Raw genomic sequence first — 493854 nt, 5'->3', positions numbered from 1 at the left:
TTCAGTTGTTACTTTACAGACTAAAATCCAGGATATTGCCCCAATTTAATTCTCACACCACTGCAAAGATGAATGAAACTAATATTACTGTCAGTGGCGTTGAGAAATAACTGAAATCGCTAGAACTGAATAAGGCTCCAGAGCACAGTGTACTCTCTATCGAATTCTTTATCGAATTTTCAGTTGAATTCTACACCAAATTTCCATTTGAATTGGTATCTAAAATACACTGTAGGTCCCTCAAACTAAAAACTGCCCATTAGCTGGAAGAAATCACAGGTCATATCCATCTACAAGAAAGGTACCTATCGTAGCAGAAGTGATCCACAAAACTGTCATTCAGTATCCTTGACATCTATTTGTTGTAGACTCTTAGAACATATTCTGAGCTCAAATGTAATAAGTTATCTCGAACAGAATGACCAACCTCGAGGTCAATATGCATGGATTCTGGCAACCTCCAACCACATGAAATCCAACTCACGTTTTTCTCACATGGCATTCAGAAAGCCATGGAACAAGGTAGTCTGGTAGATGCAGTTTTTCAAGGCTTCCGAAAAGCATTTTACTCAGAACCACATATATGCTTATTACCGAAAGTGTTATTGTGTAGGGCATTAAGCGAAAATTTTGTATTGGTAAGAAGGATGCAGCAAGTTCTCTTGGATGGAGAGTCATTGACGATTTAGAAGTAACTTCAGGTGTACTTCAAGGTTTTAGAAGTAACTTCAGGTGTACCTCAGAGATGTACGCTGGGACTTATTCTACACATGTTACTATAACCTCAGACTACTCACAGACGATGCAGCGATTTATAATTACGAACATTCTCAAAGAAAGATACGCAAAGTCAGATCTTGATAAGATTTCAAAATGGCTTAAAGACTGGCAACTTGCTTTAAATGTTCAGAAATGTAAAATTGTGCACTTCAAACAAATAAAAAAAACATGGCATCTATGACTACAATACTGGTACCACATATCAAGGAGCCACAATTAGAATCAATAAACGCACAGAAATAGGTGGATGTAATAATTTGTAGGAGTATAAAATTGAATGATCACATATGCTCAGTCATAGGGAGAGCATGTGACAGACTTAAGTTAATTACTGGCAGAACACTAGCGGAATGCAATCAGCCTGCAAAGGAGATTGCAGGAAAAATACTCATGTCCCACAATGTTGCTCAAGCGCATAGTACCCACGACAAATATGACTGATGGGAGTAGTAGGGCAACAGGGGCACCACCCTACACTGCATTGTTACCGAATTTATGCAAGATGGCGTATCCAAGATGACGTCATGGTGGGAAGCTAGAATTTTGGTGGGAAAATAGGTCAATTAGGTTACCTCCACTAACCTAACCTGTACACTCCCCCCCCCCGGGCAAGAAAATGGCGGGAAGTTCAAATTTTGGCAGGAAAATAGGTCAGTCAGGCTACCTCCACTAACCTAAGTCATCTGACCACCACCTTTTCCGTGGAAATGGCAGGAAAAGGACTCAGTCTGTGCTGGATAGGATTGACATAAGCCTTCATTTTGTGTGCATTGTTTATTTAAACAATTTGAGTTGTCAAAGCAGTAGCTCCATCCAGTGTGTTCATATAGGTAAGAAAAGGGAGTCGCCACACTTTCAACTAGATAGTTTCAACTACTTTTCAAGGTCACCCATCCACCCACTTCCACATCTGAAATATGTGCACATAGATCATTGTAATATAGGATATGGGTGGTTGGGTACCTTGAAAAGTAATTGAAACTAGGTGGTTGAAAGTGTAGCGACCACCTTTTCTTACCTATATAAAAGATCCCCTCGCACTGTCATTGACCAACCTGTCCTGCAGCACCATTACCAATTTCATCTGCAGCTGACCAGAAGTAGACCACTACATTCTGTGTCTTGTAAATGAATGGATCTTGCTGAGTGCGCAGAAGATTTCTCCAGCTGGGTGTGTGTCAGGAAGGTTGGCACCCCTTATCAATGTGTAATAGTAGATTTGACGGTGTTGTGATTTAATAACAGATGGTTAAGAAGAACAAGACATGGGTGGTTTTTATGCATGATAGGGCTCCAGATGGATGGAGTTTGAAGCATTTTTCGTAAATCAACTACACTATCAATTCTAAAGTATTGTTCTTGTGTCTTGGATCAATACCAGGAGGGTATCGGTAAGAGAGAACATAAACACACACACTCCTAAGGCTACACGGTTCTACACTTAAAACCGGCTATAATGTTAGATCGCTTCAGTTTCTGACCTATTAGCTGTGTGGAATGGAACACTGTTAATATTCCAGTGAAAGAAATATATTTCCAGCGTGTGACATACATCCTTCTTGCAGGTTTCTCTACGATAAACTATGGTAACAAACTGTAAAATTAAAAAACTACTTGCTTAAAACATCAGTTCCTTGTGATACATGTACAATATAACTTCCCAGAAATATATAGTGTCCACTGTTCACATGCGATCACAGTTCAGAAATTATACTATGCCTGCATCAATCCCGTATAAAATGTTCGCTAGTAACGGAGAATACCTCTTTCAAGGAAACAGATAAATGCATAACAGTGGAGTTTGACATGTGAAATTACATGTCATGCTGCCACTAGCTCTGCAAACAGAACATCTGTCAAGCAAATGTATACTCAGGGATTGTAGGAGGTCCTCTGATGACCGAGAGGTTTGCTGTTAACGATCGCAAGTAGACAGTGCTCTAAGACACACACACAGAACACATCGTTGTGTACGAGTCAAACGCAGGCTACGCCACACAACTATTGCATACTGACAGAACATCGGAAAAAATGGCCAAATGACCAGCAGCAACATCTCCTTCTCACTCTAGAATGCATCATCAGTCTACCATTAAATCGTACCTCGTTACAACTCCGTCTCATCCGATCACTGCATCCATACTCTGTCATCCTTTCATGCAGATCCTTGTAAGTTTAGAGGGAGATGGTTCTCCGCTTTTTCAGGAAAGCATCAAAGACAGCAGTCAACTCATGTGTACCACTGTTACCTCAATAGACACACAGTAGAATGCTGCTTCAACGAAAAAAGTGACCCCTGGTTTCTGATGCTTCTATGTCAACATTTTCTCGTTTTCCTCTTGCTGTCACATACTCGTTCCCAAGTACAAGAATTCTTCTGCACCAACCAAAAGACACACAAGTAAATCCTCAATTTCCCCGCATTTCGGTGGACTTTCCCTCAATTCATACGTATTTTCCGTCATTTTTCGTAGCTTCATCAAATGGTTCAAATGGCTCTGAGCACTATGGGACTCAACATCTTAGGTCATAAGTCCCCTAGAACTTAGAACTACTTAAACCTAACTAACCTAAGGACATCACACACACCCATGCCCGAGGCAGGATTCGAACCTGCGTCCGTAGCAGTCCCGCGGTTCCGGACTGCAGCGCCAGAACCGCACGGCCACCGCGCCCGGCGTAGCTTCATCGATTTTATGTCACTTCTATCCATGTGATCAAGGTACCACGTCTCGTTCCATGTTCTAAAATTGCTTGTAAAAGTAGTGCAGCTGCCAACACCTAGTGTAAATGTACTATTTTTCTGGTCTGCAATATGAGGGATCAATCAAAACTGAACATAAAGTCATCAGCTATCCCGTCACTGTGACAGATGAGTTTAAATGTAGAGGTTGTCAATCACTTTCGGACAGCAGTTTGGAAACGCTCCAAAACACTGTAAAACTCGCCAAGTTTACTTATGTTGTGACTGTCTTTAATTTAAATGTGGTAGATGTAGCTCTCTCCATCTTCTGCTCAGTTCCGACTTAAGTTGTGAGGATCACATGTGCAAAGCTGCAGGCTGGCACCGCAGAATCTGAGGGGCAGTTGCAAGATGCATAGAGACTATCTAAAATTTTACTGTAGCAAATAGGTTCGAAAAATGTTACTCGTTTCAAGATATGGGAGTGCCAGAGATATGATTCACTAGTGGCTGTAATCAATAAAAGATTTCTCCATAAGATCCAACGAAGGTATGTGGCTGAATGGAAAGACTTGATTCCAAATCACAGACAGCATTTGTACCGGAAAGCATAGGACTAGAGATCTGAAAAGATAGTGTAAATTTCTTACAACCAAAATCAGCACACCATCTATTGTTTGCGAACCTTCTCATTCTAGCGGCGGCATGGGGGAGTTGCAAATACCAGCTTCAAACCACTTTCCGTAGCGGAATCGCTTTCTAAATTCGGTGATTTCATTACGAACTTAAATCGATCGGCAGCGTGTAACCGCACTGTTGGTCTAATAATATACACTCTGGCGATCGCCGTCTATATACAGTGTCGCGATATTTGTCTGGAAAACCCATTTCATTTGGAGGTAATGCCATACCTCGGTTCATGAGGCTTGTATAGTTATTAACACAGATATTGTTAGTGATACTTGTGAGCACCTGTAGAACCAAGACTGATTGTGATAGTAACTTGTTTTTAACATCTGGCGGTTTGTAAGACGATTATGCCTCTCTTTCTAAGACACAGCCGTACCACTCGCGGGAAAAACTTATGAGATATATCCACCCATCGCTCAAAAAATGTTCAAATGTGTGTGAAATCTTATGGGACTTAACTGCTAAGGTCATCAGTCCCTAAGCTTACACACTACTTAACCTAAATTACCCTAAGGACAAACACACACACCCATGCCCGAGGGAGGACTCGAACCTCCGCCGGGATCAGCCACGCAGTCCATGACTGCAGCGCCCTAGACCGCTCGGCTAATACCGCGCGGGCACCCATCGCTCATTTTTGCGCAGTATTGTTTCATATTGGCAGAAATCAATTATTGGTGAAGTATTGTACTTAGTAGTAGGGGATGCGTGATAGGTTCGCCTTGAGCTTCAGGCTTATGAAGTATGTGTATGTGTGTGTGTGTGTGTGTGTGTGTGTGTGTGTGTGTGTGTGTGTTCCGACATGTGCAAAGGAAATGACTATGTCCAGTCATAAGGAAAGTATGGATTTGACGTGGAATATTGTGATAGCAAAGGGGACAGAAGATTTTTTTTTTTTTTACTTGGAGAAGTATGTCAAGTCATAAGAATGGTACAGATATTTCTATTTCCAGAGCCACAGCCGTCAGCAGCAGGTACTTCCAATGCTTCGCTCATTCTAGAATGTCGTCCAATTGAGACTGCGATTGTAACATTCAATTGTAAGTATAGTGATCAAATATACATGTAGCCGGTTTCCTAGGACGATTTTGTCTGGTGTGCGAGAAGTACGTGGCGACTGTGGCATGTGGCGGCAATGATTGACGTTTCCAGCTTATGGCAGGAGCCATCCAAATAGAAAGATCAGTTGGGGTACAGGAATGTAGCTGACTTAACCGTGTCTGAATAATGTGTTGGGCAGCTTTCATGATCACATGTGTTACCTGTGGAATTTTGAGAAAATTCCGTATGGACGTGTGTTTGCGGTGTACCATTATTCTCTCCTATGTAAACTGTCTGGTTGACTACTTCTGCACATTTCCGCCTTTATTTGGTTGAGAGAACATCGAATGTGGAGTGTGGATCTAGCAGGTGAAAGATGGGTAGAAGACACATTTGCTGGTTCTATAGACGTGAGAAGCACCTTAGGTGACTTTGTAAATTATAGGGATGGTTTGGAATCTTTTATAGCATCTACATCGGTATTTGCGAGTGGAAATATCAGTTTTCTCAATTTTTTCTTGTGTTCACGAAAAGATCTTTGCAGACGGGATAAGTTTCTAGTCACTCAGTGGTTTATGGCATGCTGCAATTTGCTACAGTTTTGAGTTTCTAGAGAAATAATTTCCAGTCTATATCTTCAGAATTATACTGTGCAAGTGATACTGCTACAAGCGATATTGCTATGTGCTTGATATCGAGAAGTGTTATGTAAATGGTGTAATATTCTCGCAAACCATGTGAAAATTCATGTGTTCTTGTAATCCCAGAGTCTGGAGATGGGTGTAGAAAGCAAGCAAGCAAGCAGGTCGGGGCCAGAAACAGTGACGCATTTGTGCCGAGGGGAACCGACCCAGTCTTTGTACAACAGTCTTCCCGGTATATGTATGAGTGTCTGGTGTTCGCTAGCTACACACAGGACGCAGAAGTGATGATTTTGTATGGTGCAGGATAAGAATAGCGTGTCTGCTACATCGATACGGTATGTGGTGGTATTTAGCCGGGCTGGAGATCAGTTTCATGCTGAAATATTCAAGCTTCTATCGTCAGTGGCAGAGCAGTGTAATTGAGGAAGTGTCTTCCTGTGGTTGACAATCTGTAGATACTTTTGCAAGGTTTAACCATCAGTGCAATATGGCGATCTGTACAAAATAGTTTTGCTGCTGAAAGTCTCGTCTGCAGAAAAAGTGGCGGACAGTGCTCCCACACTGGCAGCATCAGTAATTTGGCGAGTAAATTCAGTAAGAGCCAATCAAAATGCTCCATTCATTCACAAAACATCCTTTATGTTGGGGCATAGGAGCCTTTATGGACTGGTTCTAACAAGATGGGTGCAAAGTATTTATGGCGGGATTCTGTCCCTCATCCGCCATTATGGCATTAGGACATCTCCGACAGGTGTAGGACGCCAAAAATCCAGCCATTTTTCTTTTCTGCGGAACAGTGCTTCAAATTCTATTTGTTTCATTGCTCTGATTTTCCGTCTGTGCTTAGACAGGGCTCTCTTTACAAACAAGAAGAATGCTTTTATGATTAACAGTGTTTTCGAAAGGGTGCACATACATGGTGAAGGCTTTTAACAGTGAGAATGTTTACTGTTTCTGTGATGTACATTGAAAGTAGGACAATACGATTTCCAGGAAGGGTAGCACAGGATGCCTCGTTGGGACCATCAGGAAGAATGAATTTGGTGTTATTCTGGACTATTTTCGTAAATAGGTACTGTTAGGGCAAGAATTTCCATGCAGACAAGCTGAGACATTACGAAAGCTCCCACAAGAACAAAAGTGACCATTGACTATCTCTGCGACACTTTACGATGTCCTCGAGGTAGACTTGCCTCTTATTTCCATAGACATGTGACGTCAGTATAACACTGACAAGCTTTTAGCTGCACCTGCGTGAATGAGCCGCTATGCAGACATCTGGCTCAGGGCTGCACCCGCAGCTCTGAAAGCTATGCATCAGCCACAGTAAACACATGCGGGGCTAGACGCATCTCGCATGTGGGACAGGCTGTCCCATTAGGATCGCTAGGAAGAATGCATCCGGTCATCGTTCTGTCTTGGAACTCTGTAGGGAACAGTTAGCTGATACATGGCGGTCGAATTTCTTAAAAGCTGTTTCACATGCAATGAGTGTTTGTGCTCTGCGTTATTTCTGCTGTTTAAGGTTGTGAGCATGTTTACATAGCGTAATGCATGGGGAGAGGGGGGAAGGGAGTGGGTTAGGTCAGTGGAGGTGGCACATTTGGCCTATTTTCCCGCCAAAATTTGACCTTCCTGCCATGACATCATTGCGACGTTGCCATATCTATCACCGCCATCTTGGATCCGCCATCTTGAACCAGTCTGATAACAATGCAGCATGGGGTGCTGGCGGCATTGCCCTACAACTTACGGAAGATATTGAACGTGTGTACAGAGAAAGGCAGCATGAATGGTTAGCAGTCGGTTTGACACTGGAGAGCATCAGGAAGATGTTGAAAAAGCTGAACTGGGCGACACTTGAAGATAGAGAAAACAATCTTGTTGAAGGATACTTACAAAGTCTCAAGAACCAACTTCAGTTGGGCAATCTAGAACTATGCTACAAGCCCCTACATATTGTTCCCATAAAGGCCGCAGAAGCAAGATTTGAGTAAATACAGCATGCACGCTCATAGGTGTTTAAGCACTCACTCTCCACACACTACAAACAGGATGAAAACAGTACAAGCTGCCAAAAAAGTCCTATTAGTAGAACACAAGTAATTGATTTAAAAGCCTGGTAACATATCTGTCCATTTCCTGCGGTTGTCCCAGAGAGGGAAGAAAAAAAAACAGTTCATCTTGGGACAGTGCTTTTGGAAAAGTAGATACTGGACAGCGCACGCGGACTAGAGGCGTGGAAACATTTTGCACACTAGACTGGGAGAATTCATTAAACAGGTCCAATACACTACGGGATGCCTGCTCCATCCTTCCCCCATCTCAGGTAGACTTTATGTAAACAATCAGTTCGTATTATTTACCGCTGAGCGTATTGACATCGCGAGCATGAGCCGCAAAAATGTAGGCAACAACGGCGTACACGGTTGAGTCACTGACGCCGATCATCGGCAGTCGTCGAGTTATCTGTACAGACGTTATTGCAACTTTATTATACGTTTGGATGGAATGGAGATTAACTATCACTGAACTATGCGATATTCATTTATTTTGGGCACAATGTGTTGCGAGTGCAGCTACACAAATTTATCGAGAACCTTCCCACAACGAATACTTCGTGCATGATCGACATTTGTTGCTTTCACCAAAGGTTTCCATAATCATAATTCTCTACTTTCACGAAATAATTTTGCAGTTAATTCTTTGAAAGTACTGTAGTTACCTATACCTTTTTACATTTAATTCTCTCTGCAAAAGGTATTGTCTGTTCTTTTATGCCTTCATTTTATTATTAAATAATTTATGACAGAATAGAGTTTACGAGTATGTATTTAATTAGCATAAATTGAGAGATACTGGCTCTTTACTACTCCGCACAGAACGCAGACGCCCGCAGCACGAAGGGTGTCCGTTCAAAGCTGAGGAACAAATTCCGGAGAGCATCCACGAAGATCCTACTCAGAGTACTAAAAGCATAGCCCGCCAAGTAGATGTATCGCAACTGTCGTTCATCGCAATTTGAAAGACGAGTGTCTGAAGGCTTACCACAATGAACGTGTACAAGAGTTGGAAGAGCAAGATTTCCCTCGATGGCGAGAATTCTCGGGATGGTTTTTGTTACAATGTAAACAAAATACTCGTCACAGTTGAAGCGCTTTTCACTCGTAATGGAATAACTAATTTCTATAACAAGCATGCGTGTAATGTACACAATCCGCATCACTTTGGTCACAGAGTACGAAGGATTTTGAACAGACGAAAGAACTTATTTACGACCAGCAAGTAAATAATGTCGACGAACTCACGCAGAGGATTTGCGATGCTGCGAGTACCATAAGGGCAAATATGCATTGTGTGAACGAGTGCGACAAAACTGAATTCGCCGTAACAAAGCATGTGCCGAATCGTATGGTGGGCATTTTGAAGACTTATTGTAGTACCGATGTAACAGAAAACAAAGTAACGAGGTTTTATTTTCGTTTCGGTACTGTTGTAGAAAAGGAAAATAATCTGAATTTAATTTTTGTTATGGTATTGTTGTGAAAAGAGGAAATCGTTGATTGGAATTAACGCACAACAAATTACGTGGTGACTGGTTGATTTTGTACTAAGGGAAACATGTTTTATTTCATTTTAACTGTTCTTTACTACCACGACCTTCGTTATGGTAATGTTGTAAAAGAGGAAACATCTGGCTGTATTTAATTCATTGCTTACGTAAAGCGAAATACATGTTTCTGACAACACAATGACTCTTCAAATTGCCTGTTTCGGTGGTATCTAGCCGCCACGGCCACGTCGTCTTATATGTCTAATGTTTACATTGGTCTGGCTTGTCCGTTACGTTTCTCTGATCGCCGCGTCGATGTCGGTAATACACAAGCAAGATCGTGAGCCCTCAGTTGACGATGTAAATATAAATGCGTCTACTTCCAAACCTACAAATATCTGTCTTCTAGGAGTAGAAAAATAAAGAACGTCGTACAACGATATTTCATTAAACATTTTTGGCAAGCACACCGAGATGTACAGTCGTGCTCAAAAGTATCCGAACGACCTGAATTGCATTTCGCCTGATTCGAATGCAACCCACATAGCGCAGCTGTCTAGCAGGTACTCTAATCACCCCTCGGTACATTCGTATGACTATTGAAAATGGTTCCAACAAGTTACCACTAGAAAACACTGTTCTGTAACGCAATAACTCAAGATGTAAAGTAATACCAAGGTACTACTAATATCAAGGAACATCTTATCACAGATAAGACGGTTCTTCAGGCTTGTAAGTTCACATTTATTACAATAAATGACATACATGAAATGTTACCACTCTCATTATTACGTCAGAAAGGTAATTCGCGTAGTAAGTTCGTCGTATTCGTGATTTTCTCTTCAAAATAACATACCGTACTTATTATTTAACACAAAATGACATTAAAAATTTAAGTTATTCACGAGAAGCTAGTTGAGAATATCTATGAACTTCAAATGACACGACGAACAGTATCATTCAGCATATGGATACAAATCTAGGACATGCAGACTAAGCAAAGACTTCGTGACTGACAGAAACTAACAGGCATTCCTGATTAGGCATACAGAGAGTGATATACCTCGATTTTAGACAGTATCAGTTAGCAAATATCAACTTTAAATTACATAACGTAAACATTGTTAACGGACGCGAATTCCTACCCAGCGTCTATTGTCCTTATTAACGAACTACGAGAGATGTTAAACATTGCTTCTTCACAAGTAATTTACTTGAAATGCCGTGAGGTAAAGCTTTGTGTTGGACAGGGATTCGAATCCAGAACCTAATTGGATTGTCATCGAAGCACAATCAACTGCGACATATCGGATTTTCTCGGCAGTAGCTAAATGTTTTAACTGAAATGACGAGACGAAACATTAATTTTTTCTTTCCCAGGACTCCAACCTGGCACCTATTGCTGTTATATTCTAGAGAAAACGAACGTTAAAAATGAGTTTGTTACACCAGCAGCGACATGTGAGCATGTCTGAACTAGAAATAATATGAGGAAGAGTTCAGTGCTGACTGGGAATCGAGCCCCACACATATCGTTGTTGACTGCACACAAAGAGACGTCAGCTAACGAATTTTTCTCTACAAGCAGCTCGGAATAACATCCTTGAATCTACAATGATTCCGCAAACAGTTCTGTGTCTCACTGGGACTCAAAAACGTCAGATACCGTTAGTGTTGACAACGAATGAAAATACATTAAAAATCAAAATTATTACCCACCAGCAGATAGGTGTTCTCATGCTAGAGCTTGATAATACATAATGAAAGCTTTAGTGCCGGGCCAGAATTCAAACCCTTTCACGCGCAATATGTGGAGATGTTGAGGAATCTGCAGTTTTGAACAAACAACAAATTGCAGTCGAGCTGTATTGTCACGAAGGGATCAAATTCCGCATCAAGGGCGGTCTGAGTTGCATTCCCAGATCAGAACCAATATTATCGACATACAGAAGTTCAAATAAAAGATGGAATAAGTGTCCTATGACCCTACATAGCGTTTGTTTCGTCTCTAGAAATAAATAACTAGTACAAGAAAGGTTACTGTTGATAGAGTTTCTACGTGTCGCGACTTCTGACTTTATTGTGGTTCAACCTAACGTCTACTTGGTAGAGAAGGAATATCATGTTTAACACGAATGTCAGACCACAATCCATTATACCATCTTCACTTTGCGTAGCCAGAAGAGACCAGAATTTTTCTCTCCTTATCAAAAATCATGAGCAGAAGTTGGAATCGAACCCTGACCCTAAGCATATGAACGTAGCATCAATCCAAGAGACCACCAAAATACTCTTCTCCGTTACTCCTTTTTCTACCATAACAATGTTGCGCCACACTGGATGAGAATTCTGACACACAGACTTCCTGTAGTGGTTTGCAGCATGTTCAGTACATTCATGTACTTGGTTGACCGAATCGCCATGAACTAGCTTCCTCGGCTACCCAGTGCATACATTCGACTCTATTTTGTAATCAGCGAAATAAAATCACGTAACTTACACCTACACAGAACTGCCAACAGTGAGGATGCAGAAATTTAAACAGGAAGTGTTCCTTTCGACTTGAGCTACTCTATTGCGCTATCTGTTTGTTAAAAACGTCGTGCAGTGCAAAAGAAAAACTGTAACTGTCTGTCTCTCAGAAGTCTAGATCCGGCCATATGCATTATCTCACAGCACTGTGCAATGCGCAAGTTCTGGAAGAATTGTTGTTTAGTTCTCGAGGTGTAGCTCTGTGTCAGCTAGTAGCGTAACGGCAAGCGTCGCGTACAGTTGGTAAGACGTCGCGAGTTTGGGCACATTCACTGCTACATTTTTAAAACTCCATACTGCTGTCTGCTGAAGTTATCGATCTAATGTAACCTTGAACATAGTGCCCTTCACTTCTCAACCCAAAATAGTCGCATGTGGAAAAAGGGCTAACTTCTGCGACGTTTTGTTCTTTTCAGGTTTAATAGATGGCCAGGCTGCAGATGCATCTCGAAACTTTTGTATTGTGTATGGGGAGAGCGCATCATGCCAAAATACGTCAGAAAAGTATTTTCTACATCAGCTGTCGTGTGGCAGTGGCATTTAATTCTTCATAAAACCTTGTTTGACAGCTTTAACTCAGAACAGGTTGTCTACGTGCATGTAATCAATAAACTGCATGTGCATTGTCAGACTGTTATAGATAACATCAGAGAATTCGCATACATCGTTGATGATTAATTTCTCTCTCATGTTAATTAATGTTTTAACAACACTAAAAGAAACTGTACGAAAATTGGGTACTGTATTATAAGAAATGAAATAAAACTACCCACGATAACCTTACGACGAAAGTCTGTTTCAATAAAACTGAGTATCTGTACACAAGCGTGCCTCTATCGGCACGAATTAGTAAAATACTAATCACTTAGATTTCGATTGGGTCTGTGTTTGATTCGTATGCTGTGTCATACTCAAGTGGTATGCAAATGTGCCATTTCATAAATAAAGTTATGTATTCCTAGAAACCCAAAATTTGTTTGTCAGCAGCGGAAAGAGGCGCTACCTGTTGTGCAGCATTGTAAGTTTTCCACCATTGCACTATGAGCCGAAAGTATTTTCTTGCGATTTCCTTATCGATGTGTGATCTGACTGCTTGTAGCTCTTTCACAGATGGGATAAAAACGTTACAGTCAGCAAAACCGGAACCGCGAACCATAACAGTCGCTTTGTCTTATGTTAGCACGTGTCCACAGAGCTAGGGAAGAGGCATGCGTCTGGGTCTAATCTTACGAGACCAGTAGTGGCTAGAACTCGTAGACCGCTATTTGAAGGACGAGATTAGACGCGATTTTCACGGGCAACGACTTTCCTGGGCTGAAAACCGTAAATTTACAATCTTTTGTTACAGCTCAAGCGTTAATAATAACTCAGATTATTCAATGGAAATGACAGGAAAAATCAAGTGAACTTTGAGGCTTAATTCCGTGCACACCAGGAAGTAACTCGTCGATCACAGAGATGACAAATATACCTTGCCTTGTTGCCAAATCACAGTTACATTACCAGCAGGAAGAAGACGAACCGATGTGATCCTACAGTGGGCTGGGAAGTGACCATAGCTGAGGTCTCAAAGACGCGGCTGCTACTGCCTGGAATACGTAATCCGTCTGATTCACATTTCTGTTACTTGGTTTAGGGACTGAAGCGTAGTTACTTATAATACTCAGAACTGACTGCAAACTAAGCTACATAAATCAGTAACTCTCATAATTGTTTTCATATATCTTTCGTAAGTGTACTCAAAACTAAGAAAATCATTGACGAACGTTTTCGTGCCTCGCCGATAGTCGAGCACAACAAACAAATAAAAAAAGACTGCGTGTGTGTGTGTGTGTGTGTGTGTGTGTGTGTGTGTGTGTGTGTGTGTGTGTGTGTGACAGAGAGAGAGAGAGAGAGAGAGAGAGAGAGAGAGAGAAGAGAGAGAGAGAGTGAGGGAGAGAGATAAAAATAAAAAAGAATGACAGACAGAGAGTAAAAATTTGTTGCAAAGAAACTGAATCATGGTATGTAAGTAAATCTTTCATTAAAATGACACGTTTTACATCATTACGAAATGTCGTTTTCATGATCTATGGAAGAAGTATTAATCTAATTTAATCTAATCATATCATGTTGCTGACTAGTCATGAAGAGGCACGAATTACAGATATTTTCGCCAATATCAGTAACCAAATCTAAACTTGAAAAAAAAAGACGACATTTTTTTGTAATAAACTGGGACTCCTTTAAAGACCCTTTCGTCCCTGTTAACTAACCACGAAAGATGTGTGATATACCTCCATCAGAAGGAACAAAGTGTTCATGCATTTAAAGATGAAGTGCATGATGTGAAGTTCTGTGACGGAGCTACGAACCCAGCACGCAATCGGATTGTTAACTAAGTAAAATCACATGTTACGTATCGGTTTTTCTTACCAGCTGCTAGATGTTTGAATCTAAAATAAGGATACAAATTTTTGTGCCTGAGCGACAATCGAACCGCACACCTACCGTCCTACTTTATCATCCACGAACATAGCTTAAGTAACACTTGCTTACTCACCAACAGTAAGATGTGTGCGTGTTTGACCAAAAATAACGACACCTATTGCGATTGTTAGCAACACATGAACAGACATTAAAAATGCACGTTAATTTTCACTACCAGACTGGTATGGACGTGGTAGGGCTTGAAATGAAATTATGAATATTTTTGTACTGGATCAGGATTCGGACCCACATACTTATCTTTGGAGGAGACCTAGAGAAGATTGCAGTCTTGGAAAAAAGAACGAAATGATTGAACTGTACTGTTCCGAGAGATTCAGATCCTCTAAAGATGAGATACGAATTCGAATCACAGTCCAGCACCAGATTTTTAAACGTGTTTAGTTCAATCAAGTACAAGAAAAATAAGAGACCTGTTCCTTTAAATGGCTATCGCTTCATCAAATAAAATAAAATTTTCTAGGCGCAAGTAAATTAAGAAAGGCAGAGCGTTTTTGTTGTCAAGTACGTCTTCATCAATTGCTTTAGTTTTAATGTAATCTGGGAGCAATTGCTGATGTTTGATATTTACATGAAAAGGACTCCGTAGACAGGGAAAGAACCTCTTCTTGGGCAACTACTTCTATAATGACCAAAAGGCATTAAAGGATCTTCAAGCGCATGTGTTCCAGAAAGAAAATTATAGTAACAATGACTGTAATAATCGAATTGCCCGGTAACTACACACTTCACAGTGGATTTTCTCGAATTAAGAAATTTGCTGAATTAGTGAATATTTCAAACTGGCTTTACATCGAGGCTGTGATGCCTAGAAGAGTCTTTACATCCCGGTCACATGAAAATAGCATAATCTCCACGTCAGAAGATTGCTTCTACGTAACTATTTAATAAACTCGCATTTTTTCCACCGTGACTAATTTAGTAAGCTAAGCACATCATCCGTTACAGCACACTCCTGGGCCCGGGAAATGTGGCCACAATGGTCTGGTGCAACGAACTATCTCAGGAGCAATGCGTGGGTACAGGCATTTACTTTTAAGAGGCACAAACAGATTTACTTTCCCTTTGGTAACCTCAAGAGAAAGACGTTATAATCCGGAGTCCGCATTAAACATCCCGTTCCTTCATTACCAATTGGGCAGAGCCGGTTTACGTTGGGAAATGACACAGGCGGAAGTCATGGTAAACAGAAATACTGTCTCCAGTAAACATACTTACATTAGAAAATTTTATTTTATTTGATGAAGCGATAGCCATTTAAAGGAACAGGTCTCTTATTTTTCTTGTACTTGATTGAACTAAACACGTTTAAAAATTTGGTGCTGGACTGTGATTCGAATTCGTATCTCATCTTTCGAGGATCTGAATCTCTCGGAACAGTATAGTTCAATCATTTCGTTCCTTTTTCCAAGACTGCAATCTTCTCTAGGTCTCCTCCAAAGGTAAGTATGTGGGTCCGAATCCTGATCCAGTACAAAAATATTCATAATTTCATTTCAAGCCCTATCACGTGCATACCAGTCTGGTAGTGAAAATTAACGTGCATTTTTAATGTCTGTTCATGTGTTGCTAACAATCGCAATAGGTGTCGTTATTTTTGGTCAAACACGCACACATCTTACTGTTGGTGAGTAAGCAAGTGTTACTTAAGCTATGTTCGTGGATGATAAAGTAGGACGGTAGGTGTGCGGTTCGATTCTCGCTCACTCACAAAAATTTGTATCCTTATTTTAGATTCAAACATCTAGCAGCTGGTAAGAAAAACCGATACGTAACATTTGATTTTACTTAGTTAACAATCCGATTGCGTGCTGGGTTCGTATCTCCGTCACAGAACTTCACATCATGCACTTCATCTTTAAATGCATGAACACTTTGTTCCTTCTGATGGAGGTATATCACACATCTTTCGTGGTTAGTTAACAGGGACGAAAGGGTCTTTAAAGGAGTCCCAGTTTATTACAAAAAAATGTCAGACCTGAGTTTCTCCTGGCGTATACAACTTTCAAATAACTTCCGGGAATTCAGCCAGATAACACTTTCAGCGACCGCCGATATTTCGGCGGGAGAACACCCCGCCATTTTCAAGGCAAACTGCAACGGACAGGCGGCGTACATGCAAATTTAATACCTCGGTTCTCCGACAGAAGCAGGAAAGATAACACACACACACACACACTGAACACTAGTGCCACCAAAAATGACCAAAGTCAGAGCTATCAATAGTGAGACTATGAATTCGCAGGTGGCGCAGGATTGACTCTGTTCCTCTGTTTTTTGACAAGGGAGAGAGCCGGATTCCAAACAGAGTTTAAACAGAAACGTCCATCCCTGTTAACGATGTTGCTCGCTAATTTAATCTCAACTGCCTCCCTAATGACACTGTCCCAATAGCTGGACGTGCATGCCAATATCTCGGTGTTATTATATAACATGGGATGACCAGTATCCAAGCAATGTTCGGCAATAGCAGATCTATTTGGCTGCTGTAATCGTGTGTGCCGTTTATGCTCAGTACATCTGTCCTCCGCGGTCCTGATAGTTTGACCAATATATGCCATGCCGCAGCTACAAGGAATACGATATACACCCGCCTTACGCAGTCCAAGATCAACCTTAACGGAACTCAAAAGTGCTCTAATTTTAGATGGAGGTCGGAAAACACAATTCACTTCGAATTTCCGTAAAATACGATCGATCTTATTGGACGTGTTTCCTACGTAAGGCAAAAAGGCAGTAGACTTAGGTGTTGACTCAGAATTATCATCAATCACCCGACGTACAGTTGGTCGATAGCGCAACGCACGTTCAATCTGTCTATCACTATAACCACTTTGACGAAATGTAACTTCAAGATGGGACAGCTCAGCTGGCAAAGTCTCAGCGTCAGAAACGACATGTGCCCTGTGTACCAAGGTACGAAGTACCCCTTCACGCTGAGCCGAATGGTGACAACTATTAGCTTGTAAGTACAAGTCGGTGTGGGTACGTTTCCTGTAGACTGCATGTCCCAATGATCCATCATCCTTCCTACTAACCAACACGTCGAGAAAGGGAAGGCAACCATCCTCTTCCACCTCCATCGTAAAACGAATGTTCGGTTGGATCGAGTTCAGATGTTCTAGAAAGACATTCAAATTCTCCCTACCGTGAGGCCAAACAACGAAGGTACCGTCAACGTATCTAAAGAAACAGGCGGGTTTTAAAGGCGCCGACTCCAATGCACGTTCCTCGAAGTCTTCCATAAATAAATTTGCGATCGCAGGAGACAATGGACTACCCATCGCAACTCCATCTGTCTGCTAGTAATACTGGTCATTAAATAAAAAGTAAGTGGATGTCAACACATGCCTAAAGAGATTAGTTAAATCAGCACCAAACCTGGCGTCAATTAACCGCAACGAATCAGACAGAGGAACACGAGTGAAGAGAGAGACCACATCGAAACTCACTAAAATATCAAAGTCATTCAGCCTCAGTCCCTCCAAACGACGTAAAAAATCAGCTGAGTTCCTGATATGATGTTCACACCGTCCTACTTGTGGACTCAGCGAAGAAGCAAGATGCTTGGATACACGATATGTCGAAGCGCCGATGTTATTCACTATAGGACGGAAAGGAACCCCTTTCTTATGAACCTTTGGAAGGCCATATAACCTAGGGGGAACGGCACTATAGGTGTTAAGCCTCTTGATTGTGTCCTGCGACAAACCACTTTTCTTCAGGAGGCTGTTGGTCTTTCTCTCAACACTTTTCATGGGGTCAGCATCGATTCTGCGATACGCTGAATCAGATAGTAAACGTTGCATCTTTTGTACATAATCATGTTTATTTGAAACGACGGTGGCACTGCCCTTGTCAGCAGGTAAAATAACAATACTGGGATCAACTTTGAGAGAGCGTAAAGCAGCCCTCTCTGCTGCTGTTACATTGCACATAGTGCAATGGTGGAAAACTTACAATGCTGCACAACAGGTAGCGCCTCTTTCCGCTGCTGACAAACAAATTTTGGGTTTCTAGGAATACATAACTTTATTTATGAAATGGCACATTTGCATACCACTTGAGTATGACACAGCATACGAATCAAACACAGACCCAATCGAAATCTAAGTGATTAGTATTTTACTAATTCGTGCCGATAGAGGCACGCTTGTGTACAGATACTCAGTTTTATTGAAACAGACTTTCGTCGTAAGGTTATCGTGGGTAGTTTTATTTCATTTCTTGTAATACAGTACCCAATTTTCGTACAGTTTCTTTTAGTGTTGTTAAAACATTAATTAACATGAGAGAGAAATTAATCATCAACGATGTATGCGAATTCTCTGATGTTATCTATAACAGTCTGACAATGCACATGCAGTTTATTGATTACATGCACGTAGACAACTTGTTCTGAGTTAAAGCTGTCAAACAAGGTTTTATGAAGAATTAAATGCCACTGCCACACGACAGCTGATGTAGAAAATACTTTTCTGACGTATTTTGGCATAAAGATGTGACACATCAGTCTGACAACAGAATGTGTAAATTTCCAAAAGATGCCAGTGTTTTTGCTGTGGAAGAGAGATATGACAAACTATTTAAAATGAAATTTCAGGTTGTGTCAAATCGTGAGTGTTGCGTAAATTTTGGTGCTTGTGACCGTCTTTCTTTGTGGCACAAGAAGACGGCACATCAGAATATCATGCAAGTTTAACAAGTTTTGTCAAGTGCCAACATAAATTTTCACGATCAGAAGTTTCAGTGTGACCACTGCTTTATTGGTAAAATGTATAAGCTGCCATTTCCATCCAGTGATGCAAAATCAAAACAAATCGGTGAACTTTTACATGCAGATTTCTGTGATAAAATGCAAGAAGACTCCATGGGTGGTGCAAAATATTTCTTGATGTTGAAAGACAACTATATTCAGTGGAGAACGCTGTACTTACCTCAATAAGAATAAATCAGACATAGTTAAATGTTTGAGAAATTTCATTAAACTGAGTGAGAAACATTCATGCAGAAGCATGGAGATAGTAAGAACACATAATGGTTTAGAGTCTTGTTACCAAGAGGTTAACAATATGGTTACATACGTATGTATGTATGTATGTATAGAACTGGGGACGTAGAAACGATGGAGAGGCTTCGTCCCCGCCACAGCCCTCAGTGGTACACAACACCACAATAAGCTACAGCAGTCCACTCACCCTACCGCCGCCCCACACCGAAACCAGGGTTATTGTGCAGTTCGGGCCCCAGGTCATTCCAGATGAGTGTAACCCCAATGTTTGTGTGGTAAAGTAATTATGGTACACGTGTACATGGAGACCGTGTTTGCACAGCAATCGCCAACCTTAACTGCGGCAGAATAAGGGGAACCATCCTGGATTCGCCGATGCAGATGGAAAACCACCTTAAAAACCATCCACAAGTTGACCAGCACACCGGACCTCGACACTAATCTATGCTGAACAGCTTCAGGACTGCTCTGAAAAACTGTGTCTTAGTTTGGTGACAACTTAGGATATCAGTGTTGGCATTATTTCATGTGGTGTAGTTCTGAAAGTCTTGTCTCTTGCAAAAAGATCTTTGATTTTCTTTTATATAGACAACAGAGTTGAAAACATACTGGCTAAATACACTCCTGGAAATGGAAAAAAGAACACATTGACACCGGTGTGTCAGACCCACCATACTTGCTCCGGACACTGCGAGAGGGCTGTACAAGCAATGATCACACGCACGGCACAGCGGACACACCAGGAACCGCGGTGTTGGCCGTCGAATGGCGCTAGCTGCGCAGCATTTGTGCACCGCCGCCGTCAGTGTCAGCCAGTTTGCCGTGGCATACGGAGCTCCATCGCAGTCTTTAACACTGGTAGCATGCCGCGACAGCGTGGACGTGAACCGTATGTGCAGTTGACGGACTTTGAGCGAGGGCGTATAGTGGGCATGCGGGAGGCCGGGTGGACGTACCGCCGAATTGCTCAACACGTGGGGCGTGAGGTCTCCACAGTACATCGATGTTGTCGCCAGTGGTCGGCGGAAGGTGCACGTGCCCGTCGACCTGGGACCGGACCGCAGCGACGCACGGATGCACGCCAAGACCGTAGGATCCTACGCAGTGCCGTAGGGGACCGCACCGCCACTTCCCAGCAAATTAGGGACACTGTTGCTCCTGGGGTATCGGCGAGGACCATTCGCAACCGTCTCCATGAAGCTGGGCTACGGTCCCGCACACCGTTAGGCCGTCTTCCGCTCACGCCCCAACATCGTGCAGCCCGCCTCCAGTGGTGTCGCGACGGGCGTGAATGGAGGGACGAATGGAGACGTGTCGTCTTCAGCGATGAGAGTCGCTTCTGCCTTGGTGCCAATGATGGTCGTATGCGTGTTTGGCGCCGTGCAGGTGAGCGCCACAATCAGGACTGCATACGACCGAGGCACACAGGGCCAACACCCGGCATCATGGTGTGGGGAGCGATCTCCTACACTGGCCGTACACCACTGGTGATCGTCGAGGGGACACTGAATAGTGTACGGTACATCCAAACCGTCATCGAACCCATCGTTCTACCATTCCTAGACCGGCAAGGGAACTTGCTGTTCCAACAGGACAATGCACGTCCGCATGTATCCTGTGCCACCCAACGTGCTCTAGAAGGTGTAAGTCAACTACCCTGGCCAGCAAGATCTCCGGATCTGTCCCCCATTGAGCATGTTTGGGACTGGATGAAGCGTCGTCTCACGCGGTCTGCACGTCCAGCACGAACGCTGGTCCAACTGAGGCGCCAGGTGGAAATGGCATGGCAAGCCGTTCCACAGGACTACATCCAGCATCTCTACGATCGTCTCCATGGGAGAATAGCAGCCTGCATTGCTGCGAAAGGTGGATATACACTGTACTAGTGCCGACATTGTGCATGCTCTGTTGCCTGTGTCTATGTGCCTGTGGTTCTGTCAGTGTGATCATATGATGTATCTGACCCCAGGAATGTGTCAATAAAGTTTCCCCTTCCTGGAACAATGAATTCACGGTGTTCTTATTTCAATTTCCAGGAGTGTATTATCATTATCCCCAACTCTTTGAAAATGGGTCTACAATGGTCAAATTTCTTGCTGGAAGATATTATTCTTACAGCTGTCTTTTGTAGGAGCAGAATATTTTTACTTCCAGTAGAGTGTCCCCACAGTAGCAATCCATATGAGATGTGGTGGTCGAACAGTGCATAACATATTGTGATCAAATACTGACCTGTTATCACACATTTGAGTTTCTTAAGGCGACAAATTATTCTTCAGAGCATAGAATACATATATGCGGTGTCTTTGGTCGGTGTCAGCTTACTATCAATTGTGATTCCCAGGCGTTTAACGCTATTAACGTTTGCTAGGGGTCCACAGTCACCTAGGCTGCAGAATATATTCTGGTTTTTATCTTTATTTGGTTTCATTTTATTTGTTTTGTCTAGTTCAAACAAAATTTTGCATACTCTGCAAAGAAGAGCATGACCATCACAACTTACGTTATTGACAATTATTAAAAAGAGTAGATGGCCGACTATAGAGCCCTGTGGTACACCATATTCAAATGCCATTTCACGAAGCATCACTCCCTTGATGCATACACTACACCAATTACCTCTTACATAAGATGACAGAGTCTGAAAAGTGACACACTTTATACCATAAGATTTTAATTTTTCCAACACGATTGTACGATGCTTTGCTTAGATCACAAAGAATTAAAGCCTTGCAGTTCTTTACTTCAAATGCTTCCATTATTTTTGTCATTACAGCAAGCATTGGAGTAAATTTAGATTTTCCTCTTCTACTTCCATGTCGGTTATCCAAGAAGAGGTGCTTGTCTTCTAAATAACATAGCAGTTGGTTCTTCATTATTGGTGGTATAGAATCAACAGAAATTCCTGTCATGGCTCTAATAAAGTATTTGTGCAACTATGTACATACATTGTCTTTTTGTATTTCAGTGGCAATGAGTATTATTCATCACTTCTTCATAGTAATGAGTATTAAAAAATCAAGAAACATGCACAAATATCGGAAATTATATTAATGTATCATCAACTTCTAGTTCTGAAATTAAGAAAACTATACATTCTCTCAAAAATGAAAGCTCATACTATGGATTTGCTCTAGTATAGTAAGTCTGGTCTTTCTTGCCTTGTTAGTTCGGAATAAAATCTCGAGCTTTCGACAAAAGCCTCCATCGTCATCGTCAGGAGCAACTGACTGTCTTCACTGGTGCTGTGGTGGCCTTATACAGCTCATGTATGGGCTATATAAGCAGCGGTGAAGACAGTCAGTTGCTCCTGACAATGACGATGCAGGCTATCGTCGAAAGCTCGAGATTTTATCCCGAATTCACGTGACAATAAAACAGAGAACTTTACAAATCAGTGCCATTGCGAAAGACTTCGTTCTCAAGCCTGACCAGGCTGAAATATGTACTACATCATGAACTCAAGCCATTTTTCCAGAGAGACTGACGTATGCCACTGTTAACACTCTCTTTAACAAAGGTGATAAAATAGATGTCAATAACTACCAACCTGTTTCACTGCTGACATCATTTTCCAAAAATTTTTAAAAGATGGTATATTCTAGAATAGTATCGGACCTTAGCAACAATAATACCCACAACAAGTCACCGTTTGGATTTCAGAAGATTTTACAGGCATTAAATAATAAAATAGCGCAGGCTGATATTTTCTGCAACTTGTCTGAATCCCGGTTTTCTCCTAGAAAAGTTGAAGATTTATGGGACTGATAGTATAGCCAAACAAGGGATAGTGTCATATCTAACCACAAAATGCAGGAAGTTGTATTTGTAATTCAACCAATATAGGAAGGGAACATAATTCTGACTGGGGAGAAATCATGCATCCGGTTCCTCAAGGCTCGATATTAGGTGCATTACTGTTCCTCACACACATAAACCATCTTCCATCCAATATACAACCAGAATTAGTTCTTTTTGCTCATGACCACTGATATTGTAATCAATCCAAGCCTACATGCACATACAGAATATATGGTAAACATAGTTCCCAAAAGTGTCATTGACTCGTTTTCTATGAATGATCTCACCTTCAATTTTAAAAAGGCCCAACATATTTAGTTCTGTACATCTATTGGTACTATACCAATGATAGATGTAATACATGATGAGGAAGTAATAAACGGAAAATTCCTTATATGTCCACACTGATGAGAATTTAAACTGGAAAAAGGACATTCTGGATCTCCTAAAACAGCCTAGTTCAGTCACATTTCTACTTAGAATGACTGCAGTTCTTGGGGAGAGGGAAATCACTAAACTGACATATTTTTCATGTTTTTATTCAAGAATATCATATGAAATAATGTTCTGGGGTAAGTCATCTTTAAGAAAGAAAGTCTTCGTTGCTCACAAATGTGCTGTAAGAGTGAGACCTTGTGCTCAGCGTTGATGATCATGTAGAAATCTGTTTCCGGAGTTGGGCAGTCTGATTACTGTTTTACAGTATATTGATGCCCTCTTCAAGTTTGTTGTAAATAATCCACTACAATTAAAAAAGAACGATTATGTGCATAATTACAATGCAAGAAGAAAAATTATATTCATTACTACACATTAAGGTTGTCTTTAGCACAAAAAGAGTACACAATGCTGCAACAAAAATTATCAATCACTTACATAGCGATATTAAATGTCTGATAGACAGCAAACTAATAATTGAAAACAAACTGAGAAAGTTTCTTCTTGACAGCTCCTTCTCTTCCTTAGAAGATTTCTATTTTTGTAATGTGTTAAAGCTGATGGCTACAAACTACTACTACTACTACTGCAATCAACTAATTCATATCAGTACACACTAAACAAAAAATAAAAAATAAACTTAGAAATGTTCAGGATGTACAAATTAATTTGCGATGTAAATGAAAAATTACTCCATATCATTTTGATTTATTGTGCAAAATGATCCATGAAATATGAAACTAGCTCAGTAACTGAACTAAGACAATTGTACAAAAGATGTATTTCTCTGAATGTACTGGTGGTTATTTTGATTTTTCAAGTGTCCATTCACCGATAATCTTCCTCCACGACGGCGTCAAGGCTCTACTGGAAATCGGGAATCAGTAATTCTGTGAAGTCATCAAGTGTACCTTTGACACTGTGCCGACAAGTCTACCATGACAATCGCACAACGTAACTGGCACGTAACGAAAGCATGGCACGAAAACAGATTGATGGCGTAAGGCGCTTGCTGTCAAAAGCAAACATGTGATTTCGAAACCCTCCGAGGCATATTCTCTCGTTTCTAATACCACAGCCTAGCGCATACAACACGACACTCCTGCTAATTTATATTGTAGTCTGCGAAAGCAGCGCTCAAAGAATGAGCAGCAACCTACACTTCTGAATACAATATCGAGCGAGTGCGAATGGTATTGTTTATTTTGATTTGTACCGTAGTTTTTACTATGGAGAGCGTATGTAGTACCATAAAAATCGGCGATACTTAAAAAGTAACATCACTTTTGTCTTCCTTCAGTTTCTATAGTTCCCTAAGGACCCTGGGAGGTATGAAACGATGCATTTCACATTTTATTTACGATTCTCGTGTAACCTACAGACATTTATTGACAAATGTCGTTTCCCTTCAAGACGTGATATAGCTACTCAGCAACGTGAAGTTTTGTTTACTACATTTCCCGTCAAACTAGTGAATATGGAACGTAGGAAACTTGTGTGGAGTACAATACCTAGGCCCCTACATTATTTAACTTATCAAATAAACCACCACAACTGTATCTGAAGTGAGAATCACACAGACGTGATAATAAAACGTGAAAAGCAATAAAATTGTTTCCCAAAAGCAAAAGAAACCAAGTACATTATTTTTGCTTCATCTGAATCACGAACTGCAAGAATCTTGCACACATTCGATTTTGAAGCAAAAGTAGCTACATTTACGAAAATATTCGTAAACTGGAAAGTCGAATGAAGTGTAAGAAAACGCGGAATATGGAATCTAACTCTATCAAAACTGTTACATGCCAATGAAAGAGCATATAAAAATAAGAAGAGAAAACAACAGAAAAATACGTATTTCGTGGATGAGATCTGTGTTAATATCATCTTGATTTCAGCAGTATAAGTTGCAATTATTTACATTGTTGCTGTTGTTGTGGTCTTCAGTCCTGAGACTGGTTTCATGCAGCTCTCCATGCTACTCTATGCCATGCAAGCTTCTTCATCTCCCAGTACCTACGGTAACCTACATCCTTCTGAATTTGCTTGGTGTATTCATCTCTTGGTCTCCTTCTACGATTTTTACCCTCCACGCTGCCCTCCAATACTAAATTGGTGATCCCTTGATCCCTCAGAACATGTCCTACCAACCCATCCCTTCTTTTAGTCAAGTTGTGCAACAAACTTCTTTTCTCCCCAATCCTGTTCAACATCTCCTCATTAGTTATGTGATGTACCCATCTAATCTTCAGCATTCTTCTGTAGCACCACATCTCCAAAGCTTCTATTCTCTTCTTGTCTAAACTATTTATCGTCCATGTTCCACTTCCATACATGGCTACACTCCATACAAATACTTTCAGAAACGACTTCCTGACGCTTAAATCAGTAGTCGATGTTAACAAATTTCTCTTCTTCAGAAACGCTTTCCTTCCCATTGCCAGTCTACATTTTATATCCTCTCTACTTCTACCATCGTCGGTTATTTTCCTCCCCAAATAGCAAAACTCTTTTACTACTTTAAGTGTCAAATTTCCTAATCTAATACCCTCAACATCACCCGACTTAATTCGACTACATTCCATTATCCTCGTTTTGCTTTTGTTGATGTTCATCTTATATCCTCCTTTCAAGACACTATCCATTCCGTTCAACTGCTCTTCCAAGTCCTTTGCTGTCTCTGACAGAATTACAATGTCATCGGCCAAACTCAAAGTTTTTATTTCTTCTCCATGGATTTTAATACCTACTCCGAATTTTTCTTTTGTTTCCTTTACTGCTTGCTCAATATACAGATTGAATAACATCGGGGAGAGGCTACAACCCTGTCTCACTCCCTTCCAAACCACTGCTTCCCTTTCATGCCCCTCAACTCTTATAACTGCCATTTGGTTATACAAATTGTAAATAGCCTGTCGCTCCCTATATTTTACCCCTGCCAGCTTCAGAATTTGAAAGAGAGTATTCCATTCAACATTATCAAAAGCTTTCTCTAAGTCTACAAATGCTAGAAACGTAGGTTTGCCCTTCCTTAATCTAGCTTCTAAGATAAGCCGTAGGGTCAGTATTGCCCCACGTGTTCCAATATTTCTACGGAATCCAAACTGATCTTCCCCAAGGTCAGCTTCTACCAGTTTTTCCATTCGTCTGTAAAGAATTCGTGTTAGTATTTTGCAGCCGTGACTTATTAAAATGATAGTTCGGTAATTTTCACATATGTCAACACCTGCTTTCTTTGGGATTGGAATTATTATATTCTTCTTGAAGTCTGAGGGTATTTCGCCTGTCTCATACATCTTGCTCACCAGATGGTAGAGTTTTGTCAGGACTGACTCTCCCAAGGCCGTCAGTAGTTCTAATGGAATGTTGTCTACTCCCGGGGCCTTGTTTCGACTCAGGTCTTTCAGTGCTCTGTCAAACTCTTCACGCAGTATCATATCTCCCATTTCATCTTCATCTACATCCTCTTCCATTTTCAAGTACATCGCCCTTGTATAGACCCTCTATATACTCCTTCCACCTTTCTGATTTCCCTTCTTTGCTTAGAACTGGGTTTCCATCTGAGCTCTTGATGTTCATACAAGTGGTTCTCTTTTCTCCAAAGGTCTCTTTAATTTTCCTGTAGGCAGTATCTATCTTACCCCTAGTGAGATAAGCCTCTACATCCTTACATTTATCCTCTAGCCATCCCTGCTTAGCCATTTTGCACTTCCTGTCGATCTCATTTTTGAGATGTTTGTATTCCTTTTTGCCTGCTTCATTTACTGCATTTTTATATTTTCTCCTTTCATCAATTAAATTCAATATTTCTTCTGTTAGCCAAGGATTTCTACTAGCCCTCGTCTTTTTACCTACTTGATCCTCTGCTGCCTTCACTACTTCATCCCTCAAATCAACCCATTCTTCTTCTACTGTATTTATTTCCCCCATTCCTGCCATTTGTTCCCTTACACTCTCCCTGAAACTCTGTACAACCTCTTGTTTAGTCAGTTTTCCAGATCCCATCTCCTTAAATTCCCACCTTTTTGCAGTTTCTTCAGTTTTAATCTACAGTTCATAACAAATAGATTGTGGTCAGAGTCCACATCTGCCCCTGGAAATGTCTTACAATTTAAAACCTGGTTCCTAAATCTCTGTCGTACCATTATATAATCTATCTGAAATCAGTCAGTATCTCCAGGCTTCTTCCATGTATAAAACCTTCTTTTATGATTCTTCAACCAAGTGTTACCTATGATTAAGTTGTGCTCTGTGAAAAATTCTACCAGGCGGCTTTCTCTTTCGTTTCTTACCCCCAATCCATATTCACCTACTACGTTTCCTTCTCTCCCTTTTCCTACTACCGAATTCCAGTCACCCATGACTATTAAATTTTCGTCTCCCTTCACTATCTGAATAATTTCTTTTATTTCATCATACATTTCTTCAATTTCTTCGTCATCTGCAGAGCTAGTTGGCATATAAACTAGTACTACTGTAGTAGGCGTGGGCTTCGTGTCTATCTTGGCCACAATAATGCGTTCACAATGCTGTTTGTAGTAGCTTACCCGCATTCCTATTTTTTTTATTCATTATTAAACCTACTCCTGCATTACCCCTATTTGATTTTGTATTTATAACCCTGTATTCGCCTGACCAAAAGTCTTGTTCCTCCTGCCACCGAACTTCACTAATTCCCACTATATCTAACTTTAACCTAGCCATTTCCCTTTTTAAATTTTCTAACCTACCTGCCCGATTAAGGGATCTGACATTCCACGCTCTGATCCGTAGAACGCCAGTTTTGTTTCTCCTGATAGCGACGTCCACTTGAGTAGTCCCCGCCCGGAGATCCGAATGGGGAACTATTCTACTCATACCTCCGGAATGTTTTACCCAAGCGGACGCCATCATCATTAACCATACAGTAAAGCTGCATGCCCTCGGGAAAAATTACGGCTGTAGTTTCACCTTGCTTTCAACCGTTCGCAGTAGCAGCACAGCAAGGCCGTTTTGGTTGATGTTACAAGGCCAGATCAGTCAGTCATCCAGACTGTTGCCCCTGCAACTACTGAAAAGGCTGCTGCCCCTCTTCAGGAACCACACGTTTGTCTGGCCTCTCAACAGATACCCCTTCGTTGTGGTTGCACCTACGGTACGGGTATCTGTATCGCTGAGGCACGCAAGCCTCCCCACCAACCGAAAGTTCCATGGTTCATGTGGGGGGGATTATTTACATATTCGAAAGTATTTTTTCTCGAATAATTTCTAGCTTATGTCACTGAATCTGTCACATACGGCTGTTTTTACATTTATTTCACGATTATTCATGTCTCAGTAATTTAGTATTTCGTGAAACACAAAAATATAATAACTGTTTCTTTAATTAAGGAAAAAATAATTTAAAACGAACGTTAATCTTACTGCTGCTTTCTTGCCGCTAGAAGCCCCAGTGTCCTTCCAGCTGGCAGATAATAACAATTTTCACAGCAGTGAGTGTCGCGACTGTATTTGGTAGACGGTGGTGATACCGACTCATCAAAACTGAAAAGCAATCCGACACTCTTATTCTCATGCTCTATCAGATTGAATTCTTAAAGTCATCTGCACATTTATGAAGTCGTAATTATTAACACACCACGTTACAGTCAGTTTGTTGTCAAAAAGGATCGGAAGCATAACTGTAGCTTGATACTGAAAGATGACAGCTAAAATTAACCGAAAGTATTCTGGTAATATAATGGCAAACAACTACAATAATTTGGCACGTCAGTTCGATACAATTCATTAAAATAAACCTATAAAAGCCTAAGTGATACGTTCCACTACATCAGAGAATTCTTTAGTGTGTACATGTTGGCCGGGATTTTCACAGTACTAGTTGCCTCATTAAGAAACGAAGTCACATTTCAGCCCTACGGTTGTAAGTAGTAAATATATGTGGTAGGCCCGCATATAAAATGCTGCACACCATCTGGTACGGTACCAGCGCCTGTATGGCTTCGTAACAACTGTATTATACCAACTAACACAGCACTGCCGTGCCGTATTTCGCGATTCGATGGAAAAATGTGAAGACCTTCTGCCTTCCCTTCTTACTGTATGCTAACAAATGAGTAAATGATAGTTAACAAGTAATTACTTTACCCACTCGCGACCAATCGCATCTGTTCATCCGCTCCGTTAATTCTTTGCGCCTGTACCGTTCAATTTCTTGTTGAACGACATCTTCTGTGGCTAGAAGAAAACCTCCTGTGGTAGTGTTAGTAACAAACAAATACCTTCCGAATATCACTCCAACGGAGCTATTTATTCGGCCAGAAGCTGTTGACGCATAACACACTTCACGATGACATAAGAGAGCGCAGAACAGTCGCATACTTGAAATTAAATAGCAACACAACTATGAAAACAAGTAAAGCTCGTACGATGAACGTATGCCTCTGAGTCTACTGCAAGTCAAACTACTCCACTCCCCGGCCCATACCTCACTTTCCCCACTAAACCCGTCTCTCTTACTCGCATACGTAATGGCACAAGTGCTTATTAACTGTAATACACCGAAAGACTAGACAATTTTTCTCCCATTTGACAGAGGATATTGGTTCAGAAGTGTATACTGTTTGTGAAGTAAACTACATGTCGCTATCAGTGTGCTCTGTATTGTGCCAATCGGCACGTGCTTTTACTTGCAGTATGACTTCATCTAACTTTATCTTCCGTCTCCTACAGTAAGAGTTAGTAAATGTACATATGCAGCTGAATAAGTGACAAATTCTCTGTTTTTTCTTTTTGTGTACTGCAGCAAAGAAGTACTTCTTGCATTACGCCCGTAAGTTCTTAGTTCTGCATATTTTCACGTTTGTTGAGAATGGGTATATCCTAGAATATGCCCCTGTACAAGCTATCAGTGCAGCTACTGAGCCATGTGAGTAAAACATAGATCCTACTTTTGTAGTGTCTAGAGCCTGGATTTAGCATCGACTATTTGTGAAGTGAATAAATAGTCTCTAAGTCTAGGTAGATGTCAGTCGGAAAATGCAAGCAGATTCTACTGAGGTAGATACAACCCAAGGGCTAGTTTAAGAGTCGACAATCGACATGTCTTCCAAAAATAGTGAAGATGCCGACAAGCCCACAGTTAATAAAACAGTGTTCTTCAATTTGATATCAGAGCCAACGATTTATTTACAAAAATCCAGAACACCGAAGGTAGGCTAGTGTCAGGAAAGAAGAATGCATAGAATATTATAGCAAAGGAATACTCCCAAGGAGCTGCTAAGCAGTACAGTGTTTCACAACTTAATAAACTGTTCGCTAGTGCGAAGAGCATATAAAAATGAAAACCAATCTGAAGGAAATAGGAAATACACCGATTAAACTTAAAGATTGGTATAAATATTTATTGGTATTGCTCTCCTAGGAAGATAATCCCGTTTTTAGTAATGTTCCATGAGCTACTTTGGTTGGTATCAAGCATATACGAAACGCTGCTAACGACTGCAACAGAAATAAATACCAAAAGGGAAATATCGCATGCACGTACGTGCCCAGTTGTTGCTCCAGTGTCAACGAAGACGACAACCTCAACGAACATCCGACGTGGAGTGAAAACCCTTGCAGCAGAACCGAAATACTTGTCTTTACCACAACTTCAGAGATTTGTTTTGTTGAAACAATTGGGATTACTGAACTTTCAAATCCAACACGTAAACAAAAAGCTAGAAAAAATTGCAGAGGCCAAATCTTCCCAAACGGATTGTTAGTATGAAATACAAATATTGCATTGTTAAACGTTTCATGCTACCTTATGCTTTCCATTCGTTCCTTTATTGTCTAAGCGAAATGAATAAAAATATATATACATTTTTCTGGCTCTCTTATAATTACATGACTGTCAATTATAACTACATTGCTTATATGTTTCTTAAAACGTTTGTATGGTACACAATTAAACCAAGAAAAAACACGTAAATAAATTCGAGAATTTGCTGCAGCTTCTGTTCACCACGAATCACGCTTCCGTTACTTTCCAGCAGCCTGTCGGTAGGCTCGTTTCCATCAGGACTCTCACTTTCGCTATCTTCTTCTTCTGCATCTTCCCTGTCCTCCAAATGACACTGAAAATAATCTTTCAGGTGCTTAGAGATGTGCAGTAAAGCATACGTTACTATCAGTTTGGCGACTCTCTATAAAGAAAGTCTTATAAAGTTACCGATGTTAGGAAGTCGTTGTTTCAGGTGACCAAACGCGCTCTTGGTTATCACGCTTTCTCTGTCATGGATCAAATTCAGTCGTCGCTGATAGCATTTCTTACTGACGTAAATATCATGCACACTGCATGGCCATTCTGCATTTATGCTAGTAAATTTCTCACGAGCATCTATGGTGGCCTGCTCACTAATAGAAGCATAACGCTTGCAATTGATGTATTCATCATCATGTAATACTTGTTTTCTAATTTCTATCTGTGTGCAATCCAAATCCCCCATAACAGTTGGTGGTTCAAATATTTTGTGCCATTCTAGCTTGGACATATTAATTTCCTGCCTCTTAAATGGGAATCGAATTCAGTCATGGGCTTTTAAAATTATGTGATGCGCAACATTGTTCATTGGTTTACATAATGTTCGCTCATCATCTCCAAATTTCTCGGCCATACCCAATGAAATGCATGATCGCCCACACAATGAAGAAGTATCTCCATGGGTTTTTGGGAAGTTACAGCTCCTCCACATGTTTCATCATGTTCTAATACAAATTTCGCAGTTAAAAATTCCACATTTTCAGTTTCAAATCATAACAGCTCTTTACATCTACCAACATACCTCTGAATCTGATAATATTTCTCAAGCCTGACGGCAGGAATACGTCATGGCACAGATAGACGGACAGTGCTAAGAGCTAACACGCCTCACCACCGTCTTATGAATAACATAGATTTATCTCAGTGTGAAAGCTTACTCTTTAATCACAGCTTAAATCTAGCCCTGCTGGAAAAGTCAAGACGCATTTCGTCATATTAGAGTCTGCAATGTTTATACACGTATGATTTAGATACATCATAAAATCGTGCATACTTACCTTCATCTCATACATCTTAAAATCGTCCAAGATTTAGCTTCATCTCGTTTTTATTCAAATTACTCATTGTATGGTTTTTGTGAAGATGATGATGATAAAGAAATAATTATTGCTGTAAAGCAAGGTGCTTAAGAAACGTTATTATTAGAATAACTATTTAATACAGTATCCTCATTGAACCATATTAATATGAAAGCCATAGTTCTGTCAGAGACTAGATTATCACAGCAATAACCACTGTCTAACGAGTTAACAAAGATATAAATTCAGAGTTTAAAATGTAAAAATTCTCTGTAAATGCGACTGTTGTTACAGTGTCTCTTCCAAAGAACCAAATTAATATGCCAGTGAGAAATAAATTCTAAAACTTAGAAATAGAAATAATGTTCTGTGGTACCGCTTTCATATATTTTTACTTGTTATTGCAGAGTAATTCCAAGTACATATTACCCTTCCTTTGATAAATGCCTGAGGGAAAAAAGTGATAGATCAGCATTCGATGCCAGCCTTATGAATTGTGTGTTTAAAAATTTTACAAGACTGCAGATTTACCCATCTGCGAGATTTATGTCAGTATAATAAACAAATGAGTGAAATTTCACCATGAATAATGCAGGTTAAAGAACTGCTATTAGTCACATCTGGCAGAGCTTTAGACTTGGTTGTAACCGAAAATTAACAGCAGCTGATAATGGGCAGTGGATAAAATTAAAACATATTAAAATGTAAGTTTAAGAGACTAGGGGCTTTGTTCTTTTCCCCTGTTGATATTTAGCAGAAAATGAGGAATGGAATTGTTTTAAGGGAGAGATGTGTTTTAACTGTCATAATGTGGGCATAAATTTGTAAAATAAGTTAATTGATGAGCATGTCACTTTCTATATATACTATCAAGTACTGATGACAGTAGGTTTCCCTGATAGATATTGTGTATTGGTATAGATCAGGCCTATTCATATTCAACATAAGTCCCAATGGGTAGAAATAAGATGATACTTTTATAAGGATACATGTGCTTTCCACGTCCAGTCGCAGTTCAACTTAGCCAACACTATGTCCCTAATGACCTCAGTGTAGGCAAGCCTTTAATCCCTAACTTTCTGCCTTCTTCATATTGTTTCCTCGTGATGTGCACTAATAACCATGCAGAGATGTACCTGAATTGGCTTGGCTAATAAAAATCAATCCTATACACAGATTCTAGTCATACCATTCATGGGAGTGGAGTCTCAATAGGTATGACTTTTGTCTTTCCAGTATACTCAGGATTGATTTAATGCCTAATGAGTACAATTGACCATGTGAGATACCCAAGTGCAACATTTGTACACAGGGTAGCATATATCATACATAGTAGTGAAAATGGACACAATTTAAAATATATGAAAATAAAAGCAAAAGCATTCTAGCAAACGTAGGTTCACAAACGAGACAGTTAAGGATGTGTGATTATGAGCTATCAGTGACTTCAGTGTGAATCATTGTACTGTTTTGTACAAATGTAAACGAAATATTAATTTTCGATCCAATCTCGATGTAACTGGGTTCAAATTTCGCCTCACCCATGTTTACAAAAAATACAGTACTGCTTCAGCACATTACATCTTACAGTTTATTGTACACTCATATCTACAGGTGTTCCATGTGTCATTCTCACATTTGTATGTAATACTGCACTGGGCTCTGCAAGTAGTAGGGCAAGGAGAAAATGAGATAGCGTTGATGCCAACCAAGAACCCATTCTGGGAAATCTCTTGCTGTTGTGCTTCTCAAATTTTTGCTGATGTCAGCATCAGCACTTCTTTATCTCCAAGGCTATTTCAGGAAACCTGTCCCAAGATCAAAGAGGGGAGGTGGGAGAGACTCACAGCACTTCTGCGAATTTTACATAAAGTACATCATCCCTGCCCCCCCCCCCCCCCCCAAGCGCCACCCCACTCAGCGGCCAAACACGATGAAGTATATGAATTATCGAAAAATTCGTCAACTATACTTGCATTACTGACCTCCATAATTCGTTTAAGGCCTAGCTCACGCATCACAATGGTAAATTTCATTTGAAGCAATAAATCACTCATCATGGAATTCTGGAAGGAGTGCAAACAATTACAAACCAACATTTGCTCATAAAATATAAATAACAAATTAGGAATTTGCATTCGTTGGAAATTAATTTTACCTAAATACTATCTCACAAACTCTGAAAACGCAGATGAAAATGGTGAGAGCAGCGTAGCTGATGACCCAAAGAAGAGGATTGGCTGGATGCACAACTTATGAGTCAACTGGAAGAGACATGTGAGTCGTGCAACCCAACACAGCACTGTGTCTTGTTGTCCAAGAAAGCGTTAGACTATTCAGTCTCCCAGTATCTTGTGCAAGAAAAAATGTAATTTGTATCTTTTATTGTAGAAATAAGCTATAAAGGTACAGTATTTAATAAAATTTGTAATTGTTAACTATATAGACCCTATTTGATATAAAAATTTAAGTGATGTGTGTTTGATGTTAGGGAAAACAATAGATTAAAAAGTTTTCTTTCCAATATCCTGTGTATAATATACGTACCGGTACTGAAAAAGAGATTTATATGGACAAATAAATAAAAAATAACATTTTTTCAGCAGCTGGCAACCCTTTCAGCCCTGACTTATTTTAAAAATAGAAAAAAAATATTCTTGCAATTTTTCCATGGTGTATGGATCTATTTACTGTATATTTGAACAAAATTAAGATTTGTCATACTTGATTTAAAAAATATAAAAGTCTCCAGTAAACTGGACATCATGTTTAGAAGGCAGTTGAGGATTTGAAATAAAAAGTCAACAGTTAAACTTTTTACAGTGTTAATTATTGTGAAAAATCTATCCCAAAACGGAATTTTTGCAAAATGCAAACAGGACTACATAACATTAATAATATCACCTTCTGATATTATCACATACAGAATAGAAAGTTTTTTTTTTACATCCATTTCGTATGTAATGTTACAATGCAATTTGTGTCCTTTTTTAGGCAAAGGTGAACATCACATTTTGAACATAGTGTTTTTTATTTCCCTTTACGGGTGGTGTTTTTACATCTACCTCCTTCTTTGCAGTGATCTATCCTTGGGATATGGTTTTGTACCCCAATACTCTATATTTGATGTAGGTTGCCTCTGTGCTCTAGAGCTTCTCTATTCAACTATTTTTTCAGCTTCTTCAGTGCTAGGTCTACATCTTTTTCTCTTTGCATTTGTCTCTGTCTGCACGAGACTTTCAGCTACATTTATTCGAAAACGCAGCGAGCCAAGTAATTTGTTACCTTGAATTTTGTTTACTGAACAGCATTGTTGATATTCTGGCCAGCTGTTAGCTAAAGCAAAATCAATAGCGTGCATCCTCAGTCTTAGAATCAATTTTCTGTATCTAATAAAGATTCTATAGAGTCCAATAAGCTGATCGAATAAATCTACGCCACCCATTTCTTGGTGGTATAGCTTAACAACTTCTAGGCGCCTGATTGTTCCATTTGATCTTGGCGATTTATCCCATCCCTGAGGAGCGTCTTCTTCACTTACCCCATCAAAATTTGAGCACAGTACCACAGTTCTGCTATCAAGCCGCTTTGTCAGCACTACATAATTATCTCTACTGACAACCTGATCAGAAAATCTCTTATCCTTCTTTCTTTTAACAGTGTCGTTCATCAAGGAAGGAGAAAAAATGCTGTTTACACAAACTGTGCCAGCAGCAAAAATTTTTCTGTGGTTTAGTACTTGAGGATGATAAGAGGAAAAATAACTGTTGCTTCATGGAAGGAGCATGGAAGACATGGAGTATAACTGAGAGTACAGGTCTACTGGCTAAGGTTCCCTATGATACTTTGGTGCCTGACAAGCCCTTTACTTTGCTTACAAGAAGAAAGAAGAAGCTGAAAGCAGATGAGTATTTGTTTATTTGGGCCAAAGTAGGGAACAATAATTGTAATATAAAGATCCTTGGTGACTGTATGTTCTATTATAGACAATTAAAATTCCTTATCTCCTTTCTTTATCGCTCCCACGTTAAAAAAAAAAAAGAAAAAAAGAAAGACATTCACTCATTTACGCTCTTAGCGTGTGGTTATGTGTTGGATCTCGCAGGTGAACGTAATCATTTACTAATATTACAAAATGTATAATATACTGGATGCCAGGACTGAAAGGGTTAAATTTATAAATCCTCTTTCTTGCATGATGGTCACTGTGAATGGTGTTGTATGTGTAAATTCAGTAACTAAATTTTTTCGGAACTTCAAACACATTTAGCGTCTTTCATTTCTCAATGTGAGCGAAATCACGACTGCAAGACATAAAAGTGTGTTCTGTCATCAAAAATTTCTGTCCTATTTTGGTACAGTAACCTTTCCTGTTATGGAAGTAAATGATTCGATGCAAATAGTTAACTCTCACTTCATAGTCAGAACGATGATTTTTTTTTTTCAATACAAAATTCATTTCAGTAGTAAATTAAATGCATTAACCCGTGAGAAGGACCTCTATGAGCATTTCTCTCACACAAAAATTCATTTCGATAATTGTGTATGTTGTTAACACGATAGCGCCGCGAGCGTCTCAATGCCGTCCTAAGCATTCATCCCTTCCCCGTCCATTACACTTTCGCGTTTCTCAGTGTGCCTATGACCTCGCAGTGAATCTATTGTGCCATCGCGCCGTAAAGTGCAGCATTTTGGTATTTTTTCTTGTTCTGTAAATGTTTATTTCCTGCTTTATTACAATTTAAGGATCCGAAGGTAATTTTATTTTTAGTAATTATGTTCTTTATTATATACAGCTTACAGTATATATGACCGAAAAACAAAACAAATACATGCACGGCTGGAAGACTCTGATTTGGACGAAGAATGTATATTGGATCCGGATGATACAGACGAAAATCGTGTAGACAACCCTGAAAGCAACAGCTCCAATACTGATAGTCCCCATCAGACAGATACGGAACAATCTTCGGATGAAGCTGCACCTGAAGAGCCACACAAACCAAGAGGTAGGATACCATTTTCTACTGGAAAAGATGGGTCTACAAAATGGCTTATACACAAACCCGTAAGTAATACACGTACTAGGACTTGGAATATCGTAATTCATTTGACATGGGTCAAACAAGCAGCTAAGAATGCACAAACCCCCTTACAATGTGTTTCTATGTTTTTGGATGATTGAATGATTGATAAAGTAGTTACATACACAAATATACATATCGCAAAATTACAAGAAAAATGATCACGAGAACGGGATTGTAAGCTGACAGACGTGGTCGAAATAAAGGCATTCATTGGATTGTTGGACATGGCTGGTTTGAAGAAAACAAATCATTTGAATGTGAAGAAATGTGGACTGATGATGGTGCAGCCTGTGATTTTTTTTTACATCGACAATGTCTATGAAGCGCTTATTATTTTTGTTACGAGTGTTACGTTTTGATGATATCAATACTCGGGAGGCAAGAAAGCAAGTTGATAACCTCGCGGCTATCCAAGAAATATTTAAGGTCTTTTTTAGACACTGTAACGACAATTATACACCTGGAGAGTGCTATACTATTGATGAAATGTTGAAGTCATTCAAGGCCGCTGTAAGTTTCGGTTATATATTACAAATAAACCGCAAAATACGGCATAAAAATCTACGCCCTCGTAGATACGAAAACCTTTTATACGTGTAATCTGGAGATATATGCCGGAAAACAGCCACCAGGACCTTACAATTTGAGCAACGCGGCTGCTGACGTAGTCAAGAGGGCTGTTGCTCCTATATTGAACAGAGGTAGAAACATAACACTGAACAATTATTTCACGTACATCACACTATTCAAAGAAGTGAAAAATGTCTACAGAACAACAGCAATCGGCACATTCCGCTAAAATGATAAAGAAATCCCTCCATTATTTTTGTCAACAAAGAACAGACCGATGCTGTGTTCTATTTTTGGTTTCGGTGAAAACAATGTCATCGTATCTTTCGTACCAAGGGAAAAAAAACTGAAAAAATTGTACTCATGTTATCCTCACTCTCCAACGACGATAACATCGATCAAGAGACAGGTATTGAAGCTAAAACTGAAATTGTTACATTTTATAACAATAATAAATGAGGTGTGGACGTTGTTTATCAAAATATAGAAGATTACTCTGTTGCACGAATTTCTTCAAGGCGTCCAATGAGACTGTTCATCACTATTTTGGATATGACTGGGATCAACGCACAAATTATATACAAAGAAACCACACAAAATGTAATTGCAAGACGTGTGTTCCTGAAACATGTGGCTCTAGAGATGGTGATGCCACATATTTCACGAAGAATAACACTGCAGAACATTTAATCGGATATCAAGTTTCGAATGAAGCGGTTTGTACCTCTTCCTAACGTGCAAACAGAGACAGGACGCAGTGTCTTTTGTGCGCTTTGTCCAAGAAGAAAAAAATGACGCGCTAAAAAAGTATGTACTTTGTGTCACAAATCACTCTGCACTGAGCATGTGACATTCAAGAGTAAGGGATTTTATGAAAGACACATTTCTCCAGATAATATGGAAGACTGATTAATTAAAATATATGCAATTTTTCATATATTATATTCGTTATATGTGCCATAAGTAAATAACCAAAGTTCAGAAGACTTTATTTATGCCTAAGACTGCAGTTTTTTCTTACTTGTACCTTAATAAATACTGTGATTAGGTAGATAAATGCCATTCATTTCATATAATGATTTTTTTATTATAGTATTATATTTCCTTTTTCTAAAAATTACGAATTAAATAGCGTTAGCATTTTACTCCTGCACACCAAACCGAGTAACTTTTCAAGGCGCGCCTTCTCACATGTTAAAAACTTTAGGATTATATATGTTGATTCAAAGTCTTATAACAAATGTTAAAATGACAGTCAAGGTCTACCTGGAGACGGACCCTCTTTACCTGGAACCACAATATTGTCTTTTCTCTTCACTGCCTACTTTCACCTCGAGCACTGCCTTCAAGCTCCCTTCCACCAGTTTAGTCAGTTTTCCTTTGTTTTGGAATATTGTGTATTATTTATATATAATAATTACCTCTTTACTGTCTTACTGTTGCAAACAAACCACAGAGCTACTTCGATTGTCACCAGTTCCCACAAGTGCATGTTGTTGTTGTTGTGGTCTTCAGTCCTGAGACTGGTTTGATGCAGCTCTCCATGCTACTCTATCCTGTGCAAGCTTTTTCATCTCCCAGTACCTACTGCAACCTACATCCTTCTGAATCTGCTTAGTGAATTCATCTCTTGGTCTCCCCCTACGATTTTTACCCTCCACGCTGCCCTCCAATACTAAATTGGTGATCCCTTGATGCCTCAGAACATGTCCTACCAACCGATCCCTTCTTCTGGTCAAGTTGTGCCACAAACTTCTCTTCTCCCCAATCCTATTCAATACTTCCTCATTAGTTATGTGATCTACCCATCTAATCTTCAGCATTCTTCTGTAGCACCACATTTCGAAAGCTTCTATTCTCTTCTTGTCTAAACTATTTATCGTCCATGTTTCACTTCCATACATGGCTACACTCCATACGAATACTTTCAGAAATGACTTCCTGACACTTAAATCAATACTGGATGTTAACAAATTTCTCTTCTTCAGAAACGCTTTCCTTGCCATTGCCAGCCTACATTTTATATCCTCTCTACTTCGACCATCATCAGTTATTTTGCTCCCCAAATAGCAAAACTCCTTTACTACTTTAAGTGCCTCATTTCCTAATCTAATTCCCTCTGCATCACCCGACTTAATTAGACTACATTCCATTATCCTTGTTTTGCTTTTGTTGATGTTCATCTTATATCCTCCTTTCAAGACACTGTCCATTCCATTCAACTGCTCTTCCAAGTCCTTAGCTGTCTCTGACAGAATTACAATGTCATCGGCGAACCTCAAAGTTTTTATTTCTTCTCCATGAATTTTAATACCTACTCCGAATTTGTGTAGTGCACCGACTGTATTTAGTGCATGCCAAGATAATATAAGAGAGTTGATGCATTACTCGTTATTTGAACAACACGTTGGTCTTAGACACGAGTGCCCTCTTTCGACAGCAGGCATAGGAAAGCCCAAGCAAGCACAGCCCATGAGCGTACAGGTGCTCTGGCGCTTGTGTCAGGATACATGTTATTGGCCTTGGCATTTACAACGGAATTTCACTAGTAACTCAAATTTTCCTTTTTTGGCACTTGACCCATTATTCCCTTACATGCCACATTTATCACCATAAAAACAAATAAACATATCTTGTTCTTATCCATCAGATATTTATAGTTCGAAAGTTAGATTGTATGCTCTTAAATGGCGGGTTGTAATGCTGCAAGGTATTGACTTGGAGGGCTGGAAATTTGTTGCACAGTGCCAAGTGCTGCTGCCACCTCGTCGTGATACTGCATGCTGCGGTGGATGACTGATGTAAGTGTATCCAAAGACCCTTGATAGATTTAAATTGACATGCTGGAAATATACTAAAGTATTGCTTGATTTATATTTAGCAGTCCATAGGTGAAAACTGGATAAACTGTGTGTGTAGTGCACCGACTGTATTTAGTCATAAATGTGCAAAGTAGGAAGTATATTAGTACAGCTGATCAGCCACAGGTGAGCGCAGATGTTATGCCTTAAAGAAACCAACACTTCCACTATACATTGTGAGGAAATAGTTGACACAGCAGCACTTAAGTGGAAGAAGGCAGAAGCCTTTCCACACCAGCAACCGAAAAAGTGTTCAGTGTACAGTATGTGCCACAAGACATAGCAAAGCCAAAGCAAATACAACCCGTTAGCATACAAATGCGTAGCCACTATTGTACTGAAATATTCTTGTATTAGTATCACAGCATTATCACCATAGAACAGTGACACTTGGTATACCATCTGGAATGCTGTATAAGGTCTGCAGTTTGACCCTGCATCAGGCAGCCTGCTCTGAAACACAAGACACAGGATCCGCTGAGCCCTGGGACCCAGCGCAAGCCACATCACTCCTACAGTAGGTCACAGCTGCTGTAATACTGGAGACCTATGCCGTGCCTCAGCCACCACTGCCTTAGCCACCAAGCCCAGAGGATGGGGAGGAGTGGTATTACGTCACAGCTCGGCCATGCTGTGCTGTCTTAGCACTGTGGGATATCACGCACACACATGAAGGGGATAGCTGGATGCCTCAGCCACACTGCCACTGTTTGAAATGTATCCTGGCGGAGCGTCATGATAAAGGAATTTGAAAGCAAAAAAAAAAAATCTACTGGTTTCAGTCCTATTTCACTGATTTCACCTTTCTAGAGCAAAGTCTGAACATAAAGCCTATGGTACAGCAAGTGCACGGGGGCTTAATTATTTATAATGCAAATAATTTTTAAATTTTAGTCGCTGTATGTCCGATTACGAGGTCTCGTAAACGGTTGGCCCTAACTAGTTTTAGTACGCAATCTGACTGCATAGAATAACAACAAAGAATGAAAGAAAATTTTCATTAACACAATTAATTAATTAAGTCCCCAGCAACTGTAAAACGTACGAAACCAAAACACAAGTGTAATTGTTCTGTGTGTGGAAGTGTGATTCAAAGTACACATCTGGCACGGTTCTTCTTCAATAAGACAAGAAATTTTAAATACCATTTATACTGAAGTAATTAAAAAAAATAGAAATACTATAATTGCTAAGGAAACCAGAATTACACTCTAATACAAGAACACAAGCCAGATGCTTTGTTGACTGAACCTGTAATGACGCATTATTTAAGACATTGAAATAATAAAAAGAAAAGGGAATTTTTTTTACCTTCATATATATTGACGAAAAGCACTCTGATCATTACAATATCTCCATTCGAACAACATCTGCTGTCTAGCCCATCAAAACTGCATAAAACATGGAACAAGCACTCCCTACTACAACATCTCAACACCGACTGACTCCTACCACATCTCAACAAGCACTCTCCACCACGACTTCTCGACAAGAACTCTCCACTACCACATCTTAACAAGCACTGCCAGTGGAGGCGGCCGAATAAAACTCTCTGGCGCAATCTCTGGCGCTGTGGCTCAGTGTAGCCACCTTTCACAAGTTCAGAAACTTTAATTGTTTTTGAATGTTTAGTCACGGAAGAGGCTTGACTGCCATGCTTTTTGTAAGGTGAATTTTGTTACAGATAAAAAGTCAGCAGATTTGTCACACTTCAGAGGTAATTGGAATCACAATTGGCTAGTGCTCGATAGATGTATGCAGTATAACTCAGAAGGTCATTCAGTACTGTGTACAGAATCAGTACAAGTAAATGCTACGGGAATATAGCTAGGCAGCACCAAGAGCCAAAATCGTTAATAATTAGACTTAAGAACTGGATTAACATATTTTATTTTGCTTGTCTTGTGAATACTATTGTTTAAAACTGAGAGTCAAGAAGGATAAGGCTTCTGCAGAGTCAGAGACGCAAGGCGTGTCAGACCAGAGGCAGTTTGCGAATAATTGGAAAGGTTAGCACAGTTGACAGCAGTTAATACAGAGTTGTATGGTCTACTGCAGTTGCAATCGACACAAGATTTGTCAGTAACACGTTTAGTTGCCTGGGAAATCAACTAAGAATGTGCTCTCATTTGTAGAAGAGCTTAAGAATTTGGCAGAGATGGAAAGGATTTGTAAGGTTCTCACAATTGATGTTAGTAGGAGAAAAAAATGTATGTGGTGTACACAGGGGCTGTCAAGAGAGCTAGAACTTATCAACAATTTAAGAAGGACTTGGTCTGGGGTTGGTGGAATAGTGCCAGACATTTTAGAGAACAGGTGGGCATGGCAACAAAGAAGCATGAGGAATTGGTGGACGAATTTGTAGACAGAATAAGAAACACCAATGGGTGTACTTACAAGCTGGGACAGAATATTGTGGTAAATGAGGTGATTTTATAAGGGGCTGAGCTGATGGCACTTGATACATTTATAAAAGACCTTAACAATGTCAAGGTGAGCATGGACAGGGCGTGAAACTGATTTGTGCATAGCTGTCGGATTGGCAATACATGTCAGTCGGACTGCAGGTAAGATGAAGGTTTGGGCAAATGGGGCATGTGAGGAGGCAATATCGGTAACCTCAGTACAATGGGAATAGAGGCAGAGGTCATACTAGTTTCAGAGGCAGAGGACTTGGGAAGGACCAAGCATTAAATGCCAAAGGGAACTTGAGGTTCACCTACTGTCATTCAGAGTAAGCCTGGATGCTACGAAGTCATATGGAGACATGGATTGTGTGGTCAGAGGAATTGTAGAAAAGAGGAATTGCAGGATATTGTTGAACATAGGGGCGCATGTGTCAGTTACCAGTGGTGATCTGGTGGAACATAAGCAACAGGACCCAGATTACATGACGTACGTTGGCACTGCCAGTGCAGTGATGTCGTGAGGTGAGTCAGAATAACAAACCATTTAAACCGCAAACAATCACACTAAGACTTGATTCACATGGCTGTGTACCTATGGGTACTTGGAAACTGCTTTGGATTAAAGCTGAGTTTAGCTTACTGGCAGGCATTTTGTGTGTTATCGAACAGTTGGAAGTAAATGAAGTATTGGAAAAGGTGGGCTGCGTAGTAAAGAGAAGTGTTGTATGATGTTGTATGTATGTAAATGGTGAGAAAATAGTACCTCTATTTATGAATAATTTCCACATTGAGGGCTTACAGTTAATAAAGGGATGTTTGATTGCTAATGTGGATATCCTGGAGGAGGAACAGAGGGACACAAGGGGTGATGCCCACGGGCAATCGCCAAAAGCCATCGAAACTGCATTACGTGGAAAGGTAAAGCACCTTAAGGCAATTAATACAGAGCGAATGGAAAAATTAACGATTTGTTTTTCCAAAAGGACCATTGCCAGCTACGCATAATACATAGCACCAGATACCAACAGAAAATTACTCACCAGTTTATTGTACACCATATGAGTTCCTGGATACTTGAGTTGATTCGAGCTGATTCTGGAAGACTTTATCGATCAGCAGCTGAAGGATGAGATAACTAAGGACAGTAATTGTTGTTGTACCCAAAAAGTCAGCAAATGGAGTAAGGAAGTATAGTTTTTTATTTTGATTATCGACATCTGAATGCTATGTCTATAACATTATGTTCCCATAATGTTATAGACATAGGCTGGGCCAGTGTAAGTAGTTTTAAACTATGGACATAAGGAGTGGCTACCATCAGCTAGAAGTCACTTCAGAAGATCGACCAAAAACAGAATTTCCTGCTCTGTGGGGTCATTACCAAGGAATATGCTTTTCGGAATGAAGAACTTACCTGCTACATTTCACAAATTGTTAGGCAAAGTTGTCAGAGGCTTGAAACCACGTCAGTGCTTGGTGTATCTTGACAGTATAATTGTCTATGTTAGTGATACAGAACAGCACATACGATGCTGTAGGGAAGTATTCTAGAGACTGAAGGCTGTAAATTTAATGTTGACTACAGAAAAGTGTAATTTTGTGTTGGGAGAGGTGACATACCTTGGTTGTATAACATGTAAGGTTGGTGTTAGCTGGTCGATATGACCGAGCGGTTCTAAGCGCTTCAGTCCGGAACCGCGCTGCTGCTACGGTCGCAGGTTCGAATCCTGCCTCGGGCATGGATGTGAGTGATGTTCTTAGGTTAGTTAGGTTTAAGTAGTTCTAAGTCTATGGGACTGATGACCTCAGATGTTAAGTCCCATAGTGCTTAGAGCCATTTGAACTATTTGATTGGTGTTAAAAATGAGATTGATTAAAGCTATATGTGAATTTTCTGTGCCTGAGTCAGTGAAGGAACTACGATCATTCCTTGGAGTCACAAACTTATTAATGGAGATTTGCGGATGTTACCAGACCACTGATTCAATTACTGAAGAAAGATTCAAAATTTGTTTGGTGGGAAGATTGCCAGAGTGCTTTTGAGAGACTGAAAAAAGCTTTAACATCAAGTACAATTTTAGTATGTCCAGATTTCGGTAAGGAATTCACTCTGTCACACTAAGCGTCAAACCATGCATGCTCTTTGTTTGTGCTGTCTCAAGAAATGGAGGATGTAGGGCACTGTAGTGCTTCGGAAATTTCCGCGTAAATTCTAGAACCACTCGTCCTTCTACCGTCTCGAACACACGATTTTTTAAATATAAGAGGGAGAGTGGAAACGTATCTACTGCGCCACCTGTTTCTGTGTGCAGGTTGGAAGTTTGTTATGAAAATCCTGTAAGCATGGCGGTCGAACAACGCCTATAAACCGCTAGCGCCACAGAAGCCGTGATGAAAGAACAAGAAGTAATTCTGTAGTATTCTTTGCTGTTTTAGTGACTGTGATTATTGTTAAAGAAAAACGAAGAATTGAATATAGACTTTTAAGTATTTCACTCGTCAGAGGCAAGACAGGTTCATAAATTATGTGGTTGTTAAACCAATTTTATTGCCGATGTATTTTATCGAGACTAACGCGAGACGATTCGGTTGACTTGTAAACATTCGAATATTAATGTGAGAAATGGTGAATATATTCTTGGTGGAAGTTGAAATATACCAAGACTCAACTAAAAGTATTCTTCGAGTACTAAATTATTTCAAAAGTAGAGGGAGAGTCTTATAAATTCCTGTAACCAGCATTATTCTTCGGAGAAGAAGGTTTTGGAGATCGACGAAGCTGGCAACCCAGAGAAGAAGATCGGCTGTGCAGATCAAGTAAGTCAACTGATGTGAGTAAGTTGTGAATTTCGCAATCCAATTTCACTTTGCTTCGGGTCGTCTAAAGCGTTAGAACGTGGCGACCAGTGAAAAGGACTCGAAAAAACGGGAATTTGAGAGCAAACCGAAGCAGTTGATATGATGTGTTGCCATAGCAACCAGGTATAACAAGACAAGAGGACCGTTTCTCGTAACTGGATTAAGTCCAAAAATCAAATGAAAAAATTTGTGAATGCAACACAGTGGAAGTCGTAAGAAAGTAATAACGTTAAAATAACGGAAATAAGATCTCGACGTATTAGACTAAGAAGACCCGGTGTGGGAAGTGTACAGCTCTCACACGCATCGCGAGGACGCAGACGTGGAGACAACATGCGACACCACCGGCACCAGTTGCTGCTAACCGGTGCTGATTCCACACCTGCTCACCGACGCAGCCTAAATCTCTACGCTGGGAGAACGAAAAACAAAAATTGTTCGAGTATAAAGTTGAAGAAACCGTTCACTAACCTGTATTAGTGCAGTTATTATGCTCAGTTTGGGTGTAGTGAAGCAGGGGATACAACCCGTCGGCTTTGACCTATGATGTCATACATTAGTCATAGACAGTAATGTCTTCACTTCGAGGCATAGATAATAAAGCAGTTCTGTGTTCCGGCTAAGCGCTATCATCGTACATTAAAATAATTATTCGTAATGATATTGTGGTAATTTGGAGTATTAGTTTGTTATTGTAGAACAATTTTTAGTGTGTTATTTTCGTTTATAGGAATGGATTTGTCTCTTTGTGGGTATGTAATTTTCGTTACTGTCTGTCTAGGCGAGCTTCGGTTATTCCTCGATATTTCCGTGTGATAAGTTCACTTTCCCATTAGCTTCTCTCACTGTATTTCACTATTTTGACATATTTCACTGCTTTATTCCACCAATAGGTGTAATTTCGTGTTGTGAAGTACGTAATAGAAATTTCTCAGCTGTCGATCTTCTTTCGTTTCCCAGCACTAGTATCAGTACGACATTTTCGAATGTGTACTTGCTATATGACAGGCGAAACCCCTGACACAACTACAACTTGTATCCCGTCCTTCACTTCGCTTTAACACAGACGACACAACTAAAATTTGTTTCCCGTCCTTCACTTCGCCTTTACACTGACACTATATATGTCAATTTACGAGCAAGATACAAATGTTGCGTATAGCTATATAGCTCAAGTAACGAATGGGATACTATTAGCGTCCAAGGCAACAAGAGAACTGTACCCCATAGTGAAGTACGGGATACAAATTGTACATGTGTCGTCTTCTTGTCTCCGTGTAGTTCAATTGAGGTACAGGTTGCAAATGTAACTCACGTCTATTTCCACCTTTTCGTTACCAGTGTACATATATAAAGGTCAAGGGAAGTCTGGTATACATATATTACATACGTAGGTCCTTCTGTCATCAGTAGTACTGATATGTACGTAAGAAAATACTGTTAGTAATAGCGGAGACGAAATAAACAAAACATCTACAATTTGTATCCCGTGTTCCACTTAGGGTTTCTGAAGCGGAGGATACATCGTTCAAGTGAAGAACAGGACAGTAATGCTAGTGAAAACGAAGAAATCGACTTACGACAAACTCCTATTCCGTACTGTACTTAAGCAACACACTTCGAATGAGCTTTTAATTTGTATCCGGTGTTTCATTTACGGTTTAGTGAAGCAGGGGATACATAGTTCAAGTGAACAACAGGACAGCAATGCTAGTTCAAACTAAGAAATCGACGTACTCTGAACTTGTATCCCGTGCTGCACTTAAGCAATATAGTTCGAAAGAGTTTCGAGATACAACTGACATACATGTAACGTGATGTATTCTTTGCTAGTAATATATTTCATTCATTTCTTTCATTGTATTTTGCGGAGAAATACTAAGATACAAACACGCGATATCGCTAACGTGAAAATACCACTGCCTCTTATATATGTGAAGTACAGTTTATCTCTCTTGCATTCCTTTGTTTCTGAACATTCTTCTCAGCTCTTTCATCTTTGTAATACACGCTCTCTGGCTAATTCTGACGTCATTGGTCAAAGCCGACGGGTTGTATCCCCTGCTAAACTAGACCCCAAAAAACTCTACGCTGGGAGAACGAAAAACAAAAACTGTTCGAGTATAAAGTTGAAGAAACCGATCACTAACTTGTATTAGTGTAGTTATTACGCTCAGTTTTTTTAAAATGATTGCTAGATCTAAAATTTGTAAAACCATGGAAAACGTACAGCCAGTTGAAGAGACTTCAGAACCAGCAGCGGCTATGAGAATTAGTGGAGAGGGACCTGATTGGTCTGAGTTAGCGAATGTCATCGAAGGTCAGAGTTTACAATTAAATTCTAGATTAGATTCACAAAGTAAAGAATTAGGCTTAATGAATGCCCAAAATGTTTCTTTAAGAAAGGAACTAAGTGAAGAATTAGGCTTAATGAATGCCCAAAATACTTCTTTAAGAAAGGAACTAAGTGAAGAATTAGGCTTAATGAATGCCCAAAATGCTTCTTTAAGAAAGGAACTAAGTCTCAAATTAGATTCAGTAGATACTCAATTAAACGATAAAATAGATGACCAGGGTGCTTCTTTGAGAAATGAAATAAGTGCAACTTTAAGTGAAAAACTCAGTGCACAGAGGGCTAATTTAAGTAGAGAATTAGATACAGTGAATACTCAATTAAATAATAAATAGGATGTTCAGAATAAAACTTTAGGATTGTTATGTGCTAAGGTAGATTCACAAAGCAAAGACTTCAGTACTTTATGTGAAGGTATCGGAAATCTGAAGACTGAATTTGACTCTTTAACTACGAGTACTAAAGTAGAAAATCTTAAAATAGATTTGAAAGGTGAAATAACTAGTTCTTTAAGAAATCACGTAAATCATCTGTTCACTGACTTTAATCAGACAGAATGATCAATTCCAGAATTTGAAAAAGTTATAATATGATATTGAAGATAAATGTAATAGTGTAGAAACTGAACTGAGTGAAAAATTAGGATCATTTCAAAATGTATGAAATATTACATTTGATGCTGTAAAGCAGAAAAGAAAATATTGATAAGCTGGATACCAATAGTCCAATCGCAAATTGCAGGCGTTAACACTCGAGTAGATAACATGGAAAGAAACTTCAAAGAGAAACTAGCAACCTCAGACATAATAAATATAAGCGGTCTGGAGGAACTAGTTGAAGAGATGATAGAACGAAAAGTTGCCATGAGAGTAATCTCCTGTTTTTCTTCTGAGCTTAGTAATACCAAGAGAGGTATGGATGAACTGTGGAAAGAATTCAGACTTATTCAGGACAAAACAGATAATAGGGTGACTTCTCCTAAAGTGGTATTGACTAGTGAAGTAATGACGGATTTACAATGAGGAGCCAATTCTGGATTACCCAGGCAATTCCCTAAGTTTAAGCCAGACAGGGAAGTACATCCTATCTATTTTTTGATTAGGTTCAACCAAACATTGCCCAAGAACTGGGAGGATTCGAAAAAGGTTGAGTTTTCTGTGGGGTATTCTGGTATGATTTTTTAGTAATTTAATTGAAAGCTTTGTTGCTTTGGTAAAAATAAAATTGTTCTTTTGTCGTGACAGAATAAATTACTATTAATCACACCAGATTTGTCGGAGAACAGCAGCAACATGCGTAATTGATCCAGCTTTAAGAAATTCTATTACCTTTTAGCGGAAAATTCGTGCGGTACTCTCCGACGTTAGAAAAGTCGTGGTGTTCCGTTCGGAGCAGGAGGCGGCTGTCTTTTCTCATTCGCGATATCGAAAATTACTAAAAAATGAACAGAAATTTTTTTTTCGGAGGAAGATCGCGCGGAGAAAACAGACAGAAGTTACATGAAAGAAACCTAAGGGACCAACTAATTGGATTTGTACGAACATATAAACGGAACTGAAAGAACTTGGAATAAATACTATAACGATGTCGTCACGACAGCCTCCTGTTCCGACAGAACACACGCTGGATCATAAACTGCATAAATCTTTTAAACAGAAAAGATTATCACAAGTATAATTAATGAAAATAAGGTTGAGAGATTTTCTTTGAAATTAAATAAACTTCAAGGCTTCAAGTATTATATTATGAAACGGAAACTTACATTAACATGGCCACCCATTGTGGCGGTGGAGCGAATTTTTCACGATATACATTCTCGCTTGTTTGTGGCTACATATATTTTTTACCACTTAAACTCTTAACTTTACAATAAAATGATTATATCAGTATGGAGCACAATACTTTTGCGTCCGACTCGCAACACATTCACAGAACAGCTAGAGAGCGGCGCGGCTCCCTGCAGAAGTAAAAATTGGCAATTGTTATTTTGAAACATAGGTGCATCGTTTTTTTACTGATCGATAGCAGCGTATAACAGTTTATAGCTATCGTGATATTCTGCGCTTTTCAGGAGCGCGGCAAAGATATCTGGTTACAACATTCATTGGTATATGTTAAAAGTTCGCACATACTGACGCGAATACAGAAAAAAAAATTACATGTTAAAAATCGCAGTGATAAAGGCTGTAATGTCACAATGCCTCCCATGTGAGGCATGATGATTCCGGAAGGATCATCAGGACTCACATGTAGTTTCAAGACATTACTGTGTTTTATCATCTGTTTACTTTCGTTCTAACATAAAATTGGAATAAGTTTGTCATCTAGTTATTTTATGCTTCCAGTACAGTTATGAAAACAAATAGTCTTTCAGTGTCTTTTGTGCACTTTGGCACTTCTCTCAGTTCATTGTAAGGTGTCCTTGCACTGTTATCTTAATTGCTGTTACTGCGAAACAAAATATGACAAAAAACAATCTTAAGTCTAACACACACAAAGATAAATGAATAATACTCTATATAGGAAACAAAACATGTCAGTAGACAAACATACACAGATACACTGAAATAATTATTTAAACAGTCCTCTAAAATTGTCTGTGACCTGTTTGGTCTCGGGATGTTTTTTTATCCGTTTCATTAGATTATTTTAGAATGTCGTTGTTAATCAGGACGTTTCACTTGACACTACACTGTACACTTTTATTTGTCACACGCTCACTTAACCGGAGTCTGCAACGTCTATTCTCGTTCGATGAGCGGCGTCGTCCGAGAGGTCACGACCCTGGGTAGCGTCTTTTTTGTGTTCGCTCGTGTTGCCTCTCTAGTGTCTTGCATCAAGCGTCATGTCGTTTACATGCAAATAAACAGAAAGAAACCTGTGTTAGGTTCGTGCTATAATGTAGACTTACAGGTAAAGGTTTTATAGGATTCTGGACAGGATTGATAACCTTCCCCTCCAGTTAACGTTTCAGTGCTCAGTAATGCCTTGTCTTTATTTAACTATCTATCGCAAAATATCCGACGTGACTGATTAAATGGAAATTAATTTGAAGCTAAGACTTCTCTTTTTACAGAATAAATAAAGTTCATAATTAAGTTTCACTGTGATAGCTTTAGCAATGTCTCTTGCGTAGTTGTGAGACGGAAAACATTCTAAGGTCAATGACACGCCTCCACAGCGCGCGCGTCGGTTGTGTTCCAAATGTTAATTGTTGAGTCCAACTGCAAGCGCTGTTGCCGGTTAGTAGTCCAGTGCAACACGCGCTCGTGTATGCTCGTATGAAGTTTAACGTGTGTCACTCGCGCTCTGCTAAAATGAGAACACGCGGAAAACACACGTCTAGTGTCCTTTCTCCATCGTCGATCGGCGTATCGAAAACTTGGGTAGAAAATACCACCGTCTGTATCGAGGATTTCACACGACAGTCCCTGCGACCTGCCATGCTGCTTACACACAGGTCAGTGAAGCCAACGTTTTACATATAGTTTGCAAAATAATTTTGCTGTGATCGCTGTCACTACCCGCACTTGCGTGTACACATGTCACTGCACACGTATTTTGTACACTTTATCACTCGCATTTTGTTTAGAACGTCTTAGTGTCTGCAAATTCACATCTCCCATCTCACATTGTGATTTCAAAGTTCACAGTTCAAGTTACTCACAGGTAAATACATTACAAGATTAAACAATGTCCATAAATTACATACATACATACATACATTTCTTAAGTTTGCTTACAGTCACAAAATTCTGTTAACCTTTTCAGTCACGCCACGCCGGATTAGCGTATTGAATACCACTACTTGTGCATCAAGGCACGATTATTTCGGTTATTCTCTCTCCCTTTTACAAAGGTAAAAAAATTTTTTTTAAACAAATCTTTTAAGCAGTTTGTTATTTCGTTTCTCTTCAAAATTTAGTGTCACTGTTTATGTAGAGCACAGATTGAACAAATTCTGTCTCTACTGGTCGGGCATACTCATGCATTTCTCTGCGGAAGATTCATGCTTCATAAAGTTACTGGCTGCAAGTACTACTCGCGGAATGTATTATAATCTCTCAACATTACTACTCGCGATACGCGATTAGAACAAAACTTTCGCTAACGGATCTCTCCCACAAATTTCGTTTCCACTTCAACCGTCTAAAGAGCACTCAGATGAGCCTGTCAAATTCTAATCCTCACTTTTTTTTTTAATGGAATAGGATGGGGAAGTGGAAGAGGAGAGGATCAAATAGGAACATAAATACACTATATACATATACAAATTCTAGCACAACTACACTAGGATATTTTTGTGACCTTAGATGCATGACGTGCGTCACGTGTGCCTTCAAGTGGTTATTCTTTAATCTAATATCAGATCTTAGTTTTATTATTATAATGTGAGTCATATCTGGTGACAGCTTTCTAGTTTCTCACGCTTCCTTCTGGGCGATTGTCGGGCTTGGCTGTGAAATAGCTAATTACTTTAGTGCATCTTACATGTTTAAAGAAGAAACGTTTACCATCAGGAATACTTCAGACTTGTCAGTACGACGTATATGTTTCCATGTAGTGGCACTCTCGACTACATGACCTAACAGCTGTTGTAAAACAGAATAAAGGAAATGCTTTGTTGCTTAGCTATTAAATCTTTGAGGCTTACTGCTCGTAGATGATACTTTGAATCTGAGATTGAATCTCCTGAAAACTATAAAATACTACGTGATACTCTCTCTGTCTGTTATTTACTGCTTTTGACAGTTCAAACACTTGGCTACACAAATCTGTTTAATTCTAAAGATCGCGCTAACAAAAGGTATAGTTCATGGCGGTGTTACAATAACGCACAGTTTACACGCAATAGGCTGTACTCTGTACGCTTAAAGACTAACATTCCATCTTGAGGGCTGAAAAAGAAATTGCTTAACCTAATATTTCACATACATATATATTCATTGGAGTTGGAAGGTGGCAATCTGCTACTTCCTTCCGTATCTCCTTTCACCAATAACGGCAATTCTCAATGCCAACAGCCAACTTGGACTGCTTACACCTATGACTAACTTAAAACTAACTGAGAATCTGTCCTCTCAAATGGAATGTGCTTTCTTTTTCGTACGTCATAATAAATCAAATCTTCAATTACCTCCATAGTTTTTCGCCAAAGTGTGAGTACTCGTATTGGTGTGTTTGAATACCGAGGTGTTTCACAGGTTAAACCTTAGGCTAATGTTCCTTTGCTTGTTACTTTGCCTCGTTATACTTCTTGAAATCCTGGTGGTGATACAATCCTTTAATTCTGCCAGATGCTGGATCCGCTATTAGATAACATCCTGTATGTGGTTTTCTAATTACTACAAATGGTCCGTCGTACAATAGCCTCCATTTCCGATTTCTTTTCAACAACTTCGATGGCTTAAAATGTGTCCGTAAAAACACCTTTTCATTAATATCATATGTAAGAGCCTTAGATACTTTCTTGTCATAAGACTTCTTGTGTAGATTCGCCTGTACAGCTAAGGATACCAATGCTTGCCTAAGTTTTGCATCTAAATCTAATTCTGGTTCTACAATTTTAGGTATGGGATCTAACCATTCATTTCTTTCCCGATGACTCGTCATTAATTCCGCAGCATCCCCAAGGAGGCGAAAAGGTGCTGCCTTTAGTTTTCCGCTTTCTTGTGATGCGACTGATTTGATTCTTCTGTCACATCACTTGACCATTCTCGCTCGTTTTTTACCCATTGTGTGTGTTGATTTGTATCAAACCCTTGTTGGTAATGCACTTGATTACCAGGCTGAAAAATCGGTACATTACTTGCCTGCGTAAAATATACCGGTGGATTGTATTGTTTCCTTGGTTTATTGTTATTGTATCTAAAGACCTGTTGTGGTGGCGTGTACTGTTGTTGTTGCATGAATGGTTGTTGCTGAGGCGTGTATTGCTGTTGTTGCTGATGTTGTGGCTGCCCATAGGGTTGTGGTGGAGGTAGCTGACCTCCGCAATTTTGATTGTTGCAACGTTTACCCTTGTATTTGTTCCCATTCTCGTAGAAGTTACTACCGTTATTGTTTGATTGGTATGGGGCATTCCCGTAATACTGTTGTTGCGTATTGTATATTGGATTGTACCGTTGGTTGCCGTAATGCTTGTTTTTGTGTTTACCATTACGGTAACCATTGTTTCGGCCTCTATTGCGGTTATTATACTGTTTGTTTCCGTATTGTGTTTCGTGTGAACCATTTCCATTACTACCGTTTCCATTCGAATACGTGCCTGGGTTGTTGTTCTTACGGTTAGCATTCGCACGCGCGTCTTCGTGTATAAGATCGAGCGAATCAAGGACGGATAAAAATGCGTCCTGATCTTCCTCTGACACGTTCACAAATTTTTCGCGTATGGAAATGGGTAGTTTTGACTCAAGAATCATAATAACATCTTTTGTTGTTATGGGAGTGTCCCAATATTGTATCTTTCTCAAGTACTTTTCAAAGTACTGTTCGAATGGAAAGGTTCGGCGTTGTAGATCTCTTTGCGTAGGCGTTGCTGAACACCTGCGCTCCAAAATTTGCTTAAAAAGTTCTTCTCAAACTCGCTAAATGTTTTGCACTTATCAACCATTTCGGTTCCCCATATAGCACTTTCTCCTTGTATATATCCGGTAATGAATTGTATTCTCTGTTTGTCATTCCAGGCAGCTGGAAAGACTCCTGAAAAGTTCTTTAGGAAAACGACTGGATGAATATTTCGCTTTTCCGGTTGGAATGGTTGAAAAACTCTGTGTTTCAATACACTCTCCTCTTTCATGAGGGTTGTGAGTGTCAATTGTTCAGTGTTGTTGTTGTGTGGATCGTTAAATTCATTTTTCGGTCACGGAATGTACTGTGGTGTGTTGTGTTGTTGTGTTGTCTGGTATTGATGTTCATGTGGCTCAGAAGGTAGTGAGTGTTTCCCGTCACTCTGGTTATCATACTGTAGTGTTTGAATTTGCTGTTTCAGGTCGGATATCTCATCTGTTACTTGCTTCCGCCATTCCGGCAAATCCCGGGTAAACACTCGTCTAATTTGGCCTAGTTCAGTACAAACAGTGTCTCCTGAACTGCCGGGTGCAGATAATATGTCTAAAGTTGCGGATTTAACATCTTTCAAGTCACGTGTAACCTTGTCCTCAACAAGCTTCTCTTGTACATCAATCCATTCTTTGTAATGTTCGGTAAGTGCTTTAGTGTGCGAAGCAACACTACTGTTAACTCTTTCCTCAATAGTTCGGTCCGAAATGTCATTCGCCATTGCACTTACTTTTGATTCTACAGTGGCTACCGCTGTCGCTAACTCGTCTACCTGTCGTGCAACTGTTTTATATGCAAGTTTTACCGAATCGGTTTCTTTGCGACACGCTTCGATTTGAGTTGTGAGATTCTGACCAATGTTATCAATTTTGTTATTCAGAGTGCTTATCTGTGTTGTCAAAGTGGTTACTTGCGCCGTGACGTCACCCTTAACCGAATCTATCTGTGCCGTGACGTCACCCTTAACCGAATCTATCTGTGCTGTGAGAGAGCCTACTTGCGTAATGAGGGTACCTACTTTCGCTGTGAGAGAGCCTACTTTCGCATCAATGGTGGTATTTACGTCATTCCTAACTGAGTCAATCTGTGTTGTCATATCCGTTTTAAACTCTGATAAAAACTTGTCTCTGTCTTTCTCACGTTGTTCCCTCTCCTGTCTGTCTAGTATCAATTCCTGTAACATTTTGACAATGTCAATTGATACCGTTATCGGGGAGGTGGGTGTTTCCTGCTGAGTGTCGTCCACGTTAGCTACCTCTTGTCTGTCGTCTGTCCTGGCCGTCGTTCCGCGTGAGCGGAGTCGGTGATGTTTGTTAACAATGCCGTCGCTTTCGTCTGCAGAGTTCGCGCTCGATTGTCCGTCCGCCATAATGAAATTCAAGTATTGCCAACTTAAAATGGGTACTGCCAACTGAACTTCTGATTGTCAATTATTCTTGCCGCGCAAGTTAAAGTCGCGGCGCGTTCGTCAAGTGTCTAATGTTACGTGGGTAATAGCTGACACACGTCTGTAGCAAAAAGACAAGATGGAGTCAACGCCGTTGAAACAATTGATTGCCAACGCTGTTACACAGAAAAGACTGAAATGGCATCCATATTGAACTTACACAAATAGTCCAAGCAAAAGGTTACCGAAAATGTTCAAATATTTACGTAGGAAAAAAAGTGGTTTTTTACGTTAAGCTACAGAAAGGATAGAGTGAGGTCGAATTTGAAGGCCAATGAGCTACTCTTTAGACAGAACTATGGCAAACGAAAATTTGGTACTCACTCGGCGTTGTCTTCAAAACTGCAAATCTGCGTCTTATTAAATCCCATGATATTTGTGTAAATACCGCGTCCTTCAAGATTGCGTATATTTATTGCTCATCCGTAATTTTACGCAGCATTGGGTTCCAAAGAGCGATACATGAAATAAGACAATCATATATTAGTACCGTGACACTTTCAATATTTTAGTCAAGTCCCTGTTCGGGCGCCAGATCTGGTATGATTTTTTAGTAATTTAATTGAAAACTTTGTTGCTTTGGTAAAAATAAAATTGTTCTTTTTGTCGTGACAGAATAAATTACTATTAATCACACCAGATTTGTCGGAGAACAGCAGCAACATGTGTAATTGATCCAGCTTTAAGAAATTCTATTACCTTTTAGCGGAAAATTCGTGCGGTACTCTCCGACGTTAGAAAAGTCGTGGTGTTCCGTTCGGAGCAGGAGGCGGCTGTCTTTTCTCATTCGCGATATCGAAAATTACTAAAAAATGAACAGAAATTTTTTTTCGGAGGAAGATCGCGCGGAGAAAACAGACAGAAGTTACATGAAAGAAACCTAAGGCACCAACTAATTGGATTTGTACGAACATATAAACGGAACTGAAAGAACTTGGAATAAATACTATAACGATGTCGTCACGACAGCCTCCTGTTCCGACAGAACACACGCTGGATCATAAACTGCATAAATCTTTTAAACAGAAAAGATTATCACAAGTATAATTAATGAAAATAAGGTTGAGAGATTTTCTTTGAGATTAAATAAACTTCAAGGCTTCAAGTATTATATTATGAAACGGAAACTTACATTAACATGGCCACCCATTGTGGCGGTGGAGCGAATTTTTCACGATATACACTCCTGGAAATTGAAATAAGAACACCGTGAATTCATTGTCCCAGGAAGGGGAAACTTTATTGACACATTCCTGGGGTCAGATACATCACATGATCACACTGACAGAACCACAGGCACGTAGACACAGGCAACAGAGCATGCACAATGTCGGCACTAGTACAGTGTATATCCACCTTTCGCAGCAATGCAGGCTGCTATTCTCCCATGGAGACGATCGTAGAGATGCTGGATGTAGTCCTGTGGCACGGCTTGCCATGCCATTTCCACCTGGCGCCTCAGTTGGACCAGCGTTCGTGCTGGGCGTGAAGACCGCGTGAGACGACGCTTCATCCAGACCCAAACATGCTCAATGGGGGACAGATCCGGAGATCTTGCTGGCCAGGGTAGTTGACTTACACCTTCTAGAGCACGTTGGGTGGCACGGGATACATGCGGACGTGCATTGTCCTGTTGGAACAGCAAGTTCCCTTGCCGGTCTAGGAATGGTAGAACGATGGGTTCGATGACGGTTTGGATGTACCGTACACTATTCAGTGTCCCCTCGACGATCACCAGTGGTGTACGGCCAGTGTAGGAGATCGCTCCCCACACCATGATGCCGGGTGTTGGCCCTGTGTGCCTCGGTCGTATGCAGTCCTGATTGTGGTGCTCACCTGCACGGCGCCAAACACGCATACGACCATCATTGGCACCAAGGCAGAAGCGACTCTCATCGCTGAAGACGACACGTCTCCATTCGTCCCTCCATTCACGCCTGTCGCGACACCACTGGAGGCGGGCTGCACGATGTTGGGGCGTGAGCGGAAGACGGCATAACGGTGTGCGGGACCGTAGCCCAGCTTCATGGAGACGGTTGCGAATGGTCCTCGCCGATACCCCAGGAGCAACAGTGTCCCTAATTTGCTGGGAAGTGGCGGTGCGGTCCCCTACGGCACTGCGTAGGATCCTACGGTCTTGGCGTGCATCCGTGCGTCGCTGCGGTCCGGTCCCAGGTCGACGGGCACGTGCACCTTCCGCCGACCACTGGCGACAACATCGATGTACTGTGGAGACCTCACGCCCCACGTGTTGAGCAATTCGGCGGTACGTCCACCCGGCCTCCCGCATGCCCACTATACGCCCTCGCTCAAAGTCCATCAACTGCACATACGGTTCACGTCCACGCTGTCGCGGCATGCTACCAGTGTTAAAAGACTGCGATGGAGCTCCGTATGCCACAGCAAACTGGCTGACACTGACGGCGGCGGTGCACAAATGCTGCGCAGCTAGCGCCATTCGACGGCCAACACCGCGGTTCCTGGTGTGTCCGCTGTGCCGTGCGTGTGATCATTGCTTGTACAGCCCTCTCGCAGTGTCCGGAGCAAGTATGGTGGGTCTGACACACCGGTGTCAATGTGTTCTTTTTTCCATTTCCAGGAGTGTACATTCTCGCTTGTTTGTGGCTACATATATTTTTAATCACTTAAACTCTTAACTTTACAATAAAATGATTATATCAGTATGGAGCACAATACTTTTGCGTCCGACTCGCAACACATTCACAGAACAGCTAGAGAGCGGCGCGGCTCCCTGCAGAAGTAAAAATTGGCAATTGTTATTTTGAAACATAGGTGCATCGTTTTTTTAATGATCGATAGCAGCGTATAACAGTTTATAGCTATCGTGATATTCTGCGCTTTTCAGGAGCGCGGCAAAGATATCTGGTTACAACATTCATTGGTATATGTTAAAAGTTCGCACATACTGACGCGAATACAGAAAAAAAATTACATGTTAAAAATCGCAGTGATAAAGGCTGTAATGTCACAGTATCTATTAGGGGAAGCCTCAGAGTGGGGTACAGTAAACATTAAGAACTTTTCCTCTTGGGGAGATTTTCAAAAGAAGTTTAAAGAGAAGTATTGGTCCACAAGTGCCCAGGAAAAATTAATATTGGACTTGTGGGACCTGAAGTATTACAATAATACGTGGGATACAATGAGAATGTATTTATATTGGTATTTAACATGGGCAAAGTACTTAGATAAGCCAAAGGAGGAAGAGGGGTTAGTTCGAATTTTAGTAAGACGATTACCCATTTATGAGAGGAAAGATATATTATGTAGTGGGTGGAAAACAGTAGAAGAGTTGTTGTCCTTCGTGGAAGCACTGGATGCCCTAAATAAAGACCGCTACGAGAACGTGCAACAAAGTGAAAATCAGAATCACAAAAGGAATAGTAATAATAATCTTAAAAAACATGAGGCCAACTTAGCTAGAGTACACCAGTGCAATAGAAATAATGGTAACGATAAGCATCAGAAGAAGCATCCACCTTCGAATTTAGGTCCAGTCACTTCACAGGAATTTGTGCCAAGTAATAATAGAGCACAAAGTGGTAATGTAGTACCCCGATTTGGTAACCAACCAGTGATTACTAATAATGAGGAAAACGTAGTGTGATCTGGATCCAGGGCAGGAGCCCAGGTCATAGAGATACACTAGGAGGCCTGGTTCATAATAAGTATGTCAATTTCATGCAGAAAATACCTACAAAAGAATGGTTGTTACTGGTAGAACCAAGCTTGACTACCAATAATCCACAACCAATAATAGCAGGAACCGTGCAGACTTCAGAAATTAACTTATTTATAGATTCAGGGAGTGAAGTGTCACTCATTTCTAGCGCATTCTTTAGCACATTACAGACTAGACATCACTTACTGGTACCTCTGTTACCAGTAACAGGAGTTTACATAGTTGGTATAACAGGAACGAAGAGCAAAGTTGTGAAACACGAAACCCAAATGAACTGCCACAATGAAAATAATTTGTTTCGTCAGACAATGTGAATAGTAGAAAATATCAATAGAGATGTATCAGTTGGGTTAGGTTGGCTATTAGAATTTAAAGTGATTTTGAACTTTGAGAAAATCTTCTATGTTTCAGGTAAGGGGACAGTAGATATTGGCTGCCATTTGTAACAGACAGCTACATTGGTAAACAAACAACTGAGTGTGAATGTTGACAATTAACTGCTACAGCACGGTTGTCACCAGAGATTGATAAATCAGTCATCCAGCTGACACACAAAACAAAGTAAATGAATCTCCAACATTAATCAACAAACAAAAACTAAATTTATATAGTATTCTAATGGAATATGAAGACTATTTTCCGATCGTCCCGGTAATATCAGCGATTTAAAACCAAAGATGACGCTCTATTTTTTGTAAGCCATACCCAATACTGGTAAGTTTGAAAAAATAAGTTAAGGAAGAAATTGACAAAATGATTGACAACAATATAATGGAGCGTAGTTCTAGCGTCATGTATAACCCTTTAGCAGTGGTAAAAAAAGGTTGCAGGAGGTGTGCCATAAGAGCTAGACGCACATACAAATTTGAGAAAGCAATGTTTTTGTTTTAGCAAGATGGACCTGACTGCGGCATATTGGCAAATTTGGTTACATCCTAAATCAAAGAAATATACTGCATTTCTGTTTGATGGTAAATCAAATCGTTTCAATGTGTTAGCGTTTGGGCTTAATATCTCAGTAGCAGCATTTATACGTGCATTAGACGAGGCATTAGGGAGAGATTTGTTACAGAATTTAATAATATATGTATATGAAATCCTCATAATCTCAGCTACCTGGGAAGAACATTGTCTGACCTTGAGTAAGACCCTGAAAAAATTTAAAGAAAAAGGTATTACAAAGAAATTATCTAAATTGCACTCTGCGCGGCAAGAGCTTAAGTTTTTGGGGCATATTGTAGGGGTGCAGGGGATCAGACCGGATCCTGAACGCATAAAAGCTATTAAAGAATGTCCATCCCCTAGAAACATAAGACAATTGAAGGGATTTATAGGAATGGCCGGATACTATAGACGATATATACGAAGTCAAGAACTGAACGACCCAAGAATTTTATGTTTGTTAAGAAAGGGAATACCGTGGGTTTGGGATCAAGAGGCTCTTGAAAACATCAAGAGAGCGTTAGTAGAATCACCCATACTACATCATCCGATTATGGGCGAGCCATTTAAAATTTCAACCGATGCATCTCATTATGGTATCGCTGCAGAACTCTTTCAAGGAGAGTGGGACCTAGATCATGGAGAACATCGAACCATAGCCTTTGCTAGCAGTTGTCTGAATAAATGTGAATTAAATTACATAGCTACTGAAAAGGAACTGTTAGCAATTGTATGGAGTATCCACTAATTTCAGACACTAGTGTGTGGGTCAGAAATCCATATCTATACGGATCATCAAGCTTTATCTTTTCTAATGAGTACTCGTTTGTTACATAGTAGATTATTGCGGTGGATGTTGGTCCTACAGGAATATGACATTAGGATACAGTATGTAAAAGGTTCTGAGAATATAGTACCAGATGCTTTGTCTAGTTTACCTATACGTATGGAAGAGTTTAAACGTACAGAAGGACCCGGCGTAATTTTTGCAATTAACTTTATGACAGTAGAATATCCGCACACCAGGGTACAAGAAATGGCTTGAAGCATAACAGTAAACATCCATCATGATCCCTACTTTACAGAAATGTTTGCTATGTGCATCAGGAATTCCGTACTTCCCAATAAAGCAGGAAAGTGGAAAATTATAGGGTATAATTTGTTTTGGAGAGACAGTATAACATCGCAACGTTGACGCATATGCATTCCGAAGTTAATGGAAGACGAAATTGTGTGGTATGTTCATACAGGATATGGACACTTTGGGATAAAAAGGTATATAGCTCATATGATTATGTTCTATTATTTTAAGAAGCTAAGACATAAAGTAGCATCTTTATTTAGGACCTGTGAAATCTGTCAGAAGGTGAAAGAGAGTAACACTCATGTTAAGTGCAAAATGTATCCAGTTATTCCTAAGTCGTTACACGATTTTACAGCAGGAGATTTTTTTAGACTGGTTCGTAAAGGAAAGGGAGGAATGACATACATTTTGGTCAAAGTATGTTAAGTTATATCCTATCAAAAGAGCAAATACACAGACAGCTATACACTGTTTGCAACAGTACTTTCTGGAGGTAAGCCAACCAAAACGATTTCTCACCGATAATGGACCACAATTTGTCAGTAACGAATTTAAAGAATTTCTAGATTGGGAAGATATTCGTCAAGTATTAATATCCAACTATAACCCGACCTCAAACCCGTGTGAAAGAGTTATGAAAGAAATTGGGAAATTATGCCGCAGCTACTGCCATGAAATGCATACTTTATGGGCGACGAAAATTAAAGACTTTGAGCTTATTTTAAATGAATAACCACATTTATTAACTGGATTAACAACTTTAGAAGTAATAATCAAACCTTTTGTAGGAGAACCTCTGATGAAATGTTTTAATAGGCCTGAACAACCCACTGTTGATCACGATTTTAATCAGGAAATAGTTTCCAGAAATTTAGTTGAAAAGGCACAACAAATAGTAAGTAAACATCATGAGAAGGCGGTTGAACCTCGGTACAAGGTCGATGACCTAGTTCTGGTAAAACAGCATCTTCAGAGCTCTGCCCTGAAGAAAGACACACATAAGTTTTTTCAGAAATATGAAGGACCTTACCGAATACAGACGGTAATACATCCCAAAGCCTTATTCTTTGTAGATCCTACAACTGGAGCAGAGAAGGGAAAATGCACTGTAAAGGACATAAAGTTTTATATCTCCCAGGAACGTTAACGTTCGGTGTTAATGGGCGGAGTGACGACCGTCGTATCCTGAGTTGTTTCCGATGTTTCTTCTGTAATAAAATTTTCCTGCACCGATTCCCCCTAATTCTTACACTATTCTATGATTCCCCGCTTACAGTTTATTAGAAAATAATACCAGCGAAGAACTGTTATTACGTCATCCAAAACTGCTCCTGATAAGTGAATGCGTCATCCTCGGTTGTTAAAGAGTTGTGCTCACTGGGAGTTTGACTGCTTCATCCTAGGTTGTTAGAGAGCTGTGCCCGCTGGGAATTTTGATTGCGTCGTCCTACCTGTCCTCATGACTCGTCCCGTCTTATCCCAACTTGTTCTGACTTGCTAGGGTGGGAATTGGTGTGAACATTACCCCTAAGGTAAGATAGACTAAATCTGCATAGCCAGCCAGTCTCTCCCGCTCTCCAGATTTAGTTAGGTTTTATTTTTGCCTGAATTAGTCTTTGTAAGTACTCGCTTCACCAGTTTCTGTGCAAATATGTACGCAGGTGTTTGGGTGAAGTCAACGTCATTAAATCTATTAACATGAATGATTCCAAAAAATGGTTTTCTTGAAAGCTGCCTGGTAATACTAGTCCTAAGTAAATAGGGAGAACCGCGCCTGGCACATAACTTTCGAAATAATTTCCGAATTCGTGAGAATACCATTCTCACACTGAATGTAAGATAATCGAGACAAGTCATTGAACCATAATGACTGTGATAATGGAATATATAATTTTGTACTTGGTACAGAATATTTTATACCTTTTATGAGATGTGACGTAGAGGGGAGGGTTTGTATCGATTTTGAAAAGGGCTGGGTATTGTAGATAAAAGCATGATTTGCACTAACAGATAAATCATGACTAACACAAAACACACATCACACCTTTCAGACGACCCTCGCAAACAACTGTGCCTGATTCTTCACCATTTTCCGTTTCCATAGGGTTGCTAAGATTTTCTTCAGGGACCTCAAAGGTGAAGGTGAGAATGACCATTCTGTAGGAGACGATTTAACACCATACCTCTTCCGGCTTCTCACTCAAGTACCAGCGGGGTAAGGGTCCTGGGGAAGGGAGGTGGGAAGCGTTCCCTGTCCTTGGGGCTGTATTCTTTTCCTTCTTCGATTTTAGCAGCCACATCTATTTTTTTCTTTTCTTACTTCTCGTTTGAGGACCTATCTATTTCTCCCCCTTTCCATATTCATCTACTTCTATCGCAGAAGTCCTTCCTGGTTTCCGTGGTTTCCAGTAACCTACAACTTACCTTCAGATAAGAAGGCCGAAGAATCAGGCCCCACAAATACACATCAGCATACACACAAGGATGCACGGGTACGCAAACAATGAAACTACTGACTAGAAACCTGTCAAAAGGTGAGAACCGTGAAGTGTTGTAGGGGGAAGGTATGTTTACATCGGGAAATATGCACACATTGTTGTTTATTGTGACGGTTCTACATCGCACGTATATATAGGAGAATGGAAAACATATGCATACATATAAGAACTATGACCTGTCCATTATAATTATCCGGGCTGTTATGCCGTGGTCGGTTGATGAATTCTGTGTCGATTCCCAACGTTTCGTCTCCGACTGCGGGAGCCAGTGGGTGTGTTGGACCTTCCATCGAGCTACGGACCTCCTTGAAGATGTCTCCCGCAGTCGGAGACGAAACGTTGGGAATCGACACAGAATTCATCAACCGACCACGGCATAACAGCCCGGATAATTATAATGGACATGATATTTCCGGCCGTGAAAGTCTACATTTTAGTATCAGAACTATGACGATTCAATATCGCATTATATATATAATATATTAAAAAAAGAATTAAAGGATTCCACGTAGACTATATAAGGAGGAGGCGCGAATAAAGAAGAGAACATAAGCCAGAGAGGAATCGATTGCGATAATTATTAAGGAATGTCAGTTTAACAAATATTCTAACGATTTGTAGGATAGTGGGACTCTTATAACCTAAGTAAACACATTATATATTGAATAGTGTATAGAGACATAGTATATACCAAGTAAGTATAAGTTGAAAAGTAGGGGAGGACTCCAGGGACTAAATTAAGTATCAAAAAGTGAGAGTGAAGTGTAAAATAGATTTTTATTTTTACCGGGAAATATTTAATTATAGTATACATAAAGATGTATACTAAAGCAATGAGCCACGAGGCCTATTCACAAAAGACAAGAGGGGGGGGGGGGGCGTACCCAGCATTTGCTAAGGATATAGGGCAGGCGTAGAAATAGGACGACCTGTGGCCTGATGAATAGGGATATTTTATGATGGAGCGTACCTAACAGAATGGAAGGAGGAAGTGCACTCATAGGGTCAACCCACATGTAAGGAGTAGGTACTGATCCTAGGAGAAAAGGACAGTATCGTGACAGAAATCACACATTTTATAGGAATTATTCTGGTAAGTTTGAATTCTATATATCACTAGCATTATTATGTGTTATGAGCGTCGGAAGGAACACTTTCATTTGCCCAGAGTTTCTCCAGACTACAAACAACTGTGAATAAAGAAACTAGTACGTGCTAAGGAAAAAAATAATACAAAGAATTAGAATATAGGATGAAATGATCGAGTGTCTATGACACCTGGAATTTACGACTGGAAATCAGAAATGTTGTCTGCACGATTCCTAGATCTAAAAGAACTGACTCCAAGATGAGGTGAAATGCTCAAATTGTTACTATCAAAGTAGGATGAAAAAAGAAGAGCTAAGTATTAAATAAAGGCTGTTCTCGATTATTACAAGAAATAGAATGTATACTGATTAAAATGTGAATTAGTATTATGTGAGATATCAACGTACATGATGATTATGAATAAAATATCGCATGTTCGAACTGAGGTGAGGGATATGTAGTGCTTCGAGAATTTCCGCGTAAATTCTAGAACCACTCGTCCTTCTATCGTCTCGAACACTCGACCTTTTTAATATAAGTGGGAGAGAGGAAACGTATTTACTGCGTCATCTGTTTCCGTGAGCAGATTGGAAGTTTGTTATGAGAAGACTGTAAGTGTGGCGGTCGAACGACGCCGACAACTGTTTGCCGCTAGCGCCACAGAAGCCGTGATGAAAGAACAAGAAGTAATTATGTAGTATTCTTTGCTGTTTTAGTGACTGTGATTATTGTTAAAGAAAAATAAACAATTGAATATAGACTTTTAAGTGCTTCACTCGCTAGAGGCAAGACGGGTTCATAAATTATGTGGTTGTTAAACCAGTTTTATTGCCGATGTATTTTATCGAGTCTAGCGCGAGACGAATCGGCTGACTTGTAAACATTCGAATATTAAAGTGAGAAATGGTGAATATGTTATTTGTGGGAGTTGAAATATACCAAGACTGAACTAAAAGTAGTCTTTGATTACTAAATTATTTCAAAAGTAGAGAGAGAGTCTTATAAATTCCTGTAACCAGCATTATTCTTCGGAGAAGAAGGTTTTGGAGATCGACGAAGCCTGCAATCCAGAGAAGAAGATTGGCTGTGGAGATCAAGCAAGTCAACTGATATCAGAAAGGTGTGAATTTTGCAATCCAACTTCACATCACTTTGGGTGGTCTAAAGCGTTAGAGCACGTGGTAGCCTATGCATCAAGGCAATTGACCTCAGCACAGAGGAATTACTTCATGACCATAAAAGAGATATTGAGCCTTATACAGGGTGAGTTACCGCTGGATATATTTCGTAAACCACATCAAATACTGACGAACCGATTCCACAGACCGAACGTGAGGAGAGGCGCTAGTGTCATTGTTTAATACAAACCATACAAAAATGCACGGAAGTATGTTTTTTAACACAAACCTACGTTTTTTTAAATGGAACCACGTTAGTTTTGTTAGCACATCTGAACATATAAACAAATACGTAATCAGTGCCATTTGTTGCATTGTAAAATGTTAATTACATCCGGAGATATTGTAACCTAAAGTTGACGCTTGAAACCTCCGACGTTCAGTTGCGTGTTGTAACAAACACGGGCCACGGCCGGCGAGCAGCATCTGCAGGGACATGTTTACGATGACGACCGTGTTTACGAGTGTGGCTGTAGTGCACTGTTGTGGTTTGGTCTAGCTGTCGCAGTGTCCTCATGTAGCGCTTGCTGCTATTGTTATTCTGCATTCGTCTCCGCTCGCAGACCAACTGTAGTACACCGTGTTACCAGACATCTGTGATAGTGTAGTGTTGTAGGAACTGTGACCATGGTGTATTCGAACTCTGAAAAGGCGGAGATGATACTCATCTGTGGCGAGTGTCGACGAAATGTAGCTGAAGCGTGCAGGGTGTATGCAGAACGGTACCCGGACAGAGAGCATCCAAGGTGCCGCACATTGCAAAACATCTACCGCCAACTGTATGCAACAGGTATGGTCGTAGCACGCAAACGGGTCCGTAACAGGCCCGTCACAGGAGAAGCGGGTGCAGTTGGTGTGTTAGCTGCTGTTGCCATGAACCCACACATGAGTACACGGGACATTGCGAGAGCCGGTGGACTGAGTCAAAGTAGTGTCATGCACATACTGCATCGTCACCGCTTTCACCCGTTTCATGTGTCGCTACATCAGCAATTACATGGTGATGACTTTGATCATCGAGTGCAATTCTGTCAATGGGCATTAACAGAGTATGCGTTGCGGTTCTACCTGCTAACCGTGAAGCGGGTTTCACAAACCACGGGGCAGTGAATCTACGGAACATGCATTACTGGTCCGTGGACAATCCTCGCTGGCTCAGACAGGAAGAGCGACAGCGACCGTGGACTGTAAATGTATGGTGCGGAATCATTGGTGACCACCTCATTGGTCCTCACTTCATTGCAGGGGCCCAAACAGCTACAACATACATCGCGTTTCTACAGAATGATCTGCCAACGTTGCTCGAAAATGTCCCACTGGAAACGCGTCGACGTATGTGGTATCAGCATGATGGCGCACCTGCATATTCCGCAATTAACACTGGGCTGACCCTTGACAGGATATATGAAAGTTTTCACACCTTGACAGGATGTTCGACGGGCGTTTCGTAGGACGTGGAGGACGCATAAATTGGCCAGCCCGTTCTCCTGATCTTACACCTCTGGACTTCTTTCTGTGGGGTACGTTAAAGGAGAATGTTTACCGTGATGTGCCTACAACCCCAGAGGATAAGAAACAACGTGTTGTGGCAGCCTGCGGCGACATTACACCAGATGTACTGCGGCGTGTACGACATTCATTACGCCAGAGATTGCAATTGTGTGCAGCAAATGATGGCCACCACTTTGAACATCTATTGGCCTGACATGTCGGGACACACTCTATTCCACTCCGTAATTGAAAACGGAAACCACGTGTATACGTGTACCTCACCCCTCATGGTAATGTACATGTGCGTCAGTGAAAAAGACCAATAAAAAGGTGTTAGCATGTGGACGTAATGTGCTGTTCCAGTCTCTTCTGTACCTAAGGTCCATCACCGTTCCCTTTGGATCCCTACGTAATTCGGTGCTCTCCGATACACACGATCGAACAGCGGAGGAGTGGTACTCAAGCGTCAACTTTAGGTTACAATATCTCCGGATGTAATTAACATTTTACAATGCAACAAACGGCACTGATTGCGTATTTGTTTATATGTTCAGATGTGCTAGCAAAACTAACGGGGTTCCATTTAAAAAAACGTAGGTTTGTGTTAAAAAATATACTTCCGTGAATTTTTTTATGGTTTGTATTAACCAATTACACTAGCCCCTCTCCTCACGTTCGGTCTGTGGAATCGATTCGTCAGTATTTGATGTGGTTTACGAATACATCCAGCGGTAACGTTAGGTGACTCAACCTGTATATGGAATCACCTATCTCAATTATTGTCTCTATGGGAAAAAGTTTCAAATGATAACAGATCATGCAGCTTTAAAATGGTTGCTGGAATTGAAGGACCCACCCAGAAGTTTGACATAATGGGTGATAAAATTGAGTGAGTTTGATTGTGAGATCATACATAAGCCTGGAAAGCAGCATGGAAATGCAGATGGCTAAAGCAGGAAAGTAGTAGTGTTGCAAGTAGGTTAAACAATCACAGTTTTGCATGCAGTAAGGGTAGCTGTGCAGAAAAACTAAGTTGGAAGCATGAGTAGTGATATCAGTGAAGCTGAAGAACAGAATGCTATAAGAGATACATGAACATGTGTCAGCAAGTCACGGAGGAAGTAGGTTTGCCAACAGGATGGTCGCAGAGAGGTATCGGTGGAAGGATAGGAAGACAGATATGAACTAGTACGTGTGGAACTGCACATACAGCATGCACAGAGAGTGGATTTGTGTCGAATGAGAGTACCATTGCAGAGATTACCTGACATGTTAGCACCATTTGAATTTCTCGAGACTGAGATTTTAGTTCCTTTCTACAAAACATCTGCAGAGAATAAATTTGTATTCACAATTACATTTCATTTATCAAGATATGTAGAAATGGACACAAACCCACAGGCAGCAACAATGGCACGAGCACAGTGAACAATTTGGTAATGAAGTTTGGGGTGCCATAAACAATAATAACAGACTAAGGAACCAGCTTTAAGTCGTATTTGTTCAAGAAAATGTGAAGAAATTGAGGATGAGTCCTCCACATCCTCAAGCTACTGGGACAACTGAAACGGAACTATAAGGTAAACGATAGAACACTGCGAGGATGCACGCCATACCAATTAGGATGTCTGTTTAAGTTATGTGGTCTCTGTGTAGAATGAAAAAAGCACATAAATACAAGATTGTCTTACAGATGATAGAACACAGCAATCAGTCGTCCTTTTTTGCAGGTTTGGACGACTGATTGCTGTGCTGAAGCATTTGTAAATCATATCACAGTCGCTGAGTGCACCCACATTCCTAATGGAAGGTAACCTGGTACAAGATTGTCGCCATATGAGGTGGTATATAGTCAAAAAATGCCTTCACCATTCCAACATATTGAAAATAACGAAGGAAACGATAAGAGAATCAGTTAAGAAGTTTGCAAGGGTGATTAGTGAATTTGGAACATGGTGTGCAGGATGAATACACGGTCACTGGAAAAGCAAGAGGGAGCAGCGAGCCGTACAGGACTCAATACGAAGTTGGACAACGGGTGATGGAATCTACTTCACACACTCCAAAGAGGAAGACAAAGAAATTTTTTACAAAGTATCAAGGACCATATCAAGTCACAAAAAAAAAATTACCAGATAACGTCGAGATTCAGTTGCCAATAAGAACAACAACTGTGCATGTAGGGCATCTGAGCATTTTCAAGGGAGTCTTGATATTATCTCAGGAACTGGGAAGCTGGAAAATAAGGTGCAGAGGAGCAAATGCGTGTAGACAAAGCAGCAAAAGGAAGTGTGTAAAGACCTAGGAGATAAGAAAAAGTGATTTTTTTGTTGGTATGTTAGATATAGGTGTCGCTTAATATTTAGTACAAGCAAAATAAGCTGCTGTGGAGCAGCAGTGGACTTAGGATGAGGAAAGTGTAATAGGTAGCCCTGTCCTCGGGTGAGATACTCCAGGAGACAAGATGATTTGGATCATAACCAGAGTACTGGTCATCATTGGGTGGAAGCATTGTGGAACCAGCACATGGAAAGGAGCGTGCTGTTTGCAGAGCAAGATGTGGTGATCACCGATCATCACTGGGTGATACACGGTTGGAGCGATGCAGGAGGCCAACTTATGCAAGCTGTGTTTGGGACAGCTGACAAGGAGGACATTAGGAGAGTGAATGACACAGCAGAAGTAATAAAACAATGGGTGAAAGGAAGCAAGGTAGCAAGTCAGTGGCACACCACCCAAATTGCGACTTTGGAGAAAGATTTCTTGAACAATACTCTGTTACTATGCCAGCTGACTGGGGAAGTGATGAGCTACACCACAACTGCAGGAAAATTGGTGAATGGGAACACCTGGAGGTTGCAAACTGAAGTAGAAATATTAGCCAAGAAAGTAATGGTAACAAAGTGGTTACAGTCCTTGGTGGACAGGTTGTGGAATGCGCAAAGAGAGGTAGCATAGTTACAGGAAGCTATGCAGCAAGCTGTGTGAGGCCAGCTAGCAGTGAACTTGACAGCAGAATAGAATCTGGAGGGGCCATAGAAAGTGCAAAAACAGCTGCCACCAGAGCTAGGTACAGGTCTTTGGACCGTGTCATAAAAATTTACACTTTCATTTTAACCTAGCCGCAGCAGAAGCAGGAACTGATGAGGCAAAAGTGTATATTTCAGTTTCCTTCACAGTAGCAGGGAAGCAGGCACATAACCAATGTTATGTAGCCCACGCATATCCTGTTTAGTTCAGGATGCTGAAGAAGTTTTTCAAGGTGAAGGTACAACAGTTGTTATTGACGGTGGAAGATAAGAGTAAACTTGTGGAAGTGGAAGGAGCAGAGTTACAGATGTGCCACAGCGGTGTGATTATGGGTTGTCCAAACAGAGTAATGAGAGAGGGTCAGAATTACTGGACAGTGGAGTTACTGACGGGTCAGAAAGTAGAGAAGAAATGCAAGGAGATGATTAGGCCTGAGCTGTATTTCCCACATGTTGTGGCACATTGGTTGTACTCTGCCTTTGATAAAGTAGTAGTAGTTACGAATAGGAGAAACTCACAACAGTAAAAAGGTTAGAGTTAGAGGGTTGGGATTTGATTGTTTGGGGGAAGAGACCAAACTGCAAGGTCATCGGTCTCATCGGATTAGGAAGTCGGACGTGCCCTTTAAAAGGAACCATCCCAGCATTTGCTTGGAGAGATTTAGCGAAATTACGGGAAACATAAATAAGGATGGCCGGACATGGGATTGAACCATCATCCTCCCAAATGCGAGTCCAGTGTGCTAACCACTGCGCCACCTCACTCGGTTTAGAGTTAGATGGCAGTAGATTATTAATAAATGGGACATCATGTGAAATAATGAGACCTACTTTCCATCTACCTGTCATAATTTTGGGCATTTCACAGCCTCGATTGTGTTGGCTAGAGGAACGCATGGAATTGCTACCAGCCTCGAATGTGACCCTGTTAAACCAGGCTTTGGGCCCTGGCTTATGCAGTCCACAGACATACTCGATAGTGAGCAGGAGGAATGAATCTCTATGGAGACACTGATGAAGCATTTGAGTTAATAGGAGGGATGAATCTCTGTGGAGACACTGATGCAGCATTTGAGTCAGTACAGGAAGAGTCAGTACTGGATGAAAATAATGTTGATCAGTGTTGTACTAACTACACAGCGACACTTACTCTGCTAAGTGTACTCCTTATCTGCATGTACAAACACTGGAATACATAACAAAGTCCAGACCCATTCATTGTTCAAATTCCAGTGCACTGTATTCCCAGAGCCTAGGAGGCAGCAGAGGGAGAGATGTAGCAGTAAAGTGCATTGAGCAATAAAATAAGGGGCCTAAGGTCAGTAGCATTTAAAGAAACTTATTGGTAAAAATAACCCTAAAAGAGCAGACCAGAGCCATTTCGCCAAGTGCTGGAATCTGTTGTTCTAGGGTAAGGTTAGTTTAGTTAACGTGACCTGAGGGAGTGGGTCTTGTTAAGAGGGATGTGCAAAGTAGGAGTAGATTACAGCCAAGCCAGTTCAGGTGAAAGCAAATGTTATGTCTTACAAAACAAAACAAAACAAGCCACCACACTCTGAGAGGTGAGCCAGCCAGATGAGGTGTGGCAATAGTTGACACATGCACCTGAGAGGAAGCTTTTCCACACTAGCAACTGTGGAAGTGTTTCATACGCATAGTGCAAGGCACAACGAAGCCCAAGGAAGCACAGCCCGTAAGTTTATGAACACCTAACCACTTTTGTACTGAAATATGCTTGTGTTAGTATCACAGCACTACAACCTGTGACACTTGGGGCACTATCGGAATGCTGTATGGGATCTGCGGTTTTACCTTGCATCAGCATAGCCTGCCCTGAGACATAAGACACAGAGCCACCACCAGGGGGCCTGTTGAGTACTGGGACATAAACACACTGGCCGCAGCACTCATACAGTGGGTTGCTGCCACTGTAGTGCTGGAGACATCAGCTGTGTCTCAGCCAACACTGCCTTAGCAGCCAAGCCTGCAGGATGTCACCGACAGACACAGTGGTGTTAGCGTCTGCGAGGCCCTTCTGCACTCTGTCAGCATTACAGGACTTCAACACACATGAGGGAGGCAATTTGATGCCTCAGCTGCACTGTCACTGTTTGAAGTGTATCCTGTTTGAGAACCGCCATAAAGGAATTTAAAGCATCAAACAAATCTACTGACTCCAGTCCTATTTCATGTGATATTGTCGATGAATAAACTCATTACCAGTTGTTGATATGCATGGCAACGATCGTTAATTCTTGTTGCTACGGTAACATTGTTCTTGAATGATGAAAAATATAGTTTTCACTGGTAAATACTAATATTGTTGTGTAACAGAATAAAATCCACTCAGTTGTAACTTTAGTGTGATTCTTAATATTTCTTGTGTCGTAATTGCACACACTGTATGTCTATGTCAATTTTTATCACTGAATTTGTAACTGAACATTGTAGATTAGTAGGTTTTTCGTTAATTTTCTGCGAACTTGACAGTGTATGTTGTTTGTCTGGTTACTTCATCTCCTTTCCTCCTATGAAATGTCGTACACGTGTTTGTATTTTTTCATGCATCAGATTTCGTCTGTGTTAGTCTTCATAGGTTTACAAATCCATTGTAGCCAATGCAAGGGTTCTCTCCTTCTCGAAATGGTCGTCTTGCTTGTTTCGAAGGGGCCAAACTTTCCACCATACTTTTCCAGTGAAATGACTGCTATTATGGAGTAAAAGGTGCTAGTAGGTCCGCACACAGGATTTATAATCCCATTTACAAATCGGTTTAACTTCTGATTGACAGTAAGTTCACACGTTGATGAATAGAATCTCCTTACAATTCTGAGTCAAGAATTAGCTACAAAGGAGCGCCCTTTTGTCATCCAGCACCGCTCTAGACTGGAACAAGTGAACTACATCCTTTGACAGGGCTTTGATTTTCTTTCATCATGCCCTGAGATGAAGTATAGCAGGGGCGGGCACGAGAGCTGCCCGCATGGTTGCCCACGAGGAGCTCTGTGAACCGCGAGCGCAATGTGAAGCAGCTGTGAGGGCACGTGGTGAGGGTAGCACAGCTGTGTGATGTGGCTGGCCGCCTGGCTATGCACACTGCATGGGAGGCAACCGTGCTGCTGTGAGAGCGCTTCGCACACACAGCTGACTGGACAACGTAACGTACGTAGTGCGGGTGGAACACATATACGTCGAAGGTCATTTCACGCCAATGTGGCGTCTGTGAACTTGACACTGGTACGTGGTTATCGGGAGGCCAATCATATGTGGCGCAACATGCGTGTGTGGGATGTAAGTGTAAAACGTGCTTACCCGAATTTTGTGTATCCTGTGCTATGCATGCAATAGTTGGCCATGTACGGATGAAACACAGTTTCGAACCATTGTAGCACGTTCTACCTTCATGGCCACAATAGGAGACGAAAGTAAAGGATTAAGAAACAAACACATTTGTATTGTAAATGTTACATTATATTTACATAGACGTTTGTAGTTCAGAAGAGGGGTACTATGTACGAGTAAGACATAGACATTAACTTACATCATCCTGGATGTTTTTACTATGATTCTGAACTAGCATATTGATATTTGGTGTGAAAATACTGGCCATTAGGCATACTGCACCAGTCAGATGGACATCAGTAAGACTACTCCTAAGCTTCGATTTTATCTGTTTCATTCTGGAGATAACATTTTCGCAGAAGTATGTTGTTCCTAAAAAACTATACACACGAGCAGCTATTTTAAATAACTATGGAAACTGATCGCGTGGGAAATATTTGCAGAAGCTTTCCATGGTTTCTGTAGTGCGAAACTCCTCCTTCAGCACACAATTGCATTGAAAGTCAGTGAGTTCCAATTGACTTTCAGAAGGCACATTTTCAGCGTTTACTGCAAAAGAAGACACAAAATGATTGATATCGCATTCCAGTCAATTTAAGTCCTCAAATCTACTATCAGAAATGCCTTCGAGAGACTGTAGCACCGTTACAAACCCTTCAAAATGTTCTTCGAGCCTCTACTGTTCCAAATTGTTTCCATTTACAACTAGTGCAACACTCGGGAAGCGTACCCACGACATTTCTGACAGTTGCTTTGCCCACAAAAGCAGCTTTCTCTTGGATGTCAAAATAGTGTCAAACACTTCGCTTGTTACCTTATCTCTACATTGCAAAGGTACATTCAAGCTATTTAGATGCTTTATTACGTCAGTTAAGAACGCAAGGTCTAAAATCCACTGTGGGTCGTCCAATTGTTTCACCAGTTTCCCTTTCGCATCCATGAATAACGCTATATCTTTATGTAAATTAAAAAATAGTTCTAAAACAACACCTCAACTCAAACAGCGTACTTCACAAAAATATGGAACATCGCCGTATTCACACTTGAGATCTACCAGGAATGATTTGAAATGTCTGTGTCCCAAACCGCACTAATTGAGAATGTAAACTGTTTTAATGACCATGTCCATGACGCCAACTAGTTTGGCACATTTTGCTAGCAAATTAATACAGTTTTTTCCTATCAAAGCAACGACGTCAGACTTATGACCAATCATTGCAGCAGCCCCATCTGTTGCAACTCATGAAACTTTTTTCCAACATAGCTCATAATTCTCTATTATATGTTCTATGCAAAAAAATATATTGTAGGCAACTGTTCAGCAATATCACAGCGGCAGCATCATAACATTCTTTCACAAGTTCTGCATCGCTGAAGGGCTGTGTCATTTTAGCTGTTTTGAGAGCTACATGATAGCTTGCTGTCATCACTGCATCATTGTGAATGATGAGGTTTTCGTCCCGTAAATACATACATGAGAAGGTAAAAGTGACGGAAAATGAACGTCTCATATTATTAGTAAAGATAACGTGAATCAATGTCATAATTATCTACATGTATACGTATGTCTTTCTCCTTTTTCTGCTTCAGTTCGATAAGTTTGGCTTTTCTTTCTTCATTATTCAAACCGACTATATCCTTCTCGTGAAGCAGTTGATAGTGTCACTTCACATTATACACTCCTGGAAATTGAAATAAGAACACCGTGAATTCATTGTCCCAGGAAGGGGAAACTTTATTGACACATTCCTGGGGTCAGATACATCACATGATCACACTGACAGAACCACAGGCACATAGACACAGGCAACAGAGCATGCACAATGTCGGCACTAGTACAGTGTATATCCACCTTTCGCAGCAATGCAGGCTGCTATTCTCCCATGGAGACGATCGTAGAGATGCTGGATGTAGTCCTGTGGAACGGCTTGCCATGCCATTTCCACCTGGCGCCTCAGTTGGACCAGCGTTCGTGCTGGACGTGCGGACCGCGTGAGACGACGCTTCATCCAGTCCCAAACATGCTCAATGGGGGACAGATCCGGAGATCTTGCTGGCCAGGGTAGTTGACTTACACCTTCTAGAGCACGTTGGGTGGCACGGGATACATGCGGACGTGCATTGTCCTGTTGGAACAGCAAGTTCCCTTGCCGGTCTAGGAATGGTAGAGCGATGGGTTCGATGACGGTTTGGATGTACCGTGCACTATTCAGTGTCCCCTCGACGATCACCAGTGGTGTACGGCCAGTGTAGGAGATCGCTCCCCACACCATGATGCCGGGTGTTGGCCCTGTGTGCCTCGGTCGTATGCAGTCCTGATTGTGGCGCTCACCTGCACGGCGCCAAACACGCATACGACCATCATTGGCACCAAAGCAGAAGCGACTCTCATCGCTGAAGACGACACGTCTCCATTCGTCCCTCCATTCACGCCTGTCGCGACACCACTGGAGGCGGGCTGCACGATGTTGGGGCGTGAGCGGAAGACGGCCTAACGGTGTGCGGGACCGTAGCCCAGCTTCATGGAGACGGTTGCGAATGGTCGTCGCCGATACCCCAGGAGCAACAGTGTCCCTAATTTGCTGGGAAGTGGCGGTGCGGTCCCCTACGGCACTGCGTAGGATCCTACGGTCTTGGCGTGCATCCGTGCGTCGCTGCGGTCCGGTCCCAGGTCGACGGGCACGTGCACCTTCCGCCGACCACTGGCGACAACATCGATGTACTGTGGAGACCTCACTCCCCACGTGTTGAGCAATTCGGCAGTATGTCCACCCGGCCTCCCGCATGCCCACTATACGCCCTCGCTCAAAGTCCGTCAACTGCACATACGGTTCACGTCCACGCTGTCGCGGCATGCTACCAGTGTTAAAGACTGCGATGGAGCTCCGTATGCCACGGCAAACTGGCCGACACTGACGGCGGCGGTGCACAAATGCTGCGCAGCTAGCGCCATTCGACGGCCAACACCGCGGTTCCAGGTGTGTCCGCTGTGCCGTGCGTGTGATCATTGCTTGAACAGCCCTCTCGCAGTGTCCGGAGAAAGTATGGTGGGTCTGACACACCGGTGTCAATGTGTTCTTTTTTCCATTTCCAGGAGTGTACTTCTTCCGTGAAGACAATGTCGCATTGCAATTCAAACACTGAGGTTCGCTTTGCGTTCTAACAAAAAAGTAGGCTACTCTTCTTCCCACTGTGGATTAATGAGTGTGGTTCAAAGGACTTTCGTTTCAATGATTTTAACTCCTCCTCAGCCATTTCCCGCCCACTAGTTCTGTTTTATCATGAACACCAAATGCGATATCTACACAGACAATAGAAACGACGGGTAATAAACGGACCGAGTGGCTCCGCGTGGTGCAGTGACATGAGAAGATGGTGGGGGTACTGCTGGCTGACAGAGTGGGAAAGAGCCGTGGACAGGCCTTGCGGGTATCTGAGAGCGCCTGCGCTCATGAAACGGTATTTGCCCAGCCCTGATGTATGGCCTACCCAAGATCCTTCGCATCCCTCCTAAAGTGGTGTTCTTCCACGTAGCCAACTTTCACAACATCCTGGTGCATCTCTACGCCACACCTAGTCCCAGCCTCTTGCCACAGAGATCATGTACCTGTGGAATACCCAGGTGCAAGACCTGTATAATCCACTCATCCAGCACTTCGTATTTCAGTCCTGTCTCAGACTTATACTAATCCATCAGGGACCAGGCCACCTGTGAAAGCAGCCATGTCATATATCAACTCTACTGCAGTTTTTGCTCAGTTTTACATATTGGTATGACTACCAACCACCCATCGACCATGATGAATGACCGCTGCCTAACTGTGACCAAGAGCAAAATGGACCACCCTGTAGCACAACATGCAGCTGAACATAGCATGTTTAATTTCAATGGCAGCTTCACAACCCAGGTTATCTGAAACCTTCTCTCCACCACAAGCTTTTCTGAACTGCGCACATGGAAGTCACTTTTAATAACGCAGCATGCCTACATGATGTCCGAGCTTCCTGTCAGCATCAAGTCATGCTAAAATCTGATGAGCTATGCATAATATTGTCACAGAAGGAGCTAAGTAGCACAGTCACTGTGGTGTAGTGGTTATGATACTAGGGTCGTGAGTTCAAAACTCACCTGAACTGTAAAATTATAAGTCATATATTCGGTTCGAGTACATTCTATAAGTATCCAAAAATGTCAAGAAGCACTGTACTGGAATGTTCCGTAACTGTATATATATATCGTATGTGTTCTGGCCAGAGGCAGTTTGCTCCGTGCTCTTGTATATGCAAGTGCTGAATAAACCTTCATTAAGTGAAGTTAGTGTTCGTTATTCGTCTAATTACACCTTCTTCTACGTGACATTATTCTGGTGGAAGCATCAGGTATTGGAACTTGTGATAGCGCACATTATCGACGACAAAGTGGCTCCCATCAGGCCATGACGGAGCCGCTGTTCACCTGGCGTGAAACCCGAGTTTGAGCCATATTCAACAGATCGCAATCCATCGGAGACAGAAGAAGAAGAAGAAGAAGAAGAGGACGTTACGATGACAGCACCTGTGTGCCGCCACATGAGACATCCTCCCGGGTTCTCTGGTGACAATGGACAAGACCCAAACAAGTGACTGAAGATATATGAGCATATAGCCAAATTTAACAAATGGGATGACACCGTGTTTGGATAACGTATTTATCTACTTGGAGGGCACTGCCAAGCAATGGTATGAGAACAACGAGGAGAAGTTCACAAGCTGGGAACTGCGCAAGTTTTTCGGCGACACACGACGACAAAAGTGCAAGGCTGAAGATAAATTAAAGTGCAGGGCACAGCCACCAGGAGAAAATATAGCATCCTACATTCAAGACGTCTTGGAGCTGTGTAAAATACTGGACCCTAGAATGAAGGAGGAAGATAAGGTTGCACATCTCATGAAGGATGTTGCTCAGAACATGTATCAAGCCCTACTTCTGAAGGAGGTTTCGACAGCAGACGACTTCACAAAATTGTGCCAGTATATCGAGACCATGCATCAAAAAAGAATTACACGCAAGAAGTTTGAACGGCTTCCAAACGTAGTATCGATGTCTGTGATGGTGGAAGGTACTGATTTCACACGTGTTCTTCGTCAGATAGTGAGAGAGGAAGTTCAGAAGGCACTTGGATTGCACAGCAAGCAAAAAACCAAGACGCTTCAAGAGGTCATAAGGGAGGAAGTGGAAAAGACATTGAACCCAATCTCCAGTCCTTCATTTCCCTTTAAAACGGTGAAAAAGTCGAGACCCAAGCGAAGTTACATTCCTGCAATGCTGCATGAGGAACCTGTTTGGGCACCAAGAAAGACTGACATCTGGAGGACCCAGGATAACCAACCAGTATGTTTCCACTGCGGACAGCCGGGACACCTGGTGCGCTATTGTCGAGAAAGGCGGCGGATATTTGATGACGCTCGCGCCAGAGGACAGCAGACTGATCTTGGCCGACGCCAACTCCGGGACGACGAAGATGAACAAGAAGATGTTGGTGCAGGACGATGTACAGTGGTGGAAAGATTTATTGCATCACCATGAATTACTTCGTCTTTTGCAGCAGTTTGCTTCAGGTTATACCAGTCCCATTGTTGCTAAACTTTGTTGACATATTCTTGCCTTAATAATCTGACTTCTTCACGCATGTATTCCAACAATACACAACTCTTTGTTGTTGTCGTTTGGTTTTACAATGAAACCAGTTCTTTTTTCTTTCTTTTTTTTTTTTTTTTTTTTTTTTACTGCCCTTCTGAGTTGAGACTTTGCAGTGAGAAGATGGGCAGGTCAGTTGAATTAACGCTAGAAAAGAAAGCTGCTACACTTGCTTATTCGTCTGTTGGTCTCAGCACCAGAGAGATAGCCTCTAAGACAAGATTTAATAGTCTACGATTTCGAGATTACTGAAAAAATACAGGGAAAAAGGAAATTTTGATCGTGAGAAAGGAAGAGGTCGGAAGAGGGCGTCTACTGCCAAACAGGACAGAGTATTGAAAAGGCTTTCGCTCAGTGATCGTCGCCTGTCATCAACTGAACTAAAGGGAGACTGGGAAGAAATGTGCGACATCACAGCAACCAGTAGAACTGTAAGAAATGGACTACTGGAGGCTGGACTCTCAGCCCGTCGTCCTAGAAGGACGCCTTTATTGACCAAGATAATGCGACAACAGCGACTACAATAGGCAAAGGCACATGCGACATGGACACCAGAGATGAGGAACAAAGTAACATTTTCAGACGAGTCCAAATTTAATCCGCATGGCTCAGATGGAAAAGTGTTCGTGCGTCGAAGAAAAGGCGAAGAATTTTTGCCATCATGCATAACACATACAGTCAAACACTCACAAGGACAAATGGTCTGGAGGTGCATTTCCAGTCACGGAGTAGGTCGTCTGAACTTCATCAATGGCACTGTCAACGCAGATGCCTACATAAGCATCCTTGAAAAGAAGCTTATGCCAACCATTAGAGACCAGTTTGGAGATGTTTCGAATTGCATTTTTCACGATGACTTCGCTCCTTGCCATAGAGCTTTTAATGCCCCAAAATTGAAAAGTAGTGTGAGTGGTACACGTATGTGGCATTACGTACGTAAGTCGCCTCAATTTTTTTTATCACAGTGTCAATTTCGATATATATAAAAGGGATTGTTAATTTTATTTTTTATTTGCTTCTGAACATGTCAAAATTATGTTGTAGAAAGAGCATATGCAGCGGATCGGAGGACGCTAAGTTCACCGGACTTGGATACGATGTGACGTCATTATGACGTATACACGCTACATCGAAAACGATAGAAACCGTATATCGACTATTCGACTTTTGTGAACTTTCGAGAGATTGTGACAGGGTAGCGCTGTGCTCTGCGCCATTCGTTTAAATGTGTTTTGCGTTCCTTGCGTTTAAATCGTGTATTGTACTGTGTTTGTGTCCTGTGCGTTGTTTTTCGTTTGCTTGTCTCTAATTATGTGTTCAGCATTCGAGAGACTAATGAGAGAAAAGCTTACCACCATGGAATGCTTTGACACTGCATTCAATCATTTCATACGTCAATCAGTACTAGATACTAACCTTTGGTTAAGATTACATTGAGAAATCCACTTCTCCTCGTATTTCACCCCCGGTCGTCGATTTTTCTTCAACAATGCCTCATATTTTTCTTTTTAAGTTCGAAATTCAATCAGTCATTACTGGACACTAAGGTACCTGTCTCTGCAGTCCGAGTGTAAAATTACGTGGAATTATGGTTGATAAAAGACTATCTTGGAATGGACATATAAATTACTTAGCTAACAAACTTGCACGAGTTCTCTTTCAGCTATATAAATTCAGAAAAAAAAGTCAGCAAGAGTATGCTGCTACAATCTAATATGTACTGACAAGACCAATTGTATGAAACCATACTAAAATGTTGATAATAAACAAATATTATTTTCGGTGTAAGCATTCAATACAACAATCACACAATCTAATCTGGTCAGGACATAAGAAGACTTCACTTTTTTACGTGGTGTTTTCAAGGCCACGATCAGGAATATTTCTATTAATATCCAGCTCTTTTATTTTGGCGAAATACATATACGCTGCCACACTGAGTTGTTTTCAGAATCGCACGTGTCAAAACAAACCACTAGCTGACGACAGTTTAGAATCTCGAACGTTCGTAAAAGTCGATAGGTGCGTTAATCGACTAAAGCGTGATACGTCATAATGACGTCACATCATATCCAGGTTAGGTGAACTTAGCATCCTCCACAGCGGAGCCTGTCGCGGCCAGAGATGTCATACAACCGCGTCGATAGCAGCAGCGTGGCGCGCGGCAAAGATAACGACTGATGCGCAGCTAGCCGCTATTGAAGAGGAACGAAAGCATCTAATAATGAAAGAGACAATTAACGTGACATGTTTGTTTTTCCAAAAATTCCGGTTCTTGGTTTTGTCCCTTGTTTCAAGAGGAGTTACCTCTGAGATCTCGTGTAGAGAGTTACATTTGAGACATCGGGGAGTTAGTCACCATTGAGCTCACGGGGTAACGTCAGTCAGTTCGTGACACTCGGGAAGTGTAAGCCTATTAGGAGTTGGCGCTCGAGTGATTTAATGTCGGATTCGAGCTTCTAAAGTTATTAGTTGAGCCCATGATGCGGTTATGACCTATATGGCAAGTTATATGTAATTATTGCGCGAGGTGTATTGTTCGCCGTCGGTAGTGGGATGTGCGATGATATTTGGAGTTTGCTTTAAAAGAGTGACTCGTTGTGAGATACGTTAAGAGTTTGGTTTTTCTCGCGTTTTCATGTGATTAGTGTTAGTGTAAAGTTTGGTCGAGCTAACCTTGGATTACTGGCAATCAGGCGTTCCGTATCTCGTGCTAAGGGGAGGTTCTTTTCAGTCTTGATTGTGTGTATTTGGTATCGCCTTCACGCGAAGACTTTGCGAGTGATTGGTTTAATAAAGGTAAGCACAAAGGTACATGTGCCGTTGCCGCTTCTGTAGTAAGGATTTGCTAAGGCTTTGGCGTGAGTGTGCGACTGTATTGGTTGTAATTGTGGGGAAGTCCTAAGGTAATAGAATCCCCGGCTGAAAGAACTCTCAAACTAAAGTGCGGCCTGTGATTGTAGTGTAATTATCGTGAGAACGGACGTCCTGGTTTGATTAATGTAAACGGGAGAACCAATCTGTGTCAGATACTTTGTGACACGCGCGAATTGGTGTAATAGTAATTTTCCATCCGACGAAACTGACGGAACCAACACCAATTAGTTGAGTAGAGCACGATAATTGTCTCTTTGAAATTGTGGGTGCTGAGTGTTTTAAATTTGGTATAGAGGGTCCCCGTATGTCTTCGCCTGAAGAGGGAGAGATTTGCTTTGATTTGAGTGAATACTAATGATAATTTAAAGTGACGGTGACGCTTAGGTTTTTTGTTTCTTTTTTTACTAGCTTCCGCTTAGTGGGGAAGTAGTTTACCATCGGCACTCACGCCTGACGAAACTTTGTGGAGACATTGAAAATTAAGAAAATGTCTAAATAAAATGATGCTCAGGCCCTGTGCATTATAAAGGAAAAATTGGTGCCTCGTGTTATCATTTCTCCCCATAAGTTGAAAATACGATAACAGATTCTTTGAACCTCAAAAAGTAAAAAGGTTAAAGATTACGCAGTGAGTCAAAACCGTAAAGTACAAGCAGGACAAAGAATATTAAAGTGAAAGATAAGTCACACTGAGAGTTTGTTACGATAATTACGTAAAGTTCGGCTTAAAGTATATGAAAGAGGTTTCTGTCTGACTGTTTAAGTGATAAAAAGTGGAAAAGTTAAGTCATGGGGAATTAATAAACTATGAAGGTTGTAGCACAACAATTATCATTGATAGAGTGCAATAGCATTACCCATTGTGTGTGTTCGTAAAAAGAAATAAGCAAGGATAGAGCTGCAGTGCAGTGACTGTATAGGATTAATACTCTCTGACTAGCAACGCTCAGTCAACATGTAAAATTATATATCTGGCGTGCTCTTACGAAAATTAAACTAACTGAAAATGGTAGCTAAGAAAGTTCAGGCTAGATTGATTGCTTCAGTGGGGATCTATTAAAAGGAACGCTTAAACTCCACGTTGGACAGTTTTCAAGCTGGGGAAAAGATAAGATAAATCCAAGGTATCAGCATTGGAGTGTTGGGTTACGCAAGTGAGGTTTCCGATCACGTTGCTGTGAAGTGTGGCACATTGCAGTGAGTTGGGTTTAATTGACTTAAGTAGCACATCCTACTCAGACTTGTAGTTTCTGCTTGATTCCATCGACTAGTAGATTACTTTTGGTGTTAGCTTGCTGGTCGAACCTGTAAAATCTTGTGATAGATGTGTTAACTAAAATTTTTAATCGGGAGCTAACACTAGCCGATAAAACCAGAACCCATTTGTACTAGTGGTGGTCCAGTTGCCTCTTCAGCAGTAGCTATTGTGTGAGTGGTAAGCATTTGGTTAATCTTTCCATCCTCACAACTACTTGCAGATAGCTGATATAGTACACGGCGTTGCGGAACACTATGGTGTTGCTACGCATTTTAATACACTTGTCATCTCTGTGTATCAGTGCCATCCCACCCAGGTTTGACACACTGATAAATAGTAGTCGCTTTAGTAGGTGTTGTTGGCTAGTGCAGTAAATATAATTTAGCAGACACACCACCACTGAGGAGCAGCACAGGCTTTGAAGGTGAATCCTATGGCTAATATTTGTACCAAGCACGAAGCACATTACTTTCTTGGTTAATTATCATGTACTTCTACATTTCAGGTAAAATCTTTCCTTCGACAAAATGGGGTTCAAGTATTAGAGTGGCCTGGAAACAGCCCTGATCTCAATCCTATTGAGAACTGTTGGAAGGTTATGGGAAATGCTATCACCAAAAAGAAGCCATGGAATAAATGGGAGCTGTTGCAGACCCTTGTGCATGTGTGGTTTCATGAACTGAGTGAGGAGTACATTAAAAAGTTAATTCTTTCAATGCCTTCACGATGCCAAGCAGTGATTAAGGCACGTGGTGGAGCAACAAAGTATTAAATGCAACAGTGTGTTCATATGAGGCAATACAAATACTAAAATCCATCAGTGTTACGTTACAACATTTATATGCAGTGTTTCTTTCAACATTAGTATTCATATTTCAGAATAGCAAACAGAATAACTGACATATTCACTTACACTCATTTTTCAAGGAAGTGTCAAATTATAAAAAACAAACATTTTTATAGAAACAAAAATTAAGAATAAAAACAAATTGACAAAAGTTATTGTGTATATTCATTTCTGAAAGAAATCAAGAGAAATCAGGCAAATTTAGCTCAGTTATTCAATGATTGTAACAAAAATTGTTAATTGTGAGAGGTGATGCAATAAATATTTCCACCACTGTAGGTCGCCATCACCACAAGCTAGCCGGGGTAGAGGACGCTCTCCAATGGCCCAATCAAGGTCTCCATTGCCGTTTATAAGCTCCAGCCAATCACCTAGCCTACACAACTTGAAAAAATACGTGGTGCGACCTTCCTTGGAGGTGAGGCCGCTGAAGAGAAAAATCCTCCGCCATCTATCACTAAAAAATGATAGGAAACTAAGTCAATATCCTCATGGATGGCCAACCAGCCCAGCTCTTGTGGACTCTGGAGCATCATATTTAGTCATTTCGGAGAAGTACCATCGCCAGTTGCAGAAAACTGTATTCGTCGACAGCAAAACATCTCTGCTGGCTAATGGGAAATTTGTAAAACCTACAGGAAGATGTATCATTCATGTGGATATAAGTGGCCATACACAGCCCTTAGAATTCAACATTTTACAACAGTGTAGTCATGACGTCATTCTTGGATGGGACTTTTTGAAAGCTTCTCAGGCAATTATAGATTGTGGTCACTCGAAGATTATGCTAAATGAGATGAGATACTGTACACAGCAAGAAGTGCATCCGAGTGTGTGGAGACTATGTGTGCTGAATGAAGTGATCATTCCTGCAGTCAACGCTAGAAAGGCAACTGTCATGTGTCATGCCATGCATCAGCCCATGGATCTTGTAGTGGAAGGTCAGAGAAGCATACCACTGAAGAATAACTTGGTCATTCCAGCCTCTATAGTCTCATTTAAGAACAGATTCGGTGAATTGTGGATAGTTAACTGTCGCCGAGAACTGCAGATCCTTCCAAGACGCATGTGTGTAGCAAATGCTGAGCCGTTAATTGCTGAACATCTGAGCATCATAGAAACCTCCCACGCCAAGTCTATGGGCGAAATTGGCGCTACCACTATGAGACAAGCTCATCTAGCTCGACTATCACCAGATGTCATTAAGGAACAACAGAAGAAGCTACTTGCCATTCTTCAAGAGTTCTCTGAATGCTTCAATCCACATGTGAGGAGAAAATTAGACAAATCTACGGTGAAGCACCTGATTAGCACTGGAGACCATCAACCAATAAGCCAGAGAGCATATCGTGTGTCAGCAACGAAATGTCGAATAATTCACGATGAGGTAGAGAAAAAAATTATGAAGAATGACATCATTCAGAGCCCATGGTCATCACCAGTGGTTCTCGTCAGGAAGGAGGATGGCAGTTGGCGCTTTTGTGTTGATTACAGGAAGCTTAATAAGATAACTAAAAAGGACATTTACCCCCTTCCACGAATTGACGATACATTAGATTGTCTGAGGGGGGCTAAGTTTATCTCAACCATGGGCACGTACTCAGGATACTGGCAAATCGAAGTAGATGAAGAAGATCCATCATTGAGGGCCTGTATGTGTTTAAGGTAATGCCGTTTGGTTTGTGTAATGCACCAGCAACTTTTGAACGGATGATGGATAATCTTCTAAGTAACCTGCAGTGTACGATGTGTCTTTGTTATTTAGATGACATTATAGTGTTCTCAGAGACATGTGATGAATACATAAAAACACTGAGGGCTGTTCTTAAGTTTCTCCAACAAGGCGGACTGAAATTTAATCTAAGAAAGTGTCTCTTTGGAGCAAAAGAAATCAAAATACTTGGACATCTTGTGTCAAGCGAAGGAGTGCAGCCAGACCCAGAAAAAGTGAGATCTATAACGGAATTTCCTATTTCTAAAAGTATTACAGATGTGAGAAGCTTCCTCGGATTCTGATCTTATTACTGTCGTTTTATCAACGACTTTTGTATCAAAGCCAGGCCACTCCAAGAGTTGTTAAAGGCCGATGCTACATTTATCTGGGGTGGCGCTCAACAAGAATCTTTCGATGTGCTGCGAAAAGCTCTGACGACTGACCCTGTACTTGAGACAGCACCAACAGAACTACACACAGATGCCAGTGGGTATGGGATTGGTGCTGTTCTGGTGCAAATTTCGGATGGAAAAGAGCAGGTTATAACCTATGCTTCTAGGACACTTACAAAATCCGAGAGAAACTACTCAACTACAGAAAGAGAATGTCTTGCTGTAATCTGGGCCATGTGCAAATTTCGACAGTATCTCTGTGGAAGGCCTTTCACAGTTGTTGGTAAACAGATCTTAAGGATCCAACAGGACGATTTTCCAGGTGGGCACTATGTCTTCAAGAGTATATTACCACAGTGTACAAAAGTGGAAGAAAACACCAAGATGTCGACTGTCTCTCAAGAAACCCTGTGCAAGACCATCAAGACTTTGATGAAGATAGTGACTGTCTCGCTGCACTGCAGGATCCCCAGCTGAGCAAAAGAAGGGCGCCAAGACATCTCAATATACGCTTGCCTTAAATTGGTCAGAAGATGTGAAAGGACAATTCAAGGTAGTTAATGGATTACTTTGCAAGAAAAACTTTGATCCGTTTGGAAAGAGGTGGCTACCAGTGATTCCTAAACACATGAGCTTCGATGTTCTACAGAAATTCCATGACACCTGAGGCCAGACACTTAGGATTTTTTAAGACACACGATAAGATCTGCAAGAGATTTTTCTGGCCAGGTTTATTTAGGAGTGTCCGTCACTATGTGTCGCACTGTCGAGAGTGCCAGACGAGAAAGGCAGTTCCTCAGAAACCACCTGGCCAACACATACCAATTCCACCAGCCGAAATGCCTTTCCAGCATGTTGGGATTGACCTCCTCTGACGATTTCCAACACCCGTAATAGCAATAGATGGATTATTGTTTGCACTGATTATCTGACACACTATGCCGTTACAAAAGCCATGAAAACAGCAGAAGCATTCGAGGTAGCCAAACTCATAGTGGAAGACATTGTATTAAAACATGGTGCCCCAAGGTTGTTAATTACTGTTCGAGGGAAAGTTCTTCAATCGAAACTTGTGACAGAGATATACCGTCGTTGCAACATTACTCATCACGAAACAACTGCCTAACATCCACAAAGTAACGGGCTTACTGTACACCTTAATAAGACCTTGGCCAACATGCTCTCAATGTTCATCATTGTCGTGCACAGCAACTGGGATGAGGTGCTACCTTTCATGACGTTTGCCTACAACACTGACAAACAAGACACCACAGGATTTACACCATTTTTCCTGGTGCGTGGGCGTGAGGCAACGATGATGATGGACACTGTTTTTCCGATACATCCTGATGACATGGACGATGACTACATTGGCCAGGTGTTAACCAGAGCTGAGAAAGCTCGGCAGTTAGCTCGACTCCGCACGCTGCGCCAAAGGTTTGAGCCACCGTCCTTTTGTCTACCAGCCTGGTGACCTCATCTGGATCTTCACTCCTGTTCGGAAGGTTGGTCACTCTGAGAAGCTCCTCAGGAGCTACTTTGGATCTTATACAGTTGTAAAACAGTTGTCTGATGTTACTTATGAAGTTGAAAATTTAGACCCCGACACAAGATGATGAAAGATCAGAGATACCGTCCACGTCCTTCGAATGAAGCCCTGTAAGGATCCTGCAACCCAGGGTAAATTCGAAGCTCCAGCGACAGGCAACAAGCGGAAAGATGATGATGAGCGTAGCGGCAAACGAAGTTCGAAGAAGATCACCACCAGGGCAATCATCAGTAATTGGGAGTCGGAGTATGCAGGACAAATGACTCGTTCCCGGACTAGGAGGTCATAACACCGAAATGCTGTTCTCTTAAGGAGGGAGCAGTGTCACAGAAGAAGCTGAGTAGCACAGTCACCGTGGTGTAGTGGTTATGATGCTAGACTGTTGCATGGTAGGTTGTCAGTTCAGAACTCACCTGGACTGTAAAATTTTAAGTCCTATATTCGGTTCGAGTACATTATATAAGTATCCATAAATGTCAAGAAGAATTGTACTGGAATGTTCTGTAACTGTATATACACTGTATGTGTTCTGGCCAGAGGCAGCTCGCTCTGCACTCGTGTGTGTGCAAGTGCTTAATAAACCTTCGTTAAGTGAAGTTAGTGTTTGTGATTCATCTAATTACACCTTCTTCTATGCGACAATATAATCAGCGTAGGCTGGTTTCCAAAAGTAATTAGTCTTTTTTTCTGGGGGGGGGGAGGGGGGGGGGGGTGCTAGTGTGGTGTAGACAGACGTGTCATCATAGGTATTGTGCATCTGTGGTGACAAGAAAAATGACTGCAGATATCCCAGCTTGGTTCAAAGCATGTAGTGATGTATTGGCTAATGATATGAAAAATGAAATAAAAAATATTGAAACTGAATTAAAAATGAAATAAGCAAACAAAATGAAACAAAAACAACAAACACGGCACTGGAACAGCATATCAATGAATCATATAGGAAAACATAAAAAACTACAGAATAATAAAGTACGATTACCCGATGAAACTTTCTGCTTTCCTGGAGGAGCTCAATTTAGAAATATTGAAACAACTGAGCAGGAATTTAATACAATACGTGATCAAATCTCAGATACCCAAGTAAGGCTGAGTGTGTTGGAACAAAGCAAAGATTCAGATGTAACTGATATTTCAGGCTCTGGCTCTACACTTGCTAGTTTGGAGGAGCATGTAGTTAACCTATTCGGTAAGAAAATATGTGAAATAACTGAATTGTCTGTAGATAAACCTCACCTGATTGCAGAAACAGGTAGAGCAAAGTGAACTACAGAAAATTTGGGACAGATTAGCTAAGACTAAGGAAGGAATCTCTCAGGAGGTACATAATCTAAGCATTGCTACCACAGCACAAATAGATAAGTTGAGGAAGAAATAGGAGGTGGTTATTGGTACCCTAATGGCAGATGTTTCTGAAGTAATAAACTTCAATGGAGAAGATTTACGTGACTGTGGGAGTGTATTTAAGTTTACTATGCTCAGAAACATAGCTTTGAAAGGTACTTAAACTGTAATAAGTATATTTATGAAGATTTAAGCCTTGAACACTATCTATGTCAGCAGAGATTGGATATGAGTGGATGTATTGAAGCATATTGTGCTTTTTATTCTTGCTGCACAGTCTTGGATATGCTACTTTTTGTGGTGCCAAATAGCAAGAAGTGTACTATTCAGTGAAAGAGTCACAAGTCTAGTTTAAGATGAGTCTGTTGCACAAACCCTGAAGGTGGTTTGATTATTTTATGCTGAGGACACCATAGGGCATGTGTGATGCAGTGTGCCTCTCAAAAAACAATATCTGAACTGGAAGCATTTTTAGTTTACCATGTAGGTTAATCTTGTACAATTTTGTTTCTTACTATTATTTTCTTTCTTGAGGCAAGGAAATCATCTATACAGTTACTTGTTGGAGGAAAATAATAAAGTTAATAGGAATCTCCTTTTAAAAATCGTCTCACAAAAGTAATTTTCTTCTTGTCGCTGTAATTTTCAAGCAAATCATTAAATCCTCTAACACGATCAAGAGTGTGTACCTCACCATATGGTTCAAAATTCTTAAATTTCTTAGAATTAGCAAAAGAAGCACCATTAGAAACAGCACACACACCTTATGTTTTACGTTTTGAACTTTGCTTACCTCCTTTTCAATTTCAACAAGCTTAGAACCTACATCATCATTAAAGCTTTCCATTTTCTCTTTAAAAACAGCCACACACATCGTTTCTACTTCTGTTTCCACTGTTCCTAACCTACCATCCCACTCAGTTTTGATTTGATCAGTTCGACTTTCAAGCTTATCTCCATTGTCAGAACAAAACTTCTTTGCTACTTGTAATAGTTTTACATGAATTGTCAACAGATTCCATTCTCTGGACACACAGTTGCCAAAACCTTTCCTTTTCATTTGCACATGCACTGCTAATGTCTTAATTTTTCACTACTTTCCTGTACTACCTTTATTTATCTTTCCCTCACAAACAATTTCCACATCTCTATTCTCTTATTTCGTTTTGTAAGATTAGCATTAATTACAATAATTTCTGTATTATTTTGTCCATTTTTAATGTAATCTGCCAATCTCATTTTCAGTTTCTTTTTTTAGATTACCAATGCTGTTCTTAGTGCACATCAGCCCCACTCCTTCCAAAATTCAAACAAGGCCTGATTACTATCACTCACACATACATACATTAATCCTCGTTCCACAGATCATGAATACAATAATTCGTAATAATGTGGAACATGTCACTTTAACATAAATTTTCTTTACACTAAAAATTAATTATTTTTTCTCTCTTTTTTTACAGTTACTACTTCATATCTAAGAATTCATCTATTGAGTAGAAGGAATTGTCATTCAGAAATTCTTTCAATTTTCTTTTAAATGTTGGTTTACTAGCTGTCAGACTTTAAATACTATTTGGTGAATGACCAAAGATTTTTGTGGAAGCATAATTCACCCCTTTCTGTGCCAAAGTGAGATTTAATCCAGAATAGTGAAGATCATCCTTTCTTCTAGTGTTGAAGCTATGCACTTTGCTGTTATTTTTGAATTGGGATGGGTTATTAATGGCAGATTTCGTAAGTGAATGTATGTATTGCAAAGGTGCTGTTAATATCCTGGGTTCCTTAAATAAATGTCTTCAAGGTGATCTCGGGTGGGCTCCAGCTATTATTCTGATTACAGGCTTTTGTGCAATGAATAATTTCTCTCTTAGTGAAGAACTATCCCAAAATATGATGCCATATGAAAGCAGTGAATGAAAATAGGCATAATAGGCTAATTTACTGATATATTTATCACCAAAATTTAACCCTAATAGCATAAGTAGCTGAACCTAACTGTTTCAGCAGATGATCAATGTGTTTCTTCCAAATCAATTTCTCATCAATGCACACACCCAGAAATTTTGAGTATTCTGCCTTAGCAACAGACTTATGTTCACAGTCTATATTTATCAATGGTGTTATGCCATTTAATGTATAGAATTGTATAAACTGTGTTTTCTCAAAATTTAGAGAATGTAGAATGTTAAGTTGTTAATACATATTAAAAACAAAAAGGAACCCAAGACTGAACTCTGTGGGACACCATTCTTGATACTTCCCCAGTTAGAGGACTCTGCTGGTTTTTGCAGACTATCTGTATCTTTGCATTCTTCCAGTTAAGTTTCGATTAAACTATTTGTGTCCTGTCCCACTCAAGCCACAATACTTAGGCTTATCTAGAAGAATTTCATTATTCAGACAATCAAAAGCCTTTGAGAGATCAGAAAATATCCCAATGGGTGATGTTCGGTTATGCAGTGCATTTAATATTTGGTCAGTGAAAACATATATAGCATTTTCTGTTGAAAAGTCTTTCTGAAAATCAAATTGGCATTTTGTTAGTACATCATTTTTACAAATATGTGATGCTACTATTGAATACATACTTTTTTTAAAGAATTTTGGGTAAAGCTGTCAGAAGTGAGATTGGGCAGTAGATGTTAGCATCAGACCTATCACTTTTTATGCAATGGTTTAACAATAGTGTATTTCAGTCTATCTGGAAAAATGCCCTGTTTCTGTGAGCTACTACATATGTGGCTGAGAATCCTACTTATTTGTTGCGAACAAGCTTTTAGTATTCTGTTACACTCTATACCTTGATCCAAAAATTTTTCTGCATGCTCCTCCAATTCTACTTTTGTCTTACTTATTACTTCTATATCACATTAATCTACTTCATTATTACATATTCAGTGGGTGAAGCCTTTGCCATTTCATTCATATCTGGGTAGAATAAGTCTCACCATTCACTTCATCAAATAAAATTATGTCTAGTCCTCACCTAAATCCACTGTCATGTTCAGGTTCACTCTTTTTTACTACTTTACACTTGTCTGTCAAGAGAAATTCCTCTATTCTCTCCATAAGTACACACTGTTCTTCATGTCCATTTACAATGTTTATTACCTATCTGCCACCATCTAACGTGCTGTACTTGATTAATCTGACCATCACACATTTTTATGAATAATTATTGACAACACTATGCCAATGTATCTTGATAATTTTCCGCACCAGATGTGGCTGTTGTTGTGTGGTCTGCATTGACAACTTGTAATCTCAGAGTTGGATTTGCTCACCATACTGTTTACTTCTGCTCTGCACTGGTGGGCTGTCATGACACTGGCTATGCACACTCACTGTCATCCAAGATAGCTTTGCAGTAACTGGCCGAATTCATCCTCATAATGACTTCTGCTTCTTTCCATCACTATTTCAAATAATAAAACTTGCACTGCCTGAAAAATTTGTGTGTGGACTGTTCTATCTTCAGTGCACATGTAGTTTCAATTAGTTTTCACCACATACAGATGCTTATATGATCCAATGGTCACTTCACCTCTGTTGATAAATAGTTCACTGCTCTGCCACATTTTTCAAAGCTCGTAAGTCCGAACTGTGCCCAAGTGGAACTATTTTCATCTGAAAAGTCCACAAATGTAGTCTTTCGTTTTGCATATATTTGTTATGACTGTCTCTTTATTTTCTCTGTTGTTCATTATTTCGTAAGTTCATTGTTTCACACGAGTTCTTTTCCACAGTGCTTTCACTGCAAAGTGCTCCACAAACCGAGGCACCAAATGTAGCTTACCCACTTTCACTGCAGAATTAGGCTTGGTATTACTTATTAATATAGCTATCTATGTTGCTCATCAGTCAGGACTGGATAGACTGCATCAATGTTACACAGGCAATATAATACAAACACAAGTTAGCATATGCATGCATAATAACACAAGAACAAATTAATTTGCAAACTTAATGACATAAAAGAGCAAGCACTTTTTAAGTAGTACAAGTTCACTTCATTTCATATAGTAGTGCATTGTTTAGGCAGTCAAGTTTGCTGTTTCACTGTCAAAGAATTCATTTAAACTGTACAGTGGTTTTTGGTGTAGATTCTGCACCATCCTTCCTCAACATTTCACCAATTCCTTGGAGTGCATTTTAGTATGTAGATGGATGAACATTTTAATACTTAGTGTTGGAAAACTGTCCTGTGTCATGGAGGGTCAACAGCTTACCACACCTTTGTTTTCCTTATTGTGTGTGTTATAATTGTGGATGTCATGTGTATTGCTGAATTTTTCATGATTTTCTTTTGCATACATGAGACAGATGAAGACAGATAGACTGAAAATTTTCATCATTCCAAGATGTGTAAAGAAGCGTTTGCAGTGGTCCAGTTTTCTACTTGATGTTATGATTGCTTTTTGTAGTAGTAGTAGTAGTAGTAGTTTCTTGCAGCCTGTAGAGTGATCCCATTATAACAGGTCATAGCTGATATGACTGTGGAATAGTGAATAATACACCATCAGCAGACGCTGATCAGTTATCACTTGCTTCAGTTTCCTCAGGAGGTGTATGACTCATGACAGTTTGTCACATACATGTGCAGTGTGTTCTTGCCAGGTGAGTTTACTATCCACCATGAAGCCCAGAAGCATCACAGTTTGGCAGCAGCACCTCCATCCACTGAAAAGAGGGTAGTGGGAACCCAGTCAGTAATGTATTCCATATCAAAAATTGCAGTTCTAACATTTTAGTTGTTCTTTGATGTTGAGTGAACTTGTGTTTATGGTGCAGAATTGTTTATGTATGGAAAAACAAGTAATTAACTCAGTCATTGAATAAAACTCTTAAAACACTGTCCTTCAAATCTAACAGTGATACCAATGTGAAAACAATGTACACAGTAACTACTAAAAGTAACACTGATCCTGTTGTTAGTGAGTAAGAATCATTATTGAAATTTAACACAGTTCATGAGAATAATTACACATTCACAATCCAATTAATCATTAGGAAGCTGTCACTTCATATCCATCTGCACTAACAGCAACAGCAGCGAGAATACACTGAAGCACCACCAGCAGAAGAATGTGAAACAACTGCAAGTGAAACATGTACTGTAATAAGCAGGCAAAAAATAGTGCCACCATCCCATCTGAAGGATTTTTAACATCAAGTATGAAGAGGAAGAAACCGCCACAATAAGTAGAACAATATGTTTAACAGTACTTCATAAAAAAATATACAATCCATAAAGAATGGAGTTCAGCAACTAGAATTAGAATTGCAAACACTAGACAGTACCATTGTATGTATCATTGAAAATTGGTGTGAGTAAAATGAAGTTGTATATTTTTTGCTTTAGCATCACATGCCCTATAGTTGAAATCTCATGAAAAATGGGGGTTGATGTATTTATGAAAAAAAGGTGTTACACATTTAAAATCAGAAAGGACCTTGTAACATTCAGTGAAAACAAACATTTTGAACTATCAGCAATTGAAATAACAGAAAAGAACATGTCAAAAAAATTAATTATATTTTATTTGTATAGATCCCATAGTGGTAGGATGGACATTTTTTTCTCCAAAACTCAATCAGAGCCTGCACAAAGTATCTAGTCCAAAAACGAGCATTCTCATAAATATCAACATAATGAAATCATATGGTATTAGTAGTACATACTTGCAGACATTTTGTGAACTGTACAACTAGAGTGACTACACAATCTTCCTTAATAATATATCATGCAGCAACAGACATAGGAAGAAAGCACTGCAGGTTACTTGTTCAAAATCTAAGCCTATTAGATCATCTCAGATATTAAAAGCAAATATTTATAAAGAAAAGTCTGCTAAATTGAATGCATACATAAGGGTCTTCTCAGAATCAAACCTATGTCAGTTCTCATTGCAGCTACAATGTGAATGGTGGGAGGAAGTGTATGCAGAAACAAACGTAAACAAAGTTTTTGGTAAGTTCATAACAATATTTAAACTAAAATTTGGGGATGCATTTCCCAAAATACTGCATTCCATTGGTGCTTCAAAAAAAAGTATATGGGTGAACAATGATATAAAAAAATCATCTTTAACTCTAAGGTATCTCACATACATCAATAATAACAAGACTGACTCAGCTTTTTCAGAATTCTACAAAAATTACAGGAGAACTTATAAAAACGTATTTGTAGCTGCAAGAAAACTTGCAAAAGGTAAAACATTACTGAAGGCAGATAACAAAAGTAAAGCAATCTGAAATATAATGAAACAGGAGACAGCAAATATTGGGTCACAACACCTGAAAACACAGATTAAAAAGAAAGATGTTCAAGTCACCAACCCAAAGGAACTAGTAAACTTTGTGAATGAATACTTCAGCAAAATTGCTAATGAACTGAAGGAGAAATTTCCAGACACAAATTCTACACCACCAGCACCAGCCACCACACACTCCAACAACAGGGAAAGAGGTGGCACAGTAATACACCATTTAAACAATAAAGCAATCCCAGTCAGTGTTCTTAAGAACTGCATAAACAACATAAAAACCCCATTAATGATAATAATTAATGAATATTTCAGATGTGGCTGCTTTTCTGAATACCTGGAACAAGCAAAAGTAATACTAATACTAAAGGATGGTAATCCAGAAAATGTAGAAGACCACAGACAAATTTCTTTATTATCTTGCATTTCCAAAGCAGTATAATGAAAAATATACAAATAAAGTACTTAAATAAATACAATCTTCTACGCAATGGACTACTCGGTTTCAGGCCCACAAGAAGTCACAGTCACCTATACAACAGTTTACTAAAGTTGTGCCTGAAGCACCAGACAAGGGCAAGAATGCAACATGCATTTTTTTTTTTTTTCTATCAAAAGCATTTGACACAGCTGACCACAGAATTTTACTACGCAAATTAGAAGCACTAGGAATAAGGGATATAACACAGAATAGGTTTAAGTCATACTTGAAAAACCGGGTGCAAAGAGTTGAAATCTTACGTATTTCTAAAAGACTATGATTTCCCACAGAGTGTCAAGTATGGAGAAAAAATACTATATGCTGATGACAGCACCATAGTGATTACAGACAAAAATGCAACTCAGTTACCAGAAAAGTCCAATGAAGCTCTCAGATGTCCACAAATGTCATTAAATGTAAAACAGACAAACTGTATATTTCTGTAACATTCTCCTCATAGGAAATTTGTTTTTCACAAATACGTATTTAATTAAAAGAGAAATATGGACACATTTTCTTTCTTGATTAAAAACTGGGGCAATTATATGTCATGAATGATTTGCTTGGGACACCAGAACATTTATGTCAAAACCGGGACTGTACTGGCAAAACTGGGACGTCTGGTCAATCTATGCAGACTGAACTAAATATGGCTTCCAACAAGTTTACAATAATTAAAACAAGTGAGCTTTTGTTTTTACCTGACTTTCACAAATTACAATTAAGGGTCTAGATTTCTTAGCAACTGAATAAAGAATGGAGGTTCATTTAAACTTGAAATTTCGGAGACAGTAATAATTTCTATTGAATTATGCTGGTTAGTTTGCTCGAATATGTGATTCTATTTCAGTAACAATGTATTAACTTATGATGTTAATTACTTTGGAATTAGTTGAGTGTAGAGGTTGCTGAACATTTTCATTGCTGATTCTATGAATATTTACTTTATTTATATCTATAGCTTTTTCATCTACTTCATCAGGAATGTGTATTTCTTTAGGCTACATACAAATAATGATAACGAAACTTGAAGTTACTGATATTTCATAACTATCACTGTTTTTAGACAAGGTAAGTCATTCTTGTCCATGTAACAAAAAGAATTTAATGGATAATAAAGTTAAGACGAATAAGCCCTGGGCCAACATTTCAGATTTTTAGGTATTGTGCAGGTTATACAAATGACAATATCAAAGATATCACAAAGTTTGCAAAATATAAATAAAAACAATAAAATAAATAATAATAATAATAATAATTTTGGGGGAAGAAATCATAACAGCTGGTAACAAGCCACCTGCTTTTTTACAGTTGAAGTTCCATTGGGTCAATTGTAGTGGACAACTAAATGGGAACTCAGTGAAGCTCTTCCATGGAACTGTAGGCTCTGCAAAAAAAGGCAAGGGAATTGCTAAACAGGAAGCAATGATTTGGCCCCTGAGGCTGAAATAGATTATGAAAATCTGAAGTAGATAGGTTAAAGGAGGAAAAAGACCCTGGGAACTGGGTAAAGGTAACAAGAAGTGGGTGGAGGGGGAACAGCTATTCAACTTCTTGAACTATATTTGAGGTTACAGTATTGAATAAATTTGACTTGTTACCTGAGATAGGAGGGGAATAGCCTCATCCAGCTGTATGTCACAGTAAGATGCAATAGACATCTAGCAAAGAAACTAAGTGTAGATCAGTAACAGAAGAGATTAGGAAGGAAAGATTCTTGCAGCTAGGTAATAGCTATGGCAACAGTGTAGGATGAATGGCACAGGGCAAATTAGGAACAAGGTACCAGGCAACAAGAACTATGAAACCAACTCCTAGCAAAAGCCAGGTGACAGAGGACACAGGGAATTTGTGTAAGGATTTTGACAAAGTGGATCAGATGATCATTGTAGGTGGAACAGGGAACTGACTAAGGATAAAAATTACGGCATTTGGGTTGACCTAGATGTAATAGGTGTAGCAACTTTTCACACTAGTGTGAGTTTTGTAGAAGTCCTGTGGCACCTTGACCAGCACTTTTAGCTTGTGCAGGGTGCTGCTAGCTTGAAAGGAATCTCATACAAGTCCCGCACCTGTTGCTGCAATTGGGAGAGGGAGATATATTGAATAAGGCCTTTACCTAAATAAGAGAGGGCAAAGATAGGCTGACTGAGCTGCTTTTAGAGAATATACAGGGGGTGGTCGTTGGCACGAACACACAAAGCAAGATCCAGGTTGTTACTGGTGTCAGTGTGGTGCCTTTGTTAGCTTAGAGCCAGGATCAAGACACATTGTTGTGAAAGTAAAAGAAGATCTCCACTAAATGCTTAAGGACACATAAAAAGTAAGATTATCTTACTTCATCAAATTTCTAGACAATGGAGTAATATGATAGAAGACATTCTTGTCTGTTTGGAAAATTCAGAGAGCTCTAAAAAGACAGACATTTTGTGTCTATCGAGGCATGTGGATTCTGTACTATGCTACCCGTCAGACAGCAACAAACAGTTAACAGTCTTTGGTGATCTCAGTGTAGATTTTATGAAGGAGTCTGACAGGAAAAATGGTCTGGAAACCTATTGGAACCTACAATTTGTAATTAACTTTCCAACATGAGCAGATAATAACAGTAGGACTAATTGATAATGACTTCATGATGAAGCTCAAAGCAATAAATAATTGTATACTTTGTTCATGATGCACAGTTAGTCTAGCATAAAGAAGACAGTGCATTAGAGCAGTGGCTTTCAAACTTTCTGGATCCACAGCTCCCTTGATCTGAACATACACAATCACTGCTTCTTTTGCACATGACTTTTCTTTGTTGCTTTGTCATTTTTTTTAACTTGTGGAAAAGTATTCTCACAGTTTGTTTGACAAACTACTGTGATTTGATTTCAAATAACATTTTATTTTATGAGGAAGCATGCTTTTAGTAGCTAGGACTTTGAAACAAACCACACTGTGGTTGTTCTTCATATCTAAAAGTAGTACATATATAAGTGAAATTCATGTAACTACACACATCAAAAAAAGTTTTGCATCACCCCAGTTCCCAGAGCTCCTGAAGATAGACATTGTAGATATTGTATTGCAGACAAAGTCCCTTTGGTTGTTCAGAGAGGTCACTACACCTGCACAAGGAAACCATGCATGAGCAGTGCCTATTAGATGGAGGGGCTCCGACAGCCGATCAGCTCCAGTCATTCCACCAGAAAGGAGGTACACGGCTCATGTTGTCTGTAGTTCAATAGTGCCTACAAGGTCAATACCATGGTTCAATCACGTCTGCATTGTTACTTTGTGCCAGGAAGGGCTCTCAAATTGGGAACTGTCCAGGCGTCTCAGAGTGAACCAAAGCGATGTTGTTTGGACATGGAATGGAGAAGATACAGAGAGACAGGAACTGCGATGACATGCCTCACTCAGGCTGCCCAAGGGCTACTACTGCAGTGGATGACGGCTATCTACGAATTATGGCTCAGTGAGGATTGGCATCACATTCTCTTCACCGATGAGTGTCACAAATGCCTTCAACCAGACAATCATTGGAGATGTGTTTCGAGGCAACCAGGCCAGACTGAACGCCTTAGATGCACTGTCCAGCGAGAGCAGCAAGTTGGTGGTTCCCTGCTGTTTTTGGGTGGCATTATGTGGGGGCCAACATATGCCACTGGTATTCATGGAAGGCACCATAACAGCTGTACGATACATGAATGCCTCCTCCGACCGATAGTGCAACCATATTGGCAGCATATTGGTGAGGCATTCATCTTCATGGATGACAATTTGTGCCTCCATTGTGCAGATCTTGTGAATGACTTCCTTCAGGATAATGACATCACTCAACTAGAGTGCCCAGCATGTTCTCCAGACATGAATCCAATCAAACATGCCTGGGATAGATTGAAAAAGGCTGTTTATGGACGATGTGACCCACCAACCACTCTGAGGGATCTACGCCAAATCACCATTGATTAGTGGGACAATCTGGACCAACAATGCCTTGATGAACTTGTGGATAGTATGCCACAATGAATACAGGCATGCATCAATGCAAGAGGACGTGCTGCTGGGTATTAGAGGTACCAGTGCGTACAGCAATCTGGACCACCACCTCTGAAGGCCTCGCTGTATGGTGGTACAACAAGCAATCTGTGGTTTTCAAGAGCAATAAAAAGGGCAGAAATGATCTTTATGTTGATCTCTATTCCAATTTTCTGTACAGGTTCCGGAACCCTCAGAACCTAGGTGATGCAAAACTTTTTTTGATGTGTATATTATATATTTCCTTCATGTTAGACTATTCATGTCTTTAAAATGGAACAATATATTTGAAATATTATGTTTTTTACTTACATTTAAAAATATGTCCTTGGTGATACAGAAACAAAAATCATAGAAGACAAACAAGGATTAAAAATGACAATGATTAAAAATGAACTGCATCTGACAAAACTAATCTTCACACTGATTGTTAATGAATAAAAACTAATGAGTCACGTACTACGATTCGATGAGTATCTAACACACTGCCTTAGCAATAACACTTATTTGCTGGCCCACTAGTTATCATAACTAGTGCACATATTGTTCTTTCACGCATAAAGCAAATACATCAAATAATTATTTCTATGAAACCACCATGATGTCCCTACTGTAAGGCCACAATGGCCCTGGGAGCAATGATGCATAATCTGAAAACTCCTGCCTTATGGTATAGAGTCTTCTCACTGGAAAACTGTTACAATAATCAATGACTCCATGATAAACACTTTTAAGAAGAGTTCATAAAGGTGACCTGGGATGAAATTTATACTGAAACAAATGTGAACTTCAAATTTAATCTAAAGTATTCCATAAAAGATTCATATCATTATTTGAAAAAAGCTATCCTCATAAACCAATCAGAAAGGACATTAAAAAGCCATGTAAAAATCTATGGATCACTGGATGGATTAAAGTATCTTGATGAAAGAAAACAAGTGTATCTGTTGAAAGGAACAAGTAACATCCCTGCAGCAGTTTCACACTCAAAAACTACTCAAAATTACTAAGTAAAGTTATTAAAATCAAGGAACATACACATTATGTCTGAAAGCAGTGATTCTGACACCAGACTTAATTCTATATGGAATGTAGTGTGGGCTACAGAACAGGGTAACATCACTACTGATTTAAATGGAAGGGCTATAACTGATCAGCCACATGTAGCAGGAATATTTACTAATCTTTTCTTAAATGTGGTAGATAATATAAAGACAAGCAGTTCAAGAGAAAAATCAAAGCAGGGTGCTTTAAAAAAAAAAAAATCTCACATAAAATTCAATCACACATATGTCTCACTCACTTCTCCTTTTGAAATTCAGAAAATTTTATAGTCTCCTAAAAATAAAAGCTCATCTGGCTTTGATGGTGCTTCCAACAGATTACTAAAGACATTATCCCACATAATAAGAGCTTTTATTTTCTTCTTTTTTTTAATATGCAATCCATTATTAACTCAGGGTATTTTTTACCAGATACATTAAAATATATACAAAGACAGTAACTTGTTCTCGAAATAACAGTTACTGTTGATGACCATGCAGCTTTTCCCTGGAATAAATAATGACTAACTGACAACCTCAGCTGCCGACAGGTGGTGTTGTTATACCTCGATGTGGGCAGCTGAAAATGTGTGCCCTGAGCAGGACTCGAACCCGGGATCTCCTGCTTACATGGCAGATGCTCTATCCATCTGAGCCACCGAGGACACAGATGAATAGGCGACTGCAGGGACTTATCCCTTGCACGCTCCCCGTGAGACTCACATTCCCTGCTGTCCACAATTCTACATATGTATTGTACCTTATAGACATTTGCCTACCCACTCATTACTCGCGCACGTTTTGGCGATTCCCATAAGAGTTTAGGCAACCTGTGCGCATTCGCACAGACGTAGATCAATGGCTGGGTAGCCTTTAACTATATATATGAAGACAGTAACTGTTCTCGAAAGAACAGAATACTGTTGATGACCGTGCAGCTTTTCCCTGGAATAAATGATGACTAACTGAAACCCTCAGCTGCTGACAGGTGTTGTTGATATACCTCAAAGTGGACAGCTGAAAATGTGTGCCCCGGCCGGGACTCGAACCCGTGCAAGGGATAAGTCCCTGCAGTCGCGCTATTCATCTGTGTCCTCGGTGGCTCAGATGGATAGTGTGTCTGCCATGCAAGCAGGAGATTCCGGGTTCGAGTCCCGGTCAGGGCACACATTTTCAGCTGTCCACATCGAGGTATAACAACACTACCTGTCGGCAGCTGAGGTTGTCAGTTAGTCAACATTAAAATATTCCAGTGTTGAACCCTCCTGTACAAAAGGTGATACAAGAGGTTTTTGTGAATAAATGCTGAGCCATTATGCTATTTACATCATTTTTCAAAAATTTTGACAAGATGATGTACACTTGATTAGTATACCATATGAGCAACAGTAATATCCTCAGAAAATCACAGTTTGAATTTCAGAAGAGTTGCTCAATGAGAATGCCATTTCCATGTTCACTCACAAAATTTTACAAGCATTAAATAGCAAAATAGCACCTTTTGGTATTTCATATGATCTGTCTAGGGAATATGACAATGTGAATCACAATATTCTCTTAAATAAACTAAGGTTTCATGAAACTGATGGTATAACCAATCAATGGATAATGTCATATCTAACCAAAAGAATGCAGAAAGTTGTACTTCATAATTCAACCAATGTAAGCACAGGAGATTCTCCTGAATGGCAGGAAATCATTTATGGGGGTTCCACAAGGCTCAGTATTAGGTCTATTATTTTCCTCCTATATTCACTTGTTTATTTATCAACTACTGTTCATGTACATGATATGTATATGGTAAATTTTTACATTAAGAATTAGACATTACATTTATATTTTACATTGAAAATTAAGTGCTTGGTTTAGGATACCATGCAATTACACAATAATTCTACTTCAAAAACACAGCTAGCGATCAACAGGTTATGTATGTAACTCACAATGGAATTCTATGACAGGTCTCTCACTGCTTGGGGTAAATTTATTATACATTTTTATGGAAGTAAATTTTATACTATTTTGGGATGTGCTTAATCTAGTATATTGTAGGTCTATATTATTTCTGTTCTTTGTTCCATAATTCTGGATAGAACTTCTGTAAGTTAAAGTCTTTGGTTTGTTTATTGAAAGGGGACAGACTTTGCTATAGAGATAAGATACAGTTAATATTTTTACTATCTGATATGTGGCCGGCATGATCCCTGTTTGAAATGTTTGTTACTGCCTCTCTTTTTTTTTTAACCACATAAAAACTGTCTTTGCACTAGAAGAATTGCCCCACAGGATATTTCCATAAGTTGCCCCACACGATATTTCCATAAGTTACGTGAGAGTGTAACAAAGCACAGTACAAATATTAAAGCTGTTCTTTACTGACCTATTGCGCATCCTATTTCAGCTGTGGGTCCGATAAATCCCCTGTAGTTTCACATATTCACACTCATTTACCTTCTCACATAGTTTGTGAAGATAGAAGGGTATTGTTTGAATTTTATTCTTGTTGAGTACTAATGGACTTGCATGCACCCACTGTGGAGACATACCTACCACTGTCAGTGTATTCCTTTTACTTCGTCTGTATTAGGATTGGTCATTATGAGGGTTGTATCATCAGCATGCATTACTGTCTCTTAGGACAAAAAATGAGATAAGGAAGAGAAAAAGGTTCAGGATAGAACATTGTAACACTCATGTAGTAACAGATACGGGATCTGATCTACAATTATTTACACTGACAACTTGTTTCCTTTGTAAGAGGTATGATTTGATTAACACTAGAATGGCGGAAGGGGTCAAAATGACCCGTCATATGTTTTTTGTTCATTGTCATATCCAATTTATTTACTTCATTAATGAAATTTTATGACTTTTTCTAATTTTTTCTCCTCTGTCTGACTATATTTTAGTATTTACAAAATATTTTAATTTTCATCGCCATTTCATTCAGTATACCTAGGACCTGGAAGAGCAGTTGAACAGAATGGACATTGTCTTGAAAGGAGGACATAAGATGAACAACCACAAAAGCAAAATGAGGATAATGGAATGTAGTCAAATTAAACTGGGTGATGCTGAGGGAATAAGATTAGGAAATGAGACACTTAAAGTAGTAGATGAGTTTTGCTATTTAGGGAGCAAAATAACTGATGATAGTCGAAGTAGAGAGGATATAAAAAGTAGATTGGCAATTGCAAGGAAAGCGTTCCTGAGAAAGATAAATTTGTTAACATTGAGTATAGATTTAAGTGTCAGAAGTCCTTTCTGATAGTCTTTGTATGGAGTGTAGCCATGTATGGAAGTGAAACATGATAACTAGTTTAGACAAGAAGAGAATAGAAGCTTTTGAAATGTGGTGTTACAGAAGAATGCTGAATATTAGATGGGTAGATCATGTAACTAATGAGGAGGTACTGAAGAGAATCGGGGAGAAGAGGAATTTGTGACACAACTTGACTAGAAGAAGGGATTGGTCGGTAGGCCATGTTCTGAGGAACCTAGGGATTACCTATTTAGTATTGGAGGGCAGTGTGGAGGGTAAAAATAGTAGAGGGAGACCAAGAGATGAATACACTAAGCAGATTCAGTAGGATGTAGGTTGCAGTAGTTACTCGGAGATGAAAAAGCTTGCACATGATAGAGTAGTATGGAGAGCTGCTTAACACATTGACTGCCATGGTATAGTTGGTTTACCAACCCCTTGGGGCCATTTCCTTTTTTTCAATATCCTGCTTTAGTTTGTTCCAAGTTAACTTGCTAAGTGCAAATAAAGTGAAAATATGGCATTTTAGTACTTTTTTTTTTTTTTTTTTTTTTTTTTTTTTTTTTTTTTGTGAGTTACGTAAGATTCACATGGCCTCAGAGTAAAGGTACCAGGTGTGTCATTTGCTATGTCGCTAATAATTTTAGGTTTGTACTCCTGTTACTTTCTCATTCCACGGTATTATTTGTGTACAGTTCCATTATTGCTTTCCTGCATTGTTGCTGCAGTCTTTATTCGGTTCTGTTTGCTCCATAACAGAGTGATATTATGGCAGAACAAAATGTCTCGTAGAATTTATGAAGATGAACAAAGGCACGTACAGCAACTTTTAGATGAAGCTATGGACATAAGTGGTGAAGATTCTGTGTCTTTATTTGGTGATAGCTCAGACGAATTTTTACCAGAGGAAACTGGAAGCGAATCCGGGAGTTCTGATGATGGAATAAGAAGAGTTATGTCTACATTCAGTCAAAGAACCAGACTTCACAGCTGTTAAAACCAGACAACAAAGCACCTCTAACCGTGTTAGTGCCATAACTACAGCAGTTAATTCTGGTTCAATTGAAATAAGTGTAATATCAGAAAGTTCTGAAGATGAAGATGACACACTTAGAACAAATTCTAATGAGATTGTCTGGGGGCCAGTTACAGGTAAAAATATGAAAAACTTTACATTTATTCATTCCAGTTCTGGTGTAAATGCTTCTGTTGCATTAACTCTCAAAGGCAAGACACCATACGATTTCTTCAAATATTTTGTAACTGATGAAATTTTAGAACTAATTTGTATGCAAAACAAGTCTTAGAACATAATTCAGTAACTGTTAATTCATGACTGAAAAACTGGACTGATGTCAGCAAAACTGAAACTGAACAATTATTAGGAATTTTGTTATTGATGTCACTAAATGTAAAACCAAGGATTCCAAATTACTGGTCTAGAAATATGCTCTATCACAACAATGTAAAAAATGTTATGTCACGCAATCGTTTTGAACTGCTTTTACATACGTGGCATTTTTCCGATAGCAACCAGTGCCCACTGGGAAACAGCTTATTCAAAATTCACTCTCTTGTTGATAAATTCAAAGTGTAGTTGTGCGCTGGAGAAAGAAGTTTGCATTGACGAAACACTTGTGCCATTTTGATGAAGACTAAATTTCATTCAGTATATAAAGAAAAAGTGCCAAAATTCGGAATTAAATTGTTCAAACTTTGTCTAAAGGGTGGCTACACTTGGAATATGAAAGTTTACTGTGGGAAGAATGCGAATCCTGGTGTTCCTCTTGCCACTTCTGTTGTTATGAGCCTTATGAGTAGATTACTAAATGAGGGCAGAATCTTATACAGACAATTTTTACACAAGTGTTCATCAAGCACACCATCTAGCTTCTTGAACAATCAACACGTTTAGTTGGTACTCTAAGATCAAACAGAAAACTGAATCCTCAAGACGTAGTACAGGCAAAACTGAAGAAGGGGAAACACAAAGCAAAGGAAAGTACCACAGGTGTAGTAGTACTGAAATGGAAAGATAAGAAGGATATTCTGATACTGAGTACTGTTCATGGAGAGGAAGAAGCAGACGTTCGAACCAGGAAGGGCACAAAGAAAAAAACCAGCAATGATAATTGACTAATCAGTCAAAGTCTTTTATAGATTTTTCTGACCAAATGAAGTTGTACTCGCATTGTCTAAGGCGGGATGTGAAATGGTACAAGAAGCTTGCAATTGAATTGTTGACAGGGTCAGTACTGGTAAATGCTTATGTGATTTACCGATACATCAAAAACAAGAAGATCTCAATCTCAGAATTCAAAGAGGAGTTGACTTTGAGACTACTCCATACAGAAGATGCCGATGAGCCTGAGACATCTCTCACCAAAGCCAGCACGTTACCTGCAGATTGTGCACTTGTGAACATGGGAGCAAGTGTACAGTGTGCTACGAAAAAATGAAGAATGAATTTGGACAAGAGCAAGCTCTCAAGAAATGCAAACAAACTGCATGGAAATGTAAGAATTGTGACTCATTTTTGCGTAGAGTGTTTTTTCATAAAGCACAGTGTTAGAGAAACAAAGTGGAATGGCCCAAATTTTTCAGTTTCATTGTTGTTGCAATTAGAGTTGAAGAATAAAACTGTATGTGATTTGCAATCTACTGTGTAAGCAATATGTCAAACTAAATAATAAAGAAATAATAAAAAGAAGAAACCAAAGGCCACGAACATGATTTGTTACTGAGGCCATAACCTACTATAACACTGAGTCACAGAATGCTCCTGTGAGTTACAACTGCACCATGGAGCTTTAAATGGAAAAATGTCTGAGTTGTATTTAACTCACATGGTTCGAAGAGAACAGTTCCCGTGAGTTATATTTAACAGTCAATGTGTTAAGGTAGGTTGTCCACAATTTTCAGAGTTTATGAACAAGTTATTCAGCATCTAATGTGGAAATGGAGGCGCCTGCTTGGTTCTGTTTTTCCCGCTATGTAGTTTATTACCTTCCAGCCTGCTTTGCATTTGTTGTCAGACATTACAATGAAGATATTATTGACTCTCCTCTTTGCTACTTGCATTTCCATTTTTTTCTCAGCTCTGTATCTCTGCTTCATAACAGAATTGCCAGCTTTGGTCATAATGTAACATCAAATGGGGCGAAGCTGACCAATTGCAGACTTTTAAGCTTAAATATTTCTGAACCCAATAAAATTAATATATTGGTTTTCTTTCAGAGCATGGACACTGAGCTGTAGTAATAAAAAATTTCATCTTTATTACCTTTGCTCCAACAGACAGTAAAATTAAAATAAAAACAAAAAACTGTCTGTCAACTGGATTGTTTATCGCTCAAACTTTTCCAATAACTGGAAAATAAACCTGACACAGTAATTAGATTTCAAAGAAAGTTTAAGGACAAAACACACATGATCACAAATTTGCTTTATGAAATTCTGAAGAAACACACACTCACCTTCTATAGCACTAAAAACTTGCTCATCACTTTGTGTCTTACCATAACAATGATGAATCCTGTTTATCAGGGCTCCTTTGGAAATTTTACACACATGGATAGCTTTGTCAATGCTTGTTTTTTTTCTATTAAAATTTCTGTGTGGAAATGTAAATTTCTAGAACATCCAGGCTACTTGAATTCACACAAATTAGATTCGTACACACACTCACAATTTTCACACTGACAACTCTTATGGTTTTAGATGTATGATGCAAGAAATGTACCATATTTGGCCACTGCCATGAATTAAGAACTTTCAAACAATAACTATGATAGCTAAAATAAATTTGTAGTTATTTAACATAAAATGGTTTTGAACTTTTTGGTCAGCTTCACAAAGCAGTCAGTTTCATCCCATTTGACAGTGAAAGGCAAAAAGTTTGTCCCTAATTCCTTTAGATAACAGATGTACCAGTACCATTATAGTTTGATCTGTTTGTATGCTGGATAATTAGTTTGGACATTTTTAGTTATTTGTGGGCAACATTTATTGTGTAAGTTAGTGAGAGTGTCAAATGTATCAAAGATACTGTCAAAATTGTCACAGTTACTCAGACTTGCCTACTCCTCAGTTAACTTGACCTGTACACAACATAATTAACATTGTTAGTAGCCATGATCTGATAAAACTGGATCCAACACACCACAGTCTGATTCATTTTTATCTAGATTGGTAATTATAGTGGTCAAACATGCATCTTATTGTGTTATATGTCCATTATTAGAATACAAATTAACAGTTCAAAAAGTCTAAAATGAAGGCCTTTTTTTTTTTTTTTTACATCAATGTCAAGATTAATGTCTCCAATAAAACAAGCTCGAAGTTGCTGATTTCATTTACAGGTAATTTGTGAGATTCTCTACATGTTCACTAAATGCAGTAATATCAGATCGTGGGTTATGGTAGATACAAGTACTAGCTTAAACCTGGAAAAGATAAAGCTGCAATTTCAAAAACTTTTACTTGGGAAAACATATAGAGTGTCAGAGCTAACGTTAAACACTTTATTTACAAAAATAGATACTCATCTGTTGCTAATTTTAGTCCTACAGAAAGAGCTTGCTAGCACATAACCTTCAGGAATGTGCAAGGCAGATTCAGTGTGTTTGATCTAGTGCTCACTTATATAGATGACATGACAGGTGTTTGTATTTGCGATGTCTATTTCATTTGATTTGTTTATGACTGACTGCACAAGTAAATGGAAGATTATAAATCCCGCTAGTATGACTGCAATACTCTTCACATTTAGTATTGGCAGTGTTAAGGCAGTCTACTTCTGTCTGCAGTGTGTGAACACATGGACACTGATGGCTCTTCACTATTGCCTCTCCCAGGACAGGAGGATTGGCATTGCAAAATTATCTAAGTTAAATGTGCTACATTCATTTGCATTATACATACAATTTACACAGTTTTTCTCCTTTAGTACCAAGTTGTTCTTAACTAGAAAGTTGTCAGATGTAATACAATCACTTCAAATGATGTTTGTTCTGTATAACCAAGAAGTATTATTTAACAATGAAAACAATCAATTACTGACAATTATTTAATTGGATAGATAAAAAATCTACTCACCAAGTGGCACCAGAATACACACCTAAAAGTCGGTTGTAATCCGCAAGCTTTCGGAGTCACTGACTCTTTCTTCAGGCAGAAGCATTGAAGGGGAAAGAAGAAGGGTGAAGGAAAATTGTAAGTCTCCCCTGACCCACAGTTGTGGGTGACTTTCCCAAAATCTACCCCTTTTCCTAGACCTCTCCAGTCCTTTTCCTTTACCCTTCTTCCTTCTCCTTCAACTCTTCTGTCTGAAGAAGATGTCACTGGCTCTTAGAGCTTGCCAATTACAACCGTCTTTAATGTGTATGTTCTACTGCCACAAGAAGTATTATGGGATCACTTAGAACTTCTTTCCTTCTTTCTCCACAGCGTCTAATAAGAAATCAGCAATTTCTTTCCTGCCAAGGCTCTGTTTTGTATGTAATGTTGTCTGCATAATTCAACAAAAACAATCAATTTTTGACAAAATAATGTAAATGGATAGATAAAAAACTTCCTCAGCAAACAGCAGCAGAACACACACATAAAAGAACGTTATAATCAGGCAAAATATGAAACTTCCTGGCAGATGAAAACCGTGTGCTGGACTGAGACTCGAACTCGGGACCTTTGCCTTTTGCAGGCAAGTGCTCTACCATCTGAGCAACCCAATCACGACTCATGCCCTGTCCTCACAGCTTTACTTCTGCCAGTACCTCGTCTCCTACTTTCCAAACTTCACAGGAGCTCTCCTGCGAACCTTTCAGAACTAGCAATCCTGGAAGAAAGGATACTGCAGAGACATGGCTTAGCCACAGCCTGGGGGATGTTCCCAGGAGTGCTAGTTCTGCAAGGTTCGCAGGAGAGCTTCTGTGAAGTTTGGAAAGTAGGAGACAAGGTACTGGCAGAAGTAAAGCTGTGAGAACGTGAGATGAGTCATGCTTGGGTAGCTCAGATGGTAGAGCACTTGCCCACGAAGGGCAAAGGTCCCGCGTTCGAGTCTCGGTCCGGCACACAGTTTTAATCTGCCAGGAAGTTGCATATCAGTGCACACTCCGCTGCAGAGAGAAAATCTCATTCTGGAATAATCAGGCAAGCTTTTGGAGCCAGCAGCTCCTCCTTCAGGCAGAAGGATTGAAGGAGAAGGAAGAGGGGTGAAGGAAAATGACAAGAGGTCTAGCAAAAAGGACAGATTTCAGGAAAATCACCTAGAATCACAGGTCGGGGAAGCTTACTAGATGGGATGAGCAATAATGGTAATAACTGTTTTGCATTAGTCATTGAATGTAAATATTTTGATGAAGTGGAAATACAATATTTATTTGTGCCTTTAGACATTTAAATCTATTCTTGAACCTAATGAAAATCCTATGTAAATACTCCAGTGTTCATAATGGTACAATCATTGAGTGGTGACTTATGCACAGCAGTAAAAAGTTTGGTTACAAAATTAGGAAAAGTACTGGTAAAGGAAACCTGATATTTACAGTATCTGTGACCAGTCAGACTCTTGACTAACTCTACAATAAAAACAGAACAAAGAAACCTTACTTTCTGATGTATCTTGAATGTAATGTAGATAGTGGCTAAATAATGGAAATAAAAATTTAGAAATGCTAGTCTTTGGAATGCAATTTTATTTTTATTTATTTATTTACTAGCAGAGTATGTGGCATTACCCAGATACATGTTTATTCCAATTCTATTAGTTCATCTCCTCCTCCCCACTCTCTCTGTCCATTTTCTCCTCCCCTCCCCCCCCCCCCCCCCCAAATCTCTCTCTGTTCAACTTCTCTTTGTTCTTTCTCTTTCTGTCCATATTGTCCTCCCCCTTCTCTGTCTGTCCATCTCTTCCTCCCCCTTTCTCCCTCCATGTTATCACTCCCTTCCTAATAGGTGGTTGCTGGTCCTTATCTCCACAGTATTTCTTTTCAGACAGTAATATACGTCCATAGTGTGGTTGAGATGAATCCAGGGAATTAGGAGGACATTATATATTAAACATGTCATGTTTAATATACTACCAGAGAAATCTGGCATTGCCCAGGTATTTATCTATAGCTGTGCATCCACAAACACAACACACAATATCCGTTCTTACACTTAATGTTTAGGACATGCTATCTCCTGAATTGTGTGTTGAAAAATAATATAATTTTGCAGGTACATTCAGCAGCATATGTGAATGCTGTCTGCAAAAGGTGTCATGAATAAAGTTAGTAGTAAGGAAGTAATAAATTAAAATATCTTGCTTGATATGGCACTTTTACTGCTCAAACAGCGAATGTAATAAGTGATAAACTTTTTCCTTTCCTTTATTTTGTGGGGTTCGTCAGTGAGGAAAAGTTTCATAAAGGTTAGAAATTACTTGTAAAGTTTGTTGCAAGTCACTAAGAGCTCTAATGCTGGTTGAATAAAGGCTGGACATCCACATGTGAGCTACACTTCTTTTTCACCCACATCCCCATTCCTCTCAGAGGTAGGTGGTTATTACCTACACAGATACTCTTTGCAGACAGTAAGTGATATGTGTAACAAATTTGGCTGACATCGGTCCAGTAGTTTAGGAGGAGATGTAAACATACATACATTGGTAAATCCATTTTTATAACGTGTATGGATTCATCCTTAGACCAGTCAGCATAACAGTGCCAAACATGTCAGATATGTTACAGGAAAAGTACAGACACATATAAAACATACAAAATAGGATAGGATACATGTATTGCAGTGACAACAATCCCCTCAATTGCCAGATATCCCATTGATTAATGTGAACTAACATGCCACCTCGTATCTGTGTATTAGATTATCGAAAGGGGCAGAAATGTGGCTCAAAAGAAATTCAAACTTCGTTTTTCTCTTCCAAAAATGATTTTCATTCTCAGCACTTGTAAGTAATTCATGTCTAGGGGAACCCTGCTTTAATGGCATATCCACTAAAAACATTTTCTTTGATATAGTACTAGTTAGTGTGAAGTATTTATTAGATGTTGGCTGCTGTGACAGGCAACATTGTTTGTTTCCTTTGCAATTATGACATCAGAAGTGCATGTTTTGGGAATGTTGTGATTAATGTTTTTCAGGATGAAATTTGCATTGGCCTGGGTGTGATGGGGAAGGGGGTGTCTTCAATTGGAAACCCAGATAGTGTGTGGCCTTGGCTGTCACACAAGATTATAGCCTTGAACTTTATGCCACACAGTTGTTTTCCATGAAATTTTGTACAGTAATTATTTCTACTTTGTTTCGGGAATTAATGAGTGATAATTTTGAGTTTGTGGGCTTGCTTTCAGCGTTTTCACCAAAAAACTGATTCTATTTGACAACAGACATGACTGATGAGGACGAAGATGTGGACAACAAATGGAAAAAATTCAAAGGCATCATTCAATATGCCCTAGACAAGGATGTTCCCAGTAAGGATTTGAGGGATGGGAAAGATCCTCCATGGTTTAATAGTCATCTTAGAAAAGCACTACATAATCAAAGAGCACTTCATCTCATAAGTGAAGACAAACAAATGCTTAATGAAGTGGAAATGAGCATAAGGAGAGCAGTGATAAAAGCGTTCAATGATTTTGAAAGTAAGACATTGTCAACCGATCTGAGTGAAAACCCTAAGAGATGCTGGTTGTATGTAAAATCAGTAAGTGGGTCAAAATCATCTATTCATTCTCTCAGCGACCACACCGGCACAGAAGATAACAGAGAGAAGGCTGAAATACTGAATTCGGTCTTCTGAAGTTGTTTCACCGCGGAAGATTGTAACACTGTTCCTTCTTTCAATTGTCGTGCGAACATACAAATGGCACACATTAAGATAACTGATTGCAGAATGGAAAATCAGCTACAATTGCTTAATATTGGAAAGGCTTCAGGACCAGATGAATTACCTATAAGATTTTATAAAGATTATGCGACACAACTTGCTCTCCTTATAGCAGTAATTTATCATAGATCACTTGAGAAATGAAAGGTACCTAATGACTGGAAAAAAGTGAAGGTCTTTCCCATTTTTAAGAAAGGCTGTAAGACAGATCCACACAATTATAGACCTATATTGTTGACGTCAATCTGTTGTAGAATTATGGAACATGTTTTATGCTCAAGAATTATGACATTCTTGGAAAATGAAGGTCTCCTCTATAAAAACCAACATGGCTTCCACAAACACAGATCTTGCGAAACTCAGCTCATTCTGTTCCTCCATGAGATCCACAGTGCAGTGTACAACACCACTCAGGTTGATGCCGTGTTCCTTGATTTCAGTAGGCATTTGACACCATCCCGCATTGCTGTTTAATGAAAAAAATACGAGTTTATGGAGTATCGGAGAAGACTTGCGATTCGATTCAAGACTTTCTTGCAGATAAGACTCAACACATTGCTCTTAATGGAACTAAATTGACATATGTAAAGATAATATTTGGTGTACCACAGGGAAGTGTGATAAGACCACAGCTGTTTACAATATATATAAATGATCTAGTAGAAAGCTTTGGATGCTCTTTAAGGCTATTTGCAAGTGATGCAGTTGTTTATACCAAAGTAGCAACACCAGAAGATGATGATAATTTGCAGAATGACCTGCAAAGAATTGATGAATTGTCCAGACTGTGGCAGTTGACTCTGAATGTAAATAAATGTAACATATTGTGCATACATAGGAAAAGAAATCCACTGCTGTACAACTACACTATTAATGACAAACAGCTCAAGACAGCATCAGCCACAAAATATCTAGGCATAACTATCCAGAGTGACCTTAAGTGGAATGACCATATAAAACAGATAGTGGGAAAAGCAGACACCAGACTCCGAATCATTGGAAGAATCTTAAGGAAATATAACTCATTCATGAAAGAAGGTGCTTGTTCGCCCAATTCTTGAGTATTGTTCATCTATCTGGGATCTCTATCAAGTAGAACTGATACAGGAAATAGAGAAGATCCAATGAAGAGCAGCGTGTTTCATCACAGGATCATTTACCTGGTGAGAGAGTGTTATAGAGATGCTAAACAAACTCCACTGGCATAGGGACAGCACTTTTCAGGAGGAGTCAGACAACATATTACTTCCCCCCTCATACATTTTGCATATTGACAACAAGGAGAAAATTTGAGAAATTAGAGCCAATACAGAGGCTTACTGACAATCTTTCATCCCACGCACTATTTGCGAGTAGAACAGGGTTGGAGGAATCAGACGGTGGTACCAAAAGTACCCTCCACCACACACCATTAGGTGGCTTGCAGAGTATGATGTAGACATAGATGTACCTTTTGAGTTGCTAGTGATACACTAATATTGCAGGAAATCCTGTTTGAAGCACTAGATTCATGACCCTGGTTCACAACTTCAAATTTGCTGGCATTCCTATTCACACGTGAATCAAACACAAACACAATATACAAGACAGTTTTTTTTCTTTACTTCTTCATGAGGTCTTAATATTCCAAACATGCTGCAGCCAACTCTTCTTTTAATACATGTTTCCTCTTCCTAATGATGCCAAAAAAAAACCTCAAGATTGGTTACTTCTAACCACTTAGCAGATAGTTTTCTCCATCACTAATTCATGTTTCTTCAAGAGTTCTTCAAGTTCAGGAAGTATTCCTTCTTTCAACATATTAATTTCCTCTTACTGAAGTGTTACAGAGTTCTTTTAATTGTTTTCAATGAACATGCTTGGAACGTATGCATTGTCACTAATTTCCAACCTTTATGAATTTGAGATTTATTTTCATATACTTCTACTAGTACCAACACTTGCTTTCAGTACATAAAATACGTCTTACTACCTTTCTGGAGCATGTGTTACATATGGAATGATCACATAATAATGAAACCTTCATTCAATTTCATCTTGATTAAATATGTCTTGATTACAATCTTCCATCTAATATTAAACAAACAGAATTAGTTCTGATCATACGGCGTAGGCTTCCATAGGCTGTATTTGTGATATTGTTGATATTTGAGTTATGGGCATAAGGCTGCGGTCCAATGTATAATTCTCTGCCTAACAATTCATCTGCCACTGCTGGAGACTTCATCAGATGCTTTGACTCAGAATGTTGTTACAGACTCAAAACCATCTCAGCCAGCTGAACTGTTTATATGTATCCATGCAACAGCCAGTTTGTGACATCATCATACCACTACCTATGATCACACAGTTGCACTGATGTATGCTATGGAGCCTGTAGAGGGGAACTGTTGGTGCTGTTTGTATTGTCTAGCACTAGGGCCCACAACTTGTCTAATTTCAATCCTCCTTGTTTTCTGTGGCAATGGTTTTTGTGTTTTGTAAAAAGGATTGAAATTAGATAAGCTGAGGGCCCTAGTGTTAAATAAAACAAACAGTGTTAACTCTTCCATTCTACAAGCTCCACAGCATACATCTGTGTGACTTCATGACCTTAGGCAGTGGTCTGATGATGTCACAAACTGATTGCAGTTTGGATACACTGCACACAAAATGCCAGGACCGCTAGATGCACAGTCAGCTGGGGAAGTGTGGGAAGAGCAGCAGTAGTGTGTGTGTGTGTGTGTGGGGGGGGGGGGGGGGGGGGGGTGGTCATTCAGAGAGCGCTGTAGGCAAAATGTTGAGTGCTGGAGTGAAAATGCTATTCTAAACAGAAGTCTACATTCACAATTTTTGTAAATATTAAGTGGAGCCCCTTCATGCCCACACTTGGATGGTGATCATTCAAAAAGACCTACTGTCACCTCTGCTTTTGTTAGTATCTAAAAAGAACTCTGCTGAAAATGGAGCAATTTATTTTTGCCTGGCTTGTAACATTCAGTGAAGTATCACGAGTGGCGAATTTTGAGTACAACCTACACATTTCTCTGGTTGCCATGTCAAAACCTGCTTCTTTTGCCAAAACACAGCAGAGTTTACACTGTCTTACCTCACTAACATTTTATGCAGACTCAGTTGTGAGAGGATTCTGAAACACAGTATATTAAGTGAGAAACTGAGGAAAAGTAAAGTCAGTGGCTTATGAAAAAGCACATCCTCGGTGCAAAAAAATGTGCAATGTCTACACATATATTGTTCCAAAACCCATAGCATTTCTCGTTTCACCAGCTATTGATGACCCTTAAAAATTACATTCTTTCACCAAAAATGATTAGATTAGATTAGACTCAGACAGACGATTCTCGTGGGTGTGGAACATATCAGAAAGTATGACATAAAATTATAAAACATTTGCATATAATACTTACTACCATGATCATTTGTCAGGATATAGTTGAAAATAAGCTAATACAATGCAATAAACTGGGGCAGCTAATATTTACAGAATTAACATACTGTCAGAATGAAACACTGTTATCCACTATTAATAAATTTATCATACACAACATACTTAATCTTGACTGTTGTGACAAAGTGTCGTCAAAACTAAAATCTAACAGATAGTTTTACTTAAGCTGACTTAAGTCTCTGTTAAGATATTCATCTATGGAGTAGAAGTTGCCTATCAAAAAGTATTTCAAACTCTGTTTACACCGTGCTTTATCTGAAACCAAATTGTTGATGGTTGCTGGCAATTTATTAAAAATGTGTGTTCCTGAATATTGGACCCCTTTTTGGACCAAGGTAAGTGATTTTAGGCCTTTATGTAGATTCTCCTTATTCCTTGTTGTTTGTAAAAATATAGAGATATTTCAACAAAACAGTAATTATCACGAGCATAACACACGGAGGAAGAATGACATACACAGCGAGCTCAGAAATTTGAGCTTGGCACAAAAGGGTGTCCACTGCACTGGAGCAAAACTCTTGAATGCTCTTCCTCCCAAAATAAAGACAGAGATTCATAACAAGAGTAAGTTTAAGAAAGCACTAAAAATATTTCTGCTAGAAAAAGCTTTTTACAGTCTAGATGAATTTTTAACTAAATAAATTGTAATATTTTAATATTATATAGTACAAGTTGACATAATGTTACTACGAATGTTATTTAACCTGAGCTCTGTATCTGTGTGTGCTCTGTATCTGTTTTCTGTAGTGTTTTAATGATTCTAAGGAAAATATGTATTTTCTTTTCCTGTATTGCTGCCCAAAGAATTTACTGTATAAATTTTTATATAATTATGTACTCAAATTTCTGCATATGCTATAAGATTATCAGATTGTATTTGTAAAAAACTGACTCGTTCCACGTCCTTGTGTATCCAACACAGTTGGACCTATGGAACATGAAATAAATCAAATCAAATCAAATCAAATCAAATCAGATCAAATCCTAGTATTGATACTGTATACTGAGCTATTGGATGGAAATGGAGATGTATTACTTGCAACAAATTTCATCAAGGAATAAATATACTGAGAAGCAGTGGTTAGAATACAAAGTTCCTTGAACAGGTTTCTACAATATGTTCTTGAATTTACACAACAAATGATTCTTATCACATGCTTTTGCACCCTAAAAACTTTTGCTCGGTTTGATGAGTTGCCCCAGAATATGATCCCATAAGACATAATAGAATGAAAGCAAGCAAGGTATGAAAGTTTTTTTATATTTATAACTCCTACATCTGACATCATTTTCACGGCAAATACAGACTTGTTCAGGTGCTTAAGCAGTTCTGTGGTATGCCCTTCCCAACTGAATTTATTATCAAGTTGTAATCTCAGAAATTTAACACTGTCAACATCTTCGATCTGCATGTCTTCATACATTATATTCATGCTGGAAGGAAATCTCTTACAGGTTCTGAACTGCATATAGTGGGTCTTCTCAAAGTTTAATGACAAAGAATTGGCTTTAAACCACTTATTAACATCAGTGAAAATTTGATTAGCAGTTATTTCTAAATCTGTACTTGACTTGCTACTTATTGCAATGTTTGTATCATCTGCAAACAAAACAAACTTAGCATCTGGCAATGTAACAAATGAGAGGTCATTAATATACACAAGAAAAAGCAATGGATCCAAAATGGAACCTTGAAGAACACCACATTTAATTAATTCTCAGTCAGGTGAAGACTGACTGCTTACTGCACAGGTATTTCGCAACGACACCCTTTGTTTCCTGTTAGGTACGTAAGACTCAAACTATTTGGCAGCATTGCCGGCGGCACCATAATACTCTAATTTACTCAGGAGAATACTTTGGTTCACACAATCAAAGGCTTTTGACAGGTCACAGAAAATGCCAGTAGCCTGTAATTTATTATCTAAAGAATTAAGTACATTCTCACTGTAAGTGTAAATAGCTTTCTCTATATCAGAACCCTTCAGAAATCCAAACTGTGACTTGGACAACATATTATTTGCAGTCAGATGCTTAAGGAGACACTTGAACACAGCTTTTTCAAATATTTTTGAGAAAGCCGGCAAAAGTGAAATTGGTTGATAGTTTGATGGTATCCCCCTTTTGTAAAGAGGCTTAACTTCAGCATATTTTGGCCAGTCTGGAAATGTTCCGCTCATAAGAGACTGATTACACAAATACCTTAAGATAGAACTTAACTCGCATGAGCACTCTTTGATTAACTTTGTTGATATGTTATCATACCCACTGGAATACTTAGATTTTAAGGATTTTATGATGGATGCTACTTCTTTGGGAGATGTGAGTGTCATTTCCATTTTACTGAAGTTATTTTTAAAGATTGGTCTCAGATACTCGTTGCACTGTTCACCGAACCTGATAACCCAAAGCTGTCAGTAACAGAAGTGAAGTAGTTGCTTACGAGGTTTGCAACACTAACTGTACTTCTTACCAACATTTTTTTTATTTTTAGAGCTACCTGTTCCTCTTCCTTTTTGGCCCCACCTGTCTCTGTCTTCACAATATCCTATACAGTTTTTATTTTGTTACCTGATGTAATTATCTTTATCTCATAATAAAGCTGCTTCGATTTCTGGATTACTTGCTTCAATATTTTGCAGTATTCTTTGTAATGCATTACAATTCTAACCTCAGAGCTGTTCCTAGATAGTAGATGGAGTCTCCTTTTTGTCCCACATGATATCTTTATTCCTTGTGTAATCCATGGTTTATTTTTTGACTTGTCTGTGAGTTGAGTTACCTTTAAGGGAAAACAATTCTCAAAAGTGCAGGCAACTTTATTAATGAATGCTTTGTATTTTCCATTTGAGCCAGATGTATTGTAGACAACTGCCCAGTCCATGTCTTTGAGCAATTTCCTGAATTTCTCAATTTTTGACTTATTTATTACCCTCCTGTACTCAGATTTAATATATTTTTTATCCTGAGAAGTTTCAACATTTAACACAAGATGCTGCATGTCATGATCAGATAGCCCATTTACTATTGGTTTTGTGATATGACTTTTTTTTCCTGGATTTGTCTACAAAGATATTACCAATAGCAGTCTCAGAGCATTTACGTATCCTAGTAGCACAGTTCACAGTAGGAACTAAATTGAATGATAGTGTTACTGACTGCAATAATTGTTCACTGACAAAGCTTTTCAATAAATCCACATTAAAATCTCCAGTAACCACTATTTCCTTGTTTTTTGCTATGAGGTGGGACAACAGAGCTTCCCGATTTTTTTATGAAGACGTTAAAATTTCTTGAAGGAGATCTGTATATACCTGCTATTATAAAGGACTTATTATGAAATACTACTTCTGTTGCACAAGCTTCCAAGTGCTGCTCTGAGCAAAATTTATTAACATCAATATTCTTGAAATCAAAACAGTTTATGACAAATATGGCAACTCCTCCTTTCTCCATATTTCCTCTACAGAAATAAGAAGCTAACTTGAATCATGTAACATTTAATATATCTATACCAGTGGTCACATGATGTTCAGAAAGGCACATTATATCAACTGGTTTGCTCAACTCTAATTCTTCAACACCAATAAGCAACTCATTAAGCTTACCCTTTAGTCCTTGGATATTCTGATGCAATAGTGATAGCTGATTTTGTGCACTGGCTGAATTACAACTGGATGAACCTAATTTTCCTGCCAGTTTTTGAGTATCTTTAGTTTCAATTGGAGGCTGTCTGTGTGAATTGTGTACATTGAAATTTGCTTTCTAGCTGCCTGTTTTATCAATGTGAATGTCATTTTCAGCTTGTCTCTGAAGTCTGTAGTTATTGGAATAACATGGTAAATAGTGGAGTTTTACATAATAATGATATTGTAAAATATTCTCCTCTTTGCGTGCTATCATTTGCCAAAATCTCATTTCGATATCTGAAACTGTTTATGAAATATGAGAAATGTTATGGACATTTCACCCTGGCTTTATCCCTGGCAGAGAATGATCACAAATGAGTGTGTTACATCAGATCAGTTTTCACAATATTGGTGACACATAGATACCTCTACCTGAGTCTAAAGAAAAATTCAATAGGTAATGGAATTTCATACGCAACAACATATTATGTAATATGCACCAGACATAAAATCATAGTGACCTCTATTTTTCATTCCACACTTTTCTGAATTTCTCGCAGTGTATTACTTTCACATAAATATCAGAGTAACTGACAATTAATGAAATGATGGGCACATCATCATGAACCTAACATATATAGCTATAAGTAAAGCAAAAATGAATTTTTACCAAATAGTTTCTGTAAAATCTTTTGAGAAAGATTGCAGGGTACACACCTCGATTCTGTTATCGCTGACCAGATGAAAGGTCGAAAACACTTATCAGCCTCCCCTTCTGAACAAATGAACGAACTCGCTCGACATTTTGGACGAAAACTAGTCACAGCGTATCGGCCACTGTTCCTGCATGAGGTATATATGTAAACAGTTCAGTATGCTGAGCTTGTTTTGAGTCTGTAATGGCTTTAAGAGTCATTAAGAGCCTCTGATGAAACCTTCAGCTATCAAATACTAAATGTGTGACAGAATTATGCTCTGTAACACGGCCTTATCACAGAATTAGTTCATTTTGTAGATGACATTAGTTTTTTAATCAATCCAAAAATATGTAAAGCACCAGAAGAAATAGTAAGTACTGCTCTTGAAAGTATTATTGAGTGGTTTTCTGCAACTGCTCGAACTTTTAATTTCAGAAAGACACATCATATTCAAATTTGCACATCTAGAGGTACTTTAACCATGGTAAGTGTAACAGATATTGAGGAAATTGTAACTAGTGTGAAAACTTTATAGTTTTTAGATGTTCATATTGATCAGAATTTAAAATGTAATACTAATCTGCTATCATATAGTACACATCTGTTTAAGGATTTTGGCTACTGTTTCACAGCGTATTTTGATTTGCTATAAGGTTGTCTTTCATGCATAAAGAGGTGCACAAAGCAGCTACCAAAATTTCTGGTCACTTACCCAAATGTCTGACAGACAGCAAAGGCAAATTTGAAAATAAACTCAAGAAGTTTTCCTTGGCAACTTCTATTCTGTAGAATAATTCTATTTTTGTAATGTGTAAAAGGTGTAAAATTCACATCTGCATTTAAGAAAAATAAAAGTGATCCGTGAAACATGAATCTAACTAAGATCAAAAACTGATAACTGATTTTTGGTGAAGGAGGTTTCAGGCACATATAAGCACCTTTCGGCACAAGAAGATATGTTTGCATACCACACAGTGATGTGGAACCAGATTTTGAAGTCCATAGACTGCACCTCAGCCATAACTAAATCACCATTCAACAATAAGTTCTCGTGCTCACAGGAGAAAACCAAATCAGTTACCATGAATGTGACTGCACCATTTGCTATGGAACAAATAATGAAAGAACTGAATGCAGCACAGTTTGTTGAAGTGATGATAGGTTCTTCCAACCCCATGCAGACTTCCTGCTGGTTCCTTTAGTGGTTAGAGTACACTGTCCAGCTAAAAGGACTGTAGTGAGAGTGTTGAAGTTTGTGAATTTTGGTAGTTAAAATGAAGGATATTTCACTTATATGTCTTACAGTTGTTGGAAAAGTTCAATTTCCAGAAAAAGGTTGTAGCAACTTTAGTTAACAAAACAATGGAGGAAGGAAAAGAAAAGGTAAAAACAGCCTATTTTAAGTCGCAGAAAAAGAGTGAAATTAATTTAATAGGTATAGGCTGCCCTGATCATATTGAACACAGTGCTCTCCAAACTGGCTCAGACAGCTTACCTATTGATACACAGCTTACAACATTTCCATTTCATGCTACATGTGTTGAAAAACTAAAATCATTCTGCAATTTTTTTAAAGCAGAACACAAGCAACTTTTAGGTCATAATAAAATGAAAGGGTTATATCCTTTACCATCTGTTGAAAAAGTCTTTGGTGTTTTCCAAGCTTTAAAATCATACTTCCTGTCTTGACAAGTGCCCTATCACCATGAAGAAATTCTTAGAAAATCTGCTCTTCTTTGTCATTCTGTTGTTCCTTTCAAGCCAGTTGTGTATTTTCTCTGACAGTATTCTGTGTATTGAAAAAGAAAATGTAGTCATAAATGAAACTGCAGACACCATAAATATGTTGCTGAACACATTAGAAGCTAGAAAAGCCAAAAGATTTGTGGCATCTGTAGTACAACTGCAATTTCACAAGTTGGAAAATGAAGTGCTACTACACTTCATCAGTTGAACAATCTCTCCACAGTTTTCTATAAAACTTGCAATGGATATATTTATGAATTCATTTATGAATGATGTGAACCATTTGTGGAACCTCTTCAACCGATGGAGTACAGCATCCTACATAAAACCATTAACTGGATTACTGTTCAAGAACTTGTGACGGTTCACCTTCTTTGTTTCTTCATTTGTTGTCCTCGGTGTTGACGTACTGGCTGAAAAAATTGGGGGTGTAAGTGTTGTACTGTTTACTGTGAATGATGTAGCCGACAGGTGCCCATTTGTGTTTCACAGTCGTTTACTTTCACTTCTCACAACCCCCCATATACACATTTAATATGGCCAGTGCACTATTGTTTAATTTTCAGTAGCCTCATTAATAGTTTTCAGATGAACATCCACATACTGCTGCAATAGTTTACTACTGAATATCTACGAGCAGTAAAACCTAACCACAAAGTTCACAGTTCTTGAAGAATAGAAAGGTACGTATGGGGCAGACACTGTCATTGTTTTAACACAAGGCCTAATTGTGTAACACTTATTTCCCAGTTAAGTTGATGCATTGTTGTCGTTCTAACCAACACTTGTTCCTCATCTGAAACTTGGCCATGGACTGACTGTCTTGGGACCAAAAATCGGGCCCTTATGTATCCTCACAATAACAGCTACTGAAACTACACATTGTTTGAAGTTAAATTTACAGAAATTACAATAAAAATTTAACTCACTAAATTAACTGAATACATTGAAAGGTTGGTTCTTTTTAACAGTTTCTTCCACTACAAGAGTTAGGCCGAATTATTTGTTTAAATGATGAAATTAACAATATCATTACACAAACAATACTTTTGATGAAACAATTAATTACTTTGGAATTAATTAGGAGCTAGCTTTGCTAACATGTTTTTGAATAGAGCCAAATAAATACTTAAAGAATGCTATTGTTTAGTCTCCCAAATGTTTGTAATTAGTACAGAATTTATATTTGTTTATACATCAACCATATAATTTAAGTTATGAAACAATTAATGATTTCACCCTATAACAAAAGATACTCACTAGGCATAGTCAAAATAAATTAGAAAATCAATTACATACATAAACCTAAGCACAAAATTAGATCTGGTGCTATATTCTTTAAAACTGAGGGCCAACATTTCTCTTTAATGAAAATGCAGATTATACTCAAGTATGTTAAAGGTAATTAGTCAAACATGAAAAAGTGAATTTTAAGGAGGCAGATGGCAAAACTAGAGGGGAAGTAAAAATATCCCAGCTTGGTTTGTCACAAACTGTACAATTTTGTAAAATCTGCTGACACGAATTTCACTGTAGATGAAGGACAACTGCTTGATGAGTACTGTTGTGTGAGAAAAAATTGTGAAGATAACATGCTGGACTGGAATATGAAACCAAATGTTTCCATCAGAGAAAAAGAGCAGGACATTTTTATCATTTTCACAACAATCGAGTTTGTCCAAAACATATTAGAAGCTTGATTAATTTTTCACATTCTAAAATACCTACTAAAAGAATATTTTCAGTAATTAGACCTTTGTGGACAGTTGAAAGGAAAGGCTTGAGTTAGAAACAGTAACATTCTGACAATGAGAAAAAAATGCATTCATTAGCCTTCCTTATATGGACATCTACAATTGACACTTAATGAAAACAAAGTTACAGAGCAAATACATGCCACTAAAAAGTACTACTGAAGAATCAGTGTGTCTGTAGTGTCATCTCCAATGGAAAAAATCATGAAATATATGCAATACTGCTGTTAACCTCTCATCAATAGTGTGGAACATTATATGACAACAAATTATTATTAAGCCTCAATCACAGGCTGTTTGCAGATGATGCTATCATTTACCATCATGTAATGTCATCAGATGATCATACCCATTGCAAAATGATTATGACAAGATATCCGTATGGTGTGAGAAGTGCCCATTGACTCTAAATAATGAAAAGTGTGAAGTCATCCACACGAGTACTAAAGGAAAGCTGCTAAATTTCTGTTCCATGTTAAGTCACACAAATCTAAAGGCTGTAAATGCAATTAAATACTCGGCGAATACAACTATGAATAACTTAAATAGGAACGATCACATACATAATGTTCTGGGGAAAGCAAATCACAGCCTGTTTGATATTGGCACTGAGACAATGCAACAGGCCTACTAAAGAGACTGCTTACAACACGCTTGTGCACTCTCCTCCTGAGTACTGCTGTGCTATGTGGGATCAGCATCAGATGGAACTGATGGAGGACACTGAAAAAGTTCAAAGAAGGGCAGCTTGTTCTGTATTATTGCAAATTATGGGGGAGAGTGCCACAAATATGATATGCAAACTGGGGTGGTCGTCATTGAAATAAAGGTGTTTTTCGTTGCAACAGGATCTCCTCATGAATTTTCAATCACCAACTTTCTCCTCAAGTTGCGAAAATATGTCGTCGGTATCCACCTACATAGGAAGAAATGATCATCATAATAAAATTAAGAAAAATTAGAGCTCACATGAAAGATTTAAGTACTCATTTTTTCTACCTACTGTTCCAAGAGTGGAACAGTAAAGAAATGGCTTGAAGGTAGTTCGATGAATCCTCTACTAGGCACTTAATTGTGAATTTCAGCATAATGATGTAGATGTAGAATTATATCATGTTCTGATTTTAAGTCATTTGTCTGTTATTTTGAAACTGTCCTGAATTTTCATGCAAATAATATAGGACACAGAGTAACAGTTGTTCAGACCACAGAGATAATGTTACTACAGCAAATGCTAGAGAAACACTCCTCTGTACAGTTCAAAGGAAATGGTCTTTGTATGAAGATTCATACAGCATGGCACATATATCATTTACTAAAGTCAGACTGTGATGAATGTCATCTACTACTATGAGATTTAATTTACCCTTCGGCATAGTTTAGCAGTTTATTCCTGGAGGGCATACAGACTGCTGCATAGTTTAGTTTATCACTGACATAGCTATTCTTACAGACTGTTCTGCCTCTGAAGGGATGAGAGTATGCCTGTCACAGGACTGGTGTAAACAGAGGAGTGTGTGGACTTGGATATTATGCAGGTTAGGAGAGCAGGAGAATACAACTAAGAGGAGGTATTGAAGGCCGTGTGTAAGGATACTTCTTGGCATCTAGTAATTCCACAGAAATATCTTGACAGCCAACAACTTTATGTCACGTTTTGAGTAATCATCATCAGATAAATCTATAATAGCTTGAAACTTCCTGGCAGATTAAAACTGTGTGCCCGACCGAGACTCGAACTCAGGACCTTTGCCTTTCGCGGGCAAGTGCTCTACCATCTGAGCTACCGAAGCACGACTCACGCCCGGTACTCACAGCTTTACTTCTGCCAGTATCTCGTCTCCTAGCTTCCAAAGGCAAAGGTCCCGAGTTCAAGTCTCGGTCGGGCACACAGTTTTAATCTGCCAGGAAGTTTCATATCAGCGCACACTCCGCTGCAGAGTGAAAATCTCATTCTGGAAACATCCCCCAGACTGTGGCAATGCATGTCTCCGCAATATCCTTTCTTTCAGGAGTACTAGTTCTGCAAGGTTCGCAGGAGAGCTTCTGTAAAGTTTGAAAGGTAGGAGACGAGATACTGGCAGAAGTAAAGCTGTGAGTACCGGGCGTGAGTCGTGCTTTGGTAGCTCAGATTGTAGAGCACTTGCCCACGAAAGGCAAAGGCCCCGAGTTCGAGTCTCGGTCGGGCACACAGTTTTAATCTGCCAGGAAGTTTCATATCGGCGCACACTCCGCTGCAGAGTGAAAATCTCATTCTGATGTCATAAAGTTGTTAGCTATCAAGATATTTCCATGGAATTACTACATGCCAAGTCTGGCTGGTCGCATACCTTACGAATGGATGACTTTATCAGTTAAATGGAAGGATACTTCTTATTTCAGGACACACAAAAAGAAGTCAAAATATTGTGTTTCAGATCTTGAGTTAAACTGCGTAAAAAGGCAAGTGCTTCTTTGTGGTTGGTTAACAATCATGCAGGAAGTATCATGAGAACAAGCCAATACCATATGGTAAATTTATTGATTGGTTGGGGGGGGCAAAAAAAAAAAAAAAAAAAAAAAAAAAAAAAAAAAAAAAAAAAAAAACACACACAACCACAGTCCACAAGAGGCATGGTGACTTCATTAGCACATTTGCAAGGTATGGCCATCACATATGCAGTGATAAAAAGTTACTCAACTGCCCATTGCAAAAAACATTCATTCATGAACAATTTGCAGAAATAATGGGAATGAATGCAGGGCAGGAGATGGAGCTGGAGCGATAGTTACTGAAGTTATTGGCCTTTACATCCTCTACACACACACACACACACACACACACACACACACACACACACACATCCACTTAAACTTGCTATGAAGTGCAACTTTACAAATCTTTCCCATGCAATACTGTATTTTATCTCATTGGCTGCTTTCAACCATTGCAAATGCCCAAAAAAAAAAAAAAAGAAAATTCTACCATTACAGATTGCAGGGGTTGCAGACAGATTCAAATTTCATTATAGATGTCTTCTTTAATGATACTTGGTGAAGACTAAGATTAAGTTTTTTTTTGTTAGTAGCCAACAAAGACTGGTTGTTATATATGAACCACAACATGTACCAGTATTAAAGAACATTTCTGTTCTGTTAATTTTCAAGTAAAATTATCTTCATGTACTGTTGTCCCTCCAGTAACTGTAACTGAGAGAACAGGCATAATATGTTCTACTGTACTCAGAACAGAATATTCATTGGTCACTGTGATGCATGCAATTTTATTTATTCATCTGATAATTATCCTACTATTGTTCAAGCAAATTTATCTTAGAACGCATGCATGTGATTGTGCATCACGGACATGGGCTCTCAGTTGACTGGTCTCATACATTAGTGACATCTGCCTTCTACTGCTCTCTTCACTGGCACAGTATGCAGTAAAATCACGCCCCTTGTTCAATATAAGTATTCCATATGATGTCATGATGGTACTGTCTGCAAATCCAATAAAAAATAAAAAATTAATATCCCACTATAATGTGGCTGTTCTTAACATCTCTAATATGTGGAAAGAATAACTCATCCTCACAATCTGTAACTTGCAATGGGCCTTCAGATCTATGTGCACAGTGTCTTTAGACTGAAAGTCATTTATCTTCTTTTGCAGCTACTGCAGTCCACACACTAAGAACTATTGTTAGTGTCATGCTTCTGGTTTAAAAAATAATTATGTACTAGCTGCACAAAGATAATTGCCCTTTGCAGACTAATTTTATATAACAAATAACTTATTCCTCTAAAAGATGGTTGCCAACAAGGTCGGGAAAATGTTCTAAACTCTGCAGGAATTCACTGTTTGTTGTGAAGGTGGGAAGCATTGCTTGGGCAGTAGAAGTAGGTTGATACAGTATATGTGCCTTTTAATGTATGTCAATGCTTTTATAAGGTTTGTTTAAGACATTCAGAATGGCCTGTAGATCATCATCTGAGCAAACCAAAAAAACATTATTAATAGTGTTATGCATTCAATACCATTAGTAGAATATACCTTTTTCTGGAGCTTAAGTCCTTTTAGGTTGAGTAACCCTCAGTTAGTCCTGCACTATATTTCTATACTCTGTGGTAGTTGCTTTGACAAGATGAATGATTGCACCAATAAATATTGCAAATGGTGGGGTGACCAAACATCTCTGTTTTATCACTTATCACAAATTCAAATGATTTTCAGTGTCCATTACTGGAAAGAACACAGCCTTTCGCACTGTTGTGCAGCAATCAAATAACCTTAATGTATTTTTATGGGTTGTCAATTAATCCTAGTTTCCTCTAGAGTTCATCTCAGCTTATTGAGCAAAAGCCTTCACAAGGTATGTCAAGGTTTTGCTTTCTGCATTTTTCTTGCAGCCTGGTACTGAAGATTTCACCGGTAACTGAGAGCACTTACATTCCAGTTCAAAATTGCCGCAATAATGCAAAATCTAGATGTAATATAAACAATATTTAAAACACTATAACTGATACAAACATATAGCGAACTTCTGAACATACCTTTGGCAGGTTTGGCAAGAAGCTCTTCATGAAATATGTGAATTATTTAAAACATTCTCGGTTTTCTTACTGTATCAATTCGAGATAAAATCTCAAGCTTTTGATGATGTCCTCCATTGTCATCGTCAGGAGCAACTGACTGTCTTCTCTGCTGCTATGGTAGCCTTTTTATAGCCCGTGGACGGCTTCTGATTGGTTGGCTTGTGATTGGTCAGCGATTACGTACTGCTATCACAGACGGTGTCAATGTGTGCGCCGGTGGAGCCACCACTTCCATTGGAACGTAAACCTTGGAAGGAACATCTTTGCTGCTACTCTGCATCAAGCGCTCGTTTCCATGCACAGCTCAGATGGTATCCGCTATCACAGTTAAAGTTCTTTTGGCTCATTACTATTTCAACAGCCTCAATAAAAGAATCCCTGTACATGGAGGCATGGGACAGAATTTTTGCTTCATCGAACAACATTTTATGCTTGTTCATGAGGCTGTGCTCTGCAATTGTCAATTTCTCCAGTCTCTATGTTTAATATGGTGTTGGTGTTCTGCACAGCGGTCGGAAACGGTACAAATGGTCTGACCTATATAATTGCTTCCACACTCACAGGGGATATTATAAACTCCAGGGGCCCTAAGGCTGAGATTGTCCTTAACAGGGCACATCATCTCCTTAATTTTCTTAGGAGGACGAAAAATCGGTCTTATACCGCATCTACGCAGGACTCTTCCTATTTTGCTGGAAATAGCACCACAAAAAGGAAGAACCGCAATCGGTGTTTCATCCTGTGAGTGTGCAGCATTTTCATGTTCCTTTTTTTGGAGAACACTGTCTTTATATTGCGGGCACCATAGCCATTCTTTCAGAACACATACTTCAGATGGTTAATCTCGGACCTTAAGTGGTCCTCGTCAGAACCAGTTTTTGTTCTATATACCAACGTGTTCAAAATGGCTCTCTTCTGAGCAGGATGAGGGAAACTCTGTGCATTCAGGTATAAATTGGTATGTGTTGGCTTATGGTATACAGAGTGGCCAAGACGCCCGTCCGCCTGTCGTCATACTAAAACGTCTAAGAAAGGCAATCTCCCTTCCTTCCCCATCTCGACAGTGAACTGGATGTTCGAATGTATGCTGTTCATGTGTTCCATGAATTGTTCAAGAGCTTCTGCGCCATGTGGCCAGATCATAAATGTATCGTCAACATAACGATAAGATAAGGATGAATGGAGGGGAGCCGAATTTAATGCATGTTCCTCAAAATTCTCCATAAAAAAGTTTGCCAGTGATGGAGACAATGGAGAGCCCATCGCCATACTATCTGTCATTTCATAAAATTTGTTACCATACAAGAAGTAAGTGGTCGTCATCACATGCCGGAACAACTTTAAAGCTTCAGGAGGAAAAAGATCCGCCAGCATTTTCAAAGTGTCCTCCACCAGAACTTTTGTAAGCAGCGATACCACATCCAGGCTGACTAAAATGTCATTTGGACCAACTCTAATCTGTTTGATTTTCTCAGGATATCGTCAAAAGCTTGAGATTTTATCCCAAATTGATACGGCAAGAAAACTGAGAATGTTCTATATATAAGTGCTGACATGAAAGGCTTCGTTCCCATGTGCATTATTGTACAAGAATTTAAACATTTTTCAATGGATAATATAAAATATTTAGTATTTTCTTCCAATTAATGCTATTATGGCTGAATGTTTTACTTCTTTCAATATGGGAAAAGCAATGGTTAATTCGGTACTCTAGGCATTAAAGTGCTACACAGTTACATTACATTATTACTATAATTACTTAATGAGAAATTCATGTTGCAATTCCAGTGAGATGACTTTTATGCTTACCTATACAGATTTCTAAGCTGTAAATATCTCAATTAATGCTGCACTTTCTGTAACAAGTACTACGCTCTCAGAAGCAGCTCATATCACTAAAGGAGACAAAAACTGAGGTCTTTAAAATTAAAAATGCATACATCTAAGAGAGAAATTTGGAAAGTAAGTTCTGACTGAATACTGAATGGGGAAAAAAGGAGATACAGTGACCATATTGCACACTAATGTAAAGCTTTGGTAGTAATGCACCAAGCAGTTGAGAGAGATAACTGTGACACTGTGCCTGGTGCAGTAAAGGTTTTGTAATGGCCAATGTAATTTATAATCCTGTCAGTTGAAGTGTACAGAGAGCATTTGTTGTCTGTGGGTAAAAAAGGAAGACAACCCAAATACATTTACAACAAAATTTATTTAGATTATTGGAGAAAATGTTATGAGTGACGGTGCTATGAGACAACAGTGCAGAATGTCTTCAAACACTGTGTATGATCTGCCAAGGAGTGGACGAACCTCTATAATTACCAATAAAATTGTACAAAATTGAGCAAAACATTCACAGAAAGTCACTGTTAACAATAATTAAATTATGTAGTCATTTGTCTCATTTTTCACAAACAATTTGCACCAACTAACATAATACTGCTGAAGTTTCATGCGTTTTGAGTACCCAAATTAACTAATGACCATAACGTCAATAGAATGGACTTTCTCCATCACACTGTTACATTTAATGAGACACAAGTTCTGTACATTAAAAATGAGAAAATGGTGGTCTATGGAGTGAACTCGCATCAGTCAACCAAGGGAACCTTTGAAATACCACTATATATTTTCTTATAATAAGCTTGTGGTCAATGGCTTTTGGGACAGTATCAGTGTGCTTTGGTTCAGTTTATGGTACAGAACACAATGACCATTTCCACAATGGTCAGTGAACCATTAATAAACCTACACTAAAAAGCATATTTCAAAACAATGAGACATATTTAGTTTCTGCATAGAAGCAGTAAAGTTTGAAAACTGCTCACAAGTTTGACCAATCTCCATACAGCTCTGATTTGGCTGCCACTAATACCTTTTTCGAAGCATGAAACAATGGCTGCTTTAATACATTTCACAAACTATGAGGAGCTTCAAGCTACTATCAAATCATGGTTAGGATTGCTGGTGGCAGAGTAGTACAACAAGTTACACAGAATCTAGTCCATTAAAAAATTCCTGGCAGATTAAAACTGTGTGCCGGACCGAGACTCGAACTCAGGACCTTTGCCTTTCGCGGGCAAGTGCATTTGTTACAATAAGTGAGGATATCACAAGAAATTATGTTGAAAACTACTTTGTTGTAAAAGTTTTAATGAGTATACAGCAAAAAGTCATTACAGATGTTAGCCTTTTCATAATGGACCAAATTGAAGTTATTTTCCAAATTTTCTTCATATTTTAGCAAGCAAAGAAAATGGTAAACATTTTTAAAGTTGAGCTTGGCAAATCTAAGAATTGAATGAGTTATGAACTTTAAAAGGAAAAGTGTCATTGTCATGATTCCATCCTGGATTTTCCATTATCTGAACTTTATAAAGATATATTTACACATGGAAATTTAGCAACACAGTTTAGCTCTCATTAAATCTGTATTCTGTGGTTAGCAACTTCTGGTTCTAAGCTCTTGAGAAGACATAGGTGCAGTAACTTCTCTCATGATATGATACAATCAAATCCAGTAAGAAATATAAAACTGAATATACTGTCATTATGGTCTATAGTTTGAAATTTTTGAAATGCCAGCCTATCATCAAATACCTATTAACCAAGCAAATAACAATTTTAGTGTCTGATCTTTGTTCTCAGTGCACGTTTTATAATGCTGTCAACACCAGCAGAATACTAGTGTGTGATATGTTTATGATTCACATGACTCAGTTAACTCATAATAGCCAGAAGCAACAGTGTATTACACTGTGAGATGTTAATGATCTACACAACTCACTTAGCCTGCCAACACATTATTCACATGCTTGTTATATTATATGCTTCTAAGGGCCACAAAGTGTGTAATTTAAATTTACATCACGTGAGCTTGACTTACTACACTTCATATATTGTAGTTTATTACATTACATGCTGTAATTAAAAGCTGCATATGATGCTTACCTAATTTGTATCACATTTCATGCTTGATATATGACAGGAAAACATTGTACAGCGTTGTGACAGAGTTGACATACATTAATCTGTAAGTTGGAGGCACGAAGTAGAAATTAATGAACTGACTTGGAGGCCACACCAACCAATCCGCCTGAAAATTTAGTCAATTTATGAAAATTCTGCTGTTAAATACAAGAATCTTTAATCAGTATCGTATGTTTATCATTATGAGAAATCTGAGGCTATTAGAATCATCAAGTTTTGATGTAGTAAGGGTACAGAAGTTGTTGAACACAGTATTTGCAAGTGGCTACCTGTTAGGAAGTACATCTTGTTGTGCTGAATATCTTGCGATATCTGTGCGCAGGTGGACGATATCTTATTAGTGCATCTTATGTTTATCTCTCTTTCCCACTTCCAAATGAATGACAATATTTTATCCCCTTGCACATTTTTTGTCTTGTTATCATTGATAATGGAATCTGTTCTTTGTCTTTTGTTTGAATGCCTTTTTTTCTTATCCAAATAATAAAACTTATTCATCGCAAACTGTAATAATATGAGTACAGTCTGTCCAACACTATTGCAAAGGGAAACCATATTTTCTTCTGTGCTTTAAAACTTCCACTTCATCATCACACTCAGTCATACTGTAACTATGAAATCACAACTACAGGTTACTATCTGTGGCCTACAGTGAAGATGAAATAAAGATCCACAGCTAAAAATTCTGTCTGAAGTGTACAAGCCCTGCATCTTGACTTTACAATACCAAGAATGTAGAATTTTCCTACTTTGAAAATTACTTTCAAGTCTGAAAAATTTTATTTGATTACAGTGACTTAATTAGCAGCATAGTGTTGCTGGAAACCTCATGACAAGTGTACAGAATAATGTTACAGTAATCACAGGGAAAAAGTGAAATTTGAGTTTAACTCCAAAAGTAATTTGAAATCAAAGCAATCAATGAAGTGGTTTTAAAGCAAAACGAACAAGTAAAATATGGCACAATGATATCCAACAAGAAAGAAAAACACAGAAAGAGAGGATTATTTATTAGCAACTCATTTAAAAGAAACTAAACCTGAAAACATGAATTGCTATTGTTTTGTCATTGATTCTACATTTTCATATTACTAAAAATGAAATTATAATAATGTACTTTTAAAAACATGAGATGCCTCTACAAAAAAATGTCTATATTAAACAAAATTTCATGAGTGGCCATGCTTAAATTGAAATCAAAGTCTTGAAGTCTGAAGGAAATGAAGTGTCATGTTACAAGACAAACTTAACAAAAAACTCAAGGAGGCTCCCTCTCTAGATACTTTCTGTAATGATAATGAGGTGTCTAAACAAAATGCACATAATTTTAAATTTCTTGTCCCAATTAATGAACACAACAGTAAGATATCTGAAAAAGTCCATAAGAAGAGCTATTTCAAGCTTCAGATAAGAACAACAAAAGACTCATGCGATTCTTCTATTATCAGAATGGTAGGATGTGTAATTTGAAAACATGTGAAACTGAAACAGTGAACAGTTGATAAATGACAAATCTAACATGAAGAGTGCAGCCTTGGACATCTGGTGGTCAGAAACCCCTATGCTCTACCATGAATTCCAAATAGAGCCATTAGGAGTAATGATGTATGAAGTGTACCAGAAAACTTCTGCAAGACAGTAACTCCCAGTATTTCAAACTTCCAGTTCTTGTTTCAAACTCTATAACCTACATACCCAATTAAGGGTATTTCCACACACTGACCAGAAGAAAGGCAGATTTTTTTGACAGCATCCCTCAGAGAAGTCCCCACCCAGAGATCCAAATGGAGAACCATTTTAGCTAAGAAATATTTTACCTAGAAAATGTGATTATCATTCAGATGTACGGTAGAGCTGCATGACTCATGAAATACAATAGTTATGGTTTTCCCTTGCTTTCATCTGTGCTGTGGTACCAACACAACAAAGGCCAAACAGAATTATGTTACAAAGCTAGATCAGTCAGTCATCCAAACTGTCAGCCCTGTAACTGCTGAAAAGGCTGATGTACCTCTTCAGAAGCCATATATTAGTCTAGGCTCTCGACAGATACCCTTCCAGTGCGGTTGAACCTGCTATGGTATGGTATGGTATGTATCATTGAGCCATATAAGATCCATACTTTGTGGGAGACTTATCCTCATAGGGGAAAGAAAATACAAAATGTTTTTATGGGAACGATAACAATAATTTTTGTGCCAATTAGTAGGAATAGTTTTAAGGCCCAATAGTTGGTTTTCTAAATGCCAATGGCACAGCTAACAACATAATAGTTAAATTAACTTGGTTTTTAAGACTCAGTCATTGGGAGCATGAACTAAATTAGAAACAAAGATTTTGCTTTGGGAATCAATCAATCAATCTCTTTATTCATCCGTTAACAATATACATTGTATGGATGTAGTCACTTACAATACAGTTTCTTATCTTTAATTTGTTTCAAAAACTTGGATAAGTTTTGTATATATAAATATAATGGAAGGAAACATTCCACGTGGGAAAAATTATATATAAAAACAAAGATGAGGTGACTTACCGAACAAAAGCGCTGGCAGGTCGATAGACACACAAACAAACACAAACATACACACAAAATTCAAGCTTTCGCAACAAACTGTTGCCTCATGAGGAAAGAGGGAAGGAGAGGGGAAGACGAAAGGAAGTGAGTTTTAAAGGAGAGGGTAAGGAGTCATTCCAATCCCGGGAGCGGAAAGACTTACCTTAGGGGGAAAAAAGGACAGGTATACACTCGCACACACGCACATATCCATCCACACATACAGACACAAGCAGACATATTTAAAGACAAAGAGTTTGGGCAGAGATGTCAGTCGAGGCAGAAGTGTAGAGGCAAAGAAGTTGTTGAAAGACAGGTGAGGTATGAGTGGCGGCAACTTGAAATTAGCGGAGATTGAGGCCTGGCGGATGACGAGAAGAGAGGATATACTGAAGGGCAAGTTCCCATCTCCGGAGTTCGGATAGGTTGGTGTTGGTGGGAAGTATCCAGATAACCCGGACGGTGTAACACTGTGCCAAGATGTGCTGGCCGTGCACCAAGGCATGTTTAGCCACAGGGTGATCCTCATTACCAACAAACACTGTCTGCCTGTGTCCATTCATGCGAATGGACAGTTTGTTGCTGGTCATTCCCACATAGAATGCATCACAGTGTAGGCAGGTCAGTTGGTAAATCACGTGGGTGCTTTCACACGTGGCTCTGCCTTTGATCGTGTACACCTTCCGGGTTACAGGACTGGAGTAGGTGGTGGTGGGAGGGTGCATGGGACAGGTTTTGCATCGGGGGTGGTTACAAGGATAGGAGCCAGAGGGTAGGGAAGGTGGTTTGGGGATTTCATAGGGATGAACTAACAGGTTACGAAGGTTAGGTGGACGGCGGAAAGACACTCTTGGCGGAGTGGGGAGGATTTCATGAAGGATGGATCTCATTTCAGGGCAGGATTTGAGGAAGTCGTATCCCTGCTGGAGAGCCACATTCAGAGTCTGGTCCAGTCCCGGAAAGTATCCTGTCACAAGTGGGGCACTTTTGTGGTTCTTCTGTGGGGGATTCTGGGTTTGAGGAGACGAGGAAGTGGCTCTGGTTATTTGCTTCTGTACCAGGTCGGGAGGGTAGTTGCGGGATGCGAAAGCTGTTTTCAGGTTGTTGGTGTAATGATTCAGGGATTCCGGACTGGAGCAGATTCGTTTGCCACGAAGACCTAGGCTGTAGGGAAGGGACCGTTTGATGTGGAATGGGTGGCAGCTGTCATAATGGAGGTACTGTTGCTTGTTGGTGGGTTTGATGTGGACGGACGTGTGAAGTTGGCCATTGGACAGGTGGAGGTCAACGTCAAGGAAAGTGGCATGGGATTTGGAGTAGGACCAGGTGAAACTGATGGAACCAAAGGAGTTGAGGTTGGAGAGGAAATTCTGGAGTTCTTCTTCACTATGAGTCCAGATCATGAAGATGTCATCAATAAATCTGTACCAAACTTTGGGTTGGCAGACTTGGGTAACCAAGAAGGCTTCCTCTAAGCGACCCATGAATAGGTTGGCGTACGAGGGGGCCATCCTGGTACCCATGGCTGTTCCCTTTAATTGTTGGTATGTCTGGCCTTCAAAAGTGAAGAAGTTGTGGGTCAGGATGAAGCTGGCTAAGGTGATGAGGACAGAGGTTTTAGGTAGGGTGGCAGGTGATCGGCGTGAAAGGAAATGCTCCATCGCAGCGAGGCCCTGGACGTGCGGAATATTTGTGTATAAGGACGTGGCATCAATGGTTACAAGGATGGTTTCCGGGGGTAACAGATTGGGTAAGGATTCCAGGCGTTCAAGGAAGTGGTTGGTGTCCTTGATGAAGGATGGGAGACTGCATGTAATGGGATGAAGGTGTTGATCTACGTAGGCAGAGATACGTTCTGTGGGGGCTTGGTAACCAGCTACAATGGGGCGGCCGGGATGATTGGGTTTGTGGATTTTAGGAAGAAGGTAGAAGGTAGGGGTGCGGGGTGTCGGTGGGGTCAGGAGGTTGATGGAGTCAGGTGAAAGGTTTTGCAGGGGGCCTAAGGTTCTGAGGATTCCTTGAAGCTCCGCCTGGACATCGGGAATGGGGTTACCTTGGCAAACTTTGTATGTGGTGTTGTCTGAAAGCTGACGCAGTCCCTCAGCCACATACTCCCGACGATCAAGTACCACGGTCGTGGAACCCTTGTCCGCCGGAAGAATGACGATGGATCGGTCAGCCTTCAGATCACGGATAGCCTGGGCTTCAGCAGTGGTGATGTTGGGTGTAGGATTAAGGTTTTTTAAGAAGGATTGAGATGCAAGGCTGGAAGTCAGAAATTCCTGGAAGGTTTGGAGAGGGTGATTTTGAGGAAGAGGAGGTGGGTCCCGCTGTGACGGAGGACGGAACTGTTCCAGGCAGGGTTCAATTTGGATGGTGTCTTGAGGAGTCGGATCATTAGGAGTAGGATTAGGATCATTTTTCTTCGTGGCAAAGTGATACTTCCAGCATTCCTCCAAACCTCTCTCCCAATCCGAAACCTCTGTCCTATCCAAAGGCCTCACCTTCAGCCCCACTTCCAGATTCAACCAAACAGCCCTCGTCAAAGATTTACTGTCCTACACTCGTACTCTCTGCTGGAAGTATCACTTTGCCACGAAGAAAAATGATCCTAATCCTACTCCTAATGATCCGACTCCTCAAGACACCATCCAAATTGAACCCTGCCTGGAACAGTTCCGTCCTCCGTCACAGCGGGACCCACCTCCTCTTCCTCAAAATCACCCTCTCCAAACCTTCCAGGAATTTCTGACTTCCAGCCTTGCATCTCAATCCTTCTTAAAAAACCTTAATCCTACACCCAACATCACCACTGCTGAAGCCCAGGCTATCCGTGATCTGAAGGCTGACCGATCCATCGTCATTCTTCCGGCGGACAAGGGTTCCACGACCGTGGTACTTGATCGTCGGGAGTATGTGGCTGAGGGACTGCGTCAGCTTTCAGACAACACCACATACAAAGTTTGCCAAGGTAACCCCATTCCCGATGTCCAGGCGGAGCTTCAAGGAATCCTCAGAACCTTAGGCCCCCTGCAAAACCTTTCACCTGACTCCATCAACCTCCTGACCCCACCGACACCCCGCACCCCTACCTTCTACCTTCTTCCTAAAATCCACAAACCCAATCATCCCGGCCGCCCCATTGTAGCTGGTTACCAAGCCCCCACAGAACGTATCTCTGCCTACGTAGATCAATACCTTCAACCCATTACATGCAGTCTCCCATCCTTCATCAAGGACACCAACCACTTCCTTGAACGCCTGGAATCCTTACCCAATCTGTTACCCCCGGAAACCATCCTTGTAACCATTGATGCCACGTCCTTATACACAAATATTCCGCACGTCCAGGGCCTCGCTGCGATGGAGCATTTCCTTTCACGCCGATCACCTGCCACCCTACCTAAAACCTCTTTCCTCATCACCTTAGCCAGCTTCATCCTGACCCACAACTTCTTCACTTTTGAAGGCCAGACATACCAACAATTAAAGGGAACAGCCATGGGTACCAGGATGGCCCCCTCGTACGCCAACCTATTCATGGGTCGCTTAGAGGAAGCCTTCTTGGTTACCCAAGTCTGCCAACCCAAAGTTTGGTACAGATTTATTGATGACATCTTCATGATCTGGACTCATAGTGAAGAAGAACTCCAGAATTTCCTCTCCAACCTCAACTCCTTTGGTTCCATCAGTTTCACCTGGTCCTACTCCAAATCCCATGCCACTTTCCTTGACGTTGACCTCCACCTGTCCAATGGCCAACTTCACACGTCCGTCCACATCAAACCCACCAACAAGCAACAGTACCTCCATTATGACAGCTGCCACCCATTCCACATCAAACGGTCCCTTCCCTACAGCCTAGGTCTTCGTGGCAAACGAATCTGCTCCAGTCCGGAATCCCTGAATCATTACACCAACAACCTGAAAACAGCTTTCGCATCCCGCAACTACCCTCCCGACCTGGTACAGAAGCAAATAACCAGAGCCACTTCCTCGTCTCCTCAAACCCAGAATCCCCCACAGAAGAACCACAAAAGTGCCCCACTTGTGACAGGATACTTTCCGGGACTGGACCAGACTCTGAATGTGGCTCTCCAGCAGGGATACGACTTCCTCAAATCCTGCCCTGAAATGAGATCCATCCTTCATGAAATCCTCCCCACTCCGCCAAGAGTGTCTTTCCGCCGTCCACCTAACCTTCGTAACCTGTTAGTTCATCCCTATGAAATCCCCAAACCACCTTCCCTACCCTCTGGCTCCTATCCTTGTAACCGCCCCCGATGCAAAACCTGTCCCATGCACCCTCCCACCACCACCTACTCCAGTCCTGTAACCCGGAAGGTGTACACGATCAAAGGCAGAGCCACGTGTGAAAGCACCCACGTGATTTACCAACTGACCTGCCTACACTGTGATGCATTCTATGTGGGAATGACCAGCAACAAACTGTCCATTCGCATGAATGGACACAGGCAGACAGTGTTTGTTGGTAATGAGGATCACCCTGTGGCTAAACATGCCTTGGTGCACGGCCAGCACATCTTGGCACAGTGTTACACCGTCCGGGTTATCTGGATACTTCCCACCAACACCAACCTATCCGAACTCCGGAGATGGGAACTTGCCCTTCAGTATATCCTCTCTTCTCGTCATCCGCCAGGCCTCAATCTCCGCTAATTTCAAGTTGCCGCCACTCATACCTCACCTGTCTTTCAACAACTTCTTTGCCTCTACACTTCTGCCTCGACTGACATCTCTGCCCAAACTCTTTGTCTTTAAATATGTCTGCTTGTGTCTGTATGTGTGGATGGATATGTGCGTGTGTGCGAGTGTATACCTGTCCTTTTTTCCCCCTAAGGTAAGTCTTTCCGCTCCCGGGATTGGAATGACTCCTTACCCTTTCCTTTAAAACTCACTTCCTTTCGTCTTCCCCTCTCCTTCCCTCTTTCCTCATGAGGCAACAGTTTGTTGCGAAAGCTTGAATTTTGTGTGTATGCTTGTGTTTGTTTGTGTGTCTATCGACCTGCCAGCGCTTTTGTTCGGTAAGTCACCTCATCTTTGTTTTTGTATATATAAAGTTTTTTATATATAAAAAATATTACTTTTCCATATTCATATATTCTTCCATGCTATAAAAACTATCTGTTAGTTAAAATTGTTTAAGATCTACCTTGAATTTATGAAATTCTTTAATTTTCTTTATTGTAGAAGCAATGCACTAAAAAGTATTTTGGGCTGGTAGTTTACACTTTTTTGGTAGAGTGCTCCTTTGTGGGTGTCTCTGTGAAAATCATCCCTGTTCTTTGTTTCATGGTTATGAACATGATTATTTAATGTTGAAAATTCCTGATGAGTTTTCAGAAAGCATACACATTCATAGATGTATAAGCTAGGAAGAGTCATTATTTTAAATTCTTTAAATATTTCCCTGCATGACACTTTGCAGGGAACCCCTTTCATTAATCTAATAGCCCTTTTTTGAAGTTTGAAAGCCTGTTTTGCCGTACCTGTATTTCCCCAGAAGATCACACCATATCTAAGCAAACTGTTCATGTAAGCATAATAGGCACATAGCAATGATTCAGTGTTGCAGCATTCTCGAAGCATTCTTAGCACGTAGCAGCATTTACTTAATTTTTTTACTCAAAACTTCTAGATGCTTTTCCCATCTCAAGTGCTCATCCACCCATATACCGAGGAATTTTGTGTATGGAGCTTGTGCAATAACATACTTCCCTAACTCAGCTTTTACTCTTCTTCTAGTGTTGATATGAAGAACTATCCAATATTTATCTAATATTTATCTCATCAAGACCAAACTTTATGGATTCTAGCACCTCATAATGTTTCTTGAACTAATTTCAACCTGGTCTTGTTGGGAATTTACGTGTAAAATACCTTGGGTAGGCCAGCACACCCAGAATAATTTGACACAAACTGAAGTTACAAGAAAAAAATTTGTAGGGCAAACACTGTTTAACTCTAAGGTACATAGTCATAGAAAAAGTAACTGAAAAACATGTTATCTCTGTTTCATCAAGACTATCTGAAGCCAAAACTCTGAATTCCGTATCTATTTTTATCAAGAAGTTTTCTTGAATTTATATGTTGTGTAACTCTTCTATTGAACAAGTGACTTAAATCTCAAACTCTTACTTATGTAAAAAAAATGAGGAGGTGTAAGACAACAAAAAACATGAGATTTATGCCAGAGAAAATGCAAATTTTATATGGCAAGTTTACAAAGCAAACTTTGTATGCTAAGTTTATAATGTTTATACACATCAAAACCTACATTTTTTTCTCTTGAAACAGAAGTCAATAAATGAGACAAGTATGGGAGTTAATAAACTGAGCCATATTAGTAATAGATTTAGCTGCTTTTGGTGCATGTTCCATCCGTTCTGTGCTTTGCAGCATATAAGTAGTAGAATGAGTTGCACAGATGGTGCATGGCTCAATAGAAAGAGTTGCAGTTCCGTGCAAGCTGTATGAACATGAAAAAGAGCAATGTTGTGACATCAAAATATAGCTGCCAAAACTGTAGAAAAATGAGTCTAATTTTCCTAGTCTCTTTGGAATAATTTCATTCTCACTAAAAAATGTGTTTTCAGTTACAGCAGGCATCATCATTAATTCCTCAAGTTATCACATGATTTCAGTTAGTTTTTCCAATAGAGACTGTCACATGATGTCCACCATGTGTTGAGAATACTGCTGATCCCACTGCCCCCCACCCCCACCCCCCTTTCTTTTCTTTTTTTTTTTTGAGCAAACTGTATAACCAGTATTTAAACTTTTCCTCATCAGAAAATGTGTCACATTATTATATATATTTAACAATATCTTCAAAAACTTAAGAGAGGTTTCACAACAAATTTGACAGAAAAGAGAGGAAATTATAAATGAAATTCTAGCAGCAGAGAATATTTATAATAACTGAAGAAAATTGGTATGGTAGAGAGTATGCATGTCATTTGGCATAGCAAAAACAACACTGGTGCCATCACTCAGAAGAAAAACAGTACATACAGGTACTGCATCTCTGAGTTTCACCCTTCTTGGAGGTTTCTTCTCATACCTGTGCCATGCTGAGAAGAAAGACTGGGGACCAAAAGCTTTCTGAGAGCATCCTTTCTCCTTTCTAAGGATTTCAGTGTGGAAAGGCAAACAGACCATTTCTGTGTGTGCTACTCTTTTTTTGGGTTTCTGTGCATGAAAGAAATCTTGTATTTTCTAGTGTTTTTAAAATCTCACTTATCACAATACCATTAATATTTGCATACTCAGCATTAACATTTAAGCAAGAATCAGTTTAAGGCAGAAGAGGAACAGCTAGAAAAAATAACAAAGCCCCAGTATGACTCCTTGGAGAACTCATGAAATGTTAAACTTAAATGATGAAGGGAGAAAGTATAAAAAATGCAGACAGGGTCATTCCACATCAAATCACGCAAGTCATGTCACCTGTCATCTCAGACTTTCATGAAACTTTGCACATTTGCTTATATACTTATAACATAAGAACCTGTGAAAAATCTTTTTGCTCTCAGACTAAAACTTTTTTATATCGAATTTTAAATGTAGTGATATTCTAATAAGTCAGCCCTGCAAGAAAGTCAGTGCAAAATGTTACTTATCTACATAAATGGTTTATGAAGCTTCTGATTTGGATTTTATCATTAGCTAAGAGAACCACATATGTAACAAACATGGAATTATTTAAGCAGTAAAGCTACAAAGAACAATATAAAAAAATTAATATGTCACCTTCCAATTTCCAGAAAAAGTACAGACACATTGGAAAATGCTTATATCATGTTTCTCCTACCTGGTGGGAACTTATAATTGGTCTTAAATAATTCCCAAGACAGTACACACTGTAATAAAATAAAATTATTAATGGTTTTTCTACGAATGGACACACAAATAAAACTGAAATCACAATACTTTGAGTTGTGATGAAAAAATAATAATTATTATTATTATTCTAAGAAAGATCATTCATACCCGACATCGACTGTTTCAGATTTTCACAAAACTTTTTCTACTTGTTACTTTCTGTATGGCAATAGTCAATGCAAAACTTCTCCACATAACATTATGTAGTTTGAGGGGAAAAAATGGAATTTTTTTACAAACGTAAATGCCACAACTGAAGTTTGTCATTTGGATTGCATTACTTCAGACAACAATAACAATAATAACAATGATAATAACATTAATAATAACAATAATAACAGAAATTATCTTATATTCAACATACCACTGTCATATTTCCCCAGATGTCACAGAGGGGAAGTATTTTTATTGGAAAAAAAATTAATAACTATTTTTGACTTATGGGAATATAGAAAATCAACCTAAGCTGTTGTGGTCCGAACAATGATTTTTAAATATGTAAGACACTTTCTGACAGTTGATACAAGATTGATTTTTATTGAAACTCTATTGTTATTATTAAAAAAACAAGAAGCCTTCTGAATTTTTAGACATATTGGATGTTAAACTTCCTGGCAGATTAAAACTGTATGCCCGACCGAGACTCGAACTCGGGACCTTTGCCTTTCACGGGCAAGTGCTCTACCAACTGAACTACCCAAGCACGACTCACGCCCCGTCCTCACAGCTTTACTTCTGCCAGTACCTCGTCTCCTACCTTCCAAACTTAACAGAAGCTCTCCTGCGAACCATGCAGAGCTAGCACTCCTGAAAGAAAGGATATTGTGGAGACATGGCTTAGCCACAGCCTGGAGGATGTTTCCAGAATGAGATTTTCACTCTGTAGCAGAGTGTGCGCTGATGTGAAACTTCCTAGCAGATTAAAACTGTGTGCAGGACCGAGACTCGAACTCGGGGCCTTTGCCTTTCGCAGGCAAGTGCTCTACCAACTGAGCTACCCAAGCACGACTCACGCCCCGTCCTCACAGCAGGTCCCGAGTTTGAGTCTCGGTCTGGCATACAGTTTTAATCTGCCAGCAAGTTTCACATCAGCGCACACTCCGCTGCAGAGTGAAAATCTCATTCTGGAATCATCCTCCAGGCTGTGACTAAGCCATGTCTCCACAATATCCTTTCTTTCAGGAGTGCTAGTTCTGCATGGTTCGCAGGAGAGCTTCTGTTAAGTTTGGAAGGTAGGAGACGAGGTACTGGCAGAAGTAAAGCCGTGAGGATGGGGCACGAGTCGTGCTTGGGTAGCTCAGTTGGTAGAGCACTTGCCCGCGAAAGGCAAAGGTCCCGAGTTCGAGTCTCGGTCTGCACACAGTTTTAATCTGCCAGGAAGTTTCACATCAGCGCACACTCTGCTGCAGAGTGAAAATCTCATATTGGATGTTCATTTAACATATATCACATCACTGTTCAGAAGGCCATTCAAATGAGATTATGTAAACTGACAACCTATAGTAAGGCTGCCGCATGGAAGTATAGAGCCAAAAGTTACAAATTTAATTGAGACATTTTCATTACAAGGTTTAACTTTATTTATGATGTCAAAATAGCATCTTTAAACAACAATTACTCTAGCAACACTAATGCTAATTTAAAACGTACATGTTCAACAGTGAAGATCCCTAAAACTATCAATGAAACTTCTTAAAAGCACCTCTGTTTTTAATCCACTGTGACAAATTATATTGTGTTAATTACACATGCTTTTCATTAAAGTAATATATTCTGCCTAATGATGTTGATTTAGGTACAGCAACAGCACATAAAATGTTTTCCAAAGGCACAAAACAAGGGTCTTCCTTCTCAGGCCAAAATAATGTGACTGCTGTTCCAGGTGGGTGGAGAAAAAGTAGTTCAGTGTCACCTTCTTCATTACACACATTTCTGATGAAGGCAAAGTACCACCTGTCATCACATACAGCTGCTAAAAAAGAATTTTGTTGAGGACAAGTGCATGTCCATTGAGGGACATTTTCATTGAATGAAAAAATTGAGTAAGGCTTTTCAGGGCAAGTTACTCTTCTAATCTCTAAAGAAACACAAGAAAGTGGTTTGTAATGGTGAAAATTCCTGGTACCAGGTATTGTGCGGGTTGCCAAAATCTCTTCTCAAGTTTCTTGCATAGGAAATCTACATTGACTTCCTCTAAGAAGTGAAAAAACGTTTGTCAATATTAGCTTTGCAGAAATCGAAAAACACCAGATGCAGCTATTATTTGTGCATCGCCTGCCAGTTTAAGACTAGCTCTTCTTAATATATGTTATATAGTAGCCCCCAAAGCATCGCACACAGATTTACCGTGGCGAGTAGCAAAAAAGGAATGAACAGCGTCAATAAAAAAATCGTTTTTTGCTCACCACAATTTTTTAAAGCTTTTTCTATTTTTATGTTAAGTAGCACATCCATCAGTGAAATAATGCACTATCTTCACTAGTGTGTAATGCTGTGCCAGCCACTTAACCATTTCTTTCTGGACAGCATTTACAGATCCTACAACATCATGTTCCGTGTCATCACTTATAAACCAGTTCTTCACTATTATCAAGTTACTTTCTTCATTTACCACATAGACACACACAGGATGGATTGTACAGCTGCTTCTTGTCCAGTGGTAACTCTGAATTTCATTCTGAATTACAAAACTGTAGTTTTCAGCAAAGTCCATAAATAGAATTGCTTTTTTCAGAGTTAGATTTTCTTTCAATTTCTTCAATGATTTTGACTGACACTTAGATATAAATGAGTGTGGTTTAAGTGCCTGTAATTCTGTTACCAACAAGTCTATGTATTCATCAACAGTAGCAGATGGCTTTGCCATTTCTGCCCGATGATCTATGTTTATCCACTGGCTGAAGTCAATTTCATTATCAGCATCTTTGTAAGCTAATTTCTGTTTTAATAATTCTGACATTTTGTCATCACTGGGGCACTTAGTGCAGTGATTAAGGGTATACGGAACGCCCTATGCTTACAATGTTAAATTGAGCTAAAAGTTAGGAACATTTTCTCATTTGTTATTTGGACGATACTCTTGATTTTTTCACAGAACGCAGAGATATGTTCTGCTTTTATGCTGAATTATTAATTTTGAAAAAATAATGTATAGTTTTTCAGATATTTTATTTTTTGTAAATGTTAAAAAAGTTATACATTTTAACAAGTATTTTAAAATTTACATCCATTAATACAAAATAATTCCACATATCTTTTAATTAAGATATATTAGAAGGTCTTAAGGAACAACTACAGAAAATTTAATCTTTCTTCTATAAATAGGCCCTGAGAAAATGTACCTTATACACAAAAAAACTAAAGTTACGGGAAATTAGCTTCAAAGTTTTTACTTCAGTACAAGCCTGCTCCATAGCTTGTATCATCAGAATCGTCCAACAGCTTCCTCTTGATGGCTCTGCTATGCTGTCTAGCCATCTTTGAATATACTTTTATGGCATTATCTGAAGACCTGAGCCGTTCCTTGTCCAAACAAAGCATAACTGCGGCAGTTCGTAGTCCTACACAGAGCCCCAACTTCTGCAGAACTTTGCACTTTGTTATATTGCCCTGATTGAATGATGAAACAGCATCATAAACGCCAAAGTGAAGTGTGTTTATACCCACTAACACAGTTTTAGGTAGTCTATTCCATATCACATGGTTCACACACTCATTTGGATTTTGAGTCCGGCCATGAAGACATTTCTTTAGTAGACTAATATCTGCAAGGTATCGGAATATTGGTTTTATTTCATCCATTATGGCAGGTGATGAGGGTGATTGTATTGTTTCTTAGTTACCTTGCCTCTGTTGTACTTGCACCAACTATCATCTCCTTTTGGACATAGCCCATGTTGGGGATTCTCATTGTTTGAAGCTGTATGAAAAAACAGAGCCCAGACTGCTCTTCTCATTAATTCTGCATCTGCTGTATTCTGTCTTATTGCTAGACCATAGCACTTCTGAATATGATCTATTGTAGCATCTGTCAGTCTATTTTTCCCATCTAAAGTTTTTCCATCGCTCAATTTCTTGGCTTTCATGCTAGTCTTGAGCCGTCGAAGTCTTGATCCCATCCTTTTCTGAACATGGCCAACACACTCCAGTTTGGAAATTTTCACATCGTTACCATAGGCTCTCAGTTCCTCAGTTTCTTTGAAAGCCTTTGAGTCACCATCTCCAAGATAATTTATGTATCTAACGTTGTACCATTTTACAGAGTGTTGATAAATACTTCTTACACCAGCAACTTCCATACCACCACTTGACCCATAGTAATTTGCCATGCACTCCTCTTCATGTTTATTTTTCATTTTCTCCTTGCATCTGCAATGCTTGGAAAGTATTGCCACATCAACTACCTTACCTGTGTCCACACTTGTAGCTGTTACTACACCATTCAGAGATGTGTGGCCTCTCTTCTGCCAGCTTCCATCAAAAGCTATGGGCAAGTCTCTGCTATTATTATTTTCAACAACTGCTTCCTCAACAGCATCTTTCATGTTTTCCTGTGCCCATCTTCTACAGCAGAGCCTATTGCAATTATGTGTTTGTTAAATTTTGAAGGTGGAGGAGGGAGGTTCATCACACCACACAACATGGCACCTGCAGCCCTGCCCTTTCCTATACACTGTCATCCATAAACCAGTCTAATGTTTGTATCATATAGTTTACCAGTATCTGCAGTAACATGTGAGGAATTGAAGAAAGTAACACTGTGTTTGCAATAACTGCACATCAACTCTAATTCACAAGCAAGTCCTATATGTAAGTTTGTTTTCAATGAAACACCACATTTTCCACATTGTTTGCAGCACACATTGTTCTCCAAAACGTCTGATAATAAAGAGACGTTAATTACCTCATATTTTGTAGTCCCAGCATTTAGTTTCTTGTATTCTTCTTCAATTCCAGCTAGTTTTCTTCTTGAAGCACTTTCCGGTGTAGTGGCAGCAGCATCACTCAATGTATCACTACCAGTGTTGAGGTTAGTCGCTACTGGGACATCAGACACTGATTAAGATGAATCAGACGAATTTTTAGTACACTTTACTTTCTTGCGCCAATGTACACGCTTTCTAAATACCTTCAGACTAGGTCTTGGCATGTTGAAGGAAAGAAAACTCAATGACTTCTCCACATACGACTTTCACAACAATGACATGGATGTACTCACAAAGGAAACAATACAAATGGTGCAGAATCTATTGTCAACTGTCTAGCAGTGTAGCCAACAGAAAAGCTAACTCTCTTGTGCTCAATTATATCTCTGGCAAGGCTAACTATATCAGGTATATTTCGCGTCTCCTATATAAGGTGCGGAACATCATGTGTCGGAATTATTTTAAAAAATTATTTACAATAGTTCTATTCACGCCATCCAAATATTTTATACATGATATTAAACGGGAGAGTCTAAATTTTTCGAAAATGCATTTACCCAAAAATCGATTTTTTCATCGAAAAACTCATTCCGTATACCCTTAAGCACGCAGTCTTAGTTTTCAGAGACACATATAAGAAATTTTATAAGTTTCTTGTATATTTCTTCAATGTGTTCCACATCCATAAGCAGGTTTGGATTCTCTCACTTAAAACAAGAGTATAATTCCCTTAAGTTGCAAATGATGGGTCTTTTTTGCATATAAACATTCTTCTGAATGCTAACTTTGTCTTTTGCTCCTGGTAACATTCTAGTATATTCATCATTTTGGTAGAAATCGGTGACAATCTTTACCTCTTATCAGCAATAACTTCCCTCTTTTTGGTTAGTAATTGATAAAATACCCATTTCTGTTTTCGGTTTCCTTTCTTGTCGAAGCACACACTCACTAACATTGAATTCTGACATTATGTTTTCTTTTGACCAAGAGGCTAAGATTAAAATTTGAATTTTTTCAGGTACTCCTACATTATCCACTTTTTGTTTCATTAAAAATGTCAATGGCCTCAAAATATTTGGTTTTCTTAACAGTTTCATTATCAAATTTTTCTTCTCTATGGTCAGAATCTTCAATACTGCAGTCTAATGCCCAGCACACTTTTCTTTCCGAAACATGCTTCACTTTTTCTAGCTTCTTTTTGCCATATGAAGCCTTGCTGTGATTTGGAATGGAGTGAAGTTTTAAGGGAGAACACCCCAAATCATGTAAAGTTTTATTTGCGTCCTCAATACTTTGTCAGCCGGTCTCGTTCCAGAATCCGTCCCAGTCCCATCTGTCTCGGTCGGCCAGACTCGTCCTTCACGTGGCCACTTGCCGCAGTTCCATTGCCAACTGCTTATAGTTAGTTCAGTGTTCGCTTTGTACACCCATTCTTGATCTGTTTCAAACCTTTTTTGAGCTCTGAACTTCTGGTTCTTTACGTATTCTATTCAGCGTCCATGACCAGTAATTAAAATGTATTTTATAATTATGTAAATTACATGGTATGTAATACATACATCTTTTCAGGTAACAAAATGGCATAACAGCTTACTTGATTATTTTGATAAACAGCAGAAGAAATACTTGCAAAAAGGCAAGATTTCTTTGTTATTACACATGCAAAGGACGTCAGCCATTTTCTGTCTTTTTTTATCCAAGGTAAAAGAGCATGTTCATTGTTATGGAAGGCAGACTGACTTACAACCGAATGAAGCCCACACTTCGTAATCAAGTGTATGGTGTCACATTCTGTAAGGAGAATATGATAACTTCTACAATATTATTTCAGTGGTACAGGGTGGCGCACGAAAAATCGGCCCCAAGTACTAGACTGCTCACTGTCGCTTACCAATCGTCATCTACTGTTTCGAAGTCGTTTGCATTAGGTTATTTGTTATTTCTTCACTGCCTAATTATTACATGTTTATCTATTCTGCTCGTAGCAGTCAACAAATCATGCGTAATTGGCAAGAAATCTGTACTGGGGGCCAGTTTTTCATGTGCCACCTTATATTATTTCACTGCGATCAGCCACATAACACTATAATTGGCTAAACGAGATGTTCTGCAGAATCTCGAAAATTACAAGCGTGTGAGAATTCTGTTATGAATAAAAACTCTGTACTTCATGGGGGAGGCAAGTGCCCCCTCTTTGCGCCTTCCATCTTCAGTCACCTATGCTACTAATTTTCAATTTTTCATAAGAACCATATACCAAGCACAATGAATGGTGAATGAGTAAAAATAAATGGTTCCCAAAAAGAGCAATCACCAGTGCACTAGTTCCCAAGGATGAATGAGTTTGCCCATCTCTATTGGTGACCTAGTGGGGTGGTGGTGGTGGTGGGGGGGGGGGGGGGGGCAGAGGCTACAGCAAGAAAGGAAAGGGGGAGGGAGAAGAGGTGAAGATGCTAGAGAAGGAGAGCTCCCCCAAATGGCTCACACTATACAAACAATTGAGAAAAGGAGGTCAAACCACAAGAGGGAATAAAAAATTCACAAAAAAAGAAAGAATAAAAGGAGAGTGGAAATGCTACACAAGACTGTAAGGAAATAGTGAAATCGAGGGACTAGCCAGGTCATTGTAAAGCGAAACACTGAGGGATAAAGAGGGGGGGGGGGCAGGAGGGTGAGGAGCTAGGATGGGAAAGAGTGGATAAGGGGAAAGGGAAGGGAATGCAATCTGGAAGATATGAGAGGCTGCAACAGTTCAGGGCTCCGTGCACACTAGATACATACCCATGAAAGAGCTGTGGGTTTTTTGGAAATGGAAAATCTGCTCTGTGAAAATCAACATGGATTCCACAATTTGATTGCTTTGTTCATGCATGAGATACAGAGTACCATAGACAATGGTGCCCAAATTGATGCAGTGTTTCTAGATTTTCATGAGGCTTTAGGTACAATTCTGCACTGTCATTTAATCAACAAAATACAAGATTATCGAGTTCAGGATCAGATTCACAATTCTACCTAGGACTTCCTCACAGACAGAATTAAATATGCCATTCTTAATGGGGTAAAACTGACAGATGTACCCCACTACTGTTTACAATGTATATAAAGGATCTGATAAATAATGCCGGAAGCCCCATGAGGATGATGCTGTTGTCTACAGAAGATTACAATACCATAAGATTAGTAAGGTGCAGAAAGATCTGAAGAGGATCAATGATTCTACATCTATATCTGCATCTATAATCTGCAATCTGGAAGACCCAGTGAAGTGCAGGGCAAAGGATACTTTCCAGTGAATCATTATGTTAAGGTTTCATCCCATTCCATTTGTATATGGAGCACGATAAGAATGATTGCTTCAATGTTACTCTGTATGTTATAATTAGCTTAAGTTTGTCTTCCTGGTCACTACTGAAGCAACATGCAGGGAGTTTTAGTATATTCCTAGATTACTCACTTAATACAGTTTCTCGAAATTTTGTAGGTAGGCCTTCATGTGACACTTGACTTCTATATTCAAGTGTTTGTCACTTGAGTATTTTCAACACCTCTGTGACATTCTCCCACGAGTCAAACAAAAAGTGACCAACCTTGCTGCCCTTCTTTGGATACATGCAACATCCTGTTAGCCCTCTTTGTTATAGGTCCACTCACCCTAGCAACATTCTAGGATGAGTTGCCCCAAGTGTTTCATAAGCAATCTCCTTTGTAAATTGATTGAATTTTCCCAGTATAGTACCAATGAACCAAAGTTTGCCATCTGTTTTACGTCTGACTGAGCGTCTGTGATCACTATTTCATATTCTTATATTTATTACACTTAGGTATTTGTATGAGTTGAAAGATTCCGATTGTGACGTATTTCTATTGTGGTCATATGATACCACATTTTTATATTTTGTAAAGTGCAAAATTTAAAATTTCTGAACATTTAACCCAAGTTTCCAATCTTAGTCTTATCAAGACCTGAGTGGACTCTTGTGGAATTTATATTAGACGATACTTTATTATAAATAACTTTATCATCTGCGAAAGCTGAGTTTATTATTCATATTGTCTGCCAGGTCATTAGTATTAAACATGAACAGCAAAGCTCTCAACACACTTACTTGGGGCATACTCTCAGTTACATCTACAATTATCAATGCTGTCAGTCTGCAGCAACTGGCTGTGTCATCCCTACAAATAAAGCTTAATCCAGACATAAATGTATAGTAGCCACATGGTCATACTTTCATCAGTATCTGTTGGTGAGGTAGTGAGTTAAATGCTTTTTGGAAGCCAAGGAATACTCTGTATACTGGACTGCCTTGGTACAATACATTCACTATGTCATGCAAGTAAGGGTCTCAAAGATTTGGTGTGACACTTGCCTTGTTCCAACTACTGGGCAGTTGTGTGTTTGGTGGATCTATGATGTATAATTCATAAAGAGAGAGCCAAAAATTTTGTATGGAATCACAGAAATTTCTTCAGATCCTCGAGCTTTCTTTTTGGTAATTTCAGCTGGTTCTCAAAGCCACAGACACTAATGTCTATATCATTCATCTTTGGAGTGCTGAGAGAAATAAACTGGGGCAGCACTCCTGGATTTTACTTTGTAAACAATATTTGAAAACTGAGTTCAACATTTCTGCTTTTACTCTGCTACGCTCAGTTTAAATTCCTCAGTGCCACTGACAGCATTTACATACGCCCAAACTTTCTTTGGGTTTTCGGTGAGGTCTTTCAACAAGGTTATGCTACAGCAGTCAAACAAGGATTCCCTGGCTGCCTTTCTGGAAGCCAAATTCATCTCATCTATCTATAGCTCTATGCTTTGTTTTACATCCATTGTTTAGCAGTTGCTTTACAAATGTCTTTATGTATACTAGGGAGAATTCTTTCCATTATGAACTTCTCCATTAGGTACATATCTGACCAATGCTTGGTCAGCTACACTTCTAAACTTAAGTACCTGTTTCCCTGCATGCCTTCTGTTTACAGCAACTGATTTAAAGTTCCCTCTTGAGATATGATACTGCCACTGCTTTATCTGATTTTCTGAACAAGTAAATCTGTCTACTTCCTGTAGTTTCTCTTCGTACTCTGGAATCATTGATGGTATAACTGTTACATGGTACTTATGTCAGCTTTAAGGTGAACATCCTCAAAGGGATCAGGTACATTTGTTGCCATTAGATTTAATAATTTCCATCATGAGTGGGATTCCGAACTATCCAGCCTTCATAGTTATCAGAGACAATGTTTAAAATTCTTGCAGAACGTCTTGTCCCGCAGACCTCTTACAAAACCAAAAAATGTAAAATCAAAACACATTCCAATGTTTAAATTTCCAGTTTTATTTTATTTATGCAACCAGTTTCTGTGCTACATTATGCCATCCTTAAGCCCTATGACTAATGTGTAGGAAGAATACCATCTCTGGTCCAGTCAAAATAGGGGCCAGCATTCAGTGACTGGTGTCCATATATTTCTTCTTAATACAGTGATCCCTTCGGTCATCATTTGACACAGAAGGGATCACTGTTTTAAGACGAAATTTACAGATACCACTCACTGAATGCTCGCTCCTATTTTGACTGGACCAGAGTTGGGATGCTTCCTACACATCAGGCAGGGGGCATGAAGATAGCGTAATGTAGTGCTGAAACTGGTTGCACAAATACAATAAAACTGGAAATTTAAACGGCTGAAAATGTTTTGATTTGACTTTTATAATGAATAGCTGAGGTCTTGCTAGCATCCTCTATAAATATGAACTTACAGAGTATTACAAAACTGTTTTTACCACTGAAATTCTAGGTAAGTATCTTCCAAGAAGAGAAGGCAACAGATTGCTTCTTCTCCATGTCTTGAAAAACAACTAAATTGAGATAATCACACAAATCAGAGTTTATATGAGGCTTATTGGCAATTATTTTTGTCATACACCATTCAGAAATGGAAAAAGGAAGGCAGAAAATGATGATAGTATCAGGAATAATCTAACACAAATTGTAAGGTGGCTTCAGGAGCACAGATGCAGACCTATCTATGTACCTTGGAGGTAAACATCTCTTTAATGTGTCCAGTCAATTTGCATAAAGTATGTTAACATAGATCTGGTATTGTTCTTCATTTTGTATTTACAATTTTTGTAACTTTTCTCATTTTCTTTCACTGTCTCCTTTGCACCTTTTCTACACTTCTACTCATAATTGGAAAGTTTATTCATGCTTACGAGACTGACTGCTGTGTAGTTTCATTGCTCTGTTGACTTTTTGGTACCTACATGCCTATGAATGTTTAAGGTGCTATTTATGGTCCCTCACAATGTCACTCAATCAAGTGTAGATTCCAGGTTCTCTGGTATCTGAGTATTTCACTTCTATATTCTGCTATTTCTTGTCAAATTTATTGGGAAATAGAATATGGAGAATTTGGGCATCTCAATGCACTCTAAAGACAATTATAAATGTTTATTTTTTCTTAATATGATTTCAATCTTCCCACTTTTGCTTTTCAACAATAAAACTTAAAACAGCAAAACATCATGCACCTTAGCAAATGACAACTTCACCTGTGGATGAACAGCGATAATATACGAAAAAGTCAAATCATACTCACAGCATAAACTGTCCAGAATTTACTTTTTATTTCTGACCATATTTCACTGTAGGCATCCTTCTCAAAAATACCCACACCATAGAAAAAGAGGACAATACAGATAGGTGATGCCACAGTCTGGTCCAAAAATATTTTGGCACACACACTCTTCCAGTCTCTATTTGGGAGCACAGCATCTAACTTTTTGTAGAAGTAATGTTGTGGTGGTCCTTGTATAAGTCCAGCAAAAAACATGCGCCCTGTAAAAATAATGATTAACTTCAATACTAATATAATTAATTAGCTGCAAGACAAATAAAGCAACTACTAACACAAAACAAAAAATGTTTATGTTGTGATCACATTAAAAGGGCAGTACATGGAGTGCTGACCACAATACCAATATCCCACACTACAGTAAAGTCTTTTGAGGGGGAGAGAGAAATCTTGGCATTTGCTTTAAACCCTGGGGAAATCACAGAAAATATAAATAAAAACAGCTAGACAAGAATTTGCACCCTGCCTCCTCCTCCTCCTGTTGCTGAATCACCTGACTCAGTAACTGGGAGGCAGGCAGACTAATTTTCTGAAATTTTCTCAGCCAATTTTGAAGAGCAATTATTAAAAAGCGTGTTACATTAGCACTGTCTTATGATGCGTCCATTCCGTTACATAAATAGCATAATTTTCTAGAACTTCTTTCCAGATCTCCGTCTTAACTTCATTTTAGACTACTTTAATTTTTGACAGACAATTTCAGACAAAAATTGACATTTTTAAGAATTTCTCTTATTATCTGACAGCATGATTTATGGTTAAAGTATTTTCAGATTATTATTGTTCTGACTACTTTGTAGATTTCTCGTTTTCATTTAGCATACATTATGATGCCTGTAGCAGTTCAAGTTTTCTTCAAATGCTCATTTAAGTATACCATTTTTTGGAGAAAAGTCTTAAAAAAGCAATACTCACTTATTAAGAAATATGCTGAATTAAGCAATGAATTGACTTCATTGTATACTTTATCTCATGAAAGATTTTTCTAACTGTTCTCTAAAATGTCCGATTTTTATCATTACGCGATCTCTGTTTCCTTCAAAAGTTTCTGAAATGCACTTTCAGTTGATATGTGTGATCAACTGTACATCACTGTCTGCCAATCTGCATTCCACAGGATAAATGAGTGTTTACTTCTATTTTCTGTCAGAAATCATTAAAGGTATTGCTATTTCAAGATCTTCAACTAACAAAATCAGGTCTAGGTTAGGTTCAAAAGTGATTAATTGATTTGTATTTTGTCCCCATTTTATTACACATGTACAGTCTGTGTATTTGTAATGCACGACAAGCCAACTTAGTCTAATTTCTTAAAATAATTTAGCTTACATAGTTTTCCTTTTTTTTTAAAAAAAAGAAAAACCTTATAAATTTTCAGCATGTAGCCTATTTACAAATTAATTTATGGTGTGAATGTAAAATGACTCGCTCCACATCATTAGGATTTATCACGTGAAATAATCCATGGAACATGAAACTAACTAATTAATTAAAACACGAAATTGACAAATATGATAGAATTGTCGCATACATTTTCTCTTATTTTATATTTAGGCCTTAAGGACATTTACAAAACTAACTCAGATGACCACAAAACAGATACACAAAAACATGTCATGCACATAATACACTCCTGGAAATTGAAATAAGAACACCGTGAATTCATTGTCCCAGGAAGGGGAAACTTTATTGACACATTCCTGGGGTCAGATACATCACATGATCACACTGACAGAACCACAGGCACATAGACACAGGCAACAGAGCATGCACAATGTCGGCACTAGTACAGTGTATATCCACCTTTCGCAGCAATGCAGGCTGCTATTCTCCCATGGAGACGATCGTAGAGATGCTGTATGTAGTCCTGTGGAACGGCTTGCCATGCCATTTCCACCTGGCGCCTCAGTTGGACCAGCGTTCGTGCTGGACGTGCAGACCGCGTGAGACGACGCTTCATCCAGTCCCAAACATGCTCAATGAGGGACAGATCCGGAGATCTTGCTGGCCAGGGTAGTTGACTTACACCTTCTAGAGCACGTTGGGTGGCACGGGATACATGCGGACGTGCATTGTCCTGTTGGAACAGCAAGTTCCCTTGCCGGTCTAGGAATGGTAGAACGATGGGTTCGATGACGGTTTGGATGTACCGTGCACTATTCAGTGTCCCCTCGACGATCACCAGTGGTGTACGGCCAGTGTAGGAGATCGCTCCCCACACCATGATGCCGGGTGTTGGCCCTGTGTGCCTCGGTCGTATGCAGTACTGATTGTGACGCTCACCTGCACGGCGCCAAACACGCATACGACCATCATTGGCACCAAGGCAGAAGCGACTCTCATCGCTGAAGACGACACGTCTCCATTCGTCCCTCCATTCACGCCTGTCGCGACACCACTGGAGGCGGGCTGCACGATGTTGGGGCGTGAGCGGAAGACGGCCTAACGGTGTGCGGGACCATAGCCCAGCTTCATGGAGACGGTTGCGAATGGTCCTCGCCGATACCCCAGGAGCAACAGTGTCCCTAATTTGCTGGGAAGTGGCGGTGCGGTCCCCTACGGCACTGCGTAGGATCCTACGGTCTTGGCGTGCATCCGTGCGTCGCTGCGGTCCGGTCCCAGGTCGACGGGCACGTGCACCTTCCGCAGACCACTGGCGACAACATCGATGTACAGTGAAGACCTCACGCCCCACGTGTTGAGCAATTCGGCGGTACGTCCACCCGGCCTCCCGCATGCCCACAATACGCCCTCGCTCAAAGTCCGTCAACTGCACATACGGTTCACGTCCACGCTGTCGCGGCATGCTACCAGTGTTAAAGACTGCGATGGAGCTCCGTATGCCACGGCAAACTGGCTGACACTGACGGCGGCGGTGCACAAATGCTGCGCAGCTAGCGCCATTCGACGGCCAACACCGTGGTTCCTGGTGTGTCCACTGTGCCGTGCGTGTGATCATTGCTTGTACAGCCCTCTCGCAGTGTCCGGAGCAAGTATGGTGGGTCTGACACACCGGTGTCAATGCGTTCTTTTTTCCATTTCCAGGAGTGTATATTCAGGTCATCACAATACATACACACATTCAGCCAATAAAAACATTTCCTGATATTTACGTATAAACTCCTCTACACTATTCAATTCTTTTTCCATTAAATAAGCCTCAAGAAGTTTCTGGAATGTCTTTTGACTCACACTGTCCTGCACACTCTTAGCAAGATATTTTACTAGTTGTACACCTTAGTATCAATGATGTTTCTCAACAGATTTCAGTCAGTGTGTTATTCTTCTCTCAACTGGCCTTTATTTCTTGTGTCACATGAATTAAATAGACCTCAGTCTGTGTGTTATTCTTCTCAGCAGGTCTTTATTTCTTGTGTCATATGAATCAACATCTACATTTTTCCTAGTAATGTACTGCCACTGATTAATGGAATTGTTTGTTTTTTTTTTATGGTGCAAAAACAACTAGGGTCATACGCACCCACATCAGAACTGTAGAACACAAAGATAAAGAGAGGAGTTAAAAATGACTACACGTTAATCGTAATCGCTGGAAGGGAAGATAACTAAAAACAGGGACATAGAGAAAGGTCTGTAAAACACACCATAGACAAACAGAGGTCGTGAACTAACAATTAAATGGCCTCCACTATATTGTTATGACAGATGAAAAGCAAAACACAGTCGACAGACTGTGTATCGTCTGCTAAACGGCCAATAACTCAGACGGCAAACACAAACAAGAATGTACGTGGTTAAAAAAAAGAGCATTCCATCAGGAGATGGTGGACCGTCAAAGGTTGAGTGGAACGCATGTAAAGTGGTGGGCGAGCACCACTAAACACATGGTGAATGCTAAAAAGACAGAGCCCAATACGCAACCTAGCTAAAATGATTTCATGGCAAGGGGGCTGAGAGGGGGTTGCCAAAGCCATTGGGAGAGGCCTAATAACCCAGAGCTTGTCCCACGAAGGAGGACCAGTGGTGATGTCACAGCACCCACTGACAGATGGCAACACAGAGATCATCGGAGAGAATGTAAGAATAGCGAGCTGAGATACAAGGACTGCAGCCTTGGCAGCTGCATCAGCGGCCTTGTTTCTTGTCAGATCAACGTGACCAGTAACCAACATAAAAATCACAGTGGCCCCATCAAGAATGAGCAAGTGACATCTTTCCTGGACCCACTGCACTATGGGATGGATGGTGTACAGCACACAGAGGCCTTTAAGGACACTGAGAGAGTCGATGACACAATGTAAGAGCCTGTGTCGCCAGACGTACTGCATGGCCTGATAAGGGTGAAGAGCTCTGCTGTAAGTACTGAGCAGTGTTCCTGAAGCCAATACTGAAAAACATTGGTGCCAATGATAAAGGCACACCCGATACCATGGTCAGTCCGAGAGTGCACACAAATGTACTTTTGCAAAGTTCCATGCAAAGGTCATGAACCTAAGGGGCTGCCACTCGAAATGAAGGTGGTAAAGGGTTTACACCCACCGAGAAAGTTGCAGGTAGTGTGAAGTTAAGCTGCCGGAGCAAGAGCCGAAAGCGAACTCCAGGAGGTAACAGAAGAGGGACACTCCCCATGATGATGATGATGATGATGATGATGAAGCCCATACTCTAAGGAGTGTAGGGAACGATGTGGGAGACACGCACTGTCGTGATCAAAGGAGTCATCGAAGGAGGCAGCACAAGATGGGTGGCCATGCATAGCAGATACACAGCATGCATATCCACTGAGAAGAAAGTCATGGTGGTAGAATAGCAGTAGTTCAACAGCTTCTGCATAGACTCTCAACCAGGCTAGTGTGAAAGGCACCAGTTGCCAAACAGATGCCACAATATTGGATAGTATTGACACGGTGTAAGAGGGACAGATGTGAAGATGCATAAACGAAACACCCATAGTCTAGTTTTGAATCGACAAAAGACCGATACAAACAGAGGAGGGTGGTTCGATCTGCTCCTCAGGAAGTACCACTGAGGACAAGTAGGACATTGATGGACCATATACAGCAGAGGACCAAGAAAGTTTCCTATCAGGCATGATCCCCAGGAATTTCGTAGTTTCAACAAATGGAAGAGCAACAGGCCCAAGATGTAAAGACGGTGGAAGAAACCAACTGTGCAGCCAGAAATTCACACAAACTGTTTTGTCAGTAGAAAAACAAGACATTGCTGAAGACTCTGCTCAATGAGAAAGATGTGTTGAGAACTACAATAGATGGCAAAAATAATCAAGGAAAAAGCAGTTGGAGATGACTGTCAGGAGACAGGCCATTACAGGTTTAATGGCAGTAGCAAAGAGGATGACACTCCGGACCGAACCCTGAGGCACACTGTTTTCCTGGATAAACGCATCCGACAAGGCAGAATCCACATTTACCTTGAAAACTCAGTCTTCTAAAAATTCCTGAAGGAAACGGAGCAGGCGACCATCGAAGCCCCATGTGTAGAGAGTATGGAGGATACCAGTCCTCTAGCAGATGTCGAAAAACACAGCCAGTCTGGGACTTCCACAGACAACCATTCTTGATATGGGTGGACAAAGTGATGAGATGGTCAACTGCAGAACGGCGTGTTCAAAATCCACACTGTGCAGTGCTTAGTAAATTGCGAGACTCTATCCACCATACTAGACAGGCATGAATCATATGTTCCATCACCCTACAAACACAGCTGGTGAGAGAAATGGGGCAGTAGCTAGAAGGATGATGTTGGTCCTTATTGGGCTTAGGTATGGGTATGATAGAGGCGTCATGCCAGTGACTGAGAAATGTGACCTCTGTCCAGAAGCAGTTGTACGTATGAAGCAGAAAGTGCTTGCCCACAACAGAAAGGTACTGCAACATCTGAACGTGAACACTGTCTGGCCCTGGGGAAGAGTCTGCAGCTAGTGGTCTAGTGGCTAGCGTTACAGCCTCTGGATTGCAGGGTCCCGAGTTTGATTCCTAGCCAGGTTGGGGATTTTCTCTGCCTGGGGGCAGGGTTTTTGTGCTGTCTTCATCATTTCATCATCATTCGTGGAAGTCGCTAGATTGCACTGTTTAAAGATTGGGACTTTGTACAGGTGCTGATGACCGTACAGTTGAGTGCCCCACAAACCAATCATCATCATCATCATCACGGATGATCAGGATGAAGTGAGAGCATGATCTAGCTCCCTCCTAGCAAAGGTGGCATTGTAGCACTCATGATTCAGAAGCAAAGGTTATTGCCCGAGCCTCCTCTGATTGTTCCCAATGGAGGAAGGCAGGGTAATAGTGGGAGGAGCTCGAAATCCCCACAAAATGGTCGCCACAGGGGAAGGGAATAGCAATATGATTCACAATGACTTCATCTGCTACTGTCAGCACGGAAATTGGGGAAAGGATCTTGGTCTCAGAGAGCTGGCGGAGATTAGCCCACACAACAGAAGAGGGAGTGGAATTGTTAAAAGAACTAGTGAATGAAACCCAGCTAGCTTTTCTGCTGTCCCGAAGAATGCACAACACTGTGCACACAACTGTTTATAATGAATGCAGTTTGCCATTGTAAGATGACAGTTAAAAACGCAGAGAACACATCTCCACACGCGAATTGTGTCACAGTACGCCTCAGTCCACCAGGGGTCCAGGACACGGTGTGGTAAAGTGGAAGTGCGAGGAATGGAACTTTCTGAGGCGGTAAGGATAACATTTGTATGAGGGTCACTCCAAAAGAAATGCACACTAAATCCATCTTTTATTCTACATGTTTGAAAGTTTTACAGTGTGTAGATAAATCCTTTAGGAACAATATTTTCATTTCTCCACATAATTTCCATCCCTCTCAACTGCCTTACGCCATCTTAGAACCAGCGCCTGTATACCCGCACAGTAAAATTCTGGACCATCCCGTTGGAGCCACTGTTTGGCAGCGTGCATAAGGGAGTCATCATCTTCAAACCTTGTTCCACAAAGAGTGTCTTTCAGTTTCCCAAAGAGACGATAGTCACATGGAGCCAAGTCAGGACTGCAGGACTGTAAGAAGAGTGTTGCAGTGTTGTCCATCCAAGTTTTGTGATCGCTTCCATGGTTTTTTGACTGACTTGTGGCCGTGCATTGTCGTGCAACAGCAAAACATCCTGCTTTTGCCAATGTGGTCAAACACGACTCGGTCGAGCTTGAAGTTTCTTCAGTGTCGTCACATATGCATTAGAATTTATGGTGGTTCCACTTGGTATGATGTCCACAAGCAAGAGTCCTTCGGAATCGAAAAACACCGTAGCCATAACTTTTCCAGCAGAAGGTGTGGTTTCGATTTTTTTTTTCTTCAGTGAATTTGCATGATGCCACTCCATTGATTGCCTCTTCGTCTCTGGTGAAAAATAATGGAGCCATGTTTCATCACCTGTCACAATTCTTCCAAGAAATTCATCTCCACCATTCTCGTACTGTTCCAAAAATTCACTGCATACCATTTTTCTTGTTTCTTTGTGAGCCACTGTCAACATCCTGGGAACCCACCTGGCACGGACCTTTTTTAACGCCAACACCTTCAGTATTCTGTAAACACTTTCTTCCCCTATCCCAATGTAGCGTGACAATTCGTTCACTGTGATGCTTCTGTCAGCAATCACCAATTCGTTAACTCTCTGCACGTTGTCTGGAGTGTGTGCAGCATGAGGCCTGCCGCTGCGAGGACAATCCTCAATATTGCCGTGCCTGCTTTCATCACGTAACCTACTTGCCCATCGACTAACCGTACTGCAATCAACAGCAGCATCTCCATACACCTTTTTCAACCTCTTGTGGATGTTTCCTACTGTCTCGTTTTCACAGCACAGGGATTCTATGACAGCACATTGCTTCTGACGAATGTAAAGTGTAGCAGCCATCTTGAAGACACCCTGTGACAGCGCCATTCACAGGATCAGGTTGAATTAAGTTTGAAAACAAGCAGGAAGGATGTATCTACACACTGTAAAACTTTCACACATGCTGAATGAAAACAGTATTTTTACAAAAATAGTGTGCATTTCATTTGGAGTGACACTCGTAAGATTTTCTATCTTGTCATCGCAACTGGGGAAATGGTGTTCATCAAAGGTCGCCAGGGAGGAGTAAAGCCTCCAGTTGGCCTTAGTTAGCTGTCACTTGGGTGTGTACGAACGTGAGGTAGGAGTCAGCAAATGGATAGCACATGGGAAATGGTCGCTCAAGTATGTGTCAGAGAGAACAGACCAGTCGATATGATGAGCAAGCTGGAGAGTGCAGAATGATAGGTCCAAATGGGAATAGATGTGCGTGGAGTTTGAAAGGAACATGGGTGCTCCTGTGTTGTGGCAGAAGAGGTTAAGTTGATTAAGAAGGTCAGTCAAGAGGCCACCTCTTGGGCAGGATCTGGAAGAACCCCAAAGGGGATGGTGCGCATTAAAGTCACCGAGCAGCAGAAAGGAGTGAGGTAGCTGCCCAATAAATTGGAAGATGTTCGCCCTGGTGACATCAAATGATGGAGGGATATAAACGGTATGAAGAGAAAAGGTCAAATGAGGAAAGAAAAGGTGAACCGCAACAGCCTGAAGACAGGTAGTCAGGGAGATAGGTTGACTATGAACGTCATCTTGTATGAGCAGCATGACTCTCTCGTAAGATGGAATGCCATGCTCAGGATGAAAGACAAAATGGATTGGGAAGAAATGCAAGAGCTCAAAGTGGTCGTGAGACTGCAATTTTGTTTCCTGAAGGCAGAGAACAAGTGGACACTGCAATTCTAAGAGCACAGATAAATCCTCTTTGTCGGATCAAAGACCACGAATGTTCCATTGGAAGACAGTCATGATGAGGAAAAAATTAAGGGGGTGTCATCTCAGTGACTGCCGAGTGCAATTCTAAGAGCACAGATAAATCCTCTTTGTTGGATCAAAGACCACGAATGTTCCATTGGAAGCAGTCATGATGAGGAAAAAATTAAGGGGGTGTCATCTCAGTGACTGCCGAGATAAATCCTCTTTGTCGGATCAAAAACCACGAATGTTCCATTGGAAGACAGTCATGATGAGGAAAAAATTAAGGGGGTGTCATCTCAGTGACTGCCGAGTGCCAGCCTTTAAAGACTCACTGCTACAGGGCACAGAGGCAGGAGGATCCTGCTCCATGAGTTCTACTGAAGCATCAGCTTTCACCTTCTGCTGGCTGTGGAGCCCAGGGCAGAAAAATGGTTGGTGGTGCATACCGGTGACATGGAGGTCGGCTGGGTGAGTGTATCATGTGGTGACACCACTGAAGAGGACCTTCAAGTCGGCTAAGGAGAAGACTGTTTGCCTTTGTTTGACTTCTTGGAGCCTTTCTGGTTGGCAGAGGAAGTCTCAGATGTTGGTTGGCTGGAGGGACAAAGTAAGTCTTCATGGGAATATTCCTTCTGTCCTTTCCAGCCTGCCGGTTATGCAGCTAGTGACTTCACCCCGTGAAGCGAAAGTTTGGTGGCATGTTGCACAGCTGTAGGAGGAGATGGGGACACTACCATGACATTGGACGATTTCACAACTGCCGTGCTAAATTTGAGGTTGCATTTCTGTGTGACCATGTCCTTTGTGGAGAGAGATGTAGCAAGAACAGTATTGTAGGTGTCAGATAGTAGAATGCAGGCTTTCTGACTAGCCAACAACTTGCAAGCAACCGGGTAAGGCATTTTTTTCTTTCACCTGGATCTCCTGGACAGCCTGCTCATCGAGATACATGGGACATCTTGGGGTAGGCGGCATGGTCACCATTGCAGTTGATGCAGCAGGGAGAAGGTGGCACTCAATCACCCTTGTGAGCATCGCTGCCACAGGTCACACATTTGGCTGGGTGTTGAAAGGACTCTCGAGCGTAGTTGTAACGATGGTACTGGCAGCAGAATATCAGGTTCAGAATATACTGTCTGTCTGTGATAACTTCATAACCTGCTTTGATCTTGGACGGAAGAACCACTCTATCAAAAGCGAGAAAGATAGTATGGGTGGGCACTAAGGAGGCATCTACTTTTTCCATCACCCGATGAACTGCAATGACACCCTGCTCAGATTCCTGCCTTGGTCAGACCATCGAGCAGCCTAGTGTAAGTAACACCACGGGAAGAATTCAACGTTTGATGGGTCTCGAGGTGAACACTATAGCCATGGAAGAGCGAAGCTGCAAGCAGTTGTTCTGCTTGAGAATCAGAAGTAGTCTCTAAAAACAAAGTGCCATTGCATAAATGAGAGCATGATTTCACACAGGGCCAGGAATTGCATCAACATCTTTCTGAATAATAAAAGGATTTATCGTAGTGAAGGACTGACCGTCTTCAGTAAGTGAAACCACAAGGAACCATGATGCAGCTGGGAGGGTCTTTGAAATATTAGCCTTATTCCATTTATGTTTCACGGCCACTGACTGTGAAGATGATTGGCTCATTGTGAGAAAATCCCCCATGATTCCAAGTGTCTCCTATGGCATGTTCTTTCCAACTTGTGGTCCCCTTCAGAAGGGGGAGCACCCACCTTAGGTGTTTGTTCACACCTCAGGTCATACCTCCCGAAAACCTGACAGAGAGAACAATTGGCAATTTTGGAAGTTAACAGCTCAGGCAATCACCCATCCTTGGGCTTGGCCTGTACCAGGGGGTATGTGCGAACCTTACCTGTCGACCTGGGGCTGGGAATTACGCGTTACCCAGTCACCTGTAACACATCAGATGTGTGGGCCGGCCTTCAAGAGTGCACAGGGAGGAAGAAGAGAAAGAGAAATCTCAAACACCAAAGTGGAGGAAGGATAGGAGAAGGTGAAAGAAGAAAGAAAAAAGGAACAAAAAACAGTGGAGAGTATTCTGAGACTGGCAACCGAAAATTCAGAATACATTCCAAAAAACAGCCCAGAAATGTCCCCCAAGCAAAGGGAAAAAGAACAGGAAGAGAATAGACATGTAGCAGGAATGAAAAAGATGCTGCAAAGGCTGGGCCCCAGATAGCCAAGCAAGAATCCGGCAAAGAGCGGTCAGCCCTCTGGGGGAAATGAAATTGTTGCTCTGTAAATATACATCTTTTTAGATTATATAAGGCAGTCCTGCTCGAGTCTGTCATCTTTTTTCCAGGATACTCCTAATGGCATTTTCTTGCAATACAAAGATTCTTTTTGTGTTATTGCTGCTGGAATTTTTCCAAACAGTAATTCTGTACCCTAAGTATGGTTCAGATAAAGCATGGTATACAGTACACACAAGTTATTCACATAATGTGCAAACTGTTTCATTATAGCTACTACAGTGTTAAATTTATGGTAGGCATTGTCTATGTTATTGTCTCCAATGGTGCTTATTGTCAAATGTAATTCCCAAAAAGTTTATGGAGATAACTTCTTCCAATCTTACATGAAATGTATTCACATTTGCAAATATGGATACATGAAAACTGTGTAATAGAATGATGAGAATGAAAATTTGTGTTGGATCAGGACTCGAACCTGGATTTCAAGCTTATTGTGAGTAGTAACCTTACAGTTACGTTATCTGAGCATGACTCATGACCAGACCCAAACAAACCTCAGTATGTCATTGTCCATGTCCAGCACAAATTCTCATTATCACCATTCCATTACAGAGGCGATGGTTGTCCAAATTTGCAAATGTGAATACTTTTCATGTTTTTCATAACAGCTGTAGCCACAGCAGAGCCTGTTCTTGCATTCATGTCAGAAGAAACATTGCACATACTTGTGAACAACACAGGCATGCTAATATCATCTTCCAGTCTTGTTTCATCTACAAACACACTACCTGACAAAAAATTGAAGTACACAGAAGACACGGTTGGATGTCAATGTAGCTTCATATATGTATACCCGTCAACAGATATGTAACTGATTAGAGATGCAGTTCTCAGTGTCAAATAAAACAGCCACATGTGTGCATTAGTATTGTTTTTGTTTAGTGTTGTTACCAGGCCTGTTGGGGAACATATGGGACATGAAGAGCATCAGATGTTTAGTGATCATTGTGAAGGAGACAGATGCTTTGAGGCGACGTCAGCAGCACCTGACATTGTTTGAAAGGAGCCTCATTTTGGGTCTCTATTTGGCCTGTTGGCCGAATCAGGAAATATCCCGATTTGTAGGACAATCTGATATGAAAGGGGCCTGATCTTAGGCTGCGTGGAAATGTGAAGGCAGACATATTCATCATCAAAGAACAAATAATGGACTCCCAGCATTTTGTATCACCTCGCATACATAGTTGCTGACAGCAGCAACCAGGCTACGTAATTGCCATCCCATGTATACACTGTCCTAAACACAACAGAAACAGTTGCTTTTTAGAGTGGTGCCATGATTGGGAACCATGGACTGCTTATGAATGGTGTCACATTCTCTTCAGCCATGAACTGTGGTTCAGCACTATCCAGGATGACCATCGTCCATAAGTATGGCGACAATGTGGGGAGAGGTTCCATTCTTACACTGTTTTGGAAAAGCACAATAGTGTTACTGCTTGTGTCTTTCTGTGGGGAGTCCTCAGGCAGGACTTCAGGCCATGGCTTGTAGTGATTAAGAGAACTATTATGGCACAATGATGAATCCTGGATATCCTGTAACCTCATGGGTTACCTCTCGTGCGACAGTATTGTGGTGCCATTTTTGAACAGGACAATGCTCGTCCACAAATGGCATGTGCACATATTAATTGTCTGCATGATGTTGAAGTACTCCCATGGCCAGTAATATTCTCAAATCTGTCCCCAATAGAAGGTGTGGGAACAGCTAGGACATCAACTCCGTCCCAGTGCCCATAACCAGGATATCAAGGATCAGTTACAACAGCTGTGGGCCAATTTGTCTCTGGAGAGGATACAATGGCCCTATAACATCCTTCCAACCAAATCGATGAATGTATCCAGGCCAGAAAGGTTCAACACCATACCAATAAGTGTGCTCATACCGCTAATTTCTTTGTAATCACTGAAATAACAACACACGCCACCTTCCACACACCCCAAATGAAATTGTCCTTGTGGATTTGGAATTGAAGAAAAAAAGAGAAGTCTTAAGTATATTTAATTTACAAGGATATAAAACTTGTCACTAAACATTAAATGTTGAATACACTTAGATGCATATGACAATTCTTAGGCTATTGTAGCCACACATCATCAAATTAAAAAATAATAAAATAAGAAGCATTTTACAGCACTTAATTAAAATGATCGTATTAATGCACAGAATTTGTACACATGTCAGATTATACACAATATTCGTATTATGTGATATTATTAATAACATCATACACACATCAATCAGTTCTGCTAAGAAACTAATCAAAAACATTTTATGGTTGCTGGCATGTTATTGAAAACGTGTACTGCTGAATAGCAGCCACCTTTCTGAACCAAAGTCAGAGTCAGTCAGTCAGTCAGTCAGTCTCTCTCTCTCCCTCCCTCGTCTATTTTGACAAAGGCCATACTGGTTGAAAGCTAATTTGTAACAGTCTTCTTCTTGTGCCTATCTGTGCCTATATTGTTACAAATATCAATAAGGAATAAATATATTGGGAAACAGTAGTTAACATACCCAAATAATTCATATCGCACATTTTTGGGCTTGAAAAACTTTAGCTTGGCTTGATGAGGTACCCAAGAAAATAATCCCATATGATATTACAGAATGAAAATAAGCATAGAACACTAGCTTTTTTATTTTTACTTCACCTATGTCTGACAACATTTGCATAGCAAATAGAGATTTGTTTATGCACTTCAGCAGTTCTTGGTTTACTCCTCCCAATTAAATTTATTATCAAGCTGTAATCTCATGAATTTAACATTGTCAACTTCTTCTATCTGCTTGCTGTCATATTTTAGGGATATACTGACACGAAACATTTTACAAATTTTGAACTGCATGTTTTTTCAAAGTTTAGTGACAGGGAACTAGCTAGGAACCATTTATTGACAATCATGAAAATTTCATTAGCCAACCATTGTAAAGCCATACTTGATTTTCTATTTATTGCAATGTTTGTGTCATCTGCAAACAAAACACACTGGCATCTGGTAATGTTACTAATGAAAGATCATTGATATACACAAGAAAAGCTAAGGCCCCTAGCATGGAACCTTGGGGGACACCACGTTCTTGGTTCCCGGCCGGATGATACTCGATAGCTTAATAAACACATCTTTCCTACTGACACCCGTTATTTTCTGTCAGAGATATAAGATTTTAACAATTTTTGCAACATTTCCTTTTACACCATAAATTCTAATTTACTTAAGAGGATATTGTCATTTAAACAGTCAAATGGCTTTGACAGACCATAAAATATACCGGTCATCTGTAATTTATAGTCCAATGAATTAAGAATGTTCTCACTGTTATGTGTAGTTAGCCTTCTCAATATCTGAACCCTTTAGAAATCTGAATTGTAACTTGGATTATATTTTATTTGTGGTCAGGTGGTTAAGATGATGACTACATATTATATGAGTATTTTCTAAAATTTTTGACAATGTGGGCAAAAGTAAAATTGGATGGAAGTTTGATGGTATTTCTTCATCTCCTTTCTTACACAAAGGCTTAACTTCAGCATATATCAACTATTCAGGAAATGTTCCATTGATAAAAGACTGGTTACCCAAATAACTTTAAATGTCACTAAACTCAAAGGCACACTGTTTAATCAATTTTGTTTGATACATTATCATAACCACTTGAGGTTTTTTGGTTTTAAGGATTACTACTTCTAGTGCAGTGAGGGTCATACTCATTACTGTATTTAGTTGTAGTGACAGGTCTGAGATATTCCATGGCAACATCTACTGAACCTGACAACCTCCTCTTTTCAATAACGGTTATGAAGTGCTTATTGAAAAGTTCAGTAACACTGCACACATCTGTTACCTATGTATAATTCACTCTTAAAACTACGTACTCCTCTTCATCTTTGGTTCTACCAGTCTCTTCCTTCACTATATCCCATATTTTCTTTACTTTTCCATCTGATGCAACTATCCCTTTCTGATAACGCATTCATTTTGATGTCTATATTATTATCTTCAATGTTTTGCATTATGGTTTGTAATGATCAATAGCATTTACATCAGAACTGTTTCTGACTGATATACTTTCCTTTTTTGTTTACAGGATGCCTTTATTCCTTGGGTAATCCATGGCTTTTTATAACCTGAACCACCAGAAGCAACTGCAACCAAACTGGAAAAAATAAAATGTTAGTAGGACAAGACATCCCTAGTACCTGTAAGGGTGAGGTGGAAGGGGGCCACACAAAAACCTCCTGAATGATTGGTCACTGATGCAATGACATTCAACTCCAGGGTTGGGGAGAGAGGCAGGGGCAATAGAAAGGAATGATATATAAAGCATCACAATGAGAAAATTCGGCCATAATTGGTACTGGTAAACAGTACCTAGGATTTAAACTTGTTAAGGGGAAAAAAAGAAAAACACAGTGTGGGGATACGACAACCCATTTTTAGTCATTTCATTATGAAAGCCCATAAGGTGGTGGTGTTGGGGCAATACCTAACTAATTCCTGGAATAGTTAGAACAATATCAAACTTGAAGTGAAATTAGCAAGGAAAAGTAATACAGAGGTAAGCGACCTATAGCGCCCTTCGACTAAAGGTAGTGTGAAATGTAGAAATAGTCGAATAAACACCCCATCACTTCCTTTTACATCCCCAGTGGCCACTCTGTGGGGTACTGCTAATGTAATGTAGTTGATATTCGTGTCGAACCCGAAGTCCTCGGCGTCGCTAGGCTGATAGTATTAGATGATTTTTGCGCTGATATTTATACCTGGAGATTAGCAAGGCTATACACGAAAGGTTTAACATATAAAACTGGAATAAAATAAATAAGGGGCCATAGCCGGCAAATCAGCTGGCTAATCACATAAAACTTCATTCCATTGGATACCTTGACGAAGACAATTATATGGAAAATACTTAAAAGCTTAATGTACATTCCACTCCGTTGTATCTACTACAACACTCCAAAAATTGCGGAAATTTATCTTTGGTTGTTAAAACGCTTATCTGGAACGTTTTCTTATTTTAAATCCACAACAGATCTCAGTTTCTGAACTGCCGTTCATTAATTGACGTATTATTTCTAAAACGGAGTAGTCTCCCGAAGAATACGTATTGCTCAATGTTTACAAGTTCTAGATCGCGTACAATAACCAGGAGGGCCTGCAGTTCCAACACACAATGAAATCAAGTGTGTTGCAAAATATGATAAATTTGTTAAAATGCTCAGTAGCGGTTACTACCCACACCCTTTTCCTTCCAGCCTATCACAAAGTAGCATCCGTTGGTGGCGCTCAACGCGTACAGTAACGAAACTACAGTAGGTCGTCGTCTGCAGTGTTAACGTGATAGTTATTGGTTTCCACGGCTCTCGACAGATTACGTAAAATCACACTAGCTACTCAATATCGGGCCAACTTTACCCACGCTCTTTTGCCATTTATAAAATTATTCCTGTCCGTTTTTTATTTCTTTTTTAACTCTACTACATGTAAACGCCGGTTGGCAATATGAAAGACATTTAGTGAACTAAATCACTTAAACTGCGGTTATAGTATGTCATCAGCAAAACACACATGTCCATAAAAGTTTAGGCAGCGCACACCAACAGTGCTAAATCAAAGGGTAAGTGACGAACTTTTGTAACATAGGCTGCTCTTTGAAAAAAATCTCCTTTTAACGCAGCAGTTATCAGTTAATTTACGTCCATTCCTTGTCTGAAAACTGTTTTACTCCCCGTTGTACTACAGTACAGGTGTCCAGAGTTTCTCATTAAACAATACAGGTAACAAATAATTACATTACCCACTCGTGGCCAGTCGTATCGGTTCATTCGTTTCGATACTTCTTTGTGCCTGTAACGCTCAATTTCTTGTTGAATCATATCTCCCGCAGCTAATAATACTCCCCCTGTAATAGTGTTTGTCACAAGCAAATACCTTCCGAATACTGCATGAACAGTACCCTTTACTATACCAGGCTTTCTTGGCGGGCAGCCTAATTTAGGATGTCGCAATAGACCACAGAATAAACGCATGTTAAAAGTTATGGATAACGTAAACGTCAAACTAATAACGCCTCATAAGCAGCTCTCCACGTCCCCACCCCAATCATATCTCGCCCACTGCTTGGTAGTTATCGGCCGCTGCGTTCCCCCCTCCTACTGCCACTCCTCAAACTATGCGAATAACCGAAATTGTGCACAGACTTTATTACACTCAAAGATGTTCCGCACGCTTCCAATAATGTACAGCAATTTCTGACTACTATAAGACAATAAACAACCATCTTCACGCCTTCTGTCAGATGTCTATTATTTGCTGCAATTACTGAATGGAGCATAATGAAGATACTAACTTTAAATTGTAACAATGCTCCATGACTCATAAAGGCACAATTGTTGAGGCAACATCTTTGAAAGAGTACAACATTAATTTTTCTGTTTCTGATAATATGTAAAAGAAATATATTATTCCTTCCTCACAATCATTAGAGATTTGTTTGAATGCAGGTATCACCACATCCCTTTCCGCAGTTGATATTTGGCAACTGATGAGAGATGGTATGGCCGTGAGTGACGTACAGATGTCTCGTCTGCTGAAACTTGCGCACAAATTTAATTGCTTTTATTTAACAGGTAAGATGATATATGTAACGCGTTTTTTAACAGGCGACTACTTTATTTATGATCGAAGTTGGTGGTCTACACGCGTTACTTTCTGCATATAAATGCATCTATTGATAAAAGTACAGGTTTTCGCAGTTTTAAGTTCTTTATGATTCGTATGTGCAATTAAAGAGAAGTAAAATTGTTATTGTGATACTTTTAATACAGAATTATTTCATAGTAATTGACTTTATCTGTAATAATTGTCAGGATTGACTATATCCGAAATAATTGTCAGTATGTTCGCATATACACATGAGATATAAATAACGAAGAACAGCTGCTGCTGGAACGTTGTACTTACTACCTACACATATTTGCCCCTCCTTAACAGGCACGTAGAAAAATATACAGTATTTTGTTCTATTTGCCTTTACATCCTATTGGATTCATTTGACATTAATTGATGAGGGATAATAATAAATAATATATACAGAATATTGATATTTATGGCCTTGTGGTTCAGCAGACAATTTATGAAACCAAGTTGAACTGGTGTTTAAGAGAATATGCATACCAGACTGGATTCACATTTTCAACAAAACATAAATAATACATTTGGGAACTTTTATTTACAAAATTTAACCATCCACTGTATTTAACCCAGTCTATGAAGTCGAATTCGATTTTTTTCCATGATTTCCCACAGTGAATTTTCGAATTTTGTTGAGAACTTTAAGCAGCAGCTCCTTTTGTTTTAATCAGTTGTATGTACAGGTAGGAACATGTTAATCCAATGGTTTTTGCTCTTAGGCATTTATATTAAAAAAACACAAAGAAATGATCATGTTAAGTATTCTTAATATTTTTAATTAGCATTACCTATTTACTAAAGCACAGTTTCTGCCTATCACTTGTACCTGGGCCATAGTCTATCAACAGTAATATCTTTTACATTCGGCCTTGTTACTGTCTCACACAAGCTGTGTGTGATTCATGTCATAGTCTGCATGTATTTCAAAGGTTCTTGAATTCTGGTAGTTGCCGTGTTCCAAGGACACTATCTTTCATGCAAGAGCTGTGATTTAATTTCCTGTTTATTGCAACTTCGTCTATGATTTCCTATATATGTGTGCCTCTCCCTTCTTGACCAAGTATTACTTACCTTCCTTCTCTACTCAGAAATACGTTATTCAGTTTCGTAAAACTAGAGCTGCTAAAGAGTAGGCCTTGACCTAGCCGGTTACATGCCTGTTGTTTTAAATAGTAGTATATATGTAAAACCAACAAGGTCTCAGAGTTTGTTATTGCGTCTGTGTGTTGTAGCACCTTAGGAAGAGCGACTTTATAAATTGGTTGGTTTTTGGAATGCAACCATTTTCTTTGTTGTTATTTTGTTTGTTTTGTCTTATGTTTTAAGACTTTTTTTACAGATAGTATTTTCCATACCAGACTGTATTTCTGCTTATTGCCAGCTTGCTATTTTTTTAGAGGACTGGGACAGTGCTGTTACACAAAAATTGTGTGGTAGGACTTGTACACCAAGTGTTCCGAACGATCTTAATTATGTGTGTAGAAAGCATATCTATTCCAGGAATTGAGGACATTAACAATTTTTGCTTGTTATCGACATTGATACTGGTAACATATTGGTCCCAGGGTGCTCAGAACTTTTGAGAGTATTCCTGTTTCAAGTTTGAAGTTGGAGAACAAATGACAAGGGAAATAATTTTTTTATGTGATGTAATTACAAATTAACGATTTTGCATTTTTCGTTTACTTGTACTGTGAAACATTGCTTCTTGCCAAATTTCATGATTATAGGTCAATGGGAAGTAACCTGTAGATTTTGATAAGTGAATTTTCGTGTATCAAAATATTCTACATAACTAGGCATATGTTTTGATTGAATTGACTTAGAAGCTTAAAGTTTTTACATTACCAAGGGACCTTAGATGTTAATATGTGACGTGTGTGACCTTTATACACCTACTTGTTCCTGATAAAAAGGGTTCTTGGCTGTCAGATGGATGCACAGACATAGAGACAACAAAGTGATCCAGTACAGGTTCCATTTTTGCAGATTGAGGCACAGACCCCTAAAAAGAAATAAACATTTTTTCAAATATTACTAGAAATTGAGAGGATATAAAACACAGACTGTTAGTGGCAAGAAAAGCATTTCTGAAGAAGAGAAATTTGTGACATCAAATATAAATCTTAAGTGTTAGGAGTCTTTTCTGAAGATATTTGTCTGGAGTGTAACCATATATGGAAGTGAAACATGGACAATAAACAGCTTAGACAAAAAGAGAATACAAAATTTTGAAATGTGGTGTACAGAGGAATGTTGAAGGTTATGTGGGTTGAGGATGTAACCAATGTGGGGGTACTGAATAGAATTGGCAAAATAAGAAATTTGTGGCACAACTTGACCAAAAGAAGGCGGTTGAGAAGACACATTCTGCGACATCAAGGGATCTCCAGTTTGCTATTGGAGGGAAGTGTGTGGAGGAGTTAAAAATCATAGAGGGGGACCAAGAGATAAATGCAGTAAGCAGATTCAGAAGGCTGTCGGTTGCAGTAGTTATTCAGAGGTGAAGAGGCTCACATGGGATGGAGTTGCATGGAGAGCTGCATCAAACCGGACTTCGAACTGAAAATTACAATAACTAGAAATACACATTAGATTATGTTAGAAATAACTTTATCACTTACATTGTCTTTTAACTTACCTACTAATTATTTTTTTAGTCTTCATTCTTTGTCTCTCATCTTAATCTGTGACTTTTTCCATATTACACCTTTTTATGACATTTCATTTAGTGTTTTACATTTTATCCTGTACGTGATATGTTGCGTTTCCTATCCTTACTTTTGTCCTGTGATGGAAAGTATACTTAAAAATTGAAATATCTCATGCCTACCACTCAGTGGTGGATATAGAAAAACCTCAAGGAGGAGTGCTAAAGATATCTTGAGCTACCTTTACTTTTGCTGTAGTAAAAAATAATCAAGTCACATGCAAAGTAGTGTTATTTAAACTACTTATACACATGTAAAAGATGATGCCATCCTATGATATAAAAAAGTTACAATTGTGGTTCTCTTCCTTAAATGATAAATTCTACGTGCCTATTCTTCCCGGCAAATTGGTTAATTACATCGTCTATAGGACAATCAATGTCAGGGTGGGTGTTCAACAGAACTAAGCCATTAAGTCGACCCTCCTTTATGTTGACCTCGGCCATGTCTTCGTATGCCGCAATGTTGAAAAACTTCTTTCTACTGTAGCAATAGATGCAGGCAGACAAGTGGACTCGCGTGCTACATAGAAAAGTACAGCTACTTGATAACTTGATTCAGTCAAGTTTACTAAAAGAAACGAACAAATAGTGTGCAGGCTGACTGGCGGGGACGGCGTGGGTGGGCCCACAAGAGGGGGGGGGGGGGGGTGCTCCTCGTATGTATCCGTGGCTGCTACCACCTTTATTGGAGTTCTCAGTGTTCTACCAACCTGTGGTTTGGAATTTTGTGATCATTTTATGCACAGTGACACTTGTCATAGGACCTTTTCTCATTTGAATACCCTTCCTGTGGTGCTAGGATGGTAAAGCTGCAGTAGCATATTCTTCATTCTGACAGTAAAAATTTAGCAACAGTGCCTCGTCTGGTAAAGTCAACATGCCACAATTGCTGACACATTGACCCTCTCACTTTTGAGGAAGGTATTTATGTAGATATTTATGACTGCTGTATCAAAAACAGTGGTGCCTGTACTTTCAGACATCTGAAACAGACCCCATATAATATGACTCCTCCGCTCACTGCAGCTCATTTTATACATGATTCTCATGTGGCGTCATTGCTGTGTTCCTGTCCAGTGCCATCTGTTGGTGAGTTTTTGCACTTATTTGTGATTTCGATTAAACCTGAGGTCTTTTCGGGCATGTGTGTCAATTTTTACCCCTCTATCTACATTATTCCATGAATTCTCGTATTTTCAAATGTTAACAAACTAACGGGTCACCATGCTTTAAATGAAGAATGTATTTTACTTATGTTTGAGCCTGTTATACTTGTATTGAAGTATAGTGCACTTTTCTTTTGTCTTGCAAGTGCCACTTGGTGGTTGATGGACAATTTGATTTTTCACTTGTTCACACCCTCCCCCCCCCCCCTCCCCCTCCCCAACCAGTATTGATTCTTCAAGTTTTGTTATTTAAGTCTTGTACATCTGTATACTGTACCTTTTTTCATCAGTTAGTGAGCACATCTTCCTAGTAATTTGTGTCCTGTTTTTATTCCTTTTTTCTCTTATCACAGATCTGATGATGACACTCAGTCAAAATACGTCATCCATTTGAAGAAATAAAATGCGATCTAGACAGACAGTCTTTGTAGAAGAGTTTCTATCAGGGAATTTGCATTGTTGCAATAAAAACAAAGTGGATTACTTTGGAAGATTGACCAGTTTTGATATTCAGATCACACATTGAAACAAGAAGTGTGTTTTACCCCTTCACATTATATATACAAGATGTATTGGTACATATGATATTATTTCAGCAAAAATATTTCACAGTGTACTATATAAAAAAAACATACTTTAAATATATGGAGAAAACCAAATAAAATGGGGAGGTTGCTGGCTGACATTGTATGAACATAGTTTTTATTTGGAAATCTGTAGCTCTCTAGTAGCCTCTTTCCTCAGTAACAGTCATTGGTCTGTGTAGCCATCTGCAGACCACAATATCTTCTTTTATTTACTAACCAAATATGTTTGAGTGCAGTAGATTTATTTTAATTTTGTATTAAGGAGGCTTGGATTGGAATGGGCTGTTTTTTTAGATTAGAAGGTCTCTGAAAAGTACAAATGGGTTTATTTCTAAAGAGTGCAGGTCAAACACAGCATGAGGGTAGGCCTAGGGAATATTGGTATTGTAGTTTTAAGTTCTTGAAGCTCCATTAGGAAGGTACGAGAACTCAGTCCTCATAGGCAGCACCTGGAGAAATCATTATAGGTAATGAAATCAGGCTAAAGCCAGAGATACATTAACCAAGGACCTAACAGCATTCAGAAAGCATAGATTAAATTCAGTTGGTGATAGTGCATTCGTTTCCATTAGAAGTAGTTTATCTTGTAGCAGAATTGAAGTAGCTAGATGCTGTTTGTTAATATGGGTAGAGATTATACTTTACAACCAGAATAAACTGATAATTGATTCTTTTTACCAAACCCCCAGCTTAGATGATGTAGTTTCTTAATCATCATCATCATCACCACCACCATCCTCAGTATTCTGCCAAAAGGCAGGTTTTCACATGGTAGTTCTCTAGGCTGTCCGGTCTTCTGCCATCCTCTTCAGGTCTGCATAATTTCCTCTTCCCCGTATGTCGTCTATCATCTTGTATCTTCTTCCTCCTCTCAGTCTTCTCCCATAAACGAATCCTTCCATAGCGTCTGCTAGCAAGCACTCCCTTCTCAATGAATGTCCCGACCAGTTCTTTTTCCTTTCTTTTACAACCTTGAGCAGACATCTCTCACCAACCCTTTCCAATACTCTTTCATTACTCACTCTTTCCATCCAGCTTATTCTCTCAATTCTCCTCCACATCTTTCTTAAGGCTTCAAATAAAATTTGAGTTTAATTTCAATAGGCACAGGACTCATACAATTGAGGTTGGTGGTCATTCCAATCCATCCACAATAAATGGATGAAAATAGATGTTTAAAGTCAGTGGTGGGCATGAAACGTTGTCTAAAATTGTTCTAAATGCTTTCTTTGTAAATTATTTCGACCAGTTCTATATCTACATCCATACTCTGCAAGCCACCTGACGGTGTGTGGCAGAGGGTACCTTGAGTACCTCTATCGGTTCTCCCTTCTATTCCAGTCTTGTGTTGTTCATGGAAAGAAGGATTGTCGGTATGCTTCTGTGTGGGCTCTAATCTCTCTGATTTTATCCTCATGGTCTCTTCACGAGTTATACATAGGAGGGAGCAATATACTGCTTGACTCTTCGGTGAAGGTATGTTCTCGAAACTTTTAACAAAAGCCCGTACCGAGCTACTAAGCATCTCTCCTGCAGAGTCTTCCACTGGAGTTTATCTATCATCTCTGTAACGCTTTCGCGATTACTAAATGATCCTGTAACAAAGCGCACTGCTCTCCGTTGGATCTTCTCTATCTCTTCTATCAACCCTATCTGGTACGGATCCCTCACTGCTGAGCAATATTCAAGCAGTGGGGGAACAAGCGTACTGTAACCTACTTCCTTTGTTTTCGGATTGCATTTCCTTAGGATTCTTCCAATGAATCTCAGTCTGGCATCTTCTTTACCGACGATCAACTTTATATGATCATTCCATTTTAAATCACTCCTAATGCCTACTCCCAGATAATTTATGGAATTAACTGCTTCCGGTTGCTGACCTGCTATTTTGTAGCTAAATGATAAGGGATCTATCTTTCTATGTATTCGCAGCACATTACACTTGTCTACAATGAGATTCAATTGCCGTTCCCTGCACCATGCGTCAATTCACTGCAGATCCTCGTGCATTTCAGTACAATTTTCCATTGTTACAATGTCACAATACACCACAGCATCATCTGCAAAAGGCCTCAGTGAACTTCCGATGTCATCCACAAGGTCATTTATGTACACTCCTGGAAATTGAAATAAGAACACTGTGAATTCATTTTCCCAGGAAGGGGAAACTTTATTGACACATTCCTGGGGTCAGATACATCACATGATCACACTGACAGAACCACAGGCACATAGACACAGGCAACAGAGCATGCACAATGTCGGCACTAGTACAGTGTACATCCACCTTTCGCAGCAATGCAGGCTGCTGTTCTCCCATGGAGACGATCGTAGAGATGCTGGATGTAGTCCTGTGGAACGGCTTGCCATGCCATTTCCACCTGGCGCCTCAGTTGGACCAGCGTTCGTGCTGGACGTGCAGACCGCGTGAGACGACGCTTCATCCAGTCCCAAACAAGCTCAATGGGGGACAGATCAGGAGATCTTGCTGGCCAGGGTAGTTGACTTACACCTTCTAGAGCACGTTGGGTGGCACGGGATACATGCGGACGTGCATTGTCCTGTTGGAACAGCAAGTTCCCTTGCCGGTCTAGGAATGGTAGAACGATGGGTTCGATGACGGTTTGGATGTACCGTGCACTATTCAGTGTCCCCTCGACGATCACCAGTGGTGTACGGCCAGTGTAGGAGATCGCTCCCCACACCATGATGCCGGGTGTTGGCCCTGTGTGCCTCGGTCGTATGCAGTCCTGATTGTGGCGCTCACCTGCACGGCGCCAAACACGCATACGACCATTATTGGCACCAAGGCAGAAGCGACTCTCATCGCTGAAGACGACACGTCTCCATTCGTCCCTCCATTCACGCCTGTCGCGACACCACTGGAGGCGGGCTGCACGATGTTGGGGCGTGAGCGGAAGATGGCCTAACGGTGTGCGGGACTGTAGCCCAGCTTCATGGAGACGGTTGCGAATGGTCCTCGCCGATACCCCAGGAGCAACAGTGTCCCTAATTTGCTGGGAAGTGGCGGTGCGGTCCCCTACGGCACTGCGTAGGATCCTACGGTCTTGGCGTGCATCCGTGCGTCGCTGCGGTCCGGTCCCAGGTCGACGGGCACGTGCACCTTCCGCCGACCACTGGCGACAACATCGATGTACTGTGGAGACCTCACGCCCCACGTGTTGAGCAATTCGGCGGTACGTCCACCCGGCCTCCCGCATGCCCACTATACGCCCTCGCTCAAAGTCCGTCAACTGCACATACGGTTCACGTCCACGCTGTCGCGGCGTGCTACCAGTGTTAAAGACTGCGATGGAGCTCCGTATGCCACGGCAAACTGGCTGACACTGACGGCGGCGGTGCACAAATGCTGCGCAGCTAGCGCCATTCGACGGCCAACACCGCGGTTCCTGGTGTGTCCGCTGTGCCGTGCGTGTGATCATTGCTTGTACAGCCCTCTCGCAGTGTCCGGAGCAAGTATGGTGGGTCTGACACACCGGAGTCAATGTGTTCTTTTTTCCATTTCCAGGAGTGTATATTGTGAATAGCAACGGTCCTATGACACTCCCCTGCAGCACACCTGAAGTCACTCTTACTTCGGAAGACTTCTCTCCATTGAGAATGACATGCTGCGTTCTGTTGTCGAGGAACTCTTCAATCCAATCACACAATTGGTCTGATAGTCCATATGCTCTTACTTTGTTCATTAAACGACTGTGGGGAACTGTATCGAACGCCTTGTGGAAGTCAAGAAACACGGCATCTACCTGTGAACCCGTGTCTATGGCCCTCTGAGTCTCGTGGACGAATAGCGCAAGCTAGGCTTCACACAATCGTCTTTTTCAAAACCCATGCTGATTCCTACAGAGTAGATTTCTAGTCTCCAGAAAAGTCATTATACTCGAACATAATACGTGTTCCAAAATCTACAACTGATCGACATTAGAGATATAGGTCTATAGTTCTATAGTTCTGCACATCTGTTCGACGTCCCTTCTTGAAAACGGGGATGACCTGTGCCCTTTTCCAATCCTTTGGAACGCTACGCTCTTCTAGAGACCTACAGTACACCGCTGCAAGAAGGGGGGCAAGTTCCTTCGCATACTCTGTGTAAAATCGAACTGGTATCCCATCAGGTCCAGCGGCCTTTCCTCTTTTGAGCGATTTTAATTGTTTCTCTATCCCTCTGGCGTCTATTTTGATATCTACCATTTTGTCATCTGTGTGACAATCTAGAGAAGGAACTACAGTGCAGTCTTCCTCTGTGAAACAGCTTTGGAAAAGAGACATTTACTATTTCGGCCTTTAGTCTGTCATCCTCTGTTTCAGTACCATTTTGGTCACAGAGTGTCTGGACATTTTGTTTTGATCCACCTACCGCTTTGACATAAGACCAAAATTTCTTAGGATTTTCTGCCAATTCAGTACATAGAACTTTACTTTCAAATTCATTGAACACCTCTCGCATAACCCCCCTCACACTACGTTTCACTTCGCGTAATTTTTGTTTGTCTGCAAGGCTTTGGCTATGTTTATGTTTGCTGTGAAGTTCCCTTTGCTTCCGCAGCAGTTTTCTAATTCGGTTGTTGTACCACGGTGGCTCTTTTCCATCTCATCTAACGCATATTGTACGATGGTTTTGAACTTTGTCCACTGATCCTCAACACTATCTGTATTTGAGACAAAACTTTTGTGTTGAGCCATCAGGTACCCTGAAATCAGCTTTTTCTCACTTTTGCTAAACAGAAAAATCTTCCTACCTTTTTTAATATTTCTATTTACGGCTGAAATCATTGATGCAGTAACAGCTTTGTGATCGCTGATTCCCTGTTATGTGGTTACTGTTTCAAATAGTTCAGGTCTGTTTGTCACCAGAAGGTCTAATATGTTATTGCCACGAGTCGGTTCTCTGTTTAACTGCTCAAGGTAGTTTTCAGATAAAGCACTTAAAAAAATTTCACTGGATTCTTTGTCCCTGCCACCCATTATGAGCGTTTGAGTCTCCCAGTCTATATCCGGCAAATTAAAATCTCCACCTAGAACTATAACATGGTGGGGAAATCTACTCGAAATATTTTCCAAATTATCCTTAAAGTGCTCAGCTACAACAGCTGCTGACCCAGGGGGCCTATAGAGACCTCCAATTGCCACGTCTGAGCCTACTTTAACCGTGACCTTCACCCAAATTATTTCACATTTCGGATCTCCGTCAATTTCCTTCGATACTATTGCACTTCTTATCGCTATAAACACGCCTCCCCCTTCACTGTCCAGCCTGTCTCTGCGGTATACATTCCAATCTGAGTTTAGGATTTCATTACTGTTTACGTCTGGTTTCAGCCAACTTTCTGTCCCTAGTACTATATGGGCATTGTGACCGTTTATTAATGAGAGCAGTTCTGGGACCTTCTTATAGACGCTCCTGCAGTTTACTATTAGCACATTAATATTGTTGTTCCCTGTTGCATTTTGCCTACTCCTACCTTGCCGCGTCTCAGGAGGCGTCTTGTCGGGCCTAACCTAAAAAAAACCTCATGTGCACTCCATATGTACTCCGCTACCCTTGTAGCCACTTCCGGTGTGTAGTGCACGCCTGACCTATTCAGGGGGTCCCTAAATTTCTCCACCCGATAGCGGAGGTCAAGAAATTTGACCCCAGATCTCCACAGAATCGTCTGAGCCTCTGGTTTAAGCCTTCTACTCGGCTCCAAACCAGAGGACCGCGATCGGTTCTGGGAACGATACTACAAATAGTTGACTCAGATTCCACCCAGCGAGCGAGGCTTTCCGCCTTCACCAATTCTGCCAACCGCTTGTACGAACTGAGGATGACCTCTGAACCCAGACGGCAGGAGTCATTGGTGCCGACATGAGCAACAATTTGCAGTCGGGTGCACCCAGTGCTCTCTATCGCCGCTGGCAGGGCGTCCTCCACATCTCAGATGAGACCCCCCCGGCAAGCAGACAGAGTGAACACTGGCCTTCTTCCCCGACCTTTCCGCTATTTCCCTAAGGGGCTCCATCACCCGCCTAACGTTGGAGCCCCCAATAACTAATAAACCCTCCCCCCGTGTGCCTGCTCGGACCTTGCTGAAGGAGTGGCCACATGTCCACTCAAAGGCAGAGCGGGCGATGCCACATGGCTAGCCTCCACATTGACCCTCCGCCTCATGCGCCGCGAACGCTGCTAAACCCGCCACTCCTCTTGGGGAGAGGGTGGCCCAACCGTGCCCGGTACCCACGAAGATGTCTTGACAGCAGGGTCAGTGGGTGAAGCATGTAACACCTGGGGTGTACCATGTGACGCATCAGACTCCCCACTGCCGCTACACTCTGAGGCAGCAGCCTGAAGACTGCCGACCGTGGCCATCAACACGTTCAGCTGTTCGCGAACAGTGGCCAGCTCCTCCTGCATCCCTAGACAGCAGTCACACATTCTATCCATCCTAAGAAATCACCAATTTACTGTAGAGAGTTAATCAACTTTTAACTAGACTGCTAATTCACTAAAGGCAGCTGATTGTTGACTAAACTGTGGTTGCTAGACACTTCTTGTAGAAAACAATGAAAATAGCACTACCTGTCTCTGGACTGTATTGAAAACAAACACTAGCACTACTGGCACTATGGTTGACTAAAGGGACTCTCTCTGACTGTATTCAAAACAAACACGAAATCTATGGAACACTATTACTAGCACTTGACAATTAAAGCTTCCTAAAAGCAAAAACACACGGAAGAAGTAGTTCAGGAACCTAAATGAAATATAAATGGTTGTGTGGCAACTTGCTACACCTGCTAGCCACAAACAATCCTGAGCAAGTAGAGAGTGTTAGTTAGTTAGTTAGTTAGCTACATGTTCCATAGATCATTTGAATGATTTTTTTATCGAAATGTTGTGGATTGAGTCACTTCACAGTATATTTATACGTGATTATCGTTAACATGAAGGAAATCACAATTTTTTAGTCCTGCATATGCAGTTACACTAAACAGTTTTTTATACAGTCTGCCATGTTGAACACAGGAACCAGTGACCACAAGGTCGCTGTAGTGAGACTAAATACCATAATATTTGAGTCCATCAAAAATAAGCAGGAAATATATCCACGTCAAGAAACAGAAAAAATATGAAGAGACAGTCACAACTTCTTCCAGACTATGTAAGCGTAAACCAGATGTAGCTTAAATTAAAAGGAATAGTATTAACGGCAGCTGAGAGTTCCATACTAAGTGAATTATGCAATTGCTGAAACTAAGTGAATTCGAAAGAGACAAAACAGATCCCCCATGGTACACTCAACAGGTCAGGATCTGTTAGAGAAGCAATGAAAATAAGCGTGCCAGATTCAAAACTGTGCAAGATCTTCAAGATTGCCAATGTTTTACATAATCTCGGAAATTTAGCACTAGCTTCAAAGTGAAATGCATTTAATGATTTGGACTAAAACACCCTGTTTTAAAATCTTGCAGAAAATACTGAGAGAGTTTGATTATATGTAAAGTATTCCAATAGCAAGACACAATAAATACCTTCGCTGCATGATCTCGACGGTAATGTTACCAGTGACAGTGCCGCTAAAGCACTGAACATGATTTTCCTTAAGTCCCTCACTCAGTTACAGAATTTGAATCGAGAGGAGCTGCCAACATGAATAACTTAGAAGTAAGAGGCATATTTTTAAAGCAAGTACCATTCTGAAATTCCGGCACTGCAGCACCGCAGTTGGCATTTGGTGCTTGCGCTCTGTGTACTACACATTGTTAGTAAGCTACAGGCAGCATTACAGAATCACTCAGGTGTTTAAGTTTGTTTGTGAGTGTTTGAAATGTCTCCTGCGATTGAGAATTCCGCCAACTTATAGGTATGCACCGTGATTTGTTTTCTTAGTGCTAATGGCATGAAAGCACCTTAAGTTCGTTGTCATATCAGTGAAGTGTATGGAGAAAACATTGAGTAATTGGGTGGTATAGAAATGGGTAAGAGCTTTTAAATATGACCGTACAAATGTACATGTTGAGAAATGAAGTGGGCGACCTGCAGTCACTAATGATTATTAGATGCAGAAAATTGATGGAAAAGAGAGAGAATGAACAGTTTAGGATTATTCTGTTAAGTGATGACTTTCTTCAGGTGTTAAGAAGTGTACTGTAAACTGTTTTTAAACAATGTTTAAATCATCAAAAGTTGTGCCGACACTGGGTACCGAAAATACTGACTGAGGTGTACAAAAGCAAACGTCTAGCCAGTTCTTTGACTTACCTAGAGTGGTAATGTGAGGAAGATAATGAGTTTTGAAGCCAAACTGTGAAAGGCAACGGAACATGAGTGGCTTCCATTACACTTGAATCAAAGCAGCAGACCTTGGAATGGTGACATTCAACATCACCCAAGAAAGTTGAATTTAGGAAAACAGTTTCACCCTGGAAAGTCATGTGTATTGTTTTTCTGGACAGGAAGGGGTTGCTGCTTCTACATTTTTGCTTGATGGGGACACCGTAATTTCTACTACATATTGTGAGACCTTAGAAAAACTTTACCATGCAGTCATGCCAATGCCTGTTCACGCATGGCCAATCAATCTCAAGAGCTGATTGGATCATTTGGCTGGGAATAACTTGATCACCCTCGCTACAGTCCTTATCTAGCAGCTGGTGACTGCACGTGTTCCTGCATGTGAAGAAGCATCTGGGCAGTCAGTGCCACATTGACAATGAAGGTGCCAAAACAGCTATGTTGCAATGGTCGTCTAATCAGGCAGCAGATTTCTAGGAGGATGGTATTCAGAAACTGGTTGTGCGACACTATAAGTGCCGCAGTATTGTGGGAATTAATAGAGAAGTAGATTAAACTGCAGACTTTCATGTAGAAATAAAATTGATAAGAAAAGTTTACACGTTTTATTTTTATTTCAAAATGGTACTTAACTTAAAAAAAAAAAAAACACATCTACATCCATACTCCGCAAGCCACCTGACTGTGTGTGGCAGAGGGTACATTGAGTCCCTCCATCGGTTCTCCCTTCTATTCCAGTCTCGTATTGTTCATGGAAAGAAAGACTGTTGGTATGCCCCTGTGTGGGCTCTAATCTCTCTGATTTTATTCTCATGGTCTCTTCGCGAGATATACGTAGGAGGGAGCAATATACTGCTTGACTCCTCGGTGTAGGTACGTTCTCGAAACTTCAACAAAAGCCCGTACCGAGCTACTGAGCGTCTCTTTTGCAATGTCTTCCACTGAAGTTTATTTATCATCTCTGTAACGCTTTCGTGATTACTAAATGATCCTGTAAGGAAGTGCGCTGCTCTCCATTGGATCTTCTCTATCTCTTCTATCAACCCTATCTGGTACGGATCCCACACCGGTGAGCAGTATTGAAGCAGTGGGCGAACGAGTGTACTGTAACAGACTTCCTTTGTTTTTGGATTGCATTTCCTTAGGATTCTTCCAATGAATCTCAGTCTGGCATCTGCTTTACTGATGATTAATTTTATATGGTCATTACATTTTAAATCACTCCTAATGCCTACTCCCAGATAATTTATGGAATTAACTGCTTCCGGTTGCTGACCTGCTATATTGTAGCTAAATGATAAAGGATCTATCTTTCTATGTATTTGCAGCAAATTAAACTTGTCTACATTGAGATTCGACTGCCATTCCCTGCACCATGCGTCAATACGTTGCAGATCCTCGTGCATTTCAGTACAATTTTCCATTGTTACAACCTCTATATATACTACAGCATCATCTGCAAAAAGCCTCGGTGAAGTTCCGATGTTATCCACAAGGTCATTTATATATATTGTGAATAGCAACAGTCCTACGACACTCCCCTGCGGCACACCTGAAGTCACTCTTACTTCGGAAGACTTCTCTCCATTGAGAATGACATGCTGCGTTCTGTTATCTAGGAACTCTTCAATCCAATCACAAAATTGGTCTGATAGTCCATATGCTCTTACTTTGTTCATTAAATGACTGTGGGGAACTGTATCAAATGCCTTGCGGAAGTCAAGAAACACTGCATCTACCTGGGAAACCGTGTCTATGGCCCTCTGAGTCTCTTGGACGAATAACGCGAGCTGGGTTTCACACGATCATCTTTTTCGAAACCCATGCTAATTCCTACAGAGTAGATTTCTAGTCTCCAGAAAAGTCATTATACTCTAACATAATACGTGTTCCAAAATTCTACATCTGATCAACGTTAGAGATATAGGTCTATAGTTCTATAGTTCTGCACATCTGTTCGACATCCCTTGTTGACAATGAGGATGACCTGAGCCCTTTTCCAATCTTTGGAATGCTACGCTCTTCTAGAGACCTACGATACACTGCTGCAAGAAGGGGGGGGGGGGGGGGGGGCAAGTTCCTTCGCATACTCTTTGCAAAATCGAACTGGTATCCCATCAGCTCCAGCAGCCTTTCCTGTTTTGAGTGATTTTAATTGTTTTTCTATACCTTTGTCATCTGTGCGACTATCTAGAGAAGGAACTACAGTGCAGTCTTCCTACGTGAAACAGCTTTGGAAAAAGACATGTAGTATTTCGGCCTTTAGTCTGTCATCTTCTGTTTCAGTACCATTTCGGTCACAGAGTGTCTGGACATTCTGTTTTGATCCACCTACCTCTTTGACATAAGACCAAGATTTCTTAGGATTTTCTGCCATGTCAGTACATAGAACTTTACTTTCGAATTCATTTAACGCCTCTCGCATAGCCGTCCTCGCACTAAATTTCACTTCACGTAATTTTTGTTTGTCTGCAAGGCTTTGGCTATGCACTTCATAGCGCTCTCAGTGTAGGGAGTAACAACTTAAGTCATACAATGAAGGCAAGTCTTCCAGTCTAGATTGTACACCAGTTAAGTTTCTTTCATGGTATACTGTTGAAATAACTCCATTTTTAGCAGTCATGTGCAGCTACTTACCTAATGAAAGATCCATAGCTAAAGACTGTAAAGACACACCAGTTGCATGAATACACAAGAAAAGCAATAGAAATAATCCACTGATATTAGACCGTATCACTGAAATCGATCTCCAGTAAGATTCTGGCATATACTTTGTTGTAACATCATGAAATACCTCTAAGAAAACTTGCTGGTGACACATAGTCAGCTCTGTTTTAGAAAATATCTTTCTTTTGAAACACAACTGGTCCCTTATTCACATAAAGTAATGAACACTATCTACAGTGGATCTCAGGTTGATTTCAAACTGCTAGATTTCCAGGAGGAATAAGTGCTAATCAAATTGCATGGCTATAGAGTTTTATCTCAGTTGAGAGAATGTATTTTGTGTTCCCCTTTTCCGACAGACTGTAGTTCATAATAATTGATGGGAAATTGTGAAGTGAAACAGAAGTAATATATGGGTTCCACTAGGAAGTGCTATAGGCCCCTCTGCTGTTCTTGATCTATGTAAATGAGTTAGGAGACTATTAAGCTGCCCTCTTAAATTGTATGCAGATGATGCTGTCATTTTCCCACCAGTAAACTCTTCAGTGGGTGAATACGATTTACAAAATAATTTACACAAATTATCTTCATGATGCAAAAAGTGGCAGCTGACCTTGATCAATAAAAAGTGTAAGGTCCCCACATGGAGAAAAAAAAATTTCCACTAAATTTTGGTTACACATTACATCATACTAATTTAAAGGTTGTTGATTTAACAAAATGTATAGGAATTACAGTTACAAACAACTTAAATTGGAACGGTCTGAAAGAAAATGTTGTGGAGAAGGCAAACTAAAGACTGTGTTTCAGTGGTATAACATTTAAAAAATGCAACTAATCTACTAAAGAAACTGATTTCTCTACACTTCTATCTGGTAGTGCTGTGTGGTATAGGATGCTTACCAGTGGAATTGACAGAGTACATTGAAAAAATTGAAAGAATGGCAGCTGACTTTTTACTATCACAAAATGAGGGAAGAAGTGTCGTGGATATGATAAGTGCGTTGGTGTGCTAGTCATTCAAAAAAAAGGGCCTTTTCTTGTTGCAGCAAGACCTTTTCAAGAAATTTCAATCTCCAACTTCCTAGAGAGAAATGACCATTGTGATAAAAGAAGAGAAGTCAGAGCTTGCATGGATGGATTTTGTTGTTTATTTTTCACACATGCAGTTGGAGGGTGGGTCTTTGAACTCTCTATGAAGCACTTAATGTGAATTGCAGTGTTGTCATGTAGGTACAGATGAATAACAATAAAAACATTGAACTCTATTTTTTTATATATTGACTTTATGTTGATATTAAAGCTATAACTATTTACAAAAGGTCATCTGCAATTTTGGAAAGGTTTTATTGGATTTCTGGATGTGTTGTAACAAACATTGACACAAGTTTTGTTTCCTTAACTGTGTGTTTAGTTAGTATAGGAGTGCCTTTACGCACCCCTTCATTTGTTTATATTAACCAAAAATTGTTTACAATTTCTTCAAACTGAAAATGAACAGTAGAAGTCACCTTATTGACCTTTAGTAATCCTCACAAAAAACAAGGAACAGACTGGCTGAATTTAACTAATATTTGACATCAAGACTATGCTACAAATTGAAAGCAAAATCTTGGGCAGCATATAGATTTCGAGGATGTCCAATTAGTGGTGGTGAAAATTTTTTTTAGGGAGCACACTGCCCAGATAATTGACACTTCAACTTGACAGCAGCACATTTTCCATGCTGATTAATACACAGAATGCTTCAGAAAGAAAGAAAGGAAAAACTACAATGTTTCATTCCAGCCACATTTGAGATTGGACAGCTATGGTAATTACAAATTTGTGATAGAAAATTCTAGTATGTGGAAAGAATACATATACACCTCTGTTAAACACTACATTATATACTGTTGTATTTTTCTTCCCATGGCAGGTTTGCATAAAGGAGACTGTCGTCCCTTTATTGTTGAGGGACATCAGGTGGGTCTGGTCAGGCCTGATGTTATGCAGCATCTTCATCACTATCCTGATGTATTTCATATTCAGCCCGATGCCGTCGAACTGAATCCTGCCTTCAGAGATTATGGGGAACGGAGTGACAGAGTGGAAGCAGTACTGAAAGACTGTCGTGCAAACAATATATTTATCGCACTTAAAGGTTGGCGTGAAGAGGTGTGTTGAATTAATGCTACAGCTTGTGTGTGATTTTTGTAGAAATAATGTTTATACATAAGTTCTTAAAAGATAACAAATGAAGACCTATAAATAATATTGGGGGGGGGGGGGGGGGGGTACTTTGAACACTAGAAGGACCAACCCCTCATTTTGGTGGTTGCAAATTCTTTTTATAGTTAACTCATTTGGAGATATATCAGTTTGTTTCATATGATTTATACAGTTTACCAGTGTGTAGTTCTATTTTTTTTCTGAACAACTACTTGGTACAATGAACATTTTATATGTAATAATTAATCCAAATGTATATGATAACAAAATGTGAAATGGATAACTTCCTTTAGCGAGATGTGTTTTAATGTAAAACACAATATATATTACTGGCCCATGTTGTTCCATCGTTAGCTATTTCAGTATTTTCACTGGAAGGATTTCCTTTCACTTGATTTATTCCTTTCCCTCCGTCACAAAATCTGTAGTACTGTTAGCTGGGGATATGAGCACTGTGTTGTTTGACTTGCTTGAAAATACATAGGACAATAATTCAGTTACAACTAAACAATTAACTCCAAGTTGTTATACCATGAAATGAACTTAAAAACCCTTATAAGCTTTCTTAAATAGTATATTTCTCATTGTCAGTAACATTTGTAGTGTCATCTTCTTGTAATTAGCCAATATCACAAACATTACAAGGATCTTCAGTTTCGGATTCTTTGTCTGTCATTGAAATAAAATATTTTAAAATTTCTGCATTAGATAAATCCTGTCTTTCAAACACCATTATGAAGCAACTGAAATGTGGTAAACACAAACTGTGCCATGTGAGCAATAAAGCTTCCTTCCTCATCAACAAAGGGTCAGGAGGATGTTATAAACCAATTAGGAAGGAAAAAGAGAATAGCTGTGGAAAAGTCATAAAGCTATTGTTTACACATCCATATCCTGAAAATGACAGGCAGCAGCCCTTCTAGTATGAGTTCATTGGGCCAGTTTTCTGAATGGTCCTAATTGCTGTATTCTTCGCAGACATCTAGCTCACAAACATTTATTAGAAGTCATAGTAAATGGGAACTGTAAAATAAATAATTTACAAGAAATAAGTCTACTAAAGCAGACCACTCATCAAAATGACAGGTGCGGTTCTTCTTGTGTTAAATAGTTTATTGTTGATCTGAACAATTTGTGTGGAATAAGACAATATGAAAATACCATAAATACTCTGGGTTCAAGTGTATAATTTATGGATTTTTGTGTTAATGGTATATTATTGATTTGAATGACTTATGTGGAATAAGACAATACAAAAACACTATAAATACTCTGGGTTTAGATGTATTATTTATTAATTTGGATCCTTGTCATTTTATTTTGATAAATGATAAATGGAAGTAGGTTATATCACCCCAGGTGTTCCAGTTTTTGTAATAAGTTTTGTTGATTATTCAGTAGAGTGTGGGCAGTTAAAACCAGAATGTAAGTCAAATATTGGTAAAGGCTCAATCTTATGTCTGCTATTGTTTCTCACAAAGAACTGAAGAAATAGTAAATAGCAGTCTTAAAAATATTATTGAGTGGTTTTCTGCAAATAGTCTCCCTCTATTTCATAAAGACAACATATTGAGTTCTGCACATCCACAGGTATTACATCAATGACAAATGTCACACATAATGAGGAAATAATAACTATGGTAGAAACTTCAAAAATTTTAGATGTCTATATTGATGGGAAAAAACGGACAAAAATGGAACGCCTAAAAAGCTTGGTTCGACCACATTTGAACTTTGAATCATTACAAATGATAGGGGTCAGGGAGACGAACAACTCAGCAAGTTGACATAGTTTGTGTATAATGTCATATGGAATAATGTTCTGGGGTAACTCATCTCACCTGCCAGTGATGTGTGCCTGGATCATTGTTGAAGCAACTTAAATGGTGATTGTGTATGCAAGAACAGGTCTTGTTCCAAAATGCGTATGCATCAAACTGCTTACACCTTTTCTGCAGGGAAAATTTCTCATGGCAGTTCTCTCTTTTTCTGTCTCTGGCCTCATATCTTGCGTGCGTATTAGTCCCATGGTCAGCTAATTTGACATTTCTCCTAACTCTTCCAACTGAAACTGCTCTTTGAATCTCTTTTTGAGGCTTTCCTTCTCTTGTGTATTATTACTGAAAATTAACATGTTGTCAACATAAATTGGAAAAGTTAATGTCATTTCCATCTTCTGGTAAATACATGGATCAGCTGTACTTCTTGTAAAGTTAAAGTTTAAGAGTGCTTCATTTAGCTTAATATTTCAATTGCAGTTACCTTGAGTTAATCCATAAACTGCTTTTTGAAGCTTAAAGATATATTTGTTCCTACCAATTCTAATGTCAGAATCAATCGGTGGGATTATGATGTAAGTCTCTTCATCCAAATTGCCTTATAGGAATCCTTTAGCAGCATCTAAGTGATCTATATCTGAGTCATATTTAGTAGCTAAATCAAAGTGATACATGAATGAACTGTAGCAGATTATTGGAGCTTGTCTCATTATAGTTTAAATCCTTTGTTTGTGCACAGCCTTAAACTATACTCGTACATTGTACTTAAAAATGTGTCCTTGGAGATCCTTTTTAGTTTTGATAATCTATTTAGTCGTTTTTGGCTTTTTATTTGAGAATGAAAGTGCCTTTTCCCATGTATAATTTTCAGCATACGACTGTAGCTCTTCTCTAATTTCCTAAAGCCTTTTGTGTCATTCTCTGCTTTGTAAATATACTTTTTAAATATACTACTAATGATAACAGATTGGAATTGTTTGTCCGTAGAATAATGGGACACTTAATCATTCATCATCATTTCAGAATAGTTGATGATCTGAACGTTTGACACTGCTCGGGTAAAACACATCTTGATTTGTTATTATTCGCATTAGTAATAGGCTCAGATTCATGTATTTCTAGACATTTTGCTTAATTTTGTATCTATTTCCACCTGTGAATGGAATAAATAATGTTTCCAGTTTATGAGACTTGTTAGGCACTGTTATATCCCCACTCTCCTGAACAATATTTTTGTATCACATCTTTCATTTCAAGATTCAAACTGTTCAACATATTAGACATGGAAATAATTTTGCTTGCATATTCTTCTACTGTCAAGTCGCAAGGAGCACAAACTGTAAACCATATCTTCTTTTAAGTCTGAATCATCTCATAACTCCTTTTTACCCCCCCCCCCCCCCCCCCCCAGACTTCTTTTGCGGTTGTTGTGTTCTGCAGGTGCATATAAATTAATGGATCAGCTAACAATATTATTTTTTTCTCTGACATCATATACTTTTCCCTTGACCAGAAGAAGAAATGGCAGTCATTATTCCACATTAAGGTTGCCTCTCTTACAAAAAAGGAGTGCACAATAATGCCACCAAATGATATCAAATATGACAGATAAGAAAGTTAAATTTCAAAAAGGTTCTCCTTGACAATTTCTCCTTCTGTTCAGTAGAAGAATTTCTAATTTGTTATGTGCTAGAGATAGGTCATGCATGAGTGAAGGGTGCCTGCTTTTTTTTTGTGTGTGTGTGTGTGTGTGTGTGTGTGTGTGTGTGTGTGTGTGTGTGTGTGTGTGTGCGCGGGGGGGGTGGGGGGGTGGGGCGGGCGCGCGCACGCATTTCATATCTGAAGAAGGCTTTAGCCGTGAGCTCAGTGTATAACAGTCTATTCATTGTTCGTGTCTGCAACTAAACGTAACAGCTCTACAGTAAGTAGCAATCTATCCATCTATTCTTTTCTTAATATTGTTGATATTCCAACCTGGACTTTTCCATTGTTTAAAGAGATTTTAAAATTAATTTTAATTAAACAGGGTGGCACACAAAATGTCATATATTGATGTCTATAAATATTTTATTTGAAGGCTGGCAACATTGGAATGTTGTGAGAAGTAGCCATCATTGCTGCTTGATTCAACAGAAGTCAGCACTTGTCAGTATCACGCATACAAGTTGCCATTGTTTCATTTTAGTAAAATGGAGCACAAAGGCTTGTTGACACTAGAACAGAAAATGTAGATTATGTTGTTTTACGCAGAAAAGACGAGTGTAGCAGAGAGTCAGCGATGTTTTCGTGTTCGTTTTTGTATGGGGCGCCCCCCCCCCCCCTCCCCCCCCCCCCGCCCCCCCACCCCCCCTGCAGACAGACAGTGTATAGACTAACCACAAAATCTGAAACTGATGGCTGTATTTTAGAGCAAAGCAACATTGTGCCAGCTCGATATATGCTCTGGAGACTGTGAGAGTGGCTTTGACATGGAGAGCTAGGACATCCACGGGGCGAGCTTCAGCCAAACTGGGCATCTCACCTCGTTCTCTTCAGAGATCACGTTTTGCTGATATGAAATTATTTCCATACAAAGTGACAGGTTGCACAAACTCGTGAAAAAATTACAATGTACGGCAATTACAGTTTGTAAATTTGGTGCTTGCATATGATGATGCCGTGATTCACAACGCATGGTTCTCTGATGAGATGTACGTTCATCCGAATGGTAGCGTCAGTTGGCAGAATATTAGATTGCGAATTATTGAGAAAAAGCTGGTGTGTGGAGTACCATTTCCAGCTTTGAAATTATTGGGCTAATCTTTTTCAGTGGCACAGTTAACAGTACAAACTGCGTGAACATATTGCAGAAAAAATTTCTTCTACAGCTTTAAGCAACAGGGTTACCAATGGAAATCCAATGGATCATGCAAATTGGAGCTTGTCCTCAAACAGAACATTATTCTGGATTTCCTCCATGGCCATTTTGGGCACCATGTGATGTGCCATCAACATCTAGAAGATTTTCAGGATGGTTCAATATGGCTGTCTCACAGATTGGATATTAATCCTTGTGATTATTGCTTATGGGGACTTTTGAAGGAGACTGTCTACCACAACAAAACATGTAATCTAATGGAACTGGAAGTGGCTACTGCAACAGTTTTCCAGGGAATCACAGAAGAAATGCACCACATGCTCAATGTGCATACGCACTCTTGATGATTAACACACGCGTTATTAAGTTATACAAAGAATTTTCAATGTATGAAATTTTGCATGCCACCTTGTGTATACAGTACTTTCTGTACAGAGATTAACAAACACTCAGAGGGGTAATGAAAATGATCATCTTAATAAACAACTATTCAGGAAAGTTTATTGAAAGAAAAAGTGTAAAAGTTGATGCTCGTATATGATGAAATGTGGTTCTTCAATGGACAAATGTCAAGTTCATCTTTAAGCTGTATTGTATGTGATACTCCCACATGTTTTACAATCTTTCTGTTCCTATTCAATATAGATTGTCTTAATGTTGATGTGCGGTTCCATATGAGGACTGATGGATTAATTTGTGTGTCACATTGGGCATGTAGCTTAGAGATACAATGTATGTGCTTGATAATGACTTCACAGTCAAAATTGGCCAATAGCAGCAAAAAAATGGAAAATTTTGGAGATTGTGATGGGCAGTGTTTTATTTTGAGTACTGTATAGAGGCTTTGGACCCCTGTACAAACGAGATATTCACTAAAGAAATTGTAAGCTTTGGTATACCTTATTATAATGGATAAAATGTTCGGGTGGTCAGTCAAGTTAGAAAACTGTGACAGTTTTGTAACACCACTCATAACACACAAAATAGGCCTTTGCTGTGTGACATGGCTTTTCACTTTGCACAGCTCACTAAGTTCCTCTGGAAGAAAGTTACTGCTGAATGCAGTAGTTCATTGTGATCATTATTGATTAGTGACTGTTAATGATCATTGTGTTGTTGTTGTTGTTGTTGTTGGTGGTGGTGGTGGTGGTGGTGGTGGTGGTGGTCTTCGATCTGAAGAGTGGTATGATGCAGCCGTCTGGTGCAAGCCTCTTAATCAACAAATAACTACTGCAATACATCTTTCTTAATCTTCTCACTTTACTCTTGTCTTGGTCTCCCTCTACAATTTTAACCCCCCACATTTCCCTCCACTACTAAATTGGTGATCCCTTGATGTCTCAGAATGTGTCCTATCTACTGAGCCCTTCTTCTAGTCAGGTTGTGCCACAGATGTCTTTTCTCCCCAGTTGTATTCGATATGTGATCTACTCATCTAATCCATAACATTCTTTGTAGCACCACATTTCAAATGCTTCTGTTCTCTTCTTGTTGAAAAGTTTATCATCCATGTTTCATTTCCATATGTGGCTACACTCCATACAAATACTTTCGGAAAAGACTTCCAAATACTTAAATCTATATTTGATGTTAACAAATTTCTCTTCTACAGAAACACTATTCTTGCATTGCCAGTCTGCATTTTATATCCTCTCTATTTTGGCCATAATCCGTTATTTTTCTTCTCAAATAGCAAAACTCTTCAACTACTTCAAGTGTCTCGTTTTCTAATTTGATTCCCTCAGCATCACATGATCATTGTTATTTGTTCAAAATAATTTACAACTGGAAGATATTAATTAATTGGAACTGTACAGTTTCATAACTACAACATTTATTAACCCAAAAAATTAAAAAAGATTAAGAGGCTAGTAGGGTACAATAATATAGCTTATTCCTGCTTTGTGACAACTCGTGTTTTTGATTAACTTTTTACTTTTGTAATTTTGAAGCATTAATGTAATCTTTCTGACTCATTTCAGGTGGGAAGCAGAAAATGTAAAAGCTCTATCTTTGTTGTCTTTGAACTTGCGAATTACAGTGTTTTGTTGTAATTAGGTAAAATGATGCAGGAGTAATAAATTTATTTGCATAAATATTGCTGTTACCCATTTTATACAACTCATTCTTGTCCATTTAAAACCTTTCTTTCCCATTTTTTATCTTTCCATCTCCATATGTGAGCAGTTGATTGAAATTCATAGATACTGAAATAATCTTAAAATGTATTTATGATAATTCATTTTTATTGTATCTGTTTCCAGTGTTATGAAGTTTGTGCTGCATATGCATCCAAAGCGCTTCTTAAGATGGACCGTTCAGCCACTTGTAAGTAAAATAGTTTAACTGAGTTTTTCACAAGAGAATGAGTAAAGTCAGTTTATCACTATATTGAGCAGCTAAAAAAATCTCTCTCTCTCTCTTTTTTTCTTTCCATGCAGTTTTGTGGGCGCGCGTGCACACACACACACACACACACACACACACACACACACACACAGCTAGGATGGCTTCATACAGCTATGATCTTGCTAGAAAGTGTTAACATGTTTATCTCCATGGTGCTGTGTAGCCTTTCTCAATTACACCAGTACTTCAGATTATGTAATGCATCTGTGAATATCTCAAACGAGGAATCAAGATTATGTTAAGAGTGGCATGATGATATTGTGCTTCACTTTGCCTGTTTGATTGTAATGAAACAATATTATTCATTGAAATCAAATTTCATAGATAAAAGTTACTTTGTTTCTCTATTTTATTATGTAAGGAGTCTTAATTTTTTGATACCATTTACAGCTATTTGAAGTTCCACATAAAAGCTACTCGTAATTTGTTCTTTTCCCGATCTTTTAAACCTCAGTTCGATGATAGGTAGCAAAATTCAGTGAAAAAATTGTTGTTGGGTTAGTCTTTTAGGACTCTTCCATCTTTTTGACTCACTTATGTGTTCAGTTTGTATGAAAAGCTGTTGTTACAATAATTAATAGTTGATTTGGAGTCATAAACAAACTTTGAGTTTTGGGGTGTTTTTCAACATTTTCAAGTACAATAACTATGCCTGTACAAACAGAAGAGAAGTGTTGTATCCCTATTCCATTTATCAGTTGTAGAAGAAGAAACAAAGATAGCTGGATGCATAATGTATCCTGCACGACTGTATTATTTTGTAAATGGCTCAATTATTTGGAAGAAGGTTTGTTGCAAGTGATACTTCACAAATGTCCTAGTATTCTGTTGTATTTTACACCCTCTTTTTTTTCCTGTCAAGATGTTGAGGCAAATGAAGTATTTTAGTACAGATCGTTCATATTACACTGCTCAATACACAGTGGAAATAGGAGTACAGTGATCTAGTATTTGCCAGTTGTCACAGTAAAACATTTCACAGAAATAACTTACTTTTGTTTTTGAATATATCCTAACAGACTTGTAACCAGATTTGTGCTGGGCCACTTTAGATTCACATTTCCTAGCAATATTTGCAAAATGTTTATGTGAACATTGTAAAATCTGCAAATTACTCAGTAGAACAACTGCACAGTTTGTGAAGGCAGGTACAGCTTACCAGTATTAGTGATTTTCTGTCATAATCCAGTTGACTGTTGAGCAAGGGGATAAACGACTGCATATATGCCTCTATATGTATTCTAATCTCTCTTATCGTATTCTTATAGTCTCTATGAGAAATATGTAGTGATTGCAATGTAATAGTCTCACAGTCTCGTTTGAATGCAGGTTCTCAAAATTTATTCAACAGGATTTTGCAACAACTACTTCATCTTTCTTCCAAGGATTACCGAGCATTTCTTTCAAACCTCTAATAGGGATTCTACTGAACTGTATGGTCCTGGCAGTACATCTCTGAATTGGTTCGATATTTGTTGTTAAGCTTGGTTGATAGCGACCCCAAGCGGTGGAAATGTTTAAGTGATAAACAGGTGGAAAAGAGCTCCTATATTTATTCCATTCATTCCGTTTCTGTGATGGGATTGGATTATCTTTGACAGTATTTAAGAAGACAATCAATACCTTGTTTTAATGTTGTTCTGTTACTACTTTCTGGTATATGCAGTTTTTCCCTTAGTAAATGTAATGAGTGTGGTACAACAGTTTTATTCCAATGTAAGAATGGTTATGGGCACAGTTGTGCTAACAAAGAAAACAAAAACTGTGTTAGTGTCAATTAGCTGATCTAAAACACATCCTTATGGCAAAGACGAAATATTTGCCGATATTGGTTGCCTACTTTTCATTCTTTGCATTTGGGAAACGTTAATTGACACTGAGCTGTGTTTGATAATCTCACAGAAAAGAAAAATGCAGTAAAATAAGTAATGAAATACATAGAGCTGAAGGATAACAGACACACTATACTGAGAAACTGAGTGTAGTGAATTACGCTTCTTGAATGTATCGGGTGAAAATTATTCTAATAGAGTCTTATTTGTGGACTGTAATTGAGCCTGGTGAGATGGAAGCTGGTGAAGGTGCTTCAACCGCTTATAAGAAAGGCATATATGACACGTCAAGGTAAGGCTTTAGCAAGAGTTGTACTTTGCATTTGTGACAGGTAGCTAATGTGTATACGAAATTTGTCAAATCCAAAAATAGTATTGGAAGAACTTTGAAAATTACATGCCCCAATGAATAGCAAATTTCACACTGTGAAACTAAGATGGAAGTTATACTCACTAAAAGTGAAGAATTGTGACTCTGGAAAATTATCTAGGACTGATAAACAAAATTGTAGTGGATCTAGTGAATGTTGGTGACAAAACTGAAGGCGAAGATTTAGCAATGGCTATTCTGTGTGAACTTCAAGATGAATGGGATGCAGTAGTTACGGCTTTGTGCTGTTTGCCAGATATTGATTTTAAGTGTGCTACAGTTAAATGCCATTTACTTGCTGAAGATGCTAGACATTACGAATACAGTGAAGGTAAACATTCTGTAATGTCCTCGAAAGTTAATACTGGTAATCAGAAGTAGTGGACAACGCCACTTATGGAATGTGGCAAAGGACAGGAACAAACAGAGAAAAATAGAGGGGTAGTTTTGTTTGTTATAACTGTCACAAAATCTAGAAAAGGTAAACTTAAAAAAAGGAACAAAAGAAACTAGATGATGTTGATATGAGTGCTGCCTTGGCACAGTTAAATTGAATGTGGTAACTGAAAAGTGGATTCTGGAGCAACTCATCACGTGGCTCCGAATGAAAATTATTTATCAGCTCTTGATAAAAATATTTTGGCTGAGATCATAACCTTAGTTGATCGCAGAAAAACAGAGGCCATGGAAAAAGGTACAGTAAGGCCGAAGACAATTAATAATGAAGATTTGGCTAAGGAATTCATAGCTAACACCGCTTGTGACAGAGTTCGACCATGCAGTCTTATCTGTGAGGCAGGTCATTGAAAACGGTAAAAAGTCATTTTAGACAGAGAAGGTTGCTATATCCATGATGAGTTTGGAAGACTGCTGATTAAAACTCGACAGAAAGGTCATTTATATTACATAAATTTGAAGCTATGTGCAGTTGACAGGTAAATAAACATAGAGAATAATGAATTTAACACAAAATCGCTATACTTATGGCACTGTTGAATGATGCATGTTAGTAAGCATTCAGTAAACAACATGATAAGAAAGGAAGCAGTCCCAGGATTAGACTGTGGAAAAGGTTATTTAACCTCTGTGATGGTTGTATGGTAGGTAAATCAACACAAAGATCATTTCTGAAAACGGTAAACAAGACTCGAAGGAACAAACAGCCACTTCAAAGCTTGTTCATGATGATCTCATGTGACCTGTTGGTGTTCCAAGTTTTGGAAGCAATAGATATTTTATGAGTATTTTCTTAAAAAATAAGGGTGAAGTATTTGAAGAATTCAAGAAATGGAGGATTCAAACCGGAAGACACTTAAGGGAATTCACATGGACAGTAGCCTAGAATTTGGTTTGTGCAAATGGTCGCAGTTCTGTGAATCTGAAGGAATTGGCATGAAATAACAGTGACATACACACAACAGCAAAACAGTACAGGTGAATGCCTCAAAAACATGTTAATGGATATGGTAAGGTCACAGTTGCTAGAAAGTAATTTACCATAGTGTTCTTGATCTGAGCTGGCGTACACTGTGATATACATAAAAAATTGTGTTAAAAATAGCCACAACAATGAAAAAATGCCTTATGAATCGCAGACAGGTAAAAGTCTAGTGTGAGAGATTTACATGTGATAGGATGCAAAGTTTTTGTTCACCTACCCAAAGAAAGACGTTGTTCTAAATTATCCACATGGGCAGAAGAAGGTGTTCTTATAGGATATTCTCCATATGGCTATGGAGACAGGATCTGGATGCCAGAAACAAAACAGTTTGTAGAATCCAGGGAATTTATATGCAAAGAGTTTTTGAATGGTTAATGCTCAAATGAAAATAAGAAACAGAAAGACTCTATTGGACTGTACAAATACAGAACATTATCGTTTCCAAGTATTGAAGCATAAATACAAAGTGAAAGAGAAGATTCTAACACTGAAGAGAAATTTTATGGTTTCTCATATCAGGAGGAAAGTTTGGAAGAAACTGAAGATAATCGGGAATTTGTGGAATGTGCTGAAACTTAACAAAGTGGATACAGGCCAAGAATGAATGTAACAAAAGAAAAAACACATTTAAGCAAATGTCATCCAATGACACTTCTTTCCAAAGAGAAAGCTTATGTTAAAGAAGCACAAATACACATTGTGCGAGAAAGGAACAGTGAAAAACCATTATCCTATCATGAAGCAATTAATTCCAATGAGGCAATGGAATGGATAGCAGCAATAAATGAAGAAATTAACTCCCTGGAGAATCATGATGCTTAGAAATTGGTTGAGCTACCATCTGGTGTAATTCCTATATGAAAAAAAAAGAGGGACATGTAGAAAGAAGACAGTTGGTGAGAAGCAGAGTTTTAAAGCTCATTTACTCGCAAAGGGTTTTAGTCAATTAAAAGGCGTAGACTATAATGATATTCATGCTCTTATTTCAAATTTCAAAATGATTCATCTATTGATAGCAGCCAACGTTGAGAAAAATTGTCATATTGGTCAGTATGATGTGAAGAGTGCCTTTCGCTTCTGCATAGTAAATAGAAGGTATATATGCTCCATCCAGAAGTTTCATCAAGAAGAGCCAAAAAGTTTGGTTTGCAAGTTAAACAAGTCAGTATATTGACTGAAACAAAGTGGCAGATGCTGTAATTATCATTTAAATAGCGCGCTAGAAAAATTCCGATTTATTCAAAAGGATACAGATTCATGTGTCAACAAGCTAAATGCAAAGAAAGGAAAAGCTCTTCTGTCTCTATATGTGGATGATGTGCTTGCATTTGCACAAAATGAAGAGATGCGGCAAAAGGTAAAAACTCTTTTAGAAAGTTGCTTTGAAACCAAGCACATGGGCATGGTATCAGACGTGTTAGGAGTGAAATTTGAGAACAGTGAAGATGTAAGAGTTAGTCTTTCTCAGAAGCAGTTCATCAGTCAACTACTTGATAGATTTGGACTTCAGAATGCTAAGGCAGCCAAGACCCTGATGGAAATGAAACTGAATTTCCTTGATGAGAAGTGTGATGAGTAGGGACCAGAAAATGTAGCTTCTATTTTTGGCAAAATTCACATCTATTTTTTGCAAAATTTGCATCTATTTTTCATGAAATTCCCATCTGTTTTCTTTGTTTGTTAATGATTAGACTGACAAATTTAAAAGATTGTCATGCTAAACAAAGACAAACAAATTATTAGTTATTTGAAACTGTCAAAAAAAGTGCTGATTGTGAATGTTTTGACTGGAATGTTTGCTTTTGAAAAAACTTCAGTACTGTTTTCTTCTGAAATGGCCTTTTTCTTCATTTGGCTGCATTTAAGATTACAAAAATGATTGCCCTGTTGAAAAGCAGCAGTATTTTCCTATCAGTTAAGTGACGGTGTCTCCAATATAAGGTGGTTCCTGACTTTCCCTGCTCAATTTGAAGATTAAAAAATCTGCAGATTACTGATTTCGACATTTCGTGGGCACTCATAGCCCTATGACCCATGCCTGACAATGCTACAGGTAGAACTGACAAGGCACTTCAACATAGAAGTAGAACCGAACGTACGGTGACTTGATTTTAATGTTAAGGGAATAATTTTGGTGCTGTAGAAATCATTACAGATTTTATTTCCAGTTGCTATAGCGCAGAGGGTGGGCACTATAGGCTATTTACCAGATGGTGCGAGCATAAACAGACTAGAATTCTGACCACTATAGGGGAAGGAGTGGTGCAGGGAAACAAATCCCGCCTCCATTTCGCAGGCAGCAGCCTACAGCAGAACTGACACATTGTCACAGGGATCGCTGATCTCTTCTGGCGTTGTAAGGGTCATAATCAAAATCTGTGATAGACCAGGATTAGTTGCTGCAGTTATTAAAAAAAAAAAAGAAAGAAAAAAAACAAACACTGAGCAATGCACAACAAAAAGTGTTCAGGGACAGCTGTGCGCAATTGCTTGTTGAAGTTAGTGTGTTGTTAACAATGTAGTTCAGGCCCGACCTCTAGTGGTATTCAATGCAATTACAGCTCAAAGCATCCACCACCTAATTTGCCACATTAAAACTTCCCGTATTTTACTATATTTTAAGCTTAAGTGAAAAAACAGATGTGTTTCTTTTGTATAAAATACTAGGTCCCATGGCTGAGTAGTTAGTTGCATTACATAGTGTGTATCTTAAACAGACCATTCAACCATCCACATTGGCGTGGCAGCAGATGATTGAGTGCATTGATACATCATTGCGCCCATACACTACATTTTGCATGTAGGTTTTTGCACATATAATCTTTCCAAATTGGGCTTCACCACATGATGTGCAATACCAGTAACTGCTTACATTTTTGATATTGCATGCAGAAAATCTGTTTCAAACTATCTCTGATAAATAGCTCGTATAAGTACAATTAACTTTGAAACAGCATCTATTAAGTAATATCACGTTTTTGCATTGTGAGACAGAATTCACATCTGTTTCGCATTTATCGCAAAATACCAATTGTTCCGATCCCTAGTGATGAAGAAGTTAAAAATCTTGTATATCATGAGCTTATTGGTGGACTCCTTTACTTTTCACAGAAGACTCTACCAGATGTAGCTTTCTCGGTGGCAAAGTTGTGACAGTATTGTTCAAATTTAATATGAACCATTTGAATGCAGCAAAAAGGTTACTAAGACAAGTGAAGGAAACAGTGCATTGCGAACTCACTTATTATCCCAGTGGTCAAGTACTTGAAGCATTCGCTGATGCTGATTGGGCTACTCGTATAGATGGTTGCAAAAGTATTATGGGATATGTAATATTACTGGCAGGATCACCATAGTACTGGAAAAGTCTGAAACATACTGTAGTTGCATTGAGCACAAAGGCAGCAGAATGTGTATCAGTGGCAGCCTGTGCAAGAGAGGTGGTAGGGATGAGGGAATTACTGAAGAGCCTTAACTTGAAAGAACTGATTAGAGAATCAACATCTCTCTGGTGTGATAAACAAGCAGCAATCATACACTCCAAGAATCATACAGACAAATACAGAACAAAACACACTGCCATAACACATTGTTTCATCAGGGAAAGTAATGGATTGAACGATTTGCATTTGATACATTTCAACCAATAAAAATAATCAGAATTGTAACAAAGGCGTTGACTCACAATATTCACGAACATCATTGTAAGAAAGTGCATTAAAAATGATTTACATTGTTATGTTCAGATATCTTTTCGAGTGGCGGCGGTGGGGAGGGGGGGGGGGGGGGGGGGGCGCGAGTGTTAAGAAGTAAACAGATGGAGAAGAGCTCCTTTGTTGATTTGTTGATTCCATTCATATCAGTTCTGTTATATGATTAGATTATCTTTGACATCGTTCTTATTTTCAGTCTGTTGTCCCCCCTGCGGGTCCAGGGGTTAGAATAGGCCCGAGGTATTCCTGCCTGTCGTATGAGGCAACTAAAAGGAGTTTCACACGTTTTGGCCTTCATGTGATGGTCCCCTGTAGGATTTGACCTCCATTCTTCAAAATTTTCCCGAAGAGCGAGCCAATTGGGGAAGGGCGCCTTACGAGGTGTATAGTGTCCATCATGCATTGAGATCTTTAGCCCACTTTCTCGTCGCCGCATTGCAGTCTGCCCATTCTCCATCTTTTGTGCGAGGACACCTTCCTGTGTGCGTTTTCCACCATCCACCATGCACCATGCAGTGACGCTTTCTGCGTCGATGATGACAATGGACTTCTTTGCACGTGATATCCAGCACGGTAGCCAGTCCGTTGTGGTGGGGCCGCCACATACTCTGTTGGTTGTTGCCCCCTGACCAAACAGGGATAGCTCTGGTGATACATGCGCCGTTAACTCCCCATGCATGCCAAGGGGTAGATGCTCTTCCACCTGGGGCATTGGGACTCCCGGCAATGGCCATCCTGCCAGGATGTGCTGTAGCTGGGTGGCACCCATGGGGAGGGCCCCTGGTCGGTGTGGGTGGCATCGGGGCAGATGACACGCAATGAAGCGTAGTCCATCATCTCCTACTGGTTGTGAAACACCAACAGCCTCTAAGCGATCATGAGCTCAATTCAACACACAGAAGCACGACCCCAAATCATTTCCCTCCCTAGTCATACCATGGGAGGAACGTCAGGCTAAGGATGGTAGCGGATCTTATTTGCCCCAGTACTTTGTATGTTCGAGAGCTGATGGGGAATCTTTCATGATGATGAAGCCTCAGTTTTTTGTTGACCATTTAGAGGACAAGTTCGGGGAGGTGGAGGGCTTGTCCAAAATGAAATCTGGGTCAGTCTTGATCAGAACAGCTTCCTCTACCCAGTCACGGGAGTTACTCACTTGTGACAAGCTGGGGATGTTTCTGTAAGAGCTTAATTATGGTCAGGGTATCATATTTCACAGAGACCTCCTTTTGCTGTCCGACAATGAGCTGTGCACCAATTTAGAGTGCCGAGGTGTAAATTTCGTCTGGCATGTCCACCGGTGTCCAAAGGATAATCAGGTTGCCACCGGTGCCTTCATCTTGGCCTTTGAGGGCGATACATTGCCCGAGAAGGTCAAGGTGATGGTCTACCGTTGTGATGTAAAGCCCTGTATCCCTCCCCCAATGCGGTGGTTTAAGTGCTGGAAGTTCGGCCATATGTCTTCCCGCTGTACTTCCAGCGTCACATGCCGAGATTGTGGACGCCCATCACATCCCAATACTTCATGTGCTCTGCCTCCCATCTCTGTCAACAGCGGTGAGCACCGTTCGCCTTGCTCGCCTGACTGTAGGGTTCTCCAGAGAGAAAGGAAAATCATGGAGTACAAGACCCTGGACAGACTGACCTACACTGAGGCTAAGAGAAAATTTGAATTCCTGCATCCTGTGCATATGACATTGTCTTAAGCTGCCGCTGCAACAGTTCTGGCACCATCAGCTCTGCCATCCCAGGTCACCACTCAGAGCTGGAAGACTACACCTGCCTCCTTGATGGTGGGGGGCATTTCCCTCCCTGCTGCTCCTGCACCACCTACTTCGGGAGCAACACCCCCCACCCTCACCCCCCACCCCCCCACACCAACCATCGGGGATGTCTGTTCCCACTTCTAAGCCAGAGAAGCGTAAGTCTTCTTCAGCTTCTCTCACTAGGAAGAGGTCCCTTGGGTCACTCTCCATTCCCAGGTTTCTTCTAGTGGGAAAGACGACACCCGCCAGTGGCTGAAGAGCCCAAAAGCAGCTGGCCATAGGGCTTCATGCTCGTCCTCAGTCCAGGAGACTGAGCCAGTGAAGTCCTCCCAGCCAGGGAAACCCAAGGAGCAGCAAGAGAAATCCAAAAAGAAAACCCCTAAGACCAAGGAAATTGTGGTGGCACCCAAACCACCGCTACCTGCAAGCTCTGCGGCTGAGGATGGGGTGGAGATTTTGGCATCCACTGAGGACCTAGATCTCGCCTGACCGCCTGGCTTAAGGAAACTGGTAAGCTTTACACCTGCTATCTGCATTGCCCTCCAGGAAACCTGGTTCCCAGCAATGCGGAGTCCTGCCCTCTGCAGCTGTAAGGGATCTTACAGGAACTGTAGCGACTATAATAGTGTGTCAGGTGTAGTTTGTGTTTATGTCCTAAACTCAGTCTGTAGTTAACATGTGCCCCTTCTGCTGGTGGGCGGTCAACCGGCCGATCGCTGGTGGCAGGAGCTGCTCCTGACCAACCTATGGATCAGGATCTTCTGCCTTCGACTGAATGCCATTCCATGCTGTCGGTCGCAAGCTCTGAGCAGTCGTTGAGTTGACAGCACCCTTGGTCACGTTCCTCCATTTTCTGTTCACCCTATGTCCATTATCCACTGGAATATCCGCGGCATTCGAGCCAATCGGGATGAATTGTCGATCCTCTTACGATCCTACTCGCCGGTCATCTTCTGTCTTCAGGAAACAAAGCTGCGTCCCCATGACCGCTTTGTTCTCCCTCATTTTCAGTCCGTCCGATATGATCTCCCCTCTGTTGAAGGCACTCCAGCCCATGGAGGACTCATGATTCTTCTCCATGAAACTCTCCATTATCACCCAATCCCCTTAAACAGTTCCTTCCAAGCTGTCGCCATCCGTCTTTCCCTTTCTGGATACACGTTCTCTCTATGTACGGTATACATTCCATCGTCCACACCAATGGCACGAGCTGATCTCCTTCATCTTCTTGATCAGCTTCCACCCCCCTATTTGCTGGTTGGGGACTTCAATGCCCACCACCCGCTTTGGGGATCTCCGCATCCTTGTCCACGTGGCTCCCTATTGCTAGACGTCTTCCACCAAGCGGATCTAGTCTGCCTCAACACTGGGGTCCCCACATTTTTGTCTGCCTCCATGACAAATTTATCTCATTTGGACCTTGCGGTCGGTACTGTTCCGCTAGCTCAGCGCTTCGAATGGTTCGCCCTTGATGATACACACTCGAGTGACCACTTTCCATGTGTTCTTAGACTGCAGCCTCACCTGCCATATATGCGCTCGCGACGCTGGAAGTTTGCCCAAGCCGATTGGACACTTTTTACATCTCTAGCGACATTCGATGACCGTCGCTTTCCCAGCGTCGACGATGAGGTCACACATGTTACCGACGCTATTCTCACAGCTGCGGAACGTTCAATACCACGCACCTCCGAATTGCCCCTGCGCCCCCCAGTTCCTTGGTGGAACGAGGCGTGCCGTGACGCAATACGTGAGCGGCGACGTGCTCTTCGCATTTTCCGTCACCATCCAACTGTGGCCAACTGTATCCGATATAAGCAGCTCCGTGCGCGATGCCGTCGCGTCATCCGCGATAGCAAGAAGGCAAGCTGGAAATTCTTTATTAGCTCATTTAACACCTTCACTCCCTCCTCGGAAGTTTGGAGTCGGCTTCGACGGTTCTCAGGCGCGCCTAGTTTCTCCCCGGTCTCTGGGCTCACTGTCGCGCATGATACCTTAGTGGACCCCGTCGCAATTTCTAACTCATTGGGTCAGCACTTTGCTGAGATTTCGAGCTCTTCAAATTACCCGCCAGCGTTTCTCCCGAAGAAACGTGCAGCGGAAGTGCGACATCTTGCTTTCTCCTCTCAAAATCACGAAAGCTACAATACTGTTTTCTCCATGCGGGAACTCCAACATGCCCTCTCTTCTTCTCGCTCCTCCGCCCCAGGACCGGATGGTATCCATATCCAAATGTTGCTGCATTTATCAACCCATAGTCTGCGTTACCTCCTTCGCCTCTATAATCGCATTTGGACCGACAGTACCTTCCCCAGGCGATGGCGGGAAGCCATTGTCGTTCCCGTTCCGAAACCTGGAAAGGACAAACATCTCCCCTCTAGTTATCGCCCCATTTCTCTCACGAGTAGTGTCTGTAAGGTTTTGGAGCGTATGGTGAATTACCGTTTAGCTTGGTGGCTGGAATCCCGCAGTCTTTTAACACCAGCCCAATGCGGATTCCGATAACATCGTTCTGCAGTTGACCATCTTGTTGCTCTCTCCACTTATATCATGAACAATTTTCTCCGGAAACGCCAAACGGTAGCAATATTTTTTGACCTGGAGAGAGCATACGATACCTGTTGGAGGACAGGCATCCTCCGCACACTGTTCTCTTGGGGCTTTCAGGGCCGGCTGCCCCTTTTTCTTCGCGAATTTATGGCAGAGCGCACATTTAGGGTGCGGGTGAACACTACTCTCTCCCGTACTTTCTCCCAAGAAAACGGTGTACCCCAGGGCTCCGTGCTGAGTGTTGTACTGTTTGCCATCGCCATTAATCCCATTATGGATTGTCTCCTTCCTGATGTCTCGGGCTCCCTCTTTGTGGACGATTTTGCGATCTACTACAGCTCTCAACGGACCAGCCTTCTTGAAAGATGTCTTCAAGGATGTCTCGATCGCCTCCACTCGTGGAGCATCGAAACCGGCTTCCGTTTCTCACCCAGTAAGACCGTTTGTATTAATTTTTGGCGACGTAAGGAGTTTCTTCCGCCCTCCTTACATCGAGGTCCTGTCAACCTTCCGTTTTCCGACGTCGCTAAATTCTTGGGTCTTATGTTTGACAGAAAACTGTGCTGGTCCTCCCACGTTTCCTATCTTTCGGCTCGCTGTCTGCGTTCCCTTAACACCCTCCGTGTCCTGAATGGTACCTCCTGGGGAGCGGACCGAGTGGTCCTTCTCCGCCTCTATCGCTCCTTAGTGCGCTCGAAATTGGATTATGGAAGCATAGTCTACTCCTCTCCTCGGCCATCTATTCTTCGGCGTCTCGACCTTATCCACCACCGTGGATTACGTTTAGTGTCTGGAGCTTTTTACACCAGCGCTGTGGAAAGCCTTTATGCTGAGACTGCTGAACCTCCGCTGTCCAATCGGCGGGCAGTCCTTCTGAGTCGTTATGCTAGCCATCTGTCTTCCATGCCTGCTAATCCAGCCCATGACCTTTTTTTCGACGCCTCCTTTGATGTCGGGTATGCAGGCCGCTCCTCCTCCCTACTACCCCCGGGAGTCCGCTTCCGTCAACTGCTCCATTCTCTTTCCTTCCGCTTTCCTAAAACCTTCTTGACAACTTGGGGTACAGCACCGCCTTGGCTCCGTCCCCGGATCGACTTGCTCCGAGACCTATGTCAATTTCCCAAGGATGGTACCCCTACACTTGTTTACCGTCGGGCATTTGCTGCTCTATGTGCGCAAATGACGGACGCCACATTTATTTACACCGACGGCTCGAAAACATCGTTAGGCGTAGGGAGTGCCTATATTGTTGGCGACACCCCAAATCACTTTCGGCTTCCTGACCAGTGTTCTGTTTATACTGCGGAGCTTTACGCTGTTCTCCAGGCTGTCCACTACATCCGCCGCCATCAGCGGATACAGTACGTAATCTGCTCAGATTCTCTCAGCTCTCTCCTAAGTCTCCAAGCTGTTTACCCTGTGCACCCTCTGGTCCACCGGATTCAGGACTGTCTGCGCTTGCTCCACCTGGGGGGCGTCTCGGTGGCGTTCCTCTGGCTCCCGGGACACGCTGGTATCTGTGGGAATGAGGCGGCCGATATAGCGGCCAAGGCTGCAGTCTCTCTTCCTTGGCCAGCTATTCAGTCGCTTCCCATTACCGATCTACGGAGCGGTTTATGTCGCCGAGTTGCTCATTTATGGCATGCGCATTGGTCAACACTTCCCCATAATAAATTGCGGGAAGTGAAAGCCCTTCCTTGCGCTTGGACCTCTTCCTCCCGAACGCGTCGTCGGGAGGAGGTAATTTTAACTAGACTCCGGATAGGGCACTGTCTTTTTAGCCATCGACATCTTTTAAGCGGTGATCCTCCCCCACTCTGTCCCCACTGCTCTCAGCTGTGGACGGTCAGACACCTTTTAATTGAATGCCCCTATTTTAATCCGTTACGCTCCCGTCTACAGCTATCGCCTGATCTATCGTCGATTTTAGCAGATGACACGCGCTCAGCCAACCGCGTTCTCCATTTTATTAGTGACAGTGAAATGACGTCAGTCATTTGAAGCTTTTTTGGGGACGACCAACCCCTATCCATAGTGGATTTTTAAGCATTCCTTCTGCCTTTAGTTTCTCAAATTTTATGACTTTGTTCCCATTGCTGCTGGTTTTAAATTTCGTTTTTTTCCTGTTTCCTACGTCACGGGCTGGGCGCTAATGACCATAGACGTTTTGCGCCCTAAAACCACAAACCAAAAAAAAAAAATGTGCCCCTTCAAACCCCTCTTGATGCTGTGGATGTCAGAAAAGGATGACACAGGAAATAGCTATCTGCAATGTATATCTTCCTCCAGATGGTGCTGTACCCCTGAATGTATTAGCTGCACTGATTGATCAACTCCCTAAACCTTTCCTACTTCTGGGAGAGTTTAATGCCCATAACCTCTGGGGTGGCACCATGCTTACTGGTTGAGGCAGATATGTCGAAACTTTACTGTCGCAATTCGACCTCTGCCTCTTAAATATTGGGGCAGCCACACATTTCAGTGTGGCTCATGGTAGTTACTTGGCCATTAATTTATCAGTTTGCAGCCCAGGACTTCTCCCATCTATTCACTGGAGAACGCATGATGACGTATGTGGTGGTGACCACTCCCCCATCTTCCTGTCACTGCCCCAGCGTCAGGCGCATGGATGCCTGCCCAGATGGGCCTCGAACAAAGCAGACTGGGGAGCTTTCACCTCTGCTGTCACAGCTGAATCTCCCCCATACAGTAACACCAGTGTGATGGTTGAGCAGGTGACTAGCACAATTGTTTCTGCGGCAGAAAACGCGATCCCTCACTCTTTAGGGTGCCCGAGGCATAAGGCAGTCCTTTGGTGGTCGCCGGAAGTCGCTGAAGCAATTAAGGAGCATCGGTGAGCACTACAGCAGCATAAGTGGCACCCTTCCCTGGAGCACCTCATAGCCTTTAAACGGCTTCGTGCCAATGTTCGCTACCTTATCAAACAAAGGAAGGAGGAGTGTCGGGAGAGATACGTCTCCACCATTGGATGCCACACGGCACCTCCCCAAGACTGGGCATAGATCAAACGTCTTTTCAGGTACCAGGCCCCAACAGTTGTCCCCGGTGTTCCATAAATGGCAAGTTATGTACCAACACAAACACAGTTGCCGAGCTCCTGGGCCTGCTCAAGCCTCTGCATTGGAGAATTACCCCCCCCCCCCCCCCACCCCCCAGCCTTTCACACACTCAAACGGCGGCTGGAAGGGAACCTCCTCTCATTCACTACATGCTGCAGTGACTCCTATAACGCCCCATTTACAGAGTGGGAGCTCCTCAGTGCACTTGCACATTGCCCCGACACAGCTCCTGGGCCTGATCGCATCCACAGCCAGACGATTGAACATCTCTCATCTGACTACAAGCGACATCTTCTTGTCATCTTCAGCTGGATCTGGTGCGATGACGTCTTTCCATCACAATGGCGGAAGAGCACCATAATTCCGTTGCTCAACCCTGATAAAAGCCCGCTTGATGTGGATAGCTATAGGCCCATCAGCCTCATCAGTTCCATCTATATCCAGGAGAATGGAGTCTCGCAGGGTTCTGTATTGAGTGTGTCTCTATTTTTAGTGGCCAATAACAGTCTAGCAGCAGCTGTCAGGCCCTCCGTCTCACCCTCTCTGTATGCAGACGACTTCTGCATTTTGTACTGCTGCTCCAGTACTGTTGTTACTGAGCAGCACCTCCAGGGACCCATCCACAAGGCACAGTCATGGGCTCAAGCCCACGGCTTCCAGTTTTCAGCCGCAAAGTTGGGTGTGTCATGCACTTCTTTCGGTGTCGTACCGTTCATCCGGAACCCGCACTTTACCTTAATGATGATACACTCACTGTAGGGGAGACATATCAATTCCTAGGACTGGTTTTTGATGCTCGATTGACTTGGCTCCCTCATCTTCGGCAGCTTAAGTTGAAGTGCTGGCAGCACCTCAATGCCCTTCGTTGCCTGACAACACCAATTAGGGTGCAGATTGCTGTACACTGCTGCAGCTCTACAGCCCTTGTCCAATTCCTAATTGACTATGGGAGTGTGGTTTATGGTTCGGCAGCACCATCAGCATTGCATTTAATCGACCCTGTGCAACACTGTGGGGTTATATTAGCGACAGGAGCTTTTAGGACGAGTCCAGTGACCAGTGTACTGGTAGAGGCTGGTGTCCCTCCACTGCAGATCAGATGTGCACAACTGCTCACCAGTTACGCAGCACACTTTCATAGTTCCCCTGAGCATCCGAATTACCGTCTCATTTTCCCACCCGTGGCAGTCCATCTCCCGCATTGGCGGCCCAGATCGGGGCTAACGATTGCGGTTTGCGTGCAGTCCCTTCTCTCCGAACTGGAGTCCTTCCCTTTACCACCTCTACTTGCGGTCCATTCTCGTACACCTCCATGGTGTAAACTTTGGCCGCAGCTTTGTCTGGACCTTTTGCATGGCCCTAAGGACTCCGTTAAACCCCCCGCTCTCCGCTGTCACTTCCTCTCGATTCTTGACGTGTTCTGGGGCTCTGAAGCAGTTTACACTGACAGCTCAACGGCTGATGGTCACGTAGGCTTCGCATATGTTCATGGAGGACATATTGAGCAGCACTCCTTGCCAGTTGGCTGCACTGTTTTCACTGCAGAGCTAGCGGCCGTATCTCGTGCTCTTGAGTACATCCACTCATGCCCTGGCGAGTCATTTCTCCTGTGCACTGACTCATTGAACAGCTTACAAGCTATCGACCAGTGCTACCCTCACCACACTCTGGTAGCGTCCATTCAGGAGTCCATCTATGCCCTGGAACAGTCCCGCTGTTCCATGGTGTTTGTGTGGATCCCAGGACACGTTGGAATCCCTGGCAACGAACTTGCCGACAGGCTGGCTAAACAGGCGACGTGGAAACTGCTTCCGGAGATAGGCATCTCCGAAGCTGACCTGTGTTCTGTCTTACACCGCAGGGTTTTCCAGCTTTGGGAGACGGAATGGAGTAACAGCACACACAACAAACTGCGTGTCATTAAGGAGACTATGAATGTGTGGAAGTCTTCCATGCAGGCCTCTCGCAGGGAATCAGTTGTCCTCTGCCAGCTCTGCATTGGCCATATGCAGCTAACACATGGTTACTTACTCCGTCGCGAGTACCCACTTCAGTGTCGCTGTGGCTCCCACATGACAGTCTTACACTCTTGCAGGACTGCCCACTTTTAGCCGCTCTGCAGCAGACTTTTAACTTTCCCAACACCCTGCCTCCGGTGTTGAGCGACAATGCCTCCACAGCAGCTTTAGTTGTACATTTTATCCGTTAGTGGGTTTTATACTTCTATGTAGGGTTTAGCGCATGTCCTTTGTCCCTATCTGTCTTCCACCCTAGTGCTTTTAGGTATAGGTTTTAATGTGTTGCAGAGTGGCTGGCTTTCCCTTTTTATTCTTGTGGTTGGCCAGCCACTGTAATCTGATTTCATGTTTTACTCTCTTCTGTTTCTAGTGTCTCTCCGTTGTTTTCTTGTCCTCTTTTGTTCCTTTCAGTGTTCGTTGCCTTCCCTTCGTTCTTGTGGCTTTTCCTTTCTTTCCGTTTTGTGTTATATGTTTCGTCCATTTTATTCTCACACTTGTGGCATTGTTTTATTAGGAACAAGGGACCGATGACCTCATAGTTTGGTCCCTTCTCCCGCCTTTAAACCAACCAACCAACTTCAGTCTGCTGTTTATGACATTTACTTTATACCACTTTAAATTATAATTTCATTGATAATTTTCTAGTATTCATTCTGGTTATATTGATGCAATGGAATGAATTGCTTAAATCCTCTAAGGATTTGCCTTGAAATAACGTAAGTGTTAGATTATGTCAGTGAAATATTTGTACTCTTTCCTCACCTCCCCCCACCCTTCCCAAATTTTCTTCAGGTGGCATTTGTAAAAGGCATTGCTGGAGTTCTTGTACTGTTGTGTTTCTAAAATGTGATAACTGGTTGTCATATTAGTTTTAATGGTAATTTAATTTTTTTCTGAAGAAACTGAGAAATCAAAAAATACATGCTGTTTTTCAGGTTTATTTGGAATTCGTAACTATGGTGTTGACATTAATGGGTATGTGAGGCATCCAGAGAAGGGACTGTGCCTTTGGTTGCAGCAGCGCTCAGCAACAAAGCAAACATGGCCTGGAAAGTGGGATAATATGGTATGATTTTCCAGCAGATTTGCCAAGATTGGAACCCCATTTATAATACAAAAAAACTCATAAAATGCATTGTTTCAGCTTATGGCATGGTAGGTCAGTAACACTGTTTGGTCATGTAGATCACGAAGAGCGAAATGGTATTTTTCTTTTTGAAGCTTTGTAAATTAGAATATGCTCTACATCTCCAGACTTGTAACGTGGCAAATATTATAGGTTGCCCAGGATCGAGTTATCGGTTATCAGCAACACCTGAAGATCAGTAGTATGTATTGGCAACCTCGACAGCCTCAGTAGCAGTGTTTGAGAGACTAGGAATTTGAGCTTGTGTAAGCCTCTGGAATAATTCCAATGCAGCTGCATGAATTTGTAGTTTGTAAAAAAAACTTAAAACATGCATGCTAGATGTCTTAAGTTACTTCTTTTCGTAACAGTATTCAGATGACACTACTGTAATTTTTGTTTAAATCTTCTGTATTTTTGGTGTCACACATTTCAGTGACAAATTTGCTAAGGCTGGTATTACACTATCAAATTTCTTTGTCAAAGATTTGATCAAAGATGTGATCAAATATTCCATCAAATGTATTTGACAAAGATCTTTGACGTAGCGCTAGAAGGGGTATGACACTGTCATCGTATTTTACGTCAAAGTTCAAGATCGCTGACAACAACAACTTGTTATTAGCTGCAGCAGTTGCACGTACCACAATTGCACTGTGTGCACATGTGGAAGAGAAGCGTGGGTGGGGGTGGGGGGGGGAGGAAACGTACCTGGGTGTAGCCATGGGTTTTACGATGACATGATAAAAGCATTCAGCAAAATTTATTACGTGAGCTTATAGTGGAGGACGTCAAGTCGTACATAAATTACTTAAGAACGGATGACCATACATTTCTGTATGTGCTCAGTGAAGTGTATCATCATATCACAAAGCACAATATTCAATTAAGAACTGCTACATTTGCAGAAGACAGGCTCACTTTAACACTCTGATTCCTTGCTACAGGAGAGAGTTGGGTTGGGTTAGGTTAGGTTAGGTTAGGTTAGGTCTCCAATCGTCGTAACCTATTTTTGTATTCGGGGTGCCTCACATTGTAAAGTGCCTCTTCAGCTTTATATATCTCTGTTAATTTTGTAGTTGTTTGTACACACCAATTGTATTTACCGGCAATGTGGTTCATGGTGTGGGTTCCTGTAGTCATGTACTAGTTCATGAACCATGGGCAACGTATGAGTGGTCAAGTAAGTGGTCCCGACAGTCGGGATACCAGTTACTTTGGAATAAGGCTGGGCATCTCGGACATATTCTGAGTCGTGGTCACCTTTCTGCTCATATGGCAAAGACTGCCAAATCCACCGGTTAGTCCCTCAGCCGTTAGGGGTAAAACCCAATGGGACTTGGGGCAAGTAAGGCTAGCAACCTGCTTCCCTGGTACTTTAAATATGATGCTGGCAACAATCAGAGCAAAATGCCTCGGACCTTTGGAGGTGACGGAGTCCCACCTCTAACAGACAAACCAGGGACTCCTAAGATACGACTTGGCAAACAAATGGTAATGAGATGGGGAGCTATTAATATCAATGGGGGCTACTCTGGGAAGAAGGTAGAGCTGACAGAGGCTGCAAGTAAGAGGGGGCTGGACGTTTTAGCTGTTAGTGACATTCGGGTAAGGGGTGAGAAAGAAGAGGAAGTGGGAGAATACAAGGTCTACCTGTCAGGAGTCAAAGCAGGAAAAGCACAATGGGGTGTAGGGCTTTACATCCGGAAAGAAATGGAACCCAGCGTAGTTGCAATAAGGTATGTAAACGAACGACTGATGTGGATAGATTTGACAGTGTCTAGCAAGAAAATTAGGATTGTGTCAGTATATTCGCATTGTGAATGGACAGATAAAGATAAGATAGATAGTTTTTATGAGGCACTCAGAGATGTAGTTGTTAGAGTAAAGGACAAGGACAGTGTTCTGCTCATGGGTGATTTTAACACCAGGATTGGAAATCGAACAGAAGGGTATGAAAAGGTTATGGGTAAATCTGGAGAGGATATGGAGGCCAACAGGAACGGGAAACAACTATTGGATTTCTGTGCCAGTATGGGCTTAGCAATCACAAACTCCTTTTTTAAACATAAGAACATTCACCGGTATACTTGGGAAGGCAGGGGAACCAGATCTGTCATTGACTATATAACAACAGATCAGGAATTCAGGAAGGCTGTTAGGGACACACATGTATTCAGGGGATTCTTTGATGACACTGATCATTATTTAATCTGCAGTGAAATTGGGATTGTGAGGCCGAAAGTGCAGGAGGTCAGGTCCATATGTCGGAGGATAAGAGTGGAGAAACTTCAGGATAAGGAAATCGGGCACAAGTACATAACAGCGATCTCAGAAAGGTACCAGTTAGTTGAATGTAGTAAATTACAGGCATTGGAAAAGGAATGGACAAGGTACAGGGACACAGTACTAGAAGCGGCTAAAGAATGTCTTGGAACAGTAGTGTGTAAAAGTAGGATGAAGCAAACAGCTTGGTGGAATGACACAGTCAAGGCAGCATGTAAAAGGAAAAAGAAGGCGTATCAAAAATGGCTACATACTAGAACTCAGGTAGACAGAGAAAATTATGTTGAAGAAAGAAACAAAGCCAAACAGATAATTGCAGCGTCCAAGAAGAAATCTTGGAAAGACTTTGGAAACAGGCTGGAGACTATGGGTCAAGCTGCTGGAAAACCATTCTGGAGTGTAATTAGCAATCTTCGAAAGGGAGGTAAGAAGGAAATGACAAGTATTTTGGACAGGTCAGGAAAACTGCTGTGAATCCTGTGGATGCCTTGGGCAGATGGAGGGAATATTTTGAAGAGTTGCTCAATGTAGGTGAAAATACGATCAGTAATGTTTCAGATTTCGAGGTAGAATGGGATAGGAATGATGATGGAAATAGGATCACATTTGAGGAAATGGTCAATAGATTGCAGTGCAATAAAACAGCTGGGGTGGATGAAATTAAGTCGGAACTCATCACATACAGTGGAATGTCAGGTCTTAAATGGCTACACAGGATAATTGAAATGGCCTGGGGGTCCGGACAGGTTCCATCAGACTGGACAAAAGCAGTAATCACACCAATCTTTAAACATGGAAACAGAAAAGATTGTAACAACTACAGAGGTATCTCTTTAATCAGCGTTGTGGGTAAAATCTTCTCAGGTATTGTTGAAAGGAAAGTGCGAGTATTAGTTGAGGACCAATTGGATGAAAATCAGTGTGGGTTTAGGCCTCTTAGAGGTTGTCAGGACCAGATCTTCAGCTTACGGCAAATAATGGAGAAGTGTTGTGAGTGGAACAGGAAATTCTATCTATGCTTTATAGATCTAGAAGTGGCATATGATCGGGTTCCTAGGAGGAGGTTATTGTCTGTTCTACGAGATTATCGAATAGGAGGAAAACTTTTGCAAGCAATTAAAGGTCTTTACACGGATAGTCAGGCAGCAGTTAAAGTTGATGGTAAATTGAGTTCATGGTTCAGAGTAGTTTCAGGGGTAAGACAAGGCTGCTGCAACCTGTCTCCACTGTTGTTCATATTATTTATGGATCATATGTTGAAAACAATAGACTGGCTGGGTGGGATTAAGATATGTGAACACACAATAAGCAGTCTTGCATATGCGGATGACTTAGTTGTGATGGCAGATTTGATTGAAAGTTTGCAAAGTAATATTTCAGAGCTAGATCAGAAATGTAAGGACTATGGTATGAAGATTAGCATCTCCAAAACGAAAGTTATGTCAGTGGGAAAGAAATATAAATGGATTGAGTGCCAAATAGGAGGAACAAAGTTAGAAGAGGTGGACGGTTTCAAGTACTTAGGATGCATATTCTCACAGGATGGCAACATAGTGAAAGAACTGGAAGCGAGGTGTAGCAAAGCTAATGCAGTGAGCGGTCAGCTACGATCTACTCTCTTCTGCAAGAAGGAAGTCAGTACCAAGATTAAATTATCTGTGCACCGTTCAATCTTTTGACCAACTTTGTTGTATGGGAGCGAAAGCTGGGTGGATTCAGGTTACCTTATCAACAAGGTTGAGGTTACGGATATGAAAGTAGCTAGGATGATTGCAGGTACTAGTACAGGGCTTCACAACATGCGTGCTCGCGGAGCAAGCTGTGAGCAGCCAGGCGCGAGCACGGAGCAGCGCGAGCATGCTACCCCCACTACAGGACCAGAGCAGAGAGTGGGGAGAGTCACGTGGGGCACACAACAGCTGCCGCCAGTCAATGTAAATCCGTGGCCACCTGCAGGGATATCACTCACGAATTATTACTGCGACAAACGAAACAAATAAAAGAGAATGTACACGTGCCACATAATTTTATTAGCTTAGTGTATGCCTCTACATTCGTATTAATTTGTGAACTGTTACACAATAAAAGGTGTCTCTGAAGTGTGGGATTCTCGGTTATCTTGTACTTTTTGCCCTTTACAATTGTGTCTGTGTTCGGAGTAACTGTTCTTGCACACTGTAGGCGCAGCGTGCAGTTTAAATTTCGATCAGACAATGCGTTTCTCAGGCGCGTCTTGTTACATTTCATTCCAGTGAACAGTTGTTCACAAATATACGTGGAACCGAACATTGATATTATTGTAGCCGCCAGTTTGTGCAAACGAGGAAATCTATCCTGAGGGAAGTGTCTGCAGAATTCCAAAATGTTTTTCTTGTTCTGAAATTTGTCTCTGTATTTTCTGTCACACTGCAGGTCAATAAGTTCTAGTTGCAGCTCAGAACGAATCTCTTCAATATTCGCTGAATATGGAGAGGAGAACAGATCAAAATCACTGTCTAGTGCTGTCAGATCTTGAAAGCATTGATCAAATTCTTCCTTACGGGCAACTAAACTATGTGAATAACGTTCACAGTCTTTGTGAACGTCTTGCATGGATGATAATTTAGGAAAATGAGCTAGATTTCCTGTTTCCAGCTGACTGGCCCAAAGTGTCAATTTCATTTTAAAAGCTCGTATTCGATCTATGAAATGAGTAATTAGCAGATTTTTACCTTGCAGTGATATGTTCAAAGCATTCAGATGGCTAGTTAAATCTGCTAAGAACGTGAGATCACATTTCCATGAAGGCTCTTTCAATTCAGGAACACACATGTTATTTATTTCCATGAACATATTGATCTCATCCAATAGGGAAAAAAATCGATTTAATAATTCGCCACGACTAAGCCAGCGGACCTCGCTGTAATAAGGCATGCTACCATACTGGCTTTCTACATCCTCAAGAAAGCTTTTAAATTGCCTGTGTTGTAGCCCATGCTTCCTTATATAATTGGTTGTACGAACAACAACACTCATCACATTTTTTAGAGTGATACTCTTTGCACATAAGTTTTCCTGGTGGATCACACAGTGAACGCCCCTTATTTCATTCGGCACGGTCAGTTTTTTCATTTTCTTCTCCTTCAACAGCGCAATGAAGCCTGATTTTTTTTTTTTTTTCCCTGTCATCACTGGTGCACCGTCTGTAGACACTGAAAGTAAAGAATTCCACGACAATCCTGTATTTTCAACACTTTCTTCAACACTACTTAAAATATCACCTCCGGTTGTAGTGTTCTTCATGGCTACTACATCAAGGAGCTCCTCCCTCACCTGAAGATCTCTATTCCTCCCTCACCTGAAGATCTCTATTTAACACCTCTAATAAATATGGCAAGCTGCGCTGTTCCAGTGATATCAACACTTTCGTCCAGAGCTAGAGAATATGCCATAAAATCTTTACAGATATTTGCAAGCTGGCTCTGGACGTTGTCTGCCATGTCCTGTATGCGACGCATAATGGTCATGTTAGATAATGGCACAATCCGAAACTTTTCAACTTGAGATGGACACAGATGTTCCGCTGCATTACCAAACATTCTTTTATTAAATCACCATCAGTGAAGGGGCGCAGGGATTTTGCTAAAAGCAAAGCAATTTTGTAACTCACTCTGAGAGATGCCTCAGTTGATTTTTCTTCGTCATCCAGATCTTCTTCGGATAGCTTTCTTTTAAGTTTAATAACTTCCTGTGCACGATCTGGTCCATCACATTTTCCACTTCCGTAGTCTTTCGCGTGGTACAACATATAATGTCGCTGCAAATTAAATTTCCTAAAAGAATTCTGCGTTTTGTGACGTACTAAACATTTTGCAACACCATCTTTTACTGTAAACAGATACAATTCCTCCCAATGGAGGTTGAACTGCGAAAACATGGTTGGGGTTACACAACGGCGACTTGACAGGATTGTTAACCAGCGAAGTGACTGTTAGAGCTGATCGTAGTACTTTAAACGTTACACAGTCGGTGCGAATTCAATAGGCACGCTGCGGCCCTGTTCAAACGTGCGCGCGCATTTCCCCTCCCTCCCTACTCCGCGACCTTGCACCTGCTCGCGAGCACGTGCCTGAGCAGACACGAGTACTCTTGCTCAAAACTGGCCAGTTGTTAAGCCCTGTACTAGTAGATGGGAACAATGGCAGGAGGGCGTCCACAATGAGGAAATCAAAGAAAAACTGGGAATGAACTCTATAGATGTAGCAGTCAGGGCGAACAGGCTTAGATGGTGGGGTCATGTTACACGCATGGGAGAAGCAAGGTTACCCAAGAGACCCATGGGTTCAGAAGTAGAGGGTAGGAGGAGTCGGGGCAGACCAAGAAGAAGGTACCTGGATTCGGTTAAGAATGATTTTGAAGTAATAGGTTTAACATCAGAAGAGGCACCAATGTTAGCACTGAAAAGGGGAACATGGAGGAACTTTATAAGGGGGCTATGCTCCAGACTGAATGCTGAAAGGCATAATCAGTCTTAAATGATGATGGTGATGATGATGATGATGTTTATAAAAACACTCCAGACGACACAACGCTGCAACGATGCTAGTGCTCCATGTGGTAACATGTCACATTGCAGTGAACAGAAAACAAGCGACTTCTTTGATCAAATCTACAGTGAGGCCCTAGATTTGATCAAATATTTGACGACATTTGACAAAGTTCCCTATTACACCATCAAATTTCTTTGACAAAGATATTGGACAAAGAAATTTGATAGTGTAATACCGGCCTAAGGAAGCACACTGTACAGCCAGGGTTAAACATATTTCCAATTACACTATAAAGCAAGTCACTGGAAACCAAAAACAATAATGCTTTGAAGATGTACATATCACCATCATCATTAATTTATGGCATTCCATAGTGTGACACTGGGGCAGATGTTAGTATCATACAAAAGAAATTTTACAGTTGATGAAACGAGTTCCTTAAACTCATGTTTGTACGTTTGATATTATTGCCTATGGTGTTGTTTTAATGTAATGCACAATGATTCACATTGAAGTATGCTCAGTAATATAAAAGAATGGTGTTACCATGTCAAAAAATTGCTTGGTTTACTACTTATACAATAAAAACATTCAAAAATTAGCATAATTGTAACACTAAAGTAGAAATGAAGACTGTTACAATTACAGGCAAAACTGTTTTGTAGATTTTTCTAGAAATCAGTTTTTTGTTACAATTTTTATGAAACAAATAAAATATTTTTTACTTGGAACAGCAAAGCATTTATTTTCCTTTTGTATCAGATTATAACCAAGTATCAGCAGAATAATGAAGAACTCCATTCCAGATGAAAAGCAGCAGTAAAGTTAGCAGATTGTGTTCCTGTTTCGTGGATGTAAATATAATTTATGGTGTCCCTGACTTCTTTCCCTTTATGTCTCTTAAAAAGCACTTTAAGCACAAAACACAACTTCAGCAGTGGCCCAAGCATTGTTTGAGTTGTGCTCAATTCAGTGTCTACACTTTTTTCGAGTATTCACGTGCTCAGTATACTTCCCTGTTGTGTTTCTAATTAATAATGGTGCTGTAGGTTATTCTAATCACAATAGCAGAAAACATTCAAACGGTTGGAAACAGTCCACTAGTATTTTTCATTGTAGTTTCAAGTGTTTCTAATAAAAGTCAGTAGCTTACAGTATATTTTCTGACAGAAGTGCTGAGTTTAATTTCAGGAGAAAAAATTCCAGTGCTGTCAACAGGCACGGCCAATTTCCTTCCCCGTACTTCCCTAATCCGATGAGACCGATGACCTCGCTGTTTGGTCTCTTTCCTCGAAACAAACCCCAACCCAACTATCAACAGACACATTTTAGAATGGAAAAACTACCCCCAACTTACAGAATTATTATTCCTTCCGTATGGAGGAAAGAGGGATATGTTGGGAAGGCTAGAAAGGAAGGGCATATCTCTCACAGTGTAGATATAGAGGGATTCACCTATTGTGAGGATGAGCGGAAACAAAGATGTAGAGGGAGGCATCTGAGAGCATAGAAAGTCAGGCTGTATATTGGTAAGCATTTTTCCAGCTTTGGTCCAGAAATGACAAGAAGACAGAGTCTAAAACAATAGATGGATAGAGGAGGAACAATGAGAAGTGGAAGGGATAGTAAAATTAAAAACTGGAAAGGAGAGAAAAGTAATCAAAGAGTAAGTGAGATAGGATGGGGAACATTTATAAGAAAGCAACAAAGTAAATGAATAAAATATAAAATAATGATAAGTAAGTATTGTGGGACTGTTTGTAAATGTATGTCAAATCCATGAGGGTGTTGGGATCTGAGGATATATAAGTGAGCAAGTTCCCATTCCAGGGTTAAAGGAAACTAGTATCACTTGGGAGGATCAAAATAGTCCTTGTGGTGCAGCAGGCATTTAGACTGAATGAGTCACGCTGCAAATCGTGGTAAATAAATGGGTATTGAGTGTCCCCAAATGGGGACAACAGTGTTGCAGTAAACAAATGTAAACTGGTGAACAGTATGTGTTACCAGTTTGGGGCCAAATAAGGCTGGTAGTGGGAAAGACTGCAGAGGTAGGAATTGTGGAATATCTATAATGCTTTGAGAATGTCATATGGTTTGACTATGATAAAAAAGTTTCTAGGAGCACAATGGATGGCAACAGTATGAATGGTGTGAGAAGGCTATTATTTCAGGGCATGACTTTATCTGGTAACAGCCTTGGGAAAGCAATGTATTGAGCTATTCAGGGTGTGGGTGGTAGGAGGTGACAAAGGGAATGCTTACAATTTTTTTAAAAAATGGTAAATAATCAGGGGGTAAGAGATGAATACCCTCTGGGAAATCTGTTTAGATGAGATGTGCTCCAATTTACATGTGAACAGTTATTGTGACTATCCCATTGTGACTGGCTTCAAAGCATCCACCAAATGCATCTCGGCCTAGGTAAAGCAGTACCTCCTACGCATCACATAGAGCCTCCTATCGTATGTAAAACACACCATCCACTTCCTGGACCATCTGAAACCCACTCCCACTCATCTCCCACATGAAACCTTCTGTGTCACAATCATTGTTACCTCACTCTACACTGACATCTCACACACACGTGGCTTCTGAATCCTAGAACATAATGACACTTGGTGCTCACTTGAAAATCTACATAAATCCTCATCTATTTCAACTATCCACTGTCATCCTTACTCAAAACTTCATCATATTTGAAGGCCAGACCTACAGACAAATCAGAGAAACCAATGTGGGAACTTGTTCCCGTGTGTTGTTCGAACCTCGTGTATCCCGCCTGGAAGGCGGCGTGTGGGTCTGCTCCTGTGATCTGCAAAATAGGCCGAATGAAGGAAGCGAGTAGGAGTGGTGAAGCACTTCGGTACTGCAGTTAAAGATTTTTACTATAGGAAAAAACAAGTTAATAAATGGTTACATAACTTTGCGATGATGAGCACGTAGGTGCGAGCCATATTCCCGTCGTTAGTAGTACAACATCTCAATAGCAAGCCAACACACACTGAAGTTGATGCAATGTTTCCAGGCCGTCTGCTCTTGATGAAATGGGCAGAAAGCAGAGCGGCACTCGTTGAGCTCCACAGCGTCGGCTAGAGGGCACTGTGGTCGGCATAGTTCGTCCACTTTCGTAGTGCCAACCTACGAATGTGCACCTACGCTGTGGCATCAGAACTATTGATACCACAAAACCCTTTTGTGGATCACTTCAGAGAGGCACTCCTGAGGGACCCAGGAGCTGGGATGGGCCCCATGGCTTGGTATAGATTTATTGATGACATCTTTGTAGCCTGGACCCACGGTGCATGACAACCCATTCACTTCCTGCAACAGGAGCAACACCTTTACCCAATTCAAACACACCTTCATTGAGGTTGACTTCCATCTCATTGAAGTTCACATGCAAACCTCGGCCCTTAAACTTACTAACAAGCAGCAAGATCTGCACCTTGCCCGCTTCCATGCAAACATAACTGCACTAACCCCAAACCTTTTAAGACGTATTCCAAACACCTCAAGCGACTTTACGCTTCTCCAGGTACCCACAGATATTATCCATAAACAAATCTGCCATATAGTAGCCACTTCTCACGCTCAGAGTATAACAGCTTCCACTTCCAACAAATTAGAAGTACCCACTTGTCAGTCAAGCGTCAGATAGCTCAGCATATTACTCTGTCGAGGCATTGACTTTTTAAGGCAAGACCTGAAATAAGGTAGTCTCTTCCTTATTACCTCCCCCCCCCCCCCCCCCCACACACACACACACTCTACCCAGCCATCTTCCATTGCCCTTGCTAACCTCCATCCTAAGCTAGTTAAACCATGTGACATTCCCAAACCGTTACAGTTATTCCTGTAATTGTTCCTGTTGTAAAATCTCATCATGCTCCCACCCACTGCCACCTAGTTCAGTACTATCACTGATAAATCATACAGTGTAAAAAGCAAACCATCTGGAGAAAGCGCACATGCTGTTTACCAACTTTACAGGTACTCACTGCAAGCTATTTAAATAGCAAGATCTTCACTAAATTAGAAGTGCATATAACTGGTTGCAGAAGAATTGTTGGATTCTCACTGCCCCCCATGGGGATGGGGGGCAGTGAGAATCCACCCCACCCCACCCGATAACTGTTTCTTGCAAATATGTAAGTAGGTGCTTGCTCTCCATCATATCCTCACATCTCCAATAGAAATCTCTAGTTAACCTACAAAACCTCCAATAAAATACAATTTTCTTCCCTACTACTTTCTGAAATAATATGGTTTTTGTAATTCTCTGAAATGTATTTTCAGTTTGACATAATTATTTATTACTATGCACACACTTTCTGGTCTCTGCACAAATACCGTAGGCCTGTTCAGTTCCAATCCGTATGATTACACAACATAATGAGTGACAATACAGTAAAGACTTGACTTTATACTAATATAGCATGTTTGATCAGATAATAATAAATATTTATTTTAGTTTGTTGCAAGCTTTAATTTTATATATGAGTATTCGGATCCCTGTAAGTATTTTTAACAACTTATGATCTCAGTAATTAGATAAAGCATTTTGCTCGTTGTAGAGAGCTCATAGAATTTAGCTATAGTGACAAGGTAAAAGACTCTTGCACTATGCAAATTGGAGCCCAGTTTCTTTTGTTTGGAAGCATAATGTGTGTAAAATGCAGGCTGTAAACTAGAGTTTACACATAGCTCAGCTTGAAGCAACCAGGGGTGTTTTGTTAGTCTTGACTGTACGTTTGTAATTTGAGGTATTCAGTTTACATCCAGTCACAAGCATAAATTGTTTTATTTCATTGGGTGTTTCTCCATTGTGCCAGAATAAAACATGAGTCACTCAAAATAATGTAATAATGGAGCACAATATTTTGTTGTATGCAGCAGTATTTTGTTGGCATTTTTAAAGCACTAGTTGCAGATCATTTAGGTATTTCCTGCTTATGTTGTATACAAACAGGTTTTAGCTTTCTGCTTCATTTGGCAATAAATCATTAGTGCATATTATGGAGGAAAAAAGTACAGATAATCTGCTCAAGTATGAAATGTTGTGGTGCACCTAATGCTAAATAAAACATTTTTGTGTTTTTCTGTTTAGTGTACAGCAACATAATGCCTATACTGAAATAAAATTAATTACAGTAATAAAGTGACAACATAAGTTAATAACGCAGCAATTTATGTATCAGTGAATTAAGAGCTGCCACCAAACCCCTTTCTTTAGTTCCGTGGGATACCTGATTTGCAGTTTGACATGATCTGGCCAGTACATACTTCACAATTCACAATACGGTCCACTAAAAGTAATTTATATTCTGTTTCACTTGCAAATAGAGTGAGGGAGAAATGACTGTTTATATACCTCCATACAAATCCTAATTTGTCTCATCTTGTGTTTTCAGTACGTATGTATGTTGGGAACAGTACATAGAATCATCCTGCAGTCCTCTGCAAATACTGGTTCTGTAGATTTTCTCAATAGTGTTTCCCAAAAAGAATTTTGTCTTCTCTCCAGGATTCCCATTTGAATTTGTGAAGCATCTCAGTAATACTTGCTTATTGGTGGAACTTGCCAATAACAAATGTATCAGCACGTCTCTGAATTGCTTCAGTGTCTTCCTTTAATCTGACATGGTGGGGGATCAAAGACATTGGAACAGTACTAAAGAATGGGTCGCAGTGAGCTTAACTTTCTTAAAACTCTTCCAACAAATTGAAGTCAACAGTTTGCCTTCCCTACTACTGTCCCTATGTGCTCATTCCTTATCATATCGCTTTGCAGTAGATAAGGGACAGTTAAATATGTACAGTAAACAATGCATTTTTACATTGTGTATAATTTTCTATTTGCTAAAATTACAAATGTGACTGACTATGATTTATGCTGGGTGGCACAGAGAAAGAAGAAAGTTAGAAATAATTATAAAAAAAATTGAAAGAGCAGTACAGATCTTTATTTGAGGTTAAAAGTATGTTGTACGAATTTGGAAATTGCATTAGGCGTAACTATTTAAAAATGACATTCATCAAATGCTGTCTGTTTTGCCATAAATATTCAGTAAGTCATTGCTTTATGTTTTACAGAGCACAGTGCAATGTTTCACTTGAGATGTTGGCAGCTTCATTTTTTGTCTATGCGTTGAGTCAAGTGGGGGGTCCTTGACCTGGTTTGGTGCCTGACACTTGTCAGATATCTGCTTAAAAAGAAGTTAAAGCTGGCTGTGGTGGCTGAAGGATGCTACAGGAGCCGCAAATAAGTATTACTGCTCCCAACAAGTGTCTCACAGTGTGCAAGGTGGCTGAATGCAGTGGAAATCAGATGTCCTAAATGCCAAGATTTGGAAATGTCTGTAATCTTGGAACCGGTAACGTCTTTAATTTTTTGAAATAACATTCAGACATCACAGTGACAGCAGTGGCTCATTCATCCTCAAGGCAGTAAGGATGTCACCTCACAACATAACTGTTCTGTCAAAGTCTGGTGTGAAACTGTAAGCTATAAACAGAGCAGTAGTCATCATAAGCTGCACACTTAATCTATGCCAGTAGCAAAACCAGGACAATCCAGAAACAAGCCAGTGTCATTGTACTCATAGTAATGCGATGCTAGACAGAGTATTTCTTACAGCATGGCACTATAGAATAATTACCCCCCTAGGTGCCATAGCTCCATTTGAGATGTGCGGCCCAAGTGGCATGCCGGTTCTGCCACCAGCAATCACAGGTTGCAGTTGTAGTGAGGTGCAACATCTCTTGGGTCAGTATCAACATCTGCTGTAGGTGGCAATATTAAAATAACACTACACACCATATGATAACTTTAGTACTACATAATGGATGCTTGCGAAGCTGAGCAGGGCTTCCTTGAGCCCAATAATGAAAGATCTGTTTATTCATGTAAACAGTTAAGGAAAATGAGCTTCATTAAATGAACAAAGATTTTGAAGAGAGTTTGCTTCCTTGATGATTTTAACCAGCAATTTATCACAAATTTGTAGGTTCAAAACAGTCATAAAGATTTAGTTGTTGCACAGTCATAATTTTGTATAGGTGAATTTAAGCTGATTGAATATTCTTTGATTGCTCCAGTGTCTGAGCTGCTATAGAGAGGCAAGCTTTTGTACTGTACATTAGGGAATCCTTTCAATGTCAGATGCACTGCATAAATTTTACCAAGGTGCAGTCTCACTAGTCTTTTTCTTCAAAGCTGTACCAGTGTCTTCAGCATTCCTTACCTGTCTTGTGATTGTGCAATGGTGAAACTTGACGAAGGGCAGGGTCTGATACTGACACTGAAATCCTCACTGTGCAATCATCACATGTCACTAATAGGCATATACAGTGACTGCACGCTTTGCAGTGTACCTTGGTGAAAGACACCTGTTACAACTACACTGTGTGACACGTTCACCCCACGTGTGCCACTCTGTGTTATTACTCGTGAAATAAGATTTGAGTTTATCTTAAACAGAATCTGCATTTCTATTGAACAGTGAAACTATTTTTGTATGTACCCTGTTTATAACTTACCAAACAAAAGTGCTGGCAGGTCGATAGACACACAAACAAACATACACACAAAATTCTAGCTTTCGCAACCAACGGTTGCTTCCCTCTTTCCTGACGAAGCAACCGTTGGTTGCGAAAGCTAGAATTTTGTGTATATGTTTGTGTTTGTTTGTGTGTCTATCGACCTGCCAGCGCTTTCGTTTGGTAAGTCACATCATCTTTGTTTTTAAATATATTTTACAAATGTCTGCTTGTGTCTGTGTATGTGCGGATGGATATGTGTGTGTGTGCGAGTGTGTACCTGTCCTTTTTTCCCCCTAAGGTAAGTCTTTCCGCTCCCGGGATTGGAATGACTCCTTACCCTCTCCCTTAAAACCCACATCCTTTCGTCTTTCCCTCTCCTTCCCTCTTTCCTGATGAGGCAACAGTTTGTTGCGAAAGCTTGAACTTTGTGTGTATACATCTTCAACTTTTGTGTGTATGTTTGTGTTTGTTTGTGTGTCTATCGACCTGCCAGCACTTTCGTTCGGTAAGTCACATCATCTGTGTTTTTAGATATATTTTTCCCATGTGGAATGTTTCCCTCTATTATATTCATATCATATAGAGGGGAAACATTCCACATGGGAAAAATATACCTAAAAACAAAGATGATGTGTCTTACCAAACGAAAGTGCTGGCACGTCGATAGACACACAAACACAAACAAACAAACATACACACAAAATTCAAGCTTTCGCAACAAACTGTTGCCTCATCAGGAAAGAGGGAAGGAGAGGGAAAGACGAAAGGATATGGGTTTTAAGGGAGAGGGTAAGGAGTCATTCCAATCCCGGGAGCGGAAGGACTTACCTTAGAGGGAAAAAGGGACGGGTATACACTCGCGCACACACACACATATCCATCCACACATATCCCGTGTGGAATGTTTCCCTAGAGAAACATTCCATGCGGGAAAAATATATTTAAAAACAAAGATGATGTGGCTTACCATACGAAAGCGCTGGCAGGTCAATAGAAAAACAAACAAACACATACGTACACACAAAATTCAAGCTTTCGCAACAAACTGTTGCCTCATCAGGAAAGAGGGAAGGAGAGTAAAAGATGAAAGGATGTGGGTTTTAAGGGAGAGGGTAAGGAGTCATTCTAATCCCGGGAGCGGAAAGACTTACCTTAGGGGGGGAAAAAAAGGACAGGTATATACTCGCGCGCGCACACACACACATATCCATCCGCACATACACAGACACAAGCATCCCTCTCCTTCCCTCTTTCCTGACGAGGCAACCGTTGGTTGCGAAAGCTAGAATTTTGTGTGTATGTTTGTGTTTGTTTGTGTGTCTGTCGACCTGCCAGCACTTTCATTTGGTAAGTCACATCATCTTTGTTATGGTTGCAGAAGAGAGAGGGGAGATGTTTGCAGTATATGTTACATATGCGTATGCAAGTGAGGCAGTGTGTAAAAAACTAGATTTTAATATTTCTTACGTGCTTCCCCCCACCATCTTGGATTAATGGTGGTTGATATAGTTACACATAAGATCATACAGAGGTGCTGAAAGGTTGCCTCTTGTGTGCCCAGTGGTGGATAAAAGCAAAAGTAAATGAGGAATGCATCAAGCAGCTGGAAGAGGTGAAAATGTAGTTTCAGAAATAATGTCAGAGTTATAGCAGTACCTTCATGGATCAAGAAGCAGAAATGATAGAAAGGTTGGGGTTGTCAGCTACTTGTGAAGATTTTATTGGCTTGACATGTCATATGGTATTCCAGGAGTTTGGCCGCCGTATTGCAAGTCCTTTTTAATTGACGCCACTTTGACGAAAATCTTCGTAGACGCATACTTTTTTATATTTAATACTAACAAGGAGAGGTTCCCAGTGCTGTGCTCGACTTTTTGAAACTATCTATATGGTGATGTAGGTTAAGAACCCAGGTATCTCACACTGCAGCCACTCATCCTGTTGGGCTCTCATTTGTGAGTAATTGGGGGCGGGGGGGGGGGGGGGGACTGGTATTTTTTGTGACACTTAATAGCGTTAAAAAAAGTTGCATTATGTAGTCTGATTGTCTGGTATAATGGATGGGGTAACAGCTTAGCATGCGGGATGTTGGGGGTTTGAATCTCATCAGGTGCAGTAAGTTTTTTATTTTCTATTTTTGAACTTTTACTGAAATGACTCTGATCATCATTCTTATTCAATTAATTCAGTTAAATGTAATTTTTTAAATTGCATTCCTTTGTCACGGAGTTTTAATCACAATATCCACTACTTCATTCGCTCTCATTTTTCTTCCTATCATTCTTTCTCCACTCAAATTCTTTTTTCATGTGTTTTTAATTAATTTTACATATTAATTTCAATTTAATTTCTTTTGCTTTCTCATTTTTGTCCACATTATTTGCGCTTATTTTATCTGTTTCTGATTTTGCTTGAATTTTGTTTTGCTTATAAACTTGTTTTCATTTAAATTTTCGTCTGCATTATTTTGTCCACAGTGCAGTAGGCATTTAGGTTATGTTTTAAATGTTTGTTTGAAGATTACTGTGCAAAAAAATAGCATGTCTGGTAACAAAAATGCATTTTTCACGCCATTTCACAAGTCTAGATAGATTAATTCGTCTTTTGTTTTTAACTGATGATTGGAATTTTCAGATACTTGAGTATTATACTAGATAAATATAATGAAATTCATATTCACAAAACTTCCAATTGGAAAAAGAATGATATAAAGAAAAAGAATGAAACAAATGAAAAAGTTCATATGGTGATTAAAATGATGTGACAAAGGGCCAGAAATAAAAATTACATTTAAACCAATTATGGAGGTAGAGGTACAGATACTGAGATAAAAGCCTGTAGTATCCAGATATTGATGAATTTCGTTAACAATTTAAAAACAAAAATTTACTGTATCTGATGAGATTCGAACCCCCAACCTCCTGCATGTGAAGCTGTTATCCTATCAATTATACCACACAACCATACTATATAATGCAACTTTTTGAATGCTGTTGAGTGCCATGCAAAATTTTGAATTTATCATCAATTACTCGCAAATGAGGGCCTACCAGGTTGAATGGCTGTGGTGTGTGATATTTGGAATCTTAACCTACATCACCGTATAGATACACTCCTGGAAATGGAAAAAAGAACACATTGACACCGGTGTGTCAGACCCACCATACTTGCTCCGGACACTGCGAGAGGGCTGTACAAGCAATGATCACACGCACGGCACAGCGGACACACCAGGAACCGCGGTGTTGGCCGTCGAATGGCGCTAGCTGCGCAGCATTTGTGTACCGCCGCCGTCAGTGTCAGCCAGTTTGCCGTGGCATACGGAGCTCCATCGCAGTCTGTAACACTGGTAGCATGCCGTGACAGCGTGGACGTGAACCGTATGTGCAGTTGACGGACTTTGAGCGAGGGCGTATAGTGGGCGTGCGGGAGGCCGGGTGGACGTACTGCCGAATTGCTCAGCACGTGAGGTCTCCACAGTACATCGATGTTGTCGCCAGTGGTCGGCGGAAGGTGCACGTGCCCGTCGACCTGGGACCGGACCGCAGCGACGCACGGATGCATGCCAAGACCGTAGGATCCTACGCAGTGCCGTAGGGGACCGCACCGCCACTTCCCAGCAAATTAGGGACACTGTTGCTCCTGGGGTATCGGCGAGGACCATTCGCAACCGTCTCCATGAAGCTGGGCTACGGTCCCGCACACCGTTAGGCCATCTTCCGCTCACGCCCCAACATCGTGCAGCCCGCCTCCAGTGGTGTCGCGACAGGCGTGAATGGAGGGACGAATGGAGACGTGTCGTCTTCAGCGATGAGAGTCGCTTCTGCCTTGGTGCCAATGATGGTCGTATGCGTGTTTGGCGCCGTGCAGGTGAGCGCCACAATCAGGACTGCATACGACCGAGGCACACAGGGCCAACATCCGGCATCATGGTGTGGGGAGCGATCTCCTACACTGGCCGTACACCACTGGTGATCGTCAAGGGGACACTGAATAGTGCACGGTACATCCAAACAGTCATCGAACCTATCGTTCTAACATTCCTAGACCGGCAAGGGAACTTGCTGTTCCAACAGGACAATGCACGTCCGCATGTATCCCGTGCCACCCAACGTGCTCTAGAAGGTGTAAGTCAACTACCCTGGCCAGCAAGATCTCCGGATCTGTCCCCCATTGAGCATGTTTGGGACTGGATGAAGCGTCGTCTCACGCGGTCTGCGCGTCCGGCACGAACGCTGGTCCAACTGAGGCGCCAGGTGGAAATGGCATGGCAAGCCGTTCCACAGGACTACATCCAGCATCTCTACGATCATCTCCATGGGAGAATAGCAGCCTGCATTGCTGCGAAAGGTGGATATACACTGTACTAGTGCCGACATTGTGCATGCTCTGTTGCCTGTGTCTATGTGCCTGTGGTTCTGTCAGTGTGATCATGTGATGTATCTGACCCCAGGAATGTGTCAATAAAGTTTCCCCTTCCTGGGACAATGAATTCACGGTGTTCTTATTTCAATTTCCAGGAGTGTAGTTTAAAAAAAAAAGTCAATCGTACCACTGGGGACCTTTCCTTGTAAGTTGAGAATTTCACATTTTATTAATGAAGTAGACGACGACGATGACGACAACTTCAGTAGTAGAAGACATTAAAATTGAGATACGCAGTAAGGCATCCTCAGACAACATCAATGCTGTGTTTCAGTTTTCAATATGTCTATATACCTTCAAGTACTGACAGAGTATTCCATAAAAGCAGAAGAAAAATTTTGCATATGGAGAAATCAAGCTCTTGAAAATTGAATACTTACTATAGCATGTGTTATGTCACGCAAAATATTCTAGAACATTCTTCTGATTCAGTGAAAACATTCTTTATCACCTTTAATGATGTACCGCTTCACAAACTGTGGTAATATGAAAAACCAATGTATTTGATTGTTCTTGTATCATAGTAAAATTTTGGATTCAATAATTTAAAAGTGTAGACTGTAATCATTTGTGTGATACATGTTTGAAGACAAGGAGAATGGATATGGAGGTAGAGGTACAGATACTGAGATAAAGCCTGTAGTAACCAGATATTGATGAATTTAGTGCAGTGCTAGAGCAATGAAAGCATTGAGGGAAGTATTGTTGTTGTCATTCAGAGGAGCAACATGCACAGATCCTGTCCAATTTTCATGCTGTCTTCAGATTTTAGTAATTATGTGGCTGATATTCCCAAGTATTATATTATCTGTGAATATGTATGTAGTTTAATCATCCTTTTGTCCTATCCAACCACCTCCAATGAATAAAGTTTTGCACAGATTTTTGTGATAGAATCAAACTAAGCTGAGCACAGACTGAGCTCAAGGTACAAAACTTTCATGACTCATTAACTTTCAATAGAAGGGTTTCAGATTGTCCTGTGAGTTATACACCAGTTTAGGCCAGTTTTGCGAACACTTAAAACTGAAAGTATAGTAGTAATCGAAAGGAGATACTAAGATTAGAATCAATATTTTTTGTGCTCTTCACACTCAAAATTTCAAGGCTGTGTTATTCACCACTGTCATGTTACATAATTTCATAGTTTAAGAAAAATCAGTTTGGTCAATAATTCAAAAATTTTGTTACTGCAATAATTTTTGAATAAAGTTTACTGAGTGCCTATTTGTAAAATGAGTGGAAAAGTTATTTGTTGTCAATCCTATCAAATTTGCATATTGCTAAATACTACCACCTACTATTTTTCCTTACTTTTGTTTCATTAGAAAAAAGCAGTTTTATTTCTAGAACAGGTTTTGTTGGCTTTGGGGACCCTCTGGATAAGACTTAGAAAATGAGCTTCAAAATATTACAGCCAATCATTCGCAATGTATCATTTTAATGAGTGCAGTCTTTAATGTGACACGAAGTACAGCTTTTGCAAAAAGTTTTACTGCATTTATATAAAAGCCCACATAATGCATTTGCATTTATGCTTGCCGTTTTGTTTGTGTTGTCTATTTCTTCTTGATAGACATATCCAATATAACCACCTACTGTTTAAGATTACCAAATTTTTTGGCAATTTTATCTGAAACTGTAAATTTGAAAGCCACTTGTGGTATAGATAAAATTTTGGAGCAAATGTTTACATTTGCACATTTCACCATTCAAAGAAATTCACAATTTTAGTTTCAAATCCTTCAATAGGTCATAATCAGCGAGGACCTGGCATTGCTGATAATAAGAATTTTGTTGTACAAATGTGTCTTGTCTTGAACTCACAAGAAAATACAATTTCCTTGCAAATATTACTTTGTACTCGATAAATTGGGTACTTTATGTAGTCTTGAGAACTTTTTTAGAGCTACTGACATTCTAGAGTAGAATGGCCAAGACCTATACACATGAGGCCATCTTTCTCCAGTTGGCATTTACTCATTACCATGTGAACCATTTGATGGTCATAACATAGTAGAAGTTTCTGGTGAATGTCATTCTGGTCTATTGAGCACAGCTTTTGTGAGCTTTCCTGATTCATCTGCTCTTGCTTGACTAAGAGGACGTAAGACCATTTTAATAGCGTGATTCATTTTTCTGAAAGCACTACAGCAGTGTTCTTTCAGGAATGTGAACTGAGTGAAAAACAAGGCTTCATGATAGAAGCAGATCATTGAATCTCTCTCTTTTAAGGTCATAATGAGAGTATAATTGCAGCATTCTTTGTTGGTCAAAGTGTAGTTCCTTCAGTGATTCAATTACTTCTTTTACTACTACTGAAAAGGCCTAGTTGTCCAACCAACCAATTATGAGAGTTGACAGGTCCTCCAGGCCAACATTAAATAATTTTAATGAGACACCTTTGTAGTACACACGCTCACATTGAAGTTGCAAGTAAACAAACCATTTCTGTTTTCGTTCCAGCTTCCACAACTAAGTTTGTAACTAATTGCTCAGTGTATTGACGGACTCAAAAGTGTCCAGGTTTTTGGTTATAATTCAAAAATGGAGAACTGTCTACCACTCACTTATAGATGATTTGTGCAAATACACTTAAAGCACCAGACACATCCACACACAATTCCAGACACATGTTGGCCAATGTGTGCTGTGTTTTAGCTGTTGTTGGCAGCCACCAACAATTATCACCCTAACAACCATGCTACCAACAACAATTAAGCCACAACACATTGTCTGGAAACTATTATGTGTGGATATGCCTAGTACTTTAAGAAGTACATTTCTGCAATAATGTTGAAGCAAGTGGCACCCCATTCACCTTTTTGAATTATAACCAAGAAATTAGTCACTATTAAGTTCAGTGGTACACTATAGTATACACACATGTTCTTATTTTAAACAAAAAAAATTAGTTTAAAGTCGGTACTATGTAAGTTTTTAATGGGGCTGGATCTGGAACTTTTCATATGGCTACTTACAAGTCGCCATTCATTTACCAAAATATTACAAATACCCCATCCCCCCCTCTCCCACATCTACCCCTCCCCCCTTTCCACATACAAACTATTGTACACCCTTGACTAGATGTTAGGTTGGTAACTGTTGGAGGCAGCCCCAACAAAATGCAATGCACATTATCTCTCTCTCTCTCTCTCTCTCTCTCTCTCTCTCTCTCTCTCTCTCTCTCTCTGTGTGTGTGTATTTCTTAAAGAAGTACATTTGTGCAAATCATCTTCAGGTGAGTGACAGCCTGTTTTCCTTTTTGGATTATTTCCAGCCTGGGTTTTCACTGTCATAATAATTTCTCAGTTTTGCTGAGATATAAATGTACATAATTAGAGCACCGAAAAAAAAAAACAGAAAAATCCATCAGACATTATATATAACAGCTGTTTGCGAATATTTGATGATAGTATTTTCAAGTTTTTTAAAGTCTTAAGCGGAGGGACTCAGAGACAAAATGTTTTCTACTACAAGAATACTTGATTTTTGTAATGAAACAAAAGGTAATGTATATAGGTGGTAATATTTAGTAGTATGACTTAAAAGTATCAAAATATTGTAATGTACTCAGGTACGTTTTATTTTAAAATTCTAAAAAAATATTTGTTTTTAATGAATGTGTATCAGTTCCATAAATGTTTTAAATTTATCAGTTAAACTTAACCCATAAATTTAACTAAGTATGCTGGTGGTGGAGGGGAGGATTTGGATGGCTCACGAAGTGAAGCAGCCATTGAAATCAAGCATGCCATGTTCATCTGCTTATTGTGCCACAGTTTGGCAGTGGCCATTCATCCTGGTGCAGAGATGGTTGGTATTCACATCAATATAAAAAAAACTATGCAATGATTGCAGCAGAGCTGGTATATAACATGGCTGCTTTCACAGTTGGCCAGGCCTCTGATGGGATGGGACAAGACTGTGACAAGACTGGAACATGAAGTGCTGGGTGGGTTGATTGGGCAGGTCTTCCACAGGGACAGGAAGTGGCATAGTGATGGACCGGGATCTTAAGGAGGTTGGGTGGGAGATGGAGCACCACTTTAGGAGGGGTGGGAAAGATCTTGGGTAGTATGTTCCTCATTTCAGGGAATTCCTGAAAAGTGACTAGGGGGTGGTTAGGTGGGAAGGGGTTTGGGGAGGATTACAGTGGAATGGTGATGTGAACTATAAGAGACAGGATTCAGTTTTGGGATTGCTACCCTGTGGCACAGCACGCAGCTGAACATAACATGCTTGATACGAATAGGTGCTTCACTGTCTAAGCGGTCTGGATCCTCCCCTCTACCATCAGCTTTTCTGAACTGCACAGATGGGAGTTTTCCTTACAACACAGTCTCCATTCCCGAAATTATCCAGGCCTCAAACTCTGATAACCTGCTGACCCTACACCCTCCACCCAATATTTGCGTGCCCTCCGTCCCTATCACCTCCTCCCTATTCTCATCCCCTCACCTTCTTTGTATGTCACCCTCTGCCAATTCATTTGCCCGTCTTTTCCCTTTCCCATTCCTCTCCTTTTTCATTCTCCATTCTACCTCCCCCCCTCACCCACAGCATGCCAGTTGGCGGTGTAGCCCTGCACACTCTGCAAGACAGTGCTCTTTCCTGTACACTGACATCCCTTCCTCTTCCCCGTCCCCTCTAGATAGCTGCATCTGTTTTATGTGGCAGCTGCATTCTGGTTCGAGCTGCCGGAGACACCGGTCATGTGTGCATTGAGGTATGCTTGCTTGCTTGTGTGTATGATCATATGGGTTTTTCCTTTGCTGACGAAGGCTTTGGCTGAAAGCTAATGTGTAAGTGTCTTTTTGCTGTGCTTGTCTGCAGCTCAGCATGTCATCTTTACAGTGAGTGGTAATATATCTTTTCCTCAGATTGTTTATTCCGACCTGGACTTTCCGTAAATTCAAGTCTCGGTGGTAGATATGAATTTTCACAGTGAATGTCATATTCAGTTTTTCGGGTTCAGGGCCCTACTTACACATGACTATCTCTATAAAAAGCATTTTAGTATAAGTCAACAACAATTAATTGCAGTTTGTTGTAAAAAGTGTCTACATAAGTTGTGTATAATAATGACATCTCTTTGCTGATTTATTCCTTGACTAGTTATTACCCAAAGCTGTGCTTGCATATCAGTAGTTTTGCTAGACACAACTTATGTAGTCATTGTTTTCAATAAACTATGAGTAATTGTTTGTGAGAAAGACGTAAAAATTAAAAATATAAATTTTTCCTCTCACAACATATTTTTCAGAGATATTGACATGCAAGTTTGGTCCTGAACCTGAAAATATTGGATATGACATTCACTGTAAAAGTCACATCTACCACTGAGACTTAAATTTATGCATTAAGTAAAAAATTTATGAAGCTTGGTAGAAGACTTTGTTAAAAACTACAATCTTTTTTTTATGTATAAATTTCCTGACTATTGGCAGACTATTTCCGTACCAAATTTGATTGAAATTGGTTCCACATTCTAGTGATGAAAATGTAACAGGCACAATTATTTTTGCATTTATAATATTAGTAAAGATTCATTCCACATCTCTCCATATTCGCATTCAGGAATGAGCAAGAAAAGTTTATATTACTTGGAATTAAATTTTTGATGACAGTTTGTAGAAGGATAGATTGTTACTCACCTCATAGAAGAGGGGTTGAGCCTCCATACCTCCTTTATGTGGTAAGTAGCAATCCATCCTATTTCATACTGTTGTTATTCCTCCCAGATTTTGCACTGTTAAATTTTTGATGAATTGTCTACATGGGACAAACCATTTAAGGTGTAAGTGTATAGTTTGTTTTTGGTAGTTCAGCAGTTAAAGTCTTGGGTTGTGCAGTATTATGTATACATTCTTCATGCTTTTTTGGAAGTGAGTAGCACTCCGTTTTTCCCCTAATTTCATAAGCACACCACAACATTTAATGAGAGAAAAACAACATATATTTCTTATTCTCTCTTGTATTTGCACCAGTTCACTGGATATGTCTTGAAAAACTGACAGCTAACTTCCTCATGCCAGTTCCCAAATGCTATTTCTAAGAATTACATCACAATTTGTCATTTACCTTATTGAAACAGTTCATTCAATTCATTTTCCTTAATTAATCTGCTATATGGAGGTTATTCAGAAAGAAAGGAAACATTTTTATTACTTACATTTGAAAGGCATGTTGTTGACCTATTCTTCAACTAATATCTGTTTAAATTAAGACACTTATTATAATCATACACTAGCTTGTTAATACCATCATCATAGAGTGTTGCCACGTGATACTTCAACCGTGCATGGATACCTGCATGCAGTTCCTCATTGTATTTAAAGCACTGTGTTGTTCACCAAATCTTCATGTGTGAAAATCCCTTGGAGCAAGGTCTGCTCCCCTCCGTAACCATCGACAATCCATCGAGTTCGAATGGCTGTGTGGGATAGTGCATTTTTATGAATGAAAAGATGTTGGAATGCAATTTTTCTCCACACTTGTTTTGTGTCACTCTTCTTAATTTCTTTAATGTTTCACCATCTGTCATTATCGTTTGATCACATTCCAGGAAACCCACCAGAAGCACTCTCTCTGTCCCAAAAAACAGTCACCATGATCTTTCTCCAAGTTGAATTCATGTGACTGCACTGCATACACCGTTGTTTTGTCTCCCAGGTCATGAACTGTACATAAATCTTGTCTTCTCTTATGTCAACAAGAAGTGATTTGGCATGTTCATTGTAAGTGCTATTATGCACTGCTTTTTGGGTTCCTCTCACAAGAGTTTCAGTATCCATCTGTCACAAAACTTTTGATAGCCTAGATCTTGTATCACAACATGAAACAAGTAAGTTCATGGAATTTGAATAAACTGCAATGAAAGCTCTGAAATTGTGAAGCAGTGGTTTTCACAAATCTTTTCATTGATTTCTTCACCAATCATCGACACTGCTCAGGAAGCAACTTCGCGCTTCCTCATGATCATTAGCGCAACTACTGGTCATCATGAAGAACCACTGTCTCATTCCAGCTTCACTCATTGTTGTTTCCATACACCCTACAAAGTTCTCAATAAACTTCAGTTGGTCTCAGCTTTTTTTGCACGCGAAACCTAATCACTGATAGCACTTCACAACTCATGAGATTTTCTATTACAGCTCACATTTCATGGTGAACAAAAAAGAGGCAACACATTGCAAATGATGACAACCCAATGCCTAATTACTCAGTAAATGCTCCGTCACAAAGGTTCTCTTGAGAAAAAAGGTTTCAGTGACACATTCTCATATCTGTCTGAAGTTATGGTTTGGTTCAATAACTTATGTTGCATTAACTGCACATTATGTTCCAGTTTTCAAATCATGCAGGCCCTCTTGATGTAACTGACGAGGATTTTCAAAACTTGCATCATTCATTGTTCTTTAATTTCATGTATCCCAATAAATAAAGCTAAGCTTCACCAGGAAAAAAGAGCATTCTGGTATCAACATCTCAATCATGCACAGACTGCAATACTATGTTTCACGATGAGAAACATTATCTGAATTGGTCAGTCAATACACTGCCATTACTTCGTGGGGTTTCATTGTGAGTTTTTGCACGTATGTGCAGCAGGTGCTACTGACACAACAATCGGAAGTTCTGAGTGGTGCAACAATTATATGAAACTTATTTCCAAGATTTGTTTTTACTTGTCTAGTATACTCACAGCTAGAACTGATACACCACCTGCCACACTGTCTGAGTAAAGGCGGAGAATCATGTGTTGACTATGGCTTGCCTATAGGGTATTAGTTCCCGCACGATACTTATGTTGTATGTAACCTATATAACACACTAAAATTTGGTATGTCATGGAAATGTAAGGTAATAGAAATGTTCTGTCACACAGTCTCCTTTGTCTGTCATTTAGTACCTCAGCACTTACATTAAAAAGTGCTTTTCCTGTTTTGAAAATAGGATTATTCAGAGTTCGTTGTTCCAGTGGCACTGAATCATCAGCAACTATGTTTTCAAAGTAGTTGGTGTACAGACTGTAAAAATGACTGTTAAGTATACTTAGAAATATTTATAGCTGTCCAATCTCTTCATAAGAGATTGTATAGTTTAGTGCTGGTATTATGTGCAAGAGTCTCGGTCCGGCACACAGTTTTAATCTGCCAGGAAGTTTCATATCAGCGCACACCCCGCTGCAGAGTGAAAATCTCATTCTGGAAACATCCCCCAGGCTGTGGCTAAGCCATGTCTCCGCAATATCCTTTCTTTCAGGAGTGCTAGTTCTGCAAGGAGAGCTTCTGTAAAGTTTGGAAAGTAGGAGACGAGGTTCTGGCAGAAGTAAAGCTGTGAGGACAGGGCGTGAGTCGTGCTTGGGTAGCTCATTTGGCAGAGCACTTGCCCGCGAAAGGCAAAGGTCCCGAGCTAGAGTCTCAGTCCGGCACACAGTTTTAATCTGCCAGGAAGTTTCAAGTTTTATTAATGTCAGACAGTAACAGCTACTACAGCATTTTTCTCGTAGACATGTATCTAGTCAATTAAAATGATGAAAAGGAAGTCTGAAATAAACTATATTTTCTAAAACTAAAACTTTAGATATTCCCTGTTGTTGTTGGAAGTGGTAAGTAACAATAATATTAATAATTGAAAGAATGAAAATCAATGGCAGTTGAGTGTGCCAGTCCAGTCAGTGAATGTTACGATTTCCAGTTATTATAGCTACAATTTACATCACAGGTTGACTTGAATATAAATAAAAACTATGAGCTGGTTGTACTGTAATTAGTGGACCATGAAAACCCACATTGTAATTTGTTGTAGTTGGCATTGCCTTACAGTTATTTATTCTGTGTGGTCAGTATGATATATTATATGTGTATAGTGAAGTTAATTAAATCTTCTGTCGGTTCTAGGTAGAACATTATAATAAATGAAAAGTGCTAGTTTGCTTTTCTTGGACAGTATTTATTTATTGTATTAATCACTTTTTGGCCTAGAAGGTCACCATCAGATGTTTACTGACATTGTCCACAGTAGTCAGTAAATGTCTGATGATGGCCTTGTAAGCTGAAAACCAGTTATCACAATAAATTAATACTGTAGAACAAAAGCAAACTAGGGCTCTTCATTTATTATATAGTAAAGCATCAGTATGTAAAATAAAGGAAAGGTAACTGCTCACCTATAGTGGACCAATGAGTGGAGCACAGCATTCACACTAGCTTTTGAGCTCTTGCTCTTTTTCTAATGAAAGTACAGCAGTCACACATACAACTACACAAACATCCAAATGCCCACTCTCGTGGCCACAGCCACGGTCTGAATATGTGTACTTTTACTAAAAAAAAAATAACAAAAGCTCAAAAGCTAGCGTGAAAGCTGCCTCCTGTTAAATGTCTCGTGCTTTACGCATTTGTTCACTAGAAGCGGGTGGTTGTGCTCTCCTTATTTTATTTATTGCTCCATTCAGGAATTTCCATTATTGTTGTAGTTAAACATCAATGAAGTTTTAACTTCTGATACTGTGTGGCATTCTTACAAAACACAAAATGTTAACCTACTTAATTTACTCGTATAGTAAGGAAGTCAAGAAATTGGCACTTTCAGAGATACCACAATTGAATTTTGGAAATCTTATGTGACAATAACATAGTTTTAAAGTGCTGTTCTCAGTTCAGTAACTATTGGCTTCTTCTTCTTCAGTACAGCCCTTGATAGGCCTCAGCCACATCAACAATTTTCCTCCACACATTTGCGTTCTCTGTTTTTCTCTTCCGTCCTTGGATCTCCATCTTGGTAAGATCAGCTGACACATTGTCCATCCATCTACCTCTTGGTAGGTCTTTCCTTCTGATACAATATAATCTGCCTTTCATTACTCATTTGAGCAACCTGTTGTCTGTCATCCTTTTGATGCGTCCTAACCACCATATTCTTTGAGATTTAATAAATTTCACTATTTCCTTGTACAAGCTCTTGTATTTCATGGTTGTACCTCACTCTCCAACCCTCTGCCTCTCTACAAGCCTGTAAATTTTTCACACGATTGTCCTTTTCAATGTCCTTAGGTTTTTCATATCTGCTTCATTCATCATCTACATTTCTAACTTGTATGTAACTAATGGTTTGTGGGCTTTCAAATAGAAAATGAATTGAATGAGGTGGCCCTCAACTACATACCCCCCGACTCAGAGTTGCAATATTAAAAGTTTTGGCTGGTTTCATTGTCTAGGGGCTGGGATACATAGTTGCTGCATTACAGGCCAAATACTGCTGTGTCTACATTATACGATAAGAGTACATACGTGAATCGAATGGTCGAAGGTTTCTATCACTCGGCAATTGCGAATTATGAATGTAACATATAAATTTATAAATGAAAGATTGCAATTAAATAAAATCTGCAGGTACTATCTTAACGACTTTAAATGATGAGTACGATAGTAGAAGTACTTTTGAGAATGTGGTATATTTCTGCAAAACCCTTATTGGTGTTGATGGTCCAGCAATTAAATAAAATATAAGTTGAATAACAGGGAAACAATACATTCCTACTTCACGTAATTAGTTATGAACAACAACATAGCTCATGAGATATTCACTTCTGAATGCATACAACATCTTCACTGCAGAAGCCATGAAAATCACTCAAGAGCACAGGTCGACACTCCAAAATATTTCTATACTCTGCGACCACGCGCAAAACTCCACACTCTACTAGTATCTCTCGCGACGGTGCGTCCGCGTTGCCGTCGCATCCAGCACTTCCCATGTCCTGTGCTGTACTCTCCCTCACCCTGTTCAGAATTCCCTCATGGCCTCTCTGGAAATGATGCTCCTCCCCAAACTCCATACATCTCTCTTAGTAACGAGCGCTGTGGTTGGCTAGAGTGCTCCCTCCATATGTCCAAGCCAACGTACACTCACTAACATATTGAAACACATATGAAATACTGGATTTACATTTAAATAACTTGAAATTAAATAAATATTCCTACGACTGGACCATAAATACGCTCTAACACACGTTATTAAATATGGTACATAAACAAATTAAGCAAACATATATCAAAGGAATAGCAACAAAAGGTAGGCCAGTAGCCTAATGTCTTTGTGCTTTCTAAAACACAGTGAATATTTAACCAATTTCTTCACGAATAGTATATATCTGATATAAACGAAGACATAGATGAATAAATATATTTATAAGCATGCTGCTACTGTTTTTTTGTACAACTTATGGCCTGACACTATTGGTAGTAATCGGCCACTTTGACCTCCAATAACTTGTGTACTATTCAAGTTACGTGCCTGTAATTCATACCAATTTGGGTTTACACTAATAGCTTCCTAAAGACACGTGCATCGATGAAATTGGATGAAGCGTTTGGATTTTGGAAATTCGTTGCTGGGTGTTACTTGTATAATTTACCGTCAGGTACTAAACTTTAAACTAATAAAGATATTGAAAATCTGATTACACCATCAGAATCATCGTGCAAATAATGGTAATGTACTCGTTTCTTTTTAAGAGATCATGATTCATCTGGCTACTATTAATTTCTATACGAACTGTGAAATGTCTGCCATTAAGGTTTCACAAAGTCCGCCATCTTTGGCACTCCCAGCATGTCTTCCTCATTGACACAGCATCACCATGGAATTCCCAGCCATGCGGCTGGACCCCTCTTGCTTCAGCCAACGTCCGGCACCAGGTGGTCAGCCTGCTGAGCGGCCCGCTCACGTCAAGCGGCCCGTGCGGCCACGCTAACCCTGAACTTAAAATATTTTCAGGGCACCACAATTTGCCCGTTACCGCACAGGTTGCACATTGGAATAGTATATTCTTAACTTGGTTGTTCTTGTAATTAGAGAATTCTTGCATAAAAGGCTCTGTTTTCATCCTGTATCCTTTCTCTAATACACTGTCTCATATTATTATCACTGGTTAAGAGGACACCAAAATAATGGAACTAGCTGACAGCTTTAAAACATTTATTAGTGACCTTCAGGGAATGTTTTCTTCTAGCTTTAGAATTGGACATTACTATATATTTGATCTTGTTTCTGTTTACCATAGGTCCCATTTTTGCTCCTTCTACATATATTATTTCTTACATTTGTTTAGGGGTATTTACATAAGTTGCCACAATTGCAGTATCATCTGAATATGCACATATCTGAGTGGATTTCATCTTTACTGTATCTCTCCATATTTTTATTTAATTGGATAGATAAAAAATCTATTCACCAAGCAGCAGCAGAATACACACATAAAAGACTGTTGTGATTGGCAAGCTTTCAGAGCCAGTGGCTCTTTCAGGCCGAAGGGTTGAAGAGGAATGAAGAAGGGTGAAGGAAAAGGACTGGAGAGGTCTAGGAAAAGAGGTGGATTTTCGGAAAGTCACTCAGAAGCATGGGTCAGGAAAGACTTACTGTACGGTACATATGGTTCTGGGTGACTTTACCAAAATCTCCCCCTTGTCCTAGTCCTGTCTAGTCCTTTTCATTTACTCTTCTTCCTTCCCATTCAACTCTTCTGCCTGAAGAAGGAACCACTGGCTTCGAAAGCTTGCGAATCACAACAGTCTTTTATGTGTGTATTCTGCCACTGCTTGGCGAGTAGATTTTTTTATCTATCCAATTAAATAATTTTATCAATAATTGATTGTTTTCTCTGTATTTTTTGTACTGGACTGTGCAGTGCTAAGTTAAATGGTACTGCAGAGAGGCCATAACCATGTTTCACTCCATATGTTAAGTTAGAGCTCTTGATTGTTGTTTTGTTGTTCACTTTTACTTTTGCCTTTGTGTCCATTGTTAACTCAACTAACCTTGTTAGCTTGTCGCAAATGCCCAGTTCTTTTAGTGCTTTAAACAAAGCTGGCCTGTTAAGACTATCAAAAGCTCATTTAAAATCAACAAGCTGGAAGTGTAGATCTACACTATGTAATCAAAAGTATCTGGACACCTTGCTGAAAATGACTTATAAGTCATTGTGCCCTCCATCGGTAATGCTGGATTTCAATGTATTGTTGGCCGACCCTTAGCCTTGATGACAGCTTCCCACTCTGGCAGGCATATGTTCAACCAGATGCTGGAAGGTTTCTTGAGGAACGGCAGCCCATTCCTCATGGAGTGCTACACTGAGGAGAGGTATCAATGTCATTCGGTGAGGCCTCGCACGAACTCGGCTTTCCAAAACATCCCAAGCATACTCTATAGGATTCAGGCCAGTCCATTGCAGAGATGTTATTGTCATGTAACCACTCCACCACAGGTCGTGCATTATGAGCAGGTGTTTGATTGTGTTGAAAGATGCAATCGCCATCCCCGAATTGTTCTTCAACAACGGGAAGCAAGAAGGTGTGTAAAACATCAGTGTAGGCCTGTGCTCTGTGACAGTGCCACGCAAAACAACAAGGGGTGCAACCCCCCCCCTCCCCCCCCTCCCCATGCACCCATGAAAAACACGACCACACACACTGGCAGATGACGTTTACTGGGCATTCGCCATACCCACACCCTGCCATCAGATCGCATCATTATGTACTGTAATTTGTCACTCCACACAACGTTTTTCCACTGTTCAATCATCCAATGTTTATGCTCCTTACACCAAGCAAGGCGTCGTTTGACATTTGCCAGTGTGATGTGTGGCATATAAGCAGCCGCTCGACCATGAAATCTAAGTTTTCTCACCTCCCGCCTAACTGTCATAGTACTTGCAGTGGATCCTGATGCAGTTTGGAATTTTTGTGTGATGGTCTGGATAGATGTCTGCCTATTACATATTATGACTCTCTTCAACTGTCGACGGTCTCTGCCAGTCAGCAGATGAGGTTGACCTGTACGCTTTTATGCTGTAGTGTCCCTTCACGTTTCCACTTCACTGTCACATCAGAAACAGTGGACCTAGGGATGTTTAGGAGTGTGGAAATCTCGTGTACAGATGTACCTGTATGACACAAGTGACACCGAATCACCTGACAAAGTTCGAAGGCCGTTAGTTCCATTGCCCCATTCTGCTCTCTCTACTGAGGTCGCTGATATGGAGTACCTGGCAGTAGGTGGCAGCACAGTGCACCTAATATAGAAAACATACTGTACGTTTTTGGTGGTGTCCGGATACTTTTGGTCACATAGTGTATGTTGCATTCATAAATTTTTCCTATTATTACAAACAGTTTGTCAGGAATGCTTCTGTTTGGCCCAATACCACATTGGTATTCTCCAATGACATTTTTAGCACACTTCTTTATCCTTTCATTCAGCCCCTTGGAAAATAACTTGTAGCCCATATTCAACAACATTATGCCTCTCTAATTTTCACAAGCTAACTTTTCTCCTTTCTTTTATATAAGACATTTTATTTCAGTTTGCCAGTGCTTTGGCATGCTTTCATTTTCCTGTATTTTATTTATTAGTGCATGTATCTCACATATTGACTGCCTAATTTCATAAGCTCTGATACTATCCCATCTTCACCAGGTGCACGGTAATTTATCAGTTTGTTTCTTTTTGCTTCTTCCTTTCTCTTGTCTCTATGTTTTTCTTCTGAGTTTGAAGAACTCTTGATACCTGTCTGAGTTGGTACTGAGCCTATCTCCAAAATTTTCTGCTCATCTCTGCAATATTTTTTCTTCATCTCTGATTTCTAACCATTTCTATTTTTAGATAAAAAATTTACTCACCAAGCAGTGGCAGGGGAATGCACATATAAAAATTATAACAGTCTGCAAGCTTTCAGAGACAGTGGCTCCTTCTTGTGGGTGAAGGAAAAGCACCGATGAGGCTTAGGAAAAGGGGTAGAGAGTTTTGAAAAGACACCCAGAACCCTGGGTCAGGAGAGACTTGCCGAGTGGGATGAGAAGGAAAGAACCAGCCTGGTGAGTTTCCCCTGACCTGGGGTTTCTAGATGACTTTACCAAATTCTACCCATTTTCCTGAACTGTACCAGTCCTTTTCCCTTCTTCCTTCCCCTTCAACCCCTATGCCCAAAGAAGGAGCCAGTGCCTTCGAAAGCTTGCAAACTGTAATACCTTTTACATGTGTGTTCTCCCACTGCCACCTGGAGTGAAGACTTGTCGTCTATCAAATTACTTATAGTTTCAGAAATTAATTACTTTTGTTGATGCACTTCTACTTTTACATGCTTTTTGGGTTGGTTGAATTTTTTCCATCTTTCCTATTGCATTATAGATTTTTTTTTGTTTCATTCTGTTCCTTTTGTTCTTATATCTCTTGAAATTTTACTTTCATTGCTTTTTCCCACATACCTTATGAGCTTTAGACCTTAATTCTTTATACATCTGCATATTTCTTCAGGTCCGTCTCTAGCATTCTCAGTCTTGCTGTGTTTATATGTTCTACTACCTGTTCCATGCCACACATTGCTGTGGCTCAATCTGGTTAAATGGTAAAGAATTGGATATCCATCCTAATTTCCTTCTCTTCTCTGTGTCTATCCATTGCCTCCTCCCTCTCTCCCTGCCCATTGCCTCCTCCCCCTCTCTCTGTCGATTGTCTCTGCCCCCCCCCCCCTCTCTGTCGATTGTCTCTGCCCCCCCCTCTCTGTCCATTGTCTCTGCCCCCCCCCCTCTCTGTCCATTGTCTCTGCCCCCCCCCCTCTCTGTCCATTGCCTCTGCCCTTCCCTCTCCCTCCCCTCCCTCTGTCCATCACCTCCTCTCCCTTTCTTTGTCAATCATCTCCCCCTCCCTTTCTCTATCCATCTCCTCATCCCCCTCCCTTTCTCTATCCATCTCCTCATCCTCCTCATACCATCTCCTCCTGCCCCTGTCTCTCTCCTTCTCTCTGTCCTTCACCACCTCTCCCATTTTTCTGTCCATATTCTCCTCCTCCCTCTCTGTCCAGCTACTTCTACCACCACCTCTTGCTGTCCGTCTCCTCCTTTCCACTTTCTATGCTCATTTCCTCCCACTTTTCTGTCTCTCTCTTCTTCCCCTCTCTCACTGATCTCGAGGGCTTATTTATTGTTATTGCAGATCAGATGTAAGTGGATAAGCCAAAACCCCAACATTCCTGTATGCTAATGATTATTAAAAATATATAGCCTGTGTCTGTCCGAATTTTCGTTACTGTACTATGTAAAAATTTGAATTAAATCATTCAAGAACTGTACAAGATTTTTGCTAATAAAAGTTTCCATTTATATATTTATTTATTTATACATTATATATATAAAAATTGGTAAATAAAATCGCAAAAATTCGAATGCAAGGTTATGTCAAAATTTCTAATGAATCAATGAAGAACTTCCGGAGATTCATGATTTTGTACAAATGAATATTTACATTTTTATTTATGTAGATTGCTAGTGTACATTCATCATCAAACCATTTGTTTCCTTTCTTCTTATCCCAGTCGTTTCCGCTGCTGCTGCTGCTGCCTCTTTCACCACTGTCTGGATTATGTTCCACCTATTGTGATTTCTCATTGTTTCCTCACCAACTGTCAAGACATCTTTTATTTTCATTTGATACGCTTTTACAATTTTGGGCTTATTGAGTTTTTCTGGATTCCAGTTTTCTTTTTCCTTTTCTTTTTTTTTCATGTATTACAGCTAACTTCTGTCTCACTGTGGCTTTTACATCAGTGGTCTGACTCCCAGTTTGAACCCCTGCAGCTCCATACATCTATGACTGAGGTGTGATATCATGCTTTTACTTTCTTCATGTAATGTGCATCCACTTATACTCTTTGGCATTTATTTCACCCAACCTGTGCATTAAAAATCTCCCAAAACTAGCAGCAGGTTATTACCATTATAGTCTTGAATTTCTCTTTTATTCTCAGTCTGCTGAGTCTTTCATTTATAGCTTCAAATTCTAAAAAACTTTTCCTAACCTCTCTTGTTATTATAAATTCTTTTCCATATTGACCTGTTCATCTTTCTGGCCACTATACAGCAGAGAATACTGAGGCATATCTATCTGTCCTTGCCCTTACCATCTCACTTATATTGTTCTAAACTTCATATTTCCTCAGCTATTTGTTTTCAACATTTTTCATATTTTCCAAATTACTGTTGCCAAATTGTTTTTCCTTTTTCTTTACTGAAGTCGTGTTCTGTATGTCTCATCTGAGGCTCTTGCGGTTCTGTAGTATGACATGTTTACAGTGTGGGGTTATTGGTGCCATGTCTGACCCTCATATTGGAGAAGTTGGTTTTTTTTAAAAAAAAGGTTTACTACCCTAATGAAGATTGGCTTCCCTGAGCTTTTTGTGCCCTCCCTGCTGAATGATGATGTGGGACATGCTCTGTCTGGCTCCTCTGCCAAGGCCTGTCTGGCTAGGAAGGCCCTGCTGCTAGCTAAGCTACCACTGGCATAGCCCCCAGCTTCTTTGAAGCTCACGAACCCTCAGGTGTCCTCGATAAGGCAGTGTACCATGGGAGGGTAACTATTGGCTGATGGAGCTTCAGATATTAACACCTCATAATACTATCTGCATTTAACGCTTCGAGGTCCAGCACCAGAAAACCAGCTATTTATGCCTTTATTTAAAATGTTACAAGCACATTTGTGTTTGATATATCTTAAAGGTAACACATACTAAATAAGACAAGGTTCAAGATGTATTTTTCATATATATTTTGATTCTGTCATGTTGTTGTGGTGGTTGTGTTGTTGTTGTTGTTGTTGCTGTTGTTGAGGTCTTCAGTCCTGAGACTGGTTTGCTGCAGCTCTCCATGCTACTCTATCCTGTGCAAGCTTCTTCATCTCCCAGTACCTACTGCAACCCACATCTCTCTGAATCTGCTTAGTGTATTCATCTCTTGGTCTCCCTCTACGATTTGCACCCTCCACCCTGCCCTCCAATACTAAATTGGTGATCCCTTGATGCCTCAGAACATGTCCTACCCACCGGGATTCTTCTAGTGAAGCTGTGCCACAAACTCCTCTTGTTCCCAATTGTATTCAATACATCCTCATTAGTAATGTGATCCTCCCATCTATCTTCGGCATTCTTCTATAGCACCACATTTCTAAAGCTTCTATTCTCTTCTTGTCCAAACTATTTATCGTCCATGTTTCACTTTCATACGTGGCTACACTCCATACAAATACTTTCAGAAACAACTTCCTGACACTTAAAACTATACTCAATGTTAACAAATTTCTCTTCTTCAGAAACGCTTTCCTTGCCATTGCCAGTCTACATTTTATATCCTCTCTACTTGAACCATCATCAGTTATTTTGCTCCCCAAATAGCAAAACTCCTTTACTACTTTAAGTGTCTTATTTCCTAATCTAATTCCCTCAGCATCACCCGGCTATATTCCATTATCCTCATTTTGATTTAGTTGATTGTCATCTTATATCCTCCTTTCAAGACACTGTCCATTCTGTTCAACTGCTCTTCCAAGTCCTTTGCTGTCTCTGACAGAATTACAATGTCATCGACGAACCTCAAAGTTTTTATTTCTTCTCAATGGATTTTAATACCTACTCTGAATTTTTCTTTTGTTTCCTTTGCCGCTTGCTCAGTGTACAGATTGAATAACATCGGGGAGAGGCTACAACCCTGTCTCACTCCCTTCACAACCACTGCTTCCCTCTCATGTCCCTTGACCCTTATAACTCCCATCTGGTTTCTGTACAAATTGTAAATAGCCTTGCGCTCCCTGCCACCTTCAAAATTTCAAAGAGAGTATTCCAGTCAACATTGTCAAAAGCTTTCTCTAATTCTACAAATGCTAGAAACATTTCCTTAATCTATTTTCTAAGATAAGTCGTAAGGTCAGTATTGCCTCACGTGTTCCAACATTTCTATGGAATCCAAGCTGATCTTCCCTGAGTTTGGCTTCTACCAGTTTTTCCATTCGTCTGTAAAGAATTCATGTTAGTACTTTGCAACCATGACGTATTAAACTGATAATTTGGTAATTTTAACATCTGTCAACACCTGCTTTCTTTGGGATTGGAATTATTATATTCTTCTTGAAGTCTAAGGGTATTTCGCCTGTCTCATACATCTTGCTCACCAGATGGTAGAGTTTTGTCAGGACTGGCTCTCCCAAGGCTGTCAGTAGTTCTAATGGAATGTTGTCTACTCCTGGAGCTTTGTTTCGACTTAGGTCTTTCAGTGCTCTGTCAAACTCTTCACGCAGTATCATATCTCGCATTTCATCTTCATCTACATCTTCTTCCATTTCCATAATATTGTCCTCAAGTACATCACCCTTGTATAGACACTCTGTATACTCCTTCCACCTGTCTGCTTTCCCTTCTTTGCTTAGAACTGGGTTTCCATCTGAGCTCTTGATATTCATACAAGTGGTTCTCTTTTCTCCAAAGGTCTCTTTAATTTTCCTGTAGGCAATATCTATCTTACCGCTAGTGAGATAAGCCTCTACTTCCTTACATTTGTCCTGTAGCCGTCCCTGCTTAGCCATTTTGCACTTCGTGTCTGTCTCATTTTTGAGACGTTTGTATTTCTTTTCTCCTGCTTCATTACTGCATTTTTATATTTTCTCCTTTCATCAATTAAATTCAATATTTTTTCTGTTACCCAAGGATCTCTACTAGTCCTCGTCTTTTTACCTACTTGATCCTCTGCTGCCTTCACTACTTCATCCCTCAAAGCTACCCATTCTTTTTCTACTGTATTTCTTTTCCGCATTCCTGTCAATTGTTCCCTTATCCTCTCCCCGAAACTCTGTACAACCTCTGGTTTAGTCAGTTTATCCAGGTCCCATCTCCTTAAATTCCCACCTTTTTACAGGCTCTTCAGTTTTAATCTACAGTTCATAACCAATAGATAGTGGTCAGAGTCCACATCTGCCCCTGGAAATGTCTTACAATTTAAAATCTGGTTCCTAAATCTCTGTCTTACCATTATATAATCTATCTGATACCTTCTAGTATCTCCCTTCCATGTATGCAACCTTCATTCATGATTCTTGAACCAAGTGATAGCTATGATTAAGTTATGCTCTGTGGAAAATTCTAACAGGCAGCTTCCTCTTTCATTTCTTACCCCCAATCCATATTCATCTACTACATTTCCTTCTCTTCCTTTTCCTACTGTCGAATTCCAGTCACCCAAGACTATTAAATTTTCATCTCCCTTCACTATCTCAATAATTTCTTTTATTTCATCATACATTTCATCAATAGGTGTGGGCTTCGTGTCTATCTTGGCCACAATAATGCGTTCACTACGCTGTTTATAGTAGCTCACCCGCACTCCAATTTTTTTATTCATTACTAAACCTACTCCTGTATTACCCCAATTTGATTTTGTATTTATAACCCTGTATTCACCTGACCAAAAATCTTGTTCCTCAGGCCACCAAACTTCACTAATTCCCACTATATCTAACTTTAACCTATCCATTTCCCATTTTAAATTTTCTAACTATCTGCCCGATTAAGGGATCTGACATTCCTTGCTCCAATCCATAGAATTCCAGTTTTCTTTCTCCTGATAACAACGTCCTCTTGAGTAGTCCCCTCCTGGAGATCCAAATGGGGGACTATTTTACCTCGGGAATATTTTACCCAAGAGAACGCCATCACCATTTAACCATACAGTAAAGCTGGATGCCCTCGGTAAAACTTCTGTCATAGATTACAAATTTTACTGTAACGATGAAAGGAAATATAATAATCATACCAAAACAAAAATGTGTGAGATGAGTTCTTGAGCAATTTTACATGTAATTGGCTTTTGTATGGAAAAGTCTGAAGTATTCTGGCATGTAGTGAGGTATGTTGTAATCAGGGCAATAACAGCTTGTTTTTATCGTGCTTACTTTTGCATTAGATAATTTCATCTTCTTCAAACAAATCTTGGAAACCTATGTTGGAGACTCTTCATTGTAAGGGTCATCTGCAGACAAGACGAAATGTAGACAAACAAATGGGAACTAAACCGTAATAACATCAGCAGTATGTGTATCAACAGTATTGGCGACAAAAAATTGTAGCAGACTGCAGCTTACCTGAATATGAATCTTCTTCAAGTTGTTCCCACCCAGGTATTTCTCCCTTTAATCCAGAACCATAGATTCTTTGTCTAAAGCTTCCAACAAGTGTGATATACTTGTAGCAGAATTACAGGAAACTCAGAAACCTAATGAATACATGTGCAAATCTCACAATAATGCAAGCTCACAGTGGCTTAGTCAGTCATGACAGCATCTCGTACATTTGCTACTGTTTCTTTCAAAGTAATTCTAGAATTCTAAACATTGGCAACAGAAGGTTGTGCCTGTCAACAAATGAATACTGGGCACATTCACACACTGCCTACATTTGGTGAAAATCATGGCCCGGGATATACTCAGGGTCCTTTGAACACAGTCTTATGGCCCAAGTTGCATCCAGGTTGGGTCACCAAAGGGTCATGCATTATCAACAGATCCATAGGTTCAGCATTTGATCCCCAGTTGGTCCTGTTATTTTGCAGGTATTTTATTTACTTTTGTACACACTGACGTTGAGGAGTGGTGACCAGCCACTTTCTGGACAAAATGTTCGGTAATGTGTGCATGTACGAGGGCCGTTCAGAAAGTAACCTCCGGTTGATTTAAAAAAATACACCAAGTTAAATAAAAATATTTTAATATATACATCTTACAACTACATCTTTGCACTATTTTTCTACATAGTCTCCATAGCGATTGAGGCACTTATCGTATCTCTTCACAAGCTTTGAAATTCCTTCTGCATAAAAATCACCCGCTTGTGCCTGGAGCCTGCCTGTGACCGCATCTTTGAGCTCTTTGTCATCATCAAACCGCTGTGACCCGAGCCATTTCTTCAAATGCAAGGTGATAATCACTTGGCGCCAGGTCTGGGCTGTAAGGTGGATGGTTGATAACGTCCCACTTGAAGGACTCAAGAAGGGCCGTTGTTCTGCGAGCAGAGTGAGGACGGGCGTTATCGTGCAAAAAAACGATACCGGAAGTCAGCATACCACAGCGTTTGTTCTGTATAGCCCGTCGTAACTTTTTTATTGTTTCACAGTACACGTCTTGATTAATGGTCGCACCACGTTCCATGAATTCAACTAACAACACCCCTTTGGCATCCCAAAACACCGTTGCCATCAGTTTTCTGGCAGAAAAATCTTGCGAGGCTTTTCTTGGTTTGGTAAGCGAATTTGAATGTGCCCACATCTTTGATTGTTCTTTTGTCTCAGGGTTCACGTACTTAATCCAGGTTTCGTCACCGGTCACGATTCTGTTTAACAATGGTTCTCCTTCATCCTCATAACGTGACAGAAAGTCTAATGCAGAGGCCATTCTTTGAGTTTTGTGGTGGTCGGTAAGAATTTTGGGCACCCATCGTGCACAGAACTTACGGTAACCCAATCTTGCTGTCACTATCTCGTACAAGAGAGTCTTAGAAATCTGTGGAAAACCAGTAGACAACTCCGACATTGAGAAACGTCGATTTTCACGAACTTTTGCATCAACTGTCTGAACGAGTTCGTCAGTCACCAATGCTCTTAATCATGAACGTTTTCTCGTCCACTTTTAAACAAACATACCCATTCACGGACAACTCCTTCACTCATAACTCTTGGTCCGTACACGGCACAAAGCTCACGATGAATAGCTGCTGCAGAATACCCTTTGGCTGTAAAAAAACCTTATGACAGCACGCACTTCACATTTGGCGGGGTTTTCTATTGCAGCACACATTTCAAACTGCCACAAAAACTAAACTAGCGCAGGTACGATGTTCACTCGACCACGGCTTGATGCCGACTGACCTGTTGAGTGCGTGAACGCACAGATGGCGTCGCTACTCCCCCCACAACCCGCACTGTGACCAATCGGAGGTTACTTTCTGAACCGCCCTCGTATGAAAAGTGGAGATGACTTTTGAGATGCTTGGTGGCTGTTGTGTAATTTTTCTTTGAAGGAAGCCAAACATAAACTCACACTTTCATAGGGTTTAACCTTGACAAGAATGAAATTGCAAAAATTACACAGCATATAGAATAATAATAATAATCATCATCAGCCAGTTTGATCACTTGGTGATATGGCCTCTTTGAGTCGATGTGCAACATAGGATCCCAATAGGTTTTTCCACTTCTGATGATCTTGAGCTTCCTATTGTGATATAGCCTGGCTGTCATACTAAGTCTGTGTCCCACCTGTCCAGTAGGCTTCCCTTTCATTTCATCTTTTTTGGGAAATTGGGCTCTAATGTAGTACTTGTTTTGACTACCTGCAACTTATGCTTCAATCGACATGACCTGCCCACTACCATTTCCAGGTATTCACATTTTCCTTTATGACACTGATCTTTGTTGTCTGTCTGATATCAACTGCTTGCTTTCTGTCTTTCTTTATGTAGCCCAACTTTTGTCTTTCCATCCGTGTTTGGGCTACTATTAGTTTTCTAACAATGAATTCATTTAATGGCCGCACCTCACAGCCGTAAGTTATTACTGGCAGTATAAACTGGTCAAAAACTGTTTACCACTCCAGTCCTGTATGCATTGCTACTGGGTTAACTACACATTTTTATGAATAACAACAGAATTAAAACAAAGGTGATGAGGCACAGTCAAATCAAATGGTCTTGAGGGAACTATGTTAGAAAATGGTACACTAAGTGAGGCAGAGAAGTGTTGCTGTTTAGGCAGCAAAATAACTGTTGGTGACTGAAGTTGAAATGATGTAAAATGCAGATTGGCTATAGCTATGAAAGCATTTATGCATAAGAGTAATTTATTAACGTCTTACATAAGTTTAAGCGATAGGAATTCTTTTTCTGAAGGTATTTCTCTGGAGTGAAGCCTTGTATGATTGTAAAACATGGACAGTAAGCAGTTCCAGCAAGAAGAGAAGAGAAGCTTTTGTAATGAGCTGTAGAAGAAAGCTAAAGTTTAAATGGGCAGATCACATAACTAATGAGGGGACACTGCACTGAGTTGAGAAGAAAAGAAATTTATGGCACAACTTGACTAAAAGAAGTGATTGGTTGATAGGACACATTGTGAGTAATCAAGAAGTTGATAGTTTGATATATGGTGGAACAGTGGGGAGAAGCTGGTGGGTGGGGGGGGGGGGGGGGGCATTGTAAAAGAGACTGAGGTATGATTCCAGAAAGCAGGTTCAAATGCAAATGAATCTAGGATACAGTAATTGTTTGGAGATGAAGGGGTTTGCACAGGGTAGGGTAGTGCAGAAAGCTGTATCAGACCAGTCTTCAGACTGAAGAGCATAACAACAATAAATAAATAATGGTTGCAGAACGTCAAGAAGGTGATTCATTTTTTTTATATTATTGTCAAATTATGCCTAGCACCAATGAAGAATTCAACGAATCTTCCTTAAGACTTTTCTTTCATTCTCCTCTCTTTCCACCAATTATCCATACTTGTTAAATGGTAGGCATTTTGAACTGCAGAATGCCTCCGTTTTCACTATTATAATGTAATGCTGTATATTTGCCTTGTAAGAGAATGTCTTCTTGCATCAACTTGTGGTGTTAAATTGTATACTAGTTCATCTTTCTAACTCTTCCTTTATTTGCATGTTTATTCAGTCTGGTTTGGCTGTATCCATTCTCCAAGATATTTAAATTTGTTTACTGTATTGATTTATCCATACCTTGTTTATGGATGGATTTCCTTATATGTTGGCTATTTATATAATCTGTCTTGTCATGAGAGAGAAACGTCTACTGGACTAGTGCCCACTAGAATAGTTAACACCCATATGCTGATTAGCCAGAACATTATGACCATCTACCTAACAGCCGGTATGTCTACTTTTGGCAGAGATAACAACAGCGACATATTGTGGTGTGGAAGCAGTGAGCCTTGTTGAGGGAGGTGGCACCATATCTGTACAAACACGTCACCCAGTTCCCATAAATTGCGGGGAGGAGGAGGGGGGGTGGTGGTGGTGATGAGCTCTGACACCATATTCAATCACATCCCAAATGCGTTGGATCAGTGTCTTCTTGAAAAATATCACTGCCATTGGGAAACATGGTTGTCATGAAGGGGTGTATGTGGTCTGCAACCAGCGTATGATATTCCTTTGCGGTCATGGTGCCTTGCAGTAGCTCCACTGGGCCCATGGATGCCCATGTGAATGTCCCCCAGAGCATGAGGGAGCTGCCACTAGCTTGTTTCTCTCCCACATTACAGGTGTCAAGGAGCTGTTCCCCTGGAAGATGATAACTACTGAGTTATATAAATAACTCCCTTTGGCATGATAAAGAAGGTACTGAGATTCATTTGATCATGCTATGCTTTGCCACTGAATCAATGTTCAGTGCCAATGGTCAAGTGCCAATTTCAGTCATAGTTGCCAATGTCATGGTCTGAACATTGGCATATGCATGAGGTCACTCATGCATTTGTGTACTTTTGCAACATTCGGTGCACTGTTTGTTGAGACACACTTATACTCTGCCCAGCATTGAAGTCTGATGCTAGTTCCACCACCATTTGCTGCCTGTCCTTTTTATCAGTCTGCCCAGCGTATGACATCTGACATCTGTAGTGGGGGTGGCTGCCCAATTCCATGACATCTGGCCATGGTTTCATGTTGGTTTTGCTGCATGTTGACACTCACCACAGTACTCCTCTAACACCTGAGAAGTTGTGAAGTTTCTGAAATGCCTTGATGAGCCTTCAGGCCATCACAAAATGCTTTCACTCAAACTCAGATAGACTGTGCACCTTCCCCATTCTATACACAGACAGCACGCTTGCTGATACCACGTGCACCATGTGTGTGTCTGACTAGCAGTCATTCCTCGCCAGGTGACACTGCTAGTGCCTGGATGGGTTTATATCGATAGGAGGTTGGGGGGGGGGGGGGGGGGGGTCACAATGTTCTTGCTGATCAGTGTAGTGGTTCAATAGATCATATTACAATGAACTTCGACCACATCATCTTGGCAGAAAACATAAATGGTTACCTCTCAGATCATTTATGTCAGACACTAGTGCTGAAACGTAATACCAAATTCAAATCAAGAAGACGTATGAATGTAAGAGGAAACTATCTGCAATCAATATTGCTATGCTTAGACAAAGTTTAAGCCTGGAATCTTGGGAATCAGTAATTACTACCATTGGAGTTAACAATAAATGGAACAGCCTGGTAGAAGTTAAGGACGCGCACATAAATAACAGCAACCCATTGTAAAAAATGAGTATTCATAAAAAAAAAAGACCTTTAAAATCAAAGCCTGTGCCAGTAGGCATTAAAGCAAAAGATCTGAAAGAAAAAATGGAAAACATGTATAGCTCACTCAGAAAACTACTGAGTTATATAAATAACTCTACAAGCGTTACAAATATCAGTTCCCCCAAAAACAGATACACAACCATACTTTTGCGTCCACTAATGAACAGAACTGCATTCACTACCTGCAGGACACACTGATGACATTCTGCAGTTTAATGAGAGCCTTAGTAACAAGGACTTAACAGGATTAAATGAAATTTCATCACAACTGTTGAAGAAATGCAAATGTGAGATGGTGAAACCATTACTAATTCATATAATAAAGTGTGTTTTCGATGACGGTATATTCCCTGACAAGATGAGACTGGCTGCAGGCAAACCCTTACACAAAAAGGGGAAATAAGGCATGTTTAAAGCTATTGACCCATTGTTCTAATATCAAAAATCACCAAACTGACTGTGATAATAATGTTGAAAAAAATCTTGCAACATTACAACAGTGCTGACATATTATGTAATTTCCGCATGGTTTCAGATGATGTTGAAGAACCACATCAGCAACAGTGTAACTTGTCCATTGTGAACTTGAAAAAATAAATGAAAAGTTCCAAGAAACAGGAGTATCCATGCACCTCTCAAAAGCTTTTGATAGAATGCACCGGGACATGCTCTTATCAGAAACTGCACTGAGTGTTGTCACTGGAAAATTCATGCTATTGGTGGAGACATATTTAAATGGTTGACAACAGTGTACAGAAATTATCTATGGGAATGGAGGAATACTGGAGAAGAGAGAGTAGAGAATATGAAATATACATTTTGGTGTTCCTGAGGGCTCCATTAAAGGTTGATTTCCATAAATACATTATGTAAATGATTTCCTAAATTCTTTAGATAATTAGCATTTGATCACTATGTATGCTGCTGACGCATCTGGTTTCTGTCGTAGGACAGTGAAAGATTCAAAACAATTGAAAAGGCAAGAGCTCACTTTGAAAGAGACCTACAAGTCATCATAGAAATAATAAATAATATTCACTGGAAACCAAGTGGTCCAAATGGCCGAAATATGAGATAGAAGAGATTCTGTCAAAAACCTATTTGGAATGTAACTTTTGGGCTTATACATAGGTGTCCAACTCTCGTGGAAGTGGCAAGTTTACCATGGCAAAACACACACAGAGAGAGAGAGAGAGAGTCTATATATATCAAGGAGATTACATTGATTCTGAATCCCTAAGGACTGTATATTTTGGATTAGTATACCCTTTATTGTCTTATGGAATAGTACTGTCAGGTGGCACTTGGCACACTAGTATTGAAAGGGTTTTTGTACTATAGAAAAGAGCACTGAGAGTCGTAGCTAAAGTAAAAGCCTATTCATTAGATTCTGTATTGTCACAGTTTATGCTACGTACATATTAGAAACCATTATGCTTATGAAAGAAGTCACCAAGGTCACAAATAAGAACACGGGAATTAACAATGAAGACACAAGGCATAAAACAGGATTTCATATGATTAACAGCAAAAAGTCCCTATGTTAAAGGAGTTGGTTTTCATAATTTGTTGCCAAATGATGTTAAAGATGTAGGCAAGGGTACTTTTAATAAACAACCCAAACAGTGACTTATCCATTAATGCCCATATAACATGAATTTAATGTGAATTATTATAAGCAACAATTCTGTCCTAGAAATAAATAAACCAGTTGTTCATTGGGGAATGATTTATTCTCCTACTGTTTGAATTATTTAATTATAATGTTTTGTAAAGGAAATGTAACTTATACTTTGTTGACAATGTCGGTGCATATAAAATTGTGTATGTGCAAAAAATAAATTGAAATTGAGTTCTGCTGTTGGTTGTAGCTTCTCAATCATTTTCTGTTGTTTTCTTTAAATCAACCACAAATTCTAGGCAATTTCCCGTAGGTCTTGTCATTTTTTTAAGCCTAGACAGATAACCCCCCCCCCCCTGTTCAGTCTTCTTTTATTGTAATCTTCCCTATTATCATTATTGTTTTCTAGTATGAGGTTAAATAAGTTTGGTGGCCAGTCATCACCCTCCTTGACTCCTGTCCAAAACATTAATAACTCTGAAATTTTGTCATGAGTTTTAAATTTGTGCCTAGCTTCCCTTAATATCTTATTTATAATTTCCATTTATCAACATACATGGCAATCAGAATTTTATCATTACATTATTTTACAGTGTTTTTGCAGAAAATTCCAAGCTGTACATTTTTGAGTATTCCATTCTTCAGTGTAAAACCTCACCTTCCTACATCAGTGTGAATCTGGCTGAGCACTGATCATTCACAGTGAAAATTATCCACATTAGTAGGCAGAAATGTTAGGTATCAGAACGATATGGTATTTACCTAATAACAAATGCAGCACTTTTAGTCAGTTGTTGTTATGTAATAACAACAATGAATGGTATTGACATTATTTTGTCTCATCACAAAGTATGTAGGATTAATATTCAGAATTGTTTCAAGAAGATAGTACTACACTAATTATACAGCACTAATTAGCATATTCATCCACTCAGTTGTTCATGTTGTAGTACTGGGGCAATAAAGCTATAAATATCTGTGTATATGTGCTTTATATTAGTTCTGAAGAAGGACATTGCCCAAAAGCTCAGCAAAGTTGTCAGTCTTATTTACATGTACCGACCTCTCAATATGTCAACCATAACAACTTCCATTATATGTATTTCCTAGGACATACCTTTGTCGTATTTATCCATGTGGAATGCTCTGGAAATTCCATTGAGAATAAAAGCCAAGATTCTGAAGGAGTCATGTCGAACACTAACAGGCAGAAGCAGTCACTGCAGGCTACTTCTTCAAATCGTACTGTCAACAAATTGTGACTAGTGCTAATCTACTCACATTGATAATTATGGGAATTACTTCTGATTACTTCATATATGAAATTAGAAGAAAAGTTACACACTACTTAGTTGTTTTTATCTACTACTTCATACTAAGCATTTGTGGTGTTTAATTGAAAACCTGTTTAATGTGAGCACTAGTGTTAACTGGAATTTCCATCCTTGAGTCCAAATATTGTGATTAATTTTAGTGTTGTGGTTGTGAGTGTCACAGTTCATCTTAAATTTCCTCTTATTATTAATCACTAATACCATTATGGAGCTTATGTGTTGGCAGATGAGTATAAGTAAGAATCCTAAGATCCCTGAAGAGGATTCTGCAAGCTGTTTGATAATCAACTTTATGCAATATTCGTACTGAACACTTCTGTAGAATAAATAAATATTTTACCTTAGCTGTGTTGCCTGAGGAAATTATGCCACAGGATAATATTAAGGGAAAGTATGCAAAGTATTTGCAAATATCCCATGTGCAGATGAACATAATCAGTAAGATTTTTAAATTCAAACCAAGTAGAACTGAACTTTTTGTTAATGTATCTGCATATTGGTTGCATCTCAGTTCATTATCCTTCTGAATGCCTAGAAACTTTATGCATGGAGCCTCAGACAATGAGTTCCCATTATTGTGTGCTTTACAGACGTGTAATTCATTTTTGTTTGTTGGAAATTGCATAATGTGAGATTTTGTAAGATTAAGGTTCAGTCAGTTTGCTTCTGGAATTGTTCCATTATTCTCCTGGCTGTGTCTTGTGTGAATGTGTTTGGGCCCATTGGCAGTGTGCTTGTGTCATCTTCAAACACAAAAGTTTTTGGTGAGTCGCTCAGTGTCCCCCAAGCAAATACATCATGGGTAGGAGAGGACCACACAGCAAACCTAACAGAGCATTGTATTCAGTGTTTCCTCACAATGAATTTCCATGAGAGGTAGATAAAGTTTTAATTTTTAGGTAACTGATTTTTTGTTTGTTATAACTGTATGTCAGCAGTTTTGGAACATAGAAAAGCTCTCCATGCCACAATACTCTAGCACATTGATAGAAGAGTTAAAACAAAACATCCCAACCTGTTTAAGTCAAGGTAGGTTTTGGCATTTGGTTTTGGATCCTCCAGCAATATGCTATGGTACTGTGGTGTGGAGAGTTTTTCAATGGACCAGAACTGCAGACATATACTTGTAAACGAACTGATTATTTATATTCTCCACTTTCTCAGTGGGTTGTAACATTTTGCTTTAACTTATCTAGCAGTGTGCTACAATCCTGTGCACAAAGATTCCAGTTATGTACCAGGACTGCACACATATAGCTGCAAACAAACGAAAATTAATTATGTAACCTCTTACTTTACAACTTTTGATTATGCCCTACATTCATTCCTGTGGGATCATTTGTTAATGTGACCCATTGTTTTTTGTTAATAATAATAATAATAATAATAATTTCATGTGGCTTACTGACCTGGTGCAAGTCTATTAAGTTGGATAGCACTTTTTAACACAGAATCCAAACCACGTGTCATTTCTGGCAACTACTCACATCATTGGAGGTGAAGGCTAAGTTAAAATGTAGACTGAAAAATCCAACGTTCAACTGGGACTGGATCCCACAACTTCTTGGTTTCAAATCGACCGATGTACCATTAGACTACCAGACCCAACTTGTTTGCTGTTGTTAAGAAATGATTCTATTAATGCCCAAGAAATACCTTTAACACCATATCATTTTACTTTTTTAGTAGAATTTTATAACCCATATAAGCAAAAGCCTTCACAAGGTCACAGAAAATGCCAATAGGACAGTTTTTCATGTTTACTTCTACCAGAACTAAGCCTGTGAGAAACTATATTGTTTTCTCAGAAGAGAAGCTTTTACACATGGCAAAGGGTCACCTGCTATCAAAAGGTTATTGTCCATAAGATGGTTCAGAATTCTAACTTCTCAAACATTTTCGAGGATGCAGGAATGAAGGACATGTGTCTGTATTTAAAGGTCACTTGTTTATCTCCATTTTTATAGATGGATGTTTTTACTGCAGAATTATGTCTTTCACAAATATTTGTTGACTGATCGCATAGAAAATTCGAGGAGTGCGCTACAAGTCAGGATAAGATTTTGGCACACTTATTGAAACACCATCATAATTAGAAGATTTACTGCTTGTCAATGAAATAATGGTTTTTGTGACCCCTTCAACAGTTAATTTAGCAAAACTGAGGTCTGCTGGTGCAGTTATTACTAAGGTCATCTGATGGATCTGCTTTCAATTGTCAATATTTTTTCCTTGTGTTTTCAATTACTGTTTAGAAGACTTTGTTGAATTTAATATCCAGTTATTTGAATTTAACATCATCCATCTTGCAGATACTGTCACTAAGGAGTTGAATATCATTTTAATTATAGAGTTTATTTATTTCAAGCCAGATAATGCACCAAAATGCCTTTGTTGTTTTCCTGAAATTTTGAATATTTTGCACTTAGTACATCATTTTTGCCCTTTTGTGGTATGGTGAAGAATTTTGCAATATTACTTATGTGCATCTTTAAGTCGTGATTAGAGTTAATGCGTTGCATTAAATTAAGCTCTCTCTTCCTAGTACAACATAATTTGATCCCTTTCTTTCTGCTTTTATTGCAATTATCCCTGAGCAGTTGTAAATGAGAAGTGGGTTCACTGTTCTGTAAGTATACTTTTAGGAAATAATTAAATTTCTCATATAGTGTTTGCCCTTAGTATACTTCTTTCAACTGTTCATTCTATAAATTCTCTCTTAATAATGTGATTATGTCAACATTTAATTCTTTGAAACCATATTTTTCCATTTTTTGCTAAGCATTACTGATGTGGATGCTGTATTGCTGCCATTTGGCTGTTGTTGTCAGATTAACCCTTTGTTATGGGGATCACATCTGTTTCATCAAGCAAGTTGGGTTTAGAAATAAATTATCCACTCCCAGTGCAATTTGTTGTTCTGCTTTTACGGGAAATGTTAGTGTGAATAACAGATAAAGTTAGACATCATAAGTGTCGTCCATTAGTACTATCCAAGAAATTATTATTGCAATCTGCACGTCGAGTGACTACCCAGTTATTTCTGTCAAGTCTTATTAGTACCATCTCTGATTGCTCGAAGAATTTGAAAACATTTTCTTTTCGCACCCTACATACTGTCTGCACCATTGTCTTGTAGATGTTTAAGTCTGTTTCTGAAGTACAGCACTCAAAAACCTCTTCAGTGCAGTATTCGTTTAGGACTATGGCCTGTGACTTATTCTTTTTTCGTGTATATAGCCACTCCCCCCTTTTTATGTTGTACTTACAGTTTTCTGTAGCAATGTGAGAAGCTCGACTTTCTTATTTAACAGACTTCTGAACTTTTGACAGAAAAATGAAATGTAAAATCTTTTGTCCTGTTTTGCTGTTGAAATCTGCTATTTATGTTTTCCCCCTAATTGCTCCTGCTATGTGTATAGCTATGCTGCTGTTCTGTCTAGGCTTACAAAAAGGATAGTGAAAATATTAGGAAATACAGGCATTGAACAGGGTGTGCTCAGTTTACACTGAATGCATCTGGAAATTAATCATGCAAGTAAAACCATTCAAGAAACTTTCAGCTGTAGGCCATGCAGTTTGTGACATAACCATGTGACCGGCAATGCATATGTCACACATATATATGGATGTCAAATCCTATTGACCTGATCCTGAAGATCAGCATTTATACTTTTGACAGAATGCTTCATCTGGAGCTTCGACACATTTTCATCTGCAGAAGTGTAATTGAGGTTACAGTACAAACTGATAACATCACCACCCCTTTCCCAGCTCCAATAATCAATACATGATCCTTATTACCAAGATCTTGTACTTTATTTTATTGTGAGTTCCATTAATCCAAGTAGCATTAGAATTGCTAGAATATGGAATGAGTCACTGTTTTAGCAGTGTTTACATGTATGAATTTTTTAGAAAATCCACAATAACACTGCCCATCTCCTCCTCCCTCCTCTCTGTTCATCAACCCTGCCACTCCTCTCTTACTATCCATCTCATCCTTCCATCTTTATCTGTCCCACTCCTCATCCCCGCCCCTCTCTCTATGTCCATTCGCCCCTCCTCCCTTTTGTCTGTCCACCTCTCCTCTCCCCTCTCACTCTTCACCTCCTCTTTCCCCTCTCTCAGCTCATCCATTCCCACACCCACATATAGCATCTGGAACATGCCTGTCATGTAGGACAGCGTAGATGTATGTGGCTAGCAATCCTTTCATCCTAGTCCCTATGGAAGCTAGGTAGTTTTTACCGCAACTGTACTTCTTTCTGGACAATAAGTAATACATATACAAAATTTGGCTGAAATTGATCCATTGGTTTAGGAGGAGATGTGGAAAAATACACACACACTCTTTTATAGATGGATATGATATAATTTGATTTCATTTGATTTATTTCTCAGAGCCTGTGGCACCATATGAACTGACACTATTTGATCATGGAAAAACGGTGAGATAAAATAATGGTTGAGAAAGACTTAACAGAGTTAAAAGATATGAAAAAAATGTGATGATATATATGAATAAATGGTAACTTACTGCAAATGCTGTTAAACTACGATGAGAAATTCTTCTACAGAATAGGAGTGTATCACATGGAAACCTGTCAGTTTAGATTTAGAAGACTGATGTTTTCTTGTTAATTTTTTGTTCAAAACCTATTGACAATGGAAACTGTAGAATAATGCACACCTTTGTGTGGAGTAGCTAAGCAAGTGTTATAGAAAAGTCTTTAATTTCTCCATATTGTGTTTTCTGAGTGAATGTTTCTTTTAACTGGGTATAACATCCCAAGTTGCTGATCAGTACTACACATTAAGTTTTGCACAAATGCTGCAGATTCTGTGACTGGAATCCACAGAAGTTTCAGAATGTAATGCCATATGTGATAGTAGAATGAAAGCAAGTAAGTTTTTGTGTTTCGTTGTCAGAGACAATAGAAATTCTATTATAGTAAAGGTGACACACTCAATTTCTGCAGAAGGTCCAGAATGTTATAATTCCAACAAATCTTTTCATCGATTCTAAGTCCTAATAACTGAAAATGTATCAACTTTGTTGATTATTTGACTACCTTTTAATAATAAAATTGCAATTTTACTATAGTTTTGTGTCACAAACTGTATTTACTGTGCTTTGTTGCAGATAAATGGCAATCTGTTCTGTATATGCTTGAAACTGACCATACCTATTACAACATTTGCTTAATCCCTTACATTGCATCCCCTATCTTTCACAGTGAAACACATCAAATAGTGGAAGCATCGAGCCATCGACAAGCACATGAAGAAAGAGTACAGCTAGTGCCAACTGAATATACAGCAGGGAGACTGAGGTGAGGGATTGCGTCAGATGGAACAGGCGAGAGCAGAAAAAAGGCAGGGAGCAGGAGGAAGGGTTGGGAAGGTTTGGTGGATATCTCAGAGGAAGGCTGCAGTTGTATTAGATACAAATACAGGTAGGAAATAGCAGGTACACAAAGTAGGAATTGGGAGGGGGAGGGAGAAGGTGCACAGTATAGGAATGCAGCACACAGGCATTTATCCAGTGTGTGATGACGTTGTGGGGGAGTGGATTGGGAAGGGATGACAGAGTAGAGGAATGAGAGGCTGTTGGCAAGAGGGTGTGGATGCAACGAATGCTCCTGCTGCCTCTCCCTCTCACATTACTATCTCGTACACCTGATGCCACCCTCTGAGCTGTCAGCACATGACCCTCCCCCTGCTCCCCACATATTTTTCCCTTACTCATGCCCTCTTCCCAGCAGTCTCTCTTTTCTGTGTTCTGGCACCCTCTTCCCCCATCCCAGTCCACTCCCCCATATCATCATTATCAAGAGCTGCACGAACTCACAGCCTCCATTGCCTTTGCGTTGTATTCATATCCTGTGCATCTGCTTCTTCACTCCAAGCCATCAGCCACCCTTCCGCCCTCACCCCCCCCCCCCTTTTCCCTCCAGCTCCCCCATTCCATTTTGCCCATACCCACTCCACTCAATTCAACCCTTCACATCAGTCTACCTGTGGAACTGCAGATCTGGCATTGTGTATTCTGCTGGCACAGAAGTAGCTGTTCAGGATTTACTGTGTTGAGGTTGGGGTGGCTGAGGGCAGGAAGAGGGGAGGGGAGGGGGGGGGGGGCGGCATGCAAATATACACACGTGTGTCAGAACTTTCCATGATTTGCAAATACAAAACCTTTTGTTACATCTGTCATATTTAATGACAGCCACATGAATGTATACACCAAAGAACTGTTTTGCTGCTGTCTGGAAAAACAGCTCATATGAGTGGTAGTTTTATCATCACTTCCAAGAAATCAGGCTGCAACTGTGAAACTTGGTGATGATGGTAGTCCTTCTCCATGTATTCATTCTTTGATGTGACACATTTTTCTCAATGATGGATGACTTGGCGGAGAACTTCATTGTAGAATTTGGTACCTTGGCTGTTCAGGAATGTTCCACCTCAAAAGTCACCTTGTTGTCATTCTTTAAATGCCTCATAGGCAATGATTTCCCCATATGCAGAAAGAGGAAGAAGCCACTTTGTGCCATACCAGAAGAATACGGTGGTTGAGGCAAAATTAGATAGCCCAAAGAGGAGAATGTGTGTTTGTGGCTTGTGCAGAATGAGCTACAGTACTGCAGTGTGAAGCAAAAACACCCATTTGAACAGCTTCCCATGATGTTTCATACTGAGAGCCTCCCGTAACCTTTAATAATAATTCTGCAGCACCTTTTCTGTTCAGTGGGTTTTTTGAAAAAATGTGAGTAGTTGGGGAACCCAGGTGGGTGGCAATCTTTGTCTTTTTCAAATGTCATGCAAGACGTTAATTTTAAATTTTTCCACTATTCCCTCAATTGCAATATATCAGTCTCTGAGCACCAGAACCACCACTTCTCTTGCAGTCACTGAGTCTTCACTGGGAGATGGTTCTATCCCAACAGTCAGATAAAAACCTGGGAACTTTTGGGGGCATAAAATGAAATTGTAAAACACATAAAACATTTTGGTCAAGCATTATTAGTGTCATATTCTAATCAGAATTATCACTTTACATTCAGTTGTGTTTCATGTTTAATGATGAACACCAGCAGTACCAAGCCAAACTCCAAAACAGTGTTTATTCTCTAATATCATACTGACTCTTTTTAAGATAACAAAAGTAAATATCAGAGGAGGACAGTACATGAGTAAATAACAAGGAAATAATAAATGAAACAGTGTAGTAGATAACAAAACTTACGAATAAAATGTCATGAAATATAAATCTTCCTGAAAATTGAGTAAATAACTAATATGTCACGTAATGTGATAAATCTTCCCGATAATCGAGCAAACAACTAATATGATAAAACTGAGCAATATGAAACACAAACTGGAATTTAACAAATGTCCAGATGTCTTTTCCACATCCTCCAAATCACAAATCACTGCACTAAATGTTTCACATACAAACGACTGATATTACTGAAATGTTTACCCTCTTTTGTTCACCTAAAATGACCGACAGTGAAAACAGTTTTTGACAGTGTAATGTAACTGGATAGATAAAAAATCTGCTCACCAAGTGGCGGCAGAACACACAGATACAAGAAGGTTATATTGAGGCGAGCTGTTAGAGCCAGTTGCTCCTTCAGGCAGAAGGGTTGAAGGGGAAGGAAGAGGGATGAAAGAAAAGGAATGGAGAGGTGTAGGAAAAGAAGGGGTAGATTTCAGAAAAGTCACCCAGAACTACGAGTCGGGGGAGACTTACTGGACGGGATGAGAAGGAAAGACTGATTGTTGGGGACTGCACTGGATGAGATTTGAAAACTTGAGAGCTTAAAAGTGAAAGACAGGGTAATATGCAAGTCAGAGATTACTGCTAAAATATCATGCACAAGATAATAAGAGCGAAAAGCTATATGCATTTTATGTAACCAAGGTGTGAGGGGGATGGCGAAAAATAGACAGCTAAGAAAATGAAAGATATAGAAAACTTAAACGGAGTGAAGAAGGGAGTAGTTACTGTGAAGAAATGCTGAGATGGAAGAAATTAACGTAAATTAAGGCCAGATGGGTGGCAAGAACCAAGAACATGTTATAGCACTAGTTCCCACATGCAATGCTCTTAGAAACTGTTTTGTTATCTACTACACTGTTTCATTTATTATTTCCTTGTTATTTACTTATGTACTATCCTCCTCTGATATTTACTTTTGCTATCTTAAAAAGAGGCAGTATGATATTAGCGAATAAACACTGTTTTGGGGTTTCGCTTGGTACTGCTGGTGTTCATCATTAAACATGGAACACAACTGAATGTAAAGTGATAATTCTGATTAGAATATGACACTAATAATGCTTGACCAAAGTGTTTTATGTGTTTTACAATTTCATTTTATGCCCCCAAAAGTTCCCAGGTTTTTATCTGACTGTTGGAATAGAACCATCTCCCAGTGAAGACTCAGTGACTGCAAGAGAAGTGGTGGTTCTGGTGCTCAGAGACTGATATATTGCAATTGAGGGAATAGTGGAAAAATTTAAAATCAACGTCTTGCATGACATTTGAAAAAGACAAAGATTGCCACCCACCTGGGTTCCCCAACTACTCACATTTTTTCAAAAAACCCACTGAACAGAAAAGGTGCTGCAGAATTATTATTAAAGGTTACGGGAGGCTCTCAGTATGAAACATCATGGGAAGCTGTTCAAATGGGTGTTTTTGCTTCACACTGCAATAATGTAGCTCATTCTGCACAAGCCACAAACACACATTCTCCTCTTTGGGCTATCTAATTTTGTCTCAACCACCGTATGAGAAGAATCTAGATGGTGCATGTGATGAGACATGCACCGAGATCACGATTGTCATGTTGTAGAGCTTGCTATGCAAAAGGATATTGTATGTTGCCAGTATACACCCTCTGCCTCTGCCCACTATTCCTGCACTTCCAAGACACTTCCCCGTGGAGAGAAAAATGAAAGCTAACAATCCAGGATGGAATTTAACAATATAATGAAAAGGATAGTGGCTACATATGGCAGAAATGCTGTGTCGCAGAGAGGCACAATGAAAAGACTGTGGGAAAGTTAGCCTTTGTCAAAGGCCTTGTTGGCTGAAAGCTAACTTTCTGCAACTCAGCATCTCTGCTATCTGGGGAGTAGCAACTATTCTCTTCATTATATTGTTGAATAATGAACTCTGTCATTCCTTGAGAAAATCTTGACAGGTTTTTGTGTAAATAAATATTTTGTGTACTTAAGATGTCTGAGTTATGATCTGTTTCCTGTCATAAGCAATATTGTGCTTTCTGTTCTGTCCTTTGATGAGAACTCTAGCCAAATTTCATAATGAATTATATGATTTTCAGGTATCCTTAGCCACTTTATCTACAAAGAAACACTACGGCTTTGTTGAATCCAACTATATTGTTTACCCTCTGCAGATCACAAATATATATTTATGGTTTTTTGTACAGCATCTGCTGGTTTGTGCAGTGCATGCAAGCAGTATCAGTGCTGATATGTAACATTCATGTGATATCATGTAGAATCCTCTACATCTGCAACTGATGATTAATATTCTCCTGACTTCCATGACCTGCCCTTGCACTTTTGTAGCAATGCTACCTGGATGCACCATAAGACTTACTGAATGGTGCATTCAACATGTAATTATTTCTGTTCTGATTAGACTTCATCAGTATATATGGTGCGCCCTCATTATCATTCATTAACAGTCCCTAATCACCCAGAAGTGGTTTTACGGGAATTAGGTAACTTGTATGTGCAGATATGGTGCCAACTCCCTCCAGCGACCTACTGAGGCCTCATTGCTTCCACGCCAAGATGTGCTGCTGCTCTTATCCGTGCTAAAGATGGACATGTCAGCTATTGGATAGGTGGTCATAATGTTCTGGCTGATGAATGAATTTCTTCCCCCTTGTGGCCTAGCGATTCTAGGTGCTACTGTCTGGAACCGCATGACCGCTACGATCGCAGGTTCGAATCCTGCCTCGGGCATGGATGTGTGTGATGTTAGGTTAGTTAGGTTTAAGTAGTTCTAAGTTCTTGGGGACTGATGACCTTAGAAGTTAAGTCTCATAGTGCTCAGAGCCATTTGAACCAGTTTTTCTTTCCCCTTGACTTGATGCCTTTCCAATGCTCTTCCTTTTAGATCCTGTTTCACTTGAATGGTCCTCTGTATGCTGAGTCAGCCTGTATGTCTCTTGTCTTCCAATTCCTTTCAAGCTGTTTTCTCACTATTCTTGTTTGATCCATCCTGTTTTGTACGTCAAAAGCCCTTCAACCTTGATGTTCTTACGCTGTTGCATAGTGGTGGCTTCGATTGTGTTTCTTGATAGATTCTTACATTCTGGGTCTTATCTTGTGGAATGTGTAGTACTTCAGATACATAAATATAGACATGAAAATGACACACTTTCCTGGTCAGGAAAAGTTAAAAAGGAAGGGCAGGTCACTCAGACCCCAGGATAGGAGGGACACACCTGAGTGACCTGCTCTTCTTTTTTGACCTTTTTCAGCCCACCTTCTCTCCTACCTGCAGAATAAACTATTAGTTTCAAAAGCAGGGAAACATGTTTATCAGGAGTACTGCACATTATAAAAGTATACCTGATAAAGGGTTTTCTTGTTTCTTAATAGGGTTTGGTTGTTGTATTGAAAAGGTCTAACGTGTTGGGAAAAGTGAGCTTATTTTTGAATTTTATTAGTAATTTCCATCGAAGACTTGGTGTGTCAAGTTACAGTACTATGAAGGTACTGAAGTGTTTAACATTTTCCTTCTTCTCTCTCCATCCAGATCGATGTTCACATGTAATCCTTGCCTACTGTCTGGCAACACGTTTTTTTGGCTAAGCTGTTTTAATAATTGATTCCACGTGTTTATTTCTGTTCCACCTCTTTTGTGCTTTCCCATGTCAATAGATTATCTGCTAAGGTAAATGTGTTGAATTCCATAACAGCTATTTTTTTTGTTCTTATCATTACTTCAGGTAAAACAATGATGAACAGGAATCGTAACAGTGTACAGCCCTAATCCAGTCTTTTCCCTTTGGTAAACCAGTCAGGATAAGCATCTCATTTATGGATACAGCTCTGGTAGTGGTTGTACATTTTTATTATGCTGGCAAGAGACTCTGGTACATTCCTCTTTGCACACATTTCTGTAATTAATCTCCTTTCACACTATCATATTCCTTTTCTAAATCCAAGAGGACAAAGACTATCCCTCTTCCTTTCTCCCAGTATTTTCCATTATCATTCTAACTACAAAAGTTAGGTTTGTTCTTGTTCTGTTAATTCTAAACCCAGTTATGGCTCACCCTGCATTGCTTTAAAGTAAGTTGTGCATGCTTGTTCACACCAGATTTCCTACTCTTTCTTGTTACTGCCGAGAACTATCGCCTGGGGAATGATGTTGGACCACTGGCTGAACTGTGTGTTGGGGTCCTGCTGCCTTGCAGTTTTAGTAAGGGACTATCAGAGGCTAAAGGAGTAGGCCCTACTCTTTCCAGCATTTAAAAAAACCAGCAAGAGGGCAATATCATCTGCTTTCCAAAGTAAAAAAGGAGTTCTGTAAAGCTTTATCGTAACATGAACATCAAAGGTAAATTCTTTGAGATAGAGACTTTAAATATTACTATGTTAAGATGTACAGGAAGTCCATAGGAATTCAAATGTACACAAACAACTCTAACAGAAAAGAAGAAGCTTTGAAATTAGACAAGTTGTGGGCCTTAATGTTAAATACAGCAAACAGCACTTACTCTTCCCTGCCAGAAGCTCCATAACACTCATCAGCATAACCCCACAGTCTCAAGCAGCACTCTGATGATGCCACAACCTGACCATTGTGTGGATACATACAGACAATTCAACTTGCTGACCTTCTAAGTGTCATACTGCTATCTGAGTCTTTATAGCCTCTGATGATGTCTCCAGCAGTAGGAGATGAAAAGTTAGGCACAGAATTATGCCTTGGACCATGGTCTTATGTTCATAAAACAAAATTCACTAAGGATGCAAATACCAGCTGTGAAAGCCTGCATTGCATAATCGTACTCTAGTTTTTGACTTTTTGCATTAAATCTCCCATTATCATCTTGTAATGGCATTTACTCTCAATTAACAATTTGTATAGTTTCCCATCAAAATCATAATAATGTGGGCGCATTTGTGTATAGACCTGAATGATTTTCCAATATCTTTTGTATACCTTTCAAACAATGTTGCTATTCTGCCTTAAATTCCATCAATATCTATAATATTGTTTTTAATTATCTGGTATACAATAAAGCTCGCACTTTAGCTTTGTCATTGCTCTGTTCCTCTGTAGTAATACATATGACCTTATTTTAGTTTTATTAGGTTTGCATATTACTCTGAATGTCTGGTAACAAATTTTAACTCGTCTTCCAACTCCATTACCATATCTCCAGAATAGGAAGTTCTACATTTTATTGTCCCTAAGTAAAAATGATGGAATAAGTTGGGTGTCTAAAGTCATTGTTATTGTCTATTTAGCAAAATTTCATAAACAGTATTGCAACAGTAACTGCCATTACTCCATGATTTGTAGCCATTGCCTGAGATCTCTCAGTGCACTGCTTCTCTGGTACCACGCGCCTCAGAATTTGAATCCCCGCCAGACGTCATGGACGTTGAAGACCCATAGAGGTCTCTGTACCATCGCGCCGTAAGCTGTGGCGGCGCGCGCCTCCTAGCCTGCATTAGAGTGAGGGCGCCACAGTGGAACACGTGGTTGCAGCGGCCAATAGCGGCATCCCCGATCGAGTACTTAAGCGCCTGCCTGTTGCTCAGCCTGCCAGTCTAATCTTGTGTACATCTCAGGACATATCGCCTCGCATTAGACAGCATATTGACTTTTGTGTTTTCTTTACGAGTGGACGTGGTCATCTTGTTTGGTTTTCATAACTCTGTTATCCGTTCTTGTTATGTCGTAAGGTCCTTCGTTGGTCGTGTCCATCTTCTCCTGTTGTGTTGTTGTTCGCAGGTTCGCTCCGCGGGTCCTGCTGCGTTTCCGTCACTACAACCCTGTGACTGTTCTGGTCGCCGTTACAACAGCTTCCAATATACCTGAACCCATGTCTGAAATTTGATATCCCAGAAACTCACACTTAATAATAGGGTCCACCATAAGGCTTCCTGTGGTACATTTTCCAGCCAGGACCTGAAGAAGTTTAATGAAATACGCAAACAGTGCTCAACTTTGATATATTCAGATGGATCTCAGCACAGAACTGAGTGCACCTGAATCTCAGAGCTTTGAATCTACATGAGTAGCTGAGATACTGATCACCTGTCAGGAGATCACAGTCACTCAGTCTTTGTGTCACCCATAATTCATTTACTGAAGATGATGGCAGATTTTAATTACCACACTGTCAGCAGTGCTGTTTGGTGAACATTCAGTCCATATTTGATTTCCACAAAGTCAGCCAGCCATTTTTTTTTTTTAACTTTATTTATGGCAGGATGCGTTTTGGGCTTCCACCCATCTTCATTTGGCATAATACAGTTATACATATATTCATCAGTAATTTGTTTACACCAACTGCATTTTGAATGCTGTAGCTGCCTTGTACTCTATATATGAGGTGTGGACAAAATGTATAAGGAATTTTTGCTTTTTCTTAAAGAATCTTTATTTATTCATCAACATTAAGTTTGTCATTTTCAAAGTAATCTCCCTCAAATTAATACATGTCTGTCAGCACTTTCTCCAAACTTGTGAGCATTTCAGGAACTCACTTTTCATGATGGTTTTCAGCTCTTTCAGCAGTTCTGTTCTTATCTCTTCAAAGGCAGCAAAATGACATCCTTTCACAGTTTTCTTCAGCCTGGCGATATAAAGAAATTGCAGGGGCCAATGTCCGGTGAACACGGTGGCTGAGGTGACATAACAGTTTTGTTTTTTTGCAAAAAAATCATGAACAAGCATTGAGTTGTGAGCATGAGCATTGTCATAATGCAATTTCCATGAGTGGTTTTGTCACAATGGAGGTCACTTTCTTCGGGTTGCTTCATGCTAATGGCACATAACTTCCAGGTGGTATTCCTTATTAGCCATATGACCACAAGACAGGAACTCATAATGCAATATCCCATTGTAATCAAAGAAAACAATGAGAAGAATCTTCACATGTGATCAAACTTGACTTTTTTTCTGTCTCGGTTCTTCATGAAGCTTCAGTTGGGACGATTTGGCCTTGTTTCATCACCTATTATAACCTCATTTAGAAGTTCTGGATCATTGTCAACCTTATTCAGCAATTCCTGAGCGATGTCTATGCAACATTAGTTTTGGTCAGAATTCTTCAATTTTGGAACAAACTGTGTTGCTATATGTTCCACGCCCAAAACATCCAAAAAAAATTGCTTGGCATGAGCCAAAGAATATGCTGACATTATCAGAAATGTCTCTAATGGTGATTTGGTGATTTCGCAGGACTGTTTTCTTCTCTTCTTCCACACTGTTGTCAGTAATTGATGTGCTAGGACATCCAGGTTGGTCGCCATTATCAACGTCTTCTTGACACCCTTTGAAACATTTATACCACTTGTAAACTCTTATCTCATTCAAAGTAGATTTGCCAAAAACCACAATAAACATTTAAAATGTGGTGCTCTGTGCTTTATTCCATTTTTCAAGAAAACTAATGCAAATTCTTTGGTCCACCTTTTTCAAAAGTAAAAGTTTGCTGAGCACGTGGAAACAATTACAACATTTTCAGCTGTCAATGGTAAAAAAACAGCTGAAAATGCAAACATACACCAGGAACATGTGTTTCAACAAGATGACGAAGTTTTGAAAATTGGATGTATAAAGCCTGCAAAATTTAAAAAGTTCCCATTACTTTTTGATTGCACCTTGTAGTTTAGCTCCTTGTTTCAGATTTCTGTAGGCTTACATATTACACCCTTGTTTATTTATATTAGTTGTCTTTAGCAACACAGCCTTGACATTCTACTCAGGTTGGCTCCTATAATTGTCATTAAGATGTAATTAGGGGCTCTCCTACCAGTCCTTAGTAGAATCATGTAAACAAATGTGTATTAATTTACCTCAACTTGATGAGATAATGGCAACTACAGGATGGCTGCAATAATATACTACTTCACGCCTCATACTTTTAGCTCATGGTGACCTAGTCTTCTGTTTTTGTTGAATTAGTTGAGTGCAGTGTTCATACATCAGAGAGGTGAGGGAAAAAAAAGAAAAAAAAGGGGGGGGGGGGGGGGAGAGCTAACCTGGTACTATATCAAATCAGTCTTCATCATTGGTTTGCTGCCATCTGTTATAACTTTATTTATTATTTCCATACAGAACCTTATAAGCTAAGGCTTGAAATGAACTACCTTTACAGGTAGGTGGTGGCCTTTCTGTGGGTTATACTATAATGGAAACTGCCATAAAGGAAGCAGCAGAAGAAGCTTCAATACCCCTGGAACTGATGAAGAATCTGAGGCCTGCTGGATCTGTTTCGTAAGTTGAAAATTTTGTACAGTTCTTTGCTCTTTCAGACTGTAGAGATAGATATTTGTGATCTTAACTATTATATATTTTTCATTCTGTGCCTTGTAGATTGTCAATAACTGTTTATGATTCATACATTTGCAATATATTATCTGTAAAATAATGTATAAAATGTGTGTGGTTATGATAGTTTGAATACAGGTCCAGTTACTAAGTCGTGTGTGCTTCATATCCTAATCATTACTTAGTACAAAGAATATATGTAATGATGATTTTTATCACCACTGGCAGGTGAAGGGAGTGTGCTTGGAAAAAGATGTGATAAAATGACAAGTTAGCAAACCATTATGAAGTTGTATTTATACAGGCCAGAATGGAGTGTCCAATACATCTTGCTGAACTATGTGACTGCAAACTGAAACGATGATGTATTTGAGTGCTGATGTGTGTGTGTTGCACAGTGGAGCATGTGTTTTCGAGTCCTCCTCTGTGAAATGGTGGTCAGCAGTATACCGATTCATAATTTTCATGGCATTAAAAAAAACTCTAAATGTTTATTCATTAGTATGAGCCAAAAAGCAGAAATGTGTAGCATCAAAACTTATAACCTCCTTTAGATATTACTTAAATAAGACAACTTTTCCAAATTATGCTTTGAAACATAGTATTCAAATGTTTTTCAGTATCTATATCACCAGATTTTTCTGCTTTTGCTGTCGAATTCAGATTACATTTAATCCACCATGCTCCTAACTGTGAAGTGTCTGCATTATAGGAGCTGCAACCATATACAACTGGATCCCCTATGTTTAGCTTGTAACTGTTTACATTTATAATTTGGTAATAGACAAAACGTATATACATTATGTATGTAATGGCCACACAGCATTTGTTTGAATAATTTCTGCATTAGTAACAAATTAATAGACTTCATGGTGAATTTGTTTTATTTCTGTGACTACAAGATTATTAGATTAGATTAATTATTCATTCCACAGACCCATAAAAGAGGGAATCCTCCTGGGTGTGGAACATGTCAGATAAACACTTTACAATACTGTAATTAGAAAAACTTGAGTTTCATTAATTTTAATGATCCTCAGTCAATAAATAATAAAATTATGTACATGAATTAAATTTAAACTTCTGATATTTACAGGTTTAATACTTACATCTGCTTTCATTAAATCCATCATTCAGACATTTTCTAGTTTCTTGGCTATTACAACCAAGTATTGTCAAAAGTTAAAGTAAATTATTCATTTCAGTGATCCTCAGTTAAGAACAGTCAGATTATGTACAAGATTTAAAATTAAACTTTCACTATTTACAGACTTAAGACTTACATCTGCTTTCCATACATCCATCATTCACACAGGAGGTAGTTACTTGGCTGTTACAACCAAGTATTGTCAAAAATTAAAGTATGATAAATTTTCATTAAAATGGTCTACTGCACTTGTTGAGAAACTCATGGATGGAATAGAAGGAGTTGGCCACCAAAAATTCTTTTAAATTATGTTTAAATTGTGCCTTGTCTGAAACAAAACTCTTAATGGTTGCTGGTAACTTATTGAAAATATGCGTTGCTGAATACTGGAATCCTTTCTGGGCAAGAGTAAAAGATTTTGAATCTTTATGTATATTGTTCTTATTCCCAGTATTGATACTGTGTACTAAGCAGTTAGTTGGGAAAAGAGATGTATTACTTACAACAGACTTCATTAAGGAATAAATATACTGAGAAGCTGTGGTTAATATGCCAAGTTCTTTGAATAGGTTTCGACATGATGTTCATGGATTTACACTACTCATTACTCTTATTATATGCTTCTGTACTCTAAAAATTTTTTCTTTGTTTGTGGAGTTATCCCAAAATATGATACCATATGACATAATGGAGTGAAAATAAGCAAAATATGCCAGTTTTTTAATATTTATATCTCCTATGTCTGACATCATTCGCATTGCAAACACAGACTTGGTTAGGTGCTTTAGCAGTTCGTTAGTGTGTTGCTCCCAACTGAATTTATTATAAAGTTGTAATCTCAAGAATTTTATACTCTCAACTTCTATTTCTATGTCATCATATTTTATACACACACCAGAACAAGGGCGATTACTTGAGGACAATATTATGGAAATGGAAGGAGATGTAGATGAAGATGAAATGGAAGATATGATACTGCGTGAAGAATTCGACAGAGCACTGAAAGATCTAAGTTGAAGCAAGGCCCCAGGAGTAGACAACATTCCATTAGAACTACTGACAGCCTTGGGAGAGCTAGCCCTGACAAAACTCTACCATCTGGTGAGAAAGATGTATGAGACAGGCGATATACCCTCAGACTTCAAGAAGAATGTAATAATTCCAATCCCAAAGAAAGCAGGTGTTGACAGATGTGAAAATTACCGAACTATCAGTTTAATAAGTCACCGCTGCAAAATACTAATGCGAATTCTTTACAGACGAATGGAAAAACTAGTAGAAGCTGACCTCGGGAAAGATCAGTTTGGATTCCATAGAAATATTGGAACACATGAGGCAATACTGACTCTACGACTTATCTTAGAAGCTAGATTAAGGAAAGGCAAACCTACGTTTCTAGCATTTGTAGACTTAGAGAAAGCTTTTGACAATGTTGACTGGAATACTCTCTTTGAAATTCTGAAGGTGGCAGGGAGAAAACACGGGGAGCGAAAGGCTATTTACAATTTGTACAGAAACCAGATGGCAGTTATAAGAGTCGAGGGACATGAAAGGGAAGCAGTGGTTGGGAAGGGAGTGAGACAGGGTTGTAGCCTCTCCCCGATGTTATTCAATCTGTATATTGAGCAAGCAGTGAAGGAAACAAAAGAAAAATTCGGAGTAGGTATTAAAACCCATGGAGAAGAAATAAAAACTTTGAGGTTTGCCGAAGACATTGTAATTCTGTCAGATACAGCAAAGGACTTGGAGGAGCAGCTGAACGGAATGGATAGTGTCTTGAAAGGAGTATATAAGATGAACATCAACAAAAGCAAAACGAGGATAATGGAATGTAATCGCATTAAGTCGGGGGATGCTGAGGGAATTAGATTAGGAAATGAGACACTTAAAGTAGTAAGGGAGTTTTGCTATTTGGGGAGCAAAATAACTTGTGGTGGTTGAAGTAGAGAGGATACAAAATGTAGACTGGCAATGGCAAGGAAAGCGTTTCTGAAGAAGAGAAATTTGTTAACACCGGGTATAGATTTAATTGTCAGGAAATCATTTCTGAAAGTATTTCTATGGAGTGTCGCCATGTATGGAAGTGAAACATGGATGATAAATAGTTTGGACAAGAAGAGAATAGAAGCTTTTGAAATGTGGTGCTGCAGAAGAATGCTGAAGATTAAATGTGTAGATCACGTAACTAATGAGGAGGTATTGAACAGAATTGGGGAGAAGAGGAGTTTGTGGCACAACTTGACTAGAAGAAGGGATCGGTTGGTAGGACATATTCTGAGGCATCAAGGGATCACCAGTTTAGTATTGGAGGGCAGCGTGGAGGGTAAAAATCGTAGGGGGCGACCAAGAGATGAATACACTAAGCAGATTCAGAGAGATGTGGGTTGCAGTAGGTACTGGGAGATGAAGAAGCTTGCGCAGGATAGAGTAGCATGGAGAGCTGCATCAAACCAGCCTCAGGACTGAAGACCACAACAACAACAACAATAACACCAGAAGGAAATCTCTTGGAAGTTCTGAACTGCATATAGTGGGTCTTTTCAAAGTGTAATGACAGTGAATTGGCTATGAACCACTTATTAATGTCAGTAAAAATTTTATTAGCTGACCTTTCTAAATTTATATTTGATTTACTATTTATTGCAATATTTGTATCATCTGCAAATAAGACAAATTTGGCTGGTAATGTAACAGATGACAGGCCATTAATATGCACAAGAAACGGTAGTGGACCTAGTATGGAACCTTGGGGGACACCACATGTAATTTCTTCCCAGTCAGATGATGTCTGATTGCCTACTGCTGAAGTGTTACGTAATGACACCCTTTGTTTTCTATTAGTAAGGTTTGACTGAAACCACTTTGCAGCACTACCAGTGACGCAATAATATTTTAATTTACTTAAAAGAATGCTGTGATTCACATAGTCAAACACCTTTGACAGGTCACAGAATGTGCCAGTTGCCTCTAATTTGTTGTCCAATGAATTAAGGACATTTTTGCTGTAAGTGTAAATAGCTTTCTCAATATCAGAACCCTTAAGAAACCCAAACTGTGACTCTGACAGTACTTTATTTTCACTAAGGTGCTTAAGTAGACGCTTGAACATAACCTTTCCAAAGATTTTTTAAAAAGCTGGCAAAAGTTAGAGCTGTTGGTAATTTGACGGCATTTCTTTGTCCCCTTTCTTGTGGAGAGGTATAACTTCAGCATATTTAAGCCAGTCCGGGAATGTTCCTGTGACGAGTGATTGATTACACAAATAACTTAAGATATGACTAAGCTCACATGAACACTCTTTTATTAACTTTGTTGATATGTTTTCGTAACCACTAGAATGCTTTGATTTCAAGGACTTTATGATAGATTCTATTTCTTTGGATGAAGTAAGTGTCAATTCCATTTTACTGAGACTGCTTGTGTGCACTGGTCTCAGATATTCCATTGCATTATTTACTGAACCTGACAACCCCATGCTATCAGTAACAGAGACAAAATACTTGTTTAAATGGTTTGCAACACCCGTTTGTTACCAGGCTTTCATTTATTTTTAGAGCAATTTGTTCCTCCTCATTTCTGGTCCTATCTGTCTCTGACTTAACTATATCCCATATTGTTTTTATTTTGTGGCTGGATGTATTTATCTTCTTCTCATAATGCAGCTGTTTAGATTTCTGGATAACCTTCTTCAATATTTTGTAGTAATTTTTGTAATGAGCTGTAATGCTAGTATCAAAGGTGGCCCTACGTATCAAATAGAATTTCCTTTTTATCTCACATGATATCTTTATCCCTTTCAAATAAGGTGCTAACTTTATTAATGAATGTTTTGTATTTTCAACTGTGTCTTGGATGCTGTAAACATCCATCCAATTAATTTCTTTGAGCAATCTCCTAAATTTCTCAATTTTTGACTGTTTTACTGGCTTTCTGTACTCAGTTCTGATAGATGTTTTACCCTGACAATTTTCAAAATTTAATGTTAGGTGTTGCATGTCATGGTCAGATAGCCCATTTACTACTGGTTTTGTAATGTGGCTTAGTTGCCTAGAATTGTCTATAAATATATTATCAATGGCAGTCTTAGAACATTTGTATACCCTAGTTGGGAAATTTACAGTAGAAATTAAATTGAATGACAATGTAGTTGATTTCAGTAACTGTTCATTGACAGTGCTTTTCGGGACATCTATATTAAAATCACCAGCCACCATTAGCTCTTTGTTTTTTTAATTTTAGACGAGATAATAAATCTTCAAGACCATTTATAGACAGGTTGAAATTTCCTGAAGGTGCTTTGTATATGGCTACTATTATAAAGGACCTATTATGAAATTCTATCTCTGTTGCACATGCTTCTAAGTGCTGCTCTAAGCAAAATTTTTAATGTCATTATCTTAAATTTAAAACAGTTTTTAGCAAATGTGTCAACTCCTCCTGTCTCCATCTTTTGTCTACAGAAGTAGGAGGCTAACTTAAATTCTGTAAGGTTTAACATATCTGTACCAGTGGTCACATGATGTTCAGAGAGACAGATTATATCAACTGGGTTCGATGACTCTAATTCATCAATGCATATAAGTAGTTCATTAATTTTACTTCTAAGCCCTCAAATATTTTGATGCTCTAAAGATAGTTGGCATTTCACATTTACCGAGATGAAATCTGATGGAAATAAAATTTCTGCTGATTGCTGTAAATTTTTAACCAACAGCTGTGTTCGCTGATCCAATGTGCCAGGATTATCCTGTTTTCTTTCTTTATCAAACTGAAGGTTTGTTTCAATCTTTACTTCTCTCATAACTTGACTTCATTCTGTCCTACCTGTCCTAAAAAAGGTGCTGCTCCAACACCTATGACCACTGGTATATTACCACTCATGGCAGTGCCTCCCCCCCTTACATTTCCTGCTATTAGACCAGCCAGTTTACCCTTCCCTTTCCTGTTGAGGTGTAGGCCATGTCTAGTATAATCCCACCTACTGAGAGAATCAACAGGAGCCAAACCAATATGTGATCCCGCACCCGACCCAAGCAGCCGTTCCAACTCCAAATTAACTCTCCCGACAGAAGAGTTTAAATGAGGTTGGTCATGGCATCTCAGAACAGACACAAACTTAACTCCGGTAAGTCTCGTTGCTGATGCAATTTTTGCCAGGTCACACTCTATATTGTACCCAGGATCTCTGTCAATACTATTGCCCGGCCCACCCAGAATAAACACGATGTCTTCCTTGGTAAAATCTTTACAGAGTGAACCTAAATCCTCTGTCACCTGACCCAGACCAGCACTTGGTTTAAAAAATTTGTGACCTGGTATTCGATCCTAGCTGGTCCTGCAAAAGTTGGCCTACACCTCTGGCATGTGAACTACCTAACAACAAAACTTTCTTTCTCTTTGCTGACTTCCCTACATTCTTATTCAATTTTCTACTGAAAGTTTGTTGTGCCCTCTCTACATCTACCTCTGTCTGAGGCTCATCAGCTTCTAACTGAAGCAACAGGTCAAACCTATTCTTCACATTCACCACAAAGCTGTCTGACAAAGTTCTGGGTCTGTTACTCCTGTTACCTGTTGCCACTTCCCACCTCACTTTATCCTTCTCCCTCCTTAACCTGTTCAGAGCTTCCCTAGCCTGCTCTAAATGTGCCTGAAGGGCAGCAATTTTCCCCTCCTTTTCCACTATTTTCCTATCTCTACTGCATATCCTACAGAACCATTGATGAGTCTGATCCACTTCCCCATTTCCAATGCCACTACAGTCACCCCAATGGAAAAAACTACTGCACCCATCACACCAAACCCTGGAGCTAACAATTCTATGGCACGTCAGGCACTTTTCACTTATGGTGAAAATCTTACTTTAGCGAGAATAAGTCAAATTAAATTACAGAAAAACAAGAAAACACGTTTACGAAAGATTAAGTCTAGTCTCAATCGTATGTAAACAAACTTACTTTAGTGACAATAATTTAGATTACCAAAAACAAGAAGCAGCTCTGATATAATTCATATTTAGATCTTCCACTATACTTACTTCATGAAGTGTGAGCAGGGCTTTGTAACTTGTCAGGAACCAACTTAAAATGTTCTTTATGAATAAGATCAGTAAGTCCTACAATGTGGTGTTGAAAATCACATTTGTAGTTCTGCCACTGATTGGTATGGCAGGTAATGGGATGTGCCAATTTATGCTTAAACATTTTCAGAATCTGTACAAGCCTGGGGACGGTAGTGAGAAATTTCACACAGGAAGTTGCAAGACAATGAATCCAAGAAAGGGAGCCAAGTCCGTCATAAGCAATGTCCAAATAATCTAGTTATATCCATATCAAAATCACAGTCCATAGCAAAGTAATTTAGCACAGCATTGTAATGGCACATAAAGGATAGCTGGTATGTGAACTGACTTCCTTACTGTCATACTCACATATTTAAGGCATCTATGAAACCAAGGACTACTCCCCTTAGTCACCTGTATGTGTGAATCCGCTGGCCTAGGACACAATGTCAACACTCCATGCTCTTCAGAGATGGCCACTTGATACCACCTCCATATAGTGCTTGATGTTGGAATACTACTGTGACTCCTGGGTGAGGGTACAATACAGGGTACAGATTTTTTTTTTAAGTTTATGATTAACTGTTCTGCACTGCTTGACAAAAACAGTGAAACACCCAGAAGGAGAGAAGGAAATGAAATGAAACTTCACAGGTTGAGAGGGTATGCACTGTTATTTCAGAACTTACGATATTGAATCAAATTTACAAAGAACTTTGTCAGTATGAGGCCAGTTATCGGTATGACATTGGGTCTAATCTGTGCTGGGTGCTTGCAACAGTTTGGTAGGGAAGGGCATCATAAAGCCTTTGTATCCTCTCTTCAGGCAATCTGGTCCACAACTGTTGTAATTGGCCCTTGAAATCCTGGATATAGAGTGTGGAATGGAGCTGACATTCATGCTGGTACCACACATGTTCCACTGGACACAGGTAGGGGAATCTTGCTGGCTATGGAAGTACCTGAGCATTATGTAGACTTTTCATAGAGATAAATGCCATGTATGGATGAGCATTGTCCTGTTGAAAAAGGTACCACAACAATGTCACAAGAGAGGTAACAATGAGAGGATGCCCATGGTGTACCATTGTCATTGTCAGAGTTCCCTCAACCACTATCTGCATGCACAATGATTCCTCCAGGGCATGTTTGCCCCGGGACAACTGGAAAATCCAAGAAAAACCCAGGAATTTTTTCACCCAGGAAAAATGTGGGAATTTTTCATTGTTTTAGTTTTCAGTTAAATTTTTGTGATTTTGGCTAGTAGGAACTGACACTCTAACAAAGAATTTTACTTTAGCCTTCGACTGCAGAATACTACTGCAGTAATAAAACATAAACAAGAGAATAATGCTGAAACAAAACTTGAGTTACAAAGTAAAAGTGCCATTTACAACAACAAAACACAGTACACGCACAAATGTCTGCAAACAGTACAGTGTGTCATAGACTATGCAATACTTCATAACAACTAACTGCTTTTGATGTGTCTTTCTCATGGGTCTCATTTCAATGAGCATGACTTCATAACTGTTTACATTTCACTTGGTGGTGGGAAAATATTATGAATGTTGGTTTGAGAAGTGTTATTTTCCGAGTTAATTTCCTTTTAAGCAAGATGAATTATGTTGCATGTGAGAACATGCACGGAGCATTAGACTCTCATTCAGAATTTAACACTAAGGCCCAGGCACTTAGAAAAATTTTGGGATCAAAAGACCTGTCATTTATGCTATAACTTAAAATTTTATTGGCACATTTGTGTTTTATATCTATAAAGGTAACCCATGCTAAAAAAGACCAAAGTTAGAGGTTAGTTTGTCATATTTCTTTTAATTGTTTCATAGATTACAAATTATGTAATAATATAAATATAATAGAGGGAAACATTCCACGTGGGAAAAATATGTCTAAAAAAGATGGTGTAACTTACCAAACGAAAGCATTGGTATGTTGATAGAGACACTAACAAACACAAACACAACACACAAAATTCAAGCTTTCACAACCCACGGTTGCTTCATCAGGAAAGATGGAAGGAGAGGGAAAGATGAAAGGATGTGGGTTTTAAGGGAGAGGGTAAGGAGTCATTCCAATCCCGGGAGCGGAAAGACTTACCTTAGGGGGAAAAAGGGACAGGTATACACTCGCGCGCACACACACACACACACACACACACACACACACACACACACACACACATATCCATCCGCACATATACAGGCACAAGCAGACTTATGTAAAGGCAAAGAGTTTGGGCAGAGATGTCAGTCAAGGCAGAAGTACAGAGGCAAAGATGTTGTTGAATGACAGGTGAGGTATGAGCAGCGGCAACTTGAAATTAGCGGATGTTGAGGCCTGGTGGGTAACAGGAAGAGAGGATATATTGAAGGTCAAGTTCCCATCTCTGGAGTTCTGATAGGTTGGTGTTAGTGGGAAGTATCCAGATAACCCGGACGGTGTAACACTGTGCGAAGATGTGCTGGCCATGCACCAAGGCATGTTTAGCCACAGGGTGATCCTCATTACCAACAAACACTGTCTGCCTGTGTCCGTTCATGTGAATGGACAGTTTGTTGCTGGTCATTCCCACATAGAAAGCTTCACAGTGTAGGCAGGTCAGTTGGTAAATCACGTGGGTGCTTTCACACGTGGCTTTCGCATCCCGCAACTACCCTCCCGACCAGATACAGAAGCAAATAACCAGAGCCACTTCCTCATCCCCTCAAACCCAGAACCTCCCACAGAAGAACCCCAAAAGTGCCCCACTTGTGACAGAATACTTTCCGGGACTGGATCTGACTCTGAATGTGGCTCTCCAGCAGGGATACGACTTCCTCAAATCCTGCCCTGAAATGAGATCCATCCTTCATGAAATCCTCCCCACTCCACCAAGAGTGTCTTTCTGCTGTCCACCTAACCTTCGTAACCTCTTGGTTCATCCCTGTGAAATCCCCAAACCACCTTCCCTACCCTCTGGCTCCTACCCTTGCAACCGCCCCCGGTGTAAAACCTTTCCCATACACCCTCCCACCACCACCACCTACTCCAGTCCCGTAACCTGGAAGGTGTACACGATCAAAGGCAGAGCCACGTGTGAAAGCACCCACGTGATTTACCAACTGACCCGCCTACACTGTGATGCTTTCTGTGGGGGAATGACCAGCAACAAACTGTCCATTTGCATGAACGGACACAGGCAGACAGTGTTTGTTGGTAATGAGGATCACCCTGTGGCTAAACATGCCTTGATGCACGGCCATCACATCTTAGCACAGTGTTACACCATCCGGGTTATCTGGATACTTCCCACTAACACCAACCTATCAGAACTCCGGAGATGGGAACTTGTCCTTCAATATATCCTCTCTTCCCGTTACCCACCAGGCCTCAAATTTCAAGTTGCCGCCGCTCATACCTCACCTGTCATTCAACGACATCTTTGCCTCTGTACTTCCGCCTCGACTGACATCTCTGCCCAAACTCTTTGCCTTTACATAAGTCTGCTTGCACCTGTATATGTGCGGATGGATATGTGTGTGTGTGCAAGTGTATACCTGTCCCTTTTTCCCCCTTAGGTAAGTCTTTCCCTCTCCTTCCCTCTTTCCTGATGAAGCAACTGTGGGTTGCGAAAGCTTGAATTTTGTGTGTGTGTTTGTGTTTGTTAGTGTCTCTATCAACATACCAGTGCTTTCGTTTGGTAAGTTACACCATCTTTTTTAGATATAAATTATGTAATAATGTTGGCAAAAGTATAATTATCCTTCAAAAAAATTACAGAATGAGTTCTTGAGCTATTTCACATGTAACTAGCTTTTTTATGCAAAAGTTGATGGGAAGTGTATTCTGCCAGGTAATCTATTAAATGTTCGGTGCACAACAGTGAAATTTATAATTGTGCTCATCAGTAACATTCAGCTGCTGTAATTTAAGTTGTGGTCTTAGAACCCTACCTAACTACACCCTCAGAAAAAACAGCAAAAACTTTTTGACAATAAACATTATATGTGAAATCTTAGCTTTTCTTGTAGCTATATGTGTGCATATTAATTTAAACCATTAACATTTCCTATTTGTGTTTCACACTTCTTACCTATGATGTTGCTATTGCCTGACCCCATCACATGTCCTATTGCTTTGAATATGTGCTGTCATTGGCTGGAAAGATTGTGTGACATGAGCTGTAACTGACTGACAAAAGCGCATCGCAATCTACATTTCAGTACTTCAGAAGCTGTGATGCTGTATTTTGTGGAATTTGTGTTCGGACTTTTATAATATGAAAATACCCACTGTAAATGCTGCCGCACATCATAGATCTTCACAAAATGTGCTGTTTCTTGCTGTGTTTTGTTTCCTAAAGTGTTGGGATATTCTATGCCAGTATATAAAACTTTCAATATTCAAAGAACTGATAAGTTTTACAGCATTGAGGGAAAGTATATTGTCACTTAACACAGAGAAAATGTACTTTCACCCAGGAAAAAGTGAATTTACGCCTGGGAAAAGGTGTATTTTTAACCAGAAAATCGGATTTTTTTTTCTTGTCTGCATATACACCCTGTTCCCCATACAGTGATGCCAGGAGTAACACCACTGTGCTTCTCTAAAACATTGGAAGAATGGAACCTCTTCCCAGGTTTTGCCATAATTGTCTGGGGTAGTACATAACCACAATTGATTGGTGAATACAATGCAGTGCCATTCATCAGTATTCCATGCTTCCTTGCCATGGCACCACTCCAAATACAGCCAAATGTCTTGTGATGTAAACAGTAGCCTGTACATGGGAAAGTAATTGCCTAGTGCGGTTGCTGCTAGTCTCTGACTAGTGGTATGGCATGACACAAATGTTACAGGGAGTCCATTACATGTTCTCGTATGGCAGGCGCAGATGTCCGTGGGTGGGGAGGGGGAAGGGGGGGAGGACATTCACAATGAGGCTTCTTTCAAATTGTGTCACGTGCTGATAATGCTGTCTCACATGAGTATCTCTGTATCTGTTGCAGCAATCAGTCAACATCTGTCACTTTTCACACTCCTATCACGCCTGGTAAAAATATGAAACATGAACGCTAATGTACTCTGGTGGCCGTTCTACCTGTCACAGAAAATTTGCAACTCTAATCATTTACATATGTGCTGATGGTGTCTATGTGTATGAAGCTACATTGTCATCTGTGCATCTCTTATGGGTGCTTCACTTTTTTCTCTAATGATGCATTGTCCAAGACGTGACAGTGGCTCGCATTAGCAACAGGAACAATGAGGCACTCACAGAAAGTGATACTCTGTAAGTTAGTCACTCAACATTAGTGTCTTTAGATTTAAGGTGTTATAAGTACAAGGGCACTTTGTTCCAGCACCGTCACAGCTGGAAAACTGACTTTCACTCGGAAATTCCTTTGCTTGTTCCGTAAGTTTTTCTGCTCAAGGAACTGGGAAATAAATAGGAGACAATTTGTAGACGAATGCAGACTTCTTCCACAGTTCTGCTGACATATTACAGGTTTTCAGTTAAAATTTCACTGCTGTAGTTCTAATACCTTGCGAGATGAAATATTTTGCTGTTTTTTAAACAAAGCTAAAAAATAATGTTTTTATGACTAAAATATTTCCCTTCTTGAAAACTGCTACTGCTTCAGCTATGAAAGTTTTACTGCTGCTTTACTGCAGCATATAAATCATACAAATACAAATACAAGTACAACTTGGGAAAAAGGTTTTTATTTTGTTGCCTCTCACACAAAATATTTCTCTGATAAATTTGGTGGTAGAATTGATAAGTTCCGTGCTGCAATTACTCCTGATTGGCAACATTTAGACCTGTTTTGACTGAGGTTCTATCACAAGCAAGACCCAGAGAAAACAACTGTGATGAGAATTTGTCTAAGTGTTGCTGATTGGTAGTTACCACAGAACGAAACTGACTAATTGTGTCACCAAATTTACTGAGGGAAAATAAGTTTGCTTGAAAGGTAACAAAATCACTAGGAATTTTTTTCCCTTGTTGTATTATTATTTTTGTAATTGCTACAGAGAAATAAAGAGACATTAAAATTTTCATAGCAGTAGAAATAGAAGTTTTAGAGAAAGAAAACATTTTAGTTTGAGAAACAGGACTTTCTTTAGCTCTGTTTACAAAACAGAACAACATAAAATCTCCAAAGATATTAGAGCCAAGGCATTACGAACCTACTATGCTGTCATAGCAGGAGGAGAGGTGATACTCCTAAGTGGCGCGTCCCAGGCGGCGGATAGGGAAGTCCTCACCGGTTTACTGGCGGACTTGAGTGAAATAAAACAGCTCTCGCGGACCAAACACACCCTCTGCGGTTAACAACCGGAGCTGTAAATCGGAGCTTGCTCCAACTAAGGTTGACAACCTTCGACAGTCAAAAATGGAAAGGTCTTTTAGGAAAAAAATTCCACCGTCCTGCTCAAAAAGGCAGGAAAAGGCTACATCGGATTCGGTGGGTAGTCAACTAGAAGACAGCAACGAATCGGAGCGTTTGCAACCATCCAAATGCACACTAAAACACAAAAAGAAGATTAAACATGAGCAAATAAATTATATAGCAACACACAACATAAACTCACTACTTCAGACCGGAAAACTCAAGGAGCTAACAGATGAACTGAATAAACAAAACATTTTAATAACAGGGATCCAAGAAATGACAAACACCACAGAGGACCCATTCGAATCACAAGAATACAGAATTTATAATGGGAAACCAGGACCGAGGGCAATGAAACAATGTCCCCAGTTTGGAACAGGGTTTTTAGTAAACATAAAAATAATAGATTCAGTAACGGATTTCCAAGCAGTATCACCAAGAACTGCGACTCTAAGCTTTAAAACAATGAATAAAACATATACAATAATAAATGCTCATGCCCCAACAAATGAAAAAAATTGTCTAACAAAAACAAAGGAAGAGGTAGATAAATTTTGGGACCTTCTAGAACAAACTGTGAACAGAGTAAATATAAAGAATGTAAAAATCTTATTGGGAGATTTCAATGCTCAGTTGGGAAAAGAAAGGAAATATAAAGATATAATTGGAAAATGGAGTCCACATAAATTTACAAACAAAAATGGTCAAAGACTTGTAGAACTCTGCAGAGAACACAACCTTATATCTAAATCAACATACTTTAAGAGGAAGCCAAGTAAACTTAAAACATGGAAACATCCAGACTGGAGGAAGGGCGAGTGGCAGCTAGACCATGTCTGTATGGACAAAAATTTTCATAAGGAGATCCACAATGTTAAGGTACTGAGAGGAGTAGACACAGGCTCAGACCATTATATGGTTAAAATTAAAATCAAATTCACACCGTTAAAGAAGAGGACCAGAAAAACTAATAAAATAGAAAGGAGGTTTGACCCACATCAGCTAATTAAAAATAATAAGTACTAACAAATAACACAAACCATCAAATTAACAGATGATCTAGAACAACTAGTGCCTAATCTTAAAAAAGAAGCATAGAATCTAGCTCCCTTGAACCCACGAAGGAAACATCCATGGTGGACATCAGAATGTGACAAATTCCATGAAGATAGGCACCAAGCATGGTTAAAGTTTCAAACACATAAAACTGAAGAAAATGCCATCAACCTAAAAAATGAAAGAAAAAAATTCACTCAAAATATTAGAAGAATCAAGAGAGGATTTCATAAAGATATTATAAAGTCTATAGAAGGTAATTATTATAAAACCAACTCCAGGAACTACTACAAAATCTTTGGGAAACAACTACAACAATATGAGGCCCCTACACTAATACTGAAAGATGAAAATGGAAGAATGACACACAGTAACAAGGAAAATGCAGAAATCATGGCAAAAGCATTTTACAAACTTCTGAATTGCGAGGAACCCAAAGAACCCTTACAAATCAACATAAATACCCCAATAAAAACTAAACGTAACAAACTAGACCCTCCAACTTTCCAAGAAGCAGAAGAAATTCTTAAAGAACAAAAAAATGATAAGGCATGTGGAGAAGATCAGGTTTTTGTTGAAATGTGGAAATATGCAAGTGACACAGTCAAGACCTCCTTACACATGGCTCTAACAAAAATTTGGGTAACAGAACAATTTCCCGAACATTGGACCACAGCTATCATCCACCCACTACACAAAAAGGGAGATAAGAGCAACCCAGACAACTACAGAGGAATCTCTCTCCTAGATTGCACATATAAAATTCTATCCAAGATCCTATATGAAAGAATCAAGGAGCAATTACAACAGGAGTTAGAGGAATATCAGGGAGGTTTCAGACCATGGAGAATCTGTGCAGAGCAGATAATTAGTTAAATATTGATTATGGCATACTACAAGAAACGGAACAAACCTCTGGCAATAACATTTGTAGATTTTAAGAAGGCATATGACAGTCTCCACAGACCTTCAGTATTAAAAATTTTAAGAAATCTAGGACTCCATCCAAAACTAATTAAAATAATACAACTCACTGTAACCAACACCAAATCAAAAGTGAAGTTTAGAGGAGAAATTTCAGGACCATTCCTCATAAAAACAGGCTTAAGACAAGGTGACTGCCTATCACCATTACTTTTCAACTGTGCACTGGAATACATAATGAGAGAATGGTACAAGGACAATCCAAAGAGGATAAGAATTGGAAGTGCAAAAGATGATATTAGCTTAAACTGCTTGGGATTCGCTGATGATCTTGCTCTCCTAGCCAACACCGTTCAAGAAGCCAGGCAACAAGTGAAATCACTACAAGAAATAACAGAGAAAGTAGGCTTTAGAATATCATTTGAAAAAAACGGAGATTATGCTAACTGATCCACCACTTGCAAACAAAATTACAGTAGGAGAACAGGAAATCAAAATTGTTGATAAATTTAAATATTTAGGCGAAATAATAACATACAATCTAAATGAGAAGCCATCATGGCAAAATATAATAAAAAAACTGAACTATGCAAATTACATTACCAAAACTACATACAACAAAAAAAGCCTATCTATAGATGCAAAATTAAAACACTATAAAACAGTTACACAACCAGAAATAACTTATGCAGCTGAAACTATCTTCAAAACAACTAATACAGCAGAAATTGACAGAATACTAAAAATAGAAAGAAGAATAATTAGGACATGTATAAATAAACAGTATAAACTAAATGGACATTGGAGAATAGCATCAAATGAAACAGTATATAAGAAAATAGAACCAGTCATGAGCACAATCAGGAAGAAACGCATCTCATTCTTTGGACATCTGATGAGAACTCCAGAAAACAGAATTAGTAAAAAAATAATACAAAAATTGTGGAATAGCAAGAGCGACATTAAATGGATCACAGAAATTAAGGAAGATATAAAAGAACTTCAAATTACAGTAGATGACCTAAAAAACAAGACAGAGAAAACCAGAATACTGCAAGACCCGCAAACCAGACTACAAATGAAAATCAATAAAAGGAGTACAGGAAGAGTTGTCTCAGATGAAGAAAGAAAGAAAATATCTGAAAGAATGAAGAAATATTGGGCACACAGAAGAGCAAAACACCTTTCATATAAGAATAGCCTCTAATAATTATATTACCTAAACATATTAAGTTATTCTCGAACCAAATTGTATCCATGTGTAACATCTTGTTTCGAACTTTGTATTTTTGCCTACAGTGGTCCAATGAAGGCCATAAAATAAATAATAATAATAATAATAAAAAAAAAGAGCCAAGGCAGCAAAATTTCTAATATAGTCTCACAATATAGATCTCTCATAACATAATGCAAAAAAAAATTGACTGTAATGTTGTTACTTAAGAGGGACATGTAAATTCAATGAAATTTAGATGTGTCCCTAAACTTTCTGCAAGCACGGTATTGATACATTTGATGAACTAAAACAGGCAATATTTTGTTGCTGACCTGCCTCCAGTATTAGACTCTTTCAGTTGGAAGAAAACACTGGCAGTATTGTTTCAAACAATGTAATTGATCCAGAGATAATACAGCAGTTGAATCTGTGTAACTTACCTGGAAGAGAGAATTCAAAAGCCAAGATTGCTTACATATTGTTTTCTAGATGACCAGTTTCAACACACTAAAGGTGTCATTTTAGATCTTCACAGATCCGATGATGGAACATTTAGTGTGTTGAAACCGGTCATCTAGTAAAGAATATTTAAGTGATCTTGGCTTTTGAATTCTTTCTGCAAGAGAGTGATCACCCCACAACACACTGTGTGTTACCTGGAAGAGCCTGAGATGGAGAGATACAAGCTCCATTAGATGTTTTAGATGATCATACAACTTCTGTGCAGATAAAAAAAGGTCCTGATGCCAGCAGCACAAATTTGCATAAAAGGAATAAGATGAGCGCTGAAGACAAGATTTATCTCTTGCTTGAAAAAAAGACAGATTGATGGGGAGAAAGCATCATAGAATTGAAAATAAAATACCTTGCGACCTATGAAGGAAGATGTGTATTTATTTATACTGAGCATGGGCATTGCGATGAGCACACCCTCCGCCCCAGTATTTTAGTTGGTTCAAAAATTATATGGAATTTAGAAATTAAGTGATGAATGTAAAACCCAAAAATGAGAAGTTTATGAGTATGTCAGAACAGACTGCTGTTACTTGAGACTTGTGTTCTTAGAGACATGAAGTACTGTATTTCCTTCCTTGTAATAGGATATTAAAGTATTGTTTAATTTTTTACTAAATTTTTAATGACATTTTGTAAGTTTGTTAACAGTAGCCTGGCCATTTTAATGAATACTATACAGGGTGTTCATTTTAACTGAAGACATTGAAATATCTCGAAAACTACACTTTTGATGAAAAAAGTTATAATCCAATTTGTTTTTCTTGGAGGGGGACATCCTATGACTCCACACTTGAGCCTTCATCCCACCCCATGTGTGTGTAGGTGGGTGGGAAGGGAGGGGGGGGGGGGGAGAGGGGGGGACAATAACAAAATATTCAATGGGAACCCCATTTTTTATTGCAGATTATGATTCTACAGCAAAATCTACATATGTTTTTTTTCTGAAGCATTTTCTTCATGTTACCACATGTGGTGCTGTAATCGGAGGAATAGGAAATGGGTACACCATTTGTAATTATGACATGCTACTCAATGGCCCTTCAATATCCAGTAGCATGTGTCACCCCACCTCCATGTTGTAAGGGTAGGACAGGCCAGTATTTCATAACTTCTAATTGAAAACCCCACTTGCAATGTTGAATTCTTCCAACAGAGAACTGCTCGATGCGCCACTGTATCTTGAGGCAAAAGCTACTCTACTTTTACAATTAGAGTAAGTCCTCAAATGTAGTACTGCCAACTTCCATACACTTAGTTATACACTTCTCAAATGAATGTACACAGGACAGAAGCATATATGTGGGAATGCCAGTACAGGTGTTTGTGATGCTGTCAACCATGTCTTCACAATCTGTTGGCAATTCCTGGTACTCCTTGTCTTTTAAATATCCCCACAGAAAGAAATCTGGCAACACCAAATACAAGGACCTAGTAGGCGAATTTATAGGGCCACCTCTGCCTAGCCACCGACCAGTATAAACACAGCCTAATACCTCCTGTGCTTCAGTTGCGTAATGCACTGGCCACCCGTCTTGTTGAAACAACACATGTTGTCAAATGTCTAGGGCAACATCTGACAGTAGTACTGGAAGCTCCTGTTCCAAAAAGTTTGATGTTTGTGTCCATTCAGGTTGCCGATGACAAAATATTGACCAATGAGTCTGTTCCTCATGATGCCACACTATACATTAACCAACCAAGGACATTGATGGTCAACTTGTTGTAACCAACAAGGACTGTCTACCCTACAGTAATGCAATCTATGCCAGTTAATGCTGCCATGCTTTGTGAATGTAGATTCATCAGAAAATAGTACCTCGGCAAAGAATGTGGGGACGGTTTGTGATGCAGAGACATGTGGTATGGTTGATACTGATGAAAATGCAGTATTGTGACAATGCTACGTACCAACATACTGGAATTGCGATGTAACTGCTGGGTGCTTATCCGTGGGTTATGGTGCACTACTAGTACACCCCTATTTCATTAGTTTCTCCTGCAACACATTTGCTTCATTTCCTTTTGCTGGCCTGTACACTGCCATCAGGCGTAGAGGCATTCATAACCTGGTAAAAGAACAAACAAGATTGAGCTTAGTGGTGCCGCAGGGGAGTGTCATAGGACCGTTGCTATTCACAATATACATAAATGACCTGGTGGATGACATCGGAAGTTCACTGAGGCTTTTTGCAGATGATGCTGTGGTGTATCGAGAGGTTATAACAATGGAAAATTGTACTGAAATGCAGGAGGATCTGCAGTGACGCATGGTGCAGGGAATGGCAATTGAATCTCAATGTAGACAAGTGTAATGTGCTGTGAATACATAGAAAGATAGATCCTTTATCATTTAGCTACAAAATAGCAAGTCAGCAACTGGAAGCAATTAATTCCATAAATTATCTGGGAGTACGCATTAGGAGTGATTTAAAATGGAATGATCATATAAAGTTGATCATCGGTAAAGCAGATTCCAGACTGAGATTCATTGGAAGAATCCTAAGGAAATGCAATCTGAAAACAAAGGAAGTAGGTTACAGTACACTTGTTCGCCCACTGCTTGAATACTGCTCAGCAGTGTGGGATCCGTACCAGATAGGGTTGATAGAAGAGATAGAGAAGATCCAACGGAGAGCAGCGCGCTTCGTTACAGGATCATTTAGTAATCGCGAAAGCGTTACGGAGATGATAGATAAACTCCAGTGGAAGACTCTGCAGGAGAGACGCTCAGTAGCTCGGTACAGGCTTTTGTTAAAGTTTCGAGAACATACCTTCACTGAAGAGTCAAGCAGTATATTGCTCCCTCCTACGTATATCTCGCGAAGAGACCATGAGGATAAAATCAGAGAGATTAGAGCCCACACAGAGGCATACCGACAATCCTCCTTTCCACGAACAATACGAGACTGGAATAGAAGGGAGAACCGATAGAGGTACTCAATGTACCCTCCGCCACACACTGTCAGGTGGCTTGTGGAGTATGGATGTAGATGTAGATGTAGAGCTTTCTGTGGAAAATGCTTGGCATACAAGGCAACAGCAGCCTCAACATTTCTCCTACATTCTTCGTAAATCAGGATCATTTCAGTTTTTTTTTTCTGTGGTTGCAACATTCATCGTCCAGTTGCATGTCTGTTCTCCTAATGATAGATAAGTGTACAGGCAGTAAACACTGCACAAGTATTGTAATGTTTAGAGCCATTGTATGTTCTACATCCGAACATATGTGAACTCTGGTTGCGGTGTACTGCCCATTATGATACATCATATTTCAATACACAGCCAAAGTGATACATCGAGTAACCTGCTGCTCGATGTGTTGGAGGAATACAATGTTGAGGATGGGGGTTTCCAATTAGAAGTTACGAAATACTGGCCTGTCCTACCCTCGCAACATGGAATTGGGGTCCCACATGTCATTGGATATTCAAGCGACATTGACTAGCATGTTGTAAATTATGACTGTGCACTCCTTCCTATTCCTCTGATTACAGTGCCATCTATGGCAAAACAAAGAAAATGCGCCAGACAAAATGTATGTATATTTTGCCATAGAATTGTAATCTGAAATAAAAAACTAGAGTTTCCATTGAAGGTCCCAAAGTTGCTCCCAGCCACCCATGCACGGGGTGGGGTGGTGGTTCCAGTGTGATATTGTCGGATGACCTCCTCTGATACAGAAAAATTGGGATTATAACTTGTTTCATCTGATGTGTAGTGTCTGAGGTATTTTAATATCTTCACTTAAAATGAACACCCTGTATATATTAAGTTCTCCTTGTCTCGGTTACTGTAAACCTGTCGCTTGAGGGAGAGTAAATAAGGTCTTTATGACAGGTATTCAGTACCATGCAGAAATAATTTCCTAAATAAAATGCAAGAAAGTTAACAAATAGCTATTTTCCAAACATTTCACTGTCTTTACCTTAAGGGAGAAATACGACAGCATGTAACAGAAAAGGGGTTTAATTACCATCTGAAAACATTCACTCTTAATAAGAAATGAGGAATTACTTAATGTTACATGATGTGTAAAAATATTACAAGTTGCTAAATGCTACACCTGTGACAGAGAAAAAATATGATTTTAAGAATTTTGATCAAAAATTTGTGTATTGCAGAAGAAAATCAGCATCACTGCAAGCTTTTTAGCTGCACTGAGGGATTTCTGGAACAAGTTACACGTTTTTTCTGTAGGTTGCAAAATATGCGCAAAAGAAAGTCTCAACTTGGTGTCGTCATTTGAAAGGTATCTGTAAGTCAAAATGTTGTGACAACTTCTTCGTTTTGGTGAGGGGCCACAGTAATATTACTATGTCATCCTTGTCTTCTTGTAGTAAAATATCTAAGTAGTTCAAAGTCAAATCCCATTCAAACATGCTTCCCTCTATCTCGTTGCCAACTGCCCACTGGTGCCATGGCTGCATCTTGGCCTTGCGTTGGGAATCAGCAACGACTGTGGACAAAATTCGGTCACGCCACCATATACCTGAGGAAGCAGGCAGCCCATTTTGCCGGGGGAGATCTTGGAGGAAGCACCTTGACATTGTAGAACTAGAAACATTTTCATATTTCTAAGATAACTGAGGCGTCTTGGTTTTTCCTTTTTAATGTTTCATTTGCTGTAAGAAGCAAAATTCTAGCTTTGCCAAACACCCTTACCAAAATAAGTAAATGATAAAAGCTGCTGTGAAAATCAAAGTTGTGGGGAATGGAAGAGTTCTGTCAAGACTGCATTTAATATTTTCAACAACATATAGAAATGTTTGTAACACACAGACATATCAACTGAAAAACAGTCATATCTGCAACTGGTTGGGGAGTGTGTGTGTGTGTGTGTGTGTGTGTGTGTGTGTGAGAGAGAGAGAGAGAGAGAGAGAGAGAGAGGAGAGGATGGGCATGTGAGTGGGTGGGCATGTACGTGCAAATATCAGATGATCAAGGTTTGCACACACATGATTGTTCATTCTCTCATGCTTCTAGTAAAAAATAGTGTAAATAGTTTTTCACTTATTTCGTTTTAGTTATATCTGTTACATGTGACTTTAAATGTGAAGTAGTTTATAGTGTTTATTAATATTTAAAAATTCATTTTGTTTTAGGTTTTTCTTTGAAAGTGAAAGAGGGCTTTTTCCAAACACAGAATTTGTCTTTGACCTGGAATTGCCTTTGGATTTCATTCCTTTCAATAGTGATGGTGAAGTGCAATGCTTTCAGCTACTCCCTGCAATGGTCAGTTGCAAAAATTTTTAAGCTCACCTGATAACTGTTATCTTATTTATATTGTCAATTGCTATCAAATTTTATTTATTAACATAACTGGGGCAGAAAATGTCGTATTTAATGTTGTAGCTTAAGTCTACTGTGTAAGTGGTACAGTGAAATGTATTTTGCATTTATCAGTTCATTTGTGTGAACCAGAAATATGGCTTCATCTACATTTGCATCTACACTCTGCAAACCACTTGAAATGCATGGTGATGGGTACTTTCCACAGTACCAGTTATTAGCAATTTTCCTGTTCAATTGACATATGTATCACAAGGAGAATGGTTGTTTAAATGCCTCCTATAATATGCTATAATTCATCTAATCTTGTCCTCATGATCCGTACAGGAGCAATAAATAGGGAGTTGTAGTAGAGTCATCATTAAAAGTCAGTTCTTGAAACTTTGTAAGTAGGCTTTCATGGGATAGTGTATGTCTATCTTCGCTGTACAGTAGTCAAAATTTTATTTCACACTCACTGATAGTACATAGCTGTTTTTCTCATCTACGTCTGTACATTGCAATCCATATTTAGAATTATGGTGGGTAATTTTTACCATTTCCATCCAGTCTTGTTGCATGTGTAAAATGTGCTTGTGGCTAACATGACTGTCAGCATGCCTCTCTAGGAGCAAGGAGCATGTGTATCAGAAGTATTAAGAACCTCACTTTCTGAAGATTAGTTGTAGCCAGAAATTCTTAATTATAATTTTCTCGAGTGAATTTTCCTTTTGATATTAATACATGTTTCCTAACAATTAATCATACCTTATTATTATAATATTTGTAATTACAGGCATTAAAAAAAATTTTTTGATCATAAATCAGATCATCATATCTTCTTACCTCATGGAATACGTCAGACAAGCAAAGTTTTGGGTCATGCACATGTGGGTTTCACATGGAGGCATTTAAGTAATCATTTCCCACACTCCATACACTAATGGAATGGAGAGAAACCCTATTACATGGTTCCATGGGAATGGCTCTCTGCCATGCTCTTCACTGTAGTTTACAGTTGTGGGTGTCTGTTAATTTTGTGTCAGTATCAGTTCATTTACTTCTAACTGCACTATTTGCAATTTAATACCTCCTTTCCTCTAGAATTCCATGTGTAAATTTATGCTTGGGATTCTAGAAGCGCTCAGATGTAACTGATACCATGTTAATTAATGAACATTTGAATGTGAAATTAGTTTAGATACTAACCAAACTGAATCAGCAAGGGTCTTCATTTGTAACAAGCGCTTTTTGTGTTGCTTGTTGACTCGTCAATTGTGCTGCCGAAATATGAAAATGGACAAATGAAAAATAAGAAAAAACAAAATTACAAATTTAATTGTTTATGATATTGTTTGACTCTCTTATCTTCCTTCCAATGCTCCTCTTTTGATTCTTGATCCTTGATCTGTCTCCACATCAAGAACGTTTTTTGAGTAACCTACAACATTTAATATCTGGTATTAGTATTAGATTGGGTTTCCAATTGATAAATAAACACCCCAGTATATAATTGGGATGCATGGGATTGGCTTAAATATTGCTATAATTTCCCATGAGTGCAAAATATAAAAGACCATCATTTATCAGTTGTTCTCTTGTATGTCTTTCAGTCCAAAGACTGGTTTGATGCAGGTTGCCATGTTACTCTGTCCTGTGCAAGCCTCTTCATCTCCAAATAACTACTGCAGTCCACATCCATTTGAACTACTACAGCCCACATTCATGCCTTGATTTCCCTCTGCAATTCTTATACCCCATGCTTCCTTCCATTACCAGATTGATGATTCCTTGTTGACTTAGGATGTGCCCTATCAACTGATACCTTCTTTTAGTCAAGTTGTGCCATAAATTTCTTTTTTGCCCAGTTCAGTTTGGCAGTTCCTAATTAAATATTCTCTCTACCCATCTAATCTTCAGCATTATCCTGTATCACCACATTTCAAAAGCTTCTGTTTTCTTCTTGTCCAAACTACTTATTGTCATTGTTTCACTTTTGGACAAAGCTATACTCCAGTAAAATACCTTCAGAAAAAGACTTCCTAAACAGTTAAATTTATATTTGATGTTCACAGCCTCCTTTTGTCAGAAACACTTTCCTTGCTGTAGCCAGTCTTTCTATTACATCGTCTCTACTTCAACCATTGTCAGCTAATTTGCTACCAAAATATCAAAACTTACCTGCTACTTTCAGGGTCTCATTTCCTAATCTAATTCTCTCACCATCACTTGATTTTATTATATTACATTCCGCTACCTTCATTTTACTTTTGTTGATGTTTGTGTTATAACATCTTTTCAAGGCACTATCCATTGCATTCAGCTGCTCTTGCAAGTACTCTGCTGTCTCTGACAGAATTACAGAATCATTGGCAAGCTACAAAAATTTTATTTCTCCTACCTGACATTTAATTCCCTTTCAGAATTTCTTCTTGGTGTCCTTTATTGTTTGCTCAGTGTTCAGATCACTGTCGCTGACTCCACAAGGACTGAGGGGGCCCAAGCCCCGCCAAAAATTCAATTGTATTATGCTTTGTAAAATCACAAAATTATGTTGGAATTTTGTATATTACTTGTTTGACAATAGTTACCTTTTAAAATACATTCAGTAATGAGTTAAAACAAATAATTATTATGGTAGTAAGCAGGTTAACTGAAAACGAGTGGTGTGAATCATGATAGTGTTACGGTGTTGCGGGCACACTTAGAATTTGCCCCGGTGCACAAACCTTCGGGTAAAGTCTGGTGCCGGCAGACCAGCGCTACAGCCGCGTGACTGGAGCAGAAGTACTTGGAACCCTCCACCTCACGTCGCCTTGATGCTTCGAGACATTATGATGCCGGCGCTATATAAATCCCACCCTGCTGTCGCAGTCATTCAGTGTGGATAGTTTCGTGCAGTGCATGCTGCAGATATGTTTAGTGTTCCAACTTTAGTGTCTAGTGGACTATTTTTTATGACTATATTTTATTTGCTTACTTTAGTCTCTTAGTGTACTGTGAATTAAGTTTGCAATGGATAAATTTGTTACCAAAAAGGCATGCTTGGAAGTTGATGAAACTGCAACTCAACCTCCAACAATTATTGTGTCATCAATTGCTTCATCATCTTCAGGTGAGAACTGTTCACAGCTGCAACATGGACAATCTAGTAAGGGAAGATCATTTCAGAAGTATTGGTTGATCAAATTTACAGGGCTAGAATATGAAGCATCTACTGAAAAAGTTTTTTGCAAAACCTGCAAAGAGGTAGATGCTAAAAATCTATTGCAATTGTCTTCAAAAAAAGAAGATGCATTTACTTCCATTGGGTTTTCTAACTGGAAAAAGGCTTTGGAAAAATTCCATCTTCATGAAAATATGTTTACGCATAAAGAAGGTGTTCTGAAATTAAATTCTATCACTAATCAAAGTGTGGCCTCCCAATTGAATGAACAGTTAGACAGTGATATGAAGAAAGGCTATTTAGCTCTTGAGACAATTTTTACTTCCGTGCAGTTTCTATCTATGCCGACAAGGACTAGCAGTTAGAGGGCACGAAGATGTAAACTCAAATTTTTTTCAATTGTTGGAACTCTGAAAGAATGACATACCTGAGTTTAAAGATTGGTGAGGGTGTTCGGGGTATAAGTGGATATCCCATGATATACAAAATGAGATAATTGATCTACTAGGAAAGTCTGTGTTGAGAAAGGTATTGGCTTCAATCAAGAAGACTGAAAATTTTTCTATTATGGTTGACGAATCAAGTGTCATTTTGTATTCGTACTGTCGATGATTTCTTAATCATCAACATAGTCTTTATTGGCTTATACGAGACCCCCAACACTGAATCACAAACTCTGTTTAGTATTTTAAAAGACGTTTTTCCTCATCTTGATTTGTCAATGGATAACTTAAGAGGGCAGTGCTATGATGGTGCCTCAAATGTGAGAGGTAAGTTCAAAGGACTAGAAAAGTTAGTTTTGGATATACAACCAAAAGCATGTTATGCGCACTGCATTGCTCACAGTTAAAACTTGGCAGTTGTAGGCACTCTCCACCATCTTACATCTATGAGGGATATTATGGCTTTGGCCAACGATTTAATTAACACCGTAAAGGAATCCAACAAAAGGATGGGACTTTTCAGAAGCATTTGCTGTGACAACACCAATGACCAAACTGGTCTACGACCGCTTTACCCGACCCGATGGACTATGCGAGCTTCTAGTATCTTGGGAATATTGAAAAACTTTGAAGAATTTCTAGAGTTTTTTGAAACATTTCCTGCAGAGGACAAAACCCTTGAGTCAATGTTACAATTCAAGACGTATTTCTTTTTACTTCTTTATTTACATGCATTGAACCCAGTAGAGGATGTCAGTGAAAAAATTCAATGCCCTCATCTAAGTGTTGCTGATCCGGAAAAAATATATGAGAGCTTGATTTGTATCTTGAATGGAAGGCATGGTAGTTTTGAACATATTTGGGAATTGTGTTTAAAAGAAAAACCTTCACAAGTTGATGATCCTTCGCTTCCTCTGAATTGAAGTACACCAAAGAAGTATGAAAACAATGAAGCCACCTTACTGCACACTTTTAAAACCCCAAAGGAATACTACAAAGCTATTTACATTGAGGTTTGTGAAACGGTGCAATCTTGCATTACTGAGCGGTTTGCTTGAACTGGACTCACACAGGTCACTGCAGTTGAACAAGAGTGCTTGCTTTTAGTAAACAGGGGTGAAACAAATTTGGAAAACTCAACTGAGTTTTTCAAAAATGACCTACACATGAGAGACTGCACTTACACTTGAATATGTTAGCCGACATCACTAATTAAAAAAACAACTGGTCTTAAAAAACATGTGTGATGTAAGAAATTATATTACACAAGAGCTTGCAGTTGGAGAAATGTTATGTGAAGTAGTGAAGTGCATTAAACTTCTCCAAGTAGTTCCAATCATGACAGCAACAGCAGAACAGTCATTCAGTGCCCTTAGAAGTCATATCTCCGTTCAACAGTGGGACAGAAGCGATTGAACAACTTGGCTGTTCTTCATGCCCACCAAGATGTTTTGGATGAATTGGATATCCGACCAGTCATCAACGACTTCATATTCAGTAATCCAGTCAGACGGTCGACATTTGCAGCTTTCTAAAAACACTCTAGCCCTAATAATGGCATTTAGAGCAATATTAAAAATCTTTATAAAATAGAGAATTATATTTTCAGTTTTGAAATATTAGTACTAGTTTAGTACTGTATTACTATATTACTCTATTAGATATTTTCAAATACTTAAATTTTTTAGGGTGTAAGACCCAATTAAAACCCGCTGTTTACATACTTTTTGACTGAAAGTGTTCGGCATACTGTATTAACTTTATTAACTGTAGTAGAGCATTAACTTTGAGATATTGTTTTTATGTAATGAACCCTGAGCCTTATTCAGGAGTAAGCTTAAATTAGCTATTTCACATATTAATCAATGTGCTATTACTGTGCGACAGCAATATTTTATGTTTTATTCTTTTAACGATAGTTTAGTATTTGTTTAAATATAATTTCAGTTTTTCAGAGCTATATATTCACTGCTCTGTAATAGTCTATAAGCATGATTATTACTGTAAATTAAATTAGCTTTTTATGAAAATACTGTGCGTGTTTATGTTTTGTTTCTTTTTTCAAAGCCAAAAAATGTGTCAGGCTTGTCAAGTTTTCCAGAGCGTTGAGTTATTGAGAGTCCAGTTTTCGGGGTTCTAATGTTGATCATATGACTCTAAAATGATTAAAAAAACTTTAAAGATCACTATTCTTCATCTAAAATTTAGAAAATAAAATTTCCCGAGGCAAGACCCCCCCAGTATGCCACCCCCCCCCCCCCCCCCCCCCTTCCATATTTTTTTATAAGCCGGCACCCCTGGTTCAGATTGAATAACAACAGTAATAGACCACAATCTTGTCTACTCTCTTCTGTACTACTGCTTCCTTTCCATGCCCTTTGACTATTATAAATGCAGTTTTTTCTGTACAAGTTGTAAATAACCTTTCACTTGCTGTATTTATTCCCTGCTACCTCCAGATTGTCAAAAGCTTCTCTAAATTTAAAAATGGTATAAATGTAATGTTACCTTTCACTACCCTATCTTCTAAGAAACGTTGTAGGGTCAGTGGTGTTACTTGTGTTCCCACATTTCGGCGGAGCCCAAACTGATCTTCCTTGGCTTCTACCAGTTTTTCCATTCATATGTAGGTAATTTGTGTAAATATTTTGCAACTACAACTTATTAAACTTGTGGTTCAGTAGTATTCACACCTTTCAGCATGTGTCTTCATTGGAATTTGAATCATTACATTCTTTTGAAGTCTGAATATATTTTGCCTGTCTCATATATTGCACACTGAGCGGAATAGTTTTGCCATGTTTGTCTCTCCCAAGTATTCCAGTGATTCTGAGGGGATATCATGTTCTCCAGGAGGGGCCTTGTTTTGACTTTGGATCTTCAGTGCTCTGTCCAATTCTTTTCACAGTATCATATCTCCCACCTCATCTTCCTTGTCTTCCTCTTCATTTCCATCACATTGCCTCCCAAATTTCCTACTTTTTCAAAAGCTCTTGAGTTTTAATCTGCAGTTCATAAACAATAAATTATGAGGAGAATCCACATTTGCCATTGAAAATGCCTTATAATTTGAAATATGCTTTTGAAATCTCTATCTTACCAATAGATAAACAATCTCAATCATTCCTGTATTATGAGGTCTCTTCCACATGTACAACCTTCTTTCCTGGTTCTTAAAAAGAGTGTTACCAATGGTTAAATTATACTCTGTGCCAGGGGCAGTTCCCGGTTTCCATATTTGGGTAGGCTGCGGTAGGCGGCATTTACTGAAAGGAACTATGGCGAATGTATCTCCTGTTCTCTTCACAGTAAATTACTAAATAGCACCAAAAGCAAACTCTGAGAAAAGATCTGTAGGTGCTTCATCACAACAAAAATACTAAAACTTACATGTTTTGGAGAGATTTTTAATGCCATGCATGTTAGGTTTATTGCATGATTAATGTTTTTCATGTGCTTAATTAACAGCATTTACAAATTCCTGTGACAAAACAGTGATGTTCCATGAGTAGCTCACAGAAGCAAATTGAACAATACCACATTGATTTACGTGTTTACAAAGCTCACATTCTGTATTTGTTGGTTTTCATATTTAAACTAATGTATTATGAAAATATGCATTTTAAGTGATACACATATTAAAGATCATTCCGAAAGGTAATTTTTAGTATGTTTTGTTGTGCTTCAATGTCAGAGAAATATTTTGGTGGCTAAACATGCTATCATACAACACTCAGCTAAGGATCTGGATATAGTCTTGTCTGGATTGGCACTGTTTTCATTCTTGATTGGTGTTTAGATTGGATCTGGGTGAAACAATTTCTCCTTTATCACACATTCCAAATATTTGTCTAATAAATTGCATATTGTGATGTTTTCAGACTTGTGGCATGCTACAGTTCTTCATGAGAAAATGAAATTCACAAGTACTTAGGCACTATGCACTCACAAAAAAATTGATAACATGTTTTATGCTGCAAACACTGTTAACAAGTTAGGAAATTCTTAGTAACTAAAGGTAACAAGACATTTTTTGCACACTTATTTCCTCTAATCATTCATGAAATTCTCACGAGGTGGTGCCACTTATGCTACTGCATTGTAGTGAGATGTTTCCAAACCTAGCTTGCCTTTCCTACACTAGTCAGTACCGCCAATGGTAGAACCAAAAATACTACCTTCAACAATACCAAAATATTAAAGCTTGATTAATGAAGTATCAAAATATAATACAGAAATACAGCGACAGAGGTTTGGTAGCAAATGTTCAGCCAGTTAATTTCCTTTTGTTGTAAGCAGAAGAATACAAAAATCATGTGTGGCCAGAGGTTGTAGCAACTGAGCTTTGAGGAGGTCCACAATAGGAGCCGCACCCCCAAACCTCTGCTACATGAAAATAACTGGCATTTGGAGGTGCAGCTTTAAGACTAGTTACTACCTGTTTTGAGAAACATTATTCAGTATCAACTGTTTCAAACACATTGACTGTCATTAGTGAAATCTGTGTGGGGAACAATCAAAATGCATCTTGATTATTTAAATTCTGGAATCTACTATTGAGAAATATATTTTTGGATACCTCCATCTTAGAGCATTTAAATACAAGTTGCATCTGCTCTATGCAAAATTTGGCTTCCTATTTCATTCCTTTCCTCCAGTCCATATTCTCTTGCTATTCTTCCTTCTCTTCATTTTGCTACTATTGAGTCCAATCGCCCATCACAATTAAATTTTCATCTCCCTTGATTATCGGAATAATGTTCTCTATCTCATCATTCATTCTTTCAATATCTTGCTTACCTGCAGAACTAGTTGCCATATAAACCTAACTATGGTGGTGGGAGTTGGTTTCATATCTATCTTGGCTGCAATAATCCTTTCACCATGTCATTCCTAGTAGCTTACCCGCATACCTATTTTATTATTCAATATTAGACTGACTCCTGCATTATACCTGTTTGATTAACCCTATACTCATGAACCATGGACCTTACAGTTGGTGGGGAGGCTTGCATGCCTCAGCGATAACAGGTAGCCGTACTGTAAATGCAACCACAATGGAGGGGTATCTCTTGAGAGGCCAGACAAAGGTGTGGTTCCTGAAGAGAGGCACCAGCCTTTTCAGTAGTTGCAGGGGCAACAGTCTGGATGATTGACTGGTCTGGTCTTGTAACATTAACCAAAATGGCCTTGCTGTGCTGGTACTGTGAACAGCTGAAAGCTAGGGGAAACTACAGCCATAATTTTTCCCAAGGGCATGCAGCTTTACGCTATGGTTATTTGATGATGGCGTCCTCTTGGGTAAAATATTCCTGAGGTAAAATAGTCCCTCATTCAGGGACTACTCAGGAGGACGTCGTTATCAGGAGAAAGAAACCTGCCATTCTACGGATCAGAGCGTGGAATGTCAGATCCCTTAATTGGGCAGATAGGTTAGAAAATTTCAAAAAGGGAAATGGATTGGTTAAAGTTAGATATAGTAGAAATTAGTGAAGTTCGGTGGCAGGAGGAACAAGACTTCCGGTCAGGGGAATACAGTGCTATAAATACAAAATCAAATAGGAGTAATGCAGGAATAGGTTTAGTAATGAATAAAAAAATGGGAGCATGGATAAGCTACTACCAACAGCATAGTGAATGCATTATTGTAGCCAAGATAGACATGCCAACTACAGTAGTACAAGTTTATATGCCAACTAGTTCCGCAGATGATGAAGAGATTGAAGAAATGTATGAGGCAATAAAAGAAAGTATTCAGATAATTAAGGGAGATGAAAATTTAATAGTTGTGGGGGACTGGAATCAGATAATAGGTAAATCTATCAGATAATAGGTAAATATGAACGGCGGGGGGGGGGGGGGGGGGGGGGGCGGCTGGTAGAATTTTACCCAGAGAATAACTTAGCCGTAGCTAACACTTGGTTTCAGAATCACAAAACAAGGTTGTATACGTGGAAGAGGCCTGTATACACTTGAAGATTTCAGATAGATTATATAATTGTAAGACTGAAATTTAGGGACCAGGTTTTAAACTGTAAGACATTTCCGGGGGCAGATGTGGACTCTGACCACAATCTATTGGTTATGAAGTGTAAACTAAAACTGAAAAACTGCAAAAAAGGTGGGAATTTAAGGAGGTGGGACCTGGATAAACTGACTAAACCAGAGGTTGCAGAGAGTTTCAGAGAGAGCATTGGGAAAGTTTGACAAATACAGGGGAAAGAAATACAGTAGAAGAAGAATGTGTAGCTTTGAGAGATGAAATAGTGACAGCAGCAGAGTTTCAAGTAGGTAAAAAGATGAGGGCTAGTAGAAATCCTCGGCTAACAGAAGAGATATTGAAGTTAAGTGATGAAACGAGAAAATAAAAAATGCAGAAAATAAAAAAAATGCAATAAATGAAGCAGGCAAAAAGGAATACAAACGTCTCAAAAATGAGATTGATAGGAAGTGCAAAATGGCTAAGCAAAGGATGGCTGGAGGACAAATGTAAGCATGTAGAGGCATATATCCCTAGGTCACTAGGCTTAAGATAGATACTGCCCACAGGAAAATTAAAGAGACCTTTGGAGAAAAGAGAACCACCTGTATGAATATCAAGAGCGCAGATGGAAAACCGGTCCTAAGCAAAAAAGGGAAAGCAGAAAGGTGAAAGGAGTACGGTATATGAAGCATCTGTACAAGGGCGATATTATGGAAATGGAAAAAGATGTAGATGATGATGAAATGGGAGATATGATACTGCGTGGACAGAGCACTGAAAGACCTAAGTCAAAACAAGGCCCCAGGACTAGACTATATTCCAGTAGAACTACTGATACTCTTGTGAGAGCCAGCCATGGCAAAACTCTACCATCTGGTGAGCAAGATGTACGAGACAGGTGAAATACCCTCAGACTTCAGGAAGAATATAATAATTCCAATCCCAAAGAAAGCAGATGCCGACAGGTGTGAAAATTACCGAGCTATCAGTTTAATAAGTCATGGCTGCAAAATACTAACATGAACTCCTTACAGATGAAGGGAAAAACTGGTAGAAGCCGACCTCAGGGAAGATCAGTTTGGATTCCATAGAAATATTGGAACACGTGAGGCAATACTGACCCTACGACTTATCTTAGAAGGTAGATTAAGGAAAGGCAAACTTACATTTCTAGCATTTGTAGACTTAGCAAAAGCTTTTGACAATGTTGACTGGAATATACTCTCTTTCAAATTCTGAAGGTGGTGGGGGTACAATACAGGGAGCGAAAGGCTGTTTACTATTTGTACAGAAAACAGATGGCAATGATAAGAGTAGAAGGACACAGTGATTGAAAATGGAGTGTGACAGGGTTGTAGCCTATCCCTGTTGTTATTCAGTCTGTGTATTGAGCAAGCAGTAAAGGAAACAAAAGAAAAATTCGGAGTAGGAATTAAAACCCATGGAGAAGAAATAAAAACTTTGAGGTTTGCTGATGACATTGTAATTCTATCAGAGGCAGCAAAGGACCTTGAAGAGCAGTTGAACGGAATGGGCAGTGTCTTGAAAGGAGGATATAAGATGACAATCAACTAAATCAAAATGAGGATAATGGAATATAGTCAGGTGATGCTGAGGGAATTAGATTATGAAATGAGACACTTAAAGTAGTAGATGAGTTTTGCTATGTGGGGAGCATAATAACTGATGGTAGTTGAAGCAGAGAGGATATAAAATGTAGACTGGCTCTGGCAAGGAAAGCGTTTCTGAATAGATTTAAGTGTCATGAAGTCTTTTCTGGAAGTGTTTGTATGGAGTGTAGTCCTGTATGGAAGCGAAACATGGACGGGAAGCAGTTTAGGTAAGAAGAGAGAAGAAGCTTTTGAAATGTCATGCTACAGAAGAATGCTGAATGTTAGATGGGTAGATCACGTAACTAATGAGGAGGTACTGAATAGTATTGGGAAGAAGAGGAATTTGTGACACAACCTGACTAAAAGAAGGGATTGGTTGGCGGGATATGTTCTGTGGCATCAAGGGGTCACTAATTTAATATTGGAGGGAAGTGTGGAAGGTAAAAATCGTAGAGGGAGACCAAGAGATGAGTACACTAAGCAGATTCAGATGAATGTACATTGCAGTGATTATTTGGAGATGAAGAAGCTTGCACAGGGTAGAGTAGCATGGAGAGCTGCATCAAACTAGTCCTTGGACTGAAGACCACAACAACAGCAACAACAACAACAACTCACTTGACCAGAAGTTCTGTTCTTCCTGTCACCATACTTCACTAATTCCGTTGCTTGAATTTCTCATTGTGAGAATATTGAAGGGTGATCTGTTTTAATTGTTAAAAGGCATTCAAAAGCCAAGAGCGCACAAAATATGTTTTATTCAAGACAATCAGTTTCAACAGTCTTAGCTGTCAACTTCAGGTCTTACACACTTTTTTGTTATAAAACATATTCCTTTTACACTGACCGCATGCACAAGATGTCAAGTGGATAAAACTCAGCACATTATAAACATTTATCATCACTAAATATTTAAAAACACACAGCATCTTGTTAAAAAGGCCATGTCCATATTCATATTGCTCACTGATGCTTGTTACATATGTAGACGATAGCATGTCTGTTTACATATGCTGGGTGCATACTAAACAGAGCAATTCCACTTTAGATGGCATGCAAGTTACCTTGTACACCATCTAAAGTGAAATTGCACTGTTCAGTATGTGTCTAGCATATGTAAACAAAATGGATTTGCACTGTTTAGTGTGTGTCCAGAATATGTAAATGAATGTGGTATTGTGTACATATTTGCATCATGAAACAAGCATCTGTGAGCTATATGTATATGGACATGGTTTTTTGGAAAAGATGCTGTATGTTTTTGGTTAGTCAGGCCTCTCCACAGATACCTCCCTGTTGTGGTTGCATCTGCAGTTCGACTGTCTATATCATTGAGGGATGCAAGGTACTCTACCTTAGGAGGTTCTTTGTTCATGTGAGGCATCCATGAGTACAGTTCAGTATACTTATACATAATTATACCCTACAAAATCACAATTCTTAGAAATCTAGTTTCTAATAGAACTGTGACCAGAGTAACTTTTCTATATGCACTTGGGTATAGCTTGCAAGCTGTCTTCAGTGTTTTTGCATATTCTTCCATTATTATTTTAAATCAGACTTATGCTTAGCTGTATACAGACATTAGTAATTCTTGTACATTATATTCAGATACCAGTATTATGGAAAGGCTGGATTGCTGCTCACCATATAGAGGAGACACTGAGTTGCAGACAAGCACAGAAAAAAGTCTTTTATAAGTTTGAGCTTTTGACCACAAAATCTTCTCCCAAAGTAGAAAACACACATATTCACATGAGTACAACTCACACACACCCACTATGTCTGGTTGGTGAGGTTGGACTGAGTTGTAACTGCACCTGATAGAAAAGCAGTTGGTGGGTGGTGAGGGTAAGGTGGAGGCTGGGGTGGAAGGGGGAGGGATAGGAGGGTAGCGGTGGAGGAATGTGTAGTGTTGTATGTGGGAACTCGCAGGGATGTGGTGGGGACAGGATAGGGCTACTAGGTACAGTTGAGAGGTGTGAGGGGGAGGAGCGATGGAAAAGGAGAGAAGTAGAGGAGGGGAAAAAGACTAGGGGATGTGTTGGTGGACTAGAAGGTAGTGTGGTGTTGGAGTGGGAGTAGGAAACGGGACGGGTAGGTGAAGGACAGGAACTACTATCACTAGTAATTCTGTACTACTCAAACGAGAGTAATTAAACTGAAAAGTCAGAAGTCCACCTAAGATCATGAGTGAACCTAATTTCACAATATTATTAAATATTGTGAACAAAATTGTATTGCATTAGAGACTAATGAACAACTGCATACTGTCAAGTAGCACATTGGAAAAAAGTCATTAGCAGTACATATATTAATCATCAGATGTAATGTTTGTTGGAGTTGATAATGAGTGAAGAAGATAGTGTTTGACTGTAGTTGAAGAAATTATGCAGCACAGAAAATGACTGTAGAGACCAGTGATACATTGGTTGTCAAGCATGTAACCCACACAGAATGTGAACCCACCTGGAATCTCACGTGCTGTCGTTAACTCAACATTAACTATTCTGCACCACCTTGTTCCATCTCTAAAAAAAATTTACACAGTATTGTGCAAACTCTTTGAATAACATAAAATGGCAGTTAAATGACTTTTCCTTTCGCATTTGTCGAGCTAATTGTATTCTACATGACTATCTTATGTTCAATATTTTGATATTCCCATGGCAAAATTTCTATTTTTACAAATCTGTTAGTACAATTATCTTCCCATACTAGTTGAGCTTGAGGCAAAATTTTGCTTACAGATCTGAGTAAAGTACATAAAATTAACATATTCTTCTCTAGCAAACCTCAGTATATGCAATTTCACCACCTTTTTATTTCACTGATTCCGTTTTCATCAGTATTAGGTCAAAGTTTGTTTTCGCCATGTATGTTATTTTCTCGCTGTTCAGCATTTTCATCTTCTGTTGTCTGGAAATTTTCACAAAACAGTTTGCCTGTTTCTGCCAACCTCTCAAAATCAAATACTGCAGTGGTTATACATTAATTATTTAATAATTATTGTTCTTTGACATTGCCTTCTTACTACAAACAGGTTGCCAAATAAAGCAATATCTTTGATCACATTTGCATAGATATCCAACATAAGGTTTGTCTCAGTGTTGGATGGTTCATTGCATCAGTTAAATCTCAAAGACAAAATACTGCCACTGATCCAGTAGTTAGTGCAACTGACTACTAATCCAAGGGTCCTGGGATTCATCCCAGCCACTGTTTTAATTTCAAATAAAGACCGTTAGTATTACAGTGGCCAAAGAATTCTGCATCTATGTTCATACTCCACAAGTGACTGTATGGTGCGTGACAGAGAGTGCTATGTATCACTACTAGTCATTTCCTTTCTTGTTCCACTCACTATTAGAGTGAGGAAAAAACAACTGTCTGAAAAATTCCTTGTGATCCCCAGTTTCTCACATCTTACCTTCATGGTCATTAAGCAAAGTAAACATTGATGGCAGTAGAATCACTCTGCAGTCGCCCTCAATTGCTGGTTTTTAAATTTCCACAATATTGCCTTGCAAAAATAGCATCATTTTCCGTCCAAGGATTCCCATTTGAGTTCACGAAGCATCTCCATAATACCTGCATGCTGATTGAACCTACTTGTAAGAAATCTAGTTGCACACCTCTGAACTGCTTTGATGTCTCCTACACAGTGCAGCTCATTCTTTCTAATGTAAACATTCATATCTCTCAGGTGGAAGAAACATTGAGGTGTGATGTTACAGTCATTACCTACTGACAACACTTGGCTAGTGCCATTTAATCCTAGCTGGTGGTGGTCTCAAGCACTCAAACAGTACTTGAGAATGGGTCACAATAGCATTCTATACATTGTCTCCTTTATGAATGAGCTACACTTTCCCAACATTCCCCCAATAAAATGATGCTGAGCATTCACCTTCCCTACTGCCAACCTGACCAGCTTATTCCATTTCATATCAGTTTGCAACATTATGCCTTGACATTTAATCAATGTGAACTGTGTCAAGCAGCACTTTACTTATGCTGCATTCGAATGTTACTTGGTTGTTTTCCCTACTCAGCCACATTAACTTACATTTTTCTGCTTTTAGAGCGAGCTGACGTTCATCACACCAACTAGAAATTCTTTCCAAGTTATCTTTTGTGTACGCTTACAGTCACTCAATAATGACACCTTCCCATACATCACAGCATCAGCAAACAGCCATAAATTGCTATTCACCCTGTCTGTCAGATCATGTCTCTTATAAATAATATAAGAGAATATGAGTGGTCCTATCACACTCCTGGCAATACCCTTGTCTCTGTTGAACACTCACCATTGAGGACATTGTATTGGATTCTATTACTTAGAAAGTCACTAACATATCTGGGAACCTAAACTGTACACTTGGACCTTTGTCAACAGTCTGCAGTGGGGCACTTTGTCAAATGCTTTCCAGAATTCTAGGAATATGAAATCTGCTTGCTGCCCTCCATCCATGATTTTTAGGTTTTCATCTGAGAAAAGGGCAAGCTGAGCTTCACATGGGAAATTATTTCTAAATCCATGCTTATTTGTGGACAAAAGCTTTTCTGTCTTAAGGAAATGTATTACATTCAAACTCAGAATGTATTCAAGAATTCTGTAGCACACAAGTGTTAAGGATATTGGTCTACAATCATGTGGATCCGTTTTTTTTTTTTTTTACCTTTTTTATGTACATCAGTCACCTGCAGTTTTTCCTAGTCACTTGGAACTTTTCACGGGCTGAGAGATTTGTGATAAGTGCAAGCTGAGTAAAGGACCAATGCCACAGGGTACTCTCTGTAAAACTGAATTGGGATTCCTGCTTGATCCAGCAACTTATTTGTTTTCAGTTCTTTCAGTTGCTTCTCTATGCAACGGATGCCTTTTTCTGTTTCCTTCATGTGGGAGTCTGTAAGACACTCAGAAGACAGTACGTTTGTACAATCCCCTGCATGAATGATTTCTTAAACATGAAATTTAAAATTTCAGCTTTCCTTTTGGTGTCTTCTATTGCCAAAACAGATTGGTTGATGAATGACTGGATAGAAGTCTTCAACCCACGTAGTGGTTTTACATATAACCAGAATTTTCTCAAGTTCATGGCAAGATATTTCGCTAAGGTATGGTGGTGGAAGTTGTTTGCTTCACACATTGATCGTCTTACAGATACACGAATTTATACGAACTGTTGCATCCCAACATTGGTGCTTTCTTTTTTTAACTGAAAGCAAAACAATCTGTTTCCTTAGCATATTTTTAATTTGATTATTAAACCATGGAGGGTCCTTTCCATCTTCAATCCACTCACTTGGAACATATGTCTCCAGAGTGTAATTTACAGTCAGTTTAAACTTGCCCATAATTCGTCTAAATCCATCATATTGGAGCTAAGTGATATCCATTCATTGTCCAACAGGGATGCTAAAAACTGCTTGTCTGCTTTTTGTAGCATAAATACTCTCCTAGCCTTCTTGACAGATTTATTTGCTTTAGTGATCATTGCATTATGACAACATCATGATCACTAATCCCTGTCTGTGTACTGACTCTGCTGATGGAATGTTTAACTAGTTGTTCAAGGCACTTTTTAGAAAACATGTTCAAAACTGCTTCGCAAGTCTGTCTGTCCATACCACCTGCAGTGAATTCATAGACATCCCAGACTATACTCAGTAGATAAAACTTGCCATCAAATAATACAGTATGATCTAGGTGTTCCCACACTACTGAGTATAGACTTGCTTTAAATGATTCTGCAGCTGTTATGGCAGAATCAGGTGGCCAGTAAAAATGTATGCTAATTAACCAAGTTCACCAAGGTCTGCTACTCATATACATATAACTTCACAGTCTGACTCAATTTTGACCTCAATAGACACAATATTTTTGTCAATAGCAATGAACACTTCCCCTCCTGTGGTATCTAATCTGTCTTTTCAGTATACATTCCATGCCTTGATAAATATTTCAGAGCTTTCTACTTTGGGTTTCAGACAGCTCTTAGTTTTGCAACACCCCTTCCTTTGGTGTCTATTCCGTCTTTTCCATATATGTTGCATGCCTTACTAAATATTTCAGAGCTTTCTATTTGGATTTCAGTCAGCTCTCGGTTCACGAATAATTTGAGCATGACAATTTTCTTGAAGGGCAGTAGCTCAGGAATTTCTTTCAAAAACTTTGATATCTTACTGTTAAAATTTTGACAGTTGGAGTGTCTCTACTTTGTATGCGATCTCATTTCACACTCTGCATACTGACTGGAAAGCATTCACCAGATGACCACAAACTATCACCTGGGGAAAAGGGGGGGGGGGGGGGGGGGGCTGTGCACACCCTGCAAGTACTCCACTGCTTCCTTCGTGTAATGTGCCTGTGACATATCAAGTGGAGTCCTGCAACTCTGCACCCCATAATGCAGGTCCAGAAACCTGCAGCCATGACTGTCACAGAATTGATGGAACCTCTGGCTGAAACCTTCCACTCAGCTCCAGACCAAAGGACTCCGATCAGCTGTGAGTACAGTGCTGCAAATTGTGAGCTCTACTTGCACCCTGTGTATGAGGCTAGCAGTCTTCACCAATTTTGCCAGCCATCCATAAGAACTGAGGGTGTCATGCTGCACCCTGTACCCTTGATAGCCACATAGGGCATCGGATACAATGCAAGGTGCCTCAACAGCAGAACCTGTAGTCAAAACATGTGACACCTGAGGTGTCCCATGGGATGTGACAGTTTTCCGCCACCATTACACCCTGATGCAGCAGCCTGGTGACTGACTGTGGCCATAAGCATCTTCAAGTGTTCATGAACTGCGGCCAGCTCCTCCTGCATTAAAGCACAGCATGCACACACCCTATCCAACCTACTACTACTACTACTGCTACTAATACTACTAATTTCAGAATTAAAGTATGAAACCAAACTGGGAAAGCTAAATACGGTATGTGACTCCTTAGTCTGGCAGCATACTGAGCTGTAGTCTATGCTTACTGGTCTCCAAAACAAACAAATGACTATTGCACTACAGACGGCACAAATATACACGTTACTGTTCCTAAAATGCAATACTATACCTCTCAAATACAAAAACATTCAATGAATTTAAAGATTAAACTTTGCAAGCACACAGAAACATTCAAAGAATTTGAGAATTAAACAGAGACCACAAACAGAAAAGTTAAATATGTTGCATGCTAGTCTCCTAGTACTTCATCAGTGGAGGCCAATGACTAACTGGCAGTGGCCAACGGTGTAAGGACTCACCTTTATTCTGCCAATGGCCTTGCCAGAAGAGAGTTTGAGGAAGAAGAGGAAAGGATTTTCATGTCATCATCGAGTCCTAAGGATGAGAAATGACTCTTAAATGCAGAAGCATCATAGTCAATTGAAACCACTGGATTAAAGACACAAAAACTGTGTCCAACTCATTTTTTCCTGAAAAACCTGAGAAGAGGTATGAGGAGGATGGCTGACTTAGTATGTAAAATGACAAAAATTTATAGTCAGGTGATTGGATGATTAAAAATATTCATGATAACATCAACACTTGAATGTGTAATATAACATGGCATCAGTATGAATAAGAAGATAGGTAACAGGATAAATTATTTTGAGCAATGCGGTGATCAGACTAGAGCTAATACCAGTCACTATTGTAGAGCTGTAAGTGTCCACAAAATAAGCTGATAATTAAGAAATAAGAATATCATATGAAAAACAAAATAAGTGATAAATTATGTGGAGGACAATGAAAATTTGTTGGTCCTACGTCACTGTAGTGCTATAATAGGGAATATAATTGAAAGCAAAATTAGTAGAGAATATGGGCTGGTGTAAAGAAACGAGTCATGGGTGAGATTTCAACAGTTCTTTGATAGGCTTCATCTTGTCGCAGGAAGCACCATCTTTCAGAATCCTAAGCAAAGAATGAAGTCAGCTGAAATTCAGGTTTATAAAAAGAGTGAATACTGTGAAGTGAGGGACAGAACAGTATGAGATGAGGTGGTTGCAATAAAACTGCAAAGATTAAGTTGGGAAATAATTAAGACAGGTCAGGACACCATATGTGTTGTGGAAACAGAGGCACAAAAATCATGAATGGATCTGTAAATACCCCAGTTTGTGGATGAAAGAAGAAAATATGGGAATACCAAGAATGAGATAGCAATTTAGGGTGTTTAGGAATGAAATTAACAAGTTGTGCAAAGGAGCTAAATCAGATTTGATGGAACAGATCTTTAAAGACATTGAGAACAAGATGGTGGTTTTTACATTGTTGTCCCCAACTGAGGTGCAAAATTTAGCTTATTTAGCTAACAAGTTTGCTTTCTTCTCTTCCTAAAATCTCTTCATCTTTTCACTGAAGTGTTCATCATGTTCTTCTGCCCAGGTTCTGGTAGCTCCAGTTTTCAGTTTGCCTGAAAACCGATGATCTTGACAGTGTACATTTCTACCCGGTACCATATCGCCTGCAATCCCAAAATCCTGAAGATGTCAAAGTTTGAAGTGGCCAGTTGTCCTTAATTGAGATATCAAAACACAAAATTCTTTTGGTCAGTCTGTTGTCATTCATTCTAAGATAATTACTCATCAGATTATGTTTATAATCTTGGGAACAAGATGATTATAAACATGCTTCTGAAAAGTAATAAAGGAAATATATTATCCTACAAGCTGCAATCTCTGTTTTGTGCATACATTGTAAACCAGCATGATGCAGAATTGTTCTGAAGTGCGAAATAAGAGGAGACAGAAATTGATATGGAAAAAATAGATGATTTAGTATATCACTCAGAGTTTGATAGAACACTGAATCATATTGGCTTAAACAAGTCAGAAGGTCTCAGTCATATAACTTCAGAGCTGCTGAAATCTGAGGCAGCTATGGCAATGGTAAAAATATTTGAGGTGGTGTCAAAAATCTGTGAAACATTTAGCTTACTGTCAGAGTTCTATAAACATGTTATCTTCACCTTGCCAAAGAAGGCACAAGAAAATAAATGCAAAAAATTTTGTATGATCTGTCTGATATTTACATTTGTAGAAGGAAGGAAGGGAAGATAAGTTTTTAACGTCCCGTTGACAACGAGGCCATTAGAGATGGAGCACATGCTCAGATTGGGGAAGGAAATCAGCCATTTCCTTTCAAAGGAACCGCCCCCAGGGGCTTGGCATTCATTTGCTGGGTTCGGGCTTGGTGACACCAGGGTTCCTGAGCTGGGGACTGATAAGCGCTGCCAGTCTCCTGTAACCATAGGCACTGGGCATGCTTCAGCGACCACCATGCGACGCGGCGGTGGAACGTTGTGTGTCACAGGGAATGGGGATCATGGCTTGACTGTACGGGATGCGAGGATGGAATAAACCTCTATGGGAAAAAAAAAAAAAAAAAAAAAAAAAACCTCAATCTCAAGGTGTGCTGCGCGCTGATGAGATGCATGGCTGTTGAGGTGGAACAGTCGTTAGCGGGCAACCTCTGGGGAACCTGCCGCACCTCAGTTGTATAAAGCTTACTCAGGCATGCGGGGTTCTGTCTGAGTGGACCCTTATTTACCTAGCTGCTCGTGGGACCGAGATGGAACCCTCGAAATCTTCTTCTTCTTCTTCTCCCAGTGGGAAGGGTGTACCGCCTGGGAGTTCTCACACCCATTCATCAAAAAGAATGAGGGAGGCTAATCCTCCTGATAATCAACTTGTTGTCAGTAACGGGGCTCAAGGAGTCGTGAATCATAATGTCTTTCTAGTGATTAAGAAGAAGGAGGTGATGTTTGGAAAAGTGTCCCCCTTCTATATCCATAAAGGCTTAGAAGGGCTGGCTGGTACCCTAAAGTCTATTAAGCGGTTGCGCAATGATCCTTTGCTTGTTAAGACTAACTGGGCAAAGCAGGTGAAACTCCTTAAGAAGTCACAGAAATTGGGTGAGTACGACATCATTGTTGAGTTGCATAACTCCAGCAAAGGTGTGGTAACCTGTGGTGATATTATGGATATAGAAGTTGCTGGACTCAAACAAGAATAGGCACCACAGGGGATTAGAGAGGTGGAACAAAAGACACGCAAGAACAATGGAGAGCCTGAGAAGACTGCCACTTTTATCGTGACCTTCAATTCCCCAACGCTACCTGAACACATCATGGCCGGTTTCCTCTGACTTAGGGTTTGGCCCTATGTACCTAACCCTATGCGACGCTTCAAATGCCAGCATTTTGGCCATACAGTGCTGAGTTGCAAAGGCAAAGTGACTTGTGGGGAGTGTGAAAGGGCAGCCCATGAAGCTGGGGCTGACTGTCCATCTCCAGCAGTCTGTATTAACTGCTCTGGAAGCCACCCAGTCTGAAGTCAAGCCTGCCCTGTTTTTGCAGAGGAACCCAAAATTCAGGAAATCAAAGTGACTGCAGATCCTGTATGCAGAAGCCAAAAAGGACTATCAGGCGATGAAACCCCCCTGTCTTTGCCGCTTCTTATGCTTCGTTGGTGCAGAAACCTGTTACTAAGATTGATGCTTCGACTCAGACGACGTCCAGTGTTCCATTATCCACCTCTAGCACCTGTACTTGCACCTGTATGTGCCAAAGTAAAGTGAAAGACATAGCTATTCAAACAGCTACAATGGAAGAGACCAATAATGCTTCCACAGAGCACAGCCCGAAGGCACCCCAAAAGCAGAATGTCCCTCAACTCCAAGTTTCTTCGAAGATAAGTGGCTGTCACCGCCCCTTTTCCCCCCTCATCCTTGCTGGGGAAGGGAGCAGGGAAAGGATCCCAACATATAGGTCGAAAGCTGACCTGGGCACCATCAGATATCATTCTGGCTCGTCTGACTGATGATGAGGACATCATGGACTTTGATGGCTCATCACCAGACCCAGTCAGCCCCAAAACCCTGCCTCATTCTACAAACGCCTCACCACCTTGGCACAAATACAGGGATAAATCAAGACCATATTGATGAAATGGCTCCCAGACTTCAATGGAATATAAATGGGTACAAGACTCATCTGGTGGAACTGAGACTCATTGTACAGGACAGAATCTTTTGCCTCTGCCTTCAAGAGACTCATTTTAAAGAGACTGACACACCTGTACTGGAGGTTATCACCTTTATAGAAATTACGACCTTACTGGTGAGAGGGCAAAAGGTGGGGTTGCAGTGTTCATAAAGGACACTTTTCAGTCCTCACCTATTCCCTTAACAACAACACTACAAATGGTTGCTGTTTGGATAGTGGCCCATGTTGACATCACAGTGTGCTCTGTGTACTTACCACCCCATGAGCCTCTTGATAGTGGGGTCCTCACTCATCTTCTTGATGAACTACCCCAACCCTTTCTCCTTTTGGGGACTTCAATGCACACAGTGTACTATGGGGCTCTAACACCACATGCCCCGAGGGTCGGGTACTTGAGGATATGCTACACACAACAGATCTTATACTGCTGAACATGGGTCAAGCCACACACTTTAGCACCACTACAGGTTCGTCTACAGCTATAGACCTCTCCTTCTGCTCACCTGCACTTGGGGACACTGCTCAGTGGGCAGTGGACTATGAAGTTCATGGTAGTGACCATTTCCCAATCTGGATCCATCTGCCTGATGGAGCAGATCCTGAAAGAGAGCCACTGAGATGGTTATTCAAGAAGGCTAACTGGATGCTTTACAGGCAGTTAGCTGTTTTCGAGCAATGTGATGGCATGCAGGACTGGGTGGATCACATTACAGCCGTGATTCACCATGCTGCTGATGCATCCGTCCCAAAGTCTGTGGAAGTGCCTAGGAGGTGACCTGTCCCTTGGTCGAATGATGAGTGTCGCTTTGCAATCAGGAACAGGAGGGCAGCAATGCACAGATTCAATCAATGCCCTACAGATGAGAATCTTGCAAACTTTCGAATGGCACATGCAAAGGCGAGGAGAATAATTCGAGGGGGGGGGGGGGGGGGGGAGGGGTAACCAGAGGTCTTGGCAAGAGTTCCTGAACTCCATCAATAGGTCCACACCTGCATGCAAAGTATGGGTAGCCATTAGGAGGATCTCAAGGCACAACTCTGGACCGCCAATAGCAGCTGTACGAATACAAGGGTCTCTTGTAACATCAACAATGGATATAGCTCAGACAATGGCTGAATCATGTAAATTCATTACGGCCGACTCCAGCCAGGATCCCACCTTCCGTCAATTTCAGGAGGCACAGAAGAAGGCTCATCTCGATTTCCATTCCACCAACATGGAAGAATACAACCAGCCTTTCTCTCTGTGGGAGCTGGATTCCGCATTGTCAGTTGCTTGTGATACAACCCCTGGAAACGACCAGATAACCTATAGCACGTTACAGCAGTTGGACCAATGGTCGAAGGAAGTTCTCCTTCAGCTCTTCAATAAAATTTGGATAACTGGCAACTTTCCCAACTCGTGTAAGGAATCTGTTTTAATCCCAATTTTAAAACCAGGAAAAGATCAGACAGACCCTGGTAGTTACCGTAGTATTAGCCTGACAAGCTGCGTAGGAAAGACACTGGAGCGTATTGTCACTTGGTGCCTAATGTGGGTTCTGGAAACCAGGTCCCTACTCAGTCCTTCCCAGTGTGGGTTCAGGAGGTATCGCTCCACTCTCGATAACCAGACCCTGCTCTAAGCTGCAATTTGACAAGCTTTCCTTCATAAGCAACACCTTATCAGTGTTTTCTTTGATTTGGAAAAGGCCTACGATACTACCTGGAGGCATAATATTTTGTCGCAGCTCCATCAGTGGGGATTCCATATATGTCTTCCGACCTTCATACGATCCTTTCTCTCGGACAGATATTTTAGATACAGGGTTGGGAATGTCTTGTCTGACCGTTTTAAGCAGGAGAATGGAGTCCCTCAAGGGAGTGTTTTAAGTGTCACGGCTTTCGCCATCGCAATCAATAGTATTACAACCACAGTGCGATGCCCAGTAATATGTTCCTTATTTGTGGATGACTTCTCCATCTTCTGTGCATCCTCCTGCCTCACCACAGCAACTCAGCAATTGCAACTGACAATCAGACGGTTGGAGGAATGGTCTCGCACCACAGGTTTTAAATTCTCATTAGAGAAAACAGTTTGTGTTACTTTTAATCGTTCCCACTCTCTGTTTAATTTGCCTGTTTTAAAACTCGGGGACACTGATCTCACTTTTAAGGAAAAGGTGAAGTATCTGGGTCTTATTTTTTTATGAGAAGTTAACATGGTTGCCACACCTTAAAGAACTGAAACTGACATGCTCAAGGCCTTGAACATCCTTAAATGTGTTAGTCATAGGTCTTGGGGAGCTGACAGAGCATGTCTACTCCAGCTTTATAAGGCCTTTGTGTGACCCCAGCTTGAATACTGATGCCAGATTTATGGGCCAGCAAGGCCTTCATACCTTAAAATGGTGGATGCGGTTCACCACGAGGGTATTAGGCTGTCAAAAGGGGCCTATCGCACGAGCCCGGTTGTTAGTTTGTGTGTGGAGGCTGGTGAGCCTCCGCTGTCTATTTGACGTCTTCTTCTCATGGTACGCCAAGCATATAAGCATTGTCCATTCCTACATCGCCAGCATCCAGTTATGTTGTTCAGCCACCACTGGAACGGCAGTTCGATCATTGACCACAAGCAACACAGCCATTTGGGTTCCGTGCAATGGAGAGCCTTGAATTATTAGTGGTGCAGGGGGCAGGGGGGGGGGGGGGGGGGTATTAAAGTCCAAAGCCAGTGGTGGAGTAGGGCATACCCCTGGCTACTACCAAGGCCTAGATTGCTTTTAGAACTGACTGCTTACAAGAAGCATTGTACCCCAGACCATGTTTTTAAAATTAAATTTAATGAAATTTTACGTAGCCTCCCAGATTTTATTACCGTCTACACGGATGGCTCTAAGCAGGGAGATGTTTTCGGTTGTTCTGTCGTGTTCCCCAACACTATCCTCAGGCTAGGACTCCCAGAGCAGTTTTCAGTTTATTATGTGGAATTGTTTGCTATCCTGAGGGCAATGGAGCAGATGAGACAGCACCTTGACAAAAAATTTATCATCTGCTCTGATTCTCAAAGTGCCCTTCTCGCTGTTCGACAGATGTACCCAGCAGATGGGATGGTGCAACAAGTGCAGGACGCTCTCTTTCTCTTTCACAGAAAAACAAGGAAATCATTTTTTGCTGGGTTCCAGGGCACATAGGCATCCAGGGAAACAAACTCGATGCTGCTGCTAAGTAGGCTTGCTCCCTTCCTCCTCCTGCCAGCTGTTCAGTCCCTCTGGGGGCTGTCACTTCATTTGTGACCAGGAAATGAGGAACAATAAACTACGTTCCATCAAGACTTCAGTGCGACCATGGATCACCTCCTTCTGCTCGCAACGGTGTGAAGAAGTAGCCCTTACTCGGCTTAGAGTAGGACATTGACCATTGACACACGGCTTCCGCTTATGTTGGGAGGAGCCCCCAGTATGTCAGTGATGCAGTACACAGCTGTCAGTATGGCATATTTTAAGTGAGTGCGTTTTATATGACGACCCGAGGGTTGAACTGGGTCTCCCACGGGATCTTCCCTCTATTTTAACTGATAACGAGATGAGAGTTGTTCATGTCTTAAAATTTTGTGCGTGTCCGGAATTCTTACCAAAATACTTGGTGTGCAATCTTAATGTGTCACAGAGTGGCTGGGTCACGTATTATTTCTAAGTCGTCATCCAGCCATGCTTATCTGTCTCTTTCTTAACAGCATCTTTACAGGTATTTTCTCCATGATTTCATTTAGTTATCCCTCTGTGTCTTGCTGGGGTTTTATTATGGGCTTTTCTGAACCTCACCTTCCTGGTGTTGCTTTATGTTTCCTGTGGTGGGATCAAACATAGTTTTCCAGTTTATTGATCTCCTTCCACAGATTATGAAAACCTTCTTAAGTATAACATTAATGCAAGGGTGCTGATGACCTCGCTGCTTGGCACTCTCCACCATAAATTATCATCTTCATCATCATCAAAGGAACCATCCAACATTTGTCTTAAGCAATTTAAGGAAATCACGGGAAAATTAATCTGGATGGTCAGATGGGGGTTTGAACTGCCATCCTCTCAAAGTGAGTCTAGTGTGCTAACCACTAGGCAACCTCACTTGGTGCTAACACTTCTAGAGTGCTGACCAGAGCTATAGAGGGTGTTGCAAAAAGGTACAGCCAAACTTTCAGGAAACATTCCTCACACACAAAGAAAGAAAATATGTTATGTGGACATGTGTCCGGAAACGCTTACTTTCCATGTTAGAGCTCATTTTATTGCTTCTCTTCACATCACATTAATCATGGAATGGAAACACACAGCAACAGAATGTACCAGCGTGACTTCAAACACTTTGTTACAGGAAATGTTCAAAATGTCCTCCGTTAGCGAGGATACATGCATCTACCCTCCGTCGCATGGAATCCCTGATGCGCTGATGCAGCCCTGGAGAATGGCGTATTGTAGCACAGCCGTCCACAATATGAGCACGAAGAGTCTCTACATTTGGTACCGGGGTTGCGTAGACAAGAGCTTTCAAATGCCCCCATAAATGAAAGTCAAGAGGGTTGAGGCCAGGAGAGCGTGGAGGCCATGGAATTGGTCCGCCTCTATCAATGCATTGGTCACTGAATCTGTTGTTGAGAAGCGTACGAACACTTCGACTGAAATGTGCAGGAGCACCATCGTGCATGAACCGCATGTTGTGCCATACTTGTAAAGGCACATGTTCTAGCAGCACAGGTAGAGTATCCCGTATGAAATCGTGATAACGTGCTCCATTGAGCATAGGTGGACGAACATGGGGCCCAATCAAGACATCACCAACAATGCCTGCCCAAACATTCACAGAAAATCTGTATTGATGACGTGATTGCACAATTGCGTGCGGATTCTCGTCAGCCCACACATGTTGATTGTGAAAATTTACAATTTGATCACGTTGGAATGAAGTCTCATCCGTAAAGAGAACATTTGCACTGAAATGAGGATTGACACATTGTTGGATGAACCATTCGCAGAAGTGTACCCGTGGAGGCCAATCAGCTGCTGATAGTGCCTGCACACGCTGTACATGGTACGGAAACAACTGGTTCTCCCGTAGCACTCTCCATACAGTGACGTGGTCAACGTTACCTTGTACAGCAGCAACTTCTCTAACGCTGACATTAGGGTTATCGTCAACTGCACGAAGAATTGCCTTGTCCATTGCAGGTGTCCTCGGCGTTCTAGGTCTTCCTCAGTTGCGAGTCATAGGCTGGAATGTTCCGTGCTCCCTAAGACGCCGATCAATTGCTTCGAACGTCTTCCTGTCGGGACACCCTCGTTCTGGAAATCTGTCTCGATACAAACGTACCGCGCCACGGCTATTGCCCCGTGCTAATCCATACATCAAATGGGCATCTGCCAACTCCGCATTTGTAAACATTGCACTGACTGCAAAACCACGTTCGTGATGAATACTAACCTGTTGATGCTACGTACTGATGTGCTTGATGCTAGTACTGTAGAGCAATGAATTGCATGTCAACACAAGCACCGAAGTCAACATTACCTTCCTTCAGTTGGGCCAACTGGGGGTGAATCGAGGAAGTACATGACATACTGACGAAACTAAAATGAGCTCTAACATGGAAATTAAGTGTTTCCGGACACATGTCCTCATAATATCTTTTCTTTATTTGTGTGTGAGGAATGTTTCCTGAAAGTTTGGCCGTACCTTTTCGTAACACCCTGTATACATAAGAAAAGAAAGAAAAGTTGATGGGGCACTGGATAAGTTGTGTTTTAAAAAGGAAAAGATATCAGGGAAACAATGTAGACTATGCATTTAGTAATGGAAAGACAAAAGAAATCCTTATATCCTCCTAGCAATTTTATAGAAAGCTTTTGAGAGTGTTGGGTGAGATGATGTGTTTGCTACTGTGCTGAGATGAGTGAACCTATAGTACATAGACAGAGAAATAAACTAAACCAAGTGTGAACCATAAAAAATGAAAGATTGAAAAAGATAATTTCATCTTAAGAAGGTCTGGAGCTTACTACCATTGTTGTTTAACTTTTACAGCAAAGAAGCTATGATGGAAGGCACAGGAAATTTTGGAAGAAGAATTGAAGCTCATAATGAACCAGTACCGATGCTAAGGTTCACAGACAACAAATCCTATAGACGTAGGAGACCTATTGAATGGCATTCTTTCCATAGTGTATGGGTTAAGAATAAGCAGTGATGATGTTGATTAGTATAACTAACATCAAATTGGTTAACGTCAAACCAAAAATGACATTATAATCAAAGAAGTGAAGAAACTGCCATAACTAGGAAATAAGATTACAAAGCTCTGATTATGCAAGGAAGATGTAAAAAGTAGGTTGTTTGAGAAGAAATTTTCTCCAGTAAAAGAGATCGACAAGTATGAAATGCTTGGATAGAAGAGGGGGAGGCATTCTAGAAAGTGTGTGTTGGGAGTACAGTATTGTATGCAAGTCAAACGTTGACCATGGGCAGTTCAGGCAATAAAAAAACTACAAACCATTAAAATGTTGTGCTGTCAAAGAATACCAAGAAGGGAAAAGGAGAAGCAAAAGACTACAAAGAACATAACCTTGAATTTGCTTTAGACCATTTGTTAAGGAAAGAAGTCTATGATTTGGTAGATTGCTTAAGATCTGTTTCTACTTTGCTACCTTCTGGTAGGGTGTGATGGTGATCTTATAGCTTACCCATATGTTACATATATCATTGTCTATAGTCAATTTAGTATTGTCTTCATGTAGTAATCTGTGATATTTAATTGTTTGTTTTTTATTTCCATGGTTGGATGTGTATCACTCATTTTTGTGACAAACAGAGCAGTGAGTTTAATCTCCTATCTTTTTCTCCTTTCTAGGATGTCCTTGAAAAAGTTTTCTCTCCAGACTTCAAAACAACAAGTTGCCCAGTAATAGTTGATTTTCTTATTCGACATGGCCTGGTTTCAATTGAAAATGGTGAGTTCATGTATTTCTTCTGAAGTATTCACCAAATTAATTAAATAACTTTAATTACTAACTGTCTTTTTGAATCATATTAAATTTGCAACATGCTACAATTTGAAGACTGTCAGATAACTTATTGGCTGTAATCAGAAAGATAGCATATAAAAAGCAAGATTCTATTAAAATAAGTGTTTAATCTATTAATGATGGAACGAAATGTGCAGAATGCAATAAGCTTTCTTGCAATTTCTATTGAAGACAAAACATCAAGCACAGAAAAAGGAAAGGGAATAGAAACATAAGAGTGCAGTAAATGTAACAGAATATTATGAGAAGATAGCTTAATACAACAAGAACAGTTTTAAGTACCAGGTTTTTATTGATGTGATTGATTAATGGTGTGCTTTTGGGTTTTCAGCCAAGTTGTTGATTCCAGTGTTCAGCACAATATTTCAGCAACTAATCCACTCTTGTTCTTCTGTTGATGTGATTTGTGTTGTATTGCATACACTCTGCCTGGACTCCAACCAGACTGTGAAGGTTTTTTGGCATTATACTATTATTTATAGCCGAGTTTGACTTCTGACATATACTGTGCACATGGATGCTCATCTACCCCTACCTCTATAACTACATCTCTACTCTTCAAACCACTATGAGGTGCGTGGCAGAGGATACATCCCATTGTACCAGCTATTATGGTTTCTTCCTGTTCCATTCACGTATGCAGCGTGGGAAGAATGATTGTTTGAATTCCTCTGTGCTTTGCTGTAATTATTCTAATCTTGTCCTCACAATCTCTATGTGAGTGATGGTATTTTCCTGAAGTCATCATTTAAAGCTAGTTCTTGTCTATCTTCAAGAGTATTCCAGTTCAGTTTCTAATGTTTTTTGGACGACAAGAGACAGTGTGGTATTGGGTTGCAAGGCACACATGTCTCTCAATTCAGTTAACTTGCACATGTGTAGCCGATCCTCTTCTCTGGGTAATCAGCTATGTCGATCTTCCAAAAGCTGCTTCTCTGAAGACTACAGCTGGTTAAAGGAATTTATTAAACTACTTCTCTATTCTTGAAATAATTTGGGTACTCATAGAATATACTTTTCAGTTCAGTCACTTTATATTTTCAACTTTCACAGACAATAACTTCTGCAAGATAACTTGTTCCTTAAACGTTAGACTCATTCACACATATTCAAATAGCACACATGTGTCTTGCTTTGTTCATAGCCAAGACATGAAGAAATTCAAAAGTCTCTAGTCTCAAGCTAGTCCAGTACATGAATGAACATAGAAATCTATATTCAATTGTTCATTAGTCTTTTTACAATCAACATAGACACTAAACAGCACGGAATACTACATAAACTTTTCTTGTTCTTCTCTACCCGTACATAGAAACTCTGTGGACCATACAGCAGGTACTTGTCTGCCGTCATTTGGCCACAGGGTCCATCTTTTTCTCATAACTGTTTTTGACCTGCACATACAAATAGGCAATGCGCGGTCGGGCGTATTCGTTTTTCCCATTCACTTCTAAAATATCGGGTGTTCAAAACGGTGAAAGGCCGAGTGGTTCTAGAATTTACTCCAAAATTCTTGAAGCACTACATATTCCCCCCGCCTTATACCGAACATGCGATATTTTATACAATCATTATGTAAATTTATATCACATACTGTTCTAACAGTATACATACCAACATAGATCTGTGCACTTATTTAGAATAAACTCTAGCTAATCTTTCATTTATTCTACTCTCACTCTATTTTGACATCAAAATTCGAATATTCAGTGGTAACCTGGTAAGTTTTCCTAATTATATTTCAACTAAAGTTCAGTATTGATCACAACACTTATGTCTCAATAACATAGGTGACCAGTTTTGGTTATATTTATATAACCATCTTCAGACCCTTTGGCTTCCCTGGAGGATGGCAGGCGGAGCTCTCCTAAGCTTGACTTCGTAGCAGCTGAGGAGAGCTCCGCCTGCCATCCTCCAGGGAAGCCAAAGGGTCTGAAGATGGTTATATAAATATAACCAAAACCGGTCACCTATGTTATTGAGACATAAGTGTTGTGATCAAGACTGAACTTTAGTTGAAATATAATAATATATTGATCACTGCATTCCAAAAATGTTTACCAAAATTGTAAAAAGTTTTCCTAATATTTAGGATTTGTTAGGACTCTGTCTCAATTTCCAATTGCAAACTCCAGGTGTTTCACGATGCTTGAGTACTTTATTCTTTATTCTAATTCTTTGTACTACTTCTTTAGTACACAATGATCTTATTATTTATAAACTTTTTGTAGTCTGGAGAAACTCTGGGCAAAATGGAAGTGTTCCTATTGACACTTATAAAACATAATAATGCTAGTGAAATATAGAATTCAGACTTACCAGAATAATTTCTACAAAATTTTTGTGACTTTTGTCACGATACTGCCCTTTCCCCTCTGGTAACAGTACCTATACCTCATATACGGGTTGATCCTATGAGTACGCTTTCTCCTTCTGTTTTGGTAGGTGCGCCCCTTTTTTAATTCCTATTTTCCTATGGTACAGGTCAATCCCCTTCTTGGTGCCCCTGTCCACACAGTATAGGTCAGCCTTTCTTAGGTCTGCCTATCTGCACTTTTCATCCAGGACTTGCTGGGTGCGTCCCCCCTTATCCTTCTTGTATAGGCCTCATGGTTCATTGCCCTAGTATACATCTTTATGTACACTATAGCTAAATATCATCTGGTAAAACTAAAACCTACTTCACCCTTCATGCTCACTTTTTCATACTTCTCCCTATGGGTAGAGTCCTCCTTTATCAACTTCTATGTTTCCAGCATCTACTTCATGCCTTCATATATTTTTCAATGTATAATATGCTTACTTAGGCTGTAAGAGTCCCACTATCTTACAAGTCGTCAGAATATTTATTAGACTGACATTCCTGGATAGTTATCACAATTAGCTCCTCCCTGACTTATGTTCTCTTTCCTCATTCATGCTTCCTACTTAGGCATACTTGATGTAAAATTATCATAGTTTTTATATCCTTATGTACCTATGCTATATAGAATCATCATTGTTCTTATACATATATTTCCTATATATACATATTAATAAATAGCTACATGATAGTTTTTCCAAATAACTAGGTGATGTATTTCCTATATATACATATTAATAAGTATCTACATGACAGTTTTTCCAAGTAACTAAACGATGTAGAACTGTCACAATAATCAGCCATAAGTGCATATTTCTCTATGTGCACATTCTTTCCCCCTATAACACCTGACGGTTCTCACATCCTTTTAATCTGTATGTTCATTGTTGGCAACTTCATGTTGTGGTATGTGTATGTAGAAGTGTGTTTGTGTAACCTGATTCTTCAGCCTACTTATATGAAATAAGTTGAAGGTTATTGGAAACCACAAGAAATAAGAAGGACTTCAGCAATAGAAGTATATGCATATGGAAAGATAGACCAGTACTCAGATGAGAAGTAAGAAAGGTAAAAGTAGAAATGGTTGCTAAGATCGAAGAAGAGAAAGAAGATAGCTCCAAAGACAGGAAACTCTTCCCACCCCTCTTCCCCAGGATCCCTACTACTCTGGTACTGGAGGTATGATGTTAAATGTCTCCTACAGAATGGACATTCTCACCTTCAGCTCTGAAGTCCCCGAAGAAAAATCTTAGCAATCCCTATGGAATGGCAAATGGTGAAGAATCAGTCGCACCTGTCTGTGAGGGTTGTCTGAAAGGTGTGGTCTGTTAAATAGTGTTAGTCATGCTTGTACTTACACTATCCACCCCTTCCAAACTAATAAAAACCCTCCCATCCACTTCATGTCTCATAATAGGTAAAAAATTTTCCATAAAAATAGAAAATTATACACTACAGTTACATAGTTGCTTAGTCATTCAGTTTATACTATACTTTTGTACACACATAAAATCCTCTATTCATTTTATGTCATCTCGACATCACTCGGTTTAAATAGTACCATCATATTATACCTTTCACTCAAATAATATTTTATTCGTTTCATTTCATGTCTAGAGATCACTGTTCATGTGTGATTCCCTTAAGTTTTCTACTTTACCGTCATATCCAATTTTCTACGTACGAAAATTATAGACTAGTTTAAGAATTCAAGAGTAGAGTACAGAATAGTTTAAGATTTGAAGGGAATTCGGTGCAGGGAAAAATAGCACAGAAGAAACATCGAAAACAACTAGGGATCCAACGGTCATCACTCCGCCCGTTAACACAGAACATTAATGTCCCTGGGAGACATACAATTTTATGTCTTTTACATCTTTGATCCTGTTATAGCATCTACTAAAACTAAGGCTTTGGGATGTACCACTGTTTGCACTTGGTAAGTTCCCTCATACTTTTGAAAAAATTTATGTGTTTCTTTCTTCAGGGCAGAGCTTTGAAGATGCTGTTTTACTAGAACTAGGTCATTAATGTTATACTGAAGTTCGACAGCCTTCTCGTTATATTTACTCACTCATTGTTGTGCTCTTTCAACCAAGTTCTTAGAAACTATTGTTTGATTAAGTTGGTAATCAACAGTAGGTTGTTCCGGCCAAGTAAAACATTTAAGAAGGGGTTCTTCCACAAAAGGTTTACCTATTACTTCCAAAGCTGTTAATCCAATTGAGAAACGTGTTAATTCATTTAAAATAAGCTCAAAGTCTTTAACTTTCATTGCCCATGATGTATGTTTTTCATAATTTCCCAATTTCGTTCATAACCCTCTTTCAGAATAGGTCCAAAGAAATCCGCTGCTGTAAGTTCGTGTGATGCCTTAGGAATCATTGGATACATTTTGTATCTAACATGAGTGTTACTATCTTTTACTTTCTGACAGGTTTCACAAATTCTAATTAAAGATGCTACCTTATGTCCTAGCTTTTTGAAACAGTAGAACTTGTTCATGTGGGCTATACACTTTTTTATTCTGAAGTTTCCATACCATGTATGGACATACCACACAATTTTGTCCTCCATCAACTTCGGGATGCATAAACGCCACCGTCGAGATGTTATACTGTCTCTCCAAAATAAATTATTCACTATAACCTTCCATTTCTCTGCTTGATTAGGAGGTAAAGACTTTCTAATACACATAGCATATATTTCTGTAAAGTAGGGATCATGATGGATGCTGTTGGATATTCTTTGAGCCATTTCTTGTACCCTGTTGTGCAGGTATTCTACTGTCATAAAATTAATTGCAAAAATTACACCGGGTCCTTCTGTACATTTTAACTCTTTCATATCTGCAGGTAATCTAGACAAAGCATCAGGTACAGTATTTTCAGAACCTTTTACATACTGTATTTTAATGTCATAGTAATAACATCCACCACATTAATCTACTATGTAATAAGCGACTTCTCATTAAAAAGATAGAGTTTGATGATCCGAATATACATGGATCTCACTCCCCATACTAATGTTTGGAATTTTTGGATACTCCATACTACTGCTAGTAGTTCTTTCTCTGTGGCTGTATAGTTTAATTCATGTTTGTAGCAAAAGCTATAGATTGGTGATTTGTACTTTCCAGATCACACTCCCCTTGGAAAAGTTCTGCTGCTATGCTATAGTTGGATGCATCTGTTGAAATTTTGAATGGCTCACCCATAACCGGATGGTGTAGTATACGTAATTCTACCAATGCTTTTTTCACATTTTCAAATGCATCATTGGCCTCTTGGTCCCAAACCCACGGTATTCTCTTCCTTAATAAGCATAAGAGTTTTGGGTCATTCAGCTCTTGGCTTCGTATATATCTTCTATAGTATCCAGCCGTGCCAATGAATCCCTTCACTTGTCTTATGTTTTTAGGTGGTGGATACTCCTTAATAGCTTCTGTGTATTATGGATCTGGTATAATCCCTTGCACCCCTACAATATGCCCTTAAAACTTAACCTCTTGCCTCACAAAGTGCAATTTGGATAGTTTTACTGTAATATATTTTTCTTTAAACCTTTTCAGGGTTTTACACATGGTCAGACAATTCTCTTTCCAGGTAGATGAGATTACAAGTATGTCATCCACGTATATTAATAAATCCTTTGACAACTCCCTTCCTAATGGCTTGTCCAGCACACGTATAAACACGGATACCGAGATATTTAGTCCGAATAGTAAAACATTAAAATGATATGATTTCCCATCAAATAGAAACGCTGTTGATTCAGGGTGTAACCTAGTTTGCCAATATTCAGCAGTCAGGTCCATTGTGCTAAAATACCTTACTTTCTCAAATTTGGACAATAATTCATCCTCTATATTCTTATTCAAAGTATGCGCGTCTAGCACCAATCGCACACCTCTTGTAGCCTTTTTTACTACTGTCAAGGGGTTATTCATGACGCTACAGCTACATTCTATTATGTTATTGTCAATCATCTTGTCAATTTCTTCCTTAACGGCCTCTTTTAGACTTACCGGTATTGGATATGGCTTACACAAAAATGGAGTACTGTCTTTGATTTTAAATTTACATATATAATCTCTAATACTACAAGGACGGTCGGAAAATACTTCTTCATATTCCATTAGAACCTTATATAAATCTAGTTTTTGTTCACTGGTTGACATTGGCGATTCATTTACTTTGCCGTGTATGTCCACTTGATGTGATGTGTAACTTACCTTTTCAATCTCTGGCAAACTGTACACAATATTTGTAGTCACCTTTACCAAAATAAAGAAGATTCTCCTCAAGATTCAATATGACTTTAAATTCTGATAGCCAATCTAGGCCAAACAACACATCCCTATTGATATTTTCTACTACTAACAGCGTCTGACAAAATGGGATATTCCCAAAATTGCAGTTCACCTGGGTCTCTTGTTTTACAGCTTAGCTCTTTGTTCCAGTAACTCCTGTTACTGGTAATATCAGTAAGTGGTGTTTAGTTCGTAATGTTCTAAAGAATGTTCTAGACATCAGTGACACCTTACTCCCTGAATTTATAAATATGTTAACTTCAAAATCTTCCACTTTTCCTAGTATTGGTTGTGGATTAATGGTAGTTGAGCTTGGTTCTTCCAGTAATAACCATTCTTTGGTGGGTATTTTATGTGTGAAATTAACATACTTATTATAAACTAGGTCTCCTAATGTATTTCTACGACCTGGGCCCTGGATCCAGATTGCACTACATTCTCCTCATTACTGGTAATCACTGGTTGGTTACCAAATCGGGGTATTACATTACCACTTTGTACTCTATTACTGCTCGGTACAAATTCTTGCGACGTTACGGGGCCTATATTCGAAAGTGGATGCTTCTTTTGGTAAATTTGGTTACCCTTATTCCAGTTACATTGGTGTACTCTAGCTAAGTTGGCCTCATGTCTCTTAAAATTACTATTACTATTATTACTACCTTTTCTGCAATTCTGATTTTCGTTTTGATGTACATTTTCATTGCGGTCTTTGTTTAATTCATCAAGTGCGTATACAAAAGACAACAGTTCTTCTACTATTTTCCACCCACTACACAGTATATCTTTCCTGTCGTAAATGGGTAAACATCTTTTTAGAATTCAAACTAACCCTTCTTCCTCCATGGGCTTATCTAAGTATTTCGCACGTATTGAATGCCAGTCAAAATACTTTCTCGTCGTACCCCAAGTAGGGACCCACAAATCAAATATTAATTTTTCTTGAGGGCTAGCTGACCAATACTTCTCCTTAAACTTTTTCTGGAAATCTGCCCAAGATGAAAAGTTCTCGATCTTGACTGTGCCCCACTCTGAAGCTTCCCCTAAAAGGTACCCTACTGCAAATTCGATCTTCTTTGAATCTTCCCAGTTTTTCGAAAAGGCCTGGTTAAACCGTTTCAGAAAATGCTTAGGATGTACTTCCCTGTCTGGCTTAAACTTCAGAAACTGTCTGTATAGTCCAGAATTTGCTCCCCATTGTAAATCTGTCATCACTTCACTAGTCAATACTACATTTGGAGAAGTCACTCTATTATCTACTTTGTCCTGCAGAAGTTTGAATTCCTTCCACAGTTCATCTACATCCTTCTTGGTATTACTAAGTTCGGAAGATAAGATTGGAGATATGTTGTCGGAGGTTACTCTCGTGGCAACTTTTCTATCGTCTCTTCTACCTGTTCCTCCAGATTACTGATATTTATTATGTCTGAAGTTGCTAGTTTCTCTTTAAAAATTCTTTCCAAGTTGTCAACTCACGTGTTAATGCCTGCAATTTGCGATTGGACTATAGGATTAGTTTGTTCTGCTTTTCAACATTTTTCTTTAAAGTGTGTAACCTTTGTTTTACATCATCAAGTGTAACATTACATACACTTTGAAATGAACCTAGTTTTTCGCTCAGTTCAGACTCTACACTATTACATTTATCTTCAATATCAAATTCTAGTTTCTTTGCCAAATCCTGAAATTGGTTACTCTGTGTCTGACTAAAGTCAGTGAACAGCTGATTGACATGACTACTTAAACAGCTAGTCAATTCAGCTTTCAAATCCCTCACAAAATTTTCCACTTTAGTGGTTAAAATATCCAATCCAGTCTTCAGACTTCCCATGCCTTCATGCAACTAGCTAAATTCCTTATTTTGTTCATCTACCTTTGCATTTAACAGTCCTAAAGTCTTATTCTGAACATCCAATTTATTATTTACTTAAATATTCACTGTGTCTGTTTCTCTACTTAAATTAGCACTCTGTGCATCTAGCTTTTAATTTAAAGTTACACTTTGTGCTTCTAGTTTTTCACTTAAATTTGCACTCAGTTCATCTCTCAAGGAAGCATTTTGAGCATTTAAATTTTTATTTAGAGTAGTAATTTGAGCATTTGACTCTGTTCTTACTGAGTCTAACTTTAAACTTAGTTCTTTGATTAAATTTGCTACTTCAACCCAGTCTGGCACTTCCTTATTTACTGTCATAGCCATGGCTGGTTCTGCTAGTTGCTGTTCTTGATGCATAACTTTATTGATTTTAGACCTAGTAACCATCTAAAAGAAAGTTCACCACTGAGTAAAATAACTGCACTAACAGTTTATCAGTCAACAGTTCCTTCAACTTTACCAAACAATTATTGTCACCCGGCATAGAGTTCTAGCTGCGTTGGTGAGCGGATGTGTAATCAGTGCCAGTGGACAGCACTGGTGCTGGTGGCGTCGAAGGGTGGTTTCAGAGTTGTCTTTGACGAGCGGGACACGGAGTCAGTACCGGTGAACATGAGCTGGTGCAGTCGGCGCCGGTGTCTGGTTACTGCGTTGGCATCAGCGCGATGTACATGTGTGAAAACTGCTTACTCTCCACACCCCATCTTCTTAGTCGAAAAGTTGAAGTCTTCTCTCCGTTCCCCCCCCCCCCCCCCCCCCCCCCCCCCCCCCCCCCCGTCGCTATTACTTTCTCATGTCTTTTAATGTGTTACACTCGCAACTTTCTCCCATTGGTTTATTGGACTCAATACAATTACGGGAAATCATTCTCGTTTCTTCTTAGGCCTGGTTGCTATGGCAACACCTAATATCTTCTTCCCATTTCTGTCTTGAAATTCCCATTTTTTTCAGGTCCTGTCTCTTGGGTCACCACATTGTAACGTTTTTCTGACGACAAGAGACAGTGTGGTATTGGGTTGCAAGGAACACACATCTCTCAATTCAGTTAACTTGCAGTTTGTGTGTAGCTGATCCTCTTTCTGGGTAATCAGCTACTTGATCTTTCAAAAGCTGCTTCTCCAAAGACTATAGCTGGTTAAAGGAATTTATTAAACTGCTTCTCTATTCTTGAAATAATTTGACAATATGAGAGAAGGAAAATTGCTACTCACCATATAGCGGAGATGCTGAGTCGCGATAGGCACAATAAAAATATTCACACAATCATAGCTTCCGGCCATTAAGGCCTTTGTCAGCAGTAGACACACATACACACACGCACACACACACACTCACGCAAGCACAACATGCACACATGTCTGCAGTCTCAGAAAGCTGAAACTACTCTGCAAGCAGCAGCAGCGGTGCATGATGGGCATGGCAACTGGTGGGGGTAAGGAGGCTGGGGCAGGGAGGGGGAGGGGTAGTATGGTGGGAGTGGCAGACAGTGAAGTGTTGCAGTTTAGACGGATGGCAGGAGAGGAGGTGCCGGGAGGGGTGGGAGGGGGGGGGGGGAATAGCGGAAAGGAGAGAAATAAAAATAAATTAAAAGACTGGGTGTGGTGGTGAAATGACAGCTGTGTAATGCTGGAATGAGATCGGGGAGGGGGCTGGATGAGGGAGGACAGTGACTAACGTAGGTTGAGGCCAGGAGGATTACGGGAACATTGGATGTATTGCAGGGAAAGTTCCCACCTGCACAATTCAGAAAAGCTGGTGTTGGTGGGAAGGATCCATATGGCACAGGCTGTGAAGCAGTCATTGAGATGAAGGGTATCATGTTCGGCAGCATGTTCAGCCACAGGGTGGTCACAGTTTGTCGGTGGTCACTCATGCGGATGACAGCTTGTTGGTTGTCATGCCTACATAGAATGCAGCACAGTGGTTGCAGCTTATCTTGTAAATCACATGACTGGTTTCACAGGTAACCCTGCCTTTGATGGGATAGGTGATGGTAGTGACCGGACTGGAGTAGATGGTGGTAACAGGATGTATGGGACAGGTCTAGCATCTAGATCTATGTGTATTGTGTAGGTTCGGTGGATGGCGGAATACCACGGTAGGAGAGGTGGGAAGGCTAGTGGGTAGGACATTTCTCATTTCAGGGCACGATGAGAGGTAATTGAAACCCTGAAGGAGAATGTAATTCAGTTGCTCCAATCTCAGATGGTACTGAGTTACGAGGGGAATGCCGGACTGTGAGTCTTTGGGAGGTGGTGGGAGACTGCCAAAAATGATACCCCTCATCTCAATGATTGCTTCACAGCCTGTGCCATGTGGATCCTTCCCACGAACACCAGTTTTTCTGAACTGCACAGGTGGGAACTTTCCCTGCAATATATCTTACGTTCCCGTAACCGTCCTGGCCTCAACCTTCGTTAGCCACTGTCCTCGCCCATCCAGCCCCCTCCCTGTTCCCATTCCAGCATTACACAGCCGTCATTTCACCACCACACCCACTCTTTTAATTTATTTTTATTTCTCTCCTTTCTGCTACTTACCCCTTCCCCCCCTCCGCACCTTCTCTCCTGCCCTCCATCTAAACTGCAACATTTCACTGTCTGCCACTCCCACCATACTATCCCTCCCCCTCCCTGCCCCAGCCTCCTCCTTACCCCCATCTAGTCACCATACCCATCATGTACTGGTGCTGCTACTCGCAGTGTAGTGTCAGCTCTCTGAGGCTGCAGACGTGTGTGCAAGTTGCACTTGCGCGAGTGTGTGTGAATGCGTGTGTGTATGTGTGTCCACTGCTGACAAAGGCCTTAATGGCTGAAAGCTATGATTGTGTGAATCTTTTTATTGTGCCTATTGCGACTCAGCGTCTCCGCTATATGGTGAGTAGCAACTTTCCTTCTCTCATATTGTTACATTCCATTCTGGATTTTCCATTGCTTGAAATAGACTCATTTACATATATTCAGATAGCATACATGTGTCTTGCTTCGTTCATAGCCAAAACATGAAGTAATTAAAAAGGCTCTAGTCTCAAGCGAGTCCAATATGTTAGTCTTTTTACAAATAACACAGACACTAGACCACACAGAATATTACATAAATTTTCTTGTTCTTCTCTAGCCGTACATGGAAACTCTGTGAACCGTACAGCAGGTACTTGTCTGCCACCGTTCGGCTGCTGGGTCCATCTTTCTCTCATAACTGTTTTTTTGACCTGCAGATACAAATAGGTGATGCGCAGTAGGGCGTATTCATTTCTCCCACTCAGCTCTAAAATATTGGGTGTTCAAAATGGTGGAAGGCTGAGTTGCTCTAGAATTTACTCCAAAATTCTCAAAGCACTACAAGTTCCTTCAGTAACTCTGTGATATTAAACAGACCTGTGACCATTTGTCCGGCCCTTCTCTGTATATGTTCAATATACCCTGTCGTCCAATTTTGTACGGGTCCCACACATTTGAGCTATATTCTAGAACCAGTCGCACAAGTGATTTGTAAGCAATCTCCTTTATAGACTGATTGCACATCCCCAGTATTCTACCAATAAGCCAAAGCATTCCACCCGTTTTACTCATGACTGAGCCTCTGTGATCATCCCAGTTCATATCCCTGCAAAGAGTCACACCGGGGTGTTTGTATGAGTTGGCCAATTCCAACAGTGCCTCACTGATATAGTCACAGGATACTTTGTTTTTTTACCATTTTGTGAAGTGTAAAAATTTACATTTCCGAACATTTAAAGTAAGTTGCCAATCTTTGCACCGCTTTGAAATCTTATCAAGATGAAACTGAATATTTATGCAGCTTCTTTCAGATAATACTTCACTACAGATAACTGCATTATCTGCAAAAATCCTCATGTTACTATTAACATTGTCTGTAAGGTGCTTAATATACAACATGAACACAAGGGTCCTAACCCACTTCCCAGCAGCACATCCAAAATTACTTCCACATCTGGTGATGACTCTCCATCCAAGATAACCTGTTGCATCCTCTCTACCAAAAAGTCCTCAAGCCAGTCACAAATTTCACTTGATACCCCTTATGAAGGTAATTTTGTCAGTAAGCATAGGTGTGGTATTGAGTCATACACCCTTCAGAAATACTGCAGCTACCTGGTTGCATTGATCCAAAGCTTTTCATTATGTCACACGAGAAAACTGTGAGTTGGGTTTCACATGATCAATATTTTCAGAATCCATACTGGTTGACATTGAGGAGGTTATTCCATTCGATTATGTTTGAGCTCAGAATATGTTGTAAGATTCTACAACATATCAATATCAGGTTTATTGGACAGTAGTTTTGTGGGTCACTTCTGCTACCCTTCTTGTAGACAGGTGTGACCTTTGCTTTTTTTCCAACAACTGGCACAGATTTTTGTTCGAGGGCTCTATGATAGATTATAGCTAGAACAGGGTCTATCTCAGCCGCAAATTCAGTATACAATCTGTTGTGGATTCTATCAGACCCTGGAACTGTGTTCAATTTTAACGATTTCAGCTGTTTCTCAACACCATTGACATTAACACTTATTTAATTCATGTTTTCAGTGGTATGGGGATTACATTGGTGCAACATTTATTTCTCCCTGCTTGTTTCAGTTGTCCTTTGTGGTTTGGTGATCATTGTTGCCACAACTGTGTCATGAGCACTGATACAAGTTTTTATGTGTACATCCTCAAAGAGGTCGGGTCTGTTTGTTGCCATTAGTTCCAATATATTTCCATCATGAGTAGGGTTGTTAACTATCTGTTCAAGGTAGTTTTCAGAGAAGGCATTTGATAATGTTACACGCCCACCACTAAGAAAACTAATTTTTCCAGTTAATTGTTGAATGATTAAAGTCGCCACCAGTGATTACAGTATGAGTGGGGAACTTATGTACTAGTGAACTGATGTTTTCTCTTAAGTTTTTGGTTACATCAGAAGATGACTCTGGTGGGCAATAGAAGTATCCAATTATCATTTCATGCTCACCTCTGAAACTGATAATTGCCTGAACAATCTCACAGGCAGCTTCAATTTCTACCTCAGTGAATTTGAGTTTCTTTTGTACTGCGGCATATGCACCACCTCCATTTCCCATTTACCTATCCTTTTCATATACACTTAAATTTTCCCCAAAAATCTCACTGCCAGTCTGGGATGTTGCAGCCTAGCTTGTCAAAGAGCCTTCGAAGTCTCTGGTTCAGTCCTTCCACTCAACTCAGAACCAAATGACCTCAGTCAGTTCTCTTTAGAATGCTGCAAATTGTGAGCTTCGTTGTAACTCCATGCACCAGCCTAGTCTTCTGAACCTTCTGTGCTAGTCTCTAGAATGACCCACATACTACCTTGGAGCGCAGATGACAGACATCATTTGTTCCAATGTGTGCCATAATCTACAGTTGGTTGCACCCTGTTCCCTAAGCAAGAATAGCCTCTTCAATGAGGCACCCAGGCATGATCACAGAGTGCTCCTGGTGTCGTTTCCTTTCCCTTGCTGCCATTTCCTTAAGGGATACCATCATTTGCCATACATTTGAACTGCTGATGATCATTTGTAACTGATTTGTTTAAGCCTGCAATGAGATATCTGGTAAAATCTTTTTAAATTGAGTGCCAGACTTCAAGCTTTGCTTAAACTGAAATATCTCCTTGGAACTGATTGCAGAAAATTTCAACAGTTTTACTGAACTCTTTACACATGTTCTCAAATCAACTTTTTTCCTGTGTGGTGGAAAGTATTATGAACAAACTGATGGCATGGCAATAGTTAAGTCATTATTGCCTGTGGTGTCAAGTCTGTATATGTTTTGGCAATCACATTAGCATCCTCCAAGTTCAAGCCAATGTGTTTCTGTTGATATATGGGCAACACGTTTGTGGTGTGGCGACATGGAACAAAACAGCTTGAAGAATTCCTACAGCATTTAAACTCTACCCATCCTAATGTAAAAACCATAGTGGATCTTGATGCATTAGCTAAGAGACAAATGGAAGAATCCCTAGGCTTTTTTGTACTGTTAAAGATGATGGACCTCTCCAAAAGCCAATAGTGTACCACAGTCATTGTGAATGTGGCATGTCATATGTGAGAAAGACAATCAGGATAGTTGAGGAGAGATGCAAGAAATGTCAGACATGCACCCAGCTAAATCAACAAAGTAAATCAGCTGTTGCCAAACATTGCCTCAGGTGTAGCCTTGGAATAAAACACAAAGAGACTAGTATCATGATGCAGACACACAGTTTCCAGGATGGTGTGATTAAGAAGTCTATCAAAATGAAGATCTATGGAAAAAGTAATAAACGAGGACAATGGTTTCAATTTAATCAAGGCTTGGATCCAGCACACATTAAAATCTCAAAGCCATTTCCATTAGACGTGGAAAACACTGAGAGAATGTTCATTAAAGAAGTAAATGAGCATCAGAGTTGTGGGCTTTGGCAGTCAGACTCAGCCATAAATAGTGGCACAACATGAGTAGTACTCTGCTGTCTGGTTAGAGTCCAGGCAGTGAGTATGAGTAACAAAACAGTGTACAGCACCTGGAGAAGATAACTGAATCAGTTATCAAAATATCATGCAGAAAAGTTGAATTGTGTTTTGTGTAGATAGAATTATGTGAAGACAGAATTACCCATCTAAAGACAAAAATGAGTGAAGAGAAACCAGAGCAGTATAACACCCCATATTAAACTTTAATTTTAATTATAATAATGTTATATAGTGCATTCCCAAAGTTAGTATTACACTTAGCAATTATTAGAGTGCACTCAAGCATTTTTATGGCTACTTTAGCTGTAGAATACAACATACAACAAGCCACTTTCTCTGATCTTTAGAGGGAGAACAGATATGCATGCTCATCTGTGGAATTTGTTTAGTGGTGTTTATTAATTACTTGTGATTACTTATTAATTACTTGTAAGGTGAGTAATGATGTATGAATTCAATAATTGTATTTGATTTGTTTATTTTTCTTCTTTCAATTGCTTTTCAAGCTTTACCAAATCTCAAAGTTGTGCCTACATTCCTACAAAATACAACATTTATGTGTTATCATCGGGTATGGGTAGCAGAATGAAATTTTCAATCTGCAAGAGACTTTGCACTGACATGAAACTTCCTGGCAGATTAAAATTGTGTGCTGGACCAAGACTCAAATTTGAGATCTTTTCTGTTTGCGGACAAGTGCTCTACCGACTGAGCTACCCAAGCATGATTTGCAACCTTTCCTCACAGCTTTACTACTGCCAGTACTTCATATCCTACTGTGCAAAATCCACAGAAGCTGTCCTGCACATACTGTTGCAAAGTGAAAATTTCACTCTGGAAACATCCCCCAAGGCTGTGGCTATGCCATGTCTCTCTCCAATGTCCTTTCTTCCGGGAGTGCTAGTCTTACAAGTTTCACAGAAGAGCTTCTGTGAAGTTTGGAAGGTAGGAGATGAGATGCTGCTGGAAGTAAAACTGTGAGGACGGGTCATGAGTTGTGCTTGGGTAGCTCAGTTGATGGGGCACTTGCCTGCAAAAGGCAAAGACCCCGAGCTCAAGTCTCAATGTGGCACACATTTTTAATCTGCTAGGAAGTTTCATGTATTGCTAGAATTGTCAAGGTTTATCTTTTCTTCTATCTTTTTTTCTCTTTTTGTTGTCCTAATCATGTGTATCTTGAAAACCAGTGCTACTAATGTTACTTCCGATCTTTCTTCTATGGGTGTACACCTCTGCTTTAACACTTATATGGTGCTCTCTGGTCTTAAAACTTTTCCTTTTGGTCTGTAGACCTCCCTGGCACCATTTTCATTGTATTCATTTCCTTTTCATTCTACCTATGTTAAGTTTCTCATGTCCTCAGTAAGTAGTAATGTACTTGCTCATATTTTACTCCAAAAGAAGGAACTTGATTTCATCTACAATAAACATATGTTCTAGTTCATGTCATTCCCTCAGTATGTCAGTTTCCAGCAACTTGTAATTACTCAAAAATCGTATTGGCACAGTACCTGTATGTGATCATTATTGAAACACTACCGTTTTTGTTCTAATAGCAGACCAACCACAGTTATGAAGAATTAAATTAATTAGTTGTCATGCATCTAAACATGATAATTTGACATACAGTACTTTTGCAATGTCTGTTCCTTCAGATATATATACATACATGTGCGAAGAAACAGACACAACAAAAATAAATATGACAGCCTAGACAGGCAAAAATGATGACACTGCTACGTTGAACATATTTCTCTCATTAACCCTGTTGTGGGACTCCAGGTAAAGCTGCGAGCACTAGGGGCCAAAGACACAGTTGCATATGGATGTCTGGATCAGTTCTGGAAGTGTGCACGGATAACAGAGATGGTTAAGGCGACCACTCATGATAAGCAGGAAATCTGGGTTTTGGTCCCAGTCCAGCAAAAATTTTCTTATGTCACCAATATGTGTTCTTCCAATACCTAATAAGACTGATATTAAAATAATTCACAATTGTGACTAATAAATAGAAATTTAACTGCAGCTGCAGATCATCAACAATGCCTGTTCCTTCAGACATATATGTGTGTCTGAAAGTACAGACATTGTAAAAATAAATGATAATTTTTATTGAAATAACTGTTATCCCCTTTGTATACTAAAATTATAAAATCTAGGAGAGCAAAAGAGTTTCACATGTGGCAGCATGTTGCCAGACTGTAGTGTCATGCCAATTAACTGCTCTTGCAACCTCCACATAAATTCTCCTGTGAATGTGTAACTGCACTTATTACTTATGTTGGCATTTCAAGGGTGCATAGATCACAATATCTAATTTGCAGATTCTCTTTGGATTGTTGTAGATATGAACAAGAAGTATTTAAATGTATGTCTCGAAGTTTGTCTCCATCTTTGTGTATAGGTTCTTGAAGATTCTTGTGTTGACTCATGATATTGAAATGAAGGGGTCCAGATTGGTATGAATGAAGACATTATACTTTAAGTTTCGATTAAACTCATTTTGTACCTTTGCAGCTTTGTTTGATCATGTTTCATTTGTCAGCTGCATATAAATAATAGGCAATGGTAAGATGTGGTACTCCGACTACATCACAAAACCTTTGGTGTCTTGACTGAAGGAACTTGACTATTGTACCAAAATGTTCATAGAAGTGTTGCATACAGTGTCCTCTTGGTGACCACCTTGACTCACAGTATATGAGAAGACATTCAAATTCCCTATCCTTTTGTTGACCCAGATTGTGGAAAATGTGGTCATTCAAAGAATCCACTTTTATCGCCTTAGCAGTATCAGTGACATAGTACAGATTTATGCACTCTCTCACTTAAATTTTCAGCAAAAACATGCTCCCTGTGGATTAAATAGTGGATTATCATAATGTCAGATACTGTAGTTTCTAAATGGGCTATAAATGCACAATATAGATCAACTATGGACAAGTACATCAGTTGCATATGCAAAATACACCTGATAAGAGATTCTTTTCCTTGCTCACTTTGTGTGTGGAAACTGTCACAAAGACAGAACACCTTCAGACATTACAGTGGCTTGTGGAAGTATAAATTCTTACAGAGCTGCATTTAAAAGTATTTCTGTGTTAACCAAAAGAGATCACATTTGAATATTCTACTTGTTGCTGAGAAATCAGATTTAATACATATCAGCCTGTATGATTGTTTCACACATCAACTACTATGATCAGTGGGTATGGCACCTCAAAACAGTCTTCTTTATCTCCAAACAGCTGTTTTTGCTCTAGTATAATTGGATTCTACACTTTCATATTTATGACATCAGAATAATCAATGCAGAATAATTAAACAATTATGGAAACTACAGATAGGAATATCAACTGTTGTGACTTAGCACGACAGCCAAGTCACAACGAGAGGAAGCCGAAAGGCACGCGTTAAGCTCACGCAGATGGGCGTGAGGTCTGGAACAGTTAAAAGGAAATGAGAACTTAGAAAATGGACGCAGTTGCTGTCATACTTAACTTTAATCCACATTTGTAGAACATAGCTCTTGATGATACATGCTTCACAATATTAATTATCAAAGCTATGGCACCTTACTAGATCGTAGCAAATGTAGCTGAAGGCTATGCTAACTATCGTCCCGGCAATTGAGTGCGTATTTGTCAGTGAACCATTGCTATGAACGTCGGCTGTACAACTGGGGCGAGTGCTAGTACGTCTCTCTAGACCTGCCGTGTGGTGGCGCTCGGTCTGCTATCACTGACAGTGGCGACACGCGGGTCTGGCATATACTAATGGACCACGGCCGATTTAAAGGCTATCACCTAGCAAGTGTGGTGTATGGCGGTGACACCACATCAACAATGTAGGAAAAGATACATTGCTGCTTACCATCACACACACACACACACACACACATGACCATCAACTCCAGCAGCTCATGCTAGAAGGCAGCATCACGTGGAATGCAAGCAGCAATCTGAAGGGGAAGGGGATAGTAGCCGTGGGTGGGGAGAGAGACGAACACTGTGTGGTGCAGTGTGCAGTGACTAGACTGCCAACAGGTGCAGCATCAGGAGGTAGTGGGGCAGGGAGATGGGGGAAAAAGGGAACAAAACAGAAGAGGACTGGGGAAAAGATGGGCAGATGCATTGGCAGAGGGCTGCAATAAACAGGGTCGGAAACAAGAATGGGGAGGAGATGATAGGGCAGAGGGGGTGGAAACTGTGGAGTGGAGGGTATGGGGACAGTATGTTACCATAGGTTGAGGCCAGGGTAATTATGGTAGTGGAGAATGAGTTGTAAGGATAACTCCCATCTGTTCAGTCCAGAAAAGCTGGTGACGCGGGGAAGGAGCCAGATGGCTCAGGTAGTGAAGCAGGTTGACTACCAACTAGCTGTCCAATAGGATAATGGCCACTGCCAAACTGTGGCCAAGAGCAAAGTAGACCACCCTGTGGCACAACATGCAACTAACATAACACACTTGATTTCAATGGCTGCTTCAATACCCGAGCCATTTGGAGCATTCCCTCCACCTCCTGGTTTTCTGAAGTGCACAGATTGGAGTTATCCTTACAATCCATTCTCTGCTCCCATAATTATCCTGGCCTCAATCTACAGTAACATACTGTCCCCACACCCTCCACCCAACAGTTTCCACCCCCTCTGTCGTATCATGTCCTCCCCATTATTTTCTCCCACCTTGTTTATTCCCAGCCCTCTGCCAACACATCCGCCCATCTTTCCCCAATCTTCTTGTTTCTTGTTCCTTTATCCACCACCTCCCTGCCTCACAACCTCCTGACGCTGCACCTGTCAGCAGGATAGTCGCTGCACACTCCACTAGGCAGTGTTCGTATCTCTCCCAAACGGTGCTTTACTATCCCTTCCCCTTCTCCTTACCCTTCCCCACCCCCTCCAGACTGCTGCCTGAATCCTACATGATTTTGCATTCCTGCCCGAGATGCTGGAGTTGGCAGTCATGTGTGTGTGTGTGTGTGTGTGTGTGGGTGTGTGTGGGTGTGTGTGGGTGTGTGTTTGTGTGTGGGTGTGTGTGTGTGTGTGTGTGTGTGTGTGTGTGTGTGTGTGTGAGGTGTGCTTGCTTGTGTGTGTGTGTGTGTGTGTGTGTGTGTGTGTGTGTGTGTGTGAATCTCTCTTTATTGATAAAGGCTGTGCCCAACAGCTGTACGTGAGTGTCCTTTAATTGTGCCTATCTGCAACTTGATGTGTCTTCTTTATGGTAAGTAGCAATCAATCTTTTCCTACTTTGTTAATGCTGAATGAGCCATAAACTTATCTGGTGTAGTTTCAAACCACTTATTGTCATTTTTGCTTCTGATGTTGGCTGTAATTTGTATTTATTCAGAGAAAGTCTTCGCAAACCATACTGTAAATCATGAAGGGAAAAATAAAAAGGTTACTATCAATATTTTTCAGTCCCATTTACTTTACTTGTCTGTGGCGTAGAACAAATATGTTTTGAATGGCCTTGTGCATACTCATTATTACTGATACTTTCATCATTACTTTCAGAACTACATTCACTTTTAACTCTTGGTTGCAGTTCTTCTGAATCTGAATCACTGAAAGGCAAATGGAGTTATGAATAATGGCTGAAAACACTATCAACAAGCTTCTGTAAATGCTTCTTGTCATCATGAGCTACTCTTTTCCCCATGTCAGTTGTTTATCATGATCAGCCATCACATGACACATGTAGCCTGTGCTTCATTTTATAAACGCCATCTATTATGAGGTGTGATTGGAAAGTTTTAAGAATGGGCTTGTAATTGTACAATGGTGGTACTTACATGCTACTGTGATGCATCTCGTTCAAAATAGTCCCCTTCTGACTGAACACACCGATGTCAATGGTCTTTCCATTTCTGGAAATATTCGTGGAATTTTTTTCCTTCAGTGTGTTAAGGATGCTCTCCGTATTTGCATGGATGTCTTCAATCGAGTCAAATCGCTTCCCTTTCAGTGAAAATTTAAGTTTAGGAGACAGGTAGAAGTCCGCAGGGGCCAAATCAGGGGAATATGATGGTTGTGGAAGCACAGGAATTTTGAATTTGGTCAAAAATTCAGCGATGGAGAAGGCACAATGAGCCGGAGCATTGTCATGGTGTAGCACCCAACTCCTGTCTTTCCACAATGCAGGCCTTTTCTTGTGCACCTTTTCACACAAACACTCAGGGACACATTTTTAGTATTCCTGGTTAATTATCTGTCCTCCAGGGGTAAATTCATGATGCACAATACTGGTAGAATAAAAAAAAATCACCATCATTGTCTTCTCCTTCGACCGACTTTGCCGTGTTTTTTTCGGTTTTGGTGAACCTGGAGTCTTCCAATGCGAAGACTGCACTTTGGTTTTAGGATCATATCAATATACCCACAATTTTTCATCTATAATTACCCTATTTAACAAATCTGAGTCATTTTTAGTCCAACTGATCAGATCTTTTCGCACTTCAAGTCAGTATTGTCTCTGGTCACTTGACAACACTTTTGGAATGAATTTTGCGGACACTTGACGTATGTTCAGATCTTCAGTTAAAATTGACTGAACTGCTTAGAAATTGAAATTAAGTTCATCAGCCTTCTCTCTAATTGTAAGTCTACAATCAGAGCACACTAAGTCACGAACTTTCAAAACATTTTCATTTGTTTTTGAGGTGAAAGGACGGCCAGACCACGGTTCATCTTCAAATGATTCACAGCCATTTTTAAATCTGTTGAACCAGACAAAAACATTTGACTGGCTCATACAGTTATCTCCAAAAGCTGTTTTTAATAGTTTGTAAGTCTCAGAAGCTGATTTCCCAGTTTTAAAACAAAATTTCACACAAATTCATTGCTCCGTTTTTACGTCCATTTTCACACAGACAGAATCCACCAACAAGCCCTAACAGACCTGACTCAACCATCTGCCACAATGAACTGGATAAAGGAAACTCAGTTTCTTGTCAGAGGGTGTTCAAGGACAAGACAATGGCTCACTCCCCACCAACTGTGTACATGCCTGCCAAACCAGTAAGCAGTAGTGGGTCCATTCTTAAAACTTTCCGATCACACCTCGTATATAGAAATTGAACTTCACACATTCATCTAGTAAAGTGTGCATTTGTGAGATGAACTTGTTATTAATTTAAATACCATAGCAACTTCATATGTCTGCATCTCATCATTTGATGTGATTTGGATAATATTTTATTTTGTTTGTGTAATATGTTATTTTGGTTTTGGTTTTAACTAACTGGTTTCGAAATGTTGTAATTAATAGGAGTAAATTTAGTTACCATATATTACCTTATCATATTTATTAAATTAAATGCACTTACGTTTTTGTCTATTACTAATTTAAAGAACAATCATCAAAACAATCACAGAAGGTCCAGTGTGCAACCCTCCACCTGGTGACAACTTTTTCTAATGACTCTTCCCAGCTACTCTTTTTGTTCCACTATTCCCGTGAGAAGTGAAAATTTTGCCAGTGGGTGATAATCCTCAGGTTGAGGTCCACTTCTCTTAAAAGTTGAGCTGTGTAAGTACAACACATGACCTGGCCTCACAGCCTTATTTCTGTATCTCTTGGCTACTAGTAAATAATAATAACTTTGATGCATCAAAATTGGTTTGCAATTAAATAGCTTTGTGTCCATAACAGTAAGCAGGATGTTAACTGATTTCTGCAAAATCATCATAATCGAAGTAATCTAATATGGTCCGATGGAGTGGAAGAAATCAGATGGGCCAGCTGAAACAATGAGATATAAGCACCAGCCAAAAAAAAGGGATCTGCAAAATATGCTCTCCAAATTTAATCTACAACATGGGAGAGTTAGCAAAATAACAATTACATAAAAGTACTACATCAGAATATTCAGTATATTAGTAACAAGAAACTACAAGTAATCCTAAGTGAAAGACAACCAGACATATTATGTATCAACTCATACAAATACGTGGGTCACACAAGTGATTTGAAGCATTCTCATTTGAAGAGTGATTGCACTCCCCTAGTATTCTACTGGGGGAGTGCAATAACTCTTCAAAGGTGAATGCTTACAAATCACTTGTGTGACACCTTCTGTAATATTGCTCAAGTGTGTGCGACCCATGCCAAATAGGACTAACAGGATATTGAATGCATACAGAGAAGGGCAATACGAATGGTCATAGGTTTATTTACATGTGAGAGAGTGTCACAGAGATGCTGAAGAAACTGAACAGGCAGACTCTTGAAGATAAACATAAACTATACTGAGAAAGACTATTAATAAAATTTCAAGAACCATCTTTAAATGATGAATTTAGGAATATAGTACAACCCCCACATGTCACTCACGTAGGGGTTGTGAGGACAAGATTAGAATACTTACAGTACGTATGGATTCTCCATATGTGGATGGAACGAGAAGAAACCCTAACATGCAATAGGACATACCCTCCACCATGTGTTTCATGATGTTTTTCCAAGTAAAGATGCAGGTGTAGATGTAGAAGTAGATATCAGTGAGCTTGCACTAAATGAAAATGAGGTATGAAATCTGACAATAAAGGACTTCTAGCTTATGCACAGGGTGTATACGACCCGGGACGACCGGGAGATCTGGGAAAAACCTGGGAATTTTTTCATCCGGGAGATAACCGGGAAAAACCCGGGAATTTTTTAGAATTCAGGGAATTTTTCATTGTTTTAGTTTTCAGTTAAATTTTTGTGATTTTGACAGGTAAGAACCAATAGTCTAAAAGGGATATTACTGTATCCCGCTTCTGCAGAATAATACTGCAGCAACAAAACATGAACGAGAGGAAAAAAAGAAAATAAAACTTAAGCCGCAGAGGAAATACGCAATGTACAACAATAAAACGCAGTACTCTTACAAGCATTTGCCAACAGTAAAGTGTGTCAAAGGCTTTGGGAAGACTATCCAGTGCCTCCTAACAAAAAATTGCCTCCGATGAGCGTGACGTGACAGCTGTTTACATTAGATTCGTGTGAGCAGTTGCGGGCAGGCTCTTGTGCCTGCACAGTTAAGTCGTGTATGAGTAATACCTTCTCCCGCTTCTAGCTACAGAAGTGTGGCTGGGTGTCACTATCCATTAGTGCCCTGGTTCGGAAATATCATAGATCCGGGGCTGATGCACAGAGCAGTCTGAGATGTAGTGGGGAGGTGGGTAGTCTCCACGTGACCTGTGTTTACATTTAGTGATTTTGGTGTTTCCTCTTCATTTATTGCTCTCACATTAAATGAAAACAAAATGGATTTTTGTGGCCGGGAGCGATCAAAAGAATTAAAATACGTTCATTAATTACAGAAGGCTAAAATATGTTATTGGTTTCAGGTTTTATTTCCACCTTTCTGTCAAGCATTAATTGCCTTGCAGGACAATGAAGTTATTTTTGTCAGTTTTCTAAAGAGATTTAGCTTTTATTAATCTTTTGCACTGAGGCAGTCAATTTATTTGAAACGAAGTGTTTGATTTCACACTGTTGGCTAGTTTCAACAGTTCGCTGCATTTCAAGTGCACGTTTTCCATCTTCTAGCTCGTATGGCATTATGCCATAATAAAGAAACAAACATGAGATAATACAGTACTGGTACTCAAGAAAATTTACATCCGAATTTGGACATACAAATGTGCACTTTAAGCTGAATTATGCATTTTAGTATGGTTCACAAAATTCTGATGCGCTTCAAGTATCCTCTGATGTCTTGTTTCTTTTATGACATAATGCAAGATCTTTTAATGTTTTACACAAACGAACATGCGGGCTTCCTGCTTCGTCGTAGCTGCGCAAGTGCAGTGACGCCTATTATCTGGCGCTCGCTCTCTGCCAACTGCTGAAACAAACCAATTTCTAACAGGCCACGGGAAAATATTTGGAATGGTGATTTGAAAAGTGTTGCTTTCAAAGTAAATTTCCTTTTATGCAAGATGAACTGTGTGTGAGAATGTACGATGGATTTCTTAAATCACAAAGCGTTTGACTCTCATTTAAAAATTAATTCTTTGAGGACGGTCATCTAGAAGAATTTCAAGCCCAGAAATTCAGACATTTGCGTCGTTATTAAAAATTGTACTGGCACATTTGTGTGATGTATATAAAAGTGTAACACCGCAAAAAAGATCAACATTATATGCGAAAGCTTTGTTTTCCTTGTAGCAGCACTATGTATATTAATTTAAACCATTAACTTTTCTTATTTGTGTGTTCGTGCTACTTAAGAGTGATCTTGCTATCGGCTGACTACTTCACATGTCCCATTCTGTCATCAGCAGGTGGGATCATGTGACATGAGCTATGGCTGTCTTGCAAAAGCGCGTCGCAGTCTCAATTTCTATGCTTCGGAAAGTAATATGCGGTGTTTGGTGGAATTCGAATTTATACCTTCGTAACACGAAAATATGCAGCGTACATGTTGCTGCACTTTTTCCCCCATGGGTTTCATTTACTGAAGTGCCGGGAAATTCTACGTCGGTGTATAAAACGATAAACATTCAAAGAATTGACAAGTTTAACAGTGCCGAGGAAATGTATAATGTCACTCAACACAGAAAAAGTGTATTTTCACCCGGGAAATATCAGGAAATTTTTTTTCATTGTCCATGTGTACACCCTGAATGCAGTTATTCACAAAGATCACAGATAAACTTCTTCTGACTGTAAACAGTGGTGGTCTAAGATCAGCTGTAGCTAAAGGAAAAGATTTTGAAATTACTCATTTTATGACAGGTGGCCTAAGAGTGTTTTGTGTATGCAGGTGATAAGATTAGCATCTTGCTGAAAAAAATTCATTCTAGCCACAAAATAATACGAAAAGAAATATAGTTATCAGACCGTGCACTACTGTACGTAGTACCAATATGTTTCAGAAAGCCACATGCAAAAATGCTAATTTTTGGAGGGTCGTATATTGGGTTCAGTTGATCACAGAGGTAATGGGTCAAGTGGTTTGGATACCCCTTGGCCTAGTATAGCTATCGGAAGAACAGGCATACTGTAGCTATCCTACAATACAATATCAAAATTTAAACATTACACATTTGCTCCATCCCAGGCAAATTAATCAAATCAGTTGGTTTTTTAGCATTAGGTGTGATCCAGGTTGGACCTTAGGTGGCGTATAAAAGCTCCATTTGTTCGTGGGCAGTTCCTGGGAATAAAACAAAAAAGGGGGGGGGGGGGGAGGGGGGTACAAAAGTATCAATCACAGAGATGGCCCCTTCTGTAATTTCTATTCATGGCAGATTGTCGAAATTGTTACCACATGTTCTTGAGATGATATTCTCAGAGAGGTTCTGAACTTTTACTGATATGATTGTCCATTACCAAGATCTAGAGGTTCAAAGTTACTGTACTTATGCAGAAAAGTACAAAAACTTGTATTTAGTCATTTTTGCACCATGGGCTGCAACTGTCTAAATAACCAACCAAAGCAAATGGCTCAAATTGTAATTGTATGATTTTTAGACATTACCTAGATGTGCCATTTTCCCATTTTTAAACATCTATATCTATTAATTAGGATAAAAGAAAAATCGTGACTTTTGGGTTCCGAAGGTACCAGTTGTGGGGATGGCCATTGCTGTAATTTTTGTTCATGGCAAATCATCAAAATTACTGAGAGCCAGTTACAATACTTAAGCAGGTAAAATATGCAAGTAATATCTGGTCTGAGGCATCAGTGTTGTTTTAAGTGATGAAGTGAACACATTGTAAGGGCTCTGGGGTCGGTGCAAGGGTGTTGAGACCACTAAACTATGTTTCTAGTTGGTATTTTTTCACTAAGAAAACTTTATGACACACTGACTCTGTAGAATGATCACTTCCCTTCTATACAAATGTGCCCAAAGTGGTACTGCACTGATAAAAAATGGGCTACAAGGATATTAACATGCCTGAAAAGAAATTAAAAAGACTGCCAGAAATTATCTAAAACAGAAAAGACTGTTCATTCAGTAAAATACTTCTAATAACATTTTCACCCATTGAAGATACAAATCACAAGCTGAGCATTTTTGATTAACTGTGATTCATGAGCGAAGTATTACAGAAAAAAATGTAAGGCATACAGTTTTGTGTCAACCTTAAATTATGTGTACTGATGTGTTGTTTATATGTTTGAAAGTATATAAATGTGTTGAAATATATAAATCATCTGTCAAACCTTACTGACCTACATATTTCAATGAAAATAAAAATAATCAGCTACTGATAATATAATCTAAATGGATAGATAAAAAATCTACTCGGCAGGGGAACACACACACAAAACAGTTTAACTTTTACAAGCTTTTGGAGCCAATGGCTCCTTCTCCTGACAGAAGAGTTGAAGGGAAAAGGAAAGGAAGAGTGGTGAAGGAAAAGAACTGGAGAGGTTTTGGGAATGGGATACAGTTCAGAAAAGTCACCCAGTGTGGTGTCTGGGGGCGCGGGGGGGGGGGGGGGGGGGGGATCCCGATGATGCATTTGGTGAAACAGGCACTGAGGTCATGACTGTCATGCTGTACAGCATGCTCTGCAACAGGATATTGTTTGTTGTGTGTATACACCCTCTGCCTATGCCCATTCATTCTGACTGACAACTGGGTGGTAGTCATGCCGATGCAAGAGGTCGAACAGTGTTTGCACAACAGCTGGTATATGACGTGTTATTTCACAAGTGGCTCTCCCTTTGATGGTGTATGTTTTGCCAGTTACAGGACTGGAATAGGTCGTGGCTGGAATAGGTGGTGGTAGGAGGATGCATAGAGCAAGTCATGCAGCAGGAATGGTCACAGGGATAGGAGCCAGAGAGTAGTGCGGGCATGGCAACCCTGGGGTCCTGAGCTGGAGACTGGTCAGCGCCGCCGGTCTTCTGTCACCGTAACCCCCGGACATGCTTCAGTGACCACTGTGTGGCGCGGCAGTGGAATGTTGTGTGCTGTGGGGAATGGTAATCTTGGCTTGACCGCCCGGATTGCAAGGAAGGTCAACCTCTATAAAAAAACCTCAATCTTACAGTGTGCTGTGCGCCTATAAGATGCATGGCTGTTGGGGTGGAACAGTCGCAAGCGGGTAACCTCTGGGGCACCTGCCGCACCCCAGTTGTATAAGGCTTACTCAGGCACGCAGGGCTCTGTCTGAGCAGACCTTTAGTTCCCTAGCTGCTCGTGGGACCGCAATGGACCCTTCGACCTCTACGTTTCTCCCTACCAGTGGATTGGGTGGGCCACTGGTAGGAAAACACACCCCATCGAAAAAGCGACTTCGTGCTGCGAGTCCTCCAGCGCCTGGTGTTACTAGGGATTTATCAGACTGTCGTAACAGAGCACATGCTGATAACCAGAATGTGTTTTTGATTGTCAAACAGAAGGAGGGTAGCTTTGAGAGGGTTTCTCCCTTTTACATCCACAAGGGTCTTGAGGGAATTGCAGGAACACTGAAATCTGTGAAGCGACTGCGCAATGGGACTCTGTTAGTTGAAACTTCTAGTTCCCGTCAAGTTGCTTCTCTTCGAAAAGCAACCTGTCTCGGAGAGTACGCTATCAAGACCGAGCTCCACTCCACTTTGAACCATAGTAATGGTGTTGTGACATGTAGGGACTTGGTGGACATCCCCAATGACGAGTTGAAATCTGAGAGGGCTGACGAAGGTATTGTTGACATGCAGCATATTATGAAATGAGTCGATGGGGACCTAGTCAAATCCGACTCGTTTATTCTCACGTTCAGTTGCCCAAGACTCCCAGAGCATGTTAAAGTGGGTTTCTTACGTTTGCCAGTATGAGCCAAATTTCCCCAACCCAATGCGCTGTTTTAAATGTCAGCACTTTGAGCATACTACGTTGGGGTGCAATGGGATAGCCACTTGTGATAAATGTGGTCAGACTGCCCATGAAGGAGCCAATTGTTCATCACCTGTGAAGCGCGTGAATTGCTCTGGGAGTCACCCTGTCTGGAGCCGGGTCTGCCCCATCTATCTCGAGGAACGGAAGATACAGGAGATCAAAACATCTAAGCGCATCCCCTATGGTGAGGCCAAAAAGCTCTTTAAGGCCATGCAGCCTCCTGTGTTTACAACATCTTTCGCTTCCGCTCTGCAGAAACCGGTACAGTTGGCCACTGTTGCTACACAAACGGAGGTTGCTAGTGTCAGCACTAATACCTGCATTTGCCAGTGCAGTTGTGCTGCTGTGATTGTTTTGCAACCTGCAGATCTCCCCACAACGTTGGACAAGGCTGTGGTTGCTGACATTAGGGTACTTCCTGCCCCTCCCCATATGGCGCCTTCTGCCCAGGCGAGTAAAGCTCCAACTGTTGACAAAGTTCTGCATTCTAAGCCCCCCAAGACAAAGACGCCGAAGGTGAAGGTTTTGCCACCTGAGGAGACTAGTCAGGGTCAGTCCGATGGTGAGGCCATCATACTGTCTGACATCTCCCTTGGCTCGCCATCGGAGCTGATGGACATTGATGTCGACCGGGGGCGATCTTCTCGCCCCAGGAATAAATCTCCGGCCAGTACGGGCTCTCCTCCAAAGCACAGAGGCAGGGTGAAAGTTCAGCCACCCTGATCACTGGCTCCCATATTACAGTGAAACCTGAATGGGTTCAGGACACATGTGGCCGAATTACAACTCCTTGTATGAGAGCGCCCCTTGTGCTTATGTCTCCAAGAGAGACATTTTCAGGCCACTGATGCTCCTTCTTTATGGGGCTATACCATGTATCGAAAAGATGATCTGATGGGGGAAAGGGTGGTGTTGCGGTTTTTGTCCGTGATATGCACCACTCATCTGAGATCCCTCTTGTTACGGACTTGCAAGCAATTGCAGTTGACCTTCTTGTGGGGCGGAGGCTCACAACCTGTTTCGTTTACTTACCGCCTCAGGATGCAATAGACTCTGAGGCTCTCACAGACCTTATTAGCCAACTCCCCCGCCTATTTCTCCTTCTGGGGGACTTCAGTGCTCATAAAGTCTTATGGGGCTCTACAACTACTTGCCCCAGGGGTCGCGTTCTGGAAAGCCTCATGACATCCGAAGAACTGTGCATCCTCAACTCTGGTGCTCCCACTCATTTCTGTACTGCTTCTGGGTCGTCGTCAGCTATTGACCTTTCCTTTTGCTCTCCAGCACTTGCGGATTCTGCTCTGTGGGAGGTTGCTGCTGACCTCCATTCTAGTGACCACTTCCCCCTTTGGATTCGCCTCCTGGATGAGGATGTGGCATTACCAGTGCCTCCCAGGTGGCACCTCTGCAGAGCTGACTGGACACTTTTCAGCCATCTGGCTGTTTTGGAACACCGTGCCAGTGTCCATGAATGGGTCGACCATGTTACAGCCGTGATCTCCCATGCTGCTGAATTGTCGATCCCATGGTCCTCAGGTCATCCCAAGAGGCGTTCTGTCCCTTGGTGGATCACTGAGTGCCGCTCAGCCATCCGAGCCTGCCGTGCAGTTCTGCGCCGCTTCAAGTGCCGTCCCTCCACTGACAATCTAGCGGCCTTTCGAGTGGCAAGGGCCAAGGTGCGGCGAGTGATTAAAGAGAGCAAACGACGGTCATGGCAATCGTTCTTGAACTCCATCTCCCACTCCACTAGTTCTGCAAAAGTATGGGAAGCCATCAGGAGGATTTCCGGGAAACGCAGCCAACTGCCTGTCACGGCATTGCTGCACCAGAGATGTCTCCTCACGGCGCTGAGAGACATTGCCCAGACACTGGCCATGCATTTTGCGGAATCTACCGCCACTATTAACTGTGATCCAGATTTCTGCCGCTACCGCACTGTCATCGAGAGGGGTCACTTGGACTTCCGGTCTCCAAATTCTGAACCCTACAACTGCCCCTTCACAATGTGGGAACTGGATTTGGCACTGTCTGTGGCTCATGATAATGCACCCGGTCATGATCAAATCTGGTACAGCGTGCTGCAGCACTTGTTGCTGCCATCCAAGGAAGTTCTCCTGGATTGTTTTAATATGATATGGTTATCCGGCACGTTCCCTGACTCATGGAGGGAGGCGATTTTGATTCCCCTCCTCAAACCGGGGAAGGACCGAACGCATCACAGTAGTTATCGGAGTATTGCTTTGACGAGCTGTGGCGGGAAGATGTTGGAACGCATGGTCAACTGTCGTCTGGTTTGGCTGCTTGAGACCAGGCAGCTCCTTAGCCACTATCAGTGTGGCTTTCGGAGATGTCGTACAACTATAGACAACTTGACCCTGCTTGAGGCGGCCATCCAGCCGGCCTTCCTACGTAACCAGCATTGTCTAGGTGTATTCTTTGACATTAATAAGGCGTATGACACTACTTGGCGCCGCCTTATCCTCAATCAACTCCATCAGTGGGGCTTTCGTGGCCATCTCCCCATCTTCATTCTGTCCTTTCTTTCCCACCGCCTCTTTCAATATCGGGTTGGTACTGTGCTATCTGATTTGTACGTGCAGGAGAATGGTGTTCCTCGGGGAAGCGTTTTAAATGTCACCCTCTTTGCAGTCACCATTAACAGTATCACGTCCTCTATCCGGAGTCCTGCCCAGTGCTCCTAGTTTGTGGATGATTTTGCTGTTTTCTGTTCTTCCTCCAGTCTTGTCACTGCTAGTCGGCAGTTGCAGCTTACGATAAAGCGATTAGAGGCATGGACTGCGAAGACGGGTTTCACCTTTTCTGCAGACAAATGTGTGTGTGTTCATTTTAATCGTTCTCGATGTCTTTTTACCTCCCATGAATTGCGTCTGAGAGACACCATTCTACCTTTTAGCGACACTGTGAGGTTCCTGGGCCTCACTTTTGATTCCAAGTTGTTGTGGTTGCTGCACCTTAAAGACCTCAAGGTGCGGGCCCTGAAGGCACTGAATATTTTGAAGTGTCTGAGCCATCGGTCCTGGGGAGCAGATCGGGCGCGTCTGCTGCAGTTTCATAGGGCTTTCGTCCAGTCGCGTCTTGACTATGCATGCACCGTGTATGGGTCAGCGAGGCCTTCGTATCTGAAGATTCTTGACGCAGTACACCATGAGGGTATCAGGCTGGCCACTACTGCCTTCCGTACCAGTCCCATCCCCAGCCTGTGTGCTGAGGCAGGGGAACCGCCGCTCGCCATCCGGCGGAAACTCCTCATGGTGCGACGGGTGTGTCAATTCCTTGCCTGTCCTACCTCCCCTGCGTACCCTACCGTTGCCCAACCACCTATGGAACGTCTCTTTTCCAGTCGTCCCAGGGCAACGAGATCATTTGGGATTCGTGCCAAGCATTTGCTAGATTCCCTTGGTGTGGAGCGTGTGGCACCCCAACTCCAGGGTTTTACCTGCCTGTGTCCCTGGTTGCTCCAGAGGCCCAGCGTCCTTTTAGACTTGTCAGAGTGTAACCTCCTCCTCACTTATCGACCTTAATGACAGTGAGAAATTAAACCGCGTGTACCTGATGGAAATTTGGGAAAAGCAATCGTCACTGAAGTTAATCTGTCGGTAAAGAGGGAGGAAAGGGTTACATCTAAATGAAAGGAAAAATACAAATGAAACTGGTGGAAATTAATTTTGAAAAGGGGTAAAGTTAATAAAGAAAGTAAATGTGTGGCCGTTACGTTAACAATTAACTAGCGGTAATTAGATATTTGAGATTTGGGGGAAATTACGGTCGCCAGTCCTATGGACAATTACTATAGTAACTGAAAAAGAAAGGTTATTACACATATAATTAGCACTAGAAGCGTGGCAACTGAAGGTTGACACGTGTAGTGTGAAACTGAAAGTTTAATAAATTTTGCTACACTCTGACTTAATTTACCAATAGAATTAATAAAACCGGAAAATTGAAAGTTAGTTTCGTGACTGAAATTAATATTGAGCTTTGTTTCTGAAGCACATCGATATTCAGTAAAATACGGTTAGTCTTGGGCTACCTCAACAATCATTTCAAAAGCTACTTGAATCTACGCAATTTAGAAATAAGAGATTTAACTTTGAAGTTGAATTAAATGATTCTGAACAATTAACAATAGTAAAATTTAGTATGTACCAAGCTGAGCTGCAGTCACAGGTAAGCTAAAATACAGGAACAAAACTCGCATTCTTAATTTGTGCTTGTGTAATCTAAATATTGTAGCCAGCTATGAATACCTTAACTGAACTTTGAAATTAAAGCAGTGAAATCGAATGATATTACCTTAATGCTGGCGTTTGAATTTCAATGACACTCGGGTTCATTCCGGAAAAGGAAGGGACCCTGCTTGGTAATGCGATTGGGACAATGAGCAACAAAGGTTCATGCTACGTTGCTGTAATTTAGTGAGAAAAATTTAACAGTTTGAAAAGCTGAGGTCTGCCATACAGTTCTAAAACTTTACGTGCTACCAGTCTTCCTTGTTGGTTGATTGAAGGTTTGAAGTCGTCGATCGAGGAGGTGGCGACAGTCACTCATTGTGGCCGTCGCTGTTGCAGAAGCTGGATGTTGGCGCGCCTTCTTCTTGACATGGTCTCCAGCCGAAACGGGCTCTTGATGTGTGCCAGCTAACGCTCCTGTCCGCGACACCATGTCAGAGGCTAACATAGCAAGTCGAGTGCAATTACATGCTGCCAAACCCCGAAAGTGCGGCAACTCGCGCGAGTGTCACACAACACACCTGCTCATCCGCACTACTCCAGCCAGACTCTGCTCTGCTTGCACTCTGCGCGGCAGAGTTAACAGTTTCAAAGATCATAAACACTTTGGTTCTCCACACGACCTATCGATGTAATGGTTCGATAGCATAGTTTTCCCTAGGCAAGACCCAGCATAAAAATACAAATAATATTTACAAAACAAACCAATTATACATCGACATAAATGCATATATATACAAATAGTAAAACAATTACAATATACAAAGACACAGAAATGTCATATCTTCAGGTAACAAAATAAGGAAAAAAATTTATAGTACAATAGAAGGAAATAGGAGGATATGCCTTTCCGGCGTACCGGAGGAGCTGCACTCCTGCGTTTGTTTTTACCTCCTTATTTTACGATATTTTAAACCAGCACCCCGACCATGTACCAGTATTTACGGATGCCTCTAAACAGGGGGACTGTTGGTTGTGCTGTTGTTTTCCCTGATCGAGTCGTCAAGTTACGGTTTCCTGCGGCGTTTACCATCTTTGATGCCGAATTGTTTGCGATCTTGCGGGCATTGGAGCAGATGAGATGTGTTCCCAGTCTTAAGTTTCTCATCTGTTCTGACTCCCTGAGTGCCCTTCAGACCATGCAACATTTGTACCCAGTGGACACAGTCGTCCAGAACATCCATGATGCCCTACTATGGCGGGGGAAGGAGGTTTCTTTTTCCCCTATACCCATATGTTTAAAATTTTGGCCCAAAGTATGTCCTCCCATACACTGACATGTTAAAGTTTGCTGGTCTGGGAGGGCCCAGACCCACAGAAGCCTATATAAGGTTTCCACTCATCTTTATTTTTCATTTCTACTATCTCCTCTCTCTTTTGCTTCCACCACTTCTGTCTCCATCCATCTCTCCTTCACATTTGCTGCCACTGTCTCTTACTGACCATCAATATCACTTCTCTCACTGGATCCCACCACTGTCCTCTTCATCCATCTCTACTTCTCTTTTACTGTCACTTTCTCCCTATCATTCTCAATGTCTCCTCTCTCTTCCTCTGCCACTAGCACTGTCTTCTCTCACTTCCATTGTCACTGTTTCTCTGTTACTCTATTTTGGCACAAAAAAGCTCAAATACGTTCGCTTGCCAAAAGTTTTGGTGAGGATAGCAGAATGAGAACTGAGGCAGCTGGTTCCTCACTTTTCTGTCAGAGTCTTTAAAAGAGGAACATATTTGCTTTTTTGTGCTCTGATGGAGCATTTTTCTCCTGGTTTGTAGATACTTCAATATTGATATGAGAAAATAATCAAAACCAACACAATAGTTTGAAGATGAAGTTCCAGTATTGCCAAGAGACACATTTAAAGTGTGAAACCAATTGTGCTGTTTTAAATATGAGTTCCTTCCTCAGTGAGGAAAGAGTTATAGTTTAGGAAAGTATAGACCAGAGGAGAATGTCAGTCAGACATGTAGGATGAAAGGGCTTCCCTGTTTTGATGTTAAGAGAAAAACAAGGGGGAGGCATAACAGATCACAGGATGTGAAAGACAGTGTATTGGCATGCACTATGCCATCTTCAGTCCAGCCATGATTTAAGGTCAGAGTGAGAAGTATATATTGACAGAGGAAGAGAAATGATAAATGACATGAATAGTGCCTCTGAAAACTGGTAAAAAAGTAGTGTGACAGGAGAGGCAGAATGAAGCTAAAAAAGGAATAAAGAAAATAATATATTAAAGAAGTAAATGTAATATATAATAATAATAATAAATAATTATGAAAACAATGGGAGGATTGTATGATAACAAAGGTGAAGTCCAGGAAGGCGGCAGAATGTGAGGATATGTTGTAAAATAAGTTTACGTCTCCAGAGTTCAGGGAAACTAGTATCGAATGGATGGAAACAATTAGTCCACATGGTGGATCAGGCATTCAGATCTTTTGAGTCATGTCACCGAGTGACTGCTGGGAGTCTCCGAGGTACACAGTTTTCTATGCCCATTCAGTCAGTTTGATGGTGGTGATTCATATATAAAATGCCTTGCAGTGAACAAATGTAAATTCATGAGCAACATGAATGGTTTTGTATGATTATTTGCCTTTTATGTTGCAAGGTTAACCAGTGGCAGGGCTGAAGTAGATGGTAGTGGGTGGATGCATAGGGCAGTTGAATGATTGCAGGGGTAGGAACCTTGGGATAGGTGCATGTTGTTGTTGTGGTCTTCAGTCTGAAGACTGGTTTGATGCAGCTTTCCATGCTACTCTATCCTGTGCAAACCTCTTCATTTCCAAATAACTACTGCAACTCACAACCTTCTGAATCTCCTTACTGTATTCTTCTCTTGGTCTCCCTCTATGAGATTTAACCTGCGCACTTCCCTCCAATACTAAATTGGTGATCCTTGACATCTCAGAATTAGTCCTGTCAACTGATCTCTTCTAGTCAGGTTGTTCCACAAATTTCTTTTCTCCCCAGTTCTGTTCAGTACCTCCTCATTAGGTATGTGATCTCCACATCTGATCTTCAGCATTCTTCTGTAGCGCCACATTTTAAAAGCTTCTATTCTCTTCTTGTCTAAACTGTTTATCATCCATGTTTCACTTTCATACATGGCTACACTCTATACAAATACTTTCAGAAAAGACTGCCTAACCCTCAAATCTATATTCAGTGTTAACAAATTTCTTTTCTTCAGAAACACTTTTCTTCCCATTGCCAGCCTACACTTTATATCTCCTTTACTTCAGCCATTATCAGTTATTTTTCTGCCCAACTAGCAAAGCTCTTTTAGTACTTTAAGTGTCTCATTTCCTAATCTAATTCCCTCAGTATCACCTGACCTAAATCGACTGCATTCCATTATCCTCATTTTGTTTTTGTTGATGTTCATCTTATACCCACTGTTCAAGACACTGTGTATTCCATTCACCTGCTCTTCTTAGCCATTTGTTGTGTCTTACAAAATTACAATGTCCCAGCAAACCTCAAAGTTTTTATTTTGTCTCCCTGTACCTTAATTCCTTCACTAAATTTTTCTTTGTTTCCTTTACTGCTTGCTCAATGTACAGATAGAATAACATTTGGCATAAGCTGCATCCATGACTCACTCCCTTCTCAATCACTGCTTCCTTTTCATGCCTCTGGACTCTTATAATTGCCTTCTGATTTCTGTACATGTTGTTAAGAGCCTTTGATTCCTGTATCTTATCCATGCTACATTCAGAATTTCAAAGAGAGTATTCCAGTCAACAATGTCGAAAGCTTTCTCTAAGTCTACAAATGCTATAAACATAGCTTTACCTTTCCTTAACTTGTCTTCTAAGATAAGTCGTAGGGTCAGCATTGCCTTGCATATGCCCATATTTCTCCAGAATCCAAACTGATTTTCCCCAAGATTGACTTCTACCAGTTTTTCCATTCTTCTGTAAAGAATTTGTGGTAGTATTTTGCAACCGTGACTTATAGTTCGATATTATTCACACTTGCCAGCACCTGCTTTCTTTAGTACTAGAATTACTGAACTCTTCTTTAAGTCTAAGTGTATTTTGCATTACTCATATATCTTACATGCCAGATGGAAGAGTTTTGTCATGGCTGGCTCTCCCAAGGCTATCAGTAGGTCTGACAGAATGTCGCTACTTCCGAGGCCTTGTTTTGAGTTAGTACAGAGCCTCAAATTACTCCTTCCAGCTTTCAACTTTCCCTTCTTTGCTTAGGACTGGTTTTTCATCTGAGCTCTTGATATTCACACAGGTGGTTCTCTTTTCTCCAAAGGTCTATTTAATTTTCCTGCAGGTCATATCTATCTTTACACCAGTGATGTATGCTTCTACATTCTTACATTTGCCCTCTAGCCATTCCAGTTTAGCCATTTTGCACTTCCTGTCAGTCTCATTTTTTAGACATTTGTACTTCCTTTCATCTGCTTCATTTGCTGTATTTTTATATTTTCTCGTTACATCAGTGACATTCAGTATATCCTGTGTTATTCAAGGATGTCTACTAGGCCCTGTTTTATACCTATTTGATTCTGTGCTAGCTTCACTATTTCATCCCTCAAAGCTGCCTGCTTGTCTTTACTGTATTCCTTTTCCTTGTTCTAGTCAGTCAATGCCCAATGCTCCCTCTGAAACTCTCAGCAACCTTTGGTCCTTTCAGCTTATTCAGGTTCCATCTCCTTAATTTCCTATCTTTTTGCAATATCTTTAGTTTTAATCTACATTTCATAACAAGTAAATTGTAGTCAGAGTTGACATCTGCTCCTGGAAGTGTCTTACAATTTAAAATCTTGTCCCAAAATCTCTGTCTTACCATAATATAATCAATCTGAAACCTCCAAGTGTCTCCAAGTCTCTTCCACATGTACAACCCCCTTTCATGATTCTTAAACCAATTGTTAGTTATTGTTAAATTATGCTTCGTGCAAAATTCTACCAGGCAGCTTCCTCTTTCACCCCTTTCTCCCAGTCCACATTCACTTACTGTTTTTCCTTCCCTTCATTTTCTGCTATTGAACTCCAGTCCTTCATCACTGTTATATTTTTGTTTCTTGTATAATTTTTTGTATCTCGACATACATATCTTCAATCTCTTCGTTGTCTCTGGAGCTAGTTGGCTTATAAACTTGTATTACAGTGGTGGACATGAGCTTTGTGTCTACCGTGGCTATGATGATGCATTCACTACGCTGTTTATAGTATCTTATCTGTGTTCCCATTTTGTTATTCATTGTTAAACCGACTCCTGCATTACCCCATTTTGATTTTGTATTTATAACCTGGAATTTATGTGATCAAAAGTCCTGTTCCTGCTCCACTGAAATTCACTAATTCCTGAACTTCACTAATTCCTACTGCTGTCTGACTGGAGGATCTAATGTTCCATACTTTGATACATAGAAAGCCTGTTTTGTTTTTCCTCATGATGACATCCTCCTGAGTAGACCCCTGCTGGAGATCCAAGTAAGGGCTTATTTTACTTCTGGAATATTTTAACCAAGAAGATGCTATTATCATTTAACCATATAGTAGAGCTGTATGCTCTTGGGAAAAGTTACAGTGGTAGTTCCCACCTGTCTTTCAGCCATTCGCAATATCAACACAGAAGGGCAGTTTGGTCGATGTTACAAGACCGGAATAATCAATCATGCAAACTGATGCCACTGCAACTACCAAAAAGCCTACTGCCCCTCTTCAGGAACCATACTTTTGTCTGGCCTCTCAACAGATACCCTTCTAATGTGGTTGCATCTGCGGTACAGCTATCTGTATCACTGAGGCATGGAAGCCATCCCATCAAAGACAAGGTCCATGATTCATGGGGGGAGGGAGAGGGGATAGGTATTATGGTTTAGGAATGTCATATGGCTTAACTGATATAAAGCAGAGATGAGGAGGACAACAGAAGGTGGCAGTGGGTGATGTGGGGAAGAGATAAGGTAGAAAGGATCTCACTTCAGGATTCGACTTGAGAAAGTTATAGTCTTGTTAGAGTGATTTATTGAGGCATTCAAAGCCTGGATGGTACAGGGCGAGGAGGAGAGTGGTTGGGGAGGGGGTTGCTTCTGAATATTTTGGAAGTGAGTATTGTGTTAGTGAGAGAAATTTGTTTGTGGATGAAATATCAAGGTTGGCAGTGGGAGAGGAAAGTTTAGGTAAGATTGTGGGTGTTGGTGTTGAGATAATCAATGGTAGAGCTGAAATGTGTGCCACAGATGCATACACTGTAAGAAAGGCAGCATTTAATGGGGAAGGCATTACAGTTGTCAGAGTGCAGGTATTGTTGCTTTTTGGTATGTTTTATATGGAACAGAGTAGGTTGAGCGCTTCAGTGAGATGGAAATAGGTGTCAAGGAGGGTTGCTTTGGGCTTGAAATAAAACCAAGAGAATTTGAATCGGGAAAAGTATTTACGCTGTTCCAGGAAGAGAAAGGGTTATTCTTCACCATGAGTGTAGACCACAAAGATATCATTAGTGTTTGTGTATCAAGCCTGGGAGCCCATCCCAGCCCCTAGGCCTTGACAGATTTCGCTTCAACACAATAATGAAAGGATGGGCATAGGACAAAGCCATCCTCGTTGCCATAGGGGTCCCCCCTGACAGTTAAGTTATTGGTAAGGATGAAGTTGACTAACTTGACAATAAACGAGGTACCAGAGAGAGGTTGTGTTCCAGGGATGGCGGGTTGTGTGGATGTGACAAGTGGGAAAAGTAAAGTTGCATTAATAGTGACACAGGGAGTTCCAGATGGGGGAGGGGGGGGAGAATGGTTTTGAGATGTTTTATGCAGTATGAAGGGCTCTGGGTGATGGGTTGTAGGTGCTGGTCTATCGTGATTGAGGTGGATTTGGGGGTGCTTCAGAACCAATTACACACATCAAAAAAAGTTTTGCATCACCCCGGTTCTCAGAACTCCTGGAGATAGATGTTGACTATGGATATTGTAACACAGACACAGTCCCTTTGACTGTTCAGAGATGTCACTAAACCTGCCCAAAGATGTAAATAACCATGCATGTACAGTGCCAATTAGACTGAGGGGACCCAACAGCTTTTCAGTTCCAGTCATTCCACCAGGAAGGAGGTACACGGCTCATGTTGTCTGTAGTTCAACCTAGACGGTCAATACCATGGTTCAATTGCGTCTGCATTGTTACTTTGTGCCAGGGAAGTGTCCAGGCATCTCAGAGTGAACCAAAGCGATGTTCTTCGGACATGGAGAAAATACAGAGAGACAGGAACTGTCAATGACATGCCTCACTCAACCGCCCAAGGGCTACTACTGCAGTGGATGACCACTACCTATGGATTATGGCTTGGAGAGACCCTGACAGCAATGCCATCATGTTGAATGATGCTTTTTGTGCAGCCACAGGACATTATGTTAAGACTCAAACCATGTGCAATAGGCTGCATGATGCACAACTTCACTTCCGACGTCCATGGCAAGGCCCATCTTTGCAACCACGACACCATGCAGCGTGGTACAGATGGGTGACAATCTGAGCAGCTCTCTTAGGTTGTTCACAGATGATGCTGTAATTTACCGTGTAGTAAGGTCATCCGAAGACCAGTATCAGTTGCAAAGCAATTGCTGTATGGTGTGGCAGGTGGCAGTTGACGCTAAATAATGAAAAGTGTGGGGTGATCCACATGAGTTCCAAAAGAAATCCGTTAGAATTCGATTACTCGATAAATAGTACAATTCTCAAGGCTGTCAATTCAACTAAGTACCTGGGTGCTAAAATTACAAACAACTTCAGTTGGAAAGACCACATAGATAATATTGTGGGGAAGGTGAGCCAAAGGTTGAGTTTCATTGGCAGGACACTTAGAAGATGCAACAAGTCTACTAAAGAGACAACTTACACTACACTCGTTCGTCCTCTGTTAGAATATTGCTGTGCGGTGTGGGATCCTAACCAGGTGGGACTGACGGAGGACATCGAAAGGGTGCAAAAAAGGGCAGCTCATTTTGTATTATCACGTAATAGGGGAGAGAGTGTGGTAGATATGATACACGAGTTGGGACGGAAGTCATTAAAGCAAAGATGTTTTTCGTCACGGCGAGATCTATTTACAAAATTTCAGTCACCAACTTTCTCTTCCGAATGCGAAAATATTTTGTTAAGCCCAACCTACATAGGTAGGAATGATCATCAAAATAAAATAAGAGAAATCAGAGCTCGAACAGAAAGGTTTAGGTGTTCGTTTTTCCCGCGTGCTGTTTGGGAGTGGAATGGTAGAGAGATACTATGATTGTGGTTCGATGAACCCTCTGCCAAGCACTTAAATGTGAATTGCAGAGTAATCATGTAGATGTAGATGTAGACATGCTGAATGGACATGGAATGTCACTTATGCCTTAACCAAACAATCCTCAGGGACGTGTTTGGAGGCAACCCGGTCGGGTTGAACGCCTTAGACACACTGTCCAGCGAGTACAGCAAGGTGGTGGTTCCCTGCTGTTTTTGGGTGGCATTATGTGGGGCCAATGTATGCCGCTGGCAGTCATGGAAGGCACCGTAACGGCTGTATGACACGTGAATGCCATCCTCCGACCAATAGTGCAACCGTATCGGCAGCATATTGGCGAGGCATTCGTCTTCATGGACTACAATTCACGCCCCCATCATACACATCTTGTGAATGACTTCCTTCAGGATAACGAGATCGCTCAACTAGATTGGCCAGGATGTTCTCCAAACATGAACCCTATCAAACATGCCTGGGATAGATTGAAAAGGGCTGTTTATGGACAACGTGACCCCACCAACCACTCTGAGGGATCTACGCTGAATCGCCATTGAGGAGTGGGACAATCTGGACCACCAGTGCTTTGATGAACTTGTAGATAGTATGCCACGATGAATACAGGCATGAATCAATGCAAGAGGTACCGGTGTGTACAGCAGTCTGGACCACCAACTCTGAAGGTCTCGCTGTATGGTCGTACAACATGCAATGTGTGGTTTTCATGAGCAATAAAAAGGGCGGAAATGATGTTTATGTGGGTCTCTATTCCAATTTTCTGTACAGGTTCTGAAACTCTTGTAACCAAGGTGATGCAAAACTTTTTTTGATGTGTGGAGAATGATCAGGATGGTTGCTGTTATGTATTTTGTGAAGTAGATGAGTGATGGGGCTGCATCAGTCAGGAACATTGCAGAGTAATCATGTAGATGTAGGGAGTTTTATCCTTTGTCTCTTGAAGTGATATATAACTTCATCCAATTCTGTCTCTTTTAATGTTGTAGTTTTCTCAAATGAATTTGACTTTTGATACAAGAATTGTTAATACAGTGTAACTTGGTGACAACAATGTCTGCATGTACAAGTGAGGCAAGACGCTTATTGACAACATCATTATTATATTAGAAGATGTGGCTACAATGCATGTGTAGGAAATATATGATGCTTACGAACAGCTGATCTGCTTTTGCAGGACTGAAGCAGTCAAAGAAATTAGAATGATCAGTGCACAAAATGTGGACATCAGTAAAACAATATTAAATTGGGAACCTACGATTGAAATTCTACACATGCAGTGTGTAAATATCAAATATGATACATTTATTTCTAGTCTCATGTCATTTTCACATAGAAAATCTTGGACTGAAATTCTACAGATACAGAGTGTAAATGACAAATATGATGAATTTGTTTCTAGTCACATATCATTTTAACATAGAATTCACGAAAGTAAATAAATAATGAAAACAGCAGGCTCAAATAATGTGGATCACCAGTGAAATGTTAAAACACTATACGAAGCTACAGATGCTGAGAGGGATGGGTGAAGCTTAAAAATATGAAGTGTTTAAAAGAAAATACAGTAAAATAACAGTAGAGGTGGATGCAAAAATAATTACCACTGCCACAATAGACTCAAAAACAAATATATAATCAATACTGCAAGAAATGAACAAATGGATCAAACAAAGACACACACACATCAGTTAATGAAAATAGTCTGAGAAATTGGAAACATTATCTAAATCTGGTAGACAACTTAAAACAGGAAAGAAAAGAGGTCAGAAAGGAACGGTACTAAGGTATCAACAAAATCCTACAGCAACACATTCTAGAAACTAGTCACAATAGAGGAACTGAGAAAAACTGTTTAGAAACTAATAGCCAAGAAATCAGCTGGCAGTGAAATATCAAATGACATAATACAGCTGATAAATGAACAAATAATCACATCATTTCTGGGCACAGCTAACAGCTATTTCAAAAATGGAATTTTTCAAATAAAATTGAAGATAATCAGTGGTGTCATTGTACAAGAAAGAGAACAAGGAAAGACCCAATAAATTAAGAACAGTTTCATTGATATGATGTCTATCAAAAATTCTCAAAATAGTTATGTATAATTGATTAGTTGTTTTTGTGGGCAAATGTAACATTCTTATATCATTACATCGTGGTTTCAGAAATGGTAATACTACAGAATCTGCAGTTGCAAGACTGACAATGTATTTCAAACAATCATTAGGGCTATATGGGAAGAATTTTATCTGCAATGTTTCTGGATTATTCCAAAATACTCTATACCACTGTGTGCAAAGGTCAGAAAACTGTGACATTCATGGCAAGCAGGGGAGGGGTTATAGACATGAGTAGGCAACAGGAAGCAGTATGTGTTGATATTGAACACATATCAGTCAAAAATCAAAGTCATCAAATATGGAATACCACAGGTTTCTGTTATGGAGCCATTGCTGTTCAGTCTGTTTTTAAATTATGTGATGTGAAAGAGAAAGAGAAGGAAAGAGACTGCTATGGGCAAATGACATGACACTACTGAATGAAGAAAAAAATGTGGAGCAGTGTGAGAGAAGAGCAAGCATCATGAAACATGACCTAGTTTTAAACCTGAAAAAGTCTATGTGTCCAGTGTTCAGGAACAGAGAGAAGTCTTAGCATATGACTGTAAAGACAAATGAAACAAATGTGGAGAAAACAATTCTTAGTTATTGCTGTGAATAATGAGCTGAAACAGAAGCAGTATGTTTCTATAAAACCTCAGCTCTTTCATATTTACTTGTTGCCATTTGCAAACAGCTTCCGTGTACGGTCTGCAGCAGACTCCTTGAACTGTAATTGAAATATGGAGTGTCAGTATGAGGAAACTCATACATAAAGGAAACAGAAAGAGTGTTCACTTAGCAAAAGAAAGTAATTAGGATGATTTTAAGTAAAAGACCATCTGAAACCTGCAAAAATTGCTTCAATAGTCTAGGCACTTAAACTGTTACATCTTGTTACATACAAAAATACAAAAAAAACAATATGAGCACATCAGACTAAAACTGCCACCCCCAGGAGAAGACATGCTAGTACCTTATAACACTGCCTGTACCCTTGATAATGCCCTCAGTTTAGCAGGGAAGATAGTTCACAAGTCTCTTCAGGTTGCTATTTGTGGCTGAAACCACTTCTGATGATTAGATGCCATAGAGCTACCAGACTACAGTGTTGTCAATTTCTGTGTTTTACTCATTGTTGCAAATGTATCAGATATTTTCTATGGAATTAAGATTGGGTAATTTTATGGGCCATTTGAAGTATTGTAAGGCATCTGAGTGCTTGTCAAACGATATGTGTGTACAGCACTGTGAATCAGACTGTTGTCATCTTAGAAGATGGAAGTGTCCACAGCATCCTCATCATGTAGATGTAGAAACAATGTGCAACAACAGGGGTCACTGAGAGTATTGAAATGAACATCTCAGTTCATATTTAAGGTAACCTGAATCAGTAGGTCCAGGTCATAGTATGAAAAACACCCTCAAATCACGAAAGTTCCCCCTCGAGCCTGAACTACAACTTCTGCATACTGACAGTTAAACACCATATTGGGCCATCAGTGCACTCAACGTATTTCATCATTTGAATAGAAGCAAAATCGCATCTTGTTGGATTACACTACACACCTCCAGTAAGCAAATGTCCAGCTTCTGAGTTATTTGAACCACTGAAGATGTGTAGGTTTATATGACACTGTGTGTGTTATAGTCTTTCCCAAGGTATCCAACTCTGAATGTGCACTGCCTGCAGTTCCACTCACAACCATCACTCTGAACTGGTTGAGGTGAAACTCCATTCATTAATAGCATCAATTCCAGTGGGGTTTGAAAATGATTGTCATTGTCAATGTGTGACTCTCATTTCCGATCCCTTGTAACATAATGTAAGAACAGTGGTTGTAAAAAAAACACTGTTCTTACATTATATTACAAGGTTGTGGGTAGAACTCCATTTTTTGCAGACATAGTTGACAGTCCGTGTTGATGCACAAATAAAATAAGAAAACCTCATTCAGTGTGATCATGGGCAAATGCAAACTTGATATGTTTCTGCCATTCTCTCCTGTCTCCATGTCAATTCGACATACTGTGCTGGTTCCATAAACTGAAGTGCACTTACACAGCACTTCTCTGACATTGCTTTTAATCTTGACCACCTGGCTCCAGTTCTACACTACTCCAAAGTGACCAGTGTGTTCTTTGAAGGAAGCTTACTAATGTTTTGTCTGGTGAGCTTATATCACAAAAATAATTCAGTGTTTATAACAAACCCATGTCCCCACACTCACAACACATGAAGAACCAAGTAAGAAAAACACCCGATCAACTGACAATCCCAGATAAAGGCCTCGTTACTCAGCTACATAACAAATCTGCCTAGGATGCTTTGCATGAAAGTAACTGTCCAAAGAAGCTGAAAGATTGAAAGATTATCTTGTGGAAAAGGAATATTACAGTAGTAAAGATTGCACAATAAATTAATTTTGTAAATGTCTTTCTCTGTAATCATTAGTATTTGAATTTATAATCAAAATCAGTGTTCCTTATGAAATATGTGATACTGAATATTTTCTAGTCTTGTTATGTCCTATATTAGACATACAGTGTTATTCTAAAGGACCATATAAAAATCAAATCAAACCAAATATCATGCATGGATGTTGCAGATAAGTTCCATGGGGTCAGTTTCCAAAGAAAAAACATTTCACGCTTGCTAACTTGGAGAGAAGCTCTCTAGAGCTGTACGGCTTCCACAGGTTTCCCTTCCGGGTCACAACTGATCTCAACTGACAAAGCAAATAAGATGAAAGATAAATGAATTTTATGCACAATTCCCCTCCATAAGTACCTTATATGCAGCATTGAGAGCACTAAGGTAAATGGCCTAGTCTTCCCTTTGCTGTCTTTTCTAACTCATTGTATGCTTAAGGCAATCTGCAGGTCTAAATTGCTGACTCATTGTTGACTGGGTAGCAATGAATTGCACACACAGTACTGTTCTGAAAGGTCTGGAAAGTGGAGTAGACATGTGTGAATATGAACACAGGGTATACTTTTTATTACATTCAAGCATTTTTCTGTTAGACTCACTAAATGTAGATATTTTAATCATTTATTTTACACTCTTTCAAAACATATTTCTGTAGTCTTTGCTCTTTTTTAAAACTGATATTAATTTTTGACAGCAAATCAATATTTCTTACTCTTGCCAATTCAGCTATAGAAATTATTTGCTCCTCTCTCTCTCTCTCTCTCTCTCTCTCTCTCTCTCTCTCTCTCCCCTCTGTTTTCATATGCTCACAGAAATTTGAATTGAGCTGCGCATTCAGAGCCTCTGAAAGACAAAGAAAGTGTTTCCTTCCTGGAATGGAGAGAAATAAATTCTAAGTGTTGATAAACCACTCTATCTTATAAGGATATTATGAAGAATGGTTGTTTATGAGTGGTTCCTTAAATTTATTATGTTCACATCAAAATGAATGCTAGCATTTGTCAGTGGTTGAAGGTCACAGCTGAAGAGATAAAGTCGCAGCTATTTGTAGTTCGTATATTCAGTTTTCACTTATGCATTAATGTGAAACAGGTGATTAGCACTGTACAATTGGATTTGTGACTTCAACTTAACAGCGCACACATGTTCACTATATTTATATGTTATTAACGTCCTGTTTTGTTATAAGAGTTCTAATATTAATTCTAAAGAATGCATTAACTGTTTGCAAAAACAAAACACACAGTACTAAATTATCATGTGCTCATTTCTCTTTTTATTGATCTTCATAGTAATAGCTTAGTTTGTGGTAGAGACATTTGATATGAATGTACAAGTGAATCAAATGCTGATGAGACATAAGAAATGCTTGAGTTGATATAATTTATTCACATGATAAATATAAAAAGAATACTCATGTGTACAATTTCAGAGTCTCAGATTCAGAAGTTAATAAATTTAATAATTTCATTGGTACAATCACATAAAATTTTTATAATGTTCACTGATGTTGGTTATCATTGGCCATCATCATAACAACTGCAGGAAGGAGCATCAGGATGGGCAAAAGTAACACTTTGTCTCTGGTACTGGTTAACAGTACTAAACTTTATGTAATTGTGCCCATGAAAATATTAAACGTACAAACAAAAGAGTCAATTTGTCTAAATTTTTAAGTAAGACAAATACATTGCCTGGCAAGAAAAGTGAAGCATGCAGATGGTGTGGCCAGATGTCAATGTAACTTCGAATATGAATACACAATATGCGGCTTTGAAAATATTTAAAGTCGCAATTCTCCACGACATGGAGAAGGTGGCCAGAGTGCATTATTGTTGTTCATGTTTAGCGTTCTTATCAAGGTTGATAGAGCACATAAGGGGTGTGAATAAGTCCATATGTTGAGTGATCACTGCCAAGGACATGGAGATGCCATGTGTTCATGTGAAACAGTGTTACCAGCAGCTGACAGTTTGAAAGTGGTATCATTGTGGTTCTCCATTTGGCTGATCAAATCATGCAATATTCTGCTTTGTGGGGTATTTGGATGTGGCATTGTCTCAAATGTTGGACTACATAGAACTGTGAGAGCAGAAACACATGTCATCAAGGTTGCAGTTGTCCACATCTGACCAATGCAAGGGAGTCTAACCATACTGTGCACCAAGCAGATTGTAACGCCTTCCCATCTGTGTCTGCTATCTGATAACAGGTGATGGACACCCTGCAAGATTCTGTCTCATCCCACACCATTTAACAGAAACTAGCAGCCTGATTAGGGAATTTTCATCCCGTCCATAGGCTGCCATTAACACTGCAACACGGACAGCTGTGTTTGGAGTGGAGCCTTTATTGGGACTGCTAATAAATGATGTTGCATTGTGCTCAGCAATGAATTGCTGTTCTACACTATCCTGGATGACCATATTCAGTCCGCAGCTCGCGGTCGTGCGGTAGCGTTCTCGCTTCCCACGCCCGGGTTCCCGGGTTCGATTCCCGGCGGGGTCAGGGATTTTCTCTGCCTCGTGATGACTGGGTGTTGTATGATGTCCTTAGGTTTGTTAGGTTTAAGTAGTTCTAAGTTCTAGGGGACTGATGACCATAGATGTTAAGTCCCATAGAGCTCAGAGCCATTTGAACCATTGACCATATTCAGAGAGTATGTTGACGACCTTGGTAGAGGCCTTGTTTTTCAAAGCCTTGGAGAGACAGAGTGGTTTTATTCCTGGCATAATGGTGTGGGGAGTCTTCGGATAACAGCTTTTAGAGGTTTAGGGAACACTGATGGCACATCGGTGTGTCACTGACATCTTGCAACCTCATGTGTTGCTTCTAATGTGACAGTATAATGGTGCCATTTTTCGACAAGTCAATGCTCATTCATTTAGGGCAGGTGAACAATCTTCATGATGTTGATATACAGCTGTAGCCAGCAAGGTCCCAGATCAGTTTCCGAAAGCATGTGTGGGACCAACTTGGATGTCATCCCCATCTGAGTGCCAGTATCCTGGACATCAAAGACCAATTACAACAGTTGTGGGCCAGCTTGTGACAGGAGAGGATACAATGGATTTATGACACCATTCTCAGACAAATCAGTGCATGCATCCAGGTGAAAAGGGATGCAATATTGTACTGATAAGTGGACTCACGCTGCCATGTTCTTTGTAAGTTTTACTCAATTTTGTAATCACTGCAATAACCTCACATACCTTCTCAACCCATGGAGTTTTATTTCATTCCATCCTTTCCTTCCGGATGCTTCAATTTTTTTGTCAAGCAGTGTATTGTGCCATTATACCTTCTGTTTTAGCTTTACATCAACAGTAGATCGTTGCACTCATGAATGAAATTCAGTTACAGGATCAGAATTTATTGTTTGAAAATGTGACTCCTCAATTACTTTTGTTAATTCTACTTTAAAAGGAGGCTACTCTTACCTATGATGGCATCAATTTCTGTAACTCGTACCATGTGTCCTGTGAAAATCATTATGCTGTTGAATCAGTTTTGTTCAGTATTGCTTCTTTGCAAAGATGTAGTGTGATGATGTCAACATTTAGTTAATTCATCCTGTTCTTTGAGCAAAGAGCCTTACAGTTGCTGTGCTTATATATTTTTACAAGCACATATTCCTATTGATGGAGTGAAAAAAGCACAAATGACTCTTTATCCTGCATCTTACCAAAACTCACGTTATGCTATTCCAAACAGATAAAAAAGATTTACAGGTACCAGAATTAGAGATCATACAGCACACACTAGATGAGGCTACATGTATGAAGTTCCCAGACATCCAGATGTATAGTAATATGAGGTGGCACCAGCACATTGATGAGTTAAAAATTTAAAAAAAAAAAAAACAGTCTGTATCAATTTTTCAGAGTTTTATTCATTAACAACCAGTTTCGGCCCTTTCTTCAGACCATCTTCTGGCTTTTCCCTGCTGCAATACGGTAATAATACATATTGAGTGTAGAGGGATGAAAATATAGTAAACAATGTCTAAAATATGAGCTACAGTAATTAAAAGGTAGGATGTTATACCCATTATGGGTGCTGTTGGTGGCAGATGGAGCGAGATCTGTAGAAGTAAGGATGTCATTGCTGAATAAGGCAGCTTTAGTTGTGTTAATATAAGTAAAAGAAACAAAATGACATGCATGCTATAATCACTATTATGTGCAGCCTGCCCCCTGTGGGCATTTGTATGTACTAGCTGTGGCAGAGACAGCTATATTTGGTTGGTGTAGCAATAGTTTGACATTATTGACAGTTGCACTGCAGCGAAACCTACCACCAATACCACAGCATTGGAAGGAACACTACTGAAAGGGTAGTGGATGTCTGGTGGCTTGGAAGCAGAGTGCACCATGACTGACATCATCTCCATTGAAAGTCCATACCACCCATTCCACCTCCTCAATGTAATTCAGGAGAAAAGGGCCAGTGGCAGGTGCTGGAACTTAAAAAATGCGCGAATTGTGCAGAGGTGAACTGGGGTCTGTTGTCCAAGACAATGGCTGATGGGAGACCCTCATTAGCAGAGATGTGTGGCAAGGCCTGAATGACATTTGCCAACATGGTAGAGGGGTGTGAGGGGATATAAGGAAACATGGAAAATGACTCAACCACAATGAACCACATCCACTGCAACAAAGTCATAGTGAAAACACCCCCAGGGATCTTCCTGGGGCCAGGGTGCAAAAAAACTTGGGGAGAACTGGCTGCTGGTGGACACACATAGTACAGGACTAAACCATTGGCTCGATATTCCTATTGATAGCTGGCCAGTAGATGTACTGACAGGCCAGCTGCTTCATACCCATAACATCCCAATGACCACCATGTAGGAGATCAAAGACCTTGGGGTGCAGGGCTGGTGCAATAATGACACGAGGCTAGTCTTGTTCTGTCAAGAGGAGGAGAACCCTATCGTGGGGAGAGAGAGTCAAGGCCAGAGGGCGAAGTATGTCTTCTTGGGTCCCATGGGCAATCTCTGTGGCCAGCCTTGCCGAATTCACTGGACAATAGAATGGATTGTGGGATCCAACCGAGTCTGAGCTGTGACTGATCACACATCAAGGGGAACTCCTGACAGGCCAATGACGAGTCAGAGTCAAGTTGAAAAAAACGGCAACTTCCTGAGTGTCAAACTTGTGATTCTTACCAGTCAGCAGGCAAGACAGAGCATCAACGGTTCAACCGGAAGATTTGTAGAGGATGTCATACATGTATGCAGGCAGAAATAGTGCACAACACTGAAGTCGTCGTGCCCTTTTGGCCGGGAGTCTGAACCAAGGACCAGACAATGCGTTATGACCTGTAGTCCATGATAAACTGAAACCTCATGCCATACAATAGATATGGAACATCTTCACTGTGTAGACTGTAGCTAACTGTGTAGGCTGTAGCTAATGCCTCTTTCTCCATCTTCAAGTGGTTGCATTGAATCTGGATGAGAGTTTTGGGAATGAGGGCAATTGGCTGTGCAGAGCCATCAGGGTCACAGTGGGAGAGCACTGTGCCAACTCATACTCTGCGCCACTTTCACAGCGATCACAGAATGAGGCAAAGCATCAGTTGCAGAGCCTGCTTTAGTACAAGAAATGCTATGTCACATGCATGTGACCATACGAACCAAGCCCCCTTCTTACGCAGGACATTTAGGGGGCACTGAGCTTGGGAGCCTGGAGAATTAAAGACTATAATAGCTTATCTTCTCCAGAAAGGGCTCTAGTTCTTTCAGAGTTTGGGGGTAGGGCATTTGTTGATGGCCTTCTCATGATCTCTGGTTGGACGTATGCCTTATTTACAGAGGAGGAAACCAAGGTACTCCACCAAAGGCTGGAAAAACACTTGCTGAGGTTACATTCCATGCCCTTGGCTGTTAAATGAGAAAACAAGGAGTGTAAAAATGGGAGGTTCTCAGCCGTAGTTGCCCCTGTCACAGTGTCATGTAAATAATTGCTACATGAGGGAACACAATAAATCAGCTGGTCCAAGAAGTGCTGAAAAACAGCTAGGGCACTAGCAATTCCGAATGGAAGCTAGTTTTACCGGTACACGCCAAAGGGCTTGTTAAGCTTCAGCAGATCACTGGATTCTGGATGTAACAGCAGCTGTAAATATGCCTTCAACAGGTCAATCTCCATGTAACAGCTTCCGATCTGGAGCCTGGAGAACAGGTCCTCTGGTCATGGGATAGGAAAAGAATCAACTATAAACTGGGTGTTCAAAGTCGTAATATTGCCACATGGATGGAGAGAGCCGTCCGGTTTTTTGACAATGGTGAGGGGAGTTGACCACTGACTGGGAGAATCTCCAGTGACCACATCAAGGGCGAACAACCTTTCTAGCTCCACCTTCATCATGTCCCAAAGCATGTAAGTAATCAGGGTGCACATGTGCAAAGCACAGAACCAAACCTGGGTTCAAGTGAATGCATACCTTGACGAAAGCCACCCGACCCAAAGCTGTAGAGAACAATTCTGGAAAGGTGGTCGTCAAATCTTCAGTGCCATGAAACCAGGGAGATCAAACGCCCATTCTTAGAAGTAGGAAACCCAAATTGCTTGAAGACATCTAACTCAAAAAATTTTTCCACTGTGCCAGAAGAAACCATCGAAAATAAAAGCATGCAGAATGCATTTTTATATAAGAGCTTTGTCAAAAACATGCCCTGCACCAAAATTTCATGACCACTATTAACTATGGCCTTCCTCTGAAATAGGTACAGTGGAGTAGAGCCAGCCATCACGTAGGTAGAACTACTGATCAGAGAAGAAGAGGTGCCAGTATTCACATCGAAAGGTGCAAGCAACCCATCATGTGCAGTGTGAATAGGAGCTTGACAGGTTTTCCTGATGCCATGTGAAGCACATTATGAATGGTGTGAATTGGCATCAGCCAGAAAAGATGGCTCTGTGCACATGGCAGTGATATCTTTACACCACTGTGCAGGCGCGGTGTGGCACATGGAAGAAATGTGGTCACGAATGCCACAGGCAAAACAGGTAGCTGAAAGATATGGCAGCGCAAGCATGAATGCCGAGAGAAATGCTGAGGGCATGGGTAAAGACAATGCTGCCCCATTTATTTGCCATACAGGGAAGGAGACACAATCTCTGAAAAACAACTACAACTGGGAACACTGTGTATCCTGTCCAATTTGAAATGATACCAAGGAACAAGTTGTTTACTTGGAATGCCAGGGCGGGCCCAATTTTCCTAGTGTGTGTTCACAGCATGTGGACTGCTGGCCAAGCCGTCACAGCCGAAATGTCAAAAACATGACTCCCCTCTACAGCTTGAGCCCAAAGTGAGTTGAAAAGACACAGCAGTTTTAAGAATGTCATCCAAGGAATGATCCGCATGATGCGTAGCTGGTGTGCACACTTCTCCGTTTGTTCCAAATTGAAGAAATGAATCCCTAATCACAGAATTGACACACGATTTTCAACAAGCCTCTGCCAAGCAGGTGAAAGCACAACAACTACTACCACTGTGAAGATCAGTGATGCAATCCTGATAGGATTCTGACAGTAACTTCCATCACCAATAGCATTTCAACCTAGCCACTCCACCCGAGACTGGCTTCTGCAGTGGTCTGACAACAACGTGCAAATACGGGGGAATGACAAGGTATCGGGTTTCGCTGTAGGAGATAACTTGTGGAGAAAAGCTAATACATCTTCAGAGGACCATGACAGACAAAGGGATTGTTCCTGATCAGCATCAGTTGCCTGGTAAGCCACAAAATGATAGTTGAGGTGCTGGAAATATGTATCCGACTGGAAAATGCCATCCGCAATGGGAGGAAATGGAGGAATAGCTGGGGGCAAGTCATCTCTAACAGTACTATTCAATTATTAACATCACTGTTGCGCATTGTTTTCTTTGGATTTTGAGCTGGCACTTTTAAAGTGAAGTACAATTGCAGGAGATGCCCTATTCTTCAATGTGATTGGCATGTTTAAATTGTAGCTAGAAAATAACTAAATTCATTTCACAATAATGCTTCAGATGCTTGGTTTATTCATTTTGATTTTTAAGTGTACATACAGCTGCAGAATATCGATAATAGTTTGAAAATAATTTTGAACAAATATGTGTGTGAAGTTGACAAATTACATATACATACTACTTACTATTTTTTCACATAGAATGGTATGTTCTCAAACAAAGTTTCAAAACACATTGGCAGATTTGGCCATTTCCTCTTGCCTTGCCTTCGACATCCCATAGATAATAGGGCTCTGGTTATTACTCTGCTTACAGTTCTTCCCACTTGGCCATTAGGCAATTGCAGTGGAGTGGTGCAAGTGACAAGCAACTGTTTCACATGTAAGTTGACAAGCTGTACTTTCAGTAGGTCATAACCGCATACTGTCCAAATTATGGAATTATGGTACAAATTTTTGCATGGGTTGATTGCTGGGGCTAATATCTTGCAAGTGTGCTTTTTTCCTTAAAATATGAGGTCAGGTTGGTGATGTTTCCTTGTCGGTACTGTCCTGTGCTGCAATCATCTGTGGCATTGCAGCTAAATCAAGAAAGTATTTAGCATAAAGAACTACACAGTAAGAGTATGTGCAAAGTTGATAAACAATTTTTGTTCAGAAGCCAGTTCACAAACTTGGGAATTCTTACACCTACTTGCCAATGCTGTGCAGTTCACAGTCACAATGGTAGAAGTAAAAATAAATTCCATTTAGACTATGCATCCCTAACTAGGGTTCACAATGGAGTTTTCTATTCTGATGCAAAAACCTGTAATGAGTTGCCAGTGCACACCAGGCAGGAAAGTGAAAGTCCTCATTATTCAAAAACAAAGTAAAAGAGTGCCATATTAACCACTTTTCTAATTTATCTGAATACTTGAAATTAGGGATGCTTAACTAAGTTTGTATTAAACAGATTTCGAATTTGGGCGCTACAGACACCTAACAGTTTCTGTGTGAAGTTACATAAATGCTTTGTTTGAAACATTAGATAAAAATAGCAGCTGAATGATATTGTAATCCTCACTTTAAAAGCAACTGTATTTATTGAACAAAAATCAACTTTCTGTAAAAACTGATTAAAATGGTGTATTAGCCCACAAAACCAAATAACAATAATTCTTGGCAAAAATTAACATAAACAACAGTTTCTAACTACAATTAAGGGCCGCAGTGCCTAATGGAATTTAGTACAAGTCCATCACTACTATTTCATTATGCAAGCACGTTGAAATTCTAATGATAAGCATGGTGGAAATGACATGCTCATCAGCTATAGCACTATAAAATATGAGTCTAAATTGGTCCAGCTAAACAGCAGTTGCAGTTGTAGTTTGCTTGTAGGAGTGAAGTTGGATAATATTGTCTGAGATCAAATCTGCTGCTGGGTGGCTTTATATTTACCCACTATGGAAGTTCATGTGACCAGCCTACAATATCATAGGCTTACCCACTGCAGGCACTCTCACAGGACGTAGGCAATGTTAGCATGTAGGCATGATTGTACCTTCCATTTCCTCTTCTGGCAGGGTAGTGGAAGAGACCAGGAGCTGAATGATGTATTGATGAAAGGCTCCTGAAAGACATCTGGAGCCCCTGATGAAGATGATTTGGTTTCAAAGCACTTGGATTCCACCCGGGTGTGCATATCCACAATGGGGCAACCACTCAGAATGCTGCGGTTGTTTCATGTTCTTGGTGTAGAAATAGATCAGAAGCATCATGTATGGTACCCATGAAAGAGCTTGACTGGACTCGGGCCAGGTGTGGACTTGTAAGAAGCTAAGAAAGCGTTTATTGCTGAAGCTAATTAACAACCCATAAGGCTACTGATATCTTAATTTTAAATGTGTGAACAAACTGTTCTGCCAGCTCATTTGAGGTTCGATGGAAGGAAGGTGTGATGATTGTTTAAGTCCTTTGTGACTGCAAAACCTTTTGAAATTGGTTGCTGTGATTTGCGATCATTGGTGGTCAACAGCATGTGAGGCCTACCCTCTATTACAAGAAGCCATCCAAGGTGCCACCGTGGCAGTCATTGTTATCTACTGGGGGCAGAGATATGTGACGTGGGAGAAGGAGTCCATAACATTTAACCACAGGGACCTAAGAAAGGGTCCATGAAGGCTGCAGTCCCATGACTGAGTGCTTCTGGCCATGGAGAGAAATTCTGAGGTTGATTTGGCTGGCGTGCCTGGCAAATGACACACTATCTACACCTACATGCATACTCCTCAAGCCACCATGTAGTGCATGGCGGAGGGTACCATTACCAATCATTCACTTTCCTGTTCCACTTGCAAATAGAGCAAGGGGAAAATGACTGTATCTACAAATTCATACAAGCCCAACTTTCCTTATCGTAGCTTCATGTTTGTTGCATTAAATATACATTGGCAGCAGTAGAGTTGTTCTGCAGTCAGCTGCAAATGCCAGTTCTCTGAATTCTATCAATTGTGTTTGCAAAATGAGTGTCAGATGGGAGTGGGTAAACAGTTGTGGTGGTTGCATTGCAGTTCACTTATAGAGGTGAAGTCGGATAATATTAACTGAGGGAGAGTCAGCTGCTAGGTGGCCTTATAGTTGCCTGCTACGGAAGTTCATGTGACTAGGTTGTGATATCATCAGCTTACCTGCCTCAGGACCTTTTCACAGAGCCAACTAGAGACACAGACCCTGTGACATGTTTTACAGCACCTAACAGTGCAGGTCTTAAGAGTTCCAGCAACTATCTACAATGGGGGTGGGGGGTGAGTTACTGTTTCAGATAAGTTTAATAATTCATAACTGCACATTCAAATACATGCAAGCTCTCGAAAACACATGACAGAGTTGAGCCCTTTAGCAGGTACATTTCATTGATACATTGATTTCCCATGAGATCTGCGTGGGCCCAAGTGTTTGCAATACGCACCAAGCAAGGCAACTAGTGTGACATCACAAGTTTGCTGTGGGTCTGTATTTCCTGTGGGCCCTGCTTCACCAGCTGTGGGTGATGTTACAGTTTTTGCTGTGTCTGTATCTTCTGTTTGCTGGCATAATTATCATAAAGAGTGTAAGAGAATGATAAATGGGCTTTTAACAAAGCAACTTGACCTCTTGTAATATAAATGTTCATATATGAAACAATCTACAAATGATTACCAGTGTGAGTAATTAAAACTAGTCATAAGTTTTTGTTAGCTAATTTACAGTAGTAACTTCTTCTCCCTCTTAAGGTACAACTTGACTTGTTCCATATTCAGAATGAGATATATCTATTAATGAGTGACTGAACATATTTACAAACATTAAGTAATCATAATGTTTTTGAAACAACAGAACAGCCCTACAACTTGTGGTTCACAATCCATTACTCTTGTCATTTACATTATAAACTTCGCTGTTTCATAGTAGTACACCAAGACTCAATCAGTAGAGCTTTATGTGCTACTTCTAAAAAAGTTGAAAAATGCTTTTCTGGGTTTGATGGTATTTTTGTGATGTTTGGTTAATTCTAGTCTCTTAACTATGGCTTCACCCACATACTTGTGCAGCACATATATTGCACACATCTCCTCTATCCATCATCTTTTTAGCCATCTCCTGCTCCTCCTCCTCCTCCTCCTCCTCCTATCATTGTCCATTTCATCCTTGTCCACCTTATCTCTATCTATACCCTCCTCCCCACCTCTTCCTCCATCTCCTTCTTACCTCTCTCTCTGTCCATCTCCTCCTCTCCTCCCCCCCCCCCCCCCTCCCACAATCAGTCTCATCCTCTTTGCTCTATTTATTTCCATCTCCTCCTCACCTCTCCCTGTCGTCTGCTCCTGCCCTCTCTTTCTGCCATTTCCTCCTCGCCCTTTCACTGTCCATCTCCTTCTTATCATCTCTTTGTCCATTTCCTCTTCTCCCCCCACTGTCTTTTCATTTCATCTACTCCTTCCTCCCGGAATCCATTCCAATACTATTCGCTTAACAGGCCTGTCATGCCAGGCAGCCTACTAATCAGGGGTTACCAACCCTTGTATCCCTCACCCTTATCTCTATGGGAGCTAGATGATTCTTATTGCCATAGTATTTCTTCGTAAATGATAACTTCTGTTGAACCAAATTTGGTTGAAATCAATCCTGTCATTTAGGAGATGTGGAAATACACACACACACACACACACACACACACATTTTTATAAATGTATATGATTAGTACATTTACAATAGATTTTGACTTAATAGATTCATCAGTAAATTGTTAAATTAACACACACATTGATTGGCCATGTGAGAATTGATAATTAGTGACTGTTACATTGCAATTTTGGAACAAGTTGTCACTGCACACCTAGTGTTGTAGGATCGACTAGACACCAAGTGGTTCATGCCATATGGGCCCAACCAAATTGCACCAAACATGTGTTTCACCTTCTTGATGAGTCCTTTGGAAATAGAGTCTTTACATTAGATTATCCAAAATTTACTGGTGCAGGAATGAACTGGCCTTCATATTACCTGATCTGATTCCCTGTGACAGCATTTTGTGTCTCGGCTGAATCCATTTCTGTTAGGACTCTACAAGATGCAGTAGCAAAATTCATTGTTCATGCGTGCCACCTCTGTAATATTAGTGGTGGTAATTTTGAAAAGATTTTAATGTAGCTGCAGAGATTGCTTGCAGAGTACAAATTTATGTATGTGTGCTGGTACAAGCTTTACAGCATACAACAACATCTATTAGCAATTTTTGTAATTATTATTTCAAAACTTCTGTGTAAAAGTGTTACAGTTCTCGTTATAAACGTACTATTAACTGAATTCTTCAACCAATCTCTATTTTCATGTTATTTGATTATAAAATCAGCGAGTCTTTGTTGGATACACTGTATCTCCAGAGTTCAAGAAAACTAGTGCTGGATGAAAGAGTCATACTAGACAGGTGGTGTAGCAGGCACTCATACCTCTTGTGTGTCATGCTGTAGAGCAGGGATGGACAACTTACGGTGTCCCACGAGCCTGATTCACCTTCTTACTTAAGCTCATGGATCAGCTCATCACGTTCAGCACCACTGGCACGTAGGGTCAAAACTATAGTGCCCATGTCATTAATGTTTATGGGGAAACACACCAGGATGAACGGCACCCCGTTCCTAATGTGCCACAGCAAAAAATTGTGCCTCAAAACGTGTTTTTCAGAGTATGTTTAGTGCCATCTTGTGGTATTTACATTTATTTAGATGTCATGGACATTAATTCTTTATTTATGATATTTTACAATAGCTGCCTTAAAGAATTCCGTTGTAAAATTATGCAATGCCTTAGTAGAGATACAATGTTCACAACGGGCAAATAAATATGAACATCTAAATATGGGATGCCAGGCATCATGAAACATCATCATGGAAAAGTAAAAGCCTATAAAAGCAGTAGGTTGCAGCTGATTCAGTGTAAATTACTTTCAGTTTCAACAATTTTCTAATATGTCCGCAATGAACAAAAATAATTTACCAATGCTAATACAAGAAAGAATAGAAAAACAAAATATAGCAATGAGACAAGCAGTCCCTGTCAACAAGCAATTTGGAGCACCTTTGTTGTGATTCTTGGGTACAGGCTGATCATTAGAGTGCTTGAAATTTAGTCTGTTATTTTCCACAAATACTTTTAGAAAGTATTTGTTCAAAAATAATTTTGATGACTGATCCCATAGGCATGGGTTGTTTCTGTAAAATTGAATAATTAAGCTATAATTTCTTTGTTTTTTTGAAAATCTAAATCACTTGAACTTAGCAAATATCAGTTGTGCACTCTCGCACAAATTTCTCCTATGAACCAGATTGAAAGGAATCACAGGTTGGGTTCAGCCTGCGGGTCACTGGTTGCCCACTCGTGCTGTAGTCCATGCTCAACAGTTGGGTACAGGATGTCGCCTTGCTATGCATTTAATTTGAGTCTGGCATAATTCATGAGTGGAAAAAGGTAAGCTGTCTGTGCTTGTGTCCTCCAGTATCCAATTGCTAAGCAGACAATACAGCATGACTCAAGAGACCTGAGTGCCTGCTACACCATACAAGTCACTTGGATTCTCCCAGCTAACTCTAGTTTCCCACACATCCAGAGATGGGAACTCATGCTCCGACATACCCTTTCACCTCACCACTTTCTTGCACACACTGTCTCCCTCATCTGCCTTCTCTTTTCTTCCTTTCCCCTCCCTCCTTCTCATTCCCATTCTTTATTTAGTTATTAGATTTATTTTCATTATTAGCATAGTTATTGTTATTGTTATTGTTATTATTATTATTATTATTATTATTATTATTATTATTATTATTATTTGTAACTTTTATCTTTTTCTGTGCCCCCTCTGTCATTTTCTGCTTACCCCTTCATCTGTTCTGTCATCTTTGAGCTGCAACTGATCCTTTGCCACTACCACCCCCTTTTTTAAAAATGACTTTAAAAGTTCTTTGGCTATGTTAGTGTCTTAAAGGATGGCTGCACATTTATTTCATTGCCCAGTTACACATTTATTTCATTGCCCAATTACACATTTATTTCATTGCCCAATTACTGTTCTGCTAATTTCCTGATAATATAAGGCTGGACACAGTTGGTGTGGTAGGGAATCCTTAACACAGTGTGGATAGTGTTTTGTAAATAAAGTACTTCTGTTGGCTGTACTAGGAATTGAAACTTTTGAAGGTAAGTGCTGGTCAGCCCACTTGTGTACTAAGTTAAAAATATTTTTAATGGACATTTTTCTTTTATAATAAATGTATCAGAAAGCTGTTTATATAATCTCAATATTATGAAAAGGGAAGTTGCTACTCACCATTAAGAGAAGATGCTGAGTCATAGATAGGCACAACAAAAAGACTGTTACAAATAAAGCTTTTGGCCCATAAGGCCTTCATCAAAAATATATGACACACACACACACACACACACATACACAAACATGACTGCAGTCTAAGGCAACTGTAGCCACACTGCCTTAGACTGCAGCCGTGTGTGTGTGTGTGTGTGTGTGTGTGTGTGTGTGTGTGTGTGTGCGCGCGTGCGTGCGTGTGTTTGTGGTCTATTTTTGACGAAGACCTTATGGGCCGACTCAGCATCCCTGCTTTATGGTGAGTAACAACTTCCCCTTTCATAATATTGTTACACTCCATCCTGGATATTCCACTGTTTTATATAATCTCAATCATTTTTGGTAGCTCTTTTTTTTTACGTATCATATATTGTACCTGTTTACTATCTTCTAAAAATTACTCTAGCCATTTTGCTGTTGCTTATCTGGTAAGAGCAAAGTCTACACCATACCAGACCCTGTATCACATGTGAGATAAAATAATGAATGATAGCTGGATTCATTTACACAAATCATAACTCTGCACCTTAATCGTTTGGTGTTCTCTTTCCAGAGTGTGAAGAAGCAACTGCAAGACTATAATGGAATACAATAGCTGTGTCATGGACTGCCAGAAAAAGGGGGTACAGTAGGATATTAAAAAAAATAGGTATATAAATGGAAATCAGCAGAGAGAAGAGAGTACAGAAATTAAAGAATAAGGAACAGAAAAAAGGAGAAGTATATAAAATTAGGAGAAAATGACAAAATGAAGAGAAATAGAGGCAATATGCTGCGCAACAATGAAAATGAGACTAAGGCAAAGGAAACACATCTCCGATGATGTGAGAATAGCATTACAGCAACAGGACTATACTACTGTTCAAAACATGTAGGAAAGTTGTGCCAAAAACTGGGGAATACATGTGTTAATGAAAGCATCATTTTAATAATGTTAATAACTAATATACTTGTTGAATTCTTTGTTAGATAGTACCATTATAGTGAAGTGACTTCAGACAGATTCCATTCATTCCAGTAATAGTACATTGACAGCAGTGTGGAACATTCAAAATGGCCATGTTAAATTGAGGGTGCCGTCTTTATCTTTTTGAGAAAAATGCTGCTGGCCCTGACTCTTCATGATTCAGCAATGATTATCAGTATTAAAGTATTTACTTTTGCCCATCGTTAAAAAAGCAGGTTCAGCTTCAGTTTTTTAGCGTATGTAGTTAATGTTTTGTCTTTCTCTGAATTGCATAGCTAGCTGATTTTGTGTTCAACTGGCAATGACAATCATCAAAAAATTTAAAATCATACATATTAAACCTTGTGAAATCACAGATAAAAATATGATACTTGTCATACGTGAGATGTCATATTAAAATAGTAATAATTAGCACATACCAAGTATTGAAAAGAGCACCACAGACAGATTTGACATCAGTTTTCGAACAGAACCTGAAAACTGTATAATGACAGCGCAGTTTGGGTTAGAAGAGACTGATTCAAGTTAATCACAAGTTAGTGATGTGAATCAAATCTGTTTCATAAGTTAATTCCATCTTAAAGTTTATCACAAGTGAGTGATATAAATCAAATCTGTTACATAAAGTAAATACCACCGTGCTTTCAAAATTTCTGAAATTTATGCTACATTATTAGGTTCCCTAAAATATTTATGCCAGGTATCAGAACACTGTATCATGTATGGTGCTTCTGATCTTAATTATCACTAATTAAAGGGCAATAAAACTCCATAGCTACTTGATTTTGTCTTCTAATACCAATTGTTCTGCCCTTCTTGTCATTTCCCCTCCCTTTTAGCTGTTGGTTCATGTATTCCGTCCTGCCTCTATTTCTTCTTTTCTTTTCTTCCCCTGCTAAATTTATCTGCATGTTATCTGATCCATGCACAACCTTGATCCAGTCCATATCCAGTGTAGTTTTATGTATCCGTTGCCCAAAGGCTATGTATGCCTTCACTTTACATTTTCCTTCTCATTGCACCTCCCCCTTTTTCATTTGAATGTGCTTGTTTGCAGTAGTGTTGTTAGTTTTTATTTTATTTTATGTTCAGTGAATCATGTGTGACAGTTTAATTAATTATAACGCTCACAAGAGAAATTCACATTTTATGTTCAAACTGAAAATACGAGCTTCCTTATATAGTTCCAATAAGATTTGTCAGAGTACAATTTTTTTAATCTCATATAATGTTTCTGATTTTAAAAACATCTGGTTCTTTGAATGAGATGCTTTTAACAGATAGTATTCAATAATTATGCTCAATACTGCCAAAAGCATGAAGGATTTAAAATAAAAGAGGATCAGTATTATATACATACTGCTTTATGTCGAAAACAAAGAAGGAAAAATCAACAGCTTAGCAGAAGCACATGCATCATTTCTAATGTAGAGACATCTCATAATCTAAAATAGACACAGAACAGTGTAGGTTATAATAGTTATGCAATGATGAATGGACGTGCACAGGATAGACCAGCTTGAAGAGCTGCATCAAACCCGCTTTCAGACTGAATAGCAGCAACAACAACAATGTATATTCAACTTTGAAACACATGATTTGATTGCCATCAAAGTGAGGTTTTAGGTCCTACACCACCATATGTGAAATGTAGGTGCATTACTTGCATCCTGAAAGCTAGGAACAACCAAAGTTGACATTTTGTTACAAAAATTGTCTGAAGAATGTGAAAACTGTTCCAGAAACCAGGAAAGACTGATTTTGGGTTAGCCTGACAAGATATTCATTGATTTAAAGAAAGAGAAAAAACCAGCACTGGTCTGTATTATGCTTCTCAGTTGGATAATTTCCACATAGTATTCAGCAAGAAGCAGTATCCTTTGATTAAGGTAGGATTCTCTGTTACTACGATAATTGCATCTAGTAACCCCTGCAACTCCCACAACTATGCCACAAATTGCTACCCCATCCATCCTGTTCTCCAGTCTTCATACATTTTAACTATAATATTGTTTAAAACTTCAATTAAGAACATGGTGGAAGGAAGTCATTTTTTTTTCCTTGCTGAACGACTTTGTTTGCTTACAGGGAGATTCTTAAAAAATTACCATGAAGAATTATGTTAGATTCCTGTAGCTCTGCAGCAACCAATATTGTTTATTACGTGACGCTTTGGAGTGATGTCACCTGTTGTTATGTGCACTGGGCATATGACTATGTAATAGCTGAAATCTAGATCTGCTGTAATAAAATGCTGGATTTCAGGATCGATTGCTGTTCTTTTCTCCATCATCTACATTCAGTGATCACTGCACACAAGGGTATCACATGGATTCCAGTCTGATTAAAAAACATTTTATTTCCGCAAACCATAAATATAGGACAGCAGTAGTTACAATCAATTTCTAAATTGAGAAGGTGTGTACCATACCTTCTTCTTATCAGCAGTACACATTGTATGCCAAAAGGATTACCAGAAAGTCTGTAGAGCACAGCCATAAGGAGTCCATCCTTAGACAATCCAAATATATACCTGGATATGTGCCATAGAATTCTGTATGTTCATGGCATGGCAGGGAGGAAATGAGCACAGCTCAGAAACTGCCCAAGGTGGTTAGTCCATCTGTTGATATGCTGATCTGCTGGGTACAAGTTGAACGTAAGTCATGTTGCTGTATTGTTCTTGCTGCATGTTCAATGTGCCACTTCTGTGGATATCAGCAGATATGAACACAAGCTATGTTGATACTGTGTTCTTAATTTGTGTGATGGCTTGAAAGATCCTCAACGAAGCTGCAATGCTTTCCATTGTTAGGATACCAAATCTCATCCCAATTAAAGATAAATAGCATGGACAAAAAGCCAAAGGCATTGTGGATGGAGTGGACATCATCATGTTCTCATTTGGTATTGCAGGGGTGAGATTCTTCCTTGGGTGATGACAATTATACTACTAGAATTCCACTGCTTCTTGCATTTCTACTTCTGTTATGAACACTTCTTGTTCTGGGTTGGTTGGTACAGATCTGGTGGCTTCCTCATACAAATAGCAGTACAGTTATGTCAATTTCCATGGCTGCCATCCTACATCCTCTTCTCCTGAGTTGGATGTAATGGTGTCGGATGCTATTTTTACCCATATTGTTAATGTTGAAATAGCATTATTGCTGATATTATTTCCATTGGAGCAACTATTTTTTTCTTGTGTTTATTATTGTTGTTGTTCCTTCTCTATGTCTGCTGCTGCTGCTGCTGCTGCTGGTTACTCATTGATGTCACAGTTAGAGTTCACAAATCGTATTTGAGTTTATACAATATTATCCAGTCATGTCATTTCCCAAATGTTAAGCAAGCATTAGCTGGTGAGCTAATTAAATACCTGTGCCTACATATAGGTGCTTACTGGTGCTATCTTGGCTGCTCCATTTTTAACATGTACAGGTTCTCTGCTGAGCTTTTGTCACTCATGGATGAGGTCTGTTGTGAGATTCACTTACGTATTGTATGAACTTTGGCAGAATTAGCCTGTTTAAAAAATAATTTTTCTGTAATTGCAGTGGTTATTTACCTGATTAGTGCAATATTGCCATTTTTCCCACTCATTGATAAGTCTGTTCTAAGGAAATGCTCAGTAGTTCATGACTGAAACACAACCATAACTTACATGTAGTCAACTACTATGGTGTAACAGTGTTAATTCTCATGTCATTTCCTAGTCAGTTTCTCCCTTAAACCCAGTTTGCCTCTCCCTTCAATGTAGTTTGCCATAAAATTCTGTTATTGAAGAATTTGTGTTGCAAATATATTAGTAAACATAATGTCAACAGAACAGTATGTTTCAGACATAAACATCTAAATAGCTTAAGGGAATCAGTAAATGTTATCCCAGGTTTTTCTTTCACAATAAAACAAATCAGTTTCTTGGCCATTGTAGTTTCAGTTCAGGCACTGGCAGAAAAAGTTGAGAATACCACAGTTGTTCATGGAATTTAAAGAGACTCCCACTTTGCAGCATTGTCCTGATGACTAAATGGGTGCTCCTGAAGCTGAATTGAGTGGAACGCTTGAATTAAAGACTTTGAAGGTTTCTGAGAAGCTAGGCTATGGCTTTCTTGACATAAGCCACAGGTTTGAGAACTGTATGGTCCCACTAAATGGAACAAGGGTGCACTATGTATTAGAGGCTGCTATCCAGTTAGCCGACTGAGTGCAGTGTGCACACAAGTGTTTTTTATATTAGGTGACTCACTATTCAGTCCAGGTAATAATAATGGCTGAATGAAACTCCAAATAATTAAGTACAGTCCAAAGAAATGCCCTTCACAGATGGGATTATTGAAATCAAAATGATCAACTGCCAAAGCAATCACAGCAAAATTCCACAGTATGAGACACTCCTAAAAAACAGGGCAGCTTATGTAATACTAGGTACAGAAAGCTGGACAAAACTCAAAATTGACAACAGATAGATTTGTGGAGTAAATCACACTGTCTATCAAAAAAACAGACTAATGGGAAAAGGAGTATTCTGTGTTGTAGACAAGAAACTCAAATGCACTAAGACAGAAACTGAAAGCAGATGTGAGACTTGTCTGATCAAAACTCACAGCCAGTTACAAGGGTGGGTTACAGTTTCTGTCTTAGTGCATTTGAGTTTCTTGTCTACAACACAGAATACTCCTTTTCCCATTAGTCTGTTTTTTTGATAGACAGTGTGATTTACTCCACAAATCTATCTGTTGTCAATTTTGAGTTTTGTCCAGCTTTCTGTACCTAGTATTACATAAGCTGCCCTGTTTTTAGGAGTGTCTCATACTGTGGAATTTTGCTGTCATCCATCAAACTGTGACCCCATCATTAGTATGTACGCCCACCAGTCATACTATCATCATTGTAGGAGACTATAATCACCCAGCAATCAGTTGTGGTAATGAAGACATCTTGCAAAATAATACTAAATGTTTACTCTGAAAACTACTTAGAACAAATAATCAGAAGTCCACTCATTTTGCAAGTACAGGCTTTTGTAGCTGCAATGACTTCCAAAATACAGAGAGCAACTAAAATAAGTAGAAAGATTTAGATGTTCAGAAAAGTGGTAAAAAGACAGTAGTGTCATATCTCAAGGAAGAACTTGAAGCTTTTAGTTTTGGGCATGAGAATTTAGAAGGTTGCTCAAGTCGCTGGATGGATATGCAATTAGTAGAACAATTTATGTTAGGAAGGACCCTCCATGCTAGACATGCTCTGTAAAAAAAAAAAAAATAGCAGTTTTTGCTGTATAGTTTAAAAAAAGCAGAGGAATATAAATAGAGAGATACTACCTGAAATGCATATGACTGTTAGAAGCAAAATCTTATTGAAGGTTCTCTCACAAAACACAAACACACTCTAGCCATGTGTAAAGGCTGTCACTGGCACCAGAGTTAGGGTCCATACAATCATGTATGACACAGGAAATGAAATTTAGGGCAGCAGAACAAAAGGAAAAACACTGAACTCCATTTCTAAATGTCCATTTACAAAATCAGGAAATGGAAAATCTAGAGTTGAACAATGTCAATATTATGAAAAAGAAAGTGTAGGAGTACTGTCCCTGTTTAATTTGTACATCATTGTGAAGATCTGTATCAGGTTCTGTTCAGAATATGCAATTGTATTTATCTATTCTTTTATCCATATTATACCACAGATCTCTTGAACAAAAAACTTTATCCAGTAGTTTGAAGAAAGCATTGGTAACATCTGCATACAAGAAGTGTAGTAAAAATTATACCCAAACTGTTGTGCAGTATCACTGAAATCCAACTGTTGTACAGTCTTAGACCATATTCTGAGATCAAACATAAAGAGCTATTTTGAACTGAATGATCTCCATGCCAATCCACAAGGATTTCAAAATAATCAGTTGTGTGAAACTGAATCACATGCTGAAAAGCAAAGATCAAGGCAATCAGGTAAATGAAGTATTTACGGACTTGTGCAAAGCATTCATCTCAGTACCACAAAAACACTTATTATTGATAGAGTAGTCATATGAGGTATCAAATGAAGTTTTTGGTGTAACAATATTATGAAAAGGAAAGCTGCTACTTGTCATATAGCGCAGATGCTGAGATGCTGACTGAGCATCTCCACTATATGGTGAGTTGCAACTTCCCTTTTCATAATATTGTTATATTCTGTCCTGGATTTTCCACTGTTTGAAGTTTTTGATGTGTGAGGTAGTTACCTGTTGGTGTTTCACTGAAAAAAATTCATAGCGTAGCTGTAAAAGTGAAGTTATGGAAATATTCCAGTAATGGACACCACACAACTTTTAAGTAATATGGCTTTTCTCACATTTATTGTCTCTGTAGTCAGTATGATGACGAGCTCCATCTCTCGCATAAAATTGGTTTATGAATGCAAGCACCTTCACCTTATTACTCATCAGTATGGCAGTGACAGAATATTAATGGTACACAGTCACAGTTGAATTCCGACACAACGAACACGTTAAACGATAGTGCCTTCAGTTTAGATGGGTGATGGATTCACAATGTCTTTTTAATTGATTACACAAATAAATGAGTGTCCATGTTGACACAATACGTATAGCCTGAATAATAAATCTACATGAAACACAGCCTCACTAAAGTTTTGGAAGACTCGGGCACATGCTGAGTACACATTATGTAGCCAAATAGACGAAAGTTGAAAATTAAAAAAACATTAATTATCAACAGGAGTGCAATCATAGTAAGTGGGTTGGTTCTAACTTGCTGCATTATAACTGGATAGAGATGTCATTGTGGAGAGGACACGTTATCTTGGACAGAGAGTCATTGAAAGATGTAGAAGTAGCTTCAGAAATGCCCCAGGGAATTGTGTTTGGACACATGCTGTTGATGTTGTATATTAATGAACTGGAAGACAGTGTTAATAGTAACCTTACACATTTGGAGAAGATGCAGGTATCTATAACGAAGTACTATCTGGGAAAATGTGGCACAAATATTCCATCAGACGATAAGATTTCAGTGTGGCACTAAGACTGGCACCTTGCTCAGTAATGTAAAGTTGTGTACTTCACAATATGCAAAAACATAGTATCCTGTGATTGCATTGTCAGTGAGTCAGATTTGGAATCAGTCAACTGATACCTGGGTGTAACAATTCGTGGGTTGGGTTTGGCCACTTGGTCTCAGTCACTTTTAAAACAGCTGAAATACTGCAGTTCATTAGTTGTATACAGGAACCAGTATTAAGCAAGGAATCTAGGAACATACTACAGTTCCTGTTTATCCTTTCCAGAGGGGTTGTGAATACTAGATTAGGCTAATTACTGTGCACACAGAGACTTTAAAATAATCATTCTTCTCAGGCTTCATTCACAAATGGAGTGGGAGGAAACTCTAATATGTAGTACAATAGAAAGTGCCATCTGCCATGCCCTTTATAATGGTTTGCAGAGTATACATGTGAATGTAGATACAGGTCCTGCAGTTATTGAGAGAGAGAGAGAGAGAGAGAGAGAGTTATTTTTGATGATGCCTCTCCTATACTTTCACAGATGTTTTTCCAGTATTCATATCATGCATTCTGTTGCACTGGGGGGATGGTGGCATTGTTAGGTGCTCTGCTCACTCTGGCAAAATTCTTTAAATATCTGAGAGAAAAAAATATGTGCCTTTTATTCGGAATTGTTTTGGCAGCCTTTCATTTGCAAGTATCATGATTAGTGCTTTTATAGTGACTTGTAATAATGTATTGTGCATTTTTATGCTCTAAGGGGAAATTTGATATTGTATTGATTATAGTGAGCTACAGCGAGCATGGGAATGGTGGTAAAAAATCTACATGTATCTGTCCCAGGGTTGGTTCGGTGTGGGTCACATTGATTATTGCTGACGTCATGCTGCATTTACATTGTGCGATGGTGCTAGTGCACAGAAAGAACAAATGTATTGGACCTCATCTATGAGGTGAACAAAGTATTGTAAGTACCATTTATTTAAATTTGATTGCCAGAATAATGAGCCAAAAGCTGGACCCAAAGTAAATAAACAGGGTATGCTCTTGTAACATAATATGAGATAAAGTTAAGACCTGGGTTTCACTGGATAGACAGTATTTAGTTTTCACAACTGCATCTTTATAGTGTGACAGGCTGCAATCTGTCAATAGCAGATAAAAATATATATCCCAGTCCTTTGATAAACTGTAGGTGCACTTCTCACATTATCCACTGGGAGGCTAGGGTTACTACATATACACACAACTGTGAGCAGATATGTCTGACCAAAATTATCCAGTTAGGAGACTCACTCGCTGTTGTAATAATGTACGAAAAATATTATGTCAACTGCTACACTGTGAATATTATTGTGTACTAGCTTTTCAGTTTACCGACTCAGTGAATAGCTGTCATGGTGCATTTCTTTCTGAAAATAATGGTGTTGGGTTGGTTTAACATCCTGACAACATTGATGTCATTAGAGGAATGTAAAGGTGTAACGGGTGCCAATTGTGTGCAGTGGGGTTTGGTTCACAGTAGCTTACATATGTCACCACTAAAACTCTCTTCTACTGATTTTTTAAAAACTGAATGGCTGTTAATTCAATTTTTATGAGAGAAAACAGTCTGCTATCTAATTAATGAAAGGAAAGAAATGTTTATGTACATTATATTTTAACTTTCCAGTTCCTTATCATACATTTGTTATTTACTTTCTCTCGAGAGTTTTTCAATGCTCAGTGCTGTTTCCTCCTTAAAATCTCACAACAAAACGCTTTTCCGTGTCCATAGTCTTGAAGACCATTTTCATTATTACTCCAGATGGTCACAACACATTTCTTTTCTCCATCCAAGAAGCAAGATCATTCTTAAGAATAATTAATTACTACAGCACCATATCAAATAACAATTATTGTTTTTATAATTACATCTGTACCCCTTATTTTAAAAAACTCGCTTGTTCTATTTTGGTTTTCTCATTTGCTCCCAGATATCACTCTTGTTGACAGTTCACGTTCTCCGTATTGAGTCCTCCATAATCTCAATAGATGTCAGTATTCTTGCCTATCAAAGATTGTCTCTCTCTCACTGTCTCCATCGTTTTTGGCATGAAAAATGAAATAAAACCCATTTTAATGACTACTTCGTCTTCACCTACATAATTTAAAACATTTGAATTAAATTATATTCCATTTGTGTGCTGCAAGAAATTATTTGCATTTCATGGTGTACAAAAACACATTTGCTTGTAAATGAAATTTGCTTGATAGTTTGAATGTGAAAAAATAATTACGTACACTTGCCTCCCCAAATGCATGTAGTATCTTAGCACACATGAAGTTAAGTAAATTCACATTAATTTATTATATTATTCTGTGATACAGATATGCATATTAAAATAAAAATGAAGATCCCTCCTTCTTACGTATTCAGTAACTGTTCTCTGAGCAAAATTTAAAACCAGGCCGTAAATAGCCTCTTCATTATTCTTCTGCACCTTAAACCGTAAATTGCCTCGTCTAGGCTCTTCAAATAACTCACAAATCATTTGTTCCCTTTCCTCTCCATAGTATAACAATCTATTCTAGATAACTTTCACGGTAAATAAATGAATAGCACTGTTCCTTCCATGAATGACAGTTACTTTCCATTCTCTTAAGAACACTTACAAACAACTGTCATGCCCCACTGTAGTAGGCGCCCTCATGGACTCACAGTATTGAAATATTAAACAATGGAGAATTCAGGATGGAATGTAACAATATTATGAAAAGGATAGTTGCTACTAACCTTATAGCAGAGTTGCTGAGTCACAGATAGGCAACACCAAAAAGACTGTCGGAAAGTAAGCTTTCGGCCAACTAGGCCTTTAATGAAATTAGACAAAACACACACACACACACACACACACACACACACACACACACACACACAACACACAACTCACACACACATGATCACTGTCTCTGGCAGAGTCTGGCTTATGTATTTCATAATAATGAAATATTGCCTTCACATATACTCACTAAATTACACATTTACTCACTAAAGTTGTCACCTGTCATTAAAAATCTGTTCTGCTTCCTCTCTCCTTTCACAAAATTTCTTAGGTTTCAATAACCTGAACATACTTAGAATACTGCTCCTTAAAATTTTCTCATTTGCTTATTTCTATAAAGCTCTTCAGTATTGCAACTACTTATTTTTTTATTCCCACTACTTCTTATGTGTAAGTGTGTGGCCTGTAGAATTCACTGTATGAAAAAATGTTTACAAATTCATCCTTCATTACTGTAAAACATAAAAAACTATCCAGTACTAAAACTAAATAAGCTACCCAGTACTAAAACTAAACAATGTCATCATCATCATTTTCATGGGCCTTTGTCCCACTTCAACGTGGGGTTGGTGATGTCAGTATCAGAGGGTGGCCAGATGCCCTTCCTGTCGACCCCCTCCCCCTCCTCCCGGGATGGAATTTGTGTACCCCAACTGTCTGCAACTAGTGTAAGCCATGAAATAGTGGGAACATTTTTCAAATGTCTGCGGGTCGTGTAACTGAGGTAGGGCATAGGGATCAGCCCAGTATTCACCTAGTGAAACCACCTGAAAACCACATCCAGATTGGCCGACACACCGGCCCTCATCGTTAATCCGCCAGGCGGATTCAATCCGGGGTCAGCGCACCTACCTGAGTCAAGGAAGCGGCGAATTAGTGCTCTCGGCTAACCTAGCAGGTACTAAAACTAAACAATGTATTGAAAGATAATACTGATACATAACCATTGTGTACTTTTTTATGTCTAAGCCCCTTCTTCCACTTTACTTTAGCTTGTCTCTTCCTGTACTCTGCAAAGACAACAATCTCATTATCTTAAATTTGTTCCTTCCTTCTCTGCATATCCAAGGTACCCATTTCTTTAAATTCTTAAAACATGTCCACGCACCAGCATATCTGCACCTAGTATGAATATATTTGATTATCAAAACAATATATTCAGCTGGAATACACAACTTAAACTGATGGTTCCCTGGCCCTTGACTACCAAACAGTATGCCTTTCTGCGACTTGACTTTCTCTCTTACGATAGGTTCTTTTTTTACTTCTAACATCCTTCTTACTTACCTCCAATCTCAAATGTATGGTGTATGGAGATTTGTAAAACACTGTATTCTCTTTCTGCAGCAACCAGCCCTCTCAAAAGCCTATTAGTGTCTCTTGGCACCTGACATATTCCTTCATTCCCTGGAGTCAGGCTGACTTTTACATACCTCTTCCCATTATTAATATTACTATGATTATTATTATAGGTCTGGTTTTAATATCCTTTGTGTCTATCATGGTAAAACTTATTGTTTCCTCTCCTACTCTGACTAATATTTTGCTGGTTGTGTACTATCTGTCCATAACTGGCCTGATAGGTTTATTATTCAATCTGTATATTGAGTAAGCAGTAAAGGAAAGAAAAGAAAAATTCGGAGTAGGTATTAAAATCCATGGAGAAGTAGTAAAAACTTTGAGGTTCGTCGATGACATTGTAATTCTGTCAGAGACAGCAAAGGACTTGGAAGAGCAGTTGAATGGAATGGAGAGTGTCTTGAAAGGAGGATATGAGATGAACATCAACAAAAGCAAAACGAGGATAATGGAATGTAGTTGAATTAAGTCGGGTGATGCTGAGGGAATTAGATTAGGAAATGAGATGCTTAAAGTAGTAAATGAGTTTTGCTATTTGGGGAGCAAAATAACTGATGATGGTCGAAGTAGAGAGAATTCAAAATGTAGACTGGAAGTGGCAAGAAAAGCGTTTCTGAAGAAGAGAAATTTGTTAACATCGAGTATAGATTTAAGTGTCAGGAAGTCGTTTCTGAAAGTATTTGTAAGGAGTGTGGAAGTGAAACATGGACAATAAATAGTTTGGACAAGAAGAGAATAGAAGCTTTCGAAATGTGGTGCTACAGAAGAATGCTGAAGATTAGATGGGTAGATCACAAAACTAATGAGGTGGTACTGAATAGAATTGGGGAGAAGAGGAGTTTGTGGCACAATGTGACAAGAAGAAGGGACCGGTTGGTAGGTCATGTTCTGAGGCATCAAGGGATCACAAATTTAGCATTGGAGGGCAGCGTGGAGGGTAAAAATTGTAGAGGGAGACCGAGAGATGAATACACTAAGCAGATTCAGAAGGATGTAGGTTGCAGTAAGTACTGGGAGATGAAGAAGCTTGCACAGGATAGAGTAGCACGGAGAGCTGCATCAAACCAGTCTCAGGACTGAAGACCAAACCAACAACAGGTACATCCAACATGACTAATTTCCTTTTTGACCAGGTATTCATTTTGTGATTACTCTGTTCTCCCTTATAATATAACTATCCCTTGACGACTTTAAATAATCAAGTTGATCAAGAAATTGTACAACTGCTGGATGGTGTCCCGAGTCCTTCCTGTCAATTTTTCTCTAGCAACTGTGGATAACCTAATGGTACCCACTTCAGTCAGGCATGATTCATAATTACCTTCATGTAAATATTTTGCCTGATTCAGAGGCCATTCCATGAAATTCCTGTAACCATCTCACATACCTCTGTGTGTGCCTGACCGTAGCAACTGCAACATTAACTTTCTTTGTACCCTCTGCCCAAAATTTTGACTTAAATGCACTTTCAGATATCTCATAGGACTCAGATCTGTCTACACTCAACAGTCCATACCGCAAACCACTTCCCTCCAAGTGTTCTATCACAAAACATTTCCTTCTTTGGCAGTCCAAAGATACAGATAAGGTTCCATGAAAAGCTTTCAGAAAAGTAACTGTGTGAGCTGTCTCTTCGTACCGAGCGAGGTGGCGCAGTGGTTAGCACACTGGACTCGCATTCGGGAGGACAACGGTTCAATCCCGTCTCCGGCCATCCTGATTTAGGTTTTCCGTGATTTCCCTAAATCGCTTCAGGCAAATGCCGAGATGGTTCCTTTGAAAGGGCACGGCCGATTTCCTTCCCCATCCTTCCCTCACCCGAGCTTGCGCTCCGTCTCTAATGACCTCGTTGTCGACGGGACATTAAACTCTAATCTCCTCCTCTTTTGTCTCTTCGTGATTAAATACCAGAAATTTCTGATTCACCCCTGTGCCCTTTTCAAACCTAAATTATTCCCAAAATTGATTCTCACTACCACTCACTTCTGCTTGAGAAGAAGCACTACTTCTAAAATATACTGTTACTTGATTTCCATATAAACATCCTGTATAATTTTCTGAATGGTTCCCTAGTAACAGTATCTCATCTTCCTCAACACTTCAAGGAGGGACTGTATCATCACTACCCTGAGCTTTCTTCCTTTCACTATCTGTCCACAAACATCCCCACTTGTCACACTCACATTATCGATAGATAGAGTGCAATCTTTCAACTTCATTGCTACCCATTTCACCTCTGAAATTTCATTATTTAGTACTTTGTCTGTGAATAGTAACACTCCTTGGACACTGTTAAACTCTTCTAGACCCTTCTGCAATTCTACAGCTAACACTCTTTTTATGTCATCCATCAATTTTCTGTTCTGTGTGCTCAGCCAAATCCCTTTTTACATCATCTAATAACATTGTGTACTTGCTAGCAAATGATTGAAAAACCACTCCTATCATCATCATTAGCCATGTTGTTGAAATTCAAAATTGCTCACAGATACAGGAAATAATTAAGTAAATAAATTTACTATTTTCAGTACTATCAAAACTATAAAATCACTGATATACTACTTGCAAAATATAAATTTTATGTTGATACTTCCTGTGCTTCTGAACTTAAAAATCACTACAGTCACTACTGGAGGCTCACAAGTACACCAATAATGTTTACTCTTCACAACAACATCTAGTCACTAAGAACAGTACATACACATGCAAAAAAGAATTGTTATTTTTTGATGAACAGTTTAGCTTAGGCTACAGCTGCTTTCTGGTCCTTAGTTAATCTGTATCAGGCAGTCCCTTCCTTTCTGTACCAACAACAATATTATTTGAATACCTGTCAGTACAAACACATTCAAGCTCCCTCTGTCTGCTCTTTCTATCACTTTCAGCTGTAAACAAACAGGGCACTCATGACAGTATGACATTCTCTAAAACTTCATACCTAAGACAAATAACAAAATAGTAGATCTTATTTCTATTGCCAGACTGCAAACTGCCTGATTACTTTTACAGTGCATTGAATGATGATGTGCATTGGACGTAATCTATCAGGCAAACAAATAATTTTAAGTACTGTATATTTAATTTCAATTACCAGCATACTGAGCCAAAACATGTATCCAAAAGAAATAAAGAGGGTATGCTGTTGTGACATAGTGTAAGAGAAAGTTAAGACCGAGATTTTGCTGGGTAGATGGTACTTAGTTTTTACAGTTGTAATGGCGACTTTGTAATGTGGTAGGCTGCCATCTGTAGATAGATGAAAATGTATGTCCCAATTCTTTGAAAAAATGTTGTTGCAGTTCCCATGTTACCTGCTGGGAGGCTTAAGTTACTATATACACTACTGGCCATTAAAATTGCTACACCACAAAGATGAGGTGCTACAGAGGTGAAATTTAACTGACAGGAAGAAGATGCTGTCATATGCAAATGATTAGCTATTCAGAGCATTCACACAAGGTTGGCACCAGTGGTGACACCTAGAACGTGCTGACATGAGGAAAATTTCCAACCCATTTCTCATACACAAACAGCAGTTGACCGGCGTTGCCTGGTGAAACGTTGTTGTGATGCCTTGTGTAGGGAGGAGAAATGCGTACCATCACGTTTCCGACTTTGATAAAGGTCGGATTGTAGCCTATCGCGATTGCTGTTTATCGTAACGCGACATTGCTGCTCGCGTTGGTTGAGATCCAATGACTGTTAGCTGACACTGGAATTGGTGGGTTCAGGAGGGTAATACGGAACACCGTGCTGGATCCCAATGGCCTCGTACCACTAGCAGTCGAGATGACAGGCATCTTATCCGCATGGCTGTAATGGATCGTGCAGCCACGTCTCAATCCCTGAGTCAACAGATGGGGACGTTTGCAAGACAACAACCATCTGTGCGAACAGTTTGACGATGTTTGCAGCAGCATGGACTATCAGCTCTGAGACCATGGATGCGGTTACCCTTGACGCTGCATCACAGGCAGGAGCGCCTGCAATGGTGTACTCAACAATGAACCTGGGTGCACAAATGGCAAAACGTCATTTTTTCGAATGAATCCAGGTTCTGTTTACAGCATCATGATGGTTGCATCCGTGTTTGGCGACATCGCGGTGAACACACATTGGAAGTGGGTATTCGTCATCGGCATACTGGCGTATCACCCAGCGTGATAGTATGGGGTGCCATTGGTTACACGTCTCGGTCACCTCTTGTTCACATTGACAGCACTTTGAACAGTGGACGTTACATTTCCGATGTGTTACGAACCATGGCTCTACACTTAATTCGATCCCTGTGAAACACTACATTTCAGCAGGATAATGCACGACTGCATGTTGCAGGTCCTGTACGGGCCTTTCTGGATACAGAAAATGTTTGAATGCTGCCCTGGCCAGTACATTTACCAGATCTCTCACCAATTGAAAACGTCTGGTCAATGGTGGCCGAGCAACTGGCTTGTCTCAATATGCCAGTCACTACTGTTGATGAACTGTGGTATCGTGTTGAAACTGCATGGGCTGCTGTGCCTGTACACGCCATCCAAGCTCTGTTTGACTCAATGCCCAGGCATACCAAGGCCATTATTACGGCCAGAGATGTTTGTTCTGGGTACTGATTTCTCAGGATCTATGCACCCAAACTGCGTGAAAATGTAACCACATGTCAGTTCTAGTATAATATATTTGTCCAATGAATACCCGTTTATCATCTGCATTTCTTCTTAGTGTCGCAATTTTAATGGCCAGTAGTGTACATATGCAAAACAGTGAGCAGATGAGTCTATGTGTCTAATAAATAGCATCCAGCTAACGCAGCTTCTCACTGTTGTAATCATGCAGGAAAAATATTACACCAACTGCAATAATTTGAATTACTATTGTGTATTACTTTTTGTTTTACCTGCTTGGTGAATAGATTTTGTGCTGTGCTTCTTTGTGGAAATAAAGATGTGACTGACCTCAAGTGTATGCAGTGGGGCCCATTTAACTATAGCTTACATGCATCACCAACAAAACACTTTTGGACTGGATTTTCTAAAACTAAAAGCCTATAATTCAATTTTTACAGTAAAAGAAACAGTCTGCAATTTGATGAATGAAATGTGTACTTAAAATTATATTTAGCACTCCATTTAATTAGCATACATTCTCTATTTATATTCTCTCTGGTTTTTTTCAATACTCAGTGCCTTTTTCTACTTAAAATCTCATTACAAAACTTTTTCTGTGTCCATAATCACACAGATTATTTTCATTATTACTTGAAAAGAGACAACATTTTTCTGAAAAGCAAAAACATTCTTAAGAATAATTAATTTAATGCATCACCATATCTAAGAATAATTATTGTTTTTGTAACATCATCTATGCTGCTCATTTTAAAAAACTCGTTGGCACTGTTTAAGTTGTCTTACTTGCTCACAGATGTCACACTCATCGATAGTTCACATTCTCTTAGTCAAGTCCTCCTTTCATGGAATACAAAAACACACTGCTTTTGAACAAAATTCACATGAAACTTTATACATAAAAGAGAGTTAACTTTCAATGACGCTTCAGAATGTCACGTAATTATAGTAGAATTGCTCACCTTTGCTATCATTGGGTCACAGATTTTGTGGTCCACAGCTTCCTAATAATGGTTTATGATTGGTGTTGAGCTAAGATTCTGTTCCATAATGGTTTGTACAAAATTGATTCAAGCTATAAATTGTTGCAATTGCTTCCCATTCAATTTTGAGTAATTATGCCCCTGAAATTAATGTGTTAGATGTGTATGCAGTGGACTTCTCTATTGTGTCTCCATTGCTTGTGGTAGGACCACATTAACACTAGGATAAAAGGATATCCCAGAATGAATTGTGATTACTGGAGTTTACTGTAAATATTGCTTTAGTTTATGATATGCTACTTTACTTACATTATGCAACTCACACTTGTCTCCTTTTTTTTATTATTCAGTAGATTAATAATGTTGGTTACACATGAGAGACACTGTAACATTTTTGAATGTATTAGTTTCTTTAACTTGTCCATAGCTTCTGCACTTATTTCTGTGGAACTGTGCCTGAGTTGCTTAGTGTGTGTACTTAACTGTGAAAGAACTGGTGTTTTTGTGGGTTGCAGTATAATCCAGCTTCTTGGAGTGTAGTAAGCAGCTTTTGTTGGTTGACTAAATTGTACTGCAAACTAGATTCCAAGACATATCCTTCAAATAATTTATGTAATAGAGAGAAGATGTGACAGGTATGTTGCAATGCCACATGGCTATCACAGGTATGGAATAAACCCACTGGAGTATTAATTGTCATGACCCCTTGAGGTTCCTGGTCCCTCCAATGCATTTTGTAGGTAGGCATTTTCCAGATTGATATTTGAAAAAGTTTTGCCTCATCCCAATTTTGGCAATAGCACTTCTAGTATTGGCAGAGTGGGTGTGAATTTTGTGCAGGCTTGGGCATACCACATAATCTGTGATATGTTATTTTTGTTACAAGTTCTTCTTTTATTTATTCTTTCAGTCCAAACAAAATTTCATGTGCTTAAATAAATCTAGGAAGTGCTGATTGTTGTTAATTTATATTGGTCTTAAAAACTGAGGCTTTGCATAATTCAGGTTTAAATAATTTGCTATGAGCATCATATAATATTTTGTAATGACTGATAGAGTATAGTTTTTGAAATCAAAACACCATACCTGTTATTGTGAACCCAAACATGTTTAATGCGTACTTGCTGAATGTGTTGAGTAAGCTCACTTCATCCATTAGTTGCATCTGAGTTGGTCTTGAGGCTTGTGGATATAATATAGAAGTCAACTCTTACTACTAGTATTTGATTGTTTCCTCAACTAACAAAATGCTATGGAGTTTCTATTGGAAGGCTTGAGCTTTATTGATGTACAAGGGTTGGATGAAAATATGGAAACACTATGAGAAATGCATCCTAAACATAAACGTAGATGAGAGCCGAGTCTGCAGGCTGTTCTGTTGTATTTCACCATGAATGGCACCTGTACAATGGTGCACACTGCAAGTGTCAGTCAAGGTCAGAAAAGTGTTACGTGTAGTTGTGAAAGCATTATTTCAAAGTGAAGTGAATTCGAATGTGGACAAATTGTTGGTGCTAGTAGGAAGCCGAACTGTTTGGTGTTTCAAGAGCACTGTATCGTAGGTTTATTCCACATACAGAGAAAGTAGAAAAACTTCATCTACTAAGTCACAACACGTATGAAAGTGTGTTTTGAGTGATAATGGCAGATGGCCGTAGAAGAGGGTTGCAATGTCAAATAAGAGAAGATAGCTGCAGAAGCCACTACAGAACTGAATGTTGCACTCATGAATGCTGTCATCAGCAAAAAGACACAAAGCGTAAGCAGGGAATTACAGGGCAGTCTGTAATTCCAAAACCACTCATCAGGGATGCAAATGCCCATAACAGGAAAGCATGGAACTGAAAACATAAAACCTGAACTGTGAAGCAATGGAACAAAGTCTTTTGGTTGGATTATTCTTTTTTCACACTGTTTCCAGCTTCTGGCTGAGTTTACATCCCAAGAATAAAACATGACAGGGGTTCGGTGATGATTTGGGCAGCCATATCACAGTATTCCGTGGGCTCCATGGCTACAATACAAGGTCACATTACCGCCAAGGATTGTGTGATCATATTGTTTTATAAGGACCATCTCATGATAGACTGTTTGTTCCCCAATGATGAGGCTGTGCTCTAAGACTTCAGGATCACTGTTCACACAGCTTGCATCTTCTAAGATTGGAAGATGAACTGTCACATCTCCTCTGGCCACCACAGTCTCCTGATCTCACTGTTATTGACCCTTTGTGGTCTACTTTAGAGAGAGGGTGCATGATTGCTATCCACTTCCATCATCATTTTACCTGAACTTGCAACTATTTTGCAGAGAGCGTGATATAAGATTCCCTTAAAAACTGTACAAGACCTTTATTTACCCCTTCAGAGACAACTGGAAGCTGTTTCGAATGCAAATGGGTTTCCCGCACCAAGTTAGACATGGTAATGTATTGTGTTTTTGGTGTTTCCATATTTTTGTCCGACCCGTGTAGGTGCACATGTTTATTAACATTGCAGATTTGTCTGTTTACAGTTTGTCAATTCCATATGCTTTTGTTGTCCGATCTGAGGTGGTGACTGTGTGCAATATATGTACTTGGTATCTTTCCTGTAGACCGGTTGCTCCTATTGAATTATGCCTGTGCAGATATACTACTTACAAACTTGATCCATGAGAATGTTGCACATTGGGCCTGTGTTTGCAGGCATTTGGCTTTAGCTGGAGTTTGAAAACATTTTGAACAGGCTGATAAGTGGGCGTTCTTCTTTATGTGCTAGTTGGGTTTCTCCAGCTGTTTATTCTGCACAGAGCATGTTGCGCCATGGGTTTTGCTGTCCTCTGCTTATCCATAGTTACTTCTAGGGCCATACTAGCTACCTGTTTGAGACATTATGTCCAATGTGGCTCTGATCACTGTCTCCCATGTTGTGAGAAGGTGCATTTGTGCTACTTCAAATTGTTGCTACGGCATACTGATTGCTCTTGATGTTGTACAGCACAGATTCCTCTTCTGTGACAACCTCTTCATTTCAGAGAAGCACTTGCAACCTACATCCTCAATTATTTGCTAAATGTATTCCTCTATGGTTTTTGCCCTCTACAGCTCCCTCTAGTACCATGGAAGTCATACCCTGATGTCTGCCTTCTCCTTGACAGTGTTTTCCACTTATTCCTTTCCTCTCTGATTCTGTCCACAAGCTCCTCATTCCTTACCTTCTCAGCCCACTTAATTTTCAACATTCATCTGTAGCACCACATCTCAAATGCTTCAATTCTCTTGTGGTTGTCCCACAGTCCATGCTTCTCTATCATACAACGCTTGCTCCATACATACATACTCAGAAATTTCTTGCTCAAATTAAGGGCTATTTTTGAAACTAGTAGACTTCTCTTGCCCAGGAATTCCCTTTTTGCCAGTGCTAGTCTGATTTTGATGTCCTCCTTGCTCTGTCCATCATTGGTTATTTTGCTGCCTAGGCAGTAGAATTCCTTAACTTCACCTACTTTGTGGCCATCAATCCTGATATTAAGTTTCTCACCGTTCTCATTTCTGCTACTTCTCATTACTTTTGTCATTCTCAGTCCATATTCTGTAGTCATTAGACTGTTCATTCCATTAAACAGATGCTGTAATTCTTCTTCACTTTCACTCAGGATAGCAATGTCATCAGTGAATCGTATCATTGACATCCTTTCACATTGAATTTTAATTCCACTCCTGAACATTTCTTTAATTTCCATCATTGCTTCTTCAATGTGCAGACTGACAGTAGGGGTGAAAGACTACATCCCTGTCTTATACCCTTTTTAATCAGAGCACTTCATTCTTGGTCATTTACTCTTATTACTCCCTCTTGGCTCTTGAGCATATTGTATATTACCCACCTCACCCTATATTTTACCCCTATTTTTCTCAGAATTTCAAACATCTTGCACCACTTTACACTGTCGATTGCTTTTTCCAGGTCAACAAATCCTATAAATTTGTCTTGATTTTTCCTTAGTCTTGCTTCCATTATCAACTTCAACGTCAGAATTGCCTCTCTGGTGCCTTTACCTTTTCTAAAGCCAAACTTATTGTCATCTAAAACATCCTCATTTTTCTTTTCCATTCTTCTGTATATTATTCTTGTAACCAACTTGGATGCATGAACTGTTAAGCTGATTGTGCACTAATTCTCACACTTGTCAGCTCTTGCAGTCTTCGGAATTGTGTGAATGATATTTTTCCGAAAAACAGATGATATGTCGCCAGATTCATACATTCTACACACCAACATGAATAGTCATTTTGTTGCCACTTGCCCCAATGATTTTAGAAACTGTAATGGAAAGTTATCTATCCCTTCTGCTTTATTTGATCTTAAGTTGTTGAAAAGTCTCTTAAATTCTGATTCTAATACTGGATTCCTTATCTCTTCTAAATTGACTCCTGTTTCTTCTTCTATCACATCAGACAAATCTTCTTCCTCATAGAGGTCTTCAATTTACTCTTTCCTCCTATCCGCTCTGTCTCTTCATTCAACCGTGGAATCCTGTTGCACTCTTAATGTTACCATCTTTGTTTTTAATTTCACCGAAGGTTATTTTGACTTTCCTATGTGCTGAGTCAGCCCTTCCAACAATCATTTCTTTTTTTATTTCTTCATATTTTTCATGCAGCCATTTCATCTTATCTTCCCTGCACTTCCTATGTATTTCATTCCTCAGCGACATGTATTTATGTAATCCTCTATTCCCCTGAACATTTTTGTACTTCCTTTTTTTATTGATCAACTAAAGTATTTCTTCTGTTACCTATGGTTTCTTTGCAATTACCTTCTTTGTACCTTTTTCTTTCCAGCTTCTATGATTGTCCTTTTTAGAGATGTCCATTCCTCTTCAACTGTGTTGCCTACTGAGCTGTTTCTTATTGCTGTATCTATAGCCTCAGAGAACTTCAGGCATGTGTTGTCATTCCTTAGTACTTTTGTATACTACTTCTTTGTCCATTGATTCTTCCTGACTAATATCTTACACTTCAGCCTGCTCTTCATCTCTACTACATTGTGATCTGAGTCTATATCTGCTCCTGGGTATATCTTATAATCCAGTATCTGATTTCAAAATCTCTGTCTGGCCAGTGAAATCTTCCCACATCATCTGGTCTTTTCCAAGTATACCTTTTGATTCTTGAACAGAGTATTTGCTATTACTAGCTGAAATCTATTACAGAATTCAATTAGTCTTTCTCCTCTCTCATTCCTTGTCCCAAGCCCATATTCTCCTGTAACCTTTTCTTCTACTCCTTCCCCTACAACTGCATTGCAGTCATCCATGACTATTAGACTTTCATCTCCATTTATTTACTGCATTACCCTTTCAATATCCTCATATACTTTCTCTCTCTCTCTCTCTCTCTCTCTCTCTCTCTCTGTCTCTCTGTCTCTCTCTCTTTATCTTCAGCATGCAGCGTCAGATTGTATATCTGAATTATCGTTGTCGGTGTTGGTTTGCTGTTGATCCTGATAAGAACAACCCTATCAGTGAACTGTTCACAGTAACTCACTCTCTGTCTAACCTTCCTATTTATAATGAATCTTAATCCTGTTATACCATTTTCGTTGCAATTGATAATATCCGATACTCATCTGACCAGAAATCCTTGTCTTCCTTGCGTTTCACTTCACTGACCCCTACTGTGTCTAGATTGAGCTTTTGCATTTCCCTTTTCAGATTTTATAGCTTCCTTACCATGTTCAAGCATCCGACATTCCATGCCCTGACTCATAGAACGTTATCCTTTCGTTAGTTATTCAATCTTTTTCTTATGGTCACCTCCCACTTGGCAGTCCCGTCCCGGAGATCCTAATGGGGTACTATTCTGAAATCTTTTGGCAATGGTGGCAATGGACAGATCATCATGACACTTTTTCAATTACAGGCCACATGTCCTGTGTATACACGTTATGTGTCTGTAATGCATTTGTTTCCACTGCCTTCTGCATTCTCATGCCATTTATCACTGCTGATTCTTCCACCTTCAGGGGCAGTTTCCCACTCCAAAGACAAGAGAATGTTCTGAACCTCTGTCTGCTCTCCACCCTCTTTGACAGGGCCATTGGTAGAATGAAGGTGACTTCTTATTCCGGAAGTCTTTGGCTGCCAATGCTGATTATTAATTAAAATTTAAGCAGTGGCAGGTTTCTAACCTGGGACCGAGGATGTTTTGATTAGTAATCAAAGACACTACCCCTAAACCACTGTTGTTCCCTATGAAATGTCAGACACTTAGACAAATCAGTTACTTGTTCTGTTAAAGAGTTCATTCATTTCAATGCTTCTTGATGGCTGTGTTTATCACAAGTGTGTCAAATTGTGATGTCTTTGATTAGTGAGTCTATGTACTATTTTTTACAGAGATCATTTTTATGCATGAACTCAAGCTTTCTGCATAAACTATGTAAGTTCGTTACTCAAGCCATAGGAGATTGCTAGGGCTTCTTATGTTGCTGAACAAATTTTAATGGTCAAAGACTATGCTAAATTTTGTTTCCGCTAATGCTCATCAAACAACTAAAACAATTCCATGAATGCTAATGTCAGTATGTACACCACTGGAGATGACTTATGGAACAATTGAGATAGTTCAGGCTTGGCTCAGGCACATTCAGAAGTGACCAGATACCATGCTCAAATATCATGAATGCTGCGAAGTGTCGTTACAGGTGTCTGCAGTATGTTGACTGACCGTTTTTACTTTCTTCAGTGGGTGGAATGGTGGCTGCAGCTACAATTGAAGCATGATCACTTAAGATTTAGTTGCTTATGTGTAGCCTCCATTTTACAACATGCTAATTGTTCAATTTACTACTATTGTTGTTAGAGCTGCATCTGACATTTCTACAAAAAATTCAGGTCCACTGAAGAAGTTATATAAATACTTTATTTCTAGAAGCATCTTATTTCTACAAACAGTAAATATAGCACAGTGGTAGTTAGGCTCAGTCATTATCAAGAACAATAAGGTCTGTTCTGCACCAGAGGTGATCCTGAGAGAATCTAAACATGCAGTACACCTGTAAACATAGTGAAGAGTTACAGTTGACTGTGACACAACAGTGAAGAAACCAGTGCAGCTCAAGACCGGACAAGTAACTGCCTGATGCACCTGATGAATCCATGTATTCACTAGGTCAAACTCAGCATACAGGATTGACTGCTAGGATGGTCCTTCACTTAATCTGGTTGCTTGGTTGAAGTGCTGCCTGTGTGGATATTTATAGATGCTCTCATTAAACTTTGACAAAACACAGTATATACAGTTCCACACAGTAAATGGAATGACACCGTTAATAAATATAGACTTTGATCAGAAATCGGTAGCTAGGTAGAATATTCAAAATTTCTAGGTGTATGCATTGATGAGGGGTTGAACTGGAAAAAACACACTGAGGATCTGCTGAATCGTTTGAGTTCAGCTACTTATGCTATTAGGGTCATTGCAAATTTTGGTGATATACATCTGAGTAAATTAGCTTACCGTGCCTATTTTCATTCTCTGCTTTCATATGGCATCATATTCTGGGGTAACTCATCATTGAGTAAAAGAGTGTTCATTGCACAAAAGCATGTAATCATAATAATTGCTGGAGATCATCCAAGATCATCCTGCAGACACTTATTTAAAGAGCTAGAGATCTTCACTGTAGCCTCACAATATATATATATATATATATATATATATATATATATATATATATATATATATATATATATATATATATATATATATATATATATATATAAAAAGAAAGATGATGAAACTTACCAAACAAAAGCGCTGGCAGGTCGATAGACACACAAACAAACACAAACATACACACAAAATTCTAGCTTTCGCAACCAATGGTTGCCTCGTCAGGAAAGAGGGAAGGAGAAGGAAAGACAAAAGGATATGGGTTTTAAGGGAGAGGGTAAGGAGTCATTCCAATCCCGGGAGCGGAAAGACTTACCTTAGGGGGAAAAAAGGACAGGTATACACTCGCACACACACACACATATCCATCCACACATACACAGACACAAGCAGATATGTGTGGATGGATATGTGTGTGTGTGCGAGTGTATACCTGTCCTTTTTTCCCCCTAAGGTAAGTCTTTCCGCTCCCGGGATTGGAATGACTCCTTACCCTCTCCCTTAAAACCCATATCCTTTTGTCTTTCCTTCTCCTTCCCTCTTTCCTGACGAGGCAACCATTGGTTGCGAAAGCTAGAATTTTGTGTGTATGTTTGTGTTTGTTTGTGTGTCTATCGACCTGCCAGCGCTTTTGTTTGGTAAGTTTCATCATCTTTCTTTTTAGATATATTTTTCCCGCGTGGAATGTTTCCCTCTATTATATTCACATCATATATATATATATATATATATATATATATATATATATATTCACTTATGAAATTTGTTATTAACAATCCAAATGAATTCAAAAGTAATAGCAGTGTACATGGCTACAACACAAGGAGAAAGGATGATCTTCACTACTCACGGTTAAATCTAACTTTGGCTCAGAAGGGGGTAAATTATGCTGCCACGAAAGTCTTTGGTCACTTACCTAATAGCATCAAAAGTCTGACAGGCAGCCATATAGCATTTAAAAGGAAATTAAAAGAATTTCTTAATGGCAACTCCTTCTACTCATTAGATGAATTTTTGGATATATTAAGTGGGTAATTTCTCCAACACCCACAAAAAAAATTAAAAATATTAAGTGTCATGTAATATTTTGCGTAATGCAATATCTTGTATAGACACCTTTTATTAACCTGACACGTTCCACATCATTACGAAGTGTCGTATTCATGATCTATGGAACAAGTACTAATCTAATCTAATCTGAAGGCATGAGCTTTATTGATGCTACTCTGTTTATTTATGTAGGGCTGAGTACAGACCTCAAATGAGTCACAATGTTTTTTTCACTGGCCAGGATACCAAAATGTTGAAAAAGGAATTGTACTTTATTATGAAAATTATATTTTACTTTAAATTATTTGTGTTGTCAGTAACAAGAATATGCCCTTTCAGCCACCACCAGCTCATTATTCCAAATCCATTTTTAAATAGTTGCATGTATAAACTGAAAGGCTTGTATTTTTTGCTTTATTTCTGTAACACAATACAAACTTGGTCTATATCTGCTAAATCTGAACAGAGAATAGTCACAGGATTTAAATCACAGTATTTCATTCTGAATCGTGTCCCCACAGTCATTATTTAAGATAAGATAAATGTAACATCACTAAAAATTTTTTAATGCTACTTCAGTGGTTGAGTTTAGTAGCCAGTAGAGGTACAGAGACCCAGTTAGTTGTTCATGTCTTGGTATGTCTATTTTCTTCTCTGCACCAACAAATCCATCATATGTATTACTGTCCAGTGCCATCATTATGTGCACAAATTTAGAGGTCTTCCCAAAGTTCATTGCCTTGTTTCAGCTGTTTGGTGTTTGTTAAAAATAATTTAAGAGTGTTTTATCCTTGTTAAGAGATGCACACTGCTATTGAATGGATGTGCCCAGGTTGCCAAACAACAATGGAACTTTATTAATCTTCTGAACAATTTTAGTATTGCTCTCTTAGAAGGTATGAGACATATCTATTATTCTAGCTGTGCTCACTGAAGTTTCATTGATCTGCCCTAATGAGGTATCATGGACATATCTGGTAAATGTTTGTACATGGACATAGTTTGTGATTGAGGTACATGCTTTGCATTGGCATGAGAGGCAGTGATCTCCAGTCCTTGAGCCACAGGCATAGCTGTTATGAAACCTGTGGTGTACTGCTCACTTAGTGAATGGAACTCCGATTTAGGGGCCAGTTACACAGTTGGCGTTGAGCTCAGAGACCTGCAAACTATGACTTTCCAATGTCAACTGCCTCAAGTGTAGCCATGCAGCATCCTATAAAACTGTCCAGCAGAAGAATACAAAGAAAGCACGATGGTGGCACATGACTTGCAGAGGTGAGATACAGTGAATGTAGTTCCACATGGTACCATGATATCTACTGAAGGTTTGATCATCCATGGATTTGTTGCTCACATACTGGAAGGTCGGCAACTCATAAAACATTACTGTGAGGTTAATAACTAGACTGTAGGTGACAGCTGAGGGTACCAAAAAGATACAAATACTTTTTAGGAATCGACCATATTTTAACAAATCCTGCTGATATTTTAATGAGCCAATCAAAGACAATACTCATAACCAATATCTTTTTGCAATCAGTGTAATCTGTGTCACTTATAAGAGCTGCCCAGTCTTCAAAATTCTGTGTATGCACTACAAACTTGGAATGTAAATTATTAAATATAGAACTAATCAAAAATTCTAACTCTGTTATGAAGTGAAGTGATGTTGCACATTCGTTAAGACAATGGGCTTCTATTTGGGAGGAGAAGACTACAAATTTCCATCAGGACATCCTGCTTCAGGTTTGCTGCATTGTCACTGAACGATTCTAAATGAATCCTGCTGTGGTCCCTTTAATGCTACTTTCTAATGCTGCTTCCCATTTGCTGTGAAATAAAAAGCATTTGAATAACAAGTGTCCATAATTTACTTCAAAATGTTGATATTATTTAAAAAAAAAAAAAAAAAATATGCATCTACTCTCAATGAAAGAATTCTGAATGTAAGAACAAAATGTGTTTAAAACCTGGAAATAGGTTAAGAAGGCCATTATGGAAAGAGAAGTTGATTGGCAAGTTTGTCAGACTTTTGACCTGTTAAAAGACTGGTTGACTACCAACAACCTGCACGTAATGTAAGAATGAAAACTTAACAAAAATAAAGCAGCTCATTGCAGCATTCAAAAACCACCAAGAGAAGAATAAGGAAACAAAAGAAGTGTGTGTAAACTGGAAATGTAAAAAAATGACAATGAGCTCATGGTACGTAAAGAAGAGCAACTGAAAATTTGGGTAGTTAAAATTACAGACCTGTTCAATGACAAACAATCAACACATGGTGATGCAGAGGAATTAGTGTGTCCAGAAATTATGAAGGGAAGCCTTAAATCAGAAAAAATGTGAAAGAGCAGTTGGACTTTTGAATTGAGTCCAAAGGTACCCAGATTTGTTGACAAACAATACTGACATCTTCTGAAGTTGTTCAGCCCATTTTTACATCATCAGCCACATACCTGACAAATGGATAAAATCTGCCTTCTGAAACCTGCTCAAGAAGTGTATTGCTAAACACTGCTTTAACTAAAGATTAATCAGCCCAATGAGGCATATTCTAAAAATTTTCCTGAGAATACTTCACTGCTGGATTTTGGTTTTTGTACAGAAATGACAACTATATCTTTGCTGTTTCATAGATTATGAAAAAGCAGTTGACAGCACTAAACACCACACCTTTATTTCTCAATTTTTGACAAGCAATTGACTCAATACTACAATTAAGCTTATCATCAAAAGTGTGATCAAATGAGATATCAATCAAAATTTGTGGTTGGACTTGTGAGTGTTTGCAAAGTGGTACAAAGATTGGCAACTTGCCCCCAAAGTACATAAATGTAAAATTGTGCACTTCACAAAAGAAATTAATATTGTACAGCTATAATATCAGTGAGTCACAGTTGAAATCAATCAACTCAAACAAATGTGTGGTTATAACAATTTGTAGGGATATGAAGTGGAACAATCACATAGTTTCAGTCGTATGTGAATCAGATGAGAGATAGTGGTTCATTGGTAGAAAACCATGGAAATGCAATCAATCTATGAAGGAGACTGCATAAAAAACACTCATGTGACCCATCCTAGAATTTTAGTGAAGTGTGTGAAATCCTTACAAAATAGGACTAACAGGTATTATTGAATGGATACAAAGAAGGACTGCCCAATTGGTCCCAGGTTGGTTCGACCCATGGGAAAGTGTCGTGAAGATGCCGAAAGAAGTAAACTGGGACAAACCATCCTGTGAAAGCCTACTTGCAAAGTTTTGAGAACCATCTTTAAATGATGATGTTGTCATATTCCACACCCCCTTATGTATTGCTCCCTTGCAATTTGTGAAGACAAAACTAGACTAATTACAGCATGCACTGAGGTATTTAAGCAATCATTTTTCCTGCACTCCATACATTCATGGAACAGGTGGTGGTACTAGCAACTAGTGCAACAGGACATACTCCTGCCATGCACCTCACAGTGGGTTGTAGAGTATAGATGTAGATGTAAATCCGTATCCATCAGCTTAAACTCACAGTCCTTCTCAATAAAGACTTCAGCATAACTGAAAAGCTTTCTGGAACCAATGACACATATCAAGGTTGGAGGCCACATTTCACATGACATCAGTATACTAAACAGTGCCAAACTGGGATGTATATTATCTCTGACACTGTTGAACTTATATTCTGTAGTTACTCATATTTTTTGAAAAGCATTAAATGACATCTGTTGTATACTGTAGCAATGCATGGGTTCTAAAGACAGAAAGCAGAGAATGAAGGCATGACTACAGTTAGGTAAAAATCATTTACTTAATTTCAGTGGGTTGCAGAACATAAGTGCAGGCAGATCCAAGTATAGTCCAGATAGTCCAAATCTGTAATACACTGTAAACACTGAGGGAGAGGCTGTGTATTCACAGGTGTAGGACACAAGACTCAAGGGGGCTGACAACAGCATGGTGTAGTGTCATACTCTTTGTTAGGGCAAACTGCCTGGATTGATTAAGGACGGCATTTCTGTCAGGCAACCATAATTGCTGTGTGGTTGCCTCTGGCAGTGGTACTCAGAATATCTGGTGCCAACGTCTGTATTAGGAAGTGACATGTGTGGTGTCGTGTCTGTGGTGGCCGACACCACAACATCAACAAAATAATCAATTAATGGTTCACATTTAAAGGAAAGAATCTTTCCTTCTCATCCTGTGTAGTAAGTCTCTCCTGACCCACAGTTCTGGATGACTTTCCCGAAATCTACCCCTTTTCCTAGTCCTCTCCAGTCCTTTTGCTTCACCCCTCTTCCTTCCCCTTCAGCCCTTATGCCTGAAGAAGGAGCCACTGGCTCCGAAAGCATGTCAGTTACACCGTCTTTTATGTGTGTGTTCTGCTGCCACTTGGTGAGTAGATATTTTATCTATCCAATTAAATTATTTTGTCAATAATTGATTGTTTTCATTGGTAGAATAGAAAGTCTGCAGCTTCTTGCAAATGATACGACAATCATATGTATCTATTTTAATGTGATCATTAGCAAGAAAATCTGAGGTGCCAAGATTATCAACTGCGGTGGTAATATACTTGAGAGAATCATCAAATTGAAACAAAAAGTTTGATGGTTGACAGAAAAAAGGGTCTTTACTAAGAGATGAAATCTAGGAATAATATAGCATGGTCGGCATTTAAAAACTGAAGCATCAGTGATGTAATTTTGATCTTCATTTTATTACTCATTTGCATATTGTGAACTGTTATGTGTTATCAGTGCTACTACTGTGTGGAGTAGAATCACACACATTGAAAGATCATCCATGAACATGTTGAAGGTGTTTGAAACTTGGTCTACAATAGCATGCTACAGATGGCATGGAGAAGTTGTGAAAATGATGAGATGTATGTCTTCGGAAGTTTTATGCAGGGGTATACCTGAATAAAATATCCTCAGTTTTCAAGTAATCCTGATCACAATGGCAGACACTTAACACAACTTGAAAATCCAGAAGATTTCACTCAGTGGTGAGGTACTTTAGTGTGTTGGCAAAAATCTCTAAATAGTACCTACCCTCAAACATAGAAAAGCAGTGTAGGCACATCTCCTAAGTGAGAATTACAGCTTCATTCAACACTTCATTGGAGAAAAAGGCAGAAGGAAAATGTGATGTGATGGAAAATTATTCCGTGGTCACAGAATCTCATTGAATGACCTTGATTGCCTCATTGATGCTGTGATCTTTATATTATTTTGAGATATTTGATGGAGCCAGTGGAGTCATTTTAAGCCAATGAAATTTTTTTCCAGTCTATATTGAATATTGAGCCTTTAAACTTATGCAACAACACATTGTGAAAAGATCATTGTTATTCACCCATCCCTTGAGTACCAGACATCACAAATTCCAAAACAGTCTGCTGATGAGAACAGTGATCATTATTTTCTTGTTAGAATTTTCAGTCTGTGAGAGATACATCACATTTTCAAAGACTCACTTCTGTTTTGTATGGTAGCTGTAACAGGAAAGTAATAAACTCAGAATTTATCACTAGTAACACAGTAAGTGCCACTTTCCATATTTTTTGTATTTGTTTGTACCTTTGGAAATCATGGGGTGATGTGACCTCCATTCAAGCACATTCATACCCATAAAGAGAAAAGTTTTCTAATTTCAGTGTGATCAAATATAAGGACGCAGATTTTAGGTGCCAATAGATGAAACAATTTGTCTTGTCATGGGGCATGTATTTTCTATGGCATTTTCTACACCCTTGAGTATCTCATCACCTTGGATGTATGGAATGAAAAGTAACATCCTTCAGTATGACATGAAGAAGCTTGAACTGTCTATAAAGTTTTCTCACTTTTGAAGTTGCCTTTATGGAATTGTCTAGAGGCACTTGAATATGGTAAGAGTAATTGAAGATATTGTCTTGGAATTGTTACCCACTTTGATAGTACCTTATTTTCAAGTTGTGAGAAAAATTTCATTGGTGACACTTGGTTTTGGAGTTTACATCCTGATTTAATCGAGCTTAAGAAAGATCAATTTTCTGTCAAAGCAAAAGAGGGAAATTATAGTTGGGAATCATGCATCCAGAGCCAAGGGATTACCAGTTATTATTTTCTGGAACTAAAGTTTTGTCCAAGACTAATCATTATTATGCTAGAATGTACAAGGGCCAGTCATAAAGTTACACCTCAAAACAAGAATTTTATGTGACTAATTTTCTGTTTGTTTGCAGGTATGTGTCTGCCACCCTGCTTTAAGTTTAAGTTCTCATGCTGTGGTACCATAGCACACTGTGACAGATGCCATGAACAAAATGGTGCAATCCATTGTTAAAGCCAAGGTGGGTCACATCATTCTATTTTGGCTCCTCTATCAGTGTGCTGTGGTACTGTAACATAGGCTACAGACATTTACCTACAAGCAACCAAATTAATTACAGTATTATGAAAAGGATAGGTTGCTACTCACCATATAGAGCTGTTGAGTTGCAGACAAGCACAGTGAAAAGACTGCTGTACATCTACGCTTTTGGCCAGAAGGCTTCCTACAAAATTGAAAACGCACACACAGTCACTCAAGTGCAACTCCCACTCACATGAGAACTGTCTCTGGCTATGGTGGTCAGACTGCGGAGCAGCAATCTGGTTTGGGTCATGAGAATAAGGAGACGGCATGGGGTGGGGAACAGGAAGGAAGGAAGGGAGGGGGGGGGGGGGGGTTGGAAGGTGCAGTGCTGCTTGCAGTAGCATGCAATGGCATGGTGGGTACACGGTAAGGCTGCTAGGTGCAGTCATGAGATTTGGGGGGGGGGGGGGGGGGGAGCAGCAGATGTGGAAAAGGAGAAAAGTAGAGAAGGGAAAAAAATATTAGTAGGTGCATTGGTGGAATAGAATTCTATGTAATGCTAGAGTTGGAGCAGGGAAGGTGATAGGTAGGTGGAAGACTGGGACTAGCGAGGTTGAGTCTGGAGGGGAGTGTATGGAATTGTAGAATATATTGCAGGGAGAATTGCTACCTGCACAATTAGAAAATGCTGGTGTTGGTAGGAAGTATTTAGATGGCACACACTGTGAAGCAGTCATTGAAACTGAAGTGAAGCATATTGTGTTGGGCAGCATGCAGCATGTTCAGCAACTGAGTGGTCCAGCTGTCTCTTGGCTATAGTTTGTTGGCAGCCATTCAAGCAGACAGATAACTTGTAGGTTGTCATGCCTATAGTTGCTTGTTAGTTTGTAGATAATATGCCTGCTTTCAAAGGCCTTTGATGGGATAGTAGGTGCCTGTGACTGGACTGGAGTAGGTGATGTGGGAGGATGTGTGGGACAGGTATTGCATCTCTGTCTCTTGTGGGGATATGAGTCATGAGACAAGGGTGTTAGGAGCAAGAATACAGTAGGGATGAGAAAGAATATTGTGTAGGTTAAACAAGTGATGGAATACCACTGTGGAGGGGGCGGGGAGGATAGGGGTATGATATTCCTCATTTCAGGCCACAGTGAGAGATGGTTGAAATCCTTGCAGAGAATGTGATTCAGTTGCTCTGGCGCTGGATGGTACAGTGTCATGAGAGGAGAGCTCCTTTGTAGGCAGTTGGTTGGTATGTGAGAGGTGGCTGGTGACAAGAGAGACAAGGCATTGGAGATCTTTTCCTGTACAAGGTCGGGAGGGTAATTTCGGTCTGTGAAGGCCTCAGTGAGTTCCTTGGTATATTGGTGAGGGCTGCTCATCACTACATATGCGATGACCATTGGTGGCTAGCTTGCACAGCGAAGACTTCTGGGTATGGAATGGGTGGCTGCTGTCGAAGTGGAGGTATTGTTGGTGTTTGGAAGGTTTGATACTGACGAATGTACTGATGTAGACACCCTTAAGGTGGAGGCCAACATTGGTGAAGGCAATTTGTTGTGTTGAGGAGGACCAGGTGAAGGGAATGGGGAGAAGGAGTAGTGGTCCAGGAGGGTGTCCTCACTCGCAGTCCAGATCACAAAGATGCCTTCAAAGAATCCGGGCCAGGTACAAGGTTTGGGATTCTGGGTGATTAGGAAAGATTCCTCTAGACAGCCCATGAGTAGGTTGGCATAGAATGGCACCATGTAGGTGCTCATTGCTACACTATGGATTTGTTTGTAGATGATTCCTTCAAGGAGAAATAATTGTGGGTGAGTATATATTTGGTTGTGGTGACCATAAGGAGGTTGTAGGTTTGGAGTCGATTGGACGTTGGCAAAGATACTGTTCTGTAGTGGCAAGCTCATGAGCATTGGGGATTATAGTGGAGAGATGTGGCATCAACAGTAAAGCAGTGCCATGTGGTAAAAGAACAGGAATTATGGTTGATGTCTTTGATATAGAACAGTACATTATGGATAATAGGCTGAAGCTGTTGGCCTATGAGATCAGAGTGGGCACAGAAACCAGACAAAATAGGGCATCCTGGGTGGGTAAGTTTATGGATTTTAGGAAGCATGTAAAAGGTGGGTGTGCAGCAAGTGCTAGGGGTGAAGAGAGAACTCAGGAAACAGTTTTTGGGATAGTCCTAAGCATTTGAGGAGAAATTGGCAATTTTCTTGGATTTTTGAAATAGGGTCACTGTAGCAGGGTTTATAGGTGGACAAAGCTGACAGCAAGTGACCACGTTCACATCTGTCCTGATGACTCTTGCATATGCTATTGTTTATATATATTTGACGATGCTGGTGCTAATTTTGTGTTTAATATTTGATGATGCCACTATGAATGCAGTACATTAGGACATGATTTTGTAGAACAGATCTGAAGATGGTCATTATAGACCAAAACCGGTAGCCTGATAACAAAAATTTGTGACCATACACCTAAAGTAAAGGAAATTTATTCTATATTTGGGTCACTGTTTTATTCATGACCATGTTGCAGCTTGTGCTACAGAAGACTGTTAAAAATTAGGTGGATGGATGAGGTACACAATGACCATCTAGAAGAATCTTTTGTAATCAACCAGAGACACTAACCCCTCACCTTGTTCAGAGTCATTGGTGACATCTTTGTGATGTGGACTGAGGGTGAGGACACCCTACCCACATCCCTCCAAGAACTCAACATCTTCTCCCCAATTCACTTCACCTGGTCTTCCTCAACCCGTCAATGTCAATGTTGGCCTATACCTCAAGGATGGCTGCAACAGTTCCTCCGTCTATATCAAACCTACCAAGCACCAGCAACACCTCCACTTCAAAAACTGCCACCCATTCCATACCAAGAAGTGCCTTTCATACAGCCTAGCCACCCATGGTCATCCCATCTGTGGCAATGAGCAGTTCCTTGCCCAATATACAAACTGTCTCACTGAGCCCTTCATGGACCGAAATCACCCTCCCAACCTCATACAGAAACAAATCTTGCGTGCCTTCTCTCTCCATTCACGTACTGCTTTTCACAAGCCCACTGCCTGGTCACAACGGAGCACTCCCCTCATAACTTGGTACCACCCAATACTGAAGCAATTGAGTCACATTTTCTGCCAGGATTTCAACCACCTCTCATTGTGGCCTGAAATTAGTATTGTACCCATTTTCCTTTCCACTCCTTCCACAGTGGTATTCTGCCATCCATTTAACCTATGCAATATCCTTGTTTATCCCTTCTGTACTCTTTACCCACTATCCTTCTCACCCTTTCCACAGTGGTATTCTGCCACCTGTTTAACCTATGCAATATCCTTGTTTGTCCCTTCTGTACTCTTGCTCCCAACCCCTTGTCTCATGGCTCATATCCCCGCAAGAGGCCTAGATGCAATACCTATCCCACACACCCTCCCATCACTACGACCACCACCAACTACTCCAGTCTGGGCACAGACATCTTCTATCCCATCAGAGGCAGGGCTACCTGTGAAAGCAGAGGCAGGGCTACCTGTGAAAGCAGTCCTGTGATCTACAAACTAAGCTGCAACCACAGTGCTGCTTTCTGTGTAGGCATGACAACCAAAAATCTGTCTGTCCGTATGAATGGCCACCAACAAACTGTGGCCAGGAGACAGTTGGACCATCCAGTTGCTGAATGTGCTGCCCAGCACAATGTGTTTCACTTCAGTGACATATTCATAGGCTGTGCCATCTGGATCCTCCCTAACAACACCAGCTCTTTTTGAAATGTACAGGTAGAAATTTTCCCTGCAATATATCCCATGTTCCCATAACCATCCTGGCCTCAACCCCACTAACCCTGTCCTCCTCCACCTGCCTATCCCCTTCTCTGCTCTTCCTCCAGCACTACACAACCTTCTATTCTACCAACACACTAGTTCTTTTTCTTCTCTACTTGTGCAACATCAAATACCACATAGTAGAATATAGGTAGTCAGAAGCAGCAGAACACAATGTCTTTTTCTTAAAGTAAACAATTTTAACTCATTTACTGAAAAAGATCCAAAGCCCACCTCAACTTAATGTGGTGATCTTAAGCATCAACTGATAATAAAGATATGAATGCAGGAGAGAGTTTTACAAATAGCAGGGAATGTTGTAATATTGCACTTTTCTCAAGATTACAGCAGCATACTGAATTAATGGTTGTAAATCCTTAAATCACATGTGGATTTGATCCCAAAAACTCAGGTACTACACTGGAATACGTCACACAAGACTGACCTGTGGGTGCCTTTATACTTGGAGTGCATTTTTCCACAATTATTCAATAACTCAAAATAATCCATTTGCCCTTCCTGAAACTGATTTTATATGTAGTCGTACTTGACATTAGTTTTCAGTGTGATACATGGGTATTTACTAATTATGATTATATCCAATATCATACCATCAATATTGCATTGAAAAGCAACTGAAAGTTTCATCCTGTTTGTGCATATTATCTCCACTTTGAAGTCAGAGGCAATGTTTCACACATCTTCCTTCACCCACATTCATTATAAGAAGAGTATATTTTATGTATTGTTGTTGTTGTGGTCTTCAGTCCTGAGACTGGTTTCATACGGCTCTCCATGCTACTCTATCCTGTGCAAGCTTCTTCATCTCCCAGTACTTACTGCAACATACATCCTTCTGAATCTGTTTAGTGCATTCATCTCTTGGTCTCCCTCTACGATTTTTACCCTCCACGCTGCCCTCCAATGCTAAATTTGTGATCCCTTGATGCCTCAGAACATGTCCTACCAACCGGTCCCTTCTTCTTGTCAAGTTGTGGCACAAACTCCTCTTCTCCCCAATTATATTCAATACCTCCTCATTAGTTATGTGATCTACCCATCTAATCTTCAGCATTCTTCTGTAGCATCACATTTCGGAAGCTTCTATTCTCTTCTTGTCCAAACTATTTATCGTTCATATTTCACATCCATACATGGCTACACTCCATGCAAATACTTTCAGAAACGACTTCCTGACACTTAAATCTATACTCGATGTTAACAAATTTCTCTTCTTCAGAAACGCTTTCCTTGCCATTGCCAGTCTACATTTTATATCCTCTCTGCTTCGACCATCATCATTTATTTTGCTCCCCAAATAGCAAAACTCCTTTACTACTTTAAGTGTCTCATTTCCTAATCTAATTCCCTCAGCATCACCCGACTTAATTCGGCTACATTCCATTATCCTCGTTTTGCTTTTGTTGATGTTCATCTCATATCCTCCTTTCAAGACACTGTCCATTCTGTTCAGCTGCTCCTCCAAGTCCTTTGCTGTCTCTGACAGAATTTCAATGTCATCGGTGAACCTCAAAGTTTTTATTTCTTCTCCATAGATTTTAATACCTACTCCGAATTTTTCTTTCGTTTCCTTTACTGCTTGCTCAATTTACAGATTGAATAACATCAGGGAGAGGCTACAACCCTGTCTCACTCTCTTCCCAACCACTGCTTCTCTTTCATGCCCCTTGACTCTTATAACTGCCATCTGGTTTCTGTACAAATTGTAAATAGTCTTTCGCTCCCTGTATTTTACCCCTGCCACCTTCTGAATTTCAAAGAGAGTATTCTAGTCAGCATTTTCAAAAGCTTTCTCAAAGTCTACAAATGCTAGAAACATAGGTTTGTCTTTCCTTAATCTTTCTTCTAAGATAAGCCGTAGAGTCAGTATTGCCTCACGTGTTCCAATATTTCTATGGAATGCAAACTGATCTTCCCCGAGGTCAGCTTCTACCAGTTTTTCCATTCGTCTGTAAAGAACTCGTGTTAGTATTTTGCAGCTGTGACTTATTAAACTGATAGTCTGGTAATTTTCACATCTGTCAACACCTGCTTTCTTTGGGATTGGAATTATTATATTCTTCTTGAAGTCTGAGGGTATTTCACCTGTCTCATACATCTTGCTCACCAGATGTCAGGACTGGCTCTCCTAAGGCCATCAGTAGTTCTAATGGAATGTTGTCTACTCCCGAGGCCTTGTTTCGACTCAGGTCTTTCAGTGCTCTGTCAAACTCTTCACGCAGTATCATATTTCCCATTTCATCTTCATCTACATCCTCGTCCATTTCCATAATATTGTCCTCAAGTACATCGTCCTTGTATAGACCCTCTATATACTCCTTTCAACTTTCTGCTTTCCCTTCTATGCTTAGAACTGGGTTTCCATCTGAGGTCTTGATATTCATACAAGTGGTCCTCATTTCTCCAAAGGTCTCTTTAATTTTATGTAAGTCATTCTAAATTACCTTACAGTCACTTAATGAGGCTGGTTTCCTTTATGCAAGTAGTTTGACAGAAAACTAGCAGAATGCACAGTAAAGAGGCCATAGAGTCATATCGCAAGAAAGAACTGAAACCCTTAGCTATGGGTAGGAGCATATAGAGGGCCTCCAATTTAGAAGTGTTGTTGACCAATAATTGGTTAGATATGCACCTAGGAGATCAGTTCATGATGTGAAGGACCCTACATGCTATATATTCTCTGTAAAGAAACAGTGACTTCTGCTAAGAATATTACATCTATACTCTTCAAGCTATCTTCTAGTGTGTGGCAGAGAAGGATACTTTGTGTACTACTATCACTTCCCCTCTATTCTGTTTACCTTTAAAGCCTTTTTGTGAATTTTATGTAGGAGGAAGCAATATATGAGTTGACTCTTCTAGGAAGAAACACTTTCGGAATTTTAACAGTAAACCATGCAGTGATGCACTATGGCTCTCTTGTAGCATCTGCCATTACTGTTGAATGAGCATCTCCAAGATGCTTTTGCACTTACTGTATGAATCTGTGCAAAACGTGCTGCTCTTCCTTGGATCTTCTCTATTCCCCCTATCAATCCTATCTGATGTGGCTCTCAGACTGATCAGCAATATTTAAGTATTGGGCAAATGAGGGTTTTGTAAGCTGCTTCATTCATGGCTGTGGATTGTTCCGGTGAATCTCAGTCTGGCTTCTGCCTTACCTGCAGTTAGTCTTATGTGGCCATTCCACTTTAAAAAACTACTTAAAAATTCACACAGATCTTTAATGGATGTGACTGCTGCCATTGTTTCTTGTGCAACCAAGTAATAATTGGGCTTCCTGCTTTTTATATGCAAAATATTACATTTCTTTATTGTGAGGGTCAGTCAGCAATCCCAGCTCCAGGTATTGACCCTCTTCAGGTCTTTTGTATGGCACTGCAGTTTTCTAGCATTGTGAAATCAGATGCAAAGCAAAGCATAGGAGTATACAAAAAAATATACCAATTGAAATGTGTTTGGGTTTCAGGACAATGTGTGATGCCTTAAATGATTCTGTAGTAAAATCTTATCAAAAGAGGTCTCACAAAACCTAAAGATATTCTGGTCAAATGTAAAGGCTGCCAGTGGAGCAAAAACTGTATCTAGACACTTTTTATCACTGAGTTAGTCCCTCTCTTAAACATAATGTATGACATACAGATCCCCCAACCACAACTCCTTGCCCAGTAGTTGGAAGAAAATGGTCAAATTCTTCTATAAGAATGCTGTCATCCAATGTGATCAACATCCGTCTCCTGTAAAATCTGATAATATATTCTGAGCTCAAACACAATGAGGTATCTCAGACAAAATGGCCTCCTCTATGTCAACCAGCATTGGTTCCAAAAACATTGGTCATGCAAAACTTAACTCTTACTTGAATATAATAGAGGGAAACATTCCACGTGGGAAAAATATATCTAAAAACAAAGATGATGTGACTTACCAAACGAAAGTGCTGGCAGGTCGATAGACCCACAAACACACACAAACATACACACAAAATTCAAGCTTTCGCAACAAATGGTTGCTTCACCAGGAAAGAGGGAAGGAGAGGGAAAGACGAAAGGATGTGGGTTTTAAGGGAGAGGGTAAGGAGTCATTCCAATCCCGGGAGCGGAAAGACTTACCTTAGAGGGAAAAAAGGACAGGTATACACACGCACACACACACATATCCGTTCATACATACACAGACACAAGCAGACATTTCTTATAATATATTCTGAGCTCAAACACAGTGAGGTATCTCGGACAGAATGGCCTCCTCTATGTCTGCTTGTGTCTGTGTATTTCCAATTGTTATTTTATTTGAGCTGCCAGTTTCAGTGCTACATTACACCATCTTTGGCTCCCTGACTGATGTGTAGGAAGATTCCATCTCTGGTCCTGTCAAAACAGGGACCAGCATTCAGTGACCGATATTCATAGATTTCTACTTTACACAGTGATCCCTTCGATCATCATTTGCTGACTATTCATGTCCTTTGTCTCTTAGTAACTGCCATCTGGTTTCTGAATACATTACAAGTAATCTTTTTCTCCTTGTGTTTTTTTCCCTACTACCTGTACATTTTCAAAGAGTGTATCCCAGTTAATATTGTCAAAAGCTTTCTCTAAATTCACAAATGCTACAAATCTAGGTTTTCCATTATTTAGTCTATCTGCTAAGCTACATCAAAAGGTCATTAGTGCCTCATGTCTACCTACATTTCTCTGGAACACAAAATGATCTTCCACAAGGTCGACTTCCATCACTTTTTTTTTTTTTTTAATATTCAGCAAATAATTTGTGTCAGCATTTTGCAGTTGTGACTTACCAAGCTGATCGTCTGGTGATATTCACATCTTTCAGCACTTGCCTCCTTCAGCATGGGAATTATTACATTCTTCTTGATTTTCTGTTACCTTCACTATTTCATCTCTCAGGGCCACCCACCCATCTTCTATTGTACGAGGGCTATTCAATAAAGAATGATCATAATTTTTTAAGGTCATAATTTCTTGTGCAAAAATTTAATCTTATGATATTCTGTTAGCTTAATATGAAACAAACATACCATATTAGTTTCATTGTTGGGACTCCTGATTCCCACCTGTGAGAGGCAGGCAAGGTCAGACATGTTCAGTATCGACTACTGTTGCAATGGAGGTAATACGTGAGGAACAATATGTGGCTTTGAAATTCTGCTTTGGTCTCAACAAATCTTCAGCTAAGGCCTATACAATTTTACAGGAGGCCTATGGAGAGTCTGTTCTTCCCTACAGCACAGCTCGAAGGTGGTTTAAAATGTTTAAAGAAGGGAGACAATCAATTTCGAAGGAAGGTGGACCCGATGCTCCAGTTACTGCTCTTATGGAAGAAAACATCAACATTGCTGCTGTCATTGTGAGAGAGGATTGACAAATTCTCTTAAGATCACTTTCTGAAACACTGAACATTTCATTGGGTGCCACCCACATGTTGCTGACAGAAAAATTACACATGACTTGTGTTTTTATGCAATGGGTTCCAGGACTGTCGGTTCCTGAACAGAAGAACATTCGCAAGCAGGTCTTGCGAATGTTAGAGGAAGATCAAGAGTTTCTTTCAAATGTAATCACTGCTGATGAAACTTGGCGATATCATTTTGATCCTGAGAGCAAACAGCAAAGCTCAGTGTGGAAATCTCCTTCATCACCAACCCCCAAAAGAGCAAAAGTGGTTGCTTCTGCTGGGAAAGTTATGGTCATCTCATTCTTTGATGTTCATGGAATATGTTGTACCTGCACACACATCAGTAACTGGACAATACTACAGGGATGTCCTGAAAACATTACAAGTCCATATCGGGTGCAAAAGATCACATTTCCATGAAGCAGGCTGGATGCTGCACCACAATAATGTGCGGCCGCATATTGCCAATGTTGCTGCTGATTATCTTGCAAAAATCAATGTGAAATGCATCCCTCACCCTCCCTATAGTCCGGATTTAGCCCCATGTAACTTTTTCCTGTTCCCCAACATGAAGAAAGGCCTTTGTGGAAGGCATTAGCAATCATCAGAAGACTGTATTTGAAGACTGGCAGAAATGCTGGGACAAGTGCATCACACTCATGGGAGACTACTTTGAGAATGGCCATCAAAATTATGAGGATGAGTAAAGGTATGTTGTCAAAGAAAAATTGTGATCATTCTTTATTGAACAGCCCTAATATTTCTTTCCCCTGGTTCAGTCAATCAATACCTAATGCTCCTTTTGACACTCTCAACAACTAGTGGACTGTTAATTTATTCAGATCACATCTCCTTAGTTGCGTACTTTTCTACGATTTCTTCAGTTTTAATCTGCAGTTTGTAACCAATAACTTATCATCAGAGTCCACATCTGTGCTTGGAAATGTCATAATCTCTGCCCTACTATTATTCAGGTTGATTCTGGAGGAATGTTACATAATTTGTGAGGTGATTCTACATGTAAAAATATACCATAAAAGTCCTATGAACATATGTCCGATTTTCGGTCATTGCAGAAATGGAGTGTATTAAAGACTGCACACATCCGTAAATGATTATGAAGAAAAATGTGAACATTACTTAATGAAGTACGGTGTAGATGCTGTTGTGAATGGAATAATGGTTGGACAGATGACCGATTAATTCTATAAGAGGTGTTCAAAAATTCCCCCTACCCATCTTGGTGGATTTGTCAACAGGTTGGAAGGTGTGTTGTGCAGCACATCAAACATCATCTTAGTATTTAATGCACGTAACAGCATCAGTGACATGAGCGACAAGTTCTTCACACGTATCCACCTTCATAGCATACACATCCCTCTTTAACCAGCCCCATAAACAGAAGCCTAATGGGGTTAGATCATGTGATATAGCTGGCCAGTTAATGGATCTGCCATGGCCACTGTAGAGGAAATGTGTTATTCAGATACTGGGATACTTGTCTGTTACAGTGAGTCAATGATCCATCATGTTGCAGGTACATTTGCCTTCGTTGCTCTAAATCCACATCTTCCAGAAGCACAGGTAGGTCCTCTACCAGGAAATGTGCTTATGCTGTACCTGTCATGCAATTTGGCAGGAACACAGGCCCTATCACCAAACCGTCAGTCGTACCACACCAGATGTTCACTGAGAACCTAACTTAGGATTTTGTTTCCTTAGTGTCATGTGGTTTCTCCATTGCCCATATATGAGGATTGCAGGTGTTGATCATACCATCGCATGTAAATGTAGCCTCATCTGCATATAAAGTGTATTGCCTCATGATTGCTCACTGATCCAACCCATTATTGCACAATGGATATGCCTGCAGCTGTTGCCTCTGTGCAATATCACAGTGCTGCAATCTGTTGGAGAATCCCCACACCTCTTTTAGGATGGATCAGTTGTCTGCTTCATCATTATTCTGTCCATCACAGCGCCTATACAACATTTTGGTAAGTAATATTCACACTTGTATTCATATCCATTCATGGATATGTGTAGTCTTCAACCCGTTCCATTTCTATAATGATCAAACATTGTTCATAGGACTTCTGCAGTTTATTTTCAAATGGTAGCATCACCTCACAAATTATATGACATTCCTCCTGAAACACCCTGTATAATTTATCTGAAACTGCCTCATATCCCCAGGTCTCTTCCATGTATACAGATTCCTTTCATTATCCTTAACCCAAGTCATAGTAATGAGTCTGTCCTAACTTCCTTTCCTTCAGTCCATATTATCTTCCCATTTCCCTTCTTTCCCTTTTTCCTATTATGTAATTCCAGTTCTCCATCACAGTTGTTTTCATATTCTTTAACTACCTCTTTTTTTTTATCTTATCATACGTTCTTTCAATCTCTTTATCATCTTTGGTGCTAGAAGGCAAGTAAACTAGTACTGCTGTGATGGATGTTGGCTTTGCGTTTATTTTGGCTATGATAATATATTCATTATGCTGTTCATAGTTGTCCACCCACATTCCTGGTTTCTTATTAATAATTATCAGTACTCCTTCATTACCTTTTTTTAAATTTTTTCTTGATAACTCAGTACTCACCTTATCAGAGGTCTTGTTCTTCCCTGCAACCTCACCTCACTAATTCCCACTACATCAAGTTTCAAACTATGTATCACACTCTTCAAATACATCAACACACTTACCCATTTATAAGATCCAACATTCCATGCTCTGAACCATGGAACACCAGATTTGCTTTTTCCTGATGACAATTGTAATTTTTTCATTGCTTTCAATGTTTGCAGTACCATTGTAACTGAAACTTCTGAAAAAGCTGCTGCCTCTCTGTTATAAGTCTTTTTAATAAATTTATATGTGTTACTTAAATACTTATTACATGCTTAATGTTAGCAGTAATGAACATCCAGCTCTGTTGAGCATGACAGGAGTCTGTAAGGGGTGATCAAAAAGTTTCTGTTCGAAGGCCATACAATACAGAATCCATATACCAATCAGGCAAAATTTCCACGTGCATTGAGGCAACCACCGTGTCAACACACCAGTTTGAGGATACCCATTTGATAAAACACCATGTCCTGTTGCATGAAGAAGTCTGTAACTGCCTGCTGCACATCTTCATCTGACAGGAATCATTGACCCTTTAGGGCCTATTTTAAGGGACCAAATGCATGATAATCACATGGTGTGTGTGTCCAAGTGTCTCTCACTCCAGTTGGAGTAACTTCTGTGGTGCGATGTTTGCGATATGGGGACGTGCTTTTACATGAAGCAGCAGCACCTAATGTTGCAGTTGGTTTTCGACAGGCATGCTGCCCCATCCACATTCTTCATCCTCCAATGGATGTCTACCATTGTTTGTCCTTCAGCAACCAAGAAAAAATAACGGTACTGTGGTCCTGTTTGGACACATTTGGTAATAACATATCCATGGTTCACATTTATCCATTTAATAATTTAATTGTATATCTAAAAACACAGATGATGTGACTTACCGAACGAAAGAGCTGGCAGGTCGATAGACACACAAACAAACACAAACATACACATGAAATTCAAGCTTTCGCAACAAACTGTTGCCTCATCAGGAAAGAGGGAAGGAGAGGGAAAGATGAAAACCCTAAAACCCACATCCTTTCGTCTTTCCCTCTCCTTCCCTCTTTCCTGATGAGGCAACAGTTTGTTGCGAAAGCTTGAATTTCATGTGTATGTTTGTGTTTGTTTGTGTGTCTATCAACCTGCCAGCACTTTCGTTCGGTAAGTCACATCATCTGTGTTTTTAGATATATTTTTCCCACGTGGAATGTTTCCCTCTATATTCATATCATTAATAATTTAATTGAATAGATAAAAAAATCTACTCATCAAGCAGTAGCAGAACACACACGCAAAAGAAGGTTGTAATTAGGCAAGCTTTTGGAGCCAGCAGCTCCTTCTTCAGGCAGAAGGGTTGAAAGGGAAGGAAGAGGGGTGAAGGAAAAAACTGGCGAGGTCAAGAAAAGAGGTAGATTTTGGGAAAGTCACCCAGAACTGCAGGTCAGGGGAGACATACCACACAAGATGAGAAGGAAAGACTGATTGGAAGGAACTGCATCAGATGACATTTGAAAGATAGAGATTACTGCTTAAATGTCATGCATGGTTTCATAAGAGTGAAAAGCTAAGGGCATTGTGCATAATAGAGGTGGGGGGGGGGGGGGGTCAGTAAAAAGTAGGTGGGTAAGACAATGAAAGATGTAGAAAACTAAAACAGAGTAGACAAAACAGTAGTTAATGTGGAAATACTGAAACAGAAGGAATTGAAATAAATTAAGGCCAAGTGGGTGACGAGAACCAAGGACATGTTGTAGTGCTAGTTCCCACCTGCGGAGTTCTGAGAAACTAGTGTCTAGGGGAAGAATCTAGATGTGGCACATGTGGTGAAACAATAGCCAAGCTCTCGATTGTCCTGTTGTAGAGCATGGTCTGCAACAGGATATTCTGTGTTGCCAGTATACACCCTCTGCTTATGCCCATTGATCCTAATTGATAATTTAGTGGTAGTCATGCTGATGTAAGGGGCTGAACAGTGTTTAATAATGGCTGGCATATGACATGTGTTGTTTCACAGGTGGCTCTCCCTTTGATACTATGTTTTTCCAGTTACTGGGTTGCTATAGATGGTGGTAGGAGGGTGCATAGGGCAAGTCTTGCAGTGGTAACGGTCACATCTAGGTGCGGTCGGAAAAATTTCATACAGAATTAATCTCATTTTAGGGCATGATTTTAGGAATTCATAGACCTGTCGAAATTGGTGATTAATACATTCCAGACCAGGATAATACTGAGTCACCAGTGGTGTGCTCCAAAGTTGTTTTTTGGAGGGACCAGCAGTGCCAGGGTTGGATATGATGCCCCAGGAAATCTACTTTTGAACTAGGCTGGTGGGGTAATTGCTTGCAGTGACAGCTGAGGTGAGAATAATGGTGTATTGCTGTATATAGTCTACATCTGATCAAATATTTGCCTTGGATGCCAAAGTTGTATGGGAGGAAATGTTTGACATGGAAAGGATGGCAACTGTCAAAATATAAGTACTGTTGTTTGTTGGTACGTTTAATGTGGGTGGAAGTGTGCAGCTGGCCTTTGGTGAGGATGAGATCAACATCAAGGAAAGTGGCATAGGATTCAGAATAGGACCATGTGTAATTTAATTGGGAGAAGGTATTCAGAGATTCCAGGAATTTTAAAAGGTCATCATCACCATGACTCCATATGGTAAAGATGTCATCAATGTATCTAAATCAAATGAGGGGCTAAAGGCTTATGGTTACCAGGAACGCCCCCTCCAAGTAACCCATGAAAAAGTTGGCATAGAAAGAAGCCATCCTAGTTCCCATGGCCGTACCCCTGATTTGTTTGTATGTTTGCCCCTCAAAAGTGAAGCAGTTGTTGGTAAGTATGAAGTTGATTAAGCTGAGTAGGAATAATGCCATAGGTTTAGAATCAGGTGTCAGTGGCTGAGGAAATGTTCAGCAGCAGACAGATCAAGTATGTGGGACATGTTGGTATAGAGGGAGGTGGTATCAGTATTGGGAAGGAAAATGGAGGGTTATGGTTTAACATCCTACTGACAGCACTGGAGACTGAAAGCACAAGCTTGGACTGGAAGAGATTGGGAAGGTAATAGACTGTATTCCAGCATGTGCTTTAAGCAATGTAGGTAAACCACAGAAAATGTTTTCTGGATGGCAATATAAGGATTTGAACTCATTTCTCTCAAATGTGACAGCAGTGTCTTAACAACCATGGCACCTCGCTTGGTGTCTGATAATGGAAGTTCCCCTCAAACTTTCACATAAATCTTCTTATTGATGCCTAAGTTGCCTCTAAACACTATCTCCCCATCTCTCTATAGCCCCTTTTGTCCATCAGGTGCAACTGTAAGCATTTTCCAAATGTTTATATTAAAATATGGTTTAGCAAGTTAATTAGAGGTGTGTTTGCTCATAATTTAGTGGACAACAAATTAAAAATAGTATGACTACTCAATTTATGCATGCCATATTTGAAATGATGTTATTTTATTTACTTATGCTGTGGCTTTATGCTGTGACAATCATAAAATGCCTCTTATTCTTTTTAAATATTTCTTTTTGTATTGAGTAGACATTAAATCATGATTCTGGAACCCTACCTCTTTCCTAATAGTTTTGATATGTTTGTTGCTAAAAGAACTAAATATTTATATTGCATGTGACCTGTTCATCTAGTGAGAGAATTCATTCAGTATTGTTGTTCTTGACTATTTGTTGTTGCTATTAATAGTGAATATACAGTTGTCCCAGTCATGAATATACCACCTATTACTGTCATATGACTGGGGTACTTCCTTGTTGCACACCTGCATCATGTGGCTATTGAAACATGCAATTGCTAATTTATGCTCACCTTGATTGATTGTTTGTGACCAAACAAGTCATTAGATCAATTTCTTAGTGTGATCATTCTCATAAATAAATATTTCGTCTCCCCCATTAACTCTTTGATTCACAGTGATATGAAAAAAATATAATTTTAAAAATTTTCATGGAAGCAATCTCTTTTATTACTGTAAGCTACGAATACAAGAAGACATTGGCAAAAAGTAAACAACCAATGGTTTTGAGGAGGTGATTTCACTCTGAAACCGCTAGAACAAAGTTTCCAACCATCCCCCATTTCATGTGTTACATTTGAAAGCAAATTCAGTTTTTTCCTGGGCACAATCGTACACCTCAAAACTTCGATGAACTGATAATTCCTAACATAAATTACACTTGTAAATAACAAGCAAAAGTGGGCCTAGAATTTAACAAATTTAGTATCAAAACTACATACTGCCCAAATGCTTTCATTTTAGAAGCCAATCATAAAAGCAGTAGTCAAAACGCAAATTTAATTGCAATAACATTAGACATATTTAATTTCACTATGAGTGGTATCCTCCCTTTAAAAAAATAATAATAAATAAATAAAACTGCAGGACACAATCACCTAGTATTCCATAGCACAATCTCCACATTGTTTGTGGCTTTGAACACTATAAATGACTGCCACAACGTGCTACATTCATAGAAGTACTTCAGTGTACTCTGTCTCGCAACAGCATCAGTGGTTTCATGCTAAAGGCACTGGTTCTTAAATAAAAATAATAATAGTAATAACAATAATGAAATGCAGGTTTCAGGCAGAACCCATTGATGCCCAAATGGTTAAATGCATTCATTCATGTGCTGCAAGAACATTGATAAGCATGACATTGAGTGCCCTGAAACCAATTTCATCATCATCAACTGTTACCTGAAATTATTTTGCTCAGAAAATCTTGTAACACCTTTAATAAACCAGATTTATAACCTCCGAAGAGCGTTTCAAAAATTTCAATATTCTCCGATGAAAGGAATGCACTGGCAAAGGGCAAAAACTGAAGCATAGTTAACACAACTAAAAGATAAACTTATAACTGGACCATAGTGAACATCTTAATTCTTACAATTACAAAAATTCGTCTTACGCTATTGCAGTCAAATAACAAGTTGCCACAATACAAGATGTTTACAATTTCTATGTGGTTTCTGGAACCCTTTCTATAATAGAAAGTGGAATTTTTGTTCTTATTTTTTTACCCAACTACCTACAAATGGAGACAAAAAAACTAGAATTCAGATGGATAATGTAGCACCTCATATACTTCCTACACAGTGGTATTATTTATTACTGAACAAGTTGTTTTAACAACAATGCTATTTTGCTCTTCTAACTGAAACAGAGCTAGGTATGTCAATATTCAACTGTTTTCTTTTTAAACTTTCCAGAGCCAAACTTGCCTCAAGTTGTGGAACTGCTTCATGTGCCACTTCAGACCATCTACAGATCATGCCAGTACCAGCCTCCAGCTACAAATGGTCAAGACATTTCTGCATAGCCTCCAGCTGTAGCATATGTATTTCTTCTTCTACTTGTATAAAAACTGGAGATGTTAGATGAAAGAGAAGTAGTATTTTGCAAAATAAAATCACTTAACGAGTTTTACAAATATCTTGCTTATGTTATTAATCTGTATGATTTTGTACATCATAATAGGAAATGTATTTTATGTACAAAACCAATTATCAGTATTAGGGATGTTTTAGAACATTGGGAGACTTTATTTTTCTGGTGTTCATTGTTCAGAATTATCATTGTTCATATGATTATAATCTTTACATTTATTGCATGATGTGGAAAATATGGATAGCATCTTTTGTACAGAAGCTATTTAACTAAAAGAACAAGAGGAGCAAGTGCAGGAAAAGATTAGTGCAAATAACTGATTGTGAGATGTAGCACGTATGTGACACAAAAGTGTCTCACAACACGTAACAGCCTTAAAAGTTAATCAACTTCATTTCATGGGTAAGATTAGAGAAAAGTAGTTAACCTAGTGTCCAAGAAATTATTAAGTTATGTGGCATTAATAACATCTGATGTGAAGCTCAAAATTTGATACCTTGAATGACCAAGCTTGTTTTATTTTTGAGATTAAGAGATGTTGTTTTTTATGGTGCACAAATAGTATAGAACTAAATATAAAAAACCTTCATAGTTTTTCACATTTCATGTGATGGTAAACAAGATAATAATGTAATGTGAACTTCTATTAGTATATGGAGTTTAATGCAAAAGGATGGAAGATCAGGGACAAAATCTCTATCATCTAGGTGATAGAATGCATATTGGCCTTTCCGTTCTATGTTTGTATGGTGAAGGAGAAAGGTGTTTATTTTTGTGTATGTGGTTTTAGATGAATTCCTCATTGGACCATAAAAATAGCTGTTCTCAATAATTTTATGTACAATTATGAAACTGTAGTCACATGTCTGATAAATCAGTATTAATGGCCACATAAACAGAGGGGACAATAATATTAATTTTAGTTTATGTGCAAAGTATTATGATGTTTTGTTGTTATTGTAAGTTATGAGTAGGATTAAGTCAGAAAGTTATATCAACAAAGCGTACAGTCACTGTCCAATATAATACTTTCATTAAATGTCTCCTCTGCTGTTATTGTACAGTGTTTTGTAGGCCTAAAAAGTACTGGCGGTGCTCTTACTTGATGTTTAAAACTGATGAGTTCTTCATGTGAAGATGATATAAAACTTGTATTCTTGTTCATGTGTCTGCCATTTTACGCATCCCCATGATGGTTCTCATATGTTCGTGACAGTTTCTACTTTCAGTCAAAAAATCATAAAGTCAGTTTTAATAAATCTCCAAGACCAACATGAATTTTTGATGGTGTTGTGCACTACATGTATATTGTACATTTGCTGAGAGCATTAACAGATTTATATGTAATGTATGCAAACAAAGATATGTAAATTAACTCATTTGAACGGGCACAGGCAGAGTCTTCTTATTTATCAAAAATTATTCCACTGATGCTTCTAATAGAGCTGCTGCCACACAACTGATCATATGTAATGTTAAATAGTTCGTGAGGACAAATTGAAATTTGTGGTGTGGCGGAGAGATGGAGTTATGCAATTAAATTTGCTTTTTATTATGCTGATATACAACAAAATATGTCAAGTTTATATTCGTAAGGTTTTGTTTGTATGACTTTTCAGAGTATTTAGTTATTAATATTCCTTTCAAATAGACAAACTAAAATACTGCATGGTCATACATTTTTCTTCGTTTTGGATGGTGTATTTACAACAGAAATCCATCCAAATTTGGTGAAGATTTACAATGAGGTTGCACCTTCATTTCAGCAGCTAAGAAATGGGTTGCTATCTTCAAACACAATTGTGTTACTCTTGAAGGTGATTGTTATGACTTAGGAAAAAGCTGATGCCATAGATGTATCAGAGAAAACAGTGTAACAGATTCTACACCAAGAATTAACTATGAAAAAGCTTTATGTAGTAGAGGTGTTGCATTGTTGCAATCAGAGGAATGTATGGAAGCTGGTGGTCTTGCACAAAAAATGACAAAGTTGTATTGATGTGCCAGAAAGATTATGGCCATTATTTTCTGGGATTCAAAAATAATCCTCGTATTATTATTATGTGAGGAACTAAATAATAAATGGTGAACGCTAAAAACTCTTTGGGACTAATTAAAGGAAGAACTCTCTGAGAAGAAACCAGCACTACAAAAGGAGAGAGAAAATCTCCTTTCTTCAGGACAATGCAAATTTCATTAAATGGTTTTGGCACTGCAAAAACTGTGGGATTTATTGGAAAATTAATACTACTCACTAACCTCTTCCATATATTCCCACATTAAAAAATACTTATTGTTAGAAAACATTTTGAGAGCTAGGCCTATAAAGATTCTATAGCAGTGAATATTGACATTTTACAAATCTAGCAGAATCACACTGCAGTGATGAAATCTATTCAGTAGAAAAATGTTGGAACAAAATACATTGATTTAACATGGCAGTATGTCAAAAATTAACTATATTTTTAACTAAATACCATAATTAATTACTGTAGCATCAGAAACTTACCCTCTTGTACACACATTTTGTCATTTTCATGGAATGTTGCTATACACTGTATGGCATGAACTATTTTTGCACTGTAAAATCACTGATTTACTGCAGATTCTATAATTTTTATGAGTTGTTTTAACTCTTCTATTTCATTTTACAAAATTTGACTTATTAAATGGTTTTGTGTACCCCCATGAGAAGTACTGAGTAAATGAAATGGCATTTTGTGTGCACTCCATGTTCTTTGTGAAATGTAACAAATAATACAAAGCAGCTTTTCAGTTTACAACTTATAATTGGATAAAGTCCCACAAGAGGATTTATTATTTTTGTTGTTAAATCATAGACATATATTTAGGTTAAAAGAAGTCATTGTTCTGCAGAAGCTTCTTTGACATGCCCTATGAGATATGCTGAAAATGTGGTCAAAATTGGCTAATAGTAGGAAATAAAATATAATACATAAATACAGCCCCTGCAGAATGACACCTCCTTTAACCTGTTTCTCAGGATTGTGGACCCCAACTGAAAGGAAATTACAGTATATATTTTATAAATGGATACATAAAAAAAATCTCACTACCCAGTGGTAGGGGAACACACATACAAAACGGTTGAAATTTTACAAGCTTTCGGAGCCAGTGGCTCCTTCTTCTGGCATGAGAGTTGTAGTGGAAGGAAGAGGGATAAAGGGAAAGGACTGGAAAGATTTAGGGAAAGTCGTCCAGAATCCCAGATCAGGGGAGACTTACTGTCTGGTAAGTCTCCCCTGACCCAGGGTTCTGGGTGACTTTTTTGAACTACACCCCTTTCCCTAAACTTCTCCAGTCCTTTCCATTCACTGCTCTTCCTTCTCCTTCAACTGTTTTGTCAGAAAAAGGAGCCTCTGGCTCCGAAAGCTTGTAAAAGTTAAACACTTTTGGGTGTGTGTGGGGTAGAACATGTGACAGTGCACATCTTGAAAAACAATAAATTTTTATACCAACAACTACTAAGAAAATGAATGTGCCAGGAATGAAATGTTTCTAATTATTTTTCTTTATCTGAATGCCAGTACTTAATTTATGTCACATGGAGATAAGTGACATGTAGCCAGACTATGTATAACACACTTTATAAAAAATTTTTAGCTTTTCTTGCAGTTTGTGAAAAACTATAATTTATGGTGTAATCACAATCACAAAGTTCCCATTTATTTACTGTGCATGAGAATAATAGAAGTTTTTTTCTGTATGGCATATCTCTTTTTCAGAGACTCAGAAAGCCAGCCCCATCCAGTGACTGCGCTATTGAAGAATTTTTATGTTATTAGCCAAAACAGACTTCAAAATGTCATGTATGCAGTTATTTTCCTATCATTTTCATGTCATCAAGTTTATCTTGAAACATAGTTGTATGGTGAGGATGTAGTGTGTGCTGGTCCACACACATTGTTGATAGAACTTTGCAGACTGTTTATTAGGAACATACCTCTGTTTTGTGTAGATCACTGACACATTGGTTTATTTTATTACATTTCAGTATGTAAAATCTTATTTGAAAGAAAGGTAGTTGTGTCTTTTCAGTTGAGTATTTCTGCATAATTCCTCATCCTCTTCATCAATTGACTTTCCCAAACACCTGATGGAGATGGTGAATATTTCATTGAAAACGTGTACAAAAATCTAACAAGAAATCTGCAATCTGAAAGCTCTCCATTAACATAGCTGAGAAATACAAAAATCCAGACAGCCAAATGTCATGTTGTCTAGTCTGGTAACTAAACCAAGTGGGTAGGTGCAATTGTTAAGGCATTGGACTTGCAGTCATGATGAGTGAGGATGGTACTTCTGACATAGATATGGCTGATTTCTTTCCCCACAGTTGGTCATAAAAGTAAACACACACACACTTTCACTGAAGCAAGCACACCTTGTGCACACATGACTGCTATCTCTGACCAGAATCTGCTAAATCTGTTTCTAGCTAGAGTGACAGGAGATAGCAGTCAAGTGTGTCTGAGGTGTGCTTGCCTGTGTGAATGTGTGTGTTTTATTTCCTGAAGAAGGTTCTGGCTGAAAATTCACTGTCAATTTTTATCTTGACATACAGTTTCATGTTTAAAAAAGATGGTACTACTGACTGTTAATGTGTCCATCTGAAATTTGAGGTTGTTTTTGTCTACTTCAGTTATATTTTTCGCATTCTTGTGCATAGAAATCTTACCTAAACACAGGAAATGTGTCACGTTAATCGTACACCATGCTAATCATAAATCCTGCAATAAAACACAGTAAAATAATTTGTTGTTTCCACTGTGAATCTAAACAGAGGCTATTCAGTAATAATTTAGTACATAAGCAATGCCAGATGAACTGATGTGTTGTTTACAAATTCACAAAAGATTTATTATTTTATGTTGTTTATGACTCGTATACCTGTTACATCTGGAAATGATACAGTCTTTAGTTATTCTCTGAATCTAATGATACTCAAGTCCAGGATTAAAAGTAGTGCAGCATCACATAAACATTTGGCTGTATTAGAAATTTTCCTATTTACAGCACACTGTTAAGCTGTAGGAAGTTATGTATGGACAGTGGCTTTTAGAAAACTTCAAGAAGTAAATTATGTAGATTAAGCATTTTATATCAAGTTTTAGCAGGCTATCATAAATGCAATATCTGAACAGCTGATTTCAGTGCATGTTTTAGATTCAGTGGTGGGTATTTCATAACCCAGCAGAGCAGAGATAATATCAAATTCCGTGTGGACAAAAGGAAGTGCATGTACTTTCAGTTCATTACATCACTACTAGTTATGTGGGCCTACAAAAAGTATTTTTTGTATCAACAATCAACAAATTCCTAATTAATGCATTGTTTTTCACACAAAGTTCAGGACCTGTTGTGACAAAAATTGAATATGTGTAAATGGTACATATTTATAAAGAGAGGGCGATTTTATTTTGAGTTGTGAATAAGTTGTTCATTTTTGTCCTCATCTAGTTACCCGTAACCTTTAACTTGATTACAATATACTTTTTAGATTGTATTAAAAATTAAACCAAGTTTTTCAGAAGGCATGAACGCATACCAGCTAATAAAGTATTAGTTATTCTGATGTAATACTAAAAACTTAAGCATTGTTGCATGAAAGGATTACAATGACTTTAAGAAATTAGGATTTGTGGAAGCATCATTTAAATACACAGACTTTTCTGTAGTTTCTAAGATGCAGTAAAATCCTTAAACACAAATGTACACAAAGCTTTGTAACAGAGTATTTTCTCCCCCTATTACGTGTTTGAAACAGGCAGTTGTGTTGTCAGCGCAATGAGGTCCCAATGTTGTCACATGACTACAACATGAAATAGGTGCCTCATCATTATTCAGCTAGTGTGTTCCAAAAAAAAGAAAGAAAGAAAATAGTGTACGGGAAGTTCTGATTGAGAATTATGAATTATTTAGGATTAAAGGGGATGACTCACCGAAAGGCAGAAGCACTCTATCATCGATAGATACACAAACTACAGGTACAGAGCTTGTCTAGCTTTCAGAACGTACTTCCTTTTTCAAGCTTTTAGGAAAAACAATCACACAAACACACACAAGCATGTTCTCTCACATTCATGTGCCTGTCTCCCTATGCTGTGTTCATTTGACTACCAGCTCTTTCCTGGCGCACAGTGGGTGTATTGGGGTGAGGTAGGGGTGTGGAGTGGGATGGGTTGAGAGGGGTGAGGGATGGAGAGAGGTGGGAGGCAGGGAGTGGATTGGGGGGAAGCACCTAGCAGTTTGTAGGAGAGTGGGGAGCTTTCTGTGGACTAGCTAGGGGAACAGGTCGAGGTTGGGGCAGACGGCTGGGCAAGCAATTTCATAGAGTAGGTAGTGAGATAACAGCACACAACTAGCTGATGTGGGGATACAAATTGGGTCAGGATAAGGGGCAGGGGATTTTACACACACACACACACACACACACACTATTGAGTTTGGAGGGGGGGGGCACCAATTTACCTTAGGTTTAGGCCAGGAAGGTTATGGGAGCAAAGGATGCGCTCTTGGGATAGCCGCCATCTGCACAGCTCAGAAAAGCTGGTGGTGTTGGGGAGGATCCAGATGGCATGGGGTTGTCAAGCAGTCATTGAAATCTCACATGTTGTGCTCTGCTGCATGCAGGCAAAGGTTCTACCACTGTTGTGATGAACCGGAGTGACTACCTGGCAGAGGGCCTCCACTAGTTGTCTGACACCTCCACCTACAAGCTCTGCCAACATGACCCTATCCCAGAAGTCCAACACAACCTCCAATCCTTCCTGAATTCCTTAGACCCAACTAGAGGAAACATTCTTAGCTTCCAAAAACCTCAAACCCCTGGCCTGGTTCAGGTTTATTGATGACATCTGTATAATCTGGTCCCAGGGCCAGCACACCTTATCCTCATTCCTCCACAATAATCTCAACATCATCTGTCCCATTCACTTCACCTGGTCCTCCTCTACCCACCACGCTACCTTCCTAAATGTTGATCTCCTCCTCTTAGATGGCTCCATCCACACCTCAGTCTACATCAAACCCACCAATTACCAACAGTATCTGCACTTTGACAGCTGCCACTCCTTTCACACCAAAAAATCCCTCCCATACTGCCTGTCCACTTGTGGCAGACACATCTATAGTGATGAGAACTCCCTCGCCCAATATGCTGAAGGCCTCACAAAGGCCTTTGCAGACAGGAAATGCCCCCCAGACCTGATTGACAAACAGATCTCCTGTGCCATATACCCACACACACACCTGATCCTCACATCCATCCCAAGAACTAACAACAAAGAAACACTGCCCCCCCCCCAACCGAGCGAGGTGGCACAGTGGTTAGCACACTGGACTCGCATTCAGGAGGACGACGGTTCCATCCCGCGTCCGGCAGTCCTGATTTAGGTTTTCCGTGATTTCCCTAAATCGCTCCAGCCAAATGGCGGGATGGTTCCTTTGAAAGGGCATGGCCGACTTCCTTCCCCGTCCTTCCCTAATCCGATGAGACTGATGACCTCGCTGTCTGCTCTCTTTCCCCAAAAACAACCCAATAACCCCAAACACCCCCTCTCCTTGTCACCCAGTACCACTCCAAACTGGAACAATCGAACCACGAAACTTCCTGGCAGATCAAAACTGTGTGCCAGACCGATACTCAAACTCGGGACCTTTGCCTTTCACGTGCAAGTGCTCTACCATCTGAGCTACCCAAGCACGACTCACACCCGTCCTCATAGCTTTACTTCTGCCAGCTGTGAGGACGGGGCGTGAGTTGTGCTTGGGTAGCTCAGATGGTAGAGCACTTACCCCGCGAAAGGCAAAGGTCCCGATTTCGAGTCTCAGTCCGGCACACAGTTTTGATCTGCCAGGAAGTTTCATACCAGTGCACACTTCGCTACAGAGTGAAAATTTCATTATGGCAACTGAACCAAGTCCTCCGTCAGGGCTTTGATTTTCTATCAACGTGCCCTGAAGTGAGGGACATCCTACCCAAGATACTTCCAACCCCTCCCAAAATGGTGTTCTGCTGCCCACCCAACCTGCACAACATCCTAGTCCATCCCTATGCCACATCTTTCCCCAGTCCCCTGCCACAGTGATGATATCCCAGAGGAAGCCCCAGATGCAAGACCTGCCCACTCCACCCACCCAGCACTACCTACTCCAGTCCCATCACACGCTTATCCTACCCCATCACAGTCTGGACCACCTGTGAAAGCAGCCATGTTATATATCAGCTCTGCTACAACCACTGCACAGCATTTTACAGTGGTATGACAACCAGCCACCTATCTACTAGAATGAATGGCCGCTGCCAAACTTTTGCACCACATGCAGCAGAGCACAACATGCAGGATTTCAATGGCTGCTTCACAGCCCATGCCATCTGGATCTTCCCCACCACTACCAGCTTTTGTGAGCCCCACTGCCCCATTATCCTGACCCAATTTGTGTCTCCACATCAGCTAGTTGTGTGCTGTTATCTCATGCCTTAGTCTATGAAATCTCGAACCTGGCTGTCTGCCATCTCTACCTGCACCCCTGGCTGGTGCACAGACAGCTCCCCACTCTCCTACAAGCTGCTAGATGCTTCCTCCCAACCCCCTTCCTGCCTCCAAACTCTCTCCATCCCTGACCCACTCCATGCCCCCACCTCACCCCTGAACACTGACCATGGGTCAGGAAAGAGCTGGCAGTCGACTGAGCACAATGTAGGGAGACAGGCATGTGCATGTGAGTGAGTGTGCATGTATGTTTCTGTGCAGGTTTTTCCTACAAGCTTGAAAAAGAAATTACATTCTGAAAGCTAGCCAAGCTCTGTACCTTTTGTTTTTGTACTTATCGCTGATGAAACACTTCTGCTTTTCAGTGCGTTGTCTCCTTTATTCCTAAATAATTTGTTATACAAAAATAGAGCAGTCAAATAGTATTTCTTACTATCATTCTAATTTTATCCTGTATAAACTTTTTTCTGTTGTATTTTAGGTACTGTATAAGTTCATTCTGAATGAAAATGAAAACAGATATGTGACTTTATAAATTCTTCATTTATCTTTAAATTTTTTACCTCTCCTGCATCGCACATTGTAAAGGTGTTTAATAGACAGCTGAAGAATAAATGAGTGACTTATCATCTTCCATTCTTCTGTACTCTTGGCTTTTTGTGAAAATTATTTTAGTGCTTTCACGGATATTTTGTTCATTCACTTGAGTAATTGAATGTATTCATCTGTACTTTTATAAAAATACATTCAACTTACTCATGATTCTATTATCACTGCTTTCATATAGAAAGTGTACATGTTTTACAGTTTTCTGACATTTTTACTCTGAGAATCCAGTAGAATAAAACTGAATGTTATATTTATGTTAGCTTTGTTCCAGTAGTCACGGCTGACTAAGCACAATTTACACAACTGCCTTGTCTTGTATTCCACCTGTCTTGTGTCGTGTTCCCAGATGCATCCTTTTATTGTTTGTGTGTGTGTGTGTGTGTGTGTGTGTGTGTGAGAGAGAGAGAGAGAGAGATAGAAAGAGAGTGTACAAATGTGTGTGCCAGTACAACACAGCTAAGATATCCATGTGATGTTGATCTTCGTCCAGTGTTCTCATATTTGGCACATAATTGGATACCATCAATTTTTGTGATAGCCTTCTTATACATTTTTTTGAGGATGTTGTACATAATGTTAAACAGTGAGAGTAATGAACCTATGTTCCTATCATAAAATGTAATATTTGAAATTTTTATAGAAAATAATTCCTTGATAATCGTATTTGTACTTAAAATAGGTACCAAATTACTTTTTAATGTTACATCCAAAATCTCTCACGTGTAACTCAGTATATCTATTCTTAGAATTTAAAGATGATGATTTCAGTGTGTTGTGTGTGGACCAACAAAACAATCTGAGAGTACTTCCTGCTAGTAAACAATTTTTGTGGGTTATAAGAATGCTGGTCCAGTTACAGCACTGGAAGAAAGTGATAGCTGCTATGTGATACTTATCATTAGTGTAAAAAATAGCTTTCCCCCTAATTTAAGAGTACAAATAATGATTTAGGTAAACAATGAATGGCTTTTCAGAAAAACTTGAAACACTCTGTTGAACTGTTAGAAGAGTTAAGTTCCAAAATAATGTGAACTTGAAGTATATTGCCAGTTAAAAGTATGGTTTGCATTCAGGTGTGTATGATGCCCTTGTGAAAGTTGCAAATAAAGCTTTTACAACTAGAATTTATGTTTTTAATCTTCTTGTAAGTACATAATTATTTTCAAAACGAATTTTACCTACTCTATGGGAAGTGTAAATTGTTTGTGCCAAATTAAAACTCCAACAGTGCGTCACCAACTGTGCCATCTGAGCAAATCACACACGTCTCAAAACTTGAACTTGCCACAAGCTTCCCCTCTTTCCTTTCAATTTCTGTGCAAGGACCTACCTATTATGTGTAGGAAGAGGAGCAAAGATTTCAGTGGCATAGGGGTAGCAGTGAATCTTTTCGTTGCCCCCTCCCCATACAACATCCGCCAAGTAATTTTTCTCTCCTCGGTGAACATGGAAGGAACCTATTGTTCCAAAAGCTAGGAATGTTATGATCTATTATTGTGTGCTTCTGTCCATAATATTGAGAGTTTCACTTCTAAAAGTTGAATTGTAACCAGTCTCAGTCTCTTTGTGATTTTAACAACTTTCAGGATTGAATGTTTCCTTTTATGCAATAATAAACACTACAAGTTATTTTTATAGATTATTTACATTACAAGTAAGTGAAGTCTTTCAACAAGGAAGCAGATGTGAACTAGGATACTGCAGATCAAAATGTTACCCCAATACTGCAGTTTTTCTGCGATAGCGAGAACCCTAGCTTAGATGCTACATTGTGTAGATTCTGTATACATCTTTTTTTATGCAGTTTGTAAGAGTTACCATTTATTTATGCCTCTGTAATTGAAAGATGGACTTCTGCCTCCTTCTGAACTGAACTTCATTGCTTGCACTGTATATATTGTAGCTGGGCAACCTCCATTTTGTATTTTATAATCAAAATAATTGGACAAATGGGCAGGATTTGGAGTGGGATGGGTGATAATCAGAAGGGAGGTGGCAAAATTAAAGGAAACTTGGTCTTCTTCTTCTTCTTCTTCTTCGCGGATGGATCACATAGGACCACGGCGTAATCAACATTTGTCGGCCTTCCTTTTCGCCCAGTATTCCTTCATAAGCAACGAATGGGCTAGCTTTCATTGTGTAGACCACGTATGTCGGTTAGTTTTTCTCTCTTCTTCCTCAAAACCCCGTGTGTTTGTGATCTTTCTGATTACACTTCTGTCATGTAGATTTGGAGACCCTAGTTCTCTCAGGTTTTTTTCTGTCTGTTTGTACCAGTTCGGTCTTGTAGTTTTGTTCTTTAAAAATGTATGATTTTGTGTGTTAAAGTGTTTGAGTCCATTCTTTCTAAATACCCCATGAATTGGATTCTTCTCACACACATTGTGTCTGTTATTTTGGAGATATTTTCATATATTTCTTCATTGGGTTTTGGATCATGCACACCATCTTTACTTCTTGGTCCTGGGATTTTCCTCATTATTTTACATTCTTTCACTTCTAATTCCCCTTTTAGTGTTCTGTGTTGAAGGTTTAGTGTCTCAGATGCGTAGAAAGCTTTGGGTTTAATTATTGTTGTGTAATGTCGTATTTTGCAGTTCCATGAGAGACTCTTTCTGTTGTAAACATTTTTTGTTAACTGAAACACCATCTCCATTTTCTGGACTCTTGATCTGACAGATTCTTTTCATTACAATTTTCTGCAATCCATTCACCTAAATATTTCAATTCTTTTACTCGAGAGATGTAGTTATTACCAATTTTGAGATCAGAAGGTGCATCTTTGATGTCAGTCATAAATTTTGTTTTATCAAACTAAATTTTTAATCCTATTTTTGCTGCCTGCTCTTGTAATAATTCTAGCTGTTTCTCTGCATCAGTAATGTCTTGTGCAATCAGTGCCATGTCATCAGCAAATGCTAAACAGTTTAATTCTATGCCCTTACGTTTTGGTCCCAGTCTGTGTGCTGGTGCACCTGCTTTTCTCGATTCTCCAACAACTTTTTCGAGAGCACAATTGAAGAGCACTGGGGACAGTACATCCCCTTCTCATGCTCCTGTGTCTATTTCGAATTCTGTGCTCAATTCTCCCATAAATTTTACTTTGGATTTGATCTCCGTGAGTGTTTCTTTTATGATGTTTGTTGTCTTTTGATCTAGTCCAAATTCTGCTAATACTTCAAAAAGGGATTCTCGGTCTATACCGTCATTTTAAAGTCGACAAACATGATGACATAACTTTTGTTTGAAGTACTATGCAAATATTTCATTGAGTTTTTCAAGTTAAGGATTTGTTCTATGCATGATCGACCTTTTCTGAATCCACCTTGGTATTTGCCTAGTTTTGAATCCAGCTGAGGTTCTGCTCGGTTCAGTAGAGATTCTACGATAGTTGTTGGGGTCTGTTTTACTCCCATTTTTGTACAGAGGATGTATGATTTCTGTCTTCCAATCTGTGGGGATTTTTTTCAGTTTTCCAGATATCATGTATAATTTCTTTGCAATAAGATTTTCTCCTGCATTTTTCCATAATTCTGCAATGATTTGGTCTTCTCCTGATGCTTTGTTATTTTTCAGTGACTGAATTATCTCTTTAATCTCCTGTAAACTTGGTGGCTGTGAGTCTGGGTTTAGTTGTGTGTGACTGAACTCAAATTTTTGTGCAGGCTTTTCACAATTCAGTAATTTAGAAAAGTATTTTGCAAGAATTTCACAGTTTTCGGTGTTGGTATGGGCAATTTCCCTATGTTCATTTTTTAATTGGAGTGATGGAGGAGAGTACTTTGTTAATTTTTGTTTGAATACTCTGTAGAAATTTCGAGAATTGTCTTTCTTGAAATCATTTTCTATGTCTTGCAATTTTTTGTCTTCGTGTTGTTTACGGCCTGTTCATATTGCTTTTGTGACTGTTTTCCTGGTATCTTTGAGATCTTCCAGGGTCTTTTGACTTTTGTTGCACAACCAATTTTGCCACGCCTTTTGTCTGAGATTTAGCAGTTGGTCACACTCATCTGTCCACCATGGGTATTTACCTGTTCTTGTTTGTGGTGCTGCAGTTTCAGCTGCTTTTAAAAGTCCTGCTTGCAGTTGTTACAATTTTGTGGTTTTAAATTTTGTGTTTCTTTTGTAAATTGTTCATTACCATTTATCTTTTGTACATCATATTTATGGTGTGGAGATTTCTTAGTGAATTTTCTTTTTTCTAGAATGACATCTAGGGAGAATTTTGTTGGGTAATGGTTGGAATCTAGGTCTAGTCCATTAAGGACTTTAAGTTTCATGATTTCTACTGTATTTACGTGGGAGATCACTACATGATCCAACTGATATTCACCTAGTAATGGATTAGGTGAGATCCAAGTTTTTGTTTTTGAGGCTCTTTTCTTGAAAAATGTTGATTTGAAAAATAGCTCGTGGTTTTTGCAGATTTCAATGAATCGCATGCCATTCCAGTTGGTCTCTGTATGCCCTGACCATTTACCTACTCAATATCGATATTTCTTTTCTTTACCAATTTGTGCATTGAAATGGCCCATAAGGACTTTGACATGGTTATTTGGGATTTTTTGGAGAATATTATCTAATTGGTTCCAGAATTATTCTACTTCTTCTACTTTGTTTTTGTTAGTGATGTTAGTTGGTGCATGTCCGTTGATTAGGGTGTATATTTTATTAGCTGATTTTATTGTGATCGTGGAGAGCCGACCCAAGTAAGATTTGAAAGTTGTGACTAAATCAAGCATTGATGTATCTACTATAAATCCAGTTCCAAATTGTGGACAATTTGCCATGGCTTGTTTTCCAGGTTTTCCTTTGTATATCCTGTATCCTTCTGAATCAATAGGATTTGCATCTGTATATTGTGATTCCTGAAATGCAGTAATTTTGATTTTAGATTCTCTGGATTTGTCCAGGATGTTTTTTAGTTTTCCCATTTTTAAGAGAGAATTTACATTAAATGTCATTAGCCAAATTGTTGATTTTGGTTTGATTTTGTTATTATTGGGTTTTGAGGTACTCCGATTTACCTCCATGCACACTTCTGTGTTCTCCCCAGAATCCGAATAGACCACTTGTGGTTTTACAACTGTGAGATTTGACCCACTGGGGTAATTTGTCTTTGAAGGTGCTGTATCCATGTTGATTTATTTGGACTGGGTTTTTCAGTCTGGTTAAGCTCAGAGTTCCACTTCTGAGTTTTATAGATCAGCTGCCACTAACATGTGAAACAGACGCTGTAGGGTTACTGCCACTAACCTATGGAACCGTCGTGCCCTTTTACTTGGTCTATATACTTGGTACACAGAATAAAGAAAGGACTCACCCTGGGGGTTGAGGTAAAGGTTGACAGCCAGTCTATGTGTTTAGTCAAAAATTAAAAAGGAATAGGGAATGGGAAAGATGACAGATCATGCTCAAGTGGCTGGTGCTCAGCCCTGGCAAACAGAGACAAAGGCAGATGACACAAGGCCATCTGTTCTGTATGAAAAGTCAATCAGAAAAGTGTCTGCTCTGTATGACAGCTACCACAGAAGAGAGCATGCAGTGCAGTTGCACTCTGTCTTGCACGGCGATCCAGTGACCACATGCATCTTGTCTCTCATATTTCCTATTGGCTAAACAATAGTGTGGATTCACCAGTTTATTCCACAGAGGGCTGAAAGTGTCCCTTGTCAGTGGCTTTCACTCGAATCAAATGCTTTTATTCTGAAGGATAGGTGGCGAGTTTCACATACAGGCTCTGACGGCAGTATAATGGGAGAATACTTGAAAGACTCAATGAAAAACTAAGTCTGAAATAAAATTGTGCACAAAATCCTAAACATTCACACACTGGCCAGCCAGCCTGTACATCCTCCTCTTTCCATAAGGAGTGGTGGCTTACAGTGTTTAAAAAGGATACCAGGTGCTTCCCCAGAAAAATGGGTTGGCCAATAAGGTCTTATAGACGATGGGAGGGCTGTGTTACAATTGGTGCTTGCAGCATTGTCATGGAGAGGGAATTACATGTAATTAAATTTATAATGTTACAGTTCTTAGACCGAAAATGCATGTGAGACCGTACACTAACTTTGGGCAATAAATGACAGCATCATAAAATATAAAGAAAAATGTCGAACACATCAGGTACAAGAACTCCCTGCACATCATTAAATTTCGATTTAAGCTAGTTCTCAATACATGGAAAACATCCACTCATTTGATCAGATATAAAAAAAACACAAAAACAAAAGTCATCAATGTGTATCATCTCACTATGGCACACAATGTTTATTTGTTATACATGAGGGAACATATCTGCAGCAAATTGTTAATGCCTATCACATGAAAACTACTATGCTCGTTCCACACCAACCATTTTATGTAAGAACACACTACCTGAAACTTCCTGGCAGATTAAAACTGTGTGCCTGACCGAGACTCGAACTCGGGGCCTTTCTTTCTTTCAGGAGTGCTAGTTCTGCAGGGTTCGCAGGAGAGCTTCTGTAAAGTTAGGAAGGTAGGGTATCCTCCTTTCAGGAGTGCTAGTTCTGCAAGGTTCACAGGAGAGCTTCTGTAAAGTTAGGAAGGTAGGAGACGAGATACTGGCAGAAGTAAAGCTGTGAGTACCGGGTGTGACTCGTGCTTCGGTAGCTCAGATGGTAGAGCACTTGCCCGCGAAAGGCAATGGTCCTGAGTTCGAGTCTCGGTCGCGCACACAGTTTTAATCTGCCAGGAAGTTTCATATCAGCGCACACTCCGCGGCAGAGTGAAAATCTCATTCTGGAAACATCCCCCAGGCTGTGGCTAAGCCATGTATCCGCAGTATCATTTCTTTCAGGAGTGCTAGTTCTGCAAGGTTCGCAGGAGAGCTTCTGTAAAGTTAGGAAGGTAGGGGAAGAGATACTGGCAGAAGTAAAGCTGTGAGTACCGGGCGTGAGTCGTGCTTCGGTAGCTCAGATGGTAGAGCACTTGCCCGCGAAAGGCAAAGGTCCCGAGTTCGAGTCTCGGTCGGGCACACAGTTTTAATCTGCCAGGAAGTTTCATATCAGTGCACACTCCGCTGCAGAGTGAAAATCTCACTCTGGGACACACTACCTCATCAGGAAAAACTGATGTACATAATCCTCACATCATCTACCGCACATTTACATGGAGCAGGACAACATAAAAATATAAAAACTGATTCATCATGAAAGAAAAAATATTACTGTAAGAAGAGTACGCATCCCTCATCTCACACGTGCCATTCACATAGAATTAAAAATAAAAAAAACATAAAACTCACTACAGATGTCTCATCAAGACAGAACATCTTAACACAAAGGAAAATATTAAAAAGAACATATGGAAACCACTTGCTACAATAGAATAACTATCAATTAATATGTAGACAAAAACACTGAATACTCCACACTGAGAACAGTGACACTGCCTTAGTATGCCTCCTATATTTATCAGCAACACACAAAAGAAGGAAAGAAAGGATTTAACATCTGGTCCATAAAATAACACTCAGCTCTCAAATGTATTGTGATTAGTGTGGTGATAAACATCTTAGTTTCTTTAATTAACCTTTATTTGAAGATGTAATTAGACATAACAGATAAAGGTATCAAAATATGTATGAAGGAAACCCAGTAATGCAAATTCAATACCACAAACATTACATAAAATTCTAACACCATATGAAGGAAAAAGAACACATCGCATTGTGCATAAAAACAGGACATGCAGAATATGGCTCAACATGTTGTGCGATTTAAACAAACATCAGCTGGCAGAAAGGCACCCCATCGGCACATGCTAAAAGCAAAATCGCTGCTCCAGCATAGGTTGGCTGGGAAGGGGTACTCAGGTGTGATATTGGCAGTGGGAGAAGATGGGAGGTAAAATGCTGTGCTACAAGAAACCTGAAAAGGGGGGGGGGGGGGGGGGGCAGAGACAGATAGGAAGAGAGAGAGAGAGGCAGGTGGAGGAGGTGAGGGGGAAGTGTCATTCGATCACGTGTTATAGATGCATGTGTGCTCACCACAATGACCTTGAAGAAAACATGATATGATGGTAATCCCAAGAGTAAGGTCTCCTACTTTTTTAAAAGTACATAGACCTGTTTATTTCTGCAGTGGTTTATGTCAGTTTACAGCTTGAACACTTAGCTATTTTTCGACATAATCACCATTTCTGTCAATGCAATTTTTGTAGACACTTTGGCAGTTTTTGTATGCCCATGTCATACCAGCTTGCCGCCATGTTGTTCAGAAAGTTATGAACCTCTCCTTTCACCTTGTCATCAGAGCTGAATCACTGGGACCACAATTAACGCTGACAGAGTGTAAGACTCTGAAAAAACTCAAATGGGCAATTCTGAACTGGAGAAGAGGAATGTTGAGCAAGGGCATACACATTAGCCATGACAACACTCGCCCACACATCACTCAGCAAACCGTTGCTCTCCTGCAACAGTTTCAGTGGAACATAATCACCCACCCACCCTGTAGTCCTGACTTGGCACCCAGTGACTATCACCTGTTCCCTAGGTTAAAAGAACATTTGGCCGGAAAGTGATTCAGCTCCAATGACAAGGTACAAGAAGAGGTTCATAACTTTCTGAACAGCATGGCGGCGAGCTGGTATGACATGGGCATACAAAAACTGAAACAGCGTCTATAAAAATTGATCAACAGAAATGGTGATTATGTCGAAAAATAGCTAAATGTTCAAGCTGTAAACTGATGTAGACCAACGTAGAAATAAGCAGGTCTATGTACTTATAAAAAAATAGGAGACCTTACTTTTGGGATTACACTCGTAAATCTTTCCATGCAAGTTCTGATTTCTCTTATTGTACTATGGTGGTCATTTCTCCCTATGTAAGTGGGCGCCAACAAAATATTTTCACACTCCAAGAAGAAAGTTAGCAAATGAAATTTCATGAGAAATTCCTGCCACAGCGAGAAACACCTTTTTTGTAATGAGTGCCACTCCAATTTGTGTATCATATCTGTGGCACTCCTCTCCTTTTTTGCAATAATACAACAGGAGCTGCCCTTTGAACTTTTTTGATGTACTCATTCAATCCTGTCTGATACGGATCCCACACCACACAGCAATACTCCAGAAGAGTGCAGACAAACATGGTGCAAGCAGTCTCGTTAGTAGACGTGTTACATTTTCTGAGTGTTCCGCCAATAAATCGCACCCTTTGGTTTGCTTTCCCCACAACATTATTTAAGTGATCATTCCAATTTAAGCTATTTTAATTGTAATCCCTAAGTTTTTAGTTGACTTTACAGACTTCAGATTTGTGTGATTTATCACGTAACTGAAATTTAGTGGATTCTTTTTAGTGCTCATGTGGATGACTTGGCATGTTTCATGATTTAGAGTCAACTGCTAATTTTTGTACCACACAAATATCTTGTCTAAATCATTTTGCAATTTTTTGTGATCACCAAATGACTTTGCATGATGGTAAAAAACAGTGTCATCTGCAAACAGTATAAGAAGACTGCTCACATTAACTCCTAAATTGTTTATGTAGATCAGGAACAACCACCCACATTTTTATCTTTGCTAGTAGTAAAATCCTCTAACCACCCAATGTTTCTATAGTAATGATGATTAAAGTAGGAAGTAACGTCACTTCATGAAATTCATGAAGTAGAGTTATGGCAAGCTAAAGCATATAATAATAATTACTGGCCAAATACTTTATTTCAAAGTTTTATGAAACCTAATCAAAGTATTCCTAAAATTCCTACCACCCACCATGATAGCTGGAATGTTACTAGTGGGCAGTAGGGACCAGACTGACTACCACTGGTCTGTAACTTATTGAAAAACATTATCAGTAAGTGCAGAATTGTCCAATATATATGTAACTTTCACACTTACGTAACAAAAGACATTACACTGAACATAGAGATGCAGAAAGAAAAGAAAGTAATTATGACAGAGAAGGTGAAGAAAGTTTAATCCTTCTGTCCTACAGTCTGGTAGGTCACACAGCATCCTTATGGTTTTGGTGACAGCAAATGCTAATTGTACGAATATATAACAACTGTATATGCACTGCAGGCTTAATGCTGCCTATTTCTGCTGTTACTCTAGTAGACACAACCAAGATTAAGAAACTGAGTTGCTTGTGGCCAGTGGCACATCTGTACGTGGCCTGTAAGCAAAACCTCACTCCCATTAAAGTTGAATGATTTGGTGCACCAGCAGTTTTGGTGGCCTTGTAGATGCAGTGTTGAGCCACAGGTAGTTGCAAAACCCTTGAGGCTTTCACATCTGTGGAGCAAGGTTCCCAAGCAACACAAACCTACTACCATCAGTGGCAATCAGTGTTGATTGGAAAGACGAAAGGAAAGTAGGATAGTTCATGCCAGAGTAGTGCACTCCGTAGCACAGCACTCCAACTCTGCGGGCATCTCTGTCCCAGCCCACTGCACTTGATGTGGCAGCCTGACAGCCCATGGCTCTGGGCTGCCTCAGCCTGCTGCAGCCCACCACACAGGGCATGCTGTGCCACAGCATGGGCAACATTAGATGGACACACCGCAAAACGTTACCATGTGGCATATGCTTCCCATTGCATCATCAGCCGCCGTCACTGAAAGACTCTTTTTAGTCACAGATGTCTTGCTAGCATCTGTTAGAGATATTTTAAATGACTATGGTGAATCTTTGATAATGATGACTTTATGTGCTTCTTTCATAACAAGATGTTATTTCTGATTACGATTCATCATGGTGGAAACTAGTAAATAAATAAAAACAATTGCAATCAAGACACATGCGAACAAAAGCATATATTTTTCTGTTAGAGATATTTTAAATGACTATGGTGAATCTTTGATGATGACGACTTTATGTGCTTCTTTCATAACAAGATATTATTTCTGATTATGATTCATCATGATGGAAACTAGTAAATAAATAAAAACAATTGCAATCAAGACATGTGTGAACAAAAGCATATATTTTTCTAGATACTAAATTTAAAACATGAAAAGATAGAGCTAAAATAAAGCAGCCATTATTGGCCCTTGTAATCAATAATAATTTGGAAATAAATTGATTTTTATTTCATTCCAAAAATTCAAAATTTATTTGAAAACATGTGTACATAAATCAAACATATGCAACAAAACCACTGAAACAATGGAAAATGAACTTAATGTAGGAAAAAGAGTGTCCGCATTTTTCACTAATTTGTTTTGGATAGAGTTACTATGAATAAAAAGAAGAGCATCAACATTGTCCGGTGTAAAAGTGACCATCTTGCATTCAGAATAAAACCAGCAGAACTAAAATTTCTTTCAGAAGCAGAGCCAGATGCTCATATACACAATACTTTTCTGGCGATCTTCTGAAGTGTCGGAAAATTTTACTGTTCCATTTTCCAGTAAGGAGCTATATTTTTTCAATTTTGCAGTTCTGATTTAAATACCTCTCCAACCCACCTATTGGAATAAGACTATCATCGATATCTGCCCACAAAGAAAACTTCATTACATTCTCTGGTAGTGGAATTTTTGTGGAATTTGATGAAAGAATTTTCTCTTCCTGGCTTGTACATACCTCTTTCACCATAATGTCCTTTACCTGACTGGAAAAATACAAAAGATCTTTAATACATTGTTTTGCAAATCCATGCCAATGTGAGTCCTACTTTGAATGTGAAAGTGTGTAGGTACATGGTGAAAGACCACCCTGGATATGGTAAAGTTAAAATTTATTTAAAAAAGAGTATCACAGGCTACAAGTGTTTTGTATCATATGCATTTCTGAATAAGAGAAGATTTAATAAAAGTATTAAATATTTTTATTAAAGTGAAATAGAACCAAATTAAGAAGAATTCCTTCATATTTTTTATCATCTTGAGAGGCACTGGTGTTCCCTGGAGTCAGCTGCCTGCATCTACAATTGAAATGGAGGAAAGGAAGTCCACAGTCATATTTTAGTAAAATTAATAGAAGGAGAAGCTTTCAGAAGATGAGAAATATAATTAAAATATATATAGTGATGGACACAGAAAAAGAAATGACACAAGGTAAAGTGAATGAACAATAGCACAATTTCATACATGCAGTACATTTCATAATAATGCAATTGTGTTAATATTCTGTCTTCATTTCAAGCAAAAGTACAATTACCAATCAAATTTCCTTCATTCTTTCCTTTAATTTTTTTATTATAATACAAAAGTTTATTGAAAATAAAACCAAATTTTCTGATGTTGGAGGTATTTGAACCATTTCATTCAATTTCAGGGCTCCACCATGGTAACTCATAAATTTGACCATGCAGTCTGATAAAGTGTTCTCATATATTCAGCTATTCTTTAAGCGAAGGAACATCGACTCATAAGTTATGAGGCCTATACTCAATTCTATGACCAGCTTTGGTTTCATTTGAGAGTTGTCAGTTCCCTTTGAAAAATTCCACTGGGAAGCTATTACCATAGCAATAAATGGACTGTATACCTTGCCTGTACCATGACTTCAGGCCTCTTATTTTTAGATATCATTTTTAAATCACAAAATGATGTCCAGAGAAAAATTTGCTACATCATGCCATCTCTGAACAATTAACTTTTCCTATAAGTATATTTGAGCTGTTTACATAAAAGTCCTATTTCAAAGGCTTCTCTGTCTTGAGGTGCCTGACTCAAATGCTGTGACATCTTCCATGACAACAGAAGCTGCAGTGTAGGTAATTTCTCCAGTTCTAATTCCTTAATTACGGTAATAGAATAGCATGCATACTGCGAGAAGAGAATTAATGCATTCTTCAATGTGATATCAGTTCCTTCAATTTAAGCTATTTCTCCCTTCTCAGAGAGTTTTTTGCACAAACCCAAGTATTGGCTTTCTATTGATTTTAGGATTCTCAACCGCCTATTCCAGCAAGTATTGTCACACTGTTCCAGTGATCTGTCAAGAGCATTAAGGCCTCTTTTCTTTGTGTAAGTGACAAGTTCTTTTGCCCCAGTCAGAAGACCATGAACTTGTGTACAATTAACGCACATTTAGTCCACATTAAAAGCATTTTTAGCTCTGTACAGGTATTTAGCATATGGCAGAAACAGTTCGGTTTTGAATAATCACACAATGCAGTGATAATGTTGGCATCTTGATCAGTCATAAAATGCATGTCTTTCAAAACAGTCATGGATATCAAGAGACATATATAGTGTCAACAATTCTCTTTCTTTATCGCGCATTTGGTTCATCTGGAAGCAGGTTGTAAACAAAACACAAGATCTGAGAGTCCAATCAACAAAATAGGAGGCAGTATGTATCATATAGTGGTTTCTTCTTGTGCTGCATGTCCAGATGTCTGAGTTGCAGAGCACTCATCTTTTGTCATGTGGGCAATAACCTCCGGGATAATTATATCTCTTAAGCTTTTAGCACTTTCTGCATCTGCCATGACATGTTTGTGGGATGAGGTATAATAGCCTTACTTTTCTGTAAGTCACTCCAGTGTCAACTAACGTCTTAACAAGATCCAAAAAACCTTTACCTCTTATAGTTCCTTATGACCTTAGGTTTCATACACACATAGCCATCTGTTTATCAACATTTATCTGAGTTTCTCAGCCACACAAGATCCTTATTTATTAGACAAGCACAGATGGCAAAAAATGTGTGAAGTGCCACTAGACCTTTTGGCATGAGTATAAATTTCACTGCACAGTTAACAACAAACAAAATTAACATTTTTTCCCATCGCCACCCACTATAAGTTTAAACACCATCCAAATTGAACTTTGTTTCAGACTGTGTGGTTCTATACTCCCCACTAATTAGTTTTTCTTTTACTTCCCTTTTTCTTAACATGATCTTCTACTTTTGCCAACTACTTTTAGTTTCCATACTCATTTTCAGTGTAAGAGAACATGGAGAAATTGACCCCACCCCATTATGTATGCTCTACTTGCCACTTGTAGACCATAACTCACTACAGCAACCAGTGACACCACTAATTCCTAGGCTGCAGCACACCAGTGCTTGTGCACAGCACTGGTCGGCCCATGCAATGACATAATGGGCTCACTCAGTGATGCAGCCTGTGTGCTTCTTTCTGTGCATGATTGTGATGAGCCTGTAGCACACCAGTGCTTGTGTACAGCACCACCTCGGCCCTTACAGTGATGTCACGGACTCATTTCATCTGAGACTGTTGTAGTCCAGTGTGGTCACAGCCCACGATCTGGGCCTGGCATAACTCTGATTCATGCACAAAATGCAACAAAAGAAAATTCTATGAAGAGCTCATACTCTCCGTGGACACTATGCCACATATTGCGAGCTGCAAGGTCATGGAGGTTAGTTGAAAACCCTAAACAAAAATCATAAAAATGTAATTTTGATATGCTGCAAATAAACTCATATAGTTCCCTAAATCATTCCCCTTATTTCCTTTGCAACCACAGTAACCACAAACATTTGTTTACAATTGAGACATTGTAGGAAGAAGGGGTTCATCTAGCCACTCGATAAAATTAAACAATGGAAAATCCAGGATGGAATGTAAAAACATAATATTCCCACAAAATAAAATTGCTAGTTATTCTGTTGATAGACAATTTTTCATACTACTTTCACTTAATAAAAACTAATTTAAAAATGTTAATGTCAATAAACAAACATTTCCTAACAAATGTGCACACAAAAATAAAGCACCCATATACTAATACAAATTAACTTCAAAATTCCATGCCTACAAAGTCACTTAAAAATAACACGTAGAAAACATATACCTATAACTACTGCAATGCACTGTCAGTATATTTTCCATTGTGGCTCACGCTAATTAACCAAACCAATATAGCTAATGCAGTGCAATAACATATCACAGGTACCAAATGAACATTTTACCTATAAATTTATGACTCTTAGCAAGTTAGAATGACCCTCTTCCTAATGACAAAGTCACAAAACACTTATTGTAGTCATTAATACCAAAAAAGTTATATGCCAGTCTGTCCTCTGTTAACATAATCCTAGTCGGTCTATATTCTAGATGAACACTTTACATTTAAAACCATAGTGTTACGGTCTGAGAGTTCCTACTTACTCTCAGTAAACATAAGTTTAAATGTATTTCTCCAATCATGTATCGATCCAGCACAGTGCAGTGCAACACACATTGGTTGATGAGTGACAGCCGCATGGTGCACATGGGCAGCATCGACCTTGGGCATGTTGCATTCGCAAAGCACAGTATGGACACGGTGGTGACTAGCAACAATGGCAAGGGTGGTAGGTTGGCAACATACCACCAGGTGGCCATATGGCTGCAGGTGATGGCTGGACGGTGCACCCCAAGCAATGGCAGCATGACGCTGATTGTTTTGGTCCACTCAGCTTTGATGCACAGTGAAAGTAAAGTAACAGCCAGTTGCAGTGGATGGCCATGTCTGTCAAATGAGTCCAGAGGGATGCTACCTTACACACATTATGCATTTGTCCAGGATCCTGCTGTATGGAGTGGCCCAGTGCACTTGTGTCTCAATATGCTGACAGGCAGGCAGTAGGCAATAAGTTGCACTAAGCTCTTCGTACATTAGACTACGCTGAGATGTTGCATCCTCGGCCACATGGCAAGGCCTGGCTGCAGCTCTTGGCTCAGTTGAAGTCACAGCAGCAAAACCGTTAAACAGCATACAGTCTCAAACAGGAACCAATAATTTTACAGTCACCCTTCAGGCCGCACCATCGATCAGAACCGTATTCTAAAGCCAATTGTGGAGGATCCAGAGTGAGACGGGAGAGAATTGGAAAGGAGGTGGCAAAATTAAAGAGTTAACTAATGAAAACTGGGGTCAGAGGTAAAGGTTGATAGCTAGTCAAGGAATTTGGTGAAAAAAGTAAAGGAATAGGGAACGGGAGTGTAGGGGGTTCTTGCTTATGTTGCTATTGGTTGGTCCTGGTGAGCAGAGGTAGAGGTAGACGGCATTAGGCTGTATGAGAGCAGTATGCGGCTGTATGAGAACTCATTAAGGAAAACATCAGTTTTATATGATGGCTGTCACATAACAGAGTGTTGCAACTGCACTCTGCTCTCCAAGACCACACAGCAACCACATACCTGACTCGCCTCCCATGTTAAACTACTGACTAAAAAGTAGTGCGGATATGTCAGTTTATTTGGCAAAGGGCTAAAGGCACCCCTGTCAATGGCTTTTACTAGAATCTATTGCTTCTGTTCTGAAGAAAGGGCCGTTTAGGGATGTAGGTACTGGTGGCTTGTGCAGTACTTCAAAGGCTCAATGGAAAATTAAGTTTTACATACAGTTTTGCATGAGATCATAAATATTCCCAGATCAGCTGGCCACCCTGTAGAAAAATGTTGTTGCACTAGGCCGTATTGTCCAGTTGCCAACTTGAAGTCAGAAGTGAGGCTGTCAATTGAAAAGGAACTAAAAAAATGTTGTAATCTGATTTCAAAGATACAAGAAGAAAATTTGTTCGACTGTTATGCCAGAGGAATACTCTGAAAACTGTTTTATCCTTGATAGACAAAGGACTGATTTCGAGATTCTTTTATTACTTCTAATATTAACTATCTTTTTTGTTCTGATGTGCTGGCGTAAAGACATACTGTATAATTTCATGTCTGTGTGTGTGTTAAATGAAGGTGTTAAATGATGAAAAATGTGTTTTATAATTTCTGTCAAGATCAAGCCTAAATCCCAAACCAATGGAGTACAAATTATTCTGTTAATTCGAGAAGGCGAATTTTAGATGGAGGCGACGATCTTCACGACGGCGCTGCTCAACAATAGAGGTACGTGATTGTGTTCACTACCTTCCTTTGGTGGCCGCTAAGATTAATTCCGATGTGTTGTTGTCCAGACATTCAGAACCTGCAATCTTCCTTTTGGTATAAAAATAGGAGTCCGATAGAAGAAGAAATATTCTTAAATTTAAATAATTGCAATTCTTTTTCCCAGGCCACGGGGAATGATAGAACGTACGTGCCTCTACCCTGACTGTACGTTCGCAATCTCCGAGTGGGTTACGACGTAATTATTTTACGAAAAAAGATATTAAGATGGATCTTTCTCATCACATCGCAACCACTCGCACGCGAATGTACGTATCCTCTGAATGTGTCTAGTCAGTAATGCGCATTGTTCTAAAGCTTTTCTGTTAATATTCAGTGGATTGCATCTCTGCAATTAATTTTTGTTTATGCCACAAATCGCACTTCACGTGAAGTATTTATTACGCAAGTTTCAGGCTCCGTTTAATGTCAAAAAATATCGAAGTACGTCTCACTAAGCAAACCGCTACAATAATTTCATATCTCTACAACTACAATAACACAAAACAACAATAACATAACAGAGAGGGTACGTTACAATGGCGACCGAGAGCCATGACGATTATTTCAGTAAAAATTAAGCCATTTTTGCCATCCATTGTTGCTACTACAACTCATTGTTTCTGTTGCATGTTATGCGAGCTGCGTACCAAAAATGAAAAAAAGCCCATAGAAATTACCAATTGTTGAGAGAAAAGTGTTGGACCATTTAATGTTAATTCTTCTGACTGCAAAACCGTCCGAAAAAACACGTAAGGTAAGAGCAGCAGCACAACTACGTTTTAGTTGAAAGTAAATGTGGGATTGTTTTTTTTTCATTTTTTCGACAACCACTGCGTAGTCCTTTTTTTCCAAATTCTTTTCCATTTTTTTACGTAAATGCATCACAAGATGGCGGACAAAATTTATTAATTGCGCGCTAAAAAGGAAAAACTCATTTATCAGTCTTATGTTTTGCCAGAGACATATTTTACTACGCAAGGAGGTATATAACTTGCGTCTCGCGACCCGCTGGTCGCGATGCTGATTGGCTGAAAGTTAAATTCATGACGTCGTATACAGTAGCGAATCAGAAGCGCAGCATTGCAACCAGCGGGTCGCAAGACTAGTCGAAACGGATGTAAATGACAGCCGGCATCTTAATTTAAATGTTTTCGAAGTTGTTGACGTATTCGGTTTTCTCGTATTGAAGCCTGCGATTTTGAGTATTACGAAAGTAATGATCCACCGTATTTGAGATCTCTCCAAAAAGTGCCGTTTTTAATTCGGTCTTTCATTTGTGTATGAGGAAGCTAGTATTATTGACTGAATACTGAAAGATAAATTGTAGTTGCACATTCAACAAATGATTAAATTAATGCAGTGCTAGCGTTAGATTCATATTCTCGTACTGGCACCTTCAGTGATCTTAAACAAAACACTTGCCAAGTGGTTTTCCGAAAGGAAGTAGCAAGGTTTCTAGTAACAGTATAATTCCAGTCTCGCTGTATCCCTTAATAAAAGAGATCGAATATATTACAATGTATTATAATGTATTTGCACAAAACATAACTCCAATATCTGTAATTGAGTAACTTTAACATTAAAGATCTCACACAACTTCACATTTTGATATATCTGGCCGTATTACGAATACTGGGTTGTATTATTGTTTTGCATGACAGTTTGTCATATAATTTTCGAACACAGATTGTATATGCGAGATTACTGTGTTATTAATAAATGAACCCCAGGCGCATGTAACACAAACAAATATGATGTTTGATAAACCATCAAGAATAACGTTTACGTTTATATCTCCTTAGCTCATCTTACATGATGCCAGGTATGACAGCTTGAAACAAGCAAGAAAAACAGTTTTACGTTACAGGACTGATAAGAATCGTACATATTTTTGGATACACATTATCAACATAATTTTTCCAGGTTTATCACCACACCCAAATACTTAAATATAGCTGCTTGTCTGTTGTAGGTCTGTGTTCCCATATTTTAGGCTGATATTTTCAGTATGGATATTTCTGCTGGCTTGGAACTGCATGTACACTGTGTGTGTACAAATTATGAACGAACTGTTACTACTGAAATACTGGTTTGCATTTTCTATGTTCAGAGTAAGTTTTTCTCCAGGTCATTGTAAGTGCTATCACTAACTACAAAATATGTTATCATCCGGATTACAGAAGCGTCCGATTCCACTCATCTGCTTTGACCAATGATGTCACTAATATGGTGGAAACGGCCATTCTGAATATCTCCAATATAGCGCCTATAACGTCATTACATAAACACAAAAATAGATATAAAACCCAACAAACACGTCTTCCTCCAAAAATATAATCCAACTATCGAGACCAGCGCGAGAAATTGGTCGTTTTTGGTTGCGGACAAACTAAATATAAACACATACAGGCACACACCACAATCCCAAACAACACAAAACGACTACATAAAAAAAACCACAAAATCACAAATCCCGCTACACTCACAATATCGACAGGCATCGAACACTTCCCTTCACCTACATAGCCCAACTGCAATTGTCGATACCACAAAATAAAAACCAACTACTCTAAAAATTATAATCACACTGCAACTATTAATACCACAAAACCAACACATGAAACGATGAAAATTGGATTCGCACACTTTCCTTGACCTATACAGGTCAACAGCAGCTTACGATACCAAAACAGCTTTTTGACAACACATTGGAATCGGACACTGCCCTTGACCTATATAAGTCAACAGCAGCTCACGATACCAAAACTCACATAGCTACGATGACAAATTGGAATCAGACACTTCCCATGACCTATATGGCTCAAATACAACTGACGATACCAAAAAAATTGGAATTGAGTTCTTCCCCTGAGAAACATAAATCAGCCTCAAACACCGATACCAAAACATCAACCACCAACACATGCAGTAAATAACACCGACCGAACAACATATAAAAACTCCACCAAACATCATAACACGTGAACAATAGATCCAAAACAATGACTACTTACCCCAAAAACGTTCCGGCACTACACACTAGGCCAGCCACCCCAATATCTCTCTCTCTCTCTCTCTCTCTCTCTCTCTCTCTCTCTCTCTCTCTGTCTCTCACACACACACACACACACACACACACACACACACACACACACAAGCAAAACAAATTCCTAACCCACCTACAACCTACCAACCCCCCTCACCCAACCTTCACCCTCCCCCCAAAAACAAAAACCCACCAACAGTCCCTGGTCCGAGATGCCAGAAGTCTGGCTGATCACATATTCAGCTTGCATACACCGCATTTCGCTGTCTGCACCACAAGCCCAAAAAGTTGCAGAATCTTAATAACGGACAACATGTCGTCCCCCATTTTAGGCCGCAGACGCACACTGTTAAACCTAGAAGTCATATCCATACCTAACAATAGAAGCCACAAATAACCATAAACACAACAGAAACTTAATTCTTAACTCACTTGGAATCAGACACTTCCCATGACCTATGTGGCTCAAATACAACTGACGATACCAAAAAAATTGGAATTGAGTTCTTCCCCTGAGAAACATAAATCAGCCTCAAACGCCGATACCAAAACATCAACCACCAACACATGCAGTAAATAACACCGACCGAACAACATATAAAAACTCCACCAAACATCATAACACGTGAACAATAGACCCAAAACAATGACTACTTACCCCAAAAACGTTCCGGCACTACACACTAGGCCAGCCACCCCAATATCTCTCTCTCTCTCTCTCTCTCTCTCTCTCTCTCTCTCTGTCTCTCACACACGCACACACACACACACACACACACACACACAAGCAAAACAAATTCCCAACCCACCTACAACCTACCAACCCCCCTCACCCAACCTTCACCCTCCCCCCAAAAACAAAAACCCACCAACAGTCCCTGGTCTGAGATGCCAGAAGTCTGGCTGATCACATATTCAGCTTGCATACACCGCATTTCGCTGTCTGCACCACAAGCCCAAAAAGTTGCAGAATCTTAATAACGGACAACATGTCGTCCCCCATTTTAGGCCGCACACGCACACTGTTAAACCTAGAAGTCATATCCATACCTAACAATAGAAGCCACAAATAACCATAAACACAACAGAAACTTAATTCTTAACTCACTGAAATCAATTGCCGTTCTTCTATAGAAGTCATGAACACGCGGACCATACACACACCACCAACAACAACAAGACAGCATCTACAAACAAAACACACTCATAAACTAAACTCTGCACCATAATACATCACACACCACAACATCTTTACGTCACTGGCCAAAGCCGACGGGTGGGATTGGCCGCCTCCATTGACCCATATCATCAGCATATATAAAGACATTTGGACCCTTTAGTGTACTCATATGGTTTATGCAGAGAATGAAAAGCAGTTGACCCAATACTGTGTTGGCTCTGAAGCTGAGGGATTCTTCCCTACATTTGTTTATTAGAAATGTCAGTGGCTCCACTGGAAAGTCTGAACAGTAATTAACTACTCTTGTACATATGTCATCGGGCCCTATGGCATTTTTTTCTTTATTTTCATTTTGCAGATTATTTTTTATATTTACAGATCATTTGTGAGAAACAGAAATAAAGACTCTGTTACATTTGCAATGCTTAAAGAAATATATTCTTCATTTTTGTTTTGTTTTGTGGGATTTTGTCATATGAGATTGTCTACCACATTTACAATTGTGTTCATAGAAAATGGAATCGATGAAATGTGGGTCCAAAAATTCATTTCCTTCTCTCTCTCTCTCTCTCTCTTTCTCTCTCTCTCTCTGTTCGTGGAGTCTTCATTACTGGTTTGATTTTTATTTGTGCCTCCCATATGGATGTTTCAGGTCCCCTCCTGCCCTTTGAATATGACTGGTGTGATTCATTTCTTTCTCATTATATTTTTGCTTTTCTTACAGCATGCAATATTTTTGCAGTAGCTTAGAGATGAATAGAAAGTTTCCCAATGTTTATCCATGGTCCATGGATTTTCTATAACCATGTTACTGTTATGCTATATTCTGGACTGTACTAAACTGGTACATCAGAAATGTATAAAGAATTGTATGCTAGACCTAAGTGTAAGTATAAGCAGGCAATCAATGAAGCAAAGAAACTACATGATATACTAAACATTGAAAAGTAAAAAAAAAAAAAAAATAAATAAATAAATAAATAATAACAGAAAAAAATGCAAAGAAGCCGGAAGTGAAATTAACAAATGATGATATTGCCATAACCCAGATGAATGTAAGAAATTTTGTATCCAATCCAGTGAAGAAATAGTTGTTGTGGTCTTCAGTCCAAAGACAGTTTTGATGCAGCTCTTCCTGCTACTCTATCCTGTGCAAACTTCTTCATCTCTGAGTAACTACAGCAACCTACATCCTTCTGAATCTGCTCAGTGTATTCATGCCTTGGTCTCCCTCTATCGTTTCTACCCTCCACCCTACCCTCCAATAGTAAGTTGGTGATCCCTTGATGCCTCAGAACATGTCCTACAAACCAATCTAATCTTCCAGTCAAGTTGTGCCACAAATTTCTCTTCTCCCCAATTCTATTCAGTACCTCCTGATTAGTTACATGGTCTATGCAACCAATCTTCAGGATTCTTCTGTAGCACCACTTTTTGAAACTTTGTATTCTCATCTTGTCTAAACTATTTATTGTCCATGTTTCACATCCGTCCATGCCTACACTCCATACAAATACTTTCAGGAAAGACTTCATGACACTTAAACCTATACTCAATCTTAACAAATTTCTCTTCTTCAGAAACATTTTCCTTGCTGTAGCCAGTCTACATTTTATATTCTCTCTACTTCAACCACCATCATTTATTTTGCTCCCCAAATAGCAAAACTCATCTACTACTTAAAGTTCTATTTACTAATCTAATTCCCTCAGCATCATCTGATTTAATTCGACTACATTCCATTATCCTCATTTTGCTATTGTAGATGTTCCATCTTATATCCTCCGTTCAAGACACTGTCCATTCTGTTCAATAGCTCTTCCAAGTCCTTTGCTGTCTCTGATAGAATTATAATGTCATCGGCAAATGTCGAAGTTTTTATTTCTTCTTCATTGATTTTAATACCTACTCCAAATTTTTCTTTTGTTTCCTTTACTTCTTGCTCAATATACGGATTGAATAACATTGAGGAGAGGCTACAACCCTGTCTCACTTCCTTCTCAACCACTGCTTCCCTTTCATGCTCCTTGACTATTATAACTGCCATCTGGTTTCTGTACAAATTGTAAATAGCCTTTCACTCCCTGTATTTTACCCCTGCCACCTTTACAATTTGAAAGAGAGTATTCCAGTCAACATTGTCAAAAGCTTTCTCTAAGTCTACCAATGCTAGAAACATAGTTTGCCTTTCCCTAATCTAACTTCTAAGGTAAATCGTAGGGTCAGTATTGCTCAAGTGTTCCTACATTTCTAAGGAATCCAAACTGATCTCCCCCAAGGTTGGGTTCTACCAGTTGTTCCATTCATCTGTAAAGATTTCGTGTTAGTATTTTTCAGCCATGGCTTATTAAACTGATAGTTCAGTAATTGTCACACATGTCAACACCTGCTTTCTTTGGGATTGGAATTACTATATTCTTCCTGAAATCTGAGGGTATTTCATCTGTCTCATACATCTTGCTCACCAGATGGTAGAGTTTTTTCCTGGCTGGCTCTTCCTAGGCAACCAGTAGTCCTAATGGAATGTTGTCTACTTCTGGGGCCTTTCACTGCTGTGTCAAATTCTTCACGCAGTATCATATCTCCCTTTGATTTTCATCTATGTCCTCTTCCATTTCCATAATATTGTCCACAAGTACATCACCCTAGTATAGACCCTCTATATGTTCCTTCCACCTTTCTGCTTTCCCTTCCTTGCTTAGAACTGGTTTTCTATCTGAGCACTTGATAATCATACAGGTCATTCTCTTTTATCCAAAGGTCTCTTTAATTTTCCTGTAGGCAGTATCTATCTTATCCCTGGTGATATAAGCCTCTACATCGTTACATTTGTCTTCTAGCCATCCATGTGTAGCCATTTTGCACTTTCTGTCGATCTCATTTTTGAGACGTTTGTATTCCTTTTCACCTGCTTCATACAATGCATTTTTATATTTTCTCCTTTTATCAATTAAATTCAGTATATTTTCTGTTACCCAAGGATTTCTACTAGCCCTCATCTTTTTACCTACTGGATCCTCTGCTGCCTTCACTATTTCATCTTTCAAAATTACCCATTCTTCTTCTACCATATTTCTTTCACCCATTCTTGTCAATTGTTCCCTAATGCTTTCTTGGAAACTCTCTACAACCTCAGGTTGTTTCAGTTTATCCAGGTCCCATCTCCTTAAATTCCCAACTTTTTGCAGTTTCTTGAGTTTTAATCTACAGTTCATGACCAATGGTCAGAGTCCACATTTGTCCCTGAAAATGTCTTACAATTTAAAACCTGGTTCCTAAAGCTCTGTTTTACCCTTATATAACATATCTGAAATCTTGCAGTGTCTTCAGGCCTCTCCCACATATACAACCTTCTTTCATGATTCTTAAACCAAGTGTTGGCTATGATTAAGCTATGCTCTATGCATAATTCTACCAGGCAGCTTCCTCTCTCATTCCTTACCCCCATTCCATATTTACCTACTACTTTTCTTTCTCTTTATTTTCCTACTATCAAATTCCAGTCCCCCATAACTAAAACTTTCAGCTCCCTTCACTATCTGAATATTTTTTTTAACATCATACATTTCTTCAATCTCTTTGTCATCTCTGGAGCTAGTTGGCATATAAACTTGTAATACTGTGGTAGGCTTGGGCTTCGTGTCTACCTTGGCTACAATAATGCATTCACTATGCTATTCGTAGTAGCTTATCCATGCTCCGTTTTTTATTCATTATTAAACCCACTCCTCCATTACCCCTGCTTGATTTTCTATTTATAATGCTGTATTCACCTGACCATAAGTCTTGTTCCTGCTGCTACTGAACCTTACTAATTCCACTATATCTAGCTTTAATCTGACCATTTCCCTTTTTAAATTTTCTAACCTACCTGCCAATTTGACATTCCAAGCTCCAACCCATAGAACGCTAGTTTTCTTGAAGAAATGAGTAGTTAATAAACGACCTCCCTAAAGTGCACTTAGTATCAGCAACAACTGCTTTGAAAAGCCTTTCCCAAGCAATTTCGTAGGAGTGTGTCCAAGTACTATCCTGAAAATAGGTAAAAATTTCAAACCTTCAGATAGTGTTGATTACTATGATTTGTCATGTAATTTGTTAAAAGATATTATTGACTGTGTAATTTATCCTTTAACTTATTGTGCAAATAAATCTCTAGAGGAAAAGAAGTTCAATGAGAAACTAAAAATTTCTAGAGTTGTGCCCATATATAAAAAGGTTGAAAAGAACTGTCCCACTAGCTATAGGCTCATATCCATAACTCCTTTTTTTTTCTAAGATTTTTGAAGCAATAATATATAAAAAAGTTAGTGTTTATTTGGGTAAATCAATGATAAACAATTTGGGTTCAGGAAAGGCAAATGCACAACTGACTCAATGGATTCACAAGTAAAATTTGTCCTAGTTGTGTTTGAGGCTAGAGACTGACCTGAGCAGAGCTTTTGATTGTGTAGAGCAGGGCTTCCCAACAAAATTTTCTCAAGGACCCCTTGTCATATCACAGTATCAAGTACCTAGAAAGCCAAATTAAGAGTCTTTTTATACGTTTTCTAGTTTGGTACTTAAAAAAACATTGACATATTCATTATTGAAAAAACATTGAGCTTAAAACTTTTTCAATTTAGCCATCATCATTATTGTTAAATTTTTGATTATTGCTCAAAATCTTTGTTATACTAAACACCCAGATTTGAAGACAAAGTCCTAAAAAAAAAAAAAATGAACTGAAAATGACAGGAAAAAATTACAAGTGATTGTATTGGTCTTTCAAGTTACTAGACTTGAGATTGCATTGAGTAGACATGTGTGAAAAACAATAAAACACTAATTTCATACAAGGTATTATTTATTTGAAAAAATAGTTACAACAGAGTACTCCATCAGTATACAGTTAGTTTTAATTTTCAGTTCTTAATGAGATGAGTTCAATCTGACCTGTGAGTCCATTATTTCTGAAATATTAGGTTCCGAACTTGAAACTTTCACTCTGAAATCCGACCACACGTCGAGCCAATTCCTATATTTGTTTTTCATGAAACACATGGAAGAAAATGCTTGCTGACACCGATATGTGGTTGCAAACGGAAGAATCTTTTTCATTACCTTATCTCCAAGTTTCTTGTAGTCCTTGCATGTTGTTGCCCAGAAGTCTGTAATTTTATCACCAATGAAAATGTTTATCATCATACCACAGCTGGACAGATCCACAAGTTGATCTTGCTCTTCTTCAGTGAGGCCTTGGATTTTGTCTATTTCTTCACAGCTGAAGGGATTTTTAATCCATCTGTCATCAGGGTCAGGGAAATACTCTCTAAAAGTGGTGGATAGGCTGTGTAGATGCTTGGCTACATTGATCTTGATCTGGTCAGGCAAACTCTCCTCTGATGACTCTAAGAATTGTTTTAAAGTAGAAAAGTTAGTGACTCATTTCCTATCCTTGACGCCCAGATCTGACACTTTTTGACGATAGCACTAATCTTATCCTCAACTTTGAACATGTCTACATTTTTCCTTGTAAACTCAAGTTTAACACATTCAAGTGTTCAAATACATCAGCTAAGTCTAGCCAGCAATGTTTCTTCCATGTTAACTGCCAAATCAGTAATTTGTCTTTGAACAGTATTATTTGAAAGTGGGACAGTTCCTGTTATCTTAACAGCTGCATCACCTAACATTCTCTTGCAAAGTATTATTGCTGATGGCAGTGTAAGTTCCTCAGCAATTGTGTGGTTTTCCCCACATTTAGCAACAAGCTGAGCCACCTTGTAAGATGCAAGGGTTGCATTTTCATTTACATTTGCACCACAGTGTTTGGTAATTTTTTACAAGATATTTTCAACTCTCTTAATTTAGTTTTGAAAAAATCTAATGACTTACTTCTGTACTCTGCGTGCTTTGTTTCAAGATGGCGTCAGAGATTTGCTGGTTTCATACATTCATTCGATAGGCTTTCATAGCAAATTACACATTGAGATTTAGGCTGTTGCTCAGGTCCAGTGAAAGTAAAACTGATTTCCAAGTAATCAGAGTTATATTTTCTAATTTTTCCAGTAAGCTTAACACTGATCTTGGAAGGGTTAGGTTCAAGGGACGCCGACGATTTAGGTTCAATGGACACTGAGAACTTTATCAACGCTTGTATTTGGATCGTGGAACGTGCGCACGCTGTTGCAAACAGGAGTGATGAATAATGTTGCAGAAGAGGTGCTAAGGTATGGAATGGGAGATGTTGCACCGCAGGAAATCACGTGGAAGGGAAGAGGAGAGATTTATAAGCAGACATTCTTGATGTACTTTTCAGGAAAAGATGAAAGACTAGGGGAGTATGTAGTTGTGTTTATAGTCTCCAAGGATATGCGTAAATCAGTTATCACCTTTACCCCATGTAATGAAAGATATGTACTCTGTGTATGAAAGGCAGATTTCACAGTGTGACCTTTGTTAATGTATATGCACCAACAGAAGAATCAGATGAAGATACTGTAGACATCTTCTATGATAAACTACAGGAGGTGTGCGACAGAATACCCAGATATGATCCCAAAATAGTTTTTGCGACTATAATGTAAAACTGGTATGGGAATGGGATGCGAATAGAGGTATACTGAACAAACTTTTCCACAAATATCTGCACATAAGTATATATATTTACTGTAGTCAGACACATATACACCACACGAGATACAAATGCAGACTGAATGAATTAATATCGCAGCTTGGAAGAGCGATCTAAGGTCAAAGATTAAGTTGTTCATTGTCTATATGACCTATGAATGTCACACTGGGAAAGGAAGAGGCACTCAGAAGTGTGTTTGGTAAGGAAAGTCTGCATGATGAAAGTAATAATAACGGTATGAGGGTTGCCCAGTTTGCTTCTGCAAACAAGTTGAAGGCAGTAAGTACCTGTTTTCCAAGGAAAAATATCTACAAAGGGACATGGAAAATACCAGAAACAAATGCAGCAAACCAAATAGACCATATATTTATATCAAAGAGGTGAGCATCTGATGTGGAAAATGAGCACACTTTCCAAGGAGCTAATTCTGACCATTACCTACTTAGATTTCCGGAAGGCTTTTGATACCGTTCCTTCCAAGTGACTATTAATCAAATTGCGTGCATATGGAGTATCGTCTCAGTTGTGTGACTGGATTCACGATTTCCTCTCAGAGAGGTCACAGTTCATAGTGATAGATGGTAAATCATTGAGTAGAACAGAAGTGATATCTGGTGTTTTGCAAGGTAGTGTCATAGGCCCTCTGCTGTTCCTGACTTACATAAACAATCTAGGTGGTAATCTGAGCAGCCCCCTTAGATTGTTTGCAGATGACGCTGTAATTTACTGTTTAGTAAAATCATCAGATGATCAATTCCAATTACAAAATGATTCAAAATTTCTGTATGGTGCGAAAAGTGGATATTGGCACTAAACAAAGAAAAGTGTGAGATCATCCACATGGGTACGAGTGTCACTGATATGATATGCAAGTTGGGGCGGCAGTTACTGAAACAAAGGCAGTTTCCTTTGCTGCAGGATCTATTTACCAAATTTCAATCACAAACTTTCTCTTCCGAATGTGACAACCAGGGCGAAATGATCATCATAATAAAATAAGAGAAATCAGAGCTCAAACGGAAGGATTTAGGTGTTCCTTTTTCCCACGCGCCATTTGAGAGTGGAATGGTAGAGAAGTAGTATGAAAATGGCCAGGCACTTAAGCATGAATGGCAGAGTTACCAAGTAGATAAAGAGCCAAAGTGAGACAGAAACTTGGCATGACTTCCAGAGGAAGTAGTACCAGAGTAAAGAAATGGAATATAGAACATCTGAAAGATAGGTCTACTGTTCAGGAGTACCCAGACAGATTGAGACAGAAGTTACAAACAAAAGATGGTGGAGATGATATAGACAAAAAATAGAGCTCTATTAAAGATGTCATTAGGACATCAGCACATCAAATACTGGGAGAAGTGAGGAGACTTAGCAATGAACACTGGTATGATGAATGTAGACAGGCAGTGGAACAGAAAAAGGAAATAAGGCTGAAATGCTTGCAGCAGAATACTAGATCAAGTCAGGCATTATATAATGAAAAGAGAATAGAGGCAGCAAGGATAAGCAGGAAGAGAAAAAGGGAAGCCATGAAGAGAGAGGAGGTGGAAGAGCAGTACAAAAAGAATGAAAGCAGAAAATACTACAAAAAAGGAACGCAAGAACCTAGACCAAAAATAACAGCTTGTAAGGACAAAGAGGGAAATTTGCTGACAGTAAACAAGATGTTCTGGTGGAGAGAATAATTCAAGCGAATTTTGGAGGGCAATCCTACTGGGAATGAGCAGCCACTTTATTATACCATAGATCCAGAAATAGAGGAACCAACATTAGAGGAAGTATGGAAGGTAGTGCATTGTTTAAAAAATTATAAAGCACCAGGAACCAATGAAATAATTGCAGAACTGCTAAAAATGGGGGAACTGGTCTTCATAAGCGAATCCACGAACTTATTAAGTTGAAATGGAATCAGGAAAGAATCCCAGAAGAATGGACCTTAGGTGTAATCCAACCAATGCACTAGAAGGGAGACAAGACCTGCTGTTCAAATTACCGAGGAATTACTTTGCTGACTGTAACCTTTCAGATCTTCTCTAGTGTTATCTACAACAGGTTAGCACCATATTCAAAAGAGATTTTGGGGTAGTATCAGTATGGATTTCGGCCTAATAGATCAACAACAGACCAGATACACTCCTGGAAATGGAAAAAAGAACACATTGACACCGGTGTGTCAGACCCACCATACTTGCTCCGGACACTGCGAGAGGGCTGTACAAGCAATGATCACACGCACGGCACAGCGGACACACCAGGAACCGCGGTGTTGGCCGTCGAATGGCGCTAGCTGCGCAGCATTTGTGCACCGCCGCCGTCAGTGTCAGCCAGTTTGCCGTGGCATACGGAGCTCCATCGCAGTCTTTAACACTGGTAGCATGCCGTGACAGCGTGGACGTGAACCGTATGTGCAGTTGACGGACTTTGAGCGAGGGCGTATAGTGGGCATGCGGGAGGCCGGGTGGACGTACTGCCGAATTGCTCAACACGTGGGGCGTGATGTCTCCACAGTACATCGATGTTGTCGCCAGTGGTCGGCGGAAGGTGCACGTGCCCGTCGACCTGGGACCGGACCGCAGCGATGCACGGATGCACGCCAAGACCGTAGGATCCTACGCAGTGCCGTAGGGGACCGCACCGCCACTTCCCAGCAAATTAGGGACACTGTTGCTCTTGGGGTATCGGCAAGGACCATTCGCAACCGTCTCCATGAAGCTGGGCTACGGTCCCGCACACCGTTAGGCCGTCTTCCGCTCACGCCCCAACATCGTGCAGCCCGCCTCCAGTGGTGTCGCGACAGGCGTGAATGGAGGGACGAATGGAGACGTGTCGTCTTCAGCGATGAGAGTCGCTTCTGCCTTGGTGCCAATGATGGTCGTATGAGTGTTTGGCGCCGTGCAGGTGAGCGCCACAATCAGGACTGCATACGACCGAGGCACACAGGGCCAACACCCGGCATCATGGTGTGGGGAGCGATCTCCTACACTGGCCGTACACCACTGGTGATCGTCGAGGGGACACTGAATAGTGCACGGTACATCCAAACCGTCATCGAACCCATCGTTCTACCATTCCTAGACCGGCAAGGGAACTTGCTGTTCCAACAGGACAATGCACGTCCGCATGTATCCCGTGCCACCCAACGTGCTCTAGAAAGTGTAAGTCAACTACCCTGGCCAGCAAGATCTCCGGATCTGTCCCCCATTGAGCATGTTTGGGACTGGATGAAGCGTCGTCTCACGCGGTCTGCACGTCCAGCACGAACGCTGGTCCAACTGAGGCGACAGGTGGAAATGGCATGGCAAGCCGTTCCACGGGACTACATCCAGCATCTGTACGATTGTCTCCATGGGAGAATAGCAGCCTGCATTGCTGCGAAAGGTGGATATACACTGTACTAGTGCCGACATTGTGCATGCTCTGTTGCCTGTGTCTATGTGCCTGTGGTTCTGTCAGTGTAATCATGTGATGTATCTGACCCCAGGAATGTGTCAATAAAGTTTCCCCTTCCTGGGACAATGAATTCACGGTGTTCTTATTTCAATTTCCAGGAGTGTATTTGTGTTGAGGTAAATACGTGAAAAGAAATATGAGAATAACATTCAGCTTCATAACCTCTGTGTAGACTTCAAGCAGGCCTTTGATAGTCTAGATAGAGCGCAAATGCTAAATGATTTGCTGCTACTTGGTATACCATCAAAGTATGTCTCACTTATTCAAGCAACATTGGCTGGTTCCAAGGCTGCAGTGCGAATGGATGGAGAACAGACCAATTGGTTTAGCATTAGTAAAGGTGTCAGACAAGGGGACGTACTCTCTACAATGCTTTTCAAAGTGACTTTTGAAGCAGCCACGTGGAAGCTTCAGGTATCTGGTTACATAGGCTCAAAGTCAACTGAGATATGTGCATATGACAATGATCTAACAATTATTAGTAGAAGAAAGGTATCACTAGAGAGGACAATATGTGAGATGAAAGAAGCAACAGGACCTAGAGGCCTTTCTGTAAATGAAACAAGGAGTAAGTACATGAATTTCACCAGGAAGGAAAATAATAACTTGGATAGATTATTAGCAGACGGTTTCAATTTTGAACATGTGCAGAACTTTGACTATTTGGGCTCTAATATTAACAGCACAAATTCCATGTTAACTGAAATAAAACTGTGCATCCTAAGTGGTAATAGATGCTCCCATATTTAAGAAGTTGCTGGCCTCTAGGTTATTAAATAGGCAGCTGAAACTGCAACTATATAAGGTCATGATCAGGCCAGCTGTAAGCTATGGACGCGAAACATAGACGCTAATGAGTGGTCATGAGCAACACCTCAGAATATTTTATCTACCTTTATTCACAAATTCTCACACAATACTGTATGCTGATGACACAACTTTTCGAAATGAAAGCACAGATCTAGCCATACTGAAAACATTGACCAAAAATACCCTTACTTAATCTTCATTATGGTTCAGAGTGAATGGTTTCTTGCTAAAAGTAAAACCCAGGAACTTTACATTAGCTTGAAGGAGATCCTTAAGCACCAAGAACTAGAAACTCTTGAAATTTTAGGTGTTACAACTGATAACAAATTGAAATATATCAGGTAGACTTTCAAGAGTTATTTATTTAATTATGAATTTAAAAAGATATGTTCCAGATAACTAAGTGAGATCAGCATATTTTGCTTTCTTCCAAGCATTTTATCGTGTGGAATTTTATTGTGGGGTAGTAATTGTCACATAAAGTTATCAGTGCTCTACTGGAAGAGTTTTCAGTTATAAAACAACACGGACAGTATGAAAAAGAAGCAAAGAGGCTTAGCATTTTACCTCAAGATACTGTAACTTTTGTTAATAACAGTTCTGTTGTTTATGTTTGTAGAAAGTGCGAGAAAAACACAAACAGTGGTGTAACCTGTTGCGAATGCGAAAGAAAACATCAGTCTAAAACTCCCGACCATGTTCCAAAACTTTACATTTTAGGCGATAGCCACAGCCGCGGTATTGTCTCACACATAAATATAGCTTCAAATGTGAAATCGATGAGCTTTGTAAAGCCTGGGGCGCCCCTCTCAGAAATAAGAAAACTAGTTTTTTCTGAAGAAATAAAAAAGCTGTCTTCGAAAGATTTTGTTGTCCTCTTTGGTGGATCTAATGACATTTATCAAAATGATACATCTAAAGCCTGCTGCGAATTAAACAAGTGTTTATCTGAACTAAGTCATACAAACGTTAAGCTCGTAAATATACCACAAAGGTACGACTTGAAGTTCTGGTCGTGTGTAAACAAGGAAATTAGTGCCGCCAATGAACATTTTTCCAGTATATGCAAACAATATAGAAATGTTTCTGTTGTTAATATTAATACCATTGGACGCAGATTCCACACTACTCACGGGCTGCACTTAAATGGCCTTGGAAAGCAACTTGTTACATTAAAGCTAATGGAAATTATTCAGAGACTGCAATACTTACCAACAACACTTACCTGTATCATCATCACAGAAAGTATCTCTAGGAGTGACTAATGCAGAATCAGATACAGTAACAGAAAATGCAGCAGAAGTACCTAAAGAAGCAATACTAACAGAAGTAGAATCAACAGCAGCGTCAGAAGAACCACGTTCAGTAACAGCAGAAGTAACTCCTCCAGCATTAGAACCAGCTCCTACAGCAGTAACACCATCTCCCTCACCAGCAGTAGCAGCACAAACTACTTCACCAGCAATAGCAGAAGAAACACCATCAGCAACAGCAGAAGCAACTCCTCCAGCAGTAGAACCAGTTCCTATAGCAGCAGCACCATCTCCCTCACCAGCAGTAGCAGAACCAACTCCTTTACCAGTAATAGCAGAAACAACTCCTCCACCAGCAGCAACTAAACCAACTTCACCAACAGCAGAAACAGTACCAGCTCCTCCTCCATCACCTTCAAGAGTAGCAGAAAAGAATAGACCACCGTCACTTCAAGAGTAGCAGAAAAGAATAGACCAGTCACAGTAAGTAAAGTATCATCTTTGTCTCATGATGAAGTGATACCAAATGATTCGGGAAAACATGTTCCTATAAAACTTGTGGACAGTAAAGTGAAACAAACTTCCAACCGTGTTTCAAACAGACCCAAAAAATTACCAAAGAGAAATGAAGATTTTTTATGGTTTATCCCAAGGAAGTCCAACCGCCACCTAACATAGATTCCAGGGCTGAAAAAACAATTAAATGTTCTCCATTGCCCCACAATACTGTACTCTTCCCCTCCTGTGACAGTAACTCTATCTTATTTCTGCACTTAAATGTCAGGTCTCTGAAAAATAAAGCTGATGAGCTTGGTATACTATTAAAAAGTAACAAAAGAATGATTTTATGTATAAACGAACATTGGTTAAAGGAAGAGGATATAAAACTGTATGTACCGTCAGGTTTCAGATTAGCTACATACTTCTGCAGACCCAGTGAATCCTGTGGGGGTTCATCCATATATATTAGCAATGATCTAGACTTAAAGTTTTCTGTTCTTGAAGTTAGTGACCTATGCATTAAAGGTGTTTTTGAAGCAGCTGCTTTTATTATACCTAGTATACAGCTCATAACTGTGTCTTTATATCACACTCCTGAAAGTAATGTAGAATAATTTATAGAACATTTAGAAAAACTTGTGATCAGTATACAAAAATATACTAAATACAAAACTTTAATCTTTGGGGATCTAAACATAGACATTAGGAAAATGACAGCCAGAAATGTTAATTTAGTAAACATGTTAAGATCCTATAATCTCTTTTGTGCTAATGAAAGTCCTACAAGGCACTCCTCCTGTCTTGACAATCTAATAACAAATGTATACAAATGTGATTTTGAGCTAGGCTTATTTAATGTCGATTACCTGTCAGACTATAGAGGTATATGGGTGAAACTAATTACTAAAAAACCAAAAGAAGACGAGAAACAAACTCAGTGTGTCAGACTATCTACAGATACAAATATTAGCAAGTATAGGGAAGAACTTAAGTCTATAGATTGGAATACTGTTATACATTCCTGCAGAAATGTTGATGAAGCCTTCAGCACATTCCTCAAAATCATTTCTGAAATCTTCCACACATGCTGTCCACTGATTAAAAAACAAAAAAGTTAGGAAACCTAGCCACTCAACTTTACAGAAGTGGTTTTCACCCCAATTACAAAAACTGAGACTATTGGTAATTACTTGTCACAATAAGGTCAAAAAGGGAGCAGTAGATAAAGAAACTTACAAAAACCTGAAAAGAAAATATAGATCTGAAATTAAAATAGCCAAGTGTAAGGCAAATGGTGATTTCATTTAAAAAATCACACAATAAATGTAAGGCTGCATGGAAAGTAATAAAAGCAGAGCTAGGTATGGATATAAACTACAAAGACAACACAAATGCTGCTAACGTCACTGCTGATGATTTCAATCACTTTTTTGTCAACTCTGCCAATCTTAGCCTTCCAACCCACAGCAACCAGAATTCCAATTCAACACATACACCTATTTCTCACCCCATATCTGGCAGAAATATTCAACAAAACATTACAAACATAGTGTCAGCTTGTAAATGGAGAGAAGTACAAGTAACTGATATATTTAAAGCAATCTCTAAATTAGGATACTCTAGATCTGAAGATGTGTATGGCCTGTCAAACTATGTAATTAAAAAAGTTGTAGATCTCATAACATATCCTCTTTGCATACTGATAAACTGGATGCTCTCGAGTGGACACTTTCCAGAATGTCTCAAATAAACGGTTGTCATACCATTATACAAAAAGGGTGACAAGTCCTGTATCAATAATTATAGACCAATTTCACTTGTGCCTATTCTCTCAAAAGTAATAGAACATTGCATACTGCAGCAAATATGCATACACCTATCAGACAATAATATATTAAATGATTCTCAGTATGGATTCAGGTCAAACTTATCAACAGTCAAAGCAGTTGAAAACCTTATCTCTTTTGTACTAAGCGCATTTGAGTCAGAATTATCTGCTGAAGCCATTCTAATTGACTTGAGTAAGGCTTTCGACTCAGTTAACCACAAATTATTATTAGATAAACTGTGTTGCTATGGAATCAAACACTTGGAACTCTCACTAATTGAATCATACCTCAGCAATAGAAAACAAATAGTAAAGCATAATGACCAACAGTCACAGACTTTAAGTATAAAACGAGGTGTTCCTCAGAGCTCAGTGCTTGGCCCTCTACTATTTATATTGTTTGTAAATGACTTTCCGAATAACTTACCCTGTAAATCTATCCTCTATGCTGATGACACAACATTAGCTAATTCTGGAAAGGATATAAACATATTGAAGGAGGAAAGTGAAGAGTGTCTCAAAATATCTAATATCTGGTTTAAAGCTAATGACTTATCTATGAACCATGAAAAGACTGTCAAGATAATCTTCAGTTTATCAAACAGTAACATGGAGTTATCATCTGTTAAACTACTAGGAATACACATTGACTCAAAATTAACTTGGGACACACATACAGATCATGTATGTCGAAAGCTATCACGAGTTATCTACCTACTAGCCAAACTACACAAATGTGTTACACGAGATTTATTGCTTCAGTCATACTATGCCTTCTTTCATTGCCATCTACAATATGGCATTCTTTTATGGGGTAACTCTCCAGGAGCCAAAAAAATTTTCACTTGGCAGAAGAAAGCAATTAGACGTTTTTACGGAATCACTGACAACAAGACCTCATGTAGACCTTATTTTAGAGACTTAAAAATTCTCACAGTCCTATCTCTTTACATATATTGTTGCCTATTAAACATAAAGGAAAACTTCAACCACTACACTATAAGGAAATCAGTTCATCAACACAATACTCGACAAACAAATATGATTGATATACCCACAACCAGGCTTAAGAAAACCCAATCTAGCTATGAATACATAGGCATAAAATTATTCAACACCTTACCCGTACAGGCTCAATTGGTTTCAATGGATATTTTCAAAACTAAAACCAAAGTGTGGATGAAGAAAAATACTTTCTACAGCGTAGAAGAATTTCAGAATAGTTGTAAAGATGATCTAATTTATTGATAAACTAAGGCTTACTGTTATGTATAGTTATGGATGTAGAGGCAGCTAGCTATAAGCTAATAGGGTACAACACTGTCTTTTTTTCCATCTAATATTTTTGTTATATGAAACATAATGTACAAATAGCTATAATATTTCTGACAACATTGATTGCATGTTAATGCTGATAAATTATGGCTTACTGTTATGTATGGATCTAGGTGTAGAGGCTGTTGTAAGCTAATAGTTTACAACATTGCTATATTTTTACTATGTAATATTTTGGTATGTAAAGCATAATGTACAAATAGCTGTAACTCTTCTGATGACATCGATTGCATGTTAGTGCTGAAAGATGGATAAAATAAATTTAAAAAATAAATGATATTTTGCTTTTGCAGAAGAAAGTATTGAGAATAATTACTGATTTCAGTAAATCAGAACACTGTAAACCTTTGTTTGTTAAATTGCAATGTGTAACAGTAGTAAACCTATGCATTTATAATGTTCTGTTGTACATTAGAGACGATGTTTCAAAATTTGTATTGAGAAGTGATATTCATAGCTATAATACTAGAAACGGAACATGTGTAGACATGCCACGTCATAGACTATGTAAATCACAGAACTCCTACCTGGTCCTTGGACTAAGAACATTTAGCAGACTAAGCAAAGATTTTAAAGAATTACCTGTAAATGTTTTTAAAGCCAAAGCTGCTAGTAATTGATCCTTTTTACATTGTTGTTGCATTTTTTAAGAGGAAAGTACTGCTTTGTAACATGTGGTTTCTACTTTTGTCCATTTCACGCAAACTAAAGTACTTTGGGAAATGTATGCTCTTGACTTTGTCTACTGCTTTAACAAGCTGAATGACAGTAAAATTTTATTATTATTACTCCGTTTTTCTGAGTTAAATGTAACATATTTATTTATTTTACTGTCTTACTTCCATAAATGTAAATGCATTGTGTTTTGATTTGTCAATTATTTCTATCAACAGCTTGCAATGGTCTGAAATTAATATTTATTTATTTATTTATTATTTGTCCCATAGATCAAATCAGTACAATGGCTTGTACAACTGATATGGGTACATTTAGTACATGAACTTTTTGTATAGACTGGCGACATGATCTACCAGTGTTGCTAATGGTGGCACAGCAGCATGCCGTCAAGTAGGCCCCCCCCCCCCCCCCCCCCGACAGTTTAGGTTGTTAAGTTCTGATTAGGCCATATAAGTCTCTTGAATGAGAACTGCCTTCTAGTGTTTTTATATTATCACCTACTATTAATTAAGGGAATTCTCTGGTATCCTTTTCTAGTAGTACATGCAGTTACTTGAGAAAATGTCTTACGTGACTACTTGGAGATCAGTACTGCCCTAGTATTAAGCTGTTCTTCCTTTCTCTGTATAGCCGCTGCTTCAAGACAATTTCTGTATGTTTGTCTGTCCACAAAGTGGTATCCTTTACCTTTCTGTTTAAATATATAACAGCTCTGCCTCCCTTATGTCCCTGTTCACTGAAATATGCAAGTCTCTTGTATCCAAAAATGTGGCTGGAATATTTACATTGTTTTGTGGATTATAAAAGCTATGTCTTCGTTTGTCTCAATCTTTGACATCAATGCCATCTGGTGCAAGTTAAAAACAATACAGTCCTCAAGTCTGCTGTCTTCAGTCCGACATGAAGCTCCCAGACAATATCTTCTGTTCCAAATGTTGTCTACCGGCAATTGTGTACGAGACGGTGTGTTTTTCTTGTATTGCTAACTCATATGAACCTGCTTAAGCATATTGTAGGTACTTGTACCCAGTATGTATTTTCATTCCTGACGTTACTTTTGCCTCATAATTATTATGTATTAGCTTTTGTAATTTGTGTTTAGTGTAAATTTGCCGCAATTATCTGATGATGACTCAAAACCCATAAAGCTTTTAGCAATTAAGGCATTTCCATGGAAAGTCTGAATGGTCACATACCTTACAAATGGAAGATTTCATCTGTCAAATGGAAGAATGTTGTACATCTTGATTACATTTTTTCCAGTCCACTTTCACACAATCTCTGGTGTCTCAGAATCAATTATTACTTCTATTGCTCTCAATATCCTAGCAGCGTAGTGTCCATTTTGAAGTAAAATTCTGACATTTGAAGCATGTTGAGAAATATGTGTAGCTAAAAAAATGAACAAAGGAAGAAAGTGACCAGCATAGCAAATGCAAATTCCACTTTCACTCTGAAAAATGCTCTACAACTCCAAAAACAGGAATGAGGTGTTCTCATCAGTGAAGTGTGGACAAAAAACAGGTGAAACATCTTTACTGTAAGTACAGTTACTGCAGCTCAGACACAGTGTCTATTCAACTTATAAAGAATATTCAGTGAAAGAAAGCACACAGTTAAGAGGAAAATAGGATTACCTTTATGCAGTAATGATGAAATTATTCTCTATATTACTGTAAAGTCTCTTAAAGACCAACTTATAACAACTGCTATACTGACTAGAAAGAATCAGTTACAGCATCTTCTGTACCAATAAAAATTGGGTGAATGACTCCAAAATAGTTTAGTTTTCCTCTTTGCTATCTACTGGTTGGTAAATTCTGCCAACCAAGCATTGCGCAATATTAATCTACATCAAAACTCCTATTCTGAAAGATGAATCTCAAAAGGTACTGAAGACAAGTAAAGGTATATAAATCTAAAAATATAATTGCTAGATGTAAAGCACATGAGACTGCAAACTCTAAAAATAATTCTAAAGCAGCTTGGAAAGACACTGAAAAGGAAATGATTAATTGTAGTAAAGAAAATATTGTCCCACTTGTCTTTACAATTCTCAGTATTCTGTAAATCATACTAACTGCACCACCCTGCTCAGTAATTGCACCTTGTTTCCTCAGACTGAACACTGTGTGAAATTCTTTACCACAAATTTCCTTGGTCAATAATTACTGTAGGAATGCACGTACAAAATTTTTCAGGAAGTTGCTACATTCAGAGCCTTTAAATAAATATAAGGGAGCATCAGATACTTAGCTTAAGTGCACTGAATTTTATTCTGTTGAACTCTTAGTAATGAACCAAATTGAAATGTGATTCAGAAGTGAGAAATATCTTTTTAATTGTTATGCAAGCAATTTTATTTTGCAATGTATTGTTACAACAGACTTCGGTACATCACGTGAAAAGGGGCTTCAAATTCATGCCACACAAGCTCTACAGACTTCAATTTTCTCCACTAGTTACACAACAATTCATTTTAATGTAATCAAGTAGTATTTCAAATAAAGGTTTTAATTGCCCATGCAAATGAAAGGATAAAGGTATCAATTGAAAGACAACACTGCAAAAAGTTTTTATTTTCTTTATTAATATCGCTTGGGTTTCCACATCACCAACAGGGGTACCAAGCACAATGTGTTACTCTTTGTTTTACACGGCGAGTTTCCCCAGTAGGCCTACAAACCGTGGAATGTACAGAAGCACATACACATCTAAAACTTAGTACTGACAGTAATTATGGTCACAATCTACGTGAACATTTAATATTTCACTTTCAGGCTGCCTCAGTGCCAAAACAATATTTGCTTTTTCAGCAAATGTTGGTTTCTTCAAACAGCCCTTTGGCTGTTTGTTACATTTACCAGATCTTCGTTGCACTTTTACCTTCTCGTTGCTGGGGCATCGTGGAGCTTCCCTGCACTGACTGAAAAAGTGACAGCGAATGAGCTGCATCCTTCTGTAGTGATTTCAGGATTTCTGTGGACACTTTACCTGAACCGACACGGTTAATCAAAATTTGGTATGTGGACACTAGTTCTCGGGCCAGAGATGTGTTCTCGTGATCATTAATGTTTGTTTGCAGTGAACACAAAATGGCAGAAGCCTCTTCTGTCGCCGTTGCTTCACTTGGTGTAAATGTGGCACTTGAATGTAATGCATACGTCATTGACACTGCATGAATGTGCTTGCATATGTTCAAATGAATAAAACTGTCTGCACAGGAACAACTGAAAGCATGTATAGGCCTACATATATTACATTTGGAGCACTTCAACTTGCATTCCAATTTACATTCAATGTTATTTAAAATCACAGTATGTGTTACACCACAATGTGTTTGGGATTTCACATGAAACTTTGTACCATCAGTATTGACCGTAATGTCATTCTCCTTAACACTACATGAAGCTTTATGACGAGCCTCAATGACATTGATTCTATATGAATGGCCACCCTTATACAGTTTAACCATTCGAGCACACAGTTTGTCACACACCAATTTCATCAACACAACAAGTAGTCTGTCAAGTCTATTGTTTCTTTTCCCCCTCTAGATAACAATATTTTAAAACTATGCATTGCTTCAAGGTGCATATTTGTATTTATACCCAGATTGCGATGGTGACAATATGCCCACTGCTGAGGCCGGAATAAGTAATTTGATGAGAAATATACACCAAAGTCTCTTGTACCTTCATCTGCTTGAAGCTGCCTGACGAACGATTCCAGCAGCTCATTAAAATTGTCTATGTCCGCTTCTTCAAGCAATGTATGAAGAGACTTCCTGGCAGATTAAAACTGTGTGCCCGACCGAGACTTGAACTCGGGACCTTTGCCTTACGCGGGCAAGTGCTCTACCATTCTGGAATATACGAAGAGCTTTGTACACA

At 39.6% G+C, this 493854-nt stretch overlaps 2 protein-coding genes and 1 non-coding gene across 8 annotated transcripts; 2 read left to right on the top strand and 1 right to left on the bottom strand.

The window, feature by feature from the left end:
* Nucleotides 1-129382: 129382 nt before the first annotated feature.
* LOC124604198 (mpv17-like protein 2) lies at nucleotides 129383-173938 on the bottom strand. 2 transcript variants are annotated; one of them, XM_047136458.1, is made up of 4 exons: nucleotides 173580-173938; nucleotides 156709-156947; nucleotides 134674-134818; nucleotides 129383-129627 (listed from the first exon to the last, which is right to left on the bottom strand). In XM_047136458.1, the coding sequence occupies exons 1-3, from the start codon at nucleotides 173809-173811 to the stop codon at nucleotides 134684-134686; spliced, it is 606 nt and encodes a 201-aa protein (XP_046992414.1). In that variant the 5' UTR covers nucleotides 173812-173938; the 3' UTR covers nucleotides 129383-129627; nucleotides 134674-134683. The 2 variants fall into 2 exon arrangements, with proteins under 2 accessions (XP_046992414.1, XP_046992415.1); XM_047136459.1 differs by lacking the exon at nucleotides 129383-129627 and adding an exon at nucleotides 130036-130593.
* On the top strand, nucleotides 146459-146534 carry Trnas-cga. The gene has a single exon. It is a non-coding gene; the product is annotated as a tRNA-Ser (tRNA).
* Nucleotides 173151-444595, top strand: LOC124604147 (uncharacterized protein YJR142W). 5 transcript variants are annotated; one of them, XM_047136454.1, is made up of 9 exons: nucleotides 173151-173399; nucleotides 174286-174411; nucleotides 191823-192061; nucleotides 199015-199078; nucleotides 216865-216995; nucleotides 280387-280505; nucleotides 302983-303112; nucleotides 332244-332343; nucleotides 443140-444595. In XM_047136454.1, the coding sequence occupies exons 2-9, from the start codon at nucleotides 174327-174329 to the stop codon at nucleotides 443247-443249; spliced, it is 978 nt and encodes a 325-aa protein (XP_046992410.1). In that variant the 5' UTR covers nucleotides 173151-173399; nucleotides 174286-174326; the 3' UTR covers nucleotides 443250-444595. The 5 variants fall into 5 exon arrangements, 4 of the variants coding, with proteins under 4 accessions (XP_046992410.1, XP_046992409.1, XP_046992411.1 ...); XM_047136453.1 differs by lacking the exon at nucleotides 173151-173399 and adding an exon at nucleotides 174072-174196; XR_006978592.1 differs by lacking the exon at nucleotides 173151-173399 and adding an exon at nucleotides 393732-393827 and having other exon boundaries at nucleotides 174241-174411; nucleotides 443140-443242.
* Nucleotides 444596-493854: the final 49259 nt, after the last annotated feature.

This window comes from Schistocerca americana, chromosome 1 (genome assembly GCF_021461395.2).
Source record: "Schistocerca americana isolate TAMUIC-IGC-003095 chromosome 1, iqSchAmer2.1, whole genome shotgun sequence".
NCBI lineage: Eukaryota > Metazoa > Arthropoda > Insecta > Orthoptera > Acrididae > Schistocerca > Schistocerca americana.
Note: the sequence above shows the minus strand (reverse complement) of the source record. Positions and strands in the feature narration are given on the sequence as shown.

Excerpts from the sequence above, each read along its gene's own strand:
- LOC124604147 (XM_047136454.1), top strand. The coding sequence starts at position 174,327 with ATGAGAGATGGTATGGCCGTGAGTGACGTACAGATGTCTCGTCTGCTG. Across the intron at positions 280,506-302,982 it reads AGGCCTGCTGGATCTGTTTC|GTTTTTCTTTGAAAGTGAAA; the intron begins GTAAGTTGAAAA and ends ATTTTGTTTTAG. Across the intron at positions 303,113-332,243 it reads TTCAGCTACTCCCTGCAATG|GATGTCCTTGAAAAAGTTTT; the intron begins GTCAGTTGCAAA and ends TCTCCTTTCTAG.
- LOC124604198 (XM_047136458.1), bottom strand. The coding sequence starts at position 173,811 with ATGCGTTTATTCTGTGGTCTATTGCGACATCCTAAATTAGGCTGCCCG. Across the intron at positions 156,948-173,579 it reads ATACGACTGGCCACGAGTGG|GGCGCATGTTTTTTGCTGGA; the intron begins GTAATGTAATTA and ends TTATTTTTACAG. Across the intron at positions 134,819-156,708 it reads AATTCTGGACAGTTTATGCT|GCGGATTGGTTGGTGTGGCC; the intron begins GTGAGTATGATT and ends CTAAATTTTCAG.